At 40.4% G+C, this 576,716-nt stretch overlaps 4 protein-coding genes, 2 long non-coding RNA genes, 1 other non-coding gene and 3 pseudogenes across 13 annotated transcripts; 5 read left to right on the top strand and 5 right to left on the bottom strand.

The window, feature by feature from the left end:
• Window positions 1-24,584: 24,584 nt before the first annotated feature.
• On the bottom strand, window positions 24,585-25,305 carry LOC133048133 (small ribosomal subunit protein eS1-like; annotated as a pseudogene).
• A 10,237-nt stretch (window positions 25,306-35,542) lies between these two features.
• LOC133048130 (uncharacterized) lies at window positions 35,543-53,802 on the top strand. 2 transcript variants are annotated; one of them, XR_009690962.1, is made up of 3 exons: window positions 35,543-36,195; window positions 36,992-37,135; window positions 53,686-53,802. It is a non-coding gene; the product is annotated as an uncharacterized LOC133048130 (long non-coding RNA). The 2 variants fall into 2 exon arrangements; XR_009690961.1 differs by lacking the exon at window positions 53,686-53,802 and adding an exon at window positions 41,614-42,699.
• On the top strand, window positions 42,843-45,088 carry LOC133048001 (small ribosomal subunit protein eS1-like; annotated as a pseudogene).
• A 1,393-nt stretch (window positions 53,803-55,195) lies between the features above and the next one.
• On the bottom strand, window positions 55,196-171,331 carry ATG5 (autophagy related 5). 5 transcript variants are annotated; one of them, XM_061131440.1, is made up of 8 exons: window positions 171,096-171,331; window positions 164,818-164,981; window positions 149,373-149,500; window positions 140,144-140,222; window positions 131,839-132,001; window positions 103,467-103,561; window positions 72,988-73,105; window positions 55,196-57,425 (listed from the first exon to the last, which is right to left on the bottom strand). In XM_061131440.1, the coding sequence occupies exons 2-8, from the start codon at window positions 164,923-164,925 to the stop codon at window positions 57,289-57,291; spliced, it is 828 nt and encodes a 275-aa protein (XP_060987423.1). In that variant the 5' UTR covers window positions 164,926-164,981; window positions 171,096-171,331; the 3' UTR covers window positions 55,196-57,288. The 5 variants fall into 5 exon arrangements, with proteins under 5 accessions (XP_060987423.1, XP_060987424.1, XP_060987427.1 ...); XM_061131441.1 differs by lacking the exon at window positions 171,096-171,331 and adding an exon at window positions 170,845-170,864; XM_061131442.1 differs by lacking the exon at window positions 55,196-57,425 and adding an exon at window positions 57,434-57,558.
• A 13,984-nt stretch (window positions 171,332-185,315) lies between these two features.
• Window positions 185,316-201,409, bottom strand: LOC133048190 (RNA-binding protein with multiple splicing 2-like; annotated as a pseudogene).
• A 408-nt stretch (window positions 201,410-201,817) lies between these two features.
• On the top strand, window positions 201,818-425,725 carry CRYBG1 (crystallin beta-gamma domain containing 1). Its single transcript, XM_061131909.1, has 22 exons — window positions 201,818-202,061; window positions 299,082-299,220; window positions 371,060-372,648; window positions 378,343-380,638; window positions 383,886-383,933; window positions 384,022-384,140; window positions 386,157-386,325; window positions 388,667-388,806; window positions 397,123-397,249; window positions 399,420-399,455; window positions 400,132-400,289; window positions 401,207-401,333; window positions 401,430-401,575; window positions 409,908-410,034; window positions 410,234-410,266; window positions 411,384-411,496; window positions 412,495-412,624; window positions 415,117-415,256; window positions 416,524-416,647; window positions 417,087-417,245; window positions 420,484-420,646; window positions 424,280-425,725. Exons 1-22 carry the CDS (start codon window positions 201,889-201,891, stop codon window positions 424,366-424,368), a joined length of 6,345 nt encoding a protein of 2,114 aa, XP_060987892.1. The 5' UTR covers window positions 201,818-201,888; the 3' UTR covers window positions 424,369-425,725.
• Window positions 425,726-427,034: 1,309 nt separating this feature from the next.
• RTN4IP1 (reticulon 4 interacting protein 1) lies at window positions 427,035-476,347 on the bottom strand. The gene is made up of 9 exons (XM_061131912.1): window positions 475,673-476,347; window positions 470,789-470,940; window positions 467,014-467,082; window positions 465,836-465,960; window positions 449,720-449,768; window positions 440,561-440,697; window positions 437,286-437,469; window positions 434,120-434,212; window positions 427,035-427,162 (listed from the first exon to the last, which is right to left on the bottom strand). Exons 1-9 carry the CDS (start codon window positions 475,944-475,946, stop codon window positions 427,055-427,057), a joined length of 1,191 nt encoding a protein of 396 aa, XP_060987895.1. The 5' UTR covers window positions 475,947-476,347; the 3' UTR covers window positions 427,035-427,054.
• An 86-nt stretch (window positions 476,348-476,433) lies between these two features.
• QRSL1 (glutaminyl-tRNA amidotransferase subunit QRSL1) lies at window positions 476,434-505,722 on the top strand. 2 transcript variants are annotated; one of them, XM_061131910.1, is made up of 11 exons: window positions 476,434-476,587; window positions 484,036-484,195; window positions 484,650-484,748; window positions 486,014-486,110; window positions 489,893-490,069; window positions 494,873-495,048; window positions 495,137-495,249; window positions 496,135-496,327; window positions 496,732-496,849; window positions 501,277-501,482; window positions 503,658-505,722. In XM_061131910.1, exons 1-11 carry the CDS (start codon window positions 476,564-476,566, stop codon window positions 503,873-503,875), a joined length of 1,581 nt encoding a protein of 526 aa, XP_060987893.1. In that variant the 5' UTR covers window positions 476,434-476,563; the 3' UTR covers window positions 503,876-505,722. The 2 variants fall into 2 exon arrangements, with proteins under 2 accessions (XP_060987893.1, XP_060987894.1); XM_061131911.1 differs by lacking the exon at window positions 489,893-490,069.
• Window positions 491,612-491,718, top strand: LOC133048346 (U6 spliceosomal RNA). Its single transcript, XR_009691008.1, has one exon. It is a non-coding gene; the product is annotated as a U6 spliceosomal RNA (small nuclear RNA).
• Window positions 505,723-542,298: 36,576 nt separating the features above from the next.
• LOC133048109 (uncharacterized) lies at window positions 542,299-545,790 on the bottom strand. Its single transcript, XR_009690954.1, has 4 exons — window positions 545,747-545,790; window positions 545,040-545,158; window positions 544,331-544,495; window positions 542,299-542,382 (listed from the first exon to the last, which is right to left on the bottom strand). It is a non-coding gene; the product is annotated as an uncharacterized LOC133048109 (long non-coding RNA).
• Window positions 545,791-576,716: the final 30,926 nt, after the last annotated feature.

The following is a 576,716-nucleotide window of genomic DNA, read 5'->3' as shown; positions in this document are numbered from 1 at the left end:
AAATTTCAGTAAGTTGACATCTTTGAGTTTGGGTGTTGTCTACAGAGATGAAGTCTGCAGTGGAAAAAACATTTAAAATGTTGATAAAGGGGGGAAGGAAAGCAACATAATGCTCAAAATATGACAAATATTATATTTACCAAAACCATATAAGTTATTTTGATGATAAGACCTCATATGTTCAAATTACTGGCCTCAGATCCACCAAAAAAGGTTTCAAAAAAGTTCATGGCTAAAATCCAGCCCTTGGCTTATTAGTTGAGCCCCCATTTAAAGTCTCTTAGATTCTTCTTACTCTTTCTACACAATTCTAAAGGGGCCAGTGATCTTCTTTCCAATCTATAGTAAAAGACTAGAGACAACAAATCAAAAGACAAAGCCAGAGAGAAAGATGCTGGGAACCTGCCTCCTAGAGTGGGTAGAAGAGGTAGGTGGCTGATAGGTGAACAGGAGGAAGAGGAGCTTTACAAAGGAGCAAGGGTAAGATCTTTTAGTATAGATGAGATGATAGCCCCATCCACAGCTACTCTGACAATGAGAAACAGAGTAACTGTGTTCATCATCACATCTCTAAATCACCAAGACAAAGCAGACCATGACTGACTATAACATGGTGAAGTTCACAACTTTTTCAAGGAATTCATGTATGGATGTGAGAGTTGGACCATAAAGAAAGCTGAGCGCCAAAGAATTGATGCTTTTGAACTGTGGTGTTGGAAAAGACTCTAGAGAGTCCCTTGGACTGCAAGGACATCCAACCAGTCCATCCTAAAGGAGATCAGTCCTGGGTGTTCATTGGAAGGACTGATGCTGAAGCTGAAACTCCCAATACTTTGGCCACCTGACGCGAAGAACTGACTCATTGGAAAAGACCCTGATGCTGGGAAAGATTGAGGGCAGGAGGAGAAGGGGACAACAGAGGATGAGATGGTTGGATGGCATCATTGACTCAAGGAACATGGGTTTGGGTGGACTCCGGGAGTTGGTGATGGACAGGGAGGCCTGGAGTGCTGCAGTTCATGGGGTCGCAAAGAGTCGGACATGACTGAGCAACTGAACTAAACTGAACTATACATAATGACTAGAGTTTTACTGCCTGAAGGATATCAGTAACACCAAGAGAGCAAAAATGACTCACTCCCCAAGATTTCTGGTTGCCCAAGTTTTACTTGGTGTGTTTACATGCACGTTATCCCAGAGATAAGCCACACTGTCACTCTTGAACTAGTTTCTGATGACCATAATTTTATATCATCCAGTGACAAGTTCTCAGATTATGAAACAATCATTAGCCTGAACACCATGAGTCTCTAAAGCAAGCCTGACTATTTCAAGAGACCCTGCATTTCTGCTAGTACAGGTTTCATGAATGATTCTGGAGTCAGCCCGGCACTGTGGTTATTTTGCATACGTGAAAAGTCAGGTCATTGCTTTGAAGGGCCTGGACTGTGTCCAAAGATCCCTTCCTTTTTGCATAATGGGGCTTTACTTCCTGGATTACAAAAATATTATTTTACTAAAGAGAACGGAACTGAACTTGTGGCGTATTTTTGTGCAATGATTTAACTTAATTCCCCATGTTCAAAACACCTGTCAGTTACGAAGCGACTAAATGAAATAATGCATTTCAAAATCAACAGAATTTTTTTGTTCACTCTTCCAACCTACATAGGGTCAAAAGCCCAATATCATTGCTACCCCAGTTTCTGGTTAAAGAGCATTCTGAGCCTTTCTATTATGGAAATTTTCAAGCATCTGTAGGAATAGAGACAAAAGTATAATGAACCTCCATGTATCAATCATCTAGTTTTAACTTTCGTCAGTCTTAAATAGTACACCTTAGTGGGCTGATGTGAAACTCCTCTATTTTAATTTTCTAGCAGGCTGGAAAGATTTGGGGTTGGCCTCCAGTGAAGAAGAGCAGCTACACATCCAAGGACAAGGTGTGACCGGGAACGTGTCAAAGGCTCTTTACCCCCCACCTCCCATGACGGCTGCTATCACTGGCACCAACCATTCCTGGTGCTAACCACTGTGTGCCCTCTCTCTCAAGTTCTGTTCTAAAATGCTCTCCTGCTAGGAAATTCCTAAAATCTTAATAATCAGTTTTTATCAAAATAAGTTGGGTTTTATCAAATGAGTTTTTTTTTGTTTTTGTTTTTTTGTTTTAAGAAGAGAAGACTTGGGAAAGATAGTCTATCATCCCTGTAGTCTGGAGATAGACAGGGCCCCGAAACAGAGAAAGGAAATAGAATGATGTGAGGTAAGGAAGACCAATTCACAGTGCTGTACAAGATTAGTCCTGGTAGCATTTCCTTTAAGAGAATGCCCTGGAAAAATTCATAATCTAAACATTCGTATGACCAATAATCAGGGGTTGGGAGTGGTAGAAAGGATAGTCTTTTTAATCACTTTAAAAATACTTTGAATCCACACTATTTAAAAACACTTTTTAGTTAATGTGAAATGATATTCAAAAATTTCCAACCACCTCTATTGTGAGCAGCAGGGATGACTGGTCTGTTCCCTTAGCAAGAATCACTTCGGTGGTCCTTTTCGCTGATGTACAGTGAGAAACGGTTAGTAGGACTGTGTGTATATGTGCACGCGCGCATGCGTGTGTCTTTACAAAAGTGGTCCCTCTTTAGAAACTCCCTGGCAGTCCAGTGGTTAGCACTCAGCACTTTCACTGCTGAGGGCCTGGTTCAATCCCTGATTAGGGAACTAAGATCCCACAAGCCACATGGGGTGGGCAAAGGAAAAGAAAAAAGTGGTCCCTCTTTATACATGTTTTAGGACATCTCTGCAGCAGGGAGCGGACACATTGTCAGAATTACCAGAGGAGAGAGACTAAGTTCTTGGCTGTTGATCTTTGGGGTTCAATATTATAAGAACATTGCAAAAAAAAAAGAACACTGCAGATGGACTGATATAGCCCTGACTGAGGTCAGTTGGCGAAAAAGGAACGGGGCATCTGCCCTGTGCCCATACTACCCCTGGGCATGAAAACTCAGCAGGTGTGAGGAGTCTGAACTGGTGACCCAGGCATGGGTCTGCCCTGCTCAGGAGAAAGTGGGACTGGCAGCAGACATATGTCCCCACAACTCTGTATCCAGCAGCACCACCAGGAAGCCTCTTGGTTCTAAAAATTATCACAGGAAGAGACAGACTCACAGGCAAGAAGGAAAGAGAGTCATAGGCAGGACAGGGGCTCAGATCTATTAATTTTAAAGTTAAAAGAGTTGTGATTATTTTGTACTTAAACTGATAAAGCACAGCATAGGTTTCTAGGGAAAAGATTCTAGGGAAGTTTATTCATGGGTTAATTATTGTATCTATAGTGTGAGTTTGCGGTACATTTTTGTTTTCCTTATTCTTTTTCGGTTCTTTTAAAATCCACTTTTTTTTCTGTAATAAAAAGGCATTGTTTTCTATTTGGGAAATATAAGGACAATAAGAGTTTTAGTTTTTAAACCCAATTATCCTGCTGGAGTGTAATCTACCTCTCCTACCAGGACTCCTGTCGGCTCCCTCCTCTCTCTCCGGGGTCTATCACACTAAAAGCACGCTCCCCCTTCCCCCAGCTCACCAGAGGTGGGCACCCACTGCAGCAAACAGCTCTAGAAAGTTTCAGAGGACAGCAGGATGGGCAGCTTTGATGGCAGACAATAAAGCGCTAAGAAACAGGGAAAGCAGAACACCATCTCGGGGCAGATCAGGGGGCAGGACTGACACCCTGGCCAGCGAGAGGCAGGGGTTGACTGGAGGGTTCGTGGACGTCCCCGGCCGCTCAGGCCGAGTGCAGATTTCTGGTCTCACCCCTGAGCTGGTTTGTAAAACTTGTGGCGAGGCCCAGGAATCCCCAGATGATTCTGTCTTTAAAAAGTGTGACAAGGCTGGATGAGTGCGTGAAGAGGAAAACGCAAGTTGGGATTTCGTAACACGACGTTCACTGTAACTCAGGAACCGCCTCCGGCAGCAAGCAGGAAAAGCACTCCTCGTTCTGGTTCCACAGAAACTGCCCCGTGCACTTGGGTGACGTAATGCGGTGATGACAAAGGTGTCACACTGGTTCCTGCTCTACACGCTCCTGGCTCACTACCTGAGGGCCTGACGTGGTGACTTTGACAGGCCTCACCCACCAGACTCCCCTGGTGAGATGCTCACTTTCCCGACGCCTTCCAGGTGGGGCTTGAGCCACGCAAAGGGGAGGAGCCGCCACTTCCCCTTGGGTGATCATCACCTTTCCCTTGGCAGGGGGGCAGGGTATTGCTGGAAGATCTAAAGTATGTATTTTTTAAGTGTAGCATCTCAATGTGCTCTAGTGAGTACAATCACCTCCGCAGGATTGAGTGAACTCACAGGAGGGGTCCTGCCACTGATGCTTTGCAGAGCCTGGCAGGGGTCCCTGGACTCTCTCCTGCTGCTCTGCCAGGCATTTCTGAATCCTGAACCACTGAGGACAGATGCAGAGAACCACCGGGTCCCTGACTGGAGAGATAAGCTCTGCCTGGAATTCCCGGGGCACTCACTCCCGCTCAGCCAGGCAGTTGGGGGCGGGCGGGGGGGGGGGGGCCGCGAGGTGTCCTTCTGGAGAGGTAACCAGGTGACTGTCCTCCAAGAGCAGTCCACTGGAGGTGGCGAACACAGGCTTAAGGAGAGCTGAGATGCATGCTTCTCTAGCCTTTGTACTTGACCTTCATAGTTTCCAGGAAAACCGTGATTTGTGTAATTATTTCCTCCCTAGACAGTAGACTCCAGGGGGTATGAATGGAGTCTGTCTGTAACTTCAAAGCCTAGCAGAGTGCAAGGTACATCCTTGCCTTCAGTCCTGGGCTGAGGAATGAACGAAATGACCCAGCAGCTGGCTGAACCCTCTGCAGAGTGCTGGGCAGGGAAGTGAAAGGCACAACCAGGGGCCAGAGGTGGGGACTTAAGACGGCAGAAGCTCATGGAAAGTTTCTGAGCAAGGGGTCACATGGAGCCTTCCACCTTTCGGGAGATGAACATGGGGTGAGGCTTGATGCACAGGAGAAGGGAGGGTGTGCAGTGCAGGAGGCCACCCCAGGAGGAAAGCCTTGCCCCGGACCTCCTGCCTCCCCCTCCCCAGGAACCGTCACAGTCATGAGTCCCATAAGTGGGTTTCCAACCACTTCTGCATTAGAAGGGAAAACACCACAGGAGCAGTTTTTGATACACCAAAGAAATGGGGTTGTGTGACCGCATCTGTGGTGATTTTGATATCCGTACCAGTGTGCTCATGCCTGTCCACCCTGGAGTTAACGAACCGTGGCTTGATGGTTCCTTCCTTCACCATGAACTCTGTCAGAACTTAAAGACTTCAAGTATCCTTTAGTTCCTAGAAGAGCTCATTTTCCAAACACATGCTCTGGTGCCCTGAGTTATTGGGTGCACTTCTCACTCTCGTGGAATATTTTACTCACTCTGGCTGAACAGATGATTATTATGGTCATTATTAATATTGAGCCTAATAACAGTCACAGTAATAAACATGTTTCTCAGGGGCCACTGCATGGATAGCAATTAAAGTCTAAAAGAACATAGTCCCCAGGGACCCACAATACAAGCTAATCAGGCAGTTAAGGAGGATTTCTTTTCTTTTTTTACTTTCCCCCTTAATCCCATCTTCACTCTGTGGGTGGAAATCATCCCTTGAGGGATCTGCCTTAAGGCCACATTCTGGAGTTATTTCAAAAAGCCTAAGGAGGAAAGAAAAGGGGAAAGAAAAGGTTAAGGGGCGGCGTTGTGGGCCCAGGAGCCCCGTGAAGTAATGGCTGGTGCCTCACCCCAGATCACTGCTGCCCAATAGAAATGCAGTGTGAGCCACAAGTGTAATTTTAAATTTTCTAATAGTCACCTCAGAAAAGGTAAAAAAGAAACAGGCTAAGAAGTTTAGTATTTTCTTTAACCTAAAGTATCCAAAATGTCATCTCAACATATAATCCATCCATTAAGGATACTTGAGTTTTTCTGTGGTTGCTGTTGCCCGAAGTCTTAGAAGTCTGGTGTCTGTTTTACCCATATAGCATATTTCTCCTCAAAGCAGCCACACTGCCAGAGTAGCTACTGGCCACCGTGGTGAATAGCACAAATCAAGCCCCTCTGGGAAGACGCTGGTGTGTCACTCTGCTGGGGACACTGCGGGTAGCTACATGAGGAGGCCCCTCTAGGGCATTTACCATAAGAATTCAGTACTGGGCACCCAAGCCAGGGAAAGCACCCAATGAGCGACCCGCCCAGCGCCAGCTGAGCAGAAAAAACACTCTTCTAGGAGAGAAGGGTCAGCGATGAAAGAAGTGTTGGGGCATAGAGAGGTGAAAGCCTCTCTGAGATTCTGAACTTTTGTGAATCCAAGTTGCGCTCTTAGGAGGCTGGGCATTCAGAGACAGGCCCAGGCAGCACCAAGAGAAGACGAGGAAATGAGGGCGGCGGGAGGGGATTTGCTCCACCAGAATCTGGCGGGGAGGGATTACCGACTTTGGGGCTTCCTTAGAGATGATCCCGTCTACCTTGGACTGGAGAGCTTGCCAAGGGAGGAAGGAGCCACCAACTGCACCAGAGAGACTTATCCTGAGGGATGAAAGGAATGTCACCCAACCACCAAGAGGAAGAGCGGACTCGTGGGCCTCCTTCAGCACAAAGACACGGCTTGGCCAAACGGACAGTGCCCTGTTTCGAGCCATGAGGCCTTGGGGGACAGCGGGGGGTGAGGGGGAGGGCATGTCCACTCTCCCTTCCAGCTTTCTCCCTAAATAGGATCTGAAGAAACATGTTGTAAAACGATCATCTGAATTATTATCAGATGATTCTAAGTCATTAAATTCGATGTGACAGAGAGGTGTGTAACAGGCTGTGGCCGCCAGGCTCCCCCACTGCCTGTATCACTGAAGTGCATCAACCTCGAGACTGAGTAATGCAGGGCAGGGCTGCCCCATTGGGGCTGCTGCTTCCTGAAGGGAACTGGGATCTTCCCCAGATTCCACAAGGTTCAGCCCGGGGATCTTGTCACAGGTAGAAGCGCTACTTCATGCCCGGCAGCCACAGGATTTGCCTTCTGAGGCTTGGGATGAATTTTCCTGTCAAAGGCTACATGTGTGAAGTGATGCTTTAGAGTTAGGCCTTTTCAAAGTAGAGTTCTGGGGTCACAATGGACCATGGGGACAGAGAGACACTGTGTGGGCCTGGCAGGGCGTGACCCACTGGGTTCTTCCAGAGCCAGGGGTCCATTCGCACATTTGGACAGCTGTAATGTTTAGGCGGCGGTTGGGTTTCAAGCCGATTTCTAAAGAAATAATACATTTTTAGGGTTTGGGATTGGAAAATGACCACATGACTGACTTCCTGCAACCCCAAGGGAGACTGTGCAGTCTTGCAAGCGTGGGGGGTCCCACCCAGAGGTCCACCCTGGCCGTGCAAACGATGCACCCATTCCAGGCCGGCTTGCTTGAAAACCACACATCTGGCAAACAAGCAGGAGGAAAACGTGTTTCTCCTGGGTCGGCCCCACTCTCTTCTCTCCCACAGAGGAAGTGGCCTGCTCCCGGAGTTCAAAGCATCCACCTGCTTGGAAACTGCGACAATGTGTACTGACTTCCTGGGTTCCTTCTGCCCCATTCTGAAAGTCTGGACGCCAGGGGACAGGGAGCTGCTCGGTGATGGTGAAGAAGAAAGTCTGAACTGATAAGGAAGGAGCCAGGCAGAGGAAGGCTAGCTCCAGGGAGCCTGGCCAACCCGGCAATTATTTTTTATGACACGGCAGATATTATGTTGATGGTTTCATTTCTGGTTATTACCTTCTATTAAAAAGCATCTTGAGGAAGATGATTATGGGGGCATCTTCTTCCCACCTCAGGAATCTACTCTCAAATTTTCAGTGAACTGTTGTTTTTCCTGGACATATTATTATGATTGTTCTTGTTATGGTTGTGATTATGCAAACTGCTGGTTGTCAAAGGGCTCTTTTTATTAGCCATTGCTCACAACCCTATTGCTTTGAGGTAAACAGAGGTGGAGTGATGTCCACACAGGGCACAGAGAGGTCAAGCATCCCCAGGAAGTCGTCTCCTGGTGAGGGCCTCCCTCCTAGAATGCCAGCATTTTGCCAGGGGCCAGCGATGCCAGAGGGCTCCCTCTCCTCCCCTCCCCAACCTCCCTGCCAGCAGCACCCTTGGGACCTGTGAACAAATGAAGAATATGCCCAGGGTGGTGTCAGCACTTCCGAGTTCTGGGTCCAGCCCTGGTCCCATCCACTGGGCCACGCTGGTGCTGGAGATCTGCCATGGATCTCCAGAGTTTTTGACTGGCTGCATCCCAAAACAAAGAGTCAGATCTTGGAACCAGAGATGTCCCTGAATCCCGAATTGGAACTAAAATGCCACTGTCACATGGCTGTCCCATCAGCGACTCAACAGGTCTAAATCAGATGTATTATCTTACTCCCCAAGCCAAAACTTAGCACCTACTGAATTCTGTCAGTGGCATCTCCCAGTTACCCAGGGGGGGAAAAAAAAAATAGATTTTTAAATAATCTAATTTTTAAAATTACACACTTATTGCGAAAAAAATGCAGAAGCTTATAAAACAACTAAAAATATGCCCCCCACCCCCAACTCTCCATCCCCTCCTTCCAACATTGGTGTGCATATTTCAAGACTCTGTCCTCTGCAACCAAGACCTGTTTTCTTTTGTTGTGGTTATTATCTTTGACCCTACCCTTGCCTGCCTTCTCACAGCCATTAGTCATCAACTCCCACTAATTTTTCCTTTATGTTTCTCACATCTGTCCAGTCTTTCCATCTAAATTCCTACTGCCTTATGTTCAGAATATCACTGTTCCACAGTGAAACAAGAGAGGGCGTTGGAACCGAATGACATAGGTCTTGGTTTTTTCACTTGAGCAAATGACGCCCCTTTTTTGAGTCTCAGTTTATCTCCTGAAAGGGAATAACCATATCTGCCTTTTTAGGTGACCAAAATGAATAAAGTTGTAAAATGCTAGGTACTTAGTAAATGTCCACTATTAATATTCTCTTTTAAGTGGCCTCAAGAACACACTCCAAGTTATAATGCATACAGTGGTTAGATTAATCTTTCTTAAAACACTCCTTTTATTTTGAAAGTCACTTGCTCATAACCTTTAAAAGGCTTCCTACTGTTTATAGGGTGGGTGGCAAACAGTCTTTAACTCACACCTCAGTTCTAATTGATTGGTAGTGTCTGCTTACAAGGTTGCCCCTGGCTTGGTGGGAGAGTGCTGGGTTAGATTAGCAATGTCTGCTCTGACAGCAGAGGTAGGGAGGAGCAGGCAGCCCCGCCCTACAGAATAAAGTCCTACATTACGTCATATCCTCTACCCCTTGGAGAGTCCCCCCTTACAGGTGTCTTTCCTCCCTCTGGACTGGTCTCCTGATCTGCCATACATACCACAGATCCTCAGCCAACAGAAATCTTCCCCCAGATCTGGATGCAGCTGGCTGACTTCCCATCACCTGAGATCATGTCTATCTCCCTAAAGCGGACAAGCACTCTTTACAACACTGCCATTGTTTTCTTCGGAGCACTTCATCTGTGTCTGAAGCAGTTCGGTTGATTCCTTTTCATGTTTATTGTCTGTCTCCCCCACAAGAATCTGAACACCTGAAGGCAGGAACTTTCTCTTCTTCACTGTGTCCCAAAAGTCTAGACCTGGCCTGGCAGCAGCGGAAGCTCAGCATTGGACGACCATGGAAACCAGGGCTCCTTTGATGAGCGAATCCTGTCTTCCCAAACAGACTGTGACTTGAGGCCAAGGACTGGGTCTGATTTTTCTTGGTGCCCTCCACATGTAGTCCAGCGAGGCATATTAACTTGCCCAATAAACCCTGGATTAGCTGATTGCTATGGCCTTCAGGGGGAATTTTACTAAGGCATATTTGCCTATGAATTGCATCAGATTCTATGCTCAAAAGCTGTAGGTCGCACCTGTGTCCAACCTGCCTTATACAGGCCACTTTGCACATCTGCTCATGATTTCTCTCTGGACTTTCTCCTTGGTAGTTTTCACAAAAATCACTTGTTGCTGAGTTTCCTGTTTCCCAGGGACACCTGATAATGTGCTGGTTACCTGTGCCATGTAAATTTTGAATATTCTGGTTTTCTTCTGTCTTAACATCATGTGTCTACAGGAATGAAAGCATCTAAAGGGCTTAGAATATTAAAATCCATCCTGCAAAGAATAGCATGGCCCTTAGGGAATGCTGCAGAACAGAAATGATGCGTAACACAGAATGTGCAATCTTTTTTTTTTTTTGCCAATGTGAGCAAACTTCCAAAGAACAAATGATGAAAGATTATTAAGTCCCCTGTGTTTAAATATATTTTCATTGGTCATTTTTCTACTCCCAGACATCTTGTTTTAATTGAAGTTTTTTCTTCAGTTTATTTATGTCTGAGATCACATAACATCAACACTGAAGAGCACATTATGGAGGAAAAATGTTTTCACATTCTACCACTCTAACAATTGTTTTTATTTTTTGTTTCCTCCCAATCTTTCTACATATGCATATTTTTTACTTAGTTATAATCAGACAAGGGCTTCCCAAGTTGCGCTAGTGGTAAAGAACCCACCTGCCAATGCAGGAGACATAAGACACATGGGTTCAATCTCTGGGTCAGGATTCCATTCCATTCCAGTATTCTTGCCTGGGAAATCCCATGGACTGAGGAGCCTGGCAGGCTACAGTCCATAGGGTTGCAAAGAATTGGACATGACTGAAGTGACAGAGCATGCACGCAATCAGACATGTTTGACAAAGATAAAATGTTTTCTGCTAAAGCCAATAATAATAAATGTAAGAAAGCACCAAATAGTTTTACTTTCTATAATAAAATGTTCATTTTCCCCCCAAAGTCTAGGTTTTTAATTGTTGACCTTGAGCAAAGTCCAGAGGTATAAAAGATCAAGGAAGAAAACGATGGAAATGTCTAGTAAAGGATGCCCATACCTATACAGAAAGACATTTTACTTGTTCCTGTCCTAGACAGATTCCTACAAGTCGCAAAAGATAAAATGCTTCACTCTGCCTCAGTTACCATAGAATTGGCTTCCTTGAGTTTTAAATGCCTGGAAATGATGTAAGTCAACCCTTATTATTTGCAGATTCTGTATATGCAAATTCATCTACTTCTTAATGTTTATTTGTAATTCTAGGATCAATGCTGGTGGTGCTTTTGTAGACATTTTCAGGGACACACATGTGCAGAGCAACAAAAATTTTGAGTCACCTGATACTTGTTTTTCAGCTGAAGTTGAACAAGGCAATGGTGTCCTCTCATTTTGGCTCTGAGGCTGTAAACAAGTGACTTTTTGCAGTCTATTTCATTACACATTATGTGCCTCTTTGTGCTTTTTGTTAGTAATTTCCCTGTTTAAAATGGCCCCAGACACAGTGCTGAAGAGCTGCCTCGTGTTTCTAAGTGCAAGAGGGGTGTGATGTTCCTTACAGAGGAAATATGTGTGTTAGAGAAGTTTTATTCAGGCATGAGTTATAGTGCTACTGGCTGTGAGTTCAGTTTTAAGGAATCGATTTCTATTAAGTTAGGTGTCTTTAAAAAGAACCACACATAACCCAAAGTTGTGTGTTGATCAGTTGATGAAAATGTGACCAGAGGCTGGCAGGATCCTAACAGTTGTGTCTGACACTTTGTGACCTTATGGACTGTAGTCCAGGCTTCTTTGTCCAAGGAGACTCTCCAGGCAAGAATACCAGAGTGGGTTGCCATGCCCTCCTCCAGGGGATCTTCCCAACCCAGGGATCGAACCCAGGTCTCCTGCATTACAGGCAGATTCTTTACCATCTGAGGGAAGCCTAGAAGAGAAATAATGCTGATCCTCTTGAAAAACCATGGGAGTGTTTTCAGATGACTGGATGGATCAGGCCTGGACGGTCCTGGCTGTCATTCTGGTCCATGTTAGTCCCAAGGGAAAGAAAACCCAGGGTGTTCCAGGCCAAGCAAAATCAGTCATGGTTCGTAGACTTGGAATTTGGAGGCACTCTGAACCAGCTAAGAATGGTATCTTTCAGTAACCCTATAGAAACAGTGCTCTCCTTTGTTCCTGTCATGTACAGGAGGTGTCCTCCTAGCAAAGAAAAACCAGTATATACAAGCTAAGAACATAACAGCTGCTGTTCATCAAACGTGTATTAGGAACTAGTATTGTTGCAGATAACTCTTCAAACCATCCCAGGAGGGAGGGCATGACTAGTCCCAATTAACAGATGAGAAAACTGAGGCTAAAGAGATCAGACCACTTACCCAGGTGACCCAGCTCTGGCGGGAGGTGGGGATGGGAATGGAGCTCAGCTCAGCAGGACTAAAATGCCCACATTCCTAACCACTGCTCAGGAGGGTCATGACTTGCTTGCCCTGATCCTTTCCACCAAATTCTGTAACCACGAGGAGCCCCAGTGTGCTGGAGGTGTGATCACTTTATTAACATCTGTTCTGATCACTTCTCAGAAGCCCAGTAGCCATGGTGGAGAGAATTGTGACTCTGCACTCCAGAGCGATGAACTGTAACTCTGGTTCTTCTCATACTACATTGTGGTGGCAAATTCTAGGAGTTTCTAAAAATAGGTGGCAAATTCTAGGAGTTTCTAAAAATAGCATCGGGACTTGTGCTTTGCTAGAGAAGGGATTATTCTGACCTTTCGCCTAACAAGGCCCCCCTCCTGAGGGTGACAATTTCACTGCTTCGCATGACATTTGGTTTCCCTCACATGTGGCCTGTCGGATTATACTTACAGGAAGTCAGAGAGAACCTCTAACCTCCTCCTGCTCTATTTTTGCTTTTCATTCTCTTTCTCTTCTACTCCTCACCCTGCCTTTGGTTTCTTGACTCTTTGAGAATCTTCTTGAGACCCCCCCTCCCCCACCCCGCTCACAGCCACAGTGTGAGCTGGGGAACGTAATGTCCTGGGGAGGGGAAGGTGGCCAAGTGACAAGGGCCTGGCTTCCACTCACTCTCTCTGTCTCTCACCCACTTCAGAGGTAGGACGGCCCCCAACCCGCTCCCAGCTTCACCAGGGAGGTGCTGCCTGAAGAAAGTCCTTTAACGAACATCACCATGTGCCTCCTGGCCCCAATCTATAAAAACTGGGTGGTCACACCCGCTGTCCAAGTGCAGGTGTTGTGGGGATTAATTACTGTCTGCTGGTGCTTTGAGATGGTCGGATGAAAGTCTTTTCTATAGGTTAGCCTTGTGCTTCTGAGGCTCCCTGCTGTCCACGCTCCACCAACGTGACTCTTCCGTGGGAAGGAATCATGTTGATGAGGTACAGGTGAAGTAGAACCCGTGTTTGGGGCAGAGGCCCAAATTCCTAACAGAGGTTATGCACAGATGCCTTTTCTGGTGAGAGAACATGCCTGTTAAATATCGCTGGTGGCGGGATGGGGGAGTCAGCCAGGTCCAGCTAAACATGACACAACTGTAGTCCAGGCTGCACATAACCTTTTAAACACGTGGTGACTTTTCAGAAATCCCCTTTCTCCAGCATCTGTGCCTTGATGCTTGTCAACACCAACTGATTAAAACAGAGGATTTTGATGGAAGTGGAAATGGTGTTCAAATCATGGGCAACTAACACCATTCTCCATGAGTCGTTCTCCGGGCTGAGCCAGCCTGGCTTGCTGTGTCCTGAGGACAGGGGCCCCACACAGACACTCTGCTCTTCAGTAGTAAAGCTCCTCTGTGTACTTCCTCCTCTCACCAAGAGCACCACCCCTGGTGAGAAGCCCGCATCAGGCGACTCAACCAGCCCCTTGGCCTTTCTAGCATCTCTTGGGCAATTCTTTTAGGCCAAGAGATTCCCAAATATTTTCTACTTCCATTGAAACTTCAGACTGAGAGGGCTGCCTTAATTACAGAGGAGTTGATGAGATTGTGGTCTGTAAACACCAGAGATGAAAAGTCTGGGCTTTGGAGAGAGGATGACACAGTTCAAATCCCAGTTCTAGCACAGGCCATCTGTGCATCCTTGGGCAGGCCTCTTAACTTCTCTGTGCCTTAGCTTCCACATCTGTAAAAGTGTGCTCCTTGCTCAATGTGAGGGTTAAATGGAAGACTATACATAATCGTGCCCGACACACTATAAGTGTGCCGAGGAGGGAAGAGAGGGATGGTGCTGGGTGATGATTCTGGTTTTCAGAAGCTCATTTTTCCTTTGTGTCACTTGGCCATGTTAATTATGCTACAGCTCATTCCAGAAAACTCCAAGGGGCAGGCTGATTTTTCTGGGATGTGCCTGCCTTACTTTAACCCTCAGCAGTGGGTCTGATGCCTCTTCCTGAGACAGACGCACCTCTGGCAGTTCTTCTCTGGATGCTGTCTCTCCTCTGCTTCTTCCAAATGCTCCCGAATTCTTTGGGATTAAGCATCTGCTCAGAAGTGCAAGAGGAGAATGGAATCTGCCAGCGGTGCCCACATCACCCACCCCTGTGCCCAGGGCTGTGGGCCCGCTCGCGGGGCTGTTGTAAATTGAGTTGGGGCAGAGAGGGTGGAACCTGAGGCTTTGCCGGCTTCTCTGCTTTCTAGCTCCACTCTAGGCCAGGCCTGCATTCTTCGTGCACGTTTGACCTTCGATGTATCTTAAGCTGCAGTTTTTAAACATGGAGCTACGTAATAAACTTACTTAAAAAAAGAAATCCCACAGCACCTCAGGCCACAGCGCTAGGCCACAGATCTTGGTTAGAAGCATGCACAGCGTGTGGTGGTAGTTGGATCTCAGTCATCGAAGGGCCCTTCAAAAGCTTTCTGAGGCTGTTATCACAGCAGCAGTGGCCCTCTCTGGAGAGGCTGTGCCCCAGTTGTAGGTTCAGATCAACTGTCCCTCCCACCCCCAGGCCACATGGCCCCACCTTTGAGGGAGTAGACCTAGAAACAAGTACTAGGTCTGCTGAGATGCCTCCTTTGGCGAACTAAGCTGGGAGAAGACAGCCAGTGCCATGGTTTGAAGGTGTGTGTGCCCCCAAATTTGTATGTTGAAACCTTAATGCCCAGTGTGATGTGTTAGGATTGGGAGGTGTGTAGGTTGTGAAGGTGGAGCCCTCATGAATGGGATTAGTGCTCTTTAAAAAGAGGCCTCCAAAACCAGAAATAAAAGAGACACATGTACCCCAATGTTCACCACAGCACTGTTTACAATAGCCAGGACATGGAACCAACCTAGATGTCCATCAGCAGACAAATGGATAAGGAAGCTGTGGTACATATACACCATGGAATATTACTCAGCTATAAAAAAGGATGCATTTGAGTCAGTTCTAATGAGGTGGATGAAACTGGAGCCTAATATACAGAGTGAAGTAAGTCAGAAAGAGAAGCACCAATACAGTACATTAATGCATATATATGGAATTTAGAAAGACTGTAATGATGACCCTTGTAATGATGCAAGACAGCAAGAGAGACACAGATGTTAAGAACAGATTTTTGGACTCTGTGGGAGAAGGTGAGGGTGGGATGATTTGAGAGAATAGCATTGAAACAGGTATATTACCATATATGAAATAGATGACCAGGACAAGTTCGATGCATGAAGCAGGGCACTCAAAGTCGGTGCTCTGGGACAACCCAGAGGGACGGTGTGGGGAGGGGGATGGGAGGGGGTTCGGGATGGGGGGACACATGTGAACCCGTGGCTGATTCATGTCGATGTATGGAAAGAAACCACCACAATATTGTAAAGTAATTATCCTCCAATTAAAATAAATACAATTTGTTTTAAAAGGGGAGCCTCCACAGCACCCCAGCCCCTTCTACCATGAGGCCACAAGTCTGCAGACTGGAGGACGGCCCTCATCAGACCATGGGGGTACCCTGATTGCAGACTTCCAACCTACAGAACTGGGAGCTGCACATTCCTGGTATTTACAAGCCACCCAGACTGTGGTGTTTTCTTATGGCAGTTCAAAGCACTAAGAAAACCAGCAATGCCTACCCGCTCTGAGCCTCCACTGAAAGATCATCTATTCACCCAAGAAGAGTTCTGCGCTCGGGGAGAGGAAGGCAGCACTCCACACCCGTGGTTGTTCACTTAGAGCAATCATTTGCTTTCAGATTGTGTCTATTGTTTCAGAAGGAAAATATGGGAAACACAGAGAAGTACAAAGAATACAAAGCCACCTGAAGCCTCACCACTCTGAATTATAAATCGCTACTGAAGAAGGAAGAAGCCCAGCCAAAGGCTGGCCTCAAGCCTCACTCCTTCACTGGCACTGTCATCTTAGACCAGTAATTTGACTTCTGGGGACCTCAGTTTTGTCATCTTTGAAGGGAGGCCATTACATGGATGAATTCTGAGGTCTTGTGTTTTGGAGGCTCTTCACCGTCTCATGGAACATCCTGCCAGATGTCTGGGGTCTGCTGCTGGCAGAGGGCACTGCTGAGTGTGGGGTGCAAGAGAGCTGGGTGCACCTTGATCCCGTCATCAGGATCCAGAGGCCCCTGGCTCTTATGTCTATGAAATGGAGAAAGCATCACCTGCCTTCTCTAGCACAGAGTTGTTCTGTCAAATGAGCACATGTCGTTAGGGGCATCTAGAGAAGAGTGCAGCCCTTAAAAATACGCAAACAAGAGAACAGTCAGATCATGTGAACAAGCGAGTCAGGCTGCTAATGCAAACTAGGGCTTGACTCTGGTATCCATCTTGTGCGCACACAGAGATGCCCTAATCACCATAATCAAGAACTCGAACAGGTGAATGGGAAACAAGAGAGGCAGTTTCAGAGCCTGGCTTTCGGTAAATGTTAGCATGACAGCCGCAAAGCAGGCAGTGCTTCGAGAGCAGGTGGGAGACGAGGAGAGGTTTCCTGGCCCCTGCCCTTCACCTTGGTCACTGACTCAGTGTGAAACAGCGCCTGCAAAGAGGAGGAGGGTTCTCATCCTAGTTCACAGATCAGCCTGCGGCCACAGTGGGGGCAGTGAGTTGAGTTCAAGGCCAAGGATGACTAAACAGCCTCCTCAGCTTTAATAACAATAATACTTGGCATTTATCTAGTTCTTTATGCTTTCAAAGTGCTTTATAATCATTAATTAGTTAACTAGGACTCACCAGTACCCCTGCTGTCTGCCTGCTGTGCTGAGCAGACAAAAGAGCTGGGCGGGACCTGCTGGTTCGAAGGGGGGATTGCAGAGGCAGGGAAAGTGAGGGCTGGGGCTTGTGGGGTGAATGGGGGCTGCTGGTATCAGCATCAAGAACTAAATTTGGAAGGAGACGGTTATGAATCAGTGTGAACAGATGTGGGCACGTTCCTTGACAAGGATGTCAAGCACACAGGCAGGGATGTGACCTGCATTTGGACAATGGGATTCAGTCCTCGGTAGGTTAAGCACGGTGCTTTACTGGGGGCTTAGGATTTCTCTAAAATCAGATTGTTCCAGCCCCTGCCGAGTGAGGTGATACCGGATATGGGATGCATCTGTGCCCTTCTGTTCTTCCAGGCACTCATGGATTGGGGCACTCTTGCCCCAATCGGTTCTAGGGTTCTGCATGTGGCCAAGATCCAAACCTGCTGGAACTGTTTATCCAACTTGCCCTGGATATGAGATTAGCCTTCCTGCAAAGGGTTAAAAGCAGGGTGCCTCCTCCTGGAGGCTCAACAGTGATCCTGTTGCTGATGGGGATGGAAATGGCAGAAGGTGGGGTGAGGTGAGCTTTCTCTCCTTCACCCACATCCTGAACTTTAAATGGTGGCGGGGAAAATCACTACGAGGCGTCCGGGACTAGATAAAGCAGCAGAACCCGGAGGTGTAGTCAAGGGAGCTGTATGTACCAATTGTCAGCTCCCTACTTACATGGAAATCTGATAACTGTTGTACTTAGAGAGTAGAAACCAAAGTCATAAGCCAAATAAGTGACCAGAAGAAAGCGATTAGTCATCTTTCTTCATGAGTGATCACAATACTTCTGAAGCTTCTCCACCTGTAACTTGCAATTTAGGGCCTTGTGTAATGACAGGGTAAGCATCTCCTATTGATCTCCAGACTCCTTAGTAAATTAAATGGCAGGTACACAAAGAGGTGAGGGACAGGAGTGTGGCAGCAGCCTCACAACACTTGCTCTGTTAGAACAATGTCCTGGTAAAGCCTGTGGGTCTCTGGGCTGCCCTGGAACCCCAGAACCGAAGCCTGTGGCTGGCAGAGCCTCCTGGGGCTAGTCCCCTGTGGTGAGATATGCATAAATCTGCCGATTAGCCTTGATTTATGGTCCTCCTCACTGCCTGGGGCTGTACCTTGTCAGATCTCAGGAACTAAAAGCGAGGCAAGGGCTTGGCTTCAACTTGGCTGGAAGACCCAGAAATGATAATAATAATTAACACAGCCCAACTTCCACTTGCACAATAAACAGTAATTAATGCACACAGCAGCCCAGGGAGGTATCTAGATTTGGATTATGAGCCTTAGTTTTCAGACAGGGAAACTGAGGCCACGAGGTTAAATGGCTTTTTCAAGGCCACACGAGGACTCTGTATCATACCAGAAATAAAATTTGGGCTTCCCTGTCTCCTAGTCTGAGGCCTGGATCATACCTGTCTGTCAACAAAGGCTTAAGAAAATCAAACTTACACACACACACACACACTGCAAAAAAAGGCATTTTCCCAGAAGTTTAGGAAAAAATGATACATGAAGTGTGGCACTGACAATATCTAAACCAGATGACTACTGGAGGTGCCGTGTTCACTCTGTGAGGAAAGGCAACATGTCCTATATTTAACTGCATTTGAATGCATTTAACTGCATTTAATGTAAAGTACCCTGGAGGAGGCCATGGCTACCCACCCCAGTATCCTTGCCTGGAGAATCCCACGGACAGAGGAGCCTGGCAGGCTACAGCCCATAGGGAGTGCACAGAATCACAGACACGCGCGCACAGTTAGTCTGAGATACTTCCTTTCTTTGTTGCAGTCTGCACTAAGGAGCTGATACTCTCAGGTGACTCAAATGCTCCCAGACACTGCCTCCCGAGGGCTCAAGCCTCTGGGTCTTCTCGATCAGTGTGTGTCCCCACTGTAGCGCCTGCGTGCTCAGTCGTGTCCGACTCTTTGAGACCCCATGGACTGTAAGCCACCGGGTTCCTCTGTCCATGCGTGGCATTTCCCAGGCAAGAATACTGGAGTGGGTTGCCATTTTCTCCTCCAGGGGATCTTCCCTGCCCAGGGATCGAACCTGCGGCTTCTGCATTGGCAGACAGTGTTTATCACTTAAACTATCTGGGAGTTGACAGGGATAGTTAATATAATTCCTGTAAACTAAAGAACTGAATGTTTTTCCAATAATTTGGACACTGCATGGGAATCACCTTTCCTTATGTTTACCTTGCCCTATTGTTGCCTGAGTATTATAAAATTTGTATGAACTTAAAAACCCCAAATGTCACTTGTATGATCATTCAAAACGGCCTCATTTGATCTCTTCTACTCATTATATCTAATAATTGATAAATTCAGCAAGGAATAAACAAAATACAACTACAAAGCCAGTTATTTTCTCAAGGAAGATATTTTTTAGTGCAGTTGTCAAAAGAATAACCTTATTCTAGCGTCTTAGTTGTCAGTGACAGAAACTCCATTCAAACTGGTTTGGATGGAGAATTCCAGGGATGGCTTCAGGTACGGTGGGATTCCTATAAGCAGTGTCACTGACACCTGAGTTTCTCCATCTCCCAGCCTGACACAGGGCTCCTCTGTGGGGGCGAAGGTGGCCACTTGGGTTCAGGCTGACTTCTCCCGGTGGAGCAGTCCTGCAGGTCAAGTCCCTTCTTTACTGATAACACAGGCAAAAAGCCTGGGACTGACCATGGCTGGCCCACTGACCTGCCTGACCCTCTCTGAGATCACTGTGATAGGAGGGCATGTCACTCTTGTCTAAGTTACATGCTCACTCAAAGAGCCAGGGCACAGGGGTGGCCCATCACATACCACTGGGGTCAAGGATGTGGGAGAAGTGGTTCCCCAAAAGAGAAGTGGGGCACTGTCTGCAAAAGAGGAAAGGATGTAAGGAAGTTGAAAGCAACAGGTCTCAGGAAGTCCCTGGCAGTCCAGTGGTTAGGACTCTGTTCTCACTGCCGAGGGCCCCAGTTCAGCACCTGCTGGGAGAACTAAGATCCCACAAGCCATGCAGCGCAGCAACCCCACCCCCCAAAAAGCAACAGAGCTCTACCACCTCCTGTGCAGAAATTTAAAAGTCTACATTTTCCCACGCACAGTAACAAGAGTATTCTTCTAGATGCGATATCCATTCCCACTCAAAACCGTGGCTGCGACCTCCAATACTATTGCTAAGGGACACCACCACCTGGAGGAACTTAAAAGCAAACGGGATTCTCCTGCTAGTTCAAGTGTCTGCTCACATCCTGTTCATTCAGGATGCTTAAGGTCATGGCCTTCAGGACCACACTCTAGAGTTGGGACAGGGAGCCAGTGCTGACAAGAAGGCAGAGAGCCTGCCAAGCCAACAGGCGCCTCCTTGCCAAAGAGAGCTGGCAGATAACATAGGCCTGGTGCATCTTGATTTTAATATAACATTGGATAAAATATTTTCCAGTTGGCTTCTGGATCATTTGGATTTTCATGAGGAATACAGATAACTTTTGTGATCAAAAAGAAACCCCCCAAATCTACAGAACATAAAGATGAAGGGAAGTGGGTAGGATGAGAACAAGACAGCTAGAGTGGTGTGGGGCTAGTTGAACCCCGCAGGTGTGAGTCTCCACCCAGAGCATGTTACTTACACGCTAATATTGAATGTTAAATTGACATTTAACTGAAAGACATCCTGCTGTGGCTGAGCTCGTGTAACCTGGACATCCCACATTCTCCTGCCCTTGTGGGCCACCCTCCCCTGAATAACCCATGTCAGAAAACCCAGCTGTGTCCCCATTCCACCTCTTGCCTTCTGAGGACTCCCGAGAAGTGTGTCCTGGTCCCCAGATTCGTCTGGTCATTTCTTATTGTCTCTCACTCTCGGTCAGCACCAGCTGCCTCTGTTACCCACCAAGGACCCTCAAGGTTCTCCAAAACACAGTGAAAACCACAACAGCTTAACAGCATCTCCTGAGAACTCTGGCCTAACATGAAGGAATTACAGAGCAGAAGAGACTTCAGGTGGGTACCAGCTGCCCCACGTGGCACTGACCTTCCTCATCATCACTGCCTTTCCCAGCCTCCTCTCACTAAAGCACTGCTCCACCACACGTGACCAGGATAGATCATCTCTCCTGGAAGGTTGTCCCGTAACATCTAGCCCTATACCTGATATCTTTTTTAAAAAAAAAGAAAATCATCATCAAAGTGTTCCTTCCAGAACAAAGGACAGATTGACTCCAAGAGCTACTGTCCTAGAATGCAAAAGTCACTCACAAAACCAAAATGAAAATGTCTTTGTTTCAGCCATTTCAGGGTCCAGGCTCAACCTTCAGTAACAGGAAAACAATGGCAAATTTGAAAATAGAAGTTTTGGACCCTTCCATGTTGGGTTTAAGACCAAGAAAGCATACTTGTCAAATCTGTGGAGAGCCGAACATGGAAAGGATGGCCTCTGTCCCAGAATAAAGATCTTGACAGATCATAATGAACCAAGTCAAAGACGACACACCATGTCTCCAAGCTGAAGAGATGAATGGCTTGAGTAGAGACTGGGAGAGACTGGGTTAATTTCAGCTTGAGTTGCTAAATTGTGTCTGACTCTTTGCAATCCCATGGACTGTAGCCCTCCAGGCTCATCTGTCCATGGGTTTCCTGGGCAAGAATACTGGATTGGATTGCCATTTCCTTCTCCAGGGGATCTTCCTGACCCAGGGATCAAACCTGTGTCTCCTGCATTGGTAGGCAAATTCTTTACCACTGAGTCACCGGTGAAGCCTCCCAGTGAAGCCCAACTTCAGTTTGGGACGGAACAAAGAACCATGAGGTGTAACTGATAACAGGTTAGTATATGCCAACCATGTGGTCTATTACTAATAAGTGACAAGACTGACACTGTAGCAGAGCGAACAGGTGTGGTCAGATCAGACCACATCTGAGGTGCATCAGTACTTGTCCAAAGGAGGGTGCTCAGCAGATGAGGGTTTATAGATCCTGTCACGCAAGGTCTCAGGGTGCTTAACCTGGAGCAGAGAACTTGGGTTGAGCGGTAGAGATGACACATGGGAGTCGTGTCAGATCTTTAAAGGACTTAAAACTTGCTCTGTGCTGACCCAGTTGAGTGCCATGAGAAGCAGCTGGTCAAAGTTACAGGGATGAAGGCTTTCGCTCAAGGGCTCAATATTAAGAACTTGCTTATACTTAGAGGGGCTGCTTGGATCCCATGGCTGGAGGCAGAGACTGCATGATCCCCCTGGAGGCTGCCTTGGTGGGACTCCTGCCTGCCCGGGAGGTGACACAGATGACCTCAAAGTCTCTTCCTACATCAGAAGAATAACCCCGAGAGGAAGAGAGTCAAGAAGGTGTGCTCCAGGCCCTCTCAGGCTACACACAGGAAGCACAGTGCTAGGGCAGAGATACGTGTGGGCGGCCTATGAAACTTTAAATTTTTTTCTCACATTCAAAAAAAAGACATTTTTCGGGCCCACAAAAGTCAATTAAATTTGGTCTAAAACAGGAAAAAATGTTGCAGAATGTAAAGTTACATTTAAAATATTTTAATATTGATATGATGATGATGGGAGGGGCTGACAAAGGCCCCAGGGCCCTCGGAGGTCACAGCATGGCCTGGGCCCCTGGTACGAGGCCCCAGCTCCCTCCAGGGGTCCCCTTTTGGCACAGGCCCCTCCAGCTGTATGTTATTACTTACAGCTCAACTCCTGACCCACCCACCATTCTGTGGATCTGGGGATGATCTCTGCTGTTTAAACAAAGAAGGACATTCTCCGTGTCAGAGGCAACTACTTGGTCCCAGCAAACTAAAAGAAAACAGAAGATGGGTCTTAACCACACACATCTTTCCTTCTCTTCCTCCAAAACATTGAACGTCAACCAGCTGCCAAACGTAGTGCTGACGAATTGGGAACACAGAGCTGTGTTAAGCCCTCTCCCTGGCCCACCTCTACTGTCCAGGCAGGAGGAAGTTGGGGACTTAGCACCGGCCCTGTGGACTTTCTTCCCCCACAGAGGGGACTCCGTGATATCACATGCCCTGAGGCACACATGTGTTCTCATTTTGCCGCACTGAGAATGTTGGAAATGATGGTCCCAGGCTGCAGGACTGGACTGGAGGTAAAGTGATGTCTCAATACTCTGTGTGGACCTAGCACAGAAAAAAAAAATGCTGTGCACTTATCTACCTTCCCCTGCCCTGTAGCATTTTCCTCTATCCAAATGTATGTCTTTCCCAGTGCTCTATAATTGTGGCTTTTAAAAACTGTGGTAAAATACACATAATATTTAACAACAAAAGTCCATATGGTCAAAGCTAGGGTTTTTCCAGTAGTCATGTAGAGAAGTGAGAGTTGGACCATAAAGAAGGCTGAGCACGAAAGAATGGATGCTTTGGAACTGTGGTGCTGGAGAAGACTCTTGAGAGTCCCATGGTCTGCAAGGCGATCAAACCAGTCAGTCCTAAAGGAAATCAACCCTGAATATTCATTGGAAGAACTGATGCTGAAGCTGAAGCTCCAATACTTTGGCCACCTGATGCAAACAGCTGACTCACTGGAAAATACCCTGATGCTGGGAAAGATGGAGGGCAGGAGGAGAAGGGGACTACAGAGGATGAGGTGGTTGGATGGTATCACCGACTCAATGGACATGAGTTTGAGCAAACTCCAGGAGATGGTGAAGGACAGGGAAGCCTGGCATGCTGCAGTCCATGGGGTCACGAAGAGTTGGACATGACTGAGCCACTGAACAACAATTTATCGTCTTAACATGTGCAAGTGTACAATTCAGTGGTACTGAAAGTATTTATAATGTGGTGTAACCACCATGCTATCTACACCCAAACCTTTTCATCGTCCCCAACAAATATTCTGGATATTATTCTGTACCCATCGAATAACAACTTCCTCTTCCCCATTCTCCCAGCCCTTGATAACTATCACTCTATTTTCTGTCTATGAATTTGCCCATGCTGGTTTATCTTGTATAAATGGCATCACACAGTATTTATCCTTCTGTGTCTGACTTACTTCACTGAGTATAATGTTTTCAGGGTTCACCCACATGTAGCATGTGTCAGAACTCCATTCCTTTTCATGGCTGAATAACATTCCATTCTATGGATGCACCATATCTCTTCATCCATTCACCTGTTCAGGGACACTGGGGCTGTTTCCACTTTTTGGCTCTTGTGAGTAATGATGCTACGTCTTTGGGTGTGCAAGTCCCTGTTCTCAGTTCTGTGGGATATGTACCAGGAACAGAACTGCTGGGCCGTATGGCAGTTCTATGTCTAATCTTGTAAGAAACTATCAGTTTGTAATCGTGGTTTTGTTTTTCACAAGTAAGATCTTTTATTTCTCGTCATTAAGAGGCTGCACTGTAAACATTCTTGGACTTGTTCACCTTTGGCACTGGTCTCATGCCCAGTCACTTTTCCAGAACTACTACCTTCACCATGTCACTCTATGAGTTTTCCCTATTCACACTTGGGATTCTTCAGCACTTTCACTTTTCTAAAGAAGACATCATGGAGGAGATAAATAGACTGGCAAGTCTTTTCTATGTCTTTCCCAATGCTGTTTGGAATCAATTTACTGACCACCTCTTTGAGGTCATCTGCACCTCCCAGGTCGTGATTTCCATCACCTTTGTGTGCATCTGATGCACCTACTGGTGCTGGGCATAAGTGGTCTTCCAAATCTGACGGTTGCATTTTTTAGTATAACCTACACAGAACAGATGAAGCAAGTAACCATCAGTCGTCTTGACATCAATGTGAGCTTCAATCATGGTCTGACATTTTTTTGACCACGGAGCACATTTTGTCTTGGGTAAGATCCATGTCATGGAAATTAATGTTTTTTTTCCCTGAACATCCTCAGTAATTGGCTTGAATTTCCTAAATGCAACTTCATCATTCTGCAGATCAGCAAGACTCACTTCAAAAATATAACCCTTGAGGCCATCAGATGCAATTTTGGTTCTTTGAGTTCCAGTGGCCTGTGTTTTCCCAATATTTCTTATATTGAACATAGCTGGTGCTTTCACATCATACTAATCTTTCCTAGAAAATGGGTCAACCATTTCCTTCTTGGCTCCCTTTTTGCCTCCTTTCGTATGGTGCTTGTTCTTGACAACTGCCATGGTGCCCCTAAGAGAGCCAAAAGGATGGAAGTACAGCTCAAGTGGGAACTTAGGCCCTGTAATCATGTTTTGATGGGAATGCTCACAGGTAGATAGCTTTCTTGGGTAGAGAGGGCTGGGACATTTGACCTGGGAGTAGAGGTGAGTAATTGCTTTGACATCCAGGACAAAGGACCCAAGAAAAGCTTGGCTATACCATAGGCACTCTCTGGGCCACAGCGCCGACAGGCCACCCCAGATACTTTCCTTGTCAGGGTGGTTGTCACAAGGATAGAAACTGGAAAACCATTTGACAAATGGAATTACTCACCACTGTCCCACGATCAGGCAAGCACAATACCACGGGCCATTGCCCAGGACAGGGAAATGGCCTCCTCAGAATTTTGCATAAGGGCATTCATTTATATATATGTATGTATAATTATAAAATATATGAACATAAAGAGTACATAAGTACATATTAAATCATAACAAAATTATTGCCATCACATCTACCACTCAGCTTAACAAACAGAACATTACTGAAGAACATTTTGAAGTTCTGCGTTTATCTGTTCCCAAGCACATTTTCATTCTCCACCTCACAGGTGACCTGAATTTAGTCTATAACTTTCTTTTCTTTCTTTCTTTATAGTTTACCATGCACACTATAATACATTGCCCAATTTTGCATGTTTCTGAACCTCACATAAGTAAAAACATCTGGATTTATTTTTCTGTGACTTGCTTTTTTCATGCATCATTATACTTTCAAGACTCTTCCATATTGAAATGTGTAGCTGTAGCTCATTAATTTTCACCGCTGTGTTGTGGGCTCCATTTTATGCCCATCCTTAATGTATTTATCTATTCAACTGGAGATGGGCTGTTTTAGTTATTTCCTAAGAGCTCATTCTAATCAGGGTTTTTATCCTCACAGTAATTAGCACTAAAAGATTTTAATTGTCTGTTTTCCTACATGCGTAGGTTTTCCTCTAGATTGTTTAAATATGAGGAAAACAGGTACAATGGCCCTTTTTTGTTGCTGCTGGGTTAATAAATGTTGAGTGGTCCTACCCCATCACCCCGCACTTTTTCTGAGCACTGGCTCTCTCTGAACCAGCAGCCATATTTATAACCATCAGAGCTGACTGGGCCAAAGGTAGATACTTCTCTCAAGCTGGGCCAATCAGATGCTCTTTCTTCTGTTACCAGAAGAGAGTGGTCTTTGTTTCTTTGCTGGTTAGCCCTGTGAAAGTGGAAATTTGGGAGCTTGGATCAGCTCTGCTTTCCCCTGCATATGGAGGGGAAGGGGTAGGACAAGGGGAAGGGTTCAGGTATAAATGAGATGTCTGAAGAGGATGGATAGTTTTTTTAAGGAGGGGATGAGAGGTGGACTGAGAGACCTAAAGCCTTCCAGGCCTCAGCCTCAGCACTTTGCCGAGACTTGGCCCTTGGGTCCCTTGAGGTCCTCTGCTATGTCTTTACAATAAATTGATCTTTTTGACTTAAATTAGTTTCAGTTGTTTTCTATTACTTGTAATCAAAGACCTCAACTTTTCTGTTCAATTTGCTTCTTCCGAGCCATTCAAAGGAACTGGCAGGGTTGTCACGGACCCCCTATTAACCCGAGTGAGTTAAATCTTTCTCCGCTTAACAAGAGATAGGAAATTCTCCACTTCCAGAGTCAGTCAGCTTCAGGGAGCTAAACAATGGAGTGGATAGTTAGCTGCTTGCTAGTTTTATGTCAACAAGGTATAAAGTAGCTATGATAGTTTTATCTCGAGTTATTTTGGCCAGCTCTTAGAAATGACTGAAGAATCTTGCTCTTAACTTCCTAAAAACAGGTGCTTGATAAACATACCCCACCCTTCTCCCCATTATCCTCAGGTGCTCAGGAGGGTAACCTTGAATAAATGAAATTCTACAGATAATCCCCAAACCTTATCTAAACTCTTATCTTGGCCAATAGCTTCCTCTTCTGCCTTTTAGCAGAGCTGTTGACAAGAAGCAAATGGACTGTGACAAGCTGGAGTTTTTATCTTTTTATTTCCCTCGAAAGCCTCCAGTGGAGCTGTTGAAGAACAATGACGAGGACGAAGAGACCGGTGGCAGGTGGGCAAAGGGGAGGAACAAAGCTTGGATGGTTTGAGCACTGGCAAGCCCAGGAGTTGTCTTAAAGGGGCTGGGGGGAACACAGATGACTGAGGAGGGGGAAGAGAAGTGGCGGGAAGGGGAGCAGGCTCATGCGGAGGGGAGGGAGACTCCACTCCAAGTTTCACAAAACGCCTTTCCCAAGTCGGCACAGTTGCGCTTACAAGACAATGCACTCCCAGCAGAGTCTTCACTGAGATTTTGAAGATGTGGGCCTCGCTGAATGGAAGGGAAGCTCACTTGCCTCCAAAGCTTGGTTTTGCTTAAAATCTTCTGTCAGTTGGTACAGCCCCTGAAAACGCATCGGAGTTTTTACTCTAGCCTCTGCCAAGTGGTGAAGCCAAGGGCGCACACCCCCACCCCCACCCCCGTCTCACTCTAGAGGTAGCCATTAGGCTTTGATGTGTAATTTGAGGCAAGCGATCTTCTGCCGCCCCTTTCTTTTTTCACTGAAAACCACCGTACCGCCACAAAGCTCAAGTTCAGAGGGGGGAGGATGACTCCTCAGCAGCGCCATCTTAGAACCCAGGGGAAAAGAGACTGTCGCTTAAACCTCAGCCCATTGAATCAGATCAGCCTTTGCTGTGATGTTTCAACTGTAACATTTCAAACTTGCTCGCGGCAGCTGTTAGGTATTCCTTGCTGAGACCTTGAATTTGGAGGGCACATAAGATCACCAGCAGAGGAGGACAATGGTGTTTCATTATTCATGGAAACATGCTGCTCGTGTGCTTCGGTTTGAGCTTTTGATGAACAGAAAACGCTCTGAACTTATTTTCCTTTTTGTGAAATCCTGACACAGCATTTCTGGTTTCAAAGGAAGCTGTATAAAAAAGACCAACAGAAAACCCCACAAAATGGGACCACCTTAAAATCAACTTTACTGGCTAAATGGGATTAAACTAGAGTTGTGTTTTAAAAAAGAATAAACCAGGAAAAAAAAAAAAAAAAAAAAACCCCAAGTCTTTGCTGCATGGTGCCCACTTCTATCTAAACAGCTCTGAAGTCCAGATGCACACTGTCACTGGAGCATCTCTGGAGAGAGCGTGGGAAGTTAAAAGTCAGTGTTTTTGATTAATTAATAATCATCCTCAGCTGTGTTGGCAAATGATAAAAACAAATTGTCTGCCTTTAAAGTAAGGGTGGAAGATGTGCGCTTACCCAGAACCGAGGGGGAAGGAGGAAGAGCCCTGTTGGCCTAGTTGGCCCTTGGCTGGTCTGGTGGTGGCTGAACAAAAACGATGCTGTGTGGTCACGAAAACAGTCACAGCTCGGGTGGTCAGTCAGGGAGGTGAGTGAAGGAAGCCAGTGTCTCAGGGCTACCCAGTTGTCTTCTACAACAACCCAACTGAGCATTTGCAGGAATAACTATTTCTCCATGTTTGTCATTGTGGGGTTCCAGTCAGCCGGCTCCAGCTGACTCTGTGTGTGTGTGTGTGTGTGTGTGTGTGTGTGTGTGGTGGGTAGATGTGTGGGTGAGGGTGGGGGTGTGTATGTACTGGGATGAGATGAAGTTTCATTGGTAATTAGAGATGCAAAGACCCCTCTCCTTTTAAATTTGCCACCTACAAGTTAAACAATGACCCCACGTCATTTTTTCTCAAAGGCTCTGTGGCTGCAGCTGGGTGCCATCTTCCTCCCTTTTAAGCCTGTAGTTCTTCAGCCATGCTTCTCTTACAGGACTTAACATTTGCCTCTTGGTTAACACAGTCATCTTTCCTCAAATGTCGTGATGCTTGCCTTTGGGGCAGCACCTGGGACAGATTATTGGCTACAGGAGACATACAACACATCTTAAATACTGGAATGAGTGGAGGAAGGTGGGACTGATGGATGGACCCACGGGATGCTATGTTTATTTTGTGGCTCCACTGGTGGAATTTCTATCTTCTCCCATGACTAGGACATTCTCTCCTTCCGCTGTCCCAACTGCCAGAGTCATGACGCAGGCTCTGATTAACTTTTACCTCTTCTCCCATGGTCTGCAAACAATCCTCATTTCGTACCCGCCTCTACTTTAATCCATCCTACATACTCAGTTAGCATTGATATCCCACCCAAGCCTTTAAACTTTTTATGGCCCCCAATTTCTCACCAAGTCACCCAAACACACTACTCCCAACGATTCAAGAGCCTTCACACACTGTGGATCCAGAATACTGTTTCATTTCTAACTCACATGACCCCTGATGTGTCAAATGTCCCACACGCTATTTCTTTAAAAATTCACTCCATTTCCTACTTTCATCCCTAAAGTAAAAACCCCACTCAGCTTTCAGGGTTCAGCTCTGATGTCACTTCCTCTAAGAAGTTTTTGATTTCACATACTGGATATAACTTCCCTTGTCTTGATCTACTTTGTATTAGACTCTTTATGTGATTGTTCAGGTACTAGATTAGAAGCCCCCGAGGGCAGAAAGGCCAAGTTCATCTTTCTCTTGTAGCTGGCAGCAGAGTGCTGGAAACCAAGAATCCCTCTTGTTGCTGAATTATATTCAGAGAGAACCAGGTGGCCAAGCTCTTGTGCTGGGAGTCTGCAATCTAAGACGGACAGTCAATAAAGTGTGGCTGCAGCTGCTGGCCTGAGAGGCGGGTGCCAGGATAAATGTGGAGAATCCACAGTTTCAACACAATTCTGTATTCACTTATATTGGTTTTCTACAGCATCACAAAAATCACTACCAATTTACCTGCTTGGAACAATACCCATTTATGAGTTCACAGTTAAGTTCTATAAATCAGAAGGCTTAGCACAGCATGCCTGGGCTCTGGGCACAGGGTGACACCATGCTGAAATCAAGGTGTTGACTCTGCTGAGCTCTTGCCTGGAGGTTCTGGGGAAACAGAGCACTTTTAGCGCTTTCTTGTTGGTGCTAGAATTTGGTCACAGGACTGAGGTCCCTATTATGATTAAGTCAGGGCCACTGGGATAATAATCTCCCTTAAGGTCAGTGAAAGTGAAAGTTGCTCAGTCTTGTCTGACTCTTCGCGACCCCATGGACTATACAGTCCATGGAATTCTCCAGGCCAGAATACTGGAGTGGGTAGGCTTTCCCTTCTCCAGGGGATCTTCCCAACCCAGGTATTGAACCCAGGTCTCCTGCACTGCAGGCAGATTCTTTACCAGCTAAGCCACAGGGAAGCTGCCCTTAAGGTCAACTGTGCTATAAAACATAACCTAATCACGTGAGTAAAATCCAATATATACAAATGGTGTGCACACAAGAGGGGAGACAGGAAATCCTTGGGTAATTTTAGAATCTGGCCTATCACATTACCTTAAATATAAATTTGAGCTACTAGTGAGAGTTGGGGCCAAATAAAGTTTGGAGGCAAACGGCAGCTGGAGAGACCCCAGTGTATCTTCTGGGGGTACAAGAGGACATCACAGAGAAGGGGACACAGGAGCTCTCGAAGAGCTGGGAGGGGCCTCGAACTCCTGAAAGAGCCTTGAAGATGCGGGAAGAGGAGGGCTTTCCAGGCAGAGAAGGAGACCAGGAAGAGGGTGCAGGGAGTGGGCCAGGGAACCAGAGACCAGTGTGGGCGGCCAAAGCCATCAGGCAAGGAAACAGGCTGGGAAGCCCAGGGCAGGGCTGCATTTCTGAGCCCCTCTGTGTGCATACGCTGCTGGCACAGCCAAGGCCAAGGGCACAGGGACCACCTGGTGCATGTGCTGGAGTGAGTGAGGAGGCCAACTGGGACGAGCGTGTCAGACGCCATGTGGAGCTAGACACCCCACAAGATGGCCCAGGGGAGGAGGGAAGGGCGGCTAGGGAAGGCAGGGCCTCTGGCTGTTGAGCAAACCTCAGGAGAACTGACGGCGTTAGGACAGGAATCACAGAATGAGGGTTGCAAAGAACTCTTGCTATGGATAAAGCAGGAAACGTCTTGAGACCACAGGAGCAGAGCCAAATGCTGGCCCAGGAGGCACAGAGTCTGTGTCCTGGGCCCAGTCTTCGGCTGACTCACCCCGTGGCAGTGGGTGTCTCACTTGCTCTTTCAACACCTTTGTTTCCTGATCTATAAAGTGCAGACTAACAACAGCCCTGTGCTGTTCAGTCTAATTAGTGCACAGAGATCACTTTCCTGGCACGGGCCACCAAGAATGTGCCTTTCCCACTCCAGGGCTCTGCATTCAGCCTCTTCTCACGAACTGAGTGGACAGTTCTGTGCTGGGGGAAGCACAGCACAGGTTCAGCTTGGCTGGGTGCATCCACCCCTGGGTCAGGATGCTTCAGGCCACCTCCAGGCTGGGCCCTGAGCCCAGGGTGTTATTGTTGTGTAGTCTCTAAATCGTGTCTGACTCTTGTGACCCCATGGACTGTATCCCGCTAGGCTCCTCTGGCCATGGGATTTCACAGGCAAGAATACTGGCGTGGGCTGCCATCTCCTTCTCAGGGGATCTTCCCGACCCGGGGGTTGAAGCCATGTCTCCTGCACAGGCAGGCGGATTCTTTGCCACAGAGCCATCAGGGAAGCCAGAGGAGATTCACATCCAAATCCGGTTTAAGTCAGATGACAAGTCTTGCTTAGGAGACTTGCTTTAAAATGGACCATCATCTCCTGTTAGAATCCATTTTAGAGGCATTCTCCCCGTCTAGAGATCCCAGAGCGGAGAAGTCTGTGTAAGTCTCATTTAAACCACCATTCACTTTCAAACTGTCATTCTCTGTCAGGTGAAGCCCAAATGTCACTGTTGAAAATTCTGTCCACCTGTGAGGCTACCAAAAAGTCTTCGAAAGAAGTCAAGCACCCCGTATGACCCACAGACGTACTCCAGATGGTAGGAGAGGTGGCAGGGGGCATCCATGGGCAAAGTCCATTCCTACAGTGGGTGCAGATCAAGTCTTAAAACACTCAAGGCAACAGCAGGCAGTCATTGACATGTCCTAGAATTTTCTGGCCCCCAAAAAAGCACTTTGAAAGAGCTAGGCTGCCTTTTCAAGGACTTTGGAAAGCAGGCAGAAGCATGAACTAAGGAGAAACCTGAAGTGAAAGGGTTCGTCCATAGCGGCCACTTCCTAGGAGAAACCAGGACAAACCCCAGCAGAGGAGCGAGGCCTCAGGAGCTGAGGCTGCCTGACTGTGCACCCATCGTCAAGAGCAGGCAAAGCCACGGGGTGGGGAGGACAGGGGGCACTCCTGCCTGCTGGGTGCATCAGGGGCTCCTTCAGTCCAGGGCAGGGAGATCCTCCTGTGATACACACGTCATGTGATCTGAAGGTCTCCAGCACTGACAGATGTCCCCTCAGGACTGGATCTTCTTCATGTGGGGCCCCGGCCAAGCCAGGCAGCTGGGCAAGTCGGGTTCCAACACGTGACTGCTCGCTGGGTCGCACCCCCTGCCCCCACTCCTAGGACAGACCCAGGCCTGCAGGTTATCCTCAGAAACAGGGCTTGGTCTGGATCAGGTGCAGAATTATCTGGAGTTTTCAGGTAGATAGATCTGTTTTGATCCAGTCTCCTGCAGAGTCTTGAGGAATCTTTGGTGACAACCACAGCTTAGCAGGGATCTTCCTCTAGTCTCTGTCCAACCTGGAAGTTTTGGCATTTTTCTAAAACTGCACAATGTCCGGCCATATCTTCAACTTCAAGTGGCTTTGTTTGCCATAATTCTTGGTGCCTAATTTAGTTTCTGAACACACTACGTTTAACACACTGAACTCCATCCTGTCTCTGCTCTGTGAATAGCAGGAAGGAAATGGCAACCCACTCCACTACTCTTGCCTGGAAAATCCCATGCACAGAGGAGCCTGGTAGGCTACAGTCCATGGGGTCACAAAGAGTCGGACACGACTGAACAACTTCACTCACAGCCCTTTAAGAAAGGTCCTTCTACAGCTTCTGGTTTATTGTCTTGCTTGCTTGACTTGCTTGACTCAAGGACTGGTTTGTAGGAAAGAATATTCCCAGTAACTCCACCACTAGGGGCTGAGGGACTTTGGAGAAGTTACTGTGTGGTTTTGGACCTCACTTTCCTCATCTAGATAGTGAGGAAACTGGACTGTATCAGATCTAAGGTGCAGTGGGGCCCTAACACTTCGTCATCTGTGATCTAACCATCCTGGGCTTCCCTGGGGTGGCTTCAGTTATTCATTCAACTCATTTTCATTCAATGAATATCATGTGACAACTTCTATGCTAGACCTGTTTTTTTGTGGGGGCTGTTTCAGACTGAAGGGTAAATTTGGTTTCTATCATTCCATACTGGTCAGAAGCAGAAGTCTCAGCAAATGTGTTTTTTTGTTTTTTTTTTTTGCCACACCATTCGGCATGATGGATCCTAGTTCCTTAACCAGGGATCAAACCCTTGCCTCCCTACAGTGGAAGCACAGAGTCTTAACTGCTGGACTGCTAAGCAAGTCCCCCAGCAAACATTTTTTAATCATATAATCCAATCCCCCTAGCCAAAAGTAGAACCTGCATCCCCATCAGATTTATATTTGTAAATGTTACACACATGTACTTGGGAATATGTATAGCAAATATTAGTCATATTATTACTAGTAGTAAGAACAAAGCTTAATTCCTTTCCTCATTTCTACATTAAAACATAGATTAAACAGAAGTTAAAATATTTCCTTCTTGCCATTCAGGGCATTATCTGTGTACGCTACAGGTCCAGAGCAGAAGGTCTCAGAAGTCCAGCTCTGTAGACTTTCAAGACTGATTGAAACAGATATCCAAGATACTTGGTATGGGTAACATTATATATTTAGTTCTAAAATAAGAGTCAGAAATAGGAGATTGACAATCTGTGGCTGATATTAACTGAGGTTCTATAAAAATAGTTATTTAAAAATAAAGCTATATTATCCAGCAAAGCCACTCCTGTACATATATCTGGAGAAAACTACAATTAAAAAAGATATATGCACCCCAATATTCATAGCAGCACTATTCACAATAGCCAAGACACAGAAACAACCCTACTGTCTATTAATACATGATGGGTTTAACAAGATGCAGTGCGTGTGTGTGTGTGTGTGTGTGTGTGTGTGTGTGTGTACACACACATATATATATATATGATGGCATACCACTCAGCCATAAAAACAAATGAAATTTTGCCACTTGCAGCAACATGGATGGACCTAGAGTTTATCATACTAAGTGAAGTAAGTCAGAAAAAGAAAGACAAATACCATATGATGTCACTTATATGTGGAATCTAAAATATGACACAAATGAACTTATGTGCAGAAACAGACTCACAGACATAAGACAACAAACTCACTGTTACAAAGGGGAAAGGAGGAGGAGGGATAAATTAGGAGTCTGGGATTAGTAGATACAAACGACTCTATATAAAATAGATAAACCACAAGGACCTACTGTAAGCACAGGGAACTATATTCAGTATCCTATAATAAACCATAATGGAAGAGAAAAAAATTAAGAGTTCAAAAAATTGCATTCCTTGGTCCTGTTTGGCAAAACTCCTATTATCTTTTCCCTTTCCCTTGGCCAGGCCTTATTTAAATGTCAAATGGGTCCCATAAATATTAAAAGCATTCTCAGCACCATACCATGCAATGTGGGTGAACATGAACGATCTCTGAATACAAATGTCCCTCTTGAGTTTAGCTGTATCGCTTTCCTGCCTGTGTCATGGGTGAGATGCATGGGCGGGCTTTAACCCCTGGCACCAGGATTCAGCCCACATTGCCTGAGACTTGAGACCTGACTCACTCCTTTCTTCAACCAGCCCGTTCAGCCCGGCTTTCGTGCCTGGCTCCCACGGCAGCAGCAGAGAGGCAGCACAGGCAGGTCAGGCTGGAGAAAGGTGCTGCAGAGGCCGAGGCAGCTGTGGAGGCTGGGGTGTTAGTCACTTTCACTCGGGCCCTGCTGCGCCGGCTGCTGCAGGCTCCCCCTGTGCTGCCGGCAGAGGGTCCATGCAGAAAACCAGCAGGAAATAGAATGGTCAGCAGAGAGCGTAAGAAAGAAACCTATCCTTTCTCAGACAGGAGCTTTTATTTCCACCCTGGTCCACAGCTTCAAAGGGCAGCTGCCTCACAGGGAGAGTGTTTGCATGTTTGAAGTAAGAAGACCGTTTCTTGGTCTCTGAAACCAAGTTCGAGAAGGCCCAGTTCCCAGCAGCCGTGGCGCCCCTCTCCCCGCTCCGCTCCGCGGTCCAGCTCACTTCAGCTATGCTGGTCGACCCTCTGGGAAGGGAGACGTGGCCAAGAAACAGCAGACCTGGCCTCCACTTGGATAATTCTGCAAACCTTTGTATGAGGACAGATTGCACAAGGCTGCATGGGTGAGGTGGAAGGAAGAAAAAGGGAAGAGTGTTTTCTGCTTATGACTGGGACCCTGTTATTCATTGGCTTGAGTGTTTCAGCTGAGTTCTGTGGATTAGGAGCCGAGTCATGTCAGCACTAGAAACCTCCCGGGTCTCAGTCATATGTGCTACCCCACCTCTTCCCCGCAGCCCAGACCATTCCTTTCAGAGAACCCTCCCTGTTTCGCACTTTCACAGAGCGAAGCTGTTCTGAGTCTTGGGGTCACACCCAGCTCACACGTCCCAACAGAAGCTGAGGAAAGTTCTGGGGTCCTTCTCTGTGGCCTCCATCTTCAGCCCTGCCCTGCTTCCGGAGGTGGGCAGGAAAGAGGCCTCCCGGCGGGAGCTGCCCCGTGTCCGGCCGTTGTGGAGCGTCTGTCCTGCTGCTTTGGCTCAGCAGCTGGCTGTTGGGCATCCAGAGAGCCAACGAGGCTGTGTGATGTGGGAGACAGCGAGGGCCATGTTCCCACACTGTAAGTCATGATGACACTGGTAAAGCAGGCTGGTGGGCGGGGGAAAGTGAAAGAAAAAGAATAGGGGGAACAGAAACCAAAGTGAGGCACACAGAAGGATTAAGCAAGAGAAAAGGCCAAGGCACAGAGGCCGGGAAGCGGGACAGGCCTGGAAGAGAATCGGGAGAGTGTGGGTGGGAGCAGAGAGACTGGACCAAGGAAAACACAATGAGACACGAAGGGAAGATGTGGTCATTTGTTTGAGGAAATGGCAGGTGATCTGCTAACACGTATACCAACAGAGGGGGTTGGAGGCCTGGTCCAAGGATGCCCCTGTGTGTATCACCTTCAAAGCCCCAAATATAGGACAGATCAGCCCTGGCAATGCAGTCTACGTCTCTGCTTGCTCAAGGCCTACCTCCTGCCAGGCAGAAAGGGCCTGTGAGACACTCAGGAGAAAGGAAAGAGGATGTAAGCTGAGGGAAAGGATGGGGGAGATCCATCTGTGGTAGATCCACAGAGATGCAGTCACAGCCCTTCCGTGAGTTCATCCCCAGGCAGACCTGCCCCCAGGCTTGCGGGCGATGCAAAGAAAGAGAAGCAATGGCTTTCAGCCTCAAGAAATTCAGTCTGAGAGAAGGAACAAGACGTACATATGCAAAGCAATGAACAGCAGCATTATTATTGGGATGGGAGCTCAGATGAACACAGTAAAGAATATTGGTTGAAAGGAACAAAGAATAAGATAATCAAAGAAATGAACTACAGAAAGGTTTTCTTGACAGTGTTCCCAACGTGGAAACTTTTTTCAATGCAGGAATTAAGTGAAATGATGTTGGCTGAACTGGATGGAACATTTTAAACCGGGCCAAGGAGGTGACCTGGGCTTGACTACAGCACAGCACAGGCGCCGAGTCAGAGCAAAGAGCAGGAGGCACAGCTGCTCGATCCGGTCTTCCAGGTGAGCTGGGTCCACCCGGCCTGATGGTCAACTCGACAGTCGACATTTCAGAACACTGGTGCCCCAGGAGTCATGCTGTTGCTCAGTCACCAAGTCATGTCAGATTCTTTGCAACCCCATGGACTGGAGCCTGCCCCAGCTCCTCTGTCCATGGCGTTCTGCCGGCAAGAATACTGGAGTGGGTGGCCACTTCCTTCTCCAGGGGATCTTCCTGGATCAGGGACCAAACCCGTGTCTCTTGTGTCTCCTGCGTTGGCAGGCAGATTCTTTACCATTGAGCTGCCAGGGAAGCCCATCCTAGGAGTCATATTTAGCATTAAAAGACATTAAGGAAAGATTGTTGAGATGACCCCAGAGGAAGCCATCTTTCCAGCATGGAAGCAAGACGTGCCCTAGTCTGAGACAGATGTTGCAAGACAACTTGAGATCAAGCGTATAATTGAGACTGGGGGGAGACCCAGTAGGTGGGTTGTACATGTGTGAGTTAAAGACGCAAGGGCATTTAATTTGTGACTGAGAAAAAAGGATAGTGAAGGTAGTGATAATTACAACGAACATTTACTGAGTGCAAACTACGTGTGAGGTGCTGATCTAAACACTATACATGCATGAAGTTTACATGATCCTCACTACCACCAATGAGGGGTTTTTAACTATTATTATTATTTACATTTTATATGTGAGGAAACTCATACACAGAGAGATCAAGCAATTACACAACAGAGGTTAGCCCAGGACTCTAAATTCCACAGTCTTCTCTCTCTGCAGCCATGGAAAATTCAGTGTCTCTGTTTCCTCATCTGTAAGCATCTGCTATCTAACCTGCTTGTAGAGACATCGTAGATGATGAAGCCTCAATCAGGACACTGGCTGTGGTGTCACTCTGAGACTGCGAGCATTATTAGGAAGGCCATGCTTTTTCCAAGAATGCTAAATGCATGCTCACTTTCTCATGTTAATACCACAAAGCCTTGAAGAAGTTTATAGAGACTCGTCAAATAAAAAAAACCTCCTCTGTGTTCACAATGGACAATAATGCCAAGTGAATCCTGTCTAAAGAGGTGAAAGGTCTCTTTCTGATACCCCTTTACCATTCTTACAATGCTTGGGGGCTGTGACTCTTTTTTTTTTAATTAATTTTTATTCAAGTATGGTTGCCTTACAGTGTTATGTTAGTCTTCACTGTACAGCAAAAGTGAATCAGCAATATGTATACATACATCCCCTCTTTTTTGGATTTCCTTCCCCTTTAGGTCACCACAGAGCACTGAGCAGGGTTTCCTGAGTAAGGTCTCCTTAGTCGTCTGTTTTACACATAGGATCAATAGGGGATGGGACTCCTGTTTCTTATGAAAAATTTCACACTGAGAGGAACAGCCAGGCTTTTGTCCTGGGCAAGAGTGTCTCCCACAAGGCCCAACCAGTGGACCACGCCATCTTAGAAATCAGGTTTTGAGTCTGAGAGGCAGCAGATAGAGAAGCAGATAGCAAATACATCTGTTTTTACAAGAGCCTGTTGTTCTCTGTACTAACTGCTATAAAAACGACTTGAAACTAGCCACATATTAGTTTTGGTTCTCGTGACTAAATCAAGGAATGGCATGATGGTGCTGTGTCATTAGAAATGAAACCAGTTCTTAAACAAGAGAATAGGGCCGACATTTTAATAACCTGAACGATTTCATAGAAAAATCAGAGCTGAAACTTCTACACCCCAGCTCTGAACACCTGCTGCTTAAGTTTGGTTCTGAACCAGTGAAACTTCTTTCTTGCGATGAAGACACGAGATGGGCCCTGACTTGCCCAACACTTGACGGTCAGGGAAGCCTTCCTTCCATCTGCTATTCTGCTAGGCTCAAACGTGGGCTCGATCTTGGCTTCTACAGGAAGGACTGTATTTGGCACTTTGAGAAAATACAAAAAGTACCTCATAGTTTATTTTTTCAAATATGTGACCTTATATATTTTGATATATATGTATATATGTGTGTGTTTGTGTGTGTGTATATTTAGCTATGTGAATTTTACCTTCCCTGAGGTATTGTCATCCACATCTTCTCAGATAAAAAACTGCGACTTGAAGAAGTTAAGTCACTCACCAAGAGGCAGGCAGAACTGGGGTTCTGAACACAAGTTTTCTTATCTATATCTGCATCACCTCCAATTGGGCCTTTATCACAATAATGACGCTGATGTAGTAATCATATACAGGTTGCCCCCCTAGTGTCCTTTCCCCCTTTTCCTGCCACGGCACTCACACTTTGCCTCGAGGGAACCACTCTCCTCACTGTCTCTCTGACTCTTAACAGCTGGATTGACCCAGCTCCCAGGGGTAGCCAGAGTACCCATCACCTGGGGATGGTGACTGGCTCAGAGGTGGGCATACAGCCTGAATCAGGCCAGCGGAATCTGAGGAAACGTTTCCCAGGGCTTCTGGGAACAAGTTTCCTCAGCCCTCTGTGGGTTTACCAGAGGGGACAATCCCCCTTCTCCTGGACGGTGCGTTAGGGAATACAAAGTTCAGAACTCCCTCAGCCATTTGTGTCACCAAGAGAAGGGCCAGCCTGAGGATGAAGCCAACACACAGAAGAAGCAGGGCTACACACAAGACTGGCAGGGGGCTGGTATCGTGAGGAGGATGTCATCCTGGACTGCATGCTCAAGTTTTTAGGCTATAAGCTAACGCAATCCCTTTGTTTGCTTAAGCCAGTTTGAGTTTCTTATTCTGTCATATGAAAATTCTTAACCAATGCAAACACCACTGGCATCATTCCCAGTAACATTTGATGGTTGCTTTGGTTTCTCAGTCAAGAGCATGAAACCCGTTTGACCAAAAGGACCAATCCTTCAAAATTCATCAGCATCTCTGGAGCATGCCCATCTCTGGTGCCCGACTTGCCAGAGAGGACTCACGTGTTTCTGTTCCTGGGGTCTGGTTCCTTCTGTTTTCTGCTCCCTGTTGGCTCAGACTAGGCCCGTCCTCTTCCCAGTCCCTCCACAGTGATGGGAGGTGGCTGCCCTCTGCCGAGGAAGCCAGCAGCCAAGTGGGCAGCCAGCTACAGACCTCAGGCATTGGCACTGTCAAGAAAAAGGAATGTCAAGAAAGGATTCTGCCACAATGTACTTTTAATATAACATAAAGTCAGGTGGGAGAAGGGTCTTTGGCAAATAGCTAAACGCACAGTTACCACCACCCCCCAGCCACGACCCAAGTTCCCTGTCAGAATGTTAAAACCCAAGCAATTCTGGCACCCCTCTGAAGATCTTTATTTGTTAGTGATTGATGTTCCCAGAGCGTCAGAGCATCCAAGATTATAAAGTCTCGTGGGACTGACAATCTGTGATAAGAACTGGTTTTTGTGATTCTACAACAATCTGTTTCTCTTGAAAAATTCTGTTATTTCCACTTCTGGTCACTATGACTAAGCACAGGGGTAGAAACACAGTCTAAACAGTTAAAGACTCTTGTAACTGCCCGACGCAGTCCAACAGCAGAGGAAGTAAGCATACGTGAGCACCGGCAGGTGCAACGTGTGAGGGAGGGCGCTTACCCTCCCCAGTCCGTGTCCCCCAGACCCAATCTGTCAGCAAAACCTTCCATTTCCCAAACATGTCTTGACTCAACCATTTCTCTCCATCTTTACTACAACCATGTAATTTACCCATTCAACACATATACACCACAGGGCTACTGTGTTCCAGGCACTGTTCTAGTGGCTGGGAGAGCAAGACTGACTCTTCTTGCTGTTTTCTCTCTGGACAACCCTTCTCACTCACTGGCCCCGGTTTCCTCATTTGCTCTCTCCTTCCATTCTCCACAAAACAGGAGCCTAGAAGTTTTTCTTAAATATCCACACTTCCTTGTTTGAAACCCTCCAAAAACTCCCCACTGCTTCTTCATTAAAATACCAAGGCCTCCTCAGCCCTGCTGGTGGGCTGCGTGCCTCCCTATGTTTTCGGCCTCTTCTCACATGCTAGGTTCATTCCCCACAGGCACACCTACTTCCTTTCAGATCCTCAAGTATGTTATGGCTTTTTCTCTTTTCAGAGCTTTCATCTGCCTTTATTTCCTCCTAAAACAGTGGCTTCCAAACTTTCTTCTGACAATCATCCCCAGTAAGAAATATTCTATTTTATTAACTAGTGAACACATCAACCTACACATAAAGGGAAGATGAGTTCCACATGATAATACTTCTAGTATGTTCTGTTCCTTTTTTTAAAAAATCTAGCTGTGCCCCACTAACCCGCAGTTTGAAAACACTCCTCCCTCTGCTCTTTGAATGGCTGAATAGTTCTTATCCTTCAGCTTTTCACCTGGATGTTAGCTGCTCACAGGAGCCTTCTCCAGCAACCTGATGTACCCCAGGCCCCTGACACAGATTATTTTTCATCTGAGTCTCCTGTCCCTTCCTTTCAAAGCATGTATCAAAGTTATGTATTTCTCAGCTGAGATTTGCTCACTGTCTGTCTTGCAGGCCACACCACTAACAGTTGAAGGCGTGGACCTGTCTGCGCCGTTCCCCACTGTATATTCCACATCTGGGTCAATGATCAGCACGATGGAATATACATCCATATTCCTTGAATGGCTGACTGAGTGGGTGTGTAAGTGATGCTGAGGTCTGGATTGAAAAACAGGCCTCCCCAGTGGAAGGAACCAGGGCTCCTTGGAGAAACGATGGATTCTAGGGCTGGGACAGGAAATCCACAGGAGTGCCAGAAAGTATAGAAACACTCAAAAAAACAAAAGGATGGGGTATGTTGAAGGGATATAGGAGTCAACCTAAAAAGAACACCCAATGGCCAAAATTGAAACAATCTGAGCCTAATTATCAGATGAAAAACCAAATCTTTAAATATACGTGAGAGTCCATACTGATATAAGTGGTTGACTAAATAAGTAAGTTCTTTCTTACAGAAGAACTTAAATGATTAATATAAATACTACCCTCCAGGAGATGGAGTCTAATTCTCCCCACTCCCTTCCTCCGTGAGGGGTGGAGATACTGCCCTTAGTGACTTGCTTCCAAACAACAGAGCAGGTAAAAGGAGAACAGGGTCACTTTCAGTGGGGAAACCTGGCAAACAGTACTTTGGCCTGGTGTTCAAGATTGATTTCACCGTCCTGTCACGTGGGAGGCACATCCCCACCGATACAATGTGAGGAGGGCACTTCTGCTCTGCTGGCTTCCTCCAATAGCCCACAGCCCTGGTGTAACTGTGAAAAATGCATCAGACAGACCCAACCAGCAGGGCATTCTACACAGCACCTAACTAAACTAAAACTCTTCAGATCTGTCAAAACTCCATGACAAACATGACAAGAGGCCATCAGACCAGAGGAGTTAAGGAGACATGACAACCACCCGCGGTGCGGCATCCTAGGTGAGACCCTGCGACAGAAAAAGGAAATCATTGCAGAAGCTAGGGAAATCTGAATCAAATATGGACTTAATAAGAAGGTATCAATATTGGTTCCTTAACTGTAACAAGCATACCACTGTGATGTCAGATGCTGACAGTAGGAGCAGGCTGAAGGGTATGTGGGAACTCTGTACATTATCTTTACAACTTTTCTGTGAATAAAAAACTGTTCTAAAATTAAAAAGCTTAATTAAAAAAAAAAAAAAAGTTCAGCCTTCATGCCAAGAGCCAGGCCTTCATTTAGTTGATTTTATGGAGGGTCCACAAAGTACTTCTAACCATGTTAGGCACAAAGACGACATGTAGACACACTGGAGATGAAGAGATGCTTATACATAAGGCAAGGCATCCAGGGTGATAAAACCACAAGCAGAGCATGCAGTTTTGCAGGCTGACTAGAGAGGGGAGGCGTGTGTATGTGGGGCGGGGTGGGGGGGGGGGGCGGCGGCAGAGTAGGGCTGGTAATGAAAGCAATGATGAGAATGAGGACGGAAGACAAGGACCGGTTGGCTTTGGAGAGGTGAAGTTGGCTCTTCCCTACTGAAGGCAGGAACCTTGTCTGTCTACCCGTCACTATACTCCTATGGTCAGAACGGTGCCTAGAACACAGTAAATGCTCAAAAATGTGTATTGCGTAGATGAGAGCCTGGACAAACAGATGAAGTCCTACTGAAACCTCACTTGTGCTCCAGAACCACTACTGTCATGGGAGGTCTGGCAGGCGTCCACTGGATGTGCATTTTTGGACATGGTGATGATTGTGTTTGCATTCTCAGAGGTCTTCCATGAAGCATGCAGATGTTAGCATTGGTTTGGAATGGCTCTAATGTTCACCCACAGGCATGGAAGTGCCTTGGAACATTTCTTGATGGTATTAACAGATAGGTCTGTTGATACCCAATGCTTCCCAGGTGGCTCAATGATAATAGAATCCACCTGCCAAACAGGAGACGTGGGTTGGGAAGATCCCCTGGAGAAGGAAATGTCAACCCATTCCAGTATCCTTGCCTGGAAAATCCCATGGACAGAGGAGTCCATGGGGTTGAGAAAGAGTTGGACATGACTGAAGAATAGCTGCTGACACCTAGGAGTGAATGGCATCTCCTCTTTGCTCTAGCATCTTGTTAAACCCAGAAGGGGCTCTGAGCATTGTAAGAATGGAGAGAGTTAGCAAATGGCTTCAAACTTCAATAGTCTCTATAAATATAAGGAAACACTTTAGAGGGATGTTGAATTTCCCTGTAGGCATCTATTGACATTCCTCCTTAAAGGTCCTAAATACTCAATGTATTATATTTACTTGCATATAACATTTTTTTATGAAGAAAAATTTAAATTGTGGGAAAATGATGGAAAAATCATACCTAATTATAAAGCTATTAAGAATAGGGCAGACTATATGTATTAATATGAAACAGTCTCCAAAACACACAAAGTAAAGCTGCTCTCTGAAACAAACATAAGACTTCAGTTAACAGGCGGGAGTTCTGGGAAGACAGCACCGGAGGGATGGGAGAGATTTTCACCAAGTGTATACTTTTGGAATATTCTGAATTTTGCACATGTACAAAGTATCATGAATGAAAAAAACTTTAAAAAGTGATTCCAGAGGAAGAAACTTTTGAATTTTGTCTGCAGGTTATAATAATCTCCTTTTTTTGATTAAAAAAAAAATAACCTCCTTTTTTGTTCTATCCTGATTATCTTGGAACCTCTGCTTTCTACAGGATCTGACTCATGTCAGGTGATAGTCCTGGCTTTTCACATCCTCTCAAATAAGCTTTTACATGAAGTGACAAAGGTATATAGATGAGATTGAAAGAGGAAGACATTCATCATAGTTTATAAATTCAAAATTAGGAATTAATTTAAATACTAAGTTGTATAGTTATTTTGTAAACAGCATACTGAAAACTACAATATAAGTAGTTTGGGCTTTTGGCTCTCTGGGCAGCACCGTGGTGGTCAGCAAAAACAAGCACCTTACAAAAATGGCAAAAAGGGAGCCAAGAACAAAGTGTTTGACTCACTTTCCAAGAAAGATTTGTATGCTGTGAAAGCACTGGCTATACGTCAATGTAAGAAATACTGGGAAAACACTAGTCACAAGAACTCAAGGAACCAAAATCACATCTGATGACTTTACAGGTCATGTTTTTGAACTGAGCCTTGCTGATCTGCAGAATGATGAAACTGAATTTAGAAAATTCAAGCTAATTACTGAAGACGTTGAGGGCAAAAACTGCCTGACTAATTTCCATGGTATGGGTCTCACCCATGACCAAACATACTTCATCATAAAAAAAATGGCAGATCATGGCTGAAGGTCATGTGCACGTCAAGACTACCTATGGTTATTTCCTTCATCTACTCTGCGTGGGTTTTACTACAGAATGTAACAGTCAGATTCAGAAGACCTCTATGCCCAGCCAAATCTGCCAAATCTGGAAGAAGATAATGGAAACCATGACCCAAGAGGTGAAGACAAATGACTTGAAAGAAGTGGTCAATAAACTGATTCCATAAAGTATTGGAAAAGACATATAAAAGGCTTGCTAACCTACTTATCTGCTCTATGATGTCTTTGTTAGAAAAGTAAATATACTGAAGAAGCCCAAGTTTGAACTGGGAAACCTCATGGAGCATCATGGTGAAGGTAGTAGTTCTGGAACCTGCTGGGGATGAGACAAGTTGTAAAGCTGAATGAGTCATGGATATGAGCCAGCAGTCCAAGAATCTGTTTAGAATTCAGACTTTGAGTGATGAAAAATAAAAGATCTTATTTGTGGGGGGGGGGGGGGGGGGGGCGGGGCGGGAAAGCACATTACTTTGTTAAATGTTAACATTTAAAAAGTATCTCTAGGCCATTAATAATGAATCACACTAATACCCTAAAAACATTTGAAGAAAAGACTTGAGAAGTCCCTTTGAATCAATAAACAATAGATCCCTCAAAAATAACTGATCAATAATTCACCTCAGATAAGTACTTTCATCAAGAGCACATTCTGCGTTTAAGCAATTTTCTGTTTTCTTACATTCCAAAACAATACGGTTTCAAATTCTGAAGTCAACTCGTTTCTGAGTACGGAGGACACTGATGTTTGTGGTACACATGAGCATTCAGAGTTCTTTAAAACTAGAACACATTTGTGAGAAGATTTATTTCAATCTTATTTCAGCTAATTTCAGAAGAGAGTTCAGTATTTCTCAAACATAAATTTCATTACAAGGTTAAGCCAATGTAAACTATTTACATTCAGCTGCCATTACATGAAGGCTACCCTGGTAGCTAAGATGTTAAAGAATCCATCTGCAATGTGGGAGACCTGGGTTCACTTCCTGGGTTGGGAAGATCCCCTGGAGGAGGGCATGGCCACCCACCCCAGGACTCTTGCCTGGAGGATTCCATGGACAGAGGAGCCTGGCGGGCCACAATCCATGGGGTCACAAAGAGGAGGACACGACTGACTGACTAAGCACAGCACACAGCACAGCCATTACATTAAAAAAAAGGCCTCCTGGAAGCAAGGGTGGAAGGTCCAAGTCAGCAGCAAGCACATCCGCAGTGTGTTTGCTGGAAATGCAGACTCTCAGGCTCTGTCCCATCTCCTCTTCACAAGACACATCTAAATGGGCAGTGATTCCCATACTTCTTACAGGTGGACAAGCTGCCGGGCTAAGAAACCTTAATTATGTTCAATTCAGGTTATACTCTTGAGTGAATACTGGATATAATCCTTAATAATGAGGACAATGTGACTATTTTTTTGAGACCAGAGAGTAACACTTATCAGAAATTACTGTAATTAATACTCACTATTCCTACCCTCCTCCTCCTACCTGTGAAACATTCTTTCTTTTCTGAGTCCATCCCCTCCACCTGCTCCAAGACCATCTACCACTCCTTCCCCAGGATGACCACACTTTCTCCACTGATTTCTCCCCTTTCACCAATGAACACACTGAAGTCTCCCTCAGACGTAATGCACACACACATTTTCTCTCCACCATGCTAACAGCTCAGCTACAATTTTTTTTCCCCTTCCCATCACTGAAGTTCTCAAGAGTAGTCTACAAGCAACCTGACAGCTATCAGACCCAAATTAGCTCTCTTGGAGGTGTCAAGTGTTTAACTGCCAAATCCGAAGGCCTGGTCCCTGTTACTCCTCTAGATTTCTCTGCAATTTATGAATTCTTTCTCCAGCACTACCACCTCTGGCATCTGCTCTTCTTCCTCTTTTTGCTGCCCACGCCCTGGAGGCATTCCCCTCAGCTCAGCCCAGGGGCTTCTCTTCTCCTTCCACTCTATATACCTTTGCTGTATTCTTCCTTTCCTCTACCCGCTCCTGCTTCAAAGGTCACCTCCATGCAGAAAACTTCCCAGACACTATCGTCAGCTCTGGTCTCTCCTCAGAACTCCAACAGCCTTGTATGGTTTTCATTCATTTAATATTATATGTATATGTACACAGCCTCTGATATACTGCTGCACTATGCTAGGCATCAGTGGACCAAGAAGACCCATCCCTGCCCTCATGGCACTTATGGCCTGTCAGGTAACACAGATGTGGAGCCATGAATACAAGTGTGATAAACACTGAGGTAATGTGAAGAATGATTATTCAGGGGGAGGAATAACCAAATCTAGCTGGGAAGTAGAATTTCCAGTTAAAATGTAAGATGTCCAGTTAAAGTTGAATTTCAGTGAAACAAATAAAATATTTTAGTATAAGTATGCCCCATAAATAACATGGGATATACTTATACTAAAAAATTATTTCTTATTTACCTGATATTCAGCTTTAACTGGACATCTTATATTTTAATTCACTACATCTAGCAACCCTACCAGGAAGGGACTGACTGGAGAGTCAGGAGAGGAAAGTCCTGAGGAACTGGGAGAAAGGATGAGTAGGAATTAGCAAAGAGGGTGGTGGGCGAGGACACCCCAGGGAGAAGGGATAGTTGCAGTAAGTGTTTATAGTGACAGAGAGTTTCATGCTTTTGAGAACCTGAAAGAGGTGCAGCACAGTTGGATCATGAAGAAAAGGAAGAGAAAAAAGCTTGAAAAGCCTGTATATGGTTAGGATTTTGCAGTCCCCTAAAGATAACAGGAAGTCATTTCAAGATCTCAAGCAGAGGAGAAAATGGACCTAAAATGCTTCTGTACCAATGTCAACGTCAGGGGGAGGGGGTATCCCCACAATACCAATAAGCACTTTTCTGGATACCAGCAGAGTGCCCTATAGTTTAACTCAATTCTGACCGCATCTGCCCAGAGGCGGCATCATCTTCCACAGCTTCAGGGTTTAGTTCCACAAGACTGCTTCCCTCCCCGCCGCCACACTTCAGACACCAACTCCAAGCCCAGGTTGCTGCCTGGTTTCTGGCCAACTAGCAATACATCAGGGGGTCTCAAGACTCACTCTTCTTTTAATTCACTGCAACAGCTCACAAAATTCAAAAGAGTAACATTTTTGTTTTCTACATTACCACTTTATTATAAACCAAGGAACAGTCAAATAAAAGAGATACACAGGGCGAGGTATGTGGGAAGGGGTACCATTCTCCCCAAATGTCCATGAATGCACCCACCAGGAAGCTTTCAGAAGCTTTTGGTTTTTTATGAAGCCTTCATTAACTACACATAATTGATTAAGTCACTGACCAATGGTGACTGATTCAATCTCCAGCCTCTCTTCTCCTCCCTGGAGGTCAAGGCCAGGTAAGATTGAGAGTTTCAAACCTCTAATCACATGACTGGTTCTCCCGGCAACCAACCCCCCATCCTTAGATGTGGTTCAAACGTCAACCATAACATGAGGAAAGACATCTTGATTGTGCTCATCACTAGGAAATTCTCAGTTTTAGGAGCTCTGGGCTGGAAAGAGGACAAAGACCAAGTATATACTTCTTATTATAAATCACAGTATCACAGGACCTGAGCTGAAGCTTTAAATGATCTTTCTGGCTGCCAGATGGAGAAAGGAATTGCAGAGGCTGGAGTGGATGCAGGAACTTTATTTCTGAGGTTACTGTGATAGTCAAAGAGCTGTTAGTAACTCAGTCATTGCAGCCTTTCTCTCACTGGTCTTTAGACTAAGACTGTACTAAACCTCTACAAGACGGTTGACCTGAGTCGTCATCTCAGAAGGATGCTTTACACATACCATCTAACTGCTAATGCTACCTAATGGTTCTTAGTGCACACCAAATAAACTCTCATCTCCTTAGCCAGGTGCTCGGGGCTCTCTATAATCTCGCCAGAATAGATCTTTTCTATCTTATCTTTCCTTCTCCCCTGCAAGTGATTAAGTCCTGGGCTTTTTATTCATATGGCTCTATTTGGCTGTAACTCACTTCCCTTCCCTTCCTTCATTCCCCAGTTGCTTGAAGATAGAATTTCCCTTTCTTCAAGTTCCAGCTCAAAAGCCTTCAATGAGGCTTTTCCTAACTTACTCAGAAGCTGTAGAAACTTACACATTCAATAAATATTTAATAAGGCCCTGTCATCTGTCAAAGGTATGGCTCTGACATAAAGTTGGTTCCAGTTGATACTTTCACAGGTTATCAGTATCACTGGTAACTTTCTCGGTTACACTCAAATGTTAGTATCATTATGGTACATCAGAGACACCAGGATAAGCTAACAATTCGTATTACATGATACTTAATTTCAAAAACCATGACAAAAGGAGCTATAGAAATATGGGCACTAAGATGACCAACCTCTTAAGGGAGGCGTGGTTGAGATGGCCTAGTCAGAGAAAGGCCGGTAGTCAGGGCGTGGAATTTTTCCCTAGGCCTGCATGCAATAGATCAAATACAGGTTATAGAGGTATGACCTGCTAGAGGTATGAGGATGAACAGAAGAATGTCCCTGCCCTCATGGAACTTACATTCTGTTGTGCAACCAAAAGTAAGCCAAGGCACCTGCAGGAAGTGGGTGAGAGTGTGGACTTGGCCCATTCTGCCTGGGTTTAAATCCTGGCTCAACCACCCACCTCATGATGCTAGTAGAGAAACTTAATTGTCTGGTGCCTCAGTTTCCCTGCAGGGATAGTATCAGTAACTATCTCATATAGCTCTAAAATGAAATGAGTTAACACTTGGAAAGCACTTAGAATAGGGCCTGGGACACTGTAATAAATACTCAATAACTGTTAGCTATATAGCCATGTACAGCAGGGAATCCCCAGACAGAGAATGATCTTGGCGTATTTAAAGGAAATGGTGGGGAAGATCAGTGCAGAAATAAAAAAGTAGTGGAGGCAGAGAGTGATGAGGCCAGAAGTAGGACCAGATTAAGCAGAACTTGGTGAATTTAGACCTATTTTGATGGGCTAAAAAGACATTGGAATATTTTGATCAAAGGACTGTCATGATGTCACGTGCTTTAAGGAGAGACTACAGGCAAGGCTACAGTTAAGTAGTCCAGTGAGACAATGGTTGCTTAGACCTAGGCAGAAACAGTGGAAGTGGTAAAATATATATACATACATATATATACATATATATATATATTCTGGGCATATTTTAAGGTAGAATCATTATGACTTGTTGATAGACTTAGGGATGTGAAGAAAGGAATTAAAGATTACTAGGTTAGGAGTCTAGGCTTTGGGGCTGGGGAGCATTTACTAAGATGGGAAAGAGTGAGTACAGGTATGAGCAGAAAATCAAGAGTTTTACTTTGAATAAACTTTGAACTATTAGACATCTAAGATAGTTGACAAGTAGGTGGTTGGGTGTAAGTCTGGTACTCAGGAAAAGTCAAGACTGGAGAAAAACACATGATGTTAAAAGCTATAAGATGAGCTCACACAGAGTGTAGCTGGAGGAGAGGACATCAAAGCCTGAGCCCTGGAGCAATGCAACATTTAGGAGTGAAGAAAAGAATCATGAAAGAAAACCAAGAAAGGGGCTGAGGGAGGAGAGAAACCAGGAGGGTGTGGTGTCCAGTGAAGAAAGTGTTTCAAGAATGAAGGTGTGATCAACTGTCAAATGCTTCTGAGAGGTCAAGCAAGATACCATCTAGTTCACTCAAAGAAAATCATTTTCTCAGCTCCATTTCCCCACAGTGGTTGGTTTGTACTTTTCTCATTGTAATATCCAACTGTCAGTTACTCTTGTCTTCTCTCCTCTTACAGAGCTTTCTTAAGGTCAGAGACCATGTCTTCTTCCCCTCAAAACACCCACTATCCTCCTTGCTCAATGTTTGAATAAATGAATCATGTAGGATTCTATAAAATCTGGGAGAATATGCCTAGCACACAGTCAGCAATCAGAGTTGGCTCTACTAAGATATCCTAAATGCTCTATGACTACGGGTTTTGTTCTGCCTAGAAAATGAAGAGGTCTGTCATGCATCCAAGTTGATCTATAGCCAACTACAGAAGGAAAAGAGGGCACCAGAGGATGAGATGGCTGGATGGCATCACCGATGAAATGGACATGAACTTGGGCAAACTTTGGGAGATGGTGAGGGACAGAGAGGCCTGGCGTGCTGCGGTCCATAGGGTCACAAAGAGTTGGACACGACTGGGCAACTGAACAACACAAAGATCACAATCTATCTGGCATTTCTACTTTTTTACTTGAATGTTTCATGCATGGTACTATCTAAAAGGAACTTAACATTTACCTGATTTGCTTAAATATATTCCTCCCCAACCCATGCCCCAACCTGGCTAGACTTCATCTAAAGCTGGCACCAGCTGATACCTTCGCAGTATCAGCGTCATCAGTAACTTTGTCTGTCACATGTGAATGTCCAATCATTACGGTACATCAGAGACATCAGGATACGCTGACACTGTGTGTGTGTGCGCGCTTAGTTGCTCAGTCATATCCGACTCTTTGCGATCCCATGAGCTGTAGCCCGCCAGGCTCCTCTGTTCATGGGGATTCTCCAGGCAAGAATACTAGAGAGGGTTGCCATGCCCTCTTCTAGGGGATCTTCCCAACCCAGGGATCGAACCCAGGCCTCCCGTACTGCAAGCAGATTCTTTACTATCTGAGCCACCAGGGATTACATGATAATTAACTTCAAAACCATGACAGAAGGAGCTAGGAATGAATGAATGTTTAAGGAAGGCATGGTTGAGATGGTCTACCCAGAAAAAGGCCAGTAATCAGGGCATGATATTTTTCTTTAGGCCTGCACACAACAGATCGGATACAGGTCACAAGTTACTGAGTTACTGTCTCTGTAAAAGAAAGCTAAAATCCAACAGTTGTGAGTAAGAAGAATATCAATACCCAAATTACAGATTTAAGCTTTCAGCAATGTAACTTACTTGGAAAATGTGCACTAGACAACACACAAAAACACTCACCACATCCCAAACAGGTAAGGTCACCCCCTAGAGATGGGAAATGCTTGCCACAGGTGCCAGAGCCACAGAGAACCACGCACCCACGAAGCTGGCCTCTCCACCTCCAGCTCTAGTGATTATCTTCCTAGAATGCCACATTTCAGCCCCATGGCTCTTCTGGCTACCTTCACGGGGGCTCCCAGAGAGCAGTTATTCACCCCTGATTCCTGCTTACCCTCATACCTAAGTGTTTACCATTTGCCTAGTTTTTATATTTGGATGGAAATCTTGTAAAGGGAGCTTATGGTTCCCAGCCCTTTCACTAAATCTTACTCTGAATGTGCTGTCAAAATATGGCACTGTTGAGCACCCAGACTGTCCGCCCAGTATTACCATGACAAATTCTAACCTATTGTATTTCTTGCACATAGCTTGGCATATATTACTCATTACACACTTGGTGAATAAATTTCAAGGAGGAAGCTGACAAAAATGGAACACAGCTAGAGGATGGAATGAACAAGCTCAAGATATTTTGCTTGCAGTCAGAAGCTAAGAGCAATTTTCAAACAGAGTGTCAGAAGAGCAGGGATAAGCCTTATGCTCTAAACTCTAGGTGATTAGAATCTAACAATTTAACGTAGTCTTTTCCAAACTAGAGTTCAATGTAATGTGGTACTAGGGGGAAGGGCTTCCCTGGTGGCTCAGCGGCAAAGAATCTACTTGCTAATGCAGCAGATGTGGGTTCAATCCCTGGGTTGGGAGCATTCCCTGGAGTAGGAAATGACAACCCACTCCACTCTTCTGGCCTGGGAAATCCCATGGACAGAGAACCCTGGCAGGCTACAGTCCATGGGGTTGCAAAGAGTTGAACATGACTTAGCTATTAAACAACAACAAAACTAGGGGGGAAAATCCCTATAATCAAGAAAATTTTGGAAATGCTGGATCAAATAGGTCTCTTAACTTTAGAATTTCTCAAAGCTTAATGTATTAGTATGCTTTGGGCTCCAAAGGGGAGGTATACTACACAGCCTTTTCCAAACTTTTATTCAACAAGTATGTAGTACAGTCCACTAAGTCCCAGGCACAGTAGTATGTCCTAGAATACAATCCTGAGCCAAACAGATCCACTCTCTGCTCTCACAGAGTCTATGCTCAGCGTGAGACTGTTTGTTACCCTACACAAATATTGACTGTAGAGCACAGTAAACGTTATGAAGGAAGAGTTCATCAGTATTTTCTAGTACGTGAAGAAGACACCTCTTCTACTTGAGCACCAAATATTTCTCTTAAAGCTCTTCCATAAACATGGTTCTAAGAGTCTAGCTCAGTGTGAAGAACCCTGCTCACAGATCTAACACATTTCCCTTGCTAAAAATGTATTACATTTTCAGAAGTAAGGTCTACAGGCAAAAGCAAGACACAAACCACTCATTTATGAAAAGGCCAGAATTAATAAATACCTCCAGATGCTTGATGAGAATAGCTCCAACTTTAGGGGCTGCTTAAATTAGAGTGATGTTGAAACAGAAGATCTGTGCTGCGGTCTACACTACGGCTAAAATGAATGTGGACTGACGCAAGGATCTGATCCACAGTGGTTCCTACTGAAAGTAGCCAATTTGAGTAAGCAAGTCTTCACCAGTACAGCAAACCTGCACCCACTGTACTTTATACTGATTTCTAAACAACAAGGGCCTTTCTATTTTTACAGCTGGTATTTTTAACAGAAAAATAGAACACCAATTTTAAAGTATCATTAAATAATCCTGTTAATTTTTTTCCTTTCTTTATACATAGCGGCAAAGCACTAACCATGTGCAAGACAGTCCACTAACAATCATGAAGAGCAAAGAGGAGAAAGCCTGGTTGTGCTTTATTTACTCTCCTGATGTGGGGGTGGAGAAGTTACAGAGGGAAAGCCAAATTCATCACTTTCAGAAGAATCAACTGGTATGTCAAAACATGCTGACATTTTTAAATCTTCAAATTTATCTTTATCTCATTGGTGATCATTCCAACATACTGTCAGTAAACAGGAATAGTTAAGCATTTAAAATGTTTAATACTTAATGAACCACCTCAGGAGTCTAAAAACAGAGTCCTTTTTCACTCTATGCTTCCTATATTCCTATATTGCGACTACCAGATTCCACAGTAGTATTACATTTGCCATAATGAGTATGGAGAATCAAATCTGCAATTCACACAAGAGACTGTAGAGGATTCTTTAGTCAAATAAATCTATCTGGTAAATGAATTTTTATTACAAAAGTATCATTTCATCCCAAATTACCTGAAAAGAAGCATAACCCCCTTCTCTCCAACAGTCATGCAGGTAATTTTTAATACTTTCAGACCAAGAGACAATTATATTAAAAAAAATACTTCAGTGGATGACGGAACTCAAGAGATAGGTAAGTATTTTGACTGATTCCACTCCAGTGACTGACCATGTATTGAATGGACTATAAATATTGTCATACTTGATTTTTTTCCTATCAAATCCCAAGGTTCTATACTTCTATTTCAACTGTGTTGGCACCTCTAAAAGGAAAGTCAACTTACCTTAGACCTGAATATCAACAGTATGGTAAGTAAATCATGAGAACATCACTCTTTGGCATGACCCATGTAAACCACACTTCTGAAAATTGAAAGAAAATAAAATGTTATACCTTAAATAGCCTACAATATAAAGATATCCTAGAAAGATAACCATTAAAAGTTAACGTTACCCAATATCAAATCTTGTATACTGTTTTCTTAGCAAACCATCAATTTCCACCTAGTTTCCAGTGAATGGGGAGATAAACCTAACAGGAATAGTTCACTCCTGGGTTCACGTCAGACTGACCAGAATTATGTCTAAACATCACCCTTCTATAAAGACAGGTAGGTCAGTTTTAACTCTAAGCAGGCTATTTTGGGTCTCCAGATACATAAAAGTCCTTATCAATCCACTCTATCCATGAACTTAGATCATCCAAGTGAAAAGCAACATTATGAAGGATGAAATCATTTTTTTAGGCTAAATTTAGTCCTTCCTAGTTAAACAATGACAGTGACTTAATAACATATTTTCATTTTCTTAGGATGCTCGCTACCAAGGATGAGTTAACCAAGTATATTGAGATTTGTGCCCCTCTCCAGTTTTCGATCATATGTTCTCCTTTATCCCTCCTGTCTTTTATTTAAGAAACTTTTATAACAGGAACAAGGAAAAGGAAACTTTAATGATTTCCTCAACAGGTAATTTGATTTATATAAATTCCATTTCCAACTTCTAGAAATAAAGACAGACACAAAATTAATTTAATTTTTTAATAAACCATAAAATTTAAATATTCAAATAAAAAGAAACAAAAATAGATATTTAAGCCCAGCACTAATTTCTGTTTTTATTCTTTCTCTGGGTATCATGGGGGTTTGACTTACCTGGGACTAGAGTAGAGTAATACAGTATGATGCTGGTGTAATGATGAACAAGTGAGTAAAAACAACGAGAAACGGCTTGGTGAAATTTACTTTCAGATCTGGAAGTGAAGATCAGGGGCTCACTTGAACCCCCTGCAGAGACTTTACATGGGTCTTGCCTGTGGAAAACTACTATGGCTTACTGCTTGCTTATCTTCGTCACAGCTTAGCACTCCTGGCATTTTGATCCTTTTGCTCACTGAAGCCCACATCAGTCTGTCAAAACATCAAGGGGGAAAATCCCCAAACTGAATAGATGAATAAACACTTTTAATGTGAATAATCATATTCAGACCAACTTCTTCTGAAAAAATACAAGTCAGTGGGTTTTTTTTTAATCCTTAAGTAACTCAAATATTACTATTTTTGCTGCCTTACTAAAATGGCACTTTTCATTTTATTGACATTAGCCAATTATTTGCTACTCACTTCTATTTTTCTCTGATCACAATGCTCCGTGTGTTTTTCTTTTTGATTGAGACCTATACTTTCCATTCCAGAATATTTGATCTTTGACTAACTTTGTCTCATTCTGTGAATAAGTCTGCTACTGATTAGTGAAAAAATGTCACAAAAGGAAAAAGGAAGCAGTGAGCACTAGTAGGATCTCACTTCAACATTTGTATAATTATTTTTTATGAGAAAAACATTTATTTTTATTTTGGAATCTAAAACCATTATTGTATGATACTGTCTTTTAGAATACTTAGACAGGCTGACATTCAATATGAACAGCAAGTTAGCTCACAAGAAACAAAGTGTAATGCACAAGTTATGTTCAGCTGGTAGAAACCCAGCAGCATGGTAATAAAGTGCAGCAAAAATTTCCTTATTTGAATAACAACTCCAGTAACCTCTAAATATTTTTGGTAACATTAAGGAAAAGCTACCGCAGTCTGGAGATTGGTAATCTTTATACTTCAAAGACAGGCTACCAGGGACCACAGTGAAATATTAGACCTGAGGTCAAGGAAAAACACTAACTTGAAAAGGAATGGGTTTTCCCAAAAAAATGCAAAATTATACAGATGCTTAAGATACTATGATTTGACAGATTTACAATGATAAAACAGCAATGATAAATGGTAACATTATTTCAGTACTTTTAGTGTAAAGAACACATATTTAAAAATCGGCAGCAAGAAATTCTGACAGCTCCTGAGACAAGTTATCCTATGCCCGACACCCATTTCATGCCAATGATGACCAGTCTGAAGGGTAACACACAGAATAAAAACAGTGATCTACTGTAGGTGAGTGAGAAAGTACTGGAAAAGTGACAAAATTGTATGTTATTAAATGACAAAACATATTTTGAGGCTTTATTTAAAAATCTCTCACTGTTCATTATCAAAGTTACAAGATTGCATACCAGTAGACAGACTGTAAACATAGGAAATTTTCATTAAGGAAAGATGGGTTTACTGTAATTTGATCTTTTACAAAAAATTACTGAACGTTATTGATAACAGAATTTCTCTTTTACTTTCTTAAGTCTAATTCTCTTGAAAATTAAACCAATGTTTCCACTCCCTCGAGCTAAAGTTCAACCATGGTCACCTTAGGAAATACCCTTGTTTATTTGTTAATCAGAAATACAAATTGAGTGGCACATATTTCCATTTTCTTCTTAGGCCGAAGGTTTCGGCTTCATTATATTTTACAAGAAAACCGAAGACTTGCAGTGGTCCTGTAAAGTCTTTCATGTCGCAGCTGAGGTTTAATGACGGCAGTGGAGGAAAGCAGTGGTGATGCAAAGTAAGACCAGCCCTAGTGCCCTTATCTGACATGGAATCTTTTTCCTGTTTGGCTTGCAGCAGTGTTTCTGGTCAGGGTGCCTCCACCAAACCTGATTGAAGCAGAAGGGTGACATGCTCTGGTAAATCCTATTTAAGGGTGATTCCATTCAGGAAAATGGTTGATCCTTCAATCTGTTGGTTGCGGGATGATGCTAATATGAAGAAAATTATCCGGGTAGCTCAGATGTTCACTCAGCCACTGCAAAGGTGTTTCCAACATTGGTTCAATTCCATGAATCATTACTTGGTTCTTTTTTTCCCCATCTATTCCAAGAAAGAAATCCAACAATAATCGATGAGTCAAAACAGTTGAAGAAAAAATAATCTGCTGCCTTTGAGAATCCTCAGTGAATCAAATGGATTTTACTGCTTTAACAGGTTAAACCTGGTCTGTTTCCTGCGCAGGAAATGTGGACATGGAGAAAGTTCAAATGTTGCAATATGTATCACCCAAAACAGAAACCTGAGGGTTACAATGAATTCTGATAAAAATTCTGTTGCTATATGTGAAAGTATTCATTCTTTCTTAATTACTGTGCTTACCTAAGATTGACGTTAATGAAACCATAGTGGAGAAAACAGCCCATTGTACCCACTGATCAAAATTTATTTTAGCTATACATAAAAAACTGTACTATTAAAAATGACAGGTGTATGAAGTAGGTCAATACATATTTAAAACATACAAAACAGAAATGTGTCTAGAAGTCATAAAAAATAAGATCAGGTTTTTTTTTTTTCAAGATCAGTGTTTAAGAAGATGTTTAATGAAACAATTGGGAGCTGTAAGTTAATTTTCAGTAAAGCTGTTCAAAAATGCATGAGAAAATTTTAGAGAAACTATTAGAAGAAGAGTTAAAATTTTAATGAGAAGGAACTAGGAGTCTGACTCAGGGATTTCTGTTTCAGAATCATGAAATTTGATTGATTTTTGTTGATGTCCATTCATTAATTAAAAGGTTGCTGCAATTTATGCTTTTTTCCTAAGTTCAAATTTTGTTAAAAATTAAAGATTAGCGTTGTGTCTTTTATGATTTTGGTATAAATCATTGACAATCCTGAAAGAAAACGAAGCATGCTTGGTTGCTACAGAATAACACAAAAAGTTAAAAAAAAAAAAAAACAACTTTTTTTTTTTAAAAAACAAAACACAGAACCTTCAAGAAACTGTATCACTCCTTTAGCACAATTCTTGATCTGTCTCTTAAGTCTCTTCAATCTGCAACATCTAAATCTCTCAGTTTCCTGGACACAGAAGACAGCAAGGAAAACAGGGAATTCATGGAACCGCATGAGAGGGAAATACCCCATTTTCCCCCTTTCTTCTCTGTTCAAAGTGACGTTTGCATCCCTAGTGCTCTAATGTCTAGGCAGAATGGGCTGATGATGTATGGTGATCATGGTGTGGCTGGCACCTGAGACAAGAGACCCTTTTAAAGAAATATTTAAACTTCCTGCTAGAGGCAGCACAGTCCTGGGAGGTGACAGTCAACAGACTGACAATGAGAAGATATAAAACCACTGGAGCATTGCTAAAAGAATGCCAAAAATAAAGTCCTAACAAACATACTATCAGCCCCAAAGATTCCCAAATAAATGTCTCCAGAAAATGTCACAGCTTAAAAACAATTCTGGAAAAGGCTTATAATACTATTAACCTAAAAAAAATGCTTTCATTGTTTTGATTTGTCCACTGATCTCTGCTGCATCTATACATACTTCTTACACAGTTGTGATCACAGTATTAATGCAATGATTGGTTTTCATAATGATGTGAATCATTTATAACCAAAAGATTAAGCTATATACAGAATACTATAGAAAGCACGGTATTAGTACTTTGAGAAGATTTTAAAATGTTGATACTCAAATCGGATAAACCCTCAGCTATCTGGAATGATTCATTCTTTGTAAGTTCTAGATTGCCAAGGTTTTACTGTATTAAATCTTTCTTAGAATATTTAAAAACATTTCCGGTGCAGTTCTCTTTAGAGTCTTATTATATATTTCTTTGAAATATCTTAATATTCTCAGAATCTTCCTCCTACTTAGCACTGAGTCAAAAAAATGAAAGAGCAGTGGTGTAAGAGTAAAAGTGCTTTATCTATAAAGTTCTTCCTTAAGCAGGGTCACCTTTGGATAGTATGGAATAAAGCTGAATATCCAGAATTCTGTGCCTGCACCAGCATGTAAATGTGCGAGCAAATACGACACGACGCACAGCATGTCTGGAAGGGAAAAGACTAACATGCGGAGCCACAGAAGAGGACCCACGGAGTCTAAGAACGGTACAGCAGAAGCTGGGGAACGTAAGCACAATTCACTCTGTAGAACAAACCCAACAAATCACATTATCAGAAACCTGAATAGGCAGCACTGATTCTCTGGCTTAAACTGAGACCACTTTTAATTTGGAACATAAAAGTATCACTAAACATGGACAACTAAGGAAGTGTGTCCTTCGACACAACAGCTTAAGATTTTACATATGTAATTTGGTCATTGCCTATATTTGTTCAAATATTTCACCTGTGTATATTTACCTTTCTGGTTTTCTGACTTCCTCTGATAACATAACTGTCACCAGAAACATCAGAATGGGACAGCAGTGCCCTTGGAACTATGAAGTAAAGTTTCTCTTAGGTATCACTGCAGCCTCGTGCCTAGCATGGTGCCTGACAATAAATGTCTTCATGGCTTGAATCATTTTGCTGCTGGTTAAACACACTATCAGAAATAATGCTTTGAAAATCGTGTCTAGTGGCTGCCACTGCTATGGAGAATAAGAGCTCGACTGAAAAAGGCTGCTTTGGTTATTAAAACAACAAAAAGTCAGAATGCTTCCGAATGAGCCCAGATGTATATATGCCATCACCAAAATTCATGTTACCAAAAATAACAACAAGCACAACAGCATACTTTGGCAATACCAGAACTAACACAACGAAGCAGTGAAAAATTAGCAGGTTCTTTTTCCCCTAACAGAAAGGAAACGCTTGATGATACTGCTACTAAAGTAAATCATGTTTTTGGTAAATATATCTTTGTGTTTCAAAATGGGAATCTAGAATTTAATACTTGGGAATAAAAAATATGTCACTACAAAGTAAATGACTCAGGAGAAAAATGTTACTCCACATCTCACCCACTCAGATTTTTAAAAACGTTAGTCTGATGTTTTAAAGTAGGCAAACGTTTGACACAGTAATCAAGTGAACTCGTTCTATACGAAATTCTCTCATACAGGGCACTTTTGGGGGGTAACTTTTGATTTGGATATAATTTCAAACTTAGACAAAAGTTGCAAGAACAGCACAAGGACTTTCTCTTCACCCAGAGTCTCATCAATTGTTTACATTTTGCCCCATTTGCTTTATCATTTTATGTATATATAATTAATTTCTGAATCATTTGAGAGTAAATTAGAAATACTGAGTCTTTTACCTTTGATATTTCAATGTACTCTTTCTAATAAAAATATTCTTTTATATAATCATAGCACAGTTACCAAAATAAAACATTAACACTGACACTATACTATTATATAATCACTTCAGAAATTATTAATTATCCTAGTTATTTTTTCTCCAGTCTAGGATCCAGTACAGGAATCATACATTGCATATAATTTTCAGGTCTCTATACTCTCCTTTAACTTGGACAGCTCTTGGCCTTTCTTTGCACTTCCTAACCTTGACAATTTTGAAGAATACATGTCGTTATTCTATAGAATGTCCACACAGTAACTTAAAAAACTACCTCTTTTAATTCATGTTGTAAATATAAGAACAGTCATCTCTAAATACTTTGAGTTTGTGAATTAAGGAAAAGGACAAACAAATGTCAGAGACAAGCATTTTCTTTGGAGAGAATAGTAATTAAATTCACTTTAAGAGTTAGATGTTAAATCTAAAGAGAGCATATATCTATAGAGAGACTATCACAAAAAAATTTCACTTCTTATACTCATCTTACTCATAAGCCCAAGTATTATAAGACTCAACACCATAGGTCAGTCTGTAGACCACTGTTCTAAAACAGAGGACTGGTAACATGTCTTCCAGTTCTAGTACATGAGTCTTTTAAGGCTAAGAAGCAAAATATTTCTTTTTGAGTTTAAATCAGCATAATACACTACTTTTGGATTCTCAGGCAAATCACTCAACCTTCTGAGTCCCAGTTTCCTCCTCCTACAATGTAGATAAAGAATTCTCATCTCTGGGGTTGCGTAGAGGATCAAAGGGGATATTCAAATAAAGCACTCAGCACAGGGCTTGGACACAATAGGTATTCAATAAAGTGAGTGATGTATCAAAAGGTATATAAAAACTGCGGATTCAATTAAGTGACTGGCATGCACAGGGCTGTGAGAATGTGGCCTCATGTTAATATACACTCTGCATTACTCAGCCTCATTATTATGCAGTGTGGCACAGATTTTATGAATGTGTTAAGGAAAAAAAGGAAGAGATGGCAACAACAAAAACCCAAAGACTCAATCATTATGCAAGCAACAAAATGAAATTTAAAAAATTCCTTAAGCACTCTAAGCACTCTGGATTAATCTAGTAGTGCTCTCTACGTGTTATATTCAGCAAAGCACAGCCTGGATAAATCAAAAGAGCCCTACTGTACTATGGTAAAGTTACTTAATAAACTTCAGGTATGGTTCTCAGTTTATTTTAAAGATGAAAAATTCAAGGAGGGGAAACAAAAAACCTTTGAAAATCTTTGCTACACAAGCTAAAGTATACCATTATTAGAGAACTTGAGAGTATGTGATGAATCTGCCTTTTAAAGATTTCTGTTAGCAATGGCTTGGGCTTCCCAGGTGGCACAGTGGTAAAGAATCTGCCTGCTAATGCAGGAGGTTCAAGAGCCAGGGGTTCAATCCCTGAGTCAGGAAGATCCCCTGGAGAAGGAAATGGCCACCCACTCCAGTATTCTTGCCTGGAAAATTCCATGGACAAAGAAGTCTGGTGGGCTATGGTCCACAGGGTCACAGACACAACTGAGCACACATGCAAAGCAAATCAGCAATGGTTCACAGCCTTCCCCATCCAAATCTGGTGTTTAGCCATTACTTTTAAGCCAATTATCTACAAGGAATATGACCTAAATGTCTTTAAAAACAGGTTATGTGAGATTCTAGAAAGATGCATGAGTTTCACTCTTACTGTTAATATGTGTAACTAAATATGTGAAACTTCTGAATTTAAAGGAAGCTAGAGAAATGGATGATGTATCTTTTAAGGGAAAGTGCTTTTAATCAGAAAATTTCAGATTAGTAACTTGTTTTTTAGTTCACACTTATGAATATTACTTATGGAGTAATAGAAATTTAAGGCCAGAGATTGTAACCACTGTGTTTAGATCTGTGGCTTCATATATATACTTTATCGTTCAGCAGAAAATGCCTCAATTTGCTATCTTGGAATGTATGTGATGCTGAAAGGTAAAACTTCTGAAAAATACTTGATCATTCTGAAAAACAAAGAGATGAGCTTTTTTAACTACCACTATTCTGAACAATTTTGTTCTGTCTGACAAATTCTTTAACCTCTGATATGTTCATTAGTAAAACGCCAACTAATTGAATCCATCGACATGAAAAACCACAGGCTGAAATCTGAAATGCATACATCATGCTGAAGGATTCTGACTCAGCCTCAGCGGTAATAGTCAGTGAGGTCAGGTCAAAGAGGGTTAAACCAAGCCAGGATATAGCCAAAGGAATACATCAAACACTGATTTTAAAAGGGCAATTAATCTTAGACAGAAATGCTTCCTGGGGAATGAGATCTCAATCTTAAGAGCACACTACATGATGTAGCAGTAAAAATGAACATATACAAGCTTACGGAGCTTTTATCCTATGATCACAAACAGAAGGAAAGTGCTGTTTATCAGAGAAATACAAACCCATTTAAAAATACTTACATTAACTTCTTCCGGATCTACACTCACTTAGTAGTATAGGTTTTAATGAATATATCACAGTTAATATAGATCACATATCTTTTTCCATGCATAAATTTATATATATGTTAATTATTTCTGTCCAAAATATTGCCAGAGCTTTGACTCTTAACATATTGTATAAGATTTTCAAAACATGTCTATGTTAAATCTTTCATTGCCCTGCTTATAACCTTTATATTTCTGAGGAAGTAATAAACCAAAATCTAAACTTAACCGCCCCCCAAATCAGCTATTATTATAAAAAGAACATTGTATCAAGTGACTGTAAGACCATTTAAATAAACTGATTAAATGTCTCTTAATAAAAGTGTGGTATAAGTTACAAACTTAAACTTGTTCATTTCAACCCCCCCCCCCCCAAAAAACCAAAATACAACTTTGAAAATATAGCTCAAATGTTTTTGATCTGCTTTCATAAAAGGATCCAGTAATTCTAGTTGTGCATAACAGGGTCTATTAATATATGTCAGGTATGAATTACAGAATAGTTTAGAACTAATTGTTTTATTTAAAAGATAGGCAATAATTTATGTATGGTCAGAGTAAGGTCTCACAGGACTTGCTTTAACAAAGAGAAGACTTGCTTTTAATCTCCTGCATGTGCTATTATTTTGTTAAAGAAATTCTGTTTTCTAGTGCTAAAGATGAAATGTTAACTGTGCAAGTATCAGTTCCCATTTTTTGAAAAAGTCAGGTTAATTCATTTAACGTCTCAGGAACTAGGTAAAGGAAATCAGAAGCCTCTCCTGACAGGCCCAGTAATCCTATCTTTGCTAATGGAGAATAATGAAAATAAGCAATTAATTATTTCTTTGATTTTAGAAAAGACACATGTCAACGGATTGAGTCACTAAGAGATTTTGTACCGCCAAAATTAGTTCGTGGTACCCACGTATCGGGACAAACCACAGAGATGGAAGGACAATGACACAACAAGGCAGAGAGTCTGATTCAGTGTAGAATTTGATGGCGTAAGGATGAATTCAAGAAAATTACCAAGTTTAAAATAAGTCTCATAAGTTTCTTCTGTCCAAAATTAAATATAGTACATCTTTGTTAATGAGGGCTACGTTTGAAGAACTTCTTGTGTTACCACTGTGTGTGACACTGTGTCATTTCTTTTATATCCGGAGAGAGAAAACAGTGAAGAGCAGAGTGTTCGGCTGAGACTGCGGTCCAGTGACCATTCCCACACGGCAGGCTCACGGTACCTTAGCAAGGTCACAAATGTGCCTTCCACAGATCACTTCTAATTCTGTCTTCACTCATTTAAAATCTGTTTTCATTCCAGTATCCTTTTGTACCTTCACACTGTCTAATTTAGAAGATCATTTAGTAGTGGGTTTGTTTTTTTTTTAATGGTTTTTACTCTATAAAATAGAATTACTGAAACTGAAAAATGATTATTATTCTTACTTCTAACCCCTCATCCTGATGAAGTCTGAAGGTTTTACGTTTCTGTGGCATGAACTGGCAAGTCTGAAATGCCATGTCTTTGGGCAGTCAATGTCATCATGCCGACAAAAGCGCCAATTTGAAGTTCAAACTGAAGGATCTGCCTCAGATAAACAGTGAGACTTGAATGTTTCTTTTTTCTAATTGCTTTATGTATGAAAAAAGTGATTACAAGCAAAGAGTTAATTCACTTTATAAACAATCTAATCATATGCTACAGAGCTAAGGAGAAAAAACATGAATACACCATCTTTTCTTAATTTTATAGAAACTATTCTGTGGTTTATCATAAAGCATGTCAAAAAATAAAACTGTAATTTTCAAGTTAGATGACCTAGATGGTGTATTGTGACACCCTAGCCTCAGTTGTTAAAATTATCTTCTAATGTCCTAACCAAGCAAATAAAAGATCAATCTTAGTCACTTAGTTCCTCAACGCTTTCTCCCACATCTCTGAGCTCACTAAAAATCTTCTGTACTTTTATAGGAGAGAAGTACAAAAATAAAGTGAGTCTTTCAGCAAAATAAAGTAGGGACATTTTAAATCAGCATTTCAGAGTAGACACTACCCCTAAGCAGCCTGCCCCTGGGTGAAGGATTCTACTTCAGTGGTCATGTGATATGTGTGGCCTGGTCCCTCCTTTGCAACAATTTCTGCTCATCTTTTAAGGCCTGGCTTAGTCTTTACTATCCACTCCAGAATGGATAAGATAATATTCCTAAAATCCTTTGCATATCTCCATTCCTACACAGATCACTTTCAGTCCACTCCAGCTGGACTAGTTTCTTAAAAGCAGGGATGCTATCTTACCCATCTGAGTAACCTCAGTGTCAGAAGACAATATGATGTGAAGAAATTGACTGATGAATAATGAAAGCTACAACATCAAAGGGAACCCGAAAGTTCAATGGAAGTTGGGAAGGAGCTCAAAGAGTAAATAAAATCCCAGGAAGAAGGCAGAAATGGAAAGAGGCAAGCAACAAGAAGACTGCACTTGCTGGTAAGAGCGATGCTGGGGACCTTGACTCATTTCCCGTAAAATGTAAGCCTTTCCCTTAATATACACTCCAGTTGTACACTGGCAAATATAAATTCAGGATCACAACAGCCCAACTGCTACAGAGGACTGAAAAAGACAGCAAATGAGAATCTGCAGTCTGACTCGGGAAGGTCAAACCAGGGCTCCGTAACAACCCAGCGGCATGGAAGGGGAGGGAGGCGAGGGGTGTTCAAGCGGGAGGGGATGTGGGTAAACCTGTGACTGATTCATGTCGATGTTTGCTGGAAACCAATACAACACTGTAAAGCAATACTCCTTCCATCAAAAATAAATAAATAAATAAAAATACAACAACAACAAAAAAGCAAGAATGGACACTGTTTTATTTTTATAATCCTAACTTACTAGGTTTTTATGCATTACATTAGACAACTGGGAAATAAAATATGTTTGGGCAAATCCTGTAAGTTTTTTGTATTCTCCAAAATAAAAGAATAAAAGTTATGATTTTTAGATTTTAAAAAATTTTGGTTACATTGTTTCTAATGGACGAAGAAATACTTCACTTCAAGCCTGCTACAGAAGCTTAGCTCTCTGAGTCATTTTAACTATTGCTGACATCACAGAAAAAAATTTACCTGAGTTCACCTTTGGTTATTTCCTGTTACCTTGGCTAACTTCCCAAGCCACTTGAAAAACAACAAAAAAAGAATCACATAAAGCAGCTCATCATTAATTATAAGAAAAAAGACCTAAAGCATGTCTTCATGAATATTAGTACATTCTACCTTCATATGATGAAACAAGGCAAAATTCCTTCATGCATGAATCACCTGTCATAAGGAGCAACAGACAATGGTGCCACATAACTTTTATGAAGCACTTTCTCTTTTAATCATGTGACGACAGCGAGTTCTTATCCACACACACCCAATCTTACAGTCTTTCGCTTTCAATTTAAGTTGGGTGCAGGTGTTTCAAAATGCTTCATGGCTGACAATATTACAGGTGTGCTGAACCAGACAGTAAACAGTTCTTTACTGAAAGAATGACTTGATGTTTTGAATACTTCCCATAGATCCTGAAATGACAGTTATTTTCTAAAGAGGTGACAAATGGAAGAGGCACATAAAAAGTTTTTCTAAAGATAAGGTATTGGTGTGAGAAACGTGGCCTCCTCCGGGCATGAAAGGTACCATCAAGAGGACCTCAAAAGTAGGGGTACTATTTATAGCATTTCAGTGAAGTGTGTGTATGGTCCCTGATTGACACAAGCATGTGAGAGTCTGGGAAGAAGTCTGTCATACAAAGATACTCACCTAAGAGGCAAGTTTGTGGATTAAAGTTGTGAGTGTCTACCTCACTGCCCTCTCTTTAAAAAAAAAAGGGGGGGGGGTGTTCTGACAGAACGTGTTGGCTCAAAGCATATGACTGCTTTCATCTACATGCTGAATGTCATAGACATCATTTTCATATCCATCAAAAAGAATAGCCAGAACTACACACAGGAACACTACAATAGCAACAGAAGTTCAAGTCCCTAAGATCATACCAGGGGTAAAACAGAGGATGGGTCATGCATGTAGGCCAGATTAGGTACTAAACACAAACCAAAAAGACGTTAAGAGAAAGTAAACATTTCAGAATGTTATTTTAAAGTATACAAAAAAGTGAAAAGATGAAAATGAAAATAAATGGCAGCACAGTAAGGTGGAAAAACCAATGGACCAGAAGATGGAGACTTGACTTCCAAACCTAGTTCCACAACGAAGCAGCTAAGAAACCTTGGACCAATCATCTAAAAAACTAGGAGAATGAACTAAAATAACTTTAAGTTCCAACATTTACACAATTCTTTAAAGATGTCAAATACAAAACTGACAGCCAACCAATCTCTTCCTGCTCTCCCTCCACTAAGTCTCTTTCCTCTTTCTGTGGATTTGCTGACGAGTGTGCTGTCCACCGTGCACCTTACAGTGCAGCAGTCTTAAGATCTCGAGTCTCACTGTGATGCTCTCGCTCAACAGTCAAAGATCCTATAAAGAAATATGCTTACATGACACATTGTTTTGGAAAGCAGATTATCAAAAAACATCTAAGGAAAGTACAATAAGGTAGTCATTTCAATACTAAGCTTTAGCTTAAATTTCATTTTTTCAAAAATTTTAAATTTACTTTTTAATTGAAGGATAATTGCTTTATAGAATTGTGTTGTTTCTGCCAAACCTCAGTGTGAATCAGCCATAGGTGTACATACGTCCCCTCCCTCTTGAGCCTCCCTCCCATCTCGCTCCCTGTCCCTCCCCTCTAGATTGTTACAGAGCCCCAGTCTGAGTTCCCTGAGACATACAGCAAATTCCCATTGGCTGTCTACTTTACATGTGGTCATGTAAGTCATCCGGTCCCATCACTTCATGGCAAATAGATGGGAAAACGGTGGAAACAGTGGCTGACTTTATTTTTCTGGGCTCCAAAATCACTGCAGATAGTGACTGCAGCCATGAAATTAAAAGACGCTTACTCCTTGGAAGGAAAGTTATGACCAACCTAGATAGCATACTAAAAAACAGAGACATTACTTTGCCAACAAAGGTCCGTCTAGTCAAGGCTATGGCTTTTCCAGTGGTCATGTATGGATTTGAGAGTTGGGCTATAAAGAAAGCTGAGCACAGAAGAATTAATGCTTTTGAACTGTGGTGTTAGAGAAGACTCCTGAGAGTCCCTTGGACTGCAAGGAGATCCAACCAGTCCATCCTAAAAGAGATCAGTCCTGGGTGTTCATTGGAAGGACTGATTTTGAAGCTGAAACTCCAATCCTTTGGCCACCTGATGCGAAGAGTTGACTCACTGGAAAAGACCCTGATGTTGGGAAAGATTGAGGGCAGGAGGAGAAGGGGATGACAGAGGATGAGATAGTTGGATGGCATCACCAACTCAATGGAAATGGGTTTGAGTGGACTCTGGGAGTTGGTGATGGACAGGGAGGCCTGGCGTGCTGCAGTTCATGGGGTCGCAAAGAGTTGGACACGACTGAGCGACTGAACTGAACTGAATATAAGTCTGCATGTTACTTTCTCCATATATCCCACCTTCTCCTTCCTCCCCCACCCCTGTGGCTATAAGTCTGTTCTCTGTGTCTCCACTGCTGTCCTGCAAATAATTTCATCAGTACCATCTTTAAATTCCATATATATGGATAGTATATAATATTTGTTTTTCTCTTTCTGACTTACTTCACTCTGTATAATAGGCTCTAGGTTCATCCACCACATCAGAACTGACTCAAATGCATTCCTTTTTATGGCTGAGTAATATTCCATTGTATGTATGTACCACAGCTTGTCTATCCACTCATCTGTCGATGGCCATCTAGGTTGCTCCCACATTCTAGCTATCGTAAATAGTGCTGCAATGAACACTGGGGTACGTGTGTCTTTTTCAATTTTGATTTTCTCAGGGCATATGCCTAGTAGTTGGATTGCTGGGTCATCTGGTGGTTTTATTCCTAGTTTTTAAAGGAATTTCCATACTGTCTTCCACAGTGGCTATATGAATTTACATTCCCACCAACAGTGCAAAAGGGTTCCCTTTTCTCCACACCCTCTCCAGCATTTATTGTTTGTAGACTTTTGAGGGATGGCCATTCTGACTGGTGTGATTTCAATTTACTCTTAATTGATAAAAGCATTTTTTAAATTAAAATACTATAAAGTACTCAAAAAGAGAAAAATATAGTGCAGAGAAATGAATAACTGAAGGTAAATGCTTGCAGTGGGGGCAGCCTATGGGTCCCATCTCTGTCAGCAATAAAAATGATTAATCTCTTAACTTCAAATGGGAAAACTAGTCTATATGCCCAAATCTTTAAGAATTTGGCAAAACAGACATTAAACAGATTAAAACACACACACACACACTTTTACAGTATGGAGAAAATGAACTGCAATGGTAAGATTATTCCTAAAGTTACTGGGACTATCCCAGTCCAAATTTCTACAACTTGAGTTCAAAAATAAAAACTTTCACTATCCCTGTGAGGATTTACTGGGAGATGGCAACACTGGTTGTGTCTGGAGAGGGGAACTGAGTCAGGGTTTTATGTATAGGAGCTGAGATACAGACTTTTCACTAAATTCTTTTATAAACTTTTGGATTTTGGAACTATATAAATGTATCATCTACTAGAAAAAAATTTTGATTATTTAACTGAACACAATATGTAAAAAACCTCAATAGGGTTTCATCAAAATAAAATATTTTTTACTCTTCAAAAGAAAATGAAAAGATAATTCCCAGACTAGGAGAAAATAATCACATATCATGTCTGGTAAAGGACTTAACAGGCAGAATATATAAATAACTCTCAGAAGTCAGTAAAAAGATACAACAAAAAATAAGAAAAGGATTTACACGAGACATTTCATCAAATATATCCATGAATAACAAAAAGCACATGAAAATATTCAACATCATTAGTTACTAGGGAAATTTTAAAAAACATGAGCTACCACTATACACAAACACTAGAATGGCTATAATAAGACAAAAAAATAAATACAATGGTGAGAATGTGAAGAAACTAGATTCTCCATTCACTGTGGGTGGAACTGTAAAATGACGCAGCCACTTTGGAAAAGCTTAGCAGTTTCTTTTAAAAATTAGCCATAAATCTACCATACAACCCAGCCATTCCACTCCTAGGGATCTACTCAAGAAAAATGACAATATATGCCGGTATAAGGATGTTTAGAGCAGCATTATTCATCAAAGTGAAAAGGTGGAAACTCAAACATCTATCAATTGGTGAATAAACAAAACGTGTCACCCAGCTGGAATACTATTCAGTAATAAAAAGGAACAAACTACTAATTTATAGAATATGAATGAAACCCAAAAACATCAAGTAAAAGAGAAAAACAATTGCAATTTTGTGTAACTCCCTTTATGTGAAATATCTAAAGGAGGTAAATTCTAGACAGAAAGCTGATCAATAGTTGTCTATAATTGGCAGCAGGAGCAGAAACTAGCTACAAACACACACGGAAACTTTTGAGATGATAGAAGTATTCTAAAACTAGATTGTAGTGATGGCTTATAAATTAAATAAAAATCACTGCATGGCAGAACAATTACTTAATGCAAACTCTTACTGAAAATGAAAACTAGGTAGCAATAAAGATAGATTAAGATTCTAAGATAGTATTAAAATCAACTTACTGTTAATTATGTCATGATTCAAAGACCATAAATAATGTTTCAAGTAATGACACAAAGAACTCAGGAATTGAAATACTGAGGAAACACTTACCTAGCATTAGAGATATGAGGATGTGCATGACAGTAACAGAAACTCGGCTAGGCCAGTACTGCCGTGGCTTAGTCACTCAGTCGTGTCTGACTCTTTGTGACCCCATCGACTGCAGCCCGCCAGGCTTCTCTGTCCATGGGGATTCTCCAGGCAAGAATACTGGAGTGGGGTGCCATGCCCTCCTCCAGGGGATCTTCCCAACCCAGGGATCAAACCCAGGTCACCCACACTGCAGGTGGATTCTTTACTGACTGAGCCATGAGGGAAGCCCAAGACGTGGAGTGGGAGATACTACCCCTTCTCCAGAGGATCTTCCCGACCCAGGAATCGAACCAGGATCTCCTGCATTACAGGCAGATTCTTTACCAGCTGAGCTACCAGGGAAGCTGACAAATGACATTAGTAAGGCCTTATAAACTCTCTCTCTCTATATATATATATATATATAGATATATATTTATAATTATACATATACATTTCATACATACATACATATATATGTGTGTGTGTATGTATATATATGAAACATGTTGCTTTTTGGTTGCACCACATGGCTTGTAAGACCTAAGTTCCTTGACCAGGGACTGAAAGCATGTCCCCTGCAGTGGAAGTGCAGTCTTAACCACTGGATCGCCAGAGAAATTTACTCAATTTTCATAGCTCTGGGTAGTAGTCAATGATCTTTTTTATCAGTTCCTTCTGGAACTGGTTCTGGTGGTATTTAGATGTCCCTCTTCTTCCCTCCTGTTGAGCCTTTGTGTATTTTCAAAGTGCTAGATACACATAGAAATGCCAGGGAAAGGAAGCATATTTGATTAACAGGCCAAACGGCACATTTTCTGAGCTCAATATTCTTTGTTTAGTCTTTTAAACTGGAATGTGAATATTCCTCCCAATCCTATTACTTCTAATTCTACTGAGTAGGCAAACCATTTCCACAGATACTAAACGCTTCTTCAACTATGTGATATAGTTACAAGTCATGTAAATAATACTGCCACCATCCCAACGTAGGATATGTTAATAAGAAACACAGCATGATCTACTGAAGTATTTACCTTTGCATTTATTACTGCCTTACCTCTTACCATAAAAGATTTAAAGTGGTAAGTTTTTAATGTTTTTCTATATAACATACACAAGTCTAGGCAACATATTAACAAACACAGCAATATGCCATTGAAATTTCTCCTACAGCACAGTAACCAACAATAAGACAAGTCATTCAGTGATAGAGTGATGGTCAAATTATGGTACATAGATACCAAGGGCCATGGCATTTTAAAAAATGGCTTTAAAGAATTTTTAAGAACTATCATATTGTATCAGGTGAAAAAAGGAGGACGGATAAATTTACGCACATACACCCTCTCAAATATTCAAGTATATATCTGTATGTGTGTGTCAATAGTAGTCTCTATGAGTTAGGGGTTTACAGCATTTTTCCCCTAGTTTTCCGCATTTTCCTTGTGTTTCTTATGCTGCAATTAAGCGATTTTTCTATTTTTCCTCTGCTTACAGGAAAACAATTTTAACATAAATTACAAAATAAGGACCATAAAACAGGGCAAGTTTTTGACTAGCCTTGTGAAATGTTAAATCCTAAGAGAATAATGTTCAGTAAAACATTAAAGAGTAGCAAAAACCTCAAATAAAATATGTATCCACTACTCAGTATTTTGAACTTTAAAATATCAACCAAACCTAAGACTTTTTTTTAAAAAAACTATCTCTTATTTCTTTAGAATGATGAAACACAATGCAAGATTAAAAATACAACATTTACCAAAACTGAATTCACAAATGAAAAACCCGGGGCCCCAAAATATAAGAGAGTGACTTTAAAACCATATTTTGGTTTGCTAAAGAGAATGAGTTTCTTATTCTGTTAGTGTCAATAACTTATGAAATAGTTAGTTAAGTATTAAGTGCTTCTGTTTCAAAAGATTTTTCCTTATAAGATAATGAAAATATCTTACTGAAGTAACTAATACATGTTATTTATAAATACAGAACTCTTATGTTACTTCGGTAATGAAGAGGAATGAAAGACATGTTTTAATGTTGTCAATTATATTACCTTCAGGAGCAACTGCAGAAGGACAGACTTCTTTGAGGAGATCTCCTAGTGTATGCAATTGTCCATCTGTAGACACAGGTCGAAAAAGCTTCTGAATGAAAGGCCGTTCAGTTGTTGTCTATTTGAGAAATCAAAAAAGGGTCCAAACAATTATGTCTCTATTGCTACAAGCTATGAATTAATACATTAGAAATTTAAAGGTGGCATGAGATGCCTTCTGATACAGATACAGTGTAATCAGAAGCATACATCACACATGTGGTATTATGGCTAAAAATGCTTAACACAAACCTAAGTAAATCTAACCACAGGAGGCAATAAGGCAAATTCAGAACATGCAGCACTTTAAACGCAGCTGACCTGGACACTTAAAAAAAAGTCAGAGGCAGCAAAAAAAAAAAAAAAAAAGATTAAAAGGGACTACTGACAAGATATCACAACTAAATACACAACATAAACTCTGACTGAATACTGGATTGGAGAAAGGAATTTAAAAAGATCAATTATAAAAGACATTTTTGAAATAACTGGGGAAATATCAGATGAACATTAGATAATATTAGATCAATGATACATTTCTTAGGTGTGATAATGTTTATAAGGACAATATCCTTACTGTTAAGAAATTCATGATCAGATGTTCAGGAATTAGGTATCATGATGTCTGAAACCTACAATCAAATGGTTAGGGGAGAGGAGAGAGAGCGTGTGTACAGAAAAAGAGACAACAAATGTGAAAAAAGGTTAATTACTGGTGAATCCAGGTGAAGGGTCTTAGATGGTCTTAGCTGTTTTACTATTTTAAAACTTTTCTATAGGTTCAAAAATTTCAAAATAATAGGTACATTTCCTCTGATAATTCTCATTATTAGCACTGTCATAATTGACTGCTAACAACTTCAACATCTTACTCCTTCAAAAAATTAAGGTTTAATTTTCTCAAATTCCCTCTCTAGAAGCACAGCAACGGTGACGGAAGCCTTCCCGTGACAGAGTGCAGAGGCTCTGCCATCAGCCAGTCCATGAGTAACAGCACTGTCGTTACGAGCTCTACGATCTCGCACCCAGTTTCTTTGGAAACTTGGGACATTCCCCATCTCTGAAGTTTGTTCTAGGAATAATGGGAGACCTGTGCCAAGTACTGAATAAATGATAAAGAGAATAACACCCACCACAACTCTTAACTGTTTTTTCATTTTAAGATGCTAAGTTTTTGTTTTAAGCTTCTTGGAATGAAAAATCATGAAATCTACAGGAACAGAGTAATACCTTATAAGAAAATGATTTCAAATACCTAGCCATTAAAGGTAATCTTTTTTTTTTTTTGGCTTGTTTATTTTAAAATCACAGAGGCACACCTCAACTTCTTCAAGATAACTTTAAACCAGATTTGGTTAAAAGAAAAAAAAAAGAAGAAGAAAACCTGATTTTAAGTATAGACATGAACTAAAATACAAGAAAAGCTAAATGTGGTGCAAGTATGTGACTACTTCTGGCTTTATATTGTGTGTTCAGTGAATACATAATAAATATCAAAATAGTATTAAAATAATACAGTTGAATGTATATGGAAAGCTTGAGAAAAACTAAAATTTAATAAATATGCATTAAATATAATGCAGTTCACTTCACTAATTGAATTCTTTAGAAGTATTCTAAAAAATACTTCATTTTTTAGAAGTATAACTGAACAGGGAACTCTACTCAATACACAATAATGGCCTATACAGGAAAAGAATCTAAAAAACAGTGGATTTATGTATATGTACAACTGATTCACTTTACTGTACACAGGAAAATAACAGAAGAATATTATGAACAATCAAGGATTCACTATGTGAAGATGATACAGGTTTGAGGAGTTCAGAGAATAAAGAAATGAATAGGGGACAGCAGTAATCATTTAAAATAGCCATCACCCACTTAGGGCTTTCTATCTTCCAGGCAATGAAGAGGCTTTTAAGACTTTTTAGCAAAGGAAGTGACGTGATGAAAGAGGCTTTTTTCTGAAGGCTAATGGAAAGCAGCATTGTGTGCAATGACTTCGTGAAGAGGTAACAGCAGGATGACCGGTGAGAGGCTGTCTGAATGGTGCAAGCCTATGCGATGACAACTGGGACTTGGTCAGGAGAAAAGGAGGGACAGGACTGTACCTCCAATACAAAAACTGTTAAAATGGATCATCCAAACTCTGGTCTGATAAGACTAAGGTTTTCAGCAAAGTCAAATCTTTCCAAGATTCACTTGCCCCTTATTAAGTAACAGAATTATGAGGTGGCTTAGCTATACTAATACACATTATAGCAATTTGAAAACAATATGCTAAACAGTAAAGGCCAAGTAGTCTTAGATACGTATTAAAAAAACCAGCAATTCTCCTCTACTCACATTCCTAAAAAAAATGGCCTGCAATTTCTCTGTACTTCTTTGTTTTTAACTCTTTCCCAAAATGGAGCAGTTATAATAAAGGTATAACTTCAACAGTCTTTATAATATTATTTACTTGGGGGGAAGGGTGAAGTTCCAGAACTATTAACATATACTCCAAGTAAATCCTATAGACTGGTAACCAAGAAAACTTTCATCAAAGTAAATTTCTGTTTCATCATGTAACAAAAAAACCTTATTAAAAGGCAAAGACCTAAAATACTCCAAACAAAAAATCTAACAAATATTTTTTGTTTAAATTTTGTCCAAGTGCCTTTAAACACTTATATTCTCATTCTTAAAAAACACTCAACTTTGAGAGCTATTTATCTTGAAAACAGAAGCTGGCCACAGACAGACTACGAATTCAAGTACTGTACAGAGGTTCTGAAGGGCAATGGGAATGTAGGGTAAATTCATGCAAATTTCTTAAAGATCTCATTAAACCTAAATTGGATTTCAGCAGAGAAGACTAAATTATGCTAGGATATATTTAAAAGCTATCTTCATTTTGAACACAGCAATATTTTTAAAATACAAAAACTCCATGAACAAGAATTCTTTAAACTATGATTTAGTATACATGAAACCAGACAATGCTAACAATATCCACGGTAATCTGAATCCTTGTCTGATAGATAAGAAAGCCACTATAATAGAACTACACCACAACACTTAATCTAGCCATATATCTGTAAATCTTTAAACTATTTTAGGGACTTCCAAGAAACAGAATAACTTTCTCATGAGAAATGACTTGGTAAAGTCATCTTTGAAACTGCCCCTGTTCGTTCTTCAGCTAGTACGTTAGTCCTTTCTTAAAACATCAAATGGAATATAAACCTGGAGTGCTATTGGCTGGCCGTGCCTCACCCTTTCTCTACTCAGGCACTTGCACCACTTTAATAACAATTTCCCTTACATGCAAAAGTTATGCTGCTGATTTACCTGGAAGATAAACTGAACAGAAGCAGCAAGAATCAAATTTGTAAAAAATTTTAAGTTAAATTTATAAAATTTTAGTGAATCAAGTTTGAAAACATGCATGAGTATAAATGGAGGTAATGCACAGTTTTCAAGTGAATAAAATATGTACACAGTACGATCATGCTGAGCCACAAGGGAAGCCCAAGAATACTGGAGTGGGCAGCCTATCCCTTCTCCAGAGGATCTTCTGGACCCAGGAATCAAACCAGGGTCTCCTGCATTGCAGGCAGATTCTTTACTAACTGACTCTCAGGGATGCCCTCATGGTACACGACTGAGCGACGTGGTACGCACACCCATCTAAACATACACTGAAACAGCTATCAGGGACGCCCTCATGGTACATGACTGAGCGACGTGGTACACACACCCATCTAAACGTACACTGAAACAGCTATCAGGGACGCCCTCATGGTACACGACTGAGCGACGTGGTACACACACCCATCTAAACGTACACTGAAACAGCTATCAGGGACGCCCTCATGGTACACGACTGAGCGACGTGGTACGCACACCCATCTAAACATACACTGAAACACAGGCCACTACCACAGTCTTAGAGCACTGTATGAGTATTTTAACTTAATACTATCCCAATTTAGCGAACTCGTTTAATTTCTTTTTAACCTATTTTCTCTAAGTTCACTTGTCTGGTTATTAAAAGGTCCAGAATCATGACATTCAGCTTTTATACAGCAAAGTAAAAAAGGCAAAGTCACTTGAGGACTAAATTCGGAACTAATCTAGAACTTAATACCAAAAGCAAGATCCATAAAAGGAAATATTGATAAATTGGATCTTTATCAACAAAACACAACTTTTGTTCTGAAGGTGAAAAGACAAGACTGAAAGAGACTATCTGCAAGACTACATATCCAACAAAGTTCTTATATCCAGAATAAGTAAGAACTCTAAAAGTCCAACAGTAAAAAAACACAAAGAATTCAATCAGAAAACAAGCAAAAGATACCAATAGACATTTCACCAAAGAGGATATACAGATGGCAAATAAGCACATAAAAAGATGTTTGACACGTCATTAGTCATTAGGGAAATGCAAATTAAAACCACAATACAACATGACTACATATCTACCAAAATGTCTAAAATAAAATATAGTAATAATACCAAACGCTGGTGAGCATGTGGAGAAACTAGATCTCTCATACCATTGCTGGTAGAAATGTGAAGTGGTTCAGTTTTTATGGAAAAAGAGTAAGGCAGTTTCTTACAAGATTAGACACACATTTACCATATGACCGAGCAACTGTACTCTTTGAGTACTCCCAGAGAAATGCAGACTCATGTTCTCGAAAAGACTGTACACAAATGTACAGGTCGTACAGTTCCAATGTCATTGAACAGGTGAATGGATAAACTGTCTGTGGTATGCCTATGCCACAGAATACCACTCAGTAATAACAATGCAAAAACCTAGTAATAACACATGGAACAAACTGCAGGGAGCTCAAGGAACTCACACTGCACATAAAAAGCCAACCTCAGATCACACACTATGTGATTCCTGGTATATAATATGGAGCTTGTTACAACTCCACGTGAAGATTACATGTGTTAATTCATGTAAAGCATTTAGAAGAGTGCCTAGTGCACAGCAGCTGCTCAGTAAGTGCTGTGACTGTTCTTATCAAATGTAATGACACTCAACAGAAGTTTATGAAATACTAATATGTGTTTTATATTCAGTTGTAATATAAAATATGGATTATGATAAGAAGACATACTACTCTTGTTGTCTCCCTGTTACTACATAACATTAGGGCTTGTTTTGCTGTTTGGGTCATAAATAGTATATCAATATGAGTTAGAAATGTTGGTTTGTTAAAAATGGCAAATTACAGCTGGAAGGATACACATCTGATTCAATGATCATGGAATCAGTGACTGTAAAGAGGAGGAAGAATCATATCCATAGTAAAAGGAGATTCTATTTACTGAAATGAAGCAATTAAAGCTATGAAAGAGAAAAACAGAAAAATTCAGAAAGCATACAACTTAAAAAGATGCCCAACAGATGCACAATGGTTCACTTGTTGGTGAAACTTATAAATGCCCTTAACTAAAAGGCCAGCGGGGGGGAGGGGGGGAGGGGGGCAGGGGCGGGGGGGTTTGGTCTCTTACTGATGCATCAGGTAGTACTTGATGATTAAATGGATCCCATTTGTTAGAATAGCTGGGACAGAATCATCCCAGTAGTAGTATCCAGGTTCAGGATTTTGATCTGAAATACTGAGGATATGAATTTGCATGATGACAGAAAAGATGGACGGAGTGGATATAAGGGATGTGGATAAACTGTGTGATCTGCAGATAGATTTGTTTCATTAATTCATTCATTTATTCTTACTTTAACTGTAAGAACTTACTTTAACTCATCTCTTTTACTATATCAGGCAGTTGTTAAAGGTACTCAGCAGAAAATGAGCGGAGCTTCTGTGATCACAAAAATCTCTGACAAGCCCTGAGTAGCAACTTTAATCCAGCAACTCAAAAATTAGTCCCACCCCCAGTGAGTGCTCACAGCCTCCATCCAGAACCATTTACCCTACATCCTTTCAAATTCTGCTTTCTAGCCGGTTGACAAATCTCCCAATTTCTGATCACATCTTCTTTTCCTGACTGTGATTCCACTTCAGCCCCTTGTCAGTTCTCATCTCTGACTTTACGTCTTAGATTCACTTCCTACTTCCTATTTTGAGAGAGTTAGGCTGATTTCATTATGCTTTGGGTAAATTCTTACCTATTCCAGTCAAGCCCAGTTATCTTGGCAACTAGGCACAATCCTCATGGCTGCCTTCCTCCCCCCACATAACCCAGACTCAGACAGTAAAGAATCCAGCCATAACAAAACAGAACAAACATAAAAGAACTATCCCAACAGTAGTACACAGGTCCAGGATCTCTTAACAACCAGAGGGCAGGGGCAAATCTATCAGAAATCATCACTCATTAAACATCTACTGAATTTATAAAAGGTATCACTTGTGCTGATGGGTACAAAGATGAACAATGCACACATAAACAAATAACTCTAACACAGTGTTACAGATATACAGATATACGTATAAGTGATAACAGAAATATGTACAAAGTGCTAAGAGAAAATGTAAAAGCCCAGCATGAACTCAGCAGCTAGAGCAAAAACAAAAGTTTTTGCTAAAACTGGTGACAGAATTTCATTTTATAAGAGTGGAAGACGTATCAGTAGGTACAAAGTAAAATATGCTAAGTGTGGTAGAATGTAATGTACTAAAGTAAAATTGTAGGGAGTTTCCAAAGAAGATGAAAACAAAGTAGAAAACATAGGTCTTCAAGCTTTCACCTTAAAATACAGAGTATTTTTTCTTAAAACAGAAAAAGATAAGGTCATTTCAGGCAGAGCACAGAAACAACCCTTTCCCTTCATATGCCCTCTTCCCACTAACGCACACAGAGGCAGATGAAATACAACGGTACCTCTCAGATATCAGTGGGTAAGGGGAGAAAAGTGGGCTACAAATTTAGCATGTGAAGTGTAGAACGTCAAATGCAGTGCAATTAGCAAGGGCCTGGCTGGAATTCTAACTCACAACACAACTGACTGGGAACCTAAGGCAAATTACATCAGTCTTGGAAGTCTGTTTCTAAATCTGAAAAAGAGGAATAATATACAAATCTGAATGACTGCTGTAACAATTACATGAGATATACAAAACACCTAGTGCAACAGGTGTTTAACAGTGATGAATTCCTTTCATTCCTCTCTTTAAAACCATGGTTAAATGTGAAGCCAGAGAAAGGTAACACTATTTAGTCCTTACAGAACCCAAAACAGAGAGAATAAAAAATAATTGGTATTCAACCATCAGTTGTTCCCTTTGAAGTCTTGTTAATCAGAATAAATATGGGGCACAAAGAAAAAGAAAATAGGGGTTTACACAGGATATGCTGCCAGACTTTACCAACAATGACACATGATACGTGCTTCAAACTGTCACATGCATATCTGGCCTGAGACATATTCATGCATGTCAAATTTTGCATCACATGCTTTTCAAAAGAAGCCTCATGTTAAAATTAGCTTAAGAATATACATGATTACAATACCTCATTAAGTAAAAAGAACAAACCATTTTCAAATGAATGCCTTTAGACCTTTACAGTAAACAGTCCTTTCGATGGTGGGAAGGAGGGGGACAGGGAGACAGCGAGAGGGGAGTCAGTGCCACTTAATCAGACCACTTTTATCCTTTATGTAGGGAAATAGGAGACTTGAAAATAAGCACTTTCTGGAGTTATGCTACCAGAGTCTGAAGTCCACTTTTAATATTCCCGACAACTCTAAAAAATAATAATTAACATTTGAAAAGCTCTCATTATTACAGCCAGGGACACTTAAGCCTCAAAGCAGCAGTGTCTTAATTGAGACTATGATTAAATGAAAGCACCCATCAGAATTATATCCACACATCTGGTTTGAAGTTTACATCTTGTCTTCTTTAAACTGTTATATTTATTATAATTCTGTCTAGACAATGCCAAATATATTTTGCTGCATAAATAATTAAGGCAAATTGTCTTCAAACACAGGCAATAGTGTGTGTTTCCCTCATATCCTTTCATTGAATAAAATGTGTTACAGGGAAGCACTATTTCCCTCTTGCTAAGGCTGAGAACAACTTGGTGCTGTTTATGAGCCGATTTATAAAATAAGTTATATTGCTTTAAAATGTTTTATTTGAAATTATTAGTAGAGTGGCCAAAGGAGAGGCTTCCTATAAAAGTGCTAGGATTGATGTGTTTAGTAATAATTATATTATTCTAAGGTTTCCCCTGAAAAATTTCAAAACCACACCTAGGCAATCATAGTTTAAATTTCAGTATCTATAAAAACGTCTTTGCTCATTTTATCCAAAGCCATCTAAAAAGGTAAGCTACTGTAAGAGTAATGGAATAAACTGTTTTTGACTGACGATTCAAAGGACATGTTTATATACAGATTATTTCTATCTTTATGATATACTTACATAAAATAACTATGCAGCATTTTTAATTTGTACAAATATAGAAATCAGAGTAGCAAGACGCAGCATCTGGGTAAAAGAGGTTGTGTCGACCTCAGAATTGAAATTCTGTCCTCCTGATGATCAATCAGGTATCTTATCCACTAGAATATTGTTTCTAAACCTGGGCCAGGAGTGAGTAAAATACTACAAGATCCTCAGCCCTTTGTGTGGGGTCTGTAGGCTTTATAGTGAAAACTAAATAAAGTTTATAATACGGGGATGTTGGTATTTTTGTTTCTGATACTAATCATTCAAAACATTTATTCACTGAAGTATCATTGAAAGTAGATTTCATAAATTCCTGTGAGTTTTTTAGAAGTAGCAAATAAAAACAAATGATAAATATTTTACAGATCTCACTGTTGAAGTCATATGTTCATTAAAAAATAAAAAAAAAAAAAAACATAGCACTTGACTACCCTCAAAAATACATGAAGAAAAACAATGTAGTAAAACTATACAACTCTTAGAAGAAAACATAGAAGGAAATCTTTACGGCCTTGGATTTGGCAAGACAACCTGAAAACACAAGAAACCAAAGAGAAAATAAACTGAACTTGACTAAAATTTAAAATCTTTGTATTTCAAAGGGCACTATGAAAATGAAAATAAAACCAAATATAGGAGAAAATAAATGCAGATCATGTATCCAGTAAAGAATTAGTGACCAGAAGATATACAGAGCTCTTACAACTCAATAATAAAAAGAAAACCCAGTTTAAAAAGAGCAAAGGATTTGAAGATATCCTGCCTAAGATGATATCCAAATGGTCAGTAAACATATGAAAAGATGTTTAACATCGTTAGTAATTAGGGAGGGGCAAACTAAAACCAAAATACATATACCCCTTCATACCTCCTAAGATGGCTATAATTAAAATGATAGAAAATAACAAATGTTGGCAAGGATGTAGACAAATTGGAACACTTATACTTGGTGAGTGAAATGTAAAATGGCATATGTACTTTGCAAAATAATCTGGCAGTTCCTCAAAAGATTAAACATAGAATTACCACATAACCCAGCAATTCCATTCCTAAGTATCTACCCAAGAGAACATATGTTCATCAAAACCTTGTATATTAATGCTCACAGCAGCATTTATTCATAACAGGCAAAAGGTAGAAACAATCCAAATAACCACCAATCAGTGAACAGATAAACAAAATGTGGTATCTCCAAGCAGTGGAGTATTACTTGGCCATAAGAAAAGAAAGAACAGAAATGTGCCATCACAATGATGAACCATGGAAATATAATCCAAGTGAAAGAAGCCAGACACAAAAGGCCATATACTTTAAAATTCCATTTAAAACGAAACGTTCAGAATATAGAAATCTGGGGGGTGAGGGAGGAGGGGGAAGATCAGTAGTCGCCATGAATTGGAGGGGAGAGGGAATTTGTCACGGGCTGGAAGGAAGAATGAGGTGTGACTACTAATTAGGAATAGGGTCTTTTTGGGGTGATAAAAATGTTCTGAAATGACATAATAGTGATGGCTGCACCAACTCTGTGACTATCCTAAAAAATCAATGGTATACCTAAAAGGGTGGACTTTAGGACTTCCATGATGGTCCAGCGGTTAAGACTCTGTGCTTCCACCAGAGGGAGCATGGGTGCAATCCCTGGGTGGGGAACTAAGATCCTGCTTGCCTTGCAGCAGAACCAAAGAGACAAAAGGATGAATTCTGATATCAAGGTTATACTTCAATGAAGCTGTTAGTAAAATGTCCTCAAATGGGTGGAAGTAGGAAGAGGCCTTCTGGAGTGATAACTCAGATTCATCATAGTCTAATTTATAACTATTCATTATTCTATGTTTATTTCATGAGTTCTTAAGAAACAATAATTATACCCCACCAATTTAAAATTTCCAAATGAAGTCAAGAGCCTCCAAATAATGTTAGAGAAATATCCCTGTCCTCATCAATTCAGAAAAATTATAGATTTTTCTTTAAAAAGTTATATAGCAGCATGGCAATCTTAAAGCTGTCTGTGGGAATTTAAGTTTGCCTTAATTTGTTTAACTCATTTAAAATTCATGTTCTGATACTTAAAATGGAGTCTCAAGTTTTGAAATTATAAAACCTAGTTTATTTATTTATTTTTCCACTTATTTTTTATTAGTTGGAGGCTAATTACTTTACAATATTGTAGTGGTTTTTGCCATACATTGACATGAATCAGCCATGGATTTACATGTGTTCCCCATCCCGATCCCCCCTCCCGCCTCTCTCTCCATCCCATCCCTCTGGGTCTTCCCAGTGCACCAGCCCTAAGCACTTGTCTCATGCATCCAACCTGGGCTGGTGATCTGTTTCACCCTTGATAATATACTTGTTTCAATGTTGTTCTCTCAGAACATCCCACCCTCGCCTTCTCCCCCAGAGTCTAAAAGTCTGTTCTGTACTTCTGTGTCTCTTTTTCTGTTTTGTATATAGGGTTATCGTTACCATCTTTCTAAATTCCATATATATGTGTTTGTATGATGTAATGTTCTTTATCTTTCTGGCTTACTTCACTCTGTATAATGGGCTCCAGTTTCATCCATCTCATTAGAACTCATTCAAATGAATTCTTTTTAATGGCTAAGTAATATTCCATGGTGTATATGTACCATAGCTTTCTTATCCATTCGTCTGCTGATGGACATCTAGGTTGCTTCCATGTCCTGGCTATTATGAACACTGCTGCGATGAACATTGGGGTACATGTGCCTCTTTCAGATCTGGTTTCCTCAGTGTGTATGCCCAGGAGTGGTATTGCTGGGTCATATGGCAGTTCTATTTCCAGTAAAACCTAGTTTAAAGTGGATGGCAGTTTACTAAAATGGATTCAGAATTTAACAATAAGGTGTTATATAAAACAGAACTAATGTAGCACACCAAATACAGTGTCTGGATTATAAAAAAAAATGTCCTTACTGATCAAGGACAACTGCCCAGCTTGTAGATTCCTTAAGTCTACTATTTCTGAGCTTTCCCAGAACCCTCTCCACCAGTCAGGGCAGCAGAGAAACAGCCTCTCCTTCCTTGGAGAGGAACGTCTGATTCCAACCCACATTACCATGACCTGAACAGAGAAGAGGAGCTCTTCCTCTCACAGTTTCTTGACTTAAGACTTTATTAGAATGATAAGGAAGGATATTCTAAAATGCAGGTCAGGGTTTACCGTACCAATATCATAGTCCAATTTCATTACTAATTACATGGCCTATCCTAAAATTTTTTTTTACTTATAATAACAAGTCCTATCTCCTTCACAAATTCAAATTTTTAGAACACAATATGTGAAGAGAGTACTGTCTACAGAATCCAAAACAGGCTAATATATTCCAACACAATTATAGTTTAAGATAATTTTTCAATACCACCAATACAGCAAATCAAAATTACAGGTTTCATTCCACAATGGAGGTTTTAAAATCGCATGAACATTTTCTTATTTAGTAGTACAATAAAGTGGTGATTTTTAAAGTAAGGTTCTAAGAGGGCCACAGACAGTAAAGATTAATTCTTGTGTAACTTAGCGACAGCTTATCCATCTGAGAAATGGAAGACTGTGATGAGGCAAAAGAGGATACACTGTGGCTAAAAACTATTGTCATTACACATATGAACAGTTGTCAGCCAAACTACAGCATGAGTGCATTTCAACTTAAAATACAGCTCTCTTATGTAAGGAATTTTATCTATCATTCCAAAAGCAGATCATTATTCTCCAGGATTAATTACAATTAAAGGAAACCTTCTTTGCATTGAACATGAAATAGAATGACATTTAATGTGGATATTGTTAAAACATTCCGAAATAATAAAACTATCCAATTGTATGTGCTATGGCTTCAGAGGGCATGGAAGAAAAAAGGTTTTAAGGCTTTAAAACGATAATGTATTAGCGGGAAGAACAAATTTGTTAGTTCTACTCCATTAAGGATTCCTTAAGCAACGTAAAAACCAGAGTTCAAGTTACACTTTGAAGTGTAGATCCTTTTGAAAGCTACTCTACCCTGTTTTATATGAAGCATCTGTAGCTAAAGTGAACACCTAGTGAAGAGTATGAATGCTGCGTTACATAAGCAGACGTCAGAACTGTCCCCAGCTGATTCTAAGTCACTTTAAACGTGGATGCAGAGTCAGAAATTAGCTATGGCTTACTTCTTAGAAGGAACAGATAATTACCCCATCATGATGAAAAGGATTTTAAATGTAAGCTAATAGAGGTATTTTTCCTTTAGTAAAGCTCTGCTTTTAAAAGTAAACTTCAACACTTTAATTGAAATAGGAAATGCTTTATTACATAGTAAAAACTTTTCAGATTAGTGAGGTAGAGAAAAGGGAGGGCTCTGTATAAGAATAAGGTGGGACAGAAAGATGAAGAAAAAGAAAAATAGAGGAGGAAAAGAAAAGAGAGAAAGGAAGCAAAGACTAAAAGGACAGAAGTACCTACTCAAATACATTATTTCTTTCAAATTTTAAATGAGCAGAACAGACTCTTCTCATCCATGTGAAATGTTTCTCTTATCCATGTTTTGAAAAATCTAGACAAAATGTTAAGAATACTACATTGGATTTCTGAGTCTTTAGTTCTAAAGACATGTTATTTCTTAGTATGTTAATCTTCTACATTTCAAATGTAATAATCATTTACAATGTTTTGAAGACAGATTTACTATGGTGTAACACACGGTTAATGAAGTTCAATAATAAGTAACATTAGTTTGATTTCTCAGAGTTTCGTGCCCGTGAACTCAGCCACACATCTAATATACAAATCATTCCTCAGTGAATTCAACAGTCATTTGAAATCCTCACCTTGCTAATTCATACAATTTCACAACTAGTATAATTTTAATTAATTTATGTCATGTACATAACTGTGTCACAACACAGCAGACAGGTGACTTTCATGAAAAGATCACACCCAACGTAGACACATGGTCTACTCATATACAGTTTCCAAATGTAGACCCAATTCTGTGGAACCTAACTGTGATCAAGACTCGTCATTCCACCGATAGAGACCTCTCACTACCCACTACATGCTCCAAGCAACACACTCAAACAGTAGCTCTTTGAACCAGCACTGACATTCCTTTACCTTTATAGGGTTTTTTCTGAAACAGACCTTTGAGAGATACATCTTGAGACAAGATATATTCTGTAAAATGCTCCCAAGGCATCAAAAGACAATGTAATTGACTGTTTATATCAGACTATATTTCTTAACTGAGAATTAACATTTTAATATACACAATCCTCTGCAAAAGCAGCAACTTGCCTAGCTAATGATTTAAGAAATTTCAAATATGTACATATCAAGATCTGCATCTATATGTAATATCAATACAACTGCTGTACACACATCAATATACCTACATAAATCTCTGTATTTATATCATCTGCTTAGTACTTGTCTTATTATAAACAACCTGCAGGACTCATGAAGCAAATATATAACCTCCTGCAAAACCTTGAAAATTAAAAACAAAATTTTAAAAAAAATGGGTATGATCCAATAACTAAGACACAAACTTCATCAAAGAGTAAGACACCAGGATATAAAATGCCAAAACAAAATCTTCCAGGCTCAGGCCAGAAATAATAGGATTATTAGCCTTTGTGTTTTTAAATTGGTTTTTCCTTCTAATATTCCTAAACAATCACACATACATTACCTATTTGAAATTATTAGTAAGTAGTTATGTTAGAAGTATGAGTAATTAGACCAAAAGCAATTCTCATATTTACTCCAAAGAAGGAACCACTACTAAGAATCAAGGCCTAGTAATTCTGTTCTTAACAGACAGGTGTTGTGCCTTTTGGCCTGTTACATGAAAATCATTTATGAGAAGAACAGAAAAAAAAATCAGAAGGTAGTTTTCACTATTGGAATAGATAAGTGATTAAGCAAATTTTCTTACACCATGAAATTGTCAACAGATTAAATGATCACCCTACAGAGCATCATTTCTGGATGGTGGCATTCTCTGAGATGGAAACAGACTGAGAGAAAAAATGTGATAATGACACACAGAGAGACGATTTGGGTCTTGGAAATCTTTTTGAAAAGTAAGGCTGAAGAAATAAACTTTCTTTAGACAGGGACTACAGGGAAGGCAATGGCACCCCACTCCAGTACTCTTGCCTGGAAAATCCCATGGACGGAGGAGCCTGGTAGGCTGCAGTCCATGGGGTCGCAAAGAGTCGGACACAACTGAGCGACTTCACTTTCACTATTCACTTGAATGCATTGGAGAAGGAAATGGCACCCCACTCCAGTACTCCTGCCTGGAGAATCCCAAGGACAGGGGAGCCTGGTGGGCTGCCGTCTACGGGGTCGCACAGAGTCGGACACGACTGAAGCGACTTAGCAGCAGCAGCAGCAGCAGACAGGGACTGAGCTTAGCATCTACCAGGACTTCACTAGGCCAGAAGTAAATCAGGAAACTGAAACCCATGTCAGTTAGAGAAAGATGGGAAGGCTATATAAATCTACTCATTAAAGCAGCTGATGGCCATCCTAAGGTGTAGCTTAACCATGGAATAGGGTGACAATTCTTCCAAGAAACTCAAATATTAACTGTAATATGAGGTGCCTTAATAAACCAAGGAGTAAATAATTTGATAATATTTTCTTAAAAAACTTACACACTAAGATCTTATTTTGTGATATAAATACCACTGAACACTTAGGTATGAAACAGCTCTATTTTCATTTTAGCCAAACTATAATTTTTTATGTCTCTCAGTTAACCTAAGCTTTTTTCACATTGACCAGTTGGAGTCTAATTTATTTTTACCATATCTACTCATATTCTCAGAGTGTTTAAGGAAAGTTGAAATTATGGAAAGGAAAGAATGAGAAAGAAAATACACACCAATAACTGGAAGTAAGGTTAATTCATATATTAGAGTACCATAATAAAATATAAGGATCTTATCACAAGAAAGAATTTTTTTTGCAAAGGGATCTAAAAAAATCATTTTTAGTGAAATAATTAAGACCATTTTATCACAATCTATCTTTTGAAAATAAGATATTTAATATTTCGGTTCTTAAAATTATCCCATAGTACTACATGCTTAAGCAGGAAGATAAAAGTTCATTCCATCCCTAAATTTGAGAATTCATGTTTTAATGTGCTCACTAAAAACTGCTTAATTGGTAATTCGAAAAAGAACATTCTGTAAATAAAAGAGAAAGAAAACCACACAACTTTAACTATCTGTTTCAATCTCTTCACACTAAAGGGAGGATGTCATGTTTTTACTTTCTGTCCATGTATTTTCTCTACCAGAAGAAGAAGAAGAAAAAAAGCAGAAAACAACAGAAAGGGTGGAGTAATAAGAGGTCTGATGTGTGTAAAAACTGGAAAACAGTCTCAAATGGAAAGTTGTGATAGAAAGGAGTAAGAAAATAAAAGTAATGAGCTTAACAAAGTATCAAAGGGACAGTGATGAAGGGTGAGAGCTTTGGAGCCAGACTGCCTGGGTTCAGATCCCAACTCTTCCACTTACTGAGTAAGCGTGGGCAATTTTCAATAATCAATCAATTACTTCATCCACACAAGGGGGACAGTACCAGCATGTGTCCCAGAAGACAGTGATGAGGAATAAATGAATGAATACATGTAAAATAGTATTTCAAATAGTACCTGCACACAAAGGACTCAATAAATGTTAGGTATTGTTATTTGTCTATAGCTTACTTTAATTACCAGCAATGTTTTTTATTCTTGAAAATAGTAAATGAAACAATGACCTAAGTGTAACAAATTAATAAGAAAATGCAGACTTCATTTAATAATAACTAGTAGTGTGCGATACTACTATTAATTTGCATGCTTTAACGTCTCTAACAGTAAATTAGGGACAACATTTGCCATTATATTATCTCTGCTATTGTGGAATTAAAGGACTTCCCTGGTGGCTCAGATGGTAAAGAATCTGCCTGCAATGTAGGATTCGATCCCTGGGTCGGGAGGATCCCCTGAAGAGGGAAATGGCAACCCATTGCAATATTCTTGCCTGGGAAATCCCATGGACAAAGGAGCCTGGCAGGCAACAGCCCATGGGGTCGCAAAAGAGTTGGACACAACTCAGTGACTAAACAAAACAAAAACACAAATGCTTTAAAAACAAAACAGCATATCATCTGCATCAAAAAGTTTCCATTCCTCTGTAAGACAAGTAAAAAAAAAAACCCCACCAAATAAGTTTGTCATTAATAGTTGCTTTCGTTTTTCAAATATCCACTTAAGAAGCAATTTAAGTCGAAAACGATCTCAGAGAGTAGTAGGTAGCTTACTAAGGGCAATCAAAACTTGCTGTGTTGGGCTGCCCCCTACAGGCCTCAACGTATCAATTTCTTTCAAAAGGTATCTAAGGGGGTATCATTGGAATCTTATATTAAAAATATTAATTCTAAACCAAAGCATTATTCATTTATTGATTCTAGTAGGAAAAAGCCTCTGAGAAATATCTATAAAGATACAGAGAGAAATGAAACAATTCCTTGACCTCCAGGAATTCACAGGTTACATCTTACAGAGAAATTGTACACAGACTTTAAGAGATCCATGGTGAAATACTGCAAAGGAGCTTAAGCAATGACTATATTACAAATTCTGTGTGCAGAAAAATAATCAGGCTGGAAATGCAAGACTCCAGTTCTACTTCTGTCTCTGCCATTAAATATCCAATTGAACATTTGGGTAAGAGCTCTGTGCAAGCTATCTGTCGTAGTTCTAAAATTAGGGGGTTAAATGAGATGATTCTTAAGGTTTCTTCCTAATGTACACACTTGCCATAATAAAAAGTAGAAGGGAATGCTTTAAAACAAAATTCAGAGAAAGAGAAAACAATTTATACATGGTATAAAGGATTAGGGCACATATGGAGAAATCAAGGAAGACTTCTTGGGGGAAATGACATTTGAGCTGAATTACGAAGCATTTTGGAAGTAGAGGCTATTCCTAAGAGGAATGAACAGAGCAAGAAAATTTTAAAAACAGGCAAGTTTTGGGGATCAAAGACCTAAATGAAAGAAACAAAACTACAAAACTTTAAAAGGAAATGCACTTTGTATTAGGCAGAGTTTTCTTAGATATGACAATATGAAAGCATAAGGAACAACAACAACAAAAAGACCTGGACTTCATCAGAATGAAAAACTTCTGGGTTCAAAGGACATGACCAAGAAATTAAAAAGACAGTCCAAAGAATGGGAGTAACTATTTATAAAGTAAATCTCTAGTGAAGGTCTAGTATTCAGAATATATAAAATATATTCACAACTCAATATACATATATATATATACACATATTCATAACTCAATAGTGAAAAGGCAACCCAATTTAAAAATAAGCAAAGAAAAGCTATTTCTCCTAAGGAAATATACAAATGGTCAGTAAGTACATGAAAAGATGCTCAGTATCATAAACAGTAGCAGTTTAGTCACTAAGTTGGGTCCGATTCTTGCGACCCCACAGACTGCAGCCTGCCAGGCTTGAATTCTCCAGGCAAGAATACTGGAGTGGGTTGCCTTTTCCTTCTCCAGCTCAGTATCATTAGGGAAATGCAAATCAAAATCATAATGAAATATCCCTTCATATCCACTCAGGATGACTAATCAAAAAGGCATATAACAACAAGTGTTGGCAGAGACATAGAGGAACTGAAATTCTCATTCATGGCTGATAGGAACATGAAATGGTGCAACTGATTTGGAAAACAGTACAGCAGTTCCCCAAGAGGCTCAACATGGAGTTATATGACCCACCACTTCCATTCCTAGGTATACACTCAGGAAAACTGAAAACATATGCCCACTGTCAAAATTTGTACATGAATGTTCATAGAAAATAATAGCCCTAAAGTGGAAACCAGCCAAATATTTATCAACCAATGAATGGATAAACAAAATGTGGTATATCCAGACAAAGGAACGTTAGTCATAAAAAGGAATGAGGTACTACATGCTACAAGATAGATGAAACTTACACCACATGAAAGAAGGCAAACACAAAAAGACACATGTGATATGATTTCATTTATATGTCCACATAGCACATTCACAGAGACAGAAAGTAAACTGGTGGTTGCCAGGGGTCGGGGGAGGAGGAAAGAGAAGTGACTGCTAATGGGTATGGAGTTTCTTTTAGAGGTGATGGGAATGTTAAGAAACTAGACAGTGGTGATGACTGCACAACTCTGTAAAGTGCTAAAACTGTCACTTTAAAAGGGTGAATCTTATGGTCTGTGAATTATATCTCAAAAAAATAACCCATTAGACTATTTGATCATAAAATTTTGTGGTGTGGAACCACAAAAGACCCTGAATAGCCAAAGCAATCTTAAGCTGAACAAAACTGGAGGCATCACACTCCCTGACTTCAAACTGTATTACAGGCCAACAGTAATCAAAACAGTATGGTACTGGCATAAAAAGAGACACACAGAACAAGGGCGTGGAACAGAGAACCCAGAAATAAGCCCTCAGACACGTATATGGTCAACTGGTTTATGACGAAAGATCAAAGAATGTACAATGGGGAAAGGACGGTCTTTTCAATAAATGGTGCTGGGAAAACTGAACAGCCATATCCAAAAGAATGAAACTGGACCACTTTTTTATACCATTCACAAAATTTACTCAAAATAGATTAAAGACTTGGAAGGATGTAAGACCTGAAACCATAAAGCTCTTAGAAGAAAACTGAGCTCATAGATACCAGTAAACGGTAAGAAAAGTGGTAAGCTGCTTGACAGGGTCATGCAAATTACTTCTGTGGATCTGACACCAAAAGCAAAGGCAGCAAAGAGCAAACAGAAAAGATTGTTGGACTCTTATTTTTTTTAATCCCTTAAAACACAAATCAACACCCCCAATTAATTCTTCATTAATTGAACTAACCTATGTCTGCAAAACATTCATCTCATATTCAACTGCTAAAGTCTCAATCATATTCATGTTCTTGCAAACAAGAGTTTCTTTTAGAATATGTGCGCATGTATATACCACATAGAGCTAGATCTGCACTCTAGTCCTTGCTCCACTGCTTACTAGCTTTGTGCCCTTTATCTGGTCATTAAAAGACAATTATATTTGCTCTGTCCACACAAAGGTGCTATGAAGATCAAAGTATTTCACAAAATATAAAGTGCTGCACAAAAATAACTTATTACTATATTTTCATATAGCTCTGTTCTACTTCATTTTTTTTTAATATGCAACTTGTCTTTTATTACCTTTTTTTTTTTTTATTTTTTGGTTTGTGTTTGCAAGGCTCATCTTTTTCTTCCTTTTTTTTTTTCCATTATTTTTATTAGTTGGAAGCTAATTACTTTACAATATTGTAGTGGTTTTTGCCATACAATGACATCAATCAGCCATGGATTTACATGTGTTCCCCATCCCAATCCCCCCTCCCACCTCCCTCTCCATCCCATCCCTCTGGGTCTTCCCAGTGCACCAGCCCTAAGCACCTGTCTCATGCATCCAACCCGGGCTGGTGATCTGTTTCACCCTTGATAGTATACTTGTTTCAATGTTGTTCTCTCTGAACATCGCACCCTCGCCTTCTCCCACAGAGTCTAAAAGTCTGTTCTGTACATCTGTGTCTCTTTTTCTGTTTTGTATATAGGGTTATCGTTACCATCTTTTTAAATTCCATATATATGCGTTAGTATACTGTATTGCTCTGTTCTACTTTAGAGCAACAGTAGAGAATGATAGTTTGTGTGTGTGCATGCTATATCACTTCAGCCATGTTCAACTCCTAGCAACCCTATAGACTGTAGCCTGTCAGGCTCCTCTGTCCATGGGATTCTCCAGGCAAGAATACTGGAGTGGGTTGCCATTTCCTTCTCCAGGGAATCTTCCTGACCCAGGGACCAAACCCATGTCTCTTAGGTCTCCTGCATTGGCAGGCAGGTTCTTTACACCAGTGCCTCCTGGGAAGCTCAATGATAGTTTACTCAACAGAAAATCCAGCCCAGAATTCTACAGTAAAATGTATGGTATGAATGTTACAGTCTAACTGATGATGAGACCAGGGTGACTACCACCTTCATAGATAATGAGAACTTCCTTGGCTTGTTACATACAGTGGGTGTATTTTGCGAGCACCTATCCTGTACGGCACTGCGAGGGGCACAAAGACAAGAGCACAGTACAGAGGCTCGGCTTTGTCTTTGCATTTACTAAAGAAGAAAGTCTCTTCAGCTGTTTAATAAATGCTTAAAATACTCTGTAAAGAAATTAACTTCATAAGCTGTATCTCTACAGAAAGGTGAAAATGAATAATATGCCTTCAACTTGCAGGTTATTTATCATTTTTTAACTGTTATCTTCACTTGGATCAGAAGTGAAGTTACTTTGAGAACTGATCATCCATCCTCTACTTTCCTGTCTTTACATGTGAGACAGAAATCCTGTTTTTAAGCATAGATGTTTCATTGTAGTATGCTACCACCACAGCTAGGGCATGAATTTAGCATTATACCTTGCCCCGAGAATTACTGCTATAAATTCTTTACATGCAAAAATAGCATAATAACAATTATATGTGGAGAGGATTCTGGGAGCATGCAAGCTTAATGCTTCCCTCTCTTCCTTCTATTCCCAAATCTGTCTCCTACCCACAAAATGGTTCTCTGAGCTTACTGGAGAGAGCAGGCAGGCAAGATCTACATGGGGGAACCACAAACCCCTACAGTGTCTCCCCTCTGGGTGGACATGAGCCTAAGGACCAGTGAGTTTACAGATCCCAAAGGCGAAGGGAGAAGCTGGGAGGAAAGGCTGATTACTGCTAGTAACATTGTTATTTAACACAGTCTTGGCAACACAATGCTAACAATGCAATGAAGCAAGAACAAGAAATGGCTGACAAAAATGGTGGGAAGAGGGGTTTTGGTTTTTTTTTTTTCTTTTTTTTTGGTGGATGCCATAAATAAATATCTAGAAATGGAAATGAAATAAAGAAAAACAAAATCTAAAAAACACCTAGAAATAAATTTTAAAGAAAGACAAAGGGCCTACTGGAAAACATAAAACCAAATCTGAATAAGAAAAATGCACTGTGTTCTTATGTGGGAAGATTTAATGACATAAAAAGGTGAATTTTACCAAAATTAAAACAGAAATGTATTTCCACTTATTAACCATGAAAAGACTGGGAAAAAAGGTTAAGTGGTGAATTGCCCCAGCAAATATCAGAACATTAAAATCAAATAAAAATAATACTGCCATAAAAATAAACAAATAAACCAACGGAATGGAAGAGGAAATTCAAAACCAGATCCCTGCAGTCAAGCTATTTTAATGTAAAGCAGAAGTGGCACTTTTATCTAATAGGAAAAGAATAGTTTATATCAGGAATCAATACACTACAGCCTGCAAGCCAGACTGTGCCTCTGTCCTGATTCTGGAGATAGAGATTTAACTGGAACACAGCCATGCCCATCAACTGCACGTTGCCTATGGTTGCTTCCAAGCTACAGGACCGTACAACTGCAACAGACACCATCTGCTCTACAAAGCTGAGAATATTTATTTTCTGATTCTCTAAAGAAAAAAGTTTGGCCACCCTTAGTTTATATAATAAATAAACCCACTACAGCTAGCTATTGCCTGGAAGAAAATAAAGCTGTATGCCTGTATCTCATACAGCACATAAAAATAAGTTCCAGATGAGCTAAAGAGTTACATATTAAAAACCAATCTTATAAGAAAAGCTACGTAAGAAAACTATGTATAACCTGCAGGTGTATGGGGAGGGGCCTTCTTAACAAAGAAAGAAATCCATATATGACTAAGAAAAAGACATATTAATAATTGGGCATATAAAGCATTAAAAACTTTTTTTTTTTTACAGAAAGATACTATAAAAATCAAGACAAATTTTAAAGTTGTGATTATATTTTAGTGTTTGCTAGAAAATGGTTAATATCTATAAAAATAATCTTTTGTAAAATAACAAGATAAATAACCCAAAAGAAAAATAAGCAATGTATTTATTTTGCCCCCAACTCTGTGCTCAAGACCAACAGGCTGTCGTACTTACATCCTCTCTGCCTACAAAAGTCCTCGCATTACTCTTTGCCTACCTAATTCCATCCTCAAAAGACAGGACATTTCATCAAAGTCTCCTCCGCCCTACTAAAACAGATCAAACTCTCCTCAGCGGAACTAGCCTTTATTACACTAAATACCTCTCCTTCGCAGCACCAATCACAGTTGTGATTTAAAATTTGATTGTGCACTTATTTCCTTTATTATTTTATTATAAATCCTTAAAGGGTGAGGTACCATATTAATCACCATTTGTATCCTCTGTGCACAGTACAAGCACGGCATGCAAATACTTGTGAACAAATGAACGAGGTGAATGATTAGAAGAATGAGAAACTTTTTCTTACATGCATCATACTGGCAGATAACACTTATAAATCCACTGCTTCTTGAAAAATAGAAATTATGTGCCTAATTTTTACACTACAACCTAAATATCAGTGCCTGAGGACGTCACAGTCAGTTTGCAAGTCTTTTTCACAGATACCCTCATTAATGACACCTGTTTATGTGCTAGGCTAAATAACATTTTAGTTACATTTCTGAGGCACTTCCTGCCATTAACCTCATCTCTAGAATACTAGTTAATATGAAGCACCTGGATTTCAGGAACACAGACCTGAAATACACACACCAAACCAAACTGTTATGTAAATGACAGAAATGACACATTCTGGTCAATAATGGATCTCCAAACCACTTTTGGTCCTATTTTACTTTTACCACTAAAATTCTCTCATTGGATTACAGTCATTCTGAGCCCACTGATAATCAAATTACAGATAAAAAAGAACTAAAGTTTTCCAACAATCTGCACAAAAGTCAACCTTTAAAAAATACTGATAGAGATTTTCTAGGTTTGGTCAAAGTGGACTTCATGGACTCCACTTTCTGTGATAATTATGTCTTGAAAATTCTGTAAACTTAATTTTTAGGAAGAAAATAATATTTTGTTTGTAAGTCTCACTTAGATCTGAATTTTAGTCTTCACACTTTTTATATGTGTGCCCCTCAGCAAGTCATTTAGAATTCCTCAGCTTCAGCTTCCTCATGTGGGAAATTAGATAAAGATCCCTGCCTCTTAAGACAGTTGTGAGGCCTCCAAAGATGAAATGAACCTCACTCAAGCATACTCACTGTCCTTCTCTTTTTATCCCCTGCTATACAGGAATTCTGTTAGAAATCTACAAAGAAAAAAAGTTTAGTGAAATTATGCCCTTTATTTGTCTTATTAATAAACCTGGATTTCCAGGTTTTATTTAAATTTACTCACTAATTTAAGGTCTCAAATTAGTACAGAGATCTATTAGTATATTAAACAAATGAAAGGTGCAGATTAATCAAAATGCCACATAAGTAAAAGCTACACTTAATCAATGGACTATCCCAACCATACAAATTAAAGAGCTACATATAAGGGAGTCAATAGAAGAAATCTGGTATTATCTTTAGATCATATAATCTAGGAAAACAGCAGATCCCATCTTCCTTTGGTCAAGGCATGTACGAAGACCCAAAAATACAAAATAGGGAAATGGAAAGAGGCAGCAAACAGACAATGGGCAAAAACTGAGACTCCTAAATTTTTATATTCACTTATGCATCTCATGTCTAAAATTTTAATCAAGTTCAAAACCAAACCAGATAGAGGTAAAGCCAACAGCAAAGTTACATAGGTCAATAAAGAGTTCTGATAAAACCCTGAGGCTCTGTCTCCACCTGTTTGAAGAAAATGTGCCACTGTCTTGACTAAGTAAAGAACAGGCAGCAAGCTCTGCCCTAACAGAGTCCCCACCTGGCAACCAGGTTTTGTCAATCAAATTTTGAGAATTCTCTAGCTTCCCACTTTCTATCTAATTATAGAAGTTTATGAAAACCATTCTCTCCCACACGTACACATTCTCTTTCTCTTTCCCTCTCTCTCACATACATTCTAAGTATCATTGTGCTTATGATATAGCAGTAAGAGGTGAGGACGCATCTGATAATTTTCCCCAGAAAAGAATGGTAAATGTGAAAGAGAAGATCGACATTCTGTACATCTGCACTATTATTCTAGCAACAGTAATCCTACAATTCCTACGTTAGGTAATAGTAATACCCACCTTCCCTAAAGGAGCTTCAAGCATTTGCAATCTATAGTTAAATACACATGCTGGAACCGAACCATCCAATAGTGCTGGGAAGTATATATCTCAAATTAGTTTTGCAGCTCCTGTTTTTTTGGAAATGTCTTTAGAATCTCTATTTTATTCAACTAAATTCCACAAATAAGGTATCTTGCTAGGCTCTAGGTATGCCTTATGTTACTATGGAGCTCACGGTACAATAGTCCCAAACAACTATTAATGACTGCTGAATGATTTAATGAATTTTCAAGATGAATCATTTTAAGAAATTATTTTAAAGTCATACAAACAGTGTCATAAAGGAAAGAACTATGTTTATTATAAAACTGATAAATTTGCTCTGTAACCAGGAGTATAAAACATTTTAAAAAGAACGTCACTGATACAATTAGATAAACCTGTAATATGGCTTCTTTAAAGAACAATTCCAATCAGATGTATAAGTTCACTCAGTTACGCCCTTTTCGTTTTGTTGATGAGGAAACGAAGACCCAGCAAGACTGAGTAAGCACCTGTGGACACACAACGAGTCAGTGTCACATCTCCCACAGAGTCTCAGGGGCCTCCCTTCCAGGGCAGTGCTGGAATACAGTGGTGCATACAATGCACTGTTTTTCCCATGCAACCCATCCAACAGTTCTTTTCTACTTGCTCCTACTAGTCTCCAACCATTTCAATTAATTCTAAAAGTGTTTTTTCTTCAGCTATTCTACAGCATTATCCTTATTAAAGGCAGCTAGCTTTTTCAGTTTGGGATTATTTGAACTATAAATTTTTTTTTCAGCTTTAGAATTATGAAATCTTTGGTGCTTTAATACACTAAGATTCAATTAAGTACCTGTGAAGCACTTACAGTGTACATAACAACACTGTGCTAAATCCTACTACACAGAATCAAAAAGGAAAAAAAAAATTTAACCTTGCCTTCGAAGATATCACTAGCATGTTGATGGTATTAATGTATCCAGAGTGCAAGTGAGAGCAAGAACTGGGCAAATCACTGAACCTGTCTTGGTCTAGATAAAGAGTAGTTCTTCACATTGTGTTTTAGAATTCCCATAAATATGTGACACTACAACTACTGACCCTAGGAGACAGAGTCAGGCCACCTGAGTCAACCTCACTTGTCCCCATCCATCCACACCACCCAAGTTCAACCCCAAAGTGGGTTCCTGCATTAAAAAAAAAAGAAAGAAAGAAAGAAGAAAGTCATTCAGAAAACATAAGGACCACTCTTAAAATTCTGTAATAGCCCATTACTGCTTTTAATCTGTATTTTTATCACCAATACCTATGTCTGTGACGGTAAAGACAGAGCCTCTTCCTATGAGATTTATAGACCACATAACACATCCTACCCACTTGAAGTACTATTGCTGCTGTGTTGTGCTTAGTCGCTCAGTTGTGTCCAACTCTTTGCGACCCCATGGACTGTAGCCCGCTAGGCTCCTCTGTTCATGGGGATTCTCCAGGCAAGAATACTGGAATGGGTTGCCATGCCTTTCTCCAGGGGATATTCCCAACCCAGGGATCAAACCCAGGTCTCCCACACATACTTAGTCCATAAAATCTTACTCAATTCTGGCTTTTCTCTGTGGGATAACTAAAGCATATCATTACTGACTCTAGTTCTATAAAACCACTCTGGAAGTTTCTCTTAGGGAATACCTAAGCAATCAGTACCAATTCATGTAATAAGAAACAGTTTTTCTCTTAATACAAACACGCAGACTTCCTGCCGCCTTTTCCCACATTATTTTATGCAAACACGGGAACTGTCCTGTTTGCCCACTGTTGAACGTAACAGGTGCAGAACTGTTCTACCTCTCTTGCGCCATACAGACAACAATGAGACTCTCCCACGCCAGCGGCAACATTGCTTCCTGTCCCTTTCCTTAACAGGTCTCTACAAACCTCTTCCTCTGTTGGGTTAACCTTTACTGATTTATCCCAACCCTCAATTGCCTTGCTCCATCAGTGACTTTCCTTCTTATTTAATAAACAGCATTCTTCCATAAAATAACCTAAAATTTGCCTTCCAATTACTTCACCAATTCTTTATTATACTGTGGATGATCCATGGCTTATGATATACACTGTCTTTAGTTTTCACTAAGTGACACATTAGGAAGCAATTTTACTGAAACTATTATTGTGTTTCTAACTATAGGTGAGGTATAAAGGATATTGCCCTGTCCCCTCTAAATGTGGTCATGTGAGAAATTTCCTTCCTATTGGTACCCAAGAAAAGTTAGTTTTCTCTGATACCCTGGTAAATTTTCATCATATATAAAAATGAAAAAAATTTATATCTCATCACATTTCTTTCCCCCTTGCTCTGGCTACAAAGAAGCTTTGGGTCAAATTTACAAGTCAAGTTCAATAAATTTAAAAATTTTAATATATTTGAAGGTCTCACTTATTCATAGTTTAGATAATTTCATGCTGAGTTTCCATTTTATATCTTCAGTGGCTCTGATTTTAATTCTATTTTGCTTCTGTAAAAAATATATTCTTGAAAATTGCCTCAGATTCTTCATGATATAAGATACGGTATAAATAAATAAGGTATGGCATTTCCAAATCCACTGTGTAATATCTGTGCTTAACAAAGACCAATAAGAATTAAAATTTTATTTTTCTGAAAAAAGGAAGCAGAAGAGTGTCGCTAATTACATTACCTGATTTCATTCCATCAGTCATTTTTCTCATGTTATTTATGTTGTACATATTATTAATCTATGATCTAAACAGTCTATTTGCCATTATCTTCATTAATAATTGAGAAGCAACCTTATTAAAGTCATAAAAACTTTTCATGAAGTATATTGGGATTTTTGGTTTTTACTTGTTTTCAGTTGGATGGTTTACTTTCTTTTTTGAACACACATTTATATGATGGCTCTATAAAAGATTAAAAAATAACTGTAGAAGCAACTGTAAGTAAAGACTATGAGATAGTAAAAATGTCTACAGAGGGAAGTTATGATACAATCTCTTTGAATTTGAATGGAGGTCCTGCTAGATGAGTGTCTATGTCTGTGATACTATTTCTATTAATAGTTTCTATTCTTAACTGCTTTTTCCATGATAGTAGGCAACTTGCTTTCTGGTTACCATTCATTCAATAAAAATTCACTCAGTATTGCTATATAGGAAACATATGGTAGTTTTCAAGTACTCTACAGAAACATGGAGTTTTTTTAACCCCATGAAAGGGTATGGTAATGAGAAGCTACCATTTATTTTGTTGTACAGCACTGAAGACCCATCATCTAAAACAAATACAGTCAATTCTCATCTGCAGTACTCATGTTCTATAAAGTCACTGCAAACACTGAATTAACAAATACTGAACCACTGGAATATAAGTGTTACTGCAAGTCTCTGCTCCTGTGTTCTTCAACTCATCAATACATAATCTTATTTTATGTACATTTCTGAATAAAGACAACATTTCAGCACTATGCCTGGGAATCATTTTTAACATCAAAATTACCAATAAAAAGCACAAAAACGTGTAGAATGTGGCACTAAACAGACTGGGAAGTCACTTGTTTATGGTATGAGAGCACATTTTATGGTTTAAGAAGGCTGAAATGTGCACGTAGGGCATATCAAATTTTTCATCACTCTGCACATGTCCAGGGTAGTACTGTTGAGGAGTGAGACTCTGAGATTACAAATAAATATCAGCAAGCAGGCTAATCTGCCAATACAGAATCTGCAAACAAAAAGGACTGACTATATGAGTGAGGACTGACTATATGAGTCACATACTTCACAGTGCAATCTCAGATGTGATTGCCACCAAAAGAAAGAGATCTAGAAAGTCCTAATAAGTATTATTCGGCTAGTATGTAAACATAAAAGACACTGGACAAGAGTGTTTTAAGAAGTAAGATGTTTAGATGGAGAAACATACCGTGTTCATGAATTGGAAGAATCAATATTGTCAAAACAGCTATTCTACCCAAAGCAATCTATAGATTCAATGCAATCCCTATCAAGCTACCAACGGTATTTTTCACAGAACTAGAACAAATAATTTCTCAATTTGTATGGAAATACAAAAAACCTCAAACAGCCAAAGTAATCTTGAGAAAGAAGAATGGAACTGGAGGAATCAACCTGCCTGACTTCAGACTCTACTACAAAGCCACAGTCATCAAGACAGTATGGTACTGGCACAAAGACAGAAATATAGGTCAATGGAACAGAATAGAAAGCCCAGAGATAAATCCACGAACCTATGGACACTTTATCTTTGACAAAGGAGGCAAGGATATACAATGGAAAAAAGACAACCTCTTTAACAAGTGGTGCTGGGAAAACTGATCAACCACTTGTAAAAAGAATGAAACTAGAACACTTTCTAACACCATACACAAAAATAAACTCAAAATGGATTAAAGATCTAAATGTAAGACCAGAAACTACAAAACTCCTAGAGGAGAACACAGGCAAAACACTCTCCGACATAAATCACAGCAGGATCCTCTATGACCCACCTCCCAGAATATTGGAAATAAAAGCAAAAATAAACAAATGGGACCTAATGAAACTTAAAAGCTTTTGCACAACAAAGGAAACTATAAGCAAGGTGAAAAGACAGCCCTCAGATTGGGAGAAAATAATAGCAAACGAAGCAACAAAGGATTAATCTCAAAAATGTACAAGCAACTCCTGCAGCTCAATTACAGAAAAATAAATGACCCAGTCAAAAAATGGGCCAAAGAACTAAACAGACGTTTCTCCAAAGAAGACATACAGATGGCTAACAAACACATGAAAAGATGCTCAACATCACTCATCATCAGAGAAATGCAAATCAAAACCACAATGAGGTACCATTACACGCCAGTCAGGATGGCTGCTATCCAAAAGTCTACAAGCAATAAATGCTGGAGAGGGTGTGGAGAAAAGGGAACCCTCCTTACACTGTTGGTGGGAATGCAAACTAGTACAGCCACTATGGAGAACAGTGTGGAGATTTCTTAAAAAACTGGAAATAGAACTGCCATATGACCCAGCAATACCACTTCTGGGCATACACACTGAGGAAACCAGATCTGAAAGAGACATGTGCACCCCAATGTTCATCGCAACACTGTTTATAATAGCCAGGACATGGAAGCAACCTAGATGCCCATCGGCAGACGAATGGATAAGGAAGCTGTGGTACATATACACCATGGAATATCACTCAGCCATTAAAAAGAATTCATTTGAATGAGTTCTAATGAGATGGATGAAACTGGAGCCCATTATACAGAGTGAAGTAAGCCAGAAAGATAAAGAACATTACATCATACAAACACATATATATGGAATTTAGAAAGATGGTAATGATAACCCTATATGCAAAACAGAAAAAGAGACACAGATGTACAGAACAGACTTTTGGACTCTATGGGAGAAGGCAAGGGTGGGATGTTTCGAGAGAACAGCATGTATATTATCTATAGTGAAACAGATCACCAGCCCAGGTTGGATGCATGAGACAAGTGCTCAGGCCTGGTGCACTGGGAAGACCCAGAGGGATTCGGTAGAGAGGGAGGTGGGAGGGGGGATCGGGATGGGGAATACATGTAAATCCATGGCTGATTCATGTCAATGTACGACAAGACCCACTGCGGTATTGTAAAGTGATTAGCCTCCAACTAATAAAAATAAATGAAAAAAATATATATATATGTATAAAATGGCAACAAAAATTAAAAAAAAAAAAAGAAGTAAGATGTTCAAGGCTTTCATAAGTTGGTATTGTTAAAGATGTTACTTCCTACCTGGTATATTCTAAAAGGGATATAACGAAATCCATTTTCTTCTGCAGGATATTCCATGAGTTTCCGATTGATGGCCCAAAACTGGTCAAATCTGTCTGTAACGATAAATTATTTATTAAAGGTGTATATTGTAATTTAATATCTCATACGAAGAGATGAAAACTGTTAAACATCCATTCTCATAGAAATTTCTGAAAGGGCATTATTTATATATTATTTCTTCTTAAACTTACCTTTCCATAACTAAACATGAAGCAAGATATAAAATTAATTTTTTCTACATTATTGTTGCTTCTTCTTCCTAGATATTTTTATTAGACATTTTTTCTCATAAGAGAAACCCTAAACAGATTATGACTACTTGGGGTATCATGGCAAAAAACATCAGGGATTGATGAATGTCTTGATTCCCTTGATCTTATTCCTACTGTCTAAACTATAAAAGCACAGCTTCCAGTGACCTAAAGTTTAACCAGAACTTATTTAAGGAAATAAAGTAAAAATGCCAAATACAGTACATGTTAAACAGCAAAACATAAGATTATAGGACAGGCTTTGAAAGAAATGTGAAACTGACACTTGAGAAATAACTGTCAGTTGCACTTTTAATCTCAGACTGATTAAACAATTCCTTTTTAAAATGTCAGGCTTGATTTTTAAAAAACAAACTTTACTGATATATTATTCATACACTATATAAAATTCACTCTTCTGAAATATATAACTGAGTGTTTTTAAATACAATGAGTTGCTAACATGTAATTTCAGAACATTTTCATCATTCCCAAAAGAAACCCATATCCATTAATAATTATCCCCTCCCCTCATCTGCTGGAAATCACTAATCTCTATTCTACTCCAAACATTTCATATAAATGGAGTCATATAATATGTGGTCTTTTTTGTTTCTTCTCTTACTATGTTTTCAAGGTTTATTCATGTTGCAGCATGTATCAGAACTTCATTCATTTTTATGACCAAATTATATTTCGTTGTATGGAGATACCACCTTTTGTTTACCCGTTATCAGTTCGTGGACATTTGTGTTGTTTTCACTTTCTCGCTATTATGAATAATGCTACCATGAATATTCACATAAAAGTTTTTGTGTGGATGCATATTTTCAATTTTCCTGCGTACACTACGTAAGAATGGAATTGCTGAGTTATAAAGTAACTGTTTATGTGCCGCATGGTAACTACGCTTGGAGGAATTACCAAACTGTTTTGGCCACACCATTTTGCATTTCTACCAACAACGTATGAAGGTTCTGATCTGTCCACAAACTTGCCAACAAGTTACTGTTCATCTTCATTACAGTCATTCTAGTGGGTGTGAAGTGGTATCCCCTTATGGTTTTGATTTCCATTTCCCTAATTATGGGCTTTCCAGGTGATTCAGTGGTTAAAAATCCACCTGCCAATGTAGGAGATACAGGTTTGATCCCTGGGCCTGGAAGATCCCCTAAAGAAGGAAACAGCAACCCACTCAAGTATTCTTGCCTGGGAAATCCCATGGACAGAGGAGTCTGACGGGCTACAATTCATGGGGCCCACAAAAAAGTCAGACAGAACTTGGTGACTAAACAACAATAAAGACTAATTATGCTAAGTATACTTTCATTTGTTTACCAGCCATTTACATATTTTCTTTAGAGAAATATCTATCAAATCCTTCATCCTCTTTTTAATTGGGTTATCTCTTTGTTGTAGAATATTATAGTTCTCTATGAATTCTGGATATAAGCCCCTTATCTGGTAAATAATATACAACTATTTTTTCCCATTCTCTGTGTTGTTTTTTCAACACCTTGAACTCACCCAGAATTCTACCTTAAGATATTTTTTATATATAGAAATTCATCTCAGAATTAAGTCTCTTTAAAGTACATGAATACTCCAGAATTTCAGATGAACCTGTATTAAAGCATATTCTCTACTACTAGACTCATCTCAACCCAATTTACTGGATATCTATTCATACTACTTGAGCCATCACAGTTATATGTAAAGAACAAAATTTATTTGTTTCTTCTTATAGCCCTGTCCTAGATGACTGTGACAGCCTCTAGGCCTTCTCTAGTCTCATTTTTAATCCCAATCTGAGGAAAGACTCATACTACAATAGAACTGGTAGCATATGGAATTTAGAACCCAGTCAGTCCAGGGCAATTTCACAGATGACAACTAAGGTCCAGCCTGTTATGAGTTTCGTTAAGAACCAAAACCAGACTCTTGGTCTTCTGATTCAAAGCCCACAACCGTTTCAATAGTTGGAACCACAAAACTGTATCTTAATGGTAAGAGTAGCTCCTTTAACCACAGTCCTTTCATATATGAATCAATCATTCATTCAATATCTTTTAAAAATTATCTTTCTACTATCAAGTATCAAGTAAGAATGTGATAACTAAAGTGATTCTAATGCATTGCTGAAATTTTACTACTGCCTCATCATTAAATCTCTAGCACCTACTACAGTGCATGCATAACATATGCTCTTGAATGAATAACAGAACTAAATACATGACTATTCATTAAAAATTTTTGTATTCTAATCCTAGGCCTCCAACGAAATAGCTAGGTGACTCAGTTCAGTTCAGTCGCTCAGTCATGTCCGACTCGTTGCAACCCCATGGACTGCAACACGCCAGGCCTCTCTGTCCATCACCAACTCCCAGAGTTTACTCAAACTCATGTCCACTGAGTCGGTGATGCCATCCATCTCATCCTCTGTCGTTCCTTTCTCCTCCTGCCTTCAATCTTTCCATGCATAACGGTCTTTTCAAATGAGTCAATTCTTCGCATTAGGTAGCCAAAGTATTGGAGTTTCAGCTTCAGCATCAGTCCTTCCAATGAATATTCAGGACGGATCTCCTTTAGGATGGACTGGTTGGATCTCCTTGCAGTCCAAGGGACTCTCAAGAGTCTTCTCCAACACCACAGTTCAAAAGCATCACCTCTTCAGTGCTCAGCTTTCTTTATAGTCCAACTCTCACATCCATACATGACTACTGGAAAAACCATAGCTTTGACTAGACGGACTTTTGTTGGCAAAGTAATGTCTCTGTTTTTTAATAAACTGTCTAGGTTGGTCATAACTTTTCTTCCAAGGAGCAAGCGTCTTTTAATTTCCTGGCTGCAGTCACCATGTGCAGTGATTTGGGAGCCCAAAAAAATAGTCTGACACTATTCCCACTGTTTCCCATCTATTCGCCATGAAGTGATGGGACCAGATACCATGGTCTTAGTCTTCTGAATGTTGAGCTTTAAGCCAACTTTTTCACTCTCCTCTTTCACTTTTATCAAGAGGCTCTTCAGTTCTTCGCTTTCCGCCATTCGGGTGGTGTCATCTGCATATCTGAGATTATTTCTCCTGGCAATCTTGATTCCACCTTGTGCTTCATCCAGCTTAGCATTTCTCATGATGTACTCTGCACAGAAGTTAAATAAGCAGGGTGACAATATATAGCCTTGACATACTCCTTTTCCTATTTGGAACTAGTCTGTTGTCCCATGTCCAATTCTAACTGTTGCTTCCTGACCTACATACAGATTTCTCAGGAGGCAGGTCAGGTGCTCTGGTATTCCCATCTCTTTCAGAATTGTCCACAGTGTATTGTGATCCACACAGTCAAAGGCTTTGCTATAGTCAATAAAGCAGAAATAGATGTTTTTCTGGAACTCTCTTGCTTTTTCAATGATCCAACGAATGTTGGCAATTTGATCTCTGGTTCCTCCGCCTTTTCTAAATCCAGCTTGAACATCTGGAAGTCCACGGTTCACATACTGTTGAAACCTGGCTTGGAGAATTTTAAGCATTACTTTACTAGCGTGTGAGATGAGTGCAACTGTGTGGTAGTCTGAGCACTGTTTGGCATTGCCTTTTTTTTGGGACTGGGATGAAAACTGACCTTTTCCAGCGAGGTGATTAGAAATAAACCAACTGAAAACTCTGCCATAATTCACTTACAGATGAAATAAAGACAGTCAGACTAAATAGTTCTAATAATTTTTCTAAAAATAAAATTTTGTAATTATTTAAGACAACCTCCTTATTAAAATGAAACATTTAAGAACCACAAGCAAATCTTTATTAATGAAAGATATATACTGTTTCTAATAGAGAGGGGGAAATGAGCTAAAGGAGGGATCCTTAAGCAGGGGAGATTTTGCCTCCCTTGGGTCTGGGGATATTTTTGGATGTCACCAATATATGTGCGTGTTACTAACATCTAGTGGGTGAAGGACACGGATCTGCTAAACATACTATAATGCATAGGACAGCTTCCACAGCCAAGAATTATCTGACTCAAAATGTCAACAGGAGGAAAGCAAACACAAATAAGAAGTACAGAAAAATAGTAAAAAGCACATACCTATATCGCAAAAAAGTAAACTGGAAAAAGAGACATTACTATGCACATTATCAATTTACTGACTCTCAGCTCCAAATCTGGCTTTCAATATATACATGGCATAATGAACACAATTTCTTTAAGTATCTCTAGGTTGGAACCATGGGTCAGGAAGATCCCCTGGAGAAGGGCATGGCAACCCACTCGAGTATTCTTACCTGGAGAACTCCATGAACAGAGGAGCCTGGTGGGCTATAGTCCACGGAGTGGCATAGAGTCGGACATGACCAAGTGACAAACACACACACTACCTTGACAATCACATTAAACTTTCTCAGTAGAGTACTGGAAGGACACTGCAGGAGAAAGTGGCTCCTGCCTGCCTCTGCACACCGCAGTCCCCTAACAGTGCCCTGCTTTCCCCTGCAGGCCCATGTGGGTGCCTGACCTACAGCTTCCCAGAGCTGCCATTCCCTCTGCTTGCCCGTGCCACTTGCTGCTGGTGGCCCACACTCCAGGTTTTCCTGATTTCCCAGCAACTGCAGGCCTGCTCCAGCCTGGCAAAACAGAGACTTTTTCTACTAATCCAATGTGCCGGAATATACCTTCTCCAATGATATCGAAACCCAGTCCTGGGAAGGGGCTCCTGGGAAGTGTGAACTTCCTCTTTAGCCCTAGGGTACCAGGTCTGATTTTCTTATATATCCTGTCACTCTTTTATCAGAGTGTAATAATTCTACATATAAAACAATCTATTCAACCCTTTGTGTGGTTTCTATCTCCTGACTGAACCTAGTCTGATATAACTATGTTTAAAAGGAATAAAGACATAATAAAAGATCTGTATTAATTTATATTAGATTACTTGTCTTATAATATGTTCTTACGTAAGATTAGCATTTCCTCAATAACATCAAAAACATTCTAACCAAAAATAATCTAACTTTTCTAAGTCAAAGTTATTAACAGGAAAGACACAAATAGAAAGAAATTAAAAGAAAATCAGTGCTGAGTTTAAGTGTATAACCAAATGTCTTTCACACTGGGTTTTGTAACAGTAGGATCTCTTCTAACCCCTAGCCAATAATTAAATAAAGTTGGAGCAAGGATGTACTGTTAATTTCCTACATGTTAATGAATCAAGTGCATATTAATTTGTTACCAAGTAGTACTTTGAATACTGGAACTGAGTTATTGCCATGAAAACAGAACCTACAAGTGAAAGAGGCTCGGTGGTCTTCAGCTACTCATGTTTTAAACTGTAAATTTAGGTAAATGTGCATCTATTTCAAGAGTTTTCAAATGAGTTCTAATTCTAAAACAAAACAAACAACTAAGTATTGACAGAAGAAAATTAAAACTAGCAGTCACTTAGCTTATCCAAAGAAAAACGGAAAAGAAGGTAACTTAATACACTTCTCACCCGAGTTATTACGAATATGACTGCTAGGTTGGTTTCTGTATTTTTAATTTAACAATCCTTTAGGATAGCTACCCAATTGACAATCACAAAATTGAAGGCCTGTGCTATAGAAAGTCAATCCACTTTTTTTAAAAGATATTAAAAATAGGATTTCTCAGAACTCTGGTGGCAACCAATTTTTTTTTTCACTCGCTAATGAATTAAGCTTTTATTTTGGTCTTGGAAATTTTTAAAAATCCAGAGAAACAATTTTAAACCAAGATCTTCCTAAGCAGCACAGAAATAAATTGATTAATTTGTGTTCTTCATTCCTTACAGGGAAAAGGCTGCAGAAAAAAGTGGCAATTTTAAAGGATGTATCTGTTTTTCCACTTAAGCTTTATTAAGAACTCAAGGCAAATAACTTTTTAATATTCAAATGGTACAAATAACCTATTTGTTTACAAGATCCCATGGGAGACATGGAGGTCCTCTGAAGGATGGCACCCCAGCCTCCTTTCAGCACTGTGGTATTGCTGGCTTGGACAGAACCATAGGGGAGGGCTGAAATGGCCCCCACATGCATACCATTCCACTTCCTGCAAGTCTGTAATGTCAAAAAGAATAGATTTATAGCACCCTAACTAAGTGTCAGATCTTGACGGCTCATAAAACACAGGCTTTGAGCTTTTCTTGGAAGAGAAAAGCAAATGGCTGAAAATTACTGCTGAAGGGAACCCATTCTTCAGAAAATTATGGATTTATCAACAGTATTATTCAAATCAATACTATAAGCGGCCATGTGATAGATGCAGTGTTTTGACCAGAGGCTTTCAAGTTTTGCAACAGAAAGCATATCCAAGTATAGATCTATCTGAATTAATTTCTTCACGTGTGTGTGTGTGTGTGTGTGTGTTAGTTGCTCAGTCGTATCTGACTCTTTGTGACCCCATGGACTACAGCCCGCCAGGCTCCTCTGTCCACGGGGATTTTCCAGGCAAGAATATTGGAATGGGTTGCCATTCCATTCTCCAGGGGATTTTCCTGACCCAGGGATCAAACTCAGGTCTCCTGCATTGCCAGGTGCATTCTTTACCGTCTGAGCCACCAGGGAAGCCCAGTTCCTTCACACTGTAATATAGTAAACATCTTTGTGAAAAAAAATCAGAGGGCAAAAAAACCCATGTGTGTTAAATGAGTGACCTGTATCCTCAAACTCATTTGTCCTCTGAGTCACACATTAACAGGACAGTCAGGCTGACCAACTGATGGCATCAATGCCTAGATGGATGTGAGTCTGAGCAGGCTCCGGGAGTTGGTGATGGACAGGCAGGCCTGGCGTGCTGCAGTCCACAGGGCTGCAGAGTCAGATATGACTGAGCTATTGAACTGAACTGACAGGCTGATCCAGGGAGGGAGCATCTACACACCGCAGCACGTCCACTGGCGCTCAGATGCTGCTCAACAGAGCCACACCCACACATTTCCATGAGCCTTCTGTTTGAGGCTTTAAGTTACTGAGATATATCTGGCGGGGAGGTCCTAATCAAAACAAAGAAGCCTTGAAAACTTCGAGGACCCCTGAAAATTCATCCTGAAGACAGAAGCAGGCTGGCCTCTGTAATAAGGCTGAGAGGAGAAACAATCCTTAAGGCCAGCACTTAATTCTGTTCATAAACACTCATCTTGGAAGCAGGATTGTACTCTGGGGAATCTGTTGTTGGAGCTAATCAAAAGAGCAATAGAATCTGAATCTGAGGAAATTTTTGACCTGGCCTCTCACTGTCTCAGAATAAACTGAGAGAAGACATTTATAGTAGTCTCCCCTTCTCCACTGGGGATATGTCCCAAGACCCTCAGTGGACACCTGAAACGGTGGACATCACTACGTATCCATGAGTCCCATACGTACTATGCTTTTTTCCTGTACATACACTCATAATAAAGATTAATTTATAAATTAGGCACAGTAAGAGACCATCTAGTTGCCAGCATCACTAACAATTTGGGACCATCATTAAGTGAAAAAAGAGTTACCTGAACAGAAGTACTGGAATCCCAATGTTGATGTGATAACTGTGACAGATACTATGAGACTCGTGGGAGGGTAGAACATAGTGTGGATACCCTGGAACCATCCTTTATACTTTACATGCTGAAGTCAGACAGAGTGAGACTTCATCATGCTGCTCAGGACAGCATACAACTTAAAACTGATGAATAGTTTATTTCTGGAATTTTTCATTTAATATTTTCAGACCATGTATGCCCACAGGAAACTGAAACTGTGAAAACAAAACCATGAATAAGGAGGGACTACCATACCCTTTTGCCCTAAAAAAGAAGTGCTATTTTAAAAAAGACAATTCCTGGGACTGACTCTTAGAGTAAAGATGCTGTAACTCTCAGTCTAGAAAACTGGCATCAGGAGAGGAATCAATATATATTTTGACAGTGTAATCCTCTCTATATTCATTGTGACAACTTTCACCTAAACCACTATCGTCTCTCATCTGAACCATTGTGACAGCCTCCTATCTGGTCTCCACTCTTCTACCTGCATCCCCAAAACAGATCCAGAAGGCGCTTTTCATACAAATCAAATCATGTCATGAATGAATAAATTTCCAAACATTTTTCTAAGGGACCATAAGGAATAATGCTTTGTAATATACTTCAACAGTATGATTATTTGAAGCTAAGTACTAGAATCGTCATTAAAAAGAAAAAATCCATTGCATCTCCTTACTGGCTATGAATGGGGCAGACCGCACCCCACTCAGAACTGCATACAAGCAACCAACACGTCGCTGTGGATAAAATACTTCCTGCCCAGGAAGCAGGTTCCTTTCAGCCCCCTCCCACCCCCTTGGAATACAACGGTTTCTGCATCTCTCTGAGACCTCACTGTCTACCAATCTGCTTACTTACTAAAGCCCGAGATCATGCTACCTTTCTGTCTCCGGAAAGCACCAAGCTTCTTCCCGTGTCACAGTTAGAGGCTTGGAATCCTCACTTTTCTCATCTTCACTGAGCTGCTTCTTTCTCACCATTCAAGTCTCCATGGAAGTGTCACCCCCTCAGGGAAGGCTTTCCTTATAATTCTAGCTGAAGTATTTTTTTATTTTCTTCTAAACATGTCTCTGTCTCCCAACTAAAATATAAGTTCTATGAGGGCAAGGCCTTTGTCTTCAGCCCTAGAAAACGCCTGGCACAAAGTACATGCTAGATGAATGTTTGTTCAATGATTAAACAACTAAACACATGACTGACTTCGATAATGTGGAGCAACAAAAAAGGCATCGCAAACGCAGCAGAGCACAATGGGCAAGCAGACGCCGCGGAGCCACACTGCCTGGGTCTGCTTTCTTGCTCTGCCACTTAATAGCTGGGCTAGTTGAGCAACACTTTAAAACTTGTGTATCAATGTCTTCATTTGTAAAATCAAGATATTATTAATAGTATTTGTAGAGTCACTGGAAGGAATAATGAATTCATATGTACCAAATACCGAGAACGGTACTTGGCACAAAGTCAGTGCTACACTAAGCATTTTGTCTCTTAGGCTTCTCAACAAGAGAAGATGCCAAGCCTCTACACACAGATTCAGTAACAAGGTAAGTGAAGGGTCAAAACCAGTATGAAAAAGTGGTTCTGCCAAAACCCCATCATCACAAGATTGTTGGAGTGTTCAGCCTGGCTCACAACCACGGAGTCTGCAACATTCACATGAAATTCTATGTGAATGTTGCCTCCCGTAAGTTATGCAACTGAGGGCCTTTGCTAGTCATGGTGGGGAGAGTCAGCGCCATAATGAAATCCAGCTGTAACCCTTTACAACACTGGATTCCTTTCATAGCCCCTTCGCTCCCTCCAACCCTTTCAACTACCCTGTAAGGCCCTATCTTTTCACTCTGTGGGAACAACTTAATTGCCATTTACCTGCCATCAATTTTCAATGCATCAATCTCCAGCCATATCATGAAACAGTGGTGGGAGCAGGAAAGGTGGTCCAAGAACATCCAAGTGGTCCTCCAGTCTTGGCAGGCTGGCATGAATTCCACCTCTCCTAACTTTACCATCTAATAACCATTCCTTCTCAATCCCTCTCTCTCCTAACAAGTCTTAAAATGTTAGGGGAGAGGAGATAAGCATGATGGGGAAAAAAAAGAGGTTTCTTGTTAATCTAGGTAGATGAGAGGCTCACAGTTATATACTTTATAGCACAGATCTACAAATGGAGCCAGTCCAAACTAGTTACTTTATAAATGGTTTAAAAAATATTGTTGGAAACTTAAGAAGAAAAAAAAACAAAACAAGAAACTAATCTTACTAAGTATTGAAAAAGTCAGAGCTGTAAATTTTAATTTCAACATCATCAATCAGTAAACCATAACTGCAAGTTACATCATCTTAAATGTCTTCCAAAACAATCCCAGTAACTGACTATTTTTAACAGACATAATTCAATTACTGTATTCTAACTTATTAAGAAACATTTACTTCAAACTTATTTCCAAACAGGGCCAGTAACAACATAAAAAGGATTCAAAATTAAAAAATGGAAGAATGACCTTCAATTATATTCAAGTCTTCACTGACTCTAAATGACAATTTTTAAAGTAGCTTGTTTTCCAAAAAGAGATTTACAGAGCTATAGCACAGTGGTAGGCCAAGACTAATTAATGAAATGTACACCTGCATAAATCACCTATAAATTTTTAAACAGATTACCTTTCAAAACGACTATAAACTGAGAAAGTATTTTTTCTCTCAGGTTGAATCACAGTTTATCACTTCCCAAGTTGAGACAGCCAGAAACAACTTTAACTTGTTACCAAGCCCATTTTCACTTCATCAGAGCACTCCAAAATCGTAAGACAAAAATAAAAATCTATTTTGATTTTTGAAAGACCAACAGAGTAAAGATACTACATTATACTCACTATATCTTTGTAAAGTTTATTACGCAGGATATTCTATCTTTATGCTAACACAAATTCCTCATGCTTCTGATAAGAAACTGTAAATGAGAAAATTTTATTAATGATTACTCACAGACAAATAAGGAAAGATTGAAAAGGTGGGGGGGGGGGCACCAGTGGTCACTGGGGATGCAATATACAATGCAACAACTCTCATTTTTAGCGGCCCACTTGAATCACTCGAGGAGCTTTTGAAAAAATACTAATATCAAGGTCTCACTCCAGAATCCCTGAAACTGTACTTATTGTAAACTCCCAGATGATTCTAATATGCAGCCAGAGTTAACAGCCTCCAGATGTAACAGGAAAAACATTGACTTTTGGAATGAAAGATCTAGGATCAAATCCTGGTTCCATTCCTTACTAGCTCTGTAAGCTCATTTTCTCATTTTAAAAGTTGATCGTGTTTATCTAATTCTTGTGAAGAATCACTAAGAATGCATATCCAGGCCTGGGACATCACAGAAATTTAGTAAATGTAATATAATTCCAGGTAAATTCTGTTCTATTTCAAATCCATTACATTTGTCCAAGGCAGCAATATGAAAAATCTCTTTTTAAAAGAAGTCCCGGGACTTCCCTGGTGGTACAGTGGATAAGAATCCGCCCCTCAATGCAGGAGACAGGGGAAGATTCCACATGCGGTGAGGCAACTAAGCCCAGGGCCCCCAACTACTGAGCCTCTGTGCTGCAATTACTGAAGCCCACAGGCCTGGAGCCCATGCTCTGCAACAGGAGAAGCCACCGCAGTAAGAAACCCATGCACCTCAAAGAACACCAGAATTAAAGAAAGCCCCAACAGCAAGGAAGATCCACCGCAAAAAATACTAGTTAAAAAAGAAAAAAAAAAAAAGCCCCCAGCTTGCAAGTAGTTCATATTATGAATCTCTAGTTTAACTCTAGGCAAGAAAGAGAAAAGGAAAAAGAAAACAACTGATAGAAGTAACAGTGTACTCAATCAAGTTTTTACTTTGTAGGGTGTGTGTTGAGTTAAATCTATCAAAGTGTTTATTTACTCCTATTATGTACCTAATTGAGTACTGGGAGATGTAGAGAATAAAAACAAAAGATAAAACAAGTACACAGAATCTTCCCCTTCACTTAATATGTAGGGGGGAAGTCACTGACGTACATAAAGTTATCACAATTTCTAATAGGTCTGACTGTCTGACTGGTCTTTTATCGTGTATTAGTAATGCTTGATGGTTCAAATCCCCCCCACCCTCTTCTTCTCTAATTTAGATGACCAAGTGAGAGATGCTTAAGTAAAAAGCATGTCAGAAGTTAGGCTGTTAAAGAAGTGGAAAACAACTCAAGTGATGCTAGAGTGAAAAGTCACAGGTTCTTATTATAGCAGAACCTCAGAGATCATATTTATTAATAACATACCTAAACAGAATTTAACTGTTCTTTTAAAACCCTAAATGGATTTTATGCTTTCAAAGCAACTTACTGAGGGAAACTGGGGCTCAAAGCAGGCAAATGAAAGGCTTGAGGTCACTGGGCCAGTAGACTCAGAGATGCTACCATATCACAGAAAACTTTCAGTTACATTTCTATAAATAAAAGCACTATTTGTTTGTTAAAACTCAAGGTTGAGTCAATCCAATGACACATGATTAACAGGAATCTGAGAAACTATTAATGAATAGAATGTTCATATTATCAAAAACTCCTGAGTCCTATACTTCAAAATTCATGGGTAGTGCCAGGTATAATAGTTAGCCAAATTTCATCTTTGATAGTTACAGATTACAAACTGAACTTAGCAGCAGCTGCTGCAGAAATAAATATTTAATATTTACTTCAACATGTACGAGGGGCTTCCCTCATAGCTCAGTTGGTAAAGAATCTGCCTGCAATGCAGGAGACCCCGGTTTGATTCCTGGCTCGGGAAGATCTGCTGGAGAAAAGATAGGCTATCCACTGCAGTATTCTTGGGTTTCCCTTGTAGCTCAGTTGGTAAAGAATCTGCCTGCAATGTGGGAGACCTGGGTTCGATCCCTGGGAGAAGGGAAAGGCTGCCCACTGCAGTATTCCTGGCCTGGAGAATTCCATGGACTGTAGTCCATGGGGTCTCAAAGAGTCAAATGCAACTTCCACTTAACATGTACATTAAGACATTATTTTTCAATGAGAACGAGGAAAAAAAATTCAACATGATAAAATTGAAAGCATCACTCAATTAGGAACTACCTCTTAAAAGCAGACAAGGATAATAATGACTAAAACTGGAAAATTCAAGCATGGTTTAAGTTCAGCTACTAGGATTATTCAGGTGGCATTTACTACCAAATTTATTTATTGTAACAACTCATTCATTGTCAAAACAAAGTTCATTTGTAAAATTATACACATACCTCAAAAAATAGGGCCCACCCAATATTTTATAAACTACATTATTACTTCCTATAGTGAATTTATTTTAGACTAAATACTATTATTTTAAATGTATTCAATAGCTTTTAGTAATAAGTAATATAGACAATGTATTCTAAAAGCTCATCAAGATGTCTAAGAATTTCAGTAGAAACAAGAATAAAGTTATTAACGTTTGAAATGATTCTATGAGTGTTTCTCAATTCATTCATTTACAATTCAAATATCTGAATCCCACAGAGTATTATTCTGAGAGTAATATAACATCTCAAAACAAATGATTAAAATTTTAGGGGAAAGCTTCTGTATGTAAAGTCTTTCTCCTTTACTCAAGGAGCCTATGCAAATTGCTCCTGTCTCTCCCTGCTTTCCAGGTATTAGATCTCCACTAACAGTCTTTTCTTCCTTGCTCCTACTACGCTATTTATATAGTCTGAGTGAATAAACAGCAATAAATTTTCTTCTTGCAAAAATGTTTTCATAGTGTTTAAAAAACCCACATAAAAATAATTTCACCTTAAGTGAAAAGTGCAGGTTAATATACTTGTAGGAAAAAAATCTGAATTTATTAACAAAAATAAGAAGCTAGTTTAAGAAAAAGAGGCATATATCATGTAGTTTAGTTCTGAGTGTGGCTTATAGTAATTTGAAATAAAGTGAAATCTTTCTGGTTAAATCCTTTATGGAAATTAATTCCAATCAAAAATAGCATTTGGGATATTTTACCAATACTCCTCTACTGAGAAAGATAGAAATAAGCTAGATGTAGAAAAGCCAGGGAATCAAAGATAGTATGGATCATAAAGGGACCCTGTGGGAAGAAACGCTGCTTAAATAGGAAGCCACTTTGAACTTCCCTGGAGTGGGAAGATTCCCTGGAAAAGGTAAAGGCTACCTACTCTATATTCTGGCCTAGAGAATTCCACAGACTGTATAGTCCATGGGATCGCAAAGAGCTGGACACGACTGAGTGACTTTCACTTTCACTTTTTGAAGATAATGATCAGAACCTGACTGAATACTATGTGTCTTAGATATACAAGTTCATTTATTTAGCTCTCATTTTTTATGGGCTGCTTCTTTTCTAGTTTTCTAGCATTTGGGTTAAAATCTTGCAACTCTCTGAATGCTAATTAAAACACTGGAAGAGTTTAATATTTAAATGCGTAAAAGATTCAGAAATCCTTTTATGCCAAAATTTGCCATAAAATTTGGCATAAAAGGATTTCTGAATCTTTTACAGTTTCTAAAGCAATAAAAGAGACATACAATGAATAATAAGAAATTAGCACTGTTAGAGAACTGCAGTTACTTCTTTGGTTCAGAAAAAACATCTTAAATACAGAGAACTGTGACAGCTAGAGCTCATTATCACAGTCATTAGTCAGAACAGGTCTGCACAGGCAGATGGGGTGAACAAAGTCACAGGGATAGGACTGGGAGAGTGGAAAAGGAGAGGCCTGAAATTCTAAAATTCTCAATAAAGTAATTTCTAGATCTTTGTTTTAAAGTGCAGGGAATAGGTACCTAGGAATAGGTAACACACTGGGCAGCATTAATTACAGACTATTGAGCGAAAATGTTTATCTGGCCATTCAGGCCCTAGAAAAATAATAAAGAATTGGTCAGACAGTAGGCAAAAGTTTAAATTAAGAGTGGAAAGAGAGGGAAAGAAGTGTTTATCAACATATGCAGTACCAGGTCAAGTACCATAGAGAAAACAGGAGAGGGAGATGAAAGGCAACAGCAGAAGAAAAAGGGAAAATACAGAAGACTCATGTTACCTCCAAAAATGTTAACAGTCTTACTGAAATGACAGCATGCTGTTGATTCATTTGTCATTTAACAATCATGTCAGCAAAAATAACCCTCAGCATCCAGAAACAACTAAGTTTACAATAAGAAGTTCACATGGTTATGTTTACACACAAGAAGAGTTAACAGATTAAAATAACTTTTTAATTTGTTTATATGTCAAAGTCCTTTTGTTTAAAGAATATAGTTCCAAATACAGCCTACATGAGTCACTGTAACAAATGAACACACCAGTCCTCAGAGCTGAGCTGGTGGAACAGATGAGAACCTTCATACATAAACTGGCCCCGGCTTTCAACTTTCAAACATATCTTACAAGGCTGCTGTAAGCCCCCAGGACAGAACTTGGGGATTCAGGAAACAGTCACTGCTACTCTAATGGAGAGACAGTTTTACCCATTAATTCTGCATCACCCCTCCCAGCAGGCATACTCAAATGGAGTGATTCTGCCGCTGAGGGGGTATCTGGCAGTGTCTGGAGACATTGTTTAATGTCATGACTGAGAATGGGGAAAAGTGTGTTACTGGCCTCTCATGAGTGGGCAGAGACCAGGAAAGCTACCAAACATCCTGTACCCCTCCACCACCCCAGCATCAAAGAATTATCCAGTCCAAAATACCTAAGAGTGCCGAGGCTGAGAAATCCTGCTCAGGAGCAGTGGCTCTCACACAGCAGAGCGTTGCAGTCACCTGGAGGGGTACCGACCCAAGAATTGCTGGGGTCTACCCTAGAATTTCTAATTCGGTCGGTTTAGGATGCACTTCTATTTAGTTCCTGGGAAACACTGATGCTTCCCACTGTCTACACTTTGAGAAACACTGCTCTAGAGAAAAGCAATCAGGAGACAACTGACGAAGCAACTAGGGTTTTCTGTTCTCTGAAGGAGAATTACAATATTAAGTTTCAAAACAAAAGATTCACTCAAAAACAATACAATATTAAGCTTCAAAACAAAAGATTCACTCAAAAACAAGTTAAACTATATATGCACATATACCCTGACCTAGGTCTTGGCAATCTTTTTCAATCTGACAACAAAAGCAACAAAGGTAAACAAGTGGAACTACATCAAACCAAAAAACTTCTGCATAGCAAAAGAAATCCTCAACAAAATGAAAAGACAACCTACTGAATGGGAGAAAATATTTGCAAATCATGTTATCTGACAAGAGGTTAATATCCAAAAAATAAACAAAAACTCATGCAACTCAACAGTAACACAATCAATCCAATTTAAAAATGGGCAGAACATACATTTTCAACAGGTTGATAAAAAGTGCTCAACATTGCTAATAATGAGGAGAATGCAAATCAAAACCACAATAAGGTATCACCTCACACCTGTCAGAATGGCTACTGTCAAGAGAACAAATGTTGGCCAAGTGTTAAGTCACTCAGTGGTGTCCAACTCTTTGTGACCCCATGGACTGTAGCCCGCCAGGCTCCTCTGTCCATGGGATTCTCCAGGCAAGAATACTGGAGTGTTTGACAGAAAACAACAAAATTCTGTAAAGCAATTATCCTTCAATTAAAAGATAAGTAAATTTAAAAAGAAAAGAATACTGGAGTGAGTTGCCATTCCCTTCTCCAGGGGATCTTCCCGACCCAGGGATCGAACCTGGGTTTTCTGCATTGGCAGGCAGATTCATTAACAGCTGAGCCACCAGGAAAAAGGGAACCCATGTGTGCTGTTGGTGGGAATGTAAGCTGACTCAACCAGTATTGTAAATATTTTTAGTTCTTTTACAACTGGTAACATACAGAATGGTGACTATGGTTCATAATACTGTATTGCATATTTGAAAGTTGCTATCAGAGTGGATCTTGAACACTCTCATCACAAGAAAAAAATTTTATAACTGTAAAATGACAGATGTTAACTAGACTTACTGTGGCGGTGCTCACTTTGCTATGTATACAAATATTAATTCATTATGTTGAAAACCTGAAACTAATATTTCACACCAATTACACCTAAATCTAAGAAACTGAAAATTAAAATAAAAAGATAAAAACAAAATAAGTTAAACTTTATACACATATATGTGTCCGTGTGTACATATGGGTGTGTGTGTGTGTGTGTGTGTGTGTGTGTATATATTTTTTTTTTTAAGAAGAGGAATCATGCTGTAAATTCAAATAATAATTACAGGTCATGACTCCAAGAGTGAAAATCATTGATCCAACATATGTTTCTCTGCATTTTCTTATATAGGGTACCAACATTCATAAGAAAAAAACTTTGCGAACCTTGCCAAACTTGGCTTACAAAAAAATAACAGTAGATTAGAAAGCATACATTATTTTTAAAGTTTTTTAACTGGACCAGAGATAAATAAAAGATATGATAAGGAGATGATTTGGAATTTTATTTAAAATAACGTTGCAAACTAAACCTTTGTATTCCTACAACACTAAGAGTTCACTAAAAATATTTTCAAGTACTGGTCAGAGTTTGTGTGTGTGTGCTCAGTTGTGTCCGATTCTTTTGTGACCCCATGGATTACTGCCCACCAAGTATAAATCTAGTCTTATAGATTTGTACATTTATTGACTGCATCTCATATACAAAAATGTATTCTCTCTACCACTGATTACAATACATGACCATTCCCTGTTATTAATGAGCATTCACTGTTATCAATACACTTATGCTAGTCTAATTTGTAGTGTATGATGAAATAACTGTCTAAACGTTTTCACCAAGTTTTATTATTGATTATCTTTACTGCCAAGTATACTTAAAGAACTATAACAGGCTATGATCCAAATTATTACCAAATTTATTTATTCATTCAAATCATGTAACTCCCAAGAGCAACCTTTCTCCGAAAGCCAAGTAAAGCATCTTTACGGTTTTATATTAAAACACAAATGCATAAACTTTTTAGATTTCCATCATTATTTCTAATTGCAGAAAGCAGAATACCAAAAGATTGATGTAAAACACGTAATATAGTAAAATGCTTGTTTGTTCCACAGTAAAACTTAATTGAATGCTCAAGCAGGTTGTAAATTTTCTCTAAGCAAATTCTTGAAGCCACACACACAGTTTCAGACTGAACTTATTATTAACCTTACTGTATTGCAGACAAAACAATAATGGAAATGACTAACTCAGCCATATGCAGAAAAAAAAGCAAAACACAGTTAGTGGCTAGAAAGAAATGTCACACACGGGATTGCTCTGTACTCAATGCCTTGTATCACTGGGACATTAACTGCCCTATCCTTCACGATGAAATAATAAAGAGGGTACTCTTTATTATTATCAAATGGTGAAAGTAAATAAGAATGAAATTAGAAGCTGCTGCATTTGATCCAAATCTAACAATAGTAAGCCTTCTTCATCTACTGACACACACTCACAATACTATCAACAATTCTATCAACATTTAACTCAACGCATCTTGACATGAATGTCTCAGAGACATTTCAAACTTTTTGTCTTCAAAGCTGACCTTCTCAATTTGGCTTTGCTCCTCATCCCAAACCTATTCTTTAACCAGTTATTTCATATCATGGTATAAAGTACCACTACCCGTCCAGCTGCCCAGGTCAGAACTCAGCAATGATTCCTCTCTTTCAACCTAACCCTGAAACCGTAGACAAGCCCCTGTGTCCCCATCCTTTGAAGTAAAAGGCTTTTGTTTTAGTCTTCCAGGCCTCACTTGAGTCTCTAAAGCCTGACTCAAGAGTTAATGATTAGGAAATGTGAAGATGTGGAAACAAAGAGTAATAGCTGTTGGGCTGGCAAACTGTTTAGACCATAAATCCACCACATAGTAGATCACCCAACTCACAGTTCCCTGAAAGATGGAAACACTCCTACATTGTTTTTATAGGAAGAAAACCCCCACCAGATTAAAACTGCTGACTGCAAGAATACAGATCCTAGACTGGTTAGAAACAGAAGGCTGACAGTGCTTGCAGCTTCACCTTGATGCCAACCAATCTAAGAACTGTGCACAGGTTAATCACACTCCTTGCAGCCCCCTCCCTCACACGGCCTTAGAAACCTCTCCCCTGAAAGTCATCAGGGAGTCTGGGTCTCTGAGCATGAGCTGCTCATTCTCCTTGCTCTGCTGCCCTGCAGTAAATGCTGGACTTTCCTGCACCACGACCTGGCTGTCTACAGACTGGCTTTACTGAGTGCAGGGGAGCAGACCCAAGGTTGGTTTGTAACAACCTTACTATCCAGCCTAACAACAGATTCTGTCAAGCCTTGCTCCAAAATAAACCCCAGATTTATTGACGCTTCTCCATCTCGATCATCATGACCCTAAAGTCCACCATCACCTTTTACCTGGACCTACTACTGCAGACTCTCCCCTTCCACTCCTGGCTCCCTCTATTTCACTCACCACTCAGTAGCTAGAATGTTGTTCATCATATTCTGTATCTCATCACTCTCCTGCCTAAAAATCCTCCTATGGCTTCCCACTGCACTTAGTATAGAAGTTCTTTTCCCTGGCTTAAAAGGCCCTATATCATCTAGCTTTTTCCCATCTCTCTAACCTCATTTCATGTCACTGGCCAAGACACAGTGGTCTTCTTTCTATTCCTTAAGATGTACCAAATTCAATATGCCATTCCCCAATTTGACTAGTTTCCTCTCATCTTTAAGACTTGAGCTTAACCATCATCTCCTCAAACAGGGCTTCTATAACTATCTTAATAAAAACAGGCCCAATTCCTAATTATCTCTATTCTCAGCACTTTGTTTATTGCTTTCAAAACAGTATAAGATGACTGCAAAAAGGATGCTTTCTGTCACACAAGACTCGTGGAAAGAACTAGATAATAGATAAGTGATATTTTTGCTACATAAAATTTTTTTTAATGATGAGACTACATGATAGATTGGTCTCACAAGTAAGAGGAGAAATCTGACAAGCACACTAGAGGAGAAGAGTATCGTGGGGGAAAACACTTAAGTTACCTCTCACTTTTGGTGAAAGCTACAAATAGGATTGTTCTTCAACAGTACCTAGCACTTTTCCCCACCTGAGGGCCCTGCTGTTCCTTCTGCCTGCTGCTGCTGCTGCTAAGTCGCTTCAGTCGTGTCTGACTCTATGCGACCCCATAGACGGCAGCCCACCAGGCTCCCCCGTCCCTGGGAGTCTCCAGGCAAAACACTGGAGTGGGTTGCCATTTCCTTCTCCAATGCATGAAAGTGAAAAGTGAAAGTGAAGTTGCTCAGTCGTGTCCGACTCTTCGCGACCCCATGGACTGCAGCCTACCAGGCTCCTCCGTCCATGGGATTTTCCAGGCAAGAGTACTGGAGTGGGGTGCCATTGCCTTCTCCTCCTTCTGCCTAGGAAGGTATTATTCACTCCAGACAAAAGCATGGTCCTGCTTTAGATCTTCATTTAATGTCATCCAACCAGTGATATCTTCTGTGACCACCTGATTAAAAATAGCAATGCCCTCTCCCAACACAGAACAGTTCTCTATTTGCATGCTTTTTCTTCCATAGCACTCATCATCAAAAGGTGTATATTGCATTTTACTTTTATATATACTTATTGTCTACCTCCTCCACAAGGGCAGGAAATTCAGTCTATTTTGTTCACTACTTTATCTTTAGTATAGATTCAATGAATTAATATTAAAATGGCACCCATAAAAGATGAACCAAGTTATAGCATGTGATGGTATTTTTTTATGTGTCAATTTGACCAGCCATGGATACCCAGACTAAACATTTCTGAGTGTGCCTGTGAGGGTGTTTTGTGCTGAGATCAGTATATATGAGTATGTGGCATTTCAGTAGATGGCCCACAGCAATGTGGACATCATCTCATCAGCTGAGAACGTGAACAGAATAAAAGGTAACGCAGAGGAAACAGGAATCTGCCCCCCCCCTTTTTCTGTCCCATATCTTGAACTGAGACATCTCATATTTTCCTACCATTAGACTAGGATTTATACCAGAAGGATCCTTGATTCTCAGGCTTCGGACTTGGACTGAATTACACCATTGACTTTTTTGAGTCTTCAGCTTGCAGAAGGCAGACTGTGGGACTTCTAAGCCTCCAAAATCACATAAGTCAATTCCTCATAATAAACCTCCGTGTGTGTGTTCATTCTGTTTCTCTGCAGAATCCTAATAAAAGGGCTATGTAAAAAGAGTGGGAGGGTGCTTCCCTGGTGCCTCAGTGGTAAAGAATCCGTCTGCCAAGGCAGGAGACACGAGTTTGGTCCCTAATCCAGGAAGATTCCTGTTGTGGAACAGCTAAGCCCCTGCACCACAACTGCTGAGCCTGCGCTCTAGAGCCCAGGAGCCACAACTACTGATCCCAGGTGCTGCAACCACTGAAGCCCACGTGTCCTCCCGCCCGTGCTCCACAACAAGAGAAGCCACCACAATGAGAAGCCTGAGCATCGCAACCAAAGAGCAGCCCTCCCCCCCCACCATCGCCAAAACTAGAGAAAAGCCCACGCGGCGTCAAGAGCCAGCAAAGCCAAAAATAAAATAAATGAAGTGGAGGCTAAATACTGACAACAGACGAGATTCTGTATGAGAAATGATGTCTGTGACACCTACGGCCCATTGAAAAAAGAAGAAGAAGAGTGTAGGAAGGTTAACAACAAGGACGAGATGAGGCTTATTCAAAAAAAAAAAAAAAAAGAAGAAGAAAAACAAAACAAGCTTCGTAAACCATGCATGGCAAAGGAATGCAAGAACATTATTGGGAAAGATAGTATCATATTAAGAGATGACAGAGAGCTCAACTATCCAGCTTCTCTGTAGTTTCCATTTTCTTCAACAACAGAGTGATTTTCAAAGAAGAAATGTGTGAAAACGTAGTTAAAATCAAAATGATGCTTCAAAAAACTCACACCTAACAGCAGGTACTCTGCTTTAAAAATTAATGCAAGCCTTCAGATGAAGGAGAATTACTTCAGTGGACACGAAAAGAACTTACAGATAGGATTACAAAACCAATGCCAATAATCTTATGAAACAATGGAAAATGAGAGAGGTGCCTGAGGTCAGCAGACAGACAAATGTTTCAACCTAAAAATATGAATGGATTTTATCAACTGGTAAGCCTGAAATCAATCTTTAGCAAAGTTTTATAATGTTTTTGAGCATTCAGAAAACAGTAATTAGCAAAAACCAGCATAAATTTTAAAATATGAGTAGCATCAAAGTGACTTATGCTTCTTTTTATGGTGGTATTACAGGGACTGGGTATCAAAAAACTGACTTATCTTGATCACCATGCTCTGGTCAGAACAGCCTTCTTAAGTGCTTCCAGAATGTATTAATTTATTTAGGCTCCTCAGCCTAACCCATATCACTCCCGGTGCCAGGAACACTTTCATCACAACCACCCTGCTCCCCATCCTTTCCTCTGCAGCCCAAACCATAAATGTAATAATTATTTACAGGCTGTCTGTTTAATGTCTGCCTCCCCCACCAGGCTGCAAACTCTTCAGGGGAGGAATCAAGGCTGCTGTACTTAGCCCAGTGGGCCCCGATGCCCATCACAGTGCCTGGCACGTGGTGGGTTCTTGCAGTGGGCTAATCCACACTACCAGCATCTGGGCATAGCTCTGCTGTACAGAAAGCTGTCTCCACGACTTGATTAAATATCAGAGTATAAAGTCTGTGAAGAATATAGATCTGTGAGCAGTCTTAGTGGCACTAATCCAATTTCTATACACTCAAAAGTGGAGGAGGGGTGAGAACAGATGAAACAAGACTGACCATACACTGATAACTGCTGAGTCTGGGTCATGGATATGTGGACGCTCATCACGCTATTTTCTCTGCTCTTATTTATACAAAATGATCCCGGTGTTCTCATGACTGATTAAAAAAAAAAAAAAAAATCTGAGTTTTTCTAAAGAAAGGAAGCTTACCAAACAGTCCTTTCATTATAAGACAAAAGGTTCAAGAAGAGTGCTTATGCTTCCTATTGACAGTTCAACTTAGGAATCTCCTTCCACACCACTTACACATTGGAACAGCACCGACACCGAGATAATAGCACAGAAAGGAAGCTTCAAGATAGAGATTTAAGTCCAAAAATCTCTTGTCTTTCTGCTTTAGTAGTCTTTCTATGATACCCCATTTATTTCTAGAAAATTATCTACTACCTTTTACCTAAGTCCTGCTTGAAAGGGCCAAGGAGGAAAGGAGAGGTAAAGTGAAAAAGAGGGAGAGAGAAATGATAAACAATAATTACTTTTCCAGGAAATCCTCTGGAAATATCTAACCATCAGAATTCAAGTGTGATTACCACTGGACAGTCATGAGTTTGAGTCTCGTGTGGTACCACCACCTTGACATTTATAAGGAAGCTCCGGTTTAGAGAGAAGAGTGATCTGCCAAGGCCACACAGCTAGTAGTAGATAAGCAAAGAAAGACCAGGCCCAACGGTCCTTCGTGGACCAACAGATTCTCAGTCCAATACTTCATCTCAGTCCAGCTGACAAAAACCAAGCAATGCAAACACAACCCAACTGTCTCTATTGTACAAGCTTGCTATAATCATCACCTAACAAGCAAAAGTATTTTCAAAATGCTACAACTTATCATAAAATTCACCTTTGGTTAATCACTATTTTCTCTTAAAAATCAGTTTTAAGTTAAAATGGTACATTACCAAATAATTCCTCTAAAACATAACTTAGCTCAAAGGATTAACCATAGTTTACAAACAATGTACATTTTCAATAATTAGCAGGCAGAACTTGCATTTATTTGAAGGTCTCTGGAACTTATTTGATGTCATCTTTTCTTTTTTAGTATACCCAGAAAAATCAAAGCTAAAAACTGTCATATATTATGCTAAAATATTTTTTAGAGATTTCCTCAAATCTCTAGCTTATAAGAAGAACCTCCTGACATTTAATAGAAAATAGCCTGCAAACATAGTGACAAACACCTCATAAATAATAAAAATGCTACTTTCTTTTCTTTTTTTGTGGTCATTACCTTTTTTTCAAGGAGAGGTTAGATACTCTTGTAACTAAAATGAAAACCTGTAAAAAACACTGAAAGGCACAGTATGTCTTAAATGAGTTTTCTTGGTTTCAAAAGCTTTTCTTATTTCTCTTTCACAGAGACCTGAAAAATTAAAATTAGCATTTGAAAGTATTCAAACATTGTTTAAATTGTTTAGTTGCTATGTTCTACAGGTGCAGTTCTGAATGAAATAAATTTACCATCTGCTTTGTCTCAGTTCTGCCAATTTACAATTACACTAACAAACAGGTGAAACATCTTTGCCCTAACAAATTTATAATATTTTCTTTTGGATGGAAAAATTCTTAAATATAAAAATCCACTTCCATATTAAAATTGTTAAAGGTACTTCCTCTTTTTTACACTAATATTAATCTATGAAAAGCTGTTAACATTTCCTTGCTGTACTAGATAGGATTAAAATAAAGGAGTCAGTAAGTCAACATTTATTTTGCCCATTCTGTGCCTAAAGGTATACTTGGTATTGGGGATACAGAAAATGCATGATATACTCTAATCAAAAGAAAGTTATATTCTAGCAGAAAACATTAACCATATCTATACCAGAGTGTGAAACATGCGAGCAAAAATGCAGATGAATGGACAAGGAGCCGTGACAGTATGAAAATATAACTGGTTCTGCCTCCACCTGGCTGTCATTTTCATGAAAACAGGATCCTAGTTTGTCCTATCACTGCTGGGTGATCACTAGCTTCTAGCACAGTGTCAGGTACATGATAGATGTGCAAAAGATACTTTGGCTAAAAAAATAATGAAAGAGGCAAGATTTCATGGAGAGGGTGATAACAGAGAGGAGCATTAAAACAGTAAATAAAAAATTAAACAGACTAAAAGGAAGAAAGACGTTATTCCAGGCAGAAGGAACAGAATGAACTACTATACCCACCTTTCACCAATTTACCTTAATGCAGGCAACAGTCAACATTTTACCCCAAAGCATATTTTCTATAAACAACCTTTACTCAGCTGAAGATTTCCTAAATGTATATTTCAATTTTAAAAAATTGAGTTTCCACAGGACTCCACATGTAGGATTTGGAGTGTGTAAACTCAATCATTACCAGTACCAATAAAACCAAACAAAATAGACACAAAAATAATTTATAGCTAAAAAAGGAATAAAGTATAATTTAACCACATACCATTTTAAGTTGGAGTTTATGAAACTCAATTTGAAAAGTACTTTAATAAAAGTGAAATGAATAAAAATAACTTTAAAACAGTCACACAACCAAGAAAGACTATATAAGCTAAGACAAAAACAGGAAAAAAGGAATTTTACGCCAAAAAATTGCAATGAAGGCAGTTATCAGACTAAATCTGATACATTTACACCCAGTTCTGAAAGTGTGACATGATGGGTCATGCTTTGCATGCGTGAGTGCTAAGTCACTTCAGTCGTGTCCAGCTCTTTGAGACCCTGTGGACTGTAGCACGCCAGGCTCCTCTGTCCATGGGGCTCTCCAGGCAAGAGTACTGGAATACTGGAGGGGCTGCCATGCCCTCCTCCAGGGGATCGTCCTGACCCAAGGACCAAACCCGCATCTCTAATGTCTTCTGCACTGGCAGGGGAGTCCTTTACCACCAGTCCAACCGGGAAGTCATGCTTTAGGTCAATGATAAATAAAAGCTACTGGTTTAATAACCTGTAGGCTCACAAATGTTTTCTAAAAGGGTTAGAGAGTAAATATTGTACGTTGTGGGCCACACGGTCTCTTCCAAACTATTAACTCAGCAGCTATAGCAGGAAAGTAGCTATAAACAATACTTAAATGAACTGGGGTGGCAGGGGTCTAATAAAGCTTTATTTATAAATGGGCTTCCCAGGTGACACAGTGGTAAAAAAAACAGGTAGGTGGCTCATGACCACAGTTTGCCAACCCTATTCTAGAGTTTCCAAAGTGACTTCTCAGTATTTTATCAAGACAGCTTTACTTCCTTTCAAACTCTTTCACATAAACTATATTAATGTTTCATAAAATCTTCTAAAGACACGTAAGAAAACAAAGCAGATATTCTTTTGTTTTACAGATAAAGAAACTGAAGCTAAAGGGATTGAGTGACTTGCCCTAAGGAGCTGCCAGAAGAACTGAGACTCAAACCACACCTTTGTTGTTTTCACAACTCTTACCCATCACCTTCTGTACCCAATTCTGCAATGCCTCAAATGAAACAGTTCAATCATTTTTAGAAATCTCTGCAGAATCCCTGGGCTCTCTATAGCTGACTCATCATCCTCATGATAGATTTCAAGAACATCTATTTAAAAGTCTATCTAAATTATTTACTTAAATTCCGAAGCCAAATTACTCTCAGATCCCTTCTCTCTTTAGAATATTTCTGTCTTATTCCATTTAAGTATATTCACAAGCCTCTTGAAACGCCACTTCATCTGCAAACGGCCAGTCAGGAAAAAGAAAAAGTATTCCTTCTTAAGGGGTTGTAAACTCTTTTGATCACTTAATAAGAGTATGTGTACTCAGTAATACAAACGAGGTGAAAGGCCTGGTGCCTTCCTTTTGCAAAGCTTACAACCTAACTGATACATATGAGAGGCACAAATACAAAACTAAGGAGCAACTCCATGTAACTTGGATCAAATATAAGAAACTTGAAATAAATGAGTTATAGGACACATCATAAAATATATCTTTTGTACTACAGAAGCCAAAGACAATGCCCTGTATTTTTCATAATGAAAGTTTAATAAATACTAAATAACTACAGACATCTCTTTGACATGATAATTATGCAGTACAAAAGATAAAACTGTATCATATTTTTTTAATTATTTTTTTTTTAGGGGAGTAAGAGGGCTTTTTCTTATTCTAGTTGTTGCCATGAAAGAGCAGCTTTCTTATTGTACCAACTCCTTTTCCAAAAATAACTATCAAAGATGGGAAAAATATAGACAGTCCTTGCTCTGCACAGTAGTACAGAACTGGAAAAGTGATCATGCAAGATGAAACCACGCAAAGTGGTCCTAATAGTTAATGAGAAAATTTACAACTGTCTATGACCTTTTAGAAAACTGTCAAAACATTAAAATCTCTGATGGTTACAAAGGCACAGGAAATGAAAAAAGTAAATAAAACTAATATTTTTTTAGTATGCTGTGTTATTTATAGTGCACCAGTTAAAACATTAGGAACATGGAGAATCAAAGGACTTTATTTGTAAAACTCTTAAGCACAATTTAAACAGTGCTTGCTTTCTTGACATATAACTTACAAGCAAGCATCTTTCCTGAACCTTGGCAAACCGTCATACTCCTTTCTAAGTTAGGATCAACTTCAAACATGTTACTTGCACTTTCAAGGTCAGAAATATCCCTGTTCCTTTAATGAGATATTTTTGCCAGCGTCATTCCCTCTGGGATAACTTCATCCTTTTCATCACAACCAGTTCACTCACATGTGTGGAAGAGTTTGCCTTTACCAAGTTCCTATGGCTGCATTTCTGAAGTCCCTCAATCTAGTAGTGTCAAGAGTCTCACAGTTATATCTTCTAAAATTCCACTGCATTTTATTCAAATTTCACTTTCAGCACTATCACTTTTTGTTTCTTTGCTACACTTTCATCTTTCTTGGCTAATTCCCCCTTTCAATAATCCAGTTTTACAAATGTTACATGGGTTTATCAATGGATACAAGGAAGCAACACCGCTTTGCTGTCTGTGAGTGAACAGCATAACTGCTGCATTAGGACAATTCACTGACAAGACGCTGAAAGGAGTGACATGACTGGTCGCTGATTATGATGTGTATCTGCCATCACATATTTACTGAAGAACTTGCATTATTTAACTAAAGCACGTTAACTGAAATTCATGCAGATCTGACCCATGCAAAGTGAGAACTGCCTGTACACAGAACTGTGTGGAGACACTGGAGGGCAATCAATGTAGGCAAGGTTAAGGAACTCTGATCTCTAAGAGACAGAGAACACAGCAGGAAGGTGCAGACTGCCCTCAGCTTTTCCCTTGCGTGTATTTTCTAAATCCCAGCCAGGAGAGGGAGAATCTGAGCACAAAGCAAGGCTTACTGTTCTGATAAAGCAGAGAAACTAGAGTCTGTGCCCCTACAGTGGAGGTATTCTGGTACATTCAGAGGGTATTCAGTTGCAGCTCCAGAAAACCATGACTCTCAGTAAGGGCACTTTGTCCAGAAGCGAAAGACAGGAAGTTTATCCTGTCTGATGTCATGGGCAAAGCGATCTGTCTAATGCTAGGAAATTCAGGAGGAGAGGACACTAGAACAGTACAGGTAAGTGACGGATTACCAAAGGTAGCTTCTTTGTGAAATTCTGTGCACAGAGGCTGTGATTTAAACGTGTACCACCAATCCTACGATGTACCAACTACTCACAGGATACAGTTATTTCATACTTCAAAAAGTGGTACTGTGAAATTAAACACTGCTATATTTACCATTTTGTAAACCCATCCAGAGTTGCTTGTGATCTTTTTTCTGCATTTCATTGATTACTTGACTTTTGTGCTTTAAAGCATCAGCTTCTTTCACACAAGACATAAAATGAGCTTCAATTACATCCTTAGATGGACAGTGTAGAAGGTCCTTTTCTGGAAAACTCTACCAAAAGAAGAAAATACACATATTAAACAGGTATGCACATTACAAAATTAGCATCTCAAAGAACTGTTATCTCCCACAATTTTTCAATGTTTTAAGCAAACCACTTCATACCTTCACAATGGAGATTTCTGACATAACTCCAAATATTTTAAAAGTTAACTTAAAAATCTTTAGCTATCTGGCATATTCTGACTTTTTCTAATCCCGTTGTGTGATATGGTATGAATTTATACAACTTGAAAAAAAGATATGAAAGACCATTCTAAAAATATTGGGATGGCCAAAAAGTTGGTTCAGTTTCCCTGCCCTGACTTTTTGGCCAACTTTTTGGCTTTCCCAACTTTTTGACCAACCCAATAACTTTTTGACTGACCTTACCAAGTACTGGCAAGAACGAGGATCGAAAAGTAAAATGCTACAACCACTTTGGAAAACAGTCTGGCAATTTCTTTAAAAAAGCAAACGTACATTTATCATCTGATATTCTACAACTAGTATTTACTTAAGAGCAACAAAAGTATGTGTCCACACAAAGGACTGTACATGAATGTTCACAGCGACTTTGTCTGTAGCAGTAGGAACACAGGAAGCAACCTAAATGTCAACAGGTAAACAAATATATAAACTGTGGCATAAACTTGTCAAAATGTGCGCTTCTAACGTGTAATTTGCTTTACGTCAATCAGAGCTTAACAAAGCTGTTAAAATGTAAGGTCAAATAGCTAAACTTACATTCTTTACCTTCACTGAATCTTTTAGGCAGCTGAGGCAATGATCACTGGACAAATAAGCATTTATGTAAACGAGATGACTAATGCACTTTTCACCAAAAAAAAAAAGATATTAATAACAGCTAACTCTAATACAGAACACTTAGTATGTGACACTGTACTAAGACTTTTAATATGGATTATATAATTTTCATAACTCTTGAGGTAAACATTACTGTTACTGCTATTTTACAGATTAAAAATATATATAAATAAAGCTCTGGGAGTAAATACAATTGCACAGCATGCAAGTGGTGGCGCTAGGATTAGTCTGACTCAACAGTCCCAGTTTTTAAACCACTATGCAATACCACTTCCTCCCTAAGACCTAAATATGTATTTAGCGATTATATTCAAACATTATCTTACCAAAAAAAGATATTGTTCTATAAGTCCTTTAATAAAAATTGAGTCAAATATTAATGGTAGAAAACAGCATTTAGTTACAGCCTACTCATGCTATTGTAGTAACAGATAACACTCAATTACCCAAGTCACAGATAGCTCCTAAATGACAAGGAAATTTACCACAGATGCCTTCCTACCAAAAGAAAAGGCACTTGATTACCTATAGCGATCTCCTAAATCACATTTATAAAATACAAATAATCAGTCCATCTCCCTCTTCTTACAGAGTTCAGGCCCACAGCTTCTGCTGAGTAAAACATGAGCCACTATATAACTACCCACTAGAGCAGAAGGAAACAGCTGAGACCACCACATTGTCTTTCTTAGGTACAAAGGGATTCCAGATTCACGGTGCTCTTGAACTAGAAGCCCATGAAGACTTAAGATGGATGCTTTCAGACACAGGCACACAAAGGCAAAGAAGAGGAGAAAATGTAAAATTTCCTAACAAGGAGAACACAAAAGAATATGAGTGACAGACAAAACTAAAAGATGAGAGAGATATGGGCAACAGAGAGAGTGTCCATGCCTTAATCAACTTTACAGTCAGCTATATTTGCTTTCTATCAGCTAGACTGAAGGGATTTACCCTGGCTTCTGGACCAGGACAAAGAATTGAGTGCATATCATATTAATTTTATTACAGCCAAATGAACAAGCATTATGATAATTATTGCTATTAAAAAAAAATTTTAGTTTTGTTATACTTGACCTATAAAATTAGATGGGCTTTATTCAGATATTATACAGTTCACTGTGTTAATTATCCACTCTGGTTATGAATGTGTGGCAGAAAACATAAAAGTTCATATTCCAAAAAAAGACTCTTTTCATGTAGTTTGAATTATGACCTGAAAAGTTCAAGTGTTAGTCGCTCAGTTGTATCCAACTCTTTGCGACCCCATGGGCTATAGCTTGCCAGGCTCCTCTGTCCATGAAATTCTCCAAGCAAGAATACTGGAGTGGGTTGTCATTTCCTCCTCCAGCGAAACTTCCCGACCCAGGGATTGAACCCAGGTCTCCTGCATTATTGGCAGATTCTTTACCATTTGAGCCACCAGGGGAAGACCTAGTTGAGCTCAAAAACTGTTAGAATTTCTTAAAATTGTATGCAAGCTGATTGTGGGGAAAAAAAGGAGTTAGGATCTCTCATGCCACCAGTTTGAGAAATCAGGAGGAACAAAAAATTCCACCATTTTTTATTGCTGCATCAGCATAGGCTGCTAATTCCTTCAAATGGCTCTTATAGGTTTGCTTTTCCCAGACTTCCATTGCTTTGCAGGTTTCTAAACTTCTAACGCTGACACCTATAACTGATAGCTGACAATTCCAAATAATCAGTCCTTATAGTAAAAGAGGAGGTCTGTAAGAGAGTGAGTATTTGTACACCTACCCTTCCGCAGAGAATGCCCTACATCTCTATGTAGGAGAAGGGTGAACTCTAATGAATTCAGGGGAAGCTCGGGAGCAGAAAGAGCCTGCTATGCTTAGGCAGCCATAGCAGCTGAATTAATAGTTGCCACAAATACAGTGTCAAAGGTCTCGGCCAAACTCCCCTCAGATCCTACTTATGAAATCTCTTCTTCCCATGATGAGCTTGGGCTGGGGTGGGAAATCTTCTTTTGAAAGCTTCACAACAAAATTACAAGCAGAGTCTCAATTTGTTACATTACCTTTCTAAATCTCTTCTTACATACATTATCTTGTCAGTCCAAACAAATTCTTGCAAATAAAGGCAGCAACTTCAACACCATGTTTTACTTGCTTTCATTAATCTTCCAAGTCAGAATCCTGATAAACTATATCTAATTTCAATTTTTCCCTGAAAGGTTCCATTTACTTGTGTAATATTACTTGTGTCCTTTAGATAAAACATTAATCCAGGCAGCCTGGAATATGTCCAGACACATTAGAAATAACCAAATACTACTAAACGAAACACTGAATTGAAACTACTTACAAAGTAAGTGGAGGGGGGGCGAGTCCATTCAATCTATTAATAATAATATTATAAGCTCTATTATGACAATAGAGCAAAACAAAAAATCAGTTTCCATGGACTGCTGATTTCCTCCTTCTCCCTGTTTCCCACCATCCATCAAGTTCTGTTCAATTTACACCCTAAATAAATCTGAGAGTTTTGATGAAAATGGGTACTCAATTTTGTCAAAAGCTTTTTTTGCATCTGTTCATCACATCATGATTTCTCTACTTTTTCTGCTAATGTGTTGAATTTACAACAACTCATTGACAATGAAAGTTGAGTCACTCTTATTATTTGTGGGAGATTATAATATGGTCACAGTATATTATCCTTTTTCAAGTTGCTGGATTTTATTTGCTTGTATTTTTCTGAGTGTCTGCATCTAAGCTCATCAGAAATGTTGGTCTGCAATTTTCTTTTAATATCTTTACTATGGCCTGTAAAACAAGTTGGGAATTGTTCTCTCCTCTTCTATTTCTGGAAAAAGCCTAAAGATTGATATTGTTTAATTCCTTAAATATTTGCTAGAATTTACCAAGCATGAAATTAGGCAAGGAATTTTACTTTGTGAGAATATTTCTTTTAAATTACAAATTCAACTTCTATATATATATATATTTAGGGGCTATTTATATCTGCTACTTCTTTTTACTGAATTTATTCGTTTATCAAATTTACTGGCATAAAGTTGTTCATAATATTTCTTACTATCCTATTAATACTTAATAGGATGTAGTATTTTTCATTCCTGATATCAGAAATTGTGTTTTTGTACTATAGAAAGTTTTTCAATTCCCTCTAAGCACTGCTTTAGGTGACTCTCACCAACTTTAATATGTTGTGTTTCCACTATCATTCAGCTTGAAATACTTTAAAACCTCCCTTGCGATTTCTTTGCTGCTGTTGTTCCATTGTTAAGTTGTGTCAGACACTCTGCAACCCCATGGACTGTTACCATGCCAGGTTTCCCTGTCCTTCACTATCTCTCAGAGTTTGCTCAAATTCATGTATATTGATTCAGTGATGCCATCTAACTATCTCATCCTCTGCTGCCCTTTTCTCCTTTGCCTTCAATCTTTCCCAGCATCAGGGTCTTTTGCAATGAGTTGGCTCGTCATATCAGGTGGCCACAGTATTGGAACTTTGGCTTCCGCATCAGTTCTTCCAATGAATATTCAGGAAGGATTTCCTTTAGGATTGACTGGTTTGATCTCCTTGTTTCCAAGAGATTCTCAAGAGTCTTCTCTAGAACCACAGTTCAAAAGCATCCATTATTCGGTGCTCAGCCTTCTTTATGGTCCAGCATTCACACCCATACCTAACTACTGGGAAAAGCATAGCTTTGACTATATGGACCTTTGTTGGCAAAGGAATGTCTCTGCTTTTGAATATGCTGTATAGGTTTGTCATAGCTTTCCTTCCAAGGAGCAAATGTCCTTTAATTTCATGGTTGCAGTCACCATCATAAGTGATTTTGGAGCCCAAGAAAACAAAATCTGTCACTGCTTCCACTTTTTCCCCTTCTATTTGCCATGAAGTGATGGCATAGGATGTCATGATATTAAGTCAACTGTTCCATGTGAAGTTTTAACTGTTGCTTCTTAACTTGCATACAGATTTCTCAGGAGACAAGTATGGTGGTCTGGTATTCCCATCTCTTTAAGAATTTTCCAGTTTGTTGTGATCCATACAGTCAAAGGTTTTAGCATAGTCAATGAAGCAGACGTTTTTCTGGAATCTCCTTGCTTTCTCTATGATCCAATGAACGCTGGCAATCTCTGGTTCCTCTGACTTTTCTAAACCCAGCTTGTACATCTGGAAGTTCTTGGTTCATGTACTGTTGAAATTTAATTTAAAGGATTTTGAGCATAATCTTACTAGCATGAGAAATGAGCGCAACTGTATGGTAGCCTGAACATTCTTTGACACTGCTCTTCTCTGGGACTGAAATAAAACTGAACTTTTCCAGTCCCATGGCCACTGCTGAGTTTTCCAAATTTGCTGACATATTGAGTGTAGCACTTCAACAGCATCATCTTTTATGATTTTAAATAGCTCAGCTGAAATTCCATTACTTTCACTAACTTTGTTGGTACCTAATGCTTCCTAAGGCCCACTTGACTTCACACTCCAGGATGTCTGGCTCTAGGTGAGTGACCACACCATCATGGTTATCTGGGTCATTAAGACCTTTTTTGTCTGGTTCTTCTATGTATTCTTGCTACTACTTCCTAATATCTTCTACTTCTTTTAGGTCCTTACTGTTTCTGTCCTTTATCATGCCAATCTTTGCATGAAATGTTCCCTTGATCTCTCCAACTTTCTTGATGAGATTTCTAGTCTTTCCCATTCTATTGCTTTCCTCTACTTCTTTGCATTGTTCATTTAAGAAAGCCTTATCTCCTGGCAATTCTCTGGAACTCTGCATTCAGTTTAGTATATCCTCCCTTTCTCCCTTGCTTTTTGCTTCTCTTCTTTCCTCAGCTATTTGTAAAGACTCCTTAGACAACCATTTTGCCTCTTGCATTTCTTTTTGTTTGGAACCCACAAGTATGTAATTGAGGATTTAGCGGACTCATCCTTTAGACAAATGCGGTCACCTATTTTACTTACAGATATTATTAACCCTTCCTTAAAATTATATTGGTAGTGGTGATTTAGTCACTAAGTCCTGTTTGGCTCTTTGCGACCCCATGGACTGTAGCCCACCAGGCTCCTCTGTCCATGGGATTTCCCAGGCAAGAATATTGGAGTGGGTTGCCATTTCCTTCCCCAGGGGATCTTCCTGACCCAGGGACTGAACCCACATTTCCTGCACTGCAGGCAGATTCTTTACTGCTGAACCACCAGTGAAGTACAAAATATACTATTATCACCTTAAACTGTCATTTCTCTTTTAAAGAAGAGGTCATCTTTTCTAGTCATCATTTATTTACCATTTCCGGTACTCTTCATTCTTGCCTGTAGCTTCTTTCAGCGCTTTAACATATCATTCCATTTTCCTTCTTTCTCCACTATCTGATGAAAAGTCAGCCATCGTTTACCTACTGTTCTCTTTTATGTGTCATTTTTTGGTTGCTACTTTCAAGATTTTCTGTTTATAACTGGCTTTCAAAAGATTATAATGTGCCTAGGTGTAGTTTTCTGTATAGTTATTTGCTTTACATTTGCTGAGCTTCTCTGACACACAGACTTGTGTTTTCTCCTCCACATTTGGAAAATTACTAACCATTATGTCTTTAAAAAAAAAAACAAAAACTGAGATATAATTCATATACAACTCACTTAAAATTGACCATTTTGAAGACTAGAACCCAGTAGTTTTTAGTATGCAATTTACTAAAACATTAATGTGGTATCTAAAACCACATCAATAAACATTCAACCTCTGTTACATTAAAATTACTGATGCCAATCATGTACTTTGAATGAATCTTTCACACATGCGTAATTTTACAACATCATGTACTGGTTATTTGGAATTATGTTTGTTTACTGACTTAAGGTTAAATGTTTTCCAACTGTTTTCACATTACTCTATATAAAATCTCTTACATAAAATCTCTTAAAATCTGACATGACAGTAAATCAATCATAAAGATTCTAAGCCTTTCCTTTCATTATTACAATCCATCAACTAATTCAATCAATAATTATAGAGGGCCTAGCATCCAATGCCAGCTAGGTACCATAAAATGTGTGTGAGTCTCTTTTGTATCTTTCACTCATATATCCCAGGCTCCTAGAACACTGCTTGGCTGGTCCACAGTAGACTGAGTATTTGTTGAATGAATAAATAAACAGGTAGATATGATGTATCTTAACCTAGATTTCAAAGTTTTTTAGTGTATCACACACACACACACACACACACACACACACACACACAATCTAACTACCAAAATTACTTTGCAATATAATGGAAAAGACCTACTAGGCAACACGGAACTTCTACACTTATTATGATTGAAGTAGTTTTACCTTCACACTATCCTAAACATAAATTATTATACATACAGGCAGACTTGGCTTTTCATAGTAACTGAAACTCATGCAAATCAGAAACATGTCCTCCCTCTGTATGGTTTTGTAGTAACTAACGTCTGTGGGAAGGAACATGGTGCTATGTAAAGCATTATTTTAGTCCAAATAATAAGGAAATAAATGTCAACGAACCACAAATTCAATTTTAGAAAAATAGGAAAGGAAAGCAACTTAGAAAGATATGGCAAGCTTCTGGGCACTCACTTTGAATAAGTGTCCCTAATGCAAAAGCAAATCAGACACCTAAATGACTTTTCAAACTCTTAACATGTTTCCCTCCCACTACATCTCACCATTTGAGAATCACTGCCTAGTAATCAACTAATAGAAGGGGTCCAGTCCTTCAGCAGTACCTGTGAATTGCTTATGCAGTGGGTCATGGAGAATCAGGGTGGTTAGAGAGAAAGAGAGATGAGATTTTTAAAAAATATTGAGACAAAATTAGGTTACAATAAAACTAGCTTGGACTCATGAAAAACTACAGAAATTAATATTTCTCAAAACAGAACTTACATCAAGTCTTTGGCTTTCTGTCTCCTAACACTTCTTTTCATTCCATCAAAATAGCCTTAGAGTTACTCAGTGTTAGGTTGCCTCCTTCCCCATTTCCATGCCCACATGCACTCTGAATTTTGCTATCCCTATTTGAGATTTTTTTAAATGAAAAAAAAAAAAGAAAAGAATGCGAAAATATTTAATTTCAAACATGGTGTGTCTAGCTCCAATAAAGAAGAGGCACTCATACATTAAATGTTTAAATGGTTGTGCCAAAAGTTAAGAAGAAATTGAAGGGCATCTTACACATAAACACAAATGGCAGCTTAGCAAACAAAAGTATCATGGGAAAGCATAACAACTTAAAATTCTACTCTAAGGGTATTTACTAAGTAGTACCACAAATGAGACAAATGGAATATGCTATACAGACTATACCTTAAAATGTACTGTGATGTTCCAAGGAAGAGCTGAACTTGATGCAAGGAGATCAAACAGCAAACCAATTGGATAATGCCTAAAAATAAAAGAGTACATTATAAGAAAAAATAAACATTTAAACTACTTTAAACATTTTAAAGTAAAATAAACTTCAGGTACATTTTAACATCAAGTATTAGGGGACTTTAACCACAAATCACAGGAAGGTGATATTTTACAGTTACTTGCTTGGGCTATTATGGCAAGTTTTCAGGCATCAGGGTTTTATTCCCCCCTAACCATTTCATTCCCTAAGGAATTTTCAATATACATAATGAAATTGTACTAAGGAACCCTTTATCAGCCATGAGCACTGTATGTCACAGTATTGCAACACTTAATTATCATATCAGTATTCATTTTGGATGATGAGCTTTTTTTAAAACAACTTAAATTTTACAATTTTAAGACCTGAGAAGAGCACCTAAAGGTGCACAAAATCACTTATTTTGTACTTATACTATTAATGTTATAGCATATAAATTTCGAATCTTCTCTTTATGCATACAATTCTAAATACAGATTAGGCTTATCCTTTACAAACTGTTATAACCTGTTTTTTTTTTACATAACAATACGTCAATATTTTCTAAAGTCACTGAATATTCTTCTATAACCGAAATCTAAAGTTTTTTTAAAAAATAATAAATTAAGGACTTCTAAGAGAACATTTCCTAATAATTACTCACAGGGAAGCAAATTATTTAGTAACAAACAAGTTAACAATACAGATCTTGCAGACTTCACAGAACAAATCTTATTTTTTATACCCTTTAAAAGAATCTACAATAACTTAATTAGTGAATCAAAATTAAATAATCCTCCCAACAAAGGCTAATAGAGAACTGCTTGGTTTTATGCACAGTCTTGTTCTTTCCTCCATAACATATTAGTGAATTACTCCTAGGATTAAGAGTGGAAAACTTTGAAAATACATCAATTTATTTCAAAATGAGTGATCCAAATATATTACCTGACCAAAATTCAAATATTAGCTAACAGTATTTATGTTTGCCTAATATACAAACAAAATTATAATCTACATAATTGTGGGAAAATCATCAGTCATTAGAGATCATATTTTTATTTAAAATGAATTCAGGATGAATGCCTTGCTAGTAAAATAAAACAGTGAGGAGTTTTAGTCATGTATGTGTTATATCTCTTAATAAAACCCTCAAACTTTTAATTGAATGTCAGTAACTAACACAAATCTTTCAAAACTAGAAATGAATATAATTTTGGATCAACTAAATTACAGAATGCTTTCTTTAGCAAATTCTGAAATCAGGAAAAACTCCAGCCTCAGTTAAAAACTGAAATAAAAACAGTAATTTAAAAAATACTGCACTATAAACAAGTTATAGATCCTATACACTTCTTATCCTTCTCTATGACCTCTTAAAATTGTACAAGCTCTATGTAACACCATGCATTTCATAAAATAGACCTTTTTTAAGTCTTCACATCCTTTTGAGGTATCTGCAAACCGATTAAAAATGAATGTGGGTACTTAAACTAAAAGAGCATACTGTCTTCCAAACTACATGGGCTTTCCCAGTGGCTCAACTGTAAAGAATCCGCCTGCAACACAGTAGACACAGGGGATGAAGGTTTGATCCCTAGGTCGGTAAGATCCCCTGGAGAAGAGCATGGCAACCCACTCTAGTATTCTTGCCAGGAAAATCCGATGGACAGAGGAGCCTGGCGGGCTATGGTCCATGAGGTCACAAAGAGTTGGACATGACTGAAGCAGGTGAGCGTGCATGCATGCACGTAGTTGACCTATTGGACAGATTCACCAGTAATCCCATAAAATGACTAGCAATTCAGTGTTTACACATTTTCTACTGTTCAAAAATGGAACTATACACAAATTCTTAAGTTAAATCAAGTATTATTTTAAAGCAACCTATACTATCATAAAAAAATCAAGTACAGTTTTAAAAATAAGTATTTGAGTCAGAATACAAGTTAAATGTAGTAAGATTCAATAATCAATTATTTTTTACTCTCAATATTAAAAAAAAAAACTGTAAGTGCACACAATCTCATACAGGGTAGATAAGAGCTGCTGAATGCATAAATCAAGAGCCATAAAATAGTTAACCCTTGGCATACCAATAAAAATCCAATGGGCCCAATATTAGATTGTGAACTTTTCTGTACAGTTATAACTATTTTAAAATTAATATTTTATAACTTTAATTCTTTCTTAAAAGTCTTCCAAAAATCTCAAGAAAAACTCACTTAAAAAAAAAAGAATAAGATTAGCAATTGCCATATGAATTCACTGGACCTTTTTATAAATCTAAGATATACTGTGACATCTTAGTGATCTTATTTTTTTCCTCCATCTTGAAACATTTTGCTACTTCATTCCAGGAATTATTTCATCATTACTTATCAATTATTCCTAACTAAAAAAAAAAGATTGATAAGATTAGTAAGAATGGAAGAATAATGTTATACCTAGAAGAAAGATACAATAATGTATCCTTCATCCATTTTCTTACTTTGTCACCTAAAACATTATATCGTATTTCAACAAAGTATAAAACAAGGATGCAGACCTCATCTTTGGAGTCTACTTTCAGCTCTCATTAACACAGGTGAAAATTCAAAATGTCTTATTTTCCACCTATATTGACAGAGAAAGACTACACAACTAGATAAATCAGAAGATTTTTGCAGAGAGACACAAACCAGTACTTTAGACTTTAATGACATTGGTAAAATGATCATTTAAGTGAAATCTCACACTGTGAGTCTTTAGATGATGATATCCTGTCAATGAATTTTATAAAACTCAAGAACTAATGAATGAACAGCATATTTCTAAGGATATATGGCATTCTTATCCACACAATCAAAGAAAGTATTTCTTCATATAGTATTTTATGAGTAGAACCTAAACTATTTCATTTTGCTAAAAGCATGAGTGTCAGTATTCTTATCTTTAATACTATATGCACACTGCAATTTTCATGACATTAAGTGGGAAAATGTTAAAGGCAGATTTGTACACAAAGATGACTGGAAGGAATTAGATGATATAGAAATTAAAAAGAATTGGACTGGATGTTTACTCATATAAAAAAGAAATTATTTTACAATAAAATCATGATGTAAGGCTTTAATAATTTTGCAAAGCACTGCTATTAAGCGCACAAAGAGCCAGAAGTAATGATAAGCTAGAACCTCACAGAGGTCTATTTGAATGTTTGATAACTAATGAGCAGTTATTTGCATTAAGGACACTGCCCATTTTTGGTATATATACATTCAAAACCAGTGAAAACATGGAGCAAAAATTTGAATTTCTGTATTTAAATGCTTAGTAAAATTTCTAATAAAGTTATTATACACCATTCCTTTATTCCTGTCTAAGCTGTTTATAAAGTGACTTAAATATACATATATACACACATATATATTTTAAAATTTATTGGTCTCAGTAAGTGATGATTTTTCCTGATATACTAAGGATTAGGATGGAAATTTAAGTATGATAATTTCTAAAACATATTAAAATTTAAAACATGTAAAATATTACCATAAAAGCATTCTAAATAAAATAATATCTAATAGTTAACCTGGAACAAACATTAAAAATAAAACTAAGCCAGAAAAATACAGGAGTAAAATAACTATTTACTTATATGTATTGTCAAAGTATACAGATCATATGTGGATCATCAATGCAGTTGTTTATGTCAGAATGATTTTGATGCAAGTATACAAACTCCAAACAAATATACCACCTGAATTAACTAGTTCCAAGATTCCTTATTTCTGGTGAATCTATTAATATGCAAGAAAATCTAGAAAATAGAACTGGCAAACAGCTAAAGTATTGACTTTTTCTTACACTCTATTCTGATTTATGTCAAAAATTTCAAAAGTAATAATTTGCACAATTCTTCTAAATGGATATTCTACATAGTTTTGTTAGGAAGCTCCTAACCTATAATACAGAAACCACATAAGCCATAACTATGAGTAAATCGTAATGTAGCCTTTTGGCTGTTACATAGTTACTCCTGCCAATGTAACCTAAATTTAAAAGAAAAGGAAGTAGTGAGGACTTGAATCTGAATATATGCAGAAGAAGACACAACCAGGAAACGTTCAATCTACTGTGCTGTAAAAACTGACTGCACCAGGATAACGTTACACCTACTTTCACATTTTATTCCTTTTTTTCTTCCTTAAATTGCTCTAGCCTTTTCTAAATTCAATCCTCAAAATGAATTAACAATTTTTCTGTGTAAGTTGTTGCTTCTTTACTCCTTCATTACTGGTAAAATACATGGACATACAGTGCATGGTATAGCAGTAACAGGTACGCTTTAAGTTCAGCCAAGGGTGCTCATTCTAGCCTAAACATCTGAGTTAGATAACAAACCAGTATTTTAAGACTAGCATCGAAAGGAATCTTCCCTATATTCTAGAGGACTATTGTCCCACTCCATTTCATTTAAATAAATGCATTCTATTCATAAGTTTGCTACATTAGTGATTCACTGAAAACAGGATTATATTTTAATAAATACAAAAAGGTATAACTCAAATGCAAACCAAAGTAATTTAATGATTACAATCTATTTTGCCTTTCTCTATGGTACAAACAATTACAGGCGAGTACTGTGTGTCTCAGTTTTCTAAGTCTATTCTTTTGCATGAAAAAGTACAGAAATAACCAACTAAAGGGATATGGCATGTATAAAATGCTAATAAGTAAGCCACATTTCAAAAATCTAGTTAACAGAGTAATTTATAAAATTCTAAAAATTCACCACCTTAGAAAAATGACTAGATATAAGAGCAGAGCCTGTACAGTATATACAATTAAGATAAAAGTTATCTTGTTAAAATTCACTTTTGAAATCATATAGGTACAGTATTAAATTCTGGGTCAATGGACATAGTATGTCTACAACTTCAGACCTACATCAGTATTTGTTGCTTTTCTTTAAATTCAAAAGGTAGTTTCAACAACTTATTTCCAATAGTCAGTCTTGAAAATAAGTCAATTTATACAAAACAATAATATCCCAGTAGAGACATGTTTTACAGTTGACAGAGAACTTTTTCTAAATTTTGTACCTAGCGGTCTAAGATCTAACTAGCATTAGGATATACTAACAAAGTATTCTTTAAAGAACCAAGATCTTTTCTCTTAAAATAAGCCTAATATAAAAGTAACAAATTTGAACACTTGAGTTAGGGTAAAAACAAGTGAAGTGAAAGTCGCTCAGTCATGTCTGACTCTTGTAACAAGAAACTGTCCCTTAAAGTGTAATGTTAGAGCACCCTCTGCTGACTAATCAACTCAAATACTCTTAAGAAAGAGATCCTTAATTTAAGATCAGCTTTTTTCATTTCCCATATAATTTTTAAACATTAAAGACATAAAGAATGTAGAAGATAAAGCACTAAACAGATAAAGTCTCCTTGGCACCTCTACAAATCGACAATATATTAAGTATTCATTGTATGCATTCCACTGTTCTTAAATATTTTTCTATTCTAATATGGACAATTTAGCATGTAATTAGAACATTCAGAATCAGAGAAAACAACAACTAACAAAAAGAATTATCAGCACATGTAGAAAAAATATCCCTGAACTGAGAGCCTGAATATATGGTCCTACTTGCTCATTTGAGTAAGTTATTTTATTTGAGTCTCAGTTTTATCAATAAAAAAACTTAGTTAGATTCATTAATTCATTCAACAAACATTTACTTATCACCTCTTCTGAGCCACTGCTTAAGCTACAAAGCACCTGCTCAAGCCCCTCACATAGATGATTAAATATCTGCAAAATAATTAATATAAATAGAAAGGGTTATTATAGAGAGAAAGGGTATCAATTTATATTTTCTTCCTTCTTTTAGGAATTGTCTAAACTGGTATTCGATTTTCTTTCTCACTTGAATTTACTCAAAACTCCAAAGAATTAAGCATAAGGCAGATATCATCATCCTACTCAAATAAATGTTCCTCTATTCTTTTTTTTTTTTTATAACTTTTAATAATTCATTTATTTTTGGCTGTCCTGGTTCTTCATTGCTGCAGGCTTTTCTCTAGTTGTGACAAGAGAGGGCTACTCTTCATTGCAGTACTCGGGATTTTCATTGCGGTGGCTTCTCTCATTGCAGAGCATAGGGTCTAGGATGTGCAGGCTCACATGTGCAGACTGGGAGCAGCTGAGGCTCCTCGGCGCTAGATCACAGGATCAACAGTTGTGAAGCACAGGCTTAGCTGCTCTGCACCATGTGGTATCTTCCAGATCAGGGACTGAACCTGTGTCTCCTGCACTGGTAGGCCAACCCTTCACCTGAGCCACCAGGGAAGTCCTCCGCTACTCTTTAGACATCTTTATGGTCTCAAAAGTCCAAGTCTTACAAAGCTTCAGTGGTAGCTGCTTCTCTATGATGATTATCCTATCCTATGAAGCCCACTGCTTAAATGCTAGGTAGATATTGACAGCCTATTTCCAAGAAAATAACTTATCACACAGGAGAAAACTGCTATGGTTGGGAACAAAGAGAGAAAAGGTCAGAACTTAGTCTAGAGGCTTTGGATTACACTCATGCCCCAGTAAATTATTCATTCCTCAAATATACAGAGTACCTAATAATACTAAAGGAAACACTGTATCAAAAGCAGTTAAAGGGCTTCCCTGGTGGCTCAGGGGTAAAGAATCCAGCTGCCAATGCAGGAGACATGGGTGTGATCCCTGATCTGGGCAGATCCTACATGCTGCGGGGCAACTAAGCCCATAGGGCACAACTACTGAGCCTGTGCTCTTGAACCCAGAAGCTGCAACTGCTGGGCCCACGTGCTGCAATTACTGAAGCCCACACACCCTAGAGACACTGCTCAGCAACAACAACAAAAAGCCACAGCACTAAGACTGCACACAGCAACGAGAGAGCAGCCCCGGATCCTACAACGACAGAAAAGCCCCCCAAGCAATGAAGACCCAGCACAGCCTAAATAAATAAATAATACTATAAAAAATTTTTAATAGCCATTAAATGAGTGCACAAGACATAGCTATGAAACTGATACCATACATAAAAAGCTAACACCCCAAAAACTAAAATGAAGACAATGTGAACACAACTGCTTTCACATAAGCTCTCTAAAAGGAAAAACAACTTCGCTCTTTAATAAAAGATTTTCAGAAGGGATAAATAATGACAAAGTAGGAACACATATCTTGAAGACAACGTAACAAGGAGAAATGGGACCAAATGTCATTTACTGATATCATATGTGGAATACAAACCTACAGAAGACAAATGACATCAAATACAAAAATAATCACCACACAAGATGAATTAAAATAGCAGCTGAAAGATGAGGACTTAATAACCATTTACTATAAAAGCTAAATTGAGGTTTCTCATCTCTTCCAAAGTTTCTCAGTTGGAGGTGGTTTTGCATCCCGTGTCCTGCAACATTTTTATTATCTCAACGGGCAATAGCGGGCAGGGGCCAGGGCTGCTGCTAAAAATACTGCAACATACACAGTAGCCCTTCCACAGCAAAGAATCATCTGGCTTCAAACGTCAGTACGGCCCTTGTTGAGAAACCATGCTTTACAACAATAAAACTAAAAAGCCCACTGTCAGTCACATCAGTTCTTCTTATGGTAATCGGTAACTGTAGCCCGCCAGGCTCCTCTGGCCATGGGACTTCTCAGGCAAGAATACTGGAGTGGGTCGCCATTTCCTTCTCCAAATCGACAACTAATGCACATAAAGCGATACAATTTCAATATCCAACTATAATATAGATACAACTGTCAAGAACATAGATATATCCTATTGCTACTCACCCACAATCTTTCCCCCTCCTTCCTTTCCCTCTACTCTCCTGATCCTTTGCTGCTCTTATACTTCTTCTAAGCCACCTTCCCATTCCAAAACCTCCAATTCTTCTGAGAAATAAAAAGAAAACAGAAAACATTGACTTCTCTATGCTGCCTGAGGTCTAAAATTATTCAAGAGTCATAATGAGTCTGATAATGTGATTATGAAGATCCGTATTCTGTTTTGATTAAAAAATGAACGTTATACCAAAAAAAAGGTTAGTGACATGACCCATGACTCAATATAAGATGTTACCTTGTATGTTTCTGAATCATGAAGAGAAATCTAACTACTCCTGGAAATTAATCAGCACAAGGTGAGTTCCAAAAGTTCACTTTTGGGTTATTTCTAAATAATCCTTGGGTTCAAGACAGTTGTACTTATCACATACCTACTAGCTCTCTTTTATTTGCTTTAAGCCTCTTTTAAAACTCTTCATTTTTTACTATTCCCAGATTCAGAGAGCAAGTCCATTATTAAACTATTTATATTCATCATATTTCACTTAAAGCTTGACTCAGTCTGTACTTTTTTTCATTTAACTACACCTACATGGCAGCATTTCAACACCTATATCTCAGCATATCTTGGGCCATTTTATTCTTCTCCCTGTAACTTCTTCAATTTCCTTAAATATTTTTGGAAGCACAATGACCAAAGCTCCCGGTAACAGAGGAAACACAAAATTACATCATCTGTAGATATAGATAAGCCTAGATTTGGGATTTATTTTCAGTATGTTTCTGAAAAAGGGTATTTATTTTAAATGTTTCTGAAAAAAATAGTACTCTGATATATCATCAAAATTATTTTTCACATAAAAAGGAAATCAATATACTTTTAACTACTAGACCAAAGTTAAACAACATGTGCTTACAGCACAGTGGTCAACTGTATGTGGCAATCAGTCTGAAAGATGCCCCTGCAGGTAGTCATGTGTATATAAAGATCTGTTTATGAAGACTTTAGAGACAGAAACAAAACTGAATAGTATCACAGAGTGACTTATTCATATTTTAAATATATGTTTAAAAAAAAAACCCATAACCAAATATACTATTATCATGTCATATAAAAAAAAATCTATTGATGAAAATATGTAAATCTGTCCTATGCATCCAAACAGAAGGCAGAAATATTTCCAATAAAATATTTTAGCATTGATTTAAAATCCACTGTATTATAGAGCTAGACTAGTGATTTCTTGCACAGAACTTTTAAAAAACTGCTTCAAGGCACTATATCTTCTTAAAGCTATCATATACTCAGTGCTTAACAATGCAGAAAAATTCACTCACCATTTCAGTGGTGTGCCTTCATATTCAAACCATATCTCACTAATGTCTTCTTGTCTCATAACCTTCTGAAAGTGCTTTTTCACTTTGTCAGTTACCAACGTCAAATAACTTACTCTTGGCAAAAGCAACTGAAATGAAAATTTATAAAACCATATTTATTTACTATTTTTTCAAAAAGAAATACACTAAATAGGCTTTTAAACTATATTTGAATATTCTGAAAAACAGCCATGTTTTTTGCATTATTTTGAATATTATACACAAAGCAAACTGTTTTTTATAGAAAATCAAAGGCTAAAGGTTAAGATGACTTAAAATTTCTTATGAGGTCATTACTTGATGTATAGCTTATAGGGTAAATGCCTAGAATAAACAAGTCTATGTGTAATCCTTCTGTAAGAGTTTTTTCCAAATAAAAATACAATGCAATCAGAAGTCATACTATTTAGGATACTTGTTAGTTCTATAAAATTTAACTTGAAAATTAATATGGTTCACCTGAGGTAATTCAACTTCTGGAAAGATAATAATTAACTCAGTGTTATGTACACTTTGACTTATCAATCAAGACTTCTCAGTTGATCCATCATATTTTGATAATCTACTGTGTACTAGGGGCTTCCCTGGTGGCTCAGATGGTAAAGCGTCTGCCTGCAATGCGGGAGACCCGGGTTCGATCCCTTGGTTGGGAAGATCCCCTGGAGAAGGAAATGGCAACCCACTCCAGTTCTCTTGCCTGGAAAATTCCATGGACTGAGGAGCCTGGTAGGCTACAGTCCATGGGGTCGCACAGAGTCAGACACGACTGAGCAACTTCACAATCACAATCACTGTGTACTGACTCAGTTGTGTGAAGAACACCAAGGCAAGGACATAATCTATCCTCATCTACAAGACTAAAATAAAGTGGAGGTTAAAAAAAAAAAAAAAAACTCCTAAAAAGTACTTACAAAAATACTTCATGGCAGCAACAGAAAGGCCTTTAAAGGTCAGCTAGAAGATTTCACTTGATAAACAATGAAGCCCACTATGATACCACAAATAAAATGATATGATGAGAAACAGTGAAAAAAGTGAAAGTGACAGTTGCTTAGTCATGTCTGACTCTGCAACCCCATGGACTGTAGCCCACCAGGCTTCTCTGTCCATGGAATTCTTCAGGCAAGAATACTGGAGTGGATAGCCATTCCCTTCTCCAGGGGATTTTCCTGACCCAGGGATCAAATCTGCATTGCCCACATGCAGGCAGATTCTTAACCATCTGAGCCACCAGGGAAACCCCAAAGAGAAACAGTACTCAAGGGTTATTCTAACCATTGTATATAAAAGACTGCAATAAGATTCTAGACAGGAAATCTGTTAAGGAAATACTACATGAGATGTGAAAGAAGGAATGGAAACGTAGGGGAGGATTGGAAATTAGAACAAATTTTGGTGATAATTAATGTAACACCTAGAGCCAGACATCCTGGAATGTGAAGTCAAGTAGGTCTTAGAAAGCATCACTACGAACAAAGGTAGTGGATGTGATGGAATTCCAGTTGAGCTATTTCAAATCCTGAAAGATGATGCTGTGAAAGTGCTGCACTCAATATGCCAGCAAATTTGGAAAACTCAGCAGTAGCCACAGGACTGGAAAAGGTCAGTTTTCATTCCAATCCCCAAGAAAGGCAATCCCAAAGAATGCTCAAACTACCACACAATTGCACTCATCTCACATGCTAGTAAGGTAATGCTCAAAATTCTCTAAGCCAGGCTTCAGCAATACGTGAACCGAGAACTTGCAGATGTTCAAGCTGGTTTTAGAAAAGACAGAGGAAGGAGAGATCAAATTGCCAATATCCGCTAGATCATCGAAAAAGCAAGAGAGTTCCAGAAAAACATTTATTTCTGCTTTATTGACTACACCAAAGCCTTCGACTGTGCGGATCACAATAAACTGTGGAAAATTCTGAAGGAGATGGGAATACCAAACCACCTGACCTGCCTCTTGAGAAACCTGTATGCAGGTCAAGAAGCAATAGTTAGAACTGGACATGGAACAACAGACTGGTTCCAAATAGGAAAAGGATACGTCAAGGCTGTATATTGTCACCCTGCTTATTTAACTTCTATGCAGAGTACATCATGAGAAACGCTGGGCTGAAAGAAGCACAGGCTGGAATCAAGATTGCCAGGAGAAATATCAATAACCTCAGATATGCAGATGACACCACCCTTATGGCATAAAGTGAAGAGGAACTAAAAAGCCTCTTGATGAAAGTGAAAGAGGAGAGTGAAAAGTTGGCTTAAAGCTTAACGTTCAGAAAACTAAGATCATTGTATCTGGTCCCATTACCTCATGGGAAATAAATAGGGAGACAGTGGAAACAGTGTCAGACTTTATTTTTTTGGGCTCCAAGATCACTGCAGATGGTGATTGCAGCCATGAAATTAAAAGATGCTTACTGCTTTGAAGGGTTGTTCACAGCTAACATTCCCAATGGCCAAAATAGTGCCTGCTTCATAAGAGGCGTATAATAAATATTTGATAAAGAATCAGAGATGCCAAAGGTTAAAGTGTGACAAAAGGCCAAAAGTGATAAATTTTAAAAGAATGCTCATTCATAAGACAGAATCCATACTGACACTAAAATGTAGCTGGAATCTTCTGTTCTATATTGGTTTGTGGGAGTAATCTGTAACCTAGATAGCATATTAAAAAGCAGAGACATTACCTTGCCTACAAAGGTCCGTCTGGTCAAGGCTATGGTTTTTCCAGTGGTCATGTATGGATGTGAGAGTTGGACTGTAAAGAAAGCTGAGCACAGAAGAATTAATGGTTTTGAACTGTGGTGTTGGAGAAGACTCTTGAGAGTCCCTTGGACTGCAAGGAGATCCAACCAGTCCATCCTGAAGGAGGTAAGTCCTGGGTGTTCATTGGAAGGACTGATGCTGAATCTGAAACTCCATTACTTTGGCCACCTCATGTGAAGAGTTGACTCGTTGGAAAAGACCCTGATGCTGGGAGGGATTGGGGGCAGGAGGAGAAGGAGACAACAGAGGATGAGATGGCTGGATGGCATCACTGACTCGATGGGCATGAGTTTGAGTAAACTCCGGGAGTTTGTGATGGACAGGGAGGCCTGGCATGCTGCAATTCATGGGGTCGCACAGAGTCGGTCATGACTGAGCGACTGAACTGAACTGAACTAATGAAGAAATCTGAAGGAGGTAAGATGTTAGATGACTAACTTTTAAGCTACACATTCACATCTTCAAGTGCAATAAAGCACAAGCTTAGAATATAATGCTGATGAACTGGGGTCCTGCTATTGTCAGTCAACACTAATCTGTCCTTATGGAGGCTGGACCTACTTGGGCTTTGGAGAGAGAAAAGTCTGGAAAGGAACATTGAGGATGGTATAGTAAGAACTGGAATAGTATGAAGGCCATCAGTGTTATTCCCCCCAGGAAAGGAGCCCAGAAAGAAAACATAAGAGAGCAATGATTTATTTAAAGAACCTACAAGTAGATAGGAGGAGGAACTTGGCAAAAATTCATGTATTCTCCTCCTTTGCAGGAGAAGCTCCAGCCATTTCTTGCTTTCGTAAGGTTCTGTTTTCTTTTGCTGGTAAAATGGTTCGTTACTCTCTTTCAGCTGCTTCTGTGAACAGAACTCTGCATCACTTTTCATGTTGCTTATTCAAAGTTATGTTTGTTTGATCAGTGAATCAAATAGAATTATGTACTGGGCCAGGGACTATATACAAAGAGAAATATTCTGGTTCAGGGATTGATACTTAATCAATGAGGATAGAGGTAACAGGCTCCAGTTAGATAAGAGAACATTACAGTAGTCCTAGGGGCTACAAGGTAAAGGGTTGTGAGTGGTAGCCGGAATGTTCCAGTATGGAAAAAAGGTGCCCATACTAGGAATAAGCTGCAGGGTAGGAGTGTGAATTGAACAGAACATAAGTTCCTCTTTTTAAAAAATTTTTAAATTTCTTGGCCATGTCACACAGCAAGTGCAATCTTAGTTACCTGACCAGGGAGGGATCAAACCCACACCCTGCTTTGGAAGCATGGAGTCTTAACCCCTGGACCGACAGGGGAGTCCCCAGAAGCTCTTCTTTTATTGTATAATGAAACAACTAAAATGTGATTAGAAAAGAAAATAAAAAGGAAACTAAAAGTTACTAAATATAAGGAAAAGCATTAGCTGTTTTACAGGAAGTATTATTATCACTTCTGTTTTACATACAGCTTAAATATTAGTAACTTGTCAAAACCATATTCTATTAAAGAAATCACAAAGAAAAATTCATTAGCATCACAAATGACAGAATCAAGTACAGATGAAACATGGACAGTCTCTAAGAAATTAAAATAGCATGGTAAATTAGCCATTTTTAAAAAATAAATAAATATAATCTATTCGTCCAAATATAATCTGTTCATCTGTATTATTAAGTCCAGGACTTTAACCAGTTTGTTGGGCATTACATAGTTATCTACTCTTTAGAGAATGATATTCACCTACGGAGATCATAAGAAGGAAGATAAATCAGGAATAAATGAGTGTGGGTATCAGCTCTTGATTTTGGAAAGACCTATACTACATGTTGGAGAAGGAAATGGCAACCCACTCCAGTACTCTTGCCTAGAAAATTCCATGGATGGAGGAGCCTGGTGGGCTACAGTCCATGGGGTCGCAAAAGAGTTGGACACAACTGAGTGACTTCACTTTCACTTTCATACTACATGTACAAGGTTCAACTAGAGTTGCTGAAAAATTCACAAATGATTTTCATGATACAAAAATTTCTTTTCAATAAGGAATGAGTAACATTAAAATGTAAGCTCTATTAAGACAAGGGTTTTCATCTGTTTTGTTCACAGCTAACATTCCCAATGGCCAAAATAGTGCCTGCTTCATAAGAGGTGTATAATAAATATTTGATAAAGAATCAGAGATGCCAAAGGTTAAAGTGTGACAAAAGGCCAAAAGTGATAAATTTTAAAAGAATGCTCATTCATAAGACAGAATCCATACTGACACTAAAATGTAGCTGGAATCTTCTGTTCTATATTGGTTTGTGGGAGTAATCTGTAACTAATATAAACATAGTAGCACTAAGAAAAAACTAGAATAGGTACAGATAGTTTATCCAGTAAATATTTAAATAGGTAAAATGGAAAGAGAGTAACAACAAAAGCATCGCCCTGCCTTCTACATTAGGAATGTATCACACAAGAATTTTCCTTGGTATATCTCACTGGTTTACTTCAAGCTCATTTTGTAGAACTGTGTTAAAATATACCTACCATAAAGTTTACCATGTTAACCATTTTAAGCAAACAGTTCAGTGGCATTAAATATATTGACACTGCTGTGTCACCCGTGTGACACCCATGACTATCCATCTCCAGAACTTTCCATCAAATTCTGTACCTATTAAACAATAATTCCCTCATTTTTCCTCCCTAGTGGCTCAGATGGTAAAGAATTTGCCTGCAGTGTAGAGACCCAGGTTTGATCTCTGGGTTGGGAAGCTCCCTGGAGGAGGGCACAGCAACCCACTACAGTATTTTTGCCTGGAGAACTTCATGGACAGAGGAGCCTGGTGGGGTACAGTCCATGAGACACTTCTGAGCGACCATCACTTTCCCTTCTTCCTCCCAGCCTTCCATAATCACTTTTTAACTTTCTGGCTCTGAATTAGACCCTTCGAGTTACATCTAAATGGAATCATAAAATATTTGTCCTTTTGTGTCTGGCTTATTTCACTTTAATTAATGTTTTCAAGGTTCAAGTTCTTTTAATACAAAAAGGATTAACCCCTCCAGGGATACACTCCACTATATGGACTCTTATTCTCTTATTCCTCATTCAGCACTCAGTATGACACACGTGATACATTTTTTTTTCCTCTGTATAGCCAATAAGGAATACATGTTTCACATAGCTGTATAGATTACTTGGCTTCCGAGGTGGCTCAGCAATAAAGAATCCACCTGCAACGCAGGAGATGCTGGCTTGATCTCTGCGTCGGGAAGATCCCCTGGAGAAGGGAATGGCAATCTACTCCAGTATTCTTGCCTGGGAAATCCCATGGACAGAGGAGCCCAGTGGGCTACAGGCCACAGGGTCACAAAAGTTCAACATAATTTAGCAACTAAACAAAAACAACAGATTACTTATGTTTCAGGGAAAAAGTGCCTGTAATATTATTTGTTTATACCAAATCCTATTTTGTCCAAGAATTTTCAGTTATAAAATTAGAGATTCATTTAATAAACATAGAATTAAAATACACTAGAATCCTCTAGCAAACAGAATCCAACAACATATTAAAAAGATCATACATCATGACCAAGTGGGCTTTATCCCAGGGACTGCAAGGATTCTTTAGTATTCACACATTAATCAATGTGATACACCACATTAACAAATTGAAATATAAAAACCATATGTTTATCTCAATAGATGCCTTTGACAAAATTCAACATCCATTTAGGATAAAAACCCTCCAGAAAGCAGGCTTAGAAGGATCTTACCTCAGCATAATAAAAGCCACATATGATAATCCCACAGCAAACATCATCAATGGTGAAAAACTGAAAGCATTTCCCCTAAAGTCAGGAACAAGACAAGGGTGCCCACTCTCACCACTACTATTCAACATAGTTTTAAAAGTTTTAGTCACAGCAATTAGAGAAGAAAAAGAAATAAAAGGAATCCAGATTGGAAAAGAAGACGTAAAACTCTCACTGTTTGCAGATGACATGATCCTCTACATAGAAACCCGTAAAGACACAACCACAGAATTACTAGAGCTAATCAATGAATATAGTAAAGCTGCAGGATATAAAATTAATACACAGAACTCCCTTGCATTCCTATATACTAACAATGAGAATACAGAAAGAGAAATTAAGGAAAGAATTTCATTCACCATTGTGATGAAAAGAACAAAATACTTAGGAATAAATCTACCTAAAGAAACAAAAGACCTATATATAGAAAACTATAAAACACTCATGAAAGAAATCAAAGATGATACAAATAGATGGAGAAATATACCATGTTCATGGATGGAAAGAATCAATATAGTGAAAATGAGTATACAACCCAAAGCAATCTATAGATTCAATGCAATCCCCATCAAGCTACCAATGGTATTTTTCACAGAATCAGAACAAATAATTTCAAAATTTCTATGGAAATACAAAAACACCTCAAATAGCCAAAGCAAGCTTGAGAAAGAAGAATGGAACTGGAGGAATCAACCTGCCTGACTTCAGACTATACTACAAAGCTACAGTCATCAAGACAGCATAGTACTGGCACAACGACAGAAATATAAATCAATGGAACAAAATAGAAAGCGCAAAGATAAATCCACACACCTATGGATACCCTATCTTTGACAAAGGAGGCAAGAATAAACAATGGAGAAAAGACAATCTCCTTAACAAGCGGTGCTGGGAAAACTGGTAAACCACCTGTAAGAGAATGAAACTAGAACATTTTCTAATACCACACACAAAAATAAACTCAAAATGGATTAAAGATCTAAATGTAAGACCAGAAACTATAAAACTCCTAGAGGAAAACATAAATCTGTCATAAATCACAGCAGTATCCTCTATGACCCACCTCCCAGAATATTGGAAATAAAAGCAAAAATAAACAAATGGGACCTAATGAAACTTAAAAGCTTTTGCACAATGAAGGAAACTATAAGCAAGGTGAAAAGACAGCCTTCAGAATGAGAGAAAATAATAGCAAATGAAGCAACTGACAAAGAATTAATTGCAAAAATATACAAGCGGCTCATGCAGCTTAATACCAGAAAAATAAACGACCCAATCAAAAAATGGGCCAAAGAACTAAACAGACATTTCCCCAAGAAGACATACAGATGGCTAACAAACACATGAAAAGATGCTCAACATCACTCATTATCAGAGAAATGCAAATCAAAACCACAATGAGCTACCATCTCATGCTGATCAGAATGGCTGATATAAAAAAGCCTACAAATAATAAATGCTGAAGAGGGTGTGGAGAAAAGGGAACCCTCTTTCTTTAGGAATAAATCCCACTGTTGGTGGGAATGCAAACTAGTACAGCCACTATGGAGAACAGTGTGGAGACTCCTTAAAAAACTGGAAATAGAACTGCCATACGACCCAGCAATCCCACTGCGGGGCATACACACTGAGGAAACCAGAATTGAAAGAGACACGTGTACCCCAGTGTTCACTGCAGCACTGTTTACAATAGCTAGGACACGGAAGCAACCTAGATGTCCCTCGGCAGATGAATGGATAAGAAAGCTGTGGTCCATGTACACAATGGAATAGTACTCAGCTATTAAAAAGAACGCATTTGAATCAGTTCTGATGAGGTGGATGAAGCTGGAGCCTATTATACAGAGTGAAGTAACTCAGAAAGAAAAACACCAATACAGTATATTGACACATATATATGGAATTTAGAAAGATGGTAACGATGACCTTATATGCAAGACAGCAAAAGAGACACAGATATAAAGAACAAACTTTTGGATTCTTCAGGAGAAGGCAAGGGTGGCATGATTTAAGAGAATAGCATTAAAACATGTATATTACCATATGTGAAACAGATACCCAGTCCAAGCTCAATGCATGAACAGGGCACTCAAGGCCGGTGCCCTGGGACAACCCTGAGGGATGGGATGGTGAGGGAGGTGGGAGGAGGGTTCAGGATGGGGGACACACGTACTCTCATGGCTGATTCATGTCAATGTATGGCAAAAACCACTACAATAAAGTGATTAGCCTCCAATTAAAATGAATAAATTTAAAAATACACTAGAATTGTTCCATTTCAATGTGTGAGGCATCACACTAGGCGATGAGGACAGAGCAGTGAATGAGACAGAAAGAGTTCTTCTTCTCATGAAGCTTACAGGCTTAAGAGGAAGACAGTAAAAACAAAACTACAAATATGATGAATGTAAAGAAGTAAAGGATGTTATAGGAGCAAACAGCAAAGAAATTTACAGGAAAGCTCAAGGAAGGCCTTTACAGGAAGTCAATTTTAAGGCAAGAGTCAAAAGGGAAACAGAACGAACCAAACATGGGTGGATTTGGATGTCTGGGTGTGAGTAGGGGTGGGAGATACTTCTGTTCATTCTAGCAGAGGGAACTGCAAAGAAGGCATGGTGTGAATACAGAAGACTGGCACATGAGGAATTATAAGAATTTGAATATGACAGGACTGTAGAGGTTTAGGACAGAATAGTACTGAAGAAGCAAGGGACCAGATCATGAAGAACCTTGTAAACTACATTAAGGATCCTAAAGGCAGTGTAAAGCCACTAAAGGTTTTAAGCTGGCAGGTGAAAAGATTAGATATGTATTTTTAAAAAATTACTCTAACTGTGCAGACTGGAAAATGGAAAGAGGGCAAGACTGAAACCAGGGAAATCAGTTAATATTATAAAATCCCTTAGTTTTTAAATGGTGGTCTGAACTAGGCTGTATCATGGCATATGAAAGGTGTAAGAAAAGTGCGAAATATCTGAGATGTAAAATCAGACAGACTCAATTATGGCTGAATGTCAGGGATAAAGGATAAGGCAGTATCAAAGGATGAGTCCCATGTTAATTGCTGCAAGAGTAATTAACTAGCTGGATGATAAAAGAAGAATAGAAGATGGCAGACGACCAGATTTTCTGGAGTAAAGATGATGAGTCCAGCTTCAAACACACTCAGTTTGGGTTCCTTCGAGATGTCTAAGTGACGTTATCAGCAGAAAGACATACAGGTCTGGAGCTCAGGAGAAAAATCCTGGGGAGATGTTAAGATAAAAATGCTCAACAAAGACATAAAAATGGAGTGACAGCTCTAGTGGGGGAAAAAATAGAGAAAGTGAAAGTCACTCACTCATGTTCGACTCTTTGCAATGCCATGGACTATACAATCCATGTAATTCTCTAGGCCAGAATACTGGCGTGGGCAGCCTTTCTTTTCTCCAGGGGATCTTCCCAACCCAGGGATTGAACCCAGGTCTCCAGCATTCCAGGAGGATTCTTTATCAGCTGAGCCACAAGGGAAATCCAAGAATGCTGGAGTGGGTAGCCTATCCCTTCTCTAGCAATTCTTCCAGAACCAGGAATTGAATCGGGGTCTCCTGCACTGCAGGTGAATTCTTTACCAACTGAGCTATCAGGGAAGCTCCCCCCCACCCCCCAAAAACCTAGAGTCATAGACCAAAAAAAAAAAGCAAAGCAAAGGGGACCACAGGAGTAAAACCAGGGATGAGGCACTACAGAGCGAGAGGACAGCGTAATAAAACCGAGGAAACAGCCAACAACATCAAATAGGGCTGAGAGATCAAGCAAATCAAAGTTCAAAAGCAGACTCAAGGTCTGGTTAAAAAATAAAAAAATAAAATTTTTTAAAGAGATGTCATTAAGGACTTCAACAAGAACAGTTCTTTTGGAGCAGTGTGAGAATATGATTACAGTGAGGGAAGTGGTGGGAGGTAGGAAGGAGACAATGAGTACAGACAATCCTTTTGCTAAGTCTGGCTGTGAAGGAAAAGCAAGAGGTTGAAAGAAAGATGGGGTCAAAGAGGTCTGTTACAGTATAGGAAGGATCTGAGACAATATAAATGCTGCAAAGAAGTTGTCAAGAGACAGGAAAGTTGAAACTAAAATAAATAGAGAAGGCAGAAGATGGGATCCAGAACACAGATGGAAGGTTGGACCTTGCCCGAGAAGAAAGGGCACCTCTTCCATTAAAACAGGAGAGAAGAAAGTGAATATTATCTGTGCAGATACACTTTACAGAGTTGGTGGCAGAAAGTTAAGGAAGGTCCTGTCACGTGGTTTCTATTTCCTTTGTGAAGTAGGAAGTGAGGCGAGGGCTCAGAGAAGGATTCCTAGCAGAGAACAGACACAGTTGACTATGGGAACATAAATGGACTGCTGTGAAAAGTTTAGGGTCTATTCAGATCAATTACCACACATCTGCGTGATTACCTCTGGTAACAAGTCACAAAATACGAATGCAATTTAGTGTGTATGTTTTATATTGGGTAATCTAAAGGAAAAGTTAACAGTTTAAATGAATATAACAGAAACAACAGAAACTGAAAAGTTGCTTTGTTTCTAGGCAAGTTCTTTCCTAATACTCCCTGTAATATAAGATATAATTCTCAGTGATATATGACATACAGAATTGGCTGAAAGATTTATATAGAGCCAACAAATCAAAATGCAGAAATAAACAGAAATATATCTAACATTAATAAGCTTTTCCAACTGAAACAGAAAATCTCGGAAGACTCTTTGAATAAAAATTATTTAATTTACAAATTTGGTACAGAGTGGATATGTTAAAATCTAGTTTCTAAGAAAGAAGCTATGAACATTAATAAAAGGAAACTACATTTCCATTCACCTATCCTTCCTGCACCTCCACCTGAACACGAATGGACGCTTCAGGCCATAATGACAACCCAGTTATGTCACCTCACCTGAACTCTAAGAATGTCTGGGAAAGAGGTCTACTAGCTCTCAGGCCAAATTTTCATCTCATTTCATCTCGCTCTTTAAAACAGTATCATTATTATAACTCAAAGCAATTAAAAATACTTTCAAGCTTAATTTACAACAAAGAGACATGTGAACTAAAATCATACTGGCACTAAAATGTTACTCTTGAGAGTATTGGTTTTGTATACAGCATTTTCTTTCTTCAGTTCAGCTCAGTCGCTCAGTTGCGTCCGACTCTTTGCAACCACATGGACTGCAACACGCCAGGCTTCCCTGTCCATCACCAACTCCCAGAGTTTACTCAAACTCACGTCTATTGAGTCAGTGATGCCATCCAACCATCTCATCCTCTGTCATCCCCTTCTCCTCTCGCCTTCAATCTTTCCCAGCATCAGGGTCTTTTCAAACGAGTCAGCTCTTCGCATCAGATGGCCAAAGTACTGGAGTTTCAGCTTCAACATCAGTCCTTCCAATGAACATTCAGGACTGATTTCCTTTAGGATGGACAGGTTTGATCTCCTTGCGGTCCAAGGGACTCTCGAGAGTCTTCTCCAACACCACAGTTCAAAAGCATCAGTTCTTCGGGACTCAGCTTTCTTTATAGTCCAACTCTCACATCCATACATGACTACTGGAAAAACCACAGCCTTGACTAGATGGACCTTTGTTGGCAAAGTAATGTCTCTGCTTTTTAATATGCTGTTTAGGTTGGTCAAAACTCTTCTTCTAAGGAGTAAGCATCTTTTGATTTCATGGCTGCAGTCACCATCTGCAGTGGTTTGGGAGCCCCCCAAAAATAAAGTCTGCCACTGTTTCCACTGCTTCTTCATCTGTTTGCCATGAAGTGATGGGACCGGATACCATGATCTTTGTTTTCTGAATGTTGAGCTTTAAGCCAACTTTTTCACTCTCCTCTTTCACTTTCAAGAGGCTCTTTAGTTCTTCTTCACTTTCTGCCATTAGGGTGGTGTCATCCGCACATCTGAGGTTATTGATATTTCTCCCAGCAATCTTGATTCCAGCTTGTGCTTCATCTAGCCCAGCGTTTCTCATGATGTACTCTGAATAGAAATTAAATAAGGAGGGTGACAATATACAGTCTTGATGTACCCCTTTTCCTATTTGGAACCAGTCTGTTGTTCCATGTCCAGTTCTAACTGTTGCTTCCTGACTTGCATACAGATTTCTCAAGAGGCAGGTCAGGTGGTCTGGTATTCCCATCTTTCAGAATTTTCCACAGTTTATTGTGACCCACACAGTCAAAGGCTTTTGCATAGTCAATAAAGCAGAAATAGATGTTTTTCTGGAACTCCATTGCTTTTTCGATGATCCAGCAGATGTTGGCAATTTGATCTCTGGTTCCTCTGCCTTTTCTAAAACTAAAACATCTGGAAGTTCATGGTTCACGTATTGTTGAAGCCTGGCTTGGAGAATTTTGCGCATTACTTTACTAGTGTGAGATGAGTGCAATAGTGCGGTAATTTGAGCATTCTTTGGCATTGCCTTTTTTAGCGATTGGAATGAAAACTGACCTTTTCCAGTCCTGTGGCCACTGCTGAGTTTTCCAAATTTGCTGGCATATTGAGTGCAGCACTTTCATAGCATCATCTTTTAGGGTATGAAATAGCTCAACTGGAATTCCATCACCTCCACTAGCTTTGTTCGTAGTGATGCTTCCTAAGGTACACTTGACTTCACGTTCCAGGATGTCTGGCTCTCGGTGAGTGTTCACACCATCACTTTTTCTTTCTTACACTTCAGTATTTATCTAACTCTTTGTGACCCCATGAACTGTAGCCTGCCAGGCTCCTCTGCCCATGGGATTTCCCAGGCAAGAACACTGGAGTGAGTTGCCATTTCCTTCTCTACACTTAAGCATGCATGCATTTAAAGAGCAAAATCTGAATTATGCTGCATGAATTTAAAGTTCAGTTCTTTGTTTAATATTTATTATATGACTGTCACCCAATAATCTGCAAAAACATGATCACAATGACTATATAGAGTTTCTTTTGGGTGAAGAATTAGGAAGAATTCAAGAAAAAAAAATCAATTAGTATTAAAAACAATCTTCTTCCTCCAACAGTTAATCCCATTACTCTACCATTTTTAACTCAATTAGAAACAAAAAATAACTTACCCTCTAGTTCTCACAATGGTCTTTTCATATTTAAACAGATTTATATGTAAGGAAGGTAAAATATTATATTCTCTACTTGCTTTTTTTAAGTGCAGAAAATGTGTCAAACATCATGTTCTGATTTAAAAGTAAACAGTCTTAAATCATATATTTCTTAGCTTTCACTACTTTGACCAACTGGACACAAATACACTCCTTCGTGTAAGTACTATTAGAAAGCTGCCCAAGGTTAAAAGTTTTCATTAAAATAGCAAAAGCTAGTTTGGAAACAAACTTAAATGATATCCTAACCCAGACTACAGTGGGAGAAGAGTGAAAATACATCTAACAAATGAAATGTGTCTAAAAATAAACTATGATCACTCTTCATTTGTAACCATGGAAGTTTTTCTAAAGGTGGAAAATTGTTGTGTTTACAAAGTAAAAATGATTCAAATTTATATAATCAGTTATGATTATCTGAAAAAGTACAAAAGACTACCCAATTTCTCTGAAATTATCATTCAGTTAGAAAACCCAGAAAATTTAAACAAACCCCCAACATGGGGGTGGAGAGACTTTTATGTACTGAGTATCTACCATTTGTGTGACATATTCCAGATTCAAGGACGCACAGAGAAAAATGAAACAGTTCCTATATCCAACAAGTTAGAGGACGGGCCCCTAAAGGCGCTTCCTCCATCAGTCTGACTCTCCCCATCTTGGGCAGGTAGGGGACAAGTGCTGCCTTGCCAGCACACAGGGGAGAAAGCCAAGGGCAAGCTCTACTAAAGTGAAACAAGAGACAGTCCAGCACTACAGATGTACTTCCACTTCTCCAGGTCTTTCTGAGTAAATAATATTGTATGTGTGTGCATACTGTCGTTTCAATTGTATCTGACTCTTCGCAACCCCACGGACTGTAGCCCATCAGGATCCTCTGTCCATGGGGTTCTCCAGGCAAGAATACTGGAGTGGGTGGCCATGTCCTTCTCCAGGGGAGCTTGTCAACCCAGGAGTCAAACCCATGTCTCATGTCTCCTGCACTGGCAGGCAGGTTCTTTACCACTAGCGCCACCTGGGAAGACTGTACCTGAGACACAAAGGAAAAACTAAAATGACAGTAAATGAGAATGTCTTTGCCTACTGGGGACTATTTAGTGAAAAAGCAAGATACTATTATCTCTGACTGACAGATGCTTAAGTTTGGACCATATCAGCAGTTAGAAAAGGAAAAAAAAAAGAAGACTAAAATCAGAAGATAACTGATATTCTCTTTTTAGAACAGATAATACACTAACTCAAACCCACAAGCCTACATGCAACAATTTATGTTATTAAACAGTATATTTCATATTCTCTGTATTAACTCATGAACATATGAATACACACTCGCGTTCATACGTTCACTCAGCTATCAAAAAGAATTTAAATAGTTGCTTTGAATACAAAAGAATCAAATCTGAACCTATCATTTTCAAAATAGCTTCCTGTTAAAAAACCGCACATAACTTATGATTCATTATCATATACTATAGATGTGTAAGAAAAAAAAGTCAAGAAGGTCCCGTATCAACATGTCAGCAGTGCTTTTATCCTCTGAGCAGTAGGATTAGAGGCGATTCTTACTTCCTTCTTTTCACAGATCTGTGTCTCCTAATTTTTTTTCCATAATAAGCACATATTAATTGTGTACAACATGTTGAAAACCAGCCATCTGGTTCTTAAGAGCTTTCTTTACAGAAATGGACAAAGTTCTGACATCCCATTTGCCACCACCAGCATACTTACATAATATGGTTCTGCCTCACGTTCAGTTATCTCATCCTGATACAGGGTGAAGCAAGTTGGAATTCGTCCAAACCACACATCTCGAAGCACATCTTTGTCATCTGTCATTCTTCCAGTGGTGAAAGCAGTACATATAGGCTAAGTTATTTTCAGCCAAAGCCAAACTGAAAATAAAATGAAGAATATTAGTCTGATCCTTGTAAGAATAAATGAACCTGCTCCAAAACAAAGATTATAGGAAATCAAGAATGCCATAAAGATTTACTTCAAAAAACTACATGGTGGGCATTGTTTAGAATGAATGCAAAAATCAGTACAACAAATTCCAAATGTAAAGCTATTATTTATTTAAAGAGATCACGGAAGTAACCATTTCAAAATTACATATACAACTAACAAACCACAGCCAAAGTGAAACTATACTTGCAACATCCACTCAAGCCCCAAAAAAGTATACTGCTTATCTAAAGTGAACTCTTCACCTCTAACTTCTGTCTCAGTTTTCTCATCTATAAAATGGGAATAACAGCACTGACCATGTAAGAGAGACGCGAAAATTAAATTCATACATGTAGAATACTTACAATAATGCCTGTAACACAGTACTAGTACTATAAGATGCATCTGTCATCATAATTTACAGAACCAACAAGAGTGTCTCAAAAAATGTTTAAAAGTCAAAAACTTTAAGAACTTAGAATAATCAAAGGTATTATCTAGTGTAAACTGGAATTATAAGACTAAAGGAAAATATAACCAAAAATTATGCACTGAGCATTGCTAGTAACACTCACTATAGAGTCACAATTTGATCATTTGATACGCCCAGCTCTGCGGCAGATGCTGAGGGCTTCACAATGACAATGACAATGACGATGGTGGTGATTATTTTTTAAAAACCTCAGGCATATCTGACTCTGCAACCCAATGGATGGTAGCCTGCCAGCCTCCTCTGTCCACGGGGATTCTCCAGGCAAGAATACTGGACTGGGGAGCCATTCCCTTCTCCGAAGGATCTTCCAGACCCAGGGAGTGGACCCGAGTCTCCTGCACTGCAGGCAGATTCTTTACTGTCTGAGCACCAGGGAAGCCCCTACAGGCACTGCCCAGAAGGTACTGATTACAAATCTGCTAACACACCGTGCACTTCCGTGTCCTCTCCATAGGTGTGCTTAGGCTGGTGGTTCCTAACCTAAAGCAGCCTTTCCCACCTTGTCTTCCACCTTGGACAGCCTTCAGGATCCTGCTCAAAACAGCCTTTCTTCCATGCATGAATCAGGCAGAACCTCACTGCACCTTTACTTTTCCTCTACTGCAGCAGGATTTTCAATCTCATATTCTTTCCACCATACCATATTAATTGCCAAACATCCCTTTCAACTCCAAAATGTCCATGGTTATAATTAAATGTTACTTTGTGAGTGCTTTCATAAGGGAGAAAGGGAAGAATTTAAATATTAACAGAACTTACAGTGTTCAGGGAAGAATTTTAAAAGATACTGAACTTGAAGAATGGGTAAAATATGGACAGAAGAAAAGACAAATAACCCAAGCAGGGCAATACAGCATCAGCAAAGACAGGAAGTGGCAGGAGCAATACATGAGCCAACTTTTTAGGAAACATATTGGGAACAGTAGCAGACAACAAAAGAGCTGACACCGTGACATGTTCTACTACCACACAGGATTTTAAGCAAGTCACTTTACTTCATTAAGTCTCAATTTCCTTAACTGTAAAAGTTACCAGGGTTCTAGAAAAAAAAATCTACAAAGTATGCAACATGGTACTGGACACAGTAAGTGCTGAGACATAAAAGCAATTATTATTCCTTTAATGTCAAATTTGTAAATATATAATGTAACTAGATCATGAAGTATACCAAATAGATAACTGTAGGTTTTCAATTTTATCCAACAAGCTGTGAGGTTCTATAATGGTGAAATAAAAACAATTATCTGGTATAGTCAGAACTATGGCTTTTCCAGTAGTCATGTAAGGATGTGACAGTTGGACCATAAAAAAGGTTGAGAGCTGAAGAACTGATGCTTTCGAACTGCGGTGCTAGAGAAGACTCATGAGAGAGACTACAAGGAGAGCAAACCAGTCAATCCTAAAGGAAATCAACCCGAATATTCATTGGAAAAACTGATGCTGAAGCTGAAGCTCCAATACTTTGACCACCTGATGGAAAGAAAAGACCCTGATGCTGGGAAAGATGGAGGTCGAGAGGAGAAGGAAGCGACAGAGGACAAGATGGCTGGATGACATCACTGACTCAACGGATGTGAGTTTGAGCAAACTCAGGGAAATAGTGAAAGACAGGGAAGCCTGGCATGCTGCAGTTCATGGGCTTGCAAAGAGTAGGACATGACTTAGCAAATGAGCAACAACAACAAATCTGGTGGCAGGGCACAAAAGGCACAAAAGGAGATCTGAGTCAGAGAAAGGATAGCCAGGAAGCAATGTCAGCAACTAAGGTGTAAAATAATGAGTGCCTGACCTAGACTGGTAGCAGTGGATTGAAAACAGACAGGTAGGAGGCTTTTCCAATGAAGAATAGAAGTTGGTAGAAAGACTGGCTGAGGGATAAAGACAAGGACTGAAAAGATTTAAATGCTTACAGCAGGCAACAGAGTAAGGCAGTTAAGAGGTTTTGAAACTGGACTGACATGGGTTTCATCACTGACTTCCTCATATAAGCTGTGAGTCCTTGGACAACAAACCTGACATCTCCAAACCTTGTATCTGTAAACTGAAGATAATTCTAATGTCACAGGTTGCTCTGTGTTTAGCACCTAGTAACCAACAACTGGAAAAATGGAATATGTATTTAATTCCATGGCCCCTCTGCTTGCATACCCTTTTCCCCTTCTCTTGGCCAATGCTTAATCGTCTTTTAAGAGTGAACCTAACATCAGTTTCTTGGGAAGCCTTCCACTAAGCAAAAGGCAATCTAATTACTTATTATTTATCTTTATTGTCATATGGTATAACAATGCACTGCAGTCATGTTTATCTTATCTGACTCTTGCCCCTCCCAAAACTGACCTGTGAGTTCCTTGACAGCAGAAACTGAGTCATATATACCTTTGTATCTGGGAGGGTAGCACAATTAGCACATAGTAGGTTCTGGAATTTTTGTTAAACACCGGAAAATATATAAATAAATAAAATACATAAACCCCAAAGTTACACCAGCTACTTAAGAAACTTCTCCACCTAAACTCTTCCCTAAATTGGTGCAATCACACTTTAAATTCAGTGAATTTTATTATTTTAGAAAAATATTTTTCCCTCTCATACATACACAATGATATCAAACCACGCATCCAACTTGAAGGGAACATTTCCAAAGAACAGACATCTCAATTAGAAATAAGCTTCTTTAGGGCAATGACTACTACCTGACTGCTATATTTTCTACATCTAATTCACAGCCTGGAAAAATGGCAGGTGTGTCCAACCAAAAACACTTAGCAAACAGTATAGTGAGTATAAGAATGTAATGCACAATTAACAGTCCCTTTTACGCTACAAACCAAGAAAAGCTAACCTACTACCTGAAGCTGTTTTTTTGCTGACAAAATCCCCAACTATCCACAAATTACTTAAAATATCAAATACCTACTACTAGTAAATTTGTAAACATCTAAAAATATGCTGGCTGGTCTCCCTTTAAATTCAAAAGTGTGCTCTGAGTACTGCCCAGTGTTCTCATATTTCCCTAGTCCATTTATTCTTCCACTGTCCTAGATCAACTCTCTCTTCTCAGATTTTCACATCTCCTTCCTTACGACTTGGCTTTTTACCTATTTCCTTCTATCTGGTTACTAAGGATCACCCGTTTTGAACAGGGGTTTTAAGGAGAACAGGTGCACCCCCATCCTGGCGGATAGTCTGTAACTTGCCCCAACCTCCAAATGTTGAAATGTCCTGAGGTCCCTGAACCCGACCTTTGGAGATCTCTTAGGGTTTTAAATATCATTTACACAGTAACAATTCCCACATTCATATCTTCAACCAAGACTTTTCTGAACTCTAGTTCCACATATACTACTATACACTGACATTTCATTTGGAAATTTAGCAAGTGCAAAACTGAAAATGATTTCAGATCTCCCTCTCTCCTCTTCCCCAAACCACTAAGTGGTAACTCCATTCTTTAGTTGCTCAGGCCTTAAATTTGGGAGTCAACCATGACCCCTCTTCACAGCTGACCAGCTCTAGTTTAGACACCAGTCTAGAACCTGGCTATTTCTCACCACCTCCACTATTACCACACTGATCCAAGTCACTGTGACCTTTAACTCAGATAAATGCCATAATCTACCAACAGAGGTCTCAACATTTCCACAACTTGCTGCAGAGAGATAACAACGTAATCAGAAAAAAAAAAGTTTTTAAACACAAGTCAGATGATTTCACTCCTTTATTCAAAACTCTTGTTGTTTAGTCCCTTAGTCGTATCTGACTCTTTCGCAACCCCGTGGACTGTAGCCCTCCAAGTTCCTCTGTCTTTGGAATTCTCCAGGCAACAATATTGGAGTGGGTAGACGTTCCCTTGTCCAGGGGATCTTCCTGACCCAGAGGTCCACACACTGCAGGTGGATTTTTTACCACTGAGTCACCTGGAAAGCCACTCAAAACCAGACCATCTCATTCAAAGTAAAAACTAAAAGTGTTTAAAAAAAAAAAAGTCTTACCAGGCCCTTATATGACCTAGGGCTTCCCTGATAGCTCAGTAGGTAAAGAATCTGCCTACAGTTCAGGAGACCTGGGTTCGATTTCTGGATCAGGAAGATCCCCTGGAGAAGAGAATGGCAACCCACTCCAGTATTCTTGCCTGGAGAATCCCATGGACAGAGGAGCCTGGTGGGCTATAGTTCATGGGGTCGCAAAGAATCAGACACAAGACTGAGCGACTAACATTAACCACCTTCTCTGACCTGCTTATCTACTTCTCTCTCCAACTCGCTCCCCCGGTTCAGCCAAACTAGCTGATATGCTGCTGCCTCACGGACTCTGGCTGTTCTCATGGCCTTTTCCACAACATCCACATGGCACCTTTCCTTATCATTACTAGGATTCTGCTCAAATGTCATGTTCTCTTAGGCCATCACTATAACTTCCATGACACTAGCATGTCCCATTCCCCTTCATTACTTTTTCTCCACAGCACTTTTCACCACTCCACTTCACATACACTTTAATTAATTTTTAAATTAATGTCTCCCCACCCCAAACCTCAAAGTGAACTTCATGATGGCAGCAATTTTTATTGTCTTCTTCACTGTTTACTGTTTCATTTATTTTTTGTTCAGTGCCTGGCACATAACTGGCACTTAGTATCTGTTAAATTATTAAAGTGAACCTACACATGAAGCTTGTATATTATTCTAAAATCTCTTATCCATATAGTATCATTCTGTTCGTTTTTCCCCAATTTTAATCAGCATACCATGGTGGATCAAAGAACATGCTCAAATCCTATATAAAATTCTAAAACTTCCCTCAACTGCTACCCTCAGCCCAGTAAAAATTTGAATTTTACTTTCAAATTCAAAATTCAGTCAACTCCCATTATGGAAGTCACAAAATAATTCGGTTCCCAAAATTCCAAAATTTATCAAGTAAATTTTAGAAGGCTTTAAAAGTTCAGTGCCGTTTGACAGCCTCTGGGTTCTGATTCTTGCTAAAAACATGTTGTGCTTCCACACCCTTCAGAAAAATCTAGAACCAATCCAGTTTCCCTAAGCTCCTCAACTTCAGATGTGACTTGAAAATAATCCAAAGTATAATTAAAGTATATGAAAGTGCTTTGCCAACGGGAAATTGATTTTTTGGCACTAAATATTATTAAAATGAGACTTAATGAATGCTTTGAGAAGATAAACTGGGGAAAACTCCACAGACTTCGGATAGAATCGAACTGCCTATGAAATAACTATGATCTAAATAACTACTCCACGAAAAATGCAGGTCCTGAACTAAACTCTAGAGCCTGCGATGAGACCCAGGCTTCCTACCTTATAAAGGAACGGACGTATTCCCTCCAGAGATCACACAGGCTACACCCTCCAGCTGGCGCTAGAGCTCCGGGGGCGGCGCCTGGGCAACGCCACCTTCCTCGGTGGAACCACCTTCACCCGCCACCACCGCCCGGGGGAGCGCTCCTCTCGCCGCACACGCCCCTCCTTTTCACCACACCTACCTGGCACTTCCCCAACCCTCTTCCTGCGGGCATTTCCTCACACTGGGGTGACAGACACACACATACCCTACTAGAAGCGCCGGCTTCTCCTCCGGCTTCCTGCACAGGTGGAGAGTGCCCAACACACTATCCCGCCGAGATGCACCAGCCCGGAGTCCCGACGGCTCGCGCAGCCGCAGAAGGCACCTGCGCGGAGGTCGGAGTCGAGCCCAGCTGCACTTCCGCCCTCCGGTATCCAGCAAAGACGGCCCGCAGCGCCGCGGAGCCCTGAAGCCCACCGCAAGTCCAGTCACCCTCGGCGCCCGGAGATGACGTCATGAGACCCCACGTGGCCCGCACTCCGCCCTCCGAGTTCGGCCCAACCCTGCACGGAGGCTGGAGCCGGGCTTGAGCATGCGCGGACCGAGCGGTCAAACCCTTGGCAAGTTCACAGATGCTCTGCCCTCTTGTCTGTGCTTTTGGCAGTCATTGATATTTAAGGAGGTTATAACAGTTCTGTGAGAGCAGAGACTTTTACAAATACGGAGATACTGCTTCACTGGAGCTTGTTTGTGGCGTCTCTCTCCTGGCTTCCCACAGTAAAATTAATAAAATGTTGGTCTTCAAAGTGTTTTCATATCTATTTTCTCATCTTCACTTTGTCAGAGCCACAGCATGAATTAACAGGCATTTAACAATAAAATACCTGAATACTGAACCCCTCCCATCCATCCAATTGTATATACCTTTGTCTTCCTGTTGGTTAAAATAACAAGCAATTAGTGAATTTACTCTTAAAAACTGTTGGCATTGGGTCTATCTAGAAGCCTGAGAGAGTCATTTCCTAGGCAGGTTGATAAGAAGTCTAGGGGTCCCCAAGGAGAGAGAGGTCTGGGATATTCAAGGAGGAAGAAAGGACAAACTTTTTACTTTTTTTCCTCTACATTCCTTAGGATTATGTAACAATAATGTATCCTGCCTGAGGACAGTCTTTGGATTAAACCCTCTGGCTAATTCTGTTATCTTAAAATGTAAATTATGGGAGTAGGTCTGGTCTTTACAAGGATGTATCCTGCCTGAGGACAATCTTTGGATTAAACCTTCTAGCTAACTCTGTTATTTTAAAACATAAATTATGGGAGTAGGTCTGGTCCTTACAAGGATGTATCCTGCCTGAGGACAATCTTTGGATTAAACCTTCTGGCCAACTCTGTTATCTTAAAATGTAAATTATGGGAGTAGGTCTGGTGAGGTCTTTACAACCTCCAGACATTCTTTGGATTCATTGGAGAGTATATAATTCCATTGCTAACACTAGCAAAGGGGGTACTCTTTTGCCCCCTTCTGATGCCTATGTCAGCTTTCTCTATCTCCTTTATACTTTAATAAAACTTTATTACACAAACGCTCTGAGCGATCCAGCCTCGTCTCTGGCCCCGGATTGAATTCATCTCCTCCGGAGGCCAAGAATCCCACGTCTCATTGTTCAGTAACAACCTTTCAAGCCTTACCAGACATTTAACGTTAGTCTTTTAATTACACATTCCATCAAAATATTATACTATGCATACCGAGTAAATACTACTTTATTGTTCCTGATAATTGGGAAGATTAGGAAAATCCTAGTATTAGCCATAGGATACTTCTAAAAAGAAGAATCTTCTTAGGGGTTGTTGTCTCATCTAATGATTTATTAGTGGTGAATCACACCTTATTGGTGGGCCATCAGATCAACTTTGTGGGTCCTGACTAGCATTTTTTAAGTGGAAAAAAATAGAAAATATTGGCAGGCTTCACACAGGTATGCAGGTCAAGAAGCAACAGTTAGAACTAGATATGGAACAACTGACTGGTTCAAAATTGGGGAAGGAGTGTGACAAGCCTGTATATTGTCACCCAGCTTATTAAACTTCTATGCAGAGTACATCACGTGAAGTGCTGGGCTGGATGAATCACTAACTGGAATCAAGTTTGCCTGGAGAAATATCAACAACCTAAGATATGCAGATGATGCCTCTCTAATAGCAGAAAGTGAAGAGGAACTAAAGGGCCTCTTGATGAAGGTGGAAAAGGAGAGTGGAAAAGCTGGCTTAAAACTCAACATTCAAAAATTAAGATCGTGGCATCTGGTCCAATCACATTATGGCAAATAGAAGGGGGAAAAGTGGCAGTAGTGACAGATTTTGTTTTCTTGGGCTCCCAAATCACTGCAGATGGTGACTGCAACCATGAAATTAAAAGACTCTTGCTCCTTAAATATGCTAGAGAGCATATTTAAAAGCTGAGACATCACTTTGCCAACAGAGGTCCACACAGTCAAAGCTATGGTTTTTTTCAGTAGTCATGTACGGATGTGAGACTTGGACCATAAAGAAGGTTGAGCACCAAAGAATAGATGCTTTCAAATTGTGGTGCTGAAGAAGACTCTTGAGAGTCCCTTGGACATCAAGGAGATCAAACCAGTCAATCCTAAAGGAAATCAACCCTGAATATTCATTGGAAGGACTAATGCTGAAGCTCCAATGCTGTGGCCACCTGAAGTGAAGAACCAACTCACTGCAAAAGACCCTGATGCTGGGAAAGACTGAAGGCAAAAGGAGAAGGGGATGGCAGAGGATGAGACGGTTAGATAGTATCATCAACTCAATGGATATGAGTCCATTTGGTGGACTCATGAATTTGAGCAAACTCAGGGAGATAGGGAAGGACAGGGGAGCCTGGAGTGCTGCAGTTCATGGAGTCGCAGAGTCAGACACAACATCGACTAAACAACAACACATGTTAAGGTAAATATTGTTTCCTGAAACTTTTATTTTAATATGTATGTGGTATACACTGGATAGGAATATGAAATACATTTCTTGATATGGGCAGCAGTCAAAAAAATTTGAAAGTCACAGTCCAGTCCACTTCACATAATCAATACAGAAATCCTCTCTATGCATCCTCAACAGACAACCATTAGCCTCTATAAAAGAGTTCTTGGGATAAAGTTGCCCTTCCTTCCCAATGGTAGCCAAAACTAAATGGAATTTACTCTGAATTGTATCCAAAAAATTAGGTGGATTAGTGAATGGATAGAGGGATGGATAGATGGATAAATATTTGATAATGCAAGTATAGTAAAATGTTAATGGTAGAATCTATGTAGTAGATTGGTAGAATCTAGTATTTGGGTGTTCACTGTAAAATCCTTTCAACTTCGCTGTTATACTTGAAATTTTTCCTGGTAAAATGTTGAGGGGGAGGGGAGAAACTGTGTTTGGCGAACCCTAATAGTTGGAGAGTTATTATTGACCTAAAATCCAGCTTCTTGTACATTTGAGAATTGACCCTGTTTACTTCCTCCCTCTCCTTGCGCCTCCTCTACTCACTTACAGCCTATGGCATACATAGCTAACCTTTGTCCTAACAGCATTTCAGTTATGTAAAGGTAGCCTTCATACCTCATAACCCACTCAGTATAAATACTGTCAGTTCTTTCAGCTGCTCTTCACATGACATATCTCCCTTCTAGATGGCTCCAGTTGTTGGACTCTTTCCCATCTCATGATTATGCTCCCTGAGTAAAAATTTGGATGTAAGAAGAATTCTGTATTTGTTCTTTGTCACTTCCATTTGTTAACATTATGTCTTCCCTCTTTGTCAGTGGCCCTGCATCTTTTTAATTTTTTTTTTCAATGAACATAACTTTTAAGGAGCCCTTTGTAGTTGGCCTTACCATTTCTCCCAAGCTTCAGCGCATTCTGAGTGACTCTCAGGCAAACATGTGAATTTACTTATCAACCTCCATTCATCAAAGGGGAATACACAAGTCCTCTAAAATTCTGGGTTCAAAGGAGAGACTCACAGAAGTCTGTCAACAATATGATTTATTTTCTTCTCACTATAATAGTTTTCAGTTGTAAAATCTTTTATTTTTGCATGCATTACAAATTGAAGGACTCAAAGTTGTGGGGTCACAACTTTCTTTGCTCTAAATTTACTTACATCTGCCTTCCTGAATTCTAAGGTGTCTCTACTAACCCCATGAACTCTAACATGCCATTACATCCTGACCTCAAGTTCCCATCTACCCTCTTTCCTCTCCAGCCTACTAGTTTTATAAGTTGTTGTGCAGTCACTAAATCGTGTCCAGCTCTTTGTGACCCCAGGGACTGCCACACACCAGGCTTCCCAGTCCTTCACTATCTCCCAGAGTTAGCTCAAACTTATGTGCATTGAGTTGATGATGACATCTAACCATCTCATCCTCTGTCGAGTTAATTAACCCAAATGTGATTCTTCTACTACAGTTATAATGCCTCTGATTGCATGCCAACCAATTAACCTGTCTTCCAATTTCCCTCACTACTGATTTCTTCCTTCTGCCTATAAATATGCTTCAACCATTCTCCCATCCTACTGAAATCCTTCCTTCAACCATCATCACTTCTTACCTACACTATTGGGCTAGCCTGCTAACTGGTCTCCATGCTGCCAGTCTTGCTCCGTTTGCCCCAGGAGCCAACTATCTTTGATTTAGAATTCAACCAGAGTGGATTCTCTGAAATGAATTCTTACCATATAACTCAGATGCCTCAGTCATTCCTTCTGAACAGATTTCTAGTTTCTCAGCATGACCAACAAGGCCCTCTATGCCTAGCTTTTCCCTTTTTTCTAGCCTCATTTCCTAATGTTCCCTGACAAGCACTTTAAATTCCAATGGTATCAAAGTCTTGCAGCTCTTTGCACTCAGGGTAACATGTTTGTGTTCCCACTGTGCCTGCTGCCTAAAGTGCTGCCTAAAGTGCTGTCCCCACCAGACCCATTTCCCTTTTCCCCACTTCAAATATACCACTCATTGCCCAAGATAGTTCAGGTGGTAGAAAGTTTTCTCTGATCCATTCAGTCTAGGTTAGGTGTGCTTCAACATTTCCTCAATCATTTTTTTTTAAATCCCTAATGTCAGCACAATGCCTGGCATTCAGTAAAAGTGGAAATAAAATAAGCTGAACATGAGCTTTCTTCTATGATTCCCATCACTTTCCCCTTAGGAACTAAATTCTTTCTCATAGCCTAGAGTTTAGGTAGAAAGTGATTTCCTTTATTCGTCAATTTCCAAATGATCAACAAGGAAAGCTGAAAGTGATTGAGATACTCTGTTGTTAGTGGAGTGGGAGTCCCACAGTGGCCTGTGAATCAGGATCTCTGTCACTGCTCCTCCTGTCTTGTTGCCGGTTGTGTAGTCTGCGTGCAGAAGGCGCTGTTGCTGCTTCTATACGGACTCCATCTCTGCAGTGTATCCCCAGAACACAATCACATGTCTGTTCTTCCAACCTCTAATCTTTACTCAAGCAATACCCCTCAGCTGATGCTACAATGAAAACTCCTAGAAAGTAGGGATGAATATGAGTCTGCATCTATGAACAGCCGCAAATGAGTCCCACGGGGGGAACTGGACGACTAATTTGACATCATGATGTACTCTAACCTGCTTTGGGATACACACTGTGATGCTATGCATATGCTAGTTTAAGCGTCATTTATTGTTGCCAAACTGAGAATGCCATATCCAGAAGTGTCAAGGTACCAACACATCAGAAAGACCACACTCCAGAAGCAGCTGTTGCCAAGAACATCTGTCATCCCTCCACTCTCCTGATCCATACCACGTGGCTTGCTAATTAGCATAGTGAAGTCAGAAACAGGTTTTTATTTTTGGCTTCTCAAAAGTAGGATAAATGTTAGAAATGAGATCTCATTTATGAAATTATCAATATTTAAGATATGTGGATTGACTAAAACATTTTAGAGATTCTTGCCACCCTTGAAGGAACAAAGTGTAGGAATCCATGAAGCCTGCAGCTTCATCCCTAAATTTTCTTTTGTCTTCTATAGAGATTATAGAATTCAGCCACAGGAAAGATGTTAAAGCTGCCTCAAGATAAGATTTTTCGGAACAAAATACTGAGAGCACCGTAAAGAGCAGAGGGTTTGGCTCTTACATAGCTTGTGCAGCAGGTTGTATTAATAAGTGTCTGTGGGTGCCCTGGAATCTGATCTAAAAATGACTTTCATTATAATCCCATATCCAGATTATGGGAAATAATTAATCCTCACCAGCCTCAATTTCTTTAGTAGCTATGTTTATCTGTGGGAAAAAAAAAACCTAAGAGTTATACATGCTCAAATTAATCTTGGTCAGTAAGGAAGAGTGGCAGATACCAACTCTGTCCCTGAAAATGTTTCTTTATAAAAAAAAGTTATTTATTTATATGGTCTTAGTTTCAGCATGTGGGATCTAGTTTCCTGACCAGGGATTCAAACCAGGCCCCCTTCACTGGGAGCGTAGTGTCTTAGCCACCAGACCACCAAGGAGGTCCCTAAAATGTTTCTTAAATTCTAAAAAACAAAAACAATGGTAATGGTTTCAAAAATTTGGATTTCTGGCTTCTCCTGGAATCAGACAACCCTGGCCCACTTTCTCACAGGGCACCCGAGTGCTAGAGTGGAGCTATACTTGCCCCCTTTCAGGCTGGGAGTGACCTCTCCAGTGTCCCACTGTCCCCATGCTATCACTTATTTAGACTTTGGATTACCTACCTAGATGCTGAAGGCAGTGGAGCTTAACACTCCTCTGTAACTCGTCGTGTTTCTAAGGCACTGCCTACCTCAGTCACACATAAATATTCATGTTGAACAAAAGACCAAAACAACCAGGCCAGAATGCATTAGACTGAATAATTTAACACACATTTGATTGTAATTGTGATCATATTTATGGTTCTAAGTTTTTGTTGTTGCTCACTTGCTAAACTGTGTCCAACTTTTTGTGACCCCATGGATTGCAGCACACCAGGCTTCCCTGTCTTTCACTATTTCCCACAGTTTTCTCAAATTCATGTCCAGTGAGTTAGTGATGCTATCTAACCATCTCATCCTCTGCTTCCCGCTTCTCCTTGCTTCAGGGTCTTTTTCAATGAGTTGGCTCTACACATCAGGTGGCCAATGTGTTGGAGCTTCAGCTTCAGCTTCAGCATCTAAGTTTTTACCTTTAGAAAATTCTAAGGACACATGCTTGGAAGTTGGGAAAGTATCACTATACAATATTTGCTCCTATGAGGTGAGAAAACATTTGGAGGATTCAAATATTACTGTGAGACTTTCAGAGCTCAACAATCATAGGCAGCCCATTTGTGTCCATTCAGCTGACATTCTAAAATGAATCCAGGAACTGGGCAGATAGACTCCTTTAACTTTAGTGATAGCTTTTCCTTCACTGTGACAAGTTTTCATTCAGTCATTTAAACATTTCTTGAGTTCACATAATTAGGTGCTTGGTAAAGTGAAAATAACTCTTAAGCAACAGCAAAGGAACCCCTCAAATTTCAATACATGATTATATTATTATACTTAAAAATCACAACTTGGATCAGTTTTCCTATGACTACCATGTCAACTATTTAGGACCAGATGTAATTCTAACACTGCTGCAGATAAAATGTGGGTTTCTGTTGAAAATATTATAAGACTATGATTCTAGTTAGTACTCTCTATCTACTCGCCTACACAGATTCTACACAGTGAATAAAAAAAACATGCCAAATATTATTTGGAAACATATATACATTCATAACTAGTATGCATTTGTGTTTTAATTTTTGGTCCCCCCAATTAACATTATTCTTAAAAAATCTTTGAATTAAATTATGTGATGGTTCATATATGAATATTTTTCTATGGACAACTCTTATTAAAAACTGGGGAAAGTTTTTAGTCAGTCAGGCAGTTTTTCAGTTTGTTTTTTCAAAAACAGAAAAATAGTCTGGGAAGTGTAAAACTTAAGGGGAAGTCTTAAAAAAACAAAACCGGACTGAACACCCTGATTCCTGAAACAGAAAAAGAAATCCTTGCAATAACACGTTGCTGTCACCAGGCGTCACAATCAACCTGATACAAAGCTCAGAGCTTCCCTACCAGCAAGGCTAGTCAACAGCACTCTCAGTGATGTAATAGTCTGTTTCCCAACGGGGAACTTCTGGTTATCCCAAGAGATTTTGTGAAATCCTTAAAAAGTTTTCACAACAAAATTATTTTAATTAAAAAAAAAAACACTTTCTAAACTTTGTCAGTTTTGACAAAATTCCTTCAAATCCATTCCCTTTGTTCTTGGGTCGGAAGCTAGTGCAGTATAGCATAGCTGAGGACATGCATGCATGCCCAGTAATGTCTGATTCTCTTTGACCCCATGGACTTTAGCCCTCTGGGCTCCTCTGTCCATGGAATTTTCCAGGCAAGAATACTGGAGTGGGTTGTCATTTCCTACTCCAAGGGATCAAAACTGCATCTCTTGCATCTCCTGCATTGGCAGGTGGATGCTTTTACCACTGTGCCACCTGGGAACCTCTATAGCTGAGGACATGAACTCTTAAATCCCATGTCTGACATCTATTACCTGTATAGCCCTAGACAAAATCATTTAATAATGGCTACAAAATTCCACAGGGCTAGTGCAAAATGAAAATGAGGGCCGTTTGTTAAGGAATTTCAAGATAGTGACAACAGGCCCTGTGTGGTACAACAGGTCACACACCCAAGAATTTGAGTCTTATGTAACTTCTCCAATCCTCCACTTCTCCATTTTCCTCATGGTTGAATGAGAAAAATGGTGGCACCTACTTCATAGACTTGTTATGAAGAGTAGGTAGGATAATGCACATAAAGCATTCATCACAGTGCTTGGTACATAGTGAGCTCAAAAGAAACACGAGCCAGTGTTTGGTGCTTTTATGTCCATCAGACGCTGTGCCTCCCCTCCTCTGCACCAGCCCTTTTTACAATCTGCTGCCAGAATAATCCTCTTTAGCACAGTTCTAATGTCTCACTGCCCTGTTTTTTTACGAAAACCAAGTCCTCACTGCCTACAGAATAAAATCCAAATCTCTTGGACTAACCTTATCCAGTTTTCAGCTTCATCACCCATCACCTGTCTGATTGCCTGGTCTCTGACCTCTGCCTCACATTCTGTGTCTTTCCTGACCCTGTTCCTTCTGCTAGAAACACCCTCTCCCCCCGACTATAAGGAAAACACAGGAATCACAGTCACAATTCTGCTTCTGTCTTAGAACTGCTTACTGTGTAGTCTGGGAAACAGAATATTACACAGAGATTCAGCAAGAATGCAAGACAAGGAGAAAAGAATAGTTAAGGGGGAAAAAATGTCTTAAAAGTTTAGAATTAGAAGTCATGACTCCAGTGGCACTTTTTAAAGCATTTTGTTTCATAGTTTATTAATGGTTACTATATTATGCATAGACTCTATGTTATGTGTATCAAACGATGGATTCTTTTTCAAAAATATAATTCATATCCTTAAGTTAGTAAATGCTAAACTTAAAATCAGGGAAAACATATACTTTTAATTCATACGTTTTAGAACAGTTTCAGGTTTACCCCGAGTTGAACAGAAGTTCAGGAAGTTCCCCTATACCCTGTCTCCACACATACACAACTTCTTCCACTATGATATCCTGCAACAGTGCATTTGTTACCACTGATTAAACTACCTTTGCACATCTTTCACCCAAAGTCCAGGTTTACATTACGGCTCACTCTTGATATAGTCAGAGAGGCTAAACATGAGTTTATTCAAATGCATAATGACAGGTATTTGCCATTATAGTTTTATACAGAGTTGTTTCACTGTCTTGAAAATCCTCTTCACTCTTTCTGTTCATCCCTCCCTCCTCCAAACCCCTGGAACCACTGATCATTTTATGTCTCCATAGTTTTAAGTTTTTGAAAATGTTGTATAGTTGAAATAATAAAGTGTGAGGCCTTTTAGATTGGCTTCTTTCAGTTAGTAATATCTATTTAAATTTTCTTCATGTCTTTGCAGGTTGCGGTGTTTTTTAAATAAAATTTCAAATGAAAGTCACATTTAATTACACTGAGTAAAACATTTAGAGGAGTTCTCTTTTTTACTTTAAAAAGTACTAATTTTTTTTTTAAGACGTACATTTATCGACAACTCTTGGGACTTCCCTAGTAGTCCAGTGGTTAAGACTCCACCTTCCAGCGCGGGGTGTGAAGGTTCCCTGATCAGAGAGCTAAGATCCCACATGCCTCTCAGCCAAAAAACCAAAGCATAAAACAAGCAAGACTGTAACAAATTCGGTAAAGACTTTTTAAAAAGTTGTTGATGGTCCACATCAACAACTCTTGTGTTGGGGCCTTTCTGCGGGATAATTTGCTCACATACCTTATATATTGGAATTGTCATCCCAGAGATGCTGTATTCCTAAAGGCTCTCTCAATTTTAGGGACAAGTGGGATGGTTTAAAACACCGACTTTTTTTTTTAAGTATTCAGTTTGCCTCGAAATAAAGTTGTGGAATAACTGCTGAATTTTTTTTAAAGCCCATTTATATATTACCCTTTCACATTCACCTCCTAAATCTGATGGCATGGTCAGCCCATACCTTTCTCCTTTATCTTTCTTCTTAAGTGGTATCACTACCACACACATGCCATGGTTTATTTTTCATGTTTTTCTAAACACTACCACTGAAATGCTCTATAGCCATCACGGTGTTCTATGATCCACTTATTACCTGGGGCTTTACAGGATTGTCATGACTTAGGGGAATGAGAGAGAAAGGGAAGGTACAGGTATTTCAGGAAAGGAATAAAGAATGACTGAAAGCAGGGATGAAACATGTTCATGCCTGAGTGCTGTGAGTGTATTTTATTCTGCAAACGTAAGAGACCCTATGACAGGAGGTTAGACAATTCATCATATACATTAGTTAGCTGGTTAATGTTTACAGAGCATACTACGTGCTGGGCACAATTCTATAACATTTTTCTAATACTGTAACCAGAATCTTAATGCTTATACAATTTGGGAAGTCCTCTTTGGAAAATACACATATTCACAAAGAAATTACAAATAACAAAATTAAGTGACCCTAGAAAGGGCCCATGTAAATGAAGAGATCTGAAAATTTAGCCTCACGGTAAACTCACTTTCGTTTCTAATGACTGAGAAACTGAAGTGAAGGAGCAAGCTTCAGGCAGCCCAGTTCTTCACCTCTCACAGGTCTCCAAGACTGCTTCGTGTTCCATGATTCCAATTTCTCCCTAGAAAAGCAGTTCATCTCGGCTGTGTTGCCATTAGAGCAAAGGGGAGAATTAAACAAGAAGCTTTCATGTTCTGCGTGCCACACACACATTTCTACCCACCATTTATGCACCCTGATTTTATTCACTGCCTGTTCTAGGCAGGTTTTCTAACATTCTTTTCATTGAACCATAACAACCATAACATGGAATTTCTGTATCCCTGAAAGACATATACAAATAAAGCATCATCTTCTCCCCCATCTCCACACTTTCCCAGCAGTATATAAAGTGATTAGTGTTCTCACGGAACAGTGTGCTCATCCACTTAATAGGCTTTTATGTGCATGGCTGTACAAGGTACTCTTGATGCTAAGATGTATCAGAAGTCATTTCTTCCCTCAAGGGACTCACATTCCATTTTGGTAGAGAACTGATAAGTAAACACATGATAACAACAGTTCCTCACAGGCTGTAATAGAACTATGTACAACTGTTATGGGAACCTAGCTTTGAGAGCACGTGTGTGTGAAGTCACTCAGTTGTGTCCAACTCTTTGCAACCCCATGGACTGTAGCCTACCAGGCTCCTCTATCCATGGGATTTTCCAGGCAAGAATATTGGAGTGGGTTGCCATTTCCTTCCCCAGAGGATCTTCCCCATCCAGGGATCAAACCCGGGTCTCCCACATTGTAGGCAGACGCTTTACTGTCTGAGCCACACGTAGTAACATATAAAATAAGTCTTAGAGGATAGATACAACTCATGGACAAGGTAAGAAAGGGCTTTAAGCAAGGGGCTCTACCAAGGGGTCCATGGTTCAAATTAAGGGCCTTGAAGAATTGGGAAAAGAAAATGAGTATGTCTTTATTTTCACTAACCTCCAGTTTGAAATTTAAGATTTTTTTTTTCCATTATAAATATAGGTCACAAACCGGTAGTGTTAGCAATACTTGTAACTTTTTACCAATAGAAACATAGATATATTCATATTGCAGTTGACTCAGATTCTTTAAACATTAATTTGCACACATTGCTACTTTGAAATTACTATAGGAATTAGACTCACTGTAAGAATTTGTGATTTATTGCATACTATATAACACAAATTTGTTTTCCTAATATTCTGATAAGTGTATAGGATTATACAATTATCTCTTCATAGTAACATGTATGTCTATGTAATAATATGTACATTTATGCATTTAAATATATTATTCTGAGAAAAGTCCATAGTCCTCACTAGATTGTCCAAGGGATTCACTGTGAAAGAATAAATAAGTAAGCTTAAGAACTCCTGTTCCAAGCAAAGGGAGCAGAAGACACAGTGAGTTTAAAGATGAGGACTTGTTCAAGAATTCAATCCCCTGTGCTGTCTTTTCCTTCTCTTGACTCTGTATTGCGCCCATTCTTTTGTCTGACTCTTTGCGACCCTGTGGACTGTATGTAGCCCACCAGTCTCCTCCGTCCATGGGATTCTCCAGGCAAGAATACTGGAGTGGTTTGCCATTTCCTTCTCCAGGGATCTTCCCGACCCCTGGATCGAACCCAGGTCTCCCGCATTGCAGGCAGACGCTTTAACCTCTGAGCCATCAGGGAAGCCAAACCCTGGCCTAAAAGAGCAAGTGTGGCTTTGAACACACTCCATGAGGCATTCCACGCCCCTCTGTCCTTATCTTCTATCACATGTCCCGGAGCTCTGTCCAGCCTCACAGAAATGCTTTACTCTTCAAAAAGGTCCTGCCACTATCACCTCAGTGGTATACAAACTGTTCTGCTTGGGACTCTACCTCTCACCACTTCTTTTTCCTGGTTAATGTCTATTTTTCTGTTAGGTGTCAGTTTAGAGGTGTGTTCCTCGGGGAAGTCTTTCTACTCTGCCCACCACCCCCGCCCCCAGCAATGCCCCAAATGTCTCCTCTATGTGCTGCCTTAAAAGTTGTGTTTACAGTTTTTTCTTCTTTATGTGGCACAAATATTTTGCTACACAGGCCACAAAAATACTTTCACTTTTGGTTGGTTTGAATTTGAAAAGAAGGATGAGCCATGGCAGGGGTGGGGTGTGTGGGTGGAGAGAGTGGTAAGCAAAAGGGCAGAGAAAGGGTTTTCTTAACTGGCTGTTGGCCCCTCTGAGGAGGAGGAAACAGAGGACCTCGATTACTGAAATGACCAAGAAAATGTTCTCCCTTGGTTGGGTGATCCTTTCTGTTCAGCCAGGAAGTGAGTGGGGTGGTGAGGGGCGCTGGCTGAAGGGCGCTGGATGGAGCTAGCTGCGGGACTTGGTCCTCACTGAGGTGGGCTGGGTGCAGGGGAAGGGTGTGGGGAGAAGGGCAGGGAATGATGAATCCTTAGTGGTCAGGACCTGTTGCTATGGTGACACAATGTGAGAAGAAAAGGTGCGCTCACATCCACAAATTTAAGTGTCTTAATTCATGCTGGAAAACACGCAGGATTAAACGCTTGGTGTCTTCGAGGTGGAGCTGTGGAAGCAACTTTGGACTGGAGGTCAGGTCTCTGAGTTGGGTCTGGATGTCTTCACAGGTGGCCCTAAAGAATATGCCTACCAATGCAGGAGACTTAAGAGACACGAGTTCAATCCCTGGGTTGGGAAGATCCCCTGGGGGAGGACATGGCAACCCACTCCAGTATTCTTGCCTGGAAAATCCCAAGGACAGAGGAGCCTGGTAGGTTATAGGATTGGCACGGCTGGGTGCAGCACGATCCTGGTGAGAAGACTATGAATCCTACCATGAGGCCTTGGAGACGGACTTGGGGGGGGGGGGGGGCAGTGCAGGGCTAAGGAAGAGGAGAGAACGGAAGAAGGAAACAGTCCACTGAATCAGGCTTGAAATTCAGTCTTAAGAAGCAAGCTGCAGCTCTGTCAGGGCTCGTGCCTGGGAGCAGGGGAAGCTCAGGGCAGCTTCCTCCCGGTGGGGCCGGGGCTTCGCGCTGCGGCGACAAGACTGCAGAACTAACAGAACTGACCAGATTTCCATCCTCGCAGGCGATGTCAGAGGAAGTGTGCCAGCCCCGCCCTGGGCATCAGTTTCTTCGTCCTGAAAATGGGAGAGCGCCGCCTGACCTGTCTTCTCTGAGCAGTGACAGCCGGGCAGGTGAGCGCAGCACGTGAGACGGTGGGGGTCAGCTCCGTGGCGGGCAGAAGGTAGGGGGCCCTGCCCGGCGGAGGATGCGCGCATTGGGGCATCAGGTCTTAGGCGTCCCATACGCTAAAGGGCGCTCTAGAGCGGGGTAGGCGTTGGTGGGATTTGGTGTGGCCATCAGCTTGTTCTTGGCCGTCTTGGTGTTGGCTTTGGCAAACTTGAGCCTCAGGGTCTGCGGGTTCTCAGGATCAAAGCGAATACGGTTCAATGCGTTCTGACGGCTTCTGCTCCGGCCCGGCTGTCACGGATCACAACACCCGCGGGCTGCTCGATGAGAGCTTGGTCAGGGACCCTTCATACCCCGTGAACGCCCCGAAGGGCGGGTAGAGTTCTCTGGGTTTAAAGTCCGCAGGCAAGCTGCGTCCGGACCTCCTCCTCCAGGGTGCGGGGCTTCAGGGTGCTGGGGTGGGAGGGAGCGGGTGGCGAGGGGAAGGGAACGCGGCGCGGGGCGGCGCGGGGCGGCGGGGAGGCGGGAAGGGGCACAGTGAGCGGTGCGCTCCCGGGGTACGGAGCGGGGTGGTGGCGGGGGGCAGCTCTGGTTGGAGTCGCAGCGAGTTTGGCGGGTGTGGGAGGCGGGGAGGGGATGCGGCGGGGGAGGCCCTGGGAGCCCGAGCCGAGCCAGAGCGCCTGCCGGCGAGTCGTCTTCTTTTTTTGAATTTAAAACCAAAATGTTTATTGGAGTGCTGTACAGAAAAGTTTCCAATCATAAAACGCATATTACAAATCACTAGAGGAAACGAAAGCCCATAACGTTGGCGTGCCTCTTAAAAATTACCGACAGATCTCTGAAATGTGTTTATGGACAGCCGGGCGCTTGAAGCTGAGTCCGCTAGCCTGTTGTGCTGATGAGCCCTTTGGGGTCGGAATTAATTGCGTTGGCTGAGTCTTACCTTTATTTCATTACTGAATGGTAATGGCCTTTGTGCTGATCTGTGTTCCACAAAATACTGAATTCTTCTGGTCAGCACTGAGCCTTTACTCACTAGGGCCTAGGGCCGGACAGCTAGTGAGTGAGTAAGCTTTGGTCAGCTATTTATTGGTGAGATAATGAATGAATGAACCCAGAATTGTCATCCAGATCTATATCAGAAGAAGGCTTGGAAACGGAGGTAAATAGTTTAAACTTCATCCTCCAGACCAGCATTTTTCAAACTGTACTTTATGATCTATTAGTGGTTTGCAAGATCAGTTTGTTGTTGTTCAGTGACTAAGTTGTGTCCAACTCTTTGTGACTCCAGGAACTGCAGCACACCAGGCTTTCCTGTCCTTCACTCTCTCCCTGAGTTTGCTTAAACTCATGTCCATTGAGTCAGTGATGCCATCCAACCATCTCATCCTCTGTCGTCCCCTTCTCCTGCCTTCAATCTTTCCCAGCATCAGGGTCTTTTCCAATGAGTCAGCTCTTCGCATGAGGTAGCCAAAGGATTGGAGCTTCAGCATCAGTCCTTCCAATGAATATTCAGGGTTGATTTCCTTTAGGATGGACTGGTTTGATCTCCTTGCTGTTCGAGGGACTCTCAAGAGTCTTCTTCAGCACTACAGTTTGGAATCAATAATTTCTGTGTGTGTGAAATTGAATTTTATAGAACAGAAGAATCGAATAGAATAGGAAATATCAGAGTGCATCACAAGAATTAAGGGTAAGTTTGCTCCATAAAATTTTTACTTCAGTCATGCATATATATGCACATCGTGAATTAGTATGTGTGCCTTGTGCTGTGAGTATTGCTTCCAGTTGGTTATGTAAAGAAGGTTCTAAAGTTCCTGCTGTAACCACAGGGGAGCCATTTTGAAGGGTTTCAATTAAGGATGTGATATGATCAGGTTTGTGGTTTGGGAAACTTTCTCAGACCACGGCATGAAGCGGTTTTTGACCAGTATTGGTGGTGACGGGAGCATCTGAAAAGCTACTGCAGCAATTGAGAAATTACAAGAAAGATGATGGTATGGGATGGAAAGGAGTGGGTGAAAAGGAGAAATAATGACTGATTGGAGGGAAGGCGTTGGTCAGTGGGGATTGAGGTTTAAGATCTGTTACTATGGGCTTGATCTGGAACGCCATAATTTAGATAATGGGTACATCACAAAGACAATGTCAATTCAGTGGGAGGGAAATCAAAGTACTAACTTTTGAGTTGAATTGACGGATCCATTTAGTCAGAATAATTAGCCCACATTGATATGAATTGCTCTGGATGCTATATATATAGTAACTGATGGGCTAGATTGTCCCATGTATACATTACCATGTATAAACTAGCAAGCTCAGTGGGCCTTCCCTGGTGGCTCAGAGGAAAGAATCTGCCTGCTATGCAGGAGACATGAGTTTAGTCGCTGGGTTGGGAGGATCCTCTAGCGAAGGAAATGGCAACCCACTCCAGTATTCTTGCCTGGGAAAGTCCATGGACAGAGGAGCCTGGCAAACTACAGTTCATGGGATCACAAAAGGGTCAGACACAACTTAGCAACTAAACAACAGCCAGCCAGGTCAGTAGTGTTTGAATCCGGTTGCTTAAATATCTAAGCTACTTTTATTATGCTTTCACAGTGTGTGAAATTATATTTTTGAGTGGGAAAATCAACCTACACAGCCTATTGCTTATGAGTAATATAGTTTACTCACCTACCTTAAATCCTTTTCTGGAATCATATAAATATGAAGAAAAAAATCCAGTACTCTATAATTTTTTTCTGTTTCTTTATGTAAGAATTATGCCTTCTCTTGCAAAGTCTTTATTCAGCTGGATAAATTATATAATATTCTCAATTCGCTACAATGGGCAGTGCTTAACTTGGGTGGTATGTGGATCACCATATTTTAGTTGCAGGACAGGACTGTTTCCAAGCAGTTTGAATGTAAATCAGGTATTCGTGTTGTCCTGATTAGTTATTTAGGCCAAGATTCAGGATTAAGGAACAGAGGAATAATGCTGGACTAAGGCACAGCCAAGAAAGGAGACAAAAATAAAATGTATTCATTTTTATGCATTAGATTAGTAAGCTAATAAAATAATTATTAAAGGCCCACATTAAAGCAGCAACTTTTAAATTTTGACCCCAATCATTTAATATTTATTAGTTTTATGTGTTGCACTCCTCAAGCATGTTTCAGGTCCCATGTAGCCCTGAGACCTGCTTATTAACTGAATGAAGGATGTATTTATTAATAATAACAGTGTTGCCCATCAATAGACAATTGGCTTAAGAAGGTGTGATGATATGTGTGTGTGTGTAATGGAATATTACTCAGCCATAAGAAGAATTAAATATTGCCATTTGGAACGACATGGATAGACTTAAAGAACATTATGGTTAGTGAAATGTCAGACAGAGAAAGATACTTTGTGATATCACTTATATGTGGAATCTAAAAAATAATAATAATAATGAATCCGTAAACAAACAGATTCAGACATAGGAAACAAATTTATGGTATCAAAGGTGAGGAGGAGGGACAAATTAGGAGCATGGGATTAATACATACAATCTACTAAACATAAAACAGATAAGCAACAAAGATTTACTTTATAGCACAGGGGATTATGCTCAATATCTTATAATAATCTATAATGGAATATAATCTGCAAAAAATAGGAATCACTGTACTTACATGATATTGTAAATCAACTTACATGATATTGTAAATCTTACATGATATTGTAAATTACATGATATTGTAAATCAACTATACTTCAATAATGATAAATAAAATGTATTTTCGAGCTCTTAAAAAAATTCCATTGTTAACTTCCAATTACCACTAAATGCTTTTTATAACTAAAATTAAGGCCATTAGCTAAAAGGTACAATTGTAAAGTTAGATGAGTTCTAGAAAAGGATAATGAAATGTAAATTATGTTGTTCCTCAAAGTTGAAACTCCAGAAGGCTACACATTTGTTAAATAATAATGTAATTACTTGAAGCATCAATAAAACTCTTTGGTGTTTGTCTTTAAAACCAGTTAAAAAAAAACGTAGAAGAAAAATAATTCACATTACTTTATAATTATAGCTAATTTCTATCACCCCTTCTACTGGAAAAAATATGTATTTGGATCATTTAGTTTATTATATTTGCTTTTGAATAACTTGTGGTTTTATTTTTTTAAAAAGTCCTTGAAGAATAAATTTGTAGCCATTAAAGGTAATGTCATGAAATAAGCATGACATAGGATCATTGTAATAAACTAAATCTCCATATTGAGAAATCTTTTCAAAAAATTTTATTGACCTATAGTTGATTTACAATGTTGTGTTAATTTCTGATGTACAGCAAAGTGAGTTATATGTATGTATATTCTTTTCTATTGTTATTTATCACAGAACTAAATATAGTTATCTGTGCTGTATAGTAGGACTTTCTTGTTTATCCATCATATATATAATAGCTTGCATCTGCTAATCCCAAACTCCTAACCTGTTCGTCCCTCACTTACTTTCCCCTTGACAAACACAAGTCTATTCTCCGTCTTTGAGTCTGTTTCTGTCTCATAGATAGGTTCATTTGTATTGTATTTTAGATTTCACTTATAAGTGATGTCATATGATATTTGTCTTTCTTCTTCTGACTTACTTGTTCTTACTTTTCTCTTCCTGCCTTCAATCTTTCTCAGCATCAGGGTCTTTTCCAATGAGTCAGTTCTTCGCATCAGGTGGCCAAAGGATTGGAGCTTCAACTTCAGCATCCATCCTTCCAAGAATATTCAGGATTGTTTTCCTTTAGGATTGACTGCTTTGATCTCCTTGCAGTCCAAGGCACTCTCAGAGTCTTCTCCAGTGCCACAGTTCAAAAGCATCAATTCTTCAGCACTCAGCCTTCTTTATGGTCCAACTCTCACATCCATACATGACTACTGGAAAAACCATAGCTTTGACTATACAGACCTTTATTAGCTACTAAAGTAATGTCTTTGCTTTTTAATACACTGTCTAGATTTGTCATTGCTTTTTGTCCAAGGAACAAACGTCTTTTAATTTCATGGCAGCAGTCACCATCTGCAGTGATCTGCACAACAGAGGATGAGGTGGTTGAATGGTTGGAGCCCAAGAAAATAAAGTCTCTCACTGTTTCCATTTTTTTTCACCATCTATTTGCCATGAAGTGATGGGATTGGATGCCATTATCTTTGTTTTTTGAATATTGAGTTTTAAGCCAGCTTTTTCACTCTTTTCTTTCACTTTCATCAGGAGGCTCTTTAGTTCCTCTTCACTTTCTGCCATAAGGGTGGTGTCATCTGCATATCTGAGATTATTGATATTTCTCCCAGCAATCTTGATTCCAGCTTGTGCTTCCTCCAACCTGAGATTTCGCATGATGTACTCTGCATATAAGTTAAATAAGCAGGGTGACAGTATTCAGTCTTATTATACTCCTTTCCCAATTTGGAACCAGTCCGTTGTTTCATGTCCAGTTCTAACTGTTGCTTCTTGACCTGCACACAGATTTCTCAGGAGGCAGGTAATGTGGTCTGGTATTCCCATCTCTTCAAAGGCTTTAGCATAGTCAATGAAGCAGAAGTAGGTGTTCTTCTGGAATTCTCTTGCTTTCTCTATGATCCAACAGATGTTGGCAGTTTGATCTCTGGTTCCCTTGCCTTTTCTAAATCCAGCTTGAGTCCATGTACTATTGAAGCCTAGCTTGGAGAATTTTGAGCATTACTTTGCTAGCATGTGAAATGAGTGCAATTGTGCAGTAGTTTGAACATTCTTTGGCATTGCCTTTCTTTGGGATTGGAATGAAAACTGACGTTTTCCAGTCCTGTGGCCACCGTTGAGTTTTCCAAATTTGCTGGCATATTGAGTGCATAACTTTCACAGCATCATCTTTTAGAATTTTAAATAGCTCAGCTGGAATTCTATCACCTCCACTAGCTTTGTTCATAGTGATGCTACCTAAGGCCCACTTGATTTTGCACTCTAAAATGTCTGGCTCTAGGACAGTGATCATACCATCATGGTTATCTGGGTCATTAAGATCTTTTTTGTATAGTTCTTCTGTGTATTCTTGCCACCTCTTCTTAATATTTTCTGCTTCTCTTAGGCCCATACTGTTTCTGTCCTTTATTGTGCCCATCTTTGCGTGAAATGTTCCCTTGGTCTCTCTAATTTTCTTGAAGAGTTCTCTAGTCTTTCCCATTCTATTGTTTTCCTCTAGTTCTTTACATTGTTCATTTAGGAAGACTTTCTCATCTCTCCTTGCTATTCTTTGGAACTCTGCATTCAATGGGTATATCTTTCCTTTTCTCCTTTGTCTTTAGCTTCTCTTCTTTTCCCAGCTATTTGTAAGGCCTCCTCAGACAACCATTTTGCCTTAGCATTTCTTTTTCTTGGGGATGGTTTTGATCACCTCCTTCTGTATAATGTTATGAACCTCCTTCCACAGTCCTTCAGGCACTCTGTCTATCAGATCTAATCCCTTGAATCTATTTGTCATTTCCACTGTATAATCATAAGGGGTTTGATTTAGGTCATATCTGAATGGCCTATGGTTTTCCCTACTTTCTTCAATTTAAGTTTGAATTTGGCAGTAAGGAGTTCATGATCTGAGCCACAGCCAGCTCCTGATCTTGTTTTGGCTGACTCTATAGATTCTCCGTCTTCGATGGAAAAGAATATAATCAATCTGATTTTGGTATTGACCCACTGGTGATGTCTCTTGTATTGTTGGAATAGAGTGTTTGCTATGACTAGTGCATTCTCTTGGCAAAACTCTGTTGGCCTTTGACTTGCTTCATTTTGTACTTCAAGGCCAAACTTGCCTGTTACTCTAGGTATCTCTTGACTTCTTACTTTGCATTCCAGTCCCCTGTGATGAAAAGGACTTTTTTTTTTTTTTTTTTTCCGGTGTTAGTTCTAGAAGGTCTTGAAGGTCTTCATAGAACCATTCAACTTCAGCTTCTTCAGCATTACTGGTTGGGGCATAGACTTGGATTACTGTGATACTGAATGGTTTGCCTTGGAAAGAAGCAGAGATCATTCTGTCATTTTTGAGACTGCAACCAAATACTGCATTTTGGACTCTTTTGTTGGCTATGAGGGCTACTCCATTCCTTTTAAGGGATTCTTGTCCACAGTAGTAGATATAGTGGTCATGTGAATTAAATTTGCCCATTCCTGTCCATTTTAGTTCACTGACTCCTCAAATGTCAATGTTCACTCTTGCCATCTCCTGTTTGACCACTTCCCATTTACCTTGATTCTTGATCCTAACATTCCAAGTTCCTACGCAATATTGTTCTTTACAGCATCGGACTTTACTCTCACTATTAGACACATCCACAACTGGGCGCTTTTTCCGCTTTGGCTCAGCCCCTTCATTCTTTCTGGAGCTATTTCTCCACTCTTCTCCAGTAGTATATTGGGCACCTATCGACCTGGGGACTTTATCTTTCAGTGTCATATCTTTTTGCCTTTTTGTACAGTTCATGAGGTTGTCAAGGCAAGAATGCTGAAGTGGTTTGCCACTGCCTTCTCCAGTGGACCACGTTTTGTCAGAACTCTCCATCATGACCCCCTCATCTTGGGTGGCCCTACATAGCATGGCTCATAGTTTCATTGGATTAGACAAGGTTGTGGTTCATGTGATCAGTTTGGTTAGTTTTTTGTGATTGTGGTTTTAAACTAACCAAATAAAATCTTAATTCAGATAATTTTTTCATCTGTGAAATTTGATGGTAAGCTACCTAAGGACAGGAACTGTCAGTCTGACTTGTAAGGCAGTGATGAACTCCTAAATCTTACTCTAGAATAAAAATTTTTTTAAGATAATTTATTATTTAAAGAAGAACAATAGAAATGGAATGAGAGGTTTATGACATATTTTAAAGTAAAATATGTGACAATAGCATAAAGGAAGAGAGATGGGAAATGGAAGGACAGAAAGGATAGTACAATAAACAACAATATACTCTTCACTCTGATTCATCAAACTGTAAAAATTTGCCACTTTTATATCTGTTTATCTATCATCTTTATTCAACATTATTTTTGTTGAATTATTTGAAAATATTGTGCTGTCAAGACACTTTTACCTATAAATACTTCAACATGTCTCCTAAGCAAAAGAATAATCTCCTACATAACCACAGTATAATTACAACACTGAAAATTCAGCATTGATATGACGTCATTATCTAACATAAATCTATATTCAAACATCCCCAATTGTCCATAGATCACATTTTTTTTAACTTTATTTATTTTTAATTGAAGGATAATTGCTTCACAATATTGTGCTGGCTTCTGCCATACATGAACATGAACCAGCCACAGGTATACACATGTCTCCTCCCTTCTGAACTCCCCTCCCACCTCCCTCCCCATCCCACCCGTCTAGATTATCACAGAACTCCAGTTTGAGTTCCCTGGGTCATATGGGAAATTCCCACTGGCTGTCTATTTTACATATGGTAGCATATATGTTTCCATGCTCCTCTCTCCTTTCATTCCACCCTCTCCTTCCCCCATCCCCCATGTCCGTAAGTCTGTCCCCTACGTGTGCATAGACCACATGTTTGAAATCCAAAGTTGAGAACCCCTTCTAGAAAGAATTTCTCTACCACTGGAATTCTATCTTTCAGCTTCTTATCTGCCATATTCCTGCACCACACACACACAGAAAACAAACTCTTGGTTTGTGCTCATCTCTGCTGAATTTCAGGTCAGCTGTCTTTTCTGTGATGTTTCCAAGCCAGCTGATCATTTGTATCTATTTTTGAGACTTTTAATATGTATTTGGGTAATTCTTGGGTGAAAGTCCACTTCTCCCACGAGACTGATTCATAAGGATAGTAATTATCTCCCCCAGTTCCAAATATATTTCCAAGGGCAAATGTTCGGCCCATAATTGACATTCAAAAGACAGTTTTGGAATGAATGAAAATATATTAAGTGTTTAAGACGGACGAACACACGTATCGTCTTTATATCTCTCTGCATCCCATAGCATCGGCCCTCAATGGGAGTTTAATAGATCTTTGTAAAGTGAAAATATTCAGCACTGTAGCTGCAAGTATTCTTTGACTGTTCCTTTGCTGTTGTTTATTTGCTAAGTCGTGTCCACCTCTCTTGTGACCCCATGGACAAAGGAGCCTTTTCCAGGGGATCTTCCTGACCCAGGGAGTGAACCCGAGTCTCCTGCTTGGCAGGCAGATTCTTTACCACTGAACCACCTGGGCAGCAACTGTTCTCTGGTACTTTCCTTGGATATTTAATAACATTTAAAGAGCAGAAGAGGTATACAAGGAATGCTGAAATTGATCTTCAATTCAGTACACCAAGATGTAGGATTTTAGTAACTATGGGGAGAATCATTGCTATGACAATGGAAGAATAAATGTTTCATAATTCTGATATAGCCCCATAAAACTATAATTTATTATGCACTTATTAAGTGTCAAACACTGTGCTAATTACTTTATATGCATTTAAATTTTTTATTACTATATTTAAAAGTAAGGCTTACTGAGGTATACTTGACATTCAGAAATTCATACCTTTTGGTGTACAGTTCCATGAATTTTGACAAATGCCATAGTTATGTCACTAATTACCATTACAATCATGATACAGAATATGAATATTTCCATCACCCCCAAAATCCTCTTATGTCCCCTATTACACACATTATTTAATCCTCATAATTACTTTAGTGTTTCTCCCCTCACCTTTTTTTTAGAGAAGAAAAACTGAGGCTAAGAGTAGTTGAGTAATTTATTCAGAGTTGCATAATTAGTAGTAAGTGGCAGAGCTTGGACTCCAGCCAAGGTCTGTCTGACTCTAAATCTCACAATTTAAATACGCCACCCTGCCATTACTACTTTGTTGTATTCAGTTTGTTCAACAAATGTATTTCCCATTTTGTTACACAATGGCCATAGAGCTGTAACAAGAGAAAAATAAACTGACCCTTTCAAAAATACTAAGAATAGGGTAAATGAATTACAAGATAAATTTTGTGTCAAATTAGAGGCATACACTTTATTCCACAAGATTAAAAGTGAGTAAATGTTCGGTTCATTGATATGGAACTAGATATTTTAGTAGTTGTGAGTTTTAACTTTACTTCATAACTAAGGACTCCTTTAGCCACTTGAATCTAGAAATATCCTAGGATAAACTTTGGGAGTTCATTGCCGCCCGACACGTCAGACCCAGACAGTTCCTATCATCAGGTAGCTTGCCATTGAATTTCACAAATAAAATAATTACCTGCATTATAGTTTTCTTTAGAGTTCTGACATGATGCATCTTTAGCCTAAGTCGGCTGCAAAGTGTTTTACTATATTAGATAAATTAAAAATTTACTTTAAAATAATTTTAATAGAAGGAACAGGAAATCCTCAAAGTGGCCTTAATATAATAAACATTTTGTGTTTCTACTATATTAGAAAGAATTGAAATTAGTGTTCAATTTAACTACTAAATTTGGGGACAGTTTTTTATGCAAAAAGAGTCAACAGAAAATTGATACAGATACGAGAGTTCTGAAGTTTGGTCTGTTCAAGTATGAAGATCAAGCCCTATTTTTGAAATCTCCAAACTACAAAATTAGCTGCATTTTTTAAAGCCAGTTGTTTAAAATTCAGAATGTATTGCCTCATAGAAATAGATGCATTTTCTTATTAAGTAGTTTGGACATAATGGAATCTTTATATGGTCCTTCAGGATTTTTCCATCGCCTACATTCATTGTGTGTCTTTGAGGTTAAGAAACAAAAGGTGTTCACAACTGAGTTGGCTGTTTATTGAAACTTGTGCCTGGTCACTGATTTTTTTTAACAAATATTTTAAGACAATAACCTAGTGGCTTAAAACTGTACTGTTTATTTGGCTCATGAATCTGCTGGGCAGTTGTGGTCTGGGACGGCCTTAGCTGATCTCCAGTGGGCTCTTTTCGTGTGTCAGAGATCAGGTCGTGGCTTGACTAGGAGTGGCTGGTCCCAGACAATCTCACTCATTTTTCTGATGGTTGGGGGTGATGGGTTTGACTTAGCCATACATCTCTCATCATCCTGCAGGCTAGTTCAGGTATGTTCATAAGCAGCAAGATTCCAAGAGAAGCAAGGAACTGAGCCTTGAAGTGCATGCATGCATGCTAAGTTGCTTCTGTCGTGTCCAACTCTTTTCGACCCTATGGACCGTAGCCATCCAAGCTCCTTTGTCCATGGGATTCTCCAGGCAGTAACACTGGAGTGGGTTACCGTGCTCTGCTCCAGGGGATCTTTGGGACCCAAGAAAGTGCAAGCTCATGTCAAATATTGCTTGCATCACATGTGCTAATGTTTCATTTGCCAAAATAAGTCAATGACTAACCTAGGTTGAAGGAGTGAGTAAATGGATTCTACTCCTTTATGGGAAGAGATGAGAATTATGGGCAATTTTTTTTACAATTAACTACAATGTCAACTTAAATTGAGATAGAAAATATCACAGAAGGCTAAAGAAAGAAAAAAAAATCAGTGTAAGTTAGAGGGAGTTGGCCTCTTGGCCTTATTCTCTGTTGGAAAATGAGGGGAGATGTTAAATGGACCTGAGATTGCTGGAGAGACAAGGAGTACAAAGGGCATTATAATATATATAGAAGACCCAGCCTCTATCTATCTATTAAATCTTGAAGGTAGACATCACATGAGCTTGCCATAGGGATAGATACACTCTGCCCTTAGGCAACCTCCTATCTCTTTTTCTATTTATTTATTTTTAATTGAAGGATGTTGTGTTGGTTTCTGCCATAGAACAGCATGAATCAGCCATAAGTATACATATGTCCCCTCCCTCTTGAACTTCCCTCCCACTCCCCACCCCATCCCACCCCTCTAGGTCATCACAGAGCACTGAGCTGAGCTCCCTGTGTTATACAACAACTTCCCACCAGCTGTCTAGTTTACATATGGTAATGTATATGTTTCAATGCTACTCTCTCAATTCATCCCCTCCTCCTTGCCCCGCTGTGTGCACGAGCCTGTTCTCTATGTCTGCATCTCTGTTCCTGCCCCTCCTATCTCTTTAACTGCTCTATCTGGCCTCTGTTGTGTGTGGGCTTCCCCTTACCTGAAAAGCACATGAATGTCAGTGTTACTCAGGGGTTTGTCCTTGATCCTCACTTATCCTTATTTCACACAGTTGCCCAAGGTAATTTCATCTGATTTCATGATATCAGCTCTCACCTGTTCAAGCTCCCACCTGTTCACTGATGATGTCCGAATCTACGTGTGTAGCCCTGACCTGTGGCCTCCAGAACCATATTTTTCAATGAAATTCTTAGACATCTGTGTCTATACAGCCTCAAATCACTTCAGCCTCAATATGTTCAAAACCAAATTTATTTTCATGCCCTGATCTTTCTCCTGCTTTCCTGTTTTTAGTTAATGGTTTCACCTTTATCCATTTACCTAAGCTGGAAATCTAACCTCATTATCATACTCGATGACTTCTTTTTTTTTCACTACCATTCCTGGTGATTCCATCTCCTACGTGGTTTTGTATTCATCCCCTCCTGTCTGTGTCCACCCCATTGACTTGGTGGGAGCGCCCATCACCTCTCCCCTGACCCCTGACCTCTTGCTGTGTCCTCTTAACTGGCCTTCCTTAAATAGTTGCCCCTCTCTAGCTTCTCCCTATCCCGTTCCATGCAGGGAACACTTCATGAGGCCCAAGTTTGCTCATGTCACTCTTCTTAAAAATGTAAGCTGAGTCCCTATCACCTACAAAGCCAAGTCCCCGTTCCTTAAAAGCATGGCTTACCAAGTGCTTAGCAATCTGGCCCCACCTGATCTTAATAACATCATCAGCTGCCATCCTGCTCCACCCCATCCCCTTTTATCCAACCTCACTGAACTTCTCACTATTTCCCACCAACACATGCCCTTTCACAACACTGGGCCTTGGCCCATGTTGTTTACTCTTTCTGGATTGCCAGCCTTCTTTTCTCCTTCTGATAAATTCTTATTCATCAGCACAGCTCATCAACCTGTCACCTCCCTGCTGATGACTTCCCTGAGCCATCTAGAATTAGTCACTTTTTTCTGTGTTCCCATAGCCTTTTGCCCTTTCCTTTGGCAGTGACCATCTTTCATGCTTTTGGCTGCCTAGATTCTTCTGAGTACCTGTGTTATCTTTGGCAATTTTTTAGCCACATGAATTTCATGTCTCTGAAGTTGTTGTTCAGTCACTCAGTTATGTCTGACTCTTTGTGACCCTATGGACTGCAGCTAGGCTTCCCTGTCCTTCACTATCTCCCAGAGTTTGCGCAGACTCATGTCAATTGAGTTGATGATGCCATCCAACCATCTCATCTTCTGTTACTCTGTTCTCCTGCCTTCAATCTTTCCCAGCCAGAAAACTCAAATTTCCCTTGCAGCTAGGCAGTCATTAGATGATCTGAGCTCTCTGATCAGATGTACCTGCATAGGACTTCTTTTTTTTTTCAAAGAAGTTAGCATTAGTGTGTAAGAGGGTGAGTCTTGGTCTTCAGTCAAGAGTGATCAGAACAGGCCTTTGATTCTTGGCATGGCAGTAGCAGAGCTGCCTGTGTGTAGCCCCTACTGCTGAGAGGTGATTAGAGTGGTGTTTGTGAGACCAGCTATCAGGGGCAGCTGAGCATGTTTGGACTTCAGAGTCTGGCTCTCTGGCTTGTGGGATATTCTGTGAGCTGTCTAACATGCCATGATAAGTTAATTTATTGCTTAAAGAAGCCTAAGTGGATCTGTTTTTGCAATGACTAGAAAACAGTGAAACACTTTGCTTAGAACACATGAAGTTTTATTGTACAAGTCGTATTTTATCAAATTGTATTTACGTGTCTATTTCTCTGACCAGGTGAATTGTAAGTACTATATCTTAGACTTCCATGTGTGGTTCTAATTTCTTACATCATTCACATAATAAATATATATTGGGTTCCAACTCTGTGCCATGCACTGTGCTAGTCACTGGGGATATCGTAGGAAACAAGACCCATGTGATCTTCGCTCTCGCAAAGTACACAGTCTACAAGACCTGTGCCTGAAACATTCTAGGTGTTTAAGTTGATATACCAATTCATTTCATTAATTATTTCAATGAATAGATATTTATATTTTGAAAATGTGAGTAATATTCTTAAGTTGCTCTCAGGCTAATAGGAGACACATATGTAAACAAATAATGCCATGTACTATGAACAGAAGCTTCCCTAGTGTCTCAGATAGTAAAGAGTCTGCCTGCATTGTGGGAGACACGGGTTTGATACCTAGGTCGGGAAGATCCCCTGGAGAAGGGAATGGCTGCCCACTCCAGTATGCTTGTCTGGAAAATCCTATGGACACAGGAAGCCTGGTGGGCCCCGATCCATGGGGTTGCAAAGAGTTGGACACGACTGAGCAACTAACACACACACACACACACACACACACACACACACACACACATTCTATGAACAGAACTGAAATATATTCCAGATTCCCTGGTGGTACAAAGAACAGGTAGCATGAAGAGTTCTGCTTGGAAGAGTCACAAATGAAAGAATGAATTACTGAGCTTGTAAATATATGAGCAAATGTGCATGAGGTGTCATTTTTTCCTCTTCCCCTTTTCTTGCTGATCCCTTTGCCTTTTAAGATTCAACTCAAGGGCTATTTTTATAATAAACCTTTACTGACTGCTCCTCTTCCTCCCTCCCAAACTGGCAAGCTGGGTTAGTAATGTTTCCAAACTCCTTTAATGCCTGGCACACACCTCTGCTACTTCTCTTACCCTTTGATGTATATCATCTATGTGTCTGTCAGTCACCCTTCCTCTCCCTGCATGCAAGTCAAGGCCCAGCACATAATTAGTACTCAGTGAATTCAGTAAATGTTTCTTGAGGAAATATAAATTAAAACTGCAATGAGACAACACTACCCCTCCATCCAAATGGCTACAGTGAAAAAAACTTGATAATATCAAGTGTTGATAAAAATATAGAAAAACTGGAAGCTTTAAACATTCCTGAAAGGAGAATAAATTGATACAACCATTTTGGAAAATATTTTGGCAAATCAGCTGAAGCTGAACAGCTGTCCACTGTATAACCCAGTGGGTGAACTCTTGGGTACATACCCAAAAGAAATGAATGGTTATATAGAATAGGTTCATACCAGCTTTATTAATAATAGCCCCAAACTGGAAACACCTATATGTCCATCCACAGTAGAATAGACAAATGACTTGTGGTATAGTTATATCATAAGTGTAAACATTTTATACCCCAACTACATAAATATGTGAAAATTTTAGTTATATACTTAATGGTTTGTGCTTTTTTTCTTTTTTTTACTATATGTAGAATTTTTTGTTGTTGTTTTTTAGTTGTTAACTTGTGTCCGACTTTTTGTGACCCCGTGGACTGTAGACTGCCAGGCTCCTCTGTCATGGCATTTCCCAGGCAAGAATACTGGAATGGTTTGCCTCTTCCTTCTCCAGGGGATCTTACCAGCCCAGAAATCAAACCTGTGTCTTCTGCATTGCAGGCAGATTCTTTACCTCTGAGCCACCATGGAAGGAAGCCCTTATATGTAGGATTACATCAATAAAAATATAAACTTAAAAATAATTCAATAAAAATTAATGTTCCTTGAGTGATTGAGTAAATGAATGAATGAATTAGCTGGATCTTCAAAGAGAAAAGAAAGGAGAAAGTATTACTGTGTAAGAGGAACTTAGACGGCACTGAGTTTTAAAGTAGTATTTGGTTCTTGAAATCTTTATATTCTAGTAATGCCTCAAATGAAATGTTCATGGAGGTTTTTTGCTTAGATATTAGTTCCCTTTGCTATTTAACCACAATTGTGAGGTTAAAAAATGAAGTCATTAGCAGTAAAACAGTTGTCTGGAGAGGCCTGTGGGACTGGTGTTTAGATCACAGTGAGGGATCTTTGAAGTTCTAGGGAACTGGGGAATATGGCTCATTCCCTTCTGTTTTCTATCCTTTTGTGTTTTATGAGGTGCAAGTACAGATTAATTATGCAAACTCTTGAAGGGAGAGGAGAGCAGTTGACACCTGTGATTACAAACAGGAACAGAAGCCACCCAGCACATGACATTGCCCAAGACACCTGAAGGTCAGAGTAGAATAGTCCTAATTGCCTGGCAGCCCGGCCCTGGGATGCGCCTCTCCCATCCTTCTTCAGGCGGGGTTCGTGGCTAAGCCATTCTTCGTGCTAGCCTTGGACAGGCCAAGAGTGACCAACAACTCCGCCGACGACCTACGGCACGTGCACCGGAGGAGATGTCAAAACCCGACCCAGCTCTGGCTCCCACAACAGAACAGAGGATGCCCACAGAGAGGCGGGCGGTTCCCAAGGTTTCCAGTAGGTGTCGCTGTGCCGCGGCCGCCGCACTCCCCGAGGTCCGGGACGAGGGGGCGTGTCCTCCATACCTGCGGCTCCGGGCGAGCGCCCCACCTGGGCTCCCGCCGCGCGCCTCCTGCGCCGTGGGGGAGGCGCCCTGCTGCAGACCCGCGACGAGGGGCGGGGTCGGCCGGCGCGCGGGGATAGGCGGGCCCGCGGGCGCCCAGGTGAGTTCTTTCATTAAGACAAGAACCGGGCGACCGAGAGGGCAGCGTCCGAGCAGCCGGAGGAGGAGGAGGCAGACGAGAAGATGCCACTGTCGCTGTCCCCTCAGGGTGACCCCGGGGAGTCCAGTCCGTCCAGGCCCCCCAAAAAGCACGCCTCTTTCCATATCTGGCGCTCCAAGAAGAAGCAGCAGCCTCCGCGGTCTGACTGTGGGGTGTTCATTCCACACCCGCCCCTGGCGCCCCTCAGAGAGGCCAGGTAAGCCCCTCTGGCGAGCGCGCCTATCCCCGGCTCACTTCCCCCGACCTTTTCCACTCCGGCCACCCTGACTCTCGAGTCCTCTCTACCCTCGGCCTCGATCGACCCCTCTTCGAGGAGGCTGAAGGCCCAGGGTCGGTTTCGCGCGGCAGGAACGTGTCGGGGTCCAAGGAGGGGACTGTGGCGGTCGCTGTGAACGAACGAGTTCCTCGCTGCCTCTGGTTCAGACCAAGCGCCAGGGAGAGGAACTTGTGCCCACCCATGTAGACTTGACTTTGACTACAAAGTAAGCGTAGCAAAGGCCACACCGGAGGCTATGCTATCAGCTTGCTGACGAGAGCAGCTGGGTTGTGAGGGACTATTACCATAACGAGATCGGAACTCCACCTGGGGTTTCCTTCAGACTTCTGGCCGCGGGGCCCGGGTTGTGAAGATGTCCACTCGGTGTTGTAGCTCCACTGTCCTCACAGGACCCGAGTGGAGGGGGAAGTGGCAGGGATGGTTATCCCAATTTAATGGGTGGAGAACTTGAGACCAAAGGGTGCATGACTTGTCCCCATTGGAATCAGTGGTAGAAAATGGCAGCACCTAGTTATTCCAAGTGTAACTGCCATAGTGCTTTTAAATGTTTTACCGTGGTTTTGTGACGATTTTATCTTTCATGCCTAAGCATTCAGTTACACTATCTGAATTGGTGCGTTCCTTGAGCAATAATCAATTTGACATAGTGGTATATTTAGGAGGTTCAGGTGTGTGAAAAATCTTTATTGAAGGACAGTTGGCAGTTTCCAGTATATTCTTCTATATGTGTTTGTTTTTTTTTTTTTTTTTTTAAACCATTTATTTAGTTATTTGGCTGTGCTGGGTCTTCACTGCAGCATGCAGGATCTTTTATTTGGGGCATGCAGCCTCTAAATGTGGGATCTAGTTCCCTGATCAGGGATGGAATCTCAGCCCCATGCATTGGGAGAATGGAGTCTTAGCCACTGGACTACCAGGGAAGTCCCCTTCTGTATTTGCTTTTAAATACACACCTTTATGTATGTTTTTTAAAACACACCTTTATGAACAGTGAGAATAATATTGTGTAAGATTTGCATTTTAGAAGTGTTTTTCCTTTTGTTTCTAAAAGAGTCTTTGCAACGTGATTTCAGTCATTTGGCAAATATTAACTAAGGGCTGGGATATAAAAAACAATAAGAGCGACCTCTGTCATCAAAGAATTCTTTGTGTCTTCAGAACACCAAAAAGTAAACAGTGGGATAGGTGCTGCAGTAGATGTTAGAATAGAGGAAGGGATCCAGGGAGGATTCCTGGAGGAGGATGAGTGAGGCAGTTTAGTCAGAAAAGGGAAGGAGCAATGAGTTCCAGGCAGAGGTTGCATTATGAGCATCCTCAGTACTTGGAAGAACATGGTACTTCCTGAGAAGTACTTCCTGAACAAGTAGTTCAGGGAAGTCTGAGTATGTGTGAGAGCATAGGGAGTGGAGTGCTAAGAGAGAATGCGTTTTATTTTTTCTCATATTTATCATTCACAGTAGTAATTGATTGTAATAGGACATATTTTTTATCCACCTAAAGACTTACTGTAGTTAACTATGAATTGAAATTTTTAACAAAACGTTACTTAATAATGTATCCAACATAAAAGTATTTTTCCTACTACATCAGCAAATATTTTAAACACTTCCAAAGTAATGGTCTTATCTGACCTGGTCCCATCACATTCTATCAAATGAGATAATACACAGCTGTAAACAATTTTGTTGTTCAGTTGCTAAGTGTGTCTGACTCTTTGCAACCCCATGGAGTGCAGCACACCAGGCTTCCCTGTCCTTCACTATCTCCCTGACTTTGCTCACACTCATGTCCATTGAGTCGGTGATGCCATCCAACCATCTCATCCTCTGTCATCCCCCTCTCCTCCTGCCTTCTATCTTTTCCAGCATCTTTCCCTTTGCATCAGGTGGCCAAAGTATTGGAGCTTCGGCATCAGTCCTTCCAATGAATATTCAGGACTGATTTCCTTTAGGATTGACTGGTTTGCTCTCCTTGCTGTCCAAGGGACTCTCAAGAGTCTTCTCCAGCACCACAGTTTGAACCCATCAATTATTCAGTGTTCAGCCTTCTTTATGGTCCAACTCTCACATCAGTATATGACTACTGAAAAAACCGTTGCTGTGACTCTATGGATCTTTGTCAGCAAAGTGTTGTTAAATAAACAATTTATTCAAATGCAAATGCATTTTAGACTAAAACTTAAGAGTTTTTATTTCTCTCCTTGAGCTTCTTGTATTTTAGTTCAGTCTTAAAGCACTCCATTCTTTGCTTTAGAATTATGATGAACTTTGTGCTAACAAATGTCCTGAGAACTAAACTTACTGGTCTGTCTTTGGGATGCTTTTCTAGTTATATCATCTTTATACGTATTTTGTTTACTCCTGAGAGGATGTACCGGTTACTAGTAAAGAGAGCAGCTAAAGCACACTTAGATTTCTGGCCCATCTTTGGTCAGTCTTGCTCTCTTGAGCAATCTGCCCTGTTTGTTCATATCTGTCCAGGATTTGGAGGTGTGGGCCTCGGCTGGCATGTGCAGCACTCACTGGGACCTTCGTTTCTGTAAAAGGATGGGACAGTCAGCTGGCCACACTTATCTGCTGGGCATTCACCATTAATTTTGTGGGCTTTTAGAGCAAGTGAAAATGAATTTATGTCCTGGATATATGACCTGGGGCAAGTTACTTCCCCTTTCTGAGTCTCCATTTCTTCAGATGGAAAATGGAGAACATAGTAATACTAATTCTGTAGGACTGTAGTGAATATCACATGCTAGTTTGTTATTAAACGTAAAACTCTTATCACACTTCTGGATGCAAAGTAGAAACTCAGTAAGTGTAAAACCATCACCACTGCCATCATCATCATCATTATTATAAATGCTAAGTTCTAATGGGAGGAATGGGAAAAAATGGGGTTGGAGGGGAAAAAATGCTTCCCCTCTTAAGAACTTACCAGTCCAATGATGGTTTAAAGTTTACTAATGTCTGTATTCTGCAAATATTTGCAACCTTTAGGGCAGATGTTCTAAAACTCAGTGACCATTGCTTGCTTCCTTTACATAAAATAATTTGAACGTGGCTGTCTCCTTCCCTAAAATGCACCCGTAGAGTTTTTTTTTTCCAAGCTTGGTTTTGGTAAGCATATTAATATGTTATTTTCCTTAGAGACAGAGCCGTCGCCCTCCTGAGTCAGCCTCATCTGCCGTCTTGTCCATTCTCCTGCCATGCGAGCGACCACACTGGTGTGTGTGGAGAGGGCGTGGCGAGTTTGGGCTAGACTTTCCTTAGCAGCCTTCAGCGGCACCAGCGTTTATTTTGAATTATACTTTATTTTGTAAACGTTTTATTCGGAGTGTGAATTCTCTGGGTTGTGCTCAGCCGTGTCTGACTCTTTGCAGCCCGTGTAGACCTTTTGTAGCCCCCTACAGCCACTTTGTAGACAGCCAGTCTCCTCTGTCTATGGGATTCTCCGGGCCAGAATACGGGAGTGGGTAGCCTATCCCATCTCCAGGGGATATTCCCGACTCAGGAATCAAACCGGGGCAATTCTCTATCTGGGTTTAAATCCCTGTTCTACTTACTGTGACACTCAGCTGTGTCATCCTGGGCAAGTTATTATCCTTTCAGTGCTTCAGTCTTCTCATCCATAAAAGGGACATAATAAGAGTTGTCATAACAGTAAGTGGATGTCAAGCGCTCAGAACAGTGACTGGCACATTGTGAGCGCTCAGTAAATGAGAGCTGTTTCTCCTTTTTCTTATTAATATCTTGCCTATACTTTTGAGTGGTAATTTTATGGTTTATTTTCTGCTATATGATGAAAACAGTGCTTCATTTTTATTTTCCCTAATCAAGACACTCAGTGTTATTGTAATTAGAAATGGGTTCTGAGCTAAGGGTCTATAGAGTGAATTAAAAATAATCACTCTCCATCTGAACTCCAAGCCTAGAAGCAAGCATTAATGCTCTCCGCAGGAAGCCAAACTCAGGTGATGATCACAATCCTCTGCAAATCAGCACACTTGATTTCATTCGGAGGAAAAATGCAGCCAACACCAGAGAGCAGAGCATCCTCGTTTCAGGATGCATAGGTTCAAGTTTTGAGATTGCCAAACGTCGCCTAGTTTTTCTGTCTTTGCATGGACATTTTCCTTCTATAACAGAAAAACAACTCACTCCTTACTCTCTATAAATCACTAGAGGGTTATGAGGATAAACTTGTTTTATTCCATAAGAAAAAGAACCATCATTTAAAATGCTATTTGGAAACATTCTGAAATTGTAGAGTGTTAGTCTTCGTGACTTGATTGATTCCATCTTTCAGTCTTTTGTGATTGGTTTAGTGTTTAGAATTCTAAACAGGTTTAATTATTTTCTAACATAAAGGACATAGCTAGATAAGTCTAGGTTTGTTTTATCTAATAGTGCATCTAAACTGGTTAATAGGTACCGGGTTACTTCCCTTATTTAGTTTATGCCAAAGGCAAGGCTTTGAAATTTTCAGTTTATATTCTTTCACCATTGATAAAGCAGGCATTTAAATTTTAGCCCTGTCACTAACTAGCTGTGAGCTCCTGGAGGAGTTTCTTTGCTGCTCTAGCTTCAGATTCATGAGCTGCTACCTACCTCTTAGCATTGTTTTGGAGTGTTCTAAATATATATTAAAAATTACTAGCACGGTGCCTGGAAGATAACAGAAGCTTAGAAATACCTCTGAGAGCAAGTTGCAGTGACAAAGTCCTAGGCGATGGTATTGGACAGACTCAGCTTCAAATCTGCCTCTGCTGTTGGGATAAGTTTTGTAAGCCTCAGTCTTTAAGCCTCAGCTTCCTCACCTGTAAAATGGAGACAACAACATCCCTTCTGGGGCTTTCTGAGGGTTAAATACTATCTATATAAAGCACCTGGGCCAGGGCCTGGTGCAAAGCAGGTGCTGGACAGATGAAAGGTGGAGCGGGAGCGATTATGGCAGTGGTGTTGTTAATTGTCTGCATAGTGATGGTGGGAGCGTTTATAAATCCACTTGACCTTGTAAGTGGAGTTAAACAGCTTCAGAAGTCCAGGAGAAGTTTATCACCAGGTATGTCAAGACCTGAAGTACCTTTGGGTGTCTGGAAACACCTTTGTAGTTGTAGAAGGGCGGCCTTTGCGCATTCAAGTCTTAACAGTCTTAATACATCTGACTTATGAAATCAAAGGTAAAGTTTATACTTGAAGTTGGTAGTATTTCTCCTGAAGCAGTTTTGAACTGTGAGTTTAGGATAATTCTTTGCCACTATATTGCTTTATCCACTCTATTTCTACACTTTTAGCCTTAATCTTCTTAGTCCACATCCAAGTGACATGAACACTTTTGGAGACCGTTAGAACTTTTGGGTTTGGGTTTATTTCCTTTTTCTTTAGCTTTCACTTGTAAATTTAATTTATGAGGATGAGACAGTGAATCACTGCTTTACTATTCATCCATGATTAAAGTAATGTAGCAAAGATATTGATATTGAAACTTACTGTCTAGCTCCTAATATCCATTCAAAATGCCCATCTTACTATAAACATTAAAAACACTTACCTGTCTCAACTTTTCACTCACCTAAGGGGTCAGTTGTACTTTAGAAATGTCCTTGCAGAAAAAAATGATTTAGTTCTTTTTGAAAAAAAAATGTGTCTGGTGAGAGTATTTGAATCGTGAACTGTATGCATTTCTGTTTACCTTGAAAAAATTTATCAAATAATTGTTTAATCTCCCTTTCATGTTTTACCTATTGTAAGAAGATATAGAGAACCTGTTCATGAAAAGCAATGCAATCTGACTACAGAATCATTTTTCTAGGATTAATGCTAATTGCTCTTTGGTAAAACATTCCTTTCTGTATCTTATTGAAATGATTATCAATCAGAATTTAAAGAGAAGTTTCTTATGTCCAACAAACACTTACTGAGCTCTTACTCTGTATCAGGCATTGGGAAAAAGAGCAGTAAAATTAGAGGTGATCTCTGCTCCTAAGAAACTTGTAGTCTAGTGGAGGAGGGGTGTATGAATGAATAAAGTAGCATATCATGCATTAAGTGTAGAAACAGAAGATTTAGTCCAATGCATTGAGGTCAGGAGAAGGATTATCTTGAAGGAGCAGAAATTTTATTCTCTCATTAAGAAGATTTACTCTTACTGAATAATTAATGAGAATTTTTATTCTCTTATATAGAGATCCTCAAAGGCTCTAAATCTTCTTAAATTTTGATTGTCTTAAACTATATCCAATAGTGGACCAAAAGGAAAGCCACAGAAATTTATTTTTATAGTGACATTTAAAAACAAAGAGAACTGTGTACTCAGGATTATGCATAAATACTTTTCTATTTAAATATTTAATATTTAAAATATCTAGAACTTGAGATCATCTCAGCTCTTCTGTCATATTTTGGCCCCTAGGAATAAAGATTGGGTTTCATAAAAAATTAAAGACTGGGCTTCAATTATGACATTGATTTGAAAATCTTCACTGAAATTATAGGTAAACATATTGATACTCTAAAATTACAGACTGAAAATGAATGGTTCTTGACATTTTTAGACAGATTTACAGATCCCACGAGAATTGTTTTTTAGGGTGCACAGCTAACTTGGTGTCTACATAAGCTCTGTCAGGATGATTCTGGAGCCTCTTGTAAGAAGAAGCTAGCATTGCATGTGTTCTATAAGCAAAGTGTTCTTCCTTCAAACAACCTATTTTTTTTAATCCCAAATTGCCTGGCATATCCAACTGATGTCTTTTCATATATTCACTATACAAAATGAATTCTGGACTTTAACCCAAGAGAGGGTTGAAATGTGAATTCAGTATCTTGTCCCAAAGTGAGTTTTAAAGATAAAGTATATATCAATAGCTGACACTTGTGTGGATGTTGGCAAGAAAGGCCAGTCAATTGTTTACAAGTCTCATTAGCTCATTTACTGCTTCCTTAAAGCACAGCTGCATTGGGCCAGCCCAAATGCCTCATCAGAATACCTCTACAGGTTCAGCTTCATAAGATGCCTTCATTCTAGAGAATGAGCACTTGCTTAGTGCTGTCTTCACAGAACTGTGTGTTTTCTGGATTGGCCTGTGCCCTGGGAGTGAAGCAATGACAGACACCCTTCACAACAAGGGGTCATTTTGACAAAGTACCAGGAGACCCTGAGACACACAAGTGAGGTAGATAATCCTAAATCCATTTGTGGTGTCCCCGGTTTCTCTCATCTGCAAGTTATAGACAAGACAAAGACAGGTTGAACCTGTCGCTGACACAGAAAAATGAAACGCAGAGTTAACAAGTACCTTTTGTTTTTTAACCTTCCCATGTATGGAAGTGAAGTGAGTAAAAGTGTTACTGGTAAGCTTGGCAAAATATTCTATGGTGAAGAAGTTGGCTGCTGACTGTATTTCTTAATGTTCTACACCCTTTCAAGTCAGCCCCCCTGACTGAATGTCATCTGTTAGAAGCCAGGGTTATGGCAATCTGAAGATAATAGTTCAAATAAGAGATTTGGCCAACAGTTGCATAAAGATACCATGCTTAATACATATCTTAATTTTTCCAAATCAGTTAATAAGCAATAGCATAAATTCCTGATAGTCCTTTGGATTCTCTAGTTGGATAGTTCTTTATCTTAAAATTGGGTTCAAGAGGCAAAGTAACATGTGCTGTGAATAAAGCAAGAAAATACAGGGAGCACTCGATTTATAATAACTTTAGATCATGTCTATGAAAACACCGTTTTCCATCAAGATTTTATTGAAAGATGCAGTTTATTTAACACTGTGTCAGGCACTGTTTTAAGCACTTTACAAATATTAACTCACCACAGTTAATTCATAACATCCTGGAGAGGCAGGTACTATTATTATTCCTATTTTGAGAAAGAACAAGGCACAGAGGGGCAGGGTAATTTGACTGTCACAGAGCTCATAAGGATTGGGGCTGTGTTCCCAGCTGATGGTCTTGAGTCTTGCAGTTAATCACTACAGAATTAAAAGCACTGGCTAGTGCTACCTTCTTTGTATTCCCATAGTAAGTATAGTTAAGCTCTAAATTTGGCAAACAGAAATTATAATGTACATAGGAAAACAAGTTAATTTTTTATATTAAACAATTTCTATATTAAGTAGTGAGAGGAAAAATGTATATAAATACATTAAAATATAAGTGCATTAAAATCTTGGAAGAAAAAGCAATTTTAAAGCAGAAATTCTGAAGTATATATTATATACAAAAGGAACATGTCTAGGTCTTGAGTCTGGAGCTTCTGCCCAAGCTTTCTCAAGAAACAGCATGACCTGGAGGGAGGCTTTGTTGGTACACCCACTTCCCTCCCAATACAGTCCAGGCCAGGGCAGTAGTTTGCATGCACAGTCAAAGATAAGCAGCTAGCCATGTGGCCTGGAAAATTGCAGTTGCTGCTCAGGCTAAGTGCGGTGTCAGAATTTCTCAAGGAAAACTGCTAGGCGTAACCTTAGTTAGTTCTCTAGAGGTCCTGCTGCTTGAATCTTTTGTTTTAGTTTCTGATTCATCATTGAGTATTCCCTGCTAACAAATACAAGTTTCACCTTATGTTGATCTTACACATCAAGGATTATAAACAGTGGCTGGTATTTTATTCTGCTTGAGGCTTGTAATAGTTCTGTGCAATAGCCCAGACCCTCATTTATAGACAGGGAAATTGAAGTTCAAAGAATGCAATGCTGGTGGAGGAAGCAGGAATAAAATCAGGTTTTCTGGCTTCTGTTCAGCTGTTGTTCTGGGTCCTCTTGGGTTATAGATTGTAGTTCTCTATTCCTGGCCTCTACCCACCTTTGATAGGAGTCCAGCTGATTCATTTGACTTCCTGATGACTATTCTCCTGGAAATCTTACCCTGGATTCATAAACCAACATCTATGAGACTGTCTGATCCCCAGATTAAGTTGTTACTGTAGTCTAGTTACTGGCATATTGAATACTTTCAGAGTTCCAGAATTAAGACAGAATTAGTATGTCACCTACTACCTAAAAATAATACCCCAGAACCCAAACACACACAATAACTTGATTCATGTTTTAAAAAAAAGTATAAAGTTTGCACAAACCATATTTTATAATAGTGAAATATTCTTTATAGAGTCTGTTCATATTGTACCCATTCAAGAATGCCCTTTTGGGACTTGGCAAATTGATGGTGCTCTGACAGGTAATATATTTTATTTGTGATCTTATTTAAATGTTTTGATAATACTGATGAATTTAATAAATATCCTATAAAATCTCAACTTGATTATTTTTCCATCTGCTATTTGAAACAGCTAAGATAGTTGAATCTAGCTGATGAAATTCAGGTTGGAATACAGGGTCTCCTTTATCACACCTGCCATGTGCAAACCTAGAACCAGCCCTTCTCAAGCCTGTGCAGCCGAGGCACCCCCAGGCCTTGCAGCCATTCTTGGCTCTAGTCCCTTGCAAAGGGTGGCTTCCGTCCCCGCTGTTTTCCTTCTGAGAACTAAGTGAATGTCATTTATCTGCAAGAAATATTACCTTGCTGTTATTATCTGCAAAACAATAAAATGTAGTTGCTCCAGGGTGGGGTTACAAGACTATCTCTTTTAGTATTGACTCCCCAAAACAAATTTGACTGGAATAGACTCAATTATCAATCAAGAATCCTTCACTGGAGCCTACTTTGGACAGAAACAAGAACATTTGCATTCCCATGTCTGTCAGTAAACATGTTTAAACAAGTTAGTCTAAACCTAGAGTTTGGATTTTGTTTTTCAGGATAAAAGCAAAGTATGATTGAATATCTGGCTTTGGTTCAAGTTTTTACTTTTACCAGTTTGCATGTTGTGATTGTTCTAATCTCACCCCATGAGAGGTTTCAAGTACTTTGACCTAGAAGTCATAGTAGCTGGTGCTACTACAGTGCTTGATTGTACCCTTCCTTGTTATTTCACTTTTATTAAAGCTCTTTTTTTTATGCCCATAAGGGAACAACTGGTCCTAGATCTCAGTGATAACTGTTGATGCATTGAGGCTGTGTTTGCTTCATCTTGTAGTTTCCCCGCAGAGGTACTCCTCAGGAATTTATGCATCAACTTCCTTATTCTCTACAGAACTCATGGTTGCTTTTCTGTATGTATAATCGTACTCTAGTTAGAAGTCCACAAATTTCCAAAGCCAGCAGATGTTAAACAAAGGAGAGCAGCAGTGTCTATCTTCATGCCACCCAAGAACTGATCAACAAAAAGCAAGACAGCCAATTGTGTTTGGGTATGTTTTCAGAGAAAAATGGGCTTGGTGGGGGGAAGGTATGAAGGAGGACAATTCTCTTAAGATCAATAATTCCCAGCCTTTCCTATAAATTAAGTAAATATAAGAAACTTCTGCCAAGAGTACATAGGTGAAAGGGCTTGAATTATTGATTACCTATTAGGTGGCAGTTGCTTTTATGTTTGGTGTGTCTCATTTAATCTTCATAATAGCTCATCTAAGTAGGTGATTTTACCCCCATCTTTCCAACTGAGAACACAGAACCTGAAAGAGGGGAAGTAGCTTGCCCAAACTGATTTATCTGGTAAATGACAAAGCAGTATTTGAGACCAGGTCTTTCAAATTATATAGTTCATAATATTTTCACTACGCCATGAGAACACTAAAGCTAATTGAACAAGTGATTGGTGGGGGGAGAGAGAGAAAGAGAGAGAGAGTAGGGGAGGTGGTTAGCTAAAGAACAGCATCCAACAGAAATGTAGTTATCCATTTACACTCAGAACTGTCACTTTTTCAAAGACCGGGAGAGAATTTCTTCTTATTAATTATCTGCACTCTACCATGTTCCTTTTAGAGAAGGGGAATATTCAAGAATGAAGAATTCACGCTGGGAAGTCTACAAGGCATCATGGTTTTCCTGGGAACTTTTGAGATAATTCTGCTGAGAATCAGTGACTCAGCCCTTGAAGTGTTGACTAAACTTGTTGCACCTGATTTCCAATCTACTCTCAAAGCCACCAAGTCTTACTGCCTGTTGCTGGGATGATTCACAGAGTAGGCAAAGGAGTCTAAAGTGGCAAATGTTGAGGATTTCTCACTTTGCACAAAGATTAACCATAGCCCTAAAAGAGGAAAGAAATGCTGATGACCAAAACTCCAAATTTATAGGGAACACTGTTGGCTTGAAAATTGTAAAGCTAGAGAGTTTGATGTTAAAGGATTATGAAAACCCTTTAAATAATCTTTGTCATTACGGAAGCTAGTGAGTTTGTCTTTAGGGCTCATTTCTCTGAAACCTGAATTTTGACATTTTTGTATTGGAGTTACTTTTAAAATTATATTTAAGGATGTTCATTAATTTCTATGTGTATTATTACTTGCACAAAGCTAACTTAGAGTGAATTTCTCTTCCCAGCTGTTGTTGTTTAGTCACTAGGTTGTGTCCAACTCTTTTGCAACCCCATGGACTGTAGCCCCCCAGGCTTCTCTGTACGTGGGATTTCCCAGGTAAGAATACTGGAGTATGTTGCCATTTCATGCTCCAAGGGATTGTCCCAACCCAGGGATCAGACCCAGGTCTCCTGCCTTGTAGGCAGAGTGTTTACAGCTGAGCCACCAGGGAAGCCCTCTTTTCTGGTATCCTAGGGTAAAGCGTCTGCTCTGGTATTTAGATTTATTGTAGTTATTTTAAAGCATAAATTATTGTAGTTATTAGTACTGCCTAACTTCCAGAGTAAAACCAGACATTTGCTGCTTGATCTTGAACCACATTCTCTGCTCAGTTCTGCTTATTGTAAAACCTTTTCCAATTTTAAAAACAATTATCCAGTGATAACAGTAATTGAAGCACCAAGTTTGCTTGTTTCATGTGACTCAAGTAACTGAGCAGATGTTTGTTACCTCTATCAAAAGCTGTCTTGATGTATGGTCTTCACTGTCTGTGTCTGTCACACTCAGGAAGGTAAGTGATAGTGAAAGTGCATTTGTGTAATTAATTTATTAAACGTATGTGGACACCTGCTAGGTGTGAGGCCCTGTAGAATGGGCTGGCAAACTAGTTCAAGCTTTATTGTTGGGAAACTCAGCCTCGTTCTTCTTTTTTCTGAAGACTGTAATATTCACCATCAAAATAGTGAGAAGTTTACCATTAAAATAAGGGAGAAGAGTAAACGTTCAAACATGTACATGACCAAGACTGAAAGAGACAAGAATTAAGACTTATGGAGATGGAGGGATTATAATTTTTGAGCACTCTCAACACTAATATGGCTAAAGAGATTCTAAAGACTACTTGATAATGTTTATCTATCTATTCTATGGGTATATATTCTGTGGATATATATACACATTTATAAATACTTTCTTCTATGGATATATATGTGTAAGTAAGTGCTGGAATGTGTGTGTGTATACACACACTGTGTATCTGTTTATACACATAAATGTATGTATATGTACTTAAGTGTGTATGCATGCATGTATTGTATGTGTGTGTATGGGTGTTAGTCGGTTGGTTGTATCTGACTCTTTGTGACCCCATGGACTGTAGCCCACGAGGCTCCTCTGTCCATGGAATTCTCCAGGGAAGAATAATGAAGTGGGTAGCCATTCCTTTCTCCAGAGGATCTTCCCAACCCCGGGATTGAACCCAGGCCTCCTACATTGCAGGCAGGTTCTTGATCACCTGAACCACTGGAGACGCCCATGTATTGTATATACACACAAATATGTGCTCATATCTATACTCGGTGCTAGATTACTTACTTGGTAAACTGTGCATGTGCTTATAATGTCAACAAAGCAGGGAGGGATGAGAGAGAAAAATCCAGAATATGCCTACAAATTTTATGTTATTACAAGATACCAAAATTTCATTTTAGGGTTTAGAAATGTTTTCATTTTGAATGACTTGGTGAGGGAGGCATAATCTCTTCAGTGGTTAAAGTGATCATTATACAGACCTCTCTTTATACCTTGCTTAAAGAGCTGATGGGGGAGGAGGTAAGTGTGATACAAACTATGGAAAGTAAGAGAAACGTGCCTAGGTCATTCTCTTGTTCTTCACATGAATTGGATTCCAGGTCCCCAAAGTATTATTTTACCTTCCTTGAAAAGGCTTGATTGGTTGATGCCACTTTTAAAATGTTCTGTCCAGTTCTGTGGAAGCAGTGAGACTAGTGAACCTTCAAAGGGACTGTTCTTTTGTGATCGAGACACACATTTGATTTGTTGATGTAGACCACATCTGCCTTAGCTGTTTTGGCAGCTTTAATAACCCTATGAATGACACTTTCTTTTCTTTTTCTGTACGTATTTTCATATAATGTAGAACTAAAAATGAAATTACAAAGGCAGCAATTTAGATATTTTTTTATACCCTGTTTTATTTTTCACTTAGATAAAAGCACATTTTCACGTCATTGAAATATGTAAAACCATTTTCGTAGTCATTCCCGTGTTGCTGGGCATCTAGGTTCTTTCTGGTTTTTCACCGTGATTAGCGGTGCGGCAGTGGGCGTCTCTGTGAAACGCTGGTCCCCGTGTGCCCTTCCAGCCCACTCCACCCTCCTCTGCTCCTGGGTGCTTATTTATAGACTGTGTGGACCAAGCTCTCCTGCTCTCTGGTTTCTAGTTGGGTTCGGCCAGGGGGAGGCTTTGGAGGAGAGGGCAGGGGCGGGAGGTGGTGCTGGAGTGTGGTGGTGGCTTTGCTACTCTGCTGAAGGCTGCAGCCTCTTCTTTAGCTCGGATCTGCCTGATCCAGAACTCATGCCCTCCCCTTGCCTATCTGTCTGCAAGTAGTCATGATTTCCTGCTGTTGGGAGCCCTGGGCTGCCCCGCTGTTTCTTATTGATTTTCCTTCAAGGGCCCACATCTTGTAAATAGTTCTTTAAACACTTTTCAGTCATCTCTTCTGTGTGTGCCATCTGTTCCCTGCTGGAATCCTGTCTGACATCATCTAAATCTGAGTGATATGTTCTTTTTATTATATTTTTTATTTTTTTAATTGGAGTATAATCACTTTACAATATCAGGTTTTTCTGTATAACACATGAATCAGCTGTAAGTATGCATGTATCCCCTCCCTCCCGAGCCTCCCTCCCACCGCCCCCTCCGTCCCACCCCCTGGGTCATCATAGATGACCCGGCTGAGCGCCCTGTGTTACATAGCAGCCTCCCACCAGCTGTCTGTTTTACACATGGTACTATATGTATGTCAGTGCTACTCTCTGAGTTCATCCCACTTTCTTCTTTTACTTGTTGTGTCCACAAGTCTATTCTCCACGTCTGCATCTTTATTCCTATAAATATTAATAGGTTCATTAGTACCATTTTCTAGATTTCATTTATGAATGTATGAATATATGATATGTGTTTTTCTCTATGCACCCCAGTGTTCATTGCAGCACAGTTTACAATAGTTATGACATGAAAGCAACCTACATGTTCATGGTCAGAGGAATGGATAAAGAAGATGTGGTACATATATGCAATGATATATTACTCAGTCATAAAAAGGAATGAAATTGATTCATTTGTAGGGATGTGGATAAACCCAGAATCTGGTTGGTTTTTTTTTTTATTATATTTAAGAGTTTTGCACTAAAGAAGGGTAAAAGACCATTCAGGATTGGGTAGGGGAGTTTAGTTAGGTCAGGACCAAGCTGGTGCTAGATTGAATTAAATTACTGTCATAAAGATATAAACAAACTGCTTTTGGAACAGAAGGGGGCAATAAAGTCTTCCATGAACTGTGTTAAACACCTGTACTTAAAAGATAAGGAGGATGCCTTAGTTGCCAAATGTTTCCAGTTCTTTTCTTGCATTTGAATATTTTTAGTTCAGTAGTTTCATTTCTCTTTTCATTCTGGGATTTTGTGGTTCACCCCTTATATATTTCCTCCTGTTCTTGGCAGTTTGAATATTCATATGTATATGGCCATCTATATCCACTTATATATTCTTTCTCCATCTACTTGTTTCTTATGATCTCTTCCTTATAAAAAGCATTCTCAGAATTTTGTGAGCTGAGTAGATGCCATGCTTTTGGAATTCTTCCTATATGAGTGATAATTTTCTCAGTCTTTAAATAAAAAGCAAAACATGTAGCAAAGATTTAACTTCATTTGTTTTTGCTTCATTTCAAAATCTCAGTGTGTTATTTTCCTGAACAAAGGCCAAAATGTTCAGCAAACTTACCAGGGACTGTTACTACTTCACAAATCTTTTCAGTTGAATGACAATGTCATCCATGGCTAATGGGTCATCACTGACCAGATCCCTAACTGACATGGTGTATTGAGGCTTATCCAAGGACTCATGTAGTTGCTCAAAAGTTTAGTCCCTTTCTAAAAAATAAATCTTATATATATTAGGAAATGTCTCATTGATTCTCAGATATTCAGTCTGTATTTCATGCTCTCAGAAATGTGAATTGCTGTGAATATATTCTACCACAGGTATAGAATAAGGATAATTCACATAAAATTAAATGTATAAAGTTCTCACCATTTAGTAATGACCAGTGATGGCAGAAAAGGAAAAAACGAAAAACCTAGCAATAGAGAAATGAGAGGGCTTTGGTCTTAATCCTCTATTTCTCAGTTACAGATTAGAAAACTTTAGGCAAGCTATCTAAACGCTTTGAACTTCCAGCTACTAACCAAAAAAATGGGAATGATACAACCTGCCTAGGTACCCACATCCAGGCTGTTGAGAGACTCCTTGGAAACAGTGTGGGAAAGTGTGGTAAGAACTGTGAAACTTTCAGTAAACTCTGTCATCCCTTGACTCATCCCTTGGTTTTCACCACATCTTTTCTGGAAGCCTTGTAAGTTGTTTTTCCTTTGGTCTTTTCAAAAGTGAGTGGACACGTGGCAGTCTTCACTTTACCCTCTCTTTTCTCCATCCCCATCTCCTCTGTGTTCATTCCTCCCCATCTCTGGGATTCTGGTCTGAAGCTGGTACAGGGGGCACTCCCATCTGTATCTATCCAGTTCCCTGTGCAAAGTGACGAGGTGCAAGGCGGGGCTCTGTGGATCATGGTGCTTCTGTGCAGGGCCCCCTCCTTCTTGGCGTTCTTCCCTTTTCCCTTCAGACTGTACCACTTCAGGGCCTGTGGGAACTGTGGTAGCCAGGTGGACACACCCATATTTCCTCCTCAGCCACTGCCAACCTTTATCTTACAGACGCAGCATATTTCACAGAGGAAGCTCATTTGGGATTCCCAGATAATTCTGAGAAGTAGTTGGGTCTGGTTGTCTCCATTTAGCAGATTAAGCAATTGAGGCATGAAGTTGTTTAGTGAAAGTCAGCACTGAATCCCAGGACTCCAGAACTGTAGTCAGTGATCTTTCCACTGTAACTCCACAAACACCCCAGCACAGTAGGTCGGGGAAAAAAATGTTTGTAGCTTTATTGGTTTATTGTGATGAGCTTTCTTTTTCTTCCCTTTGAAAATTTAACATGCTCGAGCTAATGGAATAAAATGATATGTAAGTAGAAGAGGAAATTGAAAAATACTTACTTGATTAGTAGAATAAGATATTTACATTCTAGTTAAATATTACACTATTATAAATGTTAAATTTTAACATAACTTTTCAAAAAGAATTATGTATTTAGAAAATAATGGACTTTATGTTAGTACCAAATGGATGGCTGTTGAATTGTCGTTTGACTCTTAACTACTTTATGCTCTTCTGAAAGACAGTTGTCTCTAGGACATTTCACTGTTTGGAGTTTGATAACCAAAGACGCTGTCCTGACTTGCACAACTTCAGTGAAGCAAAATCTCAGGTGTTACTTCACCAGACACCTTTCCCAGCAGAGCTACTTGTATTCAAGTCTCAACACACACCTTCCGTTGCATTTTTTTCTCTAAGTGGAAATTTAAGTCTCATTGAACACAATATATTTAGGAAATTCAAATATTTAGCAGTTAAAAATATCTCCATGGTAACTTCTTGGGAAGTTGTTATTTGAAAAAGTCTCTGACTGAATTCTCTAGAGGTTCTGGAGCCCCAGTGCTAAGGCTTGGGCATGGACAGGAACCCAGAGAAGCTATAGTCAACTTCCCTGAACATTGAAGCCTGGTGAAGGATCACAGGGCTGATGGACCAGCCACCTAAATGAGTCTAATGGTTTGTTAGTACAGAGAGGAGAATGTGATAAGGTAGTGTAGCTATTTCTGTCACAACCTTTGTATCTTTATACCGATCATGTAGGTGAATTTTAAAAAAAAAAAGATCAATAATGAGTTGGGAAAAGAACCAAAGCAGAAATCTGAAGATTTGGGTCTCTACTTATTGGTCATGTTGGTTCAGTAAAATCATTTGTCTTTTCCTGGGGCTTAGATTCCTCATTTATATTCGGAGGGTTGAATTTGGTCTTTTATAAGGTTTGTTCTTGTCTAAGTCCTCAAATTATATATTTGAGTTTATCATTTTCCAGGAAAGTTGGTCAAGATTTAAGTATAATACATAGCGATGTCTGGTGCATACGACATTGGAGAAGGAAATGGCAACCCACTCCAGTGTTCTTGCCTGGAGAATCCCAGGGACAGCGGAGCCTGGTGGGCTGCCGTCTATGGGGTCGCACAGAGTCGGACACGACTGAAGCGACTTAGCAGCAGCAGCAGCAGCAGGGCATACGGAAATGGACTTGGTTCTAATGACAAGTAGTTATTTCTACCCTTTTCAGTGAGAGTGTCCCTTGATGAAAAGTAGAGAGCCATCAAAGTCAAGAGGTAGGTTGTCAAGGTTATGGTTTCTATTCCTCTTCTGAGAAGGAACCTTGTACATCTTGAATATTAGCAAAAGGGAAAAGAAGAAAACTTCAAGAAGAATTACATATTTACCTTAGACATATAACATGCAGGGTAAATCATATGAATACTGTTTTGAGTAACATCTTAAGATGTATACATCTGTGTATTTATGTTTGATCATCATTTCACTTATGCAGCACCGGATCATAAAATTCAAACTGAGGAATGTACACCCTGAATTGCAGCCTAGAAGCCCTGTATGTGCTTGTTCGCTCACTCGTGTCCTACTCTTTGCAAGCTCTTGGATTGTAGCCCACCAGGCTCCCCTGTCCATGGGATTCTCCAGGCGAGAATACTGGAGAGGGTGCCATTTCCTTCTCCAGGGGATCTTCCTGACCGAGAGATGAATCCAAGTTTCCTGCATTGCAGGTAGATTCTTTACCTGCTGAGCCATTGGGGCAGCCCTCAGAAGCCCTTACTAACAACAAAAACTTGGGGGGAAATGTAGAAAATTTATGTCTGACTTCTACATAGTCATAACATCTCTTTTGATTTCATAAAATAGCATACTACTTTATTTACAGGGATGAACCATAGCGTTTTCAGCCCTGAGGTTGTGGCCAAAATGTCTAAATTCTGCTCCTGATTCAGCTATTTCCTGATTGTATTACCTTATGCAAATCATTTCACCTCTTTGGAGCTCACTTCCCTCAAATATGAGAAATGAACCAGTGGGACAATGAAGGGATTTTAATTAACTCCTTCCCTATTCTATTTGTCTAGAGCTTCCAGCTTGGTATTGGGGAGGTTGAAGGACATAAACACAAATGTTATCTCCAACATTTACACACCAGTCAATCCCAAATGTTAAAAAACCACATCCAGGGAACACTAGATTGATTGTGGGATGGTTCCTAGAAGATGATTTTCTTAGAAGCAGACTCTATGACAAGGATTCAAGTACAGAGGGGATTTGGGAGTGAAGAATGAATAGGAAAGAGAAGCCAGCCAGTAACGGGGGAGTGATCACTCTCATGGATGGAGGTTAGTCCCCTTAGGAAATCTTGAATGTCACTGTAGAAGTCAGAGCTGCACCATGCACCATCCCTGGGCCAGGGGAACTGGAGTATTAGAATAGCAGGCTCTGCCAGTCCTTGATTGAGAGCTGCTTCTGCAGGGCACTTTCTGCCTCCGGCAGTGTCTGCTGCTGGGGCCAGAAAGCCCCCTGGTGGTGGAAGTCCAGGGTCCCCGGCCACCACATCCTGAGGGGGTTACAGTGCCTGCCATTGTCTGGTTAGAGTGGTACAGCCAGAGCAGGACAGCCAAACTACAGCCCTCTGGTGCCCCAACTGAAGGTAGATCAGTTCAGTTCAGTTCAGTCACTCAGTCATGTCTGACTCTTTGAGACCCCATGAACTTCAGCACACCAGGCCTCCCTGTCCATCACCAATGCCTGGAGTCCACCCAAACCCATGTCCATCGAGTCAGTGATGCCATCCAACCATCTCATCCTCTGTCATCCCCTTCTCCTCCTGCCCTCAATCTTGCCTAGCATCAGGGTCTTTTCCAATGAGTCAGCTCTTCTCATCAGGTGGCCAGAGTATTGGAGTTTCAGCTTCAGTATCAGTCCTTCCAATGAACACCCAGGACTGATCTCCTTTAGGATGGACTGGTTGGATCTCCTTGCAGTCCAAGGGACTCTCAAGAGTCTTCTCCAACACCACAGTTCAAAAGCATCAATTCTTCAGTGCTCAGCCTTCTTTATAGTCCAACTCTCATATCCATACATGACCACTGGAAAAACCGTAGCCTTGACTAGACAGACCTTTGTTGGCAAAGTAATGTCTCTGCTTTTTAATATGCTGTCTGGGTTGGTCCTAACTTTCCTTCCAAGGAGCAAGCGTCTTTTAATTTCATGGCTGCAATCACCATCTGCAGTGATTTTGGAGCCCAGAAAAATAAAGTCAGCCACTGTTTCCACTGTTTCCCCATCTATTTGCCATGAAGTGATGGGACCGGATGCCATGATCTTAGTTTTCTGAATGTTGAACTTTTTCACTCTCCTCTTTCAGGTAGATAGGAATTCACTTTAAAAAATTTAATTTATTCATTTTAATTGGAGGCTAATTACTTTATAATATTGTGGTGGTTTCCAGCATCTGCTTTTAGGAGGATGCACCCCTCGGGGACACTGAAGCAGTTCACCAGGAAGTGATCGGCAGCCCTCCTCCGCTGCAGAGACTTCCTGTCTACCTCTAAACACAATGGCATGTAGCAGCCAGGGAGGGGCGGGCTCCTGAGTGCCTATTAATCTTAACCATGAACTGGGAGGCAGGCCGCAGACATTGCAAAAAGACATGTTGACGGTACACATGCCATCAGCTTAGTCAAAATTGTAGAGCCTAATTGCTGGCTGGCGACACCTGGGACACTTTGAAGGGAGTAGCATCCCTGAGAGCTTTGTGATGCAAAGGGTGAAACTTCACAAGGAATATATTTTTATTTTGTAGAAGCTGTCTTTTTGATAGAGAAAACACATTCTTTGAGGTGTTACTAAAGCATGTTAGGAGATAACAGAATTTTTTCCTATCAGGTCAAGCCAGCTGTCAGCAGTATCCCTGACTGATCTCAAAACTTCTGGAATTTAAAATAGAATTTCTGGCATAAACATTAAATTCTTGTTCTTTCAGCATCACCCAGTTTTATGAGAACTCTATTGCTTTCTAGGTGAAGTTGGCTTTTAAAAATCAATCTTTCTACATAAATGCTATTTGTTGTTGCTCAGTTCAGTTCAGTTGCTCAATCATGTCTGACTCTTTGTGACCTCGTGAACCACAGCACGCCAGGCCTCCTTGTCCATCACCAACTCCCGGAGTTTACCCAAACCCATGTCATTGAATCGGTGATGCCATCCAACCATCTCATCCTCTGTCATCCCCTTCTCCTCCTGCCCTCAATCTTTCCCAGCATCAGGGTCTTTTCAAATGAGTCAGCTCTTCACATCAGGTGGCTGAAGTATTGGAGTTTCAACTTCAACATCAGTCCTTCCAATGAACACCCAGGACTGGTTGGATCTCCCTGCAGTCCAAGGGACTCTCAAGAGTCTTCTCCAACACCACAGTTCAAAAGCATCAATTCTTCAGCGCTCAGCTTTCTTTATAGTCCCTCTCACATCCTTACATGACTACTGGAAAAACCATAGCCTTGACTAGATGGACCTTTGTTGGCAAAGTAATGTCACTGTTTTTTAATATGCTGTCTACGTTGGTCATAACTTTTCTCCCAAGGAGTAAGCGTCTTTTAATTTCATGGCTGGATTCACCATCTGCAGTGATCATGGAGCCAAAAAAAATAAAGTCAGCCACTGTTTCCCCATCTATTTGCCATGAAGTGACGGGGCCAGATGCCATGATCTTAGTTTTCTGAATGTTGAGCTTTAAGCCAACTTTTTCACTCTCCTCTTTCACCTTCATCAAAAGGTTCTTTAGTTCTTCTTCACTTTCTGCCATAAGGGTGGTGTCATCTGCATATCTGAGGTTATTGATATTTTTCCCGGCAATCTTGATTCCAGCTTGTGCTTCTTCCAACCTAGCGTTTCTCATGATGTACTCTGCATAGAAGTTAAATAAGCAGGGTGACAATATACAGCCTTGACATACTCCTTTCCCTATTTCAAACCAGTTTGTTGTTCCATGTCCAGTTCTAACTGTTGCTTCCTGACCTGCAATGCAGGTTTCTGAAGAGGCAGGTCAGGTGGTCTGGTATTCCCATCTCTTTCAGAATTTTCCACAGAGTATTGTGACCCACACAGTCAAAGGCTTTTGCATAGTCAATAAAGCAGAAATAGATGTTTTTCTGGAACTCTTTTGCTTTTTCAATGATCCAGCTCAGTTGTATCCAATTCTTTGCAACCCCATGGACTGCAACATGCCAAGCTTCCCTGTCCTTCATCATCTCCCAGAGTTTGTTCAAACTCAATGTCCATCGAGTCGGTGATGCCATCCAACCATCTCCTCCTCTGTCATTCCCTTCTCTTCCTGCCTTCTATCTTTCCCAGCATCAGGGTCTTTTCCAATGAGTCAGCTCTTCGCATCAGGTGGCCAAAGTATTGGAGTTTCAGCTTCAGCATTATTCCTTCCTATGAATATTCAGGGCTGATTTCCTTTAGAATTGTCTGGTTTGATCTTCTTGCAGTTTAAGGGACTCTCAAGAGTCGTCTCCAGCACTACAGTTCAAAGGCATCAATTCTTTGGCACTCAGCCTTCTTTATTGTCCAGCTCTAACATCCATACATGACTACTGGAGAAACCAAAGCTTTGACTATATGGATCTTTGTTGACAAAGTGATGTCTGCTTTTTAATACGATGTCTATGTTTATCATAACTTTTCTTCCAAGTACCAAGTGTCTTTTATTTTTAATTTTTTTCCCAAGTACCAAGTGTCTTTTAATTTCATGGCTTCAGTCACCATCTGCAGTGATTTTGGATCCCAAGAAAATAGTCTGTCACTGTTTCCATTGTTTCCCCATCTATTTGCCATGAAGTGATAGGACCAGATGCCATGATCTTAGTTTTCTGAATGTTGAGTTTTAAGTCAACTTTTTCACTTCATCAAGAGGCTCTTTAGCTCCATCTTTGCTTTCTGCCATTAGGGTGGTGTCATCTGCATATCTGAGGTTATTGATATTTCTTCTGGCAATGTTGATTCCAGCTTGAGCTTCATCCAGCCTGGCATTTCGCATAATGTACTCAAGCAGAGTGACAGCCTTGACATACTCCTTTCCCAATTTTGAACCAGTCCTTTGTTCCATGTCCAGTTCTAACTGTTGCTTCTTGACCTGCATACAGATTTCTCAGGAGGCAGGTAATGTGGTCTGGTATTCCAGTCTCTAAGAATTTTCCACAGTTTGTTGTAACCTACACAGTCAAAGGCTTTAGACAATGAAGCAGAAGTAGATGTTTTTCTGGCATTCTGTTGCTTTTCCTATGATCCAACAGATGTTGGCAATTTTATCTCTGGTTCCTCTGCCTTTTCAATAAATCCAGGTTTTACATCTGGAAGTTCTCAGACCACATACTGCAAAGCCTAGCTTGAAGGATCTTGAGCATTACTTTGCTAGCATGTGAAATGAGTGTAATTATACGATAGCTTGAACACTTTTCAGCATTGCCCTTCTTTGGGATTGGAATGAAAACTGACCTTTTACAGTCCTGTGGCCAGTGCTTATACAGTGGAAAAACATGTGTTAGAAATATGGCTATATTTCTGTTAGGAATGTAACTTTGTTTCATATTTTGTGATAATTAAAACTGAATATTTAGCCCAGAATTAAAAGCTAAGTGTTTAAAAATGGTTTCTGTACTACTGGTGTGCAGAAGCTAGCAGAAGGCCTTGGATAATCTGTTTACTTATTATTTTTTAAAAAGGTGTTATTAACAGTAATATGCCCTAGTGAATAATTGTCCTTGATTTAGCCACATTGTGAAAGAAAATGATAATGAAGCCATCGTGACTATATGGCTATTAGGTAATCTGCTCACTACAAGGTTATTATTACTTTTTAAATTTCTTTTTGGCTGCACTGGGTTTTTGTTGTTGCATGCAAGCCTTCTCTAGTTTTGAGCGGGGGCCACTGTCTAGTTGCAGTGTGTGGGGGCTTCTTATCGTGGTGGCTTCTCTTGCTGTGCAGCAGGGGCTCTGGGCACATGGGCCTTGTTGCCCCACAGCATGTGAAACCTTTCCAGGCCAGAGCTTGAAGCTGTGTCCCCAGCATTGGCAGGTGGATTCTTAACCACTGGACTACCAGGGAAGTCCATTACGAGATTACTGATACCCAGGTAGGACTAATGGGAAATTCCTGTGATCATTTTCTTATGTCTCCAAGTCCATGAGAGGCCGACAAGAAATCAAGAGGGCAGGTGGACTCTTGAGGTAGGGTTTCTTTGGGGAAAGGATGCTGAAAAGTCAACTTGAACTAATTGTGAACCAGAATATTACAGATTTTTGAAAAGTATGTGAGGAGGTCTTCTCTAGAGTTTCTGAAAATGTGTTGCTTAGATTTCCAAATCAGAATCACCTGGAGAGAAAAATGATTCCTGTCCCCACCTTCAAGAATTAAAATGTGGTAGCTTTCGAGTAGGGCCTAGGAATCTGCTTCCCTAGTGGCTCAGTTGGTAAAGAATCTGACTGCAATGTAGGAGACCCAGGTTCGATCCCTGGATTGGGAAGATCCCCTGGAGAAGGGAATGGCAACCCACTCCAGTATTCTTGCCTGGAGAATCCCATGGACAGAGGAGCGTGGCAGGCTACAGTCTATGCAGTCGCAAAGGGTCAGACACAACTGAGCAACTAAACCTGTATATCTACCTAGGAATCTGAATTTTAACCCACCTGTCATTAATATTTGAGAACCACAGATCTAGCCCAAGGAGAACTAGGATATAAAAATCTCAAAAAGGTCTTCCCAAGGGCACCCAGCTGCCTGGGGCCAAACCCAGGTCTCTTGAGTTTAAAGTTCATTACTTTATGCTTATAATTTTTATAAATATTTGAGTGCTTCCCAGGTGATGCAGTGGTAAAGAATTAGCCTGCCTATGCAAGAGACTCAGGAGACCCAGATTCAATCTCCAGTTCAGAAGCATCCCCTGGAGAAGGAAATCACAACCCACTCCAGTATTCTTGCCTGGAAAATACATGGACAGAGGAGTCTGGTGGGCTACAATCCATGGGGTCACAAGAGTTAGACATGACTTAGCAACTAAACAACAAAAATCATTGACTACAGAACCAAATATAGCAGATGTGTAAAGTCTCGATCCTTTTACATATATATAAATATGTAAATGAAATTTAGGCAAACAAGAATAGTAGGAACAGTTGTGGAAGGCTGGACTTTACGTCCTAAAAAATGCAAAGCACAACAGATGAAAAATTCTGGTATGAATGGATTTCTAACAAGACTCTCTGATATGTATCATATGGTTTGTCACACATATTTTTCCTCTGATCAGTTCTTCATTTCCACATCTATTGTTCACATCTGTCAGGTTTACCACAGATAACTTCCTCCTGCAGTTTTTCATAATCAGTCTTCTATGTGTTCCAATGAATAAAGTGCTCTGAGCCGGGTGGTTGATGATTGTCTGGACTGGCAAGCTTGTGAGATTAGTACTTGGAGTTAGGGAAGCTATAATTGTGGTTCTTCTCCCTGTGTGTGACCAGTCAGCTTTGCTCTAAGAAAAAAAGTGCTTCCTTGCTCATAAATTGCATTTGTCACAAGGCAAGTAGTCTTTCGTGGGAAACCCCATGGACAGAGGAGCCTGGTGGGCTACAGTCCATGGGGTCACAAAAGAGTCGGACATGACTTAGCAGCTAAACAGCAGCAGCAACAAAGTCTTTCTGCAGATGTGCAAGGTTGGCCATGCAGCACCAGGTGAGGGCAAGTGTGTGGCTCCGCTCAGCACATCACCCCTGGGAGGAGGCAACTTGCAGGGTGCTGCCCGTTGATGGCGGGTGTTTAGTGTCCCCTTTATTTAGGATGGGAAATAACATGAGTTTAAACAAGGCTACAGAGAATCTTTTGTGACCCTCTGGCCCTACAGGAGCTTCTCAGGCACCTGGGCCCTGTTCTTCAAAGGAGACAGAACTGAGACAGGTTGATTTGGAACCATATTTGATTCTGACATTGATTAAAAGCAAAAATAGCGTTTGGAGACAATTGCTCTGTCTCCTCTCTTCCCCTTCCTTCTTGTTCTTGTAACTGAATCTTAATCCAAGAAGGATTTCAAGGATTTAAAGAGGCATGAAATATTACAAGGTAGCATGATTTACAAATACAGTAAAACAAAGAAAAAACAAACGTGGGACCCAGGTTAATAAGAAATAAGACTAAATTTGCTGATCATAATGACCCACCCACTAGTATGACTGGGCTTCAGATTTGGCACTGAGTTTTCTCATACTCCCAGTAAAACAAGAAATGGTCTAAGTTACACAGTTCAGTCCTTAATTTAGATGCAGACCCATAAGGAGAATTGTAACGCTTCCTTTTACTCAGAGCAGATTCTCTCTGGGGCATTCTTATAAAAGAGAATTCTATAATCTAAGGAACAATGTTATTGACAGTTTCTTAAAATAGATTGTCTCTTAAAGCCCCTAGTTTGATTTGCAATATAGTTTAGTTAAGGTAGTTTTGCAGGAGGCCAATACAAAGCAATCTAGAAAACTGGCACATCAATAAAATGGCAGTATGAAGTTGTAGGGATTTTAAAAATGTGTTGAATTATCAGAATTTTCACACACAGCGAGATTAATTATAACTGGAGTTGCAACATGCTTTGAATTCCAATTGGAAAGAAGCATCTTTATATAAGAGGTGAGGAAAGAAAAAAATGGCCAAGGAATATAATCTGGTAACCTGCCTTTCATACGCAGGAGAGATGGAAGTCTCCAAGTTTCCACTTCCCTCACTGGGCATGGAGCACGATGCCACTGTCCCTTCCTCTAAACTCATAGCCGACCCTCTCTCTTCCCTGCTGCCCAGTAGTCTTATTACCGGCACTCTCTTGTACTCTGATAAGATCCTTGTTTGGATGATAAGTTATAAGGTTACCCCACCAAATCTGAGGCCCATCTCCTGCCTAGACTGCTTTTTTCTAAGTTCAAACTTAAGCTTCGGGAGACTGGTGAATTACATGTACTTCTTTTCTATATGTGTTGAAAAACTTTCCTGAAAGTCTGAAAATCACTTTATGGATAATTTTGCTACCTAGATCTTTGTACTTCCAAATGTTCTGGGGGTCCTGAACTATCTTGGGGCTAATGTACTTAAATGCAAAAAAGGGAGGGGAGATTTGATCCCCTTTTCCACCCTGTCCCTTCCCTCTATCCCAGCTTGGACCTAAATATTCTTCATAAATTGTTGGCCATTGTTTCTTCATTCTAGCTCTATTATTAGTGATTTCAGAGCAAATTCTCTTTATGGTTTAAAAATATCTTGAATATTTAATTTTATCTGTATTAAGACATTTCATTTTCAGCAGGAGACTCATAAAAGCAGAATACACTTTGGTTCTAGAGTAGAGTAGTATTTTCTGGTATCAGCCATCAGTGTGCAGAGAAAAATACTATCTGAAATATGGCCTTGTGAATTACGCTTTTCACTTTATAGGTTCATATTGGCAAGTTTATTTCTCAAGTCGTTTCTTTCTTTGTACTTTCCTAATAATCAGAGTAAGATGCCACCATATAAGAAACAGTGTTTGGGTTGTAGCCATCTTATAAAAACCCTAGCTTTATACCATAGAAGTGGCTATCTAAGAGAAAAATCAATGTCTTTTATACAGTTTTATCCATTTTTAAATAAAATAGATTTCTTTACTGTGACAGCTAGGAATGTTTAGTACTTCTAAACTTAAAAAAAAAAAGTGATACCTAAGCATAAAAATAAGCATTGGCATGCAGTTGGTACCAGTTTTGCCAATTTCTAAATTGCCCAGAGTGTACTTTATATTTTTGCTCATCTATTTACCCTTAGTTCAGTACTGAAGTTGCACCTCAAATTAAAATTCTTTTCCCCAAATCTTCCTTCATAGTTTTATCTGTCACTTTCATAATTAAAAAAATCTTTCATATTATAGATTAAAAATTACCTTTTGTTGATGTATGATTTGTATTTATTTGATTACTAGGGAAGTAGAAATCACTTTATGTGCCTGTTGGCTATTTATTTGTATTTCTTCTTTTGTGGAATATCCTTTGCCAATTTTAATACTGGATTGTCTGTATTTTCTAGTTTAGGAGTAAAATTAGAGTGGGCAGAGGGCTTTTATTGGCAATATGCTTTTTCTTTACCTGGTGAATGGAACCACTTTTCTTTTTCAAAGTGAAAGTAAAGTCGCTCAGTCCTGTCCGACTCTGCCTCCCCATGGACTGTAGCCTACCAGGCTCCTCCATCCACGGGATTTTTCAAGGCAAGAGTACTGGAGTGGGTTGCCCTTTCCTTCTCCAGGGGATCTTCCCGACCCAGGGATCCAACCCCGGTCTCCCGCATTGCAGGCAGACGCTTTTACCCTCTGAGCCACCAGAGAGGCTTCAAGTCTATATGTCCAATTAAAATATTTTTATGAACCTTAGTAGTGTACCAAATTTTGCCAAAATTAACTTCCTCTAAAATAGGCTATGAAATAAATGAATCAATTGCTTCAAAGTTTAATGCATTCTGGTAAGACAGAGATCACTTTTTTTTTTTTTTTTTTTTTAGTTTCTCTCCTGGAGTGCTCGCTTTGGCAGCACAGATACTAAAATTAGTTTCTTGCCTGGAGAATCCCAGGGATGAGGGAGCCGGGTGGGCTGCCGTCTATGGGGTCGCACAGAGTCGGACACGACTGAAGTGACTTAGCAGCAGCAGCAAATTGTATTTTAGAAAAATTATTTACCTCTGTTATATGCTTTAAGTGTGTTTTCTTTCTTGAGCAGGAATTTGAAGTAATTTATACATGTGTTAGCTGGATTTTTTGTGTGTGAGAGAGATGGTTGAGTCCTTTTTGACATTTATTTTTATGAAATATATATGTATTATACATATGGGCATATTTTATCACTTTAGTTTTTGCTTGATGAGAGGTAGGTTTCTGTTGTATTTTGATTTGGGTTTTTTTTTTTTTTCAGCTGCCATAATTTGTCACTAAGATGGAAATTGACTTTATTTCATAATTACTATTAAAATAATTTGGAGCTTCCCTGGTGGCTCAGTGGTAAAGCATCCACTTCCAAGGCAGGAGACGTGGGTTCAATCTCTGGGTCGGGAAGACTCCTGGAGGAGGAAATGCAACTCACTCCAGTATTCTTGCCTGTATAATCCCATGGACAGAGGAGCCTGGAAGGTTACAGTCCATGGGCTCACAAATAGTTGAACACGACTGAGCACGCACCACTACAACACATTAAAATAATTTAAGTGCTCACTCTTTTGCCAAAGTAAGTTATTTTTTATGTCTGATTTTAATTAAAAATAATCTCTATATCAAGGTAAATAGTTTAATTTTATCCCTGAAGTCTGTTACTGTTCAAGAACAAATAACATAAAGATGAATCATTTGTAAGATGGACCTATAAAGCAAGCTGTACTCTGATCAGAACTACCAATGAACAAATATTCTACTGTTCAGAGATGCTGGATTTTCAGGGCTTGGTAACAAATCAGAGAATATTATTACAGAAATTACCACAGGTTCTATGGTGCTTCCTTGTTAAATCACAGTGTCTGAAGTAGTGGCATATTGTAAGAGTTCTCATCTGCTTTCTTGCCCTCTCCTCTCCATTTTTATCCTCTTTCTTCACTTTCCTTTTCTCTTCTTTCATTTCTAAATGTGGTATAGCTTACAGAGAGCCAAGTAGCCAACTATTAAGTACAACTATTACTTATTACTAGTGCAGCTGGTTTATTTTTTATGTATTTATGCACCCATGTAATCACAGCTCAGATAAAAATAAAGAACAATGCGAACACCCAGAAGGCTTTCTTGTGCAATGCCCACGTCCTCCCCCAATCCCCAATGTGAAAATAACTGCTATTCTGACTGCTGTTCACCATGAATGAATTTTAATGTTTTTATGTTCACATCATTGGGATCATATGGCATGTGTCTAGTTTTCACTCAATATTACATCTATAAGAATTGTCCATACTTTGCGTAGCAATAGTTGTATAACATTCTGTTATATGACTATGTCACAGTTTATTTTATATCTTCTATCATCATGGGACCTTCGGGTTGTTTCTGGCTTTTCACTTTTGTGAATAAAGCTCTATGGACATTCTTGTATGTGTCTTTTGACGAACATAAATATGTACTCATTTCTGTCTGGTGTACTCAAAATTCAAATTGCTGGGACATAAGGCAAATATATGCTTAGTTGAATAGATGTTTCCAAACTATTTTCCAAAATGATTGTACAAATCTACTTTCCCAGTAGTAGTGAATTAGAGTTCTGGTTGCTTGTTAGCCCATTTTCTCTTTTCATTTTGATCATTCTGATGTGCACTGGTGGTTGATAGTATATCTCACTGTGATTTTATCTTTTTTCCTTGGTGACTAATGATGTTGAGCGCCTTTTCATAAAATTATTGGCCATTTGATATCCTTATTTTATGATGTGACTATTTAAATATTTTACCTACTTTAGAAAATTTTTTACCTACTTTAGAAAATTTTTTACTTTAGAAAAATTTTTAAAAAATTATTTATATGCATTCTTTTATATCTTTCACATATGCCAAGAATATGTATATATATACAAATATATTCATTTATCAATTTTTTTCTTTAATAGTTCTTTTATGTTTGCTCTTTTGGAAATCTTTGCCTACCATATAATAGACATGTAGTGAATATTTAATAGATGAATGAACTGTGGGGACAAGTAGTATTTTCTGCATTTTATAAGTAGTCTCACAGTGCCAGTTACTTCTATTTGAGGTGGTCTATCTATATTATAGATGTTTTATCTTCAGTCTTATTTCATAGAAATAAACTAAGTTTTATAATACACTGATTGCTGTTTCCCTCACTCTCTGCCACTGCCATATGAGAATGTCCTGCCTTCATCAGAAGGTTGAGAAACACCTGTTGAGGACAGCTGACGAGTCTGGGTGAGGTGCTGTATGTGTGTTGCAGAAGGTAGGCAAATATTGCTTTGTTTGCTCCTGATGAATCACCCAAGATTGCATGGCTCTGGTTGAGCAGCCAGTGCCCTCCACATGTACACACTCCGTACTTAGATGCCGTCTGCAGCTGTCCTATTTCTTCTCTTTTTTGTCCACTCTTCCTAGCATCTTGATAGAAACTTGTACACTTTACACACATCAGCTTCCCTGACAGCATATTTTTTGGGCATCTCTGAACCGTGCTAATAAGTGTCTCTAGCTGAGTGCCGAAGAATTGATGCTTCTGAAGTGTGGTGTTGGAGAAGACTCTTGAGAGTCGCTTGGACTGCAAAGAGATCCAACCAGTCCATCCTAAAGGAGATCAGTCCTGGGTGTTCATTGGAAGGACTGATGCTGAAGCTGAAACTCCAATACTTTGGCCACCTCATGCGAAGAGTTGACTCATTGGAAAAGACCCTGATGCTGGGAGGGATTGAGGGCAGGAGGAGAAGGGGACGACAGAGGATGAGATGGCTGGATGGCATCACTGACTCGATGGACATGAGTTTGAGTAAACTCTGGGAGTTGGTGATGGACAAGGAGGCCTGGCGTGCTGCGATTCATGGGGTCGCAAAGAGTCGGACACGACTGAGCAAATGAACTGAACTGAACATTGTTTATCTCTCTCTTTGTCCTCTTTACCCCATGTTTTCCAAATGTTCTGTGTCTTCTATCTTCTTCCAAGTGCCACACAGCATCTTGCACACATGGGTGTTTGCTACTCATTCATTGCTCATTAAATAGTTATCATTTCTGCATCATGTCTTTTCAGTTTATCACAGATAATTAAGAATGTGTTGGTCAAGACTTTTGTTTCCTTCAAACCTCCAAGCTTCTATTATGCTCTGATAAGATTATTTTAAAGTTATTATTAAGGGATTGTTTTAAGTGACCAAATTCTTCAAAAGCTGAGCATTAGAACACCATGATTTTCACTCCTGGCATTGGTAAGCACCCTATCTGGTAAAGAAGAAATAATATTCATTATTTCCCAACTACAAGTTTGTTTTCTAAAGGAGAGCAGTTTCTAAACAAGTAAGTTGAGTTTGTTTAATAATAGTGCATTCAAGTTAAATGAACCATGTAATTTCTGCTTATGAATGTTAAGTTAAAAAGCAAACATTATTTTGAAGAAACTTGACAAGCTTAATCTTTCAAAGAAGAAGAAAAAGAGTATTTATTTGGTAGTGCAATGCCTTAGGGAGGTTATAGCAATAGTGTGTTAAATGTACACAGCAGGAATTAATAGTAATCATATTTTAAAGTGCTCTTTCTAAACATACTAAGACTTCATAGGAAAAGTGCAGAGGCACTGAGATCTTAAGTATAGCTCAGTATATACCTGATGATTTGTAAAGGACAATTCGAAGGAAAAGGAATCACCTATATCTACTTCTGAAAAGTGGAAACCTATAAACTGTATTTCCCTGAGTTACTCTTTCTAAGATATTAAAATAAAATATTATGTGTTATTATTATATCATAATTTTTATATCATATTTTTAAGAGTGCTTTAAATATTGAATCACCTTTGAAATTATGGATATACTGTGGAGTTCCAAAGAGTACTAATACTCATCTATTTGTTGTGGTTCAATTGCTTAATCATCTCCAACTCTTTGCAACCCCATGGAGTACAGCATGCCAGGCTTCCCTGTCCTTTACTATCTCCCGGAGTTTGCTCAAACTCATGTCCATTGAGTCGATGATGCCATCCAACCATCTCATCCTCTGTTGCCCCTTCTCCTCCTGCCTTCAATCTTTCCCAGCATCAGGGTCTTTTCCAGTGTGTTGGCTCTTCCCATCACGTGACCACAGTATTGGAGCTTCAGCATCAGTTCTTCCAATGAATATTCAGGGTTGATTTCCTTTAGAATTACCTGGTTTGATGTCCTTGCAGTCCAAGAGACTCTCAAGGGTGTTTTCCAGCACCACATTTTGAAAGCATCAATTCTTCAGCACTAGGCCTTCTTAATGGTCCAGCTCTCACATCCGTACATGACTATTGGAAAAGCCATAGCTTTGTCCTCTTTAAAAATTGTTTTTGTTTTGGGGGAATTCTTGGTGGTCCATTGGTTGAGAGTCCACCTTCCAATGCAGGGAACGCAAGTTCAATCCCTGGTCAGGGAACTGAGATCCCACATACTACAGGGTGGCTAGGCTTGCATGCCTCAACTAAGACCCAATGCAGCCAAATAAATAACTACTAAATTTTTTTTTTCATTTTGAATTGTTCAATATGTTTTCATGTGCAAAATCTTTTTTTTTTTTTTTTTACAAATTTTATAACTGTTAGCAATTTGTTTTATCTGTCTCCTTTTTTAAAAAAAAAAAATATTGCCAATGTATTTTAAGGCTATTGCACATTCATTCCATTTTCTTCCCTTTTAGTTGTTATTTTAAACTGAAATTGGTGTGTATGCTTCCCACACATGCTTGTGTATGTGCCCATAGGTGATATATATTATTGTTTTTTAAAAATTTTAAATTTATATGAATCGTATAGTATTTCTTTTACCTATCCTTTTATGATCTGCTTTTTCAAATACTTCATCATTATGTTTTTTTGAGATTTATCTATGATGGTATAAGTAGATTTAATACTTTTTAACTGCTATAGAAATGCACATTTTTTTGCAATACTATATTTATATCAAATCTCTTCTGATGGATATTTAGGTTTTTCTGCTATTTGTAATTTTTTACCATGTGAAAACACCACCCTGTTTGAGTGTAAACACTGAATAAGCTATCAGTTCAGAGGGAAACAAAGAGCACAGACAGTTCTTCCATATTTAAACATCAAATAATTATAGTATTAGCATCTATGTATGACTTCACCAACTTCTAGCAATGAAGAGTTCTACCACTTTTGCCAGAATATATAATTTTGTTTCTGACATTTCAAGAAAGAGCATTTTTCCTCATTGACAGCTTTAGCACCAGACACAGAAAAACCAGCACCTAAAATCTCTGGCATGCTATTCATAGCATGGGTCAGTGGAAAGGCCAAGTCTAATGAAATTTTCTTTTGACCAAATATGCAAACAATGTGGCAGTGAGCATCCTTTCTTTATAGCAGATGTATAAAAGTTTCTCTAGAGGGAAAACCTAGAAGTAGACTTGCTGGATAATAGTATACGTTAAACTTTACCAGAAAGTAAGAAATTCTTTTGCTGGATAATAGTATACGTTAAACTTTACTAGAAAGTAAGAAATTCTTTTGCTGGATAATAGTATACATTAAACTTTACTAGAAAGTAAGAAATTCTTTTCCAATGTGGATTTATCAAAGTGTGTGAGTTCCCATTTCCCACATCCTCACCAACATTTGATATTATCCAACTATTAAATTTTTGCTAATCTGACAGGTATAAAATGGTATCTGAGTGCAGTTGTTAAATTTTAAGAAAATTTTAATTTGGAAACATTTTCAAACTTAGTGCAAACATTTTCAAAATAGGACAAAGAACTGTCATATACCCTCTTTATCTAGATTCACTAATTGTTAAAACATTTTGCCTGGTTTGCTCTATCATTCTCTCTATATATGCATATTTTCTGAGTCATTTCAGATTAAACTGTTTGCGTTATGCCCCCTTAAACCTAAATCTTTTAATGTATATTTGCTAAGAATAAGAACCTCTCATCCCAGTATAATAATTGGCTTAAAAAAATTAACCTAACATATGATACTTTAAGCTACCACTCACAATTTTTCCATTGACTAATAATGCCCGTTATAGAAATTTTCTCCTTTGTTCAGAATCAGGTATATTATGTGATTGTTACAAGTCTTTGACCTTTAATCTGGATCAGATCTTCAGCCTTTCTTTACTATGAAGAATATAGAATACAAGAATGTAAGAATACAGTCTTCATGTGTTAGTAGAATGTTCTTTGAGTTTTAATGTGGTTTAATCTACATTTTCCTGTTGAAATTTTTAATATTTGTATTGGTTGTTTAAATTTTCTGTGAATTAATGCATGTATTTTTTTGTCCATTTTTCTTTTTTTTTTTTGCTTGAACTCCATTTTTCTATTGAGTCATCCTTGAGTTCTTTTCTATATTCTGGATGCTAATCCTTTGCTTGTTATATGTATTGTGAACAACTCCTCTCAATTTTGTGGTTATTTTGTGCCATTTTTGTTGTTATTGTTTAACTTTAATGGTTCCTTGTGTAATATGGAAGTTAAAAAAAATTAATGTAATAAAATTTATCAGTATCTCCCATAAGATTTCTTCTTAGTCTTCCTCAAGATTTCCTTGGCTATTTTTGGCCTTTTGCTCTTCCATTATAAAATTAGTATCAGTTTGGTAAGGCTGTTGTAAAGATCTAATGGCATTTCTCTTAGAAAAATAGTGGGTTTGTAGGATAATTGGAAGGAAAATTTGATATCCTTGTGAATTATTCTTATCCATAATTATATCTCTTGAATTTTACCTTTATTCATGTCCTTTAGGAAAGATTATAATTTATTCTTGAAGGCCTTGACTGTCTGTGTTTTGAATGCCTAGATTACTGTAATTTTTGTTGTTGTAGACAGAATTTAACAATCTTTTTACATTTTCTAATTGTAGTTTTTGGTATATAGAAACTGATTTTTATACAAAGATCTTAAATGTAACAACCTTGATAAGCTCTCTTTTTACTTTTAATAGTTTGTAGATTGCCTTGGATTTTCTTACAATCATTTAATCTATGAATAAAAACAATTTTGTTTATTTTTTCTAATCTTTATACATATTTCTTTTTCTCATCTTTTGCACTGACTAGAAATTCCAGGTCAGTGATGAATAGATATGGTGACTGGAGCATCATTGTCTTTATCTTGGCTTTAAAGAGACTATTTCTAACATTTCCCTATTGTGTGATGCTTGTTGTTCAGTCACTCAGTTGTGTCTGACTCTTTGTGACCCCATGGACTGCAGCACACCAGGCTTCCCTGTCCTTCACTATCTTCCAGAATTTGCTCAAACTCATGTTCATTGAATAGGTGATGTCATCCAACCATCTCATCCTCTGTCGTCCCCTTCTCCTCCTGCCTTTAGTCTTCCCCAGCATCGGGGTCTTTTCCAATGAGTTGGCTCTTTGCATCATGTGGCCAAAGTATTGGAGCTTCAACTTCAGCATCAGTCCTTCCAATGACTATTCAGGATTGATTTCCTTCAGGATGGACTGGTTGGATCTCCTTGCAGCCCAAGGGACTCTCAAGAGTCTTCTCCAACACCACAGTTCGAAAGCATCAGTTCTCTGGTACTCAGCCTTCTTTATGGTTCAGCTCTCACATTCATACATGACTACTGGAAAAAAACCATAGCTTTGACTATTTGGACATTTGTTGGCAAAGTGATGTCTCTGCTTTTTAATGTGATGTCTATGTTTGTCATAGCTTTTCTCCCAAGGACCAAACGTCTTTTAATTTCATGGCTGCAGTCACAGTACACAGTAATTTTGGAGCCCCAAAATAGGCTCTGTCACTGTTTCCATTTCTTCCCCATCTATTTGCCATGAAGTGATGGGGCTGGATGCCATGATCTTTGTTTTTTGAATGTTGAGTTTTAAGCCAACTTTTTCACTGTCCTCTTTCACCTTCATCAAGAGGCTCTTTAGTTCCCCTTCACTTTCTACCATTCAGGTGGTGTCATCTGCATATCTGAGATTATTGATATTTCTCCCAGCAATCTTGATTCCAACTTGAGCTTCATCTAGCCTGGCATTTCGCATGATGTTCTCTGCATAGAAGTTAAATAAGCAGGGTGACTATATACAGCCCTGATGGACTGCTTTCTCACTTTTGAACCAGTCCATTGTTCCATGTCTGGTTCTAACTGTTGCTTCTTGACCTGCATACAGGTTTCTCAGGAGGTAGATATTGTGGTCTGGTATTCCCATCTGTTTAAGAATTTTCCATAGTTTGTTGTGATCCACACAGTCAAAGGCTTTAGCGTAGTGAGTGAAGCAGAAGTAGATGTTTTTCTGGAATTCTCTTGCTTTTTCTATGATCCAGTGGATGTTGGCAATTTGATCTCTTAGTTCCTCTGCCTTTTCTTTTAAGGGATTCTTAACCACAGTAGTAGATACAATGGGCATCTGAGTTAAATTCACCCATTCTCGTCCATTTTAGCTCACTGATTCCTAAAATGTCAATGTTCTTTCTTACCATTTCCTGTTTGACCACTTCCAATTTACCTTGATTCATGAATCTAAGATTCCAGGTTCTTATTCAATATTGTTCTTTGCAGCGTCAAACTTTACTTTCATCACCAGACACATACACAACAGGGCATCATTTTCACTTTGGTGATGCTTGCTCGATGCTTTTTGTAGAAATCATTCGTCAGGAAACTCCACAGAGTTCTTAACTCTGTGGGAGAATGTGAGGGTGGGATATTTCAAAAGAACAGCATGTATACTATCTATGGTGAAACAGATCACCAGCCCAGGTGGGATGCATGAGACAAGTGCTCGGGCCTGGTGCACTGGGAAGACCCAGAGGAATCGGGTGGAGGGGGAGGTGGGAGGGGGGATCGGGATGGGGAATACGTGTAAATCTATGGCTGATTCATATCAATGTATGACAAAACCCACTGAAATGTGAAGTAATTAGCCTCCAACTAATAAATTAAAAAAAAAAAAAAAAGAAAACTCCAACCTCATTGAGAATTACAAAAAGTAACAAGACTCCAAAAGAGACACAAGGCATCTGCCTAAAGTCAATAATGAGACTCAGTGGATCAGAGCAAGACCGTTTGTTATTCACACTCAGCAAACAGCATGAGCATCAGCAGGGCAATGCCAGTTCTCCTACCCCCAAGGACCTCAGTGGGAGGTGTGCCAAGCTGCAAAACCCAGGGCTGAGAACCCAGCGCCTTTTATATCAAGCAATAAATGAGCCAGCCGTCCCCCACAGAACAAGGTGTTGTCCTGAAGTGATGTCACAATTGCCTTGATCTATTTTAGTTGCCTGTGTGACTAGCTGCAGAAATGGCTCAAGAATAGGCTGGCTAAGACCTTGAGATTTGGTCTATTCAGAAACCTCCTATAAGGATGTTTGGAACCAATAGCTGATTGCCTTTCACAACAAGAGTTTCTATAGTTTGCTAGAGGATTTTAACATGAATGGCTACTGAATTTTGCCATGAGATTTTCTGCGTATATTAAAAAAGCCAAATAGATTTTCTCCTTTAATCTGTTTTTCACATTTGTTATATTAATAGTAACATTAATTGTCTCATGTTAAATCAGGCTGGAATTTGTGGAGTAAATTCTTCTTGGTGAAGATACATTTTATTTTTTATACTTGGAGAAATTAATTTTGCTAATATTTTATTTAGCATTTTTATGACTATACCTATAATTGAGATTGGCCCATGGTTTTCTTTTCTTCATAACCCATGTCTGTTTGGATATCAAGGATATATGAGCCTTAAAAATTAGTGAGCTTTTCTTCTTTCTCTATTCTCTGTAACAGTTTACATAAGAGGAGTTAAAAGATAAACGTTACCAGAAGTTTTAGTAAAGGTTACTGTAAAAAAAAAAAAAAAAGGTTACTGTAAAAATATCAGGGCCAGTGAGTTTTTGAGTAATTTTTAGAATACTGTTTCAGTTTCCTCACTAGGACTCTAATCATAGTGTCTAAATAAATTTTAGTAATTTATATACCTTTAGAAAAGTTTCTACTCTTTACATTTTCAAATATATTGGCATAATATTTTCATGATTTAGAAAACCATTTCTGTTCCTGCAATTCAGTTTCTGTCATTATTCCTCATGTTTTTAATTTTCTTTTTCCTCTCAAATATGTGTTTCCTATTCATTAATTTTGAATCTTTGCTTTATATCCCTTTTCATTTAAGTTTATACTGTTCCTTTTCTAATTTATTAGGTGAATGCTTAGTTCATTAATTTTTAGTCTGTCTTTCTATATACACAGACACACACATATATATTTAAAACTAAATTATCTTCCAAGTACTGATTTATCCAAATACCTTTAATTTGTTATACAGTATTTTTATTGTTGTTCAACTGTGTTTTACAGTTCTAATTATTATGTATCCTTGGGCCCATGAATAATTTAGATATGAGATTACAAATTTTCAAAGACACAGGTTTTTATTTTCTCTTAGTGGTTTTGCTTCTGCTTTACCTGCCAGAGTCTCATCTATTCAACTCCTATTCAAGTTGATTATTTGCATTAATTCCTCAGCTTGTGATTACTGCATTACAAAGGTAAATGCAAGGTCTATAAATTCAGACCTTGGCATTGTGTTTTTCATGGGAGACTCTTTTCCCTATCCTGAGCCCTGGGCACATAGCAGGCTTTCTTAGTCTTTCCCTGGGTCACTGGGGATGGGGGTTGTTTCTGCTTCCCCTTTCATGGAGGATGTATTATCCTACCCATGGATCCAGCTTTATGACCAGGTCTTATTTCCAACTCTCTGCCTTGCATGATCCCAGGGCTATATGACTTGTTTCCTCAGGATCATTAAAACCCTAATCTCTAGATATTAAAGCTTATTTCTGGATTTGCTGTCCCCATCAGGATGTCTGAGTGCCAGCTTGTGCACTCATTTACTTTGCTTTGAGTTCTTTATTTCTGATGCCAAGATATTTTTCTTTCTCTTTCTCTCTCTCTCTTTAGCTCAGCTGTGAATTTTAATTTGGTAAAAATTTCTCTCACATTCCTGTGTTTATAGTTTATAGTGTTATAGTTTATAAGAGTGTCAACCTTTGATTAACCTCTCACAGATCTGTCCAAACGGAACTATGACTCCTGCTTCAGAGTGGACAGAAAATGAACTCATAATTTCAGTAGGAAGTAAAGAGCACATCACAGTTCTTCTGTCATTAATACATTAAGTAATTATAATATTAGCACCTGTGTGTGTGACTTTACCAACCTCTAGCAAGGGAGAATTCTACCACTCTTGCCAGAATATGTAATTTCATTTCTAGCATTTCAAGAAGGCCCAATTTTTCCTTGTTGACATCTTTAGCACCAGAGTCAGAAAAACCAATACCTGAAATCTCAGGTGTGCCAGTTGTAGCATATGTAAACAGAAAGGTCACGTTTAATAATATTGTCTTTTGACCAAATATGCAGACTGTGTGCTTGCTGATTCCCTGTTCTGCCAGAAAAACAAGACCACAGGGCAACACCCACTGCTTGAATTTTGATTGATTATATCATGGTATGCAAAGACATCCAAACTGAAGTTGCTGTGGTGTTACATGAAGTCATTGTATTTAAGAGCTATATTTTTCCAAACGGCTTTAATCCTGGTTCACTTTGCTTTTAACATGTACTTGACTATAGATTTAAAGAGGACTTGAAATCATTGTTTTAGAAGTTGCCTCAAATAAGACAACACCAGATTATAGTTTAGGAACTGTAAGGGTTAGGTATTTTTAACGAGCTGCATTCAGATCATGGCCTGTCACATAATCCTTCTATAATCCTTGGCTTTAGGCCCCTCATTTCTGATGAAGAAGAGGGTGTGACCAAGGAACACAGAGTGCAGAAGTCGGCATTATGCCCAGAAAGAGATGGTTTGGGGTCGTTGGAAGGTTATTTTCATACCCGCCTCTATGAAATCAGTGGGGCGTGTCACCATCCACTCTCTGACCACTGAGTGATAATCTCTACATTCGGAACATTTCTAACAAAGGATTGACTAGGGACAAATTATAATACTCACCCACTCCCTGTTTAATTCCAGGAAATCCTGTGATTTTTTTACCCTTTGCTTGTATAAATACAGGAATTTGAGTTGCTAAATCTCTGCATCAGTGAAGCCTTTGGGTACTGACTGTCTCTAAATTAAATTTATAGGGCTCTATATTCTCTGGTAATTAGTGTTATCTTGAGACGTACCATGGTTTATCAGTAAGTGCCCCAAATACCAAATCTCATTGCTCTAGCATACAAATTGTTTCATTTTTTTTTCTCCAGGAAGTTATGAAGTACAATATATAGACTGAATCCTTGCCCATCTTCCCTACTTTCAAGGATCTCAGATCTAGTAGACATGAGCATACTAAGCAGAGGGAAGAGAATAATAACAATAAAAATTCAACAATTTTTTCAGTGAATTCAGAAGCCATTTCAGCAATTGATAGCAAAATTCTATCTCCTATAAAATATAAAGGAAGTGTCTTTTTCATTAAAGTATATAGGTTATTTACAATATTATGTTAGTTTCAGCCATACAGCTTAGTGATTCAGCATTTTTTTCTGATTATATTCCATTATAGGTTATTACAAGATACTGAATATACTTCCTTGCGCTATACAGTACATCTTTTTTGCTTATCTATTTTATGTGTAGTAGTTTGTATTTGTTAATACTCCTAATTTGCCACATTCCTCTGGTAACCATAACTTTATTTCCTGTATCTGTGAGTCTGTTTTTATTTTGTTTATAGATGCATTTGTATTATTTTTTAGTTTCTACATATAGATAATGTCATATAGTGTAAATCTCTCTGTCTGACTTCACTAAGTATAATACTTTCTAGATCCATCCATGTTGCTACAAATAGCATTACTTCATTCTTTTTATGGCTGAGTAATATTCCATTGTATATGTGTGTGTGTATACACACACACAGTCATAACTTCTTAAGCTAATCATCTGTTGATGGGCATTTGGGTTGTTTTCATGTCTTGGCTACTGTAAATAATGCTGCTCTGAATATTGGGATGCATGTATCTTTTTGAATTAGAGTTTTTATTTTTTCTGGACCTTTACCCAGGAATGGGATTGCTGGTTCATATGGTAGCTGTTTTTAGTTTTGAAAGAAACTTCTCTACTGTCTTCCATAGTGGCTGCACTAATTAACATTCCCAATAGGGAGTTCGCTTTTCTTTCCACCCTCTTCAGTCTGTATTATTTGTAGACTTCTTAGTGATAGCCATTCTGACAGGTATGATGTGGTACCTCATTGTAGTTTTTAATTTGCATTTCTCTAATAATTAGTGAGCATCTTTTCATGTGCTTCTTGGCCATCTGTATGTCTTCTTTGGAAAATTTTCCATTTAGGTCATCGTCTCCTTTTTTGATTGAATTGTTTGAGTTGTTTGTACATTTTGAATATTAGCCCCTTGTTGATTGTATCATTTGCAGATATTTTCTTCTAGTCCATAGCTTGTCTTTTCCTTATGGTTCCTATGCTGTGCAAAAGCTTTTAAATTTGATTAGGTAGATTTGTTCATTTTTACTTTTATTTCTTTTGGATCAGAGACTGACCTAAGAAAACATTGCTACAGTTTATGTCTGAGAATGTTTTGCTTAGGTTCTTCTCTAGGATTTTTATGGTATCATTTTATATTTAGGTCTTTAAATCATTTTGAGTTTATTTTTGCATATGATATGAGGAAGTGTTTTGCTATCTTTGAATTATATATAGCTGTCCAACTTTCCCAGCACCACTTGTTGAAGAGACTATCTTTCTTCATTTTATATTCTTACTTCTTTTGTCATAGATTAATTGACTGTAGGTGAGCAAGTTTATTTCTGGGCTCTCTATTATTTTCCATTGATCTATATATTAATATCAGTGTTTTGATTACTGTAGCTTTGTAGTGTAGTCTGAAGTCTGGAAGGGTTATGCCTTCAGCTTTGTTCTTTTTCTTCAGGATTGCTTTGGCAATTCTGGGTCTTTTGTGATTCCATATAAATTTTAGGGTTATTTGTTCTAGTCTTGTAAAAAGTGTCACGGGTATTTTGATAGAAATTGTATTAAATTTATAAATTGTTTTGAGTAGTATGGCTATTTTATTTTTTTATTGGAATATATTTGCTTTACAATGTTGAGTTAGGTTGTACAGTGTTAGGTTTATACACATGAATTAGCCATGTGTATAAATATATCCCCTCGCTCTAGAGCCTTCCTCCCACACACCCCCACCCCACCCCTCTAGCTCATCACAGAGCCCTGAGCTGAGTTCTCGGTGCTCTATAGCAGCTTCCCACTAACTATCTATGATATTAGATATCAATTACAGGGGGAAAAACCCTGTAAAAACACAGACATATGGAAGGTAAACAATCCACTGCTAAATAACCAAGCCATCACTGAAGAAACTAAAGAGGAAATAAAACATACCCAGAAACAAATGACAATGAAAACTCAATGACCGGAACCCTATGGGATGCAGCACAAGCAGTTCTAAGATGGAAGTTTATAGCAATACAATTCTACCTGAAGAAACAACAGTCTTAGTGTTTTTTACCTAGATTTTATTAAGAACTATAGCTCACATTGCTATTAAACCTTTCCAATGAGAAAGTTTGCCCAGGAAGCCAATTTATTTTCCATAGTAGAAGCACTCAACAAATGTATATGAGTACTTTAAAATACCAAATTTAATTTCAGTTGAAGTTTATGCATTTAAAAAATAACTGAAGAAGCCTGGTGAGTCACCTTGCCATCTCTTGTTAAAGCCTCTTCACATCAGAAAAAACTTTGGGTCAGCATTTTATAATTTAGTATGTAGAAAATCCTGACATGAGTCAAACATTGTAGTCAGTTTTCACAATATGCTTAAAAGGAATTTGTTTTTCACTCTTTAATTATCTATAGTTTATTCTAACTTTCTAGACCAAAATAACTCACTACTATCTTACAACTTGGTGCCCTTGTTGCATCTCAATCATTTAATACTGGGAAGTTAAAAAGTTACATTCATGACTGACAAGGCATTAGTCTCCAAAATTTACAAACAGCTCATGACATCTAACAGCATCAAAACAAACAACCCAATAAAAAAATGCACAGAAGACCTAAGTAGACATTTCTCCAGAGAAGACATACAGATGGCCAAAAGGCACATGAGAAGATGCTCAACATTGCTAATTATTTGAGAAATGCAAATCAAAGCTACAGTGAGGCATCACCACATACTAGTCAAAGTAGCTATCATCAAAAACAATCTACAATCAACCAACGCTGGAGAGGGGTGGAGAAAACCTCCTACACTGTTGGTGGGAATGTAAATTGGTACAGTTACAATGGAAAACAGTATGGAGGTTCTGTAAACTAAAAATAAACCTACCATGGGACCCTGCAAGCCCACTCCTGGGCATATATCCAGAGAAAAGCATGATCCAAAAGGATACATGCATCCCAATATTCACTGCAACACTGTTTACAATAGCCAAGACATGGAAGCCACCTAAATGTCTATTGACAGAGAAATGGATAAAGAAGATGTGGTACATATATACAATGGAATATTACTTAGCCATTAAAAAGAATGAAATAATGCCATTTGCAGCATCATGGATAGACCTAGAAATTGTCAGATTGAGTGAAGTAAGTCAGTAGAGAAGGAGAAATAATGACATTCCTTCCATGTGGAATCTAAAAAGAAATTACAGAAATGAACTTACAAAATAGAAACAGACTCACAGACTTAGAGAATGAACTTATGGTTGCTAGGGGTGAGGTGGGGGGAGGGATAGTTTGGGAGTTTGTGATGGACATGTACACATTGCTGTGTTTAGACTGGATAATCAACAAGGACCTACTGTATAACACAGGGAACTCTGGTCAATGTTAATATGGCAGCCTGGGTGGGAGTTTCGGGGAGAATGGATACATGTACACATGTGGCTGAGTACTTTCACTATTCACCTGAAACTATCACAACATTGTTAACCAGCTGTACCGCAATGCAAAACAAAAAATTGTTTTTTAAAAAAGTTGTATTCATGTTTCTGTTAGTTTTGAACTCATTGAGAACATCCATTTGAACAACTTTACAGATATGTAGTATAGAGACGGTAAAATCTTTAAAAACATGTGGACCCAGGGAAATAAGCTTTAAATATTCTCTTACAGTTTGGAAAGAAATTTTTCTGTGTGATAACTTTAGTCTGGATATTTTCCAGATATGTCCTTTAAGATGGAATATTTATTAAAGATACTGCTTGCACATATAAAAACAAACATTGCCAAATCTTACTTGAGGCAGTGCCCCTTTTCTTTCATTTTTTTATATTACTGTTATTGTGTTTCCAAATTTGCTGGCATGTTGAGTGCAGCGCTTTCACAGCATCATCTCTTAGGATTTTAAATAGCTCAGCTGGAATTCCATCACCTCCACTAGCTTTGTTTATAGTAATGCTATTTAAGGCCCACAGACTCCAGAATGTCTGGCTCTAGATGAGTGACCACACCATCATGGTTATTAAGACCTTTTTTCTGTGTATTCTTGTCAGCTCTTCTTAATATCTTGTGCTTTTGTTACATCCATACCATTTCTGTCCTTTATTGTGCCCATCTTTGCATGAAATGTTCCCTTTGTATCTCTAATTTTCTTGATAAGATCTCTCGTCTTTCCCATTCTATTGTTTTCCTCTATTTCTTAGCACTGTTCACTTAAGAAGGCTTTCTTATTACTCTTTGCTATACTTTGGAACTCTGCATTCAGTTGGGTATATCTTTCCCTTTCTCTTTTGCCTTTCACTTATCTCCTTAGCTATTTGCAGGGTCTCCTCAGATAACCATTTTGCCTTGCTGCATTTCTTTTTCTTTGGGATGGCACAGTTAAAGTACTGCACTCAATCTGCCAGCAAATTTGGAAAACTCAGCAGTGGCCAGAAAACTGGAAAAGTTGTTTTCATTCCAAACCCAAAGAAGGGCAATGCCAAAGAATGTTCAAACTATAGTACAATTGCACTTATTTCACATCCTAGCAAGGTTATCCTCAAAATCCTTCAAGCTAGTCTTCAACAGTACGTGAATTGAGAACTTTCAGATGTATAAGCTGGATTTAGAAACGGCAGAGGAGCCAGAGATCAGATTGCTAACACCTGCTGGATCATAGAAAAAGCAAGAGAATTCCAGAAAAACATCTACTTCTGCTTCATTGACTGTGCCAAAGCCTTTGACTGCATGGATCACAACAAATTGAGGAAAATTCATCAAGTGATGAGAATACTAGCCTACCTTACCTGCCTCCTGAGAAATCTGTATGCAGGTCAAGAAACAACAGTTAGAATCAGACATGAAACAACGGACTGGTCCCAAATTGCTCAGTCATGTCCGAGGCTCTTTGTGACCCCATGGATTGTAGCCTACAAGGCTTCTCCATCCATGGGATTTTCCAGGCAAGAATACTGGAGTGAGTTGCCATTTCCTTCTCCAGGGGATCTTCCTGACCCAGGGATTGAACCTGGGTCTCCCACATTGTAGGCAGATGCTTTTACCATCTGAGCCACCAGGGAAGTCTTAAATTGGGAAAGGACTATGTATATTGTCACCCTGCTTATTTAGCTTATATGCAGTGTACATTGTGCAAAATCCTGGGCTGGATGAAGCACAAGCTGGAATCAAGATCACCAGAAGAAGTATCAATAACCTCAGATATTCAGATGGACACCACCCTTATGGCAGAAAGTAAAGGGGGGAACTAAAGAGCCTCTTGATGAAGATGAAAGAGGAGAGTGAAAAAATCTGGCTTAATACTCAACATTCAGAAAACTAAGATCATGGCATCTGGTCCCATCACTTCAAGGCAAATAGATGGGGAAACAGTGGACACAGTGACAGACTCTATTTTCTTGGGCTCCAAGATCCTGCAGACGGTGACTGCAGCCATAAAATTAAAAGACGTTTGGTCCTTGGAAGAAAAGCCATGACAAACCTAGACATCGCATTAAAAAGCAGAGATATCACTGCTGACAAAAGTCTGTCTAGTCAAAGCTATGGTTTTTCCAATAGTCTTGTATGGATGTGATAGTTGGACCATAAGGAAGGCTGAGAGCCAAAGACTTGATGCTTTTGAACTGTGGTTTGGAGAAGACTCTTGAAAGTCCCGTGAACTGCAAGGAGATCAAACCAGTCAATCCTAAAGGAAATCAATCCTGAATATTCATTGGAAGGACTGATGCTGAAGCTCCAATCCTTTGGCCACATGATGTGAAGAGCATCAGGAAAAACCCTGATGCTGGGAAAGATTGAAGGCAGGAGCAGAAGGGTGTGACAGAGGATGAGATGGTTGGATGGCATCATCGACTCAATGGACATGTTTGAGCAAACTCCAGGAGATAGTGAATGATAGGGAGGCCTGCCATGCTGTAGTCCATGGAGTTGCAGATAGTTGGACTTGATTGAGTGACTGAACAACAACAATTGTGTTTGTGTTTTCTCTATCTCTTATTTTACTTTATTGGGCCCTAGAAATGGATGGAAAAATCACTCCAGAAGCATAGGAATAAAAACAGATGCTGGAGGAGCAACTTGATCACATGTGAGGGCAGTATAGTTTCAAGTAGTCTTGAAAAGATTTGCCTTGGTGTTGGAAGAAATCAGATGATTTGTCAGAGCCCTTTAAGAGTAGACTCAGAATGATTAAAGGGCTGATGGCAAAAAGCAGCCAGAACATTCTGAACACAAAGGTGGCTTACTTTGTAATGGGGTCCCAAACAAAATATGCTTTATGGTCACGCTGTGCTCCTGAGTTTGCTGTTTGTACCTGACCCTGCTTCTTGTCCTGATCACAGAAACAAGTTAGTACAGTTTCCCTGGCTGTTGGCTCAACATTTGTCACCCGATTCCATATTCTTCTGCTTAAGACTAAAAACCTAAAGCAAACACATACAAAAAAGAGTAGACTCTTAAATATTTATTGAATACTTATAGAACAGAGAATAAACTTTGATACGTGCCAGGCACTGTGCGAAGAATGAGACTAGAAATAGGTGAATGTGATACAGTTCCTGCCTACATGAACTGCATTATCTAGTGGTATAGACCAACTATCTATAATGTAATACGAAAATTATGACCCTCACAGTGTTTATGAGGAGATAGATGAGGGTGGTCAGTTCTTTGAGGGGAAGTCAAAGGTTTTGCAAAGGAGACATGAGCTAAATCTCAAAGTAGGAGCAGGAGTTTGTTAGGTAGAGGAAGGTGAGGAGAAAAACATTTTGAGCCAAGAAAAGGTGAGCGGAGTTCTGAGAGTTGCTGGTGCTTTGGGGGAACTGTTGTGCTAGCTAGTGGAGGCATTGATCAGTGACCCAGTGCTGTGCCCAAACTGAGGCATTGCCTGCAGACATTACCTCTCCTCCTAAATTATCTAATGACTTTCTGGTCATAACTGAGTTTCCAGGTAAAAAGAGATATGAATAACTTTTTTCTTGATATTAAATCTAAAATTGCAAAGATCCTCATAACCTCTTTTCAACATGTAGAGCAAATAATAGAATTGGATTCATTTGTAGCAAGTAACTTTTTTTTCATAAATGTGTGGAGAGGTGGTTTGGGGAAAATTGAAGTTGTACAGGCATAATGTGATACCTAGTAGAGAACCTCTCCAATAATTTTACAGACATAATATTCTTTCTTTATCCCTTGCTGAGCCGAATAGGAAGTTTATTGTTTCCCACTGGAATTTGCTACACATTTGCTATTCTACAAGACTAAGACTCCAAGATCGGAGTTGCCAGGTCAGAGTCCTGTTTCCCAGGGATGATTCTGTTTAATAAAGCAAAGAGTAGCCTCTGTTTACTCATCTGTAACAAGCAATTCTTCAGAAAGAACTGGTGAATGCTTTGGACATTACTTGTATTTTGTGTGTGTTATCTATCATAGAGTTTTCCCTTCATTTTTCTTTCTTTTTTTTAAATAGAAAACTCAATTCTGAGAATTTTTCAGCCACATTTTCTATCACTAGTATATCATTCTCTTATCTTGTGAATGAGTCTTTGACACTCCCTCAGAATCATTTGATAAATGATGGGGACTTGTCAGAGAAGTGACTCGGAGGAAATGACACCTGAGATCTTTGTCTGTGGCCTGAAGAAGGGGTGATCATTATAGATCTTCAGTTCAACTGTATGTGGGATGGGAGTGCTGTGGTGGGGGTAAGGGGTGGGGGGCAGAATGCTGAGCAGGCCCTCTGGTGGCAGGGAGCATGCAAGACCCTAATTGAAAGCTCTGTGAGGGCAGGGAGCTGGTCTCTGCTAGATTATGCTCTTGGAGCTTTGTCTGACATGTAGCAGGTTCTTAACCAAACAACCTGTTGAAGGAGGACTTGAAAAGGTCTCTTTGTGACTGGAACACAGAGAGCAAGGGGCTGCATGGGGTAAACTGACCCTGAGAGAAAGCTATGCAAGGCCTCGTGCCCCTTAAAGATAAGGGGCTTTGTCCTTGGCAGCGGAACACCAGTAAAGGATTTTAAACATGACTGGTTTGCTCTGCAGTGGAACGCCAGTGCTCCCAACTCTGTTGTGATCAGCAGTGAGAAACACATTTTACTTTGTTGCTATTCAGTCACTCAGTCGTGTCCAACTCTTTGCAACCCCTTGAACTGCAGCATGCCAGCCTTCCCTGACCATCACCAACTCCCAGCGCTTGCTCAAACTCATGTTCATTGAGTCAGTGATGCCATCCAACCATCTCATCCTCTGTGGTCCCCTTCTCCTCCAGTCTTCAATCTTTGCCAGCATCAGGGTCTTTTCTAATGAGACAGTTCTTTGCATCAGGTGGCCGAAGTATTGGAGGAACAGTTTTAGCATCAGTCCTTCCAATGAATGTTCAGGGTTGATGTCCTATAGGATTGACTAGTTTGATCTTCTTGCAGTCCAAGGGACTCTCAAGAATCTTCTCCAGCACCACAGTTTGAAAGCATCACTTTGACACTCAACCTTCCCTGATAAAAAGCACATGCACACACATAACTAAAATAATTTTTATGAACAATGCTTATCCTTACTAAATGTGATGTGTTCCATTATTTTCTATTTTATTTGGTGTTTTTAAAAAGTAGTGGTCAAAGACTGCTATATATTTTTTACTTTATTTTTTAATTGAAGAATAATTGCTTTACAGTATTATGTTGGTTTCTATGAAACATCCACATGAATCAGCCATAGGTTTACTATGCTTCCCACCACCGGAATATCCTTCCCACCTTCCTCCCCATCCTACTCTGCTAGGTTGTTACCAAGCCCCAGTTTGAGTTCCCTGAGTCATTCAGCAAATTCCCATTGGCTGTTTATTTTACATACAGTAATGTATGTTTCCATGTTACTCTCCCCATACACCCCACCCTTTCCTTCCACCCACCGCCCCAAGCTGTGTCCATAAAGTCTGTTCTCTATGTCTGTGGCTTCATTGCTGCCCTGCAAATACGTTCATCAGTACCATCATTCTAGATTCCATACATATGCATTAATACACGATTTGTTTTTCTCTTTCTGAATTATTTTGTGTAATAGCCTCTAGGTTCATCCACTTCACTAGGACTGACTCAAGGGTGTTCCTTTTCTATGGCCGAGTAATATTCCATAGTATATATGTACCATAGCTTCTTTATTCATTCATCTGTCAATGGACATCTAGATTGTTTCCGTGTCTTAGCTACCTTAAATAGAGCTGCAATGAACATTGGGGTGCATGTGTCTTTTTCAATTTTGGCTTCCTCAGGGTATATGCCTAGTAGTGGGATTGCTGGGTCATATGGTAGTTTTATTCCTAGTTTTTTAAGGAATCTCCATATTTGTTCTCCATAGTAGGTGTTTCAGTTTACCCTCCCACCAACATTGCAAGAGGGTCCTCTTTTCTCCACCCCCTCTCCAGCATTTGTTTGTGGATTTTTTGATGATGGCCTTTCTGATCATCAAACACTGCTATATTTAAAATGGATAACCAACAAAGACCTATGGTACAGCACAGTGAACTCTGCTCAGTGTTATGTGGCAGCCTGGATGGGAGGGGCTTTTGGGGGAGAATGGATACGCATATATGTATGGCTGAGTCCCTCTGCTGTCCACTTGAGACGATTGGGTTGGTACAAAAGTAATTGCGGTTTTGGACTGTGAATTTTAAATAATTTTAACTAGGCTCAAACACATCTTTATTAATCAAAACAGGAACCATTATAATCAACACATTTTTGCCAAAGAGAAATAAGTTTGTTTATTCTTGTAGTGTAAAAATCTGTGGTTCAGGATTCGATGAACTCTTGGAAAGCATTTTCTGCCTCCTGCTGGTTGTGGAAGTGTTTTCCATACAAAAAAGTTGTTGAAGTGCTTAAAGAAATGATAGGTGGTTGGTGAAAGGTCAGGTGAATATCACAGATGAGGCAAAATTACATAGCCTAAGTTTTTCAGTTTCTTTGGTTGTCTGATGTGCTATCAGGCATTGTCATGGAGAAGAATTAGGCCCTTTCTGTTGACTGATGCCAGCTGCAGGCATTGCAGTTTTTGGTGCATCTCACCGATTTGCTGAGCATACTTCTCAGATGTAATGATTTTGCTGGGATTCAGAAAGCTGTAGTGGATCAGACAGTCAGCAGACCACCAGACAGTGAAAACAATCTTTTTTTGGTGCAAATTTGGCATTGGGAAGTGCTTTGGAGCTACTTGTCAGTCCAACTCTACTGAGCTGGTCATTGCCAGTTGTTGTATAAAATGCACTTTTTGTTGCACATCACAGTCTAATCAAGAACTAGTTTGTTGTTGCTGCATAGAATAAGAGAAGATGACACTTCAAAATGATGATTTTTTTTTAAATTTTCAGTCAGCTCATGAGTCACGCACTTATGATCTTTTTCACCTTTCTAATTTGCTTCAAATGCTGAATGACCGTAGAATGGTTGACAACGAGTTCTTTGGCAACTTCTCATGTAGTTGTAAGAGGGTCAGTTTTGATGATCCTCAGTTGGTTGATGTCAACTTCCAATGGCCGGCCACTGTGCTCCTCATCTTCAAGGCTCCTCATCTGCTTTGCAAAACTTCTTGAACCACCACTGCAATGTACTTTCTTTAGCAGCTACTGAGCCAAAGGAGTTGTTGATGTTGCAAGTTATCTCCACTGTTTTACAACCCATTTTGAACTTGAATAAAAAAATTGCTTAAATTTACTTTTTATCTAATATCATTTCTATAGTCTAAAATAAATATAAAATAAACAGCAAGAAATAAGTCATTAGCAAAAAAAAAAAAAAAACATAAAGCGAGAAGTGCACATTAAAATAATGTATAACATAACCACATTTATTTAAGAATGTATTCCAAATGGCGATGTACAGCAATGCAAAACCACGATTACTTTTGCACCAACCTAATATTGTTCATCAGCTATATCTCACCCAATGCAAAAAAAAAAAAGAAGTAGTGGTCAAAACCAGTATGGTGGGTTGTAAGTACAGTTTAAAATGGATTCAATTCTGTGGAAATAGAATCTCTACCAATGGAGGCTTTTTGCATAAAATTATAGAAACCAGCAACTTTAGGTGATCTAGAAAGGTCAGAAGATGCTAGCTTCAAAACAATATGCAAAGTAGAACTCTGGAGAGGTGCTAGTTCCAGGGAAATGCATAACTGCATGTCAAGTGTGGGAAGGGTTTTAGGAGTTGCCGAATCGAGATGGAAAGTACCGCCCTAGAGTAAACCAGCTTCAGGGCATGGGGAGTACCATCAGAGGGGCCCAGTGCCCAGGTTTCTCCGTATCTGCTTTCTTTCCCTTCAGCCTCCCCTGTCAGTACTTTTCACAACAAGCCGAGGCACGGAGGCGTGCTGATCCTATCACCATTTTGTACATCTGGATACTGAAGCCTAGGGAGGTCATGTGACTTGCTTTGCAAGGCTACTTGGCTGAGAAAGCAGAGCAGAGCTGCGTTCCAAGTCTCCTTTCACTGGTCTGGCCTTCTGCGCTGTTTCATACGCCTGGATGAAAAAAAACTAGGCTTATAAAGTGACATTGCAGCATTTTGATAGTTATGCATTTCTGTGCTAGAACTGTGAGTCTACTAATACTATTGAATCAGTTATTAAAATTATGTTATTTAAACTGTTATTAAAAACATAGTTAATCTGTTTCATAAAAAGAATGATAATATCCAGACATTCAAACCTCAGTCACGTAGTATCTTCATTGATATTTTGGCTGAAAGAATGGGAAAGTAAATCAGGAAGTGTATTAATCATAAAAATACTAATTGTTGAAAACCCCTGGGAGACTGATTTTAAAAACTGAGTAAAAAGATGAAAGTTAAAATATGGTTAATAAGTAATGTATATAAATTAGAAAGCATTTGTGTATGTTGACTTGAGGTAATAAAACCAGTTTGAAATATATTTTCTGCTGAGTTTCTAGAGGAAACTGGCTTTTGAACTATCACAGGGCACTTTAGGGTATAATACAATGTGCTGAAAAAAATCTTTTCATAAATATGATAACTTCCCTGCTGGCCCAGGTGGTAAAGAGTCTCCTTGCAATGCAGGAGACTCAGGTTCAGTCCATGGGTTGGGAAGATCCTCTGGAGGAGGAAACGACAACCCACTTCAGTGTTCTTGCCTGGAGAATTCCATGGACAGAGTTGCCTGGCAGAATAGTTCATAGAGTCTCAAAGAGTTGGACATGACTAAGTGACTAACACTTTCGCTAACTTTCATGGTGACAGAATGTTAATGAAACTTCTTGTGGTGCTCATTTAGCAATATGCACAAATATCAAATCATTACAGGTATACCTGAAACTAATAGAATGTTGTACATCAATATGCCTGAATTTAAAGAAAAGAGAAATCATGTACACAGGAAAAAAAAAAAAAAAAGTTCAACTAATATTGACCTACTTTTGACTGGGGAATCTTTCTGAGATGAGCTCATATGTAACAGGGGTTGATTTCTGTGGGAGCCCAATGTGTGCCCTGGCCTGTTGGGGTATACCCAGGAGGCAAGCTAGCATCTGCCAGTTGGTTTCATCAGGGCTCAACAGTTCTAATGTTAGTTTTTTTTTTTATTTATTTTTTATTGGAGGAAAATTGCTTTACAATGTTGTGTTGGCTTCTGCCAAACAACAATGCAAATCAGCCTTAATTTTACATATATCACTTCCTTCATGAGTCTCCCCCCCTCCCTGTATCCCATCTCTCTAGGTCATCAGAGACTGCCAGGCTGGGCTCCTTGTGTTATATACCAACTTCTCATCATCTACTTTACACATGGTAGTGTATGTGTATCAATGCTACTTTCTCCGTTTGTCCCACTCTCTCCTTCTCCCACTGGGTCCACAAGTCCATTCTTTGTATCTGAGTCTTCATTCCTTTCCTGCAAATAGGTTCATCAATACCATTTTTCTAGATTCCATATATATGCATTAATATACAATATTTGTTTTTCTCTTTCTGACTTACTTCACTCTGTATAATAGGCTCTAGCTTCATCCACCTCACCAGAACTGACTCAGATTCATTCTTTTTTATGGCTTAGTGATATTGTATTATACATATGTATATGTATATGTGTACCACATCTTCTTTATCCATCCATTTGTTGGACATCTAGGTTGCTTCCACGTCCTGGCTATTGTAAATAGTGCTGCTATGAATATTGGGGCACACGTGTACTTTTCAGTTATGGTTTTATCAGGGTATATGTCCAATAGTGGGATTGCTGGGTCATATGGTATTTTTTATTATTATTTGTTTTTAATTAGAGGATAATTGCTTTATGATGTATTGGTTTCTTTACAACAGTTGTGTTGGTTTCTGCCATATATCAATATGAATCAGCTTTAGGCACACATATGTCCCCTTCCTCATGAATCTTCCTCCCACCTTCCATCCCGCTCCACCCCTCTGAGTTACCACAGAGCACTGGATTTGAGCTCCCTGCATTGTAAAGCAAATTTCCACCGGCAGTCTAATTTTACATGTGGTAATGTGTATGTTTCAATGCTACTCCCTCAATTCATCCCACCCTCCTCCCCCGCACTGTGTCCACAAGTCTGTTCTCTGTCTTGTCTTCTTTGCTGCACTGCAGTAGGTTAATCAGTACCATCTTTCTAGATCCCGTATATATGTGTATTAATAGACAATATTTGTTTTTTTGTCTTTCTGACCTACTTCACTCTGTCCTTAGGTTCAACCATCTTATTATAACTGAGTCAAATGTGTTCCTTTTCATGGCTGGGTAATAGTACCGTATTGTGTATATGTACCATATACATGTGTACCATAACTTCTTTATCCATTTATCTGTCCGTGTACATCTAGGTTGCTTCCATGTTCTAGCTATTATAAATAGTGCTGTGATGAACATTGTGGTATATGTGTCTTTTTGAGTTATGGTTTCCCCAAAGTATATGCCCAGTAGCAGGATTACTGGGTCATATGGTAGTTTTATTCCTAGTTTTTTTAAGGAATTTCCATACACTTTGTATTAGTTTACACCAACAGTGCAAGAGGGTTCCCTTTTCTCCACGTCCTCTCCAGTATTTATTGTTAGTAGGTTTTTTAACCTCATGATGGCCATTCTGACGGGTGTGAGGTGATACCTCATTTAATTTTGATTGGCATTTCTCTAATAATTACTGATGTTGAGCATCTTTTCATGTGTTTACTGGCCATCTGCATGTCTTCTTTGGAGAAATGTCTATTTAGGTCTTCTGCCCATTTTTTGATTGGGCTGTTTTTCTGATATTGAGCTATGTAAGTTGCCTATATACTTTGGAGATTATTCCTTTGTCAGTTGTTTTGTTTGCAATTATTTTCTCCCATTCTCCCATAAAAGGATTGTTTTTTAATCTTGTTTATTGTTTCCTTTTCTGTGCAAAAAAATTTTTTTAAGTTTAATTAGGTCCCATTTGTTTATTTTTATTTCCATTATTCTGGGAGGTGGGTCAAAGAGGATCTTGCTGTGATTTATGTCAAAGGGTATACTGCCTATGTTTTCCTCTAAAACCTTATACTTTCTGGCCTTACATTTAAATCCTTATTCCATTTTGAGTGTATTTTGGTGTATGGCGTTAGAGAGTGTTCTAGTTTTATTGTTTTACACGTAACTATCTGGTTTTCCCAGCACCACTTATGGAAGAGGCTGTCTTTTCTCCATTGTATTTTTGTGTCTACATAGGCTTAGCCTTTGGGGATATAAATTGTTTTTGAGTGATTCCACCCCCCCCCCCACCCCAGTTTTCTATGCATCTTGTAGCCAGGGCTACCGGTAAAATTCTTCTAGTCCTTGTTCACAGAGAGGGCAGCTCTTCCAGCACTCCTACCTGTGTATGAGGCCCAGTTTCCCCTTCCTCACCAGGAGGCATGAGGCCTCCATGTCTGTCCTGGTACCTGTGTTAAAGACCCAGCTCTAGGAGATGTCTTTTTGGCCCTAGTATGTCCCTCCCCTCATGCCAGGTAGCTTCACACTGCATTGGTGATGGTTTGAGTCTCCTCTTCTTTTTGGCTCTGTGAAATTCTTTTCTTTCTTTCTTTTGAGTATAATTATGTATTTTAAGTATTTTATTATGATCAATCCCAATTTTCTGTGTGTTTGAAATGGGAGGAGAATGGCTTCTCAAATTTCTTCATTGCATCACCTTAAGTCCTTCCTAATTACTTTAAAGTTTGTTAGAAAAAAAGAAGTATGTTATTATAAGACTGTCGTACCTCACACGTGTGCAGGGTGGCATGGACTGTTGTGGATTGTGACGGATTAGGTGGTGATTGCTGCTAGAGGAGCTTGATGTGGACAGAAACATATGCCCCGCACTCATGATTAGGGACATCTGTCTCTAATCTGTCATTTGTCATCTGTTTGCATTGTCCTAACAGAAGTTGGGGAATGTTAAAACAAAGAACATAGGACCGTTTATTCATTCTCTCTTCTTTTCACCTTCAACTCTGAACCTGATGTGGCTACAGTTTCAGAGCTTTCTTGTTCTGACCAGTGAATTAAGCCAAGATTTTGGAGAAATTGGCAATTTTCTCATTCCTTTTAGCATCCACCTGGATGAAATTACTGACACCTCTTGGTACAATCAGCTCCTGGTTCTCCTCCTTCCTGTGTATGCTCTTTCATCTGAGAAGAATTTGTTTGTGAACCTCTTTTAGATACTGTAATGCAGGAGATCCCGTTCAATCCCTGGGTTGAGAAGTTCCCCTGGAGAAGGGAATGGCAACCCGCTCCAATATTCTCACCTAGGGAATTCCATGGACTACAGTCCATGGGGTCACAAAGAGATGGACACGACTGAGCTACTAACACTTTCACTTTTTGGATACCACAAAGACTTCCATTGTCTTGGAAATATCCAAAAAGTTTCAAAAGCTACTTTTTTAAACAACCACTTCACATGGAAGTGAATCTTGGCCTTCTGTTCTCCAGTGGAATCCCTTGAATGTGTAGCAACATGCTTGGTTTGCTCGTTTGGTGGGGAAAAACAAACAAACAAACTCCACAAACCATGCTGGCTTACTGATTTCTGCCTTGATATGGATCGTCAGCATGGGCCTGCCAAAGAAAGGCTGGTCCACTGCTGGTTTCTCCTCCAGAGCCAGCACCTAGAATTTCTTCCCTTTTGAGAAGTCTTTGCCAAGAACTGGAGCAGGATATCAAGTTTTTCTCTACTCCAAAGAAGGCTATTAGTTCTGGAAGACAAGTTGAAAGTGCTGAATTGACCTTCTTTGAAAGTTTCACTTTTCTTTTAACAAAGAGGTAAGGAAAGCCCACTTTCAGAGCAAGTTGACTGGGAGCAGTAAATATTTGTCTTGGCTTAACTTGTATGTTTTGGCTTTATCAATCATGTGAACCTTGATATCCACAACCCTGCATGCAATGTTAAGGATGCTGCTACTGGAGCAGAAGGAAACACAGGGAGATTAACTGTGAGCTCTAAGCTATCCCTCAGAAAGAAGAATTTGGAGCCACACGATTATGTGGAATTTTCAGGACTGGAGGCAGGGTTAAGGCAGTCTTTTCATCACTTTCTGTAGGCAAAGATCAGACTCTTGAGTATTTTGTAGGGTACTTTTCACCCCATGTGACTTGAAAATTGAAAGTGGATTTATGATCTCTTCCTTTGATAGAACCAACATCAGCTACAAGTCCTGGCTGAAGATGACCTCATTGACTTGAAAACAGGAGAAAAAATACAAATGAATTCAACTGGCAAAATTTTGAAGAAATCCCGATCTTCTTCCACATAAATTTGACTTTAACCTAGCAAAGTGGGAGACGAGTTTTTTCTTTCCTGTTTTATTGAGATGTGATCAACATAGAATGGAAGCTCTGAATCTACCTGGTTCTACAGCATTTATTCATCCAGGTTTTTGGCTGTGATTGCCCTTAATATGTGAAGTTAAAATTGATAGAATGTCAGAGACCATCTCATGATTTCAGCTTCTTACTCAGGTTAAATAACATTAGGATGTTTCTTTATATATTTTAGATATAGTTAATTGTTCTTAGGAAATAGCCATTACTTTTTTGCATAAAAATAGTAGATGACACAATTCTGCATTTAGAAAATGCTTTTCAAACATCTGTTTATGCAAAAGTGACCCCTAGTGCTCTTTCTCCAGCTCTACTGTTAAGATTGGGCAGGGAAAGGAGTGGCTGGAGGAAGAGGTCTTACCGCTTGGCTGGTAAAATCTGACTGTCGTCTTTTGGCCTCTGTATATGACAGGCATTCAAATGTAGGCTTTTTCCCTCTGTTTTTCTCACGGTTAACTCTTGGAGTACTTTTGTGGATTCATTAGAGGCTTTGACAAGTGTTTAGACCCTGTTGCATTCCTGGATATGGACAATGATGTGGCTCTCCACTTAAATCCCCTTCCCTGTACTCTGCCTAGAGTCCGCCCTACAGCCTCTCATTGTCAAGTTCTCTTGGTCGGAGCAGCAGTCCTCTTGTGGAGCCCAATTAAGACAGCGCAAGTCTAGCAACTTTGCAGTGCAGATCTCTTCCTAGGAAAACTCCTGCAAATTTACCAAAGACTACTCTCTCTGCTGCCCCCTTTCTTGGTCTCACAGATGAGAATGATTCTAGTCCCTCAGCTTTCAGACTTCTCTGGTAAGAAGCCAGCACTGCCCTCTGCCCATGTATGTCCCCAAACTCTAGGGTATATTGGCAGACTTTCCCAAGAATGCTTCTGCTGTGGACCGGTGGAACCTCCAGGGCCCAAATTCCATAGTGCAGTAAACAATTTTGGGGAGAAGTCATGTCTTTCTTTCTTGCAGGCATTGCTAATTTCTATTGATTTCTTGGGGCTTCCCTCACTTGGATTGCTGCAGTAGGGGGAGAAGCACTCTCTCTCCTTGCCATGAGGGAGGGGAAGGACACCCAGGTGTCTGCTTCACTTCGATGGTGCTCTTAGGTCTCCCCTCAGATTTCTAGTCTTCTTTTATTTAAGCCTAAGGTAAAAGGCGGGGGTTGATAGTTGCCAGACTGGTTCTTCTGTTTAGTCAGTCTGGCGCAGGGTTTCCTGATACCTTTCTTCAGAATGTGTTGCCCATTGTTTTCAAATGTGGGGCTTTGGCTGAAATTTTGAGAATAAAAGGAAAAATTACAAATATTTGAATAAATGAATGTTTATCTCACAGTGATTTGGAAAAGCAAAAAAACTGGAACCATCCTCAAAGTCCTTCAATCAAAAATTTAGTAAAATAATAATAATAATAATAATGGTATTTTTTAAATACATTTTGTGTTTGTTTATGGACATAGAATTTACTCATGATACACTGTTCAGCTAATAAGAACAATGTGTATAGTCTAATCTCATTTTCTTTGAGAAAGTTGTGTGTGCATGTGTGTGTGGGCATGTGCACTGAATAATCCTCATAATGGTTATCTCTAGGTGTGGCAGTATGGAGATTTTAATTTCCAACTATTTCCGTGTTTTTCTTTCTCCCAATTTTATTGAGATAAAATGGACATAGAGCGCTATATAAGGTTAAGGTGTGTAGCATAATTACGAGACTTACATATATTGCAGAGTGACTACTACAATAAGTTTAGCAAACATCCATAATTTCATATAGAGAGGAAAAAAAGTAAACTATTTTTCTTTGTGATGAGAACTTTTAGGATTTACTCTCTTAGTAACTTTCTGACATGCCTTACAGCATGCATGACTGCAGTCGTCACGTTATATGTGACATCCCTAATACTTATTTTTTTCCCCGTTTATTTTTATTAGTTGGAGGCTAATTACTTTACAATATTGTAGTGGTTTTTGCCATACATTGACATGAATCAGCCATGGATTTACATGTATTCCCCATCCCGATCCCCCCTCCCATCCTAATATTTATTTAGCTTCTAACTGGAAGCTTGTACCTTTTGACCATGTTTATTCAATTCCCCCACCTGCTACCCTCTGCCTCTGGAAACCACAAACCTGATCTCTTCTATGAGTTTTTATTTATTTTTAAGATTCCACTTATACTATGTGTCTTGAGTTGTTTTTACTTTAAGCATGTTTTCTTTAACAAACAGAAGAAAGCAGCTGTGAAATTTACATTGTTTTAAACTTGATTTTTAAAAATTTAAAGAAAAATTATTTTAAAAGGAGGGCTAAAAAAATAAAAAATAAATAAAAGGAGGGCTACAAATTTGCCCCTGAGATGTTGAAGAGTGAGAAAGAGAATGTGGCAGCAGAGCTGAGACTAGGGTGAGTCAGAAGAGGTAGCTAGAGAATAAAACATAGAGATGCTAACTCTTAGGGTCATGCAAGTAGCCTGAGGGTGGGTACTTCTTTAAAGTTGGCACCATAGTTTCCCCTCTTGCTCACTCTAGTCCTAGCCCTGTGTGTCAGAAAGAAGCCCAAAAATCAAAATATGGAAGGCATTACTCTCTTTGACCCTCAAACCACCACCCTAGACATAGGGTATATGTCTCCTAAAATAGAATTCCTATAAAGATAACCAATGGCTCTTAACTTATCTCTGCTGCTTTATCTTCCATCATTGGTATAGGGATGAAGCAGATATCAGTTCTTTACTATTAATGACTGAAATTGAATTCTAAATTCCTTTTCCAAACTCCACTTTTGTTTCAACCTGAACAGCCTCACAATCAGCTTACAACTGTTTTACAAGTGCCATCATGACAAGAGTTTGGCTCTAACTCGGATTCATAATTATGGAGTCAGTAGACGTTTATTATACATAAACAGTAAGCATAGTACCACGAGAAAGATAAATAATAAGAATTAAGGTTAGTCCTCCCAAGTTTTAAAGTGATAAGATAGTCATACTGGAAAAGTTGAGCACAGAAATATTACTTCACTAATTCAAAAGACCTCCAGTAAGTTCAACTCTGATTTATAATTAAAAATCCAAGTTCAGATGAAAACACCCTCTGATTATCAAATATAGCTGTGTTGAAGTCTGTTCCTTTCTGTACAGGAAACTGAAGCTATCCCTAAGGCCAGACCACATTGATTTAGAATTGCATCTATAAAGATGCTATCTAGTAAGCTTTGCTCTCTGATTTATGCAGTATCTCCTAAGACTAGCAGATCAGAAAACTTTAACATCAACTCACAACAGGAGATAATACCATACAGAAGTCCTCCCAGCTGGCTCAGACAATACACAGTAGTAATTTTGTACATTTCAATGTGATTCCAAACATTGAAGGAAAGGTAAATTACATTCAGCATACTCTGAGGGCGAAGAAGCACATACCTGATTTGGTAAAAATTGCTGTCAAAAATTATTATGCTTTCAGTAAAGTTACATTTTGGGTAAGCTTTCATTTTCTAAGACCTTCACTTACAGGGAAAGCCTCCTTTGCTGATAATGCCAGATTCTGGAGAGGTTAGAGTAAAAATAGGATGTGCCAACAGAGCAGTGAGGAGAGTGAGAATGTGGAAATGAGTGAAAAGGAGAGGTCTCCAAAGAGGCTTCCCGGCTTTGTGAGGAGGCTGCAAGAGGGGCTGAGTCTGTGCTAGAAAGGAGGTAGAAACCATCCCACCCGGCAAAACTAAGGGAGTCAGCACACCCAGGAAAGAAGCAGTGATGGGGACTGGGAGCTGGGAAGGTGAGCAATAGAGGTGGTTGTCACTATTCAGGCCTTGGGGTATAAGATCCTGGATTTAGTAGGCTACAGTGGCAATGGAAAATGAGTCATACATCAGCGTAATAATGGAAGCAGGTTCATTATGCATTTGCTGTTGACTAGATATGGGTGATGAGAGTGTAGCAGAGTAGAGGACAATTTCAAAATGTCACGTTTGGGCAATGAAGTTACCCTTACCATATCCTTAATAGAACTTGATGTAAAATCATTTTTGGCCTTGGAGATGGGGTGGTAGAAACCATCCTTTTTTTTTTTTTTTTTTTAATTGAAGTATAACTGATTTACAACTATATGTAAGTTTTAGGTGTAAAAACATAGTGATTTAATATTTTTACACATTATTAAATGATCACCTTGATAAATCTAGTTACCATCTGTCACCATACAAAGTTACTTCAGTATTTGCTGTGTTGTACGTTACATCCCCATGACTTAATTACTTTACAACTAAAGTTTGTACTCTTCATCCCCTTCACCTATTCACCCATCCCACTCACTTCCCTGACAACCACTAGTTTGGTCCCTGTGTCTGCCACACCTTTTTGTATGTAATGAGTTTCAGATGGCAGATACTCATACATGTGGATGTGTTTCTTGGGAGTTTGTGTCCTAGTTGCCTTTAGGACCACTGGAGCTAAGCCCAAGAGAGTAGGGGTCCTAGTGTCCGTGAGAGAATGCACAGGACATCATTCAGACCCCGCCTCACATGTGCTTAATGTTTTGTTCTGTTAGTCTATGGACTAGGATCTCAGCATTCTCTTGATTTTAGCTTCCTCTCTCACCTTGTCTACGCTAGATGCAGTTTTCTTTGTGTTTTGGGGCTTGGTGTCAGCTTGCGGTTTTGTCTGACCTCTTCTCATTAGAGTTGGTTACCCCCTCTGTACCCCGCTGCAGTCTATACATATGTACATCCTTTGTGGCCCCACAAACCTTTTTGCAGACAGTTTTTACATGTGTTTCTCCTTCAGTAGTTGGTAAACTCTAAACAGTGGAAACCATGGCTGTTTTGTGTTTGATTTTTCCCTCAGCTGCATTGCCTCGTGTGGGCTTTCTCTGGTCGCGGTGAGCAGGGGCTCCTCTTCTGCTGTGGGGCATGCGCTTGTCGTTGTGGTGCCTTCTCTTGTGGAGCCCAAGCTGGAGGTGCACAGGCTTCAGAATTGCAGCACATGGGCTCTGTAGTTGTGGCTCTTGGGCTCTAAAGTATGGGCCCAGGAGTTGTGGTGCATGGGCTTAGTTGCTCTGCAGCATGTGGAATCTTCCCAGATCAGGGATCAAACCTGTATCCCCTCGGTTGGCAGGTGGATTCTTATCCACTGCACCATCAGGGAAGTCCAGAAACCTTGGCTTTGAAGCTCTAGTGCCCGGTTATTTCCTGGTGTCAGAGGATCTCAGTAAATGTGTGTGTGTTTATCCTTCACTTATCACTTAATATAATTTTGATTCCTTGAGAATAAATTTTGCCAGAGTCTAGAATAGCCCTTTATATATTTCCCCATGATGTCTGATGTTTTTGATTTTGGAAAGAAAGGATCACTTTAGGATAGGAGGTATTCTTTGTTGCCCTGATACTAAACAGTCTACTTTCTTCTGTAATTCTAACAAATGAACTAATATATATGGTATTCAAATTACAATAATACCCTTCATTCATACATCACTTTATGAAGTGATTCCATGGAACTTATTAGACTAATCCAGTAACAAATCAGCCAAATAAATGCTTTAAGTTAACAAGTGAACAATTGAAAAAGTAAACTTCTGGATAATTAAAATACATATCAGTTCAGTTCAGTTGCTCAGTAGTGTCTGACTCTTTGCAGCCCCATGGACTGCAGCATGCCAGGCTTCCCTGTCCATCACCAACTCCTGGAGCTTGCTTAAACTCATGCCCATCGAGTCAGTGATGCCATCCAACCATCTCATCCTCCGTCTTCCCCTTCTCCTCCTATTATTATGTGTAAAAATAAAATATATATATATTATGATAACTTTCCATGCTATTAGTTCTCTCTCTCAAAAGAGGTTAATGGGTTATTAAAAGGTTATTTCGTGGTGTGTAGAGCTGATATATGGCAGATGCCCATCAGTAAATTATCTTTGTCTACTTCCATTTGGATTGATTGGATATCTATTTTAATTAGTTGGCATCTAACTTGTTCTTAAATATTTTTAATATCATTCCTGATTGTATTTGTAGATTATGTCTACTTCTAGACAATGAAATATAACCACTCAGGTAAATCCAAATTTTAAAACTATTTAAGACTTCTTATTTCAGTTTAATATCCATTTATTCTATTTCTAGGTGTGGTATCACTGTTTTTATGACTTGAGAAAGTTGATATCCCATTTTTAATATTTTTGAGAAGTTAGGTAGATTTTTGTATTAATATCTTCATGGTTTGGCCCTTAATTAGCTATCCTGTCAACATTATTTTTCTTAGTGTTTCAAGCTGTATTGTTATGAATTCAAAATTGTAGGGCCTCTTTAAATTTTTTCTTTTTTCTGAATAATGCTTCTCTTGTCTTGGAACTCTGATTGTTCCATTCCTCCTCTATCCCACTCTCCTTTTTTTTTTTTTTTTTTAAATAATATGGAAACTTGGAATTCCCTTAGAGGCACCAACTCCTTGCTGAATGAGTGTGTCAAGTATTACTTGGGATAGCAAGATACTTGGGAAGCATCGGCAAACAACACTCTTTAGGTGGCAGCATTGTCAAGAATCTAGTAGACAGATTTTTGTTTTGTTTTTTCAGGAATATAAAGCAATATTTCAGTCCTTCTGCACTCTAACTTGGGACAGGGCATGTTTCCATTTGCTATTTGTCCCGTAGTGATTATTATATAAACTACTGGGGATGATGAAAAATGGTCCCTGCCCTCAAGGAGTTCTTTACAAGTAACTGGACACAATCAACAGCTAGATAAGAATGTGGTAATTCTATCAACAAGCAGTGATATTAATTGCCTAAAACTAATGTGACTGACATTATCACCTTTTCAGGAGCTTCATTTTATTTTTTTAATTTTTTTTTCATTTATTTTTATTAGTTGGAGGCTAATTACTTTACAATATTGTAGTGGTTTTTGCCATACATTGACATGAATCAGCCATGGATTTACATGTGTTCCCCATACCTATCCCCCCTCCCGCCTCCCTCCCCATCCCATCCCTCTGGGTCTTCCCAGTGCACCAGCCCTGAGCACTTGTCTCATGCATCCAACCTGGGCTGGTGATCTGTTTCACCCTTGATAGTATACTTGTTTCAATGAGCTTCATTTTAGAATAGTGCTATTGTTGTGGTAAAGTAGGTGAAGCACAGGTACTTTTTAAAGCCCTCAGAGGTGGATGGTGACTAGCATACTCTAAAGTGAATTGACCTGTAGATAAGTTCAACAGATTCTTGAAAGGACACCATTTGGTCATCTTCTGCCCTGATGTAGTTCTTGGTGTGTTGCAAGAATTCATTTACTTTTTAATGAACCCTTGATCTTTGAAAAATAATGAATTGATCTTAAAGAATCATAGTGTGAGTTAAAATAATCAAGGGTCTGGTATCCTCTTCAGACTAAAAGAAGCTTTACTCATCAAAGTAATGCTGGAGTTCTTTGTTTTTATGAGTAAGACTTTTTCATCACAATTACATTATGCTAAGTTACCTCCAAGCCACAGTTCAGCCATTCAGTTTCTTCATCTATTTTTTTTTTAAAGTTTATTTATTTATGGCTGTCTGGGTCTTGGTTGCCTTGACAGGGTTTCTCTAGCTGTGGTGAGTGGGGGCTACTCTCTAGGTGCGGTGCTTGGACTTCTCATCCCAGTGGTTTCTCCTGTCGCGGAGCACAGGATCTAGGTGCTCAGGCCGCTCCTGGGCTTGAGAGCGCAGGCTCAGTAGTTGCAGCACATGGGCTTAGCTGCTCCATGGCACATGGGAGCTTCTCAGACCAGGGATCAACACCGTGTCTTCTGCATTGGCAGGCAGATTCTTTACCACCGAGCCTCCAGGGAAGCCTTATCGTTTTTGAATTAATTTGGTAGGGAAAAAAAACTGATCTTCTGAGAAGTTTTCATGTAAAATTCAGCAGCAGAAACATTTTTACTTGTTATAAATATAGACACAGCATGACATTCAGGCCTATATATGTCAATACAAGAGGTGTATTGAAGCATGTTCCAGTTGAACTACTGGGGTACTACTTTAAAAATACTGGAAGATTTCATTTGCTTTAACTTTCTCTTCTCCCTTTTCCTCCTCCCTCCACCTTCCTCTTCCTCCTTCACCTGTCTCCTTTATATGTTGTGATTTAAGATAATCTAATATACAAAAAAGTAGAATTACATAAACAAAACAAGCCAGAGCCGTTTGCCCTGCAAAGAGTTCTCAACTTCTCAGAATAATTTCCTTTACCTCACAGGCAATAGATGATATTTGGTCTATAAGATTCCATATCCAAACAACTTCTCTAAGAACACATAGTACAAAGCATAATAACAGATATTTTATTTTTTCTGTTTGGTCCTCTCTTTGAAGGATAATTAATCAGCCAACTGTCTTTTCCTCAGCTTCCAAATTAAAATACAAAAGTGATTAACAATGTACATTTTAATAACAATCTAATGATGACATGGGACTCATAAGACTCACAGTAGTGAAAAGCCAGAATTGTTTCTATCGATTCACTCTTTCACTCATTTATTCATTCATTCACATACATGAGGAGCCTGTGGAGCTTAAAGAGCTCCTTGAGCACCACCTTCTCCTCCCCCAGCCCCACTGCATGTGGCCCAGAGGACCAGCCCCAGAAGGAGGCTCTAGTGGGAACCCAATTATCCCCCTGCCTTTAAGGGGCCATCAGCATTAATCTGCCTTTGCCTGCGTATTGTTGGCCTCAGTCGTTACCAGAAGTCTGCTCACTCTGGTCACTCTGTCATTGGGCTTTTCCCCCTGGACTCTCTGAACTGCTCCCCAAGCACTTCCACCATGCTCTCTACAATTTTAGTTGCATCATCAGGAAAATTCCTACAATCTCCCTCTGAGGTGTCCTTCAGAGCAAGTACTGTACCTGCCCTCCCAGACATTACTTTTCCTGCATCACTCTCCTGTATGGCCACCTGCTTTCCTATGGTTCTACCTCACCCTGTGGGGGGCCAGCTTTCCTTCCTTCGTTGCTCTTTCCAGACCGTTGTTCTACCTGCCTTCTCAGTCCCGTGGAGACACATATGGTCCTTGCCAGTCCTTCTGCTCATCCCTACACTCCCCCCTCTCATTCATTGAAGATTTTAGCACCATAATCACCTGTTCTCTGGTTAGCTCTATTCCTGGCCTGGCTTTTGATGATTTTAACATCCATGTGGATGACCCAGCCTCAGTTTGCTGTCCTAACCTCCACCGTGCCCTCTGTTACGCCCTATAGATCTCATCATTGCCAACATTTTCACCATCTCTACCAGCCTTTTATTCAACGCCTTGACCTTCCTCTTTCATGCCTTCTATCATTCCACCTAACTCCCTCCGATGTAGACTTTTGGCCCCTTAGCACCACTCCTCTGCATACAACCTCAGCTCCCTTGCCTCTGGCCCATCACACTCACCTGGGAAAACCCCCATACTAACAAAATACAGTCGTCTAACTAAATACATTTTCTAACTGAAAGTGACTGGAGAAAAACTCACAACGGTGCCAACTGGTTTCACTTTACAGTCATGGCTACATAGGCTGAGTGGGTGTTAGGTGCTGACCAGCAAGCCTATGGTATTTCCCTAAGTCCTACATTCCCCCACATCATCGCCTCTCCTCAGATCTTCAGCCCCCACGCCCCCATCTCAACTGGTGACATTGCTTCTCATTTGGAGAAAATTCAACCACCACCAACTGACCCTCATCTGTACCCGAACCCTGACTTTTCTCATCCCATTGCCATGGATGCCCCTGCTCCTATCTAAAGCCAAGCTTTCCACTTATGCTCCTGATCGCATGCCTTTTCACCTGCTCAAGGATTTTCATTCCATGAATAACCTCTCTCCAACCCACTTCATTACTCCCCCTACTCTCTACTAGGTCATTCCCGTCAGCATACAAGTACTATAATACCATCTATCTTAAAAACACATACACTTTCCTTGGCCCCACATGCCCCTTTCATTTCTCTGCCCTTTAACAGAAAAAACCCATGTAAGTTGTTTGTTCTTGCTGGCTCCCAGTTTTCTCCCACTTTTTTTCCCTCTGAAGCCTATTCCAACCAGGCTCCTCTGACACTGGGAGGCTCTGGAGGTCCCCTAGGGCTGCCTCATTAATAGCACTTGTTTTCTTGTCTGGGCTCTGTACAGATTATATCTTGGGCCTCCTCACCTAGAGAAGCAGAGATTCTGGTCCTGGAAAAGCAGCCTCCTCCTGGCAAGCTGCCAGCTTCTGAGAGGAGAAGAGATGAGCCAGGCATGCCCAGTTAATTCTGCTGAGATTTACCACCTGGAGAAGTCACTGTCACTACAGAGGCAGAGTGAGGAAAGGGGTAGATGGGGGCCAAGGGTCCTCTAAATGAATATCTTCCACATGATAAGAAACATCACATTTAGGGGCTACTAGGACACCAAATTCAACAGGTTGTAGACCTTAGTTGACTCAAATTATCAGCATCATTTTGCACACCTCCAGGCCTCCTCCTCTCATTGGGCTCATGTGACACTAATACCTTGTCCTTTTTCTCCTGTCTCCATAGAATTCCTTTTTTCTTCTTTGGCTGTGTATTCTTCCTGTTCCCAATCTTGGAGGTTACTCTTTCTCTTCTAAATATTGGAAGCCCTCAGGGCTCAATCCTCAAGCCCTTTTCTTTCTCTGTGTCTACATTCTAGGTAAGCTGTCTAGTCCTACACACTTGATCCTGAGTGTGCTTAGGACCCTCATGTTTTTATCTCCAGTGTCAACCTCTGTCCCACATCCCAGACTCGCATATCCTTCTAACGTCACTACATAATGTCTAATGTGCCCTCCTAACAGAAGAGGTCCAAAACCCACCTCTTTCCCAGTGCTCCCCATCAAAGCAAACCTATAACCCAGTAATTTAGGGCAAAGAAAAAATCCTGTAATGGTCTTGAAAATCTTTGTCTTTCTCATACAGCAGGTTCATTTTATCAGTCAATTCTGTTGGCCATAGTTTTAAGGTATGTGTAGAATCTGACCACTTCTTAGCACATACTCTCATCCTGGTCCATATTTCTACCATATCTAGCTTGGATTATTTCAGTGGCTACCTGTCTGGTCTTCCTCTTTTTATTCTTACTCTCTCTACAGTCTGTACCCTACATGTAAGTCAAGGGATTCTTGAAAAATTTGGTCATATGGTATCAATATTTCTCTGCTCCAATGCTCCCAGTTGCAATCAGAATAAAATCCCAAGCAACATGGTCCATGACCTAGTCCCTAACTGCATCACTGCCTACCACTATCTGCTTTATTCACCCCTTCCATATACCCTGGCCTTTTTTACTTTCTTAGACCACGTCAAGCTCAAGTCTTTGTATTTGTATTCCTTCTGCATAGTAATATTTAATGTAAATGCAGAGTACATCATGTGAAATGCCAGGCTGGAGGAAGTACAAGCTGGAATCAAGATTGCTGGGAGAAATATAAATAACCTCAGATACACAGATGACACCACCCTTTGGCAGAAAGTGAAGAAGAACTAAAGAGCCTCTTGATGAAAGTGAAAGAGGAGAGTGAAAAAATCTGGCTTAAAACTCAACATTCAAAAAACTAAGATCATGGCTTCTGGTCCCATCACTTCATGGCAAATAGATGGGGAAACAATGGAAACAGTGACAGACTTTATTTTCTTGGGATCCAAAATCACTGCAGATAGTGACTGTAGCCATGAAATTAAAAGACACTTGCTCCTTGGAAGAAAAGCTTTGACAAACTTAGGCAGCATGTTAATAAACTGAGACATTACCTCACCAACTAAGGTCAGTATAGTCAAAGCTATGGTTTTTCCAGTAGTCATGTATGGATGTGAGAGTTGGACCATAAAGAAGGCTGAGCACCAAAGGATTGATGCTTTTGAACTGTGGTGTTGGAGAAGACTTTTGAGAGTTCCTTGGACTGCAAGGAGATCAAGCCAGTCAATTATAAAGGAAAACAGTCCTGAATATTCATTGAAAGGACTGGTGCTGAAGCTCCAATCCTTTGACCACCTGATGCAAAAAGCTGGCTCATTAGAAAAGACCCTGATGCTGGGAAAGTCTGAAGGCAGGAGGAGAAGGGGATGACAGAGGATGAGATGGTTGGATGGCATCACCAACTCAATGGACATGAGTTTGAGCAAACTCAGGGAGATGGTGAAGGACAGGGAAGACTGTTGTGCTCCAGTCTATGGAGTCACAAAGAGTTGGACATGACTGAGTGACTGAATAGCAACTGAATAGTAATGCTCTTCACCATTCGTCTGTGGATGGGCATTTATGTGGCTTTCATGTCTTGGCTATTGTTAATAATGCTACAATGAGTATAGGGGTGCAGACATCTCTTTGAGATAGTGATTACATTTCTATCTGATATATACCCAGAAGTGGAATTGCTATGCACAATTCTGTATATTTCCTACGGGGGTACTGGGTGTTCTCACACCACCAAGCAATTCTCCAACACCACCTGGGTGTCCTGCAATCTGATTCAATTCTGACAATATCTACCTAGAGATCGAATCAGATTCCACGGGTAAAAGGCTCAGTCCTACAAGACGGTCTCTCCCCCACTTCACCCCTCCTCACTGCTTCATGTGCCAATTGAAAGCCTGAGTTATTACCCATGCTTTTGGCCAACCAGCTGTAGATTAGAGGTCCCAATGGTCCTCTGCTTGGGTTTGATTAATTTGCTAGGCTAGCTTGCTGAACTCAGAGAAACATTTATTTTTCCAATAGTTCATTGTTAGTGTATAGAAATGCAACTAATTTTTATATGTTGATGTATCCTATAGTTTTATTGAATTTATTAGTTTCAACAGTTTTTTGATTGTGTCTTCTATCTATAAGATCATATTATCTGCAAACAGACGATTTTACTTCTTTCTTTCCAATTTGGATACTTTATTTTTTTCTTGCCTAATTGCTTTAGCTAGGACCACCAATACTACGTTGAATAGGAATAGTGAGTGTGGACACCCTTGTCTTGTTCTTAATCTTAGCAGGAAAGTTTTAAACCTTTCACTGTTGAGTGTGATGTTAACTGAAGACTTATCATATATGGCTATTATTATGTTGAGTTTCATTCCATCTATACCCAATTTGCTAGAGGTTTTTATATTAAAAGTATGTTGAATTTTGGCAAATGTTTTTTCTGCATCTATTGAGATGATCATATGATTTTTATCTTTCATTCTATTAATGTGGTATATCATAATTATAGTGATTTGTGTATGTCGAACAATCCTTGCATCCCAGGGATAAATCCCATTTGATCATAGTATATTACTTTTGGTCATTACTCTTAATTTGCTGTTGAATTCAGCTTGCTAGTATTTTGTTGAAAGTTTTTGTATCATCTTGGCCTATGGTTTTTCTTTCTGTTACTGTCCTTATATGGCTTTGGTATTAGGGTAATTCTGGGCTTATAAAATGAGTTTGAAAGTATTTCTTTCTCTTCTGTTTTTTGGAAGAGTTTGAGAAGGATTGATTTTAATTCTCCTTTAAATGTTTGGTAGAGTTCGCCAGTGAAACTATTTGGTCATGAGCTTTTCTTTGTTGGGAGGCTATATATTTTTTCTTTTGATTGATTGATTTATTCGTTATCTTTGGTCGCATTGGGTCTTCTCCACTGTGCACAGACTTCCTCTGGTTGCAGCGAGCTAGGGCTACTCTTCAGCAATGTGTGGCTTCTCACTGTGGTGGCTTCTCTTGCTTCAGAGCGTGGACTCAGTGGTTATGGCACATGGGCATAGTTGCTCTGCAGCGTGTGGGATCTTCTGAGACCAGGAATTGAACCCATGTCCTCCACCTTGGCAGGCAGATTATTATCCACAGTGCCCCTGGAAAGTCCTGTTGGGAGATTTTTTATTACTGTTTTAATCTCCTTACTTACTTATATTGGTCTGTTCAAATTTTCTCTGTTTTCATTATTCAGTCTTGGTAGGTTGTATGTTTCTAATCATTTTTCCATTTCTTCTAGAGTATCCAATTTTTGACATATAATTGTTCATAGTAATCTCTTATGATTATGTTTCTATACTGTCAGTTGTAATGTCTCTTCTTTCATTTCTAACTTTATTTATTTGAGATTTCCCTTTTTTCTAGCTAAATATTTATTAATCTTTCCAGAAAAAAACAGTTCTTAATTTCATTGTTCTTTTTGCCTGTTATTCTGATCTCTATCTCATTTATTTTCTCTCTAATCTTTATTTCCTTCTGCTAACTTTGGGTTTAATTTGTCCTCTAATTCCTTGAGGTATAAAGTTGTGTTATTTATTTCTGATCTTTCTTTTCTCTAAGCATTTATTGCTATAACTTCCCTCTTAGAACTGCTTTTATTGCATCCTATAAGTTTTGGTATGTTGTGTTTCCATTCTTATTCAATCCATGATATTGTTTGATTTCCCTTTTTTGTTTTTGTTTGACCCATTAATTGTTTAGGAGTGTTTTATTTAATTTTCATACATTTTTGAAGTTTTGAGTTTTCTTCCTATTATCGATTCCTGGTTTCAAACTATTGAAGTTGGAAAAGACACTTAGCATGATTTCAATCTTCTTGTATTTGCTGATGCTTGTTTTGTGACCTAGCATGTTCTTATCCTGGAGACTGTCCTGTATATAATTGAGAAGAATCTGTATTGTACTACTATAGGGTGGAATATTCTGTAAATGTCTGTTAGCTTTGTCTCTATATATCTATTAGGTCCACCCGTATATGTCTGTAGTATGCATGCTCAGTCCTTTCAATCATGCCCCACTCTCTGCGACCCTATGGACTGTGGCCTGCCAGGCTTCTCTGTCCATGGAATTCTCCAGGCAAGAACACTGGAGTGGGTTGCCATGCCCTCTCCCAGGGGATCTTCCTGACCCAGGGATCAAACCTGCATCTTCTGCATCTCATGCATTGCAGGTGGATTCTTTACCACTAAACCACCAGGGATGCCTGTTTAGTGCATTCAATCTAAGATATATTTCAAGTCCAATGTTTCAGTATTGATTTTCTGTCTGCATGATCTATTCATTCTTGAAGTGGGATATTGAAGTTCCCTACTATTATTGTATATTGTTATCTTTTTCTCTCTTCATATCTGTTAATATTTGCTTAATATATTTAGGTGCTGTGATGTCATCACTTTATGTCTTATTCCATTTTATTTTTCTCTGTGGAACTTATAAGTACCTGGGATAATAATTGATAACAGCTTATTTTGTCTTAGTTCTGTCTCTCATTCAAATATAGGCTTCCTGAGGCTATTTTATTCACTGTAGTAAGTCACTCAATTTTTTTGTTGAATTAATTAATGAGCATATTTGTTGAATGGAACACAGTATGTTATAAATTGACCAGATATGAAAATTAAATGTCTCCACTCTTCTGGTTTTGATGTGTCTGATTTAAACAATATGATGTATAATAGTATTATAGTACTTTTTCTTTGGAAAGTTGAAAGTAGTACACTCATGTAATATATTGTAAAATGTTCCTGTAAGATAGGAGACCTATGATAATTAAAATTTGTAATGAATTTTATAATTTGCAAAGTCCCTTGCGATTAAGACAGCAAAGAATCTGCCTCCTGGAGACCTGAGTTCAATCCCTGGGTTAGGAAGATCCCTTGGAGAAGGTAATGCCTATCCACTCCAGTGTTCTTACCTGGGGAATTCCATGAACAGAGGAGCCTGATGGGCTATAGTCTATAGCACGCAAAGAATCAGACTCGACTGAGGGACTAAAACTGTCATAAGTACTATTTCATTTAAATCTTATAACAACTCTGGGGTATACTGTATCATTATCCTTATTTTACAGGTGAAGAATCTGAGAACCAGATTGTGTCATGCCCTAGGTGATACAGTAAGTTGTGGCAGAGATGGTATTTTAAGTAAGGTCCTCTGATATCAAATCAGAGTCTCCTTTTACTCTAAGGATGCAAATGCACACAAATGTTTGTCTAAAACAAGCATATCAGTCCTTCAGGTCATTGTCCTTTCCACACATCAAAGCATCATCTTAAATTCTAGTGCAAGTTGGAAAAACTAAGAGGCTGTGAAGGTTCTTTGTGAAAGTAACATATCAAGTATTCTGAGGTTTGATAGATTCTCCTCTAATTTTTGCTCAGATAAACAAGAGTGTCGTTTCCCTTGGTCTTTTGTGAAAGCAAGCTGTTCATTAAGGTTCTAAAGCAAATAAAACTAGCCATTCCATTGATTTTAGAGCAACTCTTTTTGGGGGGATTTTTACATCATTTTAAAGTCTTTGAAGTAGAAAAATATTTTGTAGGGCTTGATAATTTATCCTTTGACAAAATTATGTTTCTTTCATTTTCTTCTGTTTTCTGGCTTTGTGTGGAATATATTGCCATCTGCAGTCTTGCAAATCAGTGTCATTCAATATGGGGCCTTTCAGAAAATAAAAGGATAGCGTGGGCTTGTGAGGGGGTGGGGGGCGGGGAGAGGTATGTTTTTGAAAGAAAGGAAAAATAGGTGAGATGGGCAGGGCCAGCCAAAGTACAGAGCAAATCAAATGCTACAGTTCACCGGAGGAGTAATCAGGATAAATCCTCAGTATCAGATGGTGAAGTCTCAGTTCTCCCTTTTATATAACAAATAATCTTTTAGGAAATATAAAATAAACTAGGAAAAGGACAGATGTCCATGCTGTATATGAGAAATTTTCCTGTATCTTCCAAGAATTTTATAGCATGAATCTAACCAAATACCAGAGTAAAGCAAAAGAATGCCAATTGCATGTAAAATACTTACTTTAGGTCAAAATATTGGCTTTTATTTTTTGCTATTATTACTGTGGGCTTCCGCTATAACTTAGGAGATAAAGAATCCGCCTGCGATGTGGGAGACCTGGGTTCGATCCCTGGGTCGGAAAGATCCCCTGGAGGAGGAAGTAGCAACCCACTCCAGTATTCTTGCCTGGGAAATCTCATGGGCAGAAGAGCCTGGCAGGCTACAGTGAATGGGGTCGCAAAGAGTCGACACGACTGAGTAACACTTAGACTTTGGCATTATTACTGTCGGACACATTCCTCTCTGACCATAAAAGTACCTGAATAATGAAACTATTTTACTATTAAAGCTGCAGACTGTATTGTACATTATACTTAAATGGCTTTCATGTCAGGCTGGCCAAGTTCAGATCTCGGCTCCAAACCTTCCTAGCTGGGTGACTTTTAGGCAAATTGCTTAATCTCTTTGAGCCTCAATTTCCTCATCTGTATAAAGTGCAGATAATAACACCTACCTCACAGGTTCATTGTAAGGATTAAATGAGATAATAGCTGTAAAACACTTAGCATAGTGCTTGGGATATAGCATCCACCCCATAAAAGGTAGTTATTACTACTACACTACAATTATCTTAAATGCTTCATACAGCTGAGTTGATTTTCTATTTTTCCTCCCCAGTGCTCTATTCATTTAAAATAAGATTAAGAAAATGACTATATATTAGTTTTAAAAAATTTTTTATTCATTTATATTTGACTCTGCTGGGTCTTCGTTGCAGCACGGGCTTTTCTCTAGTCGTGGCAAGTGGGGGCTACTCTGTAGCTGTGGTTGAGAGCTTCTCATTGACAGGGCTTCTCTTGCTGGGCACAGGCTCTAGGGCATGCAGGCTTCAGTAGTTGGGGTTGCCGGGCGCTAGAGCACAGGCTCAAGAGCTGTGGCTCAGAGGCCTAGTTGCTCCATGGCATGTGGGATCTTCTTGGACCAGGAATCAAACCTGTGTCTCCTGCATTGTATTATTTTTAAATGAAAACTCTCCCTGAATCATTCCATCCTTTCTAGAGTATACCTGTTCAGATTCCAGGTTCCATCTAAGAAGTTCTTAGTACAGCTGGATTTACTGTGGGTGATTTCTGCAAGAAATAACCAAATGTGGCATTAAAAAAAAAAAAGATGTTCACAGAAGGCTATTTGACATTAGCCTGTTTCAGTTATCTATTGCTGCATAACATCTATTGAAAAATTTGCTTTATTGTTTCTGATGATTGGAATTTGAGCAGGGCACATGGAATCAGCTTGTCTCTGCTCTAAGTGGCATCTGCTGAGGCTGGAACGTCTCAGGTGGCTCCCTCAGTCACATGTCTGACAACTCAGCTGAAACAGCTGGGAGCTGGTGGGGGCTGTTCTACTGGGGCCTTGTGTCCAGGGCCTCAGTTCTTATTGTTGGTCAAGTTTCAAGGTTCTCCCCTACATCCTCCCCCCCATGTGGCCTCTCCCCGAGGGTAGCTGCACCTCTTATGAGACAGCTCAAAAGAGAGTGGAAAATGACTCCACCCTCTAGGGTGAGGTAGGAGTAGGACTGAGAGAGAGGGAGCTGGGGCTGTCCCTGGAGACTAGTCTCCATAGCCTGCTAAACACATGTTCATCCAGCCCTCTGCCGTTTAGTCTCCTAACCTCTACCTTGGAATGCTGCTGCTGCTAAGTCGCTTCAGTCCCATCGGACTCTGGGCGACCCCATAGACGGCGGCCCACCATGCTCCCCCGTCCCTGGGATTCTCCAGGCAAGAATACTGGAGTGGGTTGCCATTCCCTCCTCCAATGCATGAAAGTGAAAAGTGAGAGTGAAGTCACTCAGTCGTGTCCAACTCCTAGCGACCCAATGGACTGCAGCCTACCAGGCTCCTCCGTCCATGGGGTTTTCCAGGCAAGAGTACTGAAGTGGGGTGCCATTGCCTTCTCCCTACCTCGGAATAAACCTCTCTAAATAGTCTCTAACTTTCCTAAGTGATATATAAGTACATTCTTAGGTGAACACTTAAATAATTCATTCAGTCCAGATACTTTCTTCACACAGTCTTTTGAAAAACATTCAGATTCCAAAGCACCTTGGGAATTATGTCTGAAATGGAATTTAAGACAGGGGGACTATAGGCCCAGATGAGCAAACAAATTGCCTATTTTTATTAAGCAAATGCATCTAACTGAAAAGGGTGTGTTGGGTTGTATTTGATTGACTTAATCTTTCTACCTGTGAACATGAGTGTGTTAGTTGCTCAGTTGTGTCCTACTTTTTCCAACTCCATGGACTGTAGCATGCCAGGCTCCTCAGTCCATGGAATTCTCCAGGCAAGAATACTGGACTGGATTGCCATGCCCTTCTCCAGGGGATCTTCCCAAACTATGGATTGAACCCAGGTCTCCCACATTGCAGGCAGATTCTTTACTATCTGAGCCAGATTCTAAGAACACTTGAAGGTGGGGTGAGGTCATCCCCTCATACCAGGATGAGGGGAAGATACATGCAGAAATGGCCACTTTGCTTTGTGGTTGGTTGAATTTTTTGTTCTGAGCACTTTAAACACTTTGTCAGCTTGTCCTGTGAAGGCACCCAGCTGTTCTTCTCATGTTTTCTGTAGCTGGTAGCGCCCTCTGTAGGAAGGCTTGGCTGGCTCCCTGGGAGTCCGTCAGGGCAAAGAGCTGATGTGGGTCCACTCTGAATTCATAAAACCAGATGTTATCAGTGAGTACAAATGACATGATGAATGTGCCACCCACAAGGGTGTCTTGACCCACGTTTTCTTTTCTTTGTTTGCTGAGTCATTAATTAGTTTACAGGTGCTTGTGGGCAGGGCCCTGTTTATGGGTAACCTTGCTATAAATAATGATTATGTTCTCAAGGGACCAGAATATTAATTTCAGCATGACAAAAATCATTACTGTCTTCTGCATGCCTATTGAAGCTCTTTGAGAGTGAAATACTCCAATGAACACAATCTCTTAATTGTGCCTCGTAACCTAGATTTCTTAGGAGATGAGTCACTGTTAATTCAAAGAGGAGCTTTTCTCCCTTCTTTTGTACTTCCATGAATGTATTCTGCCTGATTTTTGTCCACTTCAGAAATTTTAAATAGAAATAAGTCCATTGAGAGAAATTATTCAGCCCTGTTTAAAATACCTTAGACTACTGTAGGTGTTATAGGTTGAAGAAAACAAGAAAATTATACTTCACATCCCGTTTTTATTTCCTCTTTTCCTCCCTCCTTTCCTTTCTCAGACATTTTCTGAGGACTTTCCATGTGAATTCACAGCACTACTGAATACATACTGATGGGGGTACAAAGATGAGTAGCTGCTCCCTGAGAGTTAGTATGTTCTCAGGGTGACCAATAGGTTCTTGGAGGGCTTGAGCAGTTGAAGGTCAAGGATGTGATTCTCCAATCCAAACATATAAGTTAGTCTACAGAATGTACCCTGAGTACTGAACCAGTGAAAAAAATGGGGTGCCACATCAGGTATACCTCAGTCTGTCCGCATTTGACCCCTGATTTGACCTCTGAGGGCCCTCATTAAACTTCTGGGCTTTACACATTCTCTGTGAAACATCCTCACAAAATAATTAGATTCACAAAAATAATTAGATGCTATTTTCTATTCTGATACTAATATTCTCTGTCTTAAATGTTAATTTCTCTTTAATGTTCTCTCTCATTTCATCTTAAAATAAGATGACTCTTTTTTTTATTGAAGTATAGTTGATTTACAGTATTATTTTCAGGTGTACAACAGAGTGATTCAGTTTTTTTAATAGATTATACTGTATTTAAAGTTATTACAAAATAATGTCTGTATGTCCCTGTGCTGTAAAATATTCAAGTAAGATAACCCTTACTTTAAATGTACAAGTCAGCATTGCTGTGAGGATTAAAGATAGATTATGATATAAAGCTGCTAGTTTTTAAAGTGCTATGTGAATATGAATACTGCTTATATCATTCCCCTCATCCACTGCAAGTAGAAAGGAGGCTGAAAGCTGTTTGGAAGCCTAAACGGATCTGAGAAGTTTGAGCTCAGGTTCCCATGATGCTTTGGAGGTTTGCTTATGTTTTGGTGAGTTTTTGTCCTCCTGGTGTGAACATGGTGTTGTTCCAGGGCCCTCACATGACCTCAGTCATTTCAGTCTTTAGCTAGTGTCTTTGTAGCCGTAGACAGGAATAATTAAGAGCTGCTTTAATAGCTTATGTAAACCTGGAATTTTTATAGTATAGAGAAAGGTTTCCGCTTGGTTTGAACCACATGACATTTATATTGTGACCTGATCTAGAGCCAATTTATGATCCATTTCAAGGACCATGTCTTACCTCTGACAGTCTTGTACAGAAAGGTTTCCAACGCTAGACACTGGGATGTATAAGTGGAGGCAGAGGAGAGTATATCCATTATCTGTTGCTGTGTACTCAAATTATCCCCAAATTTAGGGGCTTAAAAAAACAAACATTTCTATCTCACAGTTGGAGCAAATCAGGAATTTGGGAGCAGCTTTGTTGGCTGGTTGCAGCACAGGTTCTCTCAGGTGGAAATTGAGAAGTTGGCTAGGCTACAGTCATATGAATGATTGGGGCTAGAAGACCAATTTCCGAGGTTACTTGTATGGCTCTTGTGAGGAGGTCCCAGTTCCTCACTGGCTATTGGTTGGAGGTCCCAGTTCTTGTCATGTGGGTCTCTCCATGATATGATAGGAGTAAGTGATGAGAGAGAGACAGAGGGAGAGAAAAGCCACAATGTCTTAGAGTTTTAGAAACAAGATACCATCACATGTGTGTGTGAGAGGGAACTACCCAAAGGCATAACTATCAGGAGAAGCAGATTACGGGGGATATCATGGAGGATGGCTATACAAGTAGTCAGGAAAATTAAGTAAATCAAAGACTTATGCCACTTTGGACCTACATCCAGAATTGTGGGTGAATTTTTCCTGTCTTTGAATTTATCCAGATTTTGAGTAAGCTTGAGCTTATCTTGTATTATAATTATCTAATAATGTTTACTAGAATTCTAGTTCTATTCCTCTTCAGGGAAGGTGCAAAAAGAAGACTCTCTGGCAAGCAAGCCTGTAGGAGTTTGTGATCTAAAACAGGGGTCAGCAAATAAAGAGCCAAAGAGTGAATATTTTAGACACTGTTAATCATCCAGTCTTGTTGCAACTACCCAGTTCTGCCATTGTAGCACTGAAGTAGCCATAGATACTTCTGGGTTGCAACTACTATGTCTTTGTTCCAATAAAACTTTATTTACAAAAACAGGCAGTGGACCCAATGTGGCCTGCAGACCATAATTTGCCAACCCCTGATCTAAAAGAAAACTATAGAATACTAAATCAGGTTTTATCCAGGATCAGTGTGAAAGCAAACCTTCACCAGTTTCATTTTGTGGGTGTGCTGACTTGTTCTATAAAATGTGTGTAAATAACAAAAAAGAGCAGGAGGAACAAAAAGATACAAAGCCCTGGAAAATGAAATCAGAATACTCTTTGGTTATTGGTACAATGTTCCCTTTGAAGAAGAAGAAATGATTTTGGAATTATGTACAGAAGGAAATAAAACAAACTCATCCTCTTGTCAAGTTCTCTGCTCTCCTGGCCCTCACCTCAGTCTAGCTGCCACCACTGCACACACACCTTTCGATAATTACTTTCTAATTCCCTGACAAACTCAAAACAGATGCTAATTGCCTTAAACAGAGTGAGGTTTTAAAAACAAATGGTGTCTTGGAAACTATCCAAGAAAAAAAAATTGACTCTCCTGAGATAGCTGACAGTCACTTGGGGTATTCCAAAATTTAGGTTAGGAATTACTGGCCAAGGAAACTGCGAAAAAGAAATTGAGACTGGCAGGTAAAATCTGCACATTAATATTTTATCAGAGTATGTAAAAAGGTCTGTCTCATCATTTGGGTTTTACCTTCTGTTACTGCCACTCAAAGTTGTTATTTAAACTTCCCTGATGAGGCTATTAGGAGTTTTAAAACTTTTTAAATTAAATATTTTCTCATGATAAGAGAGTGTATGACAACATGGAAAATACAGTAAGAACATACATTATTTATCCAAGTATCCAGAGCACTAAAGATTTAGTGTATGCTGTTTCCATGTGTTCTTGGATATTTAACACAGTTTTATTCTACTTTTCAACTACCATAAAGTTACAAGCTTTACTCCATGCCTTAAAGAATAAATGGCTTTCTATAATATGGATGTTCCATAAGTTATTTAATCATTACCCAAATTGGTTGAGTTGTTTGCAAATTTTATTATAAATAACACTGCCATAATATCTTGGTTAAAAAAAATTGAATACTTATTTGATTATTTCCTTATAAATCTTTCCTAGAAGTAGAATCACAGGGTACAGGTATACTATCATTTTAAAGTCTCTTGATAAATACTAATAAATTCCTTGTTAAACAGCTGTGGCAATTAATATGCCCCCTAGTAGTATGTGGGTCTCCTGGTAGCTCAGATGCAATGCAGGAAACCCAGATTCAATCCCTGGGTCAGGAAGATCCCCTGGGGAAGAGAGTGGCTATCCACTCCAGTATTGTCTGGAAAATTCCATGGATGGAGGAGCCTGGTGGGCTACAGTCGATGGGGTCTCAAAGAGTCAGACAGGACTGAGCAACTAACACTTTCCCTTTTAATTTTAAAATTGTATCTATTGATTACTAGTGAATTTGGGGAAATACCTTAACAATTTCTTCCTTTGAAAATCATTTATTTCCCTTGCCCATTTTACCAGGTTTGTTAATATAATACAATTTTATATAATTTGTATGATTTCTTTGTCTAGTATGACTCTTAACCAATTGTTGGATGTTTGGGTTGCAAATATTTTCTTGGCTTATTATTATCTTTCAGTTTTAAAAAATATGGGAAAATTTAAAATGTTGGCACAGTAAAATTACCAATATTTTTCTCTTTTATTTCTTCCATTTCATTTAATCTTAGGAAGTTGCTTTACATCCTGTGTTATCTTCTAACATGCCATATAATGGCCTTCTAATCTTTGTGATTTAATGTTTTTACATTTAATTCTTTCGCCTGGCACTAACTTTGCTAAATGTTGTAACTTCGCTAGGATTTAAAGGAGCTGGTGGTATAGAGAGATACAGTGGTATTTACTAGAGATTCTCTCTTGGTATACCTCTTGTTCTTGATTTTATTTCAGGCTTCCTGATTACTCGAGGCAACCTGTTTCATCTCGGGACTTTTGGTGTCTTTCAAATGCTCTGGAAGGCAAAGTGCGTGTGTCCTTTTCATTTCTCTTTCCTCTCTTCCTAAGGCTTAGTAAAAATCCTCCACTCAGACTAGCCCAGGCTCACATCTCCACAGAGGAGGCTGCATGCCAAGCTTTATTTAAAAGGAACTCCGATGGCCCAGTTCCCTATAAATGTCTTCTCCTCTGAATTATTATCTTGCCAGGAGCACCTTTTATTTCATCACTTTGCATTAAGCCTTGCCTTCATCCAGAAATCATCTTAAAAATACATGTTCACCACAGTGGAGTGGCACAGTGTTTTACCAGCCATCACATATTACCACAACCTTGCTGGCTTTAGAACAACAGAAGTTTATTCTGTCACAGTTCTGGAGGCCAGAAGTCTGAAAACATGGTGTTGGCAGGGCCATCCTCCCTTGAATGCTCCAAAGAAGATCCTTCCTTGCCTCCCAACTTCTGGTTATTGCCAGAAATTCCTAGTGTCCTTGGCTAGCAGCTGCATCTCCCCATTTCTGCCTCCAGCATCACATGGCCTTCTTCCCTCTGGATCTGTGTGTGTTTGCCTTTGTGTATCCAGATTTCTCTCTTATTATAAGGGTCCACCTGAGGATAGTATGATTTCATCTTGATTTAACTAATTGCACCTGGAAAGACCCTGTGTCAAATAAGGTCATGTTCTGAGGTTCTAGGTGAACATGAATTTGGAGAGACACTATTCATTCCAGTACACATAGTGAACAAATAGTTCTTTCATGTTAGTTTTACTAGATCACTTTTCTATTTAACACTTGATGTGGAACCATAGGAAAACCCTGGGATCTGTAGTAAGGACACAAAGGGAGAAAATGCAGGGAGAGCTGAAGGGGAGGGAAAAGGACTGTATGATTCCACTCCTTTGTCCTTGGCAAGTCCTATAGCCAGATAAATGTTAAACCTGTATGTTTTCGTTTTCTCAGTAACTTGCTTACATTTTAATTGGGGAATCCAAGCATTTAGTTAGGTTGATCAGTATCTTCCTTTTCTATTAGTGACATATATAAACTGTTTGATAGAGAAGTGAAAGAAGAAAATGAGTAATCCTTTAGAATGATTAAGATTCATGTCAAATCTTTTATGTTTTCAAAAATTTGAAAGTAATCAATGATTTTCTCATACTTGAAGTCTAGTGATTTGAGTTGTAACTACTAAATTTGGTAAGAGGAGAAAAATACTTCGACTGTTTCCTAAATGGGGGAACCTTAAGATTCTGTTAATTTAAAGGGAAAAAAGAATGACGGATTGGAAATTAATTTTGCTACGAAAGTTAGTTTGATTCTTTTAGTGAAAAGCAATTGCTAAAGCTGATGAAATGCCAATAGCCCTTTTCGTCCATTTAAAACAATATGCCAAATGAAAATTTTTAATAAAATTTAATATCTACTGTTTGTTTTTATAACTTGTTCATTTTTTGGAAGCATTTCAAGACCCACTATTACCTGATTCATGAAAAACAAGTTTATTTCCTTTTTGAAGGATTGGCAATATTTTTTTTTAACATTTTTATTACAGAAGCAGTAGGAAGATGTTTTTAAGGAAGAAAATGAAGGTAGTTCTTCCTTTCTGTTATTCTGTCCCTGATTTCACAGCCAAACAGTGAGACAGTTTCTCGCTTCATCCTGAGTGCAGAAGTAAAGCTCTCCTGTATACACAGAGCTTATTGACTCACAAGTCCTCATTATACTTGATGAGATAACACTCCCTAATTTAAAACCCTATTAGGCAAAATAAATATTTTCTTGGGACAGAATGCTTTGTGGTTTAATGACTCAACTTTCTCTCAGTGCTGGAAACCTGGGTTCTTAGTCAGTGCCACAAGAAAAAACTTGTTTTATATCATCCCTGACTTTTTTTTAAAAGGCATTTATTTTCTACCCATTGAGTTCAGGTTATAGGGTAGAAGAAAGTACTTTTTAACTCCCCAAAAGCCTATAATGGAATTGAGAAATGACATGTGTTCCCAGAAAACCTAATTGAACACTTAACAAATAATAGTAGGTCGAACCATATGAAGTTGGCGTATCTGACTTGTTTTGACCCACACAAATGATACTTCACAGTGTTAGGCCCTCAGCTGTGTCCAACTCTTTGCCACCCCAGGGGCCTGGCCCACTCATATTCCGTGGGATTTCCCAGGCAAGAATACTGGCGTGGGTAGCCATTCCCTTCTCCAGGGGATCTTCCCAATCCAGGGATGAAACCTGGGTCTCCTGTATTCTTTACCATCTCAGCCACCAGGGAAGCCTTGATACTTCATCATGTCCAACGTAAAAGTTCAGAACCAGTTGCTGTCACTCACCTGGATTTTCCACGTCCTTCGGTCCTCTGTGTTGTGCACAGAAGCCTGTCTGGAGCCTCGGACCTCAGCGCTTAACCCCGGGCGACGTGGGGCCCCTGTGTCTTCCCTCAGAGATCTGTGCACGGGCTGTGTCCCTCTTTTCTTCTGCCCTCTGCTGTCTCTTCTCAGCCTTTTATTTCCACACAGGAGGATTTTCTTTCCTCCTAAGCATTACCTCACCTTACTTTGAAGACTTTCCTCTCTTCCTCTTTCTTGCTAGTTTTGGCCAAGGAAGGTCTCTCCCTGTTCTCCACTCCTCTTTATTTTTTTTTCTTTCCATTCTTTGTGTCCCCTTTGTTTCCGCTACAAATCATGATCATGCAGTTGGTGGTTATAAAGCCCAGGAATAAAGCTAGTGATAGATTTGTCTGAAGGAAAGGGAAAGAAAAAAACCATGAGTTTTGATGTGAAATAATAATGATCTAAATCTGGTGATAACAAAAGCTCTGTAAAGTCACTTTATAATCTCTGAAAAAATCTAACCATTATCTCTTTTCAATTGAATCTGCTTTTTCTCAGTGATCCTTATCCCAAAAAGAGAATAATCTGCACTCAAATAAAAGAAAGACTGTTCCTCAGATTGTCTTATTGCTTTTTTGTTCCTTTTTTTTTTTTTTAAACCAATACTAAACAATTGTGATTCATAATGGCATTCTTTTTTCCTTTCTTTTTTGCTATGGCATACTTGCTTCCCTGATGGCTCAGACGGTGAAGAATCTTTCTGCAATGCAGTAGACCCAGGTTTGATCCTGGGTTGGGAAGATCCCCTGGAGAAGGGAATGGCAACCCACTCCAGTATTCTTGTCTGGAGAATTCCACAGATGGAGAAGCCTGACCGGCTACAGTCCATGGGGTCACAAAGAGTCAGATATGACTGAGCAACACTCTATTTCAGCTACATGAAATTGACTTTTTTGGTAATCAAACCACCACTTACAACGTTGTATTTATAGAATAAATCATTTTTTTTTGTTAAAAAAAAAAAAACTTTGGAACACAACCCTTTGGTAAATTAAGATTTACTTTAGTATAAACTGAATAGCTAAGAGATGAGGAAACACAGGTTTCATCACAATCAGTCACATTCTGGAGTAAATGACTTCTGTAATTAGGTTTAATAGAAATTGATCACCAAAGATTACAAAGAGGGAAGGGAAAAGAATTGATAGGCAGCCCAAACAAAGACATATAAACAGTGAAACAAGGTGTACCTAAGGGAAATGCAGATTTCCCTGACCATGACTGACAGGGTGAGTTTGGGGAAAGGAGAGGGGCTTAGGTGGGAAATAGGGAGATTGTTACTAGGACCTCTGTAAGAACAATTTATTAAGCTAAATGGAGAGTAGGGACCCAGTGACAGTCTGTTCTTGCCTCCTCTACGTGAGAGATTTTCATTCATGAGAGCTGAGATGACCAATATTATTAGTCTGTCCTCAGATCCAGCCTCCTGTCCTCTTCAGTCAGCTCATCTGTATTCCTGATGTGTTTGTTATGTGTTTTACATTATTACTTCTTGTTAGAGATGATTTCTAATTAGAGTTTTCTTTTGTAACATTATCACAAGTTGAAGACACTAATTGAACTCATTCATTAAGTAAATGATGACATTTCTAGTCACTGCCAAAGGCTGTGTCTAGGAGGCCCTTGTGGCATTTACCCATCTGATGCAGGTGATGCAGATGGAGAAAGCCAAAGATGTAATTCAGACAATTATGAACAAATTATTATGCATGTTACATTCATCATCAAACAACTGCCAGGTATTTGGAAGTCCAGTAAGTTGAACATGATGAAATTGACAGTTATGAAAATTAAATGTAGATGCTAACCTCCATAAGAATTGTCTTGAAAAAGTAAAAAGATATATAGAAACTCATCCTCATATTTTAAAATATTTTTTTAGTTTCACATTATCAAAGGCCATTTACTACAAGCACCAGATTGTGTGGCGGAATGTTTTACTGTCTTACAAGTAACATTTACAGACTCAATTCTCACTTCTAGTTTTATGAGGCTTACGGATCATCATATAGCAAGAACATATTGATTAGAGCCTTTAAATCTCTGAATTACAGCTGTAAGAATTTTGAGAGCATCTGATTTGTAAGAAAAATTAGTATTTGTGAGTTCTGGAAGTACAGTAAATGCTAAACATTTTTGGTGCAAGGAACAAATTACACAACTTCTCTAGCTTTATTGCTTCTAAAAATACTACAAAGTAATAATGTTTACAGCAATGCAAGTATTATCTAAGCTCTAGATTGACAAAGGTAATTCTCTGAGTGTCTGAAAGAACTAACTAAGGCAGGGAAGTTCAGTGCCAGGTTCTTTAGGGACCCCAGAGTTTCATAAACTCTGGCTAATTGTGGTTGGCACCAGAGTCGTTTTGGTCTAGTGAGCTAAGTGGGGCAAAGGTGAACAAAGGAAGCAGATGATGCATAGTAAAGATGCTATAAAGTTGACTTCAAGGTGTGTGACATCACCATAGACTTGTGGAAAATAACAGTAGACATGCTAGACCAGCCTAGAAAGGAAGAGGTGCTTTTGAACCAAAGCTTTACGTTGACATTATTTGAAATAGTCATAAATAGCAACAGGCTCGGCAAGCAGCTCTTGTAGTTATGAGTCAAACCATCTTTGCAAGATGGGGCTTTGTATTCTCTCACCCAGGAAGCCCTTACTAAATGTCTGTGATGTGACAGATGTTGTCACATGCTGTGACAGAAACAGAGGGAGTTAGTCATATGAACCCAAAAAGGACTTACTGTCTGAGGTGAGAGAGAGTCATCCATGATTATGGTAAAGTTAAAATATAGTAAAATTGCCTATAACATGGGGTGTGTAGGGAAACTATGTTTGAAGACATGAACTGGGCCCAGAAGATGGAAGGGCTTGACTACTAAACTGTGGAGTTAAAACTCTACTGTACACAGTGCTGAACCATCTAATGCTTTTCAAACACAAATGTACACCAGGAAGATGAATCTATTTGTAACGTTAGAATGGGTTGGAGGATGCAGGAGAGACCGGATAGCAAAGAATAGCTGGAAAACTCTCTAAATTGAAGAGGTAATGAAGTTAGGAACTAGGATGGTGGTAGTTAGAATAGACAAGGGTAGTGCTCGCTTCGGCAGCACATATACTAAAAAAAAAAAAAAGACAAGGGTAGATGGACATCATACTGGTGAGGTGAAAGTATGTTCCATGTATTTATAACTGCTGCCCCATCACTTCTTCCTCCAAGGCTTATAGTAGTTTATCTTCAGTTAACAATGTAAATAAGGGAGGATAAGAAAACTAAAGGAATAGTAGTGTCATAAGCCAGAGAGATAATTACTTTACAGATTGTATATTCAAAAAGTTCTGTATAATTCTATATAATTACTAACATTTATTCATGATCAGGTATATAGTCCACATTGTCAGAAAGACAACTGGTAAGGAACAGAAAAGGTTTTTTTTACATTTAAGAAAGAGAGAAATCTTCCCTTTCAGTCACTACAGAGAGAATATTAAATAAGATGGTAGCTCACACCCTTCTCAGTTTTCCGGCAGTTTGTCTAACGAAGTGGTCCATGCGGCTGCATCTTTAGTGTCTCTCAAAGCAAGCTCAGTTATGATGACAAAGCACCCCTCACCAGTGATTGGAGGTTGAATGATGGGAGCAGAAGAGCTCAGGGTTGACTCCCAAGAGCTGTCCCTGGTGATGTGGGGCTTCGTTTTCTGCTCTTGTACACAGAACCATATTCTGCCAAATTTCCTGCTCTTTGCCTGCTCCATGGTTGTATAATCACCATTAGCTTTCTTTTGTGTTGCAAAAGATAGCAATTTAAAATTCTCTAGCATTATGTATTTGTTATTTATCAGCTTAGCAAAGTCATGAGCCTGTCTTTGGGAATTATACATGCCATCAAAAGAAGACCTACATTTTCTCTGCCATTAGATTATAGGATTTGACAGCCTTAGAAGAAAAATGCCAGCAACCAAGAAACTTTTTTCTATTTTTGACAACTAAAAACTAACCTTATTCAACTTGAACATTGTAAAGAGATGTGGGGGAAAAGGCCAGGATTTTTAGCAACTCTGAGTGAAGGTGAGAGTTGCTCAGTCATGTCCAGCTCCTTGTGACACCATGGACTATATAGTCCATGGAATTCTCCAGGCCAGAATACTGGAATAAGTAGCCGTTCCCTTCTCAAGGGGATCTTCCCAACCCAGGGATTGAACCCAGGTCTCTCACACTGCAGGCGAGTTCTATACCAGCTGAGCTACCAGGAAGCCCTCAGCGACTCTAAGCGAGATCATGTGCAGTCATTAATGAAACACAAGACTTGTGGTAAACCTAAGCCTTTCCTTGAGACCCAGACCAAGGTCTTCAGTTCCTCAGGGCTTAGGGCAGTGATTCCTTGGTGGTTTGGGTCCCTGGTTCTCTGTTCTTGCTCAGATTGAGACTCTTCTTTCCTCTGGAACCAATACTAATAAACCCAACTTGACTGAGCTCAGCCTGGTTCCAGGGGCGGGAGTGAGGGAGGGGGGTGCTTCACAGTTTGTTAGTCATGGGAAGTGATCACACATGACAAAAACCGACAAATTATTTATTGGTCCTGAGACAGCTTGGTTAAATTTCACAAACTCTGCAGCACCCAAAGCCTAGATTTCACAACATGGAATTATAAGGGCAAAAGTCCCCAGGCTCTGTTGGAGAGAAAGTGATCTGCATTCCCAGTGGTCAGATATGAGGGGAACTTGGACAAATATGAGGGGGACTCTCCCACACAGAACATTGGGAGATCGCTCCCAGCTTCCTAGCCACCACTTAGAATATCTAGTTTAGTGACACACACGGCACTGGGGTTTCATGGCCACTGATTGTTTTTTTTTTTTTTTTTTTTGGTTGTTTATAGTTGGGTTTATATTCTATTTCAGAAATGATAACTGAAAAATGGTTTGTTTTATGGAAATAATGAGCTATAGAAAAATGTTCTATTATTTGTTCGTGGAATTTGCCAGTTTGCTTGGCAGTGCATTACAATAAATATCTTTCTTGCTTTAAAAATAAAAAATCAAGGGGCCCAGAAAGTTAGAAACAATAGAGACCAGCCAAACCAGGGAGCTTTGTTGTTGTTGTTTGGTCGCGATGTTATATTCAACTCTTTGCGACCTCATGGACTGTGGCCCACGAGGCTCCTCTTCCCATGGGATTTTGCAGGCAAGAATACTAGAGTGGGTTGCCATTTTCTTCTCCAGGGGTTCTTCCCGACCAGGGATTGAACCTGCACCTCCTGGGTCTCCTGCATTGGCAGGCAGATTCTTTACCACTGAGTCACCAGGTATGCCTCCAGAGAGTTTTTACAAAAACACTACTGAAAAAGATAATAAAATTGAAACTCTTGTGCAACCACTAGATGGCAGCCCTTCTGCGTTAAAAGCTATTACCATTTGCTGACACAAAATACTTTGATTAGTGATGTAGTATTTTTTATATGTCTTAAACTATGAGGGTGTTTGGATTTTCAAAATGTGGATAAGCATAGAGATTTTATTCGTTTATCCATCCAACTGAGGATTTGTGACCATAAAACTCATCTGCAGAGAATTTGAAATCAGCCTCTAAACTGGGAGTTGGATAGGTTCTTTACCCTCAACTCTGCCAATAATTAGTCCTATGACTGTGAGCAATGAATGTCTCTGGTCATCAATGAGCTCTACTGCAAAATGAAGTGGTTGGATCACTAGATTATCTCTGGGGTATCTTTCAATTCAGATATTCTCATTTCTGTATCATTTTGTAATTGAGCCTGATAAATATGCTAGCTTAAAATACCATCTACATGATGCCTAGAAAGTTATAATGCAGCAAATGTTAACTGACATTCATAGGCATAATTAAAATAGCTGATACTTATTGAGCACCTGTTATGTAGCAGTACTAGACTAAGTGTTTGTGAGTGTTACCTAAGTTAATTCTCATGACAATCTGATTATAATCCCCATTTTGCAAATGAGGAAACTGAGGCTGCAAGCAGTTAAGCAACTAGCCAAGATCACATGGGTAATGGCTAGGCTGGTATGACTCTGAAATCTGTGTACACATTGCTATATTTCATGTCTCATTCACGTGAGAAAAATACAAATTTGAATACAACGTTGCTTTTGAAAGAAAAACTCATTCTGTAAATCCAAAATCCTTGGTTTTCCAAGGGAAATATATTAGTTTTTTGTTTGTTTTCCGGCAGTGGGATAGATTGGTGTGGTTCTATTGTCACTCTGCCATTAGCTGACTCTTGGTGAGCCTCATCAGAGAAGCCTAACATCAGTTCCATGCACGTGGCTAAGCAGTGGGCCCAGAGCCCTGCCAGCCTCGTGGTTTCTCAGAGCCAATGTCACTTCAAATGTGCAGTGAGAGACTGCATCAGGTAATCACTAGGGGCCTTTCCAGGCCTAGAATTATCTGATGGTGTGTCCATAATCTGATACAGGGCCTCATATTAGCAGGATTGCTCCATATATGGTAGCTCCCTGCCATTCAGCAATTGCAGCAATGAAATATTAATACTACACATTCTACTTAGTGCTGTTTGTTTTAATTTTAATTTATTAAAATTTTAATTTATTAAAATTAAAAGCTTTCTCCCTTCCTTTCTGGCCAGCAAACTTATGTAGCCTTATAACCACAGTCTTAATTCAGAGGAGTGGCTCTAATACCTGGTGTTTTCAGCTCTCTTGGCCACACCTTTTGTTGTTCAAGTTACAGCTCTGAGGCTTATTAGAACACACCAAGAATTCTTTAAGTAGCCACTGGATGGCAGTAGAGCATCAATTTATACCCTAGTTGTTAGGTCACTAAGGCGTGTCCGACTCTGCGACCCTACGGACTGCAGCACGCCAGGCCTCCCTGTCCTTCACCATCTCCCAAAGTTTGCTCAAACCCATGTCCATCGAGTCGGTGATGCCATCCAACCATCTCATCCTCTGTCACTCCTTTTCCTCCTGCCCTCAATCTTTCCCAGCAGTCGGGTCTTTTCCAAAGAATTGGAGCTTCCGCTTTAGTGTCAGTCCTCCCAGACTCTGGTCTTCAGGATTGATTCTTTGAAGATTGACTGGTTTGATCTCCTTGCTGTCCAAGGAACTCTCAAAAGTATTCTCCAGGACCATCATTCTAAAGTATCAATTCTTCATTGCTCAGCCTTCTTTATGGTCCAATTCTCACATTCATACCCTAGAAATCTTTTGTGCCTCATTTGTTTTACATGTACATTATCTCTGAACCAAGAATTATTAGATAGAGAAGCTCATAACTTGCTTTATATTGGGCTACATATGTTAAAATGCTCAAGGAGCAGCTTGATGGAGCTGACCCGATCAGGAAAACCTGAGGTGGATTTATAGGAAACAAAAGCTAAAGTTTCATGGGCAACTTCAGCACATGGGGCCCTAGTGCTATATATTTTGAAAAAATAAGATACTTTGTTTTCTTTTTCAAGAAGGCCCCAAAATTATATTCTCCTCAAGCCTCACCAAGTTTGTATTTGCCTGGAAATAACAATAAGTAACTTTTAATTTAGGAAAAGGCAAACAATTGTATTATTATTAATTTTCTACCAACTTAATCTCCAAGAAGAAGCATAGTAGAAAAGTTTTTGTATTCATATATATAGAAATAGTATGTATAATATATATGTTTTAGAAAACTTATGAATTTTTGCCTAACTAAAAAATTTATGACATTTGATTCCACTTGTTTGACTTAATATGAATAGAATGCTAGATTTCTAATTTAAAAACTAGATATGCAACAAGCAACAAAGGTTTACTATATAGCACAGGGAACTATATTCAATATCTTATAATAACCTGTAATGGAAATAATTTTTAAAATAATATATGTGTATGTGTAACTGAATCACCTTGCTGTGTACCTGAAACTGTAAGTCAACTATACTTCAATAAAATATATATATTAAGGAAAAAACTCCAAGAAAGGAAATATGGCTTTTAAAAGCAAACCAAATAAAAAAGGAACCAAAAATAATGGAATAAGTGGGTTAGTATTCCACTTGTTTATGAGTCTGAGTAAAATAAAGTACTTAACATCAAAACTCCCTTCACTCTGGCAGGATAATACCTGTACTAAAAACAAGAAAGTGCAGATTGCAAATTAGCCAGTTAGTAGATTTTCCTCTGAAAAAACTCCAGACTAGTATGGCAATTTGGAGTTGGGAGGGGGATTTTATTTTGTTTTGTTTTTTAACCCCAGAAATAATGTGCTTAATAAGAGACCAGTAGTGATTATTCAGAAAGGAAGCTCTATTTCCATTTATAAATCTTAGATTTCTCACCAGGGGGCCATACTTAGCCTTTCTTACAACCACCTGCAGCCTACTCATCAGGAGTTAAACTGAAAATATATCCTTTGGAAAAGAAAAATGAACTTTTCGATTGGTCTTTCCGGTTGCGAACACTTGTTAAGATTTCCTCTTAAGCTAGGGGAACTTGAGCCAACTCATTGGAAAAGACCCTGATGCTGGGAAAGTTTGAGGGCAAGAGGAGAAAGGGGCAACAGAGGATGAGATGGTTGGAGGGCATCACTGACTCAATGGACATGAGTTTGAGCAAACTCCCAGAGATAGTGAAGGACAAGGAAGCCTGGCGTGCTGCAGTTCATGGGGTGACAAAGAGTCGGACACGACTTAACGACTGAACAACAGCAAGGGGGACTTACCTATGTCTAGCTTTGTCTGCAACTGTTATTCACGATTAAAATATTTTGTCCACATGATGAGCCCCTGTGTCTACTAGATGTTAATGTTCTGAGGGTTTGGAGTGGGTTTCTTTACCTTTACCTTGTATGATACACAAAAGGAGATATAAAAATGCTTGCTGAAAGAATGAGAGCTAGATATTATTTAAATTACTGTAGCACCCAGGGCCCCCTCCAGCACAATTCTAGGTATTTTATGTCTGTGTAATGTTTTGTGAAGGTTGCGTTTCAGGAGACAAACTTGTGTAATACATTTCCTGGGAGTAGAAGCTCTGTGCCTGCCACTAGAGAGGAACTAGAAAATGCGTCTGGGGCAAGACGCTCCTAAAACGGAACTCAGCTTGCAAAACCCTCTGGGCCCACACACCCTGTGGCCTTTCTTTACCTCCCAACTGAGTCCTGGAGCCAACTTCGAATTAATGGTGCCTGTGACCACGTGGTCAGCAGCCATGCTTGGATCTTGGTTTAAAGGAAAAGAAATTCAGCCAACACCTCATCCCCCTCCTCTCCAAGGGAGATCAGAAGTCACTTGCTGTAGCACAACTCTCTGAAGTTAATGGTTTGGGAATTATGAGTGAAGCAAGGACCTTGCCTGGGCTACATATGAGGGTCATCTCTTTCCTTGGGCCACTGAGGAGCTAAGTCTGCCTTCTGAGATCATGACCCCAAGCATATAGATTGACCCTTGGAGAGCAGGCTAAGTCTTGTTAGTCTATCCCCAGGCCAGGAGAGCAAGCAGACTGCCTGGGTTCAACATGCAATAAGGCCAGAATCATGAATGTTTCTGCTTTGGTAACTCAAATTCAACCATGAGTATATCTCGGCTGTACATCTACCAGCAGTGTACCAAGTGTGGGGGACATGTTACTGGACAGGGAGGTGGAGTGCTACACACCAACATCCGTCTCCACCCCCCCACTCCCTTCCTCATAGAGCCCCAGCTTGTTCCCGTGCCCGCTCTGCGCTGTGATGCCTCTCTGGCCCCAGCGTCTGGGGGTAGGTCCCGCAATGGTTTTGGTGTAGATATGAGACATGCAGAGGAGTCTGCTAGGGGGTTTCTAGGGAAGACTTCCTTCCTTCTGAGAGAGATGTGCAGGAAGAGATCATCTTTTCATCACCTGGAATTATCATATATCTATACATGATGACCAGAACTGTAGCAGCCACTCAATTCAGCAGCAGTGGAATAAACTGATTAAACCAACTCAGTCCACCTCTCTCGCTTTATATTCAGTGACATATTTGTGTCTTGATTAGGCTTCTGTGAGTTGGCGTGTCTATTACTTGCAGGCAAAAGAATCCTAAACTACAGCCAGGGATTGGATCACAAGAAAAATACATAAAAAGGGCAGCCTTCCTAGCTTTTAATCACACAGTACAGAAGTGTCTAGCAGGAAGAGAGAACTCCATATTGGATCTCTGCCCACCTCCAACAATACACAGCTTAGGAAGCACATGTAGTTCAAGTTTATCACTTCATCTCTAGATTCATTCAATGGGTACATTATTTTTCTCTTCAAAAAGAAAAACTATTAAAAGTGGTAGACTTTCTGTACTTTTCTTTTTACTTTTCCAGTTCATCAAACTTCAATGGTTGGAATCCATTTCCAAGTCTTGTTACCAAGTCTGAGCTCATACTACTCCTAGCACAACAAACAGACCAATAAATTGAGAGACCAGTTGTTGGGGCAGAAATAGTGACTCTATTTGGGAAGCCAGCAGGCAGAGAAGATGTCTCTGTGTCCCAGAGAGCCATCTTGCCTGGGTTTGGATGCTAGTTTCTTTTATAAAACAAGGATTGGGGGGTGAGGAGTAAAGTTTGAAAAGGTAATAGTTGTTGCAAATATTTCCTGGTTCCAACCAGACTCTGGAAGAGATGTGTTAATTGCTTCATTCTGGCAGTCATTTATCGGTGGGCCTTGGTGAGGATGTTTCCCTTGAGCTAAATGAGGGTACAGCTCAGGCTTAGGGGGAAGGATTCCAAGATATGGGCCATCACATATAGTTGAAGCTGTAGGCAGTCTCCTTTTAGTGATTAACTGTAGCAAATAGAGAAGGAAATGGCAACCCATTCCAGTATTCTTGCATGGAAAAATCCCATGGACAGAGGAGCCTGGCAGGCTATAGTTCACAGTGTCACGAAGAGTCAGACCCAACTAAGAACAAAGACAATGGAATACAAAAGGTAAAGTAAAAGAAACAGATCCAATATGGCGTTAGATTTGGTTTTCTTTGTTACAATCCTAGTGGTCTTCACTTGCTTGCTTCTCTTCTTGGCTTATTTGTGAGCAGAAGAAGCACAAGGGCTGTGATTTAGGGTCAGTGGACCAGTTAATAAAAATAAATCTTGATGCAAACATACATCTGTGGTAAGTCTTTAACACCTTCTCAATCATAAGATGCTTTTCAAATGTTATGTAATTCTTTGAAGCTAGGTGTATTTTTCTATCCCTTTATAAGTGCGATCTGTAATTCCTAAGGAGAGATTTTCCTCTAAGGTGAACTTCAGCACTTACTTTCAGAGGGTAGAAATTTTTTTTTAAGTCCTTACATATGGCATGAACATTGCAGAAAGGAAACTATTCAGAGTGGTTACTTATGCAGAGAGAAATATAATTGGGCTAAAGAAATTACTTTTTATTTCAGTCCCCTTCAATATTGACTGAATTGTATTTACTATGTACAAAAATTGCTTTTAAACAAAATTGGGAAGGAAGACAAAAAGAAATTGTTGCTGTTGAAATACCTTCACATTTTCTGTAACACAAAGAATAAGGTTTTCTAAAACAAAGAGGTACAAGGTGGATTTCTTAAAATCACTCCCATACATTTCTTCCTTGTTGACATTACCCCATTGATTTATGCCTCCTCATCTCTTAAAGTGTTAATGCTTTACCCTACTTTTTATCCTTGGTTCATTGTATTGATAGAAATTCCTCAAAGGCTTTTATTTCTTCTGTGAAATATTAAAGGCTTTAATTTTTAGTTCTCTTCATGAGCCTCCTTCTCCTGGTCCAGTATCTTCTTCTCAGTCTTAAGTATATGCTTAAGAAATACATCAACCCTTGTATCAGTTATGATGCTCAACAGCAGGTAACAGAGAACACTCGACTCAAAAAGGCTTAAAGAATCAGACATTTATATGCAACGTAATGAGAACTTCAGAGCTAGGGCAGGGCTAGGATTGGTTAATTCAGCTACTCAGCAAAGTACTTGAAGATGCAAATTGCTCTCACATTTCTGCCCTGCTTTCTTCTCCATCTCTTTTCCTAAGGCTAATGCCACTCCTGATCCCAGGACAGCTGTCACATTCATCACAAACAGGCATGATACTGGCCTGCAGGGAAGAACTGTTACTTTCTGTAAACTGTCTTTTAAGAGAAAGACCTTCTCATGATTCCTTCAACAGATGTCCCTCACATCTAGTGGCCAGAATTGCATCAGATATAGGATGAAGTACAAATACTGGAAAATCCCATGAACGGAGGAGCCTGGTAGGCTACAGTCCATGCGGTCGCATAGAGTCAGACTTGACAGAGTGACTACTTAAGTAAATACAAAGACTTTAAGGATCAGGGAGACCTAAATCAATGTGATGGTATCAGCTAGAGAGATAGGTGTGGGCTTGTGTCTGAGTCAGTTACTGGTGAGGGGACTCCAGGATTAGACCAATCATGACTGATTACCAGGGCAGGAAGCAACTTCCTCTGAAGCACATGGAAAATAGCTATCTGAACACATCAGGGTTGTTAGCAAAGAAAATGTATGTTGGAGGTGTGACAGTTAGGCTTTGGGTTTGGATAAAGGAAATGGTTTGGGGGTAGGCAACCACCAGTGTCTGCTAAAACACTGCCTTTATTGGTTTCCATTCCTTTTAAATCTAATAAATATGATAATCCTGGGAACAGATTCCTTTGCCTGGCATAGCCTAGATTCTTCCCCTAGCTGGGAGGAATCGGTTTTTACTTTATTTCCAGTGTTCAGAAAACATACAAATGCTTTTTTTTCCCCTTAAGAACAATGACAGCTGAGCAACCAAGCAAATATAAAATGAGTTTGTATCGCTTCATATCAAAATCTGTCTAGCCATCTAACAATTTACTTACCTACCTGTCTGTCTCCAATTTGTTTTCTGCGTAGGATTTAAAAGTTAGCCACATAGGTAAAATCATCAAAGTTTATTTATAAATGTGCTATGAGAATACCAAGTTATCTACAATTCTGTGTAGGTTTTGAAGAATGATTCATTATTTTGACGGGTTGGAAATATACAGTGGGCAGTGTGCCTTTAGCCTCTTGTGTTTTCAGCATCCTTGAGAAGTTGTTGTTTCCACTCTTTACAGAGCCCTGGAGGTAGTGGACGGAGCGCATGTGGCTGGAGAGTATGAAGAATTTACACTGTACTGCGGGGAGTCCCAGTTCTTTCACAGCACCTGTGAGATGCCTGGTGCTTTACCTACAGAGTCTGGAATCTTTAAAAAGGTAATGCTTCATTTCCAATATTTGACTCCCAGGACTAAACACTTAACTGAATTAAAGCAGTGTTAAAAGAACACCTCTCTGGTTGAAAAACACATAGTTAAAAAGATCGTAGATGGTTAAAAGGTCATTACATATCAAAGCACCATGATAATAAATCAGGATCAAAGGATGAGTTTGAATCTTTGCTCTTTGCTGCCTTCAGAAGTTCTGCCTGGTTGTCATGGGTGCCTTTTGCTGCCTTTTCCCCTTTATATACCTTTAACTCAAAGATATACAAAGTAAAATGACATCAATATTTGGAAACAGTGATTCTTTCCCATAAAAAGCATTTTATTTACTTACATTTCCTTCCTACTGTAAGGCATTTAGAGTTGTTACCATTCTATCAGCAGTTACATCTTAATATCTAGATGTTTGCATAGAAAGTTCTAACTTAACTATATTGCTTTAAGATAAGCTTTTAACTGTATTTCTTTAAAAGAAACTTTATATTGCTTTAAAAGTTGAGTTCTAACTTAACTATATTGCTTTAAAAGTTTTCCCCCAGGTGGGAGATAAAAATATATTCTTATTAACTGCATCCTTTTACCCATGAAAGGGCATGACTTCTGCACTTGCCTGAAAGCAGCAAGATAAAGTCTTGAGTCACCGTGTGAGAGCTGGTTTAGCTGCTAGATTTTGAAGGCTGTATAATACAGTTCTTGTTACAACTTTTTGGAAGATCACTGAGGGTTAGCAATGAAAGATAGTTCGTCATGAAAGAAATCCTCTCCCCAAAGGAGTTTGTTTTAGTAATGTTGTATATTAAAAGTGAAACAATTACTTAGTGCAAGATGAAAAATTTGGAGATTGGATTTACAACACTGTGAATATATTTAGGACTACTGATGTATTTAGGATTAAATGTATTTAGGACTGCTGAGCTGTATATTTAAAATGGTTAAGATAGTAAATTGTATGTATGTGTATTTTACCACAATGAAAAAATATTTTAAATATCCTTAGTGATGAAAAGCAGTAAGAAAAAAAAGACATGATGAGATCATAAACTCATATTTTACAGTTTATTAGAAAATGACAAAAGTGGGTAGGGAAATTCAACAGAAAATTATAACTCAAAATAGCATAACTTATCAATGAGTACCAGAAGTATAAAATTAAGTTTTATAAAATAGTGAAATGAAAAAATCAAATTTAACTTAAAAAATTAAATAAACTGACTTACTATAATTTATATGTACTTTCAAATTGGTTTTACATTCTGTTCTTCTTTCTTTATAAGAAACAGTTTGTGACTGGAAACAAAACCTGATAAATTCAGTCACTGACCATGAATTTTGAGTTGTTTTCTATATTTGTCCCTTAATAACTTAAAAATAATTCTGCAAGTCTCATGTCATTAAGTATCTCACAGTATTTACTGAAGCCCAGGAAACAGTTGGTGGCAGCATGTAAAGCTGGGCCAAAAGTCACTTCCCTGAGGGGGATGACGGTGAAGGGTCTGTGGCACTTCCTCCCTCGGTCTGCAGTTCAGCAGGAGCTGTGTCTTCTTCACGGTACCCTCACCCTGTCTAGACATGCTCTCTTACCCCTTGCTTGCTCTCCCAGGATGCAGTCAAGGAGCCCTGGGCACTGGGCAGCCCACTGTGAGGGCTGGCAGGGACAAGGAGGCCAGGCAGAACATCCGGGGCAGGCAGACACCTGGGACGAGAAATGGATGAACTGGGCACCCCGTGTAGGAAGGGAGCCAGGGCAGACGGAAGACAGGCAGGAACTCGAAGAAGGGAGCAAGCAGAGGCAAAGTGTCGTTCTGGCTATAGTGTCTCCACGTGTCGCCTGAAATGGGGTCAGCCAGGCACTGCCTGTACGCTCTGCCTGCACCACACTGTCCTGCTCAGCGATGGTCAAATGCCCACAACAGGGAGAACAGGCTTCCAGGTCCCTTCTGGATCTGCCGGTTGTCTCTCTCCCTCTCTCTCTCTCTCTCCCCGCCTCCATCATCCCTCATGGGTCTGACTCTGGATCTTCCTCATCTGCGTATTCTATAAGGACTGGAAGAAAAGAAGAGGCATAGTGCTCTCTTGCCTACTGATGGTGTTCTCAATTTTATGTCTCTTGAGATCATAGCTGAGAGGTGTAACCAGACCATTTTCAGAAGTACAGGACAGCTCCATAACCACCAGTCTGACCAGTATTACTGAGAAACAGAAATGAACTCCACATAGATTCTGGGAAATTCGTACCTACTGGAGTGCCAGGGTGCCTCCCATACCTTTCAAAGGATTCTTCTTAGTTTACTGTCTGCAGGGAGCCTGGTCATTTCTACAGGATTCAGCAGCTTTACTAGGCAATTGTATCAGCATCACCCTTGGTATCTTTCCCAGGCAGAAGGCCATCAGTTCTTCTTAAGATCACTGAGTTGATCTAGCTCTCTAAGTTATATCTGTTTATTCAGACTAATGTTTCAGTTTTTTATTTGCACTGAAGTTAAGCCATGTGTCTTCCCCCAAACAATTAAGATTTATTCATTCTCTTTATGTCTTCTGCACACTCTGTTATTGTGTTTGTTTACTTATTGAACATGTTAAAATTCCTTAGACATTCTTTAGAGCTGACAATATTGTATTGAATCCTTCAATTAAAAGATGTTTTTTCTACCTGCATGTATAAATGGAAATGGATTTTTAAATACTAAGATAATATTGCCTCTCAAACGTGTATATACATCAACTAGGGAAAAGAGTTCGTGGGTGCTCAGTTGTGTCCAACTCTTTGCAACCCCGTGGACTGTAGCCCACTAGGCTCCTCTGTCCATGGAATTTTCCAGGCAAGAATACTGGAGTGGATTGCCATTTCCTAGGTAAAGGAGCACAACTGCAAATCAAAGCAGAATATTACTAGAATTTAAATGAGAAAAATCACCAAGGATCTTATTTATTTATACAAAACAATTTTTTCTTTTAAACAGCTACATAAAACCTTTAGTCAGCTTTAGAGTAGAAGATATGTTTATGTAAAATATTTATATTTGTAACAGACTTTTCATATGAAAGAAAAGCATAAGAAAGTGGTATTATTAAGTGAAAACATATCATCTATATAATCATATTGAATAATTCTTTCTTTGCATGTAAGAAAGGATTAACCTTGTGCATTATCTTTTGCTATATTTTTATACTTCTTATATTTACTACTTAATTCATTTGTAAATTAAAATGTCTTAATTCTACTACATAAGTATATTTCTGGGATGTGGAAAGAATAGCTTTTATTTTTATTTTTTAATTATGAAATATAACATTTATGAGAGACTTGGAAAATATAGAATAAGGTTACATATAATGCCACTCTATATTACAATTATCTTTTAGAGTAGATGAATTAAGATTTTTAGGTGGAGTTTCAATATCAAGCTCTCAAAAATTAATAGAATGAATATACAGAGAAGTAGAAGGATATAGTAGACCTGAAAAGCACTGTGCATCAATTTAACATAATTAAGATTTATACAATTTTCACACAACAGCCGGATACAAATTCTATTCAAATTTCCATAGACTATAAACTAGAAGACACTAGAACATATCCAGGGACATAAGACCAGGTGTAAAAATTTGATGGTCTAAAGATATTAAAATCATACAGGGTCTGGGAACACCCTTTATTAATTAAAGCATTTCTTTAAAAAAAATAGAATAAGAATACTGACCAATGTATTGTTAATTAAAATTAGCATCATCAAAAAGGGTGATTACTTTAATGAGAATTTCAGTGATTTCTAGTACGAAAATCTCAATTTTCCTTCAATTCTAATCACTTTCTTTCATCTAGAAAATTTCTCTAATAGTGATAATAAGTGAAATTGTCACATTTTCAATCATTGTGGAGCCAAACTTAAGCAAGTTAAAGGGAATAAATGGGTACATTGTTTGAAAAAACTATTTTTTTTAACCATTTGGATATTTTTATCCTGAACTTATAAAAAAAAAATTATGAACTTGGGACTTCCCTAATGGCTCAGATGGTAAAGTGTCTGCCTACAATGCAGGAGACCCGGGTTCAATCTCTGGGTCAGGAAGATGATCTGGAGAAGGAAATGGCAACCCACTCCAGTATTCTTGCCTGGAAAATCCCTTGGATGGTGGAACCTGGTAGGCTACAGTTCATGGGGTCACAAAGAGTCGGACACGACTGAGTAACTTCACTTCACTTTCATTCTGAACTTGGATAAAGTCTCTATTTCCCATTGCCTGTGTGTATGCATGTGTATAGTGTGTGCATGTGTACTTTTTAAAAGAAAAAATAAGCCCTGCACCCCCAAACCAAAGTAACTATAATCCATAGAGCAGAAGGAATTTTGCCAAATCAGGGCTGCTTCTCTAGTGGTCACATATGCAGACTTTGCTTCTTGTCTGTGCTTCTCTGCATCATCATTCAGGAGACATCTGTGAATCTCTCATCTCACTCTTGCGATTGGGATGCTCCCAAATCATCCAAAACAGATATCTGCTTTAGTCTTAAGTACCTCAGAGGTGGTTCTACCACCATCACTTTTGACAGCTTTTTAATCGCCCAGTTAATCTTATAATTGTCAAGGTGGAGTGTTTTCCGGCTTCCAGCCTGGTTATTCTAGTTTAGTCAATAAGGATAACAATTCAGTTGAACAAGCATTTGTTTGGGTAGTAGAGAGCACAGAACATTTCCTGACATGTTCATTTACCATGCTCCTCAGGTAGCTGACCACACTGAGGGGCAAGGTCCCATTTCTCTTCCCAACCCCATCATTTCTCCTGTTTCTCTCTCTCCTTAGCTGTTCTATATGGCCCACTGATTTTCCTCTGGATGCCAAATCTCCAGATTTAACTCATTTCTTAGGCTGGACCAAGTTCAAAATATGAATTACTTAAGAGGCCTCCCACAATGCAGGAGACCCCGGTTCGATTCCTGGGTTGGGAAGATCCACTGGGTCGGGATGAGCTACCACTCCAGTGTTCTTGGGCTTCCCTTGTGGCTCAGCTGGTAAAGAATCGCCTGCAATGTGGGAGACCTGGGTTTGATCCTGGCTTAGAAAAATCCCCTGGAGAAGGGAAAGGCTACCCACTCCAGTATTCTGGACTGGAGAATTCCATGGACTATATAGTCCATGGGGTTGCAGAGAGTCGGACACAACTGAGCGACCTTCACTTTCACTTTCACACTTTAAGAGGCCTCAAACCTGCCCACCCAGCCCAATCCCCTGGCGCCCAGTGTTGGGTCTTCTCCACTACTGGGCTGGCCGAGGACACAGTGCATGAACACTGGTCACTTGGTTCCTACACTTTGTCTTAGATCACCCAGGTTACTAATCCCACCCAGAACCGTTCTGAAGTTATCCTGCAAGTAAGACCTTTGAAATCCTGAGTTCCAACTCCCTGATGCTAATCCTGAGAATGAGGTATTTATTTACTAAATTAAGTCCTTCCCAAGAGTGACTTCCTTGAAGGGCTTATGAGTATCATCTATCCCTTCCAAAACTGCATTTGACACTCCTGGTGGCATTTCATCTTACCTGCATGTGTGATTAGAGACTGCTGGGCCTTGGAACTACCTTGTCCCAGATCTCTGCTTACATAGTCTATCAGATCTTGATGTCATTTTACCCACCCCACCCTGGGACCCTTTCTGTGCTGGTTGCATAGCAGGATTCTTTCTGTGCTCTATAAGTACTATTTTATTTTATTTTATTTTTGCACTTTACTTTTTATTATGCATACAAATATATTTTTACATTAATGTTATACCCTATATTGAATTTTGAATAATGGACTTTTCACTTAATGTTATGTGTTTTTTCCCATATTATTAACAATTTTTGAAAAGCTCATTTTTGCAGTTGCATCCATAATGTGGGTGTCCAATCATATAAGTACTATTTTAAAAGGCTAAATATACTGTTAGGAAGGACTTCCCTGGATGTCCAGTGGTTAAGACTCAACACGTCCAATGCAGGGGGCACAGGTTTGTTCCCTGGTTGGGGAACTAAGATACTGCATGCCATGTGGCCAAAAATACATATATATATAAACAAATAAATACTCTGGTAGCAAAAAGATTCAACATAGAGAGCAATGTGTACAGCATGTTACATTTTGTGTAAAAGGAGAAATGGAATATACATATATATCTTTGTAGATGCATTAAAAAATTATGAAAGGATATGTGAAAACCTAGTGATAATTACTTAATAGAGGCAGGGGGTAAAGAACAGATGGGGATGCAGGTGGGAGAGAGACATCCTACTGTGTTATTTCTCATATTTTGAATTTTGAACCCTTTGAAAAGTATTGCCTATTTAAAATTTTTTGTTGATGGAGGAATGAATAGGTTTGATTTAAGTTAAATTGTGATTAAATGTCATACCTATTTATCCCTCCATCTTCAAAATTTTTTGAATAGGCAATACTTTCAAATGATTCAAAATTCAAAATATGTGATTAAAGGTACATTGAAATGGTTTAGGAATGCATGTGTGATTTTTTATGATTCTCTGATTTGCTGTAAACAGTACCAATCCTGGTTGCATTGCCCAAGGGGATGCCAGGTTGTTCCTAAGTTTCTTATTGTACCATTCTACTGCCTTCACCTACAATCATTCCCATGCCTAGGAAGTCTTTCCACTTGTCTACTTGCAAAATTCTATTCGTCCTTTAAGATCCTGCTCAAACACCTCTTTCTTTGTGATTCCTTCCCTGGAATCACTTACCATGGATGTATCATGAACTCAGCACTTACCATAATGATTTTCAAGTATCTTTCCTTACCAGACTAGGAGGCCCTCAAGGTCAGACTGCATCTGTATGGCTAGAACATTATCTATAAATTTTGCCTGAATGAAATACCATCTGTTCGTAATAAAAGGTAGTAGAAAACAATGCTGTTGCAAATGTGCAGCATTTCAGCTCTAGTTTGGTTGAGTTTTTTACTTACGCTTTCAAAGGTAGAGAAGGAAAGTCCACCAAATGTGTATATATACGTAGGCAAGCCACGTGTGGGCAGCAGAAAGGCAATGTGACTGTTTCCAGAGCATGACTCCACCTTCCTTCTCCAGTGCTTCGGCTGTGAGGTTGCAAAGATGAAAGTGGATCATGGTGAAGGAGGCAAGGATATACAATGGAAAAAAGACAACCTCTTTGACAAGTGGTGCTGGGAAAACTGGTCAACCACTTGTAAAAGAATGAAACTAGAACCCTTTCTACACCATACACAAAAATAAACTCAAAATGAATTAAAGATCTAAATGTAAGACCAGAAACTATAAAACTCCTAGAGGAGAACATAGGCAAAACACTCTCCGACATAAATCACAGCAAGATCCTCTATGACCCACCTCCCAGAATATTGGAAATAAAAGCAAAACTAAACAAATGGGACCTAATGAAACTTAAAAGCTTTTGCACAAAAGGGAAACTATAAGCAAGCTGAAAAGACAGCCTTCAGAATGGGAGAAAATAATAGCAAATGAAGAAACAGACAAAGGATTAATCTCAAAAATATACAAGTAACTCCTGCAGCTCAATTCCAGAAAAATAAATGACCCAATCAAAAAATGGGCCAAAGATCTAAACAGACATTTCTCCAAAGAAGACATACAGATGGCTAACAAACACATGAAAAGATGCTCAGCATCACTCATTATCAGAGAAATGCAAATCAAGACCTCAATGAGGTACCATTACACGCCAGTCAGAATGGCTGCTATCCAAAAGTCTACAAGCAATAAATGCTGGAGAGGGTGTGGAGAAAAGGGAACCCTCTTACATTGTTGGTGGGAATGCAAACTAGTACAGCCACTATGGAGAACAGTGTGGAGATTCCTTAAAAAACTGGAAATAGAACTGCCATATGACCCAGCAATCCCACTTCTGGGCATACACACTGAGGAAACCAGATCTGAAAGAGACACATGCACCCCAGTGTTCATCGCAGCACTGTTTATAATAGCCAGGACATGGAAGCAACCTAGATGCCCATCAGCAGACAAATGGATAAGGAAGCTGTGGTACATATACACCATGGAATATTACTCAGCTATTAAAAAGAATTCATTTGAATCAGTTCTAATGAGATGGATGAAACTGGAGCCCATTATACAGAGTGAAGTAAGCCAGAAAGAAAACCACCAATACAGTATACTAACGCATATGTATGGAATTTAGAAAGATGGTAACAATAACCCTATATGCAAAACAGAAAAAGAGACACAGATGTACAGAACAGAATTTTGGACTCTATGGGAGAAAGCGAGGGTGGGATGATCTGAGAGAACAGCATCAAAACATGTATATTATCAAGTGTGAAACAGATCGCCAGTCCAGGTTGATGCATGAGACAAGTGCTCAGGGCTGGTGCACTGGGATGACCCAGAGGGATGGGATGGGGAGGGAGGTGGGAGGGGGGTGCAGGATGGGGAACACATGTAAATCCATGGCTGATTCATGTCAATGTATGGCAAAAACCACTACAATATTGTAAAGTAGTTAGCTTCCAACTAATAAAAATAATTGGGAGAGAAAATAAATAAATAAGTAAAATATTCATGATTAAATGGTAAAATTAAAAAAAAAAGTGGATCACAGTGGCATAGGGAATATTTTTTCTCTGAAAAAGCTTGATATTATTGGATGTAGCAAGAGTTGCCTTTTCTGCATAGGAAGTTTCACATGTTGGGTCTTCTGTAGGCTGGAGAATGTTGCTTTAGTATCCTAAGATGGTGTTACAAAAGCAGGACATGGTATACCAGTTCTTTTTCTCTTAAAACCTAAATATCTGATCTTACAAGAAAATGACTGATTGCCTATGTATAGCTAGCTAGCTTTGGGAAAATCAAGCCTGTATATAGCTATCTGTGATACTGTACATTTAAAGGTATCATAGTCACGAGGAGGTAACAGGAAATCAATGAGTGGTTTGTTGTTATTGTTTTCATTCACCAAGTACATGTGTTGTCTTCCTTCGAGGTAATAACTATGGGTGCTGTTTATTTACATATGTATAAATAAACATATTAGTATATATTAGCCAGTCCATTTCCCTGTAACCTGTAAATCTTTGTTTCTAGTCAGGTTGTTTTTTTTTAAAGCTTGGTAATATACTCATTATTTTTCTTTTTCTTTTAAATATTATATTTGTTTATTGCAAAATATTTCCAACAGTATGAAACATACAAAATAAAGACAAATTCTCCCATTATACTTGAAGGTAACTAGTTTGGTATGTATCCTCTCAGAGTTTTTTGTTATGCGTTTATATAGAGTTAGTTTATTTGTGCTTTTTCCACCAAAAGGGATCATATACTGCATTGTTGTTGTTCAGTCATTCAGTCGTGTCCGACTCTGTGACCCCATGGACTGCAGCACGCCAGGCTTCCCTGTCCTTTGCCATCTCCCAGAGTTTGCTCAAACTCATGTCCATTGAATTGGTGATGCCATCCAACCATCTTGTCCTCTGTCATCCCCTTCTCCTCCTGCCTTCAATCTTTCCTATCATCAGAGTCTTTTCCAATGGTCAGTTCTTCACATCAGGTGGCCAAAGTGTTGGGGCTTCAGTTTCAGCATCAGTCCTTCCAGTGAATATTCAGGGTTGATTTCCTTTAGGTTTGACTGGTTTGATCTCCTTGCTGTCCAAGGGACTCTCAAGAGTCTTCTCCAGCACCATAGATCAAAGCATCAATTCTTCAGCGCTCAGCTTTCTTTATAGTCCAGCTCTCACATTCATTCACTACTGGAAAACCCATAGCTTTGACTAGATGGACCTTTGTCAGCAAAGTAATGTCTCTGCTTTTTAATATGCTGCCTAGGTTTGTCATACCTATTCTGCATGCAGTTCTCTAATTCATTTCTTTTTACTAAGCAGTCTTTATAATCACCTTTTCAACTCAGTATCTATGAATTTGCCTCTTTTGAACTGTTATGTGGTAGTATTCCATGTGTCTATTACAATGGCTCTACTATTCTATAGTTAACCAATATTTATGAATGCTTAAGTTATCTGCACTTTTTTTTTTATAAATATTTCCATCTCTATAGGGTTTGTTGATCAGTATTTCTATGGGATAAATTCTCTAGAAGTGAAATTACTGAATCAAAAGCACACTTATTTTTAGATGTTACAGATATTGTCAAATGACCCATAAAGAGGTTTTATCAGCCTAAGCTCCCAGCCAAAGTGAATGAATGTGCCTGTTTTTCTACCACTTTATAAATGTTGTATGTAATTGATCTTTTTCATTTTGCCATTCTGTTGATATCTCATTGTTTACACTTGTAGTTCTTCAATTAAGAAAGAGGTTGAACTTTTTTTTTACATTTATTGGCCATTTGTATTTCTTCAGTGAATTATCTTTTCATGTTTTCTGCTCATTTATAAATATTGGGTTTATCTTGCCTACGATACTGTGACAAAGTGATAGTCATTGATATTCAAAATGGATAAAAATTGTTTCTACAGGGAACATTTTAACCTTTTGTATTCTTTTTAAAAAATAATTTAGTGTTTGCTTATCCAATTAGGGTTTAAATTTGCTGTGTTTGTAGGGTTGAGAGTTCTGTGTAGGAGGAACTGTTAAGTGGTGAGAAATCAAAATGCTTCCCTACTCTTACAAAAGAGTGAGTATCAGAGGAGATGGGAACAGGAGTGGGGCTTCCAAAGTTATACTTTCTGGCCATTCATGCAGTGGAACTAAATGACGGTCTCAGAAGAGTCACTGAGATGTTTTTCCCTCTCATTCACTCGAATTCTACTCCTGTATGTCTTTCAGTCCCTTTGTTCAAATTAATTTCTTGAACTTACAATTAGAAATATTTACAACAGTCTTAGATTCAAACTACCAAGGACTGAACATATTTAAAGTCCTTCTGGATTCTGTTTCTAATTCTGTCAGGAATCCCTGGCTGATAATCATCCTGACCATCATGCCTGTCTTGTAAGGAAATTGTTAATGATTGTAAAGCCCAGGGCATATACAGAGCTCTCTGTAAGTAGTAATTACTGTTATTGTTCTCTGACATCCTTAAATTTCAAACTGAATTCCTACCACTTAATGTAGTGCAAGCGAAACTTAAAGCTCTTGTGACATCATTTCCATAATAAAGAGGAGTGGCTGGCCAATGATGCTCATTTGTTTTCCTGAAGACATCAGGAGAGGATCATACATCATTTTGGCCATAGAGATGAAAATGTGGGGCTTTGTCTTCTTTTGAATATTCTAATCATAGAATACTTGTTTTGACCAGAAATCCCTCATTGGGGATCCATTCTTTAGTCAAGAACAAAGCCCTCTGGCTGCGCTCAATGACATTTGGGCCAATTGGAACCATATCTGGTTGCTTATGTAACTCGAGACACCCCACTTGTTCTGCAATTACTGCTTCTCTCCTGAGGAAACTCTGAAGACTGGTCCAATCCAGAACTCGATGGGGGGTCGAACCTGCTGTGGGTGTGGCTGTGGCAGGTGCAATGGGTGTGCCAACAATCGCAGCAGGAGTGTGGACCCTCGGAATAGATACCCTGACTCCCGGAGTAGATATGAAAATTCTAGAAACAGGTACTATGCCAGGGATCTTGAGGTAAGTCCTTGCTGAGGGAATCCTTCTGAATCATTGATTTGTCCACTGTCTCTTTAACAACAATTGAGCATGGGTTACGTGATTGTGAATGAGAATGTGTTACTGTTTCACAAGGCTAATGCCATTTTCGTCTTAAATATTTGAAATTATCTTGAACACTATTTATTCACATACTCAGATACTTTTTTCTTAGTGTTAACAATTTTGTTTGTTTTGCAGTCGGTGAAAGCTTTACTAGGAAAGGCAATGCTAGTGAGGGTAGCTCCTGCTGCGTACTGTTCTCTGAGACAGTCCTCTCTACTTTAAGCTTTTTAGAACTTCTTCCACTGTAAGAGAGCCATGCTGCTTTACATTCTCGCAAAAACCACTTTCGTTTGCACTGAGCTTATTTGCAGTTTACCAAGTTCATAATTTGATCAGATATTAAATTATATAAAGGTGCTTTGAGCGGTGGAATGTTTTAAGAGTCTGGATCAACAGCTCAGAACTGCTTTTTGTGTACCTAATTTGACAGGAGATGCTGTCTTAAAATTGAGAGGTGACTCGAGGTCTTAAACCCAGTGGTCACTCACTATTCCCCAGTCTGTGTTTGTAAAATCCCCTGTGTTATTTCAGTAGATTTTCTGTGCTACTTTCTAACATGTAGGGTAGCCAGCACCCGCCAGCCTGAGCTTGCCTTTGATGCTTATTCATCCCCTTCTTCTCCACCTATATTATTATACATCTGCTTTGTTTTGCCCAGGATAACTTTGAAGCTACTGGAATGGAATGTATAGAATGTGTATGTCAAACTAGTTTTGTAATGTGCTTTAGGAAAAGCAAGCTGTGTGTACTTCTGACCTGCTGTTTTCCTCAGGATGCTGGTTAGTGTAACCCATAATCTGTTAAAATGGTAATAGACTTAAATGTATAAGTATGTGTTTGTGTGTATATACATATACATACATATATTTATGCTTGTGTGTTGCACACACACACACATGCACACGGACTTTTGAAAAATATCTGAATGCTAAATTGGCAAATGAAGGTGGAATAAAACTTTTGAAGTTAGTACTTTGCAGACCACATTGGTCAGATGGATCTCTTAGCCATTTCTTATATTCAAGTCTGAGGAGAAGGGAGTTAATATTTTCATTATTCTGTACTTAGTCCCATGATTATTGATTTTACTGTCTTCTCTTCTTAGTAGAGCTTTGATATCTCTCTGCCATTGTACATAATGACTTTGCTTTTTGGAAGCTTTAGTCAAACATCATAGATAGAGAGGTCAAAATTTTACAATGTATCAATTTGTGTCCTTTGCTAATTAGTGGTTCACTATCAGCTACCAGGAGGTATTTTTAATGACTTTCAACCAGCAACATGGAAAAATTGTTCAGAAGAACATGGGGGAAAACAAAAACTTGTGACTGGAGGACAACAAGATAACACTAACTTAAACGCTTAGAGCCTTTGGGTAACATGTGATTGTGAGAGATCTCTGTGATTATGACAATTGTAACCTAAGAGAATCGCTCCAAGGTAACCTCGGTCATCTCAGTGAACAGTGGGCCATCTCACCTAATCCCCTGCTGACTTTGAATGTAGATCTTAGAAACTTGAATGTGCTGTTCATCAAGATAATCTGAAAAAGAACCCCAAATAGTGTGGAAATTTTGTACTAGTTGATTTTGTTTTAATTGTATCTTAAAATGAAGATCTACCAATGTAGAAAATGATGGAAGTAGAGGCTGATCTGTCATTGATACTAAAACTCCCAACTTAAAGCATCTCCCTGTTGGTGATAAAGAAGAAGAAAGTGAAGTCGCTCAATCGTGTACGACTCTTTGCAACCCCATGGACTGTAGCCCACCAGGCTCCTCTGTCCATGGGATTTTCCAGGCAAAAGTACTGGAGTGAGTTGCCATTTCCTTCTCCAGCGGATCTTCCCAACCCAGGGGTTGAACTCGGGTCGCCTGCATTGTAGGCATACGCTTTACTGTCTAAGCGTAAACGGACCAGGGAAGTCTGTTGGTGACTTCCCAAACCAATGCAGAGGACTTTGCCCTTGGGTTCACTCATAAACTTTTTCCAAAATAGCTAAAGAGTATCAAAATACTTCTAATAATTAACTTCTGTGAGTTTACCAATTAAGTGAAGCTTCATCATAATATATATGTTAATTCACAATATTGAATTTTTTCAGGTATCTTACAAAATGACAATTTATAACAATGATAAATACCTTTTAAAAAGAAACCTCTTTGATTTTCTGTTTTATTTTAAAACTGCAATAGTCCAAACTGGCTAAAGTAATCTAGTAAGTACCTGTGAATGCAAAAAATTATGCCTGATCAGTATCTATTCATCTTTAAAATTCAAGTTAAATATTATCTCATTTGTGAAGTTTCCCTGAATTCTCAGTTAGTATTGTCTGATGTCTCTCATGTTCTCATGGAGTTTTATAATATCCCAAGTGATTTCTTCATATTACTATTCAGAAATTATATCTCTTCTCCACTAGACTTCTTTGCAACAGTGTGTTCCCATTCACATCTTATTTACACTTAATGTTGTGCCTGTGGTATAGAAGACACTCAAAACCCATACTTGCAGTAACTGGAAAAGTGAGTTATAAATACAGAATTATTAGCCCCAAAACCAGAGCTCTGATTTCAGCTTTGCTTTAGACCAACTGTGTTATCTTGGATGAGTTATTTATCCTTGCTTGGCATCAGCTTTTAATTTGTAAATTAGGAGATGAGAATTGGATGAGACAGTGCTCTGTAGAGCTCTTGGGATTCTCTGAGGTGCCCTGGAGGCTACAACAGCAATAAAGGGATGAATGGAAAGCTGGATGGGAGAGGAACTCAGGCTTGCAAGCTTCATGCCTTATTTTCACTCAGAGATGCTGACTTTTTGATATGTTTGTTTTCTATATATGACTAAATTCCTCTACAACTTCTTTTGAATAAAATGCTTTACTGCTTTTAAAATCATGAAAACAGCTGGACTAGATTACTGATAATGTTCATCTAATGTCTGTAATCTTATGTAACATTTTTATTAATTTATTATCATATTGCCTTTTAAGAGAAATTTAATCACATTGTTCTCCCTGACTTGTTTATATGTTCACTGCCCTCCCCATATATAAGTCTTTTCTGTTCTGTTTGTGCTTAGCCAACTTGTCTATTACACCTTGTAAGCCGCTTGTTCCTACCGAATGTTCTTTAGTTCGTAAAAAATCATTCTTAAATTTAATGAATTGTTTTGAAATTCATTCTTATCAGTCTGAGCATAGAAACCTTGACTATCTAGTTTTATCTACAAATCTGGTGAAGATATTCTTAATTACTTCCTTCTGGTCATTTATGAAATCACTGAGTAGAATGATATTCAGATTGGAGTTATTGTGGTGGGGAGTGGTCGTTGAGTAAATTGATATTCTGACTTTCTGTAGTGTTAGCTGATCTTGCAATGAGTTGTCTTCTCTACCTCATCTTTTTAAAAAATTATATTTGAAAGAGCAAATATTATGAAGTTTGTGAGTAAATATTGACAGTCATCTAAAGTACTAAATAGAACAACACATATTTTTACAGCATAAATAATAATGATGAAATTAGCAGGTAGGTTACAGGAGGAAAGGAAATAAACAAGAAAAGGTCAAAGTACTAAAAATAAGGGAAGAGATCCAAATACTGATGCCCTCAGCATTCATCCAAAGCTCATTAAAGGTCCCTCGTGCTCCTGCAGTTTTAATGCTAGCATTCTGCCAGTGGCTTATCCTTTGTTCCTTATGTTTGGTACATGTGCTATTTATTTATTCATTTCATGCTTGTTAATGAGGTACCTTGGGAGTTTCTCCTTTCAGCAAAAATGGAAGGGAATGAAAAGGGAATTGTTGGAAATACACTGACTAATTCAGTCCCACAAATTACCAACAACTTACCCTAAAACCAGCCTAAAAGAAATGACAAACTGATTTTATTTAAGATAAAAAATAAGATCCAGTGTATCAGTTACATTTGACACAGTGTTGTCCTGTCTTACAATTAGGAAAGGCATTAGAATCAAGGTGATAGTTGAACACATGAGATGATAGATTAAGCAAAGTAAAATGTATTTGGTTAGAGAATGGTACAGAAAGAAAACTTAGGTAGTAGAATTTTTTTGAGGAATAAGTATGTGGTGGTATCCAATTTTTAAATACAGAGAAATTGTTGTAAAGTCTTGAGCAAAGAAGCATTCATGATGAATGTAATATTTCAGAAGTAGAGGCATTGATATTCCTGGTGTGATAGAATGGCAGGGTTGAGGGAAATAAAAAGCTGTGAACACAAATGGGGACTGAAATCTCAGAAACCGCCCAGAAGGCTTTAAAACCAGTATGGGCTTGTATTAACTTAGAGGCTGTTGAATGGGTGAAGTCAAGAGATCTGATGATGGGTTGCATGTAGGAGAAAAAATGGGTGGAATGAAAGTTTTTAAGGTTTTTAGTTTGGGAGATTAGAAAAATGGTATTCCTTGGTGACAAATGAAATTCTTTAGAAAGGAAGAGTGCTTGCAAGGAAAAATGATTGGTTTTTTAGAAAATGTTGTCTTTGAAGTAGTAACTTGAAAACCAGGTAGAAAGTTTCATAATCATAAAACAGTATGGAGAAATAGATTTGGACTACCATCAGAGAATGGAAAATTTTCAGTTGTTTTACTTTGCTTTCTCTTTTCTCTTTCTCATTTTTCTTCTTCTTCTTCTTCTTTTTTTTTTTTAGTAAATTGACATTAAAATTCATTTGGCAGAAAAATCTGAGCTAAACTCTTATGAGGCAGTTTATTATCTTTAATTATCCCACTTACAGCTTCTCCAGTGGCTCAGTGGTAAAGAATCTGCCTGCCAAGCAGGAGACTTGGGTTCAATCCCTGGGTCAGAAAGATTCCCTGAAGAAGGAAATGGCAACCCACTCCAGTATTCTTGCCTGGAGAATTCCATGGACAGCGGAGCCTGGTGGACTACGGTCCATGGGGTTGCAAAGAGTCAGACATAACTTAGCAAGTTAACAGCAGCATCCCATTTACGGTGAATTAGCATACATATTTGCTTCAGAAGTATTAATCCATTATGGTACACACACCTATTACCTTTCCAAAATCTGAAGATTCTTACTTTTTAAATACTACTGGTCCCAATAGGCTTTGCATTAGGGATTATGGACCAGTAGTAAAAGTTTGAAGAAAGAATGCCAGTGATGGGATAAGACTGAATCATCCATAATTAGGAGTCATCTATCAAGTTGAATAAATGATGAGAGAATGAATGATTAAACTTAATAAGGAGAAACATTGTAATTCACAGAAGTAGAAAGTAAAATTGAGATAGGGAATTCAATAAATAAGTTGAAGGGATAGTGGATTTGTCAAAAAGAAGGATAGGGCTGAATTCATAGAGTTCTTGAAGATTATGGGAGTAGAGGGGAATGGGCACTGGCAGCTAGAAAAGGACCTTGAGGTTTATTTACAGGTTGAAGACAGCAATGAGTGGATGGGGAAGATTAAGGAGAGACAGTCAGTGGGGTAGTGGCCCAGAGGGAAAGTTTGCTTGCTAAGATAGGCCAAGGCACTTGTAGAAGTTGAAAAGAGAAGGGAGAAGGGGATAAAGTGCTCCAGAATGAGGGAATCTCTTGGGAGGTGTAACTTTATCGTGAGGCAGATCTTGAGCACTGGTGGACCATAGTTTTGGAGACGAAGGGAGACACAAACTAAGCACAGGCTATCAGAACGTGAAACTGACACAAGAAGGAATTCCTGCTGAAGAGTCTCACTTTTCTTTGTAGAGAAAGTAAGTCACTCCTCACCCCTCACCGCCCCCCCCCCCCGCCCCCCGCCAAAAAAATGGGTCTAGGGGAGAATTGATGATTGAGAACTGTGTGGTTTTGGCATAATCACTGATAAAAGCATGGTAGGAAGTCAACAGGAAACCGAGGGTGTCAAACGGGCCAGAATGAGTAAAACATCATAAATCTATAGTCCAGATGTGCACAGAGTACTGTTTGGCTGTGGCTCTGTTGTTTTTCAGTGTGATTTGTAATTTCCCAGAAAGTAGGATCTCTTATATGTCCTGGCAGACATGTAGACGTGATATGTGAAGTGACGCACACAAAATGATCAGTTGTCATTGGTTTTCCCGACAGTGAGCAAGTGGTTATCCCAGGACTATCTAAGGGCATAAGTGCCACACTGCGGTTGTCTCCTTACTGGTCTCTCTGCCCCCTTCTTTTGTACTCTTATCCCCACCATTCTTTCTGCACAGAGCAGCAGTGTTATATTTTCAAGGCATAAATCACATCCTACTATTGTACTTCTCTGCTTATAACCGTCTAATGGCTTCCTGTCACACAAAGAAAACTTAGATCTCTTTAATAAATTTTATTGGAGTATAGTTGCTCAGTTATACACACACACACACACACATTTATTCTTTTTCAGATTATTTTCTCACATGGGTTACCACAGAATGCTGGGTAAGGTTCCCTGTGCTATACAGTAGGTCCTCACTAATTATTTATCTTATATATAGTAGTGTGCATGTGTTCATCCCAAGTTCCTGATTTATCCCTCCTCATTTCCCCTTTGGTAACCATAAATTTTCAATATGTGTAAGTCTGTTTCTGTTTTGTAAATAGGTTCACTTGTATCATTTTTTTAAATTAGATTCCACGTACGAGTGATAGTATACGATGTTTGTCTTACTTCTTCACTTACTGTGATAATCTGTAGGTCCATCCGTGTTGGTGCAAATGGCATTATATCTTTTTTATGGCTTTTTTTATTAGTATTTCATTGTATATATGCGTCACATCTTTATCCATTCCTCTATTGATGGACATTTAGGTTGTTCCCATGTCTTGGCTATTGCAAATAGTGCTGCAGTGAACACTGGGCTGCATGTATCTTTTTGGATTATGGTTTTCTCCAGATATATGCCCAGCAGTGGGGATTGCTGGATCATATGGTAGTTCTGATTTTAGGTTTTTAAGGAACCTCCATACTGTTCTCCATAGTGGTTGGGCTGATTTACATTCCCACCAGCAGCTTAGGGGGTTTCCCCTTTCTCCACATTCTCGACAGCATGTGTTGTTTGTGGACTTCATGATGATGGTCATTCTGATTGGTGTGAGGTGATAACTCACTGTAGTTTTGATTTGTGTTTCCCTGATAATTAGTGGTGTTGAGCATTTTCATGTGCTTTTAGACCATCTGTATGCCTTCTTTGAATAAATGTCTACTTAGGTCTTCTACTCATTTTTTGATTGGGTTGTTTATTTTATTTTTTGACATAGAGCTACACGAGCTGTTGGTGTATTTTGGAGATTGATCCCTTGTCGGTTGCTTTGTTTGCAAATATTTTTCTTCCAAGAAAATTCAGTTCTTCATACAGGTTTACAGGTCTTTCGTGAACGGGCCCCTGCCCCTGCTCAGCTCAGACTCCTCCCCGCTCCTTGCTCCACCTCGGCCACACTGAGGAGGCACTCGTGCTGAACCCGTTTGTGTCTTGAGAACTGGACCCTACCTGTCTGGCCTGAAACTCACTGCCCCCAGGCTGCACAGGACAGATGCCTTCCCGTCCTTCACCGCTTGTGTCACCTCTGCAGAAGGGCCAGTCATCAGCACCTCCGCTTTCATGAATTATCGGCATTATGCTGTTATATATTTTTTGCCTATTTGTTTGCTTGTTATTTTCTTTCTTCCCTACAGTATAAACTCTGTGAGGCAGAGCTCTTTGTCTCTTGTTTGCCACTCTGACCACTTTCCTGAGACAATGTCTGGCACACGCTAGGTACTCAGTAAATGTCTGTTGAGTGAATGACTGAATGTTTCTCTGTACCTTTTATTTTCAAGTTAACTTCTTTAGCTATTCTGTTTTTTAATGGCTCCCTCACAGTAGGTATTGAGCGCTTTGTTCAGTCTCCTTTATTTAATTTATTAATTTCTTAAAAAGTTTTAATAGAGTATAGTTGCTTTACAGTGTTGTATTAGTTCCTACCATACAGCAAAGTGAATCAGCAATACGTATACATATATCCCCTCTTCCTTGCATTTCCTTCTCATGTAGGTCACCATAGAGCATCGAGTAGAGGTCCCTGTGCTATACAGTAGGGTCTCCTTATGATTTACTAATTTCAGTTTGACACTGTAAGTACAGGGCTTGGCTTCTCTGTTCTGTAACTGTTGAGATTACCCCTGCAGTGTGTCCTAGGCAGTCAGTCTGAAACCTGTTTTGTTCCTTTGTGTCACAACCTCCCCATCCTCTGCCCCAATTAATGGCATTAAAAGGGAAAAAAAAAAAAAAAAATTTTTCCTTGCAGCTATCTTACATAACAGAAAGTCAGTATTTTTGTTCAGGATCCAGTTTTGTAACAAACAGCTTTGGCAACTCTGCCCCGTGAGGCCCATGGAGTCTACCCATATAGAGATAGTAAGCGGTCACATGTGCTGCTGGGGAGGGGAGGGCTGTGGGGCGTGTGGGTGTGTGTGAGAGCGCGCGTGTGCCACACTCAGGCTTTTCCAGGCCATGTCTGAACTCTCCTCAGGGACAGGGAGCTTCCCTTTGTCCCCAAGGTGTTAGTATAGTCATTCTTATCCAGACTGTTCAACTGAAGCCTGGTAAACACAAAGCTCTGAAGTGACTGAAAGCCGGCCATAGGAGAAGTTAAACAAGAAACATTAATAAAATAATTCAGCACCATGAAAAGGATGAATCTCAAATACAAAACCAAGAAATAAGTATGTAGTCATAAAGAAACGGGGTGGGTCTACTAAGATCACCTTCCTCAGTGACGCGGTTCTGCTGGGCTCTCACACGGTTTAATTAGCATGTGTCACTCCTAAAGGGACCTACCACCTGCCTGTACCAGGAAACCTCTTTATAGTTAACCCAGTGTAATCATTAATTAGCTCATGCATGAGCATCTGAGTTGGTATCATTATCTCTGCTTGGCAAATAAGGAAAAGCAAGGGTTATTTGTGCCCACACTCCAAGTAGTGTGTTGCTGGGCTTAATAGAGAGTCCTGGAATTCTTGAACTTGAGTTTCCTGCACTATAGAATCAATGTATTACATTGTTGAACACAGTCAGATGGAAATGACCCAAATACATGTTGTTCTTGCAGCATTTTGGCCCTACCTTTGTGGTTTTCTTCATGATGGGAGGCTACCCTCTGCTTGGCATGGTTGGGGGGCAGAGGGGACATGGGCATGAGGAGATGGAAGGAAAATGCATCCTGTGATTTCTAGTCTTTAGACAGAAGTTACTTGAACTAAGCTTTTTGAGGATATCTCTTAGGTTTGAAGGTTGTTGGCTTTCAGAGATCAGGGTTGAACAGGAAACTTGCTCTCTCCTTCTAGAATGTTTCTGGTAAATCTTTTAAAGAAAAAGCAGACAAATCTTGACCTTATAGGCAGTATCCTAGTACCAGGAATGGCAGAGCTATGAATGAGCTGTGAAAACAGAGGGAACACAAGTATACCAATGAGTGGATCTTCCTGAAAGCATTTCAGAGTCCTTGCCTGGCCTGCTGATAGGTATTGCAGACCTGGATTCACTGTTCATATTTCCACAGGATCATCCACAGGATCATTTTTAATCTTCTCTGTATATTATTCAAATGAGCACAGAAACCTCTCTTTACCAGATAGATGAGAAATACTTGGGAATTAATTTCTAGGACATCATACCCCAGGAAGAGTCTTCTTAAACGAGTGCTTGACACAATCTCTTGAATGCAAATTACTCTCCCAAGGAGACGATAGCACTAATAAGCAGGTGACAAGTGAGGTGTGGGTCAGGAGTAAACAGGAGCCTCTTCCCTTCCCAAAGCATGTTTTAGCTCTGTTAGGTGCTCTTTATGCCAGACACTCAGAAAAGAGTTCTCTATTTGCATACCATAGACAAAAAAGATAGAATAAACAAAGACAGATAAGTAACAGAATAGACACACACAAAAAAAGAGAGTTTTTCACTCTCTGTCTCTTATCTTTGGTCTGGTTTAACAGTAACTGTCAAAACATTTCTTTCAACAGGATGGGCTGACCAATAAAATGTTCACTGATTCAGGATATTTTTAAGCAAAAGATACTCTCTGAACATGAGGCGTATCCGTATGAGTTTAGCTTCTCTTATGTGGGGAGAGAAAAAGGTCACAGTATTCACTGAAAAACTTTGCAAACATAAGATATCTGCTTTATATCTTTAATTAGAAGTAGAATTTGAAAAAGTGTTTTTCCTTCAAAGAGCTATCAGAGTAGGAATTGAGTTTGTTGAATTATGTCTTTTTCTTGTTAAGGTAAACTTGAGACTGTCATGAATACTAAATGTGGAAATATGTTACTTAGATATTTTGGAAACTGGATGTCTGTGCCTAAATTGTGGTACTTGGCTGTCTAGACCTTTGGGAAGTGAGTTGCTCTAGACAGCTGAGTTTTATAGACCACTTAATATTTATCCTTGTCAGAAATTTTTCTTTTTTTTTTTTTTTTTTTTACTGTTTTGAATAAAAACCATCTGAAGATATGTTCACTCATTTTTTCTTTTTTAAACAGAATATGCTGAAATTATTTAGCTTTTTTCTTGATAAAACATGGTTATTATGGATAACAGCTTTTTTAATGGAAATATAATAATGTTCTGATAGCCTATTGAAGTGTATCACTCTGTCTGCTATTGCAGCAAGTTATCATTCCTGTATTATGCTTAATGGCTTTTTCTAGAAGTTTTCTTCTTATTACCTGTCATTTCTTACTCTTGTCACTGTGTACTTAAAAATCTTTTAAAGTACTTACAGTGTTGCAATCAGTTACATGTTTGGAAATTAGCTAACCATTCTCTTTAGAATCTTGTATAAAAGAAGAGTAAATGGGCTTGGAGAGAGGCCAAGACTACCTTCTCTAATGGTTTTTATTTTTAAAAAATTTTTATCATGAATATTTTAAAACATATACAAAAGTAGAGAGAAAAGCATAATGGACCACCATACCGTGCACCAATTACCAACTTCTGGGCAGTATTGTTCCCTCTATATCTCCCCTACTTTCCCACCTTACATCTGGATTAAAAGCTGATTTCAACATTAATATGAACTCACATTTAGCTTAAAACAGGTACAGATGGTTACATATGGAAATATTCAGACATGTTTGTATATACACCAGGTAGTATACACACATAGATTTCCTTACTGAGTCAGCTGAGTGGCCTAGAAGCAATGACATCTCAGTAGCAATACACCTAGAACCCAGATCTTGTTTCCGATACCATTCTCCAATAAAACAAACCAGGGCTTCTTGAAAAAGTGGCTGATTTTGGGACCAAAGCACAATACATACAAGATGGACCCGGAATGTCTTATAGTGCCAGAAAGTAAAAATGTGCCACACACACACACACACAAACAAATACGCAATAAAAGAGTTATGTTAAAAGATCCTAAAAGCTAACTGAAATAGTTTCCAACAACCAAAACTGGAAAAATTTGAGCAAAAAACTAAAGAAAGCAGCATTGTATTATAACTCAAATTATAAAATAAATACTGTTGCATCTGTACTGAAACAAATAAGTGAGTGAATGAATAAATAAATGGAGGAGAGGAGACAAAGCTCTTATGCAAAAAAAAAAAATTACAAAAATTTATGAAGATACTGCACCTTTAAGGAGGGGAAGCATACCACCCCCACTCCACACAGTGACTTCCTTACAAAAAGTATATTATGGAAAGAGAATGAAAGAGTAATTTCACAGTGGAGAAATTTGACAAACATTACCAAAGTCAACATCAATAACCATAAGTCATATTGATAGTATGTACACTTGATATAATATGATGAAGATATCACTGACCTCTGTATTCTTCACCAAAACCCATAATCCCAGCCTAATCATAAGAAAAACACCAAATTTCAAGAAAGGCTTATTTTACAAAAGATCTGAGCCTTACTCCTCAAAACTGTCAATCATCAAAACCAATGAAAGTCACTCACAGCCAAGAGGAGTCTAAGGAGACCTGACAGCTAACTATCAGCATGTCATATTTGCTGTCTGTGCTTTAACTGCATCTCTGCAAAAAGTAAGGGAATATGAAAAATAAAACCCATCGATGTATTAGGCTTATATGACACTGGCAAACTTTTAATCTTTAAAAGTGTATATTCATAATATTAAGAAAGTCAATTATAGAAGAGAGAGCAGGAAGGGGATTACATTTCTAGTAAGGGTGACATCACAAATGAGAGGAGAAAGGGAGAACCAGGTGATGGATACAGCAGAACTGAATAAAAACAGAAAAACAGGAAAGAGAGGAATGAGGGAGGAAGAGACAGAGAGAGAGAGAGAAAATGAACAGAATGTTGGTAGTATTCTGTGTTCCAGTAATGATAATAGCTGATCTAGACAATCTGTTTTGCCATCCCTCTTTTGGATTCTTGATTTACTATGAATACTAAACATTGTCAGAATAAGACTGAGTCCTCTTTCTTGACTTTCTTTTTTTTTCTTCTGTGGTACATAAGATAATTTCTGGACATGTAATTTCAAAACATGTTTTGGTCAGTTATCATCTTCTGCACTAACCATGAAAGATTTGTCCCAAATAAACTGAGACAAGCATGTATTTACCTATTCACTGAAGATCTAATTCTTGGGAAGTTTGCTTATGATTTTATCTTTATAAAAAGAACACCACTTGCTTAGAAAAGATGGAGACTATGGTTACATTTACCAAACTACACCATGACTCAGAAGATAACTTGTAGTTGGAGAAGGATTGGAAAAAACAAACAAACAAAAATGAAACAGAGGAAGCTGTGTCTTGTTGCTTGTTGAGTAATATATCTGTGGTCATTTTTTAAGCTGTATGTTCAGATATTGTCACTTGTGACTGCGACACTTTTGCCAGTGTGTTTTTAATGTTAATTTGCTGTTCACATACTGATATGTTCCTAGCAATAGTTACATGGTGTAGTGACTTGCAAATTTTTATAATTGTACTATATGTATCTCTTTTTAAAATGCTTTTACTTTTAAGAAGATGAAACTTAATTTAACTTATTTTTGAAGGTTTTACTTTTCCTTTGGTATTTTGAAGGCAGCTAAAAATCCTGAATGAATTTATGTTAAGAAGTAAAAAAGAATAGATTCTCCCATAGACCCCTAGAGTGGGGGCAAGAATGCCCCCACTTTAAAAAGGAGCTCTTCTTTGCCTACCACCCCGAGGACAAGCCCTGCTACCAGGGTGTGCAACCCCAGGCCTGAGAGGCGGCAGGAAGTATGTTCAGAGGATGGAGGAACAAGCTGAAATATCCACTTGCAGACCTGGGAGGCCACTCAAAATGCAGAATGAAGACAGGAGGGAGAGGAGGAGGCAAACCTGGATTTGACAGCATTTTGAAGGCGTGTTTTTAAAGTCAAGAAATAAGAACATGCTTTAATAGCTTCTTTTATAACTTTGAAATATTTAAACATACAGTATGTGAAGTGAAAGTCACTCAGTCATGTCTGACTCTTTGCGACCCCATGGACTATATAGTCCATGGAATTCTCCAGGCCAGAATACTAGAGTAGGTAGCCTATCCCTTCTCTAGCAGATCTCCCCGACCCAGGAATCACAGGGGTCTCCTGCTTTGCAGGCAGATTCTTTACCAACTGAGCTATGACGCAAGCCCACAGTATGTGAACTTCCATTTATTCTCTTGTTCCCCTTTAGCCACCAATGTTGGGCCAAATTTGGTTAGATTTTTAAAATAAAATAAGATTAAGTTTATCTGTTCCTATTTTCTTGATCCTGGTATCTCCCCTGCCAGGTAAATATGTTCCAATTTTCTTAATTCACTTAAACTATTATTAATAAATACTCTTAACAGGTGATCTTTGAATTTAATCACAAATTATAGGTCAAAGGCTCTACCTAAAGATATATTCTATAAGCTCTTCAGTTTTAAAAATAAGTGTATAAAATCATCCCAATGTTCTACCTTCCAGGACTTCAAGGAGAATACTGGGGGAGGAGGGAGAAAATGGAAAAACAAATAATCAGCTATTGACATGTAGTTCTTTATGTAGAACTTTATGTAGAACTTTTTTATGTGTGTTCTTTCTTTAATGCAGAGGAAATATTTTTATTCTTAAAGGTATCCATCCGACTCTAAAGAAGCTTATAAACTGGATGGGAAGGCAAGAGAAACACACATGGAAAAATGAAAGTAAGACAGGAAATAGGAAATCAGTGCTATAAGGAATAAATGCTTTCAGAGAAGGAATTCAGGAAGGTTAGGTTGTCAGGGAGGTCTCCAGGCTGGGCCCCATGGTATGAACTGGAATTGACACAGATAGATGAGGTTGTATCCTGGCAAGGCTAAGGTACAGAGACAGGTAAGCGCTACATGTGTTTGGGGCAACTGGAGACTGACTCATTTGGTTAGAGAGGACATTTTATATTGTACACAAAGGCAGATGGACTTGAAAGGTACCTAGTACTGCCTGAGCAGGGTTCTGAAAGTTGGGGTTTTACCCTGAAGACAGTGGATATTTGTTGAAGGTTTCTGAGATACAGATGACAAGATGAAATCTGTGATTTGGAAAGAATGAACAAACGAATGTGTTCAGATGGACTGGCAGAGAGAGATGAGAGAGAGGGGGGCCATAGAGGTCCTGAGGTCATGAACCAGAGAGCAGATAAGGGATCCAACATTTTGGAAAGAGACATTTTCTCTTTCACATAACTTGCAACATTTCTTGGTTTTTAGAGATACCAGCAATGATTTCTACCAGGTACAAAAGATTTATGATTAAATATAGTGGAATGATAGAAAATAAAAAGTAATAGCACATTTCCTAGTGTTTTATATTTACCTGTCGGCTTCTCTAAATGAAGAAAGGTAGGCACCACCTAGCTCATATTTTAAGCAGATCAAGTATATTTACAAAATTCAACTGGTGGAATATAACTGTGTTAACCTTGTCTGTACAGAGCATAGGAAAGTTGTCTTTAGCCCCATGTAATGAGAACATGCCATTTTTATATAAAAATGTCCCATGGGGTGAGGCAAGCAGTGTGGTAAAGTGGAAAAAGACACTGGACCCAAAATGAGCTTGTACTGTTGACAATCCTTCCACTAAATGGCTATAGGACTTGGGGTAACTCATTTATCCTTCTGGGACAGCCCCCCTTAAGGAGATTAAATTCTATAAACTCCAAGGCCCTTTTCAGCTCTGTCATTCTATAATTATATGAGTTAGATTTCATACCAGCAGAGCATTTCATAAAATGGATTTCTAATATACTTTGAATCAGACTCTCTAGTTGAATTTCCTGGTGTCCGTGAATGATGCAAGTATGGATTTATCTATGATTAATTTGAGGGAAACTGGAGGTGGAGTTTTTTTTTTTTTTAATGCTGGATATATATCAAAGTTATTAGGTCAGTCAGTATGTGAAATTGTTTCTCCCCTTCCCCTGAATCACCATTAAAAACGAGTTAGCTTGTAGATATAACTTAATGGATGATATTCCTCCTGTGAAATGTTTACGGACTGCCCATGAGGGACAGGAAGTATGGACTGTTCCCTTTAGACAGTATGGTAATTTGGTTAAAAGCATACATTCTGGAATCGCATCAACTCAGGTTCAAATCCAAGTTCTGCTACTTGTTAGCTGTGTGACCTTGGGATAGGTACTAAACCATTCTGTGCTTCTGTTTACTCATCTGCCCCACTGGGTTGCTGAGGGGATTAAGTGAGTTTATTATGCATAAAGCACTTAGAATACCACCTACCACACGCATTTGGTAACATGTTGTTATTATTAGACAAGGCAAGAAAAAAGATATTATCTAGGAAGACAGCCTGGCGTCTAGAGCTGGAGGCATAATTATGTGGAACAGCCTATCTCCTTCAAAATCAGTTCAGCTACTTTTGTAATGTTTTTTGCTATTGGTCAGATTGTAACTCCAAAGTCACAAAAAATGACTCATTGTTTCATCCTATATGTGGTTTTCTGAAGGTGAATGTGTTTTTTCTGATGGTTCCATGCCTGCTTTCAGGAAGGAATGTTCTGTAGTAAGTTGAACTATGGGAAGAGGAGGTTTAGTGGCAGAATGAAGGAAGCTGAGCTGTTGGCCTTGTACTTTTAGCCGTTGTTCAGTCGCTCAGTCGTGTCCAACTCTGCGATCCCATGGACTGCAGCACGCCAGGCTTCCCTGTCCTTCACCGTCTCCCGGAGTTTGCTCACTCATGTCTATGGAATCGGTGATGCCATCCAATCATCTCATCCTCTGTCGTCCCCTTCTCTTCCTGCCTTCAATCTTTCCCAGCATCAGGGTCTTTTCCAATGAGTCAGTTCTTCACATCAGGTGGCCAAAGTATTGGAGCTTCAGCTTCAGCATCAGTCCTTCCAATGAATATTCAGGACAGATCTCCTTTAGGATGGATTGGTTTGATCTTGCAGTCCAAGGGACTCTCAAGAGTCTTCTCCCACACCACAGTTCAAAAGCATCAATTCTTTGGCGCCCAGCCTTCTTTAGAGTCCAATTCTCACATCTATACATGATTGCTGGAAAAACCATAGCTCTGACTAGACAGACCTTTGTCAGCAAAGTAATGTCTCTGCTTTCTAATACACTGTGCTTTCAGTAGAGAGTGAATATTCTTTTTTATTTTTCTTAAAATATTGTGCTTTATTGAATATGTTTTTTAAAAAGATTTATTTATGTTTGTACTGGGTCTTTCTTGCTGCTCTTGGGCCTTCGGTTGCGGCGAGCGAGGGCTACACTTTAGCTGTGATGCACGGGGCTCTCCTTGCAGGGGCTTCTCGTGGAGCACAACCTCTAGGCAAGCGGGCTTCAGTACTTGCGATGTGTGGGCTCAGTAGTTGTGGCTCACAGGCTTAGTTGCTCCATGGCATGTGGGATCTTCCCAGATCAGGGATTGAACCTGTGTCCCCTGCATTGGCAGGTGGATTTTTTACCACTGAGCCACCAGAGAAGCCCTTGAATTTGTTTGATTCACAGAAAAATAAACTTTAATCTATAATGACTGCCAGATTATACACTAAAAAGCAATTTTCCTAAGTTTCCATACTAAAGGAAAGGTTTCTACTGGATGAAAACAGCCATAAAATTATAGTCACAAATATAGTTCTCTATCTCACACGTTTCACATGATTATTCACAATACTAATACAGTGACATAAGAAGCAGCCATAATGTCAGGTTAGATGAAATATAAAGGTAATGAAAAATACAAAATCTTCTAGTAAAAATTACATTAAAGCTTTTGTTACATCAAATTTAAAAATGCAAATCTGGTGCTGAGTATAGACAGGATGATAAAATGCACTTATATAGTAATTTTAAATGGTGAATATTCTTTTTAAAAATATTTACTTATCCATTTTTACCCATTTGGCCACTCCAGATCTCAGTTGTGACACACAGGATCTTTAGTTGTGGCACGTGGGATCTAGTTCCTCAACCAGGGATCAAACCCAGGGGGGTGCCCCCCTCCAACTTCCACCTCCCACATTGGGAGCACGGAGTCCCAGCCACTGGACCACCAGGGAAGTCCCATGAATATTCTTTAAAAGGTGTTTTCTGGATGAAAGTTCTACTATCGCTGAGGAAATAACATTTCGAGTTCGGCTGAAGCAGTGAATCAGAGTTTCTAAGACCAGCCCTATTCAGGCAGCTTCACTTTAGATAACAAACTGGGGTTGATTTTCAACCCATAGTTAATAAATTACCTCAGATTATCTCAAATTAAGAGTTTCCCTGGTGGCTCAGACAGTGAAGAACCCGCCTGCAACGCAGGAGACCTGGGTTCGATCCCTGGGTCAGGAAGATCCTCTGGAGAAGGAAATGGCAATCCACTCCAGTATTCTTACCTGGAGAACTCCATGGACAGAGGAGCCTGGTGGGCTACAGTCCATGGGATCACAAAGAGTCGGACACGACTGAGTGACTAACACAACACATCTCGAATTAAGCCTCATTTATTTGGGTTTTAGAAAACTCCTAGTAAAACATCCCTCTTTCAATCATCCGTGATGATCCGAGCTGCGACCAAATAGCCAGAAAAGGAAAAACAAAAAAATGGGAGGGAGGTGGACAATGGGCTTTCTTGTGGCCCCGTCTTTCCTTCAGACCCTTGGCCTATTGGAGAGCAACTTTCTGCCAAGGTTTTCCTGAAGTCTCTCTCTGTTCCTCAGCTGAGAGGGAACCATGTTTATGGAGCTCATCAGAAGCGGGTGTGAAGGCTCTCTTCCTGTCTAAAGGATCTCAAGCCATGAAAAGGTCTTTTCATTCTCCGTTTATTTGAGCCAGAGCAGGGCACTGGGCCTTTTGGGAGGGGTGTGCCAAGGCACCAGTTCCTTCCTTTAGGGCAGAGGAAGCTCTGCAGGAGTTCCTGTCCCTCCACAAAGCAGGAGGACCCACTGTGCTCCCTGGCTGGGGGACAACAGCAGCCCAAGTGCCAGGACTGTGCCCCCCCACCTACTGTCTCCCCCAGCCCTGGGGTAGCCAACATGGTGTGAGACGGAATGATTTCCACGACTGCCCCCCTAGGTTTAGACAATTTCAGGAAAACCCTTCATATGCTGCTTTCTGAGGTTAGATCTGAATACCATGGAAGAGCTACTCTATAATAAGAGTGCAAAACAAAATGAACAGGAAAATGAGCATATGTACATGTGTGTGTTTTCTTTTATGTTAAGATTAGCTCTATCTTATCTCTCCTTCTAAACCTTTAATTCTAATTATGCTTGTAATAAGACAAAGCCAGTTAACCTGTGGTTTGGGCTGAGGCCGATAACAGCTACAATCTAGAAACTGATGCACAGGCTGGATTGTAAAATCTTGTGCTGAAAGTGATTGCCATGTGAGACAACACCTGAAGGTTTGAGTCATGTTTCTCAAGTCTACTGAGGACACATAGACATTTGGCAGAGCGAAGATCAATAGAAGGAGCTTCCCTGTTGGCTCAGACGGTAACGGATCTGCCTGCAATGCAAGAGACCTGGGTTTGATCCCTAGATCAGGAAGATTCCCTGAAGAAGGGAATGGCTACCCACTCTAGTATTGTTATCTGGAGAATTCCATGTACAGAGGAGCTAGGCGGGCTACAGTCCATGGGGTCACAAAAAGTCGGACATGTCTGAACAACTAACACTCACTTTTTTCAAATCAATAGATTGGGTGGGTGCCCACAACAAGTGTATTTTCTACCCCAAACATATCATTTTTATAGAACACTTGTAAACTCCACATGCACACTTGGAATACTGACCCCAGCTTTACCTTTGGACCCTCTGTGGCTGGGCAGCCCATGCCTTTCCCGTCTTCCTGTGAAGAGGCTTTTTCTAATCAGTGCACACTTCTAAGTAGACATAAACACAGGACAAGAGAAACCTTGCCCGAGTAACAGTTGAAGCCCAATGAATGTGTGAATGAATGAATGAATGAATAAACCCAGTTCACATGGGCTTTGGCACTAAGAGCATATACTTTAATCAAAAATCACTTGCACCAGTGAGACATCCACATCCTCCCTGGTGTTCTACATGTATTCTATGACGGCACGTTCACGCTCCTCTTCCCACTTTCAAAAAGCAAGGGGGCAGCAGAGCAGTAGCTATAACAGGTAATACAGATTTCACCTTGTTCTGCTTGAATCTCATACCCACCCCCTTCCTTATAATCTAGAAGATATCTGAACTATCATTTGTGCATTTCTCACGTTCAGGTCATCCCATCCACCTGGACCCCACCTCAACTCAGCTTTCTGAATTGTGAGCAGGGCTACTCACATGAGTGGCATTACTCGGATTAGATGGGACTCAGTATATAAAAGCAAAAACAATCAAGATTATTCTTTGTCATCACTATCTTTTTTAAAACATTGTATGAACTATTTCCTTTCCATCCCCTGGGTTTATCATTCACTCTTAAAAAGTAAAACCTTTAATCTCACTGATTTAAATGTCTGGCCCAATGTAGTAGTTAAATTCTAAGTGTCATGCAACTGATCATTCCTGCCCTTGCCCCGCTCAGGTGGGTCTCTGGTGGTCGCCTGCAGGGAGGGAGCAGAGCAGTGGGCTTCTGCTCTGTTCCTCCCACTCCCTGATTTTACTTTTTTACTCTTCAGTTCCAGTTCACATTCCTCATTCTTTGTGGGTTAGGGCCAGAAGGAGTGGGGATTTCAGGGGGAAAGGGTTACTGTCTTAGGTTGATGGTGTTGTCTGGCTTAAGTGGATATTTAGAGCTGCTTCTTTCTCTCCAGGGACTTCTATGGTTTTCTCTAGGGCTCCAGCTGGACATACTGTTGTTGTTCAATTGCTAGGTCATGTCCTACTCTTTGCAACCCCATGGACGGCAGCACGCCAGGCTTCCCTGTCCTTCACCCTCTCCTGTCTCTTCACTCAGACTCCTGTCTGTTGAGTCAGTGGTGCTCTCTAACCATCTCATCCTCTGCTGCCCTTTTCCCTTCTGCCTTCAGTCTTGCCCAGCATCAGGGTCTTTTCCAGTGAGTTGGCTCAATGCATCAGATGGAAGTGTTGGAGCTTTAGCTTCAGCATCAGTCCCTCCAATGAATATTCAGGGGTGATTTTCTTTAGGATTGATTGGTTTGATCTCCTTGCAGTCCAAGGAACTCTGAAAAGTCTTCTCCAGCACCACAACTCGAAAGCATCAATTCTTCAATGCTCAGCCTTCTTCATGGTTCCACTCTCACATCCATACATGACTACTGGAGAAAATCATAGCTTTGACTATACAGACCTTTGTTGGCAAAGTGATGTCTCTGGTTTTTAATACACTGTCTAGGTTTGTCATACCTTTCCTTCCAAGGACCAAGCATCTTTAAATTCCGTGGTTGCAGTTACCATCCACAATGATTTTGGAGCCCAAGAAAATAAAGTGTGTCTCTGTTTCCACTTTTTCTCCTTCTATTTGCCATGAAGTGATGGGACTATATGCCATGATCTTAGTTTTTTGAATGTTGAGTTTTTAAGCCAGCTATTTCACTCCCTTCTTTCACCCTCATCAAGAGGAACTAATCCTCTTCACTTTCTGCACTTAGAGTGATAGCATCTGCATATCTGAGGTTGTTGATATTTGTCCCAGCAATCTTGATTCCAGCTTGTGAGTCATCCAGTCCAGCATTTTGCATGATGTACTCTGCATATAAGTTAAATAAGCAGGGTGACAATATACTGACTTGTACTCCTTTCCCAATTTTGAACCAGTCAGTTGTTCCATGTCCAGTTCTAACTGTTGCATCCTGTCCTGCGTACAGGTTTCTCAGGAGACAGGTAAGGTGCTCTGGTATTCCCATGTCTTTAAGAATTTTCTACATTTTGTGTGATCTGCACAAAGTCTTTAGCATAGTCAATGAAGCAGAAGTAGATGTTTTCCTGGAATTCTCTTGCTTTCTCTATGATCCAACAGATGTTGGCAATTTGATATCTGGTTCCCCTGCTTTTTCTAAACCCAACTTGTACACCTGGAATTTCTTGGTTCACGTAGTGCTAAAGCCTAGCTTGAAGGATTTTGAGCACAACCTTGCTAGCATGTGAAATGAGCACTATTGTGTGGTAGTTTGAACATTCTTTGTCATTGCTCTTCTTTGGGATTGGAATGAAACTGACCTTTTCCAGTCCTGTGGCCACTGCTGAGTTTTCCAAACTTGCTGACATCCTGAGTACAGCACTTTAACGGCATTGTCTTATAGGATTTGAAATAACTCCGTTGGGATTCCATCGCCTCCACTAACTTTGTTCATAGTAATGCTTCCAAAGGCCCACTTGGCTTCATGCTCCATGATACCGGGCTCTAGGTAAGTGACCACACCATAGTGGTTATCCAAGTCTCTAAGACATTTTTTTGTTCAGTTCTTCTATGTATTCTTGCCACCTTTCTTAATCTGCTTCTGTTAGGTCTTTACCATTTCTGTCCTTTATCATGCCCATCCTTGCATGAAATGTTCCCTTGATATCTCCAATTTTCTTGAAGAGATTTCTAGTCTTTCCATTATATTGTTTTCCTCTGTTTCTTTGCATTGTTCACTTAAGAAAGCCAGAAGGCTTTCTTATCTCTCCTTGCTATTCTCTGAAACTCTGTATTCATTTGAGTATATCTTTCCCTTTCTCCCTTGCCTTTTGCATCTCTTATGTCTTCACCTATTTGTAAAGCCTCCTCAGACAACCACTTTACCTTCTTGCGTTTCTTTTTCTTTGGGATGGTTTTGATCACCACTTTCTGTACAACGTTATGAACCCTCTGTCCATAGTTTTTCAGGCACTCTGTCTACCAGATCTCAATATAGCTCATTGTAATTCCCAGGAGGGCCAGAACTCACCCCTTAGCTCTCAGGCATTGAGTCCACCCAACACTGACCCTATCAGAATCGTTCCCTCCTCCTACAACCTCCCTCTCTGTGGCAGCAGAGTCTTGCTTAAGACTGCTCCAGGCTGACTTTTTCCCACAGGGAGCACATCTGTTCCATGGAAAACTCTCACATTCTTTGACCCTCTCCATCAGTCCAAGTACCAAGGCTTCCTGCTTTCTCTCCAGTAATCTCAGCCCAATAATCTCAGTACCTTGCCTTTAGATTTCTCAAGTGTGAGTCAGACACTTTGCTTCTGTAACCCCCAACCTCACCTGTGAAGCTGTCCTGGCCTCCTGCCCTCCTCTCACCAGGCTTGAAGGGAGGGGAGGAAACACCTTTGTTCTTTCTTCCATGGGGATGTGTTCGGGGGGAGAAACATTCCACCCTGCAGCTGGCTTCTCCAAATACTGTCTCTTTCATAGCTTCTTTGACTCAAAATTTCTTACACTGGCTCTGAGACATCACCTCTGCAAATCCAGATATAAGTGGTCAAGCACCTCACTTTGGAATGTGCAGGTTCCTGGCACTATGGGTTTGATCTCAGAATTGATGTTTATCTGAAACTGACCAGAAAGCACTCCATTTCAGCATCCTGTTCTGTATGTATTAGTACATATAGGATGGATATTTTACAACCCCTGCTCATTGTGCTGTGTTAATATAGAGAAATTGTATAAAACAATAATAGCAGATTCCTACATAGCACAGCATTTATTGTATGCCAGGTACTGTTCTAAGCCAGGCATTGTTTAGTTTTTTTTTAAATCAATATTCATGTATTCATTTAGAGGTACAAAATATATGTGGTTAATGTTGTTATTTTCATTTGCAAATGGAAGTGTTAGGACCTATATATAACTTTTTATCGAGGTTATCTGCCATCAGACTGCTTATCTCAAGGCTTCTGCAGGTCTGGAATTCTCTTCCCACCAGACAGGAGCATGGAGTAGGAACCCCAGTTGATAGCTTGTTTATTACAAAAGAAAAGGAAATAATCAGCACAGTCAAGTTTCTTAGTCTTAAGGATTGTTGGATTTTGTCCTTGAAAGAGTCAGGATCTTCTGGACTCCTGGGTCCTCGAATGTTCTTCCAGTCATCAAAAATGGAGTCCCTTATATTTTCTCATTCTCTGATTCTAATGACCATTCATTCATTTTTAGTTTTTTCCTTTTTCCAATTCAAGGTCAGTTTGTTGTGAAAGGATATATCTCAGGAACAGCCAGATGGAAGAGATGCAGAGGGCAAGGTGTGGGGAAAGGCAAGGAACGTCCTTGCAGTCTTACAGCATGCCGCTCTCCTAGCACCTCCATGTGTTCACAACCCAGAAGCCCCATTTAACCCTTATAACTACTCTACATACAATTATAGAGGAACATACAATTATTACTCCTGTTTTTCCAGATGATAACCCTGAGGAATAGAAGTCTCTCAAATTGCCCAAAGTCACTCACTAATAAGTGTCAGAGCTGGGATTTGAAATGGAGTAGCCATCATGGTCAACAAAAAGTCTGAAATGCAGTACTTGGATGCAATCTCAAAAATGACAGAATGATCGCTGTTCGCTCCCAAGGCAAACCATTCAATATCACGGTAATCCAAGCCTACGCCCCAACCAGTAACGCTGAAGAAGCTGAAGTTGAATGGTTCCATGAAGACCTACAAGACCTTTTAGAACTAACACCCAAAAAAGATGTCCTTTTCATTATAGGGGACTGGAATGCAAAGTAGGAAGTCAAGAAACACCTGGAGTAACAGGCAAATTTGGCCTTGGAGTACGGAATGAAGCAGGGCAAAGGCTAATAGAGTTTTGCCAAGAGAATGCACTGGTCATAGCAAACACCCTCTTCCAACAACACAAGAGAAGACTCTATACATGGACATCACCAGATGGTCAACACTAAAGTCAGATTGATTATATTCATTGCAGCCAAAGATGGAGAAGCTCTATACAGTCAGCAAAAACAAGACCTGGAGCTGACTGTGACTCAGATCATAAACTCCTTATTGCCAAATTCAGACTTAAATTGAAGAAAGTAGAGAAAACCATTAGACCATTCAGGTATGAGCTAAATCAAATCCCTTACAATTATACAGTGGACATGAGAAATAGATTTAAGGGACTAGATTTGATAGACAGAGTGCCTGATGAACTATGGATGGAGGTTTGTGACATTGTACAGGAGACAGGGATCAAGACCATCCTCATGGAAAAGAAATGCAAAAAGGCAAAATGGTTGTCTGAGGAGTCCTTACAAATAGCTGTGAAAAGAAGAGAAGCGAAAAGCAAAGGAGAGAAGGAAAGATATACCCATTTGAATGCAGAGTTCCAAAGAATAGCAAAGAGAGATAAGAAAGCCTTCCTCAGTGATCAGTGCAAAGAAATAGAGGAAAACAACAGAATGGGAAAGACTAGAGATCTCTTCAAGAAAATTAGAGATACCAAGGGAACATTTCATGCAAAGATGGGTTCGATAAAGGACAGAAATGGTATGGACCTAATGGAAGCAGAAGATGTTAAGAAGAGGTGGCAAGAATACACAGAAGAACTGTACAAAAAAGATCTTCATGACCCAGATAATCACAATGGTGTGATCACTCACCTAGAGCGAGACATCCTGGAATGTGGAGTCAAGTGGGCCTTAGAAAACATCACTATGAACAAAGCTAGTGGAGGTGATGGAATTCCAGTTGAGCTCTTTCAAATCCTGAAAGATGATGCTGTGAAAGTGCTGCACTCAATATGCCAGCAAATTTGGAAAACTCAGCAGTGGCCACAGGACTGGAAAAGGTCAGTTTTCATTCCAATCCCTAAAAAAGGCAATCCCAAAGAATGCTCAAACTACCGCACAATTATACTCATCTCACATGCTAGTAAAGTAATGCTTAAAATTCTCCAAGCCAGGCTTCAGCAATACGTGAACCGTGAACTTCCAGATGTTCAAGCTGGTTTTAGAAAAGGCAGAGGAACCAGAGATCAAATTGCCAATATCCGCTAGATCATCAAAAAAGCAAGAGAGTTCCAGAAAAACATCTATTTTGCTTTATTGACTATGCCAAAACCTTTGACTGTGTGGATCACAATAAACTGTGGAAAATTCTGAAAGAGATGGGAATACCAGACCACCTGACCTGCCTCTTGAGAAATCTGTATGCAGGTCAGGAAGCAACAGTTAGAACTGGACATGGACCAACAGACTGGCTCAAAATTGGGAAAGGAGTACAAGGCTGTATGTTGTCACCCTGCTTATTTAACTTATATGCAGAGTACATCATAAGAAACGTGGGCTGGAAGAAGCACAAGCTGGAATCAAGATTGCCCGGAGAAATATCAATAACCTCAGATATGCAGATGACACCACCCTTACGGCAGAAAGTGAAAATGAACTAAAAAGCCTCTTGATGAAAGTGAAAGAGGAGAGTGAAAAAGTTGGCTTAAAGCTTAACATTCAGGAAACTAAGATCATGGCTTCTGGTCCCATCACTTCATGGGAAATAGATGGGGAGACAGTGGAAACAGTATCAAACTTCATTTTTTGGGGCTTCAAAATCACTGGAGATGGTGACTGCAGCCATGAAATTAAAAGACAAAAAAAAAAGAAAAGAAAAGACGCTTACTCCTTGGAAGGAAAGTTACGACCAACCTAGATAGCATATTAAAAAGCAGACATTACTTTGTGAACAAAGGTCCATCTGGTCAAGGCTATGGTTTTTCCAGTGGTCATGTATGGATGTAAGAGTTGGACCGTGAAGAAAGCTGAGCGCTGAAAAATTGATGCTTTTGAACTATGGTGTTGGAGAAGACTCTTGAGAGTCCCTTGGACTGCAAGGAAATCCAACCAGTCCATCCTAAAGGAGATCAGTCCTAGGTGTTCATTGGAAGGACTGATGCTGAATCTGAAGCTCCAATACTTTGGCCACCTTATGCCAAGAGTTGACTCATTGGAAAAGACCCTGATGCTGGGAGGGATTGGGGACAGGAGGAGAAGGGGACGACAGAGGGTGAGATGGCTGGATGGCATCACCGACCCGATGGGCATGAGTTTGAGTAAACTCTGGGAGTTGGTGATGGACAGGGAGGCCTGGCATGCTGCGATTAATGGGGGTCACAAAGAGCTGGACACGACTGAGTGACTGAACTGAACTAACAAAGCTACATGCATGCTCCTGACCCCTGCATTATGCTGCCTCATGTGTTATGGTAGAGGGAGCCAGGCAGACCTGGCATGAATTTCACGCAGCTCTGCTTGCAGTGTGACTTGGAGAAGTTATCCTTACCTCTAGTTTCTTCCCCAGAAAATGAGGATAATGAATCTGGCTTTTGCTTTCATGCATCCAGTGGGGTTGTGCCCTCCCCATTTCTTCTCTACTCTCCTTCCACCATGCTAGCTTAAGACAGAGTCTCTTCACATCAGGTGCTCCAGTTGGTTTAAGATCCTCCCAGCATGAAGAGAATAAGCCCTACTCTAGCTTAGCAAGCAATGGGAGATAGCATTTCTGCGCTATCTAACATGTGTTTCTTTCTTTAACGGGCTTCTCTGATGGCTCAGGGGTAAAAATCTGCCTGCAATGCAGGAGACTAGGGTTAAATCCCTAGGTAGGGGGGATTCCCTGAAGGAGGAAATGGCAACCCACTCCAGTATTGTTGCCTGAAAAATCCCATGGACAGAGGAGCCTGGTGGGCTACAGTTCATGGGGTTGCAAAGGGTCAGACATGACTGAACACCCACATGATCATCTTTCTTTAAGGAAGTAGGGAAGGTCCTACAAAGATATTTCTCAATTTCTGGTCAAATGCAGGTCTTGATTTAAGTTTCTCAGTTGTCTGTCCTTCTTTAAAGCCCACATTTGCATGAGCAGCAGAGCTTTATGGGAGGATTCCAGCAGGATGTGAGAAGTTCTTCTAGCAGCCTGTCTGTTAAGCAAGACTGTACACAAGCGTACGCCATGTGGTCCTGGGGACCTTTGGAAGAGGGATTGTCTAGTTCTAATTTACCCATATCCTTGCCAAAATTGATTGTCATTGTTTTGATTGTGTCTATCCTAGAGGGTGTGAAGTAGGATCTTATTATGGACTTGATTTATGTTTGTCTAATGACTAATGATGTTGAGAATCTTTTCATGTGCTTACTGTCCATTTATATATCTTCTCTAGAGAAATGTCCATTCAAGTCCTTTGCCCATTTAAAAATTGGGTTATTTGTATTTTTTGCTGGATACTAAATCCCCATATGTAGTTTAAGTGATAAGTGATTTGCAAATATTTCCTTTCATTCTGTCAGCTATCTTTTCCCTTTCTTGCTAATTTTCTTAGAAGAACAAAAGTTTTTGTTGTGAAGTCCAATTATCTCTACACATTTTTGTTACTTTACATGTTATTAGAAACCACTGCCAAATTTTAAGTTACGAAGATTTACACCTATGCTTTTGACTAAGAGTTTTATTAGTTTTAGCTCTTATATTTAGGTCTTTGATCAATTTTGAGCCATCTTTTATATCCAGGGTAAGATGGAGTCATCATCCTTTTTTTTTTTTTTTTTTTGCTAGTAATAGTTTATTTACTCAATGGCTGGATATCAAGAAAGACAATTGCAGAACTGATTGCCAGGACCTAAAGGAAAGTATAAAGCTCGTGAAGCCTGGGCTCCAGTGATTCCAATTAGGTCCAGTATGGCTGGCAAAAATAGTGTGGGCCACAGGAGGGCCTGGCTGACCGTGTGACCAAGCTAGGATTGTTCACTGCAGCCTGGCATTTATCAGGAGGATCATGGCGTGAAAAGAAGTGTGGCTGCTACAATGGAAGTGAAAGTTCAGCTTAGACAAGTTCTGTCACTTGGACAGAGTAAAGTTGTGAAGAGAATAATGACAAGCCCTTACCAGCTGGTGACTCTGCTTATCAGCCAGTGGAGTTAGAGCATGACTCCTATGTCTGCAGTACTCCATGCTGGTCTTTACAGTGATGAGGCCTCCAGCTCTGCCTTTCCTTCATCTCCTCTACACCTCCTTCAGAAAACAGCAGGAAGCAAAGGCCAGGCTTACTCTTGCCCCACAGATTCCTTTTCTCTCTTGTCTGGGGATGCTACATTGGGCCCTCCCGGTTCCTCCCCACCCTTCTGCAACCTGATCTGGGTGTGACTTTGGCCTCTTGGCTTCCTGATTCTTATTGTTCAGTCGCTCAGTCCTGTCTGACTCTTAGTGAACCATGGACTGCAGCATACCAGGCTTCCCTGTCCTTCACCATCTCCTGGAGTTTTCTCAAATTCATGTCCACTGAGTCGGTGATGGCATCCAACCATCTCATCCTCTGTCACCCCTTTCTCCTCTTGACTTCAGTCTTTCCTAGCATCAGGGTCTTTTCCAGTGAGTCGGCTCTTCGCATTAGGTGGCCAAAGTATTGGAGCTTCAGCTTTAGCATCAGTCCTTCTAATGAACATTCAAGACTGATATCCTTTAGGATTGACTTGTTGGATCTCCTTGCTGTCCAAGGGACTCTCAAGAGCCTTCTCCAGAAACACAATTCAAAGGCATCAATTCTTCAGCACTCAGCCTTTTTTATTGTCCAACTCTCACATCCGTACATGATTACTAGAAAAACCATAGCTTTGACTGTATAGACCTTTGTCAGCAAAATGATATCTGTTTTTTAATATGCTGTTTAGGTTTGTCATAGCTTTTCTTCCAAGGAGCAAGTGTCTTTTAATTTCATGGCTGCAGTCACCATCTACAGTGATTTTGGAGTCCAAGAAAATAAAGTCTGTCACTGTTTCCATTGTTTCCCTATCTATTTGCCATGAAGTGATGGGACCAGATGCCATGATCTTAGTTTTTGAATATTGAGTTTTGAGCCAGCTTTTTCACTCTCCTCTTTCACTTTCATCAAGGGGTTTTTTAGTTCCTCTTTGCTTTCTGCCATAAGGGTGGTGTTATCTGTATGTCTGAGGTTATTGATATTTCTCCTGGCAATCTTGATTCCAGCTTGTGAGTCATCCAGCCTGGCATTTTATATGATGCACTCTGCATATAAGTTAAATAAGCAGGGTGACAATATACAGCCTTGACGTACTCCTTTCCCTATTTGGAACCAGCCTGTTGTTCCATGTCCAACTCTAACTGCTTCTTCTTGACTTGCATACAGGTTTCACAGGAGGCAGGTAAGGTGGTCTGGTATTCCCATCTCTTTCAGAATTTTTCACAGTTTGTTGTTATCTGCACAGTCAAAGGCTTTAGTGTATTCAATGAAGCAGAGGTAGATGTTTTCCTGGAATTCTCTAGCTTTTTCTATGATCTGACGGATATTGGCAATTTGATCTCTGATTCCTCTGCCTTTTCTAAATCCAGCTTATACATCTGGAAGTTCTCAGTTCACATACTGTTGAAGCCTGGCTTGAAGATTTTGAGCATTACTTTGCTAGCATGTGAAATGAGTGCTATTGTGTGGTTGTTTGAACATTCTTTGGAATTGTCCTTCTTTGGGATTGGAATGAAAACTGACCTTTTCCAGTCCTGTGGCCAGTGCCGAGTTCTCCAAATTTGCTGACCTACTGAGTGCAGCACTTGCACAGCATCATCTTTTAGGATTTGAAATAGCTCAGCTGGAATTCCATTACCTCCACTAGCTTAGTTCGTAGTGATGCTTCCAAAGGGCCACTTGACTTCATACTCCAGGAGGTCGGGCTCTAGGTAAATGACCACACCATAGTGGTTATCCAAGTCACTAAGACATTTTTTTGTTTAGTTCTTCTATGTATTCTTGCCACCTCTTCTTAATATCTTCTGCTTCTGTTAGGTACATACCATTTCTGTCCTTTACTGTGCCCATCTTTGCATGCAATGTTCCCTTGATATCTCTAATTTTCTTGAAAAGATCTCTAGTCTTTCCCATTCTATTCTTTTCCTCTATTTCTTTGCATTGTTCAATTAAAAAGGCTTTGTCTCTCCTTGCTATTCTCTGAAACTGCTTTCAGATGGATATATCTCCCCTTTTCTTCTTTGCAGTTCGCTTCTCTTCTTTTCAGGCTTCCGTGGTAACTCAGTTGGTAAAGAATCTGCCTGCAATGCAGGAGACCCTGGGTTGGGAAGATCTGTTAGAGAAGGGATGGGCTACCCACTCCAGTGTTCTTGGGCTTCCCTTGTGGCTCAGCTGGTAAAGAATCCACCTGCAATGCAGGAGACCTGGGTTCGATCCCTGGGTTGGGAAGATCCGCTGGAGAAGGGAAAAGCTACCCACTCCAGTATTCTGGCCTGGAGAATTCCATGGACTCTATAGTCCTTGAAGTCGAAAAGAGTATGACGAGACTAAACCACTTTGACTTTTCTCTTCTTTTCTCAGTTATTTGGACGGCCTCCTCCAACACCCATTTTGACTTTTTTGCATTTCTTCTTTTTGGGGATGGTTTTGATCACTGCCTCATGTAATGCCAATTCAAACCTCTGTCCATAGTTCTTCAGGCACACTGTCTACCACATCTCATCCCTTGAATATATTTGTCACTTGCACTGTATTGGGCTTTCCTGGTGACTCAGTCAGTAACAAATCTGCCTGCAATGCTGGATACCTGGAATCAGTCCCTGGGATGGGATGATCCCCTGGAGGAGGGCATGGCAACCCACTCCAGTGTTCCTGCCTAGAGAATCCCTATGGACAGAGAAGCCTGGTGGACTGTATAGTCCATGGGGTCGCAAAGAGTCAGATACAACTGAATGACTAAGCACAGCCATGAAACTGTAAGGGATTTGATTTAGGTCATACCTGAATGGCCTAGTGGTTTTCCCTACGTTCTTCAATTTAAGTCTGAATTTTTCAATAAGAAGTTCATGACTTGAGCCACAGTTAGCTCCCCGTCTTGTTTTTGCTGCTTGTATAGAGCTTCTCAATCTTCTGCTACAAAGAATATAATCAATCTAATTTTGGTATTTACCAATTGGTGATGTCCATGTGTAGAGTCGTCTCTTGTGTTGTTGGAAGAGGGTGTTTGCTATGACCAGTGCATTTTCTTGGCAAAACTCTGTTATCCCCTGCCCTGTTTCATTAGCTGCTCCAAGGCCAAACTTACCTGTTACTCCAGGTATCTCTTGACTTCCTACTTTTGCTTTCCAGTCCTCTATGATGAAAAGGACATCTTTTTGTGTTTTTTTTGGTGTTAGTTCTAGACAGTCTTATAGGTCTTCATAGAACCATGCAGCTTTTTTGGCATTAGTGGTTGGGGCATAGACTTGGATTACTATGATATTGAATGGTTTGCCTTGGAAATGATTCGAGATCATTCTGTTGTTTTTGAGATTGCACCCAAGTATTGCATTTCAGACTTTTGTCGACTATGAGGGCTACTCCATTTCTTTTAAGGGATTCTTGCCCACAGTATAGATATAATGGTCATCTGAATTAAATTCGCCACTCCTATCCATTTTAGTTCACTGATTCCTAAAATGTCGACATTCTGTCTTGCCATCTCCTGTTTGACCACTTCCAATTTACCTCGGTCCCATCACTTCATGGCAAATAGATGGGGAAACAGTGACAGACTTTATTTTCTTGGGCTCCAAAATCAGTGCAGCCATGAAATTAAATGTTTGCTTCTTGGGAGAAAAGTTATGACAAACCTAGACAGCATATTAAAAGGCAGAGACATTACTTTGCCAACAAAGATCTGTATAGTCAAAACTGTGGTTTTTCCAGTAGTCATGTATGAATGTGAGAGTTGGACCATTAAAAAAGCTGAGCACTGAAGAACTGATGCTTTTGAACTGTGGTGTTGGAGAAGACTCTTGAGAGTCCCTTTGACTGCAAGGAGATCAAACCCATCAACCCTAAAGGAAGTCAGTCCTAAATAGTCATTGAAAGGACTGAAGCTGAAGCTCTAATACTTTGACCACCTGATGCGAAGAGCTGACTCATTTGAAAAGACCCTGATGCTGAGAAAGATTGAAGGCAGGAGGAGAAGGGGACGACAGAGGATAAGATGGTTGGATGGTATCACCAACTTGATGGACATGAGTTTGACCAAACTCCAGGAGTTGGTGGACATGAAAGCCTGGCGTGCTGCTGTCCATGGGGGTCACAAAGACTCGAACATGACTGAGCAACTGAACTGAATTTACCTTGATTGATGGACCTAACATTCCAGGTTCCTATGCAATACTGTTCTTTACAGCATCAGACTTTACTTTCACCATCATACACAACCACAACCTGGCATTTTTTCTGCTTTGGCTCATCCTCTTCATTCCTTCTCAAGCTATTTCTCCACTCTTCTCCAGTAGCATATTGGACAGCTACTGACCTGGGGGGTTCATATTTCAGTGTCATATCTTTTTGCCTTTTCATACAGTTCATGGGGTTCTCAAGGCAAGAAAGCTGAAGTGGTTTGCTATTCCCTTTTCCAGTGGACCACATTTATTCAGAACTCTCCACCATGACCCTTCCATCTTGAGTGGACCTACATGGCATAGCTCATATTTTATTGAGTTAGGTAAGGTTCTGGTCCTTGTGATCAGATTGGTTAGTTTTCTGTGATTGTGCTTTTCATTCTCTCTAACCTCTGATGGATGAGGATAAGAGGCTTGTGCAAGCTTCCTGATGGGAAGGAGTGGGTGTGGGGAAACTTGGTCTTGCTCTGGTGGGCAAGGCAATGCTCAGTTCAGTTCAGTCGCTCAGTCATGTCTGACTCTTTGTGACCCGGTGGACTGCACGCTAGGCTTCCCTGTCCATCACCAACTCCCAGAGCTTACTCAAACTCATGTCCATCAAGTGGGTGATGCCATCCAACCATCTCATCCTCTGTCATCCACTTCTCCTGCTTCCTTCAGTCTTTCCCAGCATCAGGGTCTTTTCAAATGAGTCAGCTCTTCACATCAGGTGGCCAAAGTATTGGAGCTTCAGCTTCAACATCAGTCCTTCCAATGAACACCCAGGACTGATCTCCTTTAGGATGGACTGGTTGGATCTCCTTGCAGTCCAAGGGACTCTCAAGAGTCTTCTCCAATACCACAGTTCAAAAACATCAATTCTTCAGTGCTAAGCTTGCTTTATAGTCCAACTCTCACCATGGCCATGTTCAGTAAATCTTTAATCAAATTTTCTGCTCATGGGTGGGGCTTTGTTCCCTCCCTGTAGTTTGGCCTGAGGCCAAACTATGGTAGGGGCAATGGAGGTAATGACAACCTCCTTCTAAAGGACTTATGCCCGCATGCTGGCCTGCCAGGACTATTGTAGTCAGTGTCCCTGACCCTGAGGCAGGCCACTGTCGACCCATGCCTCCACTAGAGACTCCATATCACACACAGGCAAGTCTGACTCAGTCTCTTATGGGGTCATTGCTCCTTTCTCCTGGGTCCTGGTACCTACAAGATTTTGTTTGTGTCCTTGATGAGTCTCTGTTTCCCCAGTCCTGTGGAAGTTCTGTAATCAAATCCTGCTCACCTCCAAAGTCAGATTCCCTGGGGATACTTGGTCCCTTGCCAGATCCCCAGCTTGGGAAGTCTGCTGTGGGGCCTAGAAGTTTCACAGCAGCGTGAGAACTTCTTTGGTATAATTGTTCTCCAGTTTGTGAGTTGCCCTCCTGGTGGCTCTACAGCGGAGCTAATGGCAACCTTCTTGAAGAGGACTAATGCCACACACAGCACCTCCAGGACTGCTGTAGCCAGAGCTCCTGTCCTCGCAGTAGGCCACTACTGACTCATACCTCCGTAGGAGACCCTCAGAGGCAGATCTGGCTCCATCTCTTGTAGAGGGGTCACTGCTCCTTTCTCTTGGTCCTGGTGCACACAGGGTTTTGTTTGTGCCCTCCAAGCATCTCTGGCGGGTATGAGGTTTGATTGTAAATGCAATCTCACCCCTCCCACTATCTTGTTGTGGCTTCTCCTTTGCCTTTGGGTATCTTTTTCTGGTGGGTTCCAACATCCTCCTATTGATGGTTGTTCAGCAGCTAGTTGCACTTTTGGTGTTCTTGAAGGAAAAGATGAGTGCACATCCTTCTACCCCACTACCAGGAAGTGGCTTCTTGATGGGCTCAGTCAAGGGGGATGCCAGGAGATCAGAGGGAGGGAGGGAAGGTGAGGCATTTACTCACCCTGATCCCTTCCTGCAGGGTGGCTGCAGGCTCCTCTCAATGCCCTACTGAGCATAGTCCTCCACTCTACCTATCCTGCAATTTGCTCTACGTGCCCTTCAGGCCAGTTAGCAGCTCCGGAGCACGACCTCTGGGGCCTCTCCATGACTTATGCACACCCTTATCCTGTTGTTAGAGTCTCTTTGAATCCTCCCACTCTTCCTGTATTTGCTTACTCCTGGCCGATACACCTTCTCTCCCAGTCAGCCATGTATGCATTGATAGGCCTGAGTCAAGCCTTTCACTCTGTAAGTACATTTATTCATTCAGCAGACATCTTTCAAATACCTATTATATGTGAGTGTAGCAAGCATGCATGCTCAGTCATGTCTAGTTCTTTGCAACCCCATGGACTGAAGTTCACCATGCTCTTCTGTCCATGGGGTTTTTTTTTTTCAGGCAACTGGAGTGGGTTGCCATTTCCTCTTCCAGGGGATCTTCCCGACCCAGGGATCAAACCCATGTCTGCTGCACTGGCAGGCAGATTCTTTACCACTGAGCCAGCTCAGAAGCCCGTTATGTGTATGAGGTGCCTCTTATGAGCCACTTTTTTAAACACTGAGGCTTTGGGGTGAATAAAATGGAGAAAAGTCCCTGCTCTCCAGGAGCCTGTGTTCTGATAGAAAGTGTTAGTCACTCAGTCGCATCCAACTCCTTTTGATGGACTCTAGCCCACCAGGCTCCTCTGTCCATGGCATTCTCCAGGCAAGAATACTGAAGTGGGTAGCCATTCTCCTTCTCCAGGGGATCTTCCTGACCCAGGGGTTGAACCTGGGCCTCCCACGTTGCAAGCAGCTTCTTGACCATCTGAGCCACTAGGAAGGCCCACAGGCAATCAAATAGATACATCGCAGGGTTAGCTAGATAGGTGCTCAGCGGAATCGCACAGAGAGAGAACAGAAATGACGGCAGGGATGCCAATTTAGACAGCGTGAGCCCTCACAGGAGGCCTCCCTGAGGGGACCTGAATTAAGTGAAGAATGCCCAGGAGGCTCTCTGGAAGGAGGGCATTCCAGAAGAAAGAATAGCAGGCATGGAGGCCCTTGACATAGTTGAGGGGTTGTAAGGAAAGCAGGAGGCCTGCAGGGGAGCAAATGAGGCCAAGACTCGGCAGACAGGAAAGGCAGGGGCCAGGTCACACAGGGGCTTGATGGCCCATGGTCAGAACTTTGAATTTCAGAACGTCATGGAACACACTGGAGGACTTTAAGCAGGGGAGTGATGTGCTCTGACTTGTGGTTTTAAAAGGATCATTATTCAGCATGACCACAGGAAAAAGGCCCCTAGATAGCATGGTCAAATGACAAAAATAACACAATTTAGTAACAAGTTTGTCCTTTATTCAAGGGAAAACAACTGGGGGAGTGCATTGCCTCATGGACAGTAGAGCTCTCTTCCTGAGGGATTTTGGGCAAGAGGGAGATTTATGCAGTGTGAGAAGCGCAACATGGAAACAGGGCGTGATTTTCCTAGAAGACTAGCAGGTTCTAGTTTCTAGCGTAAGGTGATCTAAAGCTGAGTTGGAGAATGGTGATTGGCATGTGTTAGGTTGACAAGTGTTTCCTGTAAGAGCAGGCTGGCTTAGGTTTAGGTTTGTGATGAGGGCTGGGTTACTGGGGCAGCCTCTATTTTATGGGCCCCAATATATGAATTACCTTTATCAGCAACTAGCCTTGCCTCTTCCTGTGTGGCCTCAGCCACATCTCCTGACATGTCCCAGGAAGCTGAGTATCTGTTGATACAATGAGGGTGACATGGTATCTATGGTGTGGGAATACACCAAGAGAGATATCCCCAGAAGATGGCTGGATGCTCACAAGAGACAGCAGGAGTTACATTTGAAGTGGAGGAGGGATTTAAAGGAAATTGATAAAAGGGAGACAGGCAAGAAAGTTTCGAGGCGAGACAAGGGGGAACCAGAGAAGCAGAGTGTTTCATGATAGAACAGTGTGGTGAAAGCTGGTGTAGAGAGTGGAGGGTAAAAACATGGGATTCGAAATCCAACAGTTTGAATCTGGACTCTGTTGATTAGTTTGATGCCCTTGGGCAAGTTACTCACCTTCCCTGAACTTGCTTGCTCATTTGAAAATGGAAACAGTAATAAGTACCTTTTCAGAGTCAGTGAGATGTTGTACATGAAGCACTTTACAACATGTTTTAAGACTTAGTTAATCTTTATGGTTGATATTTGTAAAAATACAATACAAATATTTGCTCTCTGGTGTCCCCCAAGACTTCCAGTCATAGGAGGGCACTTGTTCTTCAACACCCAAATAAAAACAGGGAAGTCCTCTTCCACGTACTGGGCAAAGCCAGACGCCTCTCCGCACTCCTCCTCAGCTCTGACCCTTCTCAGAGTGACCACTCCCCTCACACCTCCCCTCCTGTGCTTCCTCGGCCACAGGTTAGCCTTGGACCTCAGTCCCCTCTGTGGTTCCCCTGAAGCGTCACTACCCACACAGTCACATACAGCGAACTCTTACTGAGGACGTGGCGCAGAAAGGCCAACAATGGGCCTTCATATGACTAATACAATCATATATTGGTCACTACTGCTGATGAGATTTCCTCAGCCATTCTCCACACTGGGAATGTCTCACTGGCCATTTTTTCTTTTAAGTCTCAACCTTTTTTCTTTTTCTAGAAGCCAATCCTCAATACCCCAAATTTCATTCCCCAACCCCCATGAATATCTATGCTTCCTACTCTGATTGTTTCTAGTTTTCAATATGTAAATATTTTAAAATTTTCTCGCTAAATCCAGGGTCACCTTATTTGAAATGTTTATCTACTAAAATGGAGAGATTTTGAAACTATTATTTTCTTTTTCTCATAACTTGATTATTGTAGAGACCCATTAGATATGAATCTCCCAAATGGAGGAGGGGCTTCCCTGGTGGTTCAGCAGTAAAGAATCTGTCTGCCAAATCGGGAGACATGGGATGGATCCCTGGCTTTGGAAGATCCCCTGTAGAAGAAAATGGCAACCCACTCCAGTGGGCTTGCCTGGGAAATCCCATGAACAGAGGAACCTGGTTGGCTATAGTCCATGGGATCAGAATTGAAGATGACTTAGTGACTGAATGATAAAAACAAAATGGAAGAAAACACATAGATGGACGAGTCTTGCTGCTGCGTGCCTCCTCCACCTCCTGATGAAATGGACCCAGTATGTGATTTGTTGAAGAGATAGGAAATTTCCTTCTGTTAGTAAACAAGGTATTTGATATTGGAAAGCATAAGGGGGTGGGGTGGGCGGGGGCGGGGAGATGCCCTAGTGTTTACTGCATAGTGAGGAGCAGGGAAGATAATAGCATCCAAAAAGCCAGGAGAGAGCAACAGATCTCCCTTATCTTCTTCTGAACCAAGAAAGTAGTCAACCTTTTCACTTAGAAGGAGAACTAAACGTTTGCTACCTTTGTTAACTCCCAAATGTGCTATTCTCGATCCCTTCAATGGCTGCCTATTGATCACCAATAAAGTCCTAAGAAAGCCTGGTGGAAACCCTGTGTCCCAGCCAGTGTTTCATTTTGCTACGTCACTTCAGTCAGGTCCGACTCTGTGCAACCCTATGGCCTGTAGCCCACCAGACTCCTCAGTCCATGGGATTTCCCAGACAAGAATACTGGAGTGGGTAGCCATTTCCTTCTCCAGGGGATCTTCCCAACCCAGGGACTGAATCCACGTCTCTTAAGTCTCCTGCATTGGCAAATGGGTTCTTTACCACTAGCACCACCTGGGAAGCCCAGTGGCTCCTCCCTAGATGGACATTTCACTTTTCCGTCTCTGCTTTGCTCACACTCTTCCTTTGTCCTGGGATGCGATCCACCCCATTTCTACCTAACAGAACTATTCAAACCCCAGCTTGTGCCATCACTTTCACAAAGCCTTCCATGATTGCTCTCCTCCTTCACATTCCTAGTTTAAGGATTTCTGTGACTTGTTAGATACATGAGCTTTATTTTGTCCCCACAGAGGTGCCTTTATTATGGTCCCCAGTAGGTTAAAATATCTCAAACACATGAGTTACTCCTTACGCCTTTAAGAAATCTATTGGAAAATGTGCCCCAGTGAAAAGTGGCCAATACATATTGATTTGAATTAGTTTTCTATTGCTGCATAGTATCACAAGTTTATCAGCTAAAAACAACATACATTTGTATATCTCATTCTGTGGGTCAGGAGTCTGAACAAGGCTTAACTGGATTCTCCACTGAGAGCTTCACAACCTGCAGTGATGGTGTCAGCTGGGACTGCAGTTTCATCTGAGGCTGGGAGTCCTCTGCCAAACTCCTGTGGTTGTTGGCAGAGTCCACTTCCTTGCAGCTATGGAACTCATAGCAGCTTGCCTTTTAAAAGCCACCCAAGCAGAGTCTTTGAGGCTTCAAATTTCTGACCTCTGGACGCTCTTTTAAAGGGCTCACTTGATTGGGTCAGGTCTACCTAGATAATCTCCCTTTCGAATAACTCAAAGTCAACTCATTAGGGAACACTCAAAGGGAAGGGATCACACAGGGTGCATAACAGCAGGGAGTGGGAATGTGGGAAACCATCTTAGAATTCTTCCTCCCACAAATATCCCTTGAGCAACAGTCTTAATAGAGTGTTTTTTGAGTTACAGAATCCCCAGTTACTTCAAAATAGTACAAAAATTTTTAATTAATTACTACTTTAAATATAAAAGTCCGTAGTATCTATGAGCGAAGACACTTCTGTGATTTCTCTCTTTTTTTGATAGATTGAAAAGGGAAGACAATATTTTGAATCATTTTAGTTTGCTTGTAGCTTGTTGTTTAGAGTTGATTTCAGTTCATTTTATCCGAACTGTACACAAGAACACAGAATTATCCTGTGTAAAAGTGACAGAATTGGGTTTGTTAATTAATAGTGAGGAAACAGTGTCTAAAAAGAGCCTAGGGTGAGGAACAGGTAAAGAATGATGGGAAAATTCTGTCTGCTATGGAGAGATTAATGCCTCCACTAGGACAGGGAAAGTCAACCACAGGGGACTTTCCTTAGTCTAATGAGCTCACATTACAGTGTTGTTTGCCTCTCAGAACACTACCCAGCTTTTTATTCAAATATATCCAGAGTTGGTTTCTCAATACAACTGGCAGAATCCCTAGTTCATGCTAGGGGAATCCCTAGTTCACGCTGGTGTGAGTGGAGACTCTTTCCCTGGAAGAGTCTGAGCTTTGGGGAGCCATGGCATGACCCCCTTTAAATCAGATTTGCGCCTGGTCTGATGGTTCCTGAAGGAATAAGGACAGAAAGAAAACTCTTCAGTTGGGCTTCCCTGGTGGCTCAGATGGTTAACAATATGCCTTCAATGCGGGAGACCTGGATTTGATTCTTGGGGTGAGAAGATCCCCTGGAGAAAGGAATGACTACCCACTGCAGTTTTCTTGCCTGGAGAATCGCATGGACAGAGGAACCTAGCTGGCTACAGTCCATGGGGTTGAAAAGAGTCAGACATGACTGAACAACTAACACACACACAGTTCGTCTAGTGAGGGGAAGATCTCACCAGGACTATAAAAGAGGAATTAGAACCTAAGACAACAGATTGAGCAGATTTTGAAAAACAATGGAAGGCAATTTAAAAATTAATTTCTTTTGCAGAATTTTAAAGTTTATATATTGAATTTTTGCACTAAGAAGAGCTGTCAGGCCCTGTGAACACACGCTTTGCATTTATTCATGTACACAGTCTGTGACTGGTAACTGAAGTATGTTGATGTGAATTTTTTCCAGTGTGATACAGAAGGGCAGGGCCAGTGAATGTGGGAGGAAAGTTAGGCATTGGCAATTTTGCTTTCTTTTGCATCTGGTCCCTGCTCTGTGCTCTGCACAGACCCAGCCATAGTGTCAGGGCCAGGAATTTTTCACCATATTCCTGCCTCCCTGCTCCCAAATTCAGATCCCCACAGGTAGAGAGAGAATGAGTGGGCGAGGAAAGGCCCTGAAGAAGAGGAGAGGCCCTGGGGAACTTGACCCAGGGCAGGAAGGAGGCATGCCAGATTCTCAGGCCTTTCCCCATGCCCTGTAAGAAGTCCTGTTGCTGGCTCTGAGCATGTGGCCTTTTTTTTTTTTTTTTTTTTTCCAATTCACACTTTAAAAAAATGTGTAGTAATGAAACAGTACAGTGCCTGCAGTGTAGCTGGAAAGTAAATGAAACTGGCAGCTCTTCCTCTCATCGCTGTGTGAGGTTAATTTAATGAAGTTTCCTCTTGCAAGAGGATTTCATTGGTTTAAAAACAAAACTATGTTCTTGCTATTTTTACTTCATTCATTATGATAATCACAAAGCATAGCCCTTTTTCAAACACTTGATTGAAACAAAATGATGTCATGTCAGAGTGGTTATTACTTATGCTGATTCATGAACTTCTCACTACAAAGATGGCTTTTCCGGGGCCACATGTGGATGAAGCACTCGTGGAGAGACTGACTCCCCACCCAGAGCTGTAAAATGCCGGATGGCAGCTGAGGACAGACACCGCTGCCTTCTGCCTCTTTTACAGGGAGTAAGAGCACATCTGGCCCTTCACAGAGCCAGCGATGCCAGTTACACACTGTTGCTCACATCTTTCCCACCAGACTGTGAGCTGATAGGTGACTGATTCCGGCTTCAGATGGAGCTTTGAGAATGGAAAGGGGTTCCAGTTCTGCTCTAGGTTCAAGGACATGGTTCGAGGACATTTCCACATGGACATATTTACTGTCCCCTGAGTTCAGGATGACCCACACCAGACTCCTGAGCCTCTGATGAAGCTCCCAGGGTTCTCCGAGGCATCACAAGTTCTTTGGAGTCATCTCTCCCTCTCAGTGTCTGCTTCCCCTCAGCCTTTCTTTTCCCCCCCTATTCCCACATTTGGTGGTCACTTCAGGCTCCTCAGTCCTTCATGTCTCAACTGCTGAGTCCAGGTCCCCATCCTGCTGGGCCCACCAAAGCCTACCGTGCTCGTCTTCCTCCAGCACTGCTTTGGATCATGTCAAACATGACACATCAAACGTGGCCTGCTCAGACACCTGCCAAGAGTTCTTATTTCTCACAACATCACACCTAGTCTTCTTGACCGGCTTCTCAAGGCCCTCCCCAAACTAAATCAATCTTATTTTTTCAGCCTCCTATTTACTTGCCCCACTAACCTTCATGTCTGGTCACTCCAGTGAGCCACCCCATGCCCATTGTCACTTTATTGCCTTTCTTCTGGCTGTTCCCCTCACCTGGAATGCCATTCCTCAACCCTTGCCTCATCACATCTATCCTTCAAGGCAGTCCCAGGTCTTTCCTGCAGTCTTCTGGCATGTCCCCACTGATCTCTTGCTCTTTGAACTCTTGAAACATTACAAATGTCTCTTCTACACATATTAGTGCTTAATTATATGTCTGCCTGTCCACTGGTGGTTGTTTTATAGACAAGTCTATAAACTTCTGGAAGTCAAAATAAGCCCTATGTTCTCTACCCCTCACCAGGTGAGTCCATGGTAGGTACTTTATAGAAGATAGTAATTGTTTCATGGTTTTTCTATCCAGCTTGAATCAGTAGAAGGATTCTTATTTTCAGATTAGGGTTGTCAAATAATATATATGTATGTGTATTTTTCACCAAATGTTTTAATATAAATTATGTTAAATTACAGAATTAATTAATGTTAGATTATAAAGACTCTGTTACCAACCATAGTACCATAATTAGGATACATGTATTTTAAGTATCAGTTCATATGGCACCCCTTCTATTAAGAACTACCTTTTCTACACAGGCTGTCCACTAATGGTAGCTGTCATCATATGCCCACTGCATCCTACACATACCTTTAAACAATAACATTGCTTTGGTCTGTCTTTTCACACATCTGCCTTCTTTCCTTCTCATTTACCCCAAACTGTGAGTTCCTTGATGGCAGAGACTGTCTTTTAATTCCTGAATCTATAGAAACTGACAAAGCTGGTAACTGATAAATGGTTATTGAATGAATAAATGAACTATAAGAGCCCTCAAGGAATCATGAGTGTGACATTCTATAAATACAGTTACAGTTGGCACATGATCATTGAGTCTTATGCTACAACATGGATGAAACTTGAGGACGTTATGCCAAGTGAAATAAGCTAGTCCCAAAAAGACAAATACTGTATGTTTCACTTTATGAGGTACCTGAATAGTGCAAGTCGTAGAGACAAGGAGGAGAGCACAGAAATCCCTTGTGGTTTCCAGGGGCTACAGAGAGGGCAAAATAGAGTGTTTTTTTTTTCTTTTCCAGTAGGTATAAAGCTTCAGTTGTTCCAAGTTCTAGAGATCTGTGCATAACGAACGATGTAAATATAGTGAACACTTTACTAACCTGTAGACTTGAAGATGGTTGAATTTTGTTGTGTGTTTTTTAACCATCATTTAAAATAATATTTAAAATATACAAAAGAATCATAGTACCTCACACATACTTGCCATCATCAGTATAAGCTTGCACATTGAAATGAGCCAGTAGATGCTCAATAAATGTTTCTAATACTGATGCTCATGATGAAAAAAATTAGAGCACTTTTTTATGATTGATGTCAACTAATAATACTTAGGACTTGTCAGGTAGCTCTTAGCACTTGCCAGGTGGTAAAGAATTTGCCTGCCAAGCAGGAGATGCAGGTTCAATCCCTGGGTTGGGAAGATTCCTTGGAGAAGGAAATGGCAACCCACTCTACTATTCTTGCCTGGGAAATTCCATGGACAGAAGAGCCTGGTAGGCTACAGTCCTTGGGATTGCAAAAGAGTCAGACACAACTTAGCGACTAAGCAACAATAATACTTAAGTACTTAATTGGTCTAATAGTAGTGTGTCTAGTTCATTGAAGAATAAATTGCCACCAACTTCTGGTAAGACTTTTATAAACTAGAATCCTTTGGTGCAAATGTTATGATAAGTCATAATTATTGAATTCTACTTATTGATGAAGGTAGGTGTCAATTATTGGTGTTTTAATGAGGTGGGCATAGTTTTTACCTTTTCTGTTATTCTTCATGCTTACATTTTTGGTAATATTGTATGATATGTGGTTTATGGGATATAATTTATATCTTTTTTAAAAGCATAAGTAAAATACAAGCTGGGGTAAAAACAAGACATAACCAAAACTCAGCGTGAAAGAAAGTTGATTTCATTCACCGGAGAAAGACAAGCAAAACTAAGAGATCCTTCTTGCTCTACTTCCTGTCAGGTTTTCCAATTTAATGGATGCAGGGCAACTTTCCCCAACTGCCTACTACTTCCTCTGTTGTCTTTTCAGCAATTTTGGTTCAGTGTCACACCCAAAACAGGGCACACCTCTTTAACCCTTTCAACTTTTGAATCAAACACACCCTTGTTAAGTGTGCTTTTCACATACACAGTTGGTATCTGTCATTCGGCTCTGGCTCTGAGAGAGCGCAGCCCTGCCAGGAAGGTGAGCTGTTGAGAGTTAAACAGAGTCATCTAGAAGGGGGAGGATAGACGAGGCTTTTCTGAGAAGTGGGAAGCTTGACCTCCGTGATGCCCAGGCAGCTACACTGCACCTCTCATATTCTCTTGGTGTGTCTATAGAAAGGAAAAAAGAAGCCACATCATGGTAAGAAACTAAGTGAAGTTTTGTTATCTCTTCATTGACTGACACTTTTGTTGCTTTTTTTTTTTTTTACTGAGACTTTGTTTTGAATGTATATAGTATTATTATTCATGACATCAGTTAACTTCACAATGTGTTTATTGTCTAGAGCTGGTAAATTCTCTAAGCTTAAAAATCATGAGCAATTGTGAGTACAAGGAGTACCATAGAAGGCTGAGGAATAGAGTGGGGACTGAGTACTCTTGAAGAAACTTTGAACTAGAAATGAAAATACTAGTATATTATCTCCTGTGTCTCCCTTTTTCTAGGTTCTTTAAATTATTGCAGGTAATCATTGACAAACTTCCCTTGCTAAATATGTTTGAGTTAGTTCCATCAGCCATTCTAACAATGCCAATTTTATAGACCTGTTGTTGAATGTGCTATAAAAAACTTAATCCCTTTTTCCTCCTGAGTTGAAAAAATCTGTTTCTCCGCCCCTTTTCCAAATATCAAAGGCAACTAGTTGGAAGCAGTTAGTTGGAAAACATCATGTCTGGTGTTAAGGATTGATTTTTATTTTCATCATGGCAGGGGGAGGTAAATCTCTATTATACTTTCTTTTTAAATGTAGGTTATCTTTCAGATACATTCTTCACTGGGTGTTGGCTGTTGCTGCTCACACTAGCTTGTCCGCATAACATGTTACTATGTGTTACACATACTTTCCCCAAATGAGATTTTATTAGGACACAGAAATTTATAGGAGCAACTTGGCTTCTTACAACCCTATCATTCTAGAAGTGCTGTGGCTTAAAATAAGCCTTCCTTCTTATAAGGAAAAAAAGCAACCTTGTAAACTTTTAAGAAAAAGGAGTTTATATAAGAGTCTGTTAAACTTTGCTTCTCTACTTTGCTCAGAGAGGCAAATATAAATTTAATAAATGTAAATATAAAGCCCGGGAAAAGTGTTGGGTATTGTTGCCATCATTCTCTCTGTTAATTAGTATCACTTTCCCCCATTCTTTGACATTTTAGACACAATGGCTTAAAAACTACATGGACAAATAGTCCTTACCCTAAGGTATGAACGTCTAATCGTCCCCTAGAAATCTTAACAGAATTAATGCCTTGTGTTTTATAAGAAATGCCTTTTTCAAGGTAAATTTGCCAAATTAAAAAAAAAGTAAACTCTTAGGTTTAAGGGTATTATGACTATAAGCCTTCAGAAAGCATTTTAAGTTTGATAAAATTTCTGATGTTTTGGTCAACCATTTTATTAAGGCCAGAATGCACTAAGCTGATTAACTATAGCCTGTGTGCTTACCTTGGTTAGTAAGCTTGGGGTGGGGTGGGTGTGGGAGGAGCTATGGTGGCCAGGCTGGGGATTTTGAAGGTTGCTTCTCCCATGAGTTTCTCTGTGATATGAGATAAAGGCACTGTAGGTCCTGAGAGCCTGGTGGCTAGTGAACCGACATTCTCGTTTTAATTCCGATGTCGAAATGGGCAGGAGCCTGCCGCTTGTGTCTCCAGGCGTAATCAGGACTCGGGCAGGGCTCAGCCTGGGTGCACAGGCTTGTCCGCCTCAAGTCTGTACAGAGCAGTGTTTGCAAAACGCGATGCAGACGTGCAAGCTGAGGCAGAGAGCGGCATCTGAAGCTCCTGCCGCCCGCCAGGAACGGAGCGGCCGAGGTGATGAAATGCTTGGAGGAGCAGCACCTTTCTCACAGCCCTCCCACTCCAACACACACACACACACATGCACACACTCCCTCCCTCCCTCCCAATCCAACAGTCTACTGGAGGCAGTGAAAAATAAGCCTAAACTCCTTGAGAGGGTAAAAACGAAGTGAGAAAGTCAGAGACCCAGAGAGTGGGAAAGATGTTTGGAGCTGGATGAAAACCCAGAATGGTATAGGCCACGGCGAGTTAAAGTGTGAATTACCTGGAACCCCCCCCCCCACCCCCGTGTGTTGGTTCCCCTGGAACTGCCCTTCCCAATCATTTCCTGTCCTTATAGGGCTCCTCCTCCACACCTTCCTTGGAAGCACACCTCCCTTAGAAGCACACCCCCCTTCTCTGTGTCTGAGGTGACTTCCCTCATCTCTGTTCATATTTAAGTGTGTGTGTGTGATCGTACACCATAGCCAAAAGGAACAGAGCAGGAGAGGGAGGGAGAGAAACAGCACAGACATCACAGTGCATTTCTGGTCCCACCAGCCGTGCATGCTCGGTTCACATGTGAACAATGTGAACAGTAGTTCACATTACCATTTTCTCAAAATGAGGATGCTAGTTGCCACTTCACAGGACTGTTAAGAGATACCTGGCACACGGTAAGTTCTTAAGAAATGTTAGTTGAAATAAATCATAAAGGGGGAAAAAATAAAAGGCCAGTAAGAATATAAAACATGTTCAATGCCATTGAAAAGCAAAGAAATGGATATTTACCTAAGTCACTGTAAAATATAGCATGCAACAGAAGCGTATAAAATATAAATGTGAGGTATAATGAATAATTATAAAGCAAGCATCTCTAATAACTAGGCGTAGGTCGAGAAATAGCTTATTGCTGCCACCTCTTAAGTCTTCCGGGGGTCTCTTTCTGATCTCTTCTCTCACCTCCAGGGCCAGTAGTGTGAAGGGAGTGGGGCTTTTGCCTCAGGAGCAAAGTTTAAGGGGATGTCAAAAAACTCAGTAATCAAGATAAATAATTTTCAATTCAATTTTATTATAATATTTTATAAGTAATTTTATGTATTTATTTATTTTTGGCTGTGCTGGGTCTTTATCGCTGTTCCCAGGCTTTTCTCTAGTTGAGGCGAGTGAGGACTACTCTCTAGTTGCGGTGCACAGGCTTCTCATTGCGGAGGCGTCTCTTGTTGCTGAGCACAGGCTCTAGGGCGCTTGGGCTTCAGCTTCTAGGTGGGCTCTAGAGTGTGACCTCAGTAGTTGTGGTTCCCAGGCTCAGTAGTTGTGGCACACCAACTTAGTTGCCCTGCAGTATGTGGTATCTCCCAGACAAGGGATTGAACTTGTGTCCCCTGCATTGGCAGGCAGACTTTTTACCACTGGACTCCCAGGGATGTAAGTCCTTATTGCAATATTTTTAAAAGCAAAAGTTCATGAAAAACATCCATGATGAACAAAATGTCAATTTTTTAAATGAACATAGAATCTGCACCACAAGTGGTTAACTACTCTCTTGACTGTTATAATCATTGTGTGTGCTTGCTAAGTCACTTCAGTTGTGTCCGACTCTTTGTGACCCTGTGGGTTATAGCCTGCCAGCCTTTTCTGTCCTTGGGATTCTTGAGGCAAGAATACTGGAGTGGGTTGCCATGCCCTTCTCCAGGGGATATTCCCAACTCAGGGATGGAACCTCTGTCTCAGTCTCCTACATTGACAGGCAGCTTCTTTACCACTAGTGCCACCTGTCGAAATCAACATATCTCTCTCTGCTTTTCTTTCTAATTTTATCACCTATGAATATATCCCAAGACAGTGCAAATTACCCGTTCTTGAATTTCATAGGAATGGAATGATATACTATGTTCTCATGGGGGTCTGGATTCTTTCAGTTGACTTTATGTTTATAAAACTCATCCATGGATTGTGCCACTGATGTGTTCATCCTTTTCTGTTGTTGTGTTCTGTTTTATGAATGAAGCACAGTGAATTTATTCATCTTGCTGTGGATGGGATCTGGGTCCGTTTCTTGTTTAGGGACTTATATGGGCAGCCTGCTGGGAGCACCCTAGTGCACGTGTCCTAGAACAATGTGCATGAGCCTCTCGAGGGACAGCAGTTCTCAAAGTGAGGTCTGCGGACACTCCAGGGTTCCCAAGATCTCCCAGGGGAGTCCTTAGTGTCAAAACGATTTTCATAAAAATGCTAAGATGCTGTTTGCCTTTTACTTTCATCCTCTCGTGAGTGTACACTGGAGATCCAGAGGTAATGTGGCATGCAATGCTGCCTCGCTCTGATGGCTGGTGGAATGTGTGTTGTGAGTATTGTTGAAGTTTAAAAATGGCTCAGTTTTCATTTCTAACCCTGAGAAGTGTTGATGGGTATAACCCATATAAACAATGGCTCTTGGGGGCCTTAATTTTTAAGAGTGTCAAGGAGTCCTGAAAGGAGAATTTTGAGAATTGCTTGCTGCTCTAGGGAATATACTGATAATGCTCATAGGATATGCATACCTTCTGTTCTATTAGCTAAATGCCAAGGTGTTTTCCAAAGTGGGAGTACCAATTTACACTCACAGCAGCAGCATGTGAGTGTTCCTATTGCTCCACAGCCTCTCTCATATTGGAATTATCACTCTTTCTAATTATTTTCCAATCTGATGGGTTTGTAAAGATATCTCATTGTGGTTTTGCTTTTCTTTCCCTTGATTACTAATTAGGAGCATATCCTGTGGGAATAATTAAGGATGTGTGTAGAGATAAGGTACAAATATTTTTTTCTACAGCCTGCAATGCATTGAAAATAACATAAATAAACTGTAGGCATTGTGGTACATTGACATGATGGAATTTAGTGCAAGCATTTAAATATTATTATAGAAATTTATTTATTGGGGCACTAGTGGTAAAGAACCCACCTGCCAATTCAGGAGAGTTAAGAGATGCTGGTTCGATCCCTAGGTGGGGAAGGTCCCCTGGAGAAGGAAATGGCAACCAATTCCAGTATCCTTGCCTGGAGAATCCCATAGACAGAGGAGCCTGGCAGACTACAGTCTATAGGGTCGCAAAGAGTCAGGCATGACTAAAGTGACTTAGCACACACACATTTATTGGCATGAATTCAGTGAAAGAATAATACGCCAAATAGGAAGTACAAAATGCTATTATACAATGCCCTGACAAACAGCCAGACAGAGAAGAAAAAAAGAGCCAGACAGAAAGAACAGTAATAGTAGTATTTTAGAATAGAAAAGATAAAGGATAATTTATATTTTCCTTGTTGTACTTGTTTATATATTATGAGTTTCAAATACGAATATATATGTGTGTGTATATATATACACACACACACACACACAATACACTGTATATGTGTGTGTGTGTGTGTGTATGTACTTTAAAGTTTCCCTTCCTATTCCCTGTCTCTTCCGCAGAGACAGACATTTCATTTAATCCTCAAACAGTCCAGAAGATGAGCATTTTAAAGACTGGATTTGGGGGAGTCATTTGAGAAGAGGGCCAAGACCAGAGACAGGCCTTTTCTCCTCCTGAGGACTAACTGAGGCCGCCCAGGTTACTGGCTGTTCCCTCGCCCACTGTTGTCTGGTAGTGTTGCTTGTAGGAGACTGAGCAATTTCTGGAAAATATGGTTGATGTGTTCCTTCGATAAGTATTTTTTGAGTGCCTATTGGTACCCTTCATCGAGGAAGGAATAAGGACATAGTGGTGAACAAAGCTACATTCTTATTTTCATGAAATGTACACATTCTGTGAGGAAAGACAGACAATGAAGTAAACAAATAAATACTAAGTACATTCAGTTCAGGTAATAATAAGTGCTGTGAAGAAAAATGAAGGAGCATGAGGTTATAGGAAGTGAGGTGCTTATTTACATAGAGTGATCGAGAGGTGTTCACGCTACCTAGTTGCGTATCTCCTGTACATTATGATCTGGAAAGGATAATGTTTATAGGAGAGGGCAGACTTCAGTTTTTCTTTATTCTGGTCATGACACATTGAAGACAAGTGCTTATAAGCAATGATATGCCCAGTCCTGCTTGTCTGTCATATTCTATTTTCATCTCCATCTCACTGAGAATCATAAATTAATCCTGTTAGTTATCTACTCAGCTACTATAATTTAAACTTGGATTATGAAACATCAGCAAAATATCAGACTATTAATTATGGCAGCCATCACTTTCTTAGGCACTTGGTGTTTTTCAAAACATGTTCGCATGTATCACTTCATGTGAATTTCTCAATATCCTCAATGACACAAGAGGAATTTTTGAGAAGGTAAATTATTTGATCCCTGTTTAGTAGTATTCCTGAGTTCTTTTCATGAAAGCATGCATTTTGCTTCTTAATTTGAAATGAATTACCAGGAAGTCAATAATTCTCACTAGAAATAGCAGAAAACTGAGATATTTCTGGGAAGTACATATGAACTGGAAAGATAAATTTATTTTCTAGGAATAAGTCTATTTTCTGCCATACTTTTAAGTGTGGTTACAATAATCTCAGGTTATGAGGTTTCAAGGTCACTAGAAGTCTCAGAGGCAACCTGGAGTCAACAGTGCTGAGTGGGAAAGGCTTCTTCATTCTTTATGTAGCTGTGCTCTGAGTTCCTTCCCTCCTCCTGGTCCCAGCCACCATGGTGGGCTTGGCTACCAGTGTTCCTGGTAGAGGCAGGCATGCTGTGTCAGTCTCTCCTTGGCTGCCTCACCCTCGTCTCCCCAATATCTCTATCCCCCTCATCACATCATCCATACATGAATGACCTAACGAGAAGTTAGCCCTTGGGAGTTGAGTGCTTGCATTCTGCAGTACACTGATGGTTTTCTAGTGTTTTAAAGTACTTATTCTTGATCTCTGATCTGATTGTACAAGTCATTCTTTTTTTAAAATACATAAAGAACCTGAGGATATGCTTTCTTGGTTCTGAGTCAATAAGAAAGGAACTAATTTGATAATATACATTTCCATTTTTCAGTTTGGCTAAGCTTCTTTACTCCAGTTTGGAACTAGTTAGCCAGTGATTTGATTATATACTAATCAAGATATGGGGCTTCCCTCATAGATCAGTTGGTAAAGAATCTGCCTGCAAAGCAGGAGACCCCGGTTTAATTCCTGGGTCAGGAAGATCCGCTGGAGAAGGGAAAGGCTACCCACTCCAGTATTCTGGCCTGGAGAATTCCATGTACTATACAGTCTATGGGGTCACAAAGAGTTGGACACCACTGAGCGACTTTCACTTTCAATCAAGATATGTGCGCAATCCAGGAGGTAGCAAGAAACAATTGCTATCCATTTCAAATTCCCATATCTTCTGTAAGTTATGCATTATACACATTTGGGAAAAATATTCACCCAATTAGGATTATACGTTTCTACTGTAAAGCAAATTAATTCAGCATGATAGAGAAAAAGAAAATATTCAGGAAGCTGTTCACTTTACACAGAGAGAAGCATTGTGAGCTATCTCTTACTCATGGTTGAACATGTAATAATTATTAGTCAGGATCCCCACATGGGGAAAGGCAGGCACATTCAACCTGGTTGATTGAGTAAAGCAAGAGGGGCTACATACAAAGTGTGGCAGAGTTTTAAGGAGACCACGGTTTCTTCCCTTGCAAGCCCTCTTCCAAGTCTCTGTCCCCAAATCTGTAATCCAATATTATGTCATCTTCTTAAAGAAAGCTCTCAAAATCATATGCTTCATGCGCTCCCCCACCCCGGTTCCACACCAAGCCAAGGATGGCGAAGCACTGCTGGGCCAGCGCCACAGAGACCCTTTCCATCGTGGGGCTAGAGGGGTGAGAGGAGGAAGCAATTCCTGGGATCTGAAAACAGAGTGTATCTGCAGAGGTGGTTCCTGACAGAGACCTTGGTCAGGCTGGACCACACCCAACCCAGAGCCTAACCAGGAGAGGGAGAGGTGGGAAGAAAACAGCTTGACTTCACTCTAGTCCTTCCCTTTGATCTCCTGTCAGTGCCTTTTAAAGGCTGAACCTACCGAAGTCAAAGGGTAAAGGAGTCTGTCTCTATATTCCTCATGGTCAAAGGCCTGAGGCACAGAGAAGGGTGAGGAAAGGCACATAAACAGAAGTGCCTGCTGTTTACAGAGGTACCTGATTCTACAGCCAGTACTCCATCATAAGTGAGAGTTCAATCCCCACCATTGTCATATTGCAGGGTCCAGGCAGAAGCATGTCACACAAGTGTAACATACTCTGTGTGGTCAGTACGAACTTAAAGTGGTACCTTAGTCATATTCTGGACTTCCCTTGTGGCTCAGCTGGTAAAGAATCTGCCTGCAAAGTGGAAGACCTGGGTTCGATCCCTGGGTTGGGAAGATTTCCTGGAGAAGGGGAAGGCTACCCACTCCAATATTGTGGCCTGGAGAATTCCATGGACTATCTAATCCATGGGGTACAGTCCATGGGGTTGCAACGAGTTAGACACGACTGAGTGACTTTCAGTTCGCAAGTCATGTTCTAGGAAATGGAATCTTGTTTTCCTGAAAGTGAACCTGTTAGCTTCTCAGTTGTGTCCAACTCTTTTGACCCAATGGAACTTAGTCTGCCAGAGTCCTCTGTCCATGGAATTTTCCAGGCAAGAATACTGAAGTGGGTTGCCATTTCCTTCTCGAGGGGAACTTCCCGACCCAGGGATCAAACTTTGATCTCTTGCACTGCAGGCAGATTCTTCACCATCTGAGCTAATATACTATCAACTCAAATGGGAAAAGTTACTGAGCTAACTTTAAAAAGCCTGACTCATGTCTTAGGAATATTATCTAGATGTTTTAGACCATGGTTTGCTTCTTTAAGATTAAGAAGAAAATCTGGCAAAAGGCAGATTCTCAATAATTACTAGTGGAATGAATGAGTAAGATACACACACACTTTAAGATCTTACCTTCCTTTCTCATTAAATGTGTCAGTGGCTTTAAACAACCAGGTTTCACTTTGTTTCTGACAAATATAAATGACCTAAAGACAATTCTTAGCTGAAACTGGGAGTAACTTTTAAAAAGAACTTTTTACTTCTTCAAACCCTCTGAAAGGGTGGAAAATACTTTTGAAGTAATGAACTTGCAACCGTTTCCTAAATTATGACTTTTATATTCAGTAATATGTCTTTTTCAGGACATTTTTCAGGACTGTTAAACCTGGAAGTTTAGTCTGCTCCTATTCTTTTACACAATAGTATACCTATAATTCTATTAATATACAACAGGATATGATTGTCATTTGTTTTGAAGTGACATCATTAGAAAAAATAAATATATTGAGGTTGTAAGTAGAAAAGTACGTGTCACATGAAGTTGAAAGGACAGAGACATTAAAGAAAAACCAAGGAGAACAGTGGTGAGCAGCAAATATGGGGTGGGCACTGGTATGCTGACAAATATTGGAAACGCACAGGGGCAGGTAAGCACTGCACCCCAAGAGACTGGGGAGCAGCGAGAGGCTCTGAAGTTCTGGTGCAGTGTATTGTTGGTTGCATCATATGAAATTGTACATAGATCAAAACTGAATGCAGTAACTTTCTATGCCTTTTTGAAAGAGCCCTGCTTATGACTAAACAGTATTATAGTCTGTGGGTCAGTTAGTGCAAACCTTAGTCTACAGTCGTATCAGCCATGGAAGAAATCACTATTATAGTGCAAATATAGTAACAGGCGTCTATAGTTTGGTCTCCAGAACCCTTAAGCTGTAGCTTAATTATATTTAGTATACTATAAGAGAGGAAACTTGATAGCCTATGGAAAAAATATTTTAAAAGATAAAATGAAAAGTTTCAGTGTTTAATAGATCAAGGTGTACCATGTGAACATGTCTTCCTCTGCATTTTGTGTGAGTGTGTTCTGTTATTTAGAATGGGCCATATATATTAGCACAAGTGTTATCAAAAAGATAGAGTGATGAAGAGGAGAGCAGATTTCCACCCCCCAGGAGAATGATTGCTTTACAGTGTCGTACAATGCTTGCCATTGTACAAAGAAGTGAATCAGCTATATGTACACACATATCTCCTCCCTCTTGGACCTCCCTCCCACTCATCCCACCCATCTAGGTCATCTCAGAACAGAGAGTGGAGCTTCATGTTTCTTTGTCTTGTAACCTAATTCAATGTCAGATTTTCTATAGCTGAATCAGCTTTGACTATTTCTTTTTTCTCGCCCTTTCCCACTCCTCATTTTTGTTCTTTAATGGTCACAAGGTTCAAAAGTATCTCTTGCTTTTATTGAACAGAATTTTCTAACCCTTGTCTTTACATTTAAAAGTTGGTGGGTGAAGTGGTTTAAATTCCCATATTTTTTAAGTGACACGACTAAGGCTGTTTTTACAAAACCTATGCAGAGAAAAAGTACCTTGCCAATGCAAACACATACGCACATGTGCTGTGAACCTAAAATATTATCAAAGTGGCAAGGCCAGTTTTATCTTTCATGATAATGACCATTGATTCACTCTCCTCATGGCTGAACTGGAGTTAAAGAGCTAAAATATCTTTCAGGATCAACAAAGTGAGCTCATAGGGAATCACAGTGTTTTCCCCAAAAAAAGTTACTTGTGTACATCACTGACCACATTTTAGCAGGAGACACATGTGAATACATGTAAAAAGATCTCGATCAAGTCAGACGCTGGCTGGGAGCCAGCAGTAAACCTGAAGAAATTCAAGTTTGTGTGCCAGCAGTCATTCTGCATCACTGGACAGAATCCTCACATAGACAGAACAGAGCTGCACATTCTTGACCACAGTGAGTCTTGTGCAGAAAAAGGTTTCCATTCTGTTCTTGTTTTGTTTAGACCCAACTATGTTTATTGTTCTTGCAAGGGTGTTGGTAACTCCCTTTTGGAAGGGAGGGGGATGTTACTAATTCTTTAGCAGTATCAAATAGTTTATGTCCGCCTCTACTGTAAATCCCTGGGCTAGGTGTTGGGAATACAATTAGATCTTTCTCTTGCAAAAGGAGTTATTCCACTGGGCAAGGAAAAGGTGGGAAATATATGACATTTTCAAACAGTATAATGTATTAGCTACATTTTCAAATAATATGCTCAACATATTTTTCTTCAACCTTCAAACATGGTTTCAGGTACATGCATGCATGCTCAGTCCTGTGACCCTATGGACTGTAGTCCGGCAGGCTCCTCTGTCCATGGGACTGGGGACTGGCAGATAAGATAGTGCAGGCTCTGCACCAGTAACTGGGATCAAAGAAAATTACTGTCTGTGTCAGCTTTTGTCCCCTACAAAATTTAAAAATTAGGTAATATTTCTAGAGATTTTAACTTTCCATAAACTGAATGCTTCTGAGTTTCAGACTCAAATTGCTAATTGCCCACAGCATTCTGTATAATATTTTAAAATACACTAGTGATGTAAGTTTGATTTCAGGTGAAACACTTCTAAATTTAAAGCAATGCCTTCAAGGTAATCTGCAAAAAATAAGAAAGCAACAAACTATTTTGCCTGTATGTCCGGACATTTTGGCATATTAACAATGTATCCTGTATCTACTGACTTTTGGTTCCCCACCAGTGAGGAGACAGAGATCTCTGAAATTATGTATAACAATACAATGTAGCTTTTATTTAGTGGCAGCTGCTGATGACAGGTGCTGCCATACCAAGAAGGTTGAGAATCAGAGAACAGCACTGCAGTCTCCTTGCAGACACACACCCCTCCTGATGAGCCACAGGTAATGTTTGCCAACAAGAACACTAAAACAGATCCCGGCACACAGTGCATGGACCATTTCTAACACTGTGCTTTTGTAAACCGTGCTCATCCCAGTAGGGCAAGGGTGGCAGGAGGAGTCCAAGGGCACAGGCAGGTGGGCAGAAAGGACAGAGTAAAAAGCTCTCCAAAGGAGGCTGCAGGATTGCAAGGCTCTGCTATAGTCTGAGAATGCTCAGGACTCTAAGTGAGGAAGAGAGCCCTGTGGAAGCAGGAAGGAGTCTGATGGACTCCCATGGCCTCTTTGCAAAGCATTTCCCTTCGTAACAGGTGACCATCAAGGTCGAGGCAGAAGATGCTGGGTCCCTGGCCTCCCATTCTGTAGGTTTAGGACTCTAGGTGCAAAGGCTCCTACTTAAGGAAGCACTACTCTCTAGACAATTCCCAGGACATCTCATTTTGTCTTCTATCTACCATACTCATTCTTCCTCCATGAACACTGGGGTGAAATAACCCCTGGCTGAAAACAAACGTGTGTCCTATTTTAAGAAGAGGTGTTTGTTCCTGAAAGATGTAACTGTGAACTTAGGAGGAATGATTCACTCTGCACTCTTCTCAGAAGATCCTGCATAGAGATCTGATGCTGGAGATGCAGGGCCCCTTGGGGGAAGACAGCATTCCCCTGCAAATAAAGAAGTAGCTTTTGAAACAACTTGAGGCCCCATTGATTAAGAACTATGAAATGTGCCCCTGAGCCAGATGGACCCTGTTCCTGCTCTTTACTTCCCAGGGAAAAAGCTTCATTTTTAAGTCAACATCATTAAGATAATTTACATATGAAAAGTGTACAGTTTGAGTTTTGAAAGATATGTGCACATGTGTAACCATCACCACAATCAAGATATAGACCACTGCCCTTATCCCCGGGAGTTCCTTTGTGCCTGTTTCCAGTCATACCTCCTTGCCCACCCCACCCTCAGACAACCTTTGATTTCTTGGTACTTTCTATGATTATAGATTGGATTTGCCTAGACATTGCCTAGAATGTTATGTAAATGGAACCATTCTATACCTTTTGAGTCTGGCCTCTTCCAGTTAGCATAATGCTAATGAGATTCATCCATGTCATCACATGTTTTTAAAGTTCGGTCCCTTTTATTGCTGAGTAGCATTCTGTGTCCAGGTGTGCCACAATTAGTTTATCCTTTCACTGGCTGATAGACATTTAAGTTGTTTTCAGTTTATTATTATGAATGAAGCTATTGTGAACCTTCATGTCAAAAGTTTAGAATTCAAGTACGTTCAATAAACAGAGCAACTTGACAGTTGACAAACTGGCTGCTCCTCTGGGGGAAGGAGGAGTCGAGTAGTTGATGAGACCAAGTTACAAAGAACAATTGATTTTGTAAAAAGCAGCTATAGCCAAAAATGAAAAAAAAAAAAAAATGTACTGAACAGAGAAGACTGCTGATCAGACACCTTTCAACTGTATGGGAAAAATGGATTGATTGCAACATCATTGGCAGGACAGAATAATTTGTACCCTAGTTTTCTTTGGACCTGGGCTAGAATTAAGCCAATGAGACTCAAACCTCTTCCTGGCTACCTCTTTGTGCTGTGTTTTAGTTGCTCAGTTGTGTCCGACTCTTTTCGACCCCATGGACTGTAGCCCACCAGTAGCCCTCCTCTGTCCATGAGGATTCTCCAGGCAAGAATACTAGAGTGGGTTGCCACGCCCTCCTCCAAGGGATCTTCCCAACCCAGGGGTTGAACCCAGGTCTCCTGCATTGCAGACGGATTCTTTACTGTGAGCCACCAGGGAAGTCCATGAAAAGTGAAAGTCGCTCAGTTGTGTCCGACTCTTTGCGACCCCATGTTCTATACAGAACATGGAATTCTCCGGGCCAGAATACTGGGGTGGGTAGCCTATCCCTTCTCCAGTGGATCTTCCTGACCCAGGAATTGAACTGGGGTCTCCTGCATTGTGGGCGGATTCTTTACCACCTGAGCTATCAGGGAAGTCCATAGGATATGTTTAAAGGCCTGTCCAGGCACCAGAGACAAAGAGCTCCATTTCCAGAGTTAAAAAGACTACTGACTGTGGGACCTTAGCAGGGATAAGAAACCTTGGCAAATGAGCATAAAAACGCTACCTTTCTTAAGGACTATCTCTGAGAAGAATCTATATAAATCACTTAGCAAGTCTAGCACATAAGGAAGGATTTATTATCTTTAAAAATCATGTAATACCTTTGACACTTAGTAAAAGAGTCCAAACATATTCCTTAAGAAACAAATATTTTAATGTTCTTTTTTTCCCTTAAATTACACTGTGAATTCTTCCTATGTTGTTTATATAACCACTGAATAATTGAATTATTAATCAATTTGGTTAGATTTTAAAAGCATATCAACTCAATCACAAAATCTCTCTGTGGCCACAACATGCCATTGTCCATCTTCTCACACTGCAGCTGTTTAGTTCCAAAGTTCCCACCAGGTGCTTCTCCAGCCGGAAGAATCACCTCTGGGGTTTGTCAGTAAATCTGATTCAGAAGTACTTCCTCATGAGCCAATTCTGGGAAAGTGTGGTCTGCAATCTACTCCCCTGGGCTAACTCTGGCTCAGGGGTGCCTATTGCACCATCATGTCCTCTAGGGTGGGGTTGAGGGAGCTGGGGTTGGAAGATGAGGACCTGGGCTTGAATCCTGATATTGCCCCCACACGTAACATACCTGAAGTCTCTCAGCTCGGACCTTTCCTCCTTTCGGCTGTAGGGTAACAAGCACCTCACATTGCTGTTACAGAATTATATGATGTTACAGTAACAGGGGGCTTCCCTGGCGTCTCAGTAAAGAATCTGTCTGCAATGCAGGAGACCCGGGTTTGATCCCTGGGTCAGGAAGATCCCCTGGAGAAGGGAATGGCAACCCACTCCAGTATTCTTGCCTGGAGAATTCCACGGATCGAGGAGCCTGGCGGGCTACAGTCCATGGGGTCGCAGAGAGTCAGACACGAATGAATGACTAAGCACAGCACAGCAGATGGTAACAGGGCTGTCTCAGTAAGTGCCTGTGGACCCTGTTAATTCCATGCTTTATCTTAGTCTTTCCTGTTCACCACCATCTCCAAAGTCCACTGGCTGCATATACTTCAAATGAAATGGAGCAAGCTTTAGAGAGTGATTCAGGAACCTCTTTTGTAAACAGTCAGTATTGTAAAAACTGCCCTGTGTGTTCACCTTTCAGAAAAGGTGGGGCTCAAGCTAGCTCCTGGGTTTCAGGTGGAAGAGGTAATCTTAATATTAAATCTATTGTAGCCAGACGTGTCGTGGGGTTGGGTTTCAATGGGCTTGTCACCAGGAATAGACTTCCCTCCGCTGGGAGCCAGGGTGCTTTCCAGCTTGAGCTCCCCCCCTCGGTCCCGCAGGCGGTCTGCCTCTTCTTCCTGCCCGCCCCGCCCCTCAGCTAGCAGCTCTGGGCGCTCCGGGCGCCCATTGGCGGATTTGCTTTTATTGATTTGTTCTGAGCGCGCTCCTGGCTTCCCGCGCCAGTGCCAGGTGCCGGCCGTTTTGCCCCAGGCCTTGGAATAGGAACGGGTTTTCTCCTTTACGGGCACAGGGCGGCTGTCGCTGGTGGCCGGGGCTGGAGGGGCGGTGATGCCCTTCCCATGGATAGGTCGGACCCCGAGCCCATTGGGTTGCTGAGTGACCGATCCCTGGCCGAGGTCGGCGTGGGAGAGTCCCGGGCTCTTCTGTCCTCCATGACCCATGGCGGGGGGGGGGGCCTACAAAAGCGGTCATCCTGCACCTTTGCCCTTCCTCCAGCACCTGTCCCCATATGGACACCCAGGAACCCCGCGGGAAAGAGCCCGCGGGTGAGCTGGGCAGTGGCCAGCTGGGTTCCCTGGGGACCAGCAGGCGTTTGAATGTCCATGTGCTGCTCCCACTGGACCGGCGCAGCCTGGCCCGCTGAGAACCTCCGACTTGGCGGGGGCACACCCAGGTACTTGAACTCGATTTCTTAAGGTTTTTCAGTTGAACCCAAGTGGCTTCTTTCTGTTCTGGAAGAGAAGACTGTTTTTCCTTGTTCTTCTTCCTGCCTACGGAAAGAAGTGTCGGTATTTCAGGGGGGAAAAAATTCCACTTTTAACATACTTTAGCGTGTTTACTGCTGCCCTGTAGGCAGACATGGCTATTTGAAATGACATCTTTATGGGATTCCTTGGTGGCTCAGAGGGTAAAGAATCTGCGTGCAATGCGGGAGACCCTGGTTCAACCCCTGGGCCAGGAAGATCCCCTGGAGAAGGGAATGGCTACCTACTCCAGTATTCTTGCCTGGAGAATCCCATGGACAGAGGAGCCTGGCGGGCTACAGTGCAAGGGATCACAAAGAGTCGGACACTACTGAGAGACTAACTGAGGTATAAAGCAAAACAGAGAAAGAACTGGGAGTTACGTATTTTGCATGGGTGATTATTTGGACGTTCCAAATTTTCTCTCATGATTTTCTTTCTACAGATAAAGGAAATGTTCCTCTTCGGTAGCGCCGAGCATAAACAGTGTTTGAGAAAAATTCAAAAAGTGAAAAAAAATTATTTTGTTGGAATGAATGCCAAAATACAACTCTCACTTTCAATTAGAAACCCTAGCCTATTATCATTTTGGCTTGTAGTTCCATAATGTACTTACTATTAATACTAAATGGAAAACCAGGATTCTCACATCTGTCTCTACCATCCCTTTATTTTTCAGTCCAGAGCACAACCACCAGAAGAGAACAAAAGGAAACCAGTTTTGGGAAAACTTGGCACTCTGTTCACGGCCGGAAGGAGAAGGAACAGCAGAAATGGGTTAGAGAGTCCCACCAGCTCAAATACCAAACCAGGCTCTCCCAAAGAAGTAACCTCTTCCAAACTCCCGGAAAGAGAGACAGAGAAGAGTCAACCTCTGGGCGGCCCACCAAGGCCGACAGACGCTTGCGAGGAGGGCTCGCCGCAGGAGAAGCGCCAGGAGCCGGAGGGTGAACACCCCGAGGGCTGCGTGCAGGCGGCCCCCCCGGACGCCAAGCGGTCACCTGGCGGCGGCAGCCCTGCAGCGGCGGCTGTGCCCCAAGGCAGTGAAAGTGATTCACCCCAATTAGAACCTCTGGAGGCAGAGGGAGAGACCTTCCCAGATGCCACCGCCACTGCCAAGCAGCTGCGTTCCTCATTAGAGAACTCCTCCAGGCGGGAGAACGCAGAGGCGCTCATCCACAGTCCCGGGGAGGACGCTTCGGCCGGAGCTGGCGGCGAGCAGGAGCCCACCCAGGGATCGAGGGGCGTGCCGGACTCGCCCGCCGGGGAGCATCCCGCCGACGGGAACCCTGGCGTGTGTGCCCACGGAGGCTCTCCGGAACCCCAAGGCGCGCCGAGCCAAGCCCCGGAGCACTCATTGCCTCCGCCCGGCGACCCGCCCGCTGAGGGTGCGGAGAACCGGGCGGGCTCAGCACCAGTCAAAGCCGAGCCCCCGGGGCAAGACTGCCGGCCCCGCCAGCGCGCCCACCCGGCTAAAGTGCTGACTCTAGACATCTACTTGAGTAAGACCGAGGTGGCACAGGTGGACGAGCCGGTCGTGATCAGCCCCGGGGCGGGAGACTGCGGCGATTGCGACGACATGGAAAAGAGGTCGAGTGGCCGCAGGTCTGGGAGACGGAGGCGGTCGCAGAGATCCACCGACTCCCCCGGCGCTGACCCGCCGCTGCCCGACTGCGCGCCCCGGGACGATACGGTGTTCGAGGACGAGGTGGCGCCAGACGCGGCCGCTGAGAATGGCTGTGCGGAAAAGAAAGTGAAATCTCCTCCGCAGGCGGCCCCCGATGGGGGCGTTGCCTCCGTTGCCGGCCTCGAGTCCAAGCCCAGCCCCAGCCCCAAAGGGCAGCTCCGAGGGGAGCCGGAGCGGAGCAAACAGCCGCCGCCCGCCTCGTCCCCCACCAAGCGGAGGGGCCGAAGCCGCGTCCCCGAGGCCGTGCCCACCTCGCCCGCCGGCGGCCCGCGGGCTCCGGCCAAGGACTCCCCTCTCAAGAGGGCGCCAGACCCCAGCCCCAACCCGGCCGCCAAGGATAGCGGGGAGGAGGCGGCCCGGATCATCCCCCGCGAGCTCACAGTTAAGAGCAGCTCGCTACTGCCTGAGATCAAGCCCGAGCACAAGAGGGGGCCGCTCCCCCACCTCTTGGACGGCCGGGGAGAGGGAGGCCGAAGCAGAGACTTGGGCAGATCGGCTGGAGGTTCTGACACCTCCGAATGCTTGAAGCCCAGGAACCACTTCGGTGTGGGCAGGTCAACGGTGACCACGAAAGTGACCCTGTAAGTAACTGGGGGGTTACTTGCAACATTATCATTCATAAACTGAACAGATTCATTCTATTTGAATTCTTGGATAAGTAAGCTTAAGAGTTGGGTTGGGCCAGCCCAGCGGCTCTTGAGGGGCTCAGAGTCTTTCCTCGTGGAAGAACTGTCTGTGCATTGAATTTTCTCCTGGGTGGTGAAATTGAGATGGTAAAGGACTAGTTAACACAATTAAGGTTTAAGATGACCCATTCCAGACCCTAGTCTGTTGTTATTAATAAGTCCTATTAATAGAAGGCTTTTAAGTTCAATGAATGTAAAAGTAAGTTCAGTATTTACATAACTAATAGATGAGCATGTGGCTTGATTGGAGCTCATTCTATTCTTTATTCAAAATAAACACCAGCATTCCTAGGTGGAACATTCTTAAAATGCAAATGCAGTGAATTTGAAAACAGGGAGCAAACTCTAGCGTGTACAGTATACCCAATAGCTTTGACATGTGTGAGTTTACAATGAATACAATGAAAAGAATTCATAGAACCTTTTATGGAACTTAGTGCATTATTGGCCTAAAGCTTTAAAAACAAAAATCTCTAATACAAGTATCTTGATTGTTTCTTCCCCTTTATGATGTTAGGAAGTTTGGTGATATTTTTGCTCCCAGATGGAAAAATATTTTTCTGTTATTGAAATGAAGAAAGATCAGTGTTTTTTACTGGGAGGCTGTTTGACAAATGAAAGGACACATTAGAAGGATCAAGTTCAACAGCTGACTGTGACCACTGTGCTGTTAAGTTTATTGATTTTTCAAATATTTATTGAGTACCTTCTGTGCATGGTAGTGTGCTGGGAACTACGTGGGGAAAGCCACAACTGTGATTCAGTATATATTGCCTTTGAACAGTTTATGGCACAGTCTGGCACCCAAGATGCCGACAAATCAAATAACTATATGAGGTGATAATCTGATTAAACTGCCACATGACTGTTACCATCCCTGAGGCTGGGGGTGTGGAAAGGAGGAGGAAATCACTGTTGATTTTTTTTTTTTTTTTTTTTAGGAAATGGGATTGTGCCTTGATGGTGAATGAAGTCTGTATAGGCAGACAGGACAGGGAGGGCACCCTATAAAACTCAAGACTCTCCCCCTTTCCCTACCAACTCGCCCCTGTCTCTCAGTCAGCAAACGTGAAAATGACTATCTAAACTGCTCAAGGTGTTTTCCTATATTCACACATTTTTTAAAGAAAGCTGAGACTTTGCCAACATTATGATTCATAAACTGAACAGATTCGTTCTGTTTGAATTCTTGGATAAGTAAGCTTAAGAGCAGGAGGTCTGCTTGGTAAACAGTCAGGAGGAAAACCTGCTTAATGAATAACTTGAGCTACCTCACCCAGCTGCCAACCTGGAGAACTTTGATAGAGTCAGCAATTTATTCTGTAAGAGCAGCCTTGGAGAAATAACCTGAGTGAATGATGCCCATTATTTGTAGAAGGCCAGTGTGACCGAACGTTCAGCCCTCCTAAGTGTGAGCCTTAGAGACAGGTTGTTGTGTACTGATTAAGGACGCTCCTTGTCTTCCAATCAGAATACACCAGTGGAAAAACCAGAAATGTTACACTGTTAAGGGATAGGGTAAACAAACAAAGTCTTTTTTATGTGCTGTTTGCTGTAATAGAACTAAACCAAATGGCCTTTTCTAAGGAATAATTCTTTTCTACCTAAAATTTTCCTTTCCCAGAGGCTCAGTTTAATTCTGCATGGCCTTGCACTTGGTGAACTGGCCACCTATTGGAATGGAGACTTAATCATTCTTTCTAGTCCTTTGACCCATTTCCATTTGACTGATGGATTTTTTTTAGATCCTTTAGTTTTTCCTCTGATTGTATTTCAAGTAGAAGTGTTACTCAGATTATTTATAAAAGCAACTTGAATCTGAAATTTTAGAGTTAAAACTATTTTATAGTCCGTGAAAAATAATCACTATGAAGAAGCATGTTTCTTGATGCTTTTAGAGAAATTATGTTTTCCGTTCTCTACCAAGTATTGAATGTTGAGATTCTTAAAATGGTATGTTTAGAATAAGGAGACTTTTCTTTTCATATTTTAGCCACAGGTTCTTAGACTTCAGGGTATTTTCCCTTCTCACGTCTTAATGAAGGCATTACAACATGAATTATAAGAGCCTTCCTTTTAATCAGTTTGAACCAGGTTAATTGTAGTGACTCTCGGTAGCAGAAGTTAATAGCACAGAAAGTTTGGTTGTAAAATGTATTTTGATCTTCATGTAAATCTTTAATGCTCAGGTATGTGTGTCCTGTCCTTAATGTAGCTTATTGGCTAACCTAGAGTGTTTTCTATTTACATCATAAGGTCTGCTTTGATGTTTGACTAAGTTCCTTGAGCTGATCAGTGAGAATTTTTATTTTTTTATTTTTTTCTTTAAAATATATTTTTATTGGAGTATAGTTGATTTACAAAATTGTGTTTCAGATGTACAGCAAAGTGAACCAGTTACATATATATCCACTCCTTTTAAGATCTTTTTCCCATGTAGGTCATTACATAGTACTGTACTATATAGTATCTGTTTTATATATAGTAGTGCATATATGTCAATTCCAGACTCCAAATTTATCCCTTCTGCACTTCCCCTTTGGTAAATATAGGTTTGTTTTCTACATCTGTGACTCTATTTCTGTTTTGTAAATAAGTTTATCTGTGCCATTATTTTAGATTCCACATATAAGTGATACTATATATTTATCCTTCTGTCTGACTTCTTCACTCAGTATGACAGTCTCTAGGTCCATTCATGTTGTTGCAAATGGGAAAATGCCTCATTCCTGCACAATATAGTATTATAAGAAGGTCACTGTAGAACTACCATTTCTAAATGATTTTATGTGGAATACTGAATGGTTTTGTAAAAAAAATTTGCAGTTCAGTTACTAGAAGTATATAATTTTGCTACATGTTGGTCAGGAAAAAAATTATAAAGGATTATGAAAAGGATCTGTTCTAGCACTATATGTCTAGGTTTCCAGGATCTTATTCTAAGTTCTATGGACAAAAATAAATACCTCTGAACTAGGATTATGAACTGACTAGTCTTGTTAATGTTTACTTTTCAAAGTAAATCTTAACCTGAGAATACTGGTTTCTTACACTTACTGAAAAAAAAAAGCAGCAAATTAGACAAATGTAGAAAGTTGTGGACTTGGAAAATGAGATATACAAAACCAGAAAATATAAAAAAGATTTTCAGTGAGTTTATGCAACTCAGTAGTCCTTTCTCCTTTCTTCTACTCCTAATTGCTTGCCTTATTCTGTTGCTGCTAAGTCACTTCAGTCGTGTCCGACTCTGTGCGACCCCATAGACGGCAGCCCACCAGGCTCCCCCATCCCTGGGATTCTCCAGGCAAGAACACTGGAGTGGGTTGCCCTTTTCTTCTCCATCAGTGAGAATTTTTAAAATGTACATTCCCTGATATGTGAACATCCCTTATTAACTGATAGCATTTATAAGTTCTCTTACTTATACTCATCTCACTGGTTTTAGAATTTAATCTTTAAGAAAGTGCTTATAAGTTAATTTTGCTTTTAAATTTCAGATATGGGTCCACCATGGGGGAGCCTAGATATCTCAAGGAGATACTGGAAAAAGCAATGCCTGGGAGAAATTCATGAGAATATAGCAAATTTAGTATTTAATTAAAAAATTAAAAAAGAAAATCTAATTCTAAATGCTGTATTTAGGAAGGACTTCTCGAGTCTTCTCAGTGTTCTCATTTTATCTGGAAGGATAAGGTGTCTTCATCCAAAGTCACCCTGCCTGCTCCTTTGAAAGGCTCATCAGGGCCAACCTTCTTGAAGGCCAGTGAGTCCACGCAGGAGACAGTGTGAGATCTTCATACTTCTCTACTTTGTGTTCTCTTTATCAAGATGGCCTCTAAAGTATGACTGTCTTATAGATCTCATGATAATTTGTTGGCTCCTTGGCTCATAAAACTGGAGAGAACCAGAGGAGGTTACTGAGGTTACTGTTTTCCTGGGAAAACAGGATAGAAGAGTTGTTAGGAACATGATATCTGAAACAAGAACACCTACCTTCTGTCACTTAATAGCTGTGTGACTTCGGGCAAATTACTTACCTTTTCTAGACCTCAATTTCCTCATCTTAAGAGAGAATGTGTAAAACTGCACATGAGGCAGGCTATAGAAAGTGCTTGGCCATTAGTGAATGTTAGTGGCTGTTATCTCTTACCTTTTATAAACCACTAGACCAATGATTTAGACTTTTTTTGTTTTTAGTATTGGAGCCTGTTCTTCTTGGAAAGCTTATATAAAAGTAACGTGTAATAGATAAGTCGGAGTGATTCTAGTTGAAAGGAGGATTGCTGGCCAGCAGTTCCATCCCCCAGTCTCTACTGTCCCCAGCTGCAGCCCTTGAAGAGAACTACAAGGATGTCTTCAACCATAACGTGTGTGTGTGTGTGTGAACCAACTCTGTTCTAAACTATCTAGTGTTTCGTTTGTTTGTTTTTATAGATAGAGAAGGTAGAGTCCAGAGAGCTAAAGTAACTTGACCAAGTTCACCCAGATAATTAGCATAAGAGCCAGAGCACATTTTTTTTCCTCAGAAAGAAAACTGTATACAGTCAAAGACATTTAATTTCATGGGCTTCCCAGGTGGTGCTAGTGATAAGAACCCACCTGCCAATGCAGGAGAGGTAAGGGACGTGGGTCGATCCCTGGGTCGGGAAGACCCACTTCAGTATTCTTGCCTGGAGAATCCCGTGGACAGAGGAGCTTAGTGGGCCATGGTCCAAGAGGTCACAAAGTGTCAGACATGACTGAAGCGACTTAGCGCTGCGCAACACAATTATACCCAAGAAATGTGAGAAAGAGCGGAGAACAAATCGTGGCAGAACCAACTGAGTAATTAGAAGTAAATTATGGTACCTCTGTATGCTGGACTTTTATGTGCAAACATTATAAAGACTTTTCAAATAAATTTTTGGTAACTTGAAAAATGTTAAATTCAAGGTGAGGTGCCAAACTCTATGAACAGACTAATCTCATTTTGTTGAAAATATTTCCCTATGCATACAAAAAAGACAGGAAGTGTACTAGAATGCTGACAGGGATATTGTTTGAGTGGTTAGGATTATGGGTGATTTTTTGTCTTTATATTTTCCAAATGGTCTATAGTGAACACACTTTATGTAATCAGAAAAATTTTATGGAGGAAGGAGGAAGGGAATAAACTGTTCAAAGAGGTAAATAATAAATAGTTTTTATAATCCAGCTCTTTGAGATAATGTAAATTAAAAAGTTATGATAAGTAGTACGGTTGGTTCTGGGGAAAATCATTTACATATTTAAAGTATGGGAGTGCATGAAGTATTCAAATTTGTTCTAATGTTCTTTGGGCCAACTCTAGTGCCAAGCACTGTACTTATGATAAACTTGTTAACCTCTCACCTCTAGAGTTTTTTAGCTGTATAATTTTCTCATCCCTCATAAGAAAGCGAAACATCCATTAAAGATAATTGACAGTATATATAGGGTGGTTTAAAACTTATTTCATAAAAAATGTTACCTATCAGAAAGATGTTGGCTTTTCAGTTTTGTAGTAAATTGCTGTGTTCACTTTAAAACATAGGTCAATAAATTTATCTTGATACTGTTTTATTCTTGCAGCCCTGCCAGGCCCAAACACGTGGAACTAAATCTTAAAAACCCTAAGAATCTTGACAGCTTGGGAAATGAGCATAATCCATTTAGCCAGCCGGTTCACAAAGGAAACACTGCCACCAAAATCTCCTTATTTGAAAACAAGCGGGCAAACAGCAGCCCGAGACACACTGACATTCGAGGTTTGAAGAACATTCCTGCCTCTAATAAAACGTTTGTCGAGAGGGCAAAGCTGAATTTAGCCAAAAAAGCCAAGGAAATGGAGCAGCCTGAAAAGAAGGTGATACTAAGTAGTCACCAGAACGGTGTGCCGGGGAAGCCAGCGTCTGCAGAAGCCAAAGTGACGCTTCCTGAAGAGGAGACTCCTGTTTCTCAGCTTCCCCAAGGTGATAAAGTAGATGTGCAAACAGATGCTGGCTGCCCTTCTGAACCAGTGGTTGCTGCTCTGATTCCCGTTAAGGACCACGAGCTCTTAGGAGAGAATGACTCCAAGGCCGCTAACAGCAAAAGACTTGAACTTGAAAATATGACTAATATGGCAGAAGACACCCCCGCCATTCTTGATACCAAAGATCCACCTCCAACAGCCATACCAAAGCCACAGCCTGGATTTTCTGACTCACAGCCCCCAGCTGAGTCATCTAATGGGCCTCCTCTGTCGCTGGCTGCCCCCATTCCTGCAGATGATACCAAAGACACATGTGCTCAAGCTCCTGTAAGCAGTTCTCCGTGCACTGATCTCAGAGTGTCAGAAAGCCATAATGGATGTGCTCTGCCTGTGTCTCATCAGAATAATGAGACAATGCCCCCCTCCAAACTTGCAGGAGGAGGGGGAGGGGATACAAGTCCTCCTTTGTCCCCAGAGCACAGCCCGGAAGCTGTGGGAGATGAGTGTCCATCCAAGATCCTGGTCCAGGTCAGGTCCTTCATGCTCCCCGTGGAGAGCACAGAGGGGGTCTGCTCCCGGGTCATCACAGATAGCTCTGAAGTTAGAGAAGCACAGTTGCCAAGCTGTCACAATAATGAACTCCAAGTGGTTTCCGTTGCAAGTGGGGCTCCCCAGAAAGAGGAAGTACAGGGCAATAAGGGCACATCACCCAAACACATTCACTGCAAAGAGGAACACGTAGTAAAATCTGGCGCACAAGTCATGCCGCCCGAATCAGAAGCAGCTCTGCCTGTCCAGGCTCAAAGTGAGGACGACGGAAAACCCCTGAAGGCTGAATCCACCGCCACCAACTTCTTAGACAACAGAAGTCATTTAGAAACCCCTCAAAGACCCAGTCAGAGTGTTGTGAATGGCCAGGGCAGTCCTGCCAGTCTTTTGAACATCTCTGCTGGTAGTGATGATAGTGTATTTGATTCTTCTTCTGACATGGAAAAATTCACTGAGATTATAAAAAAGATGGACAGCACCGTGTGTGTACCCCAGAAGAAAAAGAAGGCCCGGCTGCCAAATTCCCCTGCCCCTCACTTTGCCATGCCACCTATTCACGAGGACAATTTAGAAAAGGTGTTTGATCCCAACGTGTTTACCTTTGGTCTGGGGAAGAAAAAGGAAGGTCAGCTGGAGATGTCACCAGCTTTACATTTGATGCAGAATCTTGACACCAAATCCAAACTGAGGCCCAAACGTTCATCCACTGAACAGAGTGTCCTCTTCAAGTCCTTGCAGACTCACACTAATGGGAAAGACGAGCCCCCGGCAGCTCCAGAAGTCCATGACAAAGAGAACAAGGATGTCCCAAATGGTGGAGTCAAGAGATCGAGGCTAGAAAAAAGTGCACTTTTCTCAAGTTTGTTATCTTCTCTACCACAAGACAAAATCTTTTCTCCCTCTGTAACATCAGTCAATACCATGACCACATCTTTCGGTACCGCTCACAGCAGTTCTCTTTCTCGACCTTCCGTGTTGCAGCCGGTGGCTGAGAGTGCCCCACCCTGTGGTTCAGAGAAAGACCAACCAAGTCTGCCAGCCAGTAACTTAAAGGTCTTCAATTTCAACTCGTCAGATACGTCTCATTCGGGATTGAAAAGTCTGAGCCCCATGGAAAAGTGCCTGCAAAAAGAGGAAACCAAAAAGGATCTGGATCTGAGAAGCAACCTTCCCATGCCAGAAACTAAATTTTCTGAATTTTCAACACTGAAGACCAACGGTGATACGTCCAATCATACTGAAAGTGTTCTTAAATCGAACTTGCCGAGCTATGGAAACAGTGACACAGACTTCACTGGTCTCTTCAAAGCCAGCCGGTTTGACCCAAGCATTTCTTTTTCTGGAATGGCATTATCAGATACAACAGTAAGTAGCAATATAGTATCATTTATTTGAGGTAGTTAAAAAGTCAGAGGGAAAGCGGGGTGATGAGCAATTCATGTTATTTGTTTAAAAATGGTTATGTTCCTATACAATAATTTCTTATTCATCACATTTGAAAACCTACTATGTACAATGGAGGTTAAAGTTCAAGAGAAAAGGTACTTGGAAGGCATTCATACTCTAGCAGGGAAAAATAAGCTACAAATATTTAAGGCACTTGTGAATTTATATGTTGTATTGTGAAAGGTATAGATAAGGTACCTTGAGAATTCAGAGACAGGGTGTTTTTTCTTCCCTAGTTTGTGTAAAGATGCTCTTTATACTTAGAATTTAGTGAATATTTGTGAAAGCTTCCTTTATCTTGAACCGCCCCCCCACAAAAGAATATCTTATTCCTAATCCTTTCTTTTGCACTTTGAGATTCACTCTTTCTTCCCCTACATAGGAGTCCATGTTTATCCCACATGGCTGAGAAAGTGTTTTCTCTTTGTTTGGAATTAGTTTTCATTAGGGAAATATTTTTTCTTGCAAAGCTGTTGGGGAATAAAGAATTTGGTTTACATTGGTGCTTTCCTGTAATATAGTAGAGAGGATGGCAAAATATGATTTTGAGAAACGATTATGATTTCTCCATCTTTTTTCTGACTGCTATAAGTTGTTTTCTTTACTCAATTTTTAACGTAAATTTGTGGTTTTCATTTACGATGTTTGATACTTAAGTTGAAAGAGGGAAGATGATGATAAAGTTTAGAAGTCAGCTCTGCTAAGCCCAGAAACAGAAGTGGCAACTGTATTCCTGTTGCCCACTCTATGAACCAGGCTACCTGGCAAGTGAAGATGAGAACCAGACAGAAAATATCCTGCCCCCTTTCCTCATTTGTACAGGGCACTGCCCCATTTGAACTTGTTGTATTGTTTTTTGCTACAAGCCTATCATGGAATATAATTCTGGAACCTTTTTCAAAAGGGTAGTTGAACTTTCAGCAGAGGCTCAGATCCCTTTTTTCAAAAGATTTCAAATTTTTTACTCCTAGGATGCCATACCCACCCACGCGCGCGCGCACACACACACACACACACACACACATACATACACATCTAGATGTAGATATACAATAAAACTTATTGAGGACCCCAAAGAGCTTTTGTTCACGTGAGTTATGCCTATTGGAATCTATTATATTAGAAATTAATACTGATGACTTCCCTAGTGGTCCAGTGGTCAAGATTTCACGCTTCTACTGCATGGGGCATGGGTTTGATACTTGGTTAGAAAGTAAGATCCCATATGCCATGTGAAGGAAAGTTACATGGCTAAAAATTGCCTCGAGTTAAAACTCCCCTCCAGGTCCTCCCCACCATTGTATGCAAAACAAAGAACTCTCTCACCCAAAGGAAAAAAAATGGACATTAAGGTTGATTAAGACCAGCTCCCAGCCAGTCCAGCCTCTGGCCGATCTCCAGAATTCCTTGCCCCAGCTGTTTAAGACATAACTACTCCGAACAACCTTGGAGAAGAACAGGCCCCTTGAGACAGCAGATTTCCACACATATGCCTGTATGTACTTACTCTTTTCTTGGGTTACTGCAGCTGCTCACTAATCTGACTGCTGCCCCTTCTCGCCTCATTAAAGGTGATCTGTTCCTGTAAAGTGCCGGTCTCATTCTTTTTCCAAACCTCGCTTTCTCTAACTCCCTTACCTTACACCATGCGGTCCAGCCAGTAAAAAAAATAAAGTAATTAATACTGAGAAAAATTTAAAACAGAACACACAAATGCATGTTCCAGTATCCACCAGAACAATGATGTCATCACATGTCATGGACCCTCTGGAAAATTCTGCTCTATACCTGTGAGAGAAAGTGAAAAAGACAAATAACCTTTTCTAATTACGAAAATCATTTTGACCTCCTGGACTCTCTGCAAGGGCACTGGGGACCCTCCAGGGACCCCTGGATTGCACTTTGAGAACCACTGCAGTAAACAAATAAAACTGAATCAGCCTATAGCACTTAGAAATCATGCGGTTTTTAAGAATTTGTCTCAAGCACAAAATCGCCACTGGTCCACTTCTCATTCATTACAGCCTTATTCTCTCTCCTTAATCATTCTTAGATCACTTCTCTCATTTAACAACAATCCGGTGAGTCTGACAACAGGGTACACAGTTTCACTCTGGAATCTCTTGAAAAACCCAGTCAAGTGGAGTGAAAAAGAGAAACAGAGTACTTTATACTTTCTCTAGGCCTTTTTATGATTAAAAAAAAATTTTTTTTTTGTTTTTCTTTAGGTCTTGGGCTTTGTTGACTGTATAAGTATTCTCTTTTTAATGTCTGAAGTTTGATTTTAATATCAGTCTTCTTCTTTAGCTTATCTTCATGAAATGTGCACATATAAATAAGCATATGCCACTTTAATCTGTAATAATGCTCTACTGAGGCCCTTCCTGTGGTCTTTCAGTCATAATCCACCCTGGTGTGATACCAGAGCCATCAGATCTCAGGCAGTCCTTAGAATGGGCATCTTGGTCAGCAATGAAAGTAGTCCATGTTTTATCATATTTTTACAAGTGTAATTCTATTTTTATTATCTTAAACATTTCTAGTTTTACTGGTCTTGTCAGATGGGCTTGAAAATGATTAGTTTTGTAGTTGTATAAAAATACATTTTGCTCCTCTAAAAGGGATTAAGAAACCCTGTGCAATGAGCATTGTGAGATATACCATAAACATTTTATTTAGACTAGTAGTTATGTGATGAAAAAACAGTATTTATAGATTCAGATAAGATGTGTATAGGAACACACAGAATTGATTCAGCTCATTCTGGATAAGTGATTGATCCATTATAATTTCTCTGTTTATTTGAAGTTATCCTGGGTTGGTTTGAATTATGATCTCTTAGTTGAATTCTGGTTCTGTGAACTGGTGTAAAACATAGGTCTGACTCTTGGGCCCTGAACTTCCCAGGTTGGTGAAAATCTCCTAAGCATATAAATGAGGAGAAACTGAAATGGCAAAATCAGTTAGAGGGGGGGAAAAAGCCCTTACCTTTAATAGATTCAAGTTTTAATATGACTTTGGTATAGATCAAAGTAGATACGTAGATATGTTTCCAAATTGACAAGTGTGAGGCAAATATGACCTTACTTAAAGGATCATGGGAGGGGAAAAGAGGACTTTCCATGAAGTTTAATTGTTTGTTGTGTTTTTGTTCATCTGATTATAGACACTTAGAGGAAGCATCCAGAATAAAATCAATCCCCGACCTGGAAAAGTAAGATTATTTTCTGTTCCTTGTTTAGAATCATTTTGACCTGACAAAATGCAGCAGCAAGCACTTGATACCACTCTCGCTTTCTTAGGTGGTGATATACAGCGAGCCCGACGTCTCAGAGGCGTGTATTGAAGTGTTCAGTGACGTGGAGGATTGTAGCGCCTGGAGCCTCTCTCCTGTGATACTAGTAAAAGTCGTTAGAGGATGGTAAGAGTGGCACTTTGTGTTCCTGACTCGGAGGGTGTGTGTTTCACATTTTTAATTGTCTGTCTGGTCCCCAGTACTTATTTTAAATTATGCCCTTAACAATGTAAGGGGCAGACAAGACTAGTCTTAGTGAATACTAAAAGTGTATCTAAGAAAAGCGTTTTTTGACAGTTCTGATTCTAGGAATGATGCATGTTGATGCTAGAGGAATCAGAAAAATGCAGCAGTATAAATTTCTTTTCCCCATTTTTCCTACATAATGTTGGTTTGGACTAATGATCACCAACATCCGTAATATACTTTTGGTTTTTTAATTTTCCGTGAGGTTGATAAGAATTGCACTACTCATGTTGATAGGCCATGCACTAAGCATGCTAATAGGAATTTTTTAAAATTCTATAAGGGAAAACATCTTGGCTAACTTTTTAAGTGACAGTTCAGTGAAGGACTAACCTAAAATTTATTTTCTAACTTTTTGACAGCAGATAGTTTCTGTTAAGTAAAGAAACTGGTGAAAAAAAATTGTATTACCAGCTTAACTGCTTCAAGGAAATACACAGGAAATTGAATAAAGAAAAGCGGTTTAAAAAAAAAATCACTTACTTGGCATAAATATGAATCTTTGTACCTATTTATAAACTTAAAAAAAAAAAGACGTAGGACTGTAGGCATTTATGGTTTAAAAAATTAGTAAGCTTTTCTTTGGGTCTCCATGGCTTTAGATATTTTAATATATTTTTCTGTGTATTCAACATATTCATTGGAAAAATACAATTAGCTTTTGTTCTTAAATTTGAAAACTGAAAATTATAATTTTGTTTTTAATGAAATACTGATTCTTCAACTTGTTAGCTTCTCTCTTTTCTTAGAAGTATGAGCACTTAAGACTAGCACTGTCATATATTATCACGAGGTTTTTATTTAGTGTTTGTGTGTTGCTGAGAAGAATACTTTAAATGTGCTTTCTGGATCATTAAAAAAGTATTACATAGTATATTTGAAAGTTGCTTAAAGAATGGATCATAAAAATTCTATTCACAGGAAGAAAGATTGTTTAATTGTGAGGTGGTGGGTTTATTAAATAAACTTACTATGGTGATCATTTTGTAATATACACACATATTAAATGGTCATGTTGTACAGCCAAAACTAATACAATGTTATATGTCAATTAGAGCTCAATAAAACTGGAAAAATGCTTTCCATTAGCATGCATGTAGTAGTCCTTTGTATCTGTATATCCATTGATATGGCTCCAATATGTAAGTTAAAACCCTCAAAAGTGTTTCTTACATATATAAGAAGAAAAAAATTGCAATAAAAGTCCATTTATCTGACATTACTATGTTTCCACCAACTGGCAAACTTACTATGCTATAGAGCTACTATAAGAATTAGTAGCTCAATAATGTTCATACTGATAGTCAAAAGTTCTCTAAAATCCTGATTGTTGTTTTGTTTTAGTTGCTAAGTCATGTCTTACTCTTATGCAACTCCATGAACTGTAGCCTGCCAGGCTCCTCTGTCCACTGGGATTCTCCAGGCAAAAATACTGGAGTGGGTTGCCATTGCCTTCTCCAGGGGATCTTTCTGACTCAGGGATCAAACTTGAGTCTCCTGTTTTATCTCCTGCATTGGCAGGCAGATTCATTACCACTGAGCTACTGGGAGAGAATTGGCCACTAATATATTATTTATAAGGGGTTCCCTGGTGACTCAAATGATAAAGAATCTACCTGCAATATAGGAGACCCAGGTTTGATCGTTGGGTCAGGATGATCCCCTGGATAAGGGAATGGCTACCCACTCCACTATTCTTGCCTGGAGAATTCCTTGGACAGAGGAGCCAGGTGGACTGTAGTTGATGGGGTTGCAGAGTTGGACATGACTGAGCAACTAACACACACACACACACGTTCACACTCACACTCACACACTCTATTGGCCAGAATATTTGACTAATCAAAATCTCTCTTACCAAGACTGGCTAATAGTTTTGCTGTGTTTTATTCTTAGTTGGATTTTGTATGAGAAACCAAATTTTGAAGGGCACTCCATCCCCTTAGAAGAAGGAGAATTGGAACTCTCTGGTCTCTGGGGTATAGAAGATATTTTGGAAGGAAATGAGGATGAGGCAGTGTCGACTAAGCCCATGGTGATTGGTTCAATCAGACTTGTGGTCCAGGTGGGTAAAATTAGTAAGCTTTTAATAAAGGCAAACTGGATTTCATCGTTCATTCAGCAAATACTTATTGAATGCTGGGTGTGATTCTTTTGAGAGTTTCATTTTGTGATAAAAGTGATTGGGAAAAGTATTTTGTGTTTTATGGATAGGTTTTCTATATTTAAAACATGTGTACATGTTAATTAGAAAAGAAACATTCTAATTGGTCTTTTTTTTCCAGAATGAATCCTGAAACATGAATTTCTCTTTCCTGGCCCCCATTGCCATCTGCATATGTATTTTATTTAATAACCTAGTTTTGATGAACTCTGTAAGAACAGATTTTTCTTTTACTTATTTTTTTGGTTGCTCTGTGAGTTCTTATTACCTTGAGTGGCTTACAAGAGTATTTTGAAAGCTAAATAATCCAAAGATAATTCAGTTATTAACTCTGGGATTTCACGTGGGTTTTAAGAAAATAAGTATTTAAGGCCACTTTATGGATTGGGTAAACATTTCTTGGTTATTTATTCATTAATGAGGAACTTGAATCAGTTCTTTGTGGCTCTTGGAATTTTATTCTTTACCTTTTAAAAATGTAAAAGGTATCTTCCAAGTCAAAAAGCTCCATTTGTGTATTAGACTTGGGTATCAGAGTGCAACAGGGGAAAAAGACATGTTCCAAAATGAGAATGAGTAAGAATGACTAACAGTTTTTGGCAGAAGAAAATGTTATTTCCTGGGTCAACATTTCTGAGTGACTTAGATGGTAATTGGTATTCTGAATGATTTATCTCTTAATAATTTTTTTAAATTTCGATCTCTTAATAATTTTAAGTACATAATGTGATAGACTTTATGTAAGATGTAACAGACACCATTTTGAAATGTCATAGTGGAATAATTTATCTGCAGTTTTTATTTATTACTCATAATAAAGCAATGTTTTAAAATATCTTTCAAATCTTATCTCTTATGTAGTGTCTCTCCTTCATTTTTCTGAATTCTCTACTCTTTCTTGGCCATATTATAATCTGCTTTTTCTGTAATTGTAATCATTATACAAGTACATGTTGTTTTCCTTTAACACTGACTCTCAACCTCTTTTTTACTCTCTCTGTACCGCTTGCTGATGGTTAAACTCCCACTTGTAACATCTCTCAATGATTTGCAACTATGAGAGATACTAGAATCTGGTGGGGTGGGGATTTAGGGTCCAGGAAGGGGGGCTGAGGGGAATGAAGCACACTGGTACAGACCTCCAGTTTTGGCTGATGACAGCAGGCCTCATGCGATTTAGTGCTTTTCATGGTATTACATGGTGTGGGGTTTTACTGAGCATCATATCCTACTGATATGATGTGCTTTCAATTATTTTACCTTTCTTCTTACTATGGGATTTAAGTTTTTTTCCTGTCTCAAATAATGTTTCGTGAATATTTTTGTGCATTTAACAATGTATACATTTTATGATTCATTTCCTTGCGATAAGCTTCTCAGAATGGTGTTATGTTAAAGAGAAGGAACACTTTTATGGTTCCAAATACATGATGAATTTTTTTTTTTAACAGATTGTGTTTATGGTTCCTTGACACATAAAAGTCATGACATATATTCAAGGGAGTCACCTTTTCAGTTCACTAACTTTCTTTCTTTTGTTAATATTTGAAAGAGTTGCCCCTGAGCTGACCCAAGTGTTACCATTTTTTCTGTACCTCAGTTCACCTTGCTCTGCAACATGGAAGAGGTTCAATAAACATTCGATCAGGGCTCAGGCATTCAGCCAGGAGAGGCCTTTTGTAGTGTGTCTGATGGACATGCAGGGCATGGAACAGTGACCAAAGTGCAGAGATTTGTAAATCACCGTAAACGATTTGCCTTTATGACTTAGACCAAACCCACATCATAGTCAAGGAATGTTACCACAGGGGCCCATGGGCACAAAACAACAGTTGAGGAAGCAGCCACTCTATAGACTAGTGTCTCTGGATATGGATGGTCACAGGAGAGTAAGGAACTAAAACTCAGGTTACCAAGGAAAGCCAGGCAGGTTTTTCAGTGAAGACAAGGGAAATAAATAATGTTCCAAAACTCTTGAGATGCATTTCTGGTGGTCTTTGCTTGAATATCATGCGGAGATACATGACTAATGCAATGTGTATGCCCCAAAAGATCACATATTAGGTCATGAGTGAGAACAGGAAAGGGATAAAGTAGCAGATGATATGTGCAATGTATGTGTATACTTAAAGCTTATTTTAATTATTTAAAAAAAGGAATAATGAGCTTACTGTAGAGTTTAATACATGGTGTTACTATTATACATATATACTGTATTCATGTAATTTTTTTTCTTTTTTAGGATTACAGAGTTAGTCAGATTGACTTATTTACTGAACCAGAAGGGTTAGGACTTCTGAATTCCTACTTTGATGATACTGAAGAAATGCAGGGGTTTGGCATAATGCAGAAGACTTGTTCCATTAAAGTACATTGGGGCACGTGAGTATTTTATTTGCAATACATTTTAATGAAGCTCTTTTTTGAGTGTGAAAAGAGGACTTCAGATAATCTATCTCTAATTTGTTATCCTGTTAAATAATTATTGACTAAAAGCTTTTATTATTATTTTTATAAGGCACATAAAATCTGATTTTTTTGGTTACTATGTTACTGTAACTCAGCTTTCTTGTAAATGATAATGATTTCTTGGAGGACGTGCAGGGAGAAAACTGCATTTTTAATGTGGAGATTTCCTTATCGCAAAGGAACTTGATTCATTCAGAGCTGAGTTGCAGATTATACCTACATGGTAATTCAGGGGAGGTGATTCAAAGCGTGTGTGCCCCTGATATTTCAGGTGGGATGGAGGCCAACACGCATGCTACTTCCTTTAACAGTTTCACACAATGCTTTCCAAAGCCCCTAGGATGTTGATTTCAAAAATTACAGGAAACTGCAAGAGTATTTTGAAGGAAGCGGGAATATTTCAGATAGGGGAGAAATTAGGCTAGAAAGTGCAGGCTGCAGAACTGAAGCTGGTGGCCTCTGCAGTGGAGTGCACAGCCCCGGGCATGTGACAGACATGCACCAAAATGCAGGAAAAAGCACTAAAGCTTCTGTATATTTTATTTAAAATCTCCTTTTCAGATGTTATCTTTGTGTATGTTTTCTAATAACTTTATAGTATATTCAGTTACATATACATAATTTATAAGTATTCATATATTCAGAGACTGCTCAAGAGTTTATATTAATGGAATATGAGTAAGATGGTACATATGTAATGAATCCAAAGGTAAAATACTACAAGAAACATAAATTATGGAGAGGGACCGTGGAAGTGCTACTTTAGAGAGTAGTCAGGAAAGTCCCTGGTGACTTTTAGGCAGAGATCTGAGGACATGAGGGAGTCAGCTGTGGGACATCGCGGGGAGGCAGGGTAGAGAAGTGTCCTAGGCTGGAAGCCCAGTGTTTGCAAAGCCCTCCAGGGGGTGTTTGAGCAATTGAGGGGAGGTCTGGCTGCAGTACAGTGAGCCAGGAGGACTGGTGGTGGAGAGGGCTCATATCACGTCAGACCTTGTAGGACTCCGGAGGGATTTTAGGTGACTCCAAGGAACATAAGAAATCATTGGAGGACTTTAATCTAACTTGTGTTTTAGGAGGATCACTCTAGCTTCTGTGAAAAAGTAAATTGTAAAGAGTTAAGAGTGGAAGCAAAGATTTGCAGTTACATAGGCAAGAAGTGTTTTGGTGACTGGGTGTGATGGTGGTGGTAGAAGAACAATCAGATTCTGCATACATTTTGAAGACAAAACCAACAACATTGGTTGACAGATTTTATGTGGGGCATGAGGGGCAGAGAAATGTCCAGGGTTTGGGACCACAGCATTTATTGGAATAGAAAAAATGGGGCGGGGGGAGTGAAATCCAGGTGTTTTGTTTTGGAGGTTAAGTGGGAGATGCCAACTACCCATCCAGGCATTCAGGTAAGAGGTCAGGAAGGTGACTGGGTACATGACACTGGAATCCTAGGTGGGGCAGGGAGGCTGGAGATATACTCTGGAGTCGTGGGCATGGAGAAGGTATCTAAACCCCACGCTGGATGAGATCTCCATGCCTAACCTCACTCATTATTAGAGAAATGCAAATCAAAACCACAATAAGGTATCTTCTCACACCTGTCAGAGTAGCCATCATCAAAAAGTCTACAAACAATAAATACTGGAGAGGATGTGGAGAAAACAGAACCCTCTTACACTGTTGGTGGGAATGCAAACTGGAATAGCCATGGTGGAGAACAGTGTGGAGATTCCTTAAAAAACTGGGAATAGAACTGCCATATCACCCAGCAATCCCATTGCTGGGCATACACCTGAGGAAACCAGAACTGAAAGAGGCACGTGTACCCCAATGTTCATCACAGCACTGTTTATAATAGCCAGGACATGGAAATAACCTAGATGCCCATCAGCAGATAAATGGATAAAGAAGTTGTGGTACATATATGCAATGGAATATTACTCAGCTATAAAAAGGAACATATTTGAATCAGTTCTAATGAGGTGAGTGAACCTGGAGCCTATTATACAGAGTGAAGTAAGTCAGAAAGAGAAAGACAAATACTGTATATGATGCATATATATGGAATTTAGAAAGATGGTACCAACAATTCTACATGCATGGCAGCAGAGGAGACAGAGATGTAAAGAACAGACTTTTGGACTCAGTGGGAGAAGGCAAGGGTGGGATGATTTGAGAGAACACCACTGAAACGTGTATATTGTCATATGTAAAACAGACAACCAGTGCAAGTTCAATGCATGAAGCAGGCACCCAAAGCCGGTGCTGGGACAACCCAGAGGGATAGGGTGGGGAGGGTTCAGGATGGAGGGACACAGGTACACCCATGGCTGATTCATGTTGATGTATGGCAAAAACCATCACAATATTGTAAGGTAATTATTCTCCAATTAAAATAAATTAATTAAAGAGCAGGAAGGTCATCTGAGCTTTGGGCACTTTTATATTTAGAGATTGGGAAGAAAGGGAGGAATCTAAACAAAGGTTTCTTCATCTCTTGCTGCTTTTGAGTTTTTCAACATCAGAGAGACCTATAAGTCTTTTTTCTCAAAGTATTTAAGGCTGAGAACTACCACTAACTCACTTCAGTATTCATCCCTGGAAAATTCCATGGACAGAGGAGCCTGGCGGGCTGCAGTCCACAGAATTTGAAGGAGTTGGACATAACTGAGTGACTGAGCTTGCACACATGCATATTTTTATCTCCATGTCTGGATGATTTCATGACTCAGGCTTGGGCTATGTGGAAGCGTAATGAGCTACAGTTAAATAACGTTTCTTACCTTGACAGTGAGTTTAACCTGGTCTTACAGGTGGTAGTTACAAACCAGTCATATTTTACACATTTTGATGGGCTTGCATGGTGGCAGACACTTTTCTTCTGGTTCTTCGTTGCCATCAGGGTAATAGAAAGCTGCCTTAGAAGTCAGTTCAGAGCTTGGGCTCATTGAACTCAGCTTGGTGACTGGTCAGTTGTACTTTTACAGATCTCCAAGGAGAGTCTTGATGGGTTGGGAGAATCCAGCTGGTCACAAGTATTCAAGCTGACGCGGACTCTGCTGGTGCAGCAGTCCTGTGAACTGACGGAAGAGGAGACTTCGCTGTGCGGGGGTGCTTCTTCAGATTCCATGAGGGGATTTACTCCAGGGCCTGTTCAGCCTGCATCAGGCTTTTCTGCACATACATACATTCAGAGTGAAGTGAAAGTGGCCGTGCTGTGTTCGACTCTGCGACCCCGTGGACTAGACAGTCCATGGGATTCTCCGGGCTGGAATACTGGAGTGGGTAGCCTTTCCCTTCTTCAGGGATCTTCCCAACCCAGGGATCGAACCCAGTGTGTTACTTGCTAATTTCTTATTTGGGAAAATGAGAACGTTCCAACAAAATTTTCCTCTCACACTGTGTTGAGTGTAAAGTTTTTAAGCAGCTGGCAATGCCAGCACCCATCCTTGCAGAAGTGACTTATCTTGAGTCTATTTCTAATAAATAAAATTAAGGAATTTTAAGACTTCAAAGGCAGCTTAAAAACATCTGTTTCAACACCATCATTTAATCAAGGAAGCCAGGTTTTGGCCACTTTATCAAGTTGGATTAATTGTTAGGATTAGTTGTCAGAAGAACAGGTACTAGAATGCAGGTGTTCTGAAGTCAAGGGACATTTTTTTAATAGCCACATATTCTTTGATCAATGCTAACATGAAATACTTGATATATCAAAATATACATACGTATGTGAACTATGAAGCCTAGTAATCAAACAAGCCCCTCATCACGCAACTGAGAACCTCACCATTACTGACACTGCTGTAGCACCCAGCATAGCCCACCTGTCCCCATCCCCCTGACTTCACATGTGAGATCCCTCTCTGGAATTTTGTGTTTTTCTCAGCCCCTTGTTTTGTAGTGTTACCATATAGTATCTGTCCTTGCACTGTTGTAGTTGTGCTTGCTTTTGAAATTTATAAAAATATTATTAAACTTTTAAAATAAGGAACTGTGGCCTGTTCCTTTTTCTCCACATTGTTTCTGAGAGTCCCCATATTGATGAGTATATCTGATATTCTTTTTCATTGCTGTTTAATATTCACTGCATATATTTCCTTATAGAGTATACTAAAGCCCAACTTTTTATTATGAAAGTTTTTAGACATAAGCACAAAAGTAGAAAGGATAGCAAACACCCATATGCCCTCCACTTTGATTCAGTAATTAACATTTTGCCATATTTGCTTTATCTTTTTTTCTGAGCACTTGAAAGTAAGTTGCAGATATTGTGATCCTTCTTTCCTATAAACTTCATCCCAAATCTCTCTCTAATGACATTTTCCTACAAAACTACCATTATCACACCTGAGTAATTTTCAATATGGCCATGATAATATCTACCTAATAGTCCATAAATAAAATTTCCCCATTGTTTCAGGAATGTCTTTTATAGATGTTTTTAATTAGTATCCAATCAAGGGCTCATATATTTGGTTGTCCTGTCTCTTTGAAAAGTTTCTTTTAATCTCTAAAATACCCCCATCTTTGTTTCCCATGCCATTGATTTTTTTGAAGAACTTAGGTCAACTGCTTAGCGTATGTGCCATAGTCCAGATTTTCTGAGTGCTTCTTCATGGTATCATTTAACTTGTTCTTCTGTCACCTGAAATTTCTATATACAGGTCATTAGTTCTTCAGGTATAATCAGATGCAGATTGAAGGGTTTTGTCAAGGATGTTACTTCTATAGGTAGTGACACATACTTGTGCTGCATTAATCAAACCAAGTTTGATTGCTCGGTTACGCTGGTGCTTCCCACTCCTCCCCACGGGAAAGGTACCAGTCCCCCCTTGAGATTCAGAGCCTGCTCTCATTTAAATAACCTCCAAGTTGGCACATTCACATTTAAATCTTCTGACTATCCCCTTGGTTTCTGTATGCAGCCAGCATTCATGTGCAGCCAAATCTAGAGAATAAGACTTAGGATCCAGCTGGAAAAACTGTTTTTGGTTTAAGAACAAGTGAACAAGATAAGAACGGTTTTTCTTGCCTGATTCAGAGGGTGTTTCTGAAAGAGTAATTACATGAATGATTTTCATGAATGTATGGATGACCATTGTTATTAGTTCAACATTAGTTCAACAGTATTTTTTTATAAAAATGTTTTTATTCATTTATTTATGGCTGTGCTGGATCTCTGTTGCTGCACAGGCTTTTCTCTAGTTGTGGCACGAGGGCTTCTCATTGCAGTGGCTTCTCCTGCGGCAGAGGTCAGGCTCTAGGGCACGTGGCTCCGCAGTTGTGTCTCCTCGGCTCCAGAGCACGGGCTCAGTAGTCGGGGCACACAGGCTCAGCTGCCCTGCGGCCAGGTGGGATCTTCCGAGATCCGGGATCGAACCCGTGTCTCCTGCATTGGCAGGCAGATTCTTTCTTACTAACACCAGGGAAGCCACATTTGTTATTTTTTTTTTAAACTCATACTTCATAGACATACAGTTTATTCATAATATAGACAAAGGCTGAATACATGAGAAAATAAAAAAATACCTTTAGAAAGTGAAATAACACTGCCTGAAGGTAGTTTATCTCCTGATGGCCTTGTGAAGAATATATCTCATTGGAATAGAATTTAGGGGGAAATGGATCACACTCTGTATATGAGTTTTCAGATTCCGAAGTCCACCCACATTCACAAATGTCTGTTTGAGTTACCCAGCAGGCCCTCAGCACTCACTGAGGAAGGACTCAGAACAGCAGTCTTCAGGTGTGACAGTTTATGTGTTCAGGTTTTTGGACAAAACCCTCTTTATCCCAGATTACCTTCCTTCTATAAGTGTTAACATGACTAAGCCATATGCTTCAAGGAAAGTGAGATGTTTAGTATCAGATGAACACATACCCTTAGAACTCAAACTATAGAAGAAAAGACCTAATGAAAGAGTACTCCAGTAAGCACCATGTCAGAATCTCAGAATCACTTCTTGATGAGCCATCCTCTGTGTTTATAAAAAATTCAGATTGCTCATTTGTGAAGAGTCAGACCTCAAGGCCCTTGGCTTGTTATTGGCCTAATAGCACACTTTGTAATAAACTGCTGTTATTTAGCTAGGGCATGAAATCAGTGTGTGATGTTCCTTTGAGAGCTTTGGGCTCCCAAAAAAGATGTAGTGCATTCTCTTTTTTTAAATTCATTTTTAATTGGAGAATAGTTCTTTACAATGATGTGTTGGTTTCTGCCCTACAACTGCGTGAATCCGCCGTAAGTATACATGTGTCCCCCCTCTTGAACCTCCGTCTCACCCCCGCACCCGTCCCACCCCTCTAGGGTGTCTGAGAGCACTGGGTTGAGCTCCCTGTGTTACCCAGCAATTCCCCACCTACCTGTTTCACATATGGTAAAGAATGTTTCCGTGCTACTCTCTTAATTTGTCCCATCTTCTCCTTCCCCTGCTGTGTCCACAATCTGTTCTTTCTGTCTGCATCTCTGTTCCTGCCTTGCAAATAGGTTCATCAGTGAGGTAATGCGTTAACTGTCATGCTTTAAACAGGAAGAGGTTTAAAGACTCCACTCTTAGCCTCTGGTTTCTTGTGGTTTAGGGGTATTGCAGCGGTATTTGAAAGATTTCTCTTTTTTCCCTTAAGTTAATTTATTATTGGAGTACATATAGCATTTGTCTTCAAAGGTACATAACAAATCATATCTGCATAAGCTGAGTGAATTTTCAAAGTGTAACCATCACTCAGATCAAGAACTAGCACATAACCAGTATCTTAGAAGCCTCCTCATTCCCAACTCCTCCCAGTTGTCCCTGTAACTATTACCCTGACTTCTAACACTGTGGATTAGTTTTGATTCCCCCACCCATGCACCACACACAGCCTCTCAACATTGTGTGTGTGTGTGTTGATAGGTCTCCGGTAGGATTTTGACTGTAAATCCCTGTATAATTAGTAAGTCTAAAGAAGTTACTGACTTATCCAGGAGAATCTGAAACAGAAACCATCACCAAAAATGTGCCCTTGGGCCAAAATTGTGAACAAGAGAAAAGCAAAGAGGGGAGAATCAGAATCATTTTGTAGGTAAAAGATTACCTTTACAGCCAGCTTCCTCTTGGCCTGTGCTCTGGGGAACTTGGCACGGTTAGCCCAGCTAGGATGCTTTAGCAAGACTAATAAAGAATTAATGAGTATAAGTGATCACCAAAAGTTCCACATTTGCTTGTCAAGAGGGTATATTACCATCTCTCTTATAAAGAAATCACTTCTCCATCAACAGCAACTTCACCAGAACCCTCCAAGGAACCAAGAAATTGATAAGACTGCACAGTCTTTAGGCACAGTTCATGTGAGGCATGGTTTTCTGGTTTCCTGGTTTCTAGCACATTAGAGGAGGGTGAGGCTTCTGGTTGTCTGACCACAGCAGAAGCGATAGCTGACAAGCCTGATAGAAGGGTGTGGTATTGAAAAACCGTAAAAATCAAGTCCAAGAACTCAAAAAGCATTGGGCCTGTGAACAAGCAGTCTTTACAGACTTTCAGAGCCCCCACAGACATCATTGTGCATTAAGTCATGCTCCCAGTGATGATCCTGAGTGACTGTGAAAGCAGAAGTTATGTTCAGTGCACTCTCTCGAATGAGAGAGACTGCTGTCCAAGAATGGCTGGGAGCCTGGCTCTGGGGTCAGCTTGGATCAGCCCTGCATTTAGTGCTCGTAGCTGTGAGGCCCTGGGCAATTTAACCTCACCTGTAAAACGGGGGCTGTATCTTTTCCTCTAGCACTGTTGTAAGGATCAGATGGAATTCCTTGTAAGCTCTAGATATTTGTTAGCTGTTACTAATTTTTGATACTATGACATGATTAGGTGGAACATCCTATTTTTGGTTACAAATGAGATATAACCTTTTAAAGTGTGAAATCTCCTGGCTGGAGCTTTTCTAAATACATACACAGTGCAAAAAATAACTACTTTTATTACTTGGAAGTAACAGACATTTAAGCTTTGAAACAGTTCATAATAGAAAGTAAAATCAGTGGACAAAGCTAGCCAAGCCAAGGAAACAAATAAAAGCTCGAGAAGAGGTGCATATAATGGCTTATTCCTCCTGGAGTCCAACATTACTCTACGAAGTGCACCCCTACATCATCCGGACCCACATCCTCCCCTGTTCTGGTCCCCTCTCATCTGTGGGGTGCAGTGTTCCACTGACAGAAATGATGAATTATCTGTTTCTTCCTTGGTACTTATTTAGATGGCTGATTTATGAAGAGCCTGGATTTCAGGGTGCCCCTTTTATCCTGGAACCTGGTGAATACCCTGACTTATCCTTCTGGGATACAGAGGAGGCATACATTGGATCCATGCGGCCACTGAAAATGGTAAAGATGGAATCTGATCATGTGTTGTTAGAGTCAGTAATTCTTTGCTTGACTTTGATAATTCATGGGAATGTGACTTTAAAGCAATAAAGCAGAGTTTTAAAAGATAAATATGTAGAAGATGGGACTTATTGCTAGATAGAAATAATAGAAAGGATAACTTGGTAGTTGCTACAGATGGAAAAAAAAAATGTGGATAAGCCCATAGGTGTTCTTGGCCATGCAGAGTCACTGATGTGTGTGCACAGCTCAGCCCAGGGCAGATGTGAGAAGTGAGAAAGTGAAGAATTAAATCAGGAGGACAGACAAGGTCCATCTTGTAGGTGTTAGAGAAGGGGGATAATTAGGAGAGTATCACGATAAGTCAGGGCTTTCCTGGTGACTCAGATGGTAAAGAATCTGCCTGCAATGTGGGAGACCTGGGTTCGATCCCTGGGTTGGGAAGATACCCTGGTGAAGACAATGGTAACCTACTCCAGTATTCTTGCCTGGAGAATCCCCATGGGCAGAAGAGTCTGGCGGGCTACAGTCCATGGGGTTGCAAAGAGTCCAACACGACTAAGTGACTGAGCACAGCACAGCACAATAAGTCAGGTGGATCTTAAAAACCAAGCAAGATTATTTTAGATGGCGATGTCGGAGCTAGACTGCATGAGCCAGTCAGAGCTGGCAAGGGTAGGGCTTGCTGAGGACCAGCTTGCTGTAATGACAGGGGGACTGCACTGGGGGCCCTGGAGTCAGATGTCCAGGTGAGTGTTGTCCTTCAAAGCCCTCCCCTTAGGAAGGATTACTTGCTTCCTTCCCCTGTATTTTGCCTGGTTCTTTGTTTCTTCTGCAAGACTCTAAGCGTTGGGAGGCTCCAAGCTGCACCTGTTTTGACTTCATGTTGAGCTGCATCATAGGAGGTGTTCACTAAACACTTACAGCATGAGTGAGGCTCCTGTTACAAATGTGCTCTTGAAATTCCACTTTGTGGTTGTCTTCTGAGTCAGTTTGAAACAAATTAGAAAGTCAGGAAGATAATTTTTTATCTTAATTTTATCCCTCCTGCCACAGGTTGTGGCTTAATTATCTAAATGTCTGCTTGTCTTCATGCAAATAATTCTGGGCTTTTTTTTTCTAAAATTAAATCCTCTTTCAAAGACTAAAGTTTTTTAAGTTTTCTGAATCTGTAAAAGAATTGCCTCAAGTTTTGAAGGCAGTTTTTAATGATGACCTACAGAATTGTAAAGTTCACAGAATTTGAAAAGGATTCCTTTTGAAAAGCATACTTAGTTGATTGTATGAGCCCTGCTTTGTTGATTACAATCAGCCACATTCCTTTATAATTATAGTTCATTTGCTGTATTCAAGATCTTTGGCTATACTTTATTTTTCACTTATATATGTAACAACCTTTAAAAAAAAAAAGCCTTCTGACTTTCCCACTGCTGATTTAAACTCTTACCTTATTTAATACTTCCGTGTGACACCTCTTCTATGATTTTAGTGAGATTTTTGGATTAAAATTTCTTTATTCTAAACATATAGCAACCCCCATAAACCCATCCTCTATGGGATGTTTGAAATTTATCTAAGAGTTTACCTAATTATTTCAGGAGCCCTTCAGATCATACTGTGAACTTAAGTGAACTTCAACAGCTTTGTAAGCCAGAGGTTGCAAAAGCAAATGCCTCCAGGGCCAGGCAGCAAATAGGCGTGAACAGGCAGACTGGGAGCTGAACCCCGGAAGAGGTGGAGACGGGCAAAGTGGAGCCTGTATCCCTGCTGGAGGGTGAGCCCAGTGCAAGGTTAAATAAGCACAGAAGGTGAGGGTTGTGAGAATTTGAGTCCAGAGATGTCAAATCTTAGGACTGCTTTTTAAGAGAAGTGAGAAATAGGCCTTTTTGGGAGAAGTTTAGAGTTTAAAAAAAAACAACAACCAAACACCTATTTGGTTAAAAAGCACAGATACCATGCAGATTCAGCTTGTAGACCACCTCTGTGAGACTCTTCCTCATATCTTTCCTACATTTTTGGCAGTTTTAGAACTGTCTCCACATCAGTTAAACAAACCAGAATGTAGTTGCTCTGTGTGGTTCCATGGCTTATCACAGACTGCTGCGGGTAATAGCAAATGCTAACTTATCATGACAAGCCACTTTTCTTACAATATTATTTTTCTTTTCAGGGTGGCCGTAAAGTTGAATTCCCTACAGATCCTAAGGTAATGTACATTTTTAAAGAATTTTATTCCCATTCCATCTTCATGAAGACCATACTTGTGTGATTTTATGTATCACTTCCATAAAACATAACTGCAGTCAACAGGAGTTGCCCAGCTTATACATGCCATCACCTTCAGGTGAAAGGCGATGCTAACAGCGCGAGTTAGCACTAACAGTATGTGTAGCCATTGCTCAGAAGGTTCACTGTTTTATTAAGCTGTAATTTGCAGTTGTATTTACTAACTGCAGGGCCTGTTGCTACTTGTCGGAAAGGAAAAACCTTACTTTTCAAGACAAGTTCTCCCTACTCTAAAATTCTCCTTCTGCTAGTTCTGGTTTGCACATCTGTGACATACAGTTTGATCATTTTTAAAACAACTTAACAATACTTTGGTTCCTTAGTTTGGCCTGAGAAAAATTCTAAATATCAGTTCTAGACATTGAACAAAAACCAATTACGCATCTGTCTTTTGAACCTTGACTTCAGGCTATACCACAGCAGGAGAAAAATTCTAATTTTTAAAATTATAAGATACTTTTATTTAGTTAATTAAAAAATGTGATTATAACATTTTGTGCTCCAGGACTTAGTGATAATAAGTGACTGATTTAGTGTTTAGCTATTGAGATATTTAACTTCTTACAACTTACTGGCATATCTCATTTCTGTTATAGGTAGTTATTTATGAAAAGCCTTTCTTTGAAGGAAAATGTATGGAGCTGGAAACAGAGATGGGTAGGTTTATTATGGAAGGAGGTGAAACAGAAGAAGCCACTGGAGATGAACATTTGTCATTTATATCAGTGGGATCTATGAAAGTTCTACGAGGCATGTAAGTAGACAGGTGTGACCTGTAAGGATTCCTTATTATTCCCTTTAATAACATAAAAAACATGCTATCTCCCCTGCAAAGGTAGCATTCCAAATTGCAGGGTGGAGTGAATAAACATGTTTTCTTCAGCTAGTTGTGACCTGGATTTGATGGGCTGGTTTGGGATCAGTCAGCTGGGCAAGGCTGATAAATTGGGCCATCTAGATTGATCAAATCTACAATCTTGTTTATTGATATTATGCTCCAAACAATTGAACTATTAGTTTGCTTTCTATTTTTTACGATCATATTTTGCACTTTATAGAGCTTACATATTTTCTTTAAAGTCTATACTTGAAAATGGCTTGTAAATAGCCCAAAATATACACTATATTAATTATTATTGGAAGAAAGTTCATCCAGTTTTATTTGCTAAAGTTCTTTTGAGTCAGTTATTAAACACACTTAGACAAACATGTACACATACACGCTGACCTCCCTATATTCCTTTAAGGAACATTGGTATATACTTCTTAGGTTAATTTCTTGGTGAAGTGAAGTGAAAGTTGCTCAGTCGTGTCTGACTCTTTGCGACTCCGTGGACTGTGGCCCTCTGTTCATGGAATTCTCCAGGCAATAATACTGGAGTGGAAAAAAAAAAAAAGAAAAAATAATACTGGAGTGGGTTGCCATTCCCTTCTCCAGGGAATCGTCTCGACCCAGGGATTGAACCCAGGTCTCTTGCATCACAGGCAGATTCTTTACCATCTGAGCCACTAGGGAGGCTGTTCTCCTAATCTCTTAAATGCTAGGGAAGAATTCCAGTAGTCATAATGCATGGGTCCATGTCTAGCTTTATAGCTATTTACATTCGTCAGTGACACTGATATTTTAACGATACTGAAAACTTCTACTCGTTCATGTTCTTTCTGTTGTAGCTGGGTGGCTTATGAGAAGCCTGACTTTACAGGTCATCAGTATTTGCTTGAGGAAGGAGAATACAAGGACTGGAATTACTGGGGAGGCTACAGTGGAGAACTTCAGTCTTTACGACCTATATTAGGTGTAAGTTACAGAAACGCTAATGGGTAATACTTGGGCATTTTTGAATAATAATTGGCTAGCCTTTGACTTTTGAATTTTTTTTTTTTTCCTCAACAGGATTTTTCGAATGCTCACATGATAATGTACAGTGAAAAAAACTTTGGATCCAAAGGTTCCAGTATTGATGTATTAGGAATTGTTGCTAATTTAAAGGAGACTGGATATGGAGTGAAGACACAGTCTATTAATGTACTGAGTGGAGTGTAAGTGAAATAACCCATTGGGGATTTTAATAGTGAGCTTCACTTTGGTTTGTGTTAAAGTAATGGAGTCTTTGACCCAGAGTAGACACTCAATAAGTACATATCTCAAAAGTGAAACATTAAATTAGCCATTTAATACTGCTACAGTATTTTTATAACTGCTTTTTAAAACCTTTCTCAAATAGTATCTTTTATATGTAATAGAACATTGGAGCAGACTTTTGAGTTGCATTATGAAATCTACAGATTCACTTCCCTTGTCATTCTTCATGAAAAGAACTCATGAATTTCTTAAGATCGGACACAAATAATAATAGTGATTTAACATTAGAAACCTGAGGTCGGGACAAAGTCCCATTTGATTTTCTTACGGTCCTACACCTGCTGTATTATATTTCCTATTATTTTTTCTTCCAGTTATATTAAGATATAGTTGATATACAGCACTCTATAAGTTTAAGGTGTGCAATGTAATGACATATTCATCCTGAAATGATGCCAACATAAGTTCAGTGAACATCATCTCATAGATACAAAATAGAAGAAGAAAAAATGTTTTCCTTGTGAGGAGAACTGTTAGGATTTACTCTCTTAATTTTCATATATGACATAGAGCAGAATTAATTATATTAATCATACTCTATATCCCCAGTATTTATTTATCTAATAACTGGAAGTTTATACTTTTTGACCATCTTCATCCAACTCCCCCCACTTCCCATCTCTGTAACCACAAATCTGATATCTTGTTCTGTGAATTTGTTTGTTGTTTTTGAGGTATAATTGACTTACAACAATGTTAGTTCATGGTACACAACATAGTGCTTTAGTATTTCTGTGCATTTCGAAATGATCACCATGATAAGTCCAAATCTGATCTCTCGTTCTATGAGTTTTTTGTTGTTTTTGAAGTATAATTGACTTACAACAGTATGTTAGTTTGTGGTACATAACATAGTGCTTTAATATTTCTGTGCATTTCAAAATGATCACAATAAATCTAGTTACCTTCTGTCACCATACCAAGATATTACATAATCATTGATAACATTCCTGATGTACATTTCATTCCCATGCCTCATTTATTTTGTAACTGCAAGTTTGTACCTCTTAATTTCCCTCACCTATTTCACTCATCCTCCCACCTCCCTCCACTCTGGCAACCACCTGTTGTCTGTATCTATGACCATTTTCTGTTTCGTTATGTTTGTTCCTTTCGTTCTTAGATTCCACATATAAATATGTGGTATTTGTCTTTCTCTATTTCACCTAGCATAATACCCTCTCGGTCCTCCCATGTTGTGTAAAGAGCAAGATTTCATTCTTTTTTATGGTGGAGTAATATTCCATTGTGTGTGTCTGTGTATACACACTACATCTATGTATGTTACATATATAGGTTGCTTCTGTGTCTTGGGTATGGAACGCTGCAGTGAATATAGGGGTCCTCGTATCTTTTTGACTTGGTGTTTTTGTTTTCTTTGGAAGAATACCCAGAAATGGAATTGCTGCACTGTGTAGTTCTATTTTTAACTTTTTGAGGAACCCATGTTGTTTTCCATAGTTACTGCACTCATTTATATTCCTACCAACAGCGCACAAGGGTTCCCTTTTCTCCACATCCTCACCAACACTTGTTATTTGTTGCCTTTTTGACCGTAGCCATTCTGACAGGTGTGAGGCAATATCTCATGGTGAATTTGATTTGCACTTTCCTGATGATTAGTTATGCTGGATATATTTTCAGGTGCCCATCGGCGTCTGTTGGTCCTTTTGGAAAAATGTGTGTTTAGGTCCTCTGCTATATTTTAATCAGATGTTTTGCTTTTTCGGTGTTGAGTTGTATGAGTCCTTTGTTATTTTGGATATTAACCCTTTATCAGATATGTTGTTTGCAGATATTTTCTCCTATTCAGCAGGTGCCTTTTCGATTGGTTGGTGGCTCCCTTTGATGTACAAAAAGCTTTTTAGTTTGATGTAGTCCCTTTTCTTTATTTTTGCTCTCGTTTCCCTTGCCTGAGGAGACATATCCAAAAAAATACCTCTAAGACATGTCAAAGAGCATACTGCCTATGTTTCCTCTAGGAGTTTTATGGTTTCAGATCTTAAATGTAAGTCTTTAATCCATTTTGGGTTTATTTTTTATATGGTGTGAGAAAGTAGTCCAATTTGATTCTTTTCCACATAGCTGTTGAATTTTCCCAGCATGATTTATTGAAGAGTCTTTTCCCCTTTGTGTTAATATATTATTGCCTCCTCTGTTCTAAATTAACCATATAGGTGGGTTCATTTCTGGGCTATTATTTTAACATAAAAATAATTGTTTCAGTGTACCTGGAATTTGCTACTGAGTGCTTTGCTAATGCTGAAGTAAGTTTTTATTGAAAGTTGACTAGTCAAGACTCCTTGGGATGCAAGTGGCTACAGGTCAAACTAAAATGGCATAAGTGATAAAAATGTAATATATTGGCATGCGTAACTGAAAAGCCCTGATGGTGCAGGAGTTTAGACACTGTGTGAGAACCTGATCTCCATCTCTTGACTGGGCCTTTGCTATGCTGGCTTCACTTTAGGCAGGCCGTTTTGTTACCAAGTCCAAGGTCGTACTGCTTGCCATACTACAGGCCAGTAAATCTAGAGACGAGGTATTAGGGCAAAAATGGTGACTTTTTTGGAAAGCCAGCGGACTGAGAAGATGGCAGACTGGTGTCTAAAAGAGCCATCTTGCTGCGGTTTGGATGCTAGTTTCTTTTATAGAACATAGAAGGGGAAGCGCGAAGTGGTAAAATAAAAAGGACAATAAATTGTTGCAGTTGTTCCCTGGTTCTGGCCAGACTCCCCAAGGGATATGTTGATTTCTACTTTCCTGCAGCCAGGTGGGCCTGGTCAGGACATTTCCTGTGAGCTAAACAAAAAGTATTCTAAGTTAACACTTGGGTGTGGGAGGCAGAGTTCCCAGAAGTGGACCATTATGTTTAAGCTATGGCAGCATCCCTTTAGTGATTAACTTGTAGCAAAAGCAATAGAGAACACAAAGGCTAAGTAGAAGAAATGGATTAAATATGGAGTCAGATTTGTTCTACCCTGGTGGTTTAGCAGGATAAAAAAATCTGCCTGCCAGTGCAGGAGACACAAGGGATACAGGTTTGATCCTTGGTTTGGGAAGATTCCCCCGGAGTAGGAGATGGCAACTCACGCCAGTGTTCTTGCCTGGAAAATCCTATGGGCAGAGGAGCCTGGCGGGCTCCAGTCGATGCAGTCATAAATAGTCGGACACAAGTCAGTGACTAAACAGCAACATCAAATCACACTTTCTCTCTGGGGCCTGTGGCAGCAGCATCTGGTTTCTGTTCTTGACTCTGCTTCCAGTGGAAAGCTTCTCTTTCCCACAGAGCTTCCAGGTTTGACTTTGATTCTGTACACTTAGGTCATATGGACATATCTGAACCAATTACTGTAGCCAAGGAGAAGGCCATGCCTATGATACATGCACAGCTCTGGAGCTGAGATGTAGGGTCAGTCCAATGGGGGCTAGTTATATATGATTGGGCTGAGGGGTTCCCCAGGAACATCAGATAAGAGTGGAGGCAGATACTGGATTGGCAGGAACAGATGTCTATTAAAGTGAGCTGTATGATTATTTTTATGGTCCAGGCTGATGTCAGTTATAATTTGTTATGAGAGTATTCTTAAATGGTCATATGAAATCGACATTGGTTCTGCTGAAAGTATTAGGTTCTTATGGCCTGAGTAACATAGGCTATAGGAATCACTCTAACTTCAACTCTATTGTATTTCAAGAGACTTTCCACAGACGCCCTGGATATTTTAGACGCATCTACAATGTAATATGCTTTTAATGTTAGTAACATCATTAAATTCTTGTGTTGGTTGTTGTTTGTGGCACCGTCTTGGCAGAATGACACAGTGACTTCTGGGGCTTCCATTCTTAGCAGGAAATGCCTTCTCCTAAGTCCTGTTCTGGAACCCTAACGTATTAGAATCTTCCATAGACAAAGGTATGTTACTCAGAAGTCATCTGAAATACTGCTGTGGCTATATAGTATTTTTGACTGCCTTTAAAGTAAACTATTTAGAGGGAGAATATACAATGACCAGCTCAGTATGGGGAAATGGTTGAACATTTTGATACTTACCAGGTGTGTTGGGTCCATTAGTCAGAGCCCAGTCATACACCCTAGCAGAGGAAGCAAAAGGATGCTGGGTGGATTCCCATCAGGCATGTATGTAGATTATGCCATTAGCACAGGTAAAACTACTGTGCCTGGAGTCAGTCTCTTTTATCCAGCCCTTGTTTACTTAAAATCTGTTTCCTTTATAAAATGTTGCTTTTATATGCTTCTATTTTTAGTCATTTCTAGTTACATTTCCTGGCTTAGGCTTTTTCTTTTCGGTTGGTTGGCAGCAGTTGGGTTTTGTTGTTGGGGGAAGTTGAAAGGAGGCGTGCATGTGCATGCACACACACACACAGCCACTTCCTTTTACATTCTGGGTTGTAGAAGTGCTTCAATTTGCCAAGGCCAGCTGCTTCCTCATATTTCACTCAGTTGATCATTAGACAAATATTTATTGAGGTCTATTATGTGCAAAGCATTGTATCCTCAAAGAAGTTATAGTGTTTATATAAAACATAATGACTGCTACAAAAGATGCAAAGATTAAGTGCTGTGGGGACCTACAGCCGAGAGGAATGAATTTCCAGCTTGGACACAGGGAAGACTTCGGAGGAGGGAGCACTGGAGTTGAGCCCTGCAGGATAGGAAGTTTGAGATGTGCCAGTGCCACATGCGTAATAAATTCCCTGGGTGGTAAACTCATTATTAATAACTCAAACCGAGAACAGCCTTCAGCAAGGGTACCCGTGAATCCAGCAGAAGAGGTTTTAGGAACTACATTTCATTTCTTGTTGAAACTTTAAAAGAGTTGCCTTTACACATCCCCGCTCATCACCTCCTAGTTCTATGCTATCCTCTTGCTTACCTGGTGAAAACTGGGCTAATTTTTAAAAACGAAGAGCAAAATGAAATATTTCTGGAGTCCAGATTTTTTTCAACAAGTGTTGTTGCTTTGACTCAACAGAAGGGCAGGTTTGCACTGCTGCTCTTAAATCCTGAGTAGTGATCCCAGCAGGCTGAGATCTGTTCGTACTTATACTTGCCCGCCCTCCACCTCTTCCAATCTTGTAGACAGAGAAGTGTTGATTCATATGTTCAGAATATGCTTAAACAAGGACAGGAAGGAGTTTTCTTCCTAAGAGTTTCAGGTATAAGTTACAAATAGACTCTAGATGATAGATATACCAGAGCATCTCAGAAATGAATTTTGAATTTTTTACCCCCATATTCATGGGTGATTCATCTGGGGCCGCATCTTGGAAGGAAAACAACACTACTGTCAATTCAAGTGACATTTTAATAAATGGGTTTCCTGTTTCAACTTCAGTGAGTTAGACAGGCTTACTTCAGTGTTGGGTATTTTCTTTTCTTTTTTTTTAATAAATTTATTTTAATTGGAGGCTAATTACTTTACAATACTGTAGTGGTTTTGCCATACATTGACATGGATCTGCCACGGGTGTACATGTGTCCCCATCCTGAACCCCCCTCCCCCCTCCCTTCCCATCCCACCCCTCTGGGTCATCCCGGTGCACCAGCCCCGAGCACCCTGTCTCATGCATCGAACTGGGACTGGGTATTTTCCTACAAGTGATGTATTTGTTTTATAGGGAAGTACAGTACCCACACTTGTTAAACAAACACCAACAGAAGCACTGGCTGAAGTGTCTCTCAAAGCTTGCTCGTCTTGAGTTTTCTGTCTGTCCTTCCTCACTGGCTGTTTTCCTTTCAAACCTTAAAGTCAGTCAAGCAAAAAGGACTTTAAGCCTCTTGACCCTCTAACCTTCTGTGCCTCTCTAACTTGCTATGGACCCAGAGCCTTGTCAGGAGAATTTCTTTGTGATGTGTCTTAACCTCTTTGATTTTACTTTAAGTCCTGGCTTTTGTAAAGTAGATTTTCTTGCTCTGTGGGAATTCCTCCCCAGTTGCAGTGTTCTGCCATCCCTCTGTTGTTTCTCTTCATGACTAAGCCAAGGGCTGTGTGAACAGAGGCCACACACCCAGGCACCCATGAGCTATTCAGCCTTACCCTGTCAGCACTGGGATCTTGGTCAGTGCCCTTACTTAAAAATGAAAATACAGACTTGTACAAAGGTTAGGGGATCTCTTTAAAGTTACCTGATAGTTAATGTCATGACCATATTTAGAACCAGCCTCCTAATTCTTCATCTCACAGTGTTGGAGAATAGAATTTTAAAATTGCTTAATGAGCTTCTGAAGTGGGACAGCAGTATTTTCTGAAGTAGACTCTGACTGGTGCTTACAGCAGTTTCTCCATTCAGATGGCCAGAAGTGAGTCCAGATGTGAGCTGTCATACCTAATTATCACTTGAGGTTTTTGCAGTGTTCTCTTTGATGACTGTTTATTTCCAAGTAATGACTGTACTTGAGTTTTTAAGTCAAGCCCTTTAGATAAGTTATAATCTGTTCTAATTGTGCAGCATGTGGGCTGTTTTAAGTAGAATGGTAAATGAAAAGATACTTTACAGGGTAGGTGGCAGTTCAGGCCAAGAAATGAGACCTGGTGAGCCTCAGGAGACTCGGACAAGGGTTCATTCATCCTCGGCCACTAACTGATTGTGTCACCTTGGACAGGTCACATCCCATTCAGAACAAACAGCAACAAATAATTCCATGTAATACTTCTTACCCATCTCTGAACTTCTGAGGGCAAGAATCTTGTCTTTTTCACCTTGCATTCCCAGTACCCAGCACACATGGTAAATGACCTGTTAAATGAATACATTTTTTTCTGTCTTTAGGTTTTCCTTTCTGTAACATGTGAAGAACAGTTCCTCCCCGTTACTGAGTCCAAGCTCACACTGCTCGCTACACAACAGGCCAGTTAATTGACAGACAAGGTGTTAGGGCAAGGAGTAGCTCCTTTATTTAGAAAGCCAGCAGACCTAGAAGATGGTAGGCCATCTTTGTCCCAAAGAACCATCACCCAAGTTAGAATTCAGGCTTCTTTTACTCTCAAAGGGAAGGGGGTGTGGCGGATTGTTGCACATGTCTTGGTACTGCAATCCTTTGTTCTTGGCAGCCATCCATGTAGGTCCAGTCACAGTGTTCCTATAAGCCTCCACAAGACAATTATAATTTTCTGTTCTAGAGCTATTTATCTCTATGTGAATGGGAAAGTGTTACACCTTTAAAGGTCAGAGTCTTGAGAATGGATTATGATGCATATTTCAGTCTATAAGCAACATTCCTTTACGGAGGTGCCGCACCAGCATGAGTAAGCACAGGCAACAGAGCACAAAGGTTAGAGCTAAAGGATCAGATTCAATGTGGAGTCAAGTTTGTTTTCTCTTATAGAAGAATAAATGTGATAACAGATGTAAAAAGCGTTTTGGAAAGTTCTGAGCATATACATGGGCATAAAGGTATTATTCCTTTAAGCTGTGAGAGAACCAGTGCAGGGCAGTGAATAACTGAGGAGGAAACACTGAGTATCTCTTGAATGTAACAGAACTGAAAAACTCTCTTTCCCTTCAAAGACTTTATCTTTGGATAGGAAACAGCATCAATAAGGTGGTTTTGTTGACTTTCCTCTCTGAGTGTGGATCACTTAAAAGACTTAAAAGATAGAAAATGTGAAAACATTCCAGATTTGTTCTTAGTATTCCCGAGAGTTTGTTCGGTTTTGCTTATTATGTAGTTGTGTTATGTTGGAAATCCTGATTGAAACAAAATTTTGATTATTTAGCTATTTTATGATTTTTAAAGCATTTTTTTTTCTCTGTCTGCTTCCCCCCACCCCCACCCGCAGTGTGATTTGTTGTGTAAGAGAGACATAACTTCTGTAATATCTTTCTGGAAAGATAACTTTTTGTTATCAACATTAAAGAATCCTTAGTTGTTTATTAGAAGAGTTTTTACAGGTATTTCTTGAAAGTCCAAATTGTCTCCTTAGAATCAGAAACACAGAGAAATATCCTCATTGGAGCTTTCTCAGGGAATAGGATTTGGTAAGTGAGAATATCAAAATATTCATGCAAAGATATTCTTTTTCTTGCCACTTTGATTTGTCCTACAAATTATCTGCTCCTAAAAGATTAATGGAGAGCAAGAAAAGTTAAGATTACTAATTAGTAAAACAAATGAAAGTTGCTCTATGATACATATTTACCCAAATATGTGATTTATTACAAATGTAAACTATGAACTGTAATGAGTCAGTGTTTTTTCTTTAGATGGGTAGCCTATGAAAATCCTGACTTCACAGGAGAACAGTACATACTGGATAAAGGTTTCTATACCAGCTTCGAGGACTGGGGAGGCAGAAACTGTAAGATCTCCTCTGTTCAACCCATATGTTTGGTAAGGAGTTATATTTTTCTATGAGAACATTTGCCCGAATTTTGGATTCCCTTAATGTGTGCTTCTGGTTCACGAAACATTTTATTATAGAAACTATCCTGAGATTATTTTTAATGGTAATTGTTAATGATCTAGAGAAAAAACTTTCAAGATGTCTACCCTACTCATTTCCTTTTCTCTTCCCTTTAAAAATTCTTAGGATTCTTTCACTGGCCCAAGGAGGCGAAATCAGGTAACTTAACAAAGTCTCTATTTTTCATAATTAGAAACCTTCCGTTGAAAAGCTGAATAATACATTTAGGGAAATGCTGTTAGTTTTACCCATTTTTATGCCTCAAAGCCTAAGTTTACAGTAAGGCTCAATTAGGGGCTTCCCAGGTGGCTCAGTGGTAAAGAATCTGCCTGCCAATGCAGGAGGTTCAGGGAAATGGGCTTGATCCCTGGGTCGGAAAGATCTCTTGGAGGAGGAAATGACACCCACTCCAATATTCTTGCCTGGAAAATCCCATGGACAGAGAAGCCAGATGGGCTACAGTCCATAGGGTCAGAGGGAGTCAGACATGACTGAGCAACTGATCACACAAGGCTTAATTGATAACACTGACCCATGTCTAAATACTTCTTATAAAATGTTCTTATATGTAAAGTTAAAGTTTATATCATTACAGTGGATTATTTATATTAATATACTGGGATTAGTATTTCAAACAATAGCATATAGTTATTGTGGTAAACAATAAAATATATTTTCATATTTGCTGTGTCTGCATTAGACATTTTATATGGCTTCTTTTACATGGTCTCTCACTTAAGCCTTTTGCGTGCTGACTCTCTACATCAACTGTTAAATTTGTTATTTAAGACTTTTTAATGTAAGTGTTCAGACAGCCATAATTACAGAGGCACAAACAGCGCTGTAGCCTGCTTTACTGGCATACCCAAGAGTCTAACAAGTCAGCAGGTGACTTCCACTGAGGGAAGAAAACTGCACTACATGTTTCCAAGATAGAGTTTCTTATAAATGTTAGACCTGTAAACAATTACTTTTGGCCACAATAAAGCTTTAAAATGCCTCACAGCTTGTTAGGACAGGATAGGATGTTCTGTAGAAAGCTGCCTCTCTTGTTGGACTGTCCTTTGATGACTCTGAATTAAACAAGTCATGAATGGTGCAGCCAAAGTACTTCTAATTAATCATTAATACAGATACAGAAAATTAAAGGATTTATAAAATTCACACCAGCTTAGTGTAACAAAAGTTAACAGGTCATGTTTGGTCATCATTTCAAAGGCTGAATGAATATATTTAGGAATATAAGTTTACTTGTTTCTGTTTACTTTTTTCAAAGATTCACTTGTTTTCGGAACCACACTTTCAAGGTCACAGTCAATGTTTTGGAGAAACAATAAGTCAAATTGATGATTCATTCTCTACCAAGTCTTGTAGAGTTTTAGGAGGCAGGTAAGCAAAACAGTGGACTGGAAGAGCCCCATCAGTGTGGGAAACAGGATTCACACCAGCACGTAAATACACCTGTAGGTGCTTGGCACTATACAACCACCAAATAGTACCAGACGGTGTGAGTACTGAAGTATACTTTAGACTGGGTGCTGGACGTCAGCGGGCACAGGCATCAGTCAGGGTGGGCGGGAGAAGTTGAACATCATCCCCTCGTTGTGCAATGGGATTGAGATCAGGTTCTCTGCACTGTAGGTCTCTCCTGTCATCTGTCAAGGGATTCTAGGTCATCTCTAAGGCTCATCCCAAGGTAGATTTGTTTACAGGTGGGTAGGAGGAGGGTAGGCATTCTGAATGTTAGGCAAGTGCATGGCTGGACTGGAGGGCTGATCGGGGGCACACTGCCCTCACTAGCTGGGTGGTCTCTGTATTTGGGGAAGGGGAAGTGACTTTGGACATGGAGGGTGGACTCAGATGACGACTCCCCTCAGCATGTGAGCTTAGACGGACACCACAGGATACACAAGACGGGCCAGGCAAGGAGTCGAAGCCAGGAGAAGGGATCAGGAAGCCTTTAGAGCAATCTATGCAAAAGGTGATGAAGAATTAAATCAAATAATAGTATTAATAGTACTGTTAGTAATGCCTTTAATCATACACTGAGGATTAGTGTATGAGAAGCTTCAAGGGCTTGACAAAACCACCTTGGCCTGTAGTAGAATGGTGGCACCAGCAAGGAGTGCTGGAAGGTGGAAAGGTGAAAGCATGAATCATTTCATGGAGAAAAACAAATTTATTTCCCAAATGCAAAGTTATTATGATTATTAATTTGCTACAAGATGAAATGCAGTAAATATACCCAGGTATTTTTGGAGAGAGAACACTGTTAGCCATAAGAAGCATTGTGTTTATTGAATGGCAGGTTACCTCTAAAACTCAGACTTCTAGACCAGGCAGACTCAGATTATACACTGTACATGTGTGTGGTTTTTCCTTTGTAGCTGGGTTGCATATGACGGAGAAAATTTCTCTGGTAATCAGTACGTGTTGGAGGAAGGCCACTATCCTTCGCTGTCTGCAATGGGATGCCAACCTGGAGCAACCTTCAAGTCTCTTCGTTTTATAGATGTTGTAAGTACCTCAGGGTGAATACAGTGCTAACAGAAAGGTATGGTCACAAAGCTGAGTCAGAGCGAGGGCACCAGCAGGTAGACTTCCTCATGGACAATTTGGAGGCAGAAAAAAATAACTCCATGTGGAACTTTCCTCCCTGGTCTCTTTGCAGATCTTTAAAATGTAAATTGGCTTCACTTGCTGTTTCCTCAGACGTGAGGGGCAGTGTTGGGTCAGTCCTGCTGCACTCTCATGAGCCAGCTCAAGGCCCTCTGTCTTGTTTTCCCATTTCATACCTGACCCCTATTTCTCTGCCTTTACCTCTATAGGCACCCACTCCAATGTGTTTGGGGTACAGTTTGGATATTCTTATAAAATGTATTTTGCATAAAAATATGTGTAAAGGCTTTTATTTTATATACAATATTATGCTATAGTTCTCATTGTGTTATAAACATTACTTACATTAAAAATTTTTAAGAGTCATGTTTTATGCTGTATGTACATCTTAGAGTCTCGTGTGTACATGATGTAATATGTACATACAATATGTGGGTCAATAACCAGATGTACATACAGCATAATGGATCACCCTGGGAGGGAGTCCTTGGGGAATACAGATTAAAGGGGGATTTACTGGATTTCATGTGCATGAGTATGCACTTTCACTAAGTATTGCCCAATTCCACCACTTTACATTGTGGCCGGCAGTGCATGTGGGTTCCTATTTCCGGTATCATTGCCATTACTGAGTAGTCTGACATTCTAACTTTGGTCACTTTGAAAGAATCTTAGTTACTAGTCACTTGGGTTTCTGCTTATATCCTTTGCCCAGCTCTTTAGTTTTTTGTCATTATTGACTTGCAGAAATTCCTTATAGTTGTAAAATTTATTCTGTTGTTTTAGAGATTTGTAATCAAATTACTTCCCCCAGTTTATCATGTATGTGCTAATCCAGACTATAGTGCTCCTCTTTGACCAGAAATCTTTAATTTTGACACAAAGCAATATTCAGTAGAACAAAACTATAAGATAATGTTCAGATGTTAAAGGTCTGGGGACTGACAGTTTGGGAAACAGTATTTGGTAGCTGATAAAAAGCTTGCAATGTGTAGTTGGTGATTTTGGTGTTAAAGGTAGAAAGAACATATGTGTGAGTTGGCTTTTTCTCATCCCCTCCTGCCCTTTCATATAACAAAAATGTTGACCTTTCTTGAGATGTGAAAATAGTAGCAATGGAATATGGGATAATGTGGTAAGATTCATTAACATACAAATAACAAAAAACCTAAAAATTAGATATTTAACCTGCCTGGAGTTCTAAGAGCTACCTACAGATATTGTTAAAAATAATAAAAACAAACCCACTTCAGATGTAAAGCTTTCAAATGTTTTCCTTCAGCCAGAACTTAGTACATTATATGCTCACATAACTTTTAGCACTGATATTCTTTTAAGTTTTGATTATGAAGAAATGTACATTTTACGCCTATTAAGAACATATGTTTTAACTGTGACATAATCAAAATCATTAGGCTGTTGTCACTAAATTAGAGTGCTTGGTATGTTTTGGCATGCCATCTCAGACCAAAGTGCAGTGAAAGTACAAAGTAATAATACTACAGTTTTCCTTCTATGTTTTACATAATTTCAAGACCATACAGACCACCTCTGCACACTGATCTGTTTATTGGTCTTTCCACACATCAAGGCAGAGTACATAAACAAAGCAGTTAGATACCACACCCTTGCCACAAAACTTTTAAGCAAGTTGGAGAATTTTTGATGTATCATTTTATGATTTTAGGATTATCATCATTGGAGCTTAGTCTAGGGTCATAAAGGTTTGTGATTTGAAAAACAAGCATAAACAGCCAACTTTCCTGAAAATCAGTGGACCTCTGTGCTGCCATCCTCTTTAAGTGATCATCTGAACATGGGGCGCCCATCCTGTTTTTTCCCTCTTCCTAACAATTATTCCTACAGGGAAGTTTGGCAGTATACAGAATCACTGTCTCATTGACAGTTAAAAAACCACCACCACCAAAAGACATGTGAAAATGCATATAAGTGGAAGGCTCCTTCATCAGCCCAAGTTGCCACTCAACCCCAAAGATCACCATCGCCCCCAACTCCTCACCATTTATATCTCCTTGGCTTTCTAGCGCCCCCTAATCTCAATAGAGAACAGCCAAGTTGAAAATAAATTCCATTAGAATTGACAGTTCAGGTGTATACACCTATTTCTTTATGCCTGGGCTGTTTTCCCCATTTTATAACACTTCATATTTACCTGCCTTTCTGTGCAAGGGAAAAACTTTCTGCCCTCCATTCTTCCTCTCTTTAGCTTTGGAGCATATAAACACCCAAACTTTCTGGGAAAGGGAATTTGCAAGCCGTCAAATTCCTGGCCAGATCGTGTGCTTTGTCTTTGAAACAAGATGATTTTCACATAAGCTCCAGTTAACATCAAGGAGGAGTAATAAAACATTATTTTTGTTCCTAAATAGGAATTTTCTGAGCCAACAATTATTCTTTTTGAAAGAGAAGACTTCAAAGGAAAAAAGATTGAATTTAATACAGAAATAGTTAATCTCCGATCCCTGGGATTCAATACGCACATACGCTCTGTCCAGGTGATTGGTGGCATGTAAGTGAGTTACCTGTTTATTCAGTAGACTTTAAAAATTAAGTTTGATCATATTTCTTTTCTATGTTACCTTAACCAAATTGATGTATAATCCTTTATTTTCTGTAAGGGTTAGTATTTATGCTCCCTCATAGTATACTTTCCCCATTTGGAAAAGCCATGTGTGGGGCATCATCTCTTCATTCAGATTTTCAGTTGACTTAAGGTAAGAACTTTGAAAAATGTTACAGTTCCTAGGTGAACATTGTAATAAATCTATTGAGTATTTTTTTTAGCAAGTAGGAAAGAGCACTGATTTTGCTTACCCCTTTGAAAGACCAAGTCGTTTAATTTTAGAGTAAGGGTTGGTATTTTCCTTCAGCCAGGAGTGACCAACAGATGCTATATGCTAAATGATTAAAGATCAACATGAGAAGATTTTTTTCAGCTTTGAATAATTCTGAAATTAAGACATAAAAATGAATACAGACTATCAGCGTAATATGTTTTTAAGAAAGTGTTTTTCTTTCACTCACCAAAACAATAGGTATAGTCTGAAGGCATCAAACATTGGAGTGGACTATAGCTATTTAAAAAACAAATATAGGTTATTAGGGTGATAGTTATATGTGACATTCTTTCCCAACAGGTTTAAATTTTATTTTGTTTTTATGATAAAATGGCTCAAATGATAACATTTTAGAGTTCCGGGATTAAAAATAGAGAACATTCTTCCTCAATACTTAATATATCAGCCCAAGAGGATATATTGGTCTGTGCTGGAACTCCTACTTCATGTGTGGAACAGACCTGAGTGGTTTAGGTCTTTAGCAGTTTTCTGGACTGAGGAAGATTATCCTCATTTTAAACAAAATTTTATTATTTATTTTTATCTAACCCTTATGGAACACTTATTATGTATAAGAACCTTACAAGTATTAACCATTTAAATAAAGGTCCATTATTATTATTACTGGGCTGTCCTGCCAAAAGACCAACTCTAGCTCATTGCCTTATTGGAAAAAAAAAACCTACCTACTTCTCTTCAAGAGTGGAACTTTGGGGCATAAATACTCATGTACCCTGAGTTTGCTATTTGTCAAGAAATGGGTGCTGTAACTGTTTTTGAAAATAAGGTAGTTTCCTTTTTTTTTTTAATCCTCCAATGTATATTTGAAGTATTATATAAAAGTTCAGCCTAAAAATCCAAACATTCTGAAAATATAATTGGAGCTCATTGTTAAATGGACATTGCCACTTACTGCAGTCATCCCCTTTTGTTTTCCAGATGGGTTACTTACGAATATGGCAATTACAGGGGCCGACAGTTCCTACTGTCACCAGCAGAAGTACCTAATTGGTATGAATTCAGTGGCTGTCACCAAATAGGTTCTCTACGACCTTTTGTTCAGGTATTTTCTTCTTCTGGGTGTTTCGAATAGACTTTTCTCTGAAAATTTTTTTGTAAATATAATTAACTTTTTAGCTTCAATTAGTTTGAAATTGGCTTCTCTCCCACCCCACCCCCTGAGAATTTCTGAATTTGGGCTATGTTTCTGGTGTCTGGTGCAAAAAAGGTTATGACTGCTTTCAGAAATGTTATTACACCCAACATCAAAACATGGTATGTCCCAAGCCCTGGCTTGTCCATAGGCAGCTCCCAGCCCCAGGCACTCTGAAATTCTGTCAATTTCTCTTCACTGAGAAAATCCTAAAGCCTCTGAAACTCTCAGAGACAGCAGTTATTCCTAATCCAGTCTCATTTTGGATTCTGCCCCTGCTGTTGATGCTTGTTCAGTGCTTCTAAAATACAACGTGTAAGTGACTATCGCTTGGGTTCTTATCTTCTAGAAACGAATTTATTTTAGACTTCGAAACAAAGCGACAGGGTTATTCATGTCAACCAATGGAAACCTAGAGGACCTGAAGCTTCTCAGAATACAGGTCATGGAGGATGTTGGTGCCGATGACCAGATTTGGATTTATCAAGAAGGATGCATCAAATGCAGGGTGAGATTTTGGGTTAGACAAGGGTCTATAAGGGCATCTCTCTTCAAGTAGATGCTACTTCACAATTTCCAGAGCTCTTTTGGAAATAAGTTGGAACATTTTTCATGAAAATACTTCTTAGCTCTGATAGAAACAGTCAAGGAACCTAAAAAAGGAAGTAAATCTAGCACTGATCCAAGAAACAACCTTTATACTTACTTGACTTTTATACAGAAACGGAATGGAAGAAGGAAGTGTCTGTGTTACTCTCCCATTTTTCCTTCACCTTCTTGTTACAGAAATAAACTTCTAAGCCCCATCACTATCAACACAGATCACTCTTGGTCTGCATTTTGGAGGACCCCGTAGACTAGGTGAAGAGTGAAGAGATACCACTCCGTGTACAACACACTCCGTTTCCTAATTGTCATGCCTTGTAATTTCCCTCCTATCACTCCCATCATAATGCACGTTTAAACGCTGAGCATAGTAAGATTTATGAGAGAAAGCATGCTTCTATTGTAGATATTCTTTTTAACTCTGATTTTATGGGCTTGACTGTTTGCTTCTGATTTTTTTTTTTTTTTTTTTAATACTGGTGCCTATGAGTCAGCAGGAGGCATACAGCTTTGTGAAAGGAAGACAGCTTGTTAGCTAGGTCTGTTGTGCTTGAGGGAGAATCATCCTTTCTGTAAACAGACATATGCCTTTTAGACGTTTATAGAAGAGCAAAGAAACAGAAATAACTAATACAGAGGCACTGAAAAAGCCAGGGAACATTTCACGCAAAGACGGGCTCAATAAAGGACAGAATTGGTATGGACCTAACAGAAGCAGAAGATATGAAGAAGAGGTGGCAAGAATACCTAGAAGAACTATACAAAAAAGATCTTCATGACCCAGATAATCACGATGGTGTGATCACTCACCTAGACCCAGACATCCTGGAATGTGAAGTCAAGTGGGCCTGAGGAAGCATCATTACGAACAAAGCTAGTGGAGGTGATGGAATTCCAGTTGAGTTATTTCAAATCCTAAAAGATGATGCTGTGAAAGTGCTGCACTCAATATGCCAGCAAACTTGGAAAATTCAGCAGTGGCCACAGGACTGGAAAAGGTCAGTTTTCATTCCAATCCCAAAGAAAGCCAATGCCAAGGAATGCTTAAACTACCGTATAATTGTACCCATCTCACACATTAGTGAAGTAATGATCAAAATTCTCCAAGCCAGGCTTTAACAGTATGTGAACTGTGAACTTCCAGATGTTCAAGCTGGTTTTAGAAAAGGCAGAGGAACCAGAGCTCAAATTGCCAACATCCATTGGATTATCAAAAAAGCAAGAGAGTTCCAGAAAAACATCTTTCTGCTTTATTGACTATGCCAAAGCCTTTGACTGTGTGAATCACCACAAACTGTGGGAAATTCTTCAAGAGATGGGAATACCAGACCACCTGACCTGCCTCTTGAGAAATCTGTATGTAGGTCAAGAAGCAACAGTTAGAACTGGACATGGAACAACAGACTGGTTCCAAATAGGAAAAGGAACACATCAAGGCTGTATATTGTCACCCTGCTTATTTAACTTACATGCAGAGTACATCATGAGAAATGTTGGGCTAGATGAAGCACAAGCTGGAATCAAGATTGCCAGAAGAAATATCAATAACCTCAGATATGCAGATGACACCACCCTCCTGGCAGAAAGTGAAGAACTACTAAATAAAGAGCCTCTTGATGAAAGTGAAAGAGGAGAGTGAAAAATTTGGCTTAAAGCTCAACATTCAGAAAACTAAGATCATGGCATCTGGTCCCATCACTTCATGGCAAATAGATGGGGAAACAGTGGCATCTCCAAAATTACTGCAGATGGTGACTGCAGCCATGAAGTTAAAAGATGCTTACTCCTTGGAAGAAAAGTTATGAACCTAGACAGCATATTAAAAAGCAGAGACATTACTCTGCCAACAAAGGTCCGTCTAGTCAAAGCTATGGTTTTTCCAGTAGTTATGTATGGGTGTGAGTAGGACTATAAAGAAAGCTGAGCACCGAAGAATTGGTGTTTTTGAACTGTGGTGTTGGAGAAGACTCTTGAGAGTCCCTTGGACTGCAAGGAGATCAGTCCTGGGTGTTCACTGGAAGGACTGATGCTGAAGCTGAAACTCCAGTACTTTGGCCACCTGATGTGAAGAAATGACTCATTTGAAAAGATCGTGATTCTTGGAAAGATTCAAGGCGAGAGAAGGGGACGACAGAGGATGAGATAGTTGGATGGCATCACTGATGCGATGAAAATTGAGTAAACTCTGGGAGTTGGTGATGGACAGGGAGGCCTGGCGAGCTGCAGTCCATGGGGTCGCAGAGTCAGACATGACTGAGTGACTGAACTGAACTGAACAAGCCAACTTCTGTGACTTATCTTAATTCAAGGAAATGTTATCTTCCAGCAGTTATTTCTAATGAACATTTCACAGATACTATTTAACAACTTTGAATTCAGTAGTCCAGTCAGTGAGAAAAAGTAAAATGTACTAGATTATCAGAATCCTTTTATCTCAACATGGAATAGTATACTTTTCAAAAGCATTTTCTACATCAATTTGTGTGAATGTCATATGAATATGACTACCATACCTTGTTTTATGTTAAAGGTAGATTCACTTCATAGAAGAACCCATAAGATTTTTGTATTAGAACACACTCATACACTTTATAGTTGGATAGCATGCCTTTTGAAGAAAATTTTAGACATTTCTCATGAAGGAAGACAAGAGAATAAATGGAATTCCAAGCTTTAAAATGATAAAATGCCCTTTTAGCAACTTCAGTGCTACAGCAGCCTTCAAAATTAGAGATACAATCATATGCTGGAAGGCTCAGGCTTAGCAGGGTAGATACGTCAGAGGGGATTTAGCTACTGACCCAGATGCAGATCATAGTCCTTTCTGGGGAGGGAAGTAAACGATGGGCACTTTTAGTGTTCTGAGGCTCCCCTTACTAATAAACCAGAGGACCTCACAAAGGGCTTAAGTCTCTTACAAAGGACAAAAACTGAGAACTTTCCATTACTGATGTCATCCGAAACGAAGGGCATAAATATTTGTTTGATCCCAGTTACCATGGCTAAAAGCTGAAATACGTATAAATGAAGCTGGGAACTAAGGTAACTTTAAAAATCAGCTTACCCAGGGAACTGCTTACAAGGATACTTGAATGTATGTCCCTCCATGTATAAGACGCCTTGTCCTTTCCACTGAGCAGATAGCAGAAGACTGCTGCCTGACCATCGTGGGGAGCCTCGTAACCTCCGGCTCGAAGCTGGGCCTGGCGCTCGAACAGAACGCCGACAGTCAGTTCTGGAGCATGAAGCCTGACGGCAGGATCTACAGCAAGCTTAAGCCAAATCTGGTTTTAGATATCAAAGGTAAGGATTATTTCCCCTATCTGCCTTGTTGTGTCTGTCTTTAGTTATCTAAAAAGCTCTACTTTTGAAATCGGGAGCACTGTTAATAGTAAGGGATCCCTTATGCTGTGCCAGCCTCAGTGCTAAACACTGTACACACGTCATCTCGTGTGATCTTTGCAGCAGCCCTCAGAGGCCTGTGTTATCCCTCCCCTCCCCATTTTACAGCCCCTCAGAACTGAGGTTCAGAGGCGTGAGTCAGTTTGGCCACACCCACAGTGCCGAGGTGGAATCTGGACATAGGCTGACTTTAAACTATTTATTACAACAGACTAAAAATCACAAGTTAAAAGGCTATGGTCTCAGTCTGTATAGCTAAAATGATGCTCATGAACATGCATGTAACCTAAAATCTAAGACTGAAAAGGAATTAAACAACAAACACAGCCAAAGAACATTTGTTCAGTGAAGTTACTCCAGAGTGAACTGATTGATGGTGCTTGGAGAAGACCAAATACGCTTATTTAGGCGAGTGGTTTCCCAACTTTATCTGCATCAGAGGGGCTGTTAAAACATAGATTGCTGGTCCCCCGCCCTCGGAGGTCCTGACTCAGGAGATCTGGGGTAGAGCCCTGCATGTCTGACAGGGTTGCGGATAATGCCCATGCTGCCTGTCTGGGAGGACTACTGATGATCATTTTAAAATAAAGCAAAAAAAACTTACCTAATGTAGACATGGGAATTTAGTGAACTCCTGTCGCTGTTGACAAGCAAATGAAGACAGCGCATTTTATTCGTGTCGTATGGGGTCATTTTGCTTTAAATTATTAATGGAGACTTTCTATTCCATATCAGGAAACCAGTGTGGTGATGTTTGTAAATTTAGTGGAACTGTACTATATACCACACACACAGTTTTAAATTGTGGCTAGAAAGCTGGCTCAGTTTTACTTGAGTCAGGGCTCTAGACCAAAGCTGTCATTAAAAATTAGGATACAGGATTAAAGAAATAGCTTCTAGCTATTTTAAAGTAACTTATTGAAAATGGAGAATAAGCCTGAACATTTCCATCAGGGGCTTTGGTGGCCGCTGATTCTGATCTGTGGGTGGGGAAGAGTGGTCAAGCCACCTCCCATTGGGGTCTGAGGTCACTGAGACGGAGGCAGGGCACTACACTGACGGAGCAAAACTCAGCCCTGTCTGACTCCAGGCTGGATGGGACCCAACACCGTACCTTGTATAAAATGCAAGCAGGAGACTGGTTGCATTTTAAAATGCACTGTAGGCTGGCACAACAGACTTGTCAATATGTACACAAGTAAGATACCCATTTTATAGATGATCAGCCTGAGGTTCAAACTGTTAAGAGTCACTATCTTAATTCTTATTTGAATCAACTTGTGAAACTGGAGCTCCTCAGTCTATACAAGATAGTTTCAACACCTCCAGAGAAGCCAAAGAAATGTGACTAAATTAGAAACACGGATGTGGAGGAAAATATGGGCTAGTGCTTCTTACAGTGTGATTCGCTTCCTGTGTCCAGGGTTAAGGTCATTGTGATCTTTCTAAGCTAGACTCTAAGAGCATTTCTTTTATTCTTTCAACATGTACTTGTTGGGTACCCACTTACCCACTATGTGACCAGCTCTGTGCCAGACACTGGGGATACCAAAGTGGCGGGGTGGGAAAGGACAGTACCTTGGCTTCAGAGAGCTCACACTCTGGAAGCTCCAAGCATATGGGATTTCCCCCCACTTGCTATGCTGGCAGCTGACCAGGAGTAAGGACACCTGGCTTCTATCTTGACTCTGAAAAGGACTGTGGGGCTTCAGGAACTTTCTCCTTAGGGGCTTCGCTTTAAAGCTTCAAGGTCACTTCCTAAAATGCAACACAAATCAGTCCAATGCCTTTGGAATAAGGATACTGTTCTGGTCTATTTGTGACCTCTCTGCGTGTCGAGCACGGTAGCTGCAGTAGTCCCTTGCTATCTTGTTCAGCTGGGTTTAAATGTCTCCGAATGTGGGAGAACGATGCCATCTTGTGGACAAGACAGAGCAGGCCCACAAACCCACGTCCTGTGCAGACAGGACAGAGATACATCTCTCTTCAGGGCACTTCATAGGAGACTGACTTTCCTTGGCTACAGCTGTTGACCATTTGTTACCTACTAATATTACAAGACTTATTCCTTTTAACCCATCTCCTGATATTTTGATAGACATCTATATATTATTTCAGACCAAAGACACAACAGTGTAAGCTGATTCATACTAACTTTAAAAACATCAAAGTTTGAGATGATTTTAATTCTCCCCAAAGGCAGAAGAATGAATCAAATTATTTTTTGAGAACTTTCTAGTTGTCATAACTCTAGAATTATGATATGCACAGGAAGTATGTTTAAGATACTATAAACTTGAAGAATGAAAAAGTGTGTTGTGACCTCAAGATAGTACTTCCTGACATCTCAATGGAGTACAGTGTGTGTGCCTCAGTGGAGACCGTAGGATTTATGGTGGCGGTAACTTTCTCTCACTGCAAACTTAAGCATTAAAAGCCCAGGGCATCTTGCCTTTGTATTCTGTCCTATATCTAGCTGTGCAGAGGGGCTCAGTTATCAAAATAAATCAGTTTCTTACAAGAGGGACACAAGAGATGATTTTCTTCCCTATCAAAACCTACTATGTAACTTTTCAGACCTTTTGGAGGTTTTAAAAGACAGTAAGAATGTTTGACTCCTCTTGGCTTAAGGCTGCAGTAATGATTTCAATACCAGTCACACCCTGCATTGAGATGAGCAGATTTTAATTCTGACAGAGTCCTAGGTGCTATAACAATTGGTACAGAGGCTTCTGCTGAAAAGTACCTGAAAGGATGTTTATGCCACACTAGGGGGAAAAAAAAAATGACCCTTTCTTTTGTCCATGATACTTCTCCATTGAAAGTAGAGGCCATGAGGCTAATTTTTAACACTAAAGAATCTGAAATATCTAGTAGGCACCTTTGGAAAATACTCTGGTGAAAGGGAGCTCATGGAAACTGTGTTGGTTTGTTTTACAGTTCAGTGGAACTCAGCATATTAAATGCTGTGGGTTTTTATGCACCACAGCCTGTGGATTCCCAGAAGTGGGAATGCTGCTCTGCCTACTATACTTCCAGGTGTCACTCAAACCTCCCCTCTGACCTAATACAACCACTGTTCATTGTTGATGCAGAATTTGTCCCGATGACCATTCCACTGCTGAGGCCGACTGCTTTCTTCCACTGCTATCTCAAATCCACGATTCCTCCACTGAATATCTGTCACGATCTTTGCTCCTTTCCCATCTCTAGCTTCTTTCCTATTCCCCCCAGTTTCACAGATCTTAAGAGTGACCATGGACTAGCTTTTAAGACTTGAGTAGGAACAGGAGCCCAGGGAGGCGGGACATCAGTATGGAGCTGCTGCTGTCCTCTGATGGGGCTTTAACACACCACCCCCAGAGGGTGGAGCCTCTTAGTCCTCAGAGGCAGATCTGGGCTTTCCTTCCTGTTTGGTTTCCTCAAGGCACGTAATTTTACACCGTTTACTCTTGTTACCCTGGTGTTCTGATAAACTGTCTTGCTACAGCTCCTTCATATTTCCTTTCATCATTTTCCTTTTCTTTCTTTCAGGGGGTACACAGTATGATCAAAATCACCTTATCCTCAACACTGTCAGCAAAGAGAAGCTAACACAAGTGTGGGAAGCCACAGTCCTGTAGACCCGAATAATGAACACAGGAAGAATACTTCTGGAGGTCTTCCAGAGCTACCTTACTTAAACAGAAAGAAAGAAAAAAAAAGGTCTGCTGCTGGAAGCGCGAAGAAGAGAGTAGACCTGTTCCTTCAACAACTCTGAAGTCCTCTTGAATCACGTTCCCATGACCAGGACAACCTCTCATCAAAAGACTGCGATCATTTAAAACAGATCATCTGTCCTCTTGTTTCTTCCCTTTCCTTTCAGGAGCTGCTTAAACAGGGTGCCTCCTTAGCAGCTTTAGGGTGCTTTTTGGAAAAAGTTATAGTAAGACCTTAAGAGACGATGTACGTTTTAAATTATTTCCAAAGATAGAGAACAAACTTACCGATCTTGCAGGCCTACAAGTCCTGTAAACTTTAAAGCGAAGGACAGAAGCTCAAGTTTGTAAGGTAGGAGGACACTTCAGCATCTGAGAAGAAATCATTTATTAGGCCTGTAATTTTGGTCCCTGACCCTCTGTTTTCTGGACTCATTAATTATGCTGTAAAGTGGAGAAAACCTTAGCTGTTCAGACCTATTTTAAGGAACTAAATATAAACCAAGTAGGTTTCTGTTAATATTAAAAATTAGCAAATTTACAAAGATATCATGTCCACGTCCAGTAACGTTTATTAGCAGGACCTGCATTATTCCCACTCACCTGTGGGCCGCTCTAGACTGTCACATGTGAGTATGATCATGACCTAACATCCTCACTCGCCTACAGCTAGTTCTGCAGTGTGAAGCAGGCCTTTGCTCCACTCCGATCTTTTAGCCCAGTTTCCCCCCTCCTAATCAGCTTCACTGGCGCGAGGCCTGCACGGGAGGCCCCAGGGCCCCACTGCTGCTCTGACCACTGGGGGTGGCCTCCCGTCACTTACTTCAGGAAGCAGACACTTGAGGTGTGGAAGGCTCAAGAGGATGACCAGCGGGTCTCTCCAGAAAGAAGAGAGGGAAGGAGGCTGTAAGCAATCCCTGTTGACTGAATCTTGGGACTGAGAACCCTAAAATGCAGCGAGCATTTCAGTGAAGACTGAAAATGCTGAGCCGCTCACTGGCCAAATTGTCCTCGTCACTGAATCCTGGTGCTCCTGTCCATCTATTCCAGTGTGTTCCCAGTGTAAAATGTTGATCCTCTAGAGTCTGTGGTGGGCAATGACGGTCATCAGTAGTTTTCCCGACAGTATTTAAGTCTGCTTGCACGTGTCTGTCCTGTTCTCGGGGGCGCAGCGCCGGCCTTAGGCCTTTATGCACCTCACTGCCTATAGTACAGTGGGGGTAAGGCTGTCTAGTGTGTGTTGAATTTCTCTCTCAAATAAACTTGTTTCTGGTTAACTGTATTGATAAAATCTGAATGGATCCATTCAGGAGCCCTCCGAACAGGGTCAGGGACAGATCAGAAATAAATGTCTGATCACGACATGGCAGGCTTCAGAGCTGCTGGATTAAGGACAGAGAGAGATTTCTGACTGCCCTCACTTCAGACCCGGGGGTAAAAGGGCACACGCCACCCTTCTGAGTGGAGATGCCCCCTCACTACCACCTGGGAGCCCTCCAGGCACCAGGGCTGACGTTCTGAGAAGTCACAAGTGGCTTATTTACAGCTGGAAGAACCTCTTTCTTCTGAGGTCAATTTGTATAGTAATTCTAGAGAAGAGCCTTCATCCGACACACTACAAATGAGCGTCTAGCAGGAAGACACCGAGGAGAAAGCTGCTCACCCAGGTCTCTGTCAGAAGCTGAATGCTAGTGGCTGAGGAGCAGTGAGGAGGAGCAGCAGCAAGGTGGACACTTACCGCCAATGAAGGGAGGGCACAGACTAGAGACTCAACAGCCACAACGGGCTTCCTGGGCAGGTCAGAGCGGAGAACTCTGGGCCCCAGTGGAAGGGTTGTCATTTCCACAGAAGAGTTCCCAGAGAAGCATGTTTCCACTGCTGAAACAGGACTAGCTCTCTTATGTACAAAAGTAAGGGCTTTAAGAAGTTAGAAACTCAAACATCTCCTTTCATTCTCTAAGAGAGGAATGAACCAAATCACCAGCTAGATTCTTATATATGCCCCTGAGAGATTCAGAACTCTGAGGGCTGTGAGGACCGCTCCAGAGCAGAGGAATAAAAACCGAAGGAAACCCTGGCCACTCTGAAGAGTACTCAGTGATGAGTCTAGAAGCTTCAGGAAGCGCTTCATGCGACCACTCCTCCACACGCTGGAGTTTTAACTCTCTCACAAACATTAAGATGATGAAACGGTTTGAGCTACTAGAACAGAGAGTGCCGCAACAGTTTGCCTACGTGCTGTGAAAGAAAACGACAGGCAATTTTCACTGACTTTACAGACAAGCCCACGTGCGGACATTTCATATCGTGTCCTTACTTACGTGCGTGTCCCTCGCACTTGGCACAGGCAGAGCTGGCAGATGGGCAGGCGTGGCAGGCGCCAGGAGAAAGCCCTGGGCAGTGCAAGGGGATGGCCGGGGGTGGCAGTGTGACTGTAAAATCTCTGTGCCCGGCTCAGAAGATGGAAAATTACTGGCAAGAAGGGGTGTGTTTTTTACATTTATATCATGGAACTTGCAGTCTCATCTGGAAAGGGATGGCTGGAAAAAAGCTGGGGCCTGCAGGCACTCACCGAGTAAGAGAGCCAATAATCACCAAACTGAGCGTTTATTTAAACAACGTTAATGACGGTCTTTCCTCGTGCGTGTCCCCTTTCTACCTTCAGGAAGGCTTCTGGAACTTTAGAAAATGGAAAGGTTTTTTCAATAACTGGCTGAATCTGTAAAACACAAGAACGGTTGACCGGTGGGTAAGAAAACCTGCATCGCTCACCACAGATATGTGTGAACTTAGTTTCTTGGGGTCGTCAGCCAGGCCGACCTCTCTCGGGTCTAGGCGGTGCCCCCCCAGTCAGGAGCTCACAGTGGGCCAGGCCACAACTGCACTGCTGCCCCCCTGCTTCTCCTGTCCCCCAACCCCGCCTCTCCCCTGTGACATCTACCACGTGTCCGGCCTAGGTCTCACCCACGCCTGCCTGACCCATGGTCTGCAGCGTGTCTGGAGGACCCATGTGGCCTCTTCACAGACCGCCTCTAGAGCTGAACGCACATCTCAGCCACGCTGTCCTGTGTGGCCGACACCAAAGGAGGCACCCGAAGGTTCCCACTGCGCAGGCAGTGTGCAGGATAGGGACAGATTGTATAAAGGTTGTTAAATATTCGGCATGTCTACTTGACCAGAGCTGCGTGCATCGTGGTTCGGGCCACGTCTTCTGTATCCCCCACAACACCCAACACAAGGTTAGGCACATAGCAGGAGCTTAATAAATGTCACTTAGGTGAAAACTAGTAGGATAACTGGGAAGTGAGAGTCTTCTGTGGGCCCATCTGTGGCTGGAGCTGCCCTGGGGGGCTTTGCTGAGCTGCAGAGCTGGTTAGAATGTACAGGAACGCCAGCTCCTAAAGGCTCGAATACTGCTGGCTCCCTGTGGGGTATCGTTAGCGCTGCCAGCAACTGCCTTTGAAACTGGGACCAGTTAGCGCTCTCTCTCCTCACGCACCCATTTGACTGAACTCATCCTCTTTAAAACTTCAAGCAAAGATCAGTAACTATCCACTTGGCATCTCAGTGAACTAGCTCCCACTGCTCCACAGGCAGGAATCAGTTGTCAGAAGGCATGAGCTTACATCTTGCGACCCTTTTACAAGAGGAAGAAGCACATGCTCTTGCGGTGTTCAGATGGGCCTTCCCTTTGTGTGAATTTCACAGCCCTGCCACCAGAGAGCATCTCAGACCCCAAAAGTCCTCACTACGTGCCAGGCACTCTGAGTGCTCTATGTATCTTACCTCATTTAATCCTGACAGCCACCTCATGAGGTAGGTACTGTTGTTACTCCCTTTTTACAGATGGATATGTTAAGGCACAGAGTTAAATCACCAACGTCACATAACTGTTGAGTGGTAAGACAGGCTTTGAGCTGGTACCAGAGTGTGTACTCTCCCCACTATACACTAAACCTTCTGTACATCATCAGCTGCTTTCTATATCTACTCCCAAAATCTTAAGGGGAGAGAAAGGTAACCAAGGATTATCTGGATTCATCACAGCCTGCATCTTGGCTGGCCTGCCAGCCATGTTAATGGACCCTGCCAGCTCAGGATCCAGGCTGTGTCCAGGTCACTGAGATAGCCCACACGTGGTCCCTAGGCCACCACTCCCACTGCACCTATGGGGGACACCACGGGTTTATAACTGTGGCCCTCCCCAGCAAGCTGAGCATGACCTCAACGTGGCAGCCACTGTGAACAGAACAGATTTGAGCCAGCCTGTTGGAGGAAACCTACTTGCTTTTCTGCTAGAAGAGTGGAAAGCATCCAAGCTGTTCCAGCATGTCCCACCCGGAACCTTATGAACCCAGCCACTGGGACACTGCTTTCTGGATGCTGATTACTTGAAAAGGAATCACCTGAATGCATGCTTAAAATGCAGAGTTCTTGGTCTCCTGTTAGACCAACTCCATCAGAATCTCTAGGGGAGAAGAGTTTTCTGCACATCAGAGAGGGAATCACTACAACCTTCTGCCTTATGCTTAGGGTTCCTGACTTGTGTCAGTTGGGGGCACATCCACCCACTCCACAGAGGGTGAGCATCTTCCTTCTAAGTGCCAGGTGCCGACGCAGGGCAGCACGCAAAGCAGGCACCTGAGAGAGAAATCGAGAAAGGAGGCAACAGGGACTACTAACTCATCACGGAGCAACCAGCAGCAGCGCTATGGGAACCACTCCAGAATGAAGGGCTGCCGGGCAGGCTCCACCCACTTTAGAACCTGGCCAGAGAAGCAGAGTCTGAACTGATGACCCAGGCAGCCAGTGGCGACGGCACGCTTTAATCTGGCTGGTCAGGCCCATTGTGGCGGATAATCCCATGGGGCTGACTGGGGCATAACGGGCATTCAGCTCTTCCCGAAAGTGACAATGAAGAAGAGGCTTTCGATGAACAGGCAGGCAAATGCCACTGCTGGCTGAATATGTGACATCAAACAGAGATTAACGGCATAAAGAGGCAGTGTCTACGCGCAGCCTCACACCAGACCCAGAATGCTTGTTTGTGATGGACAAAGGGATCAGAGCAAAAACCCAGAGGGGAAACAAAGGTTACCCACAGCATGGTGGGGACGCCGCTGCGATGACTGCTGCAGCCCGGCCCGCGCATGGAGCCCTGGTATAAAGCGGCGGGCTGCACACTGCACTTGGGGGCGATGCGGGCGTGCGGGGATGGAAGCTGACTGGGAGCCCACGGCTGCGGCATTCCAGCGTCCCAGTCTCGGACCCAAATTCAAGCTCTCCTGATGGCCCTTCCCTCCCTCAAAGAGTGCACAAAGGCAGGCCCTGACATCCTTCCCCGAGAACAGGGACCGCGGGAACCTCGGGCTCCCTGGCGCAGCCCGGGAACACTGCGGTCAGCAGCAGTGGGGAGCCTCCCACCTCCGAGGCAGAAACCCTCTCGCTGAGAGCTGGTGGGGAGGGGACGCCCCAGGCAGGCCCAGCGGCCAGGGGAGGCTCTCCCTCTGCCCCCACTTCCCCACAGGAATCACTGAACAGTGGAGCCAAAAGGGGTGGGAGGAGTCCGGGGATCTCTGAGCCAGCCTGCTGGACAGATTAGAAACTGAAGCGCATGTGGTTCCGGGCTAAATTCAAGGTCAGAACTCTTAGCAGACGAGCAGAGTGAGGATCCCGGACCCCCGATGTCATCACTGCACAGCATGGGGACACTTTGGGGAGGGAACTCTGAGTCTGTCACCTCTTCCCCAGACCCTAAGCTACAGCCTCTACCAGGCACAGAAACTGACCTCAGAGGGTGGGGAGTATGAGGGGACAGAGGCTCAGGGTGACCTAAAGCCCTGGCACAATCCCAGTCCACCACCGGGGGACAGGCCCAGGGCCCAAGGCAGGGGCAGCAGGACCACAGCTGACCACCACCTCACGGAAACGGGTAGCTCTGAGCTCCTCCACAGGGCCAGGATTTCCAGAGTCAAGGGGAAAAGGAGGCTTAAACGAAGGAGATGTGAAGAAGGAAAGGGTGGCCTTTGCTCAGACTTGCTGTTTCTGAACTCCCTGGCCCAGATGGAAGACTCAAGGCTGGAAGATAGGAGGTGCGGTTAGGAGGTGAGATGGGAGGGGGAGGGGGAGGAGGAGGCTACTCCCCAAGGCAGTAAACACACCCATTCTGGAAGCATCCCGGGACTGTCCCTAGGCCCCCTTGAAAAAAGGCACTCAGAGCCAGAAGGTAAGAGGAGAAACTCGGCCTGCATCTCCCCACAGAAACTTCAGACGCATCTGAAAAACTTCAGCAGCATCAAGGCCAGGAGGTCCATGAGGTCCCTGCCACATGTGGCAAGACAGTGCTCTCCTAGTGGTCCTGGTAACTCAGTCCCTAACCACTACATTCTATGCGGGAGAACAGGAATCCAGTTGCAAATAAAGGAGTTTAAAGTTTTCGAATACAGTTCATTGCAAAATTAGGGCCCAGCCATTCCAAGAGGGGTCTGGAAAATCATCTGCCTCAGAACCTACGGCATGCTCCTATAGCTGTCCTGGCCAAAACCATGCCCGAGCCACATGCAGCTATCTACATTTAATCAAAAGTAAGGAAAACTAACAATTTGCTCCTTCAGTAGCACCAGCCACATTTCAAGTGTTCAACAGCCACATATGGCTAGTGGTTACCACACTAGGCAATGCAGACAGAGACCATTACCCCATTACCATCACTGCAGAAAGTTCTAGTGAACAGTGTTCAGGATGCAACTCAGCGTGGCCAACGCATCTCTCCACACCCTACTGAGCAAAGCAAAATGCCTACCAGCCCTCAGTAACAGTTTTGAATTAAATTCAAATAAGTTCCATAGGGGCTATTCTGATGCTGGCTAAAATAAATAAACCAAGATATGAACAACATCACTCAACCAAGACAAGTGGGTGGTCACCAAGGCTCTTGAATGGACCTGTGGACTCAAATGGCCTTAATAACACACGAAGAACACAGGTGGGCAAACACATACTCAGGAAAATGAAAGTGCACTTGAGCCCCAGCCACCGAGTCCCTCTCCACAGGGGCAGCAACCAACAGTTCAAGTTTCTTTCATGTCTTTTGCTGTTTCACGCATTGTGGTAGGCACCCCAACACCAACAGTTAGCTAAGAAGTATAAGAACAGGAAACGTTTATTGTGCTTAGAAAATGCCAATAAACTTTAGGCATAAGGCACAATTTCAGTTTCAGCCCATTAAACTCAATGTGCTAATTACAAATCATGTTTTTGTTTCACCCTACGGAATTGCAGAACATCTTTGGAATACCCGAGAAACTGGTAATGGTGGTGGTCTGACAAGGAGAAGCCCCGTGACTGAGGGACAGGAGTCAAAGGAGATTCTGTGAGATAACTTTTCCTACCTTTTGGATTTAGAATCTTACAAATGTATTATTCATTCAAAAACTTAAAGCACTTTCAAAGAGTAGGCTCTTCTGGTTCATGGCCACACACTGTCAAATAACAACTGCAGGTCATCTATTGGACACCTGCTAATTAGATTCATCAAGCACTCAGCCAAAGCCTGGAAGGGTTTCAACGTCCTCATCCAACTTAACAAGCTTTACTAACCACATAATATGTAAGTAGATCTGTTCTGTTATCCTTTCCAATTTTCCAGTGTAGACAGGCAATGACCTCTCACGCCCACAACAAAGCAGGATGCACAGGACAGCTGACCTCTTCGTGGGTCCAGGGTCACATATCAACCACCACAGTCCTAGAGCCCTTCATGGTCAGAAAGGAGCCCAAACGGCCCTGGTGAGAAGAGGATCAAAGGTCAAAAGACCACCTCCTCAGTCACCCTTGGAGGAGGACATGACACCCAAAGGGCATCTTTATTTCTACTATGTCCTCTTTTAGCCATGCCACCTGGTATCTACCAGATTTAGTGGGGACACATACACAAGTCACCTCTCTTTGTTGCATAACTAGTAATTTCTAGATAGAGTCACAATATTTCAAATGCAAAAGAGTGATGATAAGCATGCGGTCAGTCTAGAGCAGATGTTAGGACAAGTGTGGTGACTTCCGAGGATGGGGACCTCTCTAAGGATGGGGCTTCATCCCCATTCAGCACTATATAGAACTATGGGCCATATTACCTGATGACAGCTCACCTCCTTCTTCCTAGAAATAAAATAGTCCCTCTGGGGGATGCGCAGAGAACCCTACAGAGAGGCATGCAATTCCAGTCATGACAAGCCTGTCCCTGTTCACCCAGTACACATCAACACTTAGAAATCTGAGAAAAGGCATGCAAACTTGGGACCAAAATATTCTGGAAAGAGTAATGAGCCACTTTCTATCATAGCTTCCTTGCCTGTGATAGTACAACAACAACAAACTAAATGCACAAAAAGCAACCAGTAATTTCCTAAAAACATTCTTTTCCAAAACCAAAGTGGAAAGATGAAATGAGCCAGCAAGGGGCAGGTGTCAACATGGGAAAACCCATCTCAAGAGGCTCTTTCCACGTGGCTTAGCAAGGATCATGTTGCCTTGCTCCAACTCTTTCCCTGCCCACCGTAAAATGACCGGGACAGGTCAGTTTTAAGCTCAAGTCCCAGATCAGCTCCAAGCACCAAGCGCGCCGCTTCATGGTGGGAAGTGACAAGCACAGACTGGGGTCAGGAAGTACGAGCGCTGGTCCCACTTCTGCAAACCAGAACGTGTCCCTTTATCCTTTCGAGTCAATTTTCTCATCTATAAAATGATAATCATTGTATCTGTGACCTCATGCAACCCTCAGGGTATATAACTTTCCCCATTCTGTAATTCCATATAATTTCTCAATAAAAATCATAAATATCAGCACCAGAATATGAATTTGCCCTCTGGGTTATTCTTCCAGAGGTGGCATGTTTGGGCCATGAAAACCACGTAAGAACTTAAACAAGCAGGTAGTAGCCGAGGAGTCTTTCTCAACTTCCATCAACTCTGAGAGGCCTTCTGACACCCAAAAGCTCGGCTTTAGAGAGCAGTCCCTCCCCGTCAAGTCAGGACAGATTCAAATAGAAACACCAGCCAGCTGTCTCCACCAAAATCTCCATCATTCTGAACCACGTCCTGCCCACTGACCCTCTCAGACATACCGTTTATTTGCCATCAATTTTATTACACTGGCCTGGGGACGTGAGACCCGGTGACCCAATGTCTAGTCCAGTTCTACTGAGGTTGAGAGTCACAGTGTTTGTTCCCCTTGATCATCTGGAAATCTGCTTGCCTCCAAAGCAGGCTCACCCTCAGAAGCTCAAGAAGCAATCCAACTGTAAACTCACAAGGGTATCCCCACCTTTGTGCAACGACTGTCTTCACGGCACCTTCTTTTCAGGACTTGTTATCAAAATGTTAGTAGTCTAGCTGTAGATCCCAGCTCTACTGCCATCTAACCAAGTGTCTCTGAGAAAAGCATGTAAGCTCTCGGGGCCTGCCTCTCGTATATAAACCAAGGGGGCTGTCCTAGATGGCATACGCTCTTTCTCAAACGCAGCAGTCTGTGGCTATGACTCCCACGGAGACAGAGCCCAAAACCCAGCACTTGAATCTGGCACATAAGGCAGTGTGGACACTGGCCGAGCCTGCCTCTGTACAGCTCCCACTGACCGGGCTTGCTAGGAAGGTCACCCAGGGGACCAGGGTCACTTACCTTTCCTGCCTCCACCAGTTCCGCAATGTCATCTAGACATGGACCGCTGGCCATGAAAAAGGCCCAGCGATAATGGACTCCTTGCCAGAAATGCTAAAAAGAAAACAAAACGTGTCAAATTTCAGAAAGGAAGAAATCTAATTAAATGCAAATTTAGGGAAACGTATTTCCTGGATGACTAAGACAGACAAACTGCTTCCCCATCTCCTGCTGCCGCAATGGGCTGTACCCCCAACATGGTGACTGACAGACAATAGATGCTCGTGAATGTTTCATAACTGAGTGAGTGAACAGAGATACAGCCATGTGAAGTCGGGTTTCTTCCCCAAGTTGTGAGTGTCAGGCAAGCAAGCACAGGAAAGCTCTTTTTTCAAGGGCAGTCTCACTAGTCTCACACACTCGGTTTCTCCCTTACAGGACGTGAGGGGCTGAGACCTCTAGACTTTCCCTACCAAGGTGTGAATAAAGCCCCGAGGCATCAGAAAAGGTTTTACCTAATTCAGGAATGCTTCAGGGGCAGTAAGGCACCAAAATATGATCTTAGACAAGAAATCCAATCACAATTTTTTTTTTCTGGCTCAGAGGAATAAGACAGTTTTAAAAGCAAAACGAAGTGCAAAGGTCCTCATGTGTCACGGCTGGACCTTCCTCTATAATTACACCGGGTTCCAAGTCACTGCTACGATGGGACAAAACGCCCCCCCAGATGAAGATTAGCAAAAATCTTATACCAAGAAGGTTCATGACCACTCTACTGACTTACCCACTTTTGATTATTCTTCATGTCGGAGGTAGGGTAAGCCATTATCAAAACAGCAAGTGAGCTGAGGTTCTCTGTGATACCTCAATGACCCTCCCAACTAAACATCATCAGATGAGAGCGATCCAGAGGTAGGACGGGGCCAGCCAGTGTCCACCTGCCGCCTCCCTCCCCACACCTGCCCACCACCGTCCGGCGAGCACAGACTTTCTGCACTGAGCTCACTACTGCCTCACGGCATGACAATCAGTGACCATCTCGGCATGAAGCTGGCAGGGGCAACAGACCTCCCCCGCTGCTCTGCCTCAGGCCTCGATGGTTGTGTCACGGAGGTCAAGTTACCTCTTTTTTTAATTAATTTATTTATTTTACTTTAAATATTGTATTGGTTTTGCCATACATTGCCTTGAATCCACCATGGGTGTTCATGTGTTCCCCATCCTGGTAAAGGGGAACCCCCTGAACCCCCCTCCCACCTCCCTCCCCATCCCATCCCTCTGGGTCATCCCAGTGCACCAGCCCTGAGCACACTGTATCATTCATCGAACCTGGACTGGCGATTCGTTTCACATATGATAATTTGCATATCAAGTTACGTCTTTCAGCCTGTATCCTGGCCTGTAGGATGGAGGCACCACCACCTAGCTGACGGGGATGTTGAAGGGACTAAATGCAAATGTATGCAAAGTGACCCAGGCTGATGGAAGTCTCCAGAGGGCACGCTCTCGGCTCAGGGCACTCTCGGTATGCCATTTAAATACTATGATCTTCTGTGTGTGTCATAGCATGAAAGAAGTCAGGAAGCGCTGGTCTAGGGAACTAACTACAACAAACAAGGCTTAGGCAGCTAGACAACAGAGGCACTGGTCTGTCCCAAACTTACAGCAGGTCCAGTTAATTACAATCACAGGAGACCTGTTCATGTACTTCTCCATAAGGACTGGCCTTATCAACTACAATGAAAACATTCTGGTAATTGCTCAGGGTTTTAAAGAAGGAACAGTGATGGTCACAACGGCCGGATCTACGGTTCTTCACAGCAGGTTGCTCTGTACAGTGAAACTTTTGGTCTGATACAGCAGAATTTTTACATTCTGCTCCAAGGGGTCTGTGGTTTCTTTTTTCCCCAGGCCATTACAGGAGAGAGTAAACCAAAGCAGGCAGGCACTACAATGAGGCTTTAACTGTGCACATTCTCAGGAAGACATGAGAAACTACTTAAAAGGTTTTTGCAGGAGATTACCACTATCATCTTTCAAGAAAGGGAAAGGAAAATGAAGAGAGCTAGGCCTGTTTTACTCTCAGAGGACAACTCTGAAGCTCAACCTGTTAGAGGTCTCCCTCAAACACCAACTGTGAAATCTTAGGGAAAACTTCAACTTGTATGTTAAAGCACTTGGGAAGCCTGGGTTTGATGAAAAGGGAAAGGAGAGACAAAGGTCAGCTAGGATTCCTCTCTCCACAGTGCAGCGCCCTGTGGACACTGCTCCTGGGTGCCGTCTGAGCCAAGGGAAAGGAAGGAACCTGGAGCGCACTGCCCGGTCTGTTCACTCCTGTCACCCAGACCCAGTGCCTAAGGACTGAGCAGTGTCCCCTCCATCACGGCCCTTCCCCTCACCTCTGTCAGGACAGAGCAATCAGGAGACTTAAAGTCCTAAACCCCACCCCCAAGAGCTTCCAAAGTAATTTCTAGAACCAGGAAGAAGCTGAAGATACTTATTGAGCCAGTCGCCTTGCAAATATAGCGCAGTGGAGCTCAACATACAATCTTTTTACCCTCGAGGAAACTTCTACTGCCTTTCTCCTGAGCCTGAAGTAGTTTGCCAAATTGGGGGAAAAAAAAAAAAAAAGGCATGTATCTTTATATTTTTATATCACTTATTCCATTTGAGGTACTGGTATATCTCAGTGTCACTACCATGAAAACACCCGGCTCTATGCTGTCTTAATAAAACTTCCACCTTCTTACACAAGAGACTTATGCATTAAGACGGAGAAACAGAGAGAGGGCCATCAGGCACAGACAAGAAAAAAAAAACAGAAGCTGTATCATTCGGAATCCAGAGAGGTAACATAGCTAATCATAAAGGCTAACATTTAATAAGCGCATCTTAGGTACTAGGCGTTGTGCCAAGTTCCTCACATGGAAGATCTCATTTAATTCCTACAACACACAGTAAGGGAGACCCCATGAGCCGCATTTCACAGGTGAAGATGCGGAGGCTTAGTGACACTGAGTCATTTTCACGGGTTACACAGCTACCAAAGCGGAGGCAAGAATTTGTACCCAGTCAGTATGGGACTCCAGAGTTTCTTTTCTCTTGGAGGAGAAAAGGCTCAGAGGAAACCCAGTCCCAGAAGCCTGAGGGGCCTGCTGGCTCGCGCCAACCAAGACTCTACTCCTACCTTCAACGTCTTAGAGCCCACGGTGACGCCTGTCTGCAGCATGCCGTCCGCGATGCCCAAGCGGTCCACGTTCAGGAGGAAAGGGGTCACCAGAGTCACATACGTGGCTCCCGACCACTTCCTGAGAAAATTCAGAGCCCACGTTTCGGTAGATCCGCCAACATTGTCGAGGATAAAGTCAAACCTGGAGAGGAAGAACCACATCAAAACGTCCTGGTCAGCCTTTACCCGGGGCTCCAAGCCGCCTTCATCCCCTCCACCAGTTAGCCCCATGGTTTGCTTCCATGACAGCTCACAAACAGCAGAAGGGTGGCTGCTCGGACAAATGAGAAGAGGCACATCTACTTACTGGGTTTTCTCCAAGGTAAGTCAAATGTGATTACTTTTTTAAAATCACAAAATCATCTTATTTTCTAATACTTTAAAAATGACTTACACAAGTGGTTTTCAACTGAGAGTGATTTTGGTCCCCAGGAGACATATTAGGCAATGTTTTGAGAGATTTTTAGTTGTGACAATTGGGAGAAGTGGTGGCAAGGGGGTATTAGCATTTGTAGGCTGGGGGTGATGACTAAACATCCTAAAACACACAGAAAATAAGTATCCAGCCTCAAAATGTCAATAGTTGAAAAACTAAAGTTGCCAAGGCTGAGACACCTTGACTCAAGCTTTATAGAAAACTGCAAAGCGATTCATCCAGTGTAAGTCACAGTACTCTTTACTGCATGTGAGTACTTAAGACAGGAGTACGTTAGATTTTGACCCACATGAGTGATTTGCTTTTATTCCCTTCACAATCAGATCTGTGTGTAGAAGCATCCTCTTCACCTTCTGGAATTTTCTTTTGGTTTCACATACAACATCAGCGCAATGCCTACAGAGGAGTCGGCAGCCTGCTCTCCACCTTCAGTTCTGCTCTAACTGCCAGACACACAGTCATGACGCAGTCCACAGGAACCAGCAGATATTCAACTCCTTAAATCTAACCTAAGATTGCTGTAATCACTATATTCCACTTCAAGGGAATAAAACCCAAAGAAGTTTTAAAATACTTTTGAAAACAAAGATCTATTTACAGAATGCATGCTTATACATCAAGCAAGCTAATAGAGAAAATTCCTTTTCCATAAACCCTTTTTCCCTTCTAAATTCATCTGCATGAAGTCAAACATCAAAGCTTCTAAAACCAATTTTGGCCAACTTTGTGGCCCTTGAATCTTTCATGGGACTAAACTAAACAAGGGCAAATAAAAATTTAAGCATATGAAGTGAAGAGTGACCTTACTAGATTATCCTTCTCATTAGAATAAAAAAAAAAAAAGAAAATTCATGACTGTCAGTTTCTACTTTTAAGTTCCTATTTATTCCCAAATTTTAGATAAACAAATATGATTTATAATTTAAATTATACAAATTAAATATAATTTAGATATAATTATTTAAATTAAATATAATTTAGATAAAACTTCAGGGCAGCCTGAAACTGAAAGTCACTCAGTCATGTCTGACAGTCCATGGAATTCTCCAGGCCAGAATACTGGAGCGGGTAGCCTTTCCCTTCTCCAGGGGAACTTCCCAACCCAGAGATCACACCCAGGTCTCCCACATTGCAGGCGGATTCTTCACCAGCTAATTTCACAAGGGAAGCCTGAGAATACTGGAGTGGGTAGCCTATCCCTTCTCCAGCGGATCTTCCCAACCCAGGAATCGAACCGGAGTCTCTTGCATTGCTTGCAGGTGGATTCTTTACCAACTGAGCTATGAGGGAAGCCATGGCATCACAGAGGACAGCCTACCATTATAGAATTGGCACTGCCTGGAAAAAGTAGTCCAGAGACCAGGCTGCAGACCCGGCTCTCCCACTAATGATGAAGTGGCATCATCCTGAGCACGAAAAATACTCCTAAATTCTCTGCCCCTTATCTTCTTGGCTGTAGCATGACAGAGTGGGGCTGAAGGACTTCAAAGCCCTTTCCTGTTGTAAAATCCTAGGATTCAAATCTAAAAGGCCATTTGGAAAGAGGAACAAATTTATTCTAGGTGGATTAAGAGACCAACCTCCAGGCAGAAGCTGCAAAGATCAATTTTAACTAAGCAGTCATTCAAAAAATAACAGCCTGCGTTTGTGAGCTAGTGAAGTTCTCTGACTGGAAAAGAGCAAACGGGAGGAGCAAAGCCCCTGGACAGAGCGCGGAGGAGCAGTGAGGTGCAGAGGGGAGGCCGGCCTGTGTGCGCGCCTGCCTTCACCCGCCAGGGCTCCTCTTCTCTGGAGACAGACTTCGGACACGCATAAAACTAAAGGTGGACAGCAGGGAGACGGTCGGCCTTGGCCTGTCTCCTGCGGCTATTCCTAGAAGCAGCAGAAGAGAGGTGACCGGCTGACATTACTACTATGTGGAAGCCTAGGTCTTTTTCTCTTTTTTTAAACCTATGAAAATATACTTTTACTTAAAGTGAGCAACAATAATTAGCTTCTGAAAACTAATTTAAGGGACTTCCCTGATGGTCCAGTGGTTAAGACTCCATGTTCCCAACGCAGGGGGCCTGGTTTGATCCCTGGTGGAGAACTAGATCCCACATGCCACAACTAAGACCTGGCACAGCCATACGAATAAAAAAAAAACTAATTTAAAAAGGAAAAATCTTTGAAACAGAAGCAGTGAAATAGCTCCTGAGACACTCTGCTGCAGCTTTGCCTGGGCTGAGTGAAGACCAGGTTCTGAAACACCTCCCTGTCTCTGCCTGAGCCACAGTCAGGATGGACGGGGGCCTGAGAGAATTCCAGAGTCCGCTCCCACTTGGTATGTTTGCTCAAATAACAACCTGGCATTCAGGTGCAGTGACAACATTCACAGGCTTCCAATACTGGTGTCTACATGGCCTTTGCTTCTCTGAAACCCCCATTAAAAAGGCAAAACACTAATAACATATGTCATGTACTGCTCTATGTTCTACTCGTGGTGACAAATGCCACTGGGGGAAATAAACTTCCAATCTGGCCTTCTTACACACCAGCAATAAAAGTTAACTTAAAAATTAGCAATAGGCCAGGTAAGCAAAATATCTTCCTCAGTACACAGTTCATGATCGTGCTATATTAACATCTGGAGAAAAAACAGACACCAACCTAAATGACCTCTAGTGACACGAAGTGTTTTCACAGACTCTTCTTTAAGACACCAACATGACTGTAAGGCCACCAAACCATCTCAGGCATGCATTATCAATCGTCCTTGTTCCCACCTTCCCAATGTGCACACTGTTTGGATACATACGGCTTTGAAGATTTCAACTGCTCTTCCACACTTCCAGATTTGTAATCGATCACATCATCTGCCCCAAGCTTCCTCACAAGTTCACTGGCATCCTGGGAGCAGACTGCTGTCACATGAGCATCCCATGCTTTCATCACCTGCCCAAAAAGGAAAAAAAAAAGGGGGGAGGGGGGCAGAAAAACTGCATTAAACAAAAAACAGTTGGCACCACATGATATCCATACATCAGCTTAATCTCTAGACAATTCTAAGTGCTTTGTCTTAACAAGAACTACAGGAAGCCATTTGCCAGAGGCTAGTAAAAATGACTAAATTTTTGTTCACAAAGAAAGATCCAAAAAACAGATCTCATTTTCCCTTGACGGGACAGTGAGTCACCTTAATTTCGTGAAGTTATAACCAACTCATTTAAAGAAGGGCTCAGAGCCTCACCAGCCATCAGAAAAGACAAAAGTTGATGGCCTTAAGCTTAGCATTTTCAATGATGACAAAGGTAATGGGGGGAAAAAAAAACACATCCTCAGAAAATAACTATTTCAAATGCATCCACAACATAAAAACACAACATCACTTCATTTGCACCTCCAGTAAGTAGAACCTTGAGTCAGACAACTGCATTAAAGCAATCAGGTACTGGGAAATAAGTGAAAGGTGCTATTAAAAATGGGGGAGGGAAATGTGGTCATTTTACTTCCAAAACATGGATCAGGTCCTCCTCTCCTTTGGAGTAAAAAGACCTAAATAAATGGTTTGCGGGATTTAAAATGCAGATACTTTATATCTTAAAATAACTAGACAAATATAAAGAAGGATTCAGGATTAAGTATCCAGAAAGCCTCATGCTCCAAAATTGCTGTCATTCTTTCCTACAATGGCAATTTCATACAATTAAAAGGGAGCCATTATCAGCAAAAATCTGAGAACAGTTACTTGATGTTCACTGAGAAATTTTCAAATGGACAGTTGTAGGTCATAACAAATTAGTTGTTTTCTCATTCCTGTCCTCAGTATCAATTTCCCAAGCTTCCTTGATATAAGTTGTAGAGGTTCATAAGAATAAGTGAGATCTGTGTTCTGATCACTACTGAAACGCCAATCAGTGGTACATACACAAAGGCTGGAGATCTGTTAACTACAAAAAAAATAAAGGATTTAAAAACTATTCATAATCTTATCTAACTTCTCACTTTTAAAAAGTAATATTAACCAAGGAATATACCCTGGATATCTGAGGAGGAATTAAAACATTTAAGCTGACATCAAATATGATATTTTATGTTTATGGGCCAAAAACAGAGAGAATTAAGTATAATGACACGTTGCTTTCAACATCAAGTCCTAAACTCAACTCAAATATGTGAAGAATACAATCCAAGGTGAATATCTAGTATCTGTAGAAAAAAGAAACTGTCAAGAAGAAAGGAAACTGTCTTCTAAGCACCAATATTTAATTTGTGCTTCTCTTAAACAGTATTAAATAGAAAGAATTTGTCACATCTTGAGAAGTTCCATTAATTTTTTTCCAAATTTCTAGATTTTCCTCTCCTACTTAGAACTATCTACTATCACTGCTGTTGTTGACGTTTAGTCGCTTCTTCATGCCTGGCCGTTTTGCAACCCCATGGACTGTAGCCTACCAGGCTCCTCTGTCCATGGGATCTTCCAGGCAAGAACACTGGAGTGGGTTGCTATTTCCTCCTCCAGGGAATCTTCCCATCTACTATCACTGCACACTACTGAAAGGTTTTAAAGCAGCTTTAGATCTAAAAACAATTTTATGTAAACTGTTAAAAATAATAAGAAGAAATAATACAACACAAGGAGACGTCTCTAAGGCAGACAGCACTCCGACCGGGACAGCAAGCTGGCAGCCACTCCAAGAGCTCTCCATGTGCCCTCCCTCCCAAAAGTCACCATCACCCTGATGCTTAGAGTAAATCACCTCCTTGCATTAAAAAAACAAAAAAAAAGGTTTTATTATCCAAGTATGTATTTCCTAGATACTACAGTTTAGTCCTGTGCATTTTAAAAATATGTCCTTTTTTTTTTTTTTTTTTTTTAAACTATAGGCTCCTCTTCTATCCCCCCTTCACTTAAAATTTACCTGCAAAGGAATCTAGGCTATGTACCCTGCAGAGTTTTCCCCTGGAAACTCTGGAATTTCTGCCTGCACACCTGGGACAGTTCCACATACTACTCTGTCCTCTGTGTTTCCTGTTTATATCCTCTTAGCAATATTAAGAACAGCATCTGCAAACTATGGAAGGCTGAGCATGTCTGCTTGTCCCTCTTTTTATTAAATCTCAGTGGTTGTCTGCTGGTGGTTGCAAAACGGTGCTATTCTCTCTCTCCTGTTTTCACTTAGTAGTTGGAATACTTTATAAAGAAACGCCTCTCCTCATATGCTACTTTGTTTATTCAGGTGTACAATTCATATAGAAAGGGCAAATAATTGTTTCCTTTTTTAGTTTATAAAATAATAAATTGGTTTCCTATCATCTTCCAAGTGACTTTAAAAAATATCATCATGAACTCATTTAAGTCATGGATTTAAAAATATTTGGAAGCTTTCATTCTTTTGTAACTATCATGACTATTTCTGAAGCTCAAACTGTCTTCTTTGATAACCTTTAGGAATTTCTTCAAGTTGGCTGCTGAGTCTTTTTGACATGATTCAACTAGTCATTACTAACTTCTCTGCTATTTTATATATTCTACGCTCATTCTTATACATTTCATGCCATAGGTCTGGAATCTGCCATTACTCCAAGGCCGTGAATTTTTGTGTGCATGTGAGCAATGACATTTCAAGAGTCAGTTTTGCATACACACATATACAAAATAGCTCTTGAGTTCATTTTGAATCTTTCAATTCAAACTCCGGACTATCAAGTTTTTACTTAACCTCTATTACATCTGTATCTCCTTTCTTCCACTACTAAAATCCTGATGGTCAAAGACAAAGGGGATTATAGAATTAAAATATGCCATAAATACCCAAGTGTTCTATTGTATATCACACACATACCAGTCTCTGAATAATAGTACTAAAATCATGCCCAATATGATCAATGAAAGCATTCAAATAATTTTACATATGCTTTCCCACTATTCCTCCTTTTTAAAAACAGCTGTACTGTTTACTTTGACAGAGTTACACTGTACTCTCTAAGCCGTCATGAAGTTTTAGTTCTACAGATAACTGTATATTTAACATTTACCACCAGTCCTTAGGGTTATGTCTCTCTAGCCATTTTAGTTTTCAGAAGCTCATTTTCTAGTATATTTCTCAGAAAGAGATCAGAAGAACATACTCCTCAAGTTCGTGCATGTTATTAACAGTTCGTATATGTCCTTTAGTATACAGAGGCCAGTTTTGCTGTATATAAAATTTTAGCATATTCTTTCTCAAGTGTCTTAAATGTTACTCCAACTCCAGCCCCAGCATTAAAGCACTGTTATCAAAAAGTGCTGATAATCTAATTTTACTCATATGTCACATTCTTTTTTTTTTTTTAAAGATGTCCCAAAGTTTTTTTTATTTTTCTCCTTTTCTTTAAAGGTCAGTAATTTTGCTAGTTTCCCTTGATACTGCTCATTCTGGGCCCATGTTCTTCAATAAGCACTCCAGCCATTGAATATGTAGTTTCAAATCATTTAACTTCAGGGAAGTAGGGAAGTTTCTTGAATTACGGGTTTTAGCATTTGTTTTATTCCCTCATTTTGGTTTTCCTCATCAGAGACTCTCATTGATACAGCAATTTCCTTTCTTATCTTCAATACATGACACTTTTCTCTTGAATCTATCTTTATCTCTTCCTTTCTTTGCAATTTACAATTTTTCTCTTTACACATTGTTTCTACTGCTGCGCCGCTGCGGTTTAGTCTAAAGTCATGTCCGACTCTTTGTGACCTGGTGGACTTTAGCCCGCTAGGCTCCTCTGCCTATGGTATTTTCCAGGCAAGAATACGGCATTATGTGTTGTGTTTGAGTTCCTACTAGTTTGAAAAGTGAAAGTCGCTCAGTTGTGTCCGACTCTTTGTGACCCCATGGACTGTAGCCTGCCAGGCTCCTCCGTCCATGGAATTCTCCAGGCAAGAATACTGGAGTGGTTAGCCATTCCCTTTTCCAGGGGATCTTCCTGACCCAGGGATCGAACTCAGGTCTCCCGCATTGTAGGCAGATTCTTTACTGTCTGAACCACCAGGGAAGCCCTCCTTCTAGTTTAGTCTTTTGTTATTTCTTTTTACTTTATTTCTGAGTTTTTCCAATTCTGATTTATTTTATTCATGTCTTTGTATTTTGTAAAATGTTCTTTTTAGCTCGTTTTGAAATTGCAGGTTTCATTTTGATGTTTTCTCATGTGTTTTCCTTATCTGTAGATACGTTATTCTACTCTTCATGGTTTCTTTTTCTCACAATAACTTTGTATGGGATTAAACCTTGATATTTTTCTATTAATCAATTGTTTAATCTTATTTAAATGTTTTCATTGTGAAACATAACACACAGAGAAAAGTGTGTGGAATATAAATGTACAGCTTAACAAATTATTACAAAGCAAACACTATCTTAGGCATTGCTCAAGATTAAGAACTAGAATATCTCACTTCCCTCTCCCAATCAAAACCTTCCTCGTTCCCTGAGACGTAATAACAACTACCAGGACTTTTACATAAGCCTCCCCTCACCTATTAAAAAAAAAGTTTCTCTACCTAGATAAGCATCCTTAGACACTACTGTTTAGTTTTACATGTTCTTGAGTATCATTAAATGGAATCATATAAGTTATACTCTTGTTTCTGACTTCTTTCTACTTGTTAAATTCATCTACTACATTGTGCACAACTATAGCTTGCTTTTTTAAGATTTTTTTGATGTGGACGACTTTTAAAGTCTCTACTGAATTTGTTACAATATTGCTTCTGTTTTATGTTTATGGTTTTCGGGACATGAGGCATGTAGGATATTAGTTCCCTGACCAGGGATCAAACCTGCATCCTCTGCACTGGAAGGCAGACCACTGGACCACCAGCTAAGTCCCCAATAGTTTGTTTTCATGGCTGTGTAATACTCTAAACATAAGAATATATTGCAGTTCACTTCCCCATTTTACCTGGAGAAGGAAATGGCAACCCACGTCAGTATTCTTGCCTGGAAAATCCCATGGATGGAGGAACCTGGTAGGCTATGGTACATGGGGTCGCAAAGAGTTGTACACAACTGAATAACTTCACTTTTCACTTCCCATTTTGGGCTTCCCTGGTGGCTCAGCTGGTAAAGAATCCACCTGCAATGTGAAGGACCTGGGCTTGATCCCTGGGTTGGGAAGATCCCTTGGAGAAAGGAAAGGCTACCCACTCCAGTCTTCTGGCCTGGAGAATTCCATGGACTCTCCATGGGGTCGCAAAGAGTCAGACATGACTGAGTGACTTTCACTCACTTCCCCATTTTACTGTTGATGGCCAGTTAGGGGATAATACCTGGGACATATCTGGGGGATATTCTAGGACGTTATCTTTTGGTGAACATGCATGTACAGTTGACCCTCTGTATCTAAGAACTCCACATCAGTGAATTCAACCAACCAGGGATTGAAAATATTCAGGAAAAAAAAATTTCAAAAAGCAAAACCTGAATCAACAGCACACTATTTACATAGCATTTACATTGTTTTAGGTAACATAAGTAATCTAAAGAAGATTTAAATTATACAACAGGATGTGTGCAGGTTATATACAAATACTATGCCATTTTATCTGGGCTTCCCAGGTGGCGCTAGTGGTAAAGAATGTGCCTGTGAATGCAGCGGACGTAAGAGACTCAGGTTCGATCCCTGGGTCAGGAAGATCCCCTGGAGGAGGGCATGGCAATGCACTCCAGTATTCCTGCCTGGAGAATCCCATGGACAGACGAGCCTAGAAGGCTACAGTCCAGAGGGTCTCAAAGAGTTGGACACTTCATGCCATTTTATGAAAGGGACTTGAGCACCCATGGATTTTGGCATCCAAGGAGGTCCTGGAACAAATCTGAGGTTGGTATACTGAGGGATGACTGTATTTCCATCTACAAAGTAAATTCACACTTTGCTAGGCTGTCGCAGGGCAATTTATATTCATAATTAGTAGATATCGCCAAAGTATTTTCCCAACTAGTTATACTAATTACACTTTAACCAGCAGAATATGATATTTCTCTTTTTCTCCCATCCTCCCTCCCTCTTTTCCTTTCTTCCATTTACTTATTAATTCACATTTACTGACAATCTATGGATTAGGCACTGGGGTATCTGCCTTAAGTCTGTTTGAGCTGCTGTAACAACATAGACTGGGTACCTTATAAACAACAAAAATGTTCTTCTCATAGTTCTGGAGGCTGGAAGTCCAAGATCAGGGTGTCAGCACCCAGGTGTCTTCCGAGCCACCTTCCTGGTCCGAAGCCTGAGCCTTCTCTCTGCGTCCTCACGTGGTAGAAGGGCTCGGGAGCTCTGCTGGCCTCTTTCATAAGGGCTTCAGTATCATTCGCGAGTGTTCCACCCTCATGACCTAACCACTTCCCAAAGGCCTCAACACTATCACTATGGGCATCAGGACTTCAAAACACGAATTTCAGAGGAGCACAAACATTCAGACCACAGCAGTATCTAAACGTGAATTAAGATGAATCAAGGTGTGCATTTCCTGGGAGTCCTCTCCATCTCCCATTTCTTCCCCCCAGCCACTAGCAACAACTAATCTGTTTTCTGTCTCTAAGGATTTGTCTCTTCTGGACACAAGATAAATGGAATCATACAAAAATGTGACCTTTTCTGTCTGGATTCTTTCACTTAGCATTATGTTTTGAACGTTTATCTATGCTGTATCATGAATCAGAATTTCATTCCTTTTGATGGCTGAACAACATTCCCTTGTGTATATACACACAACATTTTGTTTTTCCATTTGTTAGTTGATAGACATTAGGGTTTTTTCCGTTTCTTTGACTATTATGAATACTGATGTTACGAATGAACATTTGTATATAAGTTTTTGCTTGAACATAGATTTTCATTTCTCTCAAGTATACACCTAGGAATGGAACTGCTGGATCACGGGGTAATTCTAAGTTTAATACAGAATTAAGAATTTTAAGAAACTGCCAAATTGTTTTCCACTGTGGCTGCACCATTTTACATTCCCACTAGCACCATATAAGGCTTTCAATTTCTTTACATCCTTGTGAACATTGTTATTTTCCATTTTTTTAATAGCCATCCTAGTAGGTGTGAAGTGCTACCTGTGTTTTTTTTTTTTTAAACTGAAATAGAGTTGATTTACAATGTTGTGTTAATTTCAGGTATTCAGGGTTTTGTGGGTTTTTTTGCACACTATATTCCACTATAAGTTATTATAAGATATTAGGTACAATTCCCTGTGCTATACAGTAAATCCTTGTTGCTTATGTATTTTATGTATAGTAGCCTGTATCTATTAACTCCATAGTCTTAATTTGTCCCTCCCCGCCTCTTCCCTTTGGTAACCATGTTTGTTTTCTATGTCTTTGACTCCGTTTTTGTTTTGTATATAGATTCACTTGTATTATATTTTTTTAGATTTCACATATAAATGATATCATATAGTATTTGTCTTTCTCCGACTTAGTTCACTAAGCATAATTTCTTTAGGTCCATCCATGTTGCTATGAATAGCAATATTTCGTTATTTTTTATGGCTAGTAATATGCATTTTGTGTGTGGGGGGATGTATATACAAATACATAAACACACACACACATAAATACCACATCTCCTTAAGTCAATCATTCATGTGGTTTTGATTTGCATTTCCCTAATGACGAATGACGTTAAACACTTTTTCATGGGCTTACTGCCCATTTTTAGATTTTCTTTGAAGAAATGTCTACTCAAGTCCTTTGCTAATTTTTTAATTGGGTTGTCTTTTTGTTGTTGAGCTGGTAAGGGTTCTTTACATATTCTGTATATTATATTATATTCTGTATATTATATCCTTATTAAATAAATAATTTGTAAATATCTGCTCTCATTCTGTGTGTTGTCTTCTTACTTCCTTGATAGTATCCTTTGATGCACAAAAGTTTTCAATTTACCGAAGTCCAATTTATCTAATTTTTTTCTCGTTTTACTTGTTCTCTTGGTGTCATGTCTAAGAATCTACTGCCAAATCCAATGTATGAAGATTTACTCCCATGTTTTCTTATGAGTTTTATGGTTTTGGCTCTTATATTTAGGTCTTTGACCCAGCTTGAATTAGTTTTCACATATGATGTGAGATAGGGGTCCAACTTCATCCTTTTATATGTGGATGTCTAGTCGCCTCAGTACCATTCATTGAAAAGACTATTCTTTTCCCTGTTTAACTATCTTGTCACCCTAGTCAAAAATCAACTGGTCATAGAATATACCGGTTTACTTCTGGATGTTCAAGTCTATTTCATTGATCTATATATCTAACTTGATGAAAATACTTTTTTTTTTGCTTTTAATACATATATATATTTTATTGAAGTATAGTTCTTTTTTCCCTATTTCTTTTTTTTTTTTAACACCAAAAACATTTTTGGGGTAAAGCCAATCCAGTACCATTTTGACTTCGATAGTTCTGTAACTAAGTTTTAAAATCGAGAAGTGTGAGTCCTCCAATTTTGTCCTTTTTCGCCAAGATTGTTTGGCAATTTGTGGTCCCCTGAAATTCTGCATGATTTTAGGTTCCACCTGCCCATTTATGCAAAAAAAAAAAAAAGGCAGCTGCTATTCTGATAAGATTGCATTGATTCTGTAGATATGAGTTTTACCATCTTTACACAGCATCTTGGCTATTGCATGTCTTATATATTTTTTAGAACTAGCTTATCAATTTCTACCAAACTGCAAACTTCCATCCATTTTCACTTGCCCATGGTCTTTCTCCCTGAAAGCTTTCCTCCATTTGTTACACAGGAGATCCACAAAACTAATTCATATATTAAACCACTGGAAAGGTTAATGCTTCCTTCTAAGAAAATTTCCTTCTTAGGAGAGCAAGCTGAAATCACAATGAATGTAATTTCTCTCCACTTTCAAGGAAAAGTAATCCACAATATATAAATTTTTTAATTCATGAAAATAATAATCTTCCTAGTCACAAGATAAATTGTCTTACCTGTATAGCAAAAGTACCAACTCCACCTGAAGCTCCCAGGATTAAAACACTGCAACACACAAAAAAACTATCATGAAGATATTAAGCCAACATAACTGAATAAACAAACAAGATGTTTTCAACATGTAACTGGCTCAAAGATAATCCCCAAAGCAAACATTCAGCTTCCTAAGATTCTATTACACAAGGTTTTTATTTTAGGTTCACCAAGAATCCATGAATGCTTAAAGTTAGACGTACTATGAACTCTTTACCAAGATTACAAAAACCAAATATACCAATGATCTGTATTTTTAAAAGTAGCTCAGATGGTTGTTGGTAACATTTGCCTTATAATTTTTCTAGGTTTAAATTACTATAGCTTTCTCTCTAAGAGCAAGCTTTGGGATCCTTTTCAGTGTGCTACAGAATATTCAGTTGCTCTCTGAGAAAAATCACATTCCTGACCACATTCTTCCCAAAGTGGAATAAGCGTCTCTTGTTCAGACTTGTCCCATCACGATCACCGGCTTTCATAAAGGGAAACCAATCTTATCTTCAGTTTGGTTTCTTGTTAAAGCAGATGAATCTGTTTTCTCAGTCCAAACATGCCTGTGCTCCAGGTTTTCACCGTGTCTGCTTACTGTGTGTAGTCATCCTGCCTCTCCAGACCAAGGGTGTGCAGCCTGTGGTTTGTGGATGAGCGCCGCTGAGGGCTGTGAGGGTGTGAACCGACTTAAATAACATGCAAAACTTGGTGAGATCATGCCTAAGTGCACTGGGGAGAAGAGGGATCCATCAGACTTATCACCAAGTTCCCAAAGAAGGTATGGTGCAAAAGAGACTCACTAGTCAAGAATCACTGCTTTCCATATTCTTACATTCCATTCTTGAATTAAGCTAGAGCTCCAGTGAACTGCCTTCCTCTGACTGCAGAGATTCGAGTCCTCAGAAAACTATACTGAATTGCACTTTGGTGTTCTATTACCAGTCTAGGCTCAGAGACATTACAAAAAGTTACTGTTTGATATCTGATGCTGCATTAGTGAAGGAGATACTGTTGAGAAAATTCATGAGAATTGTGGAGTGCCACCTGGAGTGCCCACGGCGGGGGGGGGAGGGGACATTTTCTGATAACTAAGTTGTGGCAGTAGCTATGCTTCTATTATCTGTCACTGCAAATGCTGTAACTGCAGACCGTGGGTCCCTCTGAATCAACTGCTGGAAAGTGCAGGGAACTCTGTCACCGACCTCAAGCAGGGACACCCGATCTTGGAACAGACATTGTGTTTACAATCTTAACTCTACTTTCATTTTATTTTTTTCTCTCTTACCCAAATCACAGAAGGCTGACTGTCACCCTTTGGACCTTAGAAGTTACTGGCAATATTTTTCAGTCAGCTATTCCTTTTGAAATTAACAACATCAAATGTAATTAAGACAAGTCTCTTTGGAAATGATACTCCTTTTAGAAGAGTTACTTTCAATTTCACAGAATTATAAAGAATAAAAAAACTTTGAAGATAAACTCTTCCAAAAATCCTTCAATTCACATATTTAATAGCCTTAATACTTCCTAAATCGGGGTCGGTGGGGGGGGGGGGCAGGGGGAACACTAAGACTGCTTCACAGATACATCCAACAATTAGTTCATCCCTGGAATATTTTACCCTCTTATTTTGGAAATATTAAGTTTGGTCAAACTCTCATTTAAGTTCTTCACAATCTTATCTTTTTGCAACTCTGATTTCCTTTCAATTACTTCTACAACAGACTCTCCACCTAAGCATCCCTGGTCCCCTCGCATGCACCCCAAGTTCCATGCATGTTGGCCCACGTCTCAAGCTCTCAAATGCCTTCACTGTCTGCTGAGATCTCCCTATCCTCAAAGGCTCACGTCCCAGTTTGCCTGAACAATACCTGAGAGATAGCCCTGAGCCTGATATGCACGTTGTGCATTTGGCATGCTGTTAACTTTCATTCATATGCTTGCTGCCCAAGCCATTCTGCAAGCCTCGAGGACAGAGACCTTATATGTGCCCAGCAGCAGGCCTACTGCCCTGTGTGTAGCAGAGGCCTGATCCATGTTTCTAGACTTTAAAATCATTGGAATTCCCTGGTGGTCCAGAGGTTAAGAATCTGCCTGCCAATGCAGGGGACACAGGTTCAATCCCTGGTCCAGGAAGATTCTACATATCATGGGGCAATTAAGCCTGTGTGCCACAGCTACTGAGCCTGCACTCCACAGTGAGAAGCTTGTGAACTGCAGCTAGAGAGAAGCCTCCACTCTCCGTAACTAGAGAAAGCCCACGCTCAGCCATGAAAACCCAGGACAGCCAAAAATAAAAATATATTTTTTAAAAAATCATTTAAATCAGCATTATATCTGACAATTAACAACAACTGCTACTATCCTAAATGTGGGAGTCACCTGGCTATTTGAAAAACTGCACTAAAGTTTCTTCCAATAAAGAAAAGCTTGAAATGAATTTCTAGTTCTCTCCCTAAGAATGCAGGATTAAGAGGATCCCAATACAATGGTTTCCCTTGTGGTTCAGCTGGTAAAGAATCTGCCTGTAATGCTGGACATCTGGGTTCGATCCCTGGGTTGGGAAGATCCCCCGGAGAAGGAAAAGGCTACCCACTCCAGTATTCTGGCCTGGAGAATCCCAGAGACTGTAGAGACCATGGGGTCCAAAGAGTCGGGACACGCCCGAGCGACTTTGACACACACACACACAAATACAATGGCTGCTCAGGGATCCAACGGCCAGACACACCTCCAGCCTCATTACTGTTAGATCATAGCTTCCCCCCATATCTCTTGATCCAAAACAGTCTCACTCCTCCATATAAAAAAGCAAAACTGTGTTTCTCAGCAGCGCTTGCTGGACGAGGGTGTGGTTCTGCGTTAGCAGCTTCAGTTCCTGACGCTGCCACTTGATGGCGCCCATGAGTGCAGAACAGGCCAGGAACCAGCCCCGTGAGGGCTACAGACCAGCGGTCTGTGTGTGAGGCAGCCCTGGGGACACACCTTTCTCTGGCCCTGCAAGCTCCATGTTTTGCGCAGGCTTAACCAGGGCCTGTACTTTTCTTTAGGCAAGGAAAGTCCCCATATTGGACAGCAGGCAAATATATTTTCAAGCCAACAATAAGTCAGCTAGTACTCCGTGGTCTGAAGCCCTACGACTGAACAAACTCTTCTTGTACTCCTCAAAGCACTTTCAATAAAAAGGGAAAATCCTGCTGTCCCTTACCCCCAGCGGCCCTTCACTTCAGTGCTATAGAGTGGGAGTACTTTCCACCCAGCTGCAGTAATAGTCACAAGATGCATTCAGACTTCACTGAAGTAGAAGCCTATTTGTCATGGTGAAGAAAAGTGTGCTGTATTGCTTGTTGGTTTATAAACAGCAAGTACCCAGGAAATACTCTTTGCTAAAAGCACTATAATTCAAAATTGCCAATAATTTTAATCACATTCCTCTCTTACTAAGTCCATATGCCCAGCTTTTTTTGAAGTCAGTGGAAACTGAACTGTGGCTGATATAAAAATATGGGGGAAGAAAATATGAATAATTATTAAGCAGCTGCTTAATAATTAACAAGAAAATATGAATTATTATTAAGCAGCTGCTGCTCCAGTCGTGTCCGACTCTGTGCGACCCCATAGACAGCATCCCACCAGGCACCTCTGTCCCTGGGATTCTCCAGGCAAGAACACTGGAGTGGGTTACCATTGCCTTCTCCAACTAAGCAGCTAATGCATTTTAAACCCTAGATTCTCATTTTCCTCTGTCATTTCTGCCGATCCTCCTGCTCCCCTAAACATACGTTAAGGCACTAAGGTAATGCTGACTTCTTTTCCATGACCGAGTCACTCTGTATTCAGCATCTGGGCACCTAAGACCTCTACAGTCACATTTTCAGTATCACAATCTTACGAGACATGGCATCAACACTCTAATCGCCTTACAAATAAAAAATATATGAAACACACTACAAAACAGCAGGTGATCCAGAAGTAGTGAATTGCCTTTCAAATTTCTATATTCTGGCTAAGCCCCAGAAGTCTTCAAACGCCAGGGCACGGTACCTAGAGACCCAGGGTCAAGCCCCAACGCTCTCATTAATTGAACCTCTAGGCCTCAGATGCATCCGCAATGAAACGATAATCACAGAGGTGTACTCCAGGACTTATGAATAAGAATTGGCATTTGCAATCTAATTTAAGCTTATATTTAGTTTCTTCACCTTTCTAACGTAGAACTATACGACCGTCACAATTGCTTTCCCCAGACCACATACTTGTAATGGAAATAAAAATAAAAGTCACATCACAAGAGCTGAGTGCCCTTCATTAAGTCCTAATGGCTCGGAAACAGAGCTGATTCAAATATGGCTAAATCTTCCATCCGTAGAAACCAAGTGGTCTTTAAAAAAAAATAATGATGAGGCTGAAAACACATAAACTCTTTTTAGTTTCACCCAGAACCTTTAAATCGGGGGGGGGGGGGGCCCGATGGGTGAAAGAAAGCATATCATAATATGCTAAATTTATTCCCTCAAGTAAGTGAGAAACAATATGAATAAAGGAAAAAGAGCTACAAAACAAATCAACCAAGCACGACCAAGACAGTCCGGGTTTCTGTGTCCCCTGCTTCCAAGCCTCCCTAATTCATGCAGACATTCCCCAACTTACACAAGAGTTCATGTGTAAATTAGCTGTTTGGAACTTTAAACACATTTTCCCATGAAAACAAAGCTACTTATACATCTTGGCAAGATGCCCAGGGGAGCCCTTTAAAAAGGTTTAGTTAACCCATAATGGACCAAAAACCTCATACACAGGATAACAATGGTGCTATGAGACGTGTGTTCAGAATTTCAACCTGGGGTACTGGGAACACAGCTCCCCAAACAGGACAGGCGTTGGGAACCAGCCCAAGACATTGATTCCTTCCATCTGGTGCAAAACAGAGGGAGTAAGACGGAAGGAAGGATTGTTTGGGATGACGACATGAGAATGGATGAGAGAAGGAGCATGGCCAGAGGAGGATCTACCCTGGAACTAACAGGATTCAGGTTGTGCCACCCCAGAACATGGCACCTTGGGAGATTGAGTATTTTAAGCGGAAGGAATGTGAGAAACAGCAAATTCGGGAAGGACTCTCTGAACTTCTTCCATGAAGCTGGTCACAAGACCCTCGGGAGAGGTGTGCACCCTGTGCTTGGGGGAAAAGAGCATCTGATCTCCAAGACCAGACGAAGCAGGGAGCCAAAACAAACCGGCCTTGTGGAGTTTTCTCAGTTTACTGCATGCAGCACATATATTTGTCCTAGAACATTTTCTCATGACTCTCTACTCTGCAAAGGTAGCACAAAAATGTTCAGGTGTAAAAATGGCAACATAATTATACAGAGAGCAAACGGGTCTCAGTAATTACCAGGTTCAAGCCCTGGGTCAGGAAGATCCCCTGGAGAAGGAAATGGCAACCCATTCCAATATTCTTGCCTGGAGAATTCCATGGACAGGAGCCTGGTGGGCTACAGTCCATGGGGTTGCAAAGAATCGGACATGACAGAGTGACTAACACTTTCACTTTCAAGGGAACAAAAGAATGCAGAAGTAACTCTTATAGGCAAGAAAGGTAACAATAGCAAGAAAGTGAAAGTGAAGTCCCTCAGTCCTGTCTGACTCTTTGCGATCCCATGGACTGTAGCCCACCAGGTTCCCCCGGCCATGCAATTTTCTAGGCAAGAATACTGGAGTGGGTTGCCATTTCCTTCTCCAGGGGATCTTCCCAACACAGGGATTGAACCCAGGTCTCCCCCATTGTGGGCAGACGCTTAACCATCTGAGCCACCGGGGAATCCCATGGAACAATAGCAAAGATAATGTCAATTGTTGTTTACAATTGGCCCTTGTGATTGTAATCAATTAAAGCTTCCAAGGCCAAGTCCCTACATGAATATGCAAATTATCTTAGCTCAAAACTTCTCCAATTTTGTTTGTGATCAGTCAAGCTCAGTTCAGTTCAGTCGCTCAGTCATGTCTGACTCTTTGTGACCCCATGGACCTCAGCACACCAGGCCTCCCTGTCAATCACCAACTCCCGGAGTCTACTCAAACTCATGTCCATTGAGTTGGTGATGCCATCCAACCATCTCATCCTCTGTCGTCCCCCCTTCTCCTCCTGCCTTCAATCCTTCCCAGAATCAGGGTCTTCTCAAATGAGTCAGCCCTTCGCATCAGGTGGCCAAAGTATTGGAGTTTCAGTTTCAACATCAGTCCTTCTAACCAACACTCAAGACGGATCTCCTTTAGGATGGACTGGTTGGATCTCCTTGCTGTCCAAGGGATTCTCAAGAGTCTTCTCCAACACCACAGTTCAAAAGCATCAATTCTTTGGCACTCAGCTTTCTTTATAGTCCAACTCTCACATCCATACATGACTACTGGAAAAACCATAGCCTTGACTAGACAGACCTTTGTTGGCAAAGTAATGTCTCTGCTTTTTAATATGCTGTCTAGGTTGGTCATAACTTTCCTTCCAAGGAATAAGCGTCTTTTAATTTCATGGCTGCAGTCACCATCTGCAGTGATTTTGGAGCCCCCCAAAATAAAGTCTGTCACTGTTTCCACTGTTTCCCCATTTGCCATGAAGTGATGGGACCGGACACCATGATCTTAGTTTTCTGAATGTTGAGCTTTAAACCAACAGTTTTCACTCTCTTCTTTCACTTTCAGCAAGAGGTTCTTCTTTACTTTCTGCCATCAGGGTGGTGTCATCTGTATATCTGAGGTTACTGATATTTCTTCTGGCAATCTTGATTCCAGCTTGTGCTGCATCTAGCCCAGAGTTTCTCATGATGTACTCTGCATATAAGTTAAACACGCAGGGTGACAATACACAGCTTTGACATATTCCTTTCCTTATTTGGAACCAGTCTGTTGTTCCATGTCCAGTTCTAACTGTTGCTTCCTGACCTGCATACAGGTTTCTCAAGAAGCAGGTCAGGTGGTCTGGTATTCCTATCTCTTTCAGAATTTTCCACAGTTTACTGTGATCCACACAATCAAAGGCTTTGGCATAGTCAATAAAGCAGAAATAGATGTTTTCCTGCAGCTCTCTTGCCTTCTCGATGATCCAGCAGATGTTGCCAATTTGATCTCTGGTTCCTCTGCCTTTTCTAAAACCATCTTGAACATCTGGAAGTTCATGGTTCACATATTGCTGAGCCTGGCTTGGAGAATTTTGAGCATTACTTTACTAGCATGTGAGATGAGTGCAACTGTACGGTAGTTTGAGCATTCTTTGGCATTTCCTTTCTTTCGGATTGGAATGCAAACTAACCTTTTCCAGTCCTGTGGCCACTGCTGAATTTTGCAAGCTTGCTGGCATATTGAGTGCAGCACTTTCACAGCATCATCTTTCAGGATTTGAAACAGCTCAACTGGAATTCCATCACCTCCACTAGCTTTGTTCGTAGTGATGCTTCCTAAGGCCCACTTGACTTCACATCCCAGCATGTCTGGCTCTAGGTGAGTGATCACACCATCGTGATTATCTGGGTTGTGAAGTTCGTTTTTGTACAGTTCTTCTGTGTATTCTTGCCACCTCTTCTTAATATCTTCTGCTTGTTAGGTCCATACCAATTCTGTCCTTTATTGAGTCCTTCTTTGCATGAAATGTTCCCTTGGTATCAATTTTCTTGAAGAGATCTCTAGTCATTCCCATTCAATTGTTTTCCTGTATTTCTTTGCACTGATAGCTGAGGAAGGCTTTCTTATCTCTTCTTGGTATTCTCTGGAACTCTGCATTCAGATGGGACTATTTCTCCTTTCCTCCTTTGCTTTTCGCTTCTCTTCTCTTCACAGCTATTTGTAAGGCTTCCTCAGACAGCCATTTTGCTTTTTTGCATTTTTTTTCTTGGGAATGGTCGTGATCCCTGTCTCCTGTACAATGTCACGAACCTCCATCCATAGTTCATCAGACACTCTGTCTATCAAATCTAGTCCCTTAAATCTATTTCTCACGTCCACTGTATAATTGTAAGGGATTTTATTTAGGTCATACCTGAATGGTCTAATGATTTTCCTTACTTTCTTCAATTTAAGTCTGAATTTGGCAATAAGGAGTTCATGATTTGAGCGACAGTCAGCTCCCGGTCTTGTTTTTGCTGACTGTATAGAGCTTCTCCACCTTTGGCTGCAAAGACTATAATCAATCTGATTTCGGTGTTGACCATCTGGTGATGTCCATGTATAGAGTCTTCTCTTGTGTTGTTGGACGAGGGTGTTTGCTATGACCAGTGCATTCTCTTGGCAAAACTCTATTAATAGACTTTGCCCTGCCTTATTCTGTACTCCAAGGCCAAATTTGCCTGTTACTCCAGGTGTTTCTTGACTTCCTACTTTTGCATTCCAGTCCCCTGCAATGAAAAGGACATCTTTTTTGGGTGTTAGTTCCAAAAGGTCTTGTAGGTCTTCATAGAACCGTTCAACTTCAGCTTCTTCAGCATTACTGGTCAGGGCATAGATTTGGATTACCATGATACTGAATGGTTTGCCTTGGAAACAAACAGAGATCATTCCGTCATTTTTGAGATTGCATCCAAGTACAGCATTTTGGACTCTCCTGTTGACTATGAGGGCTACTCCATTTCTTCTAAGGGATTCTTGCCTTCAGTAGTAGATATAATGGTCATCTTAGTTAAATTCACCCATTCCTGTCCATTTTAGTTCGCTGATTCCTGAAATATCGACGTTCATTCTTACATCTCCTGTTTGACCAATTCCAATTTGCCTTGATTCATGGACCTAACATTGCAGGTTCCTATGCAATATTGCTCTTTACAGCATCAGACCTTGCTTCTATTGTGCAACGCTGGAGTGGCAAGTGGCCAAGAGAAATACCCCATGTCCAAGGTCAGTAGGAGCGGCCGTGAGGAGATACCCCATCCAAGGTAAGGACCAGGAGCTGCGCTTTGCTGGAGCAGCCGTGAAGAGATATCCCACGTCCAAGGTAAGAGAAACCCCAGTAAGACGGTATGCACTGAGAGAGGTCATCAGAGGGCAGACAGACTGAAATCACAATCACAGAAAACTAATCAATCTAATCACATGGACCACAGTCTTGTCTAACTCAATGAAACTAAGCCATGCCGTGTGGGGCCACCCAAGACAGACGGGTCATGGTGGAGAGGTCTGACAGAATGTGGTCCACTGGAGAGGGAATGGCAAACCACTTCAGTATTCTTGCCTTGAGAACCCCATGAACAGTATGAAAAGGCAAAAAGATAGGACACTGGAAGATGAACTCCCCAGGTCGGTAGGTGCCCAATATGCTACTGGAGATCAGTGGAGAAATAACTCCAGAAAGAATGAAGGGATGGAGCCAAAGCAAAAACAACACCCAGTTGTGGACATGCCTGGTGATGAAAGTAAGGTCCGATGCTGTAAAGAGCAATACTGTTTGTGATAGACCTTGATTTCCTCCTTACTTGCTGCAAGTAATAACAAATCCTTCCTTCTCCTGAGCTTTGGCTTGGTTGTGTCTTTTGACTTGACACCCACCAAGAGGTGAACAGAGTTTTCAAGTAACACATATGTGCTTTTGTAAAACTTACAAAAGTAAGATATGCTAATAAACATGGCACCCCAAAACATGCCACTTAGGCATAAGGATTATTCTGAGCTGAAGGCAATTGAGAAGTAGATGTAAGAAATCTCTGAACTCTTATCTGCCTAAAAGCAGGACAGAAGTTTACAAAGGTGCTTCCTCTGCTCTTTACCAGGACTGATAAAGGTTAATCCCTGGAGATAACTTTAGACCCTTATCAAGGGAGAAGTCACCAACTTAAACTTGCATAATGAATTCTATTCTTGCTTTTCCTGGTAAACTTTCCACAAACTGGCCTTCCCTGTACTTCTCTTTTGTCTTGGGCTTTAAGACAGCATTTTAGCCTGAATTCTAAGCTAACTCCTTGAGAAACTCATCCTTCCCGGGGGCATCTCTCATGTATACACAAGGCACACATGTTAATGAATTTGTTTGTTTTTCTCTTGTTAATCTTCTATTATAGAAGCCTCAGTAGAGAACTCAGAAGGGTAAAGGGAAAATTATTTTTCTTCCCCTACTAACCACAATCAGTTAAAACTGCTCTTTCCACTCCAACCTTCCCCTCCATTGTATCAATACTTCCTCTCTTGCCAGGTGACACTACATTTGATTTGAAAAAATACAATTGCTTTGGGTTCAGTGGGAAATACTGACGTGATGCATAGTAATTTCTGAGTTGAGTTATTACAGGCTGCTCTGGTTTAAGAATGCCTTCCAAGAATATTCCTACTTCCCACTACGCCAACACAACAAGGTATCATGGCATTTTATTATGGTAAGACTGAATGTCATGGTACCTAGCAATGGATTATATGAGCAGTGAAGGAGAAACATACTGTTCATGGAGTTCTCAAGGCAAGAATACTGAAGTGGTTTGCCATTTCCTTCTCCAGTGGACCACATTCTGTCAGTAAAGGACAGAAATGGTATGGAACTGACAGAAGCAGAAGATATTAAGAAGACGTGGCAAGAATACACAAAGGAAATGTACAAAAAAGATTTTCATGACCCAGATAATCACAATGGTGTGATCACTCACCTAAACCCAGAAATCCTGGAATGTGAAGTCAAGTGGACCTTAGGAAGCGTCACTATGAACAAAGCTAGTGGAGGTGATGGAATTCCAGATGAGCTATTTCAAATCCTAAAAGATGATGCTGTGAAAGTGCTGCACTCAATATGCCAGCAAATTTAAAAAACTCAGCAGTGGCCACAGGACTGAAAAAAGTCGGTTTTCATTCCAATCCCAAAGAAAAGAAATGCCAAAGAATGTTCAAACTACCATACAGTTGTACTCATCTCACACCCTAGTAAAGTAATGCTCAAAATTCTCCAGCCAGGCTTCAGCAATACGTGAATCATGAGCTTCCAGATGTTCAAGCTGGTTTTAGAAAAAGCAGAGGAACCAGGATCAAATTGCCAACATCTGCTAGATCATCGGAAAAGCGAGAGAGCTGCAGGAAAACATCTATTTCTGCTTTATTGACTATGCCAAAGCCTTTGATTGTGTGGATCACAGTAAACTGTGGAAAGTTCTGAGAGAGATGGGAATACCAGACCACCTGACCTGCCTCTTGAGAAACCTGTATGCAGGTCAGGAAGCAACAGTTAGAATTGGACATGGAACAACAGTCTGGTTCCAAATAGGAAAAGGAGTACATCAAGGCTATATATTGTCACCCTGCGTATTTAACTTATATGCAGAGTACATCATGAGAAACTCTGGGCTGGATGAAGCACAAGCTGGAATCAAGATTGCCGGGAGAAATATCAATAACCTCAGATATGCAGATGACACCACCCTGATGGCAGAAAGTGAAGAAGAATTAAACAGCCTCTTGCTGAAAGTTAAAGAGGAGAGTGAAAACAGTTGGTTTAAAGCTCAACATTCAGAAAACTAAGATCATGGTGTCCAGTCCCATCACTTCATAGCAAATAGATGGGGAAACAGTGACAGACTTTATTTTTGGGGACTCCAAAATCACTGCAGATGGTGACTGCAGCCATAAAATTAAAAGAAGCTTACTCCTTGGAAGGAAAGTTATGACCAACCTAGACAGCATACTAAAAAGCAGAGACATTACTTTGCCAACAAAGGTCTGTCTAGTCAAGGCTATGGTTTTTCCAGTAGTCATGTATGGATGTGAGAGTTGGACTATAAAGAAAGCTGAGCACCAAAGAATTGATGCTTTTGAACTGTGGTGTTGGAGAAGACTCTTGAAGAGTCCCTTGGACTGAAAGGAGAGCCAACCAGTCCATCCTAAAAGAGATCAGTCCTGGGTGTTCATTGGAAGGACTGATGCTGAAGCTGAAGCTCCAATACTCTGGCCACCTGATGCGAAGAGATGACTCATTAGAAAAGACCCTGATGCTGGGAAAGACTGAGGGCAAGAGGAGAAGGAGGCGACAGAGGATAGTATCGTTGGATAGTATCACTGACTCAAAGGACAGAAGTTTGAGCAAACTCCAAGAGACGGTGAAGGAATGGGAAGACTGGTGTGCTGCAGTCTGTGGAGTCACAGAGAGTCAGACATGACTTAGTGACTGAACAACAACAGTTAATGAAGACTGTCAATCAAAATGTATTTTGGGCTTATTCAGTGCACAAGAAAATGTGAGATGCCCTGGAATTTTACAGCTCATTAAAGCTGTAAGACATCTTTCCAATTCGGACAACAATCCTAAATTTTACATGACATGGACAATAAGGGAGGGCGCAGGAGCAGGAGAGGAGCTGGGTTTGCGAACAATACCAAGTTTGGCTTGTGGACGGTAGGCATACAGAAGAAGAGTCAGGGTGGTAGTAAGTCTTGTTTTGCACGAGTTGAGTTTCAGCTACAAAGGGAACATCGGACTGAATGGGATGGAGTAGAGGTTGGAGTTAGAAACAGGCATCTGCAAATCACTGAGACAGAAAAAGAAGCTGGGAGCAGATGAGAGAACCCTGGGAGACAGAGGAGGGGATGACTGGAAAACAGTAATGGTTAAAGGGCTGGGGGAGAGAAAAGGGAGCCTTTAAAAAAGACAAGTACTGGTTTTAAAGGCAAGAAGAAAACTAAAGGTGTCTAATGTCCCTGAAACCATGGAAAAAGTGAGCATAATGAAAGTGGTTTACAGTGCTGGAGACTTCAGAGATCAAACTGGAAGAACGGAAAAGTATTGCTGGGTTAACAGCTCGGTCAGCTGTGACCCATGAGAACACCTGCAGCTGCCTGGCCAGGCTGGAATTGAGGTACCAGTGCATCACAAGAGAGTTTTCTAGGTGGCAGGGGGTGGGGGGGAGTGGGTGGTAACTATCTGTAAACCACCAATGGTTAGGTAAGAGTTTTCTGCTGATTCCTTTAGCTGAGCCCGCAGAGCTCTCTGGAGAACAGGTCCAGGTGGACGCCTGACCCATCGCCGCACACTGGCCAGGCCAGAGCTGCAGCCTTCCTTCTCCACTTCCTCCAACCCCAGGAGTTCTTCAAGCAGGTACACTTTCTCCTTCCCCTGTCTGTTCTCCCCCGTACAAGCCAGTCGGGTGCTAATGAAAACCCAAAAGTTCCCAGGGGTGGTGGGGTGGATAGCAGGGAGAGGCAGGTGGGTAGGAGGGTGAAGGACAGGCAGGTAACAGCAGCAGAAAGAAGGAAGCTGATGTGATTACTGGTATCGGCATATGGCGGGGAAATCCAATGTTTTACGTTTCAGTCTGTCTAACTCTATGAACAGAATTAACCAGACACCTAATTTACACTTCCATGACAAAATTTTACTGTCTTAAAGTCTAATCTCAAAAAAGAAACAGGGAAGAGCATTCCTAAATCCACTGCATCGAGTTTCAGGTATACACAGTTTAGAAGTGACATTTATTTTGCGGAGGAGGAATAGTTCAATTTCTAACACTTTCTAATACTTCTGTCAAACCGAGTGAAGTATAACTTTCCAGCAAGAGATGTATTTCAGGCAGAGCATGATACTACTGATAAATATAACCATCAGATAGAACCCTTTCTCAAAAATACCTGGTGTAACCACTTTTTAAAACAAGTTCTATTCATCTTGAGAACTCTAAGTTATCTATGGGTTCCTACTGAATAAGTCATGAAGAAACTATGGACGGGCTGATAACAAGGAAATCATTTCATGTGACTTCTCTAGTGATACCAAAGTGTGGGCAAAAATGACACATAACATCAATATTAAGTTATTCCCTTGGTTCACTGATGCTCAGTTGTGGCAAAAATATAATGACAGAACAAAGAAGGAAAAGCAAAACACCATCGAGGCCTTAGAAAGCTTTGTCTTAGTTTCAAAAAGCTGTATGTTACAAAGAAAGCCTGTAAAAATCTTCCAAGGTGGGTGCTTTTGTCACTGTTACTTTTTGGGGTTTTTTTTAATCAGCTAGTTAGAAAAACAATGTTGGTGCTGGACAACAAACACTGATTTGCTTTGGTGCAAACTAAAGACTGCCTTAGTGCCAACAGCTAACAGTAAAGGAATAATTATTGCTTAGAGAAGCCATAATATGCTCCACCAATCACAAAGGATAGTCAAACTGAAAAAAGTCACTTTGGACACTGGAACTTCTGGGTTTACATTAGTAAAACCCCACTACGACAGTAATCTCTTCATGTAGAAGTATTTTTACAGTATTTTAAGGCGCTCACATCTCCCATGTGATTCTCACAGGCAAGTAGTCAGAGAGGGGGGCATTATTACTATCGTGTGCAGTAATCTCAGTAAACTGAAATTTCCCAGCGCACCAAGGACCAGGTTCCCACTGCCACTCACAGCAAAGGCATTCGGAGCCACTGCACAGGCGGGAATGCGACCCAAGTCCGTGGTGGGAGCCGGCGAGCCTCGTTACAGCGGGTTTTGCTCCAGGGTGGTTCACACACGGCTACATCAGTGTGCACAGACTCAACATAACGCTTAAATCAATTTTATAAGGTATAAAACTTTCCAGTTCTCAAAGCCCACCCAACAACCTTCACTGTCTACTCTCAGTACCTTGGTGGAAACAGCAGAGACCACAAAATGCATGCATGTGGGCAGCTGATTAGTTAGCAGCAGAAAGAGGAACCCAGGCCTCTACGTGCCCAGTTCCAAGCCATTATTGCTTAAACAAAAGACAATAAAATACCCATAAAGCAAATGATCAACTGGGACAAGCAGAGATAGTTACAGAACTCATTTTCTACAGAATACTTAAAAAACAAAAACAAAAAATGCGATGCCCAAAGAGCCCGAACCAGCAAAGGAATGAGAGCTCTCTACCCAGAGTGGTCACGTGGGCACAGAAATCTGAATGCTTTTTAAGGAAAAACAAAGCAAAGAATCAATGTCACTGCAGAGCCTACAATAATAATACATGTCTAAAAATGCTGCCTATGATTTTTCTAAAGTTATTAACGGAGACAAACCATTAGAAAGACCTACATGGTCAAATTAATTTAAACAAAGTGTTGGGCCAAAATGGCAACTTCAAGAATGATAAGCCCCAAAAGCTTTAACAGGGTTGACCTTTTGAATAAATATTTGCCTTCAATTCTACAATGAAGGATAGCACCTCATTAGCTGAATAGCCTTTACGCTGCTTTCAGAAAAAGCTACTAAGCTTCCACTAAACTTAAAGTGCCATGTTTCATAACAACAGGAATATAGAATGACACAGAACTTCAATTCTTTTTCCAGCACAACCTTTAGTGATCAGGAAACGAAATTCCACCTACACCCCTCTCCTTCCCCACAATCACTGAATGGTTCTAGTTTTCCTACCAAATAATAAAATCATCAGTTTTCTCTACGCTGCCAACTTTGTGAAACACCAAGGATACAGCAGTCATACCGGTAATAACAGCACCACCAGGTACGGTGTGCCTTTGGGCTACAACCTGTGCCACTGATGTTCTATGTGTTGCCTCACTGAACACCTAAAATAAAACTCACAAAGAAGAAGTGCCTGAGTGGGCTAGAAAGTTCTTGAATATGAACTCAAGAACATCTAAAGCATCGTCGCTGTATTTTTGCAAACCCAACAAACGTATCTGCAAGTTCTGGAAGCACCAGACCTGCCTAAAGGAGCCTGAGAGAACATGAGTATTCAAGGACTTTATATCTGTTTTTCATAGAAACCTGCAAGCGGAAGAGCAACTCCTAGGAAAAAAACAGTGGTACCTCAAAATCATTCTTCAAAAACCATAAGCCAGTCATTCTTAATGTTTCTTAGGAATCTGATGAAAGCTATGGATCTTCTTCCCAGAGACTGACATACAAAAATTTTGCATCATTTTAGAAGGATTAGACTCCTAACATCCATCTACATATTTTTTAAAATTCTCAACTGATTGAGCTAAGAATCAACAGAATGAGATTTAAAAAAGAAATGGACAGAAGAGTTCTTTAAAAATTGTTTGAAATGTTCGCACAATTCTGCTCGTGTAAGTGATCCTAGTTTTAATGCTTCTGACAAATCCTCTGCAAAGACTTCACCAAAGTAAAGAAGGGAGTTTTAGGTGCTACCACTGACGCTCACCGTTTTCCTGTGCAATTCTTGTCGTTCAGGCCACCAACCTTGTTTATGGCAGACCACGCTGTGAGAGCCACGTACGGCAGGGAGGCGGCTTGAGTATGAGTGAGCGATCTGGGCTTGTGAGACACCTAGATTTGAAGACAACAGTCAAAAATAAGCAGTGACTTGTGAACCTATGAACACAATTAAGTACACATAACAGTCTACCAGGTTCAGTGATTATCATAAACCCCGCTCTAAGATTATTCCTAAGGAATTTCTCCAAACGACTCAATCTGCCAAGCAGAAGGGTCAGTAAGGTTTTACAGGTTACATTATTGGATACAGCTGTATAATTCGTCACAAAAAGACCACATTCAACGATCCCATTAGTCCTAACTACAGCCAGAAACAAATCCAAATACACCTTGAGCCCTCATAAATACATTCTAATTTGCTTTTGTGGTTAGCTGTTTCCTTTACTCTCACTCCATGGGTAAATAATCCACCTGCAGGAGACACAGGAGATGCAGGTCAGATCGCTGTGTAGGGAAGATCCCCTGGAGGAGGAAAACTGCAACTCACTCCAGTACTCTTGCCTGGAAAAGGCCCTGGACAGAGGAGCCTGGCGGGTTATAGCACATGGGGTCACAAAGACCAGGACACAACTGAACACACAGCACAATCTTTCCAGACTTCTCTAATCTCAGGAATACCCCTTTCCCTCTCCTGCTCTCCCTTCTGCAGCCAATTTCCTTAATATCAACCCCTTTCCTTCTAATTAAACTGTCAGGCCTCCTGACTGCATTTGATTAGACTCCTGTTTTGAAAGTTATTTGAAACAGCTTGATACTTCCAATGCTTCCATTTATGATGAATCAGTATGCTCCATTTGGTATATTTGGTTTCAACAATTTACACTGAGGATAAAACCAAAGAACACAGCAGGGTTTCTAGATCTCACAAATCCCTGCTCCACAAGATACAGATAACTGCTCTGGCAGGCAGCCTATTTAAATGACATCCAATACATTTTTAAATATTTTTAAAAATTCCTATTCTCTCAGTTCTTTTGAAACTACCCATAAAACTTGAACCTGATTTAAAAAAAAACAACCAAAAAACACCAATTATCTCAGAGATAGTGGTCAGTCTTTGTTTCCACTTTCCAACAGCACTTCAGCGAAGAACTGGCGAGTTACCTCATTCCCACTGACAACAACAAATTCTGACAGAGTGCCTTGTTTCCAGGGAGGAACTGCAGCCCAGACCTGAAACACACACACTGTTCGTTAGAAACAGATCTTTTTAGAACAAAGCTAAGCATGACAGTGTTCCCCAACACATACCCCACACCCTGTGAGAAAAAGCACAAGTCCACAACCCACCAAACAAAAGTTACTTTCACATGATATCAATATATTATTTAGAATGATTCTGGATTTACCAAGTCAAACCACATTGGAAGTCAGGTCAGTTCAGTTCAGTCACATCCAACTCTCTGCAACCCCATGGACCGCAGCACGCCAGGCCTCCCTGTCCATCACCAACTCCCAGAGTTTACTCAAACTCATCTCCATTGAGTCAGTGATGCCATCCAATCATCTCATCCTCTGTCATCCCCTTTTCCTCCTGCCTTCAATCTTTCCCAGAATCAGGGTCTTTTCAAATGAGTTAGTTCTTCCCATCAGGTGGCCAAAGTATTGGAGTTTCAGCTTCAGCATCAGTCCTTCCACTGAATAAATACTCAGGACTGATTTCCTTTAGGATGGACTGGTTGGATCTCTTTGCAGTGCAAGGAACTCACAAGAGTCTTCTCCAACAGCACAGTTCAAAATCATCAATTCTTCGGCACTTAGCTTTCTCTATAGTCCAACTCTCATATCTATACATGATTTATGGAAAAACCATACCCTTGACTAGATGGACCTCTGTTGGCAAAGTAATGTCTCTGTTTTTTAATATGCTGTCTAGGTTGGTCATAACTTTTCTTCCAAGGAGGAAGCATCTTTTAATTTCATGGCTGCAATCACAATCTGCAGTGATTTTGGAGCCCCTCAAAATAAAGTCAGCCACTGCTCCCACTGTTTCCCCATCTATTTGCCATGAAGTGATGGGACAGGACGCTATGATCTTAGTTTTCTGAATGTTGAGCTTTAAGCCAACTTTTTCACTCTCCTTTTTCACTTTCATCAAGAGGCTCTTTAGTTCTTCTTCACTTTCTGCCAGCAGGGTGGTGTCATCTGTGTATCTTGAGGTTATTGATATTTCTCCTGGCAAACTTGATTCCAGTTTGTGCTTCATCCAGCCCAGCGTTTCTCATGATGTACTCTGCATATAAGTTAAATAAGCAGGGTGACAATATACAGCCTTGACATAGTCCTCTCCCTATTTGGAACCAGTCTGTCGTTCCATGTCCAGTTCTAACTGTTGCTTCCTGACCTGCATACAGGTTTCTCAAGAGGCAGGTCAGGTGGTCTGGTATTCCCATCACTTGAAGAATTTTCCACCGTTTGTTATGATCTACACAGTCAAAGGCTTTGGCATAATCAATAAAGCAGAAAGAGATGTCTCTCTGGAACTCTCTTGCTTTTTCGATGATCCAACGGATGTTGGCAATTTGATCTCTGGTTCCTCTGCCTTTTCTAAAACCAGCTTGAACACCTGGAAGTTCAGGGTTCACATACTGTTGAAGGCTGGCTTGGAGAATTTTGAGCATTACTTTACTAGGGTGTGAGATGAGAGCAATTGTGCGGTAGTTTGAGCATTTTTTGGCATTTCCTTTCTTTGGGATTGGAGTGAAAACTGACCTTTTCCAGTCCTGTGGCCACTGCTGAATTTTCCAAATTTGCTGGCTTATGAGTGCAGCACTTTCACAGCATCATCTTTTAGGATTTGAAATAACTCAACTGGAATTCTATCACCTCCACTAGCTTTGTGCGTAGTGATGCTTCCTAAGGCCCACTTGACTTCACTTTCCAGGATGTCTGGGTCTAGGTGAGTGATCATACCATCGTGATTATCTGGGTTGTGAAGATCTTTTATAGTTTTTCTATGTATTCTTGCCACCTCTCCTTAATATCTTCTGTTTCTGTTAGGTCCATACCAATGCTGTCCTTTATTGAGGCCTTCTTTGCATGAAATGTTCCCTTGGTATCTCTCACTTTCTTGAAGAGATCTCTAGTCATTCCCATTCAATTGTTTTCCTGTATTTCTTTGCATTGATCACTGAGGAAGGCTTTCTTACCTCTCCTTGCTATTCTTTGGAACTCTGCATTCAAATGTGTATGTTTTTCCTTTTCTCCTTTGCATTTCGCTTCTCTTCTTTTCACAGCTATTTGTGAGGCCTCCTCAGACAGCCATTTTGCTTTTTTGCATTTCTTTTTTCTTGGGAATGGTCTTGCTCCCTGTCTCCTGTACAATTTTATGAACCTCCATCCATAGTTCATCAGGCACTCTATCAGATCTAATCCCTTGAATCTATTTGTCACTTCCACAGTATAATCGTATGGAATTTGACTTAGGTCATACCTGAATGGTCTGGTGGTTTTCCCTACTTTCTTCAACTTAAGTCTGAATTTGGCAATAGGGAGTTCATGATCTGAGCCACAGTCAGCTCCTGGTCCTGTTTTTGTTGACTCTATAGAGCTCCTCCATCTTTGGCTGCAAAGAATATAATCAATCTGATCTTGATATTGACCATCTGGTGATGTCCATGTGTAGAGTCTTCTCTTGTGTTGTTGGAAGAGGGCGTTTGCTATGACCAGTGCATTCTCTTGGCAAAACTCTATTAGCCTTTGCCCTGCTTCATTCTGTACTCCAAGGCCAAATTTGCCTATTACTCCAGGTGTTTCTTGACTTCCTACTTTCGCATTCCAGTCCCCTATAATGAAAAGGACATCTTTTTTGGGTGTTAGCTCTAGAAGCTCTTGTAGGTCTTCATAGAACCGTTCAACTTCAGCTTCTTCAGCATTACTGGTCGGGGCATAGACTTGGATTACTGTGATACTGAATGGTTTGCCTTGGAAACAGAGATCATTCTGTTGTTTTTGAGATTGCATCCAAGTACTGCATTTTGGACTCTCTTGTTGACTATGAGGACTACTCCATTTCTTCTAAGGGATTCTTGCCTTCAGTAGTAGATATAATGATCACCTGAGTTAAATTCACCCATTCCAGTCCATTTTAGTTCGCTGATTCCTAAAATGTCGACATTGGATGTAGACAGCAGTAAATCCTGCTGTATTTACTCGCTACTTAGAGCACCAGCAAGAACATATTCTCTGGAGCTTTAATCCTGGCTTCTATCACTTATTTGCTGTGTGACCTCTTTATACCTTGACTCTCACCTGTAGACTGGCCTAACTGTACTTACTTTACAGAGATTAAATTAGGTTTTTTTTTTCCTAATGAAAAAACAACTAGAACAGCCCTATTGTTATGAGCTGACTTTAATTTCTTGGTATAAAAGTTCAAAGTGACAAGGGACAGGTGATTATATCAACCTTTAGCTATTTTAAAACCATCTAACCCATAAGATAGAAATGGTCATTTAAAGACTTAAAAAGTCCCAATCATATTTTTTTCACTTGTCTATATTTTTTATTAAAAAAATTTTTTTAATTGGAGGGTAATTGCTTTATAAGCTTTACAACGCTGTGCTGCTTTCCACTGCACAACACCATGAATCAGCTCTAAGTATGCATATATCCCCCCCCTCTTGAGCCTCCTTTCCCTCACGTATCGTAAAGTCTTGCAATTCTCAGGCACCAGCTTTACAATGGTCAAGCACAGCAAGCTACTGTGACAGAACCAGAAAACAGAACCATGAACTGAACCAAGAAAAGGGTTCCAGCCAAAGCTCAGTATATTCGTTGAAAAGAAGAAGAAAAGGTCAGTGATATGGAATATACTTCCAAAAGCAGGAGAATGAAACCAGCCAATTTTGAAAAGGAACAGTGGAATGTGATAACTCACCTCATCTCCAGGTTTGAAGTACCTGACATCAAGTCCACACTCCATCACCACACCAGACACATCCCGACCCAAAGTCAGAGGAAATTCTTCTCCTTTGATTTTAACATGTAAAGGATCACGTTTCATATTTAAAGCTGTGGCTCCATAACCACCTAGAAGATACAATTTACTTTTTTCTTCCAAAAGAATGGGATGGTTTCAAAACTGCTGCAGTTATGGGCCAGGTACAATTCTAGATCCTCAAGTAGATTATAAAGTAATCTATCTTATAAATTTTTTACCATCACACAGGAAAGCATAAAAACAATGAGTGTTGTTCCTTTCAAAGAAAATTACTAGGAAAGTTATAATCACTTTTTAAGAAATTTTATATTGGAGTATAGTTAATTAAACAAATAATCACTTTTTGAAATTCTAATTCTGAAACAGTCTTCAGAACTGGTCTTTGAAGATGGTTTCCTTATTAATTTATTCATTCATGAACTTTTTCAACACGAAATGGTTTGAAGCCAAGGCTGATGAAGTAGATAAATGTTAAAGTTGTCTGAAGTTAATAAGCAAATAAATAAGGTATAGGTATAGTACCTTATACTAAGACACTGGTCTACGAGTTAATTGTCCCTGTCTCCCAAAAAATGTTTCTAAAACACCTTTGGGTTAAGTGTAAGATTCCCAAATGGAAAAGAACCACTTGGCTGCATCAACTCTGATATGCTAAATCAGGCGGATTGTGTTATTATATATCTTTTTTATTTAAGAATATTTACATAAATATCAACTAAACAGAACTGAAAATGTTCCTCTGATCACTATTTTTTTCCCAAATAAACTGGCTACATATAATAATCCAAAGTAGTTTATTACACATCTTCCACACATAAAATGGTTTTCCTAAGACACAAAAGTGTCTGCTGTCATCTTTTCTGCTTGACATCCTCCTGAGAACATTTCTGCTACATGAGGGACTCCAAGATAAGCACCTTGCTTATCTTTGCTTGTCCTGCACCATAATTCATGCTCCAGAATCACTAATTATTCTGAAAGTCTCCCCTTTTCTCCCACTCATCCTCATCAGATCTTAAGGATGAGGAGAAACCAGCAAAGGAGCCCAAGAAGGCTTGGCCAGTGAAAAGATATCCAGAAAGTCAAGTGAAGAGGGCCATTTAAAGAAGTCAGATGCTGCTGCCAGGGAAGAAAGTTTTCAAACAAGGTCAAGAGCTGCCAACAGACCTTTAAGAAACAAAAAAAACTCCCCCCCCAAAACAAAATATTGGATCCAACAGCACCGAAGTCTTTGGTGACCTTTTTATGGAGCAGCTGCTATGGCATGGGGTGACAGAGAGAATGGGAATGAGGAACTGAACACCATAAGAACATTCAGCTCTTCCAAATATTGATAGGATTGCTATAGAGAGTGGGAAAATGGGGCAGCGGCTGGAGAAGGCAAAGTGAGAGGGAGGATTTTTGGTGGTGGGTGGTGGTGGTTTAGTTGCTACATTGTGTCCGACTCTTGTGATCCCACAGACTGTACTCCACCAGACTCCTCTGACCATGGGATTCTCCAGGCAAGAATACTGGAGTGAGTTGCCATTTCCTCCTCCAGGGGATCTTCCCAACCTAGGGATCAAGCCCTAGTCTCCTGCATTGCAGGCAAATTCTTCACGCCTGAGCCACCAGGGAAGCCCACTGAAGGACTTTTAAGCCTTTTCTTTTGGTCCTCTTTATGAGTGGAGAAATAATAGCAAGTTTTATGCCAATGTAAGTGATCCAGTGGAAAGGAACACACTGAAAATGCAGGAGACAATTGCTGAAGCAATGCTCCTGAGTGGGTGAGCAGGCATGGGGTCTAGAACCTTGGTGGAGGGCTGGCCTCAGATAGGAACAATGACATTTAATCCATACAGCAAGAGGTAGAGAATACAGGCAGAGAGGCTGACAGGGGAGTGCAGAAGTTGTTTTTCTAATAAAAAATCAAGACACATGGAAGAAAGCATTTTAAAGTTGGGAAAGTCCCAGAAAATCTAAGCTGAAGGCCACCATGCCAATATCAGATATATGCCAGCTGGCTAGTGAGGAGTGCCTTCTACCAGGGGGAAGATAACTTCCCATGTAATACTCACAGAAATCACATCTTAGTCTTCCTGTCTTACATTCCTTTTCCACCTCTCAAACACAATAAAACAATTATTCACTGAAATTCCTATGTGATTTGATCAACAAAAGTGGGAATTTAGTCAAGTCAAATTTTCAAGCTGCCCAAAAAAGAACAACAACAACAACACTCCAGTCCCTTTCTGAGCTTCACAGCCTGCAAAAGAAGGCTGTTTTCTCGGTTACTTGGATATCGACTAAGTAGTCCTGGCTCACTGGTACCGGCTAAACTAGTACCAAATCCAGAAATAGCTGGTAGTTAGGAACTGAGAACCTTCTTAGAGACAGTGAATGGGGAAGCTTAGCAGTTCTGTGCCACTGTTAGAGGTGATCAGTTCGGTTCAGAGATGGAATGACCTGGAAAATCCTAAATCTGCTATCAGTTTCAAAAGCTTTGATCTCATCTAAAGAAACCAAACTTTGTTGGTATTATGCTCTTGGCTGCATTTTTTTTTCTATTTTAAGATTATTCATTTTTCATTACCCATTTATATGATTTACGATTTTATATCCAACAACAGTAGCCATCTCCAGAAAAATAGGTGGCTCTCATCTTTCAAAATAGACATGTCCCTGCTTTCTTGTCAAGAGAAATAATGCTCCCTATAGTTTACAATTTCATGTCTCCAAGCTACCATTTCAGGTATTTTCTGCAACAATAATCATACATTCTCAAAAAAGAATCCATGGGCAGGAAATACAGAGGATAACTACAAATAATATTACCCAGTCAAGTCATTAAAAAACTATGATGCCTCAAGAATACTATATAAAAGTAAAATGTGTTATTAAATAGCAGTCAAGAAAGTCCAGATTCAGCCATTGTACTAATATTAAAATGTACAATGTAACACAAATACATAAACTGTGCATGTGCATTCAAAGAAATGAAAAGTTAACAACTTATTGACTGGAGATGTATTAATACGTCTTTTGTCACTCGAACATTACTGACCAGAGATCTTTAATAAAATTGCTGGCCACAGGCACTGATTTCTACAAAAATACTCTGGTCAATAATGTGTTAACAGATCTAAACAAAGACAAAAAGCTTTTAAAAATTGCTCATGGATTAAAAAAAATATATTTTACTCTGTAATCAAATTAGAATGAACATCTAAAATGACATTAATGACTGAATGACAGCTACATATGTGAAACAGCAAAAGAGGCTATAGTTGAAAAGGGCATGGGATCTACCTTCAAAGAGCTTATAATCAAGGAGATGGTGAATACATACTGCTCACTAGGTATCAATCTACCACTTAAAGATAATTTTAACACGAGTCTCCCTGTTGGCTCAAAGGTAAAAAATTCATCTGCCAATGCAGGAGACATGGGTTCAATCCCTTATGTGAAAAATCCCACATACCACAGAGTAAGTCCACATGCCACAACTACTGAGCCTGTGCTCTAGACCTGGGAGCTACAACTGAGCCCACGTGCCCTAGAATCCATCCACTGCAACAAGAAGCCACTGCAACAAGAAGTCCAAGCACTGCTGCTAGAGAGTAGTCCATGCAGCAAGGAAGACCTAGCACAACCCAAAATAAACAACAGAACTTTTTTTAAAAAAAGGTAATTCTGAGAAAAACTAAATTATCTTCATGCCCCATGGAAACAGAATAAGCTGAAACACCTACTAGTAGCAACTATTCTAAGCAAACAAACGGAATACACGTGTATATTTCATGGGGCCATCACCATAAAATCATTTAAACTTGTATCTCTTTCCCCACAAAGAAATGTGTAATAGCTGTTCCTCATATATCTAGATCAGCACTGTCCAACAGGGATGTAATGCAAGCCACATATCTAACTTAAAATTTTCAAGCAGACACTAAAAAGTGAAAAGAAAGTGAAATTAATGCTAATAATACTTTACTTAATATATCCAAAATATTATCAGATCAATATGTAATGAATGTAAAATTAATAAGACATTTTACATTCATTTTTTACTATGTCTTGAAATCTAGTGTATATTTTACACTAACTGTACATCCCCATTCAGACTAGCCACATTTCAATTGCTCATTTTTTGTCATTATTTTCCAAAGTTAAAGTAATTCACAAACAGTAATCAATCTTTTCAGCACTGTAATAACTGCATAAGGAATAGAGTGCACTCCAAGCTTTGTCAATAACCCCTAGCAGAAATTAAGATAACATTATTTCCATTGAAGATGGAGCACAACAGAAAAGCGTATTTTAACTTCCAAGGGCAGACCGCAACAACAAAATGAGGAAAAGTACTGTGTCCATATCTTGGCATCCTGTTCTGCTGCTTTGTCCTCTGGACCATTAGAAAAAGCTGGGAGTAGTGGAAGGGCAAACACAAATTACTATGAAAAGGCAAATTCTGAACTGATGTGACAATATAACTATACCTTTAAAACCTGTGATGGACCTCAGAATATCATAAAGTTCCCAGCAAAGTGTACCAGAAAGCTAGCTGTGGATACAATTCTCAAATCCCAATTTACATTTTTAAGGTAGCACTGGAAGCAATTCAAACTTATATTTTGTAAAAGATTAAAGCATACCATGGACATTGCCAGTTCAAAAATTTTTGAACTACCTACTGAGATACTGTCAAAAGCCTAAACCATTTCTTTGTGTTAACCCCCCAAAAAGTAGTCAATAACAACTAATCTTTTAAAACTGATCCCTGATGAGGTTGTCTCAAGTTAAAAAAAAAAAAGGTAATGAGCAATGTCTTTTGAAACTTACTTCTCATGTTAACATCTATAGGATTTATACTTGCAGCGTGAACTTTGATAATGACTTCATTTGGATAGTGAATCATTGGTATCATCATGTTCTGGGTAAATCGAAGCACTTCATTACTCCCATACTTATCTATCACCCAAGCAGGCATGACAGTGCTTCTTGGAGAGGTAGTACTAATTTTTCGAACTGAAGGCTTTTGTACAACTTGGCTTCTCCAAAAGCAAACCGCACTGCGTGCATTTCTTCTAAACACACAGGTCTTCAAAAATCCCATTGTAAACAGTGGTTGAATTACGTGCCCTAATTAAAAGGCACTTAAACGGGATCAAACCCTCACACCTGAATTCCGTCAAATTCTGCCAAACACCCTGGCCGATTTCAAAGCTGAGAATTTTAAAATGAAGACAGACTAATGGAGCAATCAAAGTAAAAAGAGTATGGATTTCCTTTACTCTTCACATGTGAAATGCTCCAATTAACATTCGAATCGGTATGCCATTCATTCTCCTCCTCCCTTACACCCTCTCCCCTTAAAAACAAAACCCCTAAAATCCTGCCCTGTCCCGGAAGCCCTCTGCGGGAGAAGCCGACTCCTCTCGCGATCCAGACGCCACAGAAATTCACACACTTCCAGGCTTCCGCCGCGACCCTAGCCCAGTCTCCTTGCCACCGTTTCTCTTTCCCTTCGGGACTTGCTTAGCGGCGCCAGCCAATCGTGTGCAAAGATCATTTGCCTTGGGCTGCAATTCGACCAATCCGAGAGCTCGGTGCTGACAGGTTCTGTGATGATCAAAGATGGCTGCGCCCATGTAATACCAGCAGCGGCAACTGACCTTTCTGTTTTCCTCCTCGTCACCTGGTCCCTGTGGTGGCAGACGGGACACGAGAACCATGTTGGGCCGGACCCTCCGAGAAGTGAGTCGAATTGTCTGCTGAGGGTCCAAGAGGTCGGGAAGATTTGGGGAATCCTTGTTCTTGTGGACGAGGGGTCCCCCTTCCTGACCGCGTCTTGGTCAGCCTCGCTGCCTTCTTCCTTAGAACCTTGGGGGATTCGGACCTCCGAGTCCTTAGGCTGTGCTCCATGTATCCGTCCGGAGTTACATTCTCAGCGGGGAAGGCTTCTGCACCGCGGCGTTGTGGGGTGGAAGGCAGAGTGGCTTCTCTCGATTATTCGTTAGCTCAGGCTGCCTCCAGCCCTTGATGGCCTCGAGGTAGGCTCTGCCATGTAAGGGGGATTTAGCTAGTCCTTGTCCGCTACACTCATCTGATGCAGTCCTCACTAAAGAGCCCGCAAATCGGTACCTTGCAAAAGCCAAACTAGTGATTCTTAGCTCCCCACCCCCACCCCGCATATATTCATTCTCCAAGCTTCAACAACCTCCAAGATACCAACGATTTTCTTACCTGTGTCTCCATTTCCTCCACCTCATTTTTGAACGGTAGGCTATATTTATGAATGTTTTCCGGACATCTCTTCCAAATGTCCCACAAGCACCCCAGACTCAATTTAACCAAAGTTGACTTAATCATTGTAACAGAACCATCTCTTGCATCTCAACCTACATCATAAAAAACAAAAACCTGATTTCTGATATTCTGTTGTTCAGGATACAACTGTTATTCCAGTTGCCCTTAGATTTTTCTTTATATGTCATGTCCAATAGGTCACTAAAGTCTGTTCATTCTTTTTTGAAATTATGTCTGGAGTCTGTACTCTCATTTTATCCCTGCTCTTAGGGCTTTAATTCAGATCTCCTTGATTTCTGGCACAGATCTCCCAACCTGCAGAGCTGTCTGATAGCAGGCCCACTGCTCTCAGAATCACCTTGGGCCCTCCTTAAAAACTACAGCTGTGTCTCCCTCATGCAGGTCACTATGGTAAGGCCCAGAGGATATGGTTTAACCTTAGCTCCCAGGTGATTCTGCTGATAGATTTATCAATTGAGGACCTACCCCACCTTATATCTGCCTTCCATCTTCCATTTATATCTTCACTTTTTTCTTTTTCCAGCTGGCAGCCTTTTAGAAAACTATAAATTATGAGAACTTTAAATTCATCAGCTTTAAATAATAAACAGCTATTCCCTTAATACAGTTTTCTACCAGACTAAATTGCATCTGCTTATACTGTCAGTGAACAATCTAATTTGTTCTTGAAAAAATTTTTTTAATATTTTTTTAACTACAAACAATGTAAAATGAAATACAACCTAAAAAATGGGGTATTTTTTTTTCTGCCCTTTCCCTCAGCACTACTTTTTTTATGCCACCCTTCCTCGCTAATGTCCAGTGAGCTATTGTGAGAACAATTGTTACCTCAAGGGGGAAAATATGTTTAGGGAATCTGACCCAAGGGTAGCCAGAAAGTTGCCTTGACATGATTACTTTCACTTAGTCACTCCTTTAACAAATATTTATTGATGCCTATTGTGCAAAACATTATTTGGTTGTTTTCCCAGACCCTCATATATCTTCTGTCCACTCTGTTATTTCCACATCATTGTACCAGTGCCCCAAATTGTATGAATTAGAGATTAATTTAGTACATATTCCATTTTAAAGATGGATCTTTACACATTCCATACATAAAGATGCCTGGGACAGTTGAATGATTTATCCATTGTAATTATAACAATTAGATTTCTCTCCATCACACTCTGGCTGAGATTATCAATTGAAGGAAGAGAAAATTTGTAGGGGAGGGGATTTGGGGAAGGACTGGAAACTGTGGTGTTTTGAGACAACTTGAGGGACCTGAGTGGAGGCTTGGGGCGGTAGAGGAGCCCTGGGAAGAAACATTGGTGTGTGTGAGTCACTCAGTCGTGGCTGACTCTTTGCGACCCCATGGACTGTAGCTCACCAGGCTTTTCTGTCCATGCGATTCTCCAGACAAGAGTACTGGAGTGGATTGCCATTCCCTTCTCCAGAGGATTTTCCCAACCCAGGGATTGAATCCATTTGAGCTATAGAGAAGCACTAAAAGGAGGTAAAATGCCAAATGGGAGATAAAACTGCTACTTGTAAATTTTAGCCAGGTACGTTCAGGAAGGGGAAGAGTCTTAACTTTCAATCTTTGTTTTTTAGTGGCCTGATCTGTGTTTCTAGGAACCAAATACCACACTAGTATTACTGGCCCTATAGTTATATTAAATGATTATTGTTATATTAAAGAAAATGAATTTTATATCCAATAGGTTTCTTGGGGGTCTAGCCTAAGAACATTTAATTACTCTTCTGTGGGAAAACAGAATCCAAATTTTAAACAACTCACTTCATTCCTTCAGTTAATGTTTATTGAGCACCTCTGTTCTAGACACTGAGGATCAACATGGAGAGAGAAATTCCTGCCCTTATGAAACCTACGTTTGTGTGGGGAAGGAGGCATTAAATAAGTTTAATACTATAATTTCAAGTAGTGTAGGTGCTATGAAGAAAGGTTAAGCAGGCTATTTTGTCATTCAGTCACTCAGTCCTGTCCGACTCTACAACCTCATGGACTGCAGCACGCCAGGCTTCCCTGTCCCTCACCATCTCCCGGAGTTTGCTCAGACTCATGTCTGTTGTGTCAGTGATGCCATCCAACCATCTCATTCTCTGTCGCCCCTTTTCCTCCTGCCCTCAGTCTTTCCAGCATCAGAGTCTAGTGTGAGAATTAGTTGGGGGATATGGATGTTTTAGAGTGATCAGGAAAGTTTCTCTGAGTGGGTGATATATAATAGAGGCCTGAACGATAAGAAGGGTAAACCCCGGGAAGAACTGGGAGAAGGGTCTTTCAGGCAGGAGGAAGAGTAAGTGGAAAGTCTCTGAAGCAGGGGCAAACTTGACATGTTCAAGGAAGCTCTCCTCTCACCCAAGAGAACTAAACAAGGAGGAGAGTAGTGGGAGATGAGGTTAGGGAAGCAGGAACCAGATCACCTTTCAGGCCATGGGAAGGAATGTGGGTTTTATTTTAAATGTAATGCAAATCCTCTGGAAGGTTGTGAGTCTTTGGACATGATCTGATTTACAATTTAAAAAACTCCAGGCTACTCAGGATTGTGACGGAGGAAGGCAAATGGAGAAGCAGGGAGGCCAGTTAGAAGGCCGTTGCCTTGTCAAGAGCTAATGCAGCATGGATAGGGTGGCGGGAGCAGAAGTAATGCAAAATAGGGGTTTCGTTTCTTAAGTTTGGGCTTTCTGGCAGACTGGATAAAGGTTTGATGGAAAGAGACGAGTCAAGGAGGATGCTTAGATTTGGGGCCTGGGCAAGTGGCACAGTGGTAAAGAATCCGCCTGCCAGTGCAGGAGACATGGGAGATGCGGGTTCAATCCCTGGATCAGGAAAATCCCCTGGAGAAGGAAATGGCAATCCACTCTAGAATTCTTGCCTGGAGAATTGCATGGACAGAGGTGCCTAGCAGCCTATAGTTGATGGAGTCACACACAGTCAGACACAACTCAGCACAGCACGCAGCATCAAGATGGGACAGACTCTACAGGGAGCATGTTGTTAGGAGAAAATTATCAAGACAGGATAATTTTGAGATGCCTCCAAAGATATCCAAGTGAAGAGGTTGGTTGAGCAGCTGGTTATAGGAATGTGGAGATCAAGAGAGAAGCTAGCTAGGAAGACATGAGTTGGCCAGAGTAGAGGAGATAATTGAAGTTATAGGGTCAGATGAGATCACCTGTGAAGGTGAGTGTAAATATAGAAGAAGGCATAAAACTTTCCAGCATTTCGAGGTCAGCAGTGGGAAGCACAGCTAGCAAGAGAGACTGGAAGGAATGGCCAGTAAGGCAGGAGGAACCCAGAAGGGCTTGGTGTCCTGAAATACAAGTGGAAGAGAAGTGCTTCCCGGAGGGGGTGATGTTGAATGCTGACCCAGACTGCGTGTGACTGCTGGATGTAGGAACGTGAAGCTGACTGGTGATCTTGAGGTGCTGTTTCTTGGAACGGTGGAGACAAAAGCAAGAATGTTAAATGGGTGTGTTAAAGAGAGTACCAGTCAACCAGACACTCAGCTTCCAAGGGCTCTTCTATACCTTCAGCATTTATCAAGACAGTTTTTCTTTTGAAAGACAGTTCTTTTCCTCAGTGACTCTCTGATGTTATTGATACCTGTGAAGTTAATAAAATGTTGTCTATCGGTTACAGAGGAGTAAATGCTATTACACTTTGCACAGAGAAGTAGTGGAGCATGGGCTTCAGAAACAAGATCAGACCTTAATTGAATCCCAGCTCCGTTGCTTTCTAGCTATGTGATTTTAAGCAGGAACTTTGGTAATTTATCTGTAGATTGGAAATAATAATATCAGCCTGTTAGTGTGGATATAAAGGTTAAATGAAATGTAAAACATATAGGATAACACCTGGAACTAAGAGCTATTATTAGCACTGATTTTGTTACAGTGACAAAATTACTAGATTATATGTGTTTATAGTTTTCTTTTCCCTTGTTCTCTAAGAAGAGTAGTTCCTGCGGAAGATTTCCTCATTTTTCTAAGAAGGTGTAGTACTTTTCTATTGCTGCATAACAAATTTGTCTTAAAATAACACAGTGTTAAAACACCCACAGTCTTACCATCTCACACTTTTGTGGGTCAGGGCTGGTGTGGCTGGCTTCTCTACTCAGGCTCACAAGGCTGGACATAAGGTGTCAACCAGAGCTGCAGATTCTTTGGATGCCTTGGGATCCTCTTTCCACCTCAATGGGGGCAGAATCCATTGCTTTGAGGTTGGAGGACTGAGTTTTCTTGCTGGATGGTAGAATAAATGAGCTCAGGAGACAGGAGATGTGGGATGATTAGAGTGGAGGTTTGGGAGAATACACAGATGTTGGTAATGGCATGGTCTGGGCTCTGACCATGTGAGTGGGTCACCGGAGTGAAGTGAAGAGTTTGTGTCAAGGGAGTTCAGGAACTGAGAGGCCCGGTGTCAGTGTGCCTGACTTGAAGTTTGAAGTCAACAAAAATAGCTACAGTGAACCAGCTGCTAAAATCTTTCATAAATGAAAAGGACTACCAGGGAGACTGTTAGGAGAGTAATATAATCTCCTCCAGGACCTGTGCATCAGATGAGCTGGGGGTTTTGAGAAAAGAGGCAAGAAAAAGGCATTGAGGACAAGGGTAACACCTGCCCACACCATGTCCCCTCCCCACTGGACTCTGGTACGTGGTAAGTAAGACCTAAAACAGCCATCCTGTGGGAAAACTGCAGGAGAAGCAGTGGCCTTAAGGAAAAGTCTAGTTTCCATTAGAGAAAAGAAATGCTAGGGAGAGAGAATTTGTTTTCTTAATGAACACTTTTCCACTTGATTTCATCTTCTATTCAGATATGACAGTTTTAGTTTTGCTCCAGGGGATCTGTACTATTTATTTGTCATAATCCTTATGCCTAGTCCATTCTAGCTAATTAGCATCTTTGTTTTCATTTCCCTTCTCCAATACCCTTATTGATTTTCTCAAAACTAGATTTCCTAAATATGGTCCTAACAAAGATCACCATTTAAAATGAGTACTCCCAGAACAGTATGGAGCTTCCTTAAAAAAACAAAAATAGAGCTACTGTATGACCCTGCAGTCCCACTCCTGGGCATATATCCAGATAAAACCATAATTTGAAAAGATGTATGCACCCCAATGTTCATTGCAGGACTATTTACAATAGCCAGAACATGGAAACACCCTGAATGTCCAACAGATGAAAGGATAAAGAAGATGTGCTATATTTACACAATGGGACATTACTCAGCCATAAAAAAATAAAATGAAATAATGCCATTTGCAGCAATATGGATGGGCCTAGAGATTATCATACTAAGTGAAGTAAGCCAGAGACAAATATATGATATCACTTATACATGGAATCTTAAAAAATAATGATACGAGTGAACTTATATAGAGAATAGAAATAGACCCACAGACACAGATATCAAACTTATGGTTACCAAAAGGAAAGAGGAGGGGATAAACTAGGAGTTTGAGATGAACATATACACACTACTACACATAAAACAGAGAACACACAAGGACCTCCTTTATAGCACAGGGAAATACACTCAATATTAGGTAGTAACCTATAAGGGGAAAAGAAAAGACATGTTTGTATTTGTGACTGAATCATTTTGCTGCACATCTGAAGCCAGCACAGCCCTGTGAATCAGTTACTCTTCACTAAATAAAGGAATGCTCCAGACAGTCTCATTTCTTGCCTTTGTAACCACAGCTGCAACTCCTTACCTCTTCCTGTCATACCAGCTGGTAAGTCAGAAGGCAACTTGAGGATAATGGGCATTAGGGGACTTGAGGGGAGACAAACAAGAGGAGACAATAGCAGACATAATCTACCTCATGTTTACAATTTTGCTCTGGTGTAGGCCTGTTGATGAGAGTTCCCTGGTGACTCAGATGGTAAGGCGTCTGCCTACAATGTGGGAGACCCGGGTTCGATCCCTGGGTCGGGAAGATCCTCTGGAGAAGGCAATGGCAACCCACTCCAATACTCTTCCCTGGAAAATCCCATGGACGGAGGAGCGTGGTAGGCTACACTCCACAGGGTCGCAGAGTCAGACATGACTGAGCCGCTTCACTTCACTAGGCCTTTTATATACCTCTGTGTCTGTCCAGGTTTGTGCTTCTGCAGGTTCTGACTCTTGCACCCAGCCTATTTACATAAGCCTCCTCCATATTTACAGTATCACAACACACTGCTGTCTTTTCTTTCTTTTCAGCTCCACTCTTCTCAAGAGTCATACAAACCATTCAGCAGTAATACCTCTTTTGTGACATTCAGTTATCTCCTTTGAGTCGAGCCCAGTTGCCCCTCACCAACCCCCACCCTCCCAGTATCCCCATGGTAGCCCTTTCCTCCTCCTGGGCATCAACAATAGGGGCTCTCTCAGTGGCCTGTTCACACTGCTTTTCTAGCTCAACACCCTCAGGCCTAAGAATACCACCTCAACAGTTTAGAGCAGAACACTTGCAGATTTTCCCCTAGACGCAAACTCCTATTGCTTGATATACATTAGGACATGTGAAAATACAGTCAATATACAGGACAGGCTACACTTCCACTGGTGCAGAGAGAAATTGTGAAGGAGCAGACGTTAAGAAGTTACCCTTTACTATTTGACTTTGAGCAAATCACTTAACCTCTCTGAGCTTCGGTTAATTTATCTGTAAAGTGAGGTTAATGATCAGCTGGTGGTTTTAAAGGCTAAATAAAGTGATAATGCATGTAAAGCCACAGTAGTGCCTTGTCTTGGTGTTGAATCTAAACCCCACTTCAAATTTTTACATTTAACCACTCTATCTGCCTGTCTCAGTATAACATTTGAAACTTCTGCAGTCTCAGCAAACGTTTTTTTGAATTGTGTACCTCCTAGGTCTCTGCAGCACTGAAACAAGGCCAAGTTACGCCAACCGAGCTCTGTCAACAATGTCTTTCCCTCATCAAGAAGACCAAGTTTCTAAACGCTTACATCACTGTATCAGAAGAAGTGGCCTTAAAGCAAGCCGAAGAATCAGAGAAAAGGTATAAGAAAGGTAAATTACTTTGAATTGTACTTAACTGTTACATCCCGAGAGAGTGAGTTTAATTAGATATAGCAGTCTCCATTTGGCAGGTAGAGCTTTAAACATAAAAAAAACTTCCCTTATTTAAAGACCTGGGGAATTCCCTGGAGGTTCAGTGGTTAAGACTCCACACTTCCACTGCTGGGGGCTCATGTTCAATCCCTGGCTGGGGAACTAAGACCCCTCAAATCTTGTGGTATGGCCAAATAAAATTATTTTTTAAAAGAAGAACTGGTGTGAGGTATAATAAAAATGAGACTAATAGGCATGTGATGCTTTATAATGTCCAACTGTTAATAATTTCTAACACAAATTTGATTTCTGAAGAAGTATCTTTAGCAAAAGCTAGTAGCTGTCTTAATAACTAGGATTAATGTCTCTGTATTTCGAACTAGATATTTTTTCTATTCTTTTGGTTTCTCAGGTCACTCACTGGGGGAGTTAGATGGAATTCCTGTTGCAGTAAAAGATAACTTTAGTACATCTGGCATTGAGACAACCTGTGCATCGAACATGCTGAAAGGTAAAGTTTAACTAGCCGGAGCATTGTTTTTATAAAAATAAGTGTTTTTCAGTTTAAATTAAAGATAAGATACTAATGATCAAGATATCTTAGACTAATTATATCTGCAAAAAAAATAACTTAGGGTGGAATATTACCTTCTTACTATTTGCTCCCTCAGAATGCAAAGTTATTCTTCAGGGGTAGACCTGTGTAACAGAGGAATCCTATTTAGGAAGCTAACATCACTGTAAACACACTAAGTGAGCTCTAACTCCTCTGACTTCCACTCGTTGATAGTGTAGAAATAAGTGTAAAGTGGCTGTCATTACCCCTCTTTTGCAAATGGTATAAGGATTTATTATTAATAACATCTACTATCTGATTATTTTTTACCTCCTGGCTGCTCCACCTTATATCACTATACTTAGTATAATGATGCTTAGTTTTAATTTTTGAAGTTTAGTAGGTCAAAAAGGAATCATATTTATCAATATATGGTTGGATCCTAGGAGGAAAAAGAAATGGAAAAAGGATAAAGAACTTCACACTAAAACTAATATTCTGAGGTGTATGCCCCAAGTTCCTCTGATAAAGTAGACTGTTGGTAATTGTTTGCAAATGTACACTAGATAGAGGAAGTTTTAATTGACAATAAAGATCTAGTCCTGCTGGAAATAGATAAAAATTGCTGTGTGATATAGCACATCTGAGAAGAAAAAGTCAGTGCAATGAGCAGAATAATGATTTGTGATTAATTTCAAATGAGTTGGGTACCTCTCTATCATTCAATATTTTGTAGTACTGTTAGCGTCAATATTTTTAGATTATAAAGATGGTGAATATAGAGACTTTCTTTAGAAAATATAGCAGTCAGCAGCAGAAAAAAGTTAACTTTCAGAAGAAAATACAACTTAAATTAGGAATAAGTAGCATTTGTCAATATGAATTGCTTAATCGCAGTTTAAAATTGTTTCTTACATAGGATTTACATGTTCACTGTTTTCTTTCCTATGAGAAAAATTACTGAATTTTTAGGAGGACAGGAGCAAGGAAGGGGAGGGGATTAAGAGGTATAAGTGACTGTGTATAAAATAAATAAGCCATAAGAGTATATTGTACTGCACAGGGAATATAGACAACATTTTATAATAACTTTAAGTGGAATATAACCTGTAAAATATTTGAATCACTATGTTTTACACCTGTAATATAACATTTAAATCAGCTATACCTCAGTTTGTTTTGTTTTTTTTTTTTGTTAAAGAAAACTGAATTTTTTTCAGGTTATGTACCACCTTATAATGCCACAGTGGTTCAGAAGTTGTTGGATCAGGGAGCTCTACTAATGGGAAAAACAAACTTAGATGAGTTTGCTATGGGGTAAGTAAAATTAAAATTTTCTTTTCCTGTATTTCTTTCATCTGTGTCTTCAATTTCCTTACGTGTAGGTACCTAAAAGTAGTGTGGTGATTTCGTGAGGACTGTCTTGCCAGTTCCTCGCCAGTTCCTCAATTCCTCCATGAGAGATTAGGTTAGTGAGGTGATTTCATGAGGCCTCTCTTGCCAGTATTCCTCAGTCCCTTCACCTAAGAGTAGTGAGGTGATTTCATGAGGACTCTTGCCGGTTTCTCAGTCCCTCCATGAGAGATTGTGTTCTGCTGATAGATCATATCTCACTTTGGTTTTGATTTGCATTTCCCCGATGACTAACAGTGTTGATGACCATGTGTTTATTTTGCTATCTGTGTATCTTTGATGAAGTATTTATTCAGATCTTCTCAATGAGTTGTAAGAGTTCTTTCCCATATAGTCTGGATTCAAGTCCATTATCAGATAGGTGATTTGCAAATATATTCTCTGAGTCTCTGGCTTGTCTTTGCATCCTCTGAATATGCCTTTCAAATAGCAAAAGTTTTTAGTTTTGATGAAGTCCAGTTCATTGTTTTCTTCCTTTAATGACTCATGTTTTGTGTGTCTTTTCCTAGAAAGCTTTACCTTTTCCAAGGTCATCAAGACTTTTTTCCCAATGTTTTCTTCTAGAAGTTTTATAGTTTTAGTTCTTAAATTTAAAATTGTGATTCAGTTAATTTTTGTTATGTGAAGAAGCGGAGTTTCATTTTTTTGCATATGTCTATCCTATATATCTGGGACCATAGGAATTCAAATTAAATTACTTTGATTCCTTTGCCAAAAATCAGTCCAACATATGTATAGGTCCATTTCTGGATTCTGTTCTGTTGATTTGTGTATTCCTAATCCATTATCATGCTATCTTGATTATGGTAACTTCATAGTAAGCCTTGAAATTAAGTAGTATGAGTCCATCTTCATTGTTGTTCTTCAAATTATTTAGCATATGCTAGGTCCTTTGCATTTCCATATAAGTTTTAGAATTGACTTAATAATTTCCGAGACGCTTAATGGGATTTTGATTGTGGTGGTATTATTGAATTATAGATTAGGTTTTAGAAAATTGACATCTTAATATGTGCCTTCTGATATATGACTCTACCTTTCCATTTATTTAGACTTTAATTTTTCTCAGCAGTATTTATGATTTTCTATATATGAATCTCGCACATAATTTGCCATATCTATCTCCAAGTATTTCATGTTTCTTTACTATTACAGAAAATGTTATTTTCAATTTCTAATTGTTTAACATTGTTAGAATACATAAAAATGTAACTGACTTTTCTATGTTAACCTATTATTTTTATCCTGTGATCTTGCTAAGCTCCCTTATTAATTCTAGCTGATCTTATAGATTATTTGGTATATTTTATGTAAATGATCTTGTAGCCTACAACAGAGACACTTTTATTTCTTTATCTTGCCTTGTTGCACCAGTTAGGACCTTAAATACAATATTGAATAAAGATGATAAGAGCAGATATCCTTGCCTTTTTCCTGATCATGAGGAAACCATTTAGTTTTTCATCAGAAGCACTTTTACTTCCCCATTTGTAATGTTTGTAATATTTGCTTGGTCTGTGTTTCCTATTTCATAGAAGCAGATTCCTTGACTCTCCAAAACTGGTATCTACTAGAACCTAGTAAATATGTGTTGAATAAACTTGAACCTAGGTTTTTAGGACATTGCCTTGAACGGCTGGTCAGTGTGAACATTACCAATGAGGGTGCAGTGATACTCTGTACCTCCTTCCCTGGGAAGGAGCACCATCACCTATGCAGTCAGTGTTCCAGCTGAAAATGTGTAACCCGAAGCTAACAACAAGGAGACAAAAGACAAAGCTGAAATGAGATATCTTCTGTTGAAATGTCAATATCATAAAAAAAACAAAGGCTGTGAAACTGTTCCAGATTAAAAGAGACTGAAGAAATTAAAACCTAAAACTCAGGACTTCCCTGGTGGCCCAGTGGCTAAGACTCCATGCTCCCAATGCCGAGGGGCCCAGGTTCAATCCCTGTCAGGGAACTAGATCCCACATGCCACAACTAAAGATCCTATGAGCTGCAACTAAATAAATAAATAAGTATTTAAAAAAAAAAACAAAAACCTAAAACTCATAGAAGTGTAGGAGAAAATCTTTGTGACCTTGAATTATACAAAGATTTCTTAGAAGGAACACAAAGTACAGTCTGTAAAGTTAAAAACTGGTAAATTGAATTTCATTAAAATTAAAAACTTTTGTACTTAATACACTGTTAAAAATGAAAAAAACAAGCCACATACTTAGCAAAAATACTTGCAAGATATATGTCTGACCAAGAACTGGTATCCAGTATATATTGAAACTCTTCCAACTCAATAATATCAAAGAAGATACACAATTGACAGACAAACACATCAAACATGGTTAGTCGTTAAGGAAATGCAAATTAAAACCACACTGAAGTACATACACCTAATAATTAGAATGCCTAAAAAATGACAATATCGAGTGCTGACAGGGATAGAGAACAACTGGATTCTCATACAGTGCTGGTAGGGAATGCAAAATGGTATAGCCACTTTGGAAAATAGTTTGGCAGTTTCTTATAAACATACACTTACCATAAGAGCCAGCAATCTCAATCCTAGGTATTTACCCAAGAGATGAAGGCTTATGTTTATACAAAAGCACTGGCTGGGGCCTTTCACTGCAGTATTTATTGTGGCTTTATTCAAATTGCTAAAAACAGGAAAAAACTCAGTGTTCTTGGTTGGTGAAAAAAGTTAAAGAGGTTAAAGAGAAAAGTTTTAATATAATTCTCAACTCTAGACTTGATCCTATACTGGAAAAAGGACATATGCCATAAAGGACATTATTGGATCAAATGACAAAATTGGATTAGTGGTAGATTTGATAAAAGTATTATATTGCTGTTAAATTTACTGAGATAACTATATTGTGACTGTGTAAGAGACTATACTTTGTCTTAGGAAAAGCATACTGAATACATATTAAAGTATTTGGGGTAATGGGCCATAATATGTATAATTTACCCTTAAGTAGTTCAGGAAAAATATGCACGGCCACACACAGAGCACACAAATGATAAAACAAATAGGGTAAAATGTGAACAATAGGTGAACCTGGGTAAAGGGTATAAGTTTTTTCATACTGTTTTTATTTTTGTAATCTATTAGGTTGAAGTTTTTTCAAAAGTAAAAAAGGTTATTAGCATTCATTAAGAATATCTCACTGAAAAGTTCTTTTATTTTTTTTGGCTGAGCCACACAGCTTGTGGGATCTTAGTTCCCCAACAAGAGGTGGGAACTGTGCCCCCTGCAATGGAAGTGTGGAGTCCTAACCACTGGACTGCCAGGGAATTGCCCTGTCAAAAACTTCTGATTAAAAGAGGAATGCCTTCAAAAGACTACTTGTTAACTGTTTGGATGTTTGTGACACTTTTCAATTGGAAGACCTTAATTTATGAAGAAAATCATCTTACGCTGAATTGGATTATCAGTTGGGATTAAAATTTCCTTTTCTTAACAGAGTGGTTTTTTCCCAACTTTCTACCACAAACGCTTTTACTTCTCATCCTTCAACTCCTCAACCATCTAATTAAAGAAAGCTACAATCCAGCAGCCTTCCTACCTTTTCTAATTCAAGTTACAGTGGATTTATACAGTGTTAGAAGCAAATAATGTAATCAGGAGATCACATAAAGAGAGTTTTATTAAGATATCTTGCTTCACTTCTTCGTCTCAGATCTGGAAGCACAGATGGCATATTTGGACCAGTTAAAAACCCGTGGAGTTATTCAAAACAATATAGAGAAAAGAGGAAGCAGAACTCTCACAGTGAGAATGAGGATTCAAATTGGCTCATAACTGGAGGAAGCTCGGGAGGAAGCGCAGCGGCCGTGTCAGCGTTCACGTGCTTTGCGTAAGATGTTTTTTCCTATCTGTACTTTAGAATCATAAACCATACACAAAATCCAACAACAGACTCATTCATACCTTGGTATTTTTATTTCTCCTTAGTGAGCTGTTTGTGCTCAGTGGTCTATCAAAATTGTATCTTAGAAATACCATCAACTATACAGTACACTTATGTATATTTTATACATTAACTTTAAGACATTTAAACCCTTCCTGTATAGTGTCTGGTCTTCTTTAAAACATGATTTTACAGATCTTCTAAAATAAGAATAAATCAGTTAGCTTAACCAGACTTAATTGAATTTCATTTTTTAAATTATTTATTTGGCTATCTGCTCACTGATTATACATATATTTAGAGATTAACATACCTTGGCTTTAGTTGAGTGCTACTGAGCTAAATTATTAGCTGTGATTCATCCTTCAGCTAAACCCAACTTTGCCAAAAAATAAGGAAAGAAGGAAAGAAAAGGCTCATATTTATCAATAGAATATTTTAAGAAGTGTTTTTATAAATCTGCAACTAAAAATATAGATCAGTAAGTAGAGTTTTTTCAAATTTGTAGGGAGGCGATTTGTTCAACTGTCATACTTTGCATTCTGAATCCATCAATCATGCTTTATGTCTTAAGTCATGTTTGTAAAGCATTTCTTAACCATCTAAAAAAGAGTAGATAAATATTGCTGTTACTATATTTATTTTATTGGTCTCAGTTTAACCGAATAGAATGTTTTCTTTGGTAGTACTATATGTATTTTATCTCTCCTTAATTACCCACTGAAACTAAGCTGTTTCACAAGCATTGCAATCAATAAATTATTTATATTTTTTTAGAGCTATGGAGATTTAGATTCTACAGGTTTCTTTTTTTTTCTTTAGTTTCCCTGAAATCTTGTTAACAAGTAAAACCATTTCATTTTATCTCTGTGGGATTTTATAGTACCACATTAATATTAATGAGAGTTCTGACAAGGGAGGATTGCAAGCTTAGGTGCTTTTTTCTATCCTCATCACCCCACTTAGTGTTCATCTTACTGAATGTGCTTTGAGAAGGTGGCACTTTGACACATAATTCCTATGGAAATGTAGGTTTTACTTTTACACAGCTGTCAGGGAATCCTAATAAGAAAACATGTCCTTTTAGAAACTGTGAAAGCAGCAATCTGATTCTGTGGCTCCAGAGGACTTGGTAAGAAAGGCAGTTAGTTTGCATTTTCTGTAGACGCAAGGACCATTGACAGGTAGGAGCCTTGTGCAGCCCAAAGCTGCAGTCTGAGTACTCAGGAGAGGCTCAGGCCCAAAGTGATTCCAGATTGAATGGGCCCAGATTGTCACATGTTCTGATTTGTTTCCTTCCCTATCTGTTTCTTTTATAATAGTTTTTAAAACAGGAAAAGTCTAGGAGTACTATGCATCCACTAAAAAGAATGAGTTACAGCACTATGTCATGACATGGGAAGAAATTCAAAATACACTGTTAAGTGGAAGACAAGTTGCAGAACAATATGTATTATATGACCTTATTTCTGTTAAAAGTAACAATTAGTGCTCGCTTCGGCAGCACATATACTAAAATTGGAACGATACAGAGAAGATTAGCATGGCCCCTGCGCAAGGATGACACGCAAATTCGTGAAGCGTTCCATATTTAAAAAAAAAAAAAAAAAAGTAACAATTACATATGTGAATATGTTAGTTGCATGGAAGTATCTGGATAAATATACATAAAAAGTGGTAATTCTGGGGACTGATTATAAGAAATTTCACTTTACAGATCATATGAATATTTTAATTTTTACAGTGGACATTGCAATTTTCTAATCAGAAAAACCTCTTTTCCTGAAATAGTTAAAAATTTTTAATTGTGAAAAATATACATACAATTAAAATTTCTCATCTTAATCCTTTTAAAGTATACGATTCAGTTGTGTTAAGTACATTCACATTATCACTCAGCCAGTCTCTAGAACTTGTTTCTAGAGACTTGCAAAACTTGAAGTCTGTACTCCTTAAAAGCCTCCCATTTGCCCCCTCCCCATGTCCCCAGCCCTTGGCAAGCACTCTTTTACTTTATGTCTCTGTGAATTTGACCACTGTAGGTACCTCATATAGGTAAAGTTGTGCAGTATTTGTGCTTTCATGACTCGTTTCACTTAGCATAATGTCAAGTGTTTTTTTTTTTTAAATAAAAACACAGACTATATAGGTAACTGAGCAAAGAAATGAACAGACGCTTCATAGCTGAGTAATGCAAATACAAATAAGTGTGAAAAATTACTCAAAATGCACATTAACAAATCTTTTATCAAAATAATCAGATTTTAAGAACTGCTAGCATTCAGTGATGGTGAAAGTGAAGTTGCTCAGTCACGTCCAGCTCTTTGTGACACCATGGACTGTGGCCTACCAGGCTCCTCTGTCCATGGCATTTTCCAGGCAAGAATACAGGAGTGAGTTGCCATTTCCTTCTCCAGGGGATCTTCCCGACCCAGGGATTAAACTGGGGTCTCCCACAGTGCGGTAGATGCTTTACTGTCTGAGCCACCAAGGCATGAAAGATAAAACAATGATTCACTGCAACTGGGAATATAAATTGGCATAACCTTTCTGACAAGTAATTTAACAAAATATATTTAGAACTTATAATGACAGGTAGACTCTTTGACCCATTAACTCTTAGAAGCTAGAGATATATGGGCAAAGATTTATGTTTAAAGGTGTTTATTATAAAGTGCTTTATTTATTTAATTTATTTATTTTTAGCTGCACAGCTTTGTGGAATCTTAATTCCCTGGCTCAGACCGTCGCCAGTGAAAGCACAGAGTTCTAACTGCTGGACTGCCAGGGAGCTCCCTACAAAGTACTCTACTATGCAGTTATTCTGGTTCACAACAATATAACAGTTTAAATAAATCAGAATGCATTTCTAGTCATGATTCTAAATGGGGTAGCAGAATGGCTGTATCTGAATTCCTGGGAGGGGTGTGTTTAGTTTGTATAAGCATACTATAAAATTGCTGTTAAAAGAAGATATAAGATTTGTATGTATATAAATCATACCAGTATTTTCTTAGGTCTTCTGAGGCAACAGAAACAAAAACAAAAATAAATGGAACCTAATCAAACTTACAAGCTTTTGCACATCAAAGGCAACCATAAAATGAAAAGACAGCCTACAGAATGGGAGAAAGTATTTGCAAACAATGTGACTGACAGGGGCTTAATCTCCAAAATGTACAAGCAACTTTTACAACTCAACGACAAAAAACAAATAACTCAATCAAAAAATGGACAGAAGACCTAAGTGGATATTTCTCCAAAAAAGACATGACCAGTAGGCACATGAAAAGATACTCAACATCACTAACTACTGAGAAATGCAAATTAGAACTACAATAAGGTACCACACCACCGCACACTGGTCAAAATGGCCATCCTTAAAAAGTCTAGAAAAAACAAGTGCTGGAGAGGGTGTGGAGAAAAGAGAACCCTCCTACACTGTTGATAGAAATGTAAGTTGGTGCAGCCACTGTGAAACAGTATGGAGGTTCCTCAGAAAACTAAACACAGAATTACCATATGATCCAGCGATCCCACTCTTAGGCATGGCTTAGTTGCTAAATTGTGTCCAACTCTTAAAACCCCATGGACTGTAATCCGCCAGGCTCCTCCATCTATGGGATTTTCCAAGCAAGAATACTGGAGTGGGTTGCCATTTGCTGCTCCAGGGGATCTTCTCAACCCAGGGATTAAACCTGGGTCTCCTGCATTGCAAATGATTCTTTACTGACTGAACCACCAGGGAAGCCCTACTCCTAGGCATATATCCAAACAAAACTATAGTTCAAAATACATGCACCCCTGTGTTCATTCACAGCAGCACTGTTCACAGTACCCAAAATCCAGAAACAATCTAAATGTCCATCGACAGATGAATGGATAAAGAACGTGTGGTACATATGTATACAATAGAATACTACTCAGCTATAAAAAAGAATGAAGTAATGCCATTTGCAGCAACATGGATGCAACTAGAGATTATCATACTAAGTGGAGTAAGTCAGAGAAAGACAAATACCATATGATATTATTTATATGTGAAATCTATAATATGGCACAAATTGAATCTATGAAACAGACTTGTAGACAGAGAATAGAGTTGTGACTGGGAGTTTGGGGTTAGTAGACGCATATAGAATAGAGAAACAAGAAGGTTTATCTATAGCACAAGGAACTATATCCTGTAACCTGGGGTAAACCATAATGAAAAAGAATATTTTAAAAATTACATATATATGTATGTAACTAAATCACTTTGGTGTGTAGCAGAAATTAACATTGTAAATCAACTATACTTCAATGAAAAAATAACTGAAAGATTTGTATAAGATTGTATAATTCCTGTGATAGGAATTGGGAGTCAGTTGGGAATTGCCAACTGATGGAATATTTTACATATTTAAAATTTTCAGTAATCTTTATAACATAGTAAAAGTCTCATGATAAGCAAAAAAGAGATGGAAACTTATGATTACAGAATGACCTGAGCTGTGAAAGAAAAATTCATTAAAAAAAAGACTTAAAGTTCATATGCCAAAATGTTAGCAGTGTGTATTTGCCTCAGAGTGGTAGAATATCCTGTTACATTTTTACACTTTTCTATATTTTAAGAATTCTCTGTCATGAGCATGTTTTTTATTTTTGTATAATCAAAACAATTTTAAAAGTATACATTTTAAAAAGATAGATTTCAGATATAATTAGAGAGATGTTATCCTGCTAAAGAGAATTCTATTTAAATTTCAGGGCTTTAGGATCAGATACAGGAGGATCAACCAGAAATCCAGCTGCCCACTGCGGGGTTGTTGGTTTAAAACCAAGCTATGGCCTAGTTTCTCGTCATGGTCTCATTCCCCTGGTGAATTCAATGGATGTGCCAGGAATCTTAACCAGATGTGTGGATGATGCAGCCACTGTGTTGGGTATTTATATGATTCCATATAGTTTCAAAGCCTTATCAGTTCACTGAAAAACAATGTGTTTGTCACTCATAAAGACTTTTACTTACAGGTATACTAGCTGGGCATGATCCCAAAGATTCTACCACAATTCAAGATCCTGTTAAACCATTTACGCTTCCCAGTTTGACAGATGTGAGCAAACTATGTGTTGGAATTCCAAAGGTAACTCTTTACAAAAGTACTGTCAGGTCAAATACAGAGAACAGACTTGGGAAACAGACTGGATGACTTTGAATCGCTGCTTTGCCACTTTATTAGCTATGTGACCTGAGCATGTGAAAGGAGATACGTAAAATCACTCACCTTTTAAATGTTTAATTTTGAGCTTAGCAATAAGTTTTTGTCCTGGGAGACTGTACATTTTTGCATTGTAAGATGTTTAGCAACATCACTGGTCTCTGCCCCTAGAGGTAGCATCCCCACCCCTACCCTACCACCACTACCCCACAAGTCAAACTGTCTGTAGATGTTACCACATGTCCCCTGGTTGAGAGGAAGAGGATAAAATTGCCCCCAGTTGAGAGCACTGCTGTAGAGAAATAGTGTAAAATCTTTAAAATTTTCAATTAAGGTAATAGGTGTGCCTTGTTTTAAGGATTTAGAGAGAAACAGACCTAGTTGGGAATCCTGGATCCTCTACTTGCCTACTGTGTAACATTAGGAAAGTTACTTAACTTCTCTAGTCTCAATATTTTTCATTAATAACATGAAGGATGATAGTACCTACATCATAGGACTGTTAAAAGTGTTCAATGGGAGAACCTCTGGAAAGCATCTAGCAGAATGCCTGATACATAATGAACATTTAATAAACATAAGTTCTCCAACCAGATCTCCAGTCTTTAATATTATTATATCCAGTTCACAATATCTAGTATTGTGCTTGTCATGCCATAAATGCTCTTAAATTAGTTCAGTCTTTTCTAACTACCTACTATCAATTTAATCAGGTTTTCTAATATATTGCCAGAGGTTCTGGAGTACATATTTTGGTAAAACCGTCTATTTGGATGTTCTGATTTCTGTATTTTGACTTTTTCCAATTAGGAGTATCTTACACCAGAATTGTCAAGTGAAGTACAATCTCTTTGGTCCAAAGCTGCTAATCTCTTTGAGTCTGAGGGGGCCAAAGTAACTGAAGTCTCCCTGCCCCATACCAGTTACTCCATTGTGTGCTACCACGTATTGTGTACATCGGAAGTGGCATCGAATATGGCAAGATTTGATGGGCTAGAATATGGTAAAGTGCCTGTGTTTTGGACTTTTAGGGAAGCTTTCTCAAACATTTTCATTTATTAGTGACAAAAAATATTGTTGCCTGGGATGTTAATGATTTAGAGAAGTAAATTAGTGGTTCCTTTTACTGTTGTCATTTTAGCATTATACTCACACTATTCATCATCATAACTCATAGCAAATGAATGAATGAATGAGGTAGTGAACAAATCAAATTTCCCTCTTCGTTATTTTCTTCTCTTTCTTGATTCCTGACGGGTCAGTTAGTCCCAAGGCATGTAAAGAAGAGAATCCATTCAAGTCAATCTCCTGAAATTTTAGTATTGGCCACAAATGTGACTCTAGACCTGCTTTTCAGCCAAAATTTTACTTCCTTTTCAAGTAATGTTCATCCTCTTTTGTTTTCAGGTCACAGATGTGACAATGATGTGTCTACTGAAGCCATGTATGCTGCAACCAGGCGAGAAGGGTTCAATGATGTAGTGAGAGGGAGAATCCTCTCAGGAAACTTTTTCTTATTAAAAGAGTAAGATAATCGATATAGGAATTTTCCCCATTCTTGAAAACTCCAGAGTAAAGTAGTAGCATGTCCATCAGGTCTTATAACTTTTGCTAAGGAAGCAAAATCCTTATGATTTGAATTAGAAATCATAAGTAAAGGCCTGTTTTTGGTACTTTTGGCTCCTGGTTTAAAAAAAACAACAAAAAAACACTGATGCTCTAGCTAGCTAAGTAGGAAGCTTGAAGGTTTTAGCCTCATTAAATGTCCCCTATTATTGCTACATTGTCCTCCTGCTGTGAGAGCCTTAAGCAGGAAGTTACATTGGTCTCTCTTTATTTTTCTCCCCCCCCCCTTTTTTTTTATTAGTTGGAGGCTAATTACTTCACAACATTTCAGTGGGTTTTGTCATACATTGATATGAATCAGCCATGGATTTACACGTATTCCCCATCCCGATCCCCCCTCCTACCTCCCTCTCCACCCGATTCCTCTGGGTCTTCCCAGTGCACCAGGCCGGAGCACTTGTCTCATGCATCCCACCTGGGCTGGTGATCTGTTTCACCCTAGATAATATACATGCTGTTCTTTCGAAACATCCCACCCTCACCTTCTCCCACAGAGTTCAAAAGTCTGTTCTGTACTTCTGTGTCTCTTTTTCTGTTTTGCATATAGGGTTATCCTTACCATCTTTCTAAATTCCATATATATGTGTTAGTATGCTGTAATGTTCTTTATCTTTCTGGCTTACTTCACTCTGTATAATGGGCTCCAGTTTCATCCATCTCATTAGAACTGATTCAAATGAATTCTTTTTAACGGCTGAGTAATATTCCATGGTGTATATGTACCACAGCTTCCTTATCCATTCATCTGCTGATGGGCATCTAGGTTGCTTGGTCTCTCTTTAAAAGGTTAGTGAATCAACCAAACCTCCCCTTGTATCCTGTATGTGTTTGCTCCAAGAAAGAATTCTAAATTACTGTGACTTTGGTATAAGTTTTTCACCATCTTGTGAATAGGATTCATCTTCCATACCACCAAGTCTGTTTAAGAGGACATGATAAGTGTGAAAAAGCAAGAATGTACTGAACAGCTTCGTGGAGTTTTGCATATATATAATGGGCATATATGGATATATTATGTATATGAATAGAAAGCATTTTACTCATCTGTGCATCTCCTTAGGGCCAGTAGTTAGCATTCCTTTTTCCAAAAATATTGTGAACAGATACTCTGAAAAGCAGTATGGGGATTCCTCAAAAAATTAAAAATAGAACTACCATATGAACCAGAAATCCCACTTCTAGGTATATATCTGAAGGAAAGAAATCACTACCTCACAGCATTATTCGCAATAGCCAAGACATGGAAACACTAATGTCCATTGGCAGATGAATGGAAAAAGAAAATATGCTGTTTATACCCACCCACACACACACAATGGAACATTCATTATTATTCAAATGGAACATTCATTATTATTCAAGAGTATTATTTATTATTTGAAAGAAAGAAATCCTCCATTTGTGACAGCATGCATGGACCTTGAGGGCATTATCTTAAGTGAAATAAGTCAGAGAAAGACAAATACTGTATGATCTCACTTATATGTGGAATCTAGGGGGGAAAAAATACCAAAGCCACAGACTCAGTGGAGTGGTAGTTGCTGGGGAAAGAAAGGAGATGTTGGTCAAAGGGTACAGACTCCCGAGGATAAGGTAAGTTCTGGGGATGTGATGTACAACCTAACAACTACAGGTAACAGCACTGTACTACATACTTGAAAGCTGCTGAGAGTAGATTTCAATGTTCTAACCACCTACACAAAAAACTCTGTGAGGTGATGGGTGTGTTAACTAATCTTACTGTGGTAATCATTTTGCAGTAAATACATATGTCAAATCATGTTGCAAGCCTTAAAACTACAGAATTTTATATTCAATTATATCTCAAAGCTGGAAAACAAAAACTATTGTTTGATTAATGGGGAAATCAAAGGGCTTTGCTGTTTGCTTTCCTTCTCTTCTGAATACCTGCTGTCTCATGTCTGAAAATGACTGTTCCATTTTGTCTAGTTTTCCGATTGTTTAAAGCTGTGCTTTTGAAGCATATTAGAAGTAGGAAGAAATTTAATAGAAGTATTTGTTCTTTTATAGAATTCAGTTTTGGGGAATGCTGTTAATATGTTATTTAAGCCATCAGCTGCTGGGTAAATTATATGTGATGCCTGCATTCATCACCCTATAGACCCTGTGGTCAAATGATAATAAAGACATCTGGTATTTCTATAGCATTCTTTCAAGATAAAAAAGATCTCTCATTTTTATCTCATTGTATTTGGTCCCTGCAAGGTTGGAATTATTATATCCATTTTTACAGATGAGGAAACAAGCTATCAATAAAATACTTAATCCTTTTGCCAGCCTTCATTAACAGCTTCTGGAGGATCTAAAGAGTATTTTTCCCCCTTTCTTTCCATCATTGACTTATAGTCACTCCTGGGTCTGGCTAATTCCTTAATCTTTTCAGTAAAGTAAATGTCTTTTCTTTTGGAGAGGGAGAGTGTGGGGAGTAACCATATCCTTTATTACTTTTTATTACCACAATAAGTTTAGGGAACATCTATCATCTCATATAGATACAACATTGAAGAAATAGGAAAAAAACATTTTCTTACAATGAGAACCCTTAGGATTTGCTCTTGACAGCATTCATGTATAACATATGGCAGTGTTAATTATATTTATCATGTTCTACATTACATCCCTGGTACTTACTCATAACCAGAAGTTTCTGCCTTTTGACCATCTTCATCCTGTTCCTCCTTCCCCTACCTCCTACTTCTGATAACAACAAATCTGATCACTTTATGTATGAGTCTGTTTTTGAAGTATAATTGACCTACAGCACCCTAGGTCAGTTCCTGGTGCACACCATCGTGATTTGACATTTCTGTGCATTTCAGAACAATCACCATGATAAGTCTAGATGTCATCTGTCACCGTATAAAGATATGACATAATTACTGACCATATCCCCCACACTGTACCTTTCATACCTGAAAGTTTGTAACTCGGTCTCCTTTACCTGTTTCTCTCCTTCCCTCTCACCACCCTTCCCCTCTGGCAACCACCTGTTTATCTATGGTTTCTGTTTAGTTATGTTTGTTCATTTGTTTTGTTTTTGGATTCCACAGATAAGTGAAATCATACAATATTTTTCTCTCACTTAACTTCACTTGGCATAATAGCCTCTAGATCTATTCTTGTTGTCCCACAGAGCAAAATCTCATTCTTCTTTATGGCTAATATTCCACTGTGTATATATACTACATCTTTATTCATTCATCTATTGGTGGACATTTAAGTGGTTTCCATATCTTGATATTGTAAACAATGCTGCAGTGAACATAGGGATGCATATATCTTTTCGAATGTGTTTGTTTTCTTTGGATAAATACCCAGGAGTGGAACTGCTGCATGGTGTGGTCGTTCTGTTTTTAGTTCTTTGAGGAATTTCCATACTGTTTTCTATAGAGGCTGCACCACTTTATTTTCCCACCAGCCATGCATGAAGGTTCCCCTTTCTCTACATCCTTGACAATACTTGTTATTTGTTGTCTTTGATAATAGCCATTCTGAAATGTGTGAGGTGATATCTCATGGTGGTTTTTAATTGCATTTCTCTGATGATTAGTGATGGTGAGCATCTTTTCATGTACTTGTTGGCCATCCATATGTCTTTGGAAAAACGTCTGTTCTGGTCTTCTGCCCATTTTTTTGATTGGTTGGTTGTGTTTTTTATATTGAGTTATGTGAGTTGTTTGCATATTTTGTATATTAACACCTTATCAGGTATATCATTTGCAAATATCTTCTCCCATTCAGTAGGCAGCCTGAAGCATCTTTCTAGGAGTTTCACATTTCCATTTCTGGGCTACTCCTGTCTATAAAATACAAAATTGCAAACACTGCATGTTTTCCTCAGTTACTGGTTCCAGAGCCTGTTTTCTAGTGTTAGAATTCTCCAAAACTTCAGAACTCTTATAATAATTATAACTATAGATGAAATAGGACATTATAATAGAAAGAGGATTGGAATGCACCTCCAGAGATCTAAATTCTAGTCCTTCCTCTGCCACCGCTAATCTTTGCAGCCTTTGGAAAGTCATTTAGTTGCTACACCCTTGATTTTCCTCACCTGAAAATGAATGTTCTGGTTTAATGATGTCCCTGGAAGTGTTAATAATTTGTGATTATATGTGCAGAATTGTATCTACTTTTAGAATAACAGCATGGTTGAACAAAATTGATTTTTATGTGTTGGGAATCTTAGTGGTACCCGCTCCTACAGGCCAAGAATCCAGTGATTCTTTAACAAGTCTTATGCATGAGAATTCATTGAAAGAAATAAAAAGCCCTTAAAATGTCAACTATTTTTTTTTTCCACAGAAATTATGAGAATTATTTTGTCAAAGCACAGAAAGTGAGACGGCTCATTGCTAATGATTTTGTGAATGTTTTTAACTCTGGAGTGGATGTGCTGCTAACTCCCACGACCTTGAGTGAGGCAGTGCCCCACACAGAATTCATCAAGGAAGACAACAGGACGCGCAGTGCCCAAGGTGACATCTTTACACAGGCTGTCAATATGGCAGGTGAGGATCCCTTGAGAACATTCTGGTTTTCTCCAGATTTTTAGGTAGACAATCCTTTCCTTGACTTAGGTTCTAGCTAGATTGTTCCCTAAACACAATAGCTTGTCCTTCTGGGATACTTAGGAGTGTGTGCATGTGTGCATTTATGGGCATACACATATTTGCACTCACCACACACACACACATTAATTTTCAGACCTACAGAAAGATTTTAAAAAGTCATAAAATGAATACCCATTATGTCCTTTGCCTGGGTTCATCCTTGTTCACATTTTGCTTCATTTGCTTTTCCCTTCCTCTCTCTCTTTACCCCGAGACAGACAGACACACATACACAGCTTTTACTTGGTTAATTTGAAAGTTTCAACATCATGTCACTTTACCCCTAAATACTTGTAGCATGAATCATCTGGAATAAAGATATCCATCATCATACCTAAGAAGGCTAACACAAATACTATAATATCCAAATACAGTTCATATTTAAGTTTTCTCAATTGTACCAAAAATGCCTTTTATAGGATGTTTTTCCTGCATATATTTGTTTATGATATCTCTTACTAAAGTCTAGAACAATCCCCCAGGCCTCTGTTCTTTTATTAAGAACATCAGATTGTTACGATTTTTATTTCAATCATCAAACATAATGTAGAAAACTCAGGAGCAGAGGGAAAAGTCTGTTGTATTTATCTGTATACTTTTGTTTACTGTGTTTATTTCTCCCTGATCCATCAAGATTCTTTGTTTATCATATCATATTTTGGAGAAGAGTTTGCCATTCTTTTAGGGTGCATCTGCTAGCAACCAGTTCTCTTAGCTTTCTCCAGAGAATGTCTCGATCTTCCTCTCATTTTTATAGTTTATTTTTGCTGGATATATGATTCTGGTTTGACAGTTCTTTTCTTTAGCATTTACAGAATGTCCTGCTAATTTCTTCTAGCCTTCATAGTTACTGGTAAGAAATCCTCCACCTTTTAAATTTTTTAAATGACATTGACTTTTTTGAGGAGTCCTGTCCACTTGACCTGTAGGATATCCCATCCATAATCTGAATTTGTCAGATTGCTTCCTCATGATTGGGTTGACTTAAACATTTTTGGCACAAATACTGTATACATAGTATGAAATGTCAAGAAGCAGTTAATATCAGTTCGTACCACTGTGGAAACTAAGTGAATCCTTTGGTTAAGGAAGTAACTACCAGATGTTTTCTTTATGAAGGCACATTTTCCTTTTGTCAGTTGTAAGCAATTAGTGATATGATATGTTGAGACCATATTTCCCAATAAACGTGAACCCACTTTTAGCATCTATTGATGACCCTTTCCTGAATTAAGTATTAGTTAGAGAGTTACAAAGTGCTAACTTTTCTATCATTCCTTCTCCATATCTTAGCTAGCAGTCTTCTCTATAGAACAGCTTTCCTTTTTTAAAAAATTCAATGTATTATAAGTAATTCTCATTATTTTTGATGCTCAAATTTAACTAACAGGGACCTCTCCAAGTTGTATGTAACCCTTAAACTAGCCCCCATTAATTTTTTAAAACTTCCTTGTTTTATGGCATAACAAGATACCCCAAAACTGAAATTAAAACTATCCTGAGCTACTATTTCTCACCTAACAAATTGACAAAAAACTAAGAAGCTCAGCAACACACTCCATAGGTGAGGCTGTAGGAAAACTCTCATTTTGCTGATAGAAGTTCAAAAGGTACAACTTTTTTGGAGGGGAATTTGGCAGTTTCTAATTAATATATACATTTATCTTTTGATGAAGCAATTCCTCTTCATCTGAGAAACTTTCAAGAATACTGAAAAAATATACAGGGTAATTCAGTGGAACATGGCGTGAAATCACTAAATACTAAAAACAATCAAAACCCCCCAACCATAGAAGAATGGTTGAATAAATTATGGTAAAACCACATGGTAGAATACTATGCAACTATTAAAAAGGAATGAAAACAGTCTCTGAACAGATATACAGTGATTTCCTAGATATATTAAATGAACAAAGGAAGATACAAAAACATACATGTCATAATTTTTGTGATTTTTTTTTTTTTAAACCCTTATCCTGTCTTGTACCTATTGGCACTGGAAAGTGGAAGAGGTCTCTGTGTCTTAGGGTGGAGAATTGGTCAATATTTAATGCATCTCTTTCCTTTCCTCAGGATTGCCAGCAGTGAGTGTCCCTATGGCCCTCTCAAGCCAAGGGTTGCCAATAGGACTACAGTTTATTGGACGTGCATTTTGTGACCAGCAGCTTCTTACAGTTGCCAAATGGTTTGAAAAACAAGTCCAGTTTCCTGTTATTCAACTTCAAGAGCTAATGGATGATTGCTCATCAGTCTTTGAAAATGAAAAGTTAGCTTCTGTTTCTCTAAAATAGTGATAACTATATTGTGCACATTATAATGACTTTTAAAGGTTTTTATATTCTAGAGAAGTCAGGTGTTCTTGAAATTTGGTTCATTGTCAACATAGTCATTCCTTGGAGTCGTTTTTTAAAATTCTTGTGATATAGTTAATTAATTATAAATAATCTGTCAGCATTTATTTAGCATCCACTCAGTATAAACCAAAGTACAAGAGACCTGGGTTCAATCCCTAGGTCGGAAAGATTCCCTGGAGGAGACCATGGCAACCTACTCCAGTATTCTTGCCTGGAGAACTCCATGGGCAGAGGAGCCTGCGTGCTACAGTCCATGGGGTCGCAGAGAGGCAGACACGCTCAAGTAGAAACCAAGTACAGGATTTCTATTATAATACGAGATAAATGTTGCTTAAAAATGATGCCTTCTAAATTCATTAAAAAGAACATTGCTTACAGTGCAAGTAAGCTTAGGGGCAAACCTGTCAAGACTTGTATGTCTTTGTAACCAAAGCACAAACATGAATAGTAAATGGTACTTCCAGAGATAGCCTGGACAGCCCAGCTGACAGGCATTTCAACACGTGGTAGAGGCCGCTGCAAAAGAGGTTAAAAATGCACAAAAACCATAAAATGGGAACATCCACCTCTAGGTCTGAGCAGAGCAGGTGGAAGAGAAGCTCTAACACAGGAGGAAGTGGAACTTGCTGGCCCAGACAGGGGTGTGCCTCTCTCTGGGGAGAGCCCATGTGGGCACACTCCTCTTCTCTAAGAATAGACCTGCAATGAGAACTTTTCTCCTTTCCTGCTGAAAGTTAAAACATTACTTCTGCTATTCCAGAGCCCCATGCCAAGGAGCTCAGACTAACTCCTAGTTACACTGAGTTCATTCTCCTAGTTACCAGTCACAAACTAGCTCAGTGGTGTCAGACATTTGCTGTGACCTAACAAACTGAACTGAACTTGAAAATTCGTAGCTACTGGAACATGGCTTAGTGAGAAAGTTTCAATACACAAGTAAGATGCAGTACGAACAACTTGTAGATAACTTGGTGGGACTGCATGGGCTCATGCAGAGAAGAGGCCCATGGGCCTCCTTCCTTACCCCAAATTCTCTGTTCCTTATGGTTTTCTTACCCTCCTGACTTTCCTTACAAGTGCTCTCCCTTTAGGCACCTTTAGCGCAAAGAAATAAGAATGGGAATATGTATTCAGAATTTGGGGGAAAAAAAAGATCTAATGAAAAGCATTCATTTACCTACTATAAAGGGCTTCCTTGGTAGTTCAGATGGTCAAGAATCTGCCTGCAATGCAGGACACCTGGGTTTGATCCCTTATAAGTTTTCATCGTTGGATTTGTCTTTGCCAGAACACAGTCGTCATCTCATGTTTATCATGAATTCTAATTTGACATTTATTGTTGATAAGTTTAAGTAGGGAGCTGAATTATTATTTAATAGATTCACTTTGGTAAGAAAAAAATATTTTCTAAATATAAAAGACATGAAGTAAAAACATAAGAGGCACAACCTTCTCAGAACTACTGGAAAACAGTGTAATGGGAGTTTAAACTACCTGGTACATTTCATTAATAGTTTTCTCTCTCCCTGGGATCCTTCCACTAGCAAATGTTCGATCTGATAAACTACATAAAAGTTTTCTGTGCTCAATGCACTAGTATTCTGAAAGATTTTGACTATGAATCCCTGAAAGGAAGAAATTCATGGCAGAGAATTGCTTTATTTTGTAACAAGAGAAAACCCTTAGTTGGGGGAGAGAGTATGATGCAAATGGCAAGCAAATAAATCTTTACCCCAGTCTTATTTTATGTGTGTATAATTTGAAATAAAAAGATTTTCAAAGAATATGTAGTTTCTCTTATTCCTATGTCTCTACTTGAGTTGCACTAACAACTTGAACTGGAAATAAGGAAGTGAAACATTTACATCGTTTTCACATAGTAACACCCAACTAGCGTGAAATGATATCTAATCTGTTCTTTCTTTTCCATCATTACTCTAAATCTGGTAGATCTCATTTTGCCAAATCACTGCCTGAGAATTTAAAATGGAAAATGGTTTCTGTGTCTCAGCTAATTAAACCCTGAAACTATGAGCAACAGGGCTGTCAGAGCAGACACGTCAGAAAGGTGAAGGTGACTGCAAGTGTGAGATGAGTGCCTTGATAAGACAGCGCAACAGAGCAAAAGACAGATTTAACAGCAGAAGGGTTGCTAGAGTGAAAAAAGGTGATGCATTTGCGAAACTTGGCACCTGACACCACACAGAGCCAAATCCGTGTTGGCCCCCACCTATCATTATCAAGAAAATCACTTGAAACTAGAGAGGCAGAATTTGATTGGCCGTATGACACCAGGTTGTCAGGAACAAAGGACTGTGGACAGACAGAAAAGACAGCATGGTACAAAAGAGGAACTTAAGACAGGGAATGGTGATTCCTGAGGAAAACACCTGCACCTTCTATGTTGTTTAGTCACTAAGTCATATCCGACTCTCTGCGACCCCATAGACTGTAGCCTGCCAGGCACCTTCTGTAGCAGACAAGAAATATCTTTAGGATTTTAGAACAGAATCTGAAGAACAGTGATGAGATCTGGCTTCAGGGCACCAGTAAGTAGACCTCGAGAATTCTGTAAACTGTCACACCCTGTTCCAGTCAAAGTAAGGGACCAAAGTAATGAAACAGTCACAATATTAATGGTTTCTGGTATGAACTTTCATTTATTAACTACTTTTACTCTCCCTCCCTTTACTCAAATATCTGATTATACCACGGCTAAATGTGTTGCCTGTGCAAGCCTCAGGTAAAATTTACTCATTGGACTTGGAAGTGCCAGAGGACAGTTAAGTAGAAGGCTTGCCTCGGTTATTTCATAACTTAAGCCATGTGTACAACAGAGCAAAAACCTGAAAGTTTAATAAAAGCAAATAACACCAGAAAACCCCAGCGAACATTAAATAAAATTACAGGATTTCAGAGGGACTTTTTATTTCTTTTTCTTTATACCACAGTGGAATATAAATCCAAAAGGATTCTAGGCACTTTATTAAAAATGTATTATTAAAATGCTATAAAAGTAAATAGTTGAGGAAATCAGTGAATTGATTAAAAAATAGGGGAAAAGGTTAAAACCAGGAATAAGTAAAAATTACGATGTTCGTCAAGGTATTTATACAGATGCTTAAGGCTATATAGTGTGATACAGTGTGAAATTTTCCTGTTGCTTTTCTAGTGGGAAAGTCCACCAGATTTAAAAATAGATAAACCCGGGTTTGAGTCCTATTACTGCCATTTGCGAGTTATGTAACCTGTCTGAGCTTCAGTATCTTGACCTGTGAAATGGAGATAATATTTATTCCAAGGGATGGTTGGGAGGATTAAATTTAAATAATAACCCTTAAAGCACCTACTGTAGCATGACTTAAGTACTCAAAAGTTTGGAACTATAAATAAATGCATACAGTCATGAAATTACCATTTTCTCATATATGCTACAAATACAAATTAAACTAATATGGCCAAGCTGCAATTTACTAAAAACTTATGCTAGAGACCAGCTAAATGGCTCTGGTGATCTGGCTTCCACTGAGGATAAAGTTGAAAACATCTGGAAGAAACGATGAACTGTGTGTTTCTAAAGCGACTTCCATGAGCCTTTGATAAAGAATTGACTAAGGCTGGGTTCAAAGACCTGAAGGTTTTTTAAAAGGCCCTTTTGCCTTGCCAACCAAGTGAGAGGGGGAAACACTTTTTTGACAGAGCCAAGCTCTTCCTCTTAAAACTCAGTTCCAGTCCCACATATACATACATAGATGGTTGAGACCCTGAAATATTAATCTTATCTACAATCATTTTAACATAGAAAAATTTAGGGTTGCTATTCCCTACAGATAGCTAGTCTAGCCATCGGGTGGTGGTGAGGACAGTTAATGAAGCACCCCTGGGGCATCTGTTGGTAAGTAACTTCATTTCTTGGTGAAATTAGTCGCAAAATAGACCCGCGGAATAGTATAATAGGACTGGTGTCAGGTATCTGCCAAGATGAAAATGGACAACTTCCGCAGAGTTCATATAGCAGGACAAGTTGTCTTCAGAGGCCAATCATAGTGTAGAATTCTGTTTTCTATGACAAGAGTGTTTGCGAGGCTGAAATTAAAAGTTTTAAGGCTTATAATAACCAGGTAAATTCCAATACAGTATACTGTTAGAACCATTCTATCACGAACATGGCAAAAGACATGGAGCATCTAATTACATGTAAATTATTTTCTTCTTTATCCTACTGTAGTTCTCCATGGAAATAGCTACCAGGATGCAGGTGTAACTGGTGCAGAATTAAGGTAGTGTTAGTGGGAAAGAAAAGAGATAAAGTGAAAATCAGAAGAATTTGGAGCTTAATTGGATTTAAGGGTATGGGAGAAAGAAGGGAAAGCAATAGGACTTTCATACTGAGAAGTTCTCCCAACTAGAAAAATGATGTTAACCTTAATAAAAACAGGAAAACCAGGAATGATTTGTAGGGGCTGAAGATGTATTCCACAATCAAGGAGAAATACCTAACAGGTAGTAGGCAAAAAGGCAGGTGAGAAAAATGGAGCTTGGGGAATCAGAAGGACAGAGAATGAAATCTACCCCTTCTTCCCTAATGTTTTATTATGAAAAATTTCAAATATAAAGCACTGAACACTCACATACCCACCACCTATATTCTACTACTGACATTTTACTGTATTTTATCACATATCTATTCATCTAATACCTGTATTCATCCTTTAATCTGCTTTATTTTTAAAATACATATCTCAATGTACACTTTACCCCAAATACCTAAGTATATCTGTCACTTACTTTAGTTCAATATTTGTTTATGGGTTTTTTAAAGTAAAACTTAAGTACAATGAAATTCACAAATCTTAAGTGTACATTCCCTGAGTTTTGACAAATGCATTCACCTGTGTGAGCCCCGCTATCAACACATGGACCGTTACTATAAGTTCTGTCCCCCAAGAAAATTTCCTCACGTCCTCTCCTAGTTAATCCCTGCTCCCACCCCTCAAGAGGAAACTATTCCTCTGATTTTTTTTCCCCCAAAACAATTTAGTTTTGCTTATTCTACAATTTCATATGAATGTAATCTGCACTGGGTCACCTGAAAGTTTGTACCAGGAGATGCAAGATCTCAATTTTTAAATGTGATTTGAATTGATTTTTAAGAGGTTTTATTTTTTCGGGTTACAAAGGTAATGCTTGTGCTCTGGCAGGAGACGACAGAAAGGCACACATACAAAATCACTCTCTCACCATCTAGACGTATGTATACATGAAAAACTTACACGTGTGTATATATATATGAATAAAATTGATGTCATACTTCACACAGTTGTGTAACTATTACCATGAGATTCCAAAATGTTTTTATTATCCCATAAAGAAGCCCCACGGCCATTAGCAGTCACTCCCCATTCCACTCTACTCCCAGCCCTTGGCAACCACAAATTTACTTTCTGTCTTTGTGGACTTGCCTCTTCTGGACATGACATATAAATGCAGTCATACACTATGTGACCTTTCGTGTCTAGCTTCTTTCACTTAGCACAGTGTTTTCAAGATTCATCCATATTGAAGCATATGTCAATATCTCATTGTTTTTATGACTGAATAATATTCCAACGTGTAAGTATATTGCTTGTTGTTAATTTATTCATCAGCTGATAGACATTTGGATTGTTTCCACTTTGCAAATGAATAATACTGCTATGAACATGCATGCACAAGTGTACATACTCATGTACAATGTGTTTGTTTTGCTTGAATATATATCTAGGTGTGAAATTGGTGGGTCATCTGGTAACACTGTTTGACCTTTTGAAAAATCGCTAAACATTTCCAAAGTGGCTGCACTGTTTTACATTCCTACCAGCAATATATGAGGGTTTCAATTTCTCCGCATTCTTGCTAACCCTTGTTATTGTCTTCTTTTTTTAAATTATTATTATAGGGACTCAGGCTGATGGAGCAGCCACCATTTTGCACCCTGTTGTTCAGTCAGATAAAGTGGAATCCCACTGTAGTTTCAATTTGCATTTCTCTAATGACTAATGACATTGAGTATCCTTCCATGTGTAGACTGGACAATTTTATATATATACATATAGGTGGGTGGAGAAATGTGTATTTAAATCCTTAAAGGTTCATTTTAAAATTGGGTTTTTTTTTTATTGTTGTGTTTAAGAGGTTTTTTAAAATATATATTTTGGATACAAGTCTTTTTCAGATATGTGATTTGCAAATATTTCCTCCTGCGAATTGTCTTTTCATATTTTTGATAGTTTTCTTAAAAGCAGTAAGATTTTCTTTTTATTCTGATGAAGACTAATGTATCTATTTTTGCTTTCTGGCTTTTGCCTGTGGTGTCATATGTCTAATGTACCTGTAATATATTTTAATCGATGGTATGAAGAAGAGATCAAGTTAGATCAAGTTAAAAAAAAATTAACTCAGTACCTGTCTATACCACTCTTATAGTCTAAAAGCTTATATATAGTTGGATCTGATTTGGGCTCATTGTCAAAGCTTTGTTAGTTTTTCTTAAGGTGGCCACCAAAGTAGCCTGAGTGTAACATCCAAAAGAATAGCATTACCTATGGTTTTGTCTCAGCTCACCTTTATATAAACGCACTCTAAGCCTTTTACTAAATGTTTATTGAGTTGAATTTAATTGGAAAACAGTTTTAGGGAAGAGATGTGTGAGCAGCCAGCACTGTGAGCCAGCACTGTTCACATTGTTCCCATTTCTGCTGAGGTCCTCTCTGCTCTTGTCGAAACTCCTCTTTTAACACATTTTCAATACAATTGAGGTCACCATTAGTGTTGTTTCCAGTTCTCTCCTCTCTTAGACCCTCTAGGTGTGGTCAAGTGCCTGGTTCCAGCCAATGCAGTGAGTGAACGCCTCATGTGTCTGAGCCTGAGTTTGCTGGGTTGGCTGGTACTCTCCAGAGTTCTATTTTATCTCCAGCAATGTGCAAAATGTGGTTTGGCTGGATGGGCATCACCGACTGAATGGACTGTGAATTTGAGAAAACTCCAAGAGATAGTGAAGGACAAGGAAACCTGGCATGCTGTAGTCCCTAGGGTCACAAAGAGTTGGACACGTCTTAGTGACTGAACAACAAGAAAGTGCAAAATGGTGGCTGCTCAATCAGCCTGAGTCCATGAGTGGCTAAGGTTGGCAGAGCTTTCTTTTAAAGGTAAAAAACTTTGTTGTTTGAAGCCATTAAATTTAGGGGAGAAAGTTAATGAAGAATCTCAGCCTAACCCAACCAGTATACTGATTACTATCCTCCTACTCTTAACTCTGTTGGGTCTGCCTTCTTGTGTGGAGGGTCAAGTATGGCTTTCAGGCAGAGCATGAAGCAGCTGGTCCTGAAGTGCTTTCCCACATAGGTGCCCAATCACTCTTCTCAAATGCATAACTGCAACTACATTGCCTCTTCTGGACATGACATATAAATGCAATCATACACTATGTGACCTGTGGTAAGCTCACCACCTGGATATAGGACTTGAGTGTTCCAGAAGTGCTCCCGTGTCCAAAAGTGAAATGCCTGGGAAACTAGCATCTCCATAAAGAGTAAAAGAAATATTTATGTAATTGACTGAACAGGTAAAATTTTACAGAGGAAAAAAAAAAAATCCCAGTTTTCAGAGTAGGGCAAAACTTTTAATACATCTCAGAAAGATCACTATAAAGAAATGTGATTTCTAAATCACTATAAAGGAATACATTCACCCAATTTGATACATATTTACCATTTTTAATCTGCTACATGGCCTTTTATGCTTTATTAGTGAGCATTTTATTATGCTCAATTTAATGGACGTTTACAAAACCCTAGATATTCATATTGTGCCCATTCTCCCAAAACACTGAACACTGAGGTCTCAGCAAAATATAAATTGAGATAAGCTATGAACAATCGACATAAACAAAATAGGTGTATATATGCTTTGATAAATTGATCATTTTGCATGTTGCTGCCTCGATCTAGAGCTTTTATGATCATAACCCAGATAACATTAGGAAAAGAAAAGGGAGTAGCATTGTGCTGTGCATTGAGGAGTTTCGATACACACTGGTTTGGGGGGTTTTGTGTTGTTTCCTAGGTGATGATTAATTAGAATTTCAGTGTTTCTAGAGGAACAAATCTAAGCTGAGAGTTTAAGTCCTAAACTTAAAGGAAATTTAAGTTTATCCCTTTGGCTCTGTAGGGAACATAAAACTTCTTGGTATAAGAGCACCTCAATTAGGAAAGGATTTTACATTTTCAGGTTTAATGAACTGCCAATATGAATTAATTATTAGCAAAGAAACTAGGACTACAATAAAACTAACTTTGGAATTAGACTTAACTGTAGTATTCCACCAGCTAAATTGTATTGCCATCATTATAGGCAGGCAGCTTAAACATTAACTGAAATAATACATTTTTATCATGCACTATTTTTATTAAAACCCTCACACTTTGCAGACACAAGTGTAGTTTCAAAATATGCCTGATCAATATGTTGTATAAACATTTGATCAAATGCCTATAACCATATTTGAAGAGTAAACACTTTTAACAAGCCAAAAGAAGCAATATTTACTTTATAGATAAGTAACTATCTTTGTAGTCTGAAATCCATTATCTCCTCTCCTAACTTCCATCTGGTTAATTTTAAATCAATCTTTAACACTTGGGCTAGGCTTCCCCTTTCCAAAAGTCAGTCAGTCAGTCAGTCAGTCAGTCAGACACACACACACACGGTTCTTCTATGCCTTTGTCCACCTCAAAACTCTTGCACATCTCTATTATGAGTTTTACTCTACTGTATGCTACTTCTCCATGAGATACTCCTATCCTATCCACCATACAATAAATTCTTAAAGAAATGAATATGCCTTAATTATTTTTTATCCTCCAAGATCTAATAGCAAGATGATAAATGTCTATTGAATAAATTAATACCATGAAGTTTTCAATGTACAAATTTAGTTTGTTTTTCTATAAAATTCAAAGTCAAAATGCATAGAAGTTGTATTAATTGGAAGGAAAGCAATAAAAGTCTCACTTTTAGATTATACTAATTGCACACTTGGAAAACTCAAGGGAATCATATGAAAAATTGTTTTAAATAATGGAAGAGTTGAATAACATGGTTGGGCACAAAATTACTGTTCAGAAATAAATCATCTTTCTATATACAGATTCTCTAGAAACACAGTAGCCACTAGCCACATATAACTATTTCAATTTTAATAACAATTAAAAAATTTCTAATTTGGTTTCTTATTAATAACATTATCCATATCCCAAGTTCTCGACAGTCACTTGAAATGTGGGGGGAAAGAGCCAATTTGGAATTATTTTTCATAGGTCTTAGGAAAAAATAAACATGTAATAAAGGCCAGGAAAACCCTGAAAAATAGTAATAAGAGGAACAGTCTTACAAGACCTTAAAACACAAGTCTGTAACAATTAAAATGTTTGAATAGACTGATACAAATCAAACAGAAGTTCTAGAAAACCTACTCCAACACCTATAAGAATTTTGCATGTGACAAAGAAGTTATTTCAAATCAATGGGAAAGATGAATTATTCAATAAAGCATGTTAAGACTAGCCATCTAGAGAAAAAAATGTATCCCCATTTCACTTCTTACTCCAAAATTCCAAACATAGCAAAGATGTAAAGATAAAAGAAAACCACATTACAGATTTGCAAAGGATTGGCAACAACATGAATGCTCTTTAATGATTAAATAATCATGGTATATACATTCAATCCAATACGGCCTGCATGTCTCTGAAAGGAGCACACAAGGAATTTATTTCCTCTGGAGATGGGAACTAGTTGCTCTGGTTCAGGGGTGCGAAGAGATTTGTTTTCACTGATGAGTCTTTTGTACCACTGAATTTTGCACAATATGTGTTAACTACTTTTTAAATAAATCAAATAATTCATTATAAAAGCCAAAGCCTAAAATTTATAAAAATCCTGCATTTTCCCTACCCTCCATCCCTGTCCGCAGTTTAGTTTCTTATATAAGAGCTGCCAAAGGCCTATGGCAGCTATGCTGCCTTTGGCAGCAGTAATTTCAGGCTTTAGTCCAGTAAACCCTCATCTAGAAAGTTAGAATTTGGCAACCTGCCCAGAAAGTGGTCAGTAGGAATGAGGATTTGATATCAGTGCACTTAGTAGGTCCATGTTCGGGTGGAATTTTCTAATAATTAAAGAAGACTATTTTCAAGGGGGTACTTTGAATTATAGCAAAAGGGCTAACGTAGTCTAGAGTCATTCCACAGTGTAAAAATATAAATGAACCGGATGATGAGAAACACTCTAAACAGAAGAACGCTTCACAGAGTAGAACAAAGGTCTCCAGTGCTCACTGTCCCAGCATACAGGCCACATTCTTGCAATACCCCTGTGAAGAGGCTACTATGTTTTAGGAGCCTCCCCCACCCACCCAAACACTTCTGTCTTCACAGTTTCTGAACTTACACTTCACGTTCTCCAACACAAATTATATCTCATTTGCCTCTAGGAATGGAATTGTCTTGATTCTACTTTTGCTGTTTGACAGCTCAGACAATTAGATCTTTTAAAAGGCAGAGTGAGTTTTTCTGGGTACTGACAATATGTGCTTGAAGCCTGAAGAAATTATTCCAGAACAGGCTTATCTGTCAAAGACTATCCTAGAAAATCCCTGGGTAGGGAAAAAAAATTTATGTCATGTAACACAATGTAACACTTAGCAATTTCTTTTTATCAGTAGCTGTTTTAAAATTCAAGACAACCAAGCTGAAGCATAAAAAAATTTAGTTATAATTAATTTCACTGTCCAGTGTTTATATATAGCCCTTCCTGGTTCACAGCCTTGTTGTGGAAAAGGGGTTTGCACAACTCAATGATGCTCTGAGCCATGCCATGCAGGGCCACCCAAGACGGATGGGTCAGAGTGAAGAGTTGTGACAAGATGTGGTCCACTGGAGGAGGGAAGAGCAAACCACTCTAGTATTCTTGCCACAAGAAACCCATGAACAATATGAAAAGGCAAAAAGATATAACACCAGAAGATGAGTCCTCCAGATCAGAAGGTGTCTAATATGCTACTGAGGAAGAGCAGAGGGCAACTACTAATAGCTCCGAAGGAATGACGCGGCTGGGCCAAAGAGGAAACGCTGCTCAGTGGTGGCTAAGTCTGGTGGTGAAAGTAAAGTCCGATGCTGCAAGGAATAGTATTGCATAGGAATCAGGAATATTAGGTCCATGAATCAAGGTAAATTGGAAGTGATCAAGCAGGAGATGGCAAGAGTGAACATCAACGTCTTAGGAATCAGTGAACTAAAACGGACGGGAATGGGCAAATTTAGTTCAGATAATCATTATATCTACTACTGTGGGCAAGAATCCCTTAGAAGAAACGGAGTAACCCTCATAGTCAACAAAACAGCCCGAAGTGCAGTACTTGGGTGCAATCTCAAAAATGACAGAATAATCTCTGTTCGTTTACAAGGCAAACCATTCAACATCATAGTAATCCAAGTCCATGCCCAACCACTGATGCCAAAGAAGCTGTAATTAACCAGTTCTATGAAGACCTACAAGATCTTCTAGAACTAACACCATAAAAAGATGTTCTTCTCATCATAGGGGATTGGAATGCAAAAGTAGGAAGTGAAGAGACAAGTTTGGCCTTGGAATACAAAATGAAGCACAGCAAAGGCTAACAGAGTTTTGCCAACAGAACACACTGATCATAGCAGACATCTTTTCCCAACAACACAAGAGGTGACTCTACACATGAACATCACCAAAGGTCAATATCGAAATTAAACTGATTACATTCTTTGTAGCTGAAGATGCAGATCTATACAGTCAGCAAAAACAAGACCTGGAGGTGACTGTGGCTCAGATCATGAACTCCTTATTGCAAAATTCAGGCTTAAGTTGAAAAAAGGAGGGAAAACCACTAAGCCATTCAGGAATGACCTAAATCAAATCCCTTATGATTATACAGTGGAGGTGACAAATAGATTCAAGGGATCAGATCTGGTAGACAGTGCCTGAAGAACTACGGGAGGTTCGTAACATTGTACAGGAGGCAGAGACCAAAATCATCCCAAAAAGGGGGATAATGTGAGAAGGGAAAGTGGTTGTCTGAGGAGGCTTTACAAATAGCTGAGAAAAGAAGAGAAGTAAAAAGCAAAGAAGAAAGGGAAAGGTATACCTAACTGAATGCAGAGTTCCAAAGAATAGCAGGGAGAGATAAAGTCTTCTCAAGTGAACAATGCAAAGAAATGCAGGAAAACAATAGAATGGGAAACACTAGAGAGCTTCTCGAGAAAATTGGAGAGCTCAGGGAACTTTTCATGCAAGGATGCACACAACAAAGGACAGAAATGGCAGGATCCTAACAGAAGCAGAAGAGATGAAGAAGAGGTGGCATGAATACACAAAAGAACTATGCAAAAAAGGTCTTAATGACCCAGATATCCACGACGGTGTGATCACTCACCTAAAGCCAGACATCCCGAAGTGTGGAGTCAAGTGGGCCTTAGGAGGCATTACTGCAAACAAAGCTAGTGGAAGTGACGAATTCCAGCTGAGCTACTTAAAAACCCTAAAAGATAATGCTGTTGAAGTGCTGCACTCAATATGCCAGCAAATTTGGAAAACTCAGCAATGGCCACAGGACTGGAAAAGGTCAGTTTTCATTCCAATCTCAAAGAAAAGCAACGCCAAAGAATGTTCAAACTACTGGACAACTGTGCTCATTTCACGTGCTAGTAATGTTACGCTGAAAATCCTTCAAGCTAGGCTCAGCACCATGTGAACTGAGAACTTCCAGATATGAAAGCTAGGTTTAGAAAAGGCAGCGGAACCAGAGATCAAATTGCCAGTATCCACTGGCTCATAGGGAAAGCAAGAGAATTCCAGAAAAACATCTACTTCTCCTTCATTGACTATGTGAAAGCCTTTGACTGTGTGGATCACAATAAATGATGGAAAATTCTTCAAGACATGGGAATACCAGACCACCTTACCTGTCTCCTGGGAAACCTGTATGCAGGTCAAGAAGGAACAGTTAGAACTTTTCATGGAACAAGTGACTGATTCAAAATTGGAAAAGCAGTATGACAAGGCTGTATATTGTTATCCTGTTTATTTAACTTATATGCAGAGTACATCATGTGAAATGTCAGGCTGGATGAATCACAAGCTGGGATCAAGACTGCTGGGAGAAATATCAACAACCTCAGATATGCAGATGACACCACTCTATGGCAGAAAGTGAAGAGGAACTAAAGAGCCTCTTGACAAAGGTGAAAGAAGAGAGTAAAAAACCTGGCTAAAATCTCAACATTCAAAAAACTAAGATCATGGCATCAGGTCCCATCACTTCAAGGCAAATAGATGGGGGAAAAGTGGGAACAGTGACAGACTTTATTTTCTCCAAAATCTGTGGGTGGTGACTGCAGCCATGAAATTAAAACATGCTTGCTCCTTGGAAGGAAAGCTACGACAAACCTAGATAGCATATTATAAAGCACAAACACCTCTTTGCCGACAAAGATGCGGATAGTCAAAGCTATGGTTTTTCAAGTAGTCATGTACGGATGTCAGAGTTGGACCATAAAGAAGGCTTGAGAGCCAAAGAATTGATGCTTTTCAACTGTGGTGTTGGAGAAGACTCTTGAGGGTCCCTTGGACAGTAAGGAGATCAAACCAGTGAGTCCTAAAGGAAATCAACCCTGAATATTCATTGGAAAGACTGATGCTGAAGCTCCAATAATTTGGCCACCTGATGCAAAGAGTCAACTTACTGGAAAAGACCCTGATGCTGGGAAAGATTGAAAGCAGGCAGAGAAATAGAAAACAGAGGATGAGATGGCTGAGTGGCATCACCAACTCAATGGACATGAAACTGAGCAGACTCTGGGAGGTAGTGAAGAACAGGGAAGCCTGACATGCTGCAGTCCACGGGGTGGCAAAGTTTCAGACACGAGTTAGCGACTGAACAGCAATTTATATACAGATTTCATTGATGAAACACAGCCCCTCTGAGCCTCAATGTTTCTCATCCACCAAGTGGGGATAATAATATCTACTCTAATGACACTGAGTGGAGGATGACTGTGATAACTGAAGTTGTAAAAGCAATTTGAAAGATATCAAACAATTTTAGATTGACTATTATTATTCCTTGTTAAGAAAGAGGCAACCCATCCCTTCTAAATATATCAGATCTAATTCTTTTTGTCTTCACCACCTGTAAGATTGCCAAGTGTTCCAGCACTGAATTGTGGTTTAGCTTCTGTCCAGCAGAAGGAAAATTTTAAAACTAGATGCAAATGCTTTTTATCACTAAAAAGTTATTGGAAATAAACTTTAAAAATAACATTATGCAGGTGAGTAGACAAAGCATTTTTACTAAGAGGAAGATGGGAATACCTCAGTAAATGACACCATTTGTGTAGTCTGTCATAACAGATTTTTTTTTAAGACAAAATTTGAAATATAATCTATTGGCTTCCAATCATGAAAAGAGAGGTTTTCAAAATTTACAGTCCTCAATCTCATACACACACACACCAAACACATGCATTTTTTTCTCTCAACTAGAGCATAATTTCTGGTTAGATAAAAATGTAGCATTTATATTATTACACAGTAAGCTGCAGTGGATTCTGTGATAAGGCCCCAGCTTCCTCCCTGGGATAGAAGAATTTACCCTGCAGCTACTGGAGGCCCTGCTGGCAGATGCCTCTCCACTGGCAGATGCTTTGGAATTAACTCAGCTTTTGGAAGCCATCTCCACTATAGCAAGATCCCTTCCAGGAGCAGCTGTCATTCATTCAGTGACTGCTCAGCATAGAGGTAAAAGGTGCTTCCTGCAACTTGGGACAGTTCTCAAGAGCCAGCCTCGCTGTAGAGCTCCCTATGGTTTCAGCTAAGGCCTTTGTCAAGGCTGAATTTTCCCTTTGCCCAATCCTACGTCTCTTTCCCTCCCACAGGTATTGATCTCAAGAGTTCTCCCTCCTAAACCTCCTGCTTACCTGCCCATCTCTGACTCCATGCGACAGGATTCAGAGGGTGTTGGATCAGCACTTTGGATAAGAAAGTGTTTATTGGGAGCACTGTCTTGGAATATAGGAGATGATGCGAACATGCTGTGAGGATGACCCCTGGAGTAAGGAAAAAGCAATGATCCACATTAAGTGAGATTTAAATGCCAGCATTGTCCTGGCAGATGGTGGAAGAGGGGGCTAAGAGGCTCACAGAAGTGGGTGCACTAGAGTGGATGTATTCTGTAAGGCCTAGATGACTGTGCTCTGGGGAGGGGCCAGAGTACACACGATCCTCCAAAGAAATAAGCTGGAAAGAGGGGTGCCACCAGCTCGGAGACTTCAGCGGTAGCTCTCATCTAGAGACCAGGGATGAAGAGCTGTCTTTTCAGAACTGGGCTCACTGACAGCAGTGAGAGGCACAGGACAACGCCCCCTTCCCCCCAACCCCCTCCTCACAGAGCCCAGGTGGTGGTACTTCGGAAGCCAGGTAGATGCAGTAATTGTAATAAGCAATAGGGCTGAAGAGGCAGCCAAGTGTTCTCACCTACATTGAGTTATGGAGATGGTAAATAAATGTCATGTTCCTGGGGGCAAATGCATGAGTAGCCAGAAAAGGTACTACTTAACCCGTACAAAAGAAACAAGGATGCAGGAGAAAGGCAGGCATCCCAGTTGAAAGTCATGATGCCCATTTTCCAGAACTGGGCCAACTTTAGGCTCCAGAATGCATCAGTTGAAAGAGGCAAGGCCCGCACTCTAGAGCCTGTGCATGGCAACTAGAGAGGAGCCGCTGCTCACAGTAACTATATAAAGCCCATGTGCAGCAACAAAGAACCAGCGCAGTCAAAAATAAATAAATAAAATTTAAATTAAAAAACAAAAGGAAGAGGCTCGGTGCTCAGGAAGGCACAAGGATTCACAGTAATGATTTCTTGATCCCCTAAGGGATCCATGACCATTTACTTGGGTAGCTCTACAGAGCTGGAAATGGAGGATCCAATCATTATAAGGAGAGTTGGACACAGGGTCCAGGTTGACATTAATGCCCAGAACCCTGAAACATCAGCATGGAATCCTGTTAGAGTGGGAGTCAGGGCCAGTGTCACGGACATGTGTGTGACCTGTGAGGTTGTACGTGTAGTTGTGAGTGACAAATAGATTCAAGGGATTAGATCTGATAGAGTGCCTGAAGAACTATGGTTAGAGGTTCATAAAACTGCACAGGAGGTGGTGACCAAAACTACCTCAAAGAAAAAGAAATGCAAGAAGCCAAATGGTGTCTGAGGAGGCCTTACAAATGACAGAGAAAAGAAGAGAGGCAAAAGGCAAAGGAGAAAAGGAAAGATATACCCAAATGAATGCAGAGTTCCAGAGAATAGCAAGGAGAGATATGAAAGCCTTATTAAGTGAAAAATGCTAAGAAAGAGAGGAAAACAATAGAGTAGGAAAGACTAGAGATCTCTTCAAGAAAATTAGAGATACAAAGGGAACATTTCATGCAAAGATGGGCTCAATAAAGGACAGAAACAGTAAGGACTTAACAGAAGAGAAGAGATGAAGAAGAGGTGGCAAGAATACACAGAAAAACTGTACAAAAAAGATCTTAATGACCTGGATAACCAAAATGGTGTGATCACAAACCCACAGCCAGACATCTTGGAGTGTGAAGTCAAGTGGGTCTTAGGAAGCATACTACAAACAAAGCTAGTGGAGGTGATGGAATTCCAGCTGAGCTATTTCAAATCCTAAAATATGATGCTGTTAAAGTGCTGCAATCAATATATCAGCAAAATTGGAAAGCTCAGCAGTGGCCACAAGACTGGAAAAGTTCGGTTTTCATTCCAGTCCCAAAGAAGGGCAATGCCAAAGAATGTTCAAACTACCACACAATTGAGCTCATCTCACATGTTAGCAAGGTAATGCTCAAAATTCTTCAAGCTAGGCTTCAATTGTATGTGAACCGAGAACTTCCAAATATACAAGCTGGATTTAGAAAAGGCAGAGGAACCAGAGATCAAATTGCCAACATCGACTGGATCATAGAAAAAGCAAGAGAATTCCAGAAAAACATCTACTTCTGCTTCATTGACTACACTAAAGCCTTTGACTGTGTGGATCACAACAAATGGTGGAAAATTCTTAGAGACGGGAATAACCAGACCACCTTAGCTGTCTCCTGGGAAACCTGTATGCAGGCCAAGAAGCAACAGTTAGAACTTTACATGGAACAAGTGACTGATTCAAAACTGGAAAAGAAGTATGACAAGGCTGTTTATTGTTATCCTGTTTATTTAACTTATATGCAGAGTACATCATGTGAAATACTAGGCTGGATGAATTACAAGCTGGGATCAAGATTGCAGGGAGAAAAATCAACAACTTCAGATATGCAGATGACACAACACTTATGGCAGATAGTAAAAAGGAACTAAAGAGAAAGTGAAAGAGGAGAGTGAAAAAGCTGGCTTAAAACTCACAATTCAGAAAATGAGGATCATGGCATCTGGTCCCATCACTTAATGGCAAATAGGTGGGGAAACAATAGAAACAGTGGCAGACTTTATTTTCTTGGCCTCCAAAGTCACTGCAGATGGTGACTGCAGCCATGAAATTAAAACATGCTTGCTCCTTGAAAGAAAAGCTATGACCAACTTAGACAGCACATTATAAAGCAGACATTAGTTTGCCAACAAAGGTCTGTCTAGTCAAAGCTATGGTTTTTCCAGTAGTCATGTATGGATGTGAGAGTTGGATCATAAAGAAGGCCGAGCACTGAAGAACTGATGCTTTTGAACTATAGTGTTGGAGAAGACTCGTGAGAGTCCCTTGGACTGCAAGGAGATCCAACCAGACAATCCTAAAGGAAACAATCCTGAATATTCATTCTAGGGACTGATGCAGAAGCTGAAGCTCCAATACTTTTTCCACCTGATGCAAAGAGGCGACTCATTAGAAAAGACCCTGATGCTGAGAAATATTGAAGGCAGGAGGAGAAGGGGATGACAGAGGATGAGATGGTTGGATGGCTCAACGGACATGAGTTTGAGCAAGCTCCAGGAGATGGTGAAGGACAAGGTAGCCTGGCGTGCTGCGGTCCATGGTGTCACAAAGAGTCACACATGACTTAGAGACTGTACAACAACTACAAGTGTGGTTTTATATTTGTCCAACATCCTGATACTTCCCTTTTGAAATTCTTAATTTTAGAACAAAGGGCTCTGCGTGTTTAACTTGTGCTGGGTCCTGCAAAGTATGTTGTTGACCTTGGTAGGATTATGAGTGGTCTGGAAATCAAAGGAGCTCCAGGCCAGGTGTGGCTTGCTGTGCATCTACCAGGTCTAAAGACCCATCTGTAGTACTCTCCTGATCTCTGAATGTATAGTTGGCATAGACATTCCCAGTAATTGATACAACACCATTCTGCCTCCTTGGCTGGTGGGATAAGAGATATCACAGTGAAATGGCCAAGTGGAGAGCTCTGAAACTGCCAATCCATTACACACACGTGCACACACACACACAAATACATGGCCAAGACAGTAAATCAAAGACAATACTTCATCACAGAGGATCTGGCAGAAATTAGTGCCACTCTTAAAAATGTAAAGAATGCAGGGGTGGTAGGAGGACCTCATAATATGTCCATATAACTGACCATCCTGCCCTCTGCAAAAAACCAAACAAAAAACAATACTTTGAAGGTAACAGTGGACTATTTAAACACAAACAAGAAGCAGCCCTGATAACAGGGGTTGTGTCAGTGTGGTATCTTTGCTAGATCCCATTTACTAGAGATTCCACCAACTCTCCAAATAATTCCTCTTATAAGGTCTAGAATCCTATATAGAAACATACAATGCATTTATATGTTGATCTAAACAGTTCTGCAGTCTTTCCCCATCTCTCAAGTCATTAACAATCTTAAGACAAGATAGGACGATCGTCAGCCTAAGTGTGTCCAATGCTTCCCATGATCGGACTTGAGCCATAGACTCTTGGAAGGAATACTGAAAAAATGATCCCCTGGGGGCTTCCCTGAGGGCTCAGTGGTAAATAATCCATCTGCCAATTCAGGAGACACCGGTTCAACCCCTGGTCTGAGAAGATCCCACATGCCACAGAGTAACTAAGCCCATGCTGCACAACTATTGAAGCTCTAGAGCCTGAGATCTGCAGTGACTGAGCCCTTGTGCCACAACTATTGAAGCCCAAGCACCCTGGAGCCGGTGCCTCACAAGAGAAACCACTGCAGTGAGAAGCCTGGGCACCACAGTTAGAGAGCAGTCCGCACTCACTACAACTAGAAAAAAGCCTGAGCAGCAAAGACCCAGCACAGCCAAAAATGAATAAATAAATAAAATTATTTTTAAAATGGTGCTGTGTTCTTACTTGACGCCTCACATCAGATGCACAGCGTGGACCCATCTGCTACTGGTAATATTAATCCTGATTTCCCATCATTTGGTGTCAGCCAGTTTTCTCCACTGTGAAGTGACCAGTTCCCCCTTTGTATTTGATTGGAATTTTGTGCAGGGCTATTCTGAGTGTATGCCAGTATCTGTTCCTCACCAAACCTCTACCCACAAGAGTCTTAGGCTCTATTTATGACCCTGTCTGTATCAGCTACCACTGACTATGTTGCCAAACGGTGATTATCCATTCCCATTTTCTTTCTACAATTATTAGCTGATGTCCTTTGAAAGGAAGGGTTTCCTTTCTCCCTCATTTGTCTTTCTCAGTCTGGACTCATGGATTCCTATTTAATCAAGGGTTATAATCCTATGTTTTTTATTTTTGTATCCAATTGCCCCATTTTGGCGAGGGGACACCATTCAAGATCGCTCCTGGTTTTTGTTTTTTTTTTTCCCATCTTGTCTTGTCATTCTTTGGCATTTCTTTATCTTCTGGCACAAGATGTTTCTGTGCATCCAGCCCCATGGAAAATGGTATTTAGAAACCAAGATCTGGGAAGAGAAGCTTCACTTATAATGTTTTTTAAGTCTTCAGTTGCTCCCTATTTGTTTTTTCTAAGTTCCTTCTTGTTTTTCTTTATCTTTCTCTCTCTTTAATATTTATTTATTTGGCTGTGCCAGGCCCTGGTTGTGGCATGTGACTGCTGGTAGCAACATGCGAACCCTTGGTTGCAGCATGTGGGATCTAGCTCCCTGACCAGGGATTGAACTCAGGCCCTCTGTACTGGGAGCTCAGAATCTTAACCACTGGAGCACCAAGAAGTCCCTCTTTTTATCTTTCATACTGGAGATGTTCTCAAAATACCGCATTCATTGGCTGTCTCTTTCATGAGAGTGAGGCACAGAAAACCTACTTCAGAAGCCATGGGGAGACAGAGGAGGGAGAGATTATTGACTGATCGATTCTACTGTAGGTCATAGGGTGACCTGGCCAGGCTTGGTCAGTTTCTCATAAGAATTCTCTAATCTCCTGTCTGGACAATGCATATGTGGATGCCTATGTTTTTAGAACTGAGTTGAGGAAGAGGCTAGAATTCCACTTGCGTTACTAGATTCTCAGGTAACACCCACACCCAGTATAAAATCTTTAGTTCAGCTTCTCAGACTCAGGCTCTCCAAGGAATGAATTTCCGGTGGTGGGGGGAAGGGGAAAGGAGGTGGGAGGGGATAGGCTGGGATTAATCTACCTTTCATACAGATCTTCAGCTAAGCCTGTTTTCTGCCTGGTGCCTCCCTCTTCAAGCCTCTTGGGTGTTCTCTGGCCTTAACAAGCCTGCTTTCTGGATTCTCCCTAGAGATACTTTTAGTTTTTTTCTGATTCTCTAAATCAATGGTTATCAGCCAGGGCCATTTGACAATAACTGGAGTCACTGAGTTTGTCACAACCAGGGAGGAAATGCTACTGGCAACTAGTAGCTAGAGGCAGGGATGCTGTTAAACATTCTACAATGTCCAGAATGGCTTTTTACAGTAAGCAGGTATCTGGCCCCCAAAGATCAATAGTACCATGTTAAGAAACCTTGCCCTGAATCATTCAGTGCAAATATTTCTTCTAGCTTCCAAGTTTTGGATGCCTCCTCATTTTTCCTTCCACTCTCACTTTTTGTGGTTTTATGCATTTAAAAGTTTTCAAAAATTCTTTACCGACATTTAAGAATTAGTTCTAGCAGAAGTGATAATAAACATAATTGTTTAACTGGCACATTTAACCAAAACTCATATGGTGGAACTCGAAATTATATTTGTCAAAAATATTTCAATTCCTGTCTCAAATGCTGGCTTAGATGAATGGTTAGTGTTAGGAAGGATGGGTGAACCAAAGAATGAAACAGAAGGCTTGTGGAATTAGCAAGAAATGGACTTCGGGCCTTATGGAACATCGCATACAGTTGTTCTGAAGGCAAGCTGTTATTTTGCTAATAAATAGCAAAAACTCTACATTATTACTTGAAATGCATAAAAAAACACTTTTTAATTTTCACAGGGGTGGACCATAATTTTTGTGACAGAGGTTACACACACTCTGCCACTCCATACATTATCATTTAAACTTACTATGCTTTCCCAAAAGTTACTGACATCTTCCATCAATTGTTCTGGTCAGTGTAGTTTGCTTAAACTGAAGCTAGATTACACAGGACTTGCTGCATTCTCTGACTCTTCAGACAGGAGCCCAAGAAGCCAGCAATAAAGAGGTTTTTGAGGAACTAAGTCTAGGAAGAAAGGAGACTCTACACAGGGATGACCCCTAAAAGCTCCATGGGCCTATGGGAACTTTGGGGCACATTGTTGTGCTTTGGTCTTTTATTCTGGTCTTTCATTTAAAGGTGCAATGCTCACAGGAAGTCCTTGACACTTTAATAAACCCCTTTATTTATATGAAATCAAAATTGTTTTTGTAGAGTTTAATTAGAAACTGCTCTGGACTAGAAAACAGTTTTTTTTTTTTTAAACATATCATTTTATCATTGTTACTTTCCCAATGGGCTTTGGGAAATCAATTCATTCCTATGAAGAAGAAGAAAAAAGGAACACTGTGGTAACAAGAATCGATTTTGAATACCTCTGCAAGGTAAGATTGGTGGGGTTTTGTGGAGACAAATACATAATTATAGGTTAAAATGAAGCTTGAAGGAGAAGTTTCTCTATTTATTTATTATTTAAAAATATTTTCCCTAATTTTAAGCTTTCTCTTATTTTCAGTCACGTTCATGGTTGTGTATATGTATATGTCAATATACATACATATATTGTTGTTTAGTCACTAAGTCATGTCCAACTTTTTTCAACTCCATGAATTGCAGCAGGCCAGGTTTCCCTGCCCTTCACTCTCTCCTACAGTTTCAGCAGACAGTTGGATTAAAGATTTACTGAGCATGGCCCTGCCCACCAGAGCAAGACCCAGTGTTCCCCACAGCCCCTGCCCCCCATCAGGAAACTTACACAAGCCTCTTATACTTATCCATCAGAGGGCAGACAGAAGAAACAAGTATATTCCCACAGCCTCCAGAATGAAACCCACAATCACAGAAAGCTAACCAAAATGACCCCACGGACCACAGCCTTGTGTAACTAAATGGAGCTATGAGCCATACCATGCAGGGCCAACCAATATGTGCAGGTCATGGTGGAGAGTTCTGACAAAACATGGTCCACTGGAGTAGGGAATGGCAAACCGTTTCACTACTCATGCCTTGAGAACCCCATGAACATACATGTATATATATTAATAAAAACTGCCCTTTATAAGAGTTAAGCCTTTGACTGAAAATCATACACACACTCCAATATACACAGACTCCGGATGTGTCTTTTTCCATGAAAACCTCCATCATTCTCAAAAACACGTGAGAAATACCTCAATAAATAAATCTTGATAAATTTCTATATTCACTACTAAATAATTGCTTCAATTGCGTAACAATTCCATTCATTATTATTTGAAGAGAAAGGTATTTGTGTGGCCTATACAAAATGGAAGACTCAGTCATCATAGTCTTTAGATAAAATGGCTCTGAAACAAAATTATTTTAGTATCTCAACATAAAATAAAGGCAAAAACATACCATATCATCCCTCTCTGACGCCATTTTCCATTCTTATAAAGAAAAAACAAAAACTGCATTTCAAGTAAAGTATGTTCAGTTTTTAAATAATCAGAAAGTTTCTGCTTTTTGAGAAATAAGTCTAGCCATGGTCTGGAGGTGAAATATAGAGCTCTCATAACCACAGCAGTACCAAAAATCCATCTTCCAAAAATACGTGCCAAAGTCAGACGTTCCAGCCCCTCCCACGTGAGACATAGTTCATTGAATTTTTTTTAACTGGAGCATAATTGCTTTACAATGTTGTGTTAGTTTCTGCTGAACAATAACATGAATCAGCCGTAAGTATACATATATTCCCTCTGTCTTGAACCTCCCTCCCCCATCAGCCCCCACCCCCAGGTCATCACAGTGTACCAAGCTGGGATCCCTGTGCCATAGAGCAGCTTCCCACCGTGTATGCCAAGTCACTTCAGTCGTGTCCGACTCTGTGCAACTCCATGGACTGTAGCCCGCCAGGCTCCTCTGTCCATGGGATTCTCCAGGCAAGCATGCTGGAGTGGGTTGCAAGGCCCTCCTCCAGGGGATCTTCCCAACCCAGGGGTCCAATCCACATCTTGTTGTTCTTTGTTCTGGCTGCGCCAGGCAGCTTGCAGGATCTTCTTAGTCCCCTCACCAGGAATTGAACCTGGGCCCCAGAAGTGAAAGCACTGAGCCCTAACCACTGGACCACCAGGGAATTCCCAACAAGGTGTTAGAGACAGAATTGTGTCCCCCACCAAATTCATACGTTAGTCTTAACCCCTAGTACCTTAGAATGTGACCACACTTGCAGGTAGGGCCATTTAATTATAGTTAAATGAAGTCACATGAAGTGAAGTGAAAGTCACTCAGTCATGTCTGACTCTTTGAGACCCCATGGACTATAGCCTGCCATGTTCCTCTGTCCATGGAATTCTCCAGGCCAGAATACTGGAGTGGGTTGCCATTCCCTTCACGGGATCTTCCCAACCCCGGGATCGAACCCAGGTCTCCCACATTGCAGGTGGATTCTTTACCCTCTGAGCCACCAGGGAAGCTCAAATGAGGTCATATGGATGAGCTGTGGTCTGACACAATTCATGTCCTTATAAAAAGGAAGAATACTGGGGCACAAGCACAGAGGGAAAACCAGGTGAAGACAGTGCAGGTCCATCTGCCAGCCCAGGAGAGATGCGCAGAAGGACCCTACCCCACCAGCACCTTGACCTCAGATTTCTGGCCTCCAAAACAGTGAGAAAATACACTTCCGTTGTTTGAGACACTCGGTCATGATGCTTTGTTTTGGTTTTTTTCATGTTTTTTTTTTTTCATCATGCTTTGTTATGGCAGCCTGAGAAGATTCATATACGAGGCAAAAGAATACCACATAAAATGTTTCCCTGAGGAACGATCTAGACTTTCCCCTTGATAAATCTCCTCAGTCCAGCAGTCTCACAAAACACAAGATGTATGTAAAGAAGTTCTGTAGCCACTGAATGATTAAACTTAGAGCCTGACTATTTACAATCAACCCTGTCTTCCAAAAGGTTACGTCTTACAGGTTCTTGTCCACTGTGTGTGTTCTCCCTCCTGTCTCTCTGATGACACTCTCCTGAGTCATTTGGCAGCTCCCTAATTGGTTTTCTGTTTTCCAAGTGCCAGTTTCCTGACGAAAGCTGTTTACAGCCTCACCACTTTGGACAGAGGAGGGGGCGGGAGGGAGACCGAATGTTGACAGGAGCTGTTTCTAAGAAACTCATCTCCTGTTTTCCCTAGATACAGTCTGTGATGGAGGAAGAGACTGAAGGGACAAACTCAGAAGACAGCATATCAGATCATGAGCAGGGGTGTGATTCCCAGCACGGTGCTAGTCATTCAACCACTGTGGCTTGAGCTCCAATCCTGAGCCAGGTTCCGAGCCAGGCACTGAGGATGAAGGTAAGAATCAGTGAAGTTCTAGTTAAGTGTGACGTCTTAATTAATGAACCCTGAGACTAATGCTGCTCAAGATGAAGTTGTGTGCATTTAAAACAAACAAACAAAAAACTCACATTCTGCAGGCACCATAGAGAAGTCTGGAGCTCAGCATGAAGAAATGGGAGGAGGGAACCTAACTTCCACAAATCTAAGTGGAAGAATCAGTAAGGAGGCAGGGACAAAGGAAGATGAGGAGACAGGGGTAAGGAAAAGCCAGATTTGGTGAATGCAAGAGGCTTTGCCTTTCTCTCAGCTGTGACCTGCACTCATTTCACACGCTAGCAAAGTAATGCTCAAAATTCTCCAAGTGAGGCTTTAGCAGTACATGAGCTGCTTCTAGATGTTCAAGCTGGATTTAGAAAAGGCAGAGGAATCAGAGATCAAATTGCCAACGTCCACTGGATTATAGAAAAAGCAAGAGAATTTCATAAAAACATTTACTTCTGCTTCATTGACTATGCAAAAGCCTTTGACTCAGTGGATAACAACAAACTGGAAATTTCTTAAAGAGATGGGAATACCAGACCACATTATCTACCTCCTGAGAAACCTGTATGTAGGTCAAGAAGCAACAGTTAGAACTGGACATGGAACAATGTACTGGTTCCAAATTGGGAAAAGAGTACGTCAAGGCTGCATGTTGCCACCCTGCTTATTTAACTTACATGCAGAGTACATCATTTGAAATACAAGGCTGGATGAAGCACAAGCTGGAATCAAGATTGCTGGAAGAAATATCAATAACCTCAGATATGTAGATGACACCACCCTAATGGCAGAAAGTGAAGAGGAACTAAAGAGCCTCTTGATGAAGGTGAAAGAGGAGAGTGAAAAAGCTAGCTTAAAACTCAACATTTGAAAAATGAAGATCATGGCATCTGGTCCCATCACTTCATGGGAAATAGATGAGGAAACAAATAGTGACTGACTTTTGGGCTCCAAAATCACTGCAGATGGTGACTGCAGCCATGAAATTAAAAGACGCTTGCTCCTTGGAAGAGAAGCTATGGCCAACCTAGATAGCATATTAAAAAGCAGAGACATTACTTTGCCAACAAAGGTCCATATAGTCAAAACTATGGTTTTTCCAGTAGTCATGTATGGATGTGAGAGTTGAACCATAAAGAAAGCTGAGCACCAAAGAACTGATGCTTTTGAACTGCGGTGTTGGAGAAGACTCTTGAGTCTTCTTGGACTGCAAGGAGATACAACCAGTCCATCCTAAAGGATATCAGTCCTGAATATTCACTGGAGGGACTGAGGCAGAAGCTGAAGCTCCAATACTTTGACCACCTAATGTGAAGAGGCGACTCATTAGAAAAGACACTGATGCTGGGAAAGATTGAAGGCAGGATAAGGAGATGACAGAGGATGAGGTGGTTGGATGGCATCACCGACTCAATGGATATGAGTTTGAGCAAGTTCCGGGAGTTAATGAAGGACAGAGAAACCGGGCATGCTGCAGTCCATGGGGTCGCAAAGAGTCAAACTTGCCTGAGTGACTGAACAACAGCTGTAACCTGAGAGCAGTCCCCACCCTCCAGCAGAAATGCTGACACCTCTCTGTGGTGGGAACGCCTTGCTGTTCGCAAGACTCCAGCAGCTCTCTAGGCAAGAGGAGGGTGATGAGAAGGAAGGCCTGAGTTCATCATTTCTGGGGCAGGAGAGCAGCACTGGTGCATGACTTGCAAGCTCCAGCTAGATAACCGCATTGACAGCCATCTCGGTCTCCCCCTACCAACCTCAGACCCTCTATCAACCCCACCCCACCTGAACCGTGGGGGCAGGCAGAAACAGATCCCCAAATAACACCTAGGATCAACCAAACCAAAAGCTGGTTCTTTGCTTTAAGCCACTAAGTTTTGGGATAGTTTGTTAACACAGTCATGAAAAAACTAAACACTTCTCTTCAAGTCTTTTCAATTACTTCTTTTAAGACTTACATCAAATCATCTTCTCTGGAAACTTATCTGACATACTCAGGGCCATCTTTATTTCATTTTATTTTAGAACCTGATACAGTTTTGGATTATGTAGTTCTATGCTTGCTTTTGGTCAGTGTAATAAATTAACCTCTCTTTTAAACTAGTAATGTTAATGGCTGATATTGAGCATCACAGACCAGGCAATATAGCTGGAAATACATAATATTATCCCCATTTTACAGATTAGGAAACTGAGGCATAAAGTGGTTAAGTAATTTGCCCAAAGGTGATTCTGTGAAAGTACACTCCCAAATCGGCTCATTGTTCTACAGCTTTGGTGACATGCATTCTGAGCTTTTAACATGCATTCTGAACATTTAAAAAAACGCTAAAAAGGAAGCCCATGTGAAGAAAATAGCATTGCATCTATAGTCCAGGCAAGAAGAAGATTAAAGTAAGAGACTCAGAAACCTGTAGTATCAATTCTTGGTTATTGGACTAATAAGGTCGTATACACTTGGGGGTAATGGCTGGGCCACCTTCGTAACGTGCAGGTCTATAGTATGTAAGAGAGAAAAATAAGCCATAAAACCATCGAGAAACATTTTTGGAAGTTCCTCAAGCCTAGTGGCATGAAGAATGGTTCTACTTGGACTGAGCCATGTGATATGGTCTGCTGGTGATCTGCTTTTGTTTTCTGCAACAAGATCTCTCTTTGAGCTAACTTGGACTGGTTTCTGTCTTCTGTAATGAAAAGCTCTCTGGCTAAGACTCCATCCAGAAGATCACATCTGGATGACCAGATGAGATGGCCATAAAACACTGTAAAATCTATTTACTGGCTATGCTATTTTCTATTCAATGAACCACAGGTTTCTTGACAAATTTTATATTAGAAGAGAAATGAAAGGTCATGCCAGGAAACATGAAGTTCTTCAGAAGTAATCTGGTTATAAACCTATTTCCTTAATAGGATACATACAATTTGATTCTAACTCTCATTACTTTTTGACAAGAACATAAGACACTGGTTGTTTAGTCAACAATACATGAAGCTTTCTCAAATGTTCACATCCTAGTAGGGTGCACAGTAGATGCCAGCATCCATCTTCATTTTACTGATGGAATTGAACTCTACAGGGCTGGACAATATCTGAGATCACAAGGGCAGTAAGTAAGAAGCTGGTCTGTTTTGGGGTTCTTGGTCCATTACTCTTTTTACCACTGCACATTATTCTATGGTACCTTTTTTGCCCTTGTAAGCATCAAGGAAACATTTTTCTGACCACACAGTTTTCCAGGTTTCATCAGAGTTTCTCCAGAGCTAAGAGTTACACAGAGGCTGTTATTTTATCATGGTCAGTTAAGAAACTCTTCAAAATACAGTGTATCACAAAGTCATCTTCTTGCAGATGTTTCCTTCAGAGCCCCAAAATGTCAGTGCTCTGAGGACATCCCAGTTTTGAAATATTTTATTGAACCCACTTCTATAAATGCTATGAAAATCCCTCAAACTCCCATATTTTCAACAAGATGACCATATAATCAAATTTTGGGGGCACTGCTCACAATGGCATAGCATCCAAATAGGACAACAGAGTAATCTTTATTCACTTCCTGTGGATATTCTGGAATGTGATTTTGAAAGCTCATACCCACCTTCTGCTCCTAAAGGGGCAAGTCAGTGTGCCCCCAATGGGGCCATCACCCCTCCCAAATCAAGAGGCTTATTCTATTTGTGTATTCTTCTGAAATGTCTTCAATTTTAAACTGCCATAGGAGAATCTGGTTAAGCTCCACAAGACACTTAAAAATGTGAAAAAAAATTTCAGGAGGATTTTGGAAAAAGGAATAAGCTATAACAGCAGTTCAAGTGGTGCACTGACCTAAGTTGTGGGTCAGTCATGGGAAGGTGGGAAGGTCATATGCTCACATGAAGGTCATGTGCCATTTGGCGGGTTTTGTTTGACTCTCCTTTCCTGGTCAGGATGCCGTCCTGGACTCTCCCTTCCACTCGGCCTGGGATTGGCCCTTATGCAGCTTTAGGCAAAGGCCACAGAGACTGTGGCCTGAAGGACTCCTGGAACTGCCAACCTGCACCTTAGAAATTCTGCTGCTGCCTGGTTGTCTACCTACTAAACAAGAGCAAGGATGGACTGTTGTCCATGGTTTGCATCTCTCAAAGAACAGTCCACTGTCCGTGGGCGTGTTTCTCGAGAGGTGACTAGGAAGAAGGCTTGCACCCCGACAGTCAGGAACACCACAAAGCACCAGTTCATCTCTCAGCTGTTTTACTACTTTGCCTTATTTTTTTGTGCCTCATGCTTTGATCACAAACTGAGGAAGGTAGGAGGTTGTTTAGACATAAAGAGAAAGCTCCCTCTTCGGGGCTATTATCAAGAATTCCCTCTTTGGGGTTGTAGCCAAAGACAATCTAGAATATTTTTGGATCTGATTTGTGCAAATTTGAGAGAATCACACTCAATTTAGCACAATTGTTCTTTGGTATACATGGGGAATGGCTCCAGAATCCCTGCAGATACCAAAATCCCATGGAAGCTAAAGTCCTTTACATAAAATGGTGTAGTATGTACATATAACCTGTGCATATCTTCTCATACACTTCAATTCATCTTTAGATTACTTATAATACCTAATACAATGTAAATGTTGCGTACATAGTTGCCAGAGCATGACAAATTCAAGTTTTACTTTTTTGAAACTTCCTGGAATTTTTTTGCCAGAATATTTTTTTTTCCCTTTTTATTGTGGTAAAATATACATAGCACAGAATTTACCATTTTAATCATTTTTTTACTGTACAATTCAATGGCACTAAATACATTCACAGTGTTGAACAACTATCACCTTTATCTATTTCCAGAACTTTGCCATCATTCCAAACAAATTCTGTACCCATTACACAGTAACTCCCCATTCCCTCCTCCCCTCAACCTCAGCAAACCTCTCTCCTACTTTATGGACTTGTCTATCCCCAAATATTTTTTAATAGAAGTACAGTTGATTTACAGTATTGTTAGTACCAGTTGTATAGCAAAGTGATTCAGCTATATACATATATATAATTCTTTTCCAGATTATTTTGCATTACGCAATAGGTTATTACAAGATATTAAATATATATCCTGGTGCTATGCAGTAAACTTCTGTTGCTCATCTATTTTATGTGTAGTAGTTTATCTCTGTTAATCCCGTACTTCTAGTTTATTGCTCCCCCACCTCCCTTTCTCCTTTGGTGATCAAAAATTTGCTTTCTGCGTCTGTGAGTCTGTTTCTGTTTTGTATATAGATTCATTTGTATTCTTTCTGAGATTTCACATAAGTGATACCGTATGATATTTGTCTTTGACTTACTTCACCTAGTATGATAATCTCTAGGTCCATTCATACTGCAAATGCAATATTTAGTAATACTCCATTGTATATATGAACCACATTTTCTTAAACTAATCATATATTTAGAGGCACTTGGGTTTTTTCCCATGTCTTAGCTATTGTAAATACTCCTGCTATGAACACTGAAGTGAATGTGTTTTTTCAAATGAGAGCCTTCCTCTTTTCCAGATATGTGCCCAGGATCAGACGGTAGCTCTATTTGTAGGTTAAGGAACCTCCATACTGTTCTTCCATGGTGTCTGACATTCCCACCAGCAGGGCACAGGGTTCCCTTTCTCACACCCTCTCCAACATTTACTGTTTCAGACTTTTTGATGGTAGCCATTCTGACCAGCATGATGTAATACCTCATTGTGGTTTTGATTTGCATTTCTCTAAGAATTAGCAACGCCGAGCATCTTTTATGTTGGCCATCTGTGTGTCTTCTTTGGAGAAATGTCTAATTTAGGTCTTCTGCCCGGTTTTTAACTTTTATACTGAGTTATATGAGCAACAAATTGGACAACCTAGAAGAAATGGACAGGTTTCTAGAAACACACAGCCAGCCAAAATTATGTCAAGAATAAATAGATAATTTGAACAGGCTGATCACTAGAAGTAAATCTGTTAAAAACAAAACAAAACAATAACTTCCTGCAAATAAAACCAGGACGGACCAGATGGCTTCATTGGGGAATTCTACTACACATACAAAAGAGAACTTATACCAATCCTTCTCCAAAGGACTGAAGAGGAGGGAACATTCCCAAGTTCATTCTCTGAGACCATCATTACCCTGGTACCAAAACCAGATAAAGACACTATTTAAAAAAAAAAAGAAGACAATTACAGGCAAATATCTCCAATGAATATAGACATAAAATCCTCAACAAAATATTAGCAAACTGAATCCAACAATACATAAAATGGATCATACACAAGGATCAAGTTAGATTCATCCCAGGGTCACAAGGATGGTTCAACAGACGCAAATCAACCAATGTGGCACACCTCACTAACAAAAGGAAAGACAAGACACACAATCATCTCAACAGACACAGAAAAAGCATTTGATAAAATTCAACATCCAGCCATGATAAAAAAAACTCTCACCAAAGTGGGTATAGAGGGAGCAGATTTCAACATAAAAGTCATTTATGATGACAAACCTACAGACAACATAACACTCAACAGTGAACAGCTGAAAGCCTCCCTGCTAACTTCAGGAACAAAACAAGGATGCCCCCTCTCACCACTTCTATTCAATGTATTTTCCCCCAATATATTTTTTTTCATCATTAAAAATCATTTTTATTGATTAAAGAATTTGAGGAATTAGAATAATTACAATTGACATAATCTTATTGAAGCATAGTTTATTTACAAAATTATGTTAGTTTCAGGCGTATAACAGAGATTCAGTGTTTTTACAGATTATAACCTACTAAACTTATTATAAAATAATGGCTGTAATTCCTCTACTATGAAATATAGCCTTGTTTATTAACTCCCAAATATTTTTTATCCCCAATCAGTTGAATTCTTGAATGCAGAACCTACAGTTATGGAGGGACGGTTACAAATTTATTTAAACCAAAACAAGTATTCCTTAAAGGATCTACCTTGATTTTTTTTTTTTTAAGCAGGCCTGAGGAATGAACTATCAACCAAGATACTCCCTTAGATTTAGCGTATCTGTGCTTTAATCTCAGGACCCAGGTTAAAAACACAAATTCCTCTTCCCACCAAATAAATTCCTCAAAGTAAGCCCATTCTTTCATTGGTCTAATCTTCCTCCACAGGCCTCTGTGAGTCCACCAATTCACCTTAAACCTGAAAACCTGGAACAACTGTGGATAAATGCCAGTGTTCCCCCTTTGACCCTTATGCTTTACCATCTCATTTCTGCAGACAGAATAAATAAGGTTCACAACACTGGGCAAAACTGAAGCAGATCTTACAAGTATACTCAGAGTTTCTGAAAACTCTTCAACTCTGTGTGAATCTGTCTCCATTTATTTCATGTGTTTTCATAAACACTAGGGGAGCAATAACCATTTGGAAAGTTAAATTGATTTAACACAGTAAAATCTACTTTTTTTTCAGTCTTGAAATAACAGTGGATTTTGCTATTCTTACTATTTTACTAACACTTCTCCTCAGCCCCCACCACCCACTAGTCTTGTTGCACCTCAGGTCCCTATTACCTGCACTTCTGTTTTTCTTTTTAATTCTCCAAACAAGATTTTAGTACAGATATTATTCCAAGGGACAATGCCAGGGAATACCGCAGCCAAACTTTCAAGGAAATCAAATGAATTGAGACAGAAGAGAGTAGAAAAGGAAAACTGAAAACACATATTTTCTAGGCCCCCCCAAATTAAAGCTTGAAAAACCAGTACTTCACAAAATGTCACAGTCAACCATCAATTTTAAAAAACTTGTTGGACGCACACTTTAAGCACCATAGGGTGGGGAGGAGGCCCTGGGAAACCACATCCTGCGGGTCCAGGCTGACCCCCGAAGTCTCGGGCCTTTCTACCAAGATAGCTAGAGAAAGTTAAATCAGTAATCTTTCTTACCTTTCTCCAGGCAGCAGGAGGCCATTTGAGGTCTGCAGTTAGGTCAGGGTGGTTAGGTCCACTCTTCCTCAGACACTGAGCCTGCTTTGGTGTCAAAGAAGCGGCATTCAGACACGAATTATGAGGCAGAGGGAGGAAAGAGTGTCTTCGGGTAAGGCTGCCCACGCTAGGTCTGCCCGTAAGCCTCCTGACGCCACCGTGCAGCCCGAGGCCTCAGCCTTACCCTTACCTGGTTCTCACCTGTGATCCAATAGAACTAATCGGGGACAGCTGTGAACTGTTTAGAGCTTAGAACACAGAATCACACTTAAAATTTAAAAGCTTCGTTTTAACAGCAGTTTTAATCATAGTTTTCCCTGTTCTTTTCAAAAGCAGGGCCTAGTCAAGATCTTGTATTGCATGAAGAAGGTATTTGGTACTACCTTCTCTGAAGGAAGACTTCCCTGGTGATTCAGAAGGTAAAGAATCTGCCCACAGTACAGGAGACTGGGGTTTGATTCCTGGGTCAGGAAGATCCCCTGAGGAAGGGAATTGACTACCTGCTTCACTATTCTTGCCCGGAGAATTCCATGGACACAGGAGCCTTGGTGGGCTATAGTCCATGGGGTCACAAAGAGTCAGACAGGGCTGAGCAACTAATGCTTTCACTTTCAATCCCTGAAGAAAAAACCCACCCAAAGGCCTTCCTGGCCCACTTCACCGCATGAGGTGATTAGCATGGAAATGAGAGGTTTAAGGCTTTTAACGTACATAAATTTACATAGGATTTGATATTCTTCAAATTGCAACCCTTTAGAGATTGATAAAATCAATATAGTAAGTTGCAAATAGCATTTTAAAAATCCACAAAAAACCGACTCCCGTGGCAGGTCTGATTTGAAGCCTTGCACAGTGAGGTGTATCTGGAAAAGGCCTAGCCTGAGTTCTCTGATGGGGGCAGGCATCGTCTCCAGCTCACTGTTTGTCCCAAGTCAGGTTTAGAGGTTTGAGGAAGCCTAATATCCATTTCAAGGACTCACTAACACAGTGGTAACAAGTCTTTCCCCACTAGTCTCATAGAATCTCGTTATAAATGGCACACTTAGCCCATAGCCTCCTTCCCAAGCACAGGTACAGAGGGATACCCAGGCTTAGAGTAGTTTTTGTCTAATATAGGTTCTCTGAAAAAACATTTCTGGGGTCAAATATTTGAGAAACACTCTCTACTGTGGCCTTTTTGTAGATTTGCAGTGCACGTTAGCCTGTAAAGAGATCCATTTAACTGTTTAACCTATTGCATTCCCCGCACATTTGACCTTGAAGGCAATGGCACCCCACTCCAGAATTCTTGCCTGAAGAATCCCATGGATGGAGGAGCCTAGTGGGCTGCAGTCTATGGGGTCGCTAAGAGTTGGACACGACTGAAGCGACTTAGCAGCAGCAGCCCTTCATTAAACAACCTCTATCAACAGTTCCATTTCCCCAGACCAAGCCCTTAGCCTCAGAGTTCCTCCCTCTGCTTACCACATCTCGGCATCACCCTTGGTCATGGAGGGACCCGTGCAGCATTTCTGTGGTCCATGGTAGGCCCTCCACATTCACCTGATGGAGACCTGAAGTAAGACTTGCCAAATCATCTCCTCGACAATTTGAGGACTTTTTAACACTGGGGAAGCTGATCATAACTATCACACTTTGGCTTTTATTGAAAGACCTCCACTCTGATTTCTACCATGACTGTTTGTGAAATTACACTGAACTGCATCTAGTTGTTGGTCAGTTGATCCCTGTGGGTGAAGTCTGTTTCTTGACTTCCACATTATTTTATTTATTTTTTTCCTCTTTTCTCCCTGGGGCACTGTGCCATGGAGCATGACCTGAGCACCTGCTGGTATGCACAACTCGGTGAACTCAACCGTTCAGCCACCTTTTTTTTCTTTTTTTTTTATTCACACAGGAGACAAGCCATACTGGCCTGGAATTCCTTAAGGAACTGAATTTATATATTGTTACAAAGTAATCAACGCTGCAGCCTGTCCTTTAGAGACAGGTGCCAAAGGAGGAAATGTTTCATATTTTCCACAAGGCCTGGGTGCTATCAGAGAGTGTTTCCAATCAGTCTGTTTATGCAGCTAAAGCATAGGTCTAGATTCTTCCTTCTGCCTCAGGTGTTTGGTTGCTGGCTCCCGGCCAACCTCTCTCTGACCCTGTGTCTCTCCTGCCATTGGGTTGCTGTGCCAGCTGCCACTTCTGGGTGAAAACCTAGTTCTGGTCCCGTCCAGTGTCAGCTGACTGGGCTATTTGCAAGCTACTCTTTTCAACTAACCCTGCTTTGTCACTTCAGAAACCAATCCTGCTTTTCAGCAACTGGCTTGGACAGGGTGTTCCATGCTTGCTGACTGCAGCAGCTGTGTTCTGCCCCAATTAAGAGCCCGGGGGAGACACCCACCCACTCAGAGCCCCACCCCGGGCAGGAGACATGAGGGGCAGCTCCCCTCAGTGCCAAAGTGAGTGATGTCACTGCCCATGCTTCCACTCTGCCTAGCCGTCTCCCACCCATAACCCCAGCCCCCATCCTCTCTTTGTTCTAATTTCTACTTACTTTCCTCCCTTGCCTTTAAACAGCACCAATGAAATAATGCCAGTGTGAAGGCTATTTGGGGCTTCGCAGGTGGCACCAGTGGGAAAGAACCTGCTGCCAATGCAGGAGATGTCAGAGGCATGGGTTTGATCCCTGGGTCAGGAAGATCCCCTGAAGGAAGGCATGGCAATCCACTCCAGTATTCTTGCCTGGACAATCTCATGGACTGAGGAGCCTGGTGGGCTTCCGGCCATAAGGTTGTAGAGTCAGACACAACTAAAGCAATTCTGCACATACAAAAGCTTTTTAATTGACAGGCTCTAATCATCACATTACCAAATTCTGCACGTCCCTTCAAAGTAAGGCGTGGCCCTCTGAAGGTTTCATTGGTTCATTTTACAGGTATGCATGGACTGTTTACTATGTTCCAGATAGTTCTGGCCCTGAGGACACAGCAATGACACAATCCCTGCCCTGGTGCATATGTGCTAATGAGGGAAGCAGACAATAAACAAAACAAGCCAACTATATAGAACATTAGTGATGACTGCTGAGGAGAGAAAATAAGGCGGTGAAGGGGGAGATGGAAGTTGGGGGGCAGGGGTGGGAGGTGATATTCTAGAGGCAGTGGCCAGGGAAGGCCTCTCTGACAAGATGCTGTTTGTAATAAAGACCTGAAAGGACAGAGGAGAGAGCTATGTGAGAAAAACACTTTCAGGTCAAGGGCCCTGGGGCCCTAGGATATGCCTGGCAGGGTCAGTGTGGAGGGAGTCATAGGGCTGCTGTGAAGATTAAATGTCTATAGAGTACCTGGTATAAAGATAGTGCTTAATAAATGGTAGCTATAATTATGATAGTCATCCATCAGATATTTGTGGTTTGATTGATGTAAATAAGTGCCTAGGTCCAAGTAGGCCCAAGTCTGCTCCTTGGCCTCGAGAGGAGTGTTTTATTACAGCTCCACAGACCTCTGAGTGTGACCCCAACCTGCAGCCCATCGACATCCCTAGTTTTCCCTTTCAGTAGGGGCATAAGGTCAAAAAAGAAAAAAAAGGGTTGCTGAGCAGATTGATTTTGCCTACTACAGGGCAGTCATTCCTGAAGTCTCGGAAACACATGGGAACTTATTAGAGATGCCAAATCTCTAGCTGCTCCCGGATCTGCTAAGTCGGAAACTCTGGGATGGGGCTCAGGGATCCGGGTTTACCAAGGCTCCAGGTCATTTGACACAGGCTAAGCTTCAGAAACACTGTTATAAAATAGTCTCCCAGGGCAGGGGAAGGCTTCACTAAGGTCCCTTGGTCATTTCCTTTATTCTCCATGGGACCAAATGATCAGAAAGGTGGTTAGTTTTCGCTGTTATTTCAGTTTCCCGAGCTAACCTGTGACTCTCTAGGGTTGTCGCTCCCCAGATCTCTAGAGATGGCCCATTTCCTATGTCACCCAATTCTGAGTGAAAATGGCTGCAACTGAGCTCTGAGACCCACCTGGAGGACTCCCCCTGCCCTGATGACTCCTGTTGCACTTGTAAAAATGATACTGACCACCTCTGAGAGCTCTTCCAGGTTTTGCTATTATGGGATTTTAAGAAACAAAACCTTTCAAAACCAAGATAGACCAGCTCAGGTTCCCAGACACGACTCAGCATTTTTTTTTCTCTCCCTGTCCCAGGAAGATGTTATCTTGCTGTTTACTGTGAATTAGATGAAGACTGATGCTCCAGGAACCAAGGCCACTGCCAACAAGTTTTCTGGCATTGAATGGCAATGTGACCCAGCTTTTCCATAGGAAAAGTGTGGTGTGGTTGACTTAGAGCGCTGACTGAGACCCTGCTGTAACAACATGGGGATGGGCGGACTCGCTGGGAGAAGAAGAAGAAGGAGGTCTTTGAAAATCTGATTTTGTTGCTTCTCAGTTTGAACCCTCTGGTAACTTCTGTTGTCCTAAGTAGCAGTTCTCCAAGATGATCTATGGCCTCGGGTGTGTGTTCAGTGAAAGAAGCCAGACACAAAATAACACCTATTGTATGATTCTACTTATATGAAATATCCTAAAAGGCAAATATATGGGGAAAGGAAAGTTAATAGCTGCAGGGCTAGAGGTGGGAATAGGGAGTGATTAATGGGCACAAATTTCTTTTATTTAAAGTGCTTAATAGTTTTATTTAGATTCACAGTGTTTTAAATATACAGCCTTTATCAAATTTAGAAAGTTTTTAAAAATTCTTAATTGATGGACAGTTTTTATCATGAATAAGTGTTGAATCTAGAAAAATAGTAATTGTGCATGTGTGTTCAGTCATGTCTAACTCTTTGTGACCCTATGAACTATAGCCTACCAGGCTCCTCTGTCCATGGAATTTTCCAGGCAAGAATACTGGTGTGGGTAGCCATTCCCTTCTCCGACGATCTTCCCAACCCAGGGATCCAACCCACATCTCCTGCATCTCCTACATTGGCAGGTGGATTTTTCACTTCTGGTGCCACCTGGGAAACCCATGAAAAGTGGTATAGATAATCTTATTTGCAAAACAGAAATAGAGACACACAGATGTGGAGAACAAATGTATAGTCAGTTACCAAAGGGGGAAAGGGGTAGGGTGGGATGAATTGAGATACTGCGATTGACAAATTTATTTTAGGAGTAATTGAGATGTTCTAACATTAGATTACAGTAGATGATTATATAAATTTGTGAATATACTAAAGTTCATTGAATTGTACACTTTAAATGGGCAAATTCTATGATAAGTAAAATATCTCAACAAAACTTTTTTAAAAGCAAAAAAAAAAATTTTTTTAAGTTAATAATCCAAAAGAGACTTACCTGGGGCTCTTGTTTGAAATGTAGACTCCTGGGGTGCTAAAACAAGTTCTTCTAATGCAGATAGTCCTTCACATTCTGGGGATTCTAGGAAATACATAGTTTAATATTCTTAATTTCACAGGCAAATAATAGTTCTTTATTATGTAGGAGCTGCTCAAGACCAAGCTGCTACCTCTCAAGACCAAATCACCTACCATTCTCCTTTTGTCATTAAGGATGATATTTGTTCTTACATTTTGGGAGTCTTTAATACATTTTATCATTTTTATAAATCTTATCATTTTTATTCTTTCTAATTTACTTTATTAGGAATGTCTGTTAAATTTTATTTTAAAATATTTGTAGGACTTAAATGTCCATCAATAGATGAATGGATAAAGAAGATGTGATTTTTATATACATACAATGGCATAGTACTCAGCCATAAAAAGAATGAGATAATGCCATTTGCAGTGACATGGATGGACCTAGAGATTATCATACTAAGTGAATAAGTCAGACAGAGAAAGACAAATATATCACTTATAGGTGGATCCCCAAAAAAATGCTATCAATGAACTAGTTTACAAAATAAAAATAGACTCACAGATATAGAAAAACAAACTTATGGTCACCAAAGGGGAAAGGAGGGGAGAGGGATTAATTAGGGGATTTGGGATTAGCAGATGCAAACTACTGTATATAAAATAGAGAAGCCACAAGGACCTACAGTGGAGCACAGCGAACTACAGTCAGTATCTTATAATAACTATAAGACTATAATGACTTATGATTATAATCTAATAATCTAATGACTATAAGATATAGTCAATATCTTATCATGGAAAAGAATCTGAAAAAGAATATATATATATATATATAAATCTATGTTCAGCTATCTTCCTAAGGTTAGCTTCTTTTATCGTTTTAGGGATTGCCTGCCTCTCTCTTCTGGGGTCTTCAATTTCTTTCTTGCTTAACTCTCACATTTTGATGGAGCACATCCTCCAATGGCTTTATACGTCTATTGAAGAAGGGATGCATAGAAGTTAAGCTGTTTTTAAAGATTCCAGGAAAAAAATCTTATTCTGTCTTCAAAATTGATGGTCTATTTAGCTGGGGTGTAGAATTATAGACCCGAGATAAGATTTCTCTGGGAATTCAGAAGGCATTACTCCATGGTTTTCTGTAGAAAATTTTTGCCATTTTCATTCCTGATTCTCTGTATGTGGCTTTATCCTTTTCACGGCTTTATCCTAAGTGCTATGCAATTTCATAATGATGCATTTCGTCGAGATTTTTCATTCTTGTGCTTGGCCCTGGGTGGACTCTCTTAATCCGTTCAGTGAACTTTCTTTGATAATTTATTTGCTCTGTTTCTGTTCTCTATTTATGGAACTTCCTTATCATTCAAATATTGGATTTCCTCAACTGATCTTTGAATCTATTATCTCCTCTCTCTCTCTGGTTATATTTTCTTGGAGATTTCATCAAATTTGCCTTCCAACTGGGGTAACTAGATAAAGTATAAGATACACAGGTAAATTTTAATTTCAGACAAACTAAGCATTGCATGGGACATATTTATATTAAAGAAAAATGTTGTTTGAATCTGAAATTCAAATTAAACTGAGAATCCTGTATTTCTGTTTGCTAATATTGACAACATTTCCTCTAATTCTTCTCTTGAATTATTCCCTTTTGCTATCCTATTTTTAATCTCCAATTAAAACTATATCTTTATTAGAACAGACTTGTGATTGCCAAGGGAGAGGGATGGAGTGGATCATTGAAGTTAGCAGATGTAAGCTATTATTTATGGAATGGATAAACAACAAGGTCCTACTGTATAGCTCAGAGAGCTATTTTCAGTATCCTATGATAAACCATAATGGAAAAGAATATTTAAGAAAAAGAATGAACCACTTTGCTATAGAGCAGAAAGTAACACAATATTATAAATCAACTATACTTCAACAAAAAAATGTATATCTATAAATTGTTCTCTAAATGTTACTTTTTAATTGCTTCTTTTGCTTCTTGAATACAATACCTTTTCTCTCCAGAGATACTGAGGGCTTTTTAAGTTTTCTTCTGTCGCCTATACTTTTTTCTCTTCTTTCCCAAATTTCTTTCTTTTTAGTCTCTTCCTTTCATATTAGATTTTCTCACAGATCTGGTGACCCTTGATTGTCTGCTTGTATTTAAAAGTGGGGCACTATATACATTAAAAAAAAAAAAAAAGCAAATTTATGGTTACCAAAAGGAGCAAAGGGGGAGGGATGAATTAGGAATCTGGGATTAACGGACATACCCTATTATATATAAAACAGATAAACAACAAGTGTTTACTGTACAACACAGGAAGCTATATTCAATATCTTGTAACAACCTATAATGGAAAAGAATCTTAAATATATATATATATATATACACATACACACATATATGAGAGGGATAAGCATGAATGCTAGTGTTTTGTGAGGGATGGCACAGAAGACGACCTGGGCCAAGGGATCCCACTTCTTGTGTGAGGCAAGAGAGGAGACCTGGAAACCTAACAACTTCTTACATAAATTTTTATTTATTCATTTTTATGAAAAAGGTTTTATTTTCCTCACCAATTTGGCACCATTTCCCCACAGAGATGCTTCATCTCTTTTCTGATACCCGTCACTCTGCTAAAGATGAGCAGTTTAATTTCCATCTTCCTTCTTTAGGCCTCTGAAGTCTTACTTTTGTCTCTCCCTCTGTCCACTCACCGAAAGTTGCTGTTTTGTCATGGAAGCTCATATCCCTGCTCTTCCCCGACTCAGACACTCCCCTCACAGAGTCTTCTTGCTGGGAATGCATTTCGCTTTTTCTCTCTGGCTGCTGGCCCCTGTTAGATGGTGTTTTTCAGTGTGGGTTCTTTACATCTTAGACATGGAGTTTTACGAGCCCCAGGGATAAGAGCCCCACAGATGACAGAAGGTAAAGCCTTCTCAGTCCCACAGGCTGACTTATAGAAGCTGTGGGAAATCCCCTCCCTGCAGACTCCTCACATGGCCCCCTCACATGGCCCCAGCTGCAGGGTAGAGGACCCAGTCCCCATTCGGCTCCTCCTCAGCCTCTTGGGGTAGGAAGCCCAGCGCAGGCCCACTTTGGCCTGTGTTGACTTGATCCCCAGCAGCCCAACTCTTCTCAGTATTTGCTGCCCTCCATCCCTCCCTCCTGGTCTTTGACATCATTCTCAGGCACCTGCCTAGCCCACTGGAAGAAGGAACCTCACAATTCTCTCTACCTGGGACCCACCAAAGCCCAAAGCCTCACTCACACCCAGCCAACCACAGGAGTTAGCAGCTATTTGGCTCCCAAGAGGAAGAAATTTAGGGTTTTAGAGTAGGAAAGATTAAAGTTGCATCCAGTTGGTCATATTCCCAGGACTCCCCTTCAGCCCTCATACGTTATTTTCATAGCCATTAATCACCTTGGGGGAGCCCTGATGAAAAGAACAGAGATGGAATGAATAGCTGTAGTCCTGGTTCAATACCTGAATATAAGCTCATCCCACTCCTGAATTTCCTTCTGGGAAATGAACACACCCTGATTTTATCAGCACTGCATTCAGAGATAAGAGAGAACTACTGCACTTTCACTATGAAAAAAGCAATCAAACTGATTCCGAATAAAAACGTTTTTCCCAACCCTTCTTTATCTGAAGAGATACCTATATGCAATGAGGAATCACTGCCAGTCTCCCCTCAGAAAGTTTAAAGATCAGGCAAGTTCTGGAAAGGAAGATTAAGTGGGCATATTATTAACCTAAATGGTATTAGGTTTCTGTTTCAATAAAGGTTCCCATTAAAGCTGAAAGCAATACAGCTTCAGCAGTGTGGCCATAACCACCCACTGCCTGTAGGAAGATGAGCTTAAATTACACATGGCTGTGCACCCCATTATCACTTTGCAAAAGGCAGTAACTTGAGGTGGACCTCTGTGGTCACAGTGTCCTTCAGATGACAGGCTCAAAGGAATTCTAGCTTGGATGCAATCAATACTCTGAACATAATTTACTCATGTATCAGCACACGACAAGAGGCTGACAATGATTAATCAACTAATTATGATAGTCTCTCCTTCCCACTATACATAACTTATTGAATGTTTGGTATTTTTGTTTCTAGTTGCCATGAAAAGGGTATGACAGCCATATTTCATTCAAACTGTGTCCAGCCTCATCGCCAGGGCCTACCACACTGGGGCAGGCAGTCTTTGTCTCGTTCGCCTATTTCCAGTCCAGTGAAAATTTCAATTCTCCTTCCGTAAAAGACTCAGGAAGGATGTGGTACAGTGACAGCCTGGGAGTTGCATCTAGCCCTCAGATGTCTTTTGTATGAGCAGCAGGGTTTAGAAAAATGAATTCATTGTCAACCTCTAAAATCGAAGGTTTTAACATGAAAGTCTGGACTTCCTAGCTTTTCTTGGAACAAAGATCATCTGGCCATTCTGCGTCCTGACAGCTGGTGGGTCTGAGTGGAGCTGCCCCTGTTTTGATGGGGCAGGTGCTCTTCTGTTGGCCCCAGACCCAACACTTTTTATATCCAGCAACTTCTCTCCTTTTTCATCAGCTGCCTGGCTGCTGACTTGGTGGCGGTGAGGCGTGTGTGTGTGGGGGGTGTGTGTGGGAGGGGTGGGGGCAATACAATGTCACCAGAAAGTCACAGTCAAGACCCCATTGTACTGGGAAACCCTGGGCCCCTAACATCACAATATGAAGGCTTTATGATATGTCAGGGAATGGGGAAGTGGCTGTCCCAGGGCACGAGTCCAGCTTTCCCAGGCCCCTGCGATGAAGACACTCTCTGCAGGGCACAGACAGAAGTGCTTCCTGCTCAGAGGCAAGGAAGGGGAGGAGGAAGGGGCAGGTGGCAGCATGCCTGCCAGGCAGGCTGTTAACCACTCCACTTCCTAGTTCCTCCGCACCTGTTACTCTGGATCCGGATGAGAACTTTGAAGAACCCCTGGGAACCTCCAGCCTGACTCTGGCATGTAGCACTTCTGTCCAGAGCAGACTGCCAAGGGGAGTGTCACATCCTGGATCCCACCCATTTTATGGGGGTGTCTTCCTGGTAAATTCAGAGATCACACAGAGCCCCAGGGCCTTCCTGGTGATTTAAATCTGCTTTACCTTCAGCAGATGAAAACAGCATCAACAGATTTAGTGGACACTGGGATCTTGTTAAAATGTGAATTCTGAATCAGAAGGTCTGTGGAGGGGCCTGAAACTCTGCATTTCCAACAAGCTCCCTGATGAGGCCCATGCTGCAGGTCCTGGAACACTTTCAGTATAAGGGCTATAAAAACACCTTCAGTACCTGCTCATGGACATCTTTTACTATTTTTCCTGGGGCTCCTGTCTGTTTTCTCTACCTTATCCCTCTTTTTTCCTATCCTTCTTTTCCTCTCTCCATCCGTCCTTCTTCTTGTCAACTCATTATTCCTACCAGGCATCCCGACCATTTCCCAACCCCCTTCTTTTAAAAGGTCTCCTGCCGCTTCCTGCCCACCCCCCACCCAGACATTAATCTCCCTCTTGCCTCTCCTCAGTAGTGCCAGAGAAATAAAAGTCACCACTCATCGACACCTGGGTGCCAAGCACTGTCCCAGTGTGTTACTGTGAGCTGCACCCCACAGGCCTGCAAGCCCTGTAATCGCCCAGCTGCAAGACCCAAGAAAGAGCCCAGAGATAGAGACATCAACAATTTATTGGTTAGGGGGTCTTACAAATCTGAAGCAAAGTCCTGGAGTGACACCCCATCATTATGGCTACAAGAAGGAATCTTTGCCACTAAGGCGAGGAGGAGGCTGACATGTATAGGGGAAACTGGTATCAAGATGGCTCATTAGTCACCAGGGAAACTAGTGGCTGGCGCAGGGGGCAGGCACACAGGTAAGTACTGATTAAGCCTTATGATTAAGAGGATGGGACAGTCAGGTGAGTTGGGTATCGGTGAAACAGGGACTGGTCGAGCAGGGGATGTGCACAGAGCAAGAGAACAGACATCATGAGTGGGCTGGCCACGTGCTACGCTCTGCTTAGCTGCTGTCATGTCTGACTCTTTGTGACTCCATGGACTGTAGCCTTCAAGGCTCTTCTGTCCATGGGGATTCTCTAAGCAAGAATACTGGAGTGGGTTGCCATGCCTTCCTCCAGGGGATCTTTCCAACCCAGAGATCGAACCCAGGTCTCCCTCATTGCAGGTGGATTCTTTACCATCTGAGCCAAGACAGTTACCTATATTATTTAATTCTCACAACAACCCTACAAAGTATACATCAATACTGTCACTTTGGAAATAAGAAAATTGAGATCTGGGTAATTAAAGAAACTTTGTCTTCAACTAGGAAATAATGAGATTAGAATTTGGATCTGTTTAAAGCCAAAGGCTATAACCTTTCTACTACGTTATGCTCATATAAGATGAAATGGTCTAGAAGTCAGCAGGTAGGGGTGGGTTGAGAAAAACAGAAATTAAATGTCTCAAGCATCACTCTAGTTGTGCATCCTGTACAGTTCCCCACTCCCTCCTTAAGCAGATGCCCTATGGAACAGCTTGACGCAGTGATAATAACAGCTATTTTAGGAAAGCCCAGATTAGCTGGAGTGGGACAGGATTCCAAATAGCAGAGTAGTATTATTAAAACCCAAACTTGATAATATGCCTAAATTTTCAGTGTAACTCTTAAATTGAGTTCATAACTGTATATACAGAACCTATCACCAAAAAGAGAGTCCTACCATTAGCAGATCATCCAATAACTTAGAGTCTAAAGGATGGTGGCAAATCTCTTCTATCAATCCACACAGGGTCCTCCGTGGACGTGTAGCCAACACCCTTCTGTCTTTCCAGTTTTTCTTCCATAACTCCACCTCTAGCATAGCCTTTTCTGCCTGACCTCAAGATACTACCTGAGTGTCCTGGTTCCCAACCTGGGAGCCTTAGCTGATCTTAAAATCTTTGTTTCTTTCAACAGAAACAGAATCACAGACATAGAGACCAGACTGGTAGTTGCCAAGGGAGAGGGGTTTGGTGGAGGGGTGGAATGGGAGTTTGGGAGTAGCAGATATAAGCTTTTATATATAGAATGGATAAACAAGGTTTTACTATTTAGAGCAGAGAATTATATTCAATATCCTATGATAAATCATAATGAAAAAAACATAAAAAACAAAGTGTGTGTGTGTATATATATATAGCTGAATCACTTTGTTGTGCAGCAGTTAACACAACATTGCAAATCAACTATACTTCAATTTAAATAAATTAATTAAACAAATAAATAAATCCCTTTGTGTCTTTCAGATTTTTCAAACTGTAGCACCTACAAAACACACAAATCTTGCTTAAGCTGGCTATCTCACTCCCCTAACTTCTTTTAAGGTATAACAAAAATTTTTTAAATCTCCTTTTAAATTCTCCCAAAGATCCTACAAGGTAAGAGAGGAGAAAAGGCAAGGGGTAGGGATGAAGAAAATTCCATCTTGACACAAAAATTGTTGAAAGGTCTAAATTCACTCGAATGACAAGAGTGAGAATTTTTTAAAAAGGAGTGGACGGGAAGACTGGGAGCAGTATGCAGAAGGAGCCCTGTCCCAGGAGTCATGAGATTTAGGTCCTAAATACATCTTTGCCCCTAACCAGCTGTGCAACCTTGGATAAGCTGTATCCATTTTTTTTAATATCAGTTTCTTCATCTTTGAAGTGAGGGGATTGGATTGAATGATGGCCAAGATTCCTTTGATCTCTACTTTTCAGTGTAGCATCTAAAATAAAATGAACCAGAAAGCTGTTGTGAAATAATGTTGCATTTCACCAGAAAGTTAGACACAAACTAGGTTGAGTTAATGCATGAAAACAAGAAGGTAAAAAAAACCAATGTTTAATGATGATAACTGAATAATAATAATAAAATAAAAGACCAAGAAATTAAAGACAAAATAATGGCTGATTCTATACTTTTCATCTTAAAAATATTTTAATTCTCTACCAACTGGCCATCCACTATCCATAATTATCAGTTACTAGTAAAATATGTAATTGGGACAAGGCATGTTCCATTCTGTAATATATTATCATTTAAAAAATTGTTTTCTAATAAAAGTATTCAATTATAAGGTCAAACATCAACATTTTTATTCTACACAATGGTAGGTAGATCTGAAATAAAATTAGGCCAATGTGAATAATTTCCTTCCTGGCAGGTTATGGAATTTAGCATACATGGTATTTTCCATCTTTGAAGTTAACATGTAATTATGCTTGTTTTATGCCAACTCATCTGCCCCCAGTGTTTCAAACTGAAAAAGAGACAAAGCTGCCTGTAGCGACCACTCCCTCCATGCCTTCACCAGGTCAGAAGAGAGAATCGCTGGGACATACCAGGACTAGACTCTTTTGGGGAGTGTGCTTTGGGGGAGGCCCACCCAACAATGATATAATGGCAAAAATAACATCCCTCTGTGTTTGAGAATCATCTGGATCAGTAGAAATGTTTCACTCAGTGCCGGGGTCCAGCCTCAGCAGGATCCAGGGGTACCCTCAGGATGAACGACGTTGGTGAGAGAAAGAGAGAGAGAGAGAGAGAGAGAGAGAGAGACCAGACTGGGGATGTGCCGCAGAGTCTGGCAAATCTTTATTTTTTACCGTAGCTTTTATATTCTAAATTAGTACATTTTTAAGGGGAAGATAGTTTAATATTACATCGGCTCATCCTTCACAAAACCAGGGTTTTTTCTGCATACTTCTTTGTGAGAGTCTTGTACATTATCTTCTGGCCTTGGGGCCTATTGACATTTTATGACCTGGGTGAATGCAAAGCTGTTTTCCGTAATCTATTCTTTAATGAACACAAAGGTCAGTCCTTTTGCAGAAGTTATCAGTTAAATTTATCTAAAAGGTTTACCACACAAAGACTCTGCAGCTCCGGTGAGTCAGCTCCTGTTTAGCATTCCTGGTTAAAATGAACAATTCTAAACTCTTACTTTTCTAAATCTTTAACTATAACCACTTATAGAGTAATATTTTTGTGTTCTCTAATAGGGCTTCCTCACCTCCCGAAGGGCTCTGTGCCCATTAGGGTCTTTATGTGATCAGGTTCTTTATGCTGTTTATGATTAAGGTATGGTGAGCAGTCATGTGCATTAGTACGCATTTGCCAAGCAGGCTAGAATGCCAGCAAAGGGGTCTAAATTGAAACACTCCTCTCATCCTGGATAATCTTATAGGATACCACTGTCTGGGGGACATATTGATTAAAGTTCTAAGTTGATTCTGTTTGGAAAGAGATCAGTGAAGGCCTTCTACCCGTGTCACAGAAATTAGGGAGTAGTCTAATATAGCAAGCATCAGAAAGACAGAGATCATCTTTAAGGTGAGCGCCGGGGCAGCTTTTCGAAATCCCTGAAGTCCTGATCTGCCTTGCTTGTCAGGTCTTCTCCTCACGACCTTGTCATGGGTGGGATCTCGTGTGCTGGCTCCTGGCAACTCAGTCTGCATGGACACCACCCCCCTCAGTCTGTAATTAAGGATGCCCTTCTGTATCTGGTCCTTGAAGACCTGACCTCTTCTGAAGGACCATCACTTGTCTCCTGGGAATCACCCTTCATCAGCCCAAACCATGTGTGTAGGAGGATGCCTCGGCCACTCTACTCAGGGGAGTGCCTTGGCCAGGAGGACCATTTTCTGTGAGGATGCTACAGTTTGAAGGTTCATCTCATTATCTTTCTTCTGTAGCTCTCTCCTAGCCTCAGGTACTAATGGCCTCTATGCCAAAAATCACATTTAAAAATAATATTTTGATCCTTTGTCCTGAACTCCCCAAGCCTGACTTATTTACCATTGAAAGAATTCACCTTCATTAAATAGCATTCCTTATCTTGGAGAACCCAAGTCCCATCATTTTGTGTCCACTATGTCCCAGATGAGGGACATGAAAGTCACCAAGAAGTCTGAAGTGTCAGAATCCTTAAGTAGATCAGAAGACAAATCTGAGGGAGAATCTTTCCTCCTGCTGTTCGCACTCGTTTACTTTTACCTTCATCAAGAACAACTGTAAAACACGCCTGAAGGTGTGGGTTGCAAATAGACCCAAGCCATTTGACCACTTGGAAATTATCACATCCCTGTGGTAAATACTGCTAAGTACCTGGGGTTAGAGGAGGGTATCCTTTCCCCCGCCATCTCACCTCCAAGCAGGTCGTCATGGTGAAAGTCCTTCGTAGGCCAGTGTCTGCCACACATGCAAACCTTCATTAATACACAAATATTGAACCATGATGTTATACGCCTAAAACTTACATAATGATAATTACATCTCAATTAAAAAAAATACTTTACAAATGAAGGAATACATACTTAAATTTATTAAAAACAAAACCAACCTTCATTATCAAGCAGGCAGCAAGTGAAAAAGGTGAAAGTGCTAGTCACTCAGCCGACTGTTTGTGACCCCATGGACTATAACCCGCCAGGCTTCTCTGTCCATGGAGTTCTCCAGGCAAGAATATTGGAGTGGGTAGCTATTACCTTCTCCAGGGAATCTTCCTGACCTGGGGATCAAACCCGGGTCTCCTGCATTGGCAGGCAGACTCTTCACTGTCTGAGCCACCAGGGAAGCCCAATCAGGCACAGAAACCACCATCATATCCTTCCTTTAATCTTGGTCAAGTCCCCACACTTGGATATTAACAAGCATCTTTACATGAGAAGAAGGAAGCAGATGTCCCAGTGTTCTGACAGCTGCTCAGCTGAGCTTCTGGGTGAATCAGGCAGCAGAGCCCCCAGGCAGTGGAAGGAGGCAGAGCCAGATGGATTTCTGGACTGGAGCACTGCCCCCACATGTAAGGCCCGTGGGCTTGTCGGAAAGATACCCTCTTCCCACGGAAGGACGGCGGAAACTATCAGTCTTCTATCCAACCTCAAAGCCTGAACTCTCTTCATTTAGCCAATAAAAAAAGTCTATTTTACATCACCTAGGCTAGTTGACATACTCTCTGGAATAGATTTTTATAACAATATTTACAGTGCTTACATAACCACTTCTGGATGGTGATTTCCTGATTAGTTTCCTTCACATGTTATCCATAATCCCTAGTGTGAAAATTAGAGCTAATTTATACACATGTGCATCACAGTGTTTATAATGAATTATTTTAAATCACCAAAGAGATGACTTTCTGACACATCCTATCTGGAAATTTGACATCTGAAAGCCCTCCACTACTCTCATCCATCGTACTGCTGGAGAAATTATGGAAATATGCAAATAAAATAACATCATGCTTTTTGAGTTTGCATCCCAGCTCCATGTTTAGGCATTATAGAAAATGTATTTGAATGGAGTACAGAGGAAGAAAGGCACGTGAAAACACGATGGGGAAAGAAATGGCCCAGGGACCTAGGAAGTTGTTTTAGCTTAATTAAATTGTCTTAGCAAAGCAGACTTTGCTACAAAGGATGGTGAGGGGTGGGACAGAGGAAGGGATTGGAGAGGGGTGGGTGTGGGGTGGACACAACAGTCTTCTCCACAGGCACCCTCTCTGCAAAAGGAGCCCAAGCCACTCCATAGGGGAGCAATTCCCTTTCCGAGCTTTGCATGGTAGACGCTGAACGCATTAACAGCAGTTTATAGTGCCACCGCTCAGGTAAAGAATAGAGTAAAAGAGCCATTGAGCAGATCCTTCTGTCACCTGTTCATCAATGGAATAAACCAAGTTCTTTCCCAGAGTCATTTTTCCTTTGCAGACAACTCAGATCATTGTTCCCTGGTGCGGGACAATGACTTACTTGATCAGTAACCTGCTGTTTTTATCAATTATAGTAATTCATGCCTCGCCCCCTTCTACTTATTGCTGACATTTGTTTTGGACGATGTTAGTAGATTAAAAGAGTAGCATAGTTTTATTTGGCCAAACACTCAGAAACACATTCAGTACTATTCCCTATCATCTTACTTAATTATCAAGTATCAGTCTTGAGCTTCCATGGCTGAGCAGAAAGCTGTGGGAAGGGAAGAGCAATGAAAAAGAGACCTGGGTTCTCATCCCAGCTTTCCCACTCACTAAATGTGTGGCAGCCTAGTCCCTTCTCGGAATTGAGACTAGACCACAACCTCCAAAGTCCTGGCATTCCTTCCCTTAACCCTTTATCGAACACCTCCTGCAAGGGGAACATTGTTCTCGGTTGTGTCTAGAGGATCCAATAGGGAATAAAAAAGACAAAATCCTTAACCAAATGGAACTGACATTTCAATGGAGGATGAAAAAGAAATACATATGAAAACAAATAAACATCATATTTTGTGACAACTGCTATGGAGAGAAATGAACTGGTATGAGGGGGACAGGGTGCAGTCTTACATTGAGTGGCAGGAGAAGGCCTCGTCAGCCGTTAAGCAGCAACGCTGTGTTTACCGGGGTGAGGAGTGTTCTCGTAGAAGGAATAGCAGCTACAAAGCCCCCTGAGATAGGAATGTGCTCAGTGTGATCAAAGAACAGCAAGGCAGTCAGTGTGGCTGAGCAGAGTAAAGAGGGGAGGGTGGAGGAAAACAGGCTGGGGATAGGAGTGAGGGGGCAGTAGGGTATGTAGGCAGGTAAGCTCTTTGGCTTGTACTCTGGGAAACTTGGGTGACCCCTAGGGGACTTTTGACCTGAGAACTGTCATGTTCTGACATATCTTGAAACAGGATCCATCTAGTCACTGACTACAGGGGTGAAAGCCCACAAACAGGCCAGAGATGATGGTAGCTTGGGCCATGTTGAAAGCTGTAGAGGTGGTGAAAAGTAGTTACATTCTAGATATAGGTTGAAAATGGGCCAACAATTATACGAGAAAGAAAAAACATCAAAGATATCACTAAGATTTTTGCAAATGGAAGAACAAGGTTTGGGTTTTTTTTTTTTTTTTTCTATTTGTTGATATAAAAAAGTAGAAATAAGTTTGGCTTGGGATGTGGCATGGACAAGATGTCTATTAGATGTCTAAGAGGAGATATTAATTAATCTGTTGTATATACTTCTGAAGGTTTAGGATTCACATATAGAGTAAGCCCCGAGAGTATCTTGCCAATATCTATTTTGCACACCCTGGAGGTTGCCTTCAGCTTTAGTAGATGGTTGTCATACCTTCTGTGGCAGACTACTAAGGTGGCCTCATGATTTCTGCCTCTTAGTTCTCCCTCTTGTTGGATGCCCTTCCCTACATGTGTGGGATCTGTGATTTGAACGGAGCAAAAGTGGCAGGATATATGTGATTATGTGTCCACGATTATGTCATTATGTTCCATAGAAAGGCAGTGCCCATCTTACTGGAGTCTTTCTTTCCTTATGAAGAAGTAAATGGCTATGTTGGATAATCCCAAGTAGTGAAGAACCATGGGCATCCTTCAAGAGCTGAGGATACCCTTTGCACAGCAGCCAACCCAAGACTAAAGCTCTCAGTTCTATACAAGGAAGTAAATGCTGCTATCACCATGTGAGTGGGGAAGTGGATCCTAAGGGCGTTTCCTGGAGCAGGGCAGAAGCGATAGCGTGTCAGTGGCCCCAGGAGCAACCATGAAGCAATGAGCAATAGGAGTGAGAGAATAAATACTTCAGATTCCTTAGGACCTGGTGGGACAAACCTGGGGTGTGAAGTTAAGACCTAAGGACAAATAAATCAAAGGAGCAGGAGGGAGAGAATCCAAAAACAGATGTTCACTTGGATGAACACTTGATTGTGACAAAAATGGCACTGAAGAGTAGGAAAAGAATATTTCAATACATGGTGCTAGGTCAGTAAGATGGGAAAGATTGAAACTTGACCCCTGTCTCATGCCAGGTAGATTTTATGTGTAAATTTGAAAGGTAAAACAATTAAGATTCTAGACAATGAAATAAAAGAATAATTTTATATCATTTGAGATAGGCAAAGATTTCTTAATCAGGAATTGTAAAGCACTAACTATAAAGGAAAAGATTGACAAATTGAACAATCAAAATTAGGTATGTCTGGTCCTTTTCTTGAATAATTAATGGCATATGTACAATGTATGTTTGATAGGCCATTAACAGGCAGTTCTAGTTAGCATGAAATTCAAGTTAACTCATATATAAGCCAGAATGACCACCCTCCAACCCCGCCCATACCACAGTGTGTTAAAATTTCTAGGTTAATTTCAGGTGGTGCTAGCGGTAAAGAACCCACCTGCTAATGGAGGAGACATAAGAGACGTGGGTTTGATCCCTGGGTCAGGAAGATCACCTGGAGGAGGGCATGGCAGCCCACTCCAGTATTCTTGCCTTGAGAATCCCATGGACAGAGGAGACTGGCTGGCTACAGTCCATAGGGTCGCAAAGAGTCAGATACGACTGAAACAACTTAACACCCACACAGCAAAAATCATACACTTAGTAATTATCTAGGCTGTGGGGTGTGGATTGGGGAAGTACTTGCAAGTGGACAGCCACATAAAGTAGAATTTAAAGAACACAGCACAGAGAGAAGAAATCTGGGAGTTTCCCTTTAGCTCTTCTGAACCAATACTTGCTTACAATGACCTTCCAGTCTGCTGGTCAGTTCCAGACCCATATTTCAACCTCGTTACCTTCAGTGGCTCCTATTTGCCCTCAGTGAGCCACTGAGGGTACGTGCAATTCCTTTGCAAGCCAGCCCCACTTCCAGCCCCTCCTCATGCCAAAACACCAGCCACACATAGCAAGTCCCTTTTAGTTCCCCAGAGGCCCCGTGCTCGTGGGGGCTCCTGTGCCCTCCTTCCTGCCTCCTGCCGGGACTGCTCTCTGCTGTCTTCCTGTCTGCCGGCTCGCTCCGGATCAGCCTCCAGCTCATGCCTCCTCTCTTTATAACATTCCTGACCTTCCTGCTCAGGCACGTGCTTGTCTGGCCACCACCGTCCCCGTGGCTCTGTCTGATGATTGATTATATTGGTCTGCTTTCTCATCTCTTCTACACCGGGTTTAATGGGGATCTGGGCCTTTCATCCTTGTTCCCCAGCTGAGGTCCCAGGTACCTCTCCCAGGGACTTCTACCAGTCTTGCTGCTTCCATTCAATTCTCCCCTCCCCCATGCTCACTCTTCCAGAGTCATAGCTCTAAAACACTTCATTCCCCCTTTCTTTTCTATCAAAATCTTCTGTTGCTTCTTATTGCCCAAACTCTGTAGCCCACAAGAATTCAAGGACCTCACCAACGCGACCCATTCCTCTTCCATGTTCTTGCAGCATTTTGGCCATGCAATTCATCACCCAGCAGGGGGTTCCCCAAAGGGGTCCAAAATAGCTCTCTGCCACGTTGGCTCCTGGGGTTTCTCCTATTCCGTACCTGATAGGCAAGTTCCAGATGAAACATTACCAGTTCATGCCCTCAGCTCCCAAGCCAGAGTCCATCCCTGCTCTGGGCCCTGGTAACTCGGGCCAGCTCTGCTCAGCTTCTCCTTGGCAGGCTAAGCCCCTGACTGGACGCTTCAGCTGCACCAGCAGGTGGCAGCTGGGCCTGGTCGTCTGACCTTGTGCTCTGAGCCTGAGTTGAGTCCAGGGAGCTGAAGCAGCATCCACCTCCCAGCACACAGGTACGCACACACACCACAGACTCACAATACCCCATGACAGCCCTTCAACAAGAGTGGGCCAGCCGTCCTGAGCACCAACCAGGCACTGCATTCCTCCGTGTCAGTGGGTCCCCGTCCTGGACCCCATCCAGGATGGCCAGGCCTGCCTCCTCAGTGCTCTGTTACATGCTCCATCAATCCCTATTAGCCCCAGGGCATGGATGCCCACTGGGTCCACTGCAGGCAGCTGTCATGGAGAAAAAATTTTCCTCTACCCTTCCAAGTTCTACTGGCTGGTCTAAGAGTTAAACTGACATGAGACAGATGAACAGAAAGTCACATGAAATTTTAATGGCCTGCATCCATGAGGGAGACCCAGGAAAACGGAGTCATTTGCCACAATGGCTGAAGCTGCACCTTATATACCACTCTCAGCTAAAGATAAAAGAGAAAGTTGAGGGTAGTGATTTGGGACTTCCCAGGGAGGACAATTCACCTGGAGATGGTAGAGCACATGTTTGGTAGACAGAAGTTTCTTGGGCCAAGCAGAGGCAATGGGACACAGACAGAAATTTTAATAAACAGACTTTGCTAGATTCCTTCCTCTCTGCACACCTAGCTCATAATGCAGCTATTTACATTGCTGTTGTTGTTTAGTCACTAAGTCGTGTCTGACTCTTTGCAACCCCACGGACTGAAGTCTACCAGACTCCTCTGTCCATGGGATTTCTCAGGCAGGAATGCTGGAGTAGGTTGCCATTTCCTTCTCCAGGAGATCTTCCAGACCCAGGGATTGAACTCATACCTCATGCATTGGCAGGCAGGTTCTTTACCATTGAGCTACCAGGGAAGCCCCAATTATCTACATTACAATGTAGTCAGAGGGCCAGGTCCTTGGTCTACCTACATTCTTTTATGCATTTTAGGGAAAGATCAAAGGTTCTTTCTGAGTTTTTTAAAACTTTTCAGCTTGAAACAATCCGCATACCAAAGAGACACTTTTTGGGTGGCAAGCTGTATGCTCCCCCTACCCTCACCCCTGCAGAGTCTTCATGAATGCTCCTTGCTACAGTAGTGTCTTCACCCATTCAGGCTGCTGTCACAGAGGACCATAGCCTGGGCGGCTTACATACAGCAGAAGCATACTGCTGACAGCAGACCCGGTGGCTAGAAGTCCAGCTCAGGGTGCCAGAAGAACTGGGTTCCGATGGAAGCCCTCCTTCCATTTGCAGATGGCTGTCTCCTTGCTGTGTCCTCACATGGTGAACGGGGCCCTAATCCCATCCATGAGGGCTCTCTCCTCATGACCTAATCACCTCTCACAGGCCTCATCTCCTAATAACTCTAGAATATCAACATGAATTTTGGGGGGGACACAAACATTCAAACCATAACAAATGGGATCCACTTAAAACCTTCTGAAGAGGCAAAGAAGAAGCTCTAAAAACCTCCATCTACCCTCTCACCAACTCTTGACAGGATCTGGTGCTCGGTTTCCTCAGGCAGCCCCTGGAGAGTGGATAAGTATGGGGATGTGTACTTTCTACTCCTTCCGATGGGCCTCTCCAGATACATCTTCCCAAGCCCCGGACTGGACAGGTTAGAAGGACAGTGCAATGTCTGCCTTTGAAGTGAGTACGGACAAAACTGGATCTGTTCTGGGTGTTAAATAGGCCAAGTGCACACCAATCACAGCCACAGAAATTTAGCCTGGTCCCTGCTGGATCATTTAGTCTTATCTTGGCTGTCCCCCCTCTGCAGTTACTCTTATTCACATACCTGCACCATTTCCTCCTCACTCTTTATTTGTGTGTGGGTATTATAGGCAAGGGGCTTCCCAGGTGGTATTAGTGGTAAAGAATCCACCTGCCAAAGCAGGAGATGCAGGAGACGCAGGTTCAGTCCCTGGGTTGGGAAGACCCCCTGGAGAAGGAAATGACAACGCACTCCAGTATTCTTGTCTGGGAAATCCCATGGACAGAGGAGCCTGGCTGGCTACAGTCCATGGGATTGCAAAGAGCTGGACATGACTTAGCGGTGAAAAAAGAAGTATAGGCAAGGAAAAAGCTTTTTCCTTTATCTTCCTAGATGTCCATCTGGGGCCCTGCAAACTAGACTGACAAAAGATGGACTAACAAGGGAAAAACAAACAGAATTCATCACCATGTGCATCACACACACACACGAGAGAGAGATTCAATGAAGAATAACTCAAAGGGATGGTCAGTACTTGGGCTTATATAGCATCTTAACAAAGAACAATAAATTTGTAGAGAAAGACAAGAAAATAGATTTTAGGCTTCCAAGGGCAGCAAACTTGTGGGAAGGTGAATACACGGGGGAAACTAAAAGAAGATATGTTGTTTTAGTAAGTCGATTCCTCTCCTGTTGTCTCTGAGCTGATCTAATATGAGTCCCTGTTGGTAAAGAATCTAAGCCTGCTTTGAGGCAAATAGAAGGAGAGGGACGGCAGAGAGCTTTGTTTTAGCATCTTCTATTTCTCAACTGTCTTCAGCTCAAGACAATCCTTATGCCAGAGTGGTGTACTTTGGAGTGGTGCATCCAGGCTCCACTTAGGGGAAGCCCATGCCCTCCAGCTTCTTCCTGTCCGCTGGGTACTGTGCTTCTCAGAAGACCCCAGGGTTTCCAGCTTCCACTGCCCTTCCAAGAAAACTGGGGCAGACAAACTCAGCAGGCTGCCTAGGGCCACGTCCACGACCCTCAGCCTATGGATGGACTGAGCCCCAACACACCCTGGGAAACCTCAGAGCCTCTTCTTCCTTACTTAGAAAGGCATTTCTAAAAAGAAATTAGCTGGAAAGTATTGCAAAATATTCTCTGTACAAGTATGACTGAATATTCCTTCCATGACAGGAGCATGGGAACTTCCTGACTCTATGGGTCTGTTTGCATATTTACACCCAGTGGCCCTCAGCCTTAAGTGATAGTAGATTATTTGAGCCTTTCTGGGGATCTGGTTCCTCATAACTGGAGAAATGCATTCTTTTTTTTTTAAGTTTAGGTACATGTCTTTCTGTTAAAGAGAATGCTGAGATAACAGCCCCCATTATTTACCCCGAAAGAGCCCACAGATGTGATAACAAAATGGGCTGAGAAGCTTCCAGTTCCCCACTTTGCCCACAGCATTGTGGTTGATCTGTCTATGTACAGAGAAAAGTTCACAGAGGGGCTGGTCAAGCCCAAGAATCGTGACTTCTCACCTGCACAAAGCCTCTTCAAAGCTCTGTACCCAATTTCACATTCACAATTTGTACTTTTTCTTAAATAGGGTTCCCCAAATTGTATTAACTTCAAGCCACCCAAATCCTGACTGACTCCTGCTTCTATATGTTCCTTTAATGGGCATGTGTGAGAATTTCTAAAAAACCTATGTGAAGAGGGGAACTGCTGGGTTATAAGGCATCCATACACTTAATTAGCTACTACCAGATAATTCTCCAACCTGTTCTCTCACCAGCAACAAGAGGAACCTCTGTCCCCACACCTTGCCAACACTTGTCATTACCCAGCTTTCTAACTATGCTAGGCTAGTAGCTATATGCCTTACAGCTTAAATTCCTTTCAAATACCATAAAGTAATGATCTGTCATCATTACTGTAACTTGTGTTAATTTACATTGCTCAGGTTATTAAGAAGCAGTTTCTTTCATATACTTGTACAGCCTTTGGGTTTCCTCTTTTGTAAGTTGCCTATTTATATATTTATAAATATATAATAAATATATTTATATATTTATATACATTTTTCTTTTGGTGTACTCTCTTTTCTAATGGAATTGTGGGAGTTCTTTGTGTGTTCTAGATGTATATCCTTTGTCACTTCCAGACATCATAAACCTTATAAATCTCTTCTCCCAATCTGTCACCTATCTCTTAAATTCAATTCAACTGAGGTGCCTTGTTAAAAGAAACCCTTAATTTTGATGTAATTGGATCAATCATTTTGCCTTGTGGTTTGCACTTTCAAAATCTGATTTAAGAAATTGTTATCCATTCCAGGTTACAACACTTTTCACCTGTTAGCGTTATAGGCTTACCTTTTGTATTTAGGTTTCTAATCCTTTGAAAATCTCCTTTGCATGTGGGGTTAGAGAGAGATCCAACTTTATTCCATTCTTTCTTTCACTGCCTGTTTTCCTACCACTGACTAAACAATCCATCTTTCCACTGTTGATCTGTGGTGACAACTCTATGTTAGATGAAGTTCACCGGTAAACACAGGGCTACCAGCAGGCTCTCAATTCCACTCCACTGCCACATTAAAAACAACTTTGTAAGTGTCTAAATATTGGGTAGGCAATTTCCCCTTCTTTATTCTTCTGTTTCATGTTAATTTTGCTATCTGTGAAACTTATTTTTCTCTCTATACTTTAGGATAAATATATCAAGTTTCTAAAAAAATTACAACTGGAATTTTTATTGGGATTGCATTGAATTTACAATCTATAAATTAATTAGAAAATATTTGATATTTTTTTAAGTTGTGCAATCCAAGATAAGTGTGAGGTAAGAGAATTGTGAGAAGAAATTAAAACAGCCATGCATAAATGTCTTTGAGCGGGCCCTGAACCCTGTTCTCACCATGCCTCCTTATTCGGGTCTAGGGAGGTGTTGGTCGCTCAGTCGTGCCAGACTCTTTGTGACCCCATGGACTGCAGCCCACCAGGCTCCTCTGTCTATGAGATTTTCCAGGCAAGGGTACTGGAGTGAGTTGCCATTTCCTTCTCCAGGCGATCTTCCCAGCTAGGGATCAAACCTGGGTCTCCTGCACTGCAGGCAAGGGAGGTGGGGCAATAAAAAATCCCAAGTTGGTCAAGGAGGAACTGGGCGGAGAGAGAACTGTGCTTTCCCAGGTGTGGTCTGGGAGCTCTGCAAGTACATAGGAGATGCCCTGACGAGCATGGTACCAGCAGTGACTGGGCGAGGGGCTAAGGGAATGTCTCAGAGATGCCCACTAAGAGGAAGCAGCCAAGTGTGCCCAAGGGGCCCAGCACAGCCGGCTTGCAGAGTCAAAGGAACCTGAGATGAGGATCAGGAGAATGTGCACTTGGGGGCCTGCTGACCGGAAGCCACGGTGGCACTGGGGGCATGAATGGTGGATGTCACTCCATGGTTATAAGGACCAGATGTGACAAATTCTGGCTGAACAGATGCTAGTTGGGGGGCAGAGGATGGCGATGATCCAGAAGCTTCCTCCCACCAATGCTAGGGGACTACGGTGCCCTCTTTCCCTCTGCAGAGGAACTGGGATGGCCTCTAAGGAGAAGGAGGCAAAAAAAAAAAATCCAGAAATTGACTATTTATTCAAAGGCATCTGAGTTTTAAAGCAGAAGTTATCCTGAATTGGTAAGTTCAATTCTATAGAAATAAATGCTTGCTTTTTTTTTTTTTAAAGTATCTGAGATGTCAGACTACAGTGGTTCAATAAATTTCATATCTACTCTACGTTTAGTTTTTACAGACTGGATTTCAGCAGTAGGAAAAAATCTGGGAAGCAGAGGCTGGAAGAACTAAATAAATACAATATAACCGTAAGGCAGGTAAAGGAATTAAATCATAAAGAAACCAACAGCTTTGCTTTTCATCAAAATGAACAAATGGCAGGCAGCTGCATTGTTTCCAATGCTCATTCTGGCTCTGAATTTAAACAAGTACCCTGAGAGGATTCTGGAATAACCCCCTTGAGATCACAGCCCCGCTCACAGGAGCTCTGCTTGGTCTAGGACGCTAAACTACAGAGCGAGGAGCGTTCCCCCAAGGCAGCCTGTCTCCAGGGTGATGTCTCTGCCCTACAGGAAGTGTTCTGCACACCAGGGCTGGCTGAGTTTCCTGCCGCTGCCAGGTGACTCCTCTCTCAGACAGAATGCATGGCCCCTTGGGTGGCCAGGCCTCCTGCAGCTGATCTGGGAAGCCCTCCCTGTCTTGTGGTAAGAGATGGCTTTGGCTTTTCAATGTTGCTCCTTGTGTGTGTATTTAAAAATGTTCTCTGAGGAAAGCAGATGGTGCTGCTTAGAAGACCCACCGGTTTCAGGTCTCTTTCAGTTCTGGCATTGGGGAGTTCAGAGCATGCAGGTCCCCGGTCCCTCCAGCACAAGTAGATGAAGAGCCCCACTCCCAGATACAGCCCCCCATGCCCCTCATCAGCTCCAGGGCACCCAGAGGAGTGAAGGAAGGCCGCTTCCCCTCTGAGGACACCCTCATCCCACAGGGTCTCTGGCCATCAGCCGTGTCTCTGCAGTCCTTGCTGAAGTCCCCTGTCCTGCCATGGCCTCTGGCTGTGGGTCCGGGGGGGTCTCTCTTCTCAGTCCAGCCTTCTCTGAACCTGCTGGCTGCAGTCAGCCTCCCCAACACTCTCTTCAAAAAAAAAATGCAACACTGTAAAGCAATTATCCTTCAATTACAAATAAATGAATTGTTTTTAAAAGATGAAAAAATAAAAAGCAGTCCACTGAGCCCCTGTTCAAAGAGACTGTTTGGGAGGCCAACAGCAGCCAGCAGTTCAGAGAAGGCTGGGCTGAGAAGAGAGACCCGCCACCGCTGCTCTGATGCTCCTGTACCCTGGGGGACATGAAGCTTCGATAGGAGGCTCATAGTTTCCCCAGGACTCACATTGGAGGAGGGAGGGTGAGCCCAAGACTTTTCTACCCTGAGGCCCCACACATTTATTTGCGGCATCTGTTCCATACCCTGAACTCCCAGTACTCATGGACGGCGGGAAGCAGGACCTCAAACCTGCATCCATGTTCTCATCCTGTTTTGGTACAGCCCGCAAGGTAAGGATAGCTCTTACATTTCTAAATGGCTGAAAATATATCAAAAGAAGAAGATTTTGTGACATAAGAAAGTTACATAAAATTCAAATCTAGTGACCATAAATAAAGTTTTATTGGAACACAGTAGTACCCATTCATTTACATATGGTCTGCGGCTGTTTTTGTGCTCCAAGGGGAGATGGAAGTATCTGTGATGGAGACCATAAGACCATAAGACTCAGATAAACTAAAATATCTGGTACTTCACAGTAAACATTCATTGAGCCTTGTCAGACATGACTTCCCTCTCCCGATTCCTGAGGACCAGTGAAAGCTACCACTGGTCTCCGAACAGTGGGGCAAAGCAGAAAGAAAAGCCCCCACCAATAGACTGATAGACACCAGAGGGGACCATGGCTTTCATCGCTGTATGAAGGATCAATACATATTCCTCCTACAGTAAATAATTTTCCATGGCTCTAGTTGTAAGTTCTCCTTATAACCTAACTAATTTTTATTTCTCTGGGGAAAAAAAGGTTACTGCTTTCTTATAATAAATTAACTGTTCTTCAAGTTACAATAGAGTGAACTGATAAATAACTTCCAAATAGGGAGATGATCTGAAACCAGTTCTGGTTAATTTTTAGGTGAATCAGTTGGAACCACAAACTTGGGTACTAAAAATATTGAGTACCATCCAAAATCAAAACAATTTAATTCCTCTGCATGTGTGTGTTTATACGTATCTATTTCCATGTCTGTGTGTGTTGGTTAGTTCAACAAACTAGACTGAGAATAGGATAGGAGAATTTACCTTCTTGAGGGAGATTTTAAAATCTGATTAAGGATTGATATTTTAAAATATTAGCAGTATGTCTTAAATCTCATGGAATAGGAAGGGCTTGGGAAAGAGGTGGGTGGGTGCTAGGAAATGTGGCATCATTTGTTCAACTTTGAGAGAGCCAAACTGAAGATATGGCAACCAAAGACAGTAATTGCATGAACCTGTCTATTCATTCGGGCTTCCAAAAATTCTCTTATTCAGTATTCATTTCCTGAGAACCCATTATTTACTATGCATAGCATTAGAAGTAAAAAGCTACAGGCCCCCATCTTTCCACACAGAAAAAATTACAGTAAAGTACACAGGAGGGGGGTGTCATAAGAAGCAGATTAAGGCACGCTAGCTTAGAAGGAAAAAAAAAAGTTTTTTTTTTTTTAAACTAAATGTGGAGTATTAATGGGGTTGCTCTTTCACCAACAGCCTGGGACCAGCACCAGAGGCGGCATCCTGGTACTGGCCCTGGGAAGCTACTCTAGTTTCAGGAGATCATGGACTCCATGGCAGGAGTTGGAGGATCATGCCCACTGATTAATGTAACTCAGTCTCTGCTGGCCTTAAAACTCTTTTCTCCTTCATCACTTCTGCTTGCTCATAGGTTCAATATTTTGTAATTTGGGCTCATTGTGACCTCAATTCTTACTTTCTTGTTTCTAAGCATCCTACCAAGTCTTCTTCTCTTGACATTTCCCTGTTTAAATTTCCAAGGAAGAAATTAGGATTAATCCAGCTTTTATACACACCCATGTGTCTGCCAGGTTATGTAATGAGTTGCTGACCAATCTATTGATGGGCTGCATGGTGGTTGAGTGTCCACCCTGAACTGACCAGCTGCAGAGGTGAGGTCATACAGGACAAAGCTTAACCACTTAAAGCTTCTTCTTTGGGTTTCCCCTTGCAGGGTTAGTGGGAATGACACATAAATGTGAATAATTTGCTTACCCTAGAGAGAGAGACATATAAAATTAACCCTATGCTGTGATAACACTACAAGCCAAATTCACTAGGCAAACTTGGCAGCACAGATGGTGGGAGAAAGAACCCCAAATTAGGTAGGATTGGGGGTGGGGGAACCCCTCTGTCAGCAGGGCTCCATCCCCCAGGGATAGCCAGGAGGGCAATAACCAGAGGAGTTAGCAGCTTTGGCCTGTGTATTGTATCCAAAGGGGTTCACGGTAGCCAGTCAGGCAGGATGGTATGGTTCTGGGTGATGGGCCCGCTGAGAATCAGCAAGTGGTTTTATCATAACCAGGATAGGTTCTAGTCCTACAGGCTGGATCAACAAGAGTGAGACAGGATGTCCATGTTGTCTAAGTTCAGAGCAAACCACTAAACCCAGTGAGGAACTGGAGTGCTAAGTAGACACCCATGATAGAGGCTCACTCTTCTGGAACATGCATGAGGCATGCATGTGTACGTGTGGAGGAGCACACTGATACAATTCTGAGGATATCAGCTGCCATAACACAGAGTCAGTAGTAACACAAATAAACTGGGACCTCCACCCATGACACAGCTTGGGCTCCTGGCCGGTGTGGAGGGGTCAGCAGGGTGTTGTCCATGTCCAGAGCTTAGAGGCTAGAGGAGGTGGGAGCAGACAGGAGTTTGTACAGAACTGGGGTAGCCATGACAGATGACTTTTCAGCTGACCTTTGCTGTAAGTATTTGTCAGAAAAAAAGGGAGAAAGGTGAAGAACCTTCCATGGTCAGTAGAACCAAAAGATTCTGAGGGCCCATCTGATATCCTCCCCTGGGCTCAAAATTGCCTACTCATCTAAGGAGATTGTAAGGGAAATCAGAAGGTAAATTACTCCCAGTTACAACCCCCAGACCGAGGTCCTCCCAGGGCAGCCAGCGAGTAGCCCGAATCCCCCTGAGTGTTGGCAGGCACGCTAAGACTAGTGAGGAGAGGGGGCCTGCTGCTCTTCTCTTCATTTTCAAAGAGCAGGGTCTCAGGGGCCTTTTTAATTGCTCTTTAAAAGTCTCAGCTGCTTCTGCTGCATCCATTAGTTCACCATAAAAACATACTCAGGTGGTTGCCCCAAAGGTTTTAACTGTCTTTATCTGGAATCAACAGCAAAAGCTTGGCTAATTAGCAAAATGAATAATAGCAATGGCTTCTGTTGGCAAAAATAGTGATCTGTTAATTAACAGAAAGGATATTACAAATGGGCTTTTACTGTTGAAGCTTACTGGTGTTCAAGTCATGAGCTTTGGCTAAAACATCAGGGATATACTCTCTATTACATAGTTGAGAATAAGATTCTAGCCAGACCTTCACCACTCACCTTTCAGTATGGCATCAGAGGCATGATTTGGAACTTGTTCTGTGCTCATCCATAGTTTCAGAAAATTGTGCTTGCCTGATGCTAACTAAAATCTGATCTTTAGAATATTGTCCTGTCATTCTCAAGAGAACTTTTCATGTAGTGTGGACAGAGCACTTAAAAGGTCAGGCAGCTGGGACGTCTCTGCTTACAGAACCAGCCGTTTGAATATTTGTAAATCTTCTTACTAATGAATACATATGTGTCATAGTACTTGGTCTGAGACCTTTCATTATTACTTCTAGGTGGGGTTGTGGAGAGATGGGGTTAATCAGATCCTACCATGCCTTGGCTAGGAATAGGCCACCTCAGTGAAGCAGAAGTGGGATATTCTCTGTGGTTGTACTCATCCATTCAGCAAATATTAGTGGCATGACTTCTGTTTGCCAGACATGCGCTTGATACTGAGGGTACAATGTTGCATGGGGCAGACATGATCCCCTCCCTCAAGTAGCTCCCAGTCCAGGAGGCAAGTGATCAAGCAAATAGCAACAATGAGTGGTGAGTATCATGGCAGGGGAACTACAGAGGTGTGGGGACATGGAGCAAAGAGAGCATACAAACTGGGAGGTTATTGCAGTTCCTTCTTTTCTCTGGAAAAATTCAAGTACTAGAATTGACCCCACAGGCCACTGGACAAATGCCCAAGGGCACTGATGAATCCTGACTCTGTTATGGAGTTTGCAGCTCAAGGACACTTTTGAGTTCCCATGGTCATTCTCCTCCCATCAGTTTGAGTCCACGTGGACACCTGGCTCCCTCCTATTTTTATCCCAGAGACCACTAAGGTTCAAATCCACATGATGCAGTTGGCAGATTTCATCCCCAGAGACCGCAGCACAAAGAGGCTCAGTGACTTGCCCAAGGGCATGTATTGAGTCAAGTATAGAATTGGGAACAAAACTCAGTCACCTGACGCCAGGGCCAGTTTCCCTTCCCTTGACACGTCACCTAACAGGGATAAAATAATCTTCTGGAGTATCAAATAGCATTAGTCTTTTGATGAGTGAGCAAGCTGATGAGCAAATAATGAGAAAAGTGGGTATTGAATTTCCTTTGACATAACCCCTTTGGAAAAGGGAGCAATGGATGCAAGAAGAGTGTGACTTATACACAAAAGCAGAAATATTTTAAAATAGCCCCAGACGGCTGATTAACAGTCACAAGGACTAGCTGTGAGTGTGAGTGCAAAGAAGAGTGGAGAGACATGTAAGACACTAGAGTTCTTGTGCAGACAAGAGAACTGCTCAGGAGTTACAGTGTTTCCTTAGGGACTGAGGGAACCTTTCTCATCTTCTTAGTTAAGAAGCAAGAGAGGAGACATACATTTGAAACACAGATCACTTAAGGTAGCTTTGCTTTTATTTCTTTTTCCTTGGGGGATTGATCTAAGAAAATAGTGCTATAATTTATGTAAAAGAATGTTTTGCCTATGGTCTCTTCTAGCAACTTAATGTTGTCATGTCTTACATTTAGGTCATTAAACCATTTGGAGTTTATTTTTGTATATGGTGTGAGGAAATGTTCTAATTTCATTGGTTTACATGTAGCTGTTCAGCTTTCCTAGTACCATTTGTCGAAGGGCTCTTTTTTTCCTTTTCCATTGTATGTTCTTGCCTCCTTATTGTAGAGGCAAGATTGATCCTTAATTGATCATAAGAAATAAAAGCAAAATTAACTAAATAGGTCCTAATCAAACTTAAAAGTATTTGCACAGCAAAAAACAACCATCAACAAAACAAAAAGACAACCCATGGAATGTGAGAAAATATTTGCAAATGATGTGACCATCAGGGGATTAATATCCAAAAAATACAAACAGCTCATACAACTCAATATCAAGAAAACAAAAAACCTGATCAAAAAATGGGCAGAAGACCTGAATAGACATTTTTCCAAAGAAGACATAAAGATGGCTAACAGGTATATGAAAAGATGCTCAACATCACTAATTATTAGAGAAATGTAAATCAAAACAATAATAAGGTATCATCTCACTCCAGTCAGAATGGCCATCATCAAAAACTATAAATAGTAAATGCTAGAGAGGATATGGAGAAAAGGCAACCTTTGTATAGTGTTGTTAGACATGTAAATTGGTGAAACCACTGTGTAAAATAGCATGGAGGTTCCTCAAAAGGCTAGAAATAAGAACTACCCCAGCAATCCCACTCCTGAGTATATAGTCAAAGAGAACAAAAACACTAATTTAAAAAGATACATGTCCCCCAGTATCCATAGCAGCATTATTTACAATAACCAAGACATGAAAGCAACTCAAGTGCTCATCAACAGACAACTGGCTTAAGAACATATATATATATGTGTATATACACACAAAGTACGCACAAAGTATACACATATATGTATATTCCTTTGTGTATATATGTATACACACACTCACATTCGAATATTACTCAGCCATATAAGTTGAAATACTGCCATTTGCAGCAACATAGCTAGATCTAGGGAATATTACACTTAGTGAAATAAGTCAGAGAAACATGAATACTAAATGATATCAATTACATGTGGAGTCTAAAAAAAAATAAAAAATGAATATATATACAAAAAACAGAAACAGACTCACAGAGACAGAAAACAAACATGGTTATCAAAGGGGAGAGACAGGGAGGGACAAATTAGGAGTATGAAATTAATAGTTACAAACTGCTATACATAAAATAGAGAAGGAACAGGATTTACTGCATAGCACAGAGAATTATACCCAATATCTTATAATAAACTATAATGAAATATAATCTACAAAAAACCTGAATCACTATGTTGTATAACTAAAACTAACACAATATTGTAACTACTTCAGTCAAAAATTTTTTAAAATGCATCAAACTTTACACTTAGAATGGATGAATTTATTGTATAGAAATTATACCTCAATAAAGCTGGTTTTAAGAAAAATAAATGTATCCCCCTAGAAGGGCATGATACTTGGAACAGTGCCTGGCACATAGTAAGTGCCTGCAATGTCACTATTAAATGAATGGATGGATGAATGAATGAATACTATTCCCTTTCCCTCCTGATTTATACAATTGGGATAAAATTTTTTTAATTGATGTGTAAAAAAAGTGTTATGACTTGCCTTGACATCCCATGAATGGGATTCAAATTTCTCTCAGTGACACATGTAAACATAAGACCTGTGCATGTCCTTTGGAGAAAAATGGTTCTGGAAGAACTCAGGAGAAGAAGACATCAGAGTGATGTTTCTGCTCACCTTATGTAGGAGAGTGAGGAAAAAACAAGCTGCTGGGTAGCAGGGGCGGGGGTTGCAGGGGAGAGTGGAATGGGTGGGAGGGGGTGGTTACCGGCAGTTCTAAGTCCTGCCTGCCCAAAGGTGTCCTTCCTGGAGCCCCAGGCTGATCTGGCCTCTGAAGGCACTGACAACACTCGCTTCCATTCCTTAGCTGCAAACACCGTCTTTGTTCCCACAGACCAAGTGGCTCAGGAGAAGCGGGCAGGAACTACTGCCCAGACCACCATGGACACGCCTAGACTCACTGCAGAGACCAGACACGCCCTGGCCTGAGATCCCCTTGACCTCAGGGGGCATGGCTTTTCCTCGGTTCACAGTGACCTAGACCCAGAGTTAACCCTTGCTCAGTTGTCCAAGGTTAGGAGCACCTTCTCTTTAGAGAGACCTACACTTACAATCCCTACCAAGAACAAAAGGAAATTGAGAGCTGGAAACAATCAGCTTGCTCATTGCTTCATTTTCTGCTGAGCAGACAGGTCTTGGCTGGACTCTGACCAGACAGCTAGGCTAGATCTCTGTTTCCAGACATAAGGACCAGCTACCAGCAGCCTCTTCAGATTCCAGGTCGATTTGTCCATCTCGAAGTGCTGCAGTGGGCACTGTGCTGCTTCTTTATGACTCAGCAGGGATTAACCCAGTTTGCTTCTCTGGTTTTAGAGAGTACTTGGTTCATCAAAATAATGGACCTCAGAATTCAAATTTTCTTTCAGATTTTATCATTGAACGAATGAAGGGAACAAAAAGAGAAAAATAAATGGACTGATTTTCTGATCATACAACTCCTGTGGCTGGGGGACGAGAGACTCCCCACCTGTCTTCAAATTTATCATCTCCCTGGGAGGGTGCCCCCTTCTCTCCACCTGTCCAAGCACACACAGACTACATCAGGTTCACCCTCTGCATCCTTCAACACCTCCTCTTTTCCTCTCACACACCTGGTGGAGACTGTTGAATGAATAAACAGAAAACTCATTGGAAAGTAGGTGGCATGGAATCCAGAATACATTTTCCAAAGGAAACGACGTCATGAGAGGCTTTGGGTTTCCTGAGCCTGCCCACAGAGCTGAATTAATCTATCACCCCACTGAAAGGCTATATATTCTAGTAGGAAATAAGGGGGAAAGAAGTACAGTTACCATACTCATCATAAAACAAACAAAAAGACCTGAACAAGAAATGTTTGTTGTGGGCAGATCTTATCCGCACTCTACAGCGCCACTCAGAAGATGAAGGAGGGCTGTCTCTCTTTCTGAAATGAGGGATTATGCCTCGAAATTAGTGACTTCCTCTGCTAGCTGCCGAATCTCTCTCTGACAGCTGCTTGGATCAGCCAGGCATACATTACTTTCATCTTTAATAAACAGCCACTCTGAAGTCAGTGGCTGGTTTCCATGACAACCAGATCAAGTTTTTCCACTGATGCTGGGGGCAGAAAGGAAGAAGGAATAGATCACTTTTTGCTGAGGCGCTGCACCCTGAGAGGGCAGAGGAAGGCGGGTGTGGGGTACCTGTACATGGGCCTCCACATCTTTATGTGTCCCAGGAGAATGGGAAGTGACTGTACCTTTTTACCGCATGCGGAGGAAGAGGAGTCCTGACCATCAATATAAGACACATGGGAAAGGGTTCCTTTGGAGAGCATAGCACACATCAAAGCCTGAACTGCCAAGCACCTCAATGCAATTCGATCTGACTGAATTCGAATTTGCTGTGTGTGCCTGGCCCTCTGCTACATCCTGCAGGGGTTACTCACAGTAGGAGACTTTAGAAAAAGTGAGGAGAGGCACCATCAACTATGATGAGGGGTGAGAGGTGGGTGGGGCAGGCTCCCAGAGAAGACTCAGCCCCCGCCCCTCCCAGCCCAGGACGGCTACAGCTTACAGTACCTACCCTCCCATCAAGCTGAGCCTTACCTAGTCCTTGAACTCTAGCCAGGATGACTGGCAGCTGGTCAGGCTGGGATGAACAGTCTGTTGATGGTTCACTGAGGCAACATCCAAGGATCTTTATGACCCGGGGCCCACAGGATTTCCACCTTCTCTGAGCTCTCCCTGGTGGGTCCATTTGGTCTGCATGACTAGGATCTGAGTCACCTTGCTAACCCAGGCTGAAGCCCTGACATCTTGCCTGGCTCTCACCGGCCTCTTCCCTCAGGCACCAGACTCATCACTCCATATCCCCTGGTGGGGTTCTGCTCTAGGCGAGCTGGTTACCTGGAGCCACACTGATGAGACTTCTCCCTTTACTTCAGCTGTCTGTGTCTCTGTCCCAGGAGGGGACTGGACCCTCAGTTACTGATAGATGCTTACAGGAGCTAAGCTGAGACTGCCGTGGGCCCCTGGAAACTGGACCCTGGCTACTAGCTCTCATTTTACCACCCCAAGGCCTATCAGTTTCCAGTCCCAAATTCTTCCCTTTCTCCACAAACGAGGTGCTGTACTTAGCTGCTCACTCATGTCTGACTCTCTGCGACCCCATGGACTGCAGCCCTCCAGGCTCCTCTATCCATGGGGACTCTCCAGGCAAGAATACTGGAGTGGGTTGCCATGCCCCCCTCCAGGGGATCTTCCCAACCCAGGGATCCCACCCAGGTATCCCTCATTGCAGGCAGATTTTTTAACTGTCTGAGCCACCAGGGAAGCCCAAGAATACTGGAGTGGGTAGCCTATCCCTTCTCCAGGGCATCTTCCCGACCGAGGAATCGAACCAGGGTCTCCTGCCTTGTAGGCAGATTCTCTCCCCGCCGAGTTACCAGCGAAGCCCCCACAAACCAGGGCTGCTGCCACAATATCAGAGAGCCTCATTTCTGAGCCTGAGTGGGCTGTAATGAAGGTGGTTTTTGAGATGAGTCTTGACAGACAGCCAGGACTCAGATGGTAGGAGACTTTCTGTCAGGACAAGGATCCTTGATGAGAGTCGGAGGATGAGGATGCATAACTTCAGTGAGGCAATCCCAACGTCCTGCCCCCTCAGCAGGGAAGGGTGCAGGCAATCAAGGAGTCAAGTCCCACAGGTCATCCATTTGGGGAGTTTTCTCACAATATTCTCCTGGAGTTGGGTAAGTACAGTCCCTATCCTCCCAGGATTCTTAAAGCAGAACTAGACAGCCAGATTCTGTGACCAGGATTGTAACTAAAATTTACTAAACACATTACACATTATTTCTCATTATTCATTCACAAAATAGATGGGGCTGGAGGGGCAAGCGGGGGCATGTCATGAAAGGCTCTTGTGAACTGCATGGAGGACTTGAACTTTTTAAAGAGATAATGCCAAGCTATAAAACAATTTTAATCTGGAGGTTATTGTGATCAGATGAGGTTTTACGTTGTAGGCACAGTGGAGGGAGGGATGAGCTCAGAGCCTGAGAGGAAGGAGCCAGGATACCACTTGCCTCTCCAGCCGCTCCCCAAGGGACAAGAAGACTCACAGGCTGCAGGTGCCAAGGCTACAGCGGCCCTGGCTCCAGGGTCTGGTCCACTGACACCATCTGTGTTTTCACGGCACTCTGCTGGGTCCCCTACCCCCCTCCTCACCCCTGTCTTCTGTCTGTTCCCCTCGGTGTTGCCCTGTACTCACTTTCCCAGTGCTTTTCCACTTCCACCCTCACTTTAGCACCTGCTATCCTGGCCTCTCTTTTTCCTGCTTTCTGTTCCTGTTTGCCATGTGGAGGGAAAGCTGCTCAAGAGACCCACCCTCTCCACCAGCTTTAGAGGAAAAGATTGGCCCCAGGAGACAAACAGTTCCTCTCGGCCGTTGGAAACAAGCAGGCTGGTTTTTCCACCACAGAAGCAGAACACCAGAGGCTGTTAACTACACCCGTGGATCAACAGAAATGTCTATTAGGAGCTTATTGCTCATTTCTACCCATTCAGGGTGGAATATTCTGGGAGCTTCCTTTAACCCTCCCTTGAACTGAAATACCTCCTCTACTGACGCCTGAAAGCCCACCATTGAACCAGTCATTCCTGTGTGTTAATCATTACTTTCTCCCAGTGGTTTTTCTTTGAACATGTACATCCTCCTGGAAGGGGAAACACATTAGCTTCCTAACACCTTGATGTAACAAAGCACAGAGGGGAAAAATACAAACAGTTTCCAGTCCCTCATGAACATCATATATGGGACTGGTGAGAAATCTAATTAGACTGGATATAGAATTAACAAGACACTTAAATTATAGAACTGTTGATATCCATATAATCATTTTCTTCTTTTACTTTTTCTTTTTATCCTTTTCACTAAAGTATCACACACACAATAAAGTATACAAGTCTTAAGTGTACAGCTTAGTGAATTTTTATACCTGTATACACCCATGTAACTGCTACCTAGATTAAATATATTCCAGTACTCTAGAAGACTCTCTGTGCCTCTTCCTAGTTAATATTCCTGCAAAGATAGTCACCATTCTGACTTCTATTACCATAGGTTAGTTCTGCCTGTCCTCAAGCTTTCTGTGGATGGAGTCATGTGGATTCCTAGCCTTTTGCTCAATACAATTTATACACACTGTTATATGTATGAGTCATCTGTCTCTTCCATTGGTGTTCAGTATTCTGTTGTACAAATATACTACAATTTCTTATCTTTCTGTTGATGAACACTTGGGGGGTATTTCTAGGGTTTTGGCTATTATGAATAAAGCAGCTGTGAACATTCTTACACAGGTTTTTGTTGTGAACACATGCACTGATTTTTCTTTGACATATATCTAGAGGTGGGATTGTTAGGTTAAAGAATAGGCATATATTTAACTTTATTAGAAACTGTCAACATATTTCCGAAGTGACTGTGTCATTTTGCTTTCTCACCAGCAAGTGTATGAGAGTTGCAGTTGCTCGGCATCCTTGTGAACACTGGGTATTGTCAGTCTTTTTAATTTTAGCTACTCTGGTAGAGAAACATTTATGATCTGTTTGCCTGAGACAGGTGGATTTCTGAGCTGAGGGTTCTGAGCAGAAGAATGGAGCCCTCACAACAGTGACAGCTATGGAAGCGGAGTCCTGATGAGATTCTGTGTTTGTTTTAATAATAAGGAACTATAAGGGTGAGGCTACCTGGGTAGGTCAGTTGGTAAAGAATCTTCCTGCAATGCAGGAGATTCTGGTTCAACTCCTGCATTGGGAAAATCCCCTGGAGGAGGGCATGGCAACCCATTCCAGTATCTTGCCTTGAGAATCTCATGGACAGAGGAGCCTAGTGGGCTATAGTCCACGGGGTCGCAAAGAGTCGGACATGACCGGGCGACTAAGCACAGCACATAAGGGTGAGAAAACCAGAGGAATCTTGTCTATTAGTACCAGCTTTAAAAAGCCAAACTTGGAGGCTGTGTCACCAGTAGAGGAAAGAGCTAATTTAGGCTAATTCTAGGAGAACATTCCAGACAGGATAGATTTGAAGATAACACTACAGACCCACCTGTGATGGTCCAGCCAGAAAGAGATCTTGTACCAGAATTCTCGGCTGTAAGCAATGGAAACCAGCTCAGGCTAAGAGAGCCAAGAGGGAATGTATTAAAAGCTATCTAGGAACTCACAGGATGGATAGGAGCGTCAAGGGCCAGGCCTAGAGATGGGCAGGAATCAAGGAGACTCTAAGGGGTCAGGAGCAGACAATTCAGTCTATTCAGCA

This window comes from Dama dama, chromosome 28 (genome assembly GCF_033118175.1).
Source record: "Dama dama isolate Ldn47 chromosome 28, ASM3311817v1, whole genome shotgun sequence".
NCBI classification, from domain to species: domain Eukaryota; kingdom Metazoa; phylum Chordata; class Mammalia; order Artiodactyla; family Cervidae; genus Dama; species Dama dama.
Note: the sequence above shows the minus strand (reverse complement) of the source record. Positions and strands in the feature narration are given on the sequence as shown.

Excerpts from the sequence above, each read along its gene's own strand:
- ATG5 (XM_061131440.1), bottom strand. The coding sequence starts at position 164,925 with ATGACAGATGACAAAGATGTGCTTCGAGATGTGTGGTTTGGACGAATT. Across the intron at positions 132,002-140,143 it reads ACATCACAGTACATTTTAAG|AGTTTTCCAGAAAAGGACCT; the intron begins GTATAGTCTGTA and ends TTCTTTTGGTAG. Across the intron at positions 57,426-72,987 it reads TTCTGCAGTTGCTCCTGAAG|ATGGGGAAAAAAAGAACCAA; the intron begins GTAATATAATTG and ends TTCTTGGAATAG.
- CRYBG1 (XM_061131909.1), top strand. The coding sequence starts at position 201,889 with ATGCCACTGTCGCTGTCCCCTCAGGGTGACCCCGGGGAGTCCAGTCCG. Across the intron at positions 372,649-378,342 it reads GTGACCACGAAAGTGACCCT|CCCTGCCAGGCCCAAACACG; the intron begins GTAAGTAACTGG and ends TTATTCTTGCAG. Across the intron at positions 410,267-411,383 it reads GCCCAAGGAGGCGAAATCAG|ATTCACTTGTTTTCGGAACC; the intron begins GTAACTTAACAA and ends CTTTTTTCAAAG.
- RTN4IP1 (XM_061131912.1), bottom strand. The coding sequence starts at position 475,946 with ATGGGATTTTTGAAGACCTGTGTGTTTAGAAGAAATGCACGCAGTGCG. Across the intron at positions 467,083-470,788 it reads ACTTCAAACCTGGAGATGAG|GTCTGGGCTGCAGTTCCTCC; the intron begins GTGAGTTATCAC and ends TGTGTGTTTCAG. Across the intron at positions 437,470-440,560 it reads CAGTTGAAATCTTCAAAGCC|GTTTGACTTTATCCTCGACA; the intron begins GTATGTATCCAA and ends CTTCCTCTCCAG.
- QRSL1 (XM_061131910.1), top strand. The coding sequence starts at position 476,564 with ATGTTGGGCCGGACCCTCCGAGAA. Across the intron at positions 484,749-486,013 it reads TGCATCGAACATGCTGAAAG|GTTATGTACCACCTTATAAT; the intron begins GTAAAGTTTAAC and ends AATTTTTTTCAG. Across the intron at positions 495,250-496,134 it reads TATGTGTTGGAATTCCAAAG|GAGTATCTTACACCAGAATT; the intron begins GTAACTCTTTAC and ends TTTTCCAATTAG.